This window comes from Microchirus variegatus, assembly GCF_963457635.1.
Source record: "Microchirus variegatus genome assembly, chromosome: 5".
Classification (NCBI taxonomy): domain Eukaryota; kingdom Metazoa; phylum Chordata; class Actinopteri; order Pleuronectiformes; family Soleidae; genus Microchirus; species Microchirus variegatus.
In genome coordinates, this window is record NC_139806.1 from 14,033,345 (window position 1) to 14,564,917 (window position 531,573).

Here is a 531,573-nt window from a genome sequence, read left to right on the forward strand (position 1 = left end):
ACTATTCCTGTCTATTCCTTGTCTTAGTTGTTGAGCACTGGCTCTATTGTTCTGGTATTAGATCAGTCAGAGCCAGCCTGCTTGAGCTGTTAATCCCAAACTAGAAGTGCTCTGGCGAAATCATAAAAACTTAATCCCGCATTAGGATGAGTGTTTCTTTAATTTTCTTTATTGGGATGTTTTTTTTCCCTGCTCATCTGTATGAATTGTATGAATTTGGTTTCCCCCCTCGTGGTGCGTTGACATTTCAGCCGCCGCTCTAAATGCAGAGCGATGAACCAGTGGTGAAATGAATGTGCTCTTTCTTTTGCATCAGCTAACCTTCATGTTTTTTGTTGTTTTTTTTCTGTCCCCCATGTCTGCAGAGTGCCTATCCCTGTTGAGCGAATCCCTGCCCCGGTATCTAATCGATCTCCGAGCAGCCCACAGTGGTGCTTGCCATGCCTCTGCACAGGACAGGTGGATTTTTGGCCCAGTCCGGGAGGCCGACCCTGGGACTCAGCATTAGCCCCTCCCCCCTGCATTTGCTGCTGCTCTCTTTTATCCTGCTGACCAACCCTCTGAGCGGTGTGTGTGGACCACTAGGTATGACTATCCGTCCATCCGTCCATCAATTATTCTGTATAACAATGATAATAGAATATATATATACACATATGTAGATATCTGTATCTATATCTACACATAGATAATAATAATAATAGTAATAATAATAATGCATTATATTTGAAGGCGCCTTTCAAGACACTCAATATCTACATAGATATAGATATCTATGTGTAGATATAGATATATATACTGATAAAAACATATCTATATGAGATACAGCTCAAGATCCTTCCTAGAAAAGATTTGAAAAAAGAGAAAATAAGAATAACATACTGAAAAAAAAAAACAAGATACAGGACTAAACTGATGGATTGTTTCATTTCTGTGAAAGGAATCAGATTATGGAACGACCTGAACAAAGAAACCAAAGAATCTACATCAAACATTACATTTAAAAATTCAATAAAAACCAGTATGTTAAGAACATGCAATGAGATGCGTTACATTTGAATAACTTGCATATTAACAAATAGATGTTTGTGTCTGTTTGCTTGGGATAAAGATGCAGAGTAAATAAGATTACTCTTCTTTCTGCTTGTTTTCATTCTAGACTTTTATTTGCAATATGAAAGGAAATAAACTAAATACTATAAATTTGCTTTTTATTCCACCTCTTTTTCGGCTGATTGGCAGCTGGTTTATTTACATTGTAAATGTGATGTAGAAAGGTGTGTGTGTGTGTGTGTGTGTGTGTGTTTGTGTGAGGAATGAAGCCAGGCTTATCACGACATCAGCTCTTGACTGTGGCGCTGTTGATGTGTTTTGATAAGTTGTTCAGGTCCCATCAGCATCTTCCTCATCATCTCCTTGATTACAGCATTCCCACAGATTTCCTGCGTCAGCAGTCGTCCACACACACAGACGAACACGGACACCACACCCATACCCATCTCTCACACACACCCAGGGTACAGATGCAGTTATGCTTATCGTTGTTAGAATTGGGAATTGCTCAATGTAATTTTTCATTTTCCACCTACGTAAACCAAATTGATGCCATGATCTTTTGAGAGGAGCGGCGTCATATTTGAAGTGTTTGCTTCATGTTGAGAGAAGAGGTAGAATTACACAGCAACTCCCAGCCTAAATGTTGTGGGATTGAAGTTGTCGACCACCTACAGTGAACCTCTGCAGACTATAAATACTGATCTCTCCCCTCTGTCTCTGTAGCTTCCTCTGTAAAGACAGAGCACATAGATAAACTGAGAAAACTCAGTTGTTGCCCTTTCTTCCATTCACAGTATGTGATGCTCTGGGGAATTGCAAAAAAAACAAGCAAAAACAAAAAACTATTATTTGCCATCAAGGAACATCCACTGGCATCTTAATTTACCAAAGATGAAAATATCTTCCTAGTTTGTCACATGTTCTCCTGCAGAGATGGAAAAACTTCATTATATTTTGCTCACAGCAGTGAGGAACATCTAGGAAGTAAAGGGTCCATTAATAGCAAAATCAAAGTTATTATTTTTATAATAAATGCGTCATGTCAGAACCTTTGTGCAAAACTGTTGTCAAATCACTTTATTAGCGAGGCAATGGAAACAAATTAGTCGTGAGTGGGCATTGTAATAATAATAATAATCATCACAGTTATGAACACTTGATTTCAATAGTGTTGCTTCTCTGTCTAGTTTTCCAATTATAGTTTGAGCTTCTGCTTAATTTGACTTTACTTTTCTTCTTCTTCTACTTCTTCTTCTTCTACACAGCATATCCAAACTGACAAAACATTATCTTTGTGTAACAGATGAATTCTGCTGCAAACATTTGGCTGTGGGATGTAAACACATTTGACAGCAAAGGCACAAACAAGAGGAGATGGTTAGCACTTAATATCTTTCCCATAGTGAAGCCTTTTAAAAGAGAATGAACTACAGTTGCACTGATTTTTTTTTTCCCCCAAAGGAACTTTTACAAAATGACAAATTAAACTTGTGTTTCTTGAGCCTGACCTCAGGGTTCAAAATATTTCCCTTTCACTTGATGTGCTAATTACACTATTACACTGGACCTGTCAGTCAGAGCCTCTGAGCACAGCAGGTCGTTACCGAGTCAATTGTTAACATGAACACAGGTCACAAATCAGTTCTATTTGAATCAGTTAAAGCTGCCTGGTCCAGTGCAACAGAGTCAGTCCTACTATTAAACAGACTGAGCGCTGCATTAGTTAAAACCCCAGGCAGCTTTCAGGAACCGTCCAAAGATAAAAGTTAGTGTTTAGTGCAGATTCATCCACAGCTTGTGCCTTTTCCCAGGCTTTGAGAAGAGGCTTAAATTGTAACATTGCCAATGGGGTCAGTTTTGCATCAGGATTGGCAGTGAAGCGCTTTTAAGGGGAACCCGGCAAACATTTTTGGACTTAACATAAAGCTACAGTATGTTCACGAAGAAACAAATTGAGCCTATTCATAATCCCATTATCCAGGAGGAGTAGATTTTTCATCTATATTCTTACCTCGGTGCTGATCTTGCTCAGTGAGAGTCTCGTAGACGTGAAGTATGGTGCTCTTGAGCCCTGGAATGGTGGATATAAATTTGTCTTGATTGACTATAGTGTTGCTTCTTTCTGTCAAGAATTATGATGAGCATAAAATGAATCCACTTTATTTATGACCTGTTGAGTGGGCCTTTAAGAGGTGCACCACAGTGCAGCAAGCACGGGAACATTCTTTTGTCATTGCGTTATTCCTGTAGTCCATGACGTGAGCAGACATGGGGAGATGTGCAGACAGGCTTTAGAATTAGCTGGTGATTATTTCATGTTTTTGCATTTTTTTCTTTTTCAGTTTTTTTTTTTTGTTTGTTTTCCCGTTGCTGTTCTGTCTTCAGAACATAAGTGAATCAACACAGCAGGACCTCACCCACCCAGACATAGGGGAAGTGGGAGGAGGGACTCAGGTTGCTATGGTAAGAGGTCATACTGACTTCACCCAGATGGATCGCAGCGATTCTGTAGCTGAGGAGGAGTTCAGCTCGGAACCATGGCAACAGGCCACAGATAGATAGCAAGTGGTGGGTGCATGAAGTTATTTGATTGATCTGACTCAGTCACTGTGAAAAATATAGGTTCACTTCTGTTGGCTCAATATCGGACTTGGAAATTGCTGTTTTCTCGTGGAGGGCAGCTGCTGCGCGTACGCGTCGAACCTCAGATTCAGACACGTACAACGCTAATGGTATATTTAGTGTATTAATCATCTGAATCAGTGGAAGATCACTAGAATCTGCGAGTGCAAATCACTTGTAAGCAGAGAATGATACTTTTTTCTATTCATTTGGTTTTAAACCTGTTATATGCTGTGGATCTGCAGCCAACACCTTCCCTACCTGTGAAACACTCGTGTGTCCTCACTGTCGGTGCTGTAAGCAGGACAAGGGTGGTCTGCTCAGGAGGGAGCAAAGACAGAAATAAAGAGGGTGAGACGGACAGAGAGAGAGAGAGAGACAGAGAGAAAGAGAGGGAGAGAGAGAGAGATGTTCCTCTGAAGCCCAACCCCATCTTTTATTTATGACCCACAGGAAGCCCTTCACTGTGTCCTCTAGATGATACCCAGGAAGTAAGCACAACACACAGCCATCAGAGCACAAATCAGCCTGACCAGTGTCACTGACAGAGGACGGGGCGTGGTCAGCAGGGGTCGTTGTCGCCGCTTAGAGCCGACGTCCTCTCTCTCTCTTGTCAGTTTTCTTGTTTTAATTTATTTTCTTGTTCCTCTGCTTCCATCCCCAACTCCCCTCCCTGTCTCAGCTCCCCCGAAGTTCACCAAGATTCCCACAGACCAGATCGGCGTGTCGGGGGGTGTGGCGTCATTCGTGTGTCAGGCCAGTGGTAATCCCAAGCCTGTCGTCTACTGGAACAAGAAGGGCAAAAAAGTCAACTCTCAGCGTATCGAGGTGGTTGTTACAGTGCACAATGTCAATTTGTACTACAATAGAATGAACGTGTGTAGTGATGTTGTTTTTTAATGAATGAATACTATATACTTTCATAAATATAGGCTTTGTCTTGATAGAATAATTTAATGATCAGTGAACTATGCATGAACATTAACTACAGACAGAAAGAAAGAAAATGCTGGCTATGTCCAAAGGTGAATATAAAGATGTGCCGTCTAAGACACAAAAGATCATAAAATTACATTAGATAAACATAATCTTGCTCATAATCAGCTCTTGGCAAGAAGGCAAATGAGTGTATTTCCCTCAAATGTTGAACTATTCCTTTAGGATATTGTAACATTTTAAACAAGGTGCATTTTGTAATAAATCTAAAGCAACTGGCCATAAAATCCTCCTAATATGTCACAGAGACTCAGGAATAATGTTCATATAACAAACTGAACTCACCAACAACAACAGTACAGCCAAAATATTTGTATTAAAAAATCATGTTTATGTTTTGAAATCTTGTTTTGGCATGTGGCGCCACCTACCGCCATCTACCAATCATTGCAGTCAGTAGAGTCTCAGCTGCCGAGCAACCACGGGTTGCCAGTTACGTCAGAAAACGAAACCTAAAGGACCTCGGTATTTTGAATTTGAATGTAGTAACCGTTTTTGGCCACATTCTTACATATGGCACAAATGTATAACATTTAATTACTCAACAATTCACATGTCTTTGCATGCTTTGTATAATAGCCAGCAACAAGCAATTTTACTTTCTATTCCTTTCACATGTCACTGTCCTAATGCTAAAAACAAAACCTATTCATTAATTATGAGCCTGACTGTATATTGATAGAGTGTACATGTATATGTATGATAACACATGCTTTTCAGTGAGAGGATCCACCTCCAGTGCTGGTAAGTTTCTTCTCTGCAGAAATGTCTTTGTGACAGACACTAAAACCCGTCTTTCTGCCAGTTCCAAGATCATGTTTTCAGGTACATGCTCTTTGTCTGTGCCTGACCTCCACCGTTTCTGTAGAGGAGAGCGAAGTGAAGCAGGTCCTCTTTTTTTGTTGTTGTTGTTATTGTAGAGGTCAATAGAAAATTTTAAAGATGGCAAACTATTGCGACCTGTTTCACGGGTAAATAAATCATAACGGCAGCAAGTGTGTGCATCACGTTTCTCGTGAGATAGATAGATAGATAGATAGATAGATAGATAGATAGATAGATAGATAGATAGATAGATAGATAGATAGATAGATAGATAGATAGATAGATAGATAGATAGATAGATAGATAGATAGATAGATAGATAGATAGATAGATAGATAGATAGATAGATAGATAGATAGATAGATAGATAGATAGATAACACTGCAGTAGTAAATAAACACAAAGGTGCCGTGATGTCTCATGTTGTGAGTTTTTGAGTTCAGGATGATTATGGCTCTGGGTTAGAAACTGTTCAAGAATTGTTTTTTGTACGTGTTTTCGATGGATCTGTATCTTTTGCCAGAGGGCAACAGTTCAAAAAGATGCTGGGCAGCATGGAGAGAGTCTTTGAGGATGCTATATGACTTCTGCAGGCAGCGGGAGGTGAAGATGTCGTTCAGGGTTGTTAGCTAGTGGGGAGTTGGTGATGTTCTGCGACTCGACGTTGACAAGAGATCCATGTTTGATGAAGAAATCACAACTGAATTCAATGCGGGTTCTTTAAATCTTCAATAAGAGGCTGGCAAAAAAAATATTTGGGGACTCCCAAAAGAATCTTGTGTGAGCCACGTGTAGGTCCTGAACCCATCTTTTTGAATAACTACTTTAAGAGATATTGAGTGGCTACACTCTTAGAAATAAAAGTGCTAAGTAGAAACATATAAAGTTATTCGGCTTTTTCTCATAGGAGAACCCTTTTTGGCTCCAGGTAGAACCTTTTTATAAAGGTTCCACCTGGAACCCTTTTGGAGGGTTCCACCAAAATCATGCATCAAAATGGTTGTTACTGGAACCATTAGTGTTGAATCAGACTGGTTAAAGAACCAAGAAACCCTTTCTTCTGAAAGGTTTTTCAGAAGCAAATGGTTCCAGGTAGAACCTCAGCCCTTGTAGAAGGACCCTTTTGGAACCCTTATTTCTAAGAGTGTACTAACTGCCATACATTGAGACTCACACAGTGAATGCCTAGATCCTATTCTAAACAATGTCATACAGTGACTTATATGCCAAAGCTCAGTCGCCTTCTTTGAGTACACAAAGGTTTACTCACGGGATGGCACTGATTTATAAGGCCGTTCCTGGCTTGGTTCCATCTTATTTATGCCCTTTGCTACAAAGAACCAACAGCCATTATGCATTACGGTCTTGTGGCATTTATCACTTGATTGTCCGCAGCGTTTGGACCGAATTGGAGAAACGAGCGTTCAATTTGTGCCGCCCCCTCTGCTCGGAGTTCTCTACAAACTGAACTAAAAATATCTGAACTCATCACACTCAAACTTTTTTTTTTTTTTTTAGATTGTTACTGTGTATTTGCATTCATACATTTTTGAACTTGTATTTATTATGACGTGTGATGTTGATCTCTTAGCCAGCTCACCCTTGTAAAAGAGATCTTGACCATCTTTACCTGGTCAAATAAAGGTTAAGTAAAAAAAAGTGCAGTGACCTTAAAACACAGCACGTAGGTTTGAAGTTTACTGTTTCACTTCTTGTGTCTCCTCTGCCGTGGCTGATGTGTGTTTTCCTGTGTGACCGTTCAGACCATAGAGTTTGACGACGGCGCAGGTGCTGTGCTGAGAATCCAACCGCTCCGAGCTCCCCGGGATGAGAACACCTACGAGTGTGTGGCACGCAACAGTGAAGGAGAGGTGTCCGTCACTGCAAAGCTGGCCATTATCAGAGGTGAGGCACAGAAACACACACACACACACTCCTCATCTTCATCCCTTTCCGCTCGAGTAGTGCTTTCCCTACACGTGACCACTCACCTGGCTTCACACGTCGGCCCCGTTTCCCTGAGCTGTCAGTTGTATAGCGCGGGAGCAGAGCTGCGCCACACCCTGCTGACACAGCAAACTGTTCTTTTTATAGTTCCTGTTCGTGCAACAGAGCGTTTTCCGGCCACGGAGAGCCCTAGCTACTGTGCTTAGCTCTATTTTAGCATCCCAGCTTGCTGTAACCACTATGCATCCTTGCCAGATTAAGGGTGTTAATCTAATTTATGATGCCTCCTTGCAGGGAAACATATCTAATATGGTGCTTGAACATACTGCACGTTAAAGTTGTGGCCAAGAGCATCTTGGGACGTGATCACTGGCTATTTCGCCCTGTACAGCTGGAAAGGATGAAGGAATAGAGGGAAGGCTGCTCGGGCTGTTACTACATGAAAATCAGTGGATTAGCCTTGAGGTTGGCTCATCAACTGAGGAAATTGAGGAAGAGATGGGGGGGGGGGATGAGGTGGAAGAAGATGTTGAGAAGAAGCGTGAGGGGGGATGAGGAGGTTGTGAGTAAACACAACAAGATGGCACGGAACAATAGAGATGAAAATGGGATGTCGGGGTGCAGGGGCGCAGGAGATGGATGAGGATTGTGCACTTGGCAGGACTGTCGGCTAAGCAGAAGGCTCGTTTCCCGGGGAATAGAGTTCTGTCCATCTGTTACCCAGTCCATCATCTCTGCATGCACAGCCACAATCTACAGCACATTAACACATAAACTATACCTTAAGGGCAAGCCTCACCATGTGTGTGTGTGTGTGTGTGTGTGTGTGTGTGCTGAGATCTGTGCACCATGACATCTCCTGTCCTCTTGGGCACTGCACGCTCAGCTGTCTTTGTTTCTTCCTAATCAGACGATGTGTTCTGTGCAGTTAACAGATTATTGGACACAAATGTTAGACGGCATTATTCAGAGAGCCTTACTAGATTTAACAGTTTGATGATTCAAACAGTGATTAAGAAATCTCAGCAGGGTCATAGACAGACAACAACCGAGAAAAGGTATGTTTCACGCTGTGGATGAAATAGTTTTTTTTACCAAATGTATTGAAAAAGAAATACAATGAAATCAATTTGCAAATGTAATTCACTGGATCATTTTCTGGTTCTTTCATGCATGAAAATCTCCTCAGATGATAAATTGACCATCTAATGATGATGTATCTTACATTTGAATTTGTTTTTGAGAAGCAATGATGATCAATGCCCTGTTGTCACCAGATTTCTCAGAAATAGATCGTGAATTGATCTTGAATCATGGAATTGAATCAACACATTTAAATGACTTAACGTCTTATCAAATCTAGATTACATTAGCTTCGACTTTATTATTAAATTCACTCATTTCCACGTGTCTGCCTCGGTCTGCTTTAGCAGCTCACAAGAAAACAAGCTCAGAACATCATGAAGAATAACGGCACATTTACTTCTAAGTGTTTTCACCCACTTTATAGCTCTGTTACTGAACACAATAAATGCAGAATAATGCCTCTATTTGACTGTATTCTGCCAAAGCCATTCGCCCTGAAATGTACTGTATTCTTAAGTGTTATACGGCGTGAGAGCTCATGCCATTCACGGTTGCTGTTCTGTGCAAAAACGTCCGCAAAGCTTGTGTTTGGGTGATTCGTTTTAAAACAGATTCGATGGGAGAAAAAACGGCCCAGCAGCCGAAGCAGAAAGGAGACTTTCCATTACTGACCAAATCATTCTACTCCGAGCTCTTTTCAAACCCTGATGCATTTCATCTCATCCTTTTGTATAACGCTTGACCGACACTAATAGCAGTGTTGCACAGTGCGAGGGCTTTGTGGTCGGCCACAGGATATGGAATCCTGCTCTATAGGTGGCCTAATGGACCTGCAGGAGTTGTGGTAGGTTATGGTCAGGTCAGGGAGCTCTTTGTTTTTTCTTCCTTTTCCATCATAATGTCTCACATCACCAGTTCATCCCATTACATACTCATCGTTTCCTCATTTCCCCCCTCACTATATCTTTCTGTCTTTATATCAAGGAGCCGTTTCTTTGGCCCACAGCGATGTCTGTTTCTAATTTCTTCCCTCTTGTTTTATTCATCCTTTCATTTTCTCAGCCATCTATTCTGCCTGACCCTCGCTGTCTATTCAGACTGTCTCTCTCTCTCTGAGCCGTCCCTTTTGCATTTTTACAGGCTCTTTGCTGCTCCGCCCCCACCTCCAAACTCACCTCACCCCCTTTCCACCCAAACTGCTCTTTTCTATGGACACTGCAGTTGTGTTGTTCCGCCTTTGGGACATGGGAATATCTGCAGCTCTGCATGTTTGAAAACCTCTGGTGGGCAAGAGATTCTCATCACTGCAGAAGCGTGTGTGTGTGTGTGTGTGTGTGTGCGGCTCAAACCTTAATGATTGCGTATGACTGTTTAGGATGTATATTTGTGTGCATGTGCAGCATAATCCTGATTATATACTCGCCTCCCAGTGTCCCATTTTAGGAGGAAGGGAGGTGAGGTAGAGGGTGAGCGATAGAGAGAGGAAGAGAGATGTTCTGCTATCATGGCCAACACTCCTCATATGAACAACAGAGTCAGATCAGTGATTCCCCCCAGGCGTCTGCTGCACTGGCAGGCTGGCGGCTCAAGCAGAATTTTGTTCTGGAAACAACTGAGAGTATCAACTCTCCTGCCTGCAAGAGGATTACACTCCTTGAGTGGAGAACTGGCTCTTTTATCACATATACACCCCTCATCTTGACTGCTTTATATTCCCTCCTTCCCATTTTCTTTGCCTCACGGTCTATTCTTCATGTATGTTTGTACGTAATACATTATGTAGGGGATTATCATGCTTTGTGCGTTGAGCTGCTGGATCTGGGAGGAGCGGCAACGTAGGGCTCAGGATGGGGAGACATTTGGGTGGGATTGATCTGCGATGCAAACTCTGATTCTGCAATGTATTGTGATCTATTATCATAAAGGGCCATTAGCATTTAAAGTGTTCCCCTTCAGCCCTCTTGGAGTCTATAGGAGTCAAAGCATTACAGCCTGCGAGGATTGCTGAGCACTGGCAGATTAATCCTGAATCAGACTCCTTGAGTTTGCCTTTTACTCAGGCGTATTTCTTGCACATGGCCATTCCACACAGAAATGAACTGAGCGACGAATGTGCAACCTGTTTCTTGCAGGACAAATTCTGTTTTTTTAGGGAATAACTGAGTGTGTGAGAGGACGTGTCAAAGAGGGACTGACAAAGAAAACAGTCCGTGACTGCTTGTTTGTGTCATGTGCATTATGTGTGTCTGTCCTTTTTGTGGCAGCATGTCTGTGTGTGTTTGTGTGTGTGTGCACACAAATTGCATATTTACCCAGATCTGGTTGGCTCCATTGCCTAGTTTTGGGCACCAAGCCTGATTGCCCTTCTGCAAACATAACCAGGCCAAAATGTTTGCTCTCAACCTCTTAATAAATACAAACACAAAGCTTGAGGGCACAATGCTGCTCGGTCCTCGCCAATGTTTCCCCCAAACGCTGTTGACGCGCACATTGTTTATATAAACATGCCGCATTTTTCCAAAGGCTGTCTTATCAATTTAACCAGGAGATGAAAAATAAGCAGTGCTTGTGCACAGCAGTGTTAGTTTTTGATAAATGATTCATTTGGTGAAAAGTGTGATCAAGGCAATGCCTGCAGTATCTATTTCAAGCCATGGCTGACTCATCCTTGATCCTTGCTGAATACCTGTATACCCCATATTCTCCTCTCCAGTGAACTATACTTCACTGTCCACTACTGCTTTTTACCACTATCTGCAGGGCGGTTAGTGAGTCTGTCTATCTATCTATCTATCTATCTATCTATCTATCTATCTATCTATCTATCTATCTATCTATCTATCTATCTATCTATCTATCTATCTATCTATCTATCTATATTTATCTTATCTGTCTGTCTATCTGTCTGTCTGTCTGTCTGTCTGTCTGTCTGTCTATCTAGCTGTCTGTCTGTCCGTCTGTCTTTCTATCTGTCTGTCTGTCTGTCTGTCTATCTGCCTGTCTGCTATCTGTCTGTCTGTCTGTCTGCCTGTCTGTCTATCTACCCACACACACACGTGCACGCTCACATATGAGCCCCATGCCCACTGCAGTGGCGTGCTGTAATGAACAGCGAGGGAGTTTGTGTAGCGTTAGCCGGCGGGGCGATAAAAAAGACCATCTGAACCCTCTCAGGAGAGAGAGATGGGGTTGGGGGGAGGGCAGAGGGGAGCAGATGTAGGCAGGACATATACCACATCCTGGGGGAGCTCACCTTCTGACCCCCCTACCCTTCATTTGTCTTCCACCGTGTTTCAACAGTGGGGCGTTCCACCACTACTCCATTGAAGTGGATCATTAGCATTGATCGGTGTGGGATAATGTGAGGCGAAGGCAGGTGGGTTATGGTGGTGCTCTCCCTCGCTCAGCCAATGGTGAAAGAATGTTCTGAGTCCTGAATGCCACCTGAGCTATAACCACAGCACTGCGACCGGATATCACCGGCAGACTCTCTCTCCTCTGACTTTTTGAATCGTCTCCTTTACGCTCAGTGGCGTTTCCCCCTCTGCGTCTCCCCCGCTTATGCTCGCCATTAGCTCGCAGCTCGACATCCCTATCTGACAGGGTCTCTCGAACACTGATGACTGTGTGAGGAGAGGAGCACAGTTAAAAAAGGAGAGATGGAATCTGTCTCCTCTCAGCCTCTCATCCCCTTCACAGAGTGTGTGAGACAGATGGTACGTAGCTGTCATGTGGTTTCGTAGCAGGGGGCCCGGAGGAGGAAGAGGAGGAGGAAGAGGAAGAGGAGGAGGAGCAAAGGAAAACACACACACGCGCGCATACGTCCGCATCTCGGATATTGTGTTTCGCTCTAGATTTGTCAGTGATTGAGCTGCAAAAGTTGTGGTTGCTATTGTTGACAATTTATAGACTCAAATTGCGTTAGCTTTCTTGATATCTTGGTAATTGCTTCACTGCTGAAAGAAAATTAAATGTATAATTGTGGTTCCGGGTATCGAGGAGGTGTGTGTGTGTGTGTGTGTGTGTGTGTGTGTGTGTGTGTGTGTGTGTGTGTGTGTGTGTGTGTGTGTGTGTGTGTGTGTGTGTGTGTGTGTGTGTGTGTGTGAGAGAGATGTGTGAGAGAGTGGTTAAAAGGTTAAGGAGAGCAGGAAGCAGGAAGGCTGATGGATGCTTGATTACGTGTCTGGCCATCTGGACCGTTGTCATCGAGATGCTTAATCCCATTCACCGGAGAAAGTCTGCGCGACTGTGCGTGTGTGGGTGGGTGTGTGCCTCTCCAGCATGCACGCACCCACACACACACACACACATTATTTCCAGAATATGTGTGGACATGTCTCTTTACATTATTTCACACGTTGCACGAAACCTGTGAAGATGCTAATAAGAGCGCCGCTTCAGAGACAAGTACTGTATGTGTACACACAGGCAACACACACCCACACTCACACAAACATCCGCTGGCCCCCCCGACGTAATCAGACGTATCCTGGCACATCCCAGATCGGCCTCTCTAATTGTTGGTACATTTTAACAATTACTGCTAACAAGTCCTTATTACCCCCAGTGCCCTGTCCCTCCTCTTGATCCCGGCTTCTAATTGCTGCTGCTGTTTCTGAGTAGCTCTCTGCATAGTTATTAGATAAGAATCATTACCAGTACATAACACACACACTGGAGGAAAACTTACAGTTCGCTGTCACCAAACACCTGTGTTTCTAGGTTATGAACTCTGTGTGTGTGTGTATGTGTGTGTGTGTGTGGCAGTGTTTGTAGAGTATACGTGAGTGCACATGTAGGCACTTTGGTGAACTCCTGCTGATTGGGCGGTATGTTTATACTGCTGGAGAAACAGCCTGTCAAACACACACTAAAACTGACTCCATTTCTGCCCGCCTACTACATCACCTAATGACTCGCCAGAAAGGGCTGCTAAGGATACAGGGACTCGTGTGTTCTTGAAATGTATCTCTGCTTTCGAGGGCCTGAGGACGTTTATGGTGTTTGTGACTTTATGTAAAAATGTTTTTAATTCACATCATTAGGAAATGAACGACTCAGTGCACAGCGCATGGCAGGGTTGACTCATATATAATATACATATATATACATATAGCCACTGTTCAGACACAACATATAATGGTATGAATGTTTTGTCCTATATTTGCAAATTGTCCGCCCAGCTCCGTGCCGCAGGTGCACCCTTGGTAAATTGCTGTGGGAATAATACACACGTCCTTATATGGACATCCTTGGGGGTGTGTGTTTATAGGTCACATCTTCAGGCTTTTTCGTCTTCTTGTGTGTTGTCGAGTCAAAGTCACGATTAATTATGTATCGCTTATTTTTAGTAGTGATAGTTGTGCAGAAGTCACAAGATAGATGTTTATTTTTTGTTTATTTTTGTTCATTAAAACGAGCCAAGCGAACTTTGAACTGCGCTGTGTTTCTAAATTTAACAAATTCAGTCTGATTTTAAAACATTTGAGGACTTTGCTTTGCTCAGGTGTGTTTATATAGTTGGTGGAAATTAAAAAATAAATAAATTGATTAGATTGCATATAGGTTGTGCTGAAAACAAAAGATATAAGACCTATAGATCTATAGATATAGACTCTATGTTGCATATACTGTACTTATAGCCTCTGTATATACATTTAAACATAGCTATGGAAAAAAGCAGCCTAAATGCTCTGTGTTCTAAGGGTTAATAGATGTTTATCGTTTTTCTGTTGATTAAGAAGTTTCAAACCACAGCGAGTTCAATATTCGCTCAGGAGCAAAATGCAATCTTTCACCATTTTCTCATGATAATTACTGATATTGACTGATTTGAAACTTTTATGTTGTGTGTTATTTTATCCACCACATTACCCAGCTCTATGCAACTCTTTTTATGATCTATGCATTGCCATTATCTCTATCTTACAGATGACCTGCTGCCATTCGGCTTCCCCAGTATAGACATGGGTCCCCAACTTAAGGTAGTGGAGCGCACGAGGACGGCCACCATGCTGTGCGCTGCGAGTGGAATCCCTGACCCAGAGATTTCCTGGTTCAAAGACTTCCTTCCTGTGGAACCCGGCAGCAGCCAGGGACGCATCAAACAGCTCCGATCAGGTGAGAACGCTGTGAACTGTCACCTAACATCATTTAACTTGCAAATAAGTAAGCAGGCAAAGAGTAGCATCTCTATCAGTTACGCCCTCTGATGCCCTAAATACAGTCATTACAATGTATGACAGAGCTTCATAAAATTGTGCTGTCCTTAAGTTCAGGGAAAAGAGAGAAAAAAATGCTGTTTTTAATAAAAAAAGGAGACAAATCTCTTTCCAATGGTGAACATAAATAGCAAAGCAGCCACATGCGATTGAAACAAAAATGGCCAAAGTCTCGCAGACTTGGCAGCTTATTAAAAGTGATTTGAAAAAAGTTTACACAATTATAAAGGTAATACACTTTGGAATAGATATTTAATAAACTAATCAATCTACCTCAAAGCAGCTGCAATTTTCTTTACTCTGGTCTCTAAAATCAATAGAAACAGTGATAAGAGTTTCTTCACATTAGGCATAATCTTACACTGTGACCCGCCCAGCCTGAAATGGTGTGAAATGAGTTCAGTTTCTTAATGTGAATGTGAAGATGACTGCTCCAAATGGTAAGAGGTGGTGGAGACTTTTTTTTTCATGTTTTGCTCCTGTAGAGAGGAGGGGCAGATGAAGGAATTCAGTTTTGTTTATGCTCTTCTGTATAGATGCTACTGTGTCTCGTGGAGTAGGCAGACATGTACTGTATTTTCTTAGACGTTCTCTCTCTCGAGCTTGTCCTCGGGGGGGGGGGGGGGGGGGGGGGGGAATTGAAAGCGACGGTGAGGCGAAACCATTATGTTGTCGCTTCGTCCACATTCTCTGTGCCGCTTCCATCGCGCCGGATCTGATATCTCTCTGCTGCTGCTGCTGCTGCTGCGAGCCAATATCCCTCACTGATCACCAGTGCCCTCTGTCAGCCGCGTGTCGGCGACTCTCCAGTCACAGTTTTGCCGCGGCGCCGTTGAAACACATTTAATGATTCGCACACTTTCGAGTTCGAGGATTTTCGAGAAGTGACAGTTCACTGTGTTTTGACCCTTAGTTACAGCTCTCCAGTCTCGCATTGCACCAAGTCACCAGTGAAACAAAGGCAGATTTGTCACATGCGCTCGTTTTGTGGTTATTTATATGACTCGGATTTTACATAGAGGTTGGAGAAAAACTTCACTTTAGTTTCCAGGCGTCAGTTTTACCAGCTGTAATTAGTCGATTTAAGCAAGAAATCAATATAAACGCTGTCCTCAATTGACTTAAAGCCAGAAACTACTGACTGGGTCTTAAAAATGCAAATGAAGGCTTCACACCATATATTATGGAAAAGTGCCCCCAGATTAAAATGGAAAAAAGGTAGATGTGGAAATGAAGGTGTTGTGTTTACAAGGGAGGTCGCTGAATAAAACCGCTCGCCATTTATAGTTCAATTAAAATAACACACAACACGTATAAAATCCATTGTATAAAAACCAGTCACACACAATTAATGTTTATGTTGTTAATTTCACATTTTACGGACGGGGCTTGCCGCAATGTAAACTTTCCCAAATCATGTTTTGACATAAGGTCAAGAACGTCAGACGACGAGGTGCTTTGTGTTTTTTGAAATGCCATTACAGCTTAGTTTAGAGTCGACAAACACGCTGTTTAATCAATTCCTTACCTGTTTTTTTTTTTTAGTTTCAGTAAAGGATTAAAAATCCTTTCCAACATCCTTCAAACTCTTGATATCTTCTTATCACATTGTTTGAAGAAGTGGAACATTTCAGTGCTTGACAGAGCTTCCATTTGCTCTTAGCTGTAGGCCGTGTTCTCTGCAGAGATTAGATTCCTCGCCCCATTCCTAGTATAATTTCCAATAACCTACTGGTGTGTAAAAAATGGAAACGTGGATCCGTGATATATAGAATGCCCAGTGTGTAATTGCCTCTGTAAAATATCTGCAGTGGCCGTGTGGAAAATGTGTTTTAGGACCAGCTTTTACTGCTGCATGGATGCAGGCAAAGCAATACTGGATATTCCATATGAGCATATTTTATGAAAAAATGCTTCGTTTCCTTAGCAACAAAGTAACATATTCTCTTCAACATCCCCATGGCATTGTGTTTACTGTTTTCTCTCTTCATAAGTACTAGTGCAGTGCCCGTAGGAAGTATGTATTCTGTGGCTGACAGTCACAAAACAGCTAGGTACGCTAGTGCTAATCGGAAATCAAACAATTTGCTTTGTGCCTAATGAGGTTGCACAGTGTCTGTATTATGTTAGCCCGACGCCAATGCTAATCTTATCCTCGCTAGCTTACCTTTGGAAACAGTTTCGCCAAGTTAGCCGCAAAGTAGTAGCATGCTAATGCTAAATAAATATGTGCTTGCGTATTGGTGAACAGACACCGACCTCGTTGTTTCAGTAAACACCATGTTCTGCGGTGAACTGTGTGAAAATGTCTCACCCACCGTGAGGACATCCTCTTCACTCCCATCTCCCCGCTCCAGACAGCACAGCTGCTGCTGATGAGCCGCTGCCTGCCTGGGTGTAAGCATGATAAATCAGCGAAAATTTTAATTCCTCCGAAAAATTTGAAAATCAAGGTTGCACACCATCTGGCCATGCTCAACCCATATCCAAGGTCTTCGTGGGATCCGACTAACATCGAGATATGCCCATCACAGACAAACAGCCAACCAGGCAGACACACAGACAGGCAGACACACAGACGCAACTTGCTTTATAGATAGATACGTACATCTTAACAGATTTTTGTTTAAATTGTAAATTACACTGTAATCCTAACCTATCATAGTATGTTTTACTTGTCTGTTCTTTAGTGCGTCACTCTCTCTCTCACACACACACACACACACACACATGTCATTGATACACCAGTGCTTTATTTTTGTCCACATATCACATCAGTGAAACAGTAGCAAGACAAATAGCTTGGTGCGATTCAGGGCAGGGTTTAATGGGATTTGAAATCACCAAAAGCATCACAAAGCTCAACAACAACATGCACTGTATAATGAACCAAACGCTGCAGTGAAATGACTTGAAGAAAATCAATTACAAGCGAGTTAGGCATAAAATAGCACAGAGATGTGTAATGGATGAAACAGTCCTTTAAGATCAGTTTAATGGGGGGGTACCTCCCAAGCAATGCCTCTGATTTAGTAGACATCACCCAGCTCTGTTTGGATCGCGGCCATGAATCTCTTTTGAGCTGCAAACACTGTTTTCTCTCTGTCGCTTCGGCCTCCGTTGAGTGGTAAGAAATATCTTTTGGCTCGCACAGGTCAGGATGACAAACGATGCCGAGAGTGACTGTGCTCTAATCCTACAAAAGATGACTCTTAGCCATTTCACAGCCCATAATAATCCATCACCCACAGTGTCCTCCCACCGCAGGTGACTGTCCAAACGATGCCCGTCGGCTCTGTGTGTATATACACACGAAAGCTGCGCGCACGTGCCCTCAGTTTCTCGGGGTAGTCGAAGCATATGGTGCAGCGTAGAGCTGAACTTTTACCGACATCTTTATATCTCCACCAAGGCACCCATCTATTTTTCCATGCCATCTGCTTTATGTACGTGAGGAGAAACAGGACAAGTGATCTGTCTGTGGCTGACATTTGGGACTGAGATCTGGAGAGTTTACCTAAGCACTTAACAGCCTTCATAGGACCGCACTCTTAACAGATGGCACGCAATATGGAACCCCAAGGTTGACTACTGGGTAATGGATGGACCTGTCCTGGCCACAAACTGTGATGTGATCAAAGGTTGTGGTTAATGCTCACAGATTAGGCCACTTCTATTCGAAACAGGGAAGTGATTGAGAACTAGAGCTGCAACTACGGATTGTTTTCATAATCGAGTAATCTCTTGGTCCATAAAATATCAGGAAACGTTAAAAAATGGCGATCAGTGTTTGTCAAATGATGTCTTGTGTTGTCCACAAACCAAAATGATTCACTTTTAATGATTTCTTTGTCATATTAATAATATTATTATAATATTATTAAAGAAATTAAGAAAATGTAGTAATCAATTAATAATCGATCAATCGAGTAAATGTTTGAGCTCTACTGAAGACATTGTTTAGTTTCTTTGAAACAGCTGTAAAGACACAATAGTGTAACGTAGTAATACTTGCACACAAGTTTACAGCTGAGTTGTGTCTACATTATTGCAACCAAAATATATATTTACTGATGATGTTTGAAGGCAGAGTCAGTCATCAGAAAATCATCAAACGTGTCTGCTGCCATTTACGTCTTGGGTTGTTTGTTCGTCTGTTCGACAGCAGGGAAGATAAAAGATGGATTTGATGATGAAATTAGGGCAGTGGGCAAAAAAAATAGGACTTCATTAATTGTTGACACAGACAAATCCTTCTGCAGATCTTGTTATTTGATGGTTAGAAAAATAGCAAGGATCAAAATATACATCTGTCTTTCAGTGTGACATTGTTTTCACGGTGCTAAATTAAAACAATAAGGTGCAAATGAAATGGCATTCAATTCTGAGTTAGTACAATCCCGCACAGCCTATTCTTAAATCTATTAAGTTAATGAACTGTGATAAAAGTAGAGCCCATCTGTCTTGATTGTTGGTTTAGTGTCCTGTCCTAATTACAAGTTAATGTCTCACCTCATGGGAGACGTGGATCCAGGTGATCTATTTGACCCAGAAGTTTCTGGCAGAGTGATCAGCGCGGCTGTATCGGCTGTCATCTGAGCGGCTGACTCTCAGCTCAGCCGACACAATACACCGTCCACGCGGCGTTTCAATTCACTCAAGTCACATTTCATTCTGGCTCTGTCACCGCCAGCGTACGACTCAACTAACTAACTGCCCTGCCGCTCCTTTTTTCTTTTATGTTATCTTTCACTTTCCCCGTCCTCGCTGCTTTTTAATGTGCTTCCCTCGCCGACTTTCGCTGCGTTTGCTCACTGCCAGTTACCTGTCTCCTTTGTGTGTTTACGTAAGTGTGTTTTGGCCTCTCTGTGTGCATACTGTATATATAGATCACCTGTCTTTCTTCCTCTGAGTAATGTGCCGGCATGTTTTGCATAAAAGAAGATTTCAATTGCCCGATTTTAAATCTGTGCTGAGGTTTAGCCACATGAGCTGTTTCCAGCTGTCAAACAAGCTCCAATTTGTAGAAATTCCCCTGTCCTGCTCCATCTCTTCACAAGTCTGTCTTTTTGATGCTTCTGCTCCTGCCTCCAGTGGAGACTCAGTGTGTATTCATGTTTATTTCCCAAAGATGCCCCGTACTACTGGGAAATGAGAGCTGGAAAAAAAAATATAGGGCAAAGAGCGGTTTTCCTCTTATATAACTGCAGAAGACAGAAGCTCAGCTAGCGTGTCACCAGCTCACTAAACACACTCAAACAATCACAAAACACATAGCTGTGTGCCCCAGTTCTCCCCTTTTTCTCCCCCGAGCTTTGTAAGTGTTTATGCAGTCGTGCAAAGTCAAGTCAAGTCAATTTTATTTATACAGCCCAACATCACAAACACAGTTTGCCTCGAAGGGTTTTTCCAGTCTGTGACACCCTCCACCCTTAGACCCTCACGTCGACTGAGGAAGAAGTCCACAAAAATCCTTGTACAGGGGGAAAAAAAACCCCTCAGGTAGAGCCACGGAGGAGGGATCCCTCTCCCTGGACAGACAGTATGGTGTGAGTTCTGCAGATTACAAACAAAACATCACGTTGACAAAAGAGGAGAAACCGATAAATCACAGGAATACAAAATAGCGCAAATTGTGACAGAAGGTAATAGAAGAGAGGCAGATGGCGGCAAGATGGCGTCATCACACAGCTGTGGGTGGTTCACGGTCACAATGGTGCAGGTTTTTGCCAGATTTCGGTCTCATATGAAGAATTTGGCAACCCGAGACGCTGCCAAACAGAACAAAACCGCCAACCACTGTGGACGTCTGGAAGAGGAGAGACCACGAAGAAAATTAATTAATCCGACAGAATTTGGAGGAGGATTAAATAGTCAGATAGACGATCAAAGATTGGAGGAGTCTGAAACTGCATGACTTTCTTTCCCCTTATGACCTGAAAGACAGAGAGAGCTAATATACAGCTTGAACACAGGCAAAAAAACGATGTTGGTGGTTTCCTGAATGTGATTATTGAAAAACTCATCAGGATCAAAGGTCAAGCCAGGGTTCCTCACTGATATACTCACGCAATTGTCCATGACAGTTGTCATACTGTCATCATCATACCGGTGATTCTGATTAGCTGGACTAATTAGCAGCATCTCTGTTTTGTCGACCTCTAGATTTTTTGATCCGGGAGTGATCGTGAGCATTTACAGGCACGTACATCTGTGTATAGCATTTAACTATACACTAGTATCTATAATTCACATTAATGTGTAGTTAAAGGTGCATTATGTAATAAATCTAAAGCAACTGGCCATAAAATCCTCCTAATATGTCACAGAGTCTCAGGAATAATGTTCATATAACAAACTGAACCCACCAACAACAACAGTACAGTCAAAATGTTTGCATTAAAAAAAATATTTTGCAGACTGCAAATCATCAGCCGAGCAACCACGGGTTGCCAGTTACGTCAGGAAACGAAACCTAAAAGACCTCGGGTATTTTGAATTTGAATGTAGTAACGGTTTTTTGGCTACATTCTTACATGTGGCACCTTTAAAAGATAATGATGTCATATGATAATTGTTTTACTACTTTTGTAGTAACATTGGCATTTTTATTGGTAGTTATATTTGTACTTTTGAACTCCGTTCTGTTCTATTTTTTCACCCTGTTCATGTTAAAAAATGTGACAGCCTATAGCTTCTTTTTTCTTCTATATCACCATACATCTCTTACAAGCCAGATGTCTTTCCTCACAGGCGATCTGATACAAACGCGGCACGTCTGTTTATCTACACACTTGTTTGTGTGCGTGTGTGTGTGTGTCTCCCTCAGGCTCCATGTCAGTTTTAGATGAGATATATGACAGAGCAGGAAGCAGAAGAAAAAAACAAAACACTGCTCATAATTCCAAAGGCTGTTTGGAAAACAACAACAAAACAGGCAGCAAGAATAGCATCATGTGAAACAAAAGAAACAAAGTGTTGCGTGTAATTATGGTATGGGAGTAAAGGAGTTAAAGAGGTTTTTGCCGTGAGGGAAAGTTGTGGATCTGCTGCAAGTTAGAAACTTTCACCAGTGAGGCTGATACATTGTGAACAATAAAAAATGCCCTTTAGAAATCGTCCATGTCCATGAAAAAGATTTGAAACTTGTCTGGGCTTTTTGGAAAGAAGTTCTGAAGATTTTTATTAATATTGACACTATTGACATTTCTGTTGGCTTTTTGTGAGACGTACTGTAGCTGGTGCAGAGTGGAGAAAACACAAGGTCAAAGCTTATTGGTCGGACAGTGTAAGAATTGATGTGTGAAACTGAGAATGTTGATAAAAACTGTTGTGGAAGTGCTGTTAACACCCTTTATTTTATTTTATTTCTTTTTTGTAAATGTAAATGTACTTTATTTATACAGCCCTTTACAACAATCCTTTCGGTGATCCAAAGTGCTTTACAAGAAATAAATAAATAAAGAGGAAACACATAAAAGTAATTAAAAACAATAAAAACAATAAAATAGTGCAAAATAAAATAAGATAGAATCAGATAAAAGATAAGAAGACAAAAGATAAAAAGTGTCACCATACTACTCGGTATTAAAAGCCATCCTAAATAAATAGGTTTTTAGCCTTGATTTGAAGAGGCCCAGGTCAGAGATAAGACGCATCTCAACAGGGAGTTTATTCCAGAGCCTGGGAGCAGCAACAGCAAAGGCTCGATCACCCCAGTGTTTATATTTTGACCTGGGCACTTCCAGCAACATTTGGTTGTTTGACCTCAGAGCTCTACCCGGATCACGAACAGTTAAAAGCTCAGATAAATAAGATGGGGCAAGATCATGAAGAGCTTTAAAGGCAAACATTAAAAGTTTAAAATCGATTCTAAAAGAGACTGGAAGCCAATGGAGAGAGTGTAGAACAGGGGTGATGTGCTCTCTTCTATTAGTGTTGGTTAAAAGACGGGCAGCAGCGTTTTGAACAAGTTGAAGGCGACTTCAATAGAAAGTAGCTAAAGTCTGCAGATGCTGCTAAATGCTGCCATATGACGTAATATCATAATTATCATATTGATTTTATCATTGCAGCATATTTGCATTCTTCCCTCATGTAAACCTGTATAAAAACAACACAACAAACCATGAGAAACATGAAATAAAACATTGAACTAATTATTATTGTCATTATGGATTCATCTGTAGCTGTTTGGGCCATTAAATGTTAGAATTTTCTTGTATCTCTATCAATAATAAGTTCATCAATTAATTATTGCAGCCTTAAATTGAACCTTTTCAGAGCAGCATACACTTCAGGCTCTCATTGGAGATGAATTTTGGAAAAAAGAAATTTTACAGATTGATGATTTTGTCGTGACTCTGTTTTGCACCAGCTCAGTCTTTGTCTCTGGTGTCAAAGCAGCAGGCATGTGCCAAAATATGTGCTTAAATATTCCAACTCATTGTCATTGCTGTTTTCATCATCTGTGTCTCTCGCTCTCATTGAAGCCAGTGTGTGAAGTGCACTTAAAGGGAGAAATCCACATGTTGCACCTGGGCTATTTGACATTTTGCGTTTGTTCTAGGACAGGGCTTGTTGCTGGGGTTCAGCCAGAAATACTAGAAGTACTGGCACACGACGGCTCAGGCGGTGAATGCCTCTGAAATGACACCAGAGAAGCCTCTGCCAAGGCAGCTTGGTTTCCAGCAGTGTCATTATAGGATGTTCTAAACGTATTTATCTGCATTTAAAATAAAGACAGCTCGGTTTCATTGTGTGACATTTTGCGCAGGTAAAGCCTGGCGTTAAAGTACAGAGGTGTGTGACTAAGAGTTGTCTCCAGACCCAGAAAATAACATTTCCTCAGCGGCATCTGTTTACTTGCAGCTAAAACTAACTTCCAGCATCAACTGTTACATTTTAGAAGGGAGCTGTCATTAACTTAAGTGTTTAAATTAGTTTTTCATGAGGCCAGTGAGGGTAGAAAGGAAGAAGGGGAAGGCTTTGGGAAGAATACTGTACAGTAATGGCCTACGTAAGGTGCTCTACGTCGGTTATGGAGAACCCTCTATGTCGCCGGAGAGCCTGTCAGAGAGCCTCTCTGTCGTCTCCGGCTTGCACAAAATATATTTTAAGTGTCCGTCACTCCGCCAAGGGACAACGGAGACGGCAAGGGCTGCGATTGGTTCTCAGGACAGGGATAACTGGCTGCTCTGTGCCAGCCACTGTGCGCACCGAGCGTCCACAGAGGCGGAGCTGGTCACACGCCGACAACGTCGCTGCCAAACTATAAATACGTCATATCTTAATACACACAGCACATGTTTAGACTCTAAATGGCCACTTTCTCGCCTCAAATGATCTTAAAACTGTTTTCCGGGACACAGAAAATATTTATTTCAGGTGAGAAACGGCCATTTCTTGGTGAGATAGAGGTGTAAGGGCTAACCAGCCAATTCAAGTGTAATTTAACCCCTAAACCAACTTCTTTCGTGTGAAGACAGGTATATGGGTATTTAGTAGTAGTATTTGTTGATCCAGGTGCAAATCTTCACAGTAACTATAGAAATTTTACATTTTGTATACAATACAAAAACAGTATTATACAACATCTAGTGCAGGGATCTCAAACTCAAATGACCTGGGGTAAGATTCTCATTTGTCTCTCATCGCATTATTTTAGATCATTTCAAAATAATGGTGTTTGTTTTTGATAAGTAATGATATGATTCACAATGAAAAAAAAATGTTCTCATGCAAAATTAATCGCATTTAAGTGGCACGCCGCATGAAATAGTTTGAAGGACCGTGAGTTTGAGCCCTCAGGTCTACTGCATGTGAATACTCATCTTGTGTCACTGGTTTGCTCTTTCTTCACTTTTCAAAATCACACACTGGACGGACTTTGCCTCAGAAGATGCTGAGGTCAAAAATGAGAAATGGTACGGTGCCAAGGTCCGGAGAAAAGTATCTGTTTTCAGGGGAACACAGATTGTCTGATCACAATAAAGTCGTGAATTGTCTAATTCATTTATTCAATCAATCGGTTGGTTGAGTGTTTTTTCAAATAATTTTCAGCTCTAAAATGTGAACATTAGAATAGAATGATTTTGCTTTTTGGACAAACAAGACATATTGAGAACATCATACTTTCAAGGTTTGAGAAACAGCAATCAGGATTTCATGAAAGAGTATGAAAACACTGCTGACAACGCTGACAATAAAACCTCCGTAGTGGAAATAGAGGACAAAGATCTGAGGCTGAAGAATCAAGGTTTCGACAAACTCTGAACTGAACGTTTTGTTTTTCCTGTCTCTCCTTCTTTCGCAGGAGCGTTGCAGATCGAGAACAGCGAGGAAACCGACCAAGGGAAGTACGAGTGTGTGGCCACCAACTCACAAGGTGTACGCTACTCCTCTCCCGCAAACCTATACGTGCGAGGTAGGACCTGAGTACAGACCACATGTGCACACACACACGCACACACACGAGATGACATTACAAAAATGCACTACTGTTAATTTATTTTCTCTGTATGTGTGCTTCTAAACGAGTATTACTAACCCATCCATTGTCTACGATAAATGTTGACACTGTTGTTTTGGCATCTCTCACGACCACCTTTAACAAGTCCACCTTAAACCGTGGTGCGGGCTCCCCGCAGTGGAATCACACTGATCCTAATTGCGGGAGACACACCTCAGTTTAACTGCATGGAGACACTGTTCTGATCCGTCTACTAAAATGGTTTCTGTACTCGAGGCACAAAAAACGATTGAATTGAATTATAAAGAATTGACCAAATGATCAGAATCAGTAGATAATAGATTCTTAAATTGGTTTATTTTACCCACATGATCCGTGTTTAACTGTTTAGCCTCTGGACAATGGGCGACGGCTTATCACAGAGCTAATATCTGAAAGTCCACAGCCAATGTTGAGATTTACGAGTTGTAGTATATCAGAGAAGTTTGTTTGCGGTGTGTGATTGTTGTGTGTGTGTGTGTGAGTGAGTGGCTTTGCGCTGGCCGTTTTTATTCTCTCTGTGTTTCCCCGTTCTCTCTCTCCCCCCCACACCCCTCACGTCATTGTGTTCTGCATCAACCCCCTTCCATCCCTCAGAGCTTCGAGAAGGTTGGTGTGCTCTTTCTTTTCTTTTGTTACTCCTTTGTTTCACAAAGCTTCAGTTATTGAAACAGAGAGAAACAAAAAAGGAAAAAAAAAAAAAAAAAGACATCATATTTTAAAGGACACTGGAGTAGATTTGAAAAGAAATGGTTTTTGTCTCCAAAAATGAAGAGAGTTGATTTTTTTCGAAAAGCTGCTACGGTGATGAAGTGGTCTGCCTACGCAGCAGAGTGCATTAAACTGCATTGTGTGAGGCCTTGTGTGCAGAATCCTTGGTATTGCCTTCACTCCCTGATCACTGTTTTCTGCATGGTATGATCCTGTTGTCATGGAGACCCAAGAATTGGAAGATTAAAAAGAGGCGATGTTTGCATGGAAGGAGTGAGAGAGAGAAAGAGAAAGGAGCACCGCTTGCATGTGTGTTGAGTGACGGACCGACACAGGAGCATGACACAGTGTGTGTGCGTGTGTGTGTGTTCATGTGCTCGGACTGTGGTATTATTGAACTCGTCTGTCTTGTCTTGTCTTGCTACTATTTCTTTATTTACTTTTTTTCGGCCCTTTGTGTCATCGTGTGTAACATTTTGGTTCCAGCGCATCACACCTGCACTTGTTGCACTGAGTGGAATTTGTGTTGCACATGTGAACGTGTGTCATTGTGTTCTGCAGGTTTGTTGTTATTCGGCTGAATTCATGACATAAACTCAGTATGGCAAGGAAGTCACAAACATCCCAGCATCACCAGCACTGGACTTCAGTACACATTTGACCTACTTTTATTTTGGCTATACATATTTTGTATGTTATTTATTTGTCAACTTCACTGCATTATCTCGTGGGGCCAGTGGAGCCAATCCCAGCTGACATGGGGCGAAAATCTTGTATATAACTGGAACCACAAGTTACTGTATTAATAATTAAGATTCAGTCATTTTCACCTGAACCAGCTGCAAAAACAAAATATCTTCACATAAGATTTTTTTGGTAACACTTTAGATCAGGGAACACATATCCTAAAATCCTTCATAAGTCATACTATGATGGATGGGACGGATAGGATGTCGTCCAAAATTTGACAAAATCGTCATACTATACTATGTCGTCCTAAATTTGAAAATGTTTTGGAAAAAAATGTTTAGTCCAAAACACTTCATACTATACTATGTCGTCCAAGATTTGTCAAATAAGTCATACTATAGGATGTCGTCCAAAATTTGACCAACAAATTTGACAATTTTTTGGAAAAAATATTTTTGGTCCAAAATTTGAGAAATACGTCATACTAAACTATGTCGTACAAAATTTGTCAAAAAAGTCATCTTACAGTTTGTCATCTAAAATTTTACAAAAAACGTCATAGTATACTATTTCGTCCAAAATTTGACAATTTTTTGGAAAAAATGTTTTGGTCCAAATTTTGACAAAGACATATTACCAGTTTTTTATATCCAATCATGATTTAGGGCACAATATTTGTTATCATTTTATTTATTTACATTAAGTAAAGATCATTATTGTCAGACAAAGTCTTCCTCGTCATTTTGCCGTAGCAGCTCCGCTCACAAACGTCACGCGAGAGAAAGACGTACTTGCGAACACAATCGCAGCAGAGAGCAGACAAAAATCCTTTCGCCGTGCGTTAATGTATACAGTGTCACCTTTTAACGATGTGACGCGCTCTCTTCCTTTCCAATTATAATGACCTTTTTTTAGAATCAGAGTCAGAAACACTAGAAAAACACTTCGCTTAGTCTCATATGAAATACCCTTGTGCAAATATGATGATAATAAAATGATCACTGCAGGACATCTGCTTGCAATTGGCTATTTATGAATGCGCCGCAACAGTAGAAGTAAGCGAGAAAGCCGCTGACTGACTGACTGATTGAATGACTTATCAAATGACACCATTGGTCAGCCAATGCTGCATGACTGAGTCAAGAATTTACACCACAGGTCGGCCTGCCAAGTAAATGGAGATTCCCCAGTAGCTGTAGTGGTGCTTTCCAAATAAATTGGCACTTTTGCTGCTTTTTTCAGACTCCATGTGGGTTTATTTTTAATCCAATCCAATGACGTTTGAAACAATCTGTGACTGCGTTCTTTACAGGAGAGCTGCAACCGTCTACGTCAGTAAGTGAGGCTGTGCGGTCGAAAATCACAACAATATTGCGTTGCCTCGAACTAAAAGTAAATAGAGACAAACATAATCCAGCGTAAGTATGATTTTAAGAGTGAGACGACATATAATAAGACAAAATAACACGTTTGGCATCAAGAGTCATAGCAAGATTAAAAAACCTAGGGCTTAATTGAATTTGAAAACAATGATGGTAACAGAAGATCTAATGTGGGACGGGAGACTATTTCATTTAGTCGGCAGCAGTGAAAGCTCTATGAGAGTTGGTATTTAACAGACAGACAGGGACTAACAGGAGCTCTTGCGATTTGAGGAGCGAGGACCGTCGAGTGCTTTAAAGACTAAATTGTAGAAATGAAAAGTGAATTCTGGTGTAAAACAACACTTTGTTTTGTGTGCGACTGTCACACACACACACACACACACACTCTGCGTGAAAAAGAAAGACATGGGCTGGAACTGGAGCACCTGTGGAGACAGTCTCTGTTTAATTCCGCAGAATATGAATAAAACAAAGGCACAACTTTCAGTCTGACACATGAATAAGACGCATGAATTAGTTTTAATATAATATAAATCATACTAAATCCAATATATATACTTATACACATATATATATATCAGTGGTGATTGCTTTAAGCTCAGCTTCCTCTGAAATGTCGTCAAATACGTGCCGCGTTGTATTTACATTTCCATACTAAACGTGTGCCGTAAAGCGATTAGAACGTGTCACGAGCTGGTTCAGAATCAGCCGTTTATCGCCTTGCGTGATTTACGTATATCGCCGTCGCGGCAAGCGGTTCTCTTTCGCTGCGATGAGCTCAACGGTGATTAGACAAACGCCGGGCCTCATGCCATGTCAAATAAAGACACTATGATAGCGTTTACAGTTTTACATAATGATCACATTTCTTTGTTCTGGTCCTTCGTTTACATCATTTGTGTAAGAATTAATGTATAAATAACTGGTAGGTAAAGTATTGTATTATTATACTATAACGGCCAACTCTCAGAGTCTCACTGACCCTGGCTGTCATCTCCTCTCCAAACACTCTACCAGCTCACATTCAAAATGAATCTCATACTTTCACATTTTTAGAAATCGAGGGGGATCTTAATGATTCGCTCTTATTTCAGCCGTGTCCTTGAGTCGGACAGGATGGTGCTGTGTAAATGTCAGCTCGATGATGGGCATGAGCGGTTATATGGTGGTGCAGAGATACGGCGCGTAATCCTCACTCTGTGCCAAGGTTCCTCCAGTCTGTAGCCTCCAGACTCCCTGCAGACGACAGGCCTAATGATAGCGCCGTTGCTCCTTTAATAAAGATTGAAGCTTGCAGTTGGCGCAAAAAAAACGTATGGAAAATGCGACGGTATGATGCGGCCCCCAGCTTGATTAAGTTTAAGCCAGAGGCTTAAAGCATGTGAAGGATTATTCCTTTCTGTGAGTGCTCGGCTTTGTCATCTGGTGAACACTTCAAGTCTATTCAAGTCTCACGATGGTCACGACGGATACACATTTGATTATTTTTTTTTATTTTTTTCTTTCGAGAATATACAGCTCATGTTCCCGATCATATCGAGCGTCATCCTCAGGCTTCACCTTCATCCTGTTGTTGCTCATGTTACCAAGCTAATCCATATGCTTAATTAACTGTCTTTTTGAGTCTGTTCTGCCGTGTTTAAAGGTCCAGTCAGTAACTAATGACTGAATGAAGCTGATACCTGTCATGTTGCATTGCACCTGCTGCGCCTGTTTTATATGCATGTAGCTGCCATGGATGCTGTCTGTCTGTCAGACTGTCTGTCCGTCCGTCCGTCTGTCTGTCTGTCTGTCTCCAGCATGCTCAGAGGAGGAGATGCCTGCATAACCATGTCTGTTTCTAACAGATCTACCTGTTTTTTGTCTCTTTGTCTCTTTCTTCTCTTCAACTTCTGTATCCAATTCTGGGTATCTTCCAATCTTTGTTTTGTTTTTTTAACAAGTATCCCAGATGCTTTGCCCTTCTTTATCTGTTATTCATGAAATGATAGTGGCGACATGGCAACTATTATTATTATTATTTTTTTGAAATTGTTGAAATCATGCAAAACAAAAATGTTAACTTCTATCCAATTGTCTCTAGATTCTGTGAGTAAGGGGGTGTTGCCTGTGAAGATTCCAAGTAATGATGATACACATTAAGGAGTGGAGGTTATGCAGCGTATATACAGTATATATCTTTTTTTTATTTGCCTTAAGTGCTGCTGAATTTGCAAATAAATAAACCTTGTAGTTTTATTGTAGAGTAACTTCATATTTTTGTTGCTCTTTTGTGACACACATAAGCTTCCTGACGAGTGTTGAGCCGAGTTTTTCGACAATGGTTCTGCTTTCTGTCTGCTTTCCCTTTCATTCTCTCCTTTCATCCGGAGATGTTTGTCTGTTTCTCTCTCTCTCTCTCTCTCTCTCTCTCTCTCTCTCTCTCTCTCTCTCTCTCTCTCTGTTTCCTGTCTTGTGTCCCTGGGGTATCCACTTCTTCTCTGTTCCTTCAACACGCAATCTTTACTAGTTTTGTTTTCATTTTATTTTCTGTTCTTACTTTTAAAAGCCTACTTTCTTGAATGGGCCTGAGTCTGGTGTATACAGCCATGTTTTAAAATAGATCCATGTGTTTTCTTCTTCCTCGCTTCTCTTTTCTTCCCCCCTTTCCCTCCTTCCCCCCGAAAAACCCTCTTCTAATCCTCTCTTTATCTCCACTCCCCTGTCTTTTTCCCCTCCTGTCCCTTCCCCTTTTTTTCTCTTCTTCTTCTTCTTCTGCATTCTGTCTGCACCCTGATGTGTAGGAGCGACAGACACATGTACATAAGTTTACTAACTTATAAACATGCACATACTACCTCACATATCCTCTCTTTTTTGCTCGCACTTGTTCTCCCTCGTTCTGCCTCTTTCATTGCTGTCTTGGTGTTCTTTGCTGTGTCCAATGATCACTCTGTATTTACCACGACACCTTATTCGAACCCTCGATTCACTCCTGTCCACATTTTCTTCAACTCATCTGACGACACACTGTATCAGTTACAAATCTTATGTATTGTACAGTATTTTGTTGTACAATGTGGCTGTCCTTTGCTACATTGCCTGTCATTGTCCGGAAGAGAAGCAGAGCTGCCTCTCTCTATCTCTCTGTCTCTCCTCCTCCTTTGCCTCTGTCTGTCTCTACAGTGTCTCCACTCTCGCTTCTCTCTCTCTCTCTCCGTCTCCTTTCTCCGTCTTCAGTTCTTCGTTCTCTTCTTTGTGTTTTCTCCACCATTTTATCCCTCTTGAGTCACCCAGGCATGCGAGTAACCTATGAGTCCAGTCTCTCCCTCTACTGTACAGTGGAGCACACTGCCACACAGCATTGGGTGTCATTTTCTACTCATGGAGACACACAGAGCACACTGGGCCTATTGATCCATCCCATGATGCTTTACAGAACACTGACAGAAAGAGGCAGCAAAAGCACATCGACGCACAGAAATCGTTTCTGATTGATTCGATTTGGAAATATGATAATGATGCATTTTCTCATCTTATATTTCTGCTCAAAATGACCAAAAACAAACAATTAGAAAATCTTTTTATAAAAAGAAGGGAAACTGACTATAGGTGTCATGTCCTGGTTGAAATGATACTCAAGAGTTTGTCACGTTATTATTTTGAGTGGACAGCTCACTCCGATTGGTTGAGCTCGGCACAAGATTTGTGTTTTTTTGTTGGACTCATCAGTACCATAAAGTAATTGGGACGAAACTTGAAATATCCCTTTGTAATTTTTCTGTAAAAAAAAAAAAAACCCTGAAGTTCATTCTCCCCCTTCCTGTTACCTCTCTCTCTCAACCTCTCTCTCTTACAATCTTTCTCTCCACCTTACTCCCTCACCTCCCTCTTCTCTCTCTCTTGCTTTCTCCTCCTCACTCCCCTCCCCGCTTTTCTCCTCCACCACCTTTTCCCCCACCCCAAAATCCCCGCCTCCCTCCTCCTCCTCCTCCCCCCACCCCCAACTCTCCTTTCCTAGTGCGCCGTGTGCCCCCTCGTTTCTCCATCCTCCCCTCCAACCATGAGATCATGCCAGGAGGGAGTGTCAACATCACTTGCGTGGCTGTGGGTTCGCCCATGCCCTACGTGAAATGGATGCTGGGCAGCGAGGACCTGACCCCGGAGGACGAAATGCCGATTGGGCGCAACGTGCTGGAACTCAACAGCGTCCGCGAGTCTGCGAACTACACCTGTGTGGCCATGAGCAGCCTGGGTATCCTCGAGGCCACCGCTCAGGTCTTAGTGAAGAGTAAGGCGGCTCTTATAACACAATTTATCATTTTGCCTGGAGAGCGAGAATGCGACCTGAATAAAATGTCTCATTTGTTGCTGACTAATGAATAGATTCCGCTTTATTGGCTTCCTCTGTATTCATAAATGCATGTTTACATTTTTACGTCGGTGAATGTAAATTATGTATCCTCACATTTTGTATTAAGTTAGAGCCAATAAAGTTGACTCTGTATTAGTCAACTTTATTGTAATTGCACGCATTGAATATGAGAGCACAAACATTGTAATGGATGACTTTAAAGGTGCATTGTGTAGAATTGAGCATAGCTCATTTGGTAAAGATGCACGTGGCAGCTGAACATCCCTCTTCCTATCTTTACTTTACAAGTGTGTTGGAGAAAGTATGACACCTTCACCGAGCATCAAAACTCTACACATGTTTAGTTTGTCCATTGTGAGACAACAAGTCATACAATTGGGTACTGTTGTGGAAATGTCTCTGCTGCTGGTGAAGAATGAAATAGAGAACTTCTGTCGGCCGACAAGGTTTTATTTTCGTTGCAAGGAAAAGGTCAATCTTCACAGGAGTGATCCTTGCTGGAGAAAGACCCCGAGCAAAGTGTGCACTCCACATTTATACCTGAGCAGCTCCCCCTTCGCATTCCTCCAATAGACAAATACTCTACCATCAGGTGGTGCTTTCACACCTCTTTGTCTACTGTAGGTATCGGGGAGCTGGCTCCCTGCAGGTGCTGCAGTAAGGTGCAGGCTAGACACAATACACAATATACAATACACTATACACAAAGGACCTGGTATTCTGTACTGGGTATGGGTGATGGGCAAATGTAGCTCTGAGACAGAGAAACTGAATTTACCATTACAGTACACTTCAATTTCTGCCAAATGAAAATCATTTCAACTAAATTTTAAAGATGGAATACAATAACTATTTGACATTCAAATGTCTAAAAGTGATTTAACTAATCTAATACATTTTGTTCTTTAAATTCAAAGAAATTCATATTTCCATTCAAGGTAACAGACCATTTAATTTTGGTCGCCTTTAAATAATGTCTTCTGCTTTACTCTCCGTGCCATAACCTTCAGAGCAAACTACCCAATGAAACATCAGAGCCGGGAGGGAATTATTTGGTACTAGTTATTTTGTTTTTCTTTTTAATGTGTCTATTCGTCACTTATTGATCATGACGATTCATTCCTGGTTGCTGCAGCTACAGTTCCCATGATCCCACACTGATTTCCGATGTCATGAAACTATATTTTATTATTATCTTATATCAGCTTCCAGTACAGAAATTATAATTCTCTCCATTTTCCCTTATTCCAAGCTTTGCCAAAGCCTCCCGGCACACCCATCGTCACGGAGACCACCGCCACCAGTGTCACTATCACCTGGGACTCCGGCAACCCTGACCCAGTCTCCTACTACATCATCCAGTACCGAGCCAAAGGGCCGGACAGCAAATATGAGACGGTGGACAGCATCACCACCACTCGCTACAGCATCGGGGGCCTGTATCCCAACACCGAGTATGAAATCAGAGTGTCCGCCTTCAACAGCATCGGTCAGGGCCCTCCCTCTGCTCGTGTGGAGGCTCGGACAGGAGAGCAGGCGCCTGCCAGTCCGCCTCGAAATGTTCAGGCCCACATTATCTCTCAGAATACTGTGATGGTCCGATGGGAGGAGCCAGAGGAACCTAATGGACAGGTGGGACAACAACAGATACAGTCCTGGCCTACACTACCGTTCAAAAGTTTGGGGTCACCTATACAATTTTGTTTGTGTTTTCCATTAAAAGTCACTCTTTTATTCATCGAAAGAGTTGCAAAATGAATTGAAAATGTAGTCGAGACACAGACAAGATTAGAAATAATGATTGGACAGAAACGACAAAACTGTTTTCAGCTGTGCTAACATAACTACACAAGGGTTTTCCAATCATCCAATAGCCTTTTAACGCGATTAGCAAACACAATGTACCATTAGAACACTGATGTTTTCAGATAGAATAGTCGTTTACCACATTAACAATGTATAGAGTGTATTTCTGATTCATTTAATGTTATATTCATCGAAAAAAAAGTGTTTTTCCTTCAAAAAATCTGTCCCCAGTGACCCCAAATTTTTGAACTGTAGTGTATTTGATATCGTTTGTCCAATGTCATTCTGGTTCTGTCCACGCTCTCCTCCTTGCTGCTGAATCTGGAGGTTTAAAACGATGCTTGTTCCCTTTTACCCAACACTAACAGATAATTAACACAAAATAATGGTGTTTTGTTGTTTACCCAGACAGAGCGTGCATATTCCCCACATTCCATGTGTTGGCCACACTAATACGTTTCATTGAATCCTTTTTAAGTCACTAATGTCGTTGTCAGCCGGTGTTTCTCCTCCTGTGTGCACCTGTAAGCGAAGGCTGCTCTATAATCCTCTTTATTAACACAGAATAATATTATAAAATGTCTTTATGTGGATTAACAAACCGTTGTTTATGTCTGTATATTTGTGTATGGCATCATAGTGTAATGCATGCCTTTTATTGAAGGTATTGCTTATCCACGGTAAATAGGCAGACATAAAACTTGAACAGAAATTTTTCTTGCTCTCACTTACTACAGACTGACAACCTTTCAAGACCCACATGGGGTTAAGACGATAAAGCCTTAATAAAATTTGCCGTTGGGAGCTGTATTCCAGTTTGCAGGTTCATGTCCCTTTGCAGGGAATGTGTCTTGTCAGAGCTTTCCATCCTGTAACTCCCCTGCTGCCCCCCACCACATTCTAAAGAAGGAAATGGTAATTGGACTGTCTGCTCTAAGTTAAGAGTACTCCCTCTTGAGGCCCATTTTCAGTTTTTTTTTCTCTATCCTACCTAACTCTGCAGTAGGTTCATAAAAGGGAAGACTGATTTGAGAGCATATGGGGATTACAGATATTAAAGAATAATAACTGGAGAGGTGGACGTAAAGGCACTGGCATGGCGGTGGGATTACGTACGCTCTGAACGTCCCATAAACAAATCCCGTAGGAGCGGGGTGTAGTGATTATATCTCGCGCAGTGCAATCTGAGGACACTCCTCTCGTAATAAACCCTCGCTTTGTTTATCAAGGTCAAGCACATTACAGACACAACGGTGGACGAACATCAGTTTGTGACAAAGCTGCACTGCACCATCTGGACTAAAACAATGTACATAACAGCCTCTCTCTGCTCTCTGCTCTCGTGTAGGTAAAAGGCTACCGTGTCTACTACACCATGGACCCGTCCCGGCCGATGAACGAGTGGCAGATTCATAATGTCCAGGACAGCGTGATCACGACCATTCAGAACCTCATCACCTCAGAAACGTACACCATTCAAGTCCTCGCCTTCACCTCCGTGGGCGACGGACCCTTCTCAGACCCGGTCCATGTGAAAGTCATGCCTGGAGGTCAGTGAATAGTCACCTGATCGCGTGCATGTCGAGCGATAACTTTGACCTGAAACAGAAAATATGTGTCGCTGAGAATGAACAAAACTGTGAGGATGGAATCAAATGAAACACATTTAATAAGGGTTTAAATGTGTATATATATATATATATATATATGTATATATATATATATATATATACATATATATATATATATATATATACATATACATATATATATACATATATATATATATATATACTAAGCTTTTGAGGGATTTTTGGTTATTTGGTAAAAATAGTATCAAGCTAAGAATTTCTACAATGTCTCTTTTGTAGAAAGTGTTTTTTTTAATCGAGGACAATTTAAAAAAGCATAAATAACAGCTGAGTTTAAAAGTGATTGGTGATGATTGGTTTAAAACCTTAATAAATTCTCCGTCATTAATTATTTCTGACACTCCTCTTGCTTAAGTAAAAAAAAACAAAAAAACACACACAACGGTAGTGATAAATGATTTAGGAATTTGTATGAAGTGTCAAGGACACGAGATTAATACTGCAAATGTGATTTGTATAAATGCTGAAGTGATGAAATGGAATAAAATACAAATGCAAAGTAAAATGCCGTGTGTGTGCAAAAATGACAAAGTATGAACGGGTAGTAAAAATGTGAAGAAGAAAAAAATGTCTACCTTATTCCATGTGAACATGAGCTTATCAATTACTATAATTAAGAAAGTAGGTTTTCATTAGTGTTAAAGTAAAAACTGACGATGACTGTTGTTTCCTGTCCTCATGTCTCTCAGTACCAGGACAGCCGGGGAAGTTTAAAGTTGGACGAGTGAATGACACCAGCATCGAGTTGACCTGGGAACCTGCTTACACCAAGGAGGGAATTGTCAACTATGAGCTGCTCTATAAACCGGTCAAGTTTGGCAGTTTGGTAGGATCCTTTTCCATAAATCTGTCTCCTGAGTGCATTTCTTAACATCTTCATCTTAAGACAAAAGGATACGAGGAGAGTTAAAAAAAAAAGAACCTCAGTGTACTGCACACCTCTCTCTGGTGGTGAAAGTCTCATCTCTGCCTGTCTCCAACCACCCCCCCCCCCCCTCGTCCTTGTGTCCTTTGCTCCTAAAGGAGAAGCTAACCTTCACTCCGAGAAATTCTTACACAGTGGAGGGTCTGAAAGCAAACACCGAGTACTCCTTCTCCCTGGCTGCCATATCCAGCAAAGGCATCGGTGCTTTCACGAATGAACTGGTGCACAGGACGTCACAAGCCAGTATGTCTCAATTTTTTACCCACAAACCCACATATATATCGCCCTCAAAATGTACACGTGCTGTGTTTAAGTCTTGTACACAAATCACACACACACAAATGACATTGTGCAGAGCTCCTGACCTGGTAAAAACCTGGAAAACCATCTCCACGTCCCTCCATGTATCTCGTTTATCAACCCATCTGACCGACGCCGCACACTCATCCATCTTTGTTTAACTGTGCCTTTCTTCCTGCGCTCAGCCTCTCACTTTCTTACACAGCCAAAACATCGTGACAGATGGAGATGGAGCACCGATTAATGTTCCACTATTCCTTTTCTTCACCATCCTTTCACTTTTTCCACTCTATCAGTGTCTAATGTCTTTGAAAGGGCGAAACTGTTTGCCATTTACTGGCGTGCAGCCAGTGGTGTTGAGCATTAAAAGATGGTAGCTGGTCTGCTGTGTTGACAGGTAAGTGTCAGCCGGTCTGTATTCTGTCCGTTCTCTCCCTCGTCTCATTTTCTCTCCTTATACTCCTGCAGTGAAATACGTTAGACTGCTCGTTGGAGTTATTTTATGTCTGAAAATGTAGAGAAAATGGTGCAAGGAAAAGAATGAATTATGGAGATGTGTTTTGAGAGAAAGAGCCTGAAGTCCTGTGGTTTGTGGCGTGTATATCACTTCAGTGGTAAGTTTTTGTCCTGACACAAAGACGACATGGTCAGATTGAGAATGGAGCATAGAATGAGCTAAACACTCGCTAATGGTCATATTTCACCCTTTACATCCAAAAAGAAAGAGAAGACCAAGGTGGTACATGGGGGGGGGGGGGTTTAGGAAAAGGAAGGTGCCAGATAAGCAGACTATTTCATGCAGCAGAATTCATTTCCCAGGGAGGTTGTGTGCGCTTTGTTATCGCCAAGCTTTGGTGCACATCTAGATTGTCCCCTGAGGCCAACTGAACAGTGGCCGTACGGCTGAGTGGATAGATACTTGAACCCGTCAGCTAGGCCTATTACACTCCCACTCACACACTCCTGAATCCACGCACAAGCACAGATACCTCGGTGCCACGGTGTGTTCCTTAAGGAACGTTATATTGGGAGGGCGTGAGAGTCAGAATTCATCTGTGGCCATAAACTTTTTTTCCTTTGCTTTTCTTGTCCCTCAACTAAGTAAAAATCCTGATTCGCCACATTCATCATTGTAGCCAGACGATCCATCCTTCTGTCCATCTGAGTGCCTTCCTCGCAGAGACCATGTGTTATTATTTTCCCTGTGTTGCCTAAATCCCTTCGTCCCTGTGTGAGATCTGTGTTTGTTTGTTTTTTTCCAATTTTCTCTTCACTCCGTGAAGCCCAGGATCTTCCCCCTCTAGTCGGCAGTGGAAAGTTTCAGACCACTCTATTATCCAGAGGACTCAGGGATTATGCCACCATGGACACTGGTGATGTGAAATGTGTGTGTGTGTCTGCGCTCCTGTGCACTGAACTGTGGCCCTGCTTTAGAGAGAAAGGCTTTATTTGTTTTTCATTCATAAATCTGAATCCTTTCATGCCACTGGCTATAGCCGAAGGATAAAATATAATCACTGGGTATTGGATACACATTCTCCTTTGGTATAATTAAGTTGTCCACTCAGGGTCAATACTCTTGTCTCTGGTTTATTTCATTAGGCTGTAAGCCTAACATGATGCTTTTACATTACGTGGTTGTGCCCCCTCTTTTCGCCTGAGTCATGTTTGTCCTTGTGCTATCGCTTTCAGTTCAGTTTATCTTAGACTTTTATTGTTTCCCTCTTCTTCTTTTTTTTTTTTTTATCCTTATTGCCTCTCCCATTACTCATGTTTCCCCCCCTATTTTTTTTCAATCCCATCCTCTTGTGGTTTCTTCCTAAAACTCTTTGCCAATTGCCCTCCTTACCCTTTGTCCAATCAGAGCCCTCAGCTTCACCCAAAGGTGTTTCCTGCGAGCGTGCCAGCTCCACTACACTGAGGGTAAGTTGGAGGCCGCCTCCAATCGAGGGCCAGAGTGGGGAATTGGCAAGTTATGAGCTCAGATATCAGAGAGTTTCTGGGGAAGGAGGCGGAGGTCAGGACCAGGAAGTTAAGTGGCTTCCTGTCCCAGCCCAACAGGGGCAGACAGTGGTAGAGGGGCTGGAGAAATGGAGCTGGTACAACATCACCATGGCAGCTTCTACTGCAGAAGGGACTGGACCCAACAGTCTGGCTGTGCTGTGCAGAACTGATGAAGATGGTGAGAATGAGACGCATACATCAGACCTCAACCATATTGATTGAGTTGAATATTTACTGGCTAGACCGCCGGTCACTCAATTAATTCTGCATTTGTGGGTTTGTGCGCGTGCCCTGCAGTTCCCGGCGCTCCCCCGCGTCAGGTGGACGTTCAGCCACTCAACTCCTCAGCTCTTCGAGCTACGTGGCGATCGGTGTTGCCAAGGTTACGGCAAGGCCAGATCCGAGGCTACCAGGTACATTTCAGCCGCGCGGGGGGTGGTGAGTCACGCAACCTTCCCTGGATCAAAGACCTTCTATTGGACGAGTCTCAGGTGACACAATAACTAGAGTATTTCAATGTTTAAATGTTCATTTATTTTTTTATCATTAAACATCCCTCTCTTTGCCACTTGACTCACGCCTTCTCTCTCATCTGTCTCGGCTGCCTCCGGGCCACGTCGTGTCTGTGGGATAAGATGGAGGAGGAAGATGAGTCGACCCAATATGTGAGTGCAGACTACCCAAATTCTCTTGTCGTTTTTTGTAAATTAAGTCGTAAAATACCCATTAAGTCTGTACTCGTAGAGTGAATTAGCTGCGATTAAGCTTTTTGATGATTTCTTATTGTTCATTTTCTTATTAACTAACTTTTTTTTTTTGTCAGTACTGACGTTTCTACACGCTCTGTTCAGCTCATGTAGAGTCTCCACATTACAATTACTTTACAAAAAACATTATTACAAAAGTGATTTAGATGAACCTGATCTAAAATTATCTTTTTCATTTCAGTTATTTTTTAATATTTATACGCCAAGAGTGCTCTAGTCTGATGTTCCCCACAATAAAAATGTATTCTCTAATTAGTTAAAGCATAAAACATAGTGGGGTGGAGTTAAGAGGTCTTTGTTGGTTGGTTTTGAGTGGCCTGAGTATTGTCCAACGTTGAAATGAAAGTAGTGTAGGACATCCTGATACAAGAACTTTCTTATTACTTAATGTCTTGTGGCCAGCCTCAGCCTTTGCCATTACGCCCCCTGATGTTCAGGAGGAATAAACCCAGAAAATACAAATTAATATATGACTCCTACAATTAATGAACTGCTAAAAAGGGCCACACTTAACACATGCCCATATACACACATATGTGTCCAGCTGTCTATCATTTAACGCTGTACATTTCTTACACAATGCACCTTTAAATGCAGTTTGATGGAGTATTGTACTTTCTTTCTTTACAGGAGCTGATTTTGGGTGATCTAAAACCAGAGAGCGTGTACTCTGTCTCAGTGGCAGCATACACCACCAAAGGGGACGGAGCACACAGCAAGGCCAAGCTGGTGCAGACCCCAGGGATTGGTAAGCATTTGCACTTCAATGCACTCACTATAGTGTCATTTTGAAGGATTGATCTACATCGGGAGCCTGGAGTCAATAAATCACCCAATAATTTCTAATTCATCTAAAAGACACATATGTGTGTGTGTGTGTGTGTTTGTGTTCCAATTGATTTTCTGCTGCTTTCTCTTTTGTCTGCAGTGCCTGGCCCTCCTTCCCTCTGGGTGCATCTAGGATCGTTTTCATCAGTTGTGGTGCGATGGGCTCCTCCTCTAGAACGCTCTGACTCACGGTCTGATAGCCAGGGGCTCCCAGTGCAAATAGAGGGCTACCGCCTACAGTTTGGCCCGAGGAATACCACTTTAGACACCACAGTGGATTTCACAAAGAGCGAGAAAAACTTCACTGTCCAAAGCCTCTCCCCAGGCTCCACCTACATCTTTGTCCTCTCCGCAAAGAGCAAAGCAGGCTATGGTGATGCAGTGCAGCAGGAAATAACAGTCCCTATGTTACCTCCCTCGGGATACCCCAAAATATCTGACATTGTCACTGCCACTTGCTGCTCCCTCCAGTTCTCTTGGGTGCCCCTTGCCCCAGAGGAGTCCAGTGGTGTCATTACAGGTTATACCGTAGCTTACAAGCAGGGCACAGATGGCCCCAAACCATCTGCCGATCCTGGCCCCTCTTCCTCACCAGTCTTCCCTGCTCCCCCATGGCTGCTCACACTACCAGCGAGTGATTCCAGCTACATCATCTCGGGCCTTAATCAGAGCACAGCCTACGAGTTGCAGCTAAGAGCCCACAACAAGGCAGGGCCAGGCCCTTTCAGCCCACCTCTGTTGTGCCACACGCTGGCTTTTGAAACAGGTAGGGCTGGCCTGGGGCCACAGAAACACCCTTAACCTTGTAAGCACTGGTTCAGCTTCACCTCTCTGCTCCCCCTCCTTCCTGTGGAATTCACTCCAAAACACAAAAATAAATCAAGTCTTGGCCAGTTCTTACAGGTCAACCTTTCACCTGTGCACCTTCAGAGAAGCTGAGAACAGCAAAGTCCAGGGGGCCATGACTACTCCCCAATTTCCTCCAGTCACTCACTTATACCCTCATCACCTACCCTTCACCACCAGTGGAAGCAGGCTGAATGTTAATGGATGTTTGCCTCAAGAGCACTGCTTATCACAGACCCTCAGGTAAAAGTCAATACAGGGATGGGATATATACTATCTAATGTAGAAGGTAAGTGTTCAGTTGAGTTCAAGTGAAAGTGGGCATCTGGAGCTGTATCTGCAGGTAAGCTTTTTTATCAGATAGACCTCCACCGCCACCTTTTTCCAAAGCCTTTGCTGACATGGTGAATTGTGAGTCTAACAAACACGGCCTTACACTCTGAGAATGTGGCATGTCACATTTCAGCAGCTGTTCTCTCTGCTCTTTTATACCTTATTTCTCTTGCCATTCACTCTCCTCATCACCTGCCCATCCTTGTGTGTTCTTGTCCTGTAACAGAACTTACTGATGCGTTCTCCGTTGTTACAGGTTAGCAGCTGGGAAGCAGAGGGAGACTGTGATGTGATCAGAAATCCTCATCACAATTGACTCTTTCTTCTTTTTCGTCTTTGCAGATGTCCCAAGGAATTTTTCAGTCAATCTGGCCACAAAGACCAGTGTTCTCCTGACTTGGGAGTTTCCTGAGAGCAGCAATCCTTACCGCTTCACTGTACGTCCATAATCTACTGCACGCACTCGGTCTATAAATGTGAATGTGTATAAATGTAATATATTTACCAGGTGCTTTAAATTGTATTGCTTTTTATTCATCTGTATTTGAACAACTGTAGAAGAGTTTACCCTTAAGGAGCCTCTGTTCCTCCTGAGGGATGCGGGCATTATGTAGATTTTCATGAAGATGTATTACAAAATCTACCAGCGTCGATGAAAACCACCAATTAACACCTTATCTCTTGTTTGTTTATTGAAGACGAGAATGTTTTACAGGGGTTATACATCATCATTTCTTGGCCTTGTGTCTTCACTGGTTGCTGGGCAACTAGTCTAGGCCAATAAATACTTTTGCACATTTACCCCCATAAAACAATGATTTGTTTCTTTTTGCTTTTGCGTGAATAAAACTGAGATATATTGTGTTAATTAGTGAGTTTTTTTTTTATGTGCTTCTTGGCTGATTGTCTTACCTTTGCACTAGCCAGGCATGTTCCACATTTGTTTAGCCAACTGCTGGTAGTAGTTTTACATTTAATGATGTAATTCGTCTCATCCAAGTTTCTGAATTCAAAAGAAAATAAGTATATTTCCTAAAATGTTAAACCCTAAATCATAATAATCATGTTAATGGTTGATCAAGTATCAAAGTACAATGTAATATCATCAGCGTAGAGTATAAGTGTCTTATCTTTGGCCTTTCTTTGACCAACCTTCTCCTTTCCTCAAGGTGGAGTATAATCGACTGAAGATGGAGGTGGACGCTCGGCTGAAAAAGGCAGTCATTCCAAACCTTCAGCCCGACACCAGCTATGACTTCAAGATCACTGCTCCTGAGGGCAACATGGGAGGCCTTCGCCACCGCATTACGGCCAAGACCTCTCCACCAATCACCATCCGCCGCCCTGAGATCGACCACACCCGTGAAACAGAGACAACGGTCACCATAATCCTGCCATCGCTGGAGAGCCGCAGTCCTGTCAAGTAAGGCTGAATGATGCGCTGGTAGATGTTGTGATGTTTTGTGAAATTGTCATCAAGGCATTTGACATAATCACGGTACATGTAAGTGTTACCGTAAAATTACTTAACACTTTAATACCTGAGCCTCAAAATGTCTGTCGAGACTTTTTTTTTTTTTGCTTATTTTAACCAGAAAATGTCCTGTGAGTTTGTGCTTTTGCCAGGTTTTCCAGAATAACTTTCAATATCTGACAGTTATTTACAGTTTAATGCATGTTAAAATAGTGTAGTTGTACATGAACACCAGATTTTGTGTGTTCAATTTGAAATTTTAACAGTATGAAACATATTTAAAATAACATTTGTTTGAGTCTTTGTCTCAGTGAGCAAAAACAGGCCAAAAAATGGAAACTATGTACAGGCTTTTTTCCAACTCTCTCCTCTTTTGCAACAAAGACACTGATTCGCCGGCTTCCTGCAACATGAAATCCCCGTAATAACCACACGTTGGCTTTGACATGCAACTTTAGCAATTTTAGCACAAACCGTTGCATAATTACGGTAATGCAAAGTGCACCGCCTGCGATACGCTCAGTGTTAAAGGGTTAACTGACAAGTCTAGGATCCATGAAAACGTTTGCTTTGTACTTATGTTGTTTGTCCTTTCTCACACAGGAATGTTTATGTTGTTGTGGTTCCTCTGAGGAGAGGACGTGGCGTCATCAGACACCTCAAGAGTCCGGATGAAATGGACCTAGAGGAGGTGAAGACCACCACCAATAACAGCTCCATATTATTGTCTGTTTCTGATTTGAGTTTTACTATTGTTCAATTCTTTTCCATCTCTTTCCTGTCTCAGCTGTTAAAGGATATCAGTCAAAGGCAGAAGGATTCCCGGCAGCAGAAGCAGGTGGACTTGCGTCGGGCTTACATCACAGCCCGTTTCACACCTGCCACCCTACCAGCCTTCTTTACCCTGGGAGACCAGCTGGACTATGGAGGCTTTGAAAACCGAGCTCTGGAGCCCGGGCAGGAGTACGTCTTCTTCATCCTGGCTGAGCTTAACTCCACTACAGGGGTATGAAAAACCACTGTGTCACATTTGTTTTCTTTCAGCACTTATAACCAGCCCCCACCCCTCCGGCACTGTGTCTCTCCCGGAGGCTGTCACTATACCTTATGATCAATATGGCTTCACTGCTTGACGTCAGTCACATTATTGTAAGCAGAGGCAATAACCTTCATGTACTTTGATCATAATTGCTAATAAAGAGAGAGCGTAGTGACTGTGGCAGTAGAAGAGATATTGCCTTGTGCTGTGCTGGCATGTGCATTGATTTGAATTGCAATAGAAATAAATACACATCTTGAATTAGGATAGATTTTGTTTCATGTTTGTTTTTATTTGGAGCACTTTTATTCTTGGGTTAGGCTCCTTAGGAGTCCTTTACAACTAATAAAAAGCCACTTTAGACAGGAACAAGGATAAAGTGTAGGTGTTTTCTTTGTATGTTGTCTGAAATGCAGAGAGGGGTTAAATGTAGTTTCAAATGAAGTTCAGAGTTACAGAATTGTTACAGAAATGCCTGTATTGGTGTTTTATTTTTTCAGGACTAAATGAAATGCTAAACACTCAGGAACATCTTTTTATGATGATATTTCCCTCTCATAATACTGACCCTGGCCAGTTTAGAAAACAATTGAGTCTTGTTAATCTTTATAATAGACTAACAAAAACAACACCACCCTCTAATTATGTGTCGTACCATTTATTTTACAGAAAATGTATGTGGCCAGCCCGTACACAGATCCAGTAATTGCCCCAGATTCAGACCCCCAGCCCTTCGACGCAGGAGACGGTCTGATCTGGGTGGTGGGACCTGTCCTCGCTGTGGTCTTCATCATCTGTATTGTCATCGCTATCCTCCTTTACAAGAAGTGAGTGGAGTGAACTCCATAAAAAAAGCAAAATGTCAAATCACACAGCCGTGAGACAGACATAGACTTTTGCTGAGACCAGGTAAATGCCAAAGCAGCTTTGATTCCGACTCTCAAAGGATAAGGTTGGCTTTACTCTGTTATCATTTTCTTGTTCAGTGCAATTGTGCTCAGAGCAAACAATCTCTACTACGTATTTAAATCTTAAATAATTGGTTTAGGGTGTAAAAAACACTCCAAAGTAAACCTTTGCTAACAGTGCGTATCAATATCAATATAAAGGCTTTGGTTGTTTTTGTACCAGATTGGTTTATTGTCAATTGTCAGTCAGATATGCATCAAATTTGTTCCAGTTTAGACGTGTGTGCTCCCTTAGGCGGTTATCAACCATCCTATCCCTGTTGTATGCCTGTGTTATCTGCTGCAAGCATCAAGCTTTTGAATACAAATGCTAAATATTGATTTTCCTCTCTAACAATCTGTCTGTTTCCTTCCCCCTTTTCCTCTAATTATTCCTTCTCTTGATGTTGTTTCATTGTAAGCAGCAAACCTGACAGGTGAGATTTAAACATGTTTTTTTTTTTGTCTTTATTTTATTCATATTAACCCACAGTAATTATATGATAGTAGTGAAAACTCCATATCTGTTAATGTGCTATTTTCTCAAAGCAAGTAGCCATGCTGCAGTTTAATTTTCCCTCTCTATGGTTCCTTTAATGTGCTAACCGCAATTGTGATTCACCGGTGTCTCAGCAGCAAACGCAAGGACTCCGAGCCTGGAACCAAAAGTCTTTTGAGTAACGCAGAGATGATGGCCCATCATCCAACAGATCCTGTGGAGATGAGACGCATCAACTTCCAGACTCCCGGTATGAAAGCGCGTGCCCATGCAGACACCCAAACACACAGTCGGTATCTGCATATTAAAGCTCACTTTCCAATTTCTCATCATGTGATATTGAAATATTCATGCAGCTATTTTAACCTTGGTAAAAAAAAAAATAAATTATGCAGCATCGATTGTGAAACACTCCCCCGCTTCACAACCGACATGTACCTGGCAGCTTCCAGTCATTTCTGAGAGCAAAATGGCCACTGCCCAGGTAGTACAGTCAGCGTCTAGTCATGTTGAGTCATAGCGGTGTGACAAAATCTCTGTTCGCCCACAGTCCACATGCCGCGCTTGCAGACGGCACACACCAGAACACATTTCCTTATCGCTCTTGAATGTTTCTGAGTCAAGTTTAATGTCCTATCAAAAAAGGTGTTGCCAGGAACTGGCGTTTTCTAGTAAAAACTCAACTCAACATGGATGTCGCCGCTCCCCGAATTCTAACACATCACAAACACGTCTCAGGCCAATGACTTGTTCACTTAGCAGCATCCAAAAGACACATGGGATTGAATCACTCTTGTCACTTATTTTTGTCTATGGAAACAACCTCCCTGTTGAAGCGGTGCCATGATTCGTCACCTCTTCGACGCTGTGTCACAGTGAAAAGCTGTAGATGTTAGCTGCCAAGTTATATAAACTACAATGATGCCATTTTATAGTTCATCCAAAGATAAAGGTCTTCTTTCTTCTTTTTTTTATCCTGTTCCTGTGACGCATATTGGAGCTTACTGAATAGAGCACTTCAGCTCTGCTTTTCATTCCCCTTGTAGCAACAACACTGAGGCTCCACAAACACACGAACACACTCTCTTCACTTCCCCCGAGATTTGTGCCTTTGAGATGATCACCCGAGATGAAATTTGTTTGCCAAAAAATGGCTGATGCCGTCTGAGGTCATTTTCACTGTGACAGGAGTGTTTTGTCGCGATTACCTGTGGGTGCTGAAGCTCCAGGCTCGGGGAGAAAATAGCCATTGAGTTTGTTTTTGATAGCTGCAGCAGCAGAATGACTTTAACACTTTTTTGTTGTTGTTGTTGTTGTAATGCATCCAGATGCTTTTCAATCCAAGACACGTTGAAAATACATCCGGGCAATAATGTCAAATGGATTTTTTTTATTGTGTTTATTGAAACATTGGATTTTGTGAATGGAAAACAGATTGCTATTGCTTCCCCTCACTCCAGCTGTGACAAGAATAGCTGGCAGGCTGCATAGGTTGCTTCCTTTCTGTTTGTGCTAGTATGTGTGTGTGTGTGTGTGTGTGTGCGAAACCTTCCTAATTAGTGTCCTGTCTGTGTTTGTTTCCCCTTGCTTAGTTGCTCTTGTGATCACACAGAAAGCAATTTATCAAAGAAAGACAACGTCCAAACAAACGGAAGCTCCCTCACTTTGTCCTCACACATGGATCAAAATTGATTTTCTGCCTCAGCGTGTTCCTTAATCATGCGATGTTAAAATAATCTTCACATCCTTGTATGAGTGACGTCACCGCGCGCTAATTTGAGTTATTCCAGCTGAACTCGGCTTCACCTCTGACCATTGTTGTTATATGCAGGTATGATGAGCCATCCTCCCATCCCCATCAGTGAGCTGGCTGAGCATATAGAGCTCCTGAAAGCCAACGACAACCTGAGACTCTCCCAGGAGTATGAGGTGTGAAATAACTTATTATTCCATTTGAATAAACAGATGGCAGTCTTATTTCTTAAGGATGTTAAGCCTTAGCTTCATAAAACAAATCTTATTTAAAATCCATATCTCTGTGTGCAGACTATATGTTCATGATTTATTCAGTAGGGCAATTAATCGCTATAACTTGTCAACATTAGAATGCACTCTCTTTCCATTATCCTCAAGTACACTACTACTACTAAGTATGCCTTTGCACGCTGCTAATGTGTCTATATTTGCTGCTTCTTCCCAGTCAATCGACCCAAGTCAGCAGTTCACGTGGGAACATTCAAATCTGGAGGTCAACAAGCCCAAAAACCGCTATGCCAATGTCATAGCGTACGACCACACTCGAGTCATCATGGCTCCCATTGAAGGTAAACGAGAAGCAGGTTAGAGAAGATGTTTAGAGAATCAAATGGGAGAGTCTGAGTGTATTAGTGTTTGGGGAGTGTGAACACCGAAGAGGAAGAGAATGAAGAGAGAGAAGAGAGAGAGCGCTGCACGATGGATGACATCTGAAATTGCAAACAGTTCTGCAGAGCGGCTCTGTGCAGTGGCATGAAACTGACAAACAGCGTGTGTTCATTCAAGTGCAGCCAGCACTCCTCCGGAACAAGGAGGGAGAGAATGGATTTGATCTGGAGCTCATGCATTTACAGCAACAGAGCCTTGTTTGTTTGTTTGTTTGTTTGGTTGGTTTTTTTTTTTATCATCCGCAAGTCATCCAGCAGCTGTCGAGAAACAAACAGTTCATTAGGCTGTTTGATGTCATACAGGAAGGTTAATTCGTAATGTCGCATATGCAGATTGCAGTTTAGCAAAAGGCTCACAAGTGTCTTCGCAGCAGGTATCGTGGGGAGCGACTACATCAACGCTAACTACATCGACGGCTACAGGAAGCAGAATGCATACATTGCTACTCAAGGGCCACTGTCGGAGACATTTGGGGACTTTTGGAGGATGGTCTGGGAGCAGAGGTCTGCCTCTGTTGTCATGATGACACGCCTGGAGGAGAAGTCACGGGTAAGGAACCAGGCCTTTAGACATCCAAACAGTAACACTTTAGATTAGGGAACACATATTCTAGGCGCTTACTAACGTGCATACTAGTAGTAGTATGCTACTTATTTTACTTTTAATCTGACACAAATTAGGAGAAGTTTAGTTGTTTCTGTTAGTCAAGCTATCACAAATCTGGGGGATTTGTCTTAACCCTTAGTGCACAGATCCACAGGCGCACCCTTGGTAAATTGCCGTGGGAATACTATGCAACTCCTTATATGGACATCCTGGGGTTGTGTGATTATTAGTCATGTCTTCAGCCTTTACAAAACGTGCTGTGTTGTTGAGTCAAAGATATGATTCATTTTATATCACATATTGAAACAAAACAACAACAAAAAACAGGAGAAACGATAACTGTGCAGAAGTCACAAAATAGACTTTTTTTAAATTTTATTTTTGTTCATAAAAATTAACTTTGAGCAGTGACGTAGTTCCACATTTCATAAATTAAATCTGATTTCAAGAATTTTAAGTACTTTCTGTTCAGGTGTGTTCATATAGTTGGTGAATATTGAATTACATTTATTTCATCAGATTGCCAAGGTTGTGCTGAAGATGTGCACATCATTATAGCCTCTGAATGTATGTTTTACATTAAAAAAAAGAAAACTGGGTAATGGTAGACTAAGGTTAAATGTTGCTCTTTTTCCGCCCTATATTTATAAATCATTAATGCTCATTTACAGCAATATCAAGTGAGCATATTGATCCACATCCGATACATTCACTGTCTACAGCACTGTTATATACCAGTATGAATTTATCTGGATCTGTTTGGTTTTTTAAAAAAAACCTGCAGGAAAAGAAGATATGTGATGTTCAGTCCAGCCTTAAAATGCATATTTCTCATGTGAACGCAGATAAAGTGTGATCAGTACTGGCCCAGCCGCGGCACAGAAACATACGGGATGATCCAGGTCACCTTGCTGGACACGATGGAGCTGGCCACCTTCTGCGTGCGCACACTCTCCCTACACAAGGTACATTTGTTTGCTCTCTTTTCCTTCTTGATCCACCTTTCCTCTCTCCGTTCTGCTCTCTGTTTTAGTTGAATTTGAAAGCTGTTTTGATCCCTCAGGTTGACAGTGAAGGCACCGGGAGCATTTAAAGGAATGATGCGCTGCCACCGTTAATGCATGAGTAATGAATGTGGATTCTCAGAGGACAATAGATTAGTGTGTATTCGAACCAGGCCACGGCTCCCTGTGTCAGGTGCTGAGATGTGATCTCTATTGGAGGCAGAGCACTGTCTTAAAGCGAGGGGCTAATCTAGGACTGTCAGACTGGCATGTCTCGATGGCCTACTTAACAAACACAGAAACTAGGCCAAGTGTAGCTTCCACGTTGCGCTGCTTCTCAAAATTTTCATTGATGAGTTGTGAAATGACAAGTTAGGAGATGTGTCTTACAGTAGAGAACAATGCTCGTGGACATTTTTGCCATGCTGGTGTTCTTCTATTCCTGCCTCATGTGCTGTATAATATTTTTGAATAAAGGGCTTGTTCAGTTTTTTTTAATGTGTGAAGGTAGGTGATATTTGTTAGACTATTATAATGATAACAGTGGAATTGGAGCTTACACATGTGCAGTCACCAGTGGTTTCAGTGACTAAAAGGGGACCTATTATGCAAAATCAACTTTTTAATCATTTAAATCCTTATATTTGGGACTCTGGAGGTCCTATTAGTTGGAAAAGTGTGAAAAAAGATGACTCATTCATGTTTTTGTGGTCCTCAGTCTAAGTACAGGAGATAAAACATGCGATGTTGACTTCCGCGCTCATTGGGACGTCACAATGCGCTAAATTCCTGGGATTGTTGTTTCACGGAGCTCTGCTTTGTCCTTAAACCAAGGCGAGAGTGCTGGCAAGGGCAACGGTATCCGAAACCCAGACATCCGCGAAGCATTCTATTCTTGGCTCCACAGTGCAGCACAGAGTTCTACACAAACTTCCAGCCTCAGATTTATCTGTCCAGTGGATACATGTTATATATGATGGCAATGTGCCTGCTAAAGCCTGCAAATGAGCACTTTTCCAAATGCTAACAGCTGTTAGCTCCAAGTAGCCTATGTTTTTTTAAAGGTGGACCTAAAGACATACTACTAAACCAAGTGTTCTGAACAGGGCTGTTTTGGCAGGGTGATTGAACTGCTGTGGTGCTTCATCCTTATGGTATTTTGACCAAAGCATGCCACAGACATGTTCACAGACAGTTCATTACGACACCAGGGAACTAGTTTAACTTGGAGAAATAGGGTATAATATGTCCCCTTTAAAGGTCAGTTCTCTGTGCTCCTTCCTTACATTAGAGTGGCAACAGTGAGCGGAGAGAGGTGCGGCAGTTCCAGTTCACAGCCTGGCCAGATCACGGTGTGCCGGAGTATCCCACTCCCTTCCTCAACTTCCTCCGCAGGGTCAAAGCCTGCAACCCTCCTGATGCTGGACCTATCATCACTCACTGCAGGTATGCTTTTACATAAACACACACACTGAGGGCCCTGCTATGCAGTTAATCTAAACAACTGCATGATTGTGTATATTAAAAAGTGTTGCTGTGTAAATGACAGAAGTGTCCATGCTATGAACTCTCAAACAACATTTACAAGAATCCAATAGTTTCCTCTTAAATCCCTTAAACTTATTCCTCTCTCCTCATCAGTGCTGGTGTTGGCCGCACGGGCTGTTTCATCGTCATCGATGCCATGCTGGAGCGCATTCGACACGAGCGCACGGTGGACATCTACGGTCACGTGACCCTGATGCGCTCGCAGAGGAACTACATGGTGCAGACGGAGGATCAGTACAGCTTCATTCACGAGGCCCTGCTGGAAGCGGTGGCCTGTGGGAACACTGAGGTGGCTGCCAGGAGTCTGTACTCGTACATGCAGAAGCTGTCCAAGGTGGAGACTGGAGAGCATGTCACTGGCATGGAGCTGGAGTTTAAGGTACAGGAAAGCCAAGGCTGGAGTTTTTAAGTTATACGGTTTGTCTGGAATGAGAAAAATAGTTGCGTCTATTAATTTTGCCTTTAGTAATTATGTGATATTATGGTATAACCATCTTGTATCTATAGTTATCTCCAGGTATTACCTTGGTAATAACAATGAAAAAAAGTATGTGGGACGTAACAAAGGATGAATTTAAACTTTCAAACACATTGATAGTAGCTTTCAGTGATACTCATTACCAAGCAATTACCTGGATATTAATTTTAAAATTACATGGTATTACTGTAATATTAACACTATTATTACCAAGCTGGGCATTTAATTAGAAATTTTGTTTTGTTTTTTTACCATAATATTTTATTACCGTGTTGTTACTTTACTGTAATGTGAAGTGTTACTAGTAAGAAGTTAAGATTAAAATTGTCTTTAACAATGTTTTGTGTTTTAAAGGTGTTGTTTTTCCTGTCCTAATGTCCCGTCTCACAACCATATTTGGTTTTTAGAAGTATTTGAATATAGAATACAGTTTGTATAACAGCAAACAGGCAAATTATCCTGCTCTAGACAATAGTTTAAAATCTTTAAATCTTTGTATTCACGTGCAAATCCTTTACTCTCTCTCTCACTCCAGCGACTGGCGAACACCAAAGCCCACACGTCCCGGTTTGTCACGGCCAACTTGCCTTGCAACAAATTCAAGAACCGACTGGTCAACATCATGCCCTATGAAACCACTCGCGTCTGCCTGCAGCCAATCAGAGGCCTGGAAGGCTCTGACTACATCAATGCCAGTTACATAGACGGATACAGGTGTGTATGTTTGTGTGTGTCTGTGTGTTTTCTCCTCTCACGAAACACTAATACATCTTGACCCCCTTTGCCCCCCCCCCCTCCGTATGGTGACTTGATGAGTGAACGGAGTGGATAGGTTTTCACCGCAGCACTCTCACCTGTCATATCCTGTCACATCTGTCATTACTGTACACATTTTGTCTGGCTGTACTGCGCTCGCTTCCGTCCCTGTGAAGGAGGGCAGATGCAGAAGCGCTTGTGATGACTCAGGCGTTCAGTGTGTACAGACACATATATGCTTTTCCTGCCTGAAGCCTGTCCCCCTTTTTTTTTAAAGTCTGAGGAGTAAGAAACAAGAATGAAGACCGACTTCAAGACTTTTAGAACCAGCTAATAGAGGGATGAATTGTACAGATATTCAGGAACAATAAATCACCACAAACCCAGTATTGAAACTAATTTAAATGTCAACAACTCCTCATCATCCAGAGGAAAAACATACTAAAAAAAAGTCCACCAGTCATTATTATTATTGACCCAGTCGTCACATTCAACATGACAGCCTGGTTGTGTTCTCTTAGCATTATTGTCATCACAACCCATTAAATTAAATCATAAGTGAGCAGCAAAATGATTGGACTTGAACAGGAGCCGCTAATCACCACTTGTGACAGCAGAACCGTAAAAAAAATGGGACACAGATCCATTTATGTCTATTTACGTCCAGCAAATACAGTCACTCATCTTCAGGCCGGAGAAACACTCACTTTCAGGACTTAAAGGGCCACGTCAAGCTTTGTAAGCAACGTCCTTTAGACTCATTAATGGCTGATTTACAACCTACACCATTATTTTTATTTTTTGTACTCACCGATTTTTTTTTGTTGATATAAGAGGATTAATTTGTGCCACATGTGGACATGCACTGATGCTTTCACACTAATGAATCTCCTAAAAGATAAATAATGTTATTTGAACTCGATGTAATTGTGTGCGTAGGCAGCAGAGAGGCTACATCGCCACCCAGGGACCACTGGCTGAGACTACAGAGGATTTCTGGAGGATGCTGTGGGAGCACAACTCCACCATAGTGGTCATGCTCACCAAACTGAGAGAAATGGGACGGGTACGGACACGAGAATGTGTAAACACGAACAGTTATAGGAAAAATGCCACCGGTGTACAACAGTGGATCGATGTGTTTCTTTCTTTTCTACGCTCTACAGGAGAAGTGCCACCAGTACTGGCCCGCCGAGCGCTCGGCCAGGTACCAGTACTTCGTGGTGGATCCTATGGCAGAGTATAACATGCCTCAGTACATTCTGCGGGAGTTCAAAGTCACAGATGCCAGGGTGAGTTGTCACGTCTGTGTTTATGGACGGCAGCGACTTTTCTGCACTTTTCCAAATCCATAAATGTTTTTTGGTGCAAAGCATGTCCCATCGACCTGTAGTGTGTTACTGTTGTATGTAAATGTTTCTGACGCTACTATCGACAGATTACTCATTCGACAGCGCTGTCTCCAGACAATCTTGACAGTGTATACGTGAGACGTGTCCGTGCCCGCGCGCATCCGCTCGTGCGCGGCGCGGCGTGGCGGTCATAGATAAGTCTAGTTAAGCCTGTCCCACACTGACGCCACATCGACAGATGCTCTATTGATCTCCATTAAAGGGGAGTCAGGAAGGCTGAGCAGAGGAGAAAAGATGTAATTGCGTACTGAGTGGCTGACAATAGCAGACATACTGACGTTACAGCTCGACGTTAACCACAGCCACTGATCCAGGGTCAGATAACAGTAATCATTAGAAGGTAGAAAGGATATTCCTTGGCAGAGTCTCGCTCCTCAAAATAAACATTTGACTGTGCTGAAGAGACAACAGATATTTTCAGCTGTGTGCCATTATTCAAATCATGTTTCCTCGTCCCTCCAGGACGGCCAATCACGGACAGTTCGTCAGTTCCAATTCACCGATTGGCCAGAGCAAGGCGTGCCCAAGTCTGGCGAGGGCTTCATTGATTTCATCGGCCAAGTGCACAAAACCAAGGAGCAGTTTGGTCAGGACGGACCAATCAGCGTTCACTGCAGGTAAGCAGCTCGACTGTGGCATGTTCATGTCAGTGGGTAAGTAAGTAAGTAAGTAAGCCGCGCTGGAGAAGCTACAGTGAAGTGTTTTGCTTTGTGTCTGCAGTGCTGGTGTGGGCAGGACAGGTGTTTTCATCACTCTGAGTATTGTCCTGGAGAGGATGCGTTACGAAGGAGCGGTGGACATCTTCCAGACTGTCAAAATGCTGCGGACACAGAGACCAGCCATGGTGCAAACTGAGGTAAACACAGACACAGACACAGGGATGATGTGTTACTGCTTCACAAACGGTGTGAATATCAATCTGGCTTTATATCCAATGTAATACGATTTCCTCATAAAGTACACCTATATAAAAACAATTTGTATGAGGAGGTTTGTTTTTACAGTTGTTTTATGTATGAAATACTAAGTATATGAAAATACAGTTATGTACTTGTTTTTATGATGCTTTGCTGGATATTGCTATGACAGTAAAACTGAAATGGTCCCTCACTTGTTGAGTCGTTAAAGCATTATTTGTAAAACATTTTTTACAGTCATTCATAAAGTCTTATTTTTAGGTGTTGAAGAATGCAATGTTGCGTTCGTGGAATTTTATCAGCCCACAAATTAAACTACTGTGAGAAGCTGTCTCACTTTATTCTCACTTCTTTGTTTTTAAAAGTTGTAAACAAAAGTTGACATTTGTATATTTTTACGTGTTGTGAGTTGCCAGCTACAACATAGCGCTTCTTTTCTGTGTCTCACTCAGGATGAGTACCAGTTCTGCTACCAGGCTGCTCTGGAATACCTGGGTAGCTTTGACCACTATGCAACATAAGTGAAGCTGTCCCTCCATCGTTTTTTGCTTCAGCGTTTCCACAAACAAAGCAACAAGTGAAACAAAAAGAAAGAGAGAGAGAGAGACAGCCTGGAATAAACGTGAGCACTGAAACTTTTCTGGGAGACCAACTCAAAGACGACGTGAACACCGACAAGGACAAAAAGCAACAACAAAAAGAGCAACAAGAAATCTATGTCTATGTCACACTCACCAGGACCTCACCAGAGAGACTGGTGGGTGTGGAGACTATTCATGTATAATCCATATACTTACCTCAGTGTTCCAGTGTGAAGGACGTATAATACATGTGTGTTGTGGTCAGCTATCGCCAATATGAACCAGTGAAATAACAAACGGCTTCTCAACAGGAATTACAATACTATATGTGTATAAAATACAACAACAACAAAAAAAGAAGATAAACATAACTAAAACAAAACAGGAAACACAAAGAGCCTGGATATTTGCTGCACCCTAAATGGGCTTTTTATCCTCAACTTTGTATTCATTGGTTTGTTGTACTAAAGGGTACAGAGTGCAATGGTAAACATTTCTATGTGTCTGTGAGTCAAAGGTGGCTACTTCTACCACACTAAAGTCAGAGTATAGTTTCAAAAGCAGATTACCAGGTGATGCCTCAGCACAAGCCTGCAGTTCTGGACTCACCACACTGAGGACTGCTGGGAAAAGCATGCAGATGCTCATCTACCCACTGCACAGTGCCAAGAAAAACCATGCGGCGTGAACATGAACTGTGGCCTACAAGGAGAGGTGGCTCCATCTTTCATGCAGAGCACAATGTGATACCACAGGAGAGACCGCTCGTAAAAGAAAAAAAAAAAAAAAGGCGCCGGCCAAGGATCAGTTCACGCTCCCCAGTCGCGTCCTCCGTCTTGTCCTCAACTCGGGCTGAGATTTGTAGTCCGGTGCATTCTTCATTCAACAAAGCTTGCTTGATATTTGCTGTAGTCCTTCATGTTCATCCTGCAGCTCAGATCCTCTTGATGTCAGTCCCATTGTGACAGTTTGGCAGTGGCTTGTTGAAAGTGATGCTAATGAAAGAGCTGAGCTTCAATCCCTTTGTTTCGCAAAATAGAAAGCAACTCTGTCGCCTTTCTGCAGATTGTTTGTGTGTGCGTGTTTTCATTCAACGTCCCTGCCTTTCACTGACTTCTTGTGTTCACAGGTTGTGTGTTGAACTTTTTTTTTTTCCCTCGTCGTTCAGTATCTTGAGAATGAAACCTGTGTCCCAATCATCTTTAGTCTTCTAAAGCTACTTTTAATTGCAATCGTTTTGCAGTTAACTCCCTCTGATATTTCACTGTTCAAGACACATTTTGCACAAGCGGTGAATGACTCACTTTCAACAGTCCTCTTCTCTTCTCCCACCTCCATAAAAGCTCTGTTAAAGCTCTGTCCGTCCCTCAGCCACAGTGTACAGAATATCCCAACATAACCAATTGATGTTTCCTCTCTGTCTCCTCCAGTACAACGGCAAAGTCCTTGATATTGATATACAGTATATCGTCTCTTGATTTGACATTGTGTAATCATGACATGGAAACTGAAGAGCACAGCAATGTTCCAGTGAATCAGACATCTTCGGGCGAGGTCACAATTTTGTACATACCGTCTATCATTGGAGTCCTATACAGTACAATTACATACGTCTGAGCACAAGATATACAGTGGGATTGGATGTGATGTAGTTTTTATTGTTGCAACAACAAAAAAAAAAGCCTTATTGTTATTGTTCACATTGTCATATTTATTTCATATTATTTTTTTTATTTTTTTTAATATATACATTTTATTCTATTTTGTTACTTTTTACGTTTATTTATTTATTTGGGATATCTAGCAACTATAACCAATAAGATGATGTTTACCTGTTTCTTTGGCAAGCCAATGTAAATGTACAATATTGTCCCCGTTTGTTTTTTTATTTTTAATGGTTGGGTTTGGTGCTTTTTTTTTATTTGCTTATTATCATAAAGTATGCCCTCTGTGTAGGGTGCTATTTGATACTGATTACTGATGTCCGACTAGTTAGCTTGAGATGTACATTAGAGGTGCACATAGTTTAAGTTTACAGTGATGCCCTCCCCTCCCCTCCCCTCACCTGACCTTCGTACAGTAGCAGCAGCAGTGGTGTGGTCATAGCAGCAGAGGTTTGGTCCTGCCCTCCGTGTTTGGTTTAAGGGCATCAAAAACAGATAGGATTTATAGAGCAGACTTGTTGGTGGAAAACCTACAGCTGTTGGTATTTAGTTTGCCGGTGAGCACATGGTAGCAAGTGTATTTTTTTGAAAGAGAACGGGTAAGAAACGCCCAGCTACACGCACACACACACACACACCTCTCAAAGTTCTTGTTTAAATCTGAAAATATTCTAATATAAACTCTATGTGTGGTCCAGAAGTCTTGACAGTGTGTGACATCATATATGAAACATGTTATTCCTTGGATTTCTGATTATTGTGTCAAGAGAAATATAAAAGGCGCACACAAAACATAATATGAAGTGTGTTTGAGGGCCAGCTGTGATGATGCCATCCCCCTCACCTATGTACCTGTTCTTTCCTTTCAAACCATGGATGTAGATATTGTATCTTGACTTTGTATTAAAAGCAGGATGATTGGATATACAGCACAAAGAACTGCTTTGGTGGTGTTGGTGTTTTTATTGTTTATTGTTATTCACTCTTTGTCCACTAGGTGGGACCAAAGCAACCCTCTGGTAAAATGCACTGAAGTCACTTCACCCAGGACTAAATGCTCTGCACACACAATTACAAGTAGATTATGCAATGTTTAACTCTTCAATTTACCACAAGCCGTTGTATCCACACAATTATGTGACCCTCCACTTAGGTGTAACTTAAATAATCGTCCAATCCAACTTTATTTATAAAGCACTTGAAAAACAAACAACCGCTGAAACAAAGGGCTGTACATCAGAGATAAATAAAACAATACAATATTAAAAAAAAAAAAAATACTGTAGAAAGTATAAAAACAACACAATAAAACTATAAGCAAAGATAAAAACCAACGTCTCATTCTGGGTCAAAGGGGGTTTAAAGATGCATTTTATTTTATTTTACATTATTCTGTAGTTTCAATATTTCAGACACTTTCCTAGTATGAATTCAGACAAATTGAGCTTTCAGAAAATTACAATCCAATTTAATTCAAATCGTCAGGTTGTGATTGTGATAATTCATATATCTCCTATGGCAAAAACCCAGCAGTATAACTTAAGCAGCATAACTTAGGGCAATAGTTTGACATTTATGGTCAATATTGTTAACATACTTTGTCTATATGTAAGTTTATGTAGTTAAGCCTCCCTGCCAGAGGGAGCTGCTGCTCCTGTTGTGTTGTGTCTCCCGTTTGATTTTCGCAGGTGCAGATGCTGATTGGCCAGGAGCTTATCAAGCTAACTTTAAAAGGATGTCTCCTGCAATGTCTTCCTCTTTGTCCTGAGTGACCCCCCCAGCTACACTACGATGACCTACATTGTGGCGTGTAAGTTTTGATTGTTGTCAAGTGTGAATTTTCGTTAAGAAGTTGTGAACAAACGTCCCTGGAAAGAAGGGGTGAGTAGCCATTTTGTGTGGGAACTTTTTGCTCCTGTTTTAGGGAGGAACGTAAGGTCTTTTACGATTTATTTGTGCATAGCTAAGTTACTTTTCTATTGACAGATATTGTGTTTGTTTATTTTGGCCTTGCTCACCCTGAAGTTAAACTACCATGTGTTAAAAATACATTTGTGTTGGACCGCAACGTCCAACCATTCAAACTCTTTGTATAGCACTTTTTATACACATAAAATGCAACACACGACAGTAGTAAGTCACCACCACCTTGTAGTTTTAGTGGATATATTCGCTTAAATGACCAGACTTTGGCTTAAAATGATGTGACTGAAAGTTGTTATTGTATTTTAACAAGTTTTAACTCGACATGTGTAAAAAGACCTTTACACAGCTGCTAATTGCTAATGAAATGGTAGACACAGGTGTTTCCAGTCACACTAATTAGGGTTCCACTCCTGGTTTAACAGAGCCAGGGATCGTGCTGTTGTTCAGGTCACATTAAATACTTGATACTTTAACCTGTAGAAGAAGTTTTTCTTATGTCTTTTTATTTTTTAATTTTATATTTTACAATTTCTTACATGTTTGCTGTATTTTCTGGCTGTGATTTAAAAACACTGTATGGTCGTCACAGCATTGCTAAAACAAACAAATATAGTGGTGGTAGTTTAGACTTTTGCACAGTACTATTACATATATGTTCTGTGCCTGCTCACTGCCCTCAAACAAAACTGTATATGGACTAGGACATGGGGTCTGCAACCTCTAGTGTCAGAAGAGCCATTTTTGACCCAGCTCTCCACCCAAATATAATTAATCTGGAGCCATGAAACCTATGAAGATGGCGTCATATGTACAGTTTTATATATAAATATAATCACTTAAGTTTGTTGCATTTGTGAAGTTTAAGAACTACATAAAAGGAAACGGTTGATATGTTATAGCTGTTGATGGAGGAAAAGACATCTGTGTCCTTTATTTAGGGGAAAAACTGATAAAATAAATGTGACCCACTTTGAAATGTATAGCTCATGCTTGAGAACCTCCTGGCTTACGTATGTGGATCCAAATATGCACTTCATGTACACAAGACTTTGTATACGTGTTGGAAATGGCTTTCCATAATTCAAAACACAAGTTTGTCAGGTTTGGGGAGGTTTTTTAAATATCTCATTTGAAGAAGACATAGGATGTGACGCATAATAAAAATACTTTTATCACCTTGATCTCTAAATAAGAGGTGTTCACTTTGAAACACAAAGAGCTTCCTAATCCAGGAAGTGACACACAGCATGTTGTAACATAAATCTAATTATCTTGTAGATTTCCGTTTCCTTGTAATAGTAACATAACAAATTCACTTAAGTAACAGACTTTACCACAGTGGGCCCATAGGGAGGGATGTTACAGTGTGTTTTCCATGACAGGGTACATGCCCATGCATGAGGAGATGCAATCAGATGCAATTCTGACTCATTGGAAACCTAACATTAGATTCATCTGATCTTGGCATAGTTCAGCACAGGTTTACCTCCCCAGAGTCACATACTCAAGTCTGTGTAAAGTTCACATCAACAGTCTCTGACTGATCTGTGTGTTGATATGAAGGGCACTGGGAGTACTAGAAAGTACGGTGTGTTCCTGACTGAACAGTGACTGGTTAATCCGTTCTACTATGTCCAAGAATATCTCAGGAATTCAACAACAGTGTGTACATGTATGTGTGATGTTTTCCAGTAATAAATGGGCGGTAAAAAGATAATTGGGTTACTGTATTGTTCTGTCCATCACATGTTAATTCATGTATGGTCATTTGAATATCTCCACGATCTAGGCTATTATATTTCCTTCTTACGTTGTGTTGAGACATGTCTCTTTTGTTTCCCAGTAGTAAGACGGCTATTCATTTTGAAATCAACCCCATTCACCTGCATAGGGCACATTAAGTTGTTATGCAGGTGTAGCTTTCCACTCGGCCTTAAATGGTGAAACACAAACACACGGGTCAATGCGACCTTGCTCCAAACAAACACCTCCTGAGCACAGTAGTGTTCATCTGAATGTTAAAAAATCTGTGTTTCTGTGGTGGTGATACAAGATATATGGATTATGTTGCATTAAACCTGTTTAGGAGAACTAAAAGGATTAGGAGGAGAATTTGTGTGCTTTGAAAAAAGTGTCATATTCCAAGATGAAAGTGTGTATTTCATCTGAAACAAAATGTAAATACAGTCTGTTTACATCTGCACAAACTCAGACTAAACTAAGACTACAATTACTGTGAAAAGCACCATCATTTAAACTGATTACTCACTGGTTGGTGAGTACTTTTATTTTGATACAAAGACAAACGGATGAAATTATGGAAAAAAAGGAAATGTGAGCACAGGGAATGAGTCTCCATCACCTGAGTGCTGTTTATATAAATGAAAATTAGCCTCAGTCTCAAAAGCCTCGGTCGTGCAAGGCTTCTGTTCTATATGTGCATGCAGTCATTTGCAAGCAACAAGTGTACTCCATAGATCATCATGTGGCGTGTAGTAACTGCAGAAACATACATGTTGGTGATTGTTTTCTACTGCTGTAGTAGAAGTGGTAAACAGAATAGTTTCTCATTCTTTTTAGCTGTGTAATGAAATTAAATATTACAAAACACTATACATTTGTAGTAAATGAATGAATCGGTCAGTGAAATCTTCAAAGGACCATTGACTAAAACACTGACGGCATTTGGATAAGTGTCTGGGAAAGGGACTAAGGATGGAAATTAGCCATTTGGCTATAATCTTGCATATTGACATGTTTATGTTCATTAATATGTATTGTCCCTGCTTTAAATAAACTCAAACTCAATGTAGGTTATGACCATGTGATGAAATGATTGGATTATTAGGGAAGATTATTTCTTAACATTGCAAGTGATGTTTAATGCAGTTTCCATCTGTGCTTTTTAACAGTTGGGAAAACTGATGAATCACTTGTATGTTTTTCTCAAAGCGGTTGTGCCGAGTCACCCGTGCAGCTGGCCGTCAGTCATTCGCTGATGTCTATCTGTGCAGGCTGAGCAGGTTGCATGGCAGGAGACATTATGTGACTGTCATTTTTCTGAATACCTGTATGTGTACTTATTTTGATCTTTTCTGACATAAACACTGATCTTGTCAGGACCAGTAGTCCTCATGGAGACCAAAACCTGGTCCCGATGAGGCAGAACTTGTTGAGAGATGAGACTTTGGTTAAGCTGTGCGAATGAGCCATGTCAATGCAGAGTTCTTAAAATGAGAGCTACACAAACCTGTATATGTGTTGTAAGTTCAGGGTTTGTGCACTCATTGTGTCTGTTGCCATGACGAGTCAAACCTTTGTGTGAGGTGTCTGTCTTGCACCTGCTTGGGTGCAAGCTCCACCTCTCATTGCTGATTGGCTGACTCAACAATGAGAAGCCAAACATTTAAAGTAGGTTGCACCTGCCTGTGTCTCACCTGTCACTTACTGTCACACACAAGCTGTTTTAGTGGGTTTGGAGAAAATCATCAGGATCAAGTTTGGACGCCGTGCTGAATGCACAAAAGTGTGTGAATGAGTTGTTTTTGTCCATTTCTCATCATGAGTCTCAAAGGCAGGAGATTTTCCCTGGACAGCTCAATGTGAGTATGAATATTTTTTGTGTTGTTGAAATTAGACATGAGTTTTTGGCTGCTGGCTTTCAAAAGCGAAATTCATTCTTTATATATACCTGCTGTCACCCAGTCCAGGTAAGGAGGATCAGGTTTTACTTTCACTTTAACTGACACTGAGTATTATAGAGTAGTGTGGCTGGATTCACAAACAAGCTATTTTCCTATTTACTCATCAGACAACAGCACTGTTTATGTGCTGCTGATGCTACACATGGGAAGGTCTTTGTCCTGATGCATTATGTAAGAGATGCTTTGTGTATCAATGATGTATATTAATATGTGTGGAAAATCAGCACTCACTATAGAAACAAAGGTAATGAAGTGGTTTTCCTTAGTATGCAGTTTGTGAATCCACAATTAGAATCCAACACTGTTGATCCCATCAGAAAGATCACATTGACTTAATTTTCACATGATTTCTTTGCTCTGTTTTGTCCATGGCTTTCTCACCCTGGGTGTATCATAAAAAGCTGACATTTATCTCCTGTTCTACAGCAGCCTGGATGGAGTTGGAGTCTTTGGTCTACGAAGAGGCAGCAATAGCAAGAAAACGAGACCAAGCAAGAGCCTGGACGAGGCCCGGCTGAAGATCCATGAGTTTAATCAAAGCTTCACCTCCAACATGACTGTCAGGTAGAGAACAACTCCACACACACACAAAGCTGGATGACAAGGAGAAATTTCAGACTTTCACTGAAACGGAACATCCTTATCACGTTATCTGATGTTTTTGTGCAACCAGGGATCAGACCATCGAAGAGGAAAACCTTGTACAATCACAAGACCTCAACAGTCATGTAAGTGAGATTCACCTCTTCATGCTCCTCCCTGCATGCGCACACACAAAAATCATAGATGTAATTTACCACCTGAGGCTACAGGTCTCACAGCTTCAGAGCGTTGCAGCTCCTGAAGCTCGTGGGTCATCACAGATTTGGTCTCATAATATTTTTTATTCATTAATTCTTCAATGTTTTCACACACAGAGCTTCCAGAAACAGAATAAAAGCTTCCACAAGCTGTTCCAGGAAATTTCTGAAGGGGAGAACCTGACAGATGGTAAGTTGAGCAGAGGTCTATAGTCTGAATCGTATCTGTTGATATTGATTGTGGAAGTGGTGTCACATTTTATCCTGCTTACGTCTTCTTCTGCCTCGCAACATATTGTCCAATCACATAAAATCTGCTGAACTTAAGGCATTTATGTGTCTGTTATTTGTGCCCTCACAATGTTCATTACTTCGTGGTCATCAGCTCTGATGGCCTTGTTTTCGCAGCCCAGCCACCAGAGTCCTAATTTGCCTTTCTATGTTTATGCAAATGTCAGATACATGCAAGGACACAATTTCTTATTCAAAACTGTATTTACATGTCTACAGATGAGCAAACCAACATGTGTAGTGTTCTAACCACTTGTGGCAAACGAGGAAGTGAGGATGATTAATTATTTCCTGACTATGGATGTGGTTAGGTTTCGGTTTACTGGTGAACTCGTGGTTCACTTTAATTACATAAAAACATCTGTTTAGGGTTTTGGGGGGGAAATCATGGCAACACTTTACATTAAGTACACACTTTTAGTTTTAGTTAAGCATTAATAAATCTTGAATTCATCATTTATAATGCATGAATACTTATTAGTATGTAGTTGTGTCCATATAGCTGCTGTACTCAAGCAGCCAATCAGCATCCACCTCCAACAAACAAGCTCTTTGCTCTCTGAGCTCTGTGTGTTCAGCAGTCGCTCAGTACATGTCAACACTTCAGCACATGAGTAAAACATTTAGAATGCTTATAAACTACATACTAATGAGTATTCATGCGTTATAAATGATGAATTCAATATTTATAAATGCTTAACTAATGCTAATAGTGTGTACTTATTATAAAGTGTTACCAAAAGCATGTGTTTTGCCACTTGGTGAACATCTCAGCTCTTTTCTTCCTGTGACAATTTTGCCTCAAATACAAGTGAATTGTCATTTTCGAAATGTTCATGACGCCTATGTAGCTATTTGCCAAAATCTAATGATCAAATATGTTTTTCTACAGCAAAATAGAAATAGGTTTTCCTGTGTCCGTTGGTTTCTTTCTTGTTTTTGAATGTGCCATAGAGATGTGTTTATAATCATGTTAAAGTGTTGTCTTCTCTCTGTTGTAGTGTTCACCTGTGCCTTGCAGAAGGAGGTGCTGTATCACGGGAAACTCTACATTTCTGAGAACCATGTGTGCTTCCATTCCTCTGTTCTGCTCAAAGACACCAAGGTAGAACAACAGGACACATTAAAGTGAAGTGGTGAAATGAATTATCTAGACCATAACAGCAGTAGCACTACTTGGGGTTTTTTCTTAGACTCAGAACAATACTAATAATTTCAGACCAATTTATCTCAATGGTTTTTAGAATTTGGTTTGGCAGTGCAGTCATTTGAGCTTAAACTATAACTATTGGAACATCCTTCCATCATTTTAATGCTCTGTTTTAAAACAGTTTTACTTGTTTTTTCTCTGTAAAGCACTTTGGATTGCCTCAGTGCATTAAATGTGTTCTACAAATAAAATGGCTTTGCTTTCCTTCATTTACAGCCTCTTGTGCCAGAGGCTTTTAAGGAGCAGTTAACATCAACTTTAGTTATCATGGAACTCCAGCATCTAGACTTTATATGGATGATTTACATCATAATGGGGAATTACTGTAATTATCTTTATAGAGTACGAGATAACAAGCTTCACACTAACTGTGGTTCTCTCTTTCAACACTTTGCAGGTGATGATTCCCACGTCCTGTGTCACAGGGGTGAAGAAACATAGCTCGGCGTTGTCAATGTTGTCCATCCAAACTGCTGATGGAGACAAAGTAAAATATTATGTTTTTTTCATTATATTTTTCTATTACTCATTATTTTTCATGCAGAGCATGTTGAGCTACATGTTGATGCACAAAAACATTATTGGCTAACAGTTAAAAATGTTGGATGAGTTTTCTATAATGATGAAAATCCTCACCTTCAGATCTCCATCCATTCATTATCTACCGCTTTATCCTCCACATGTGGGTCGCAGGGGGTGCTGTGCCTAGCTCAGCTGACGTAGGGCAAAAGGCGCCACCCTGGACAGGTCGTCAGTCCATCACAGGGACACATAGACGCACAACCATTCACTCACACCTACGGTCAATTTAGAGGGACCAATTCACGTAACCTCCATATCTGCATGTTTTTGGACTGTGGGAGGAAGCCGCAGAACCCAGAGAAAACCCACGCGCACACAGGGAGAACAACCTTCAGAACTCAAAACAGCCGAAATAGTTTGAAATGGAGTGATCACACATCTACTGCTTTTATACTGCTGTGTCATTACTGTTTGTAGTAGTTTATTTATCATTTATTTATTTATTAATGAAGTTTGTAAGACAGGCCACACAGTTGTGGTTATCACTCTTGCTGGTTTGTGACCCAGTCGGAACAAGGGCCTTCCTGCATGGAGTTTGCATGTTCTCTCCGTGTGCATGTTGTTTTTTTCTCCATTTCCTCCCACAGTCCACAAACATGCAGATTTGTGGATTAAGCAAATTGGACACTCTGGATTGACCGTAGCTGTGAGTGCGAGAGTGGATGGTTGATTGTCTCTTTATGTGGCCCTGTGATGGACTGGTGACCTGTCCAGTGTGTACCCCACCTTTAACCCTATGTCAGCTGGGATTGGTACCAGCAATCCTCATGTGAAGGATAAAGCGATAGAAGATGAGTGAGTTTGTAAGAATTCAGCTTGGGGTAAATCCATGTGTTGGTGATATTTCTACCTACCAATCAGTAAAAGGAAAGATGACAAGTGGACTGTGGGGAAATTCAGTTTCAAAATTGGGACTGCAGTGTTGCGCTGACAGCTTGTCAAGCAATGGCGTCAAATTAAAATCCTGAAGTCTAACTGTACACATCGTTTGCTTCTGTCCGGGTCTAACAATTTCTGCTGCCACTGTTTCCCCCTCAGTTCTCGTTTGTCTCTTTGAGGAACCGTGAAATGTGCTACAAACTCCTCCAAAGTGTCTGCTCGTATGTACAGGTACTTAAGTGATGCACAAGAAAGCCATCATTTCTCAAACAAAATTCATGTCCTTCAGTCGTGTTTGTGTTTTTTTTTCTTAAGCAGCAGACTCCAAACGGCAGCCCTCCCCTCTCCTCTGCAGACAATGAAGCTGATCGTGATGCGGTAGGCTTTGTTACCCATCTACAGCACATGATGCAAAAGCAACAAATGATGTAACAGTTTATCTTCCCATCCTTGTGGACAGGTCTCCAGTTACTCCAGTTTGGAGGACAGCATAGATCACAATCTGAGGAGAAAAGACAGCTTTGATCTTGGTGACTTTCCTCAGATTTCCAGTGAGAGTGAGAGAAAACTTAATGTTTTTTGGTTCCTCGTGTACCAGGAAGTTTATCTTTATTAAGTAAACCTAATAAATGTAACCAGGCGCTATCACTTTGCATTTTGTAGGTCCCACAAGATGCAGTTCGGCTCATCAAAGCAGCTTAATAAATGAAAACGACCAAGGTATGTAAGTCCTCAGAAACAAACACAGTAGTGTAATATCTACTCTGCTCAGCCATGATTCACAGGGTAATGTGTCATTGAAGAATAATGAGATGATGGTTTTTGTCCCAAACAGCTTTGTCATGGATCTGGAAGCTCACAGAGAAGGTTTTCTCATTCTTCCTTCTCCGAGAAATAAGGAATCTCAGTGTCCTCTTTTATATCTACACTATGTTGTGAGTATTGTTGCATGTCACAGATAGTGCTCCTTTTTCTTGACTGTATGTGTGCAGCAGCAGAAGAGACCACACTGGCTGCCACTTTACTACCTAATAAAGTGGCCATGAGTAAAGCGGCCTCTTTAAGAGTAAACTCACAGCCATTTTGTGCAGGCAGGCCTCGGTCCTGTAGGAATGTAAACACAGATGTAAGAATAGGCATAATTTAAACTGTATAACCATTTCACTGGCCTTAAAGATCTCCAATATATTGTATAAGGGTTCAAATGTCAAAGTTATATTTGTTTGCAGAAGAATTACAGAAGGTTTTTTAAAAAATGTTAATAAAACAGTGTCCTGACACGTTATAGTATGCTGACTTTCTGGATTGGCTGGAAACTTTGAAGGGAATAAAATCTAATCCTCAAGATTAGGTTTACCTTTTTAGTTAAGGTTATCACAAAATGTTCAGACGCCACAGATGCTTTTCACTGATATCATTGTTTGATCTGAAAAGCATTCGGCCATCTTAAGACAGTATGTTCACTTTTTGATTCACTTTCACTTTATGATTGAAAGCTGTAATCCTGAAACTTAAAGTAGCACTGTAGTGGAAATCTTAAGTCAAAAATGTGTGAACCTGGAATTCCTTATGTTGTGGGGACCTACATCTGTTCACACAGTCACATTATGGGGACTTGTCTTCCTTATGGGGACAAAATCAAGTCCTAATGTAAATGTTTACATTTTAAAGTGAAGACGTGTTGAGGTCAGGGTTAGGTTAGGGGTCAGGATTAGGCCAGTAGTGGTTCTGGTTAGAATAAGTCTCCAGGAAATGAATGCAAGTCAATGTAATGTCCTCTGAAGTCATGGAAACCTGTGTTTGTACTTAATTGTGTTACCTCTTTAGGACTTTATCTTGTATACACACCAGTTTTTTTCAAGTCCAGTTGTCCTCATGCAAACCAAAGCCCAGTTCCAATGAGGCAAAACCTTATATATTTGGGATTAAGCTGTTATTTCTGATAAATTAAATATAGGGTTGGAGAATTGTTATGTTTAGGTTAGGATTAAGGCTTTGATGAGGCTGTCCAAATTAAAGGAAGCCATTGCAGTGTCCTAAAAAGAATAGCTGTGCGTTTGTGTGTTTTAATAGAATTGTGTTTCTGCTGCTGGTGTCTGGATACATTGGGCTGAGGATCATTGCGCTGGAGGAGCAGCTGAATTCTTTGGGAGCCCTGACGGAGTTGTCTTTGCACCACAAAGAGTGAGTAGTCGACAACCCGACAAAGTATGCTCGTCACTTAAGGAAGTCTTTGAGGTCTGAGACCGGTTTTGGCGACTTAAAAAACCATTACCTGCAGATCAGATGGGACACAGTAGTTGTGCAGGTTCATTCAAGCAAGATAACTGATTACATTCCAGTAGAGTCACACACCAGGAAGTATGAGTTCAAAGTTGTGTGTTTAATTCCATTCTCACCATAAATAATAATTACATTGATATTTGAAGTACAGAATTAAATATATTAATTAATATAAATTTTTACTTAATTGAGTTAAATGCTGTGAGTGGCTCCCCTCATGACCACCTCTTCTTCTTTTGCAGATACCAAGAAACATAGCCTGTGGGCAAGGGAATAGTGACGGACAAATCTTTCCAGGAAATCATGCAGTGTACCGCTTTATTCAAATCCTATTCTGAGCCCTGTCTAGACAGGATCCCAAAAGCACCTTAACACTGAGACCCTGTCTATTTGACAAACCGTTTCATCGGTTGACAGTGGTTTCCACGCTTAAGTTCCCTCATGGGTAAATATTAAACTCCTGTAAAAGTGCCATGTCATGCAGGACATTATTTTGTTGGACATGCACTGATTTCCTGCTGACAGTTTAAAACAAAGGGGTGCAGCCCTCCTGTTCTGAGCCATATGGAGTCATCCTGCTGAAGCCATGTTTATTTCCTGGCCAGTGAACAGCTGAGCTCAGCAAGCAAACACGGCTGGAGACTTTGTCATGTCATGGTTTTGGATCAGCACAACCTAGATCAGCGAGAGTACACGGCAAACAAGATGACGAGCGATGCACTGTGTCCATTGATTTTAAGTAAATTATATATATTTTTTTTTAACTTAAAGGGTTCACTATTCTATTTGGAATCTGCTGTTTATAGGAAAATACAGTAATGGTGACAACAATCGGCCAGCAGAGGGCAGTCACTTCCATAAAACTTGATTGGTAATGTTACACACCCAGGAACTGCTATTCTCATATCATGACTAGAGAATCTGGTTCATATTTCAATTGATTTTGATGAATTCAAACTGTTTGTACATAAATGTACTGTATATGTTCAAAACACGTGAGGGATATGTTAAGAAAGTATGACAGCTGTAAAATACCATTGAATGGGGAAAAAAAGATGTTTAAATTATATTCCAACTACAATAAAATATTTATGACACTATAACGAGCAGTCGTATGTTGTGTATTTGCATGCAGTCCTTCAATAAGAGTCAATATGATCGGTTTCATATTTTGTACATAAGTGATTTTTTTTTTAATTATTTTGTTGTCCATAAAAAGGTCAAGATTCAGTCCCATGAATTAATTTCATAACATCATATTCTTAGTTCAAAAAGCAACATAAAATTACAAATCATAATACAAAGAATAGAATAGATAAGTACAGTAACCATATAAACAGCCCACAAATATGGTCTACCCCCCCAACCACCCACCACATCCCCACTCAAACTCTAGCACAAAACTCATGACATTACATCAGTTAGTATCAGCAATTAAAAAAAAAAAAAAAAAATGTTTAAATGAACATCCTGTTTTTTTTTTAAAGCGCTTCAATGTTCATATGTTATGAGTTCAGCTTTATCCTCACACAGAATACATTACAGATCACCCTGTCATTTGCTCTGCAAAACACAATAAACATGCATACAATTTTTTTTTTTTTTACTGGTTCACACCCTGACCCCCCCCCCCCCACCCTCCCATCAATAAACATTCAGGGCCAGAGGATACAATGCATGTCTAACCATAGTGGTGTATCAATAAAATTGTTATTTTATTTATTTTTTACCCCATTTCTTAAACCAAACCCAATGAAGGAAAAGTGGATCCAGTGGTTTCCCTGATAATACGACCTGACCAGAAAAAAACTGAGGCCTACTTCTTTTTTCAGAGAAAAGTAATGACACTCTCCAACTCTTCTGAGAGCTCAGATCCCTGGTTCAAGATGGTAACAGATTTCCATTATTTACAATTCAGAGACACGAAGCACAGGATGAGCATGGTGAGGTTCCCTGTTTGAAATGATGACAGCGACAAAGTGGCGTTTCACAAACCTTTTCCACCACTTACCAAGACCCACTTGTACTCCCAAAAATGGAGTAATCAGATAAGTGCTAGTTCTGTACATGTTCCCTTTAACAAAACACAGCTACTGTCACTGAAATGGATGGGTCTTGTGTACAGACACCTTGCAGAGGACCTGAAAAGTGGTGCTAGCCTGCAACTATAAAACCAGTTCTTGTACTTTTTCAGGCCAACACACAAGGTGTATTATGTACTTATTCAAACAGGATGCTAGTATCCTTAATGCTAGCCTGTAGAAGACAGTCAATAACAAAGAAGACAACACACAATCTTACATTTTACACCCATATTACACTTTAGATGCTTTGTACAATAGTGCTGAACTTAAGACCTGCTTTGCCATGCTTGATCTGATATATATAAATGTGTAAATATACTGTACAGTACAGTATGTGTATGCATCTAGTGTTTCATTGTGTGTGCGTGTGGTGGAACCTGCACCACACCAACAGTGAGAGGCTCAAATATGGCTATGTGTCAGACATGACGCCTGCTGCCACCCATAAGAGAGCTCCTGCATTTGGGGCCACAGAGATTAAAACGGAGCTAAAGTGAACATGTTGTCACGTCTCGGCGCCCGATCTGAATCACATTGTTAGTCATTAACATCAACACACATGGTTCTGAGACAAAGAGTCCATGGCCCTACACTACGACAAACACATTTGGATTAATTATGTCAAGACAAACACGTTAGAAGAAAATGTGCTCAAGGTGAATATGAACAGGAACCTGTCCAACTCCAGTCATGAACGATACTGGAGTGAGACTCAGAGAAAAGAAAAATGGTGCTGTAAGACTACAAGTTAATCAGAATGATTCTGATCAGGGGCAATGATTCTGAATGGAGTTTGGTGAACTAAGCAGCTACGTTTATACCTTTAAATCCTCCAGGTCCAGCCAAAACACCAATCAAAAGGGTTTGTTCTCTAAATAGTTCTACAAATAAATTACAGACATCCCCGATGATCACACTTCGAGCATGAAGGAATAATTCAACATTTTGGAAATGTGCTTATTTGCTTTTTTTGCAGAGGGTTAGATGAGAAGATTGGTCAAATCAAGAATAATAAATAGAAAGTTACAGCTAGCAGCCAGTTAGCTTAGGTTAGCGTTAATACAGGCAGCAGAGGAAACAAGCAGCCTGCCTGTGTCCAAACAAACTCCAGATCATTGTGCCTACCGGCACCTCCGTGGAAAATCTTCTCATCCAACTCAACAAAAAAGTCAATAAGTGAACGCCCCAAAATATCAACCTGCTCCTTCAGTTCTGACTTAATCCTAGCTTTAAACAACAAACACCAGGGAACACTGAAGGATTACTGCCTTCTGTTAAATCCTCTAATGTGACATGAAAATTACTGAGTTAGCCTTCACTTCTATTTTAGTTTCCCTTATGTCAGAGAAACATCCACGTCACCACAGTTGTCCTCAGTGTGGCTTCCAAAAGCTTGTTTCCATTTCATCCACATCATCATTCCTGTTCAGGATATGTTGATTTTGGAAAAAGCAAAAAAAAAAATAACTCACAAGTTTGCCAAGTTTGTGAACAGTAAAAGGACAGCTGGGACCTTCAGTGGAAGATGTTCTTTCTGTGATCTTCTCAAAGAGTCAGAAGTGAGGGGAAGGTATGACAGTATTCCAGATGAATCCTTGTGTATCCGCTTCAGAGGACAAAGGAAAGATAATGGACCCTCATACTACACGCAGAAAAGCAGATAAGAGTTAGCTGGATTACAACTTGGGAAATGCCCTGGCAGTCAGGTGGATGTCCATTAACGTAAACGGGGAGAGGAGAAGAATGAGGAAGAAGAGGGGTTGGGGGCACATGCTTGACCGGTGTTTGTCCACTGGAGAGAGAACTGGTCAAGCAGTGGAGGTATTCTTCATTCATACACTTTCAAAAAAAGAAGAAAAAACATAGATGAGCCTTCTCTACTTGTGGATGTCCAAGTCATCAGGATGTTAATTTCTTTCGGCTCACACAAGTTCATGTACGCAGATGTAACAGGTCCATGGAGATATGAATAAACACTAAATAAACATCCATCCATCCATCACTCATACATTCACTAACATGTCACACTTAAAATTACATCTGTGAGCCTTTTTGGACAAAGCACATTGTTCTTCTTTTCTTAACTTGTGCAAGTTGACACATTTTAAAGCTGCAACCCATAATACTTCCCATGTTAAAAATTGTATTCGTCTCATTCCATTTTTTGTTTGTTTGTTTGTTTTGGAGCATTTCTGTCAGATTCCACCAAACAGATAAATACACCTGATCATAGCTTAAAAAAATGCTCTCATCTTTAGAATGAGAAACAGAAGAGAACCTTCAGGTGTGCTGCTTCAAAGACACACAGATGTGGCAAAATAAAAAAACAAAATAATGTCCTTTTTTTTTTTTTTTAGATCTACATTTTTAGATATACTTCTGTCTCACTTACTTTCTCAGACACACTTACAGACACACACGCCTCATTCATACAAATGCAGAGAGGCTGTGGTTTATTTCTCAGGCGTGCTGTGCAGCGAGGTCCTGGTTGATGAAGCGCCGTAGCCTCTCCAGGTACTGACTGTAAAGCTCAATGTCGTTGTGACCCGCTCCCTCCACCCAGAGAGGCTCCACGGCCTTGGGGCAGCGCTCGAACAGAGCGAGGCCGTGAGAGAAGTCGATCACCTCGTCCTCTGTACCGTGGATGATGAGCACTGGAGATGGGATCTTTGACACCTTCTCGATGCTGGTGAAAAAGACATAAATAAAATAATGGAGGTTATTTATGTACAGTGCAGGAATTTATGGATTTTTCCTTCAATACTGAACAACACAGAAGGATAATCTTCAGATTCTAGTTACAGTGCTTTCAAATAATAACACTTTTCCACTGCTGTTCTTCAACATAATGATTGCATTACAAAAATAGACTGCTTATGACAACAGACGTAGTCTTCCTGCTTTGAAGCATGGGCATAGCAGTGAGCCACCAGGGGGCAACTTCAACCGTCGCAAAAAGAACTCTGTTAGAATAGAAGTCTATGGGGAAAAAACCTACTCCTCAGACACGGTGTCCGTTTTGTTCATTATATTCCCATTTACAGGAAAACAGATGATTAAATACACCAAATATAAGTTGATATGTCTGGCTGCAAAGGTGACGTGTCAAAGCAGTCATGAGTGTGCCTGAGTTTTTTTTTAGAACAGATCAGACCAAAGAATTTGACTGTAGACTTTGCCAAGATCAGTTAGCCAACCAAACATCGTAAACCAACTCGTCTGCCTGAGGACACTGACAAATTTAAGAATGACAATAGAGTTTAAATATATTAATTGCGCTGTAAACTTATATATACTTATATATTCATACAATTCTAATCTGGTTAAACATGCTTTTTTACTGACAAACATTTTTCACTAAGCATCTGTTTCCACAACAGAGTGGTGTGTTTGATTAATCAAGTGAATGTAAATACCCTAATGTCAAAATAACCAATAGCCATAATGCAGTTCAATAATATAATCACTCACTGTGGCTTAATATAAGCAGATACCGAAGATGTAAATAAACTGATATACATGTGATAAAAGATTTATTCACACTTTGGTCCTAAGTGACTTATGGCCAGTGTATTCAGCCTTAATTGTAATAAGAGCTAGATGTCTGTCTGCTTCTGAGCTGTGAATTCACAAATATAATATTCTGGCCTTGGAATAGCAGAGAAGCTGATTACACCACAGTAGTAGTTTGAGGTTTAATGGACATTTTCATATTTACTTTGCCGCTGTGATGAATTGTGTGAAAGCCACTTTATTTACCCTGCAGTCCTATGTAAAACATTGATAAAAAGGCTCTCGGCTGCGAAACTTACTTAGGGAAGGCATCAAAACAGTACGTTTTCTTGGTGTCGGGGAATGCCACTCTCATACCAGACGTGAGAGGAGAGTGGAGGACCACAGCAGCACATTCGAAACGTGACGCCAAGTCTACAGTGGGCACTGTGCCAATGCTCTGTCCATACAAGATTATATTCTCAGGGCTGATGCCATACCTGAGATACACACACAAACACACACCATAAACATCAGCAGATTCACGTAACACAATATAGAATTTACTTCACACCAACCACCCACAGTTGGTAAATGATATGTTACAACTGTCATAAAATGTGCTGATATAAGCGACATATGTCATGAAGTAGAATGTTGAAACTAGAAGTTACACAGTACCAATGCAGAGGTGGCATGCATCCGTAATGAGTTGATGGACCATCAAAATAATTGAAAGTTGAAATCGTATATTGTGTCTCTTTAAACACTGACATGTGTCCAAAACACCAATAATTCTATTGATCAAAATAAAAAACATAACAAGCTCACTTAGTCTTACATGTAATTGAAAATTAATATCCATGTTTCTCTTGACAAACTCTCTCCACCGTAACACACACCACCACTATCTCTTTAACAATGCACAATGTAGTCCAATAAAAAAATTAAGTTTATTTCTTCCCCCGAAATGAAAAGAGAGACTTTCTGCCAGCTTACCTAGAGCGCAGGGCATGCCAGGCAGCATCGATGTCAGCATAAAGGTTCTTCTCAGAGGGCTTGCCAGTGCTAACACCGTAGCCTGAGTAATCATAGGAGAATATGTTGCAGTTGATGCGTGTGCCTAAGCCAATGTAGAAGCTGCTCATCTGGCCGAGGTCAACTGCGTTACCATGGGAAAACAGCACTGTAAACCTGCGAGAAAGTGAAAAGAAGTAACAACAATTAAGGAAGTCAAGTTGAGCCAGAGCACCAGCAAATTGGAAAACCTTGAAATTGTGGGCTTAATCAAAATAATGTGGCATTATTGGAAATTATAAATCTGTGGAAGCACATTCGATCTTGGTGTTTCTCACCTAGCATTGGGAGCACAGCGAATGTACATACATCCAACCCTGTTCCCTCGGCTGGACCGAGTCAGGAACACATCTGTCACATCCAGCTCTCTCTGTGAGTACTGGAACTCTGCTCTCTCACTGAGATGCAACTTCCACCTGCCTTCACTCCCACTACCACTTGCTCCACCACCACTGCTGCTGCTGCTGCCCCCGCCGCCGCCACCGCCTCCTCCTCCACCTCCTCCACCCCCTCTGTCACTTCCACTACCAGCACCCAGCCGGGAACGCAGTCCTGGAGCGCCGAGAGATGGCACGGCAGCTCCAGAGCCGGGCCCAGAGGTAGTTCCTGCTCCAGTAACTGGATCTGGGTCAGGAAGAAGGGCATAAGTGGGCTCTGGAGGGAGGAAAGCCAGCTTGGCTGCAATGCGACTGGGGCAAGGGGGGCAGCAGAACAGGCAGCATAGCTCTCGTATGGAAAGACCGTTCATCTTCTGTTAAAGAAATAAACATGGATGACACAGTCATTAAGAGGCAGAAAAACAGCACAAGAACAAGACTATCACCTTTAACTACCAGCAGTATTTTCTAACCAGAAGAAAATATCGCATTCTAAAATCTTTTAGGGCATACGAGAAGCCTTGCAATGTACATAACACAGTCAAGGTCACATATCGAGTGACTCTTATAACAATATCTACACCAATGTTTTCATTTTAAAACAGCTATTTAGAAAGAAACTGAACACTGAGACAAGTGTGTCAGCTCTTTTAGAACCTCAAGACAAGCACACGTGTCAGCCCTTTGTAAGTTGTCACCAGATTTACACAATGGCTCATTCAGTCATTACACAGACCTTTAGTTATAGAGATTCATACATCTCCTCTAGCTATCTCTTGAAAGGTTCAATGTTGAAGGGTATGTCTGAAAGCAAGTGCTGTGGAGCCTCTCTCACTTGCAGAAAAATGTTGTCCTCAATGGAAAAAAGCTAAAGCGTGTCCATATCTTTATTGAAACAAAGTCACTTTCACTCAGAAAGTGAAATACAAAAAGTAGTTCTTGAGTAAAGATAAACAGCAGTTACCATGTTCAGTGACCTGTTTTCTGGAAAACATAAATGATGTTGTAAATATACCTGGAATCAAAAATCCCTGGGTCTTGAAATGAGCTGGCACACAGTGGTGCCAATGTCTTCTAGTGTAGTCACTGAGCCAGCTGGAGCTTGATAGAAAAGAAAACATAATATTGCAATGGATTTTCATCACAAGACAACATTACTTGTAACTTGTAGTCACAATGGCAAAACCATTATTTAACCTAGTTACTCTTGTCTTCAATGTTGCACATATTAACTGTGAAAATATACTACCATCTTTGCTGAGTAGCCTAATTGAACATAATTAACAGACACTGAACGAAAGGTAAACAGTCGTCTTGCATCACGCTGCTGTGTAGAATAGATCATCCTGAAAACAAATATGTGTTTGTATGTCGACACTTAACCTTAAGCCCGATGGTATTAGACAAGTCACAGACAACAGGCCATGTCCATGTCATGGTAATTACAAATCCTGTGACCATGGCATTTGATGTGGGAAACGTCACCCATGCACTAAGGCTGCTGTAATGTCACTGCAGAACAAAAATGATTCAGATGTCCTGATGTGATCTAGACAATGGTGACTAATTACAACACCCACTCAGAGCGACTGATGTGCTAATGTGGCTATGTGGATAACGATGTTAACCTCTAATGTTAGCCACTGTTGTTTGGCATATTATGGTTACGACGGTGTATTGACACAGCATGCCAACAACTGGAAACGTAGATACGCGAAACATAACCGTGTTAACAAACATTGGCCACTGTGCAGTTAATGGCACATAAGAGTCAAAATATCATCACTTATCATTAACAAGGCGAGTAGCTAGCGGCGGCGGCTAGCTCGCTAGTACGCTAGCTCCAAAGCTAGCTACTTACCGATTCACAGTGGGTCGGCAGGCAGGCGAATGTGCCACTATATATACAAAGGAGCAGCACAAGTGTTCGAAAGTCCTTCTTGTGCCTTGACATGGATGGTTTTCTTCATATGCGTTGACAGCTGTCGGTGGCTAACTAGCCGAAATTCATGGCAACCAGTTTTCCTTTTTTTTCTACTACTGTACTGTCCGACTGGAGCCGGAAATGACGTAAGAGCATAGTCCTTTTCAAAACTTTAAAATAGGAGCAAGGGAATGAATTGATGTATAATACGTACATATATAATATAATATAATATAATATAATATAATATAATATAATATAATATAATATAATATAATATAATATACACCATGTTATACACCATACACGTGTCATCATTATACTGATTGAATTCATTTTAATCCATTTATCAGGCTTGATATCATTTCACAGTGCAATAGGAGACTGTCATACAATATATAACCTGGCACACATAATCAACACAGAAAGATGCCAAACAAACAGCAAAAATGAATCTATGTAACACAAAGCAAGTCTTTGTTGTAATAAGAAATAAATTCTCCTGCATTTAAACCACATCATTGTCAGTGCAGAATTAAAATGTACCACTAGCATGTTATACACGGCACAATAGCCTCTGTATGAATGTTGTCTAAATTGATCGCTGTGGTTGTATGTTATTTTATTTTGTTTTATTTGATGGACCTCCGAGAGTCTGTAATAAAAACTGAATTGAATTGATTTGAATTTAAATGCATTTAATTGAATTGAATTGAATTTATTTTTAGTAAATATAATAATATATATAATATAATTATACACCATGACTAAAATAATATTCTATCGGCATGTGTTAAGACTAATAATAATAATAAGAACAACAACAACAACTATACATTTTATTTGTTGGTGCCTTTCTTGACACTCAATGTCACCTTGCATACAAATGCAAACATAAAAATAGAATAAATGACAATAAAATTGAACAGTGCTGTGTGGTCATTGGGAGTATCCTATTTGACATAGTAAACACACTCACCCTAACCTTTATCATAAGCATAACCTTAAACTAACCACAATGCAAACCTTAATCAGTCCCTCAGAAATTATGTTCTGCCTCATTAGGACCGGGTTTTGGTCTCCATGTGGACTACTGGTTATGACAAGGTCTGTGTTTATACCAGAAACGGTCCTAACAACAACAACAAATACACATATACAAAACATAGGTGTAAAGAGGACATATAATTCTATTCTGTTCTGTTGTTAATAATGTGGTGATAACGAAGTATAATGTGTCAGCTGCTTTCAGTGACAGTTTCCCTGAACATCATCATCACACTAAGTGTTTCTTTCATCAGTGGTTTAAGGTTTAATTCAGTGTGTGTGTGTGTGTGTGTGTGTGTGTGTGAGAGAGAGAGAGAGAGAGAGAGGGAGAGAGAGAGAGACTCCATTCATCACTGATCCACTGCAAGAGTGTGGGTCTGTGTGAATGATGGGCCCCTGCAGTCACTATGCCTGCTCTGCGTTGGACATTTCACCTCGCCACTGTAAATTTAAAAAGAAGATTACATTGTGCTGACAAGTGATTTCACAGCCGTGGTTCTGACCAAGTGAAGTCTACTGACCGGTGTTCAGTAGACTTGTGCTACGCAATTGCAGGATCTGGGATTTTATTTTTTTATTTTTTTTATTTTGCAGGCTCCTGAACAAGGCTGTCGGGGGGGGAGAGAAAACGTAATCTGGATCACAGAAACCCCGTATAGGTTTGTGTCTACACCTTCAGAGCTCAGATTATTTTTCTCGAGTCAATCGGGGGAAGAAGAAAAAGAAGAAGAAAAACCCGTTTTGTAGTTGACTGGGCGTTTTTGGACGCGCTCGGTGAAAAACGATGATGCTTGTGCGGCGCCGCGCTGAGGGAAGAGACAGGTGAGGTGCGGCTGAGGAGCTGCTGTTCCACACAGTCTCTGGATACCGAGACCCGCGGTGTCCATCAATCCTTTTTGTCCTCGAAGAAGAAGAAGAAGAAGAAGAAAGGGGAGGGCGATTTGGCGACTGGCACCTGTCTCAGCCATATACCTGGCCATCTGGTGCGGTGAGTGTGCCAAATGGTGAGATCTAGAGTGGGAAGGTGGTGGTGGTGGTGGTGGTGTATGGGATGGAATGAACAGGTACACAGCGTGTGCGCAATTTTATCACTGCCACCAAGCGCAGTGCTGCATTACTCCTCCGGGTCAGCCAGCAGGTCTGTTCGGCTTCGTCTGCATGTGTAGACACGAGCTGCTCTTTGTGTCTGCTGCAAGTTTGATGTTTCACCCCGCGTTTTCATGTGCATGATGTTGCTGCTGCATATCACTGCGTAATATGGTGCTTTCACGTGTTGCATGGGATCTAAATAATGTCTTTTCCCCCCCTCTCTCTCTCACACACACACACACGTGAAATTGGCTTTGAAGTGATGTCTCAGCAAAAAAAAAAAAGAAAAAAAAAAAGCTGTCCCTCTCATGCATTATAGCACTGCATTGCAAGGAGGAGCACAAAGCCTGATAGAAATCCGTCATTTAGTTCACGACCAGAATCATATTTGTGATCTAAATAGTGTGTTCTATGTTAATAACTGTTTTGTTTAGGCTTTCTGTCAACAGGAGCACATGTCACATTCATTTTAAATCATAAATACAATTGATTCTGCTATTATTCACTCACAGAGGAACTCGAGTGGTTACTTGCACAGAGCAGTTTATTAGTAGGGACAGAAAAGATCAATAATAAAGATTAAAAAAACAACATGAATATATCGTTATTAGTATTCCAGACTGATCCTAGAAACAACCCAAATAAATAATATAGGCCTAACTTTTGTAAACTGCACACTTAGAATAACTTGCACATTTGCCTAAACCCCAGTCCACACTCATACGTAATGCTCACTTTCTGCCACCCAAGCTCTTACTGAGGTGATTTAGTAGTTCTAAAGGTAATTTATGTTTTACGTCACCCTTCACACTAAAAGCTACTGAGTTCCCCTCAGAAAGAACTTAACAGCTCCCAGCTGCTGCTCTTTATGTTTGTGTTACTGTGTGAGTTGAGAAGCTCAAAGAAACGCTTGGAGACAGACAAACAAAAGAAATGCTGTAAATAAATAAATGAGAGGCAGAGAAGCACAGACGGACTGATACAGAACCGTCAAAGCGTGGCAGATAGAAATCCGATATGGAGATGACTGGAGCATTCAGGCGGGGGAAAAGAAAAATGATGGAGCAAAAATGCTCAGAGTGAGCGAGTGTTGAGGGAGAGGGGCTGCAGACAGCAGTCTGAGCGAGTGTGAATGGTCTCCCTGTTTTCCCGCTGCCCACACATACAGCCACACAGCAGCCGTGTGAGCAGGTGCTAACCCCGCCACACAGCAGCGGCAGGGAACAACAGGTGCAGCCACTGTTTCCTTCAGCCGCTCTTTGGAAGGGAGTCTAACACCCGCCCATCCCGAAAACATAAAGCTCTACCAAAGGCATTTTAACACCAAAACACCCGCGGCTCCTACTGAAGCAAATCAACCAATACGTCAGTCGTTCTCAGCGTGCAAAGCCCAGGACCTGAGTGATTCAATTATACAAATAATGATGCTGCAGACAAAGTTGGAACCACTTGAAGCAATAAGGCCGAACAGGCTGCAGATAAAAAGCTATTTAAGAGGGGGCCTCAGGGTGAGCCCACTTAATGAGCTCTATTGATCACATAGGACTGTATTCAGTCACACGTGCTAAGCTGGAGACAGAGCATCTCAAGTACAAAATCAGCAGGTAAAAGAATCAGGTAAATCAGCAGTAGTATTAGGGTTTCTTTCTACGGAGCACATTTCGAGCCACGTGTAGCGCGACAGTTGGAGATTTTGTGTGCACGTCTTTGTGTGTCCTCAACAGAGTGAGAAGGAACAGGCGAAAGATGTGGGAAGGAGAGAGAATAGTCAAGCAATCGGCAACAAATTGCCTCTTTTTACCGTCGGTGCACAGACGGGAACACTGGCGGAGTCAAGCTGTTGTGGCCACTAAACCTGCCATTTTCTTTTTCTGCTTTTGTATCAGACAAATGGAATGGCTTGTTTCTGTTTGGGACTGTAACCCCAGGACACTGTATGAAGACTACCAAATGTTTTGCCCCCCGTGATCCTCATGTGGAGGGTAAATTGGTAGAATATGTATGGATGGATGGATGGATGTCTTTATTGTCATTTTGACTAGTCATAATTTCACTGTGACCAGTATGAATTGTTATTGTAGATATCTGTGACGTCATTCTTACTTGTCTAAACTACAGTTCCAGATACACTCTTAGAAATAAAAGTGCTACGTAGAACCATATAAGGTTCTTCGGCTTCGACCCTTTTGGAGGGTTCCACCAAGAACCCTTTTAAAATCCTTTATTCAGGAAAGGGGTTTTAAAGGGTTCTCTGGATCAAAATGGTTCTTACTGGAACCATTAGTGTTACCAAGAACCCTTGAAAAACCCTTTCTTCAGGAAAGGTTTTTTCAGAAGCAAATGGTTCCAGGTAGAACCTCAGCCCTTGTAGAAGAACCCTTTTGGAACCCTTATTTCTAAGAGTGTAGTTCACTTTGTTGGTTGATGTTACGAGTAAGATCCAAACTACCTTTGCCATATCTATAACTCCATCTGACTATCTGAAACTTAATTCAAGATATCTAAAATGTAGATATCTTCAAATGAGGACAATTAAACCATTCTTAAACTTGAAGTCATAATGACAATGAAACTGGAATTAGAGATATCGACAATTCAGTTACACAGTCTGTCACACGAGGTCCAGAAAGTAGACCATATATCATGTTCCTCAAAGGTAGCCAGATCCACTTATGGGATTCCAGTGTTCATCTTGTGACAAGGTTTGATTGGATTCTTTACAACACAACCGACACTTAAAAGGAGTGTTGAAGTCCACATACCTCAGGGCAACAGGATCAGAAGTAGCTTGCTGGGCTGGCATCTGCTGGATGACCTGTTCCGGTGGATTCCTCAGAGCAGAGACCTTAGGGAGTCATTCTGCAGGATTAAGGAGGCCAGAAGGTCAGGATTCACGCAGGAGTTCTGTCTTTTCTTGCCACAAAGTAGCTCTTATTCCAAGACAGTTGTTTAAAATAAACGTCCTCGTGCAAAGCATTTGTTTTGTCTGAGGTGAGAGGCTCTCAAAGGCCTAACTTAGTCTTTTGAACAACTTATTCCGGATGGTTTAAAAGTAAAGCATAAACATGATGGGTCCCACCTATCACGTCTATTGCCGACTCAGCGGAAAATTGTTCATGGCGCCGTAAACTGTTCACCACAAGATAAATGATGTCCAGAAGGCCAAGGTTGATGATATTTGTGTATGTGGTTGCTGTATCAGCCACGTAATGCCCCATATTTGTTTTTAATGGGGGAAAAAAAAAATCCCTCATATACTTCACCGTAGTCATGCATCTTCAGTTTTATGACTCTGTCTTCACTGATTCCTCCCCTGAGGTGCAGGATGCGTTTTATGCATCTCTGTGAACGTTGTATCATTCCTGCACATGCTAGAACATGCTGACATGTGTGGTCATTTTGCAGTGTGCTGTTCTGTCAAGTGTCACCTTAACACACTTTGAATAATTCATCAGCATGGGTCAGGAAGATAATTGTCTGTGAAGGCACGAGTGTTTATGGTAGGTGAGGGCCGTAGGAGGCAGTGCATAATGCTTGACTTTGCATGCAGCTGGGCCTCCTGTTAAAACGCCTGCCATCTCTCTGCCATGAGTGATACCATAGTGGTTAAGATAGAGGTAGACGGAGCTCTCTGAGAACTCATTTGCATCACAAATTTGCAAAGTGAGAAAATGAGCATCCTCTTCATGCTTTTACCGGGGCTCACACACACGCATTTGGTTGCACAGACAAAATAAGCAAATGAGTAGGTAACCTTTTCTTAAATGCCACCACTGAGGCACTTGACTTGTTGTTGCTTCTTTGCACAAAACAAATAGAGGAACACATACTGTATATTTCCCTGGCATTTACCTTCACATATTTAACCACTTTTTTTTGGGTTTCATCTTAGCCAGAGGGATTTGGAAGACTATTTTAATGGGAGATAAAGGCACAGCCAAGTCCTTTGTCTCCCAGCTACCCACGATGGTTTTGTAGCCTCACGAAAGCTTTGTTGTGGCTAATCTTCGTCTTGTCTTTTCATCCTTGTCCTCTTCCATACCCATACCCCCTTTGCAGCAAACAAAACAACTTTTCTCATTTAATGCTGTTTTTTCATCTGCGTCCAGTCACAAGTGAGTGAAGAGGAGCAAATAAACACAATTATATCTGTGAGGTGGAGGGCAGGCTCCCAGGGGATGCATCTTCTCTGTGTATGGGTGCATGTGTTGGAGCGAGTTATTTGGCATTTTGGTATTGGTCGTGTATGGACCACCTATTGTGAGCAGCAATCCTCTGACTTCTGCCAAAAGAGCTATATTTATCCTTACAACAACATGATGACAATATGAGCTACTTTTAAGCCCGTGCTTCATTCTACATAAGAGAAGGTTCAAAGAAAAAGGGGGTATGAAATATGCTAATGGCGTCCACATTAAAGCATTACCACAGACTGTTGGCCTGTGAAACACAATAATCAACAGAACTAAACTAATAAAAAATATATTGATGGATGCTTCCCCAGTTTATTGTCATGAAATGAACACCAATTGTTAAGCAATAAGCTGAGTCTACTTTGTATCGCATACTAGTGAATCACAAACGTTACCTTGATTCATGGTTAAGAAGAGGAAAGGATGGCCGCTACTCCCCAGAGACAGATGTCATATACCTGGGGCAGGAATTTCACCACGAACAATGTGAAGAAACGGAAAAATACGGATCACTTTCATGTTTTGCAAAAGCATTTAAACAGTTGTTTAATCGGCATCTCCACTGCTGTGGTATTGTATGCTCTCTGAAGGAGTGCATGTGTTCGACTGTGTGCTCATAGTGTGTGTCCGAGTGTGTGTGCACTGCATACTCATGTGTTCGCTCAGAGCTGTGCAGTGAATGTATATGTGCTTACTGCAGTCAGAGGCTGGTTAGAAACGCTTGCCCTTGCTGCAGCTTTACAGCGTACACCACAGATGTGTATGTGTGCGCGTGTGTGTGTGTGTGTGTCGTCTAGGGATTACCTGTCTTGTGGAGACCTACAACTGTTTTTCATGACATTTGGCTTTCTGACATAATATAAATAGTGACATTTAAGGTTATAATATGGTTAGATTTGGTGTAGTAAGTTAGTTAAGTAGTATTTATGGTTAAGGCCGTATCATGGATACATGACTGCTTGTGTGTGTGTGTGTGTGTTTCCCACTTCTGGCTCAGTGCAGCACCAAATGTGTTATTTGTGGGCGAGGCGTTTGGTTGCCTTGTACCTGCATTTTTCGAGCTCTTGTTTATTCCTCTGTATGTACACATCCATTATCTATAAGCTGATAACTCGCTGCATCCATAAGCTAGTGTGTGTCTGACACTAGCAGCAATTTGGCTTAAGGCACAAGGCCTGATTGGGAAAGAAGTCTGAGGGGAGATGGAGCTCACTTTGGCTAGACTCCAGCTCTGTCCATCCTATTTTAATTACCCATGGCATTCACCCAAGGGAATATCTCTCCTCCTCTCTGTGTCCTCTCTTCTCCTCCTATTCTTCAACTCCATCCTCCACCATCTCCTCTTTTCATCTTCCTCTTTCCTTACTTAGTCATTCTCACCGGCTCTCTGTTTTTCCTCTTTTGTTCTTTTTTTCACCTAACCACACACGCAGCTGCATCAAAGGTCTATGCAGAGGTAACCTTTGCATTAGCATATAAATAACCCTGTTGTAGATTGAATAGTATTTTAGGATATTTAACGGCAAAAGACAGATTCCTTTAACGCTGATCGGACTTGTACTGAGGAGACAGGCAGCCTCTTGAGGGAATATCTCCTCTACCTTGATAAGATAAAGACTTGACACAATGATTCCACCAATGGAGCGAGAGTGTCAGCATGCATATTTGCTTTCCCCGGTGTTAGGAAGTGAGAAAGCCTGTAAATCTGAATGCATTTGATACTATCCACTGCAGCCTATTTGTTTTGGTTCTAATGACTCTGCCTCCTGTTATGGAAGATGTTATATAAACAAATGACTATTCCCATTGGGGTTCAATTCCCAGCTCTGCGGAGTGAGTGAATGGCAAAACAGTACAGCAACGTTTTGTGAATGGGTGAGTAAAGCAGCTTTGAGTGGTTATAAAGACTAGCAAAAATACTGGCAGCCATTTTGAACTTGTAGTGTAACTTGAAACCCACAAATGTGGAATTTACTAACTGGCTTATTTATCTTTAAACAGCACCATAGCGTGACTATAAATTAAAAGACTAGTTTGAATATTTTTTGGAGGAAAAATGTCTTTGTTTGATGAGAATTTGTACCATTTTTGAAGCTATACTGTAGAACCACCAACATGCTAGCTTAGCTTAGCACGAAGGCTAAAAACAAGGGAAAGTGTTTGTTTTTGTTATGAAGTTTAGTTTTCCAAATATAGATAATGTCAAAGTGTAGGAGTAGTAGGAAATTCCTACGACTATCTTGAAACACAAACTCAACTTTTAACTCTGTTGCTACAGGCATTTTGCTTTATCATTGAATTAGCATTTAGCTAACAGCACTTCCCAGTACAACTTCTAAACCATCTCTTGTTTTAAATTAGAGAATCTTCATGGTTTTATTTATTTATTATGGATGGTAATATATTTTGTCTTTTTAGTGTGTAATCAGTGAAATGTCTGACAACTCTATAGTTTTATTTATTTTGTGTGAAAGAAAACGTCAAAGATATCAAACTTTGTGTGTATCAACATCGAACCACAAAGTAAACATATTTTGATGCAGAGGATTTAAACCATTCTGAAATCTGTCATTTTTGCGCTGCTCTTTTCCATTTTTTTTAGTAAAAATGTGTTTTAAGTCTGTTGAATTGCTCAAGTCTGAAAGTGACCCACTTCTCCCAGTTTGTCCCATGGCTGTCTGTCTCTCTACCCTCCAGCCATCCTTCTTTATTCTGGGCTTTAACCTGCATACTATCCTCAGGAGCAGAAATGAGAAGAGCGTGTAAATTATTCTATTACACCATGTGGATACACACTACATCTTTTTCTTTCCTTTTTTACATTTCTGAATCCAATTTGACTTTCCTGATTTATTTTTTTATCTACAAATCAACTACAGTCATATTAATCTGAGACCTAGGGAGAAGAAGCATTACAAAGAAAAGAGTTATCATTACATGTACTTCTTTTATTACGTATAGTAAAGTTATCTTTAATGAGTCACATGATGGAAGAGGGGATACCTTAAAAAACACTTTGCAGTGATCAGTGTGTAATCATGCACTCTTGCATTTCCTGGGAATATTTTCCACGACTGACCTATTGATTTCAAATGAGCTATAGGCCTTCTCTGAAACCAGGGTGCAGCTAATGTGGAGACAAATTTCCTGCAGGGCCCCATCCCCCACTTATTCAGAGAGAGAGAGAGAGACAGGGTACCCCCACCTCCATCTATCTGTGTTCATGTTTGAGACTGCACGTACGCATGTGTGTGTGTGTGTGTGTGTGTACACCGGGCGTGTAAGCATGCTCACACTTATGTATGTGTTAGAGGGCGAACACGCCCTCCTCGTTTTTACATCTACTGCAATAGAACATCTTTGCCTGGCTTTGCTATTGGTTGCTACGGTAACAAAGGCACAGAGTGGAGTGGCTGCAGCAGCTAGAGAGAGAGAGGGAGAGAGGGAGAGAGAGAGAAAACAGGCATCAGAAAACACAGTTTTGTTCCTGTTAGGAGAGAAATGTCTGTCAACATCATGGAAAGGTGGGTTTAGTTTGTACTCATCCTGTTTCTGTGACAGACAGACACACACACACACATCAGGTGCATGGCTCAAAAATACTGACAACAACAGCATCTTGCATTGCGTTGCACAGCAGTGGCTTTGATTCACCATGAGTCGGTGCCTTTAGACTCGCTGCTGAGACCTTTTGTCTTAATGTTTCCTCGTGGTCACTTAATGCCCCTCGGTGTGAACAGGGATGGTGCTCTTTATTCCTTGTCTGTTTAGTAAGATGAGGATGTATTGATCTTGCTGAGCAGCTTTACAGTAATAGTTGAGATGCCATAAAGCAAATATGTGCACGTCTAATATACACTAAAAGGCCACAATGTCATTTTAGGATAGGGTAAATATCAAAGAGTGGATATGGTCTTTCTGTTTGGCGACTGAAGTCATACCGTCATCCAAGTATATGAATGGAAGTCTACAGGAAAATTACCATACTTCTTACTCAAAATATCAGTAGTCAGTTTTGTGAATGATTTTCCGCATTTAGAGTAAAATAGACAAAGTGGGTATAAGTTTGACTTACTGCTGTTATCAGCCTGGGTGCAGATGATGTTTATGTGGTCATCATCATGACTGGTTGCCGCTTGGTATATATTAAATATATACTCACTTAATTCATATCTGTCCCATGCCTTGTGGATGTACTGGGGGTTGTATAGAAATACTGTTTATCCTCTGTCACTCCTGTCAGAGTCCAATGGGGTAAAGTGGAGGTCAGTGTCAGGTGGTGAAGACAAAACATATGGACAAACTGATAAAAAAGGTGAGCACAGGTGATTACGCTTCATGAAATGACCTGCTGATTGGTTAATGATGTGATGAATAGCAGGTGATTTGCTAATGGGCTGCCTGATGAGGCCAGATTACACACATCGCCATAACACGCATCCCTTGACCACCGTGCCGGTGTCACAACATTTCATCCAATCTCACTAATATGAACCGATCCAAAAAGAAGTAACAAAAGCTCTTTCTTCTTTCCATTCGCGCACATCTCTCTCTTCTTTTCTTATTATCTCATACTCTCTCACCATCAGTATATTTTATCTACCAGCAGCATCTCTCAGACCTGACTCGAACAATCCGTGTCTTTTATCTTCCATCCACTCAGCTCAGCGGGGGAAACTGAAGAATGTTTGACAACCAAACATTCAAAGTGCTCCCCATACGTCTTGTTAGAGGCCACATTACTACCATAAAAACCTGCATCTGTCATGGCACTGGCCAGCTCTTATAGACTGGCCTTGGTCCAGATCTGATGGTTTATCTTAGGGAATCAATGGCCTTAATCAATGTGCACTCTAATGAGGAGTTTTCATTAATGATTGGCTGCAGGGTTTGTTGCATGTGCACTGTGTGTGTGTGTGTGTGTGTGTGTGTATGTGTCATATTTCTCTATTGATATGCAGTTTGTATGCTTGTTGTACTGTTGTGTGTGTTATTTGTGTAACCAGATGTATAAGACCCAGAATGCTCAAGTAGTAGCTGACACAGATGTTCCCGAAAAACTGACTCATATTTATTGACACACAGAAGTCTTTAAAGCGGTTTGAGAGTGGCAGACAGATAATGCATCTTTCTTTAGATCACAAGAGTGGCTATTGACCAGGGTGAGACCAGATTTTAGGAGAGAAAGAAAATACACAAATAACAATAAGATTTGAATAGGGATAAACATACATTCAGACCAGGACAGTGTGATGACTATAGAGGCTGTAAAGAACAGGTGAGGAGATGATGAGGTGATTGCATGTAGGTGTGCTGGTCAGGAGGTTCCACAGCTCCAGAAGGACAAAGAGCCACACCCTGGTTCATCTCTGCATGGACTGAGAAAAACAGCCTGCAGACATAGAGACTACATTCACATTAGCAGCCACGCTGTTTAAATTCCAAATTCATCACGCGTCAGCTTTGATGGTTTACATTCATAACTACAAGTGTTTTTCCATCGGATCTTCATGTGAATGTGTCTGCCCTCTGAAACGGAACACGCGCACGTTTGACTCTGTACTGAAGTGGCAGATGGGTCATAAATGGAAACGACTGCAGCGACATGGTGGGTGAGATTTAGTTCGACGGGACCATAGACGTCGATATCATCTCCTGTAGATGCTGCTTTGGGTGTGTTTATAGATGAAGTAGGTTACTGTTTCCCAGGATCTTTTGCAGGAATTTGTTAATTCCCAAGCAGAATAAGGCACCCTTCTCACTCTCATTTATTCCCCTGTACTATAAATTCCAAGTTCTTTTGAGGATCAATAAAGTTGATCACATTAACTATACACACGTCGATACATGCGTCTATTTACAGAACGGCACTCTGCTCCATTGTAGTTTGGCTTTGGAGTGATGCCGATGCATGTTGGTTGAAATGAAAAGAAAACACTTTGCATAAGAATATAGGTAAAAAGCCATGTGGATTGTAATGTGACCATTTTCACTAATGTCACATGGACAAATATTGGATATATATCTGATCTGGGACCACGTACTGTAGTGGTGACACAAATATGCTTTGAAAATGGGAATTGATGATTGCAAATTATGAAAATGATTGAAAATACCTCATTTGAGTGACTTTAGCCTGGTTATTTGAACTTTGCAGGGAACAGGAAGTAACTGCAGAATCTTGTTTCATGCAGTGTAAAGTTTTAAGTTAGTTACTGTGTATGAATAGATATAACCCTGAAATGTGATTGATCTGTGCAATGAAGCGGTAGATAATGGAAATTGTGTAACAAAACCAGATAAATGGTTAAACATCGGCACACAATCCACAAAAAAAAAAATAGATTTGATTTTAGGTTTGAATCTTAAAAGTATAGTCAATGTAGAGAGTATTGTACAATGAGTTTGATACTAGAGAATCCTGGTCCTCCACCCACACCCTCCCCACCCCTCAGTGCTCCTCCAATTGTGCCTGATGAGGCGAAGGCTGAGAGATGTCAAACCTTCAATTCATCTGTGCGAGAATTTCATTTAAGGTGGCCCCCGGTGTATCGTCTGCACTCTTTCACTGATGTCTTCAAACAGCTTGTCACTCAAACCCTCACGCACAGTCTCGAGAAGAAGAAGCGGCATAGATGCATTTTGATATGAGCGTGTTCTTCAACTAACAGATCTCGTCGCCATGGCAACTAACACATCAACCCCTCAACCCGGTGGTCTGTCTCCGAAAACAGTCGTAGGGGTCTTATCCTGGAACAGACGAGCTGAGAAATGGAAGGAAAGAGAAACGATGGGGAGGAGGTGGGCGACGGCGGCGATAGAGAGAGTGAGGATGAAAGAAAATAAGTGGGGGGTTGGTGGAAATGTGGAACATGGTGTTCGGGTTGATTTAGTGAGACCAGCAGCATCCGTATAGCTCACATCTCTTTTGTCTGTGGTCCACAAAAACCCAAGTACTCCTCCTTTTATTTTTGCTTTCTGACCGGCTTCCTTTGCTCCTCGCTCTTTATCTTCTCTTTCAAAGTATCCTCACATCAAAGACAGTTACTACTGAAGCTGAACTCGCGGATATTAATGCCATCAAACATTAATATGTGTGTGGTGGACGCACAATTTCTGTCGCGCAGCAACTTCTGTGGGGGAGTGTTATTTCGCTGTTTTTGTTTTACATGGGCAAGAGATGCCAATGCATAACAACCTTTTTTTTTATGACCCTTTTAAATAGACAGGCCTATAGTGTGGCTGCATGGATTTTGGTCAATTATTATATAAATTAGAAAGTCTAATTCAAAATGGTGCTAAATTGTGTTCTAACACAATAAATGAACTGTGGTGGGGTAAATATGATACCTAACTATTAGAGCTGCACGATATGGTTAAAAAAAATCATATTGCTTTTATTTGTGACAAATATTGAGACTGTGATGTGTAATTTCAGCGTCTTAACTGTCTTTTTCCACACACAAAATCACCATAATTAAGATTGATAAGACAAAATGTTCTCATGTGAAAAGGCTTGGCTGTTGAATTCATTATAATGTGTTATCTTCATTGAATAATAATTGCATTTGTTTTGATTTGAATATTGCAGCCCTACATAATATACATCACCATGTTAGTGCTGTCATTGTAAGCATGTGGATACTATTTACCTTCACTTCTCAACACACTGGAGCATGGTTCATTCATTTGGATTGCTTTGTCCCAGGCAGTTTATTTTATCACTTGTAACACTGAAGGTGACTATTTTATTTTTTCAGAAGGATGCTCTGAGCTTTTGCACTGCAATTACAGACATCAACTAATTACTATTCCAAAAGCCAAACATTTAACACCAAGGCCTCAGACAGATCCCAGAACTCAAACTCATCGAAACTCATCTAAAGAATTGCATGTCTGTATCTGACACTGGATTGCCTAACTTTTGAGAGACAAAAACCTATTTTCTTCCTTTTTTTCACCCTTGCTTGTGATTTAGGGCGTTCTTGACTTTTGACCTTTTAGACCGACAATGTGCAGCTCCATTACCTAAATCTCTCCTTTTCCTATATGTGCTCTCCTCTCTCTGATCAATAGAGACCAGCTTCTTCCTCTTTTGTGGCTAATTACCAGCAATATAGCCGCCATATGTCTGTATGGAAACACAATTAGTGAAAGGCACATTAGCACACAAAGGGGGCTTTGTAACGCAGTGAATATTTTGAGTCTCGTTATGTTATACGACTGCAAGAAGCCCCGTCAATTCAAAGTGTTTGACAATGGAAGGACATTTCTGACAATAGAAGCACATTAACTCTGCTGGAGCCAGCACTGCTGACCCTGATCTCACATACACACACACACACACACACACACACATGCACAGGAACCTGTTGAATTTTTTGCTAGTACTAATAATGCACCCCTGTTGTGCATGTACACACACTTACACAGTGCAAAACAGTGCATTTATTTATTTTTTCTCTCTCATCTCTCTTTGTTAACAGTGCATGTGTGGTGCTGCCATGGCAACCATGGCCCCTCCCCTCACATTTCTTCTCCTGCTACTTCAACTGGCTGATGGCTCATTCCCAGAGGAGCCCAGTCCTCTCAGCTATGTCCCCACAGAGGGTATGTATGTGTCCTCCCCACTGTGCATACCTGTGTGTGTGTGAGTGTGTGTGTGTGCAGCAGCATCGATGAATGGCTGAAAACTGTGTGGGTCAAGGTGCAGCGCATTGTTGTGGTGCATGTGTGTTAAATACGAGAGCGACAGAGGGGTTGGCAGGTGTCGGAGGATGAACAAGTGGGATGTGGATGATTCAGAAGACAAGTGAGAGGTGGAGGAGACGAGGAGAGAAGGGGAGGAAACAGGTGGAGATGGATTGCCACGCTCTCTCTCTCCCTTCCCCGCAGTCAAGGACAATGAGACGTTTTCCCCAATCTGTCTCCTGTTGATGAGGACTCCCTGTGGAGCCTGTTGTCCTGTGTAAAAGTTTCTTATAGTTTGGCCCCGCCTCTGTCTCCACTCACCTCCGCTCGACTCTCTCATTGATGTGTTGGGAAAATAAAGGATTGTGTGAAAGTGTTTCAGTCTAATTGCTGCCTCATTCTTCCCTGCCCCATTATCTTTATTTTTATGAAACAAAAGCAGCAAGAATGACTGAAGGTATTCCTAAAGTGAAGTGTTTTCTCTATCCATAGCTGTCACACTCTCCTTGAGCACGTTTTCATAAGCTCTTCATTATCTGTGTTTGTGTGTTCATGTCAGTGGTGAGGAGATATCCAGTGTTTCTAGGCAGAGCCCATCGTTCGGCACAGAGACAGGAGCTGCACATCCAGACAGTCCTGCAAGTCAACCGCACACTCTACATAGGAGCCAGGTAACCAACGGCAACCGCCTCCAACTGTGTGTTACCAACATGTTCACATTAATATCCTTTTGCTTTCCTTTGATGCCACTGCTTCCATCTGCTGTCACCTTGCAGAGGATATTCTCACTTGTTTTCAATCTCGATTGCTGAATGTCAAGTGAATGCTGTTAAAGTAACATTACACCTATATATGATACATGGAGAATAAGAATAGCCTTGTAGTGGCAGGTAAATAGCAGTTTATGGCTTCACAGGGAAAAAAAAAATTAACCCAATCAATGAGGAGCGATGGGGCACCTTGCTCAGAGGCACATGTCTTGACCTGTTGGAATGTGAGCAAGAAAGGAAACCCTCCAGTTACAAGCCAAGTTTCCTTTCCACAAGGCCATGGGGTGCCCTGAAACTCAAATGACCAGGGGGGGCCAATGAGCATCTAGTCTGGTCATGAGGGGGTCGGTCAAGAGGGAGAAATGGGAGGAAAAAAAGCTGTTTATAAAACGATTTCTTATAAAACAAAAAATGCACAACACAATATTCCATCATGATGATATCATCATGATGATGATAGTTCACTGAATTTCAAAGTAAAAGTGCCTGTTTTGATACGGAATGGTGTATAAATCACAATAGTTACCGCTTATGATACAAAATAAACCTAGTATTATCAAAAATGGAGAAATGAATCTAAAATCAAGTAAATAGTAACATGGACAACTGTAATTAAAACACAAAACAAGCTTTTATATATGTAATTTAATGTTCGATTTAATAATGTGATACAATGTCTTTACTAAAACTTATTTATTTTTAACATAAATAAAAAATAATAAAACTCATGAATCAGTTTTATCCTGGAATCAATGACAGAAAACACAAACAACAACACTTAAGACCATATTTTTCTTGACATTTAATGCAATATTTGAATTGTCTCAGAGCTTTGAGGCTGTTTCTTTCATTACAACATTAAAACCTGTATACAGAGGCTGTAAGAATGTGCGATATATAGTGCCTTATATCATTTTTCAGCCCAACCTAAGCAATCTGATACGTCAAAGTTTACTTGGCTCATTTTTATAAAACAAAAATAAAAACAGTGTATTTTGTGACTTTTGCACAATCAATGCTACACCTGGTTTGTTTATATATACGTATATGTGTATATATATATATATATATATATATATATATATATATATATATACATATATGGATATATATGTATACATATATATACATATATTTGTGTATATATATGCAATATGAAACCAATCATAACTTTGACTCCAACAACACATGCAAAACCTGCACCTGCGGCACAGTTCCATGCCGTGTGATCACTACGGGTTAATATTATGAAGTGCATGTTAATCAGTATCAGTATCACATTGTGAACAATTCGGTGTGTGCTTTTGTGCTTTACAGAGATGACTTGTACAGAGTGGAGCTGGATAACATGGCAGGTGATGAGATGTTCTACAGCAAAGTAAGGCTTGTTTTCACTCTAAGTCTCCCAGCACGCACACACACACATACACACTCACATATGATAATGATGCATGTGCACACATGGCGTATGCAATACGGCTGTCTTGTTCCTTTGGCAGAAACGAACCTGGGAATCCAATAAGAACGACATTAGAGTGTGCCGCATGAAGGGCAAACATGAGGTAAAGTATTCACACACATTTACGCGTACACCTGCACGCTCTATATACACAGAGTCAACACATCACTCAATCATTCTAGCTTAGAGAATTGTTGTTCAGAATAAAAGTGAAAAAGACATTTATTTGCACACCTGCAATGTTCTAGTTGTCATCGCATATGCATGTCATTCATAGCCTGTGGGCAAAATGACAATTTCTGTATTTAAACTGGTGGTTGGTATTGTTCTGAGATATGAGGTGGATGTGATCAAACCTTAAAAAAGAAAACAATTGGATGAGACCACAGCCAGGGTGACAGTGAGTAACCTAAAATATAAGCTTTATTGTATAAATGCAGCAGTGCCAACGGCAAAATCCACTATGGGCAAAAAGCTGGTGGAAGAAAAAATAGAAAAGCGGCACCAGGAAACATTATAGAGCAAACGCAGCAGAGAGTGACGCAGCCTCAGGCAGGACACAATAATTGAAATCAGTTGAGAAAAAGGTAAGAATGGGGTGTGTGTAGGTGGAGGAAAATTGGGGAATAAATTCATGAAGAGGATAAGATGTAAACAAGGCAGTAGTGGGCAAGAACGGAGAGGATGCACTGCTACAAATAACAACAGATTAAAGAGGAAAAGCAACAAGGAAAGGAATCAGTGTGATTCCGCAAATAGACAAGAGAGAGACGGAGGTGATAGACGGGACGGCATGAATGAGTGAGTGGAAGGGGGAATAAAAGAAACAAAAGCTACTACCTGCTGGTAAATGACTGTTTACGCTGTTGTGAATCATTTAGTGGAGTTATTAAACCGGTTCTGCACAAAAATGTATTTTCACAGTACAGTGGACATTTTAACTCGGTAAAGCAAAACAACAGAAGAAAAGAAAAAAAAAACTGTTCCGTCAGGAATAAAATACATTAAAAAGACAAAACGGTTCAGTTTCTGCTGAAATAGACGAGTGTGTGAAGAGTGTTTATAGCCTCGGTGGTTCTGGAGCTGCAAAATCAATGCCAAGTAGAAGCGATATTGGTTAAATTTGTTAGTGTATACTGTTTTAGCAGGCAATAAAATGGCATGCGGTTCTATGCTAACTTCTGCGCTGTCTAAAGAAGCATATAGTGAATGTGGAGCTGCAGTGCAAACACAGGTGTCGTGCTATATTATGTTAACGCTCACCGCATCCAGTCGACGGTGCTGTTAACGAAGCAACAAAAGGCCGTGTCATCACGATTCAGACTCAGTGGTCTGAGCTTTAAACTTCATCTCAATCAGCAGCCTCCACTTTATAGACCGCTATAAAGTCCCTGTTGTTTTCTCTGCTTGAGTGTGTTGTTGCCTCTGAGCATCTTTTTGAGAAGGATGTGTGACTATTTTTTTTTTTTAATAGTTTGCTTTTGTGTGTTTTTTGTTGTTTTTATTTGCCCTACAGGAAGAATGCCGTAATTTCATCAAGGTCCTGCTCAGCCAGCACGGTGGCCTGTTTGTATGTGGAACAAACGCCTTCAACCCACTGTGTGCCAATTACACTGTGAGTATCTACCCCGACGATCAGCTGCTTGTTCTCTGTGCACCTGCCATCTTGTTTATCTATTTATACGCTAGTGTGCATAAAGTTTTTTTTTTTTGGTCGCCTTTAGATGTGTTGTTATTGGAACACGTCCATGTATGAAGTTTTAAAATAACCATTACTGTCAGAAAATAAAAACAGCTTTTACAGGTTAAAGTGATTAGTGTGGCCTACACTTACAATTGAACAATAGTACGACCCTGGCGCTCTTAAAACTGGGGTGGAACCCAAATTAATGTTGCTGTGTTTATATAATATTTACTTTGAAAAAAAGTCCATTACACCAGGTTTATTTAAGATATGCTGGAGCATTGCACACATATGTTGTATGAGTTAAACTCAGTGACAACGTGCTAATACACTACTCTTCAAAAGTTTTTTTTTTTGTGTGTTTTCCCTTAAAAGTCACACTTTTATTCATCAAAAGAGTTGCAAAATGAATAGAAAATATAATCAAAGACATTGACAAGATTAGAAATAATGTTTTTTATTCCAAATAATAATTTTGCCCTTTCGTCAAAGAACCAGCAAAATCCTTGCACAAGGGTTTTCTAATCATCCAATAGTCTTCTAACACGATTAGCAAACACAATGTACCATTAGAACACTGGAAATGGGCCTCTATACACCTATGTACATATTCCATTAAAAACCAGACGTTTGCAGCTAGAATAGTCGTTTACCACATTAACAATGTATAGAGTGTATTTCTGATTCATTTAATGTTATATTCATTGAAAAAAGTGCTTTTCCTTCAAAAATAAGGACATGTCTAAGTGACCCCAAACTTTTGAACGGTAGTGTATATAAGACCAACTTTCAGTCACATCATTCCAAGACTTTTGCACAGTACTTTAAGAGTGTATTATTTCCCTGTTGCAGAGAGACACCCTTGAAATGGTGGGTGAGCCTGTCAGTGGGATGGCGCGGTGCCCATATGATCCACGACATGCCAATGTGGCATTATTTTCAGGTAGTGTCTTGATTTTCTGATTCAACGCTGAATGCTTCACGCAGACAGCACACTCAAACACTCTGGTTTCAGACACTGAAATGTTGTGTGATTGTGTTTGCTTTCGTGGGTGATTTATATATTTGCTTGTGTGGGTTTAATCTTCCTGACCTTGCGCAATCTCCTCATCGCTTTTGTCTCCTTTCTCCTTCTTGTGCGTGCAGATGGGAGTCTCTTCACCGGCACCGTGACAGACTTCCTCGCCATAGATGCGGTGATCTATCGGAGCCTCAGCGACAGCCCTGCCCTCCGCACGGTCAAACACGACTCCAAATGGTTCAGAGGTACTTTTAGAAACAGACGCTGGCAATGAGAATGGTGTTAATCACCTTTTTTGATAACGCTTTGGATTAGAGAACGCACATAGTTTTGGATTTCTGACCCCTTGTCATATTTCTATTACCCTTTCACCCCACGCAAAGTAACTAAGTAACTCTTACTTAAAGTACATCTCAAATGAACTACTTTTTACTTCTACTTGAGTACATTTTCAGATGACTACTTTTACTTCTACTTGAGTAATATTTCATCAAAGTATTGGTACTTTTACTTGAGTACAATATTTTAGTACTTTTTCCACCTCTGGTAATCATTAACACCTTATTCTACATAACCTTATTCTACCTCTATTACAACATGAATTATGAGTTTTCCTCCATAAGATGGTAATGCATGCTTAAAATTTACTAATAAAGGGCTAGTATGCTACTTACATATTAGTAAGCATCTAGTTAATGGTCAATATGTGTTCCCTAATCTAAAGTGTTACCCCTTTTTTTCAGCAGCACAAGCAAGGTATGTACAGATACATCAAGTACAGATTAGTCTTAATCTAAGGCAAAACCAAACCTTTTTTATTTTAAATGTCCCATATTATGCAAAATCTACTTTTTAATCATTTTAATACTTGGGACTCTGGAGGTCCGATCAGTCGGCAAAGTGTGAAAAAAGATGACTTACTCATGTCACACTGGGACGTAAAATACGCAAGAGTGTTGGCGAGGGCAACGGTATCCGAAAATCGGAAGTCCGCGAAAAGTTCTATTCTTGGCTCCACAGTGCAGCGCAGAGTTCTACACAAACTTCCAGCCTCAGAGGATTTATCTGTCCAGTGGATACATGTTATATATGACAGCAATGTGCCTGCTAGAGCCTGCAAATGATCACTTTTCCAAATGCTAACTGCTGTTAGCTCCCAGTAGCCTCTGTGGCTGATGTCATTTCCTGTCCTGTTTGCTTTTTTTTTTTTTTTTTTTTAAAGAGATACTACTAAACAGAGCGTTCTGAACAGGGCTGTTTTGGCAGGGTGATTGAACTGCTGTGGTGCTTCATCCTTATGGTATTTTGACCAAAGCATGTCACAGACATGTTCATTAGGACACCAGGGAACTAGGTTAACTTGGAGAAATAGGGTATAATATGGGATCTTTAAAGTGATTCTACACTTATACAAACATGCTTAGGGTGAGTATATTCAGTTTCTGCCAAAAAAAAACATCTAAATGTCAAACACTAAACCTGCTGTTGCCATCACTTTTCCACTGCTCGCAATTGAGTGTGAATGATTTTTGGACGGGATTAAATAACACAATATATTCAGTGAAAGCAGACATGATTAGACCTGGAGAACATTTTTAATAGATGTATTATAATTGGAGCAATGTCAAAGAGAGAGAGAGGGAGAGAGAGAGTGATGTATTGAGGTTAGTCGGACTCCACAAACTCACAGTTTAAACAAGCCTTTGCTTCAACAGTTTCCATCGAGTAAAAGCCCCGGAGCTGTAACAGTGCAGGATGAATAAATGATAAATAATGTGTATCCTCTTGCCCATGGTGATAAATTAAACAGGACATGAATGTTTAATGAGCGAGACTGGTGGACAGCAGTGGTCCATGTTGATGTGATTGTTATTACAACGCCATGTCAGGTACTGTGGAGCATTAAGTTTGGCCTCAGGCGCTGCGTCGCCGCTGTTTCGCAATGTTTTTGTCTAAAAGTCCTTTCCTCACACTCTTTTATCAGAGCCGTACTTTGTCAGTGCCATGGAGTGGGGGCCTCACATTTATTTCTTCTTCAGAGAGATGGCAATGGAGTTTCACCATTTAGAGAAGGTACTCCTTTCCTTTATTTCTCTACTATCCACTATCCCCCCCCTCCATCCTATTCGACTATATCGTTCTTGCTTCATTTCAGGTGATGGTGTCCCGTGTGGCTCGTGTGTGTAAGGCCGACCTGGGCGGCTCTCAGCGTGTCCTTGAGAAACAGTGGACCACGTTTCTGAAGGCCCGGCTCAACTGCTCCATCCCGGGAGACTCTCACTTCTACTTCAACCTCTTACACGCCACGAGCAACATCATCCACATGCACGGACGCGACGTCATCCTCGGCCTCTTCTCCACGCCACCAAACAGGTTCAGACTCTCGCATGACACAAAAAAATAAGAATATAAACTCGATTCGTTTTCTCATCGCCGTCTCCTTTTCCTTTGTCGTCGGCAGCATCCCTGGCTCTGCGGTGTGTGTGTTTGACATGCAGCAGCTCGCTCATGTCTTTGAGGGCCGGTTTAAAGAGCAGAAATCCCCCGAGTCCATTTGGACACCTGTGCCTGACGAAGCGGTTCCTAAACCGAGGTATTGTGATGCAAAGAGCAGAACTTGAGCACAATGCTGCATTGCTGCTGCCCCTGACCATCTGCCTCACATACAGTATAGTCTACTCACTGCCCTGCCATAAACCCCCAGCTGTCAGTTACACTGTAACTTCACTGGTATTCAGCAAATATTCTAATACAGCCTCCAGCTTTTTTTTTCCTTCTTGCTCTCTCTGGACTCCTGTCTCTTGCTTTCATATCTTGTCTCTTTTTTTCAGCTCTTGCTGTTTTCTGTTTTGTTTTCCTCCCTCTCTCCATCTGCAGACCGGGGGGATGTGCAGTGCAGGGATCTAGATTTAGCTCCTCCACCACGCTGCCAGACGAGGTGCTGAACTTTGTGAAGACCCACCCACTGATGGATGAGACCGTTCCTCTGCTGGGACATAGACCCTGGGTGGTCAAGACTATGGGGCGGTACACAGAATGACTCAGCTCTTTAATAGCATGCATACAGACCTTTTTTTTATTGCATGAATATAGGAAGCTACATTTCTAAGCCTGTACAGGTAATAAAAGAAAATGTCTTGACCTACTGTGTTGATCTTTATGTCTAGATACCAGCTGACATCCATGGTGGTGGACACAGAAGCTGGTCCTCATAAAAACCGCACAGTCTTGTTCTTGGGCTCAACCAGAGGAACCATCCTCAAGTTCCTAATGGTTCCCGCTGAAGACTCAGTCTCCCACAGCAGTGTGTTCCTGGAGGAGGTGGAGGGATTCAACCCAGAGAAGTGAGTCGGAGCCAAGAGATCTTTGCCCTTGATCTCAGAACTATGAATTATATATTTTGGTATATTATTGCTTCAGGTAGATCAGGTCTCGTGTTGCCTGCATCTAGTTGGTAACTGGAGCGCTGCAGTGGTCTTACCTGCAGAACTGTCTTTCATTTTTGACCACAAATGTAAAAGGTGTTAGAAAATATCTAGAGTACAAGCCTCCAAGCTCCCATTTTAAGGATGTTTATTTCCAGATGTTTGGAAACATTAGGTGTGCTGATTTTTTGATTGATCCAGTATGCTTCTAAATGGCTTTTACTGGGGGTCAACGTCCTTTTGTCTGTTTTCACACAGATAATGTAAAGATAAAATATGCAACAACTATGCAATTAAACTGCAGAAGACTTATGTGACATATTTTGATGCGCATATTCTCAGCACTCTTCTATCTATATAAATCTATATAAAACACTTTTAATGACGTCTCTGCTGTAGCTTCTCACCTCACATCTCAAGTGCGTCTGTTGCTCACCCAGCTGTGCTGAGCTGCTGCTGTGTTTTACATAGGGTATGACTTTGAAAATTACCATACATAATTTAATAATGATAATAAATTATACTTTTAAAACACTCTAGACACCTCCTCTATTCTCAATAAAGTGCCAGGACTCTTTTTACTCTCATTATGAAGCAGTGCATTCGCTGGTCCTGCAAATATTTCACAATAAAAGTGAAAGTGAATGGGAATAGTAATTCAAGTGTGCTTTTACTTTTTAATGGGTACAGAAAGTATTGCGTTTGTGACGTATGCAACATGTCGGTCAGCCAGTGTCACACTTTTAAGCTGAAGAAGATCTGCGTTCACGACCTGGGCAGAACAAGGTCCTTTCTGCATGGAGTTTGCATGTTCTCCCTGTGGGTGCGTGGGTTTTCTCCAGATTCTCCCACAGTCCAAAAACATGCAGATTTGGGGATTAGGCCAATTGGTCAATCTAAATTGACCGTAGGTGTGAGTGTGATAGTGAATGGTTGTTTGTCTGTGTGGCCCTGCGATGGGCTGGCGAACTGTCCAGGTTTAACCCCGCTTTTGCCCTATGTCAGCTGGGATTGGCACCAGTGACGGATTAAGAGGTAGAAGATGAATGAATGAATGGTTGTTGAGTAGTGTATGCAATGAAATAAAAAGCTGAAATACAAAGTGACCTCGGGGAAAAAGACATTCACTTAGGAAGGAAGTGAGCCAAAGTTCTCCAATGAGCAATTTAAGACACACGTTTACCATTGCACCTAATATTACGTATCATTAAAGTTAATATGATGATTATCTTCAAAGTGACAGACATTCTTCCAAGACACAGTGCTGGCTCTGCGAAGCAGGACTGATCAGATCCGACATTAGGGATGTTAGTAACTGTAGTTTGTGGGTTAGTGGGTGTGTGTTGTGAAGGGCCAACAAATGAGGCCTTTGACCCAGCAGCAGGTACATGTATATAAGCAGCACAGTGACCTCCCTTCGCTGGCTCTTCCTCCCTTCTTTTCTCCCATCCCCATTCTGCTTTGTCTCATTGTCTCCAGGTGTGGTGAAGACTCTCCTCAGGCCCGTCAGCTCTTATCACTGCTGTTGGACCAGTCCAGCCACACTCTGCTGCTGGCTTTCCCCTCCTGTCTGGTCCGAGTGCCCACTTCTCGCTGCCACCTGCACTCCCGCTGCATGAAGTGAGCGGCACATTTTGTCCTGCAGAGTATTTTTCATTCACTCAGCGCGTCTGGAGCTGATAATTAAGTCACTTTAAATCAAGCGGTGGCCACGAGCCAAGCCTGTGGTCAATTTTTGTTTTGTCTCTGCTTTTTCACAGCCTGTCACTGAGGTGTAATGATGAAACGTGCCGCTCGGTGTTAGTTTATGTCAGTGGGAGTGAATATATTTGTTTGTCAAATTGCAGCTAGATGGTATATTTTAGTATTTATTCTGGGAGAAATAGTATTAAACTTGACACAAGAGGCAAAAAGATTGGGATTTATTATAAATACCAAAAAGGCATTTGCTTATTACTGCACATATGGAGGAGGAGCTGCACAGTGCAGCACTGCTCTGTACACATGATTATGTGCTGTCATATATCTCACTTTAGATACAGGAAATGCTCCGTGCAGCCTGAGTGAGATGGCTGGGTATGACAAAGAATACCAGATGCTAATTTTTCTCTATATAAATTGTTGTCCATTTAGTGATATACCTAACCTCTTGTTTGATAGATGGTTGTTTGTGTGTGTGTGTGTGTGCAGGAGCTGCCTGGCCTCCAGGGATCCTTACTGTGGCTGGACCAGAGGCAGCACCTGCTCCTTCTTGAGACCAGGCACAAGGTGACGGCAACTCACAAACACACACACTTCCCTGTGAAGAGTTATATGCCTCTGCAGGTCTGCCTTCTGCCAAGAAACTGCAAGTCCTGGAGAGAGAGAGAGAGAGAGAGAGAGAGAGTGTTGCTGCAGCCTCACTGTACAATACGTTTTCTTTGCAGACGTTTGTCAAAAGAGTCAAACTATTCAAATAAGAAGATTAAAAGCATGAACCTGTAAGTCTTCAAACTTCAGTCTTATCCTAAAATGATTCCGTGATGATGAGGTGTCTGTTCGTTGTTATGCAGCTATGGCTCAGACGGTTTGGACAAGATGCTGAACCGTGGCAGTAATGTGTCATCCATAAAGTTTGTTTATTTAAAAAAAATAGAGACAAGAGCACATTAATTAACATTCTCATGTAAATGTGCCAATGGCTAATTTCCATAATTTCTGTCATCCCCAGGTAGGTTGATGTAACATAATTAACACATAAAAACACACAGTAATAGGGGCATCTTTATTAAGTGCAGCCACAAACAGAGATAAAACACAGTACAGAGCCAATCTTCATTGCACTGTACAATCTCCATTACTGCCCATTGACTTCTCCATTAGTCATTGCAAATTGCACATGATTGGTAGTGTGGTAATACTTTTAGAGCAATAAGAGATAAATACTTTTACTGTGAGACAAATGTCTAAAACTTTCCTTGCATCGTTTTGCCACAGCGGCTCCATATGCAATGGACACACAAAGCACGACATAAGGATATAGGATCGCTGTTTACTACACGCCAAATATGGTGGCAGTCATTGACAGTGAGAAGACAATGGCACGGCTACAGGTCCCAGGACCTAATGGTCCTTCAGAAAACAACATATTAACAGTGATACGACTGCAAAGCCTAATTTGAAATACAATGTGGCCCACAAACGGAGCCGTCTGCAGATACTTGTAAAAAAATGTAATTATTGGAATATATTTAAACCACTGCGATGGTACACCAGTGGACATGAATGTGCTTCTGGTTCTGTAGCCTTTACCTGCTTCAAATGTACCCCTTTTTTTTAAGGTTTGTATTTTAGTAGTCGTAGAGTAGTTGTGTAAATGTGTTGTATAGATAGAAAACTATTTTTCTTTTATATATGTATGTTTGTGTATATATATATATATATATATATATATACATATGTGTGTATATGTATATATGTATGTATGTATGTATATATATGTATATGTGTGTATATATATCAAGCTCATTGTGTGTGGAGAGTCCATATCACACCTGTACAGCTGACCTCTGACCAACAATCAAGCTCAAGTAGGAAATCAATCATGGGATCAATAGTGTTTCCCATTCCCCTGGATGACACATCAATAAGTGTCATATCAATGTAATTTATTACTGTCAACAAGTATACGTGTGTGTATATATATGTATATATATATATATACATATGCATATGTGTATATATATGTATATGCAAAATGATCTAACAAACTAATCGGTTTGTATTGGAGTGAATGGTTATTCCAATGAAGTCTTATTTTGTGAATCAGGGCAAACTATAGTAATAATAATATGTGTGTTTGTGTATCAGTGTGATGATAAAAATTGTAAATATTGAAGCGTCTGATGTGTTAACCTGTGATGTCTCTGTGGCTGCAGGCTGCCTTTTCAACAAGACGTGGAATATGGAAACGCCACCTCCCATTTAGGAGACTGTGACGGTAGGTTGCAGCACTATGACATGGACACGGGCTGTGCTTAGTGGACTGAGAAAAAGGCTCCGCCTAGTGGCCCGGTCCTTTATTACACCAGTTTAGTTGTCACTGAACATTTTGTTCTTTAAACATCAACTTCTTACCCCTGTAGGGGACGATATTTGTAATCGTAATTTGTAATCAAACTGTGTTTTAGCATTGTGTAGTGTGTTTTTTAGTGTGTGTCTTTGTCGAATCTGTTTCAGGTGGGAGTAGAGCTGGAATTTTGCTTTCAGACTCAATTCCTGCAGGTCCACATACTTCCAGTGTGAGATGGTTTGATTAGAGAGAGTGGAAAAAAGGTGTAGCTGCATGTAGACGATGCAAACTGCGCGATTAGAAACGCAGCATCCCTCTTGCAGGCGAGGTTTTATTCTGTCAAAGCTGAACATCTGAGAGAGGAAATGGCCATGGGTAACTGGGAAGCAAGATGGAAATAGCTTAGGAGGAAAAAAAAGTGATGTCATTTTGTGCTGAGAGGCTCAGATGTCACTGCAGCAGCAACAGCACAGCGACAGAGAAACTCTCTGAACCTCTATTTTGAAACTCACAAAGTCAGTGGAAACAAAAAAGAAATGTAATTTCCTTTCCAGCAGGAATGTTTTTTTATCAGCTTTGTTTTATTCCAACTCTGTCGTAAAACCTATTTGGATCTGAATTTCCAAAATGTCCTCATTTTGACTGACATGACTGACAAGTTTTTTAACAACAAGAGGTGATGTCAGTGATGCCAGGCTGCAGACCCCCAAGATTTGGGAGCACAGTATAGAGGCCGAGCCAGAGGAGAGGCATGTGCTGCTGTGTCTGCAGATGGCAGTGATTAGAGCTGGGTGGAAACACTGAGGTAATGGTATGCTGCGAGGAGAGACTCTGTGACCAGGCTTGCAGGATGGAAATAGTGAAAAGGGGAGCATCAGCTGCTGTGGTCTGAGTTGTGCTGATGACAAGTGCAGGCCTCTCTCTTAATGTGGAGCCTGTGGAGCCCCAAGGCCAGACTGGAGTTAAACACATTCACCACAGAAAGTGACCGTATAAACACGATGATCACCAATTATGAGCGTTATTGTATTTATCGATCTATCATGATACATTCTAACCTTTAGATGGGAAACGTATTAAGTAGAAGCAGGACTGTAACACTCTTTGTAATAATAATAACAGTTTAAACTGTTGTCCTGCAGAGTGAGACGGAAAGTCCATTGTGGTATTCTACTGAATGTCATCTTCATAATTGTGTCTCTTAATCTTCAGGAATTCTGCAGCAGAGTTTGTTGATTGAACCAGAGAGCCTGGTTTCTCTCAACCTGCTCGTGGCATCTGCAGTGTCTGCATTTACCATCGGGGCGGCGCTCTCGGGCCTCGCCGTGTGTTGGATCATGGCCCATAAGCCCGCCAACCGTCGCCACAGCAACACCTCGCAGTCCTCCATCCAGCGGCGTGAAAGAGGCCTGCTTAGCAGCGGTGGGATGGGAGGCTCGGTGATGAGCGTGACGCGGCAGGGAGGCGGAGACCGCCCCTGCACTCAGAGTGGGGAAACCCTCTTTGTCATGCCCAACGGCTGGGTGAAGTCAGGAGAGCTTGACCCCGGTTTCCTGCCCACACCGGAACACACGCCTCAGCAGAAGCGCAGAGGCCTGCGACTGTCTGACTCCAACTCTGGAGGGTGGGACACCAGTCAGACGTATCTGGGCGGAGGCTCCGTGGGGCTGGGTTCACCCTGCCGCATGCCCCCCTCTGTCTACCTGACCACCAGACTGTTTCAGCAGGGGGTAGTCGGAAGACACGGTGGCGAGGGCCGAGGGAACGACACGCCGCGCCAGCACTACGTCTGCCTGAGCAAACAAGAAAAAGGAGGGAGAGGGACGCCCAAGGCCCCGCTCAGGAAGTCTGCAGGAGAATACATTTACCCCATGACCCCCCAGGACTCACCTGAGCGTCGGAGGGTGGTCTCAGCACCCAGTGCCCCTATGGAGTACACTGACCCGCTGCCTCTTCGCTGGCCGGCCCAGGAAGGATACATCCTCAGTAGCCACGGCATGGTCCCCGTCTCTCTGGCCCCGCCTTCCATGCCCGCCACCAGCGGCCAGGCGTTTATGTCTCAGCAGCACACCCCCGCGCTGAGCAGAGCTCTGATCAGAGGAGCTCTGGAGCGAGGGGAGCTGGGCGAGCTGGTGGATCTCAGCCACCTGATGAGTAAGAAGAACTGCGGTGACAGGACTCAGACAGGCCAGTGACTGTTGAGGAAATGAAGGGGACAACTTTCCACGTCCAAAAGCACTCTGTTTTATTTACACAGATCTCTCGCCCCTCCCTTTCATCTGTCTGGCATTGTAATTCAGCCCCCTCTAATATCCTCACTCAGACAAACCCTCCCACCCCCCGCATTCCACCCCATAATGAGTCTCTCCATATGACTGGCTGCTGGGTCTGCCACTCATATCCTAGCTCACACTAATTGGTCCGATGGACTGAGGTTGTTGCTGTGTCTGCATTGCAGAGTTGCCTCGCTCTCCTGCTACTCAGCAGCAGAAGCAGGAAGAGGGAAGAGAGGGGATGGAGAGAGAGAGAGAGAGAGTGAGAGAGAAGTCAAAGGAAAGTAGAAATGGGGGCAGACAGGATGTGGACAAAGATGGACATGGCACTTAAGCAGCTGTCTCCTGTGTGCAGATTAAGTGAGGTTGCAGAAGCAGTCGGGTCCCGCCACAAGAGTCAGTTGTTGTTGTTTTTTTTCTTGGATGACACTGACGAGTCTGCCGTCCATCTGCTCCCCCACGATAGAACCTGTTGTTTTGACGCCAAGTAGGTGCTTGAACGTCTTGAATGGACACGAGGTGACTCAAAAAACTGAAGTCGTCGTGACTGTAAACACAAATGGAATGAATCCCGCACATATACTGTACACACGACACACGAGGATCCATGTGTTTGTATCGGTGGGTATTTAGTATTTCATGTACTTGAGAGTAAGGACGTGAGCGCCAAATGCCTCTAACCTGTCTCATGGGGATATGGGACCATAACTCACTTCTTTGGAGAGCAGAGTGCGGGAGTGAAACGTCAGCACTTTTTCTGCCAACTGCATGCTCTCTGTAATGACGGCATCTCGGCCGAACCATTGCTCCTTTTTTGTTTGCCTCCTTCCACACATGCCGCATACTCGTCTGTGACTTATAAAAGAGGAGGACGTCGGGGGAGAGGTTAAACTACAACCCTGGACTGAAACAAGACATCTGAGCAGAGCAGGAAAAACTGTGAATTTTAAATGGTCAATCAATACACTGCAATATATTAAGACCCTGTCCTTCACTGCTACATTAACACACATATTTTTAATGCTGCGTTATAGAACACAGTCCCGTTTTACTAGGCAAAGTTACCCCATAAGCCCACAGTGGGTCAATGTCCCACAGACATGATGCAGAATAAATTGACAGTTACAGTGTTGATGAATGAACCCTCTGGTTTAACTCGGAGCCAATAGGGGCAATGAAAGTGTTCCCAGGAGGCAAATGGACTATAAATCCAGCATATCAAAGTGTCTACTTGCATGAAATGGTCTGCATTTAGATCAACACAACATGGTCTGGAAGTGTTAGCGAAGAGATGCAAGTCATAAAACGAGACGAGATAAAGATGACGAAAGCAGAATCGCAAAGGGCGACTTGATGAAATGACAACGGTGGGTTTGTTGTAGCCGTCCTGGAGTCAGTAGAACAAATGCTAGTTTGCAATGGCCTCATAGTGAGCAGCAATATATGGTTTATCTGTACATAGTAAAACAAAAAATTGATTTAGATTAAATGATAAGACATACGATAACTCCAAAACATGATATCAGGCGTTGGCTTGATTTGTCCTATGGTTTTAATCATTGATATATGAAAATCTGTTTCAGTGTAAATGTCATCATATCAACCTGCTCCAAGACTTAAAATCACACACACCAAATGTGTCCAGTGTTTTTTTTTGTTTTTTTTTACATCTTTATGTCAAACCCAATTTATGGATGAATAACTGATTACTGAAGCAAAAAAAACAACAAAAAAAAACTGAAAGTGCCATAATCAGCAGTGTGCCTGTTTCATATACTGTGAGGATGGAGAACTCAATTATTGCAGTTTACTGTACGTGCGACGCGTCTGCTGCGTTCGACCTTCCATGCTGACTGTTATGTTCGTTCATTTAGACGTCGGATCAGATTGTACCGTTGAAATTGTGAGATGCTGCTGATGCTGAACATTGTTTGTATGTTCGTTTTTTTTTGTGGGGGGGGGGTCTGTTTATAAACTACTCTCACCCATCACGTGCTGTACATAATGTAAGAATAAATACAGACATTTTTGTCATGCTCTTTATGACGATATTGTAACAATGACATGGACTGTGTTTCATCCAGAGTAGCCGACATGTAATAACAATGATCGATAACGGTAGTTCATAAGCAGACCTTCACATGGACAGGAATTGTGTGAGGGAACGCTCATTTTTATTTTTGCCTTTTCCTTGTAGTCTTAGTGACTCTCTTGTCATCGTCAACCAACTGCCATGCTGGAGGATCTTGAAAGTGATCCTCGTCCTCTCATGTAAAATGAATGTGTGTGTGTTGCGTTCTTCTCTGTTGATTGTCATTCTGCTGTGTGCAGTAATAAGGAAAAGCACATCTTTTTTGCATTCTGAAAAGGAGCTGTCCTGCATCATGTGTGAATAGTGTAAATAGCTCATGCTGATGGTATAGTGTATCAGTTTGGTTTTTCGTGGGTGGGGGAACATTAAAAGCTCTTCTGAGACGAGACTGTGTTTAAAGTGTGAGGTTTTTCGTTTGGTTTTCGGTGATGATTCTGTGAATAAAATGTACATACAGTATTGACGTGGTTCTGAATGATTGCTGAGCTCAGTCATTTTTTTCTTTCTTGTTGTTAGAGTAGAATCACGGATGGGTTTGATCTCAGCTAGAACTGAGCCCTCTCTGTTTTTTTTTTTGTTGCAGTTGCTAAGATACTGCTGTCATAATAACCATCCGTCTTTGGAGTACTGTTATTAAATGATTATTCACTTGACTGCTGACGTTGTTGTGTGTGCATTCTGAACACACTAACAGAAATAAATGCGCACCGTGGTACACGATCCTGCACGAACAACACACATCTACAGAGGCAGCTCTGCCGCTAATGTGTATGTCATCACTGCAGTTTGTTTTCTTTAAATATGAGAAATATGTTTTTCTCAGCAGATCGAAAGGTTGTTGCGTTTACCTCTCTTTCCACAAGAGGGAGCTGGACACCTCCATGCATGTAGCCTCAGCAGAGGGAGTGGGTGTCCTAAACTCTCATGGTCTGAGAACACTGATGTAAGGCTCAGTTTAAGCCTAAATATTTAACCTAAACGTATCTTTACCATAAACTACAAATGTGTCTACTCCAAAAAGAGACAATAATGTGGACATTAGTGCCCAATAAGATCTGCGCCCAACCAACACCTCCACTAAATCAAGGTTCATAAGGAAACTATTCATATTAGTCATCTGTGAACTTTATTTATGCATTAGCTCACCATTCCCCTCAAGATGTACTGGATAAACGACATGATGTAGCCTTAAGTTATCATTAAAGTTCTTCCACTGTGGGCTCTTGTAAAACCATAATAGTCCAAAATGGTAGCCCGTGGTCCTGATATTAAGATAAAAGGCTCATTATGGGGTAATGAAAATCAACAATTACTTAAAAGAAGTCTGTCTCTAAATAAACGGATGATCTCATAAAAGAAAACAACACTGCAGCTGAATTGCAATTGTCATTTCACCTCCCCTGTTCCCTGAAATGCTTATTTCTTTACAAGCACACATCACACACAAACTGTGAACACATGACTTTATGAATAAAACCGTTTCAGTAAGAAATAGTAGCTGATGGAATCAAAACAGCAGTTCGTAGCGGCAATCCATTCCGACACGAGTAGATACCTGTGCTGAGGCACAGGCACGTGCTGCCAGTCTGGAGGTGGAACGTGCAGGTAGTTCACCAGGAAGGCGATGTGTATTGGCGTGTAGCACATGGTGAACACGATCATGTTTGCTGTGACTATGTAAACGATGATTTTCCTCTCCCCTGATTTGTCATCGGCCTTTGACAGAATGCAGCTGATCTGACTGGAGCAAAAGACAATGATGACCAGTGGAGTGAGGAAGCCCAGGCAGATCAGAATCCCGATAACTTGTCCTTTGAGCGGGTGATCTTTGCATCGTTCGTAGCACGTCCAGAGATGCTCAGGGTAATTCTCCTTTCGGAATATGGCACATATTATCAGCAGAGATGCCCAGATGCACAGGCAGACGACAAACGCTGCCTCCTTCTTCTTCCTCCACAATCTGGCGTGCAGAGGGAACCTTATAACCAGGTAGCGCTGGACACTGATGGCAGTCATGGTCATGATGCTGGCGTACATGTTTATGAAGTGCATATACAGGAGGAAGGTGCAAAGGGTGGTCTTTGGCAGGCAGAAGAAGGCGTCGTAGATCCTGAAGGGAAGGAAGAGGACGAAGGCAAAGTCGGCGACAGCCAGGTTGAACATATAGATGTGGGTGTCTGTCCACGAATATCGCTTTGCGACGAAGGCATGCAGAGCTGCCGCATTGACGAGTGCGCCCACAAGAAACAAGGGACTGTAGGCCAAACCCTGAAGGACGTCCACATGGCAAGGAGCGTTGGTGGTAATGTTAGTGCTGTTCATGCACATAGTTATCTGTAAAAGAGGAGACCATGACAGTTACAACAGAAGAATAGCATTGCAGAGCAGAGCTTCGATGGAGGATCTCACTCGATTTATGGTCCAGTGTGTAAGAATTAGTGACATCTACTGGTCAGACTGCAGACTGTGACAAACAGAGGACTCCTCCGCTCCCCCCTCCGCTTTACCACGGTTGTTAGGAAACTACGGTGGCCTTCTACCAGAAATGATACAAACACTCTGTCGCAACTCTGCTCTCTCTCTGCTGCTGTTTCCCCCCTTTTTCTTTGCTGGTTTATGCGTCTGGGTGACTAGTGCAGTGCCAGTGTGTGTCTGTTTTATCACTGATACACTATCTCTTATATGTATAATCCAAACAATGTCCAAGACAGAACTGCACACACTGGTGCCCTAAGTAAGACACGCGCCAAGTTTAAAGCCTGGGAAGTGATCCATTGGATGAATAACGGACAGACGTTCTTTGCGTTACAGTAACATAGATGTAGGAGGAGAATTTGGGCTGCTTTCGAAACATGGCGGTGCAAGATGGCAGCCTCCTTAAAGGAGACTTATTATATTATATTTATATTTGGGACTCTGGAGGCCCTATCAGTAGGCAAAGTGTGACCAAAGATGACTAACTGATGTTTTTGTGGTCCTCCTCAGTCTAAGTACAGGAGATAAAACACGCGATGTTGACTTCCTCGCTCATTGGGACATCACAATGAGACTTTCCTGGAATTGTTGTCTCGCGGAGCTCCACTTTGTCTCTAAAAAACGCGAGAGTGCAGGCGAGGGCAATAGTATCCACAAGAGCGGAAGTCTATGAATTGTTCTATTCTTGGCTGCACAGTGCAGCACAGAGTTCTACACAAACTTCCAGTCTCAGAGGATTTGCGCGTCCAGTGGACACATTTTATATATGACGACAATGTGACGGCTTGATTCTGCAAATGAAGGCTTTTCCAAATGCTAACTGCTGTTAGCTGCCAGAAGCCTCAGTGACGCTGACATAGTTTCCTGTATCTCACATGCATTTAAAGAGACAGGCACTCAAAAGCGAGCATTCTGAACAGAGCTGTTTTGACAGGGTGATTTAACTGCTGTGGTGCTTCATCCTTATGGTATTTTGACCAAAACATGTCACAGACATGTTCATTAGGACACCAGGGAACTAGGCTGACTTAAGGTATAATATGTCTCCTTTAATGCATGGCCCTCGCCTTAAGTGCATATAAAAGTTTTAGGGATCACCACGGGCAGGAATCACCATCAAATATTAAAGCTCCAGTGAGGAACTTCTATCACCCCTTGTGGACTTCTAAGTAATTGACCTTGTTTTCTTTCTCCTGTGTCTCTTTCTCACACACACACAAACACACGGAGTGGTGAAGGAACCAGCAGCAGCTGTGATCGGTTTCTGTTCCTCACTTCAAACTAAAGCGTCACTCTCTGTGCATCTGACATATGAAATACTCAGACATTTCAGCCATTATCACTTTCACACCCTCACCTGAAGAAAGGCCTCCTCACAGTTGATCGAGCTCTGGAGTGTGTCCCGTGACCCAGGCGGTTAAGTCTTTCAACGGGAAGGTTATGAGTTTGATTCCGTCTCCACACTGTAGTCTGCAAACAGAATACAGAACGTGTCCCTGGGCAAGACACATAATCCTAAATTCAGTGCTCCCATTGGCTTTACCATCAGCATGTGATAAGGTGTGACAGTAAAGGCGGGATGTGCTGTGTCAATAAACACACTAGACCTTTGAAAGACAGGATCACCTTTTTAAAAACAAGACTCATGTGCAAAAAAACATTTAGCCGGTGTAATCGCTCGTGTTAAGAAGCTGACATTACCCACAGGATTCTGGTGTAATAAGTGAGCAGCTCGTGGCTAATAAAGCTTCGAGCAACAGATCTATTTTTATTATGTTTGCTTAACCAACAACAAGCATGCACGCTCAAAACTGCATTACCTGAGGCACTTGTATACTTGTATACGCAGCTCCCTCTGGAGTCATACTCAGTTTTTTTCTCTATCATGCACGATGACAAATTCCAAACTAAACTGAACTTGACAAGAGATATTACTTCAACACATGAGGATAAGTTAATGAAATTGAGATAATTTGATGTATACACTTGCCGTATCTTGTCAAGCAAGCATTCCCTCCTCAGAATACTTGACTACAACTAGCAGTTTCAAGTAATATTGATTATAATAAGATTATATTTCGGCGTTTTCCTTACTGTAAAGTGAATTGCCATAACATCACGCTGAAATAACATACAACCTTTGCCTTTGCAAGGAGAGGATTTTATGTTCTTAAGCAGCCAGGAGCATTAGCCAGTCACAGTCATGTAGCAAATAACAGTAAAAACTAACAATAAAAAAAATGCAGCTAGTCTAAATGTACACATACTATTAACATGAATAAATAAAACCTTGACTCACCAACTGAGCTGCACTCTGTTCATAAGCCTAACTGATCTTTGAAGGCAGCTGAGGCAGCATGCGCATACATGTCAATTATAGGGAAAATTTGCATCATTTCCGCTTTTCTGTGGGTTTGTGCAGTCTTACAACACGCCAGTCTAGCTAGTTGCACTACAGAAGTGTATAACCACAGCAGTTCCAAATTATTATACTACATGGGTACACGTAAGAGTACATAACGTTGTGCACAGAAGCTGCGACTTCGGGGGTACAGTTTCCTGCCACTTCCGGTGTTGTTTTCACATGCTTGCCCGTTTCCCTCCAGTCGACTGTTTTTCAGCCTGCCACACCTGACAATTGTGTGTGTGGTGTCTCTCTTTTTGTCGGTAACCAAGCAACACACAACCATCATTTACAGGTTCCATATAATTTCTTCTTTTTTGACAAACATACACACACTTCACTCACCGACAAATGCTCTACATTACTGATACGAAACACACACACACACATTTTGAGTTCTTTTTTTAGAGATAAAACTCTGCAAAATGACTGTCTTTTTTTTCCACATATTTTAAATGTGGAATATCTGGGGGAATCATCTACTATGTTTTATTGTATATTGTATGTCTGTTTGTGTTGTCATCTGTGACTGTTGGAAAAGAGATTTTTTTAATCTTAATAAGGCTTTTTAACCCACTTAAATAAAGGAGATTTTTATATAAATATACTCGACTCGATTTGCTTGATTTGCTTGACTTTAGACTTGCTCGAGACTTGAAGGTTAAGCTTTGACGCTTGAGCGCGTGTGACATGTGCCTCTCATCTCTGGAAATGAGTAAATAAGGAGGAAGTAAGATTGCACATTAAGCACTCACACACACACAGTGTGAAGTGTTGCACCCATGAGCACGGCTTCCTGAACAAAACTGATGAGCTCGACTCTTTACATGCACATGATTGTTTTTGCATAATTCTTTCTCTCTGTTTGACATAGATGTTGTGTTGTGGTGTTAACCTTGGGTGCACTCACACCTGTAACCTATAGTCTACCATTATGTGATAATAGCTATTCACGTTTGATCAGGTCAGCCAACACATAATGTAAAGCAGCACTAGGTAACTGTTTTTAACCTAAACGGTTAAATATCAGGCTAAAAATAGTCACTTCTGTGTAGTTTTTACCATTTTTAGTATTCTATTATGTCACTATTTTACTGTTTTGCTTCTTGTTTTTCTATTGATTTTATGTATTATGTATTTTAGATGTTTCCCTGCTCAAACCTTATTTTATACATTTTATGTTGCGGTGCCTTTAAATTAAGAACTTTGCCAACCTTGTTTTTTTTTTTTTTTTTTTTTTTTCTTAAATGTGCTCTGGTGCTTTCAAAGTTGACTTGACTAAAAACCTTAAAACAGCTTTAAAAAAACAACATTTTTGTTGGATCAAAGCAGTGGAATATTTCAACTTTCACCCATGACACGAATGTGAGAGTTAGTGGTTGTTTGTCTCTATATGTGTCCCTGTGATGAACAGGCGATCTGTCCAGTGTGTACCCCGCCTGCCGCCCTATGTCAGCTGAGATTGGCACAGCAACCCCCTTGACCCTCCCCTTGTTTTTTTTTTTTTGTTTTTTTTTTAATTGATGGATTATACCAGGGTTTCTCACTCCTGATCCTGGGGAGCCACTGTCCTGCATTTTTTTAGATGTTTCCCTGCTCAAACACACCTGATTCAAATACATGGCTCGAGCTGACCATTTGAATCAGGTGTGATTCAGTGGCTCCTCAGGACCAGGAGTGAGAAACCTTGTTTCATACCTTTTATGGTGCTGTGCCTTTAAATTAAGAACTTTGGTCAACCTTGCTTGTTTTTTTGTTGTTTTTTTAAATGTGCTCTAGAAATAAAGTTTACTTGACTCAAAACCTTAAAACAGCTTTAAAAAATTGATCAAAAGGCTCTTTTTAGATAAAGCAATATAAATTAAATTGATGGATGGATATTTTACTGTCCTCAAAAGGCAAGGCAAGGTAATTTTGTTTTAAAAGAACACTTTTCATACACAGGAATAGATTCAAGGTAGTGTGCAACCCTATAATCTAAATATGTCATCACCATAAAATGTGTGTGCGTGTGTTTCGATTTCGATTGGACGTTGTAATTTATTTTTTAGGTTGGGGGGGGGGGGGGGTGAATGGGCTTTTATAATGAACCCCATTAGAATGAGTCAGGGGACATTCTTATCATTGGAATGAAAAGTCCAGTAACAACAATGGCACAATGGACATGCTTGTTGTCAGCGACCATGAACCCTGACAGACAAATGAAATGATGTCGCCATCATTTATGCATTAATTTAGATTTGTCTAAGTTGTTATACAGTAATAGAAGGTCCTTTAATGAGAGTGATGATGTCATGGCTGTGTGTGAGACAGAGACAGACTGACTCACTGATTCTGGCATCATTGTATAAAATAGTTCTCTCTGTTTATCATTATCCTTAAATGTTTCAGACAGAAGGACAGTTCTCTGTGTAGGAGACGAATAAATGTAATTTTAAAAGTAAAGGGAGGACTCCTTTGTGGGGGAGGACAAAGATTCACATTGTAGCTTTAGACCGTATCCTCCCTGTGGACTATTCATCATTGACCATGTTTAAAACTGTAGGGGTGGGAAAAAAAAGTTTCAAACAATAAAAGTGTTGTCCAACTGAAACCAAATCTGGATTTTGTCAGTTGTTAATGTGGACCGACGCAACCTTTAGTCAATGAGTCACCACAGTGAGTAAAGGGCAAAGGTGAAAATCACGTCAGCCTCACTAAAGACTTCAGAGTGAACATCTGAGAGCCTTTAAATGGGGGAGGAAATGGAAATCTGGAAAAAAAAAAAAGAATGTTAAAATGACAGGCTCAATGGAACAGTTGAGAATACATGACACAAAAACAAATGACTGATGGTTTGGAATATGAAGCCATTTTGCATGTTCTTTTTTTGTAGTTGCACCTGTTTTTAGTTGATGCAGTTTGGTTTCAGGGACATTTTGACATGTCCTCTTCAAGAGGAAAGAGTCAGTCTGCTCCATTAGTCCTTGGCCTCTGAACTGTCATGTGGAATATATAAAACAATCATCCCATTAATGCTGACAGTGAGGTGTGGCTGCCTTTGTGTGTGTGTGTGGAGATGCAGTGGCATGTGACTTATTTGTAATGAATGTATTAATCTATTGTTTACATGTTAGTCCTAACTCATCGTTCACTGAAATGACCTTTGCAATTAATATTTTTACACAGCAAACAGCAAAAAAAGCACTATATTACAAACTTGTAATTTATTAGTGATTATAGCTCTTTTTTTCTTTTTTTTTTGCAGTGATTGCATTTTGAAGATGTTCCGATGTTATTAAAAGCTGCTTTATATTTCAAACATGATAATCCCTTGCGCAAATGCAATATTGCACAGGAAATGAATGAGGCTCGACATTACGGATGCAGACCGTTGTTGACATTAATCTAGTTTGAAATCCTTTTAGGCTCACGCTGTTTTCACAAAGATATTGCCCAGATCTGCCTGGTGCTGGTGCATCATCGCAGATATGTTTTTATATGCAAGTCTCAGAATGATTGGTTTTGACTCATGTCTGCCTATCTGTTAGTGTGCCCCCCTCCCCTTAACCACTTGGCTGACTCTCCTTCCTGCCTCCCTGGGTTAATTCCTGTCTGTCTGGTACTGTTTCAAACTGCCTGTTACACGTAAGTCGTGAGGCGGGTGGTTGGTAGATGAAGGCTGGAGAAAGGGGTGGGGGGGGGGGTCCATCGCTCAAACTAGGTCAGTGAAGACACACCCCTCTCTCCACTGGATGTGCCCCTGCTGTCCCCCCCCCACCTGTCTCCTTTCCATTCTCTCCCCTTTTTCTTCTGCTCCCTACACTGTGACGCAATGCAGACTTTCAAGCACACAGGCCTCCCGTTTCCTCCTTTATTACCCTCCACAATCTGAGAAACACACAGCACAGCTTGACGCTCTGTTGATGACACTGATGCATCCTTCATACCAGCGCTAGGCAAACAACGCATTAGCTGAACAAAGCCCGTTTGCACTTTTACAAATGTCAGTGAAACACGATGAATCAGCGGCACCATATGGATCTGCTGCTCAGCCAGAGTGTGTGTGTGTGTGTGTGTGTGTGTGTGTGTGTGTGTGTGTGTGTGTGTGTGTGTGTGTGTGTGTGTGTGTGTGTGTGTGTGTGTGTGTGTGTGTGAGATGGCAGATTACATAAGGCTTCATCATTGCATAATGTTTGTGGCGCTCAACAATCTGTGATCTGACACCTCCACATTTGGCCACGCAGGAAAAAGCTGTCATCAGAAGCTGTGTCATTGTTACGGCGTTACTGTTACAGTGTTACTGTTGTGTTGCTGTTGGATGGATTATGTCTATGAGAGTCCACACAAAGTATGCAAAACCAGTGTGTGTACGTGTCTGTAGAAGGTCTGGAAGGACACATTTGGATAGAAGTCGACCCAAAAATGATCCGTTATATCCGTTTTAACACTTCGTTTTAGGGTCAGGGTTATAATTGGATTTGATTAGAGGACCTTGTGAGGACATCGTTGGTCCACACAACTTTAACAGTCTTTTTGAAGACCTGGTTTTAGGGTTAGGGTTAGAATTAGGATTAGAGTAAGGTATAAGGTAAGGGATTATGTCTATGAGAGTCCACACAAAGTATGCAAAACCAGTGTGTGTACGTGTCTGTAGAAGGTCTGGAAGGACACATTTGGATTGAAGCCGACCCAAAAATGATCTAGTTAGGCTGGTCCTCACAACTTTAAAGAACTCTTATAATGCTTTGTTTAGGGTCAGGGTTAGAATTTGATTTGGTTCAAGGACCTTGTGAGGACATAGTTTGTCCACACAACTTTGACAGTCTTTTTGAAGACCTGGTTTTAGGATTAGGGTTAGAATTATGTTTAGGTTAGGGTTAGCGTAAGGTATAAGCTTAGGGTTAGTGTAAGGGGCTAGGGAATGGATTATGTCTATGAGAGTCCACACAAAGTATGCAAAACCAGTGTGTCTACGTGTCTGTAGAAGGTCTGGAAGGACACATTTGGATTGAAGCCGACCCAAAAATGATCTTATTAGGCTGGTCCTCACAACTTTAAAGAGTCTTTTTGAAGACCTGGTTTTAGGGTTAGGGTTAGGGTTAGATTCAGGTTTAGGTTAGGGTTGTGGCATTTTATTGTGATGGTTCAGGACAGGGTAAGGGGTTAGGGGATTGTGTCTATGAGTGTCCTCATTAAGAAAGGAAGCTGTGTGTGTTTGTATATGTGTGTGTGAGAGAGAACAACCGTTGCATTCATCTGCCTTTTTAAGCATCATCAAATACACAACTTGTGACTTATCATGTGTCAGTGCTCTGCTTTTTTCGACAACAATGACTGAGAGGGCCATGAAATATGCATGCCAAACAGCTAACACCAAGTATTACATAAGCCTTACGTGTGTCATACCACAATCCCCACACTAGATGGCTCTGTTTCTATTGGTTGTGCTGTGATGAGTCACTCTAGGGCGGTTATATATGAACTGAAGTCTGAATCACCAAATGCAGCATGTTCAGCTCAATAAACATCAATGTGCAGTCAGATGTGAGGACACATTGAATACATGAAAGCAAATGTCCCAAAAAAAAGAAGGTTTTTGAATTTGAAAAACATGCTCAACATTCAGAATTTAGACTCTGCGGCACAAGAAAAGACAAATGTGAAAGTGATGTATCGTGGTGATTCACCAAAGACGGATCATCGTGTTTACTCATTCCCAGCTGATTAAATCATTTGAGGTGGTGAGGGGGTAAAAAAGGTGCTTCTCTCTGCGCTGCTGCATGGATATGAAAGAGAATAGAGGATCTGAGGGGATGTGAGAGGATAAAAGAAAATGGGAGGATGAAAGGAGGGTATGATAAAGAGTCCAGCAGTGATCTGTAAATGACACACGACAAATATAGATCATCAGACCCCCCCCCCCCCAAAAAAAGCAGGACATGTGTTGCAGAAGCTAGAATAATGTGTAGGATACAGAAATAACCTGTCAGGGTTGTGAGTCGCCATGTGTGATAGCATGTTGCACATATACCCCAGTACATAGGGTATATATATATGTGTGTATGTGTGTGTTCACACTCGGTGTAAGTGGGTCAAGATCACATGGCAATGCACGTTGACTTAGGGAGGAGATAAACACAGTTACCATGGCGACCTGGAGTTACTCTGAACACATCTTTGCATGGCACATATTGTGTGTTTGCATGGGACGGGCCCTCCACGATGATGCAAACACGCATGTGCTGTCATTTATGGTTGTGAATAGCTTCGCACTTCAATCGGCCACAACTCTCTTTTGTTTTGAATATGTGTTCCCACTCTTTCTATTCATGTGTGTGTGTGTGTGTGTGTGGGAGTGGACGTTATTTTTTGAGAAACAAAGGAGGAGAGATGTAGGATCCAACACTCCAAGACAAGTCTAGACATAGTGTAGACATTTGAATGTAGGTTTTACAAATTCAGCAGCATGTCAAAGAGAAGACAAAAACCTTAAAAGTACTATAGTATATGTTATAAGAGTGTAGCTTGTTTGATTTTTTTGTACATGAGGAAATAGAGAAGAAGCAGCCTTCCTCTGTTGAGCTCTAAAGAGTGATATCAGGCACACATATTACATACAGTTGAAATCACCGGGTCTGTGAATAAATATTAATAAACAGCACTTCAGGCATGAATACTTGAAACATGGATTTTTTACAAGCCAATACATCACCAACTGGTTTTGACCGTGACAGTCTTGTGTGATAAAATAAAGACGGTCCTTGAGCACACCACCATTATCAGGTTTGCTTTGGTGCACTTTTTGTTTTTTTTACATTTGATTGACAGGACCCAAACAACAAGTCAGACCTGCCTGATACACAGAGGTGCTGAATGTGAAACGTAAAAACAAACCAAAACACTATTTAATGTGGTAGAAAATTGTTTGTGCAGAATCACTATTTGTAATTTTAAAAAAATTGGAAAGTTTTTTATGGCTATCCAAGCAGAAGAGATGAATCAAGGGCATCTTGACCACAGATCATAGACCATTTCGGTATCCTCACTGAAGCTAACGCAGGATTAGCAATATTGTGAATAGCCACCAGGGGGACGACTCCACTGATTGCAAAAAGAAGTCAATTTGAATGGAAGTCTATGGGGAAATCTACTTTTGTATGTTATGTTAACATACAATGTTAACATTTCCATGATAAGTTTATTGTCTCAGTCGCCAGTTTCAGCTCTTCTTCAATAGCGCATTATGTCAATTTTGTGAATTTCAGTGCCATTTAGAGCAAACCAGACCACAGACCTGTGTCCTGTGGGCCTCAATTCAACAACAATTTTTTTTGAAAACCCACGATGACCTGGGTAATTGAGAATCTTCACAGAAAAGCTTTCAGGGCATTTCATACTCAGAACATTCTTATTTCACTAGCATGCAATTTGTCAGGGTTTAGGTTCAGGAGAATGAATACAAATTAAAAAGTAATGAATTATTATGTTGGGTTGTTTTTTTCCCCCTCTGATATACTTCTTTGTCAATAGAGGATATTGAGTTTATTCTTGAAATGTGGAATAATTGGTGCAAGATGTGCTGAGTGCCAGGCAAGCCGGGAGTGCACGTCAGGTCAGGGACACAACTACAGGTGAAACTAAGGATCATTTTCATTTCCAAACAAATGTTCTTCTGTGCGTCCAAAACCTCAACATCACCAACCACATATTCAATTTACTGTGATAGAAGACCGAATAAACCCGAGAGAGATTTACATTGAAGAAGATGAAATCATAGCACATGAGCTAAAGGGAGTGCATAAGCTCTTTGAGATAAATCTTTACCTCATGACCCGTGATTGAACTCATATTTTATTTATTGTGCATAGTTATCAAACTCAAAGGCTGCACTGCGTATAAAAAATTAAACCGATAATGAGAAACGTGAAGAAGAAACAGATGTGCTGGAGTGTGGCGATCTGACAGGAGCTGGAAAGATAAAAGAAAGAAAGAAAGAAAGAATGGGAGTGAAATGGAGAAAATATGGAGATAGGGTCTGAGGTGGAGGATGAGCAGATCATGACAGCAGGGAACAAGGTCTCTACTTTTATCTGACACAGTGACCATGTGACGCAGCGGCAGAGCTCACGGCTCCAGATTACAGAGCAGTCGCTCCGGGGAGGGAGTGAGAGGGATTAATGGCGATTTCAGAGAGGAGAAAACAGGGAGATTACACAAATGAGGAAAGAGGCAATGTGGGGATTACAGCTTTGTGCCTGAAATAATCTCAGCAAATGACTGACACGGCCCAGTACATGTTTACATGGGTTTCGGCCATTTTGTGGATGTGATGCACAACGGAGTGCAAATTCAGGAAATGACACACTTCTGTGGGATACACGTACACCCGTGTACACGCACACAAATACTTCACAACCTCTTTAAAACGCGCCACGAGAGAAACTAGACAGGAATGTAAGGAGTTGGTGCTGCTGAGGCAGAGAAGGCTGTCCATGGGGCCCCCGCTGAAACCATGTGCGGCCAATCAGTTACAGTTGGTCCCTCATCCCTACAAAGACTCTTTGATGTGAGCAAGGCCTTTAAATTCAACCCTGGGGAGTCACGAGGCTGCACGGCCTTTTGATGTGAGTCAGGAGAAACCGTTTTCCCTTGCTCACAACAAGATGTTCTGCACAGCAACAAACAGCCAAACGCTTGTCTGAAAGTCAAAGAGCCAGTGGCAGCCATGGCTTTTGTGGAAAAAGCTTTAAAAAAAAAAAAATAGAACATGATGGATCTCTACAGCTGGATGGTTTCGCAAGTAGACTCCGCCATCTAGCTGCCATCCCATATGTCTTATAAACACAGATATCTATTATATCTCTGAGAGCCCAAAACTATCGTAGCAGTAACTAACTGGAGATCTATTATCTATTAATGTCTGTGTTGCTTTTGGCAACTTTACGCTGAGACTGGAGGCAAAGTGGACATGAGCTGTTTACACCTCCCTGTGTGTGCCGTGTCTATGATGTAAGCATCCTCCCGTTTACGTAAAGGTTCTGTCACCCTCCCACATCTGCTCCCTCATCCTGTTATGCTGCTGCTGGCCACCCTCCAAACTCTCCCAGTGTCTCTAGGCTCTCCTTTTTTTCTTCTTCTTCTTCTTCTTCTCTTGTCTTTCACATCTTAGTTTATCATCAGTCAACAAAATGTCCGCCATATGAAGTCAGACTGAAGACCCCCCTCCGTTCTCTCGCTCACTCTTTCTCTCTTTACTTAGTAGGATGATTACATAAGCGCTAAGGTCAAAGTGTCACTGCTGTTGTCAAGGGAGACATAGAACAGAGGGGCTTTAGAGTAGACATGCCTGGGGGCGAGAGATAGGGGAAAAAACACTACAGCAGACACTAACAGACGATTGCAAAGAATTTGCAGGAAATGCCGGGGAACAAGGATATAAACATGTGTACATTTATAAAAGCATTAAAATGTTTTGACCTGTACCTCATGTGGCTGAAATGAAGCAGACAGGGAAGTGTACATATAAATCATAGAGAGTGTATAGAATATGGAAGAGACAGAGGAAAAGGGGAGAGGAAAAAACAAAATAATGTGAGTTCCTGTGTGTGTGCGCTCTTGTCTTTGTATGCTTGCGTGGACCACCTCCTGGCAAAACACCTTTTTTGTGGGGACATTTTTCCTTGTGAGGACATTGTGCTCAATCCCGAACATGGACCCAACATGTGGTAAAGACATGTAGATGTGTGTGTGCATGTGTATCTATGTGTGTGTGTATGATTTTTTTGTCTTTGAATTCATGTGTGGACCACCCCCTGGCAAAACACCTTTTTTGTGGGGACATTTTTCCTTGAGGACATTGTGCCCGGTCCCGAACGTGGTCCCCTCAATGTGGTAAATACAGGTAGATGTGTGTGTGTGCATGTGTGTCTCTGCGTGTGTGTGTGTGTGTGTGTGTGTGTGTGTGTGTGAGTGAGTTTTTGTCTTTGTATGCTTGCGTGGACCACCTCCTGGCAAAACACCTTTTTTGTGGGGACATTTTTCCTTGTGGGGACATTATGCCCGATCCCGAACGTGGTCCCCTCAATGTGGTAAAGACAGGTAGGTTGATGTGTGTGTGTGTGTGTGTGTGTGTGTGTGTGTGTGTGTGTGCGTGCGTGCGTGCGTGCGTGCGTGCGTGCGTGCGTGCGTGTGTGTGTGTGTGAAACAGAAAAAGCATCAAACTGTAGGTTCTCTGTGTTTGCCTGCTCCACTAACCTAGTTTAAGTAATCTCTGGCTTCATGCTGTTTCGTAACATCGCCGTCAGACCATTGCATCATAAGGCCGTTCCGCTTCAGTCACACAGTGTCCCGATGCAGACGTTTACATCAGAAGTCTATTGCTTATCATTGACAGATTAACCCAGCAGAGATGATATAATCGTTTGCTTTTTAAAACGGGAAGTACCCAGCGATGCAAAAAGAAAAAGAAAAACTGGGACTATTGCCAAATGATTCAGCTAGCACACAAATATTTGAGTTACATAACGAGAGTCAATATTTTCTTGTATGTCCAGAATGAAAATGTGACCGTGAAACAAACAGGCTCCAGTAATTGTGCCAGGTCACTGGGTGTGAAAACCCCCGAGCATCTCACTCCACGTCATAGTCTCGACCATAACGGTGAGCCACCCTGCAGCAGCGTTACATGTTCTCTATTTACTGTCAGTGAAATAAAACAGCTTGTTTATTTGTCATTCCTTTACAAAACATTTGTTTCTGTTTATTGACAAAACAAGGTGTGAAAAACAGTGGTAGGGGCTGTGGGAGGATTATGCAAGGGCCAGATTACATTTTTTTTTGGATATATTTCTGTAAATGAGTCATTTGAAACTGCTTGTTTGAAATTGAACCTAAGTTAAAAGCCTATTGTGATCCACATCATCAACGCACATTCATTCATGCAAACATAATGAGACAAAGTAGCGCCTGTTGTGTGGTAAACAACGAACCAGTTAGACAGCTCCTTCGAGGTTGTTTTTTAATTGAATTGAATCAGTCATGAATGAGTCATCGTCAGGTCAGGACAGCGGGGGAAGGAAGTCAAAAAAATACATGAATGTTTCTGTTTTTACACAACAACTGACTAGATTTACCTTTGCTTTATTTTTGCAGCGTGGGGCGAGGTTGAGAAATGTTGATAATGTGAGCGAGAGTACATTTACATGCACAGTTTAACCGATCGAAGGCCATAGTCCGACTAAGACAGGCAGTCGGACAACTTGCCTGAGTCTAGAGGATACACGTAGAAGAGAAAATTAGATTTACTGGCCTTGTACGTCTGCCTCTGCCTCTGCAGGTGGCGCTGTATCGCTCTGTAAGCGAGTGCGTACTGAATCGGTTTTCCATTTGCATCGCAGAAAAACAAATAGTGAACAGTGAGATGGATCGCGCTGTGGTTCTGTAGAGTTTCCAGGTCAAAGAACGGAGGGGAAATTTTTGTCCGACTCCAGTCCGACTAAGCATATACATGCAGCAGTAATCGGTCAATGGATCGCATCATCCAGGTGTGTTAGTCTGACTAAGACTAGCTCCATTTTTAGTCTGACTAACGTGTTTACATGACATTAAGAAAACCAAATTGTTGTCTTAGTCCCTTGACTAAAATATGACTTTTAACTGTACTGATTGTCTGTATGCTGCGTCATTCATTGAAAAATAATAATCAATAAACAGAAAATGGAGAGAAATGGAGAAAAACAGGATCTGTCAAGCAAAACCTCTCTTTTTTTTTGCAGTTGACTTCACTTCTGAGACTTTTGGTGGGTGCTTCTTTGTGTTTTCAGTCATACTTCAAGCTGTTTGTGGCTATATGAGTGCAATTTTGCATTTTTCCTTTGTGTCCTGACATAAAGCAAATGACTTCATGTGCGCAGAGCAGGAATCTCACATGGTAACACATGTTCTGAACACTGCTATACTGAGAAACAGAGAGAGAGAGAGAAAGGGGGGTGGAGCTGATTATGGCTTAATTAACACTGTGTGAAACAAACACTGAGAAGGCATGATTGTTATTTTAAAGCAATTATACTCTTACACAAACACACTCATGGGTTGTGTGTTTCATTTCTGCAAGTAAAACCTCCTAAACATCTACACGGGAAGCTTCATCCATTTAAATGTTGTAATGTGCAATAGTTCATAGATGACATACATACAACATAGATTAAGATACTAATTTGAACAGCGTAATGTGAGTTGAGGGTCTACAGCATGTCCTGTGTTTATTTTGTGAAGTTTTGTTTGCTTGACATCAGACTATAGGGACCCCTTGTTTTCAAGCCTGGAGATCTGTGATTTGTGCCAAGATGTCATCTGCAACGAGGGACCTGTTGAACGATCGCAGCTGCGGCGTCTTGATTTTGTTAATTATGTTCCTGTTTTGATCAAAATAGGTGACAAAGTACGGCACACTTTATCACGTATTTTGCTCAGAACAGGAACATCAGTAACAGAATTAACATCATGTTCTGCTGAAGAAGACCCAAAACCTGCACTTGAATATATGCACGGTTACTTCCTGGCTTTCAATAAGCCAGACCAAATTCCAGTAAGCTCTCGGCCAAGCAAAGAAGCAGAGATGATCTACAGTTGGTGTCTGCAGAAGTTATTATTGTGCAGCGAATAACATAAACATGCGGCTATGTTGAATCCCTCGGAGGTAACTATGGAAACTGCTTAAACTTTTTTTGGTTGATATTGGATGTTAAAGGTTGTGAAATTATTTTGTTTTTTGTATTTGGAAGGAGATCAGTTTTTCATTCTAATGTTCTGTTTGCACCCAGTGGAGTCACCCCCTAGTGTTGGTTTGAAGTCATTCCTGGTTGGCTTCAGGAGGAAACTGGAAGACTACGTCAATGTTTTTATTTATTTTATTTCATAATGGGATTAAATGTATGTATACTTGAATTACATTTACTTGCTTTACTTTTAAAGGTCCATTATGTAATAAATCTAAAGCTAAAATCCTCCTAATATGTCACAGACACTCAGGAATAATGTTCATATAACAAACTGAACTCATCAACAACAACAGTACAGACAAAATATTCGCATTAAAAAATATATTTTGCAGACTGCAAATCATGTTTATGTTTTGCGGGTTGCCAGTTACGTCTGAGCTACAATGGCGGAGAAAACTAAACCTAAAAGACTTGAATTTGAGTGTAGTAACCGTTTTTGGTCACATTCTTACATATGGCGCCTTTAATTGAGTAGATTTAAAATGTGTACTTTTACTTTACTACTGAGTGAAAAAAAATGTTGGCCTGAGTTTAAATAAATTTTAAAAATGACAAGGACAGATGAATTGACGCGATTGACGAAGGGTAAAGTTTAAGCGTTTGTGACCTTTGACCCGTTTGGACTGACACACTGTGTGTTATTCTGTCAGCACATTTATTTGTAAAGGTTTTTTATAGAACAGAATAGAGTATTTCAGTACTCTTTTCACCTCTGAAAACACTGTAAACAAAATGTTGTAGTAATTAATTTAAAAAGTAAAACATTTCTTGCCTTTCTTATGTATTTATTTGTTTATTTGATTATTTTGTGGGGTAAGGGAGGGGGGGGAGACCCCTCTGGCCCAGTCAATCATTTGCTCAGCCACCTTAAGCTCGCTCCCGACGGCGCGCGCCCGCGAGTGATGTGAGAGAGGATCTGTCGGCGGTGAGATCATGTGAGAGAGAGAGTCCACGCTTGGAGAAAGTAGGTTAGCAGGGTAGACTGAGAGGAAAGCAGGCGGAGAATCACAGCGGAGGAGGGGGAGAACAACGTCGTCCACCGTGGGACTATTCTGTCAAAGGGAAAAAGAAAAAGAAAAAAGGAAAAGAAAAGAAAAGAAAAAGTTCCACTCTGCGCCGATCGAGACACTGACGATGAGAACCAGAGAGGCTTTCTACATTCTTCTATTTTGCTCGGATTTGACAGAGCGATAAAGCAGAGCAGTTTTCCTCCTTTCTTTTTTCCGTTTTTGCTCGTGCTTTAGGAGAAGCGTGTGCGTGTGTGTGTGTGTGTGTGCAGCCGGGACCAAGTTCATGTTGACAGATCCAGCGTGAGTGTGTGTGTGTGTGCGCTTCCCTCAGTCTCTGCGCTGTCACACACAGTCACAGCCACATGTAGTCCAGTCCTCACCGTCCCCAATCAGCCGAGAAGACACCGTCAACCATGAGAGGTTAGTGGACTTTGTGCGTGTTTGTTTGAACTTCAACACCGTTATTATTATTATCATTATTATTATTACTGTGTTGTTCATGTTGAACGTCTTAAAGCGGCGGCACATGTGCGCGCACACGGATTTCGAGTGCGCCTGTTTTCCTCCCCAGTGCGCAATAATCCCTTCATGACTGGATTATCTGTGCACAGAGCCCGAGGCTGCAGCTGAAGCAGAAGTAGGAGCATGCTCGGCCACTCTCTCTACTTCAGCATGCACTGTTATGCAACTCCCCTACACACACACACACACACACACGCACACGCACACGCACACGCACACAGTCTTTTTTTTTGTTTTAAACACAGTAATAACCGTGTTATCTATGTTATATTCAAGCACTTTGAGCTATATGTTTCTATTGCATTAACGCGCTACATCAATGAAAATCATAATAATTATGATTAATTATAAAAATCCCCTTTAAGGACTGTTGTTTTAGTGCTGTTTTTGCAGAAATATCAATTGATTTCCCACCTGAGAGAGTGTCCCTCTGTGTATTTGAGCAGGAGATCCATGTTATGCAATAAGGAGAGGGAGGGGCATGAGTGGAGGTTGTTGTTTGCCAAAACTTGAATTATGTAATCGTGATGTTAGTCCAGTTTATCGAGTTTCTTGTTAAGTGGATTTTTTTTTTCTTCTTCTCCAAAAAGCAAATAGTTTTAATCAGGCACATTTCACTTTAGAGAATAATAAATAATCATTTATATATCATGCTCAAATATAATCACTACTGTATTGATTCTAATGGTAAATCACTCCTGGAGATGTGAATGAACTTTTTATTTGCACCACTGATTTCAAATAAATATATAATAATGATGATAATAAAAAATAAGGGGGGGATGGCTGTGCCAGCATGGTCGGCTGTGTGAGTGTACAGAGGGAGAGGGACTTGGCTGTTCCACTGACCCAGTTATGTCACCCAACATTTACACAGCCCTGGCAGCAGAGGGAGGGGGATCGGCTCTGAGAAGCGCCGTGCCTCCAGACGTATACATCGCCTTGTGCGGTTCCCGGCTGAACTTGAACTTTGGCAGTAGCAGCGTGGCTAGGTGGGGAAATAATGAAAAATGTTGAAATAACCGCATTTTATTAAGTACAGAGTCTAAGAATTGGTGACATCTAGTGGCGAGACTGCTGTGCAAGATGGCCCTTGTGCCTAAAGTACATATAGAAGGCTTATTCTAATGTGATTATACATGTATTCTAACATACTTATAGGTATAGTATATAGGGCTATTAATAATAAAATATACAACGTATATAGCATGTGTATGTAATGCTCACGTATAACCTGGTCGACCTTTTTCACTCACAGCAGATGCTTTTTGAAAAAAGTAGGGCAAACACACAGTTTTTACCAGGAACATGAATTAGTTTCCACTCCAGTTCTAAGGCACGGCTCAGCTCTACTTAGTTTAATTTCCTTTTCATTAGCGGTAGCACCTGGTGCTTTTTTAAGTACCTGCTTAGGCGAGGTTCCAAGCGAGCTGAGCTGAGCCGATACTGAAATGTGACGTCATCAGACTGCCGGCCACTGATCGGTCACAGGGTGTTCGTCACTGGAAGAATCATGAGCACAACATCTGACATAAGACTCAAACCCAACAATGCCGAAGTGTAGACAAAAAAAAAAAAAGACAATAAAATGTCTAAAATCTCCATATTTAGGAGGAGAACTATACTGAAAGCCAGCGATTATGAGCTGCATCACAGCTGTCACGGAGTCTGTGCTCCAGTCATGCAGGAAGTACTTCACTAATCATTTTAATTAACTGATTGTAATGATTCGAAACATCGAAAACAACCGTCACAGCAGTTATGTGCAACCATGCTGTGATGGCCCTTCCGCCCATAATGGTAATGGTTAAAATGGTATGCTTGGTACCCGAGCTGTGTAGGAGTCGAGCCGTGCCGAGCCAAGTAGTGCTAGAAATGTATAGGTGGAAAAGCTCGTGTCACTGAGCACCTGCGGTGGGAATTTTCCACTCAGCTAAAACGGGTGTCAAATTCAACACCAGAGCACGACCGCTGCACTGCACCCCCCCCCCCCCCCCAGTTCTCAGCCCACTTCTTGGCATTGTTGTGTGGAGTTAGACTCAGAATAAGGAGCTTATTACTCTTTAAAATGACATATACTTTTCCTGTATTTTAACTGTTTTCCAATAATTAATCTGTATTATAGCATTTCTAAAATACATCTTGAGTATTTTTGCGACTTGAGACTTTTGCGTATGATAATATTTTCTTCAGTATCATTACAACCCAGGTTCAGTATATATGGTAATGTTTACGCACAGTGCAAATTATTGCTATCAACTGTTTTGCCTCACATCACAAAGAAGTTGAAAACCTTAATAACAACGTGACATTTGATGATGACATTTAGGTCAAAAAACAGCAGTAAATTACATTTCTGCCTGTAAACCCTCCTAAAGGTTACTCACTTGAGCTTTAATACAAGTGATTTATGTTTGAGGGACATGATGAGGAAACTGCAGCTTCTTACACTCAGATAACACTGCAGCAATAGATGGGGAAACGGCAACAAGACGTGACTTTGTGCCTAGGTTTTAATCAGTTTACATCTTCTTATCCTTCTTCTGTGGTGAAACACACTTTACATTATGCACCACCTACTGCTCATTTAGCTAAACTACTTCAAAGCAGCGGATGAAAACATATACATTTGCATTTAGTTTTCACTTGTACATTCACAGCCTGTGAAAGCTCCTCAAACTCGTCAAAGACAGGGATCAGATATAATCGACCGATTGGTAATATGACTAGAGAAGAATAGTTCAAATGCAGCCTCACAAGAAATTTTTTTATTTGGTTAGTTTCAGAAGAGGAGATGAAGTGCGTTGAGCTTTGCACTAAAAAAGGCAAAGGAAGGAGTGAAGAGGGAAGCAGGGGGAAGTAGAGGGGCCTCTGGTGGAGGGAGGTTCCCTCTCTGTCAGGATGTCCAAAGGTAAACAATCTCCAGCCATTTCTTACTCCGCAGCAGTGAAAATATAGGTTATTCAATCAGCTAGAACGGCGTCAGCCTTTGTGTCCTCGTTTGAACATGTACATTTGAGCTCTTCCTCCGAATTGTCGAGTCATTACAGGTGTTTTTGACATGTTGACAGACGTGTCTTGAGCTCCGAAAACAAATTTTCGCTTTGTTCGCTGCGCGTAAACAATGGCAGAGGATCATGAGACTCACAGGAGTCATACATACTGTAGGCACCCATGACAGGAGGCCTATGGAAATTCTTAGCTCTGTTCAGAATCCCCCTGTTGTGGGCCTCAGCTTGGCCTCAGCTCTGGTATTTGCATCTTTTAAAATAGAGCCAATATATTTGAGTACATTGGGATGGAAACAGCCCAATGTGAAATAGTGATAGTGATACATGATGTCCAAGGAGGTTTAAAACTTAATCAACATGACCGGTTACTGTTTTTGGATTCAGTCAGACACACGCAGTGTAAACAGACTTAATCAAATAATATGGAAATAAAAAAAATTAAATTCAAATCATATGGAGGGACGAAACATTCATGTACTGAGAATAAGGTTTTTAACGCTGTGGATTGTCATGACACTGCGCTGTGCATGCGTACACCTGCAAGGTGTGACACAACAGGTGCTTCAGCATTGCTAATATGTACAGACATGGAGCACACATCGTCTCAAAGTCTTGTCTTCTCATGAACATTATTTGACGATGCTGCCGAGCGAGCTCCGAGTCATGCACACATCTCCGTGAAATAAGCAAGGACAAACAACCTGTAGTTGGTTAAAAAGTCACCCTACGGACACACTGTCTGAGAGCGCGGTTTTGTTATGCTCTTAGAAATAAGGGTTCCAAAAGGGTCCTTCTACAAGGGCTGATGTTCTACCTGGAACCATTTGCTTCAGAAAAACCCTTTCCCGAAGAAAGGGTTTTTCAAGCGTTCTTGGTAACACTGATGGTTCCAGTAAGAACCATTTCGATCCAGAGAACCCTTTGAAACCCCTTTCCTGAATAAAGGGTTTTAAAAAGGGTTCTTGGTGGAACCCTCCAAAAGGGTTCTAGGTCAAAAAGGTTTCTCCGATGTGGACAAGCCGAAGAACCTTATATGGTTCTACTTAGCACTTTTATTTCTAAGAGTGTAGAGATTTACCGACTGTTTGTTAGATACATAGAATTGAAGCTTTAGAAGCACAAAGCAAGTGATTTCTCCCCTCCTCTCCCTGCCTCACCCCTTCTGAATTGGGCTTCTAGAGATAAGACAGTTACACATTTAGCTGATAAACACAATGGGGCCAGTATGTTTGTCGCTGAGCTCGTAAAATGCCTGTTCCTGCTTTATATATTGAAAAACTGTAGACTTGGGGTGTGCCACATGCTGCTGCTGTTGTCGTCTTCCTGCCACAACACCTTCCCTTGTTTGTCGTTTGTGTATTTACACACTTCACAAACTGCATCTCCTGCTGACACGTGGAGGTTAATGCGTCAGTGGGTGACGATGAATGTTGAGCGTTGCGTGTGTTCTATTCGTGCATAATATCGCAAAAAAAGAACAACTGGTATTGATTTTTGTTAACAGCTCTCTCTCTCCCTCACTCTTTCCCTCTCTCTGGGGAGTTAAAGGTCACATGCCTCAGACTGGAGCCTAAGCACAGGTCAACCATGATATTTAGGGTTAAAAGTAAATGTTTCTTTAACATTTGTGTGGCTCCTGCTGCTACCATTGTTTGTTAAATATTATTGGGTAATATGTTTACATATGTTTTTGGTAGATTAATCAACCAATTACTTAGTCAATTCAAATGAAGTTATGAAAAGACAAATACAGCAACTACACTGGTTTCAGCATCTCAGATGTGCATATAAGATACTTTTTATAGTCTTGCTAATACTTAAGATAGTCAGTAGGTTACCTTAGGCTCTATGTTAGTTATATTGACTTTTCAGTCACTGAAATCAGTTTTAATTGTGGACTCATTTTCTTATTCAGTTGGGCTGCAACTAACTGACTTCACTTTAAACTAGAAAAGCACTCGGAGAGCGCAGACCTCTGCCAAGGCAGCTCAGTGCCTACAAAATACACCCTACCGGCACCCAGCTTGTATGGATCACGCCCAAAATCTAATCACTTGTTCCTGGTCCCACTGCGGACATTTCCTGAATTTTTTCTGAATTTCATCCAAATCCGTGTGTGACTTTTCGAGTTGTGTTGCTAACAGTCAGACAGACAGACAGGCGGAAACATACACTCTTAGAAATAAGGGTTCCAAAAGGGTCCTTCTACAAGGGCTGAGGTTCTACCTGGAACCATTTGCTTCTGAAAAACCTTTTCTTTGGATCCACTAATGGTTCCAGTAAGAACCATTTTGATCCAGTGAACCCTTTAAAACCCCTTTCCTGAATAAGGGGTTTTTAGGGGTTCTTGGTGGAACTTTTATAAAAAGGTTCTACCTGGAGCCAAAACGGGTTCTCCTATGAGGACAAGCCGAAGAACCTTATATGGTTCTACTTAGCACTTTTATTTACAAGAGTGTATACCTCCTGGCGGCGGGCAATGATCTCTTTGTTATATGGAGAGAGCTTGTTAAAAACACTCAAACCATTATTAACGGATTATCCAAAAATGGTTTAATTGTGGCTGTTCTACGTTCAGTGTAATGTGCTGTGCTTATTAATTGTCTGTATGTGGATAATTGGCTTAAGGGCGTGATGATTTTATCACGTTATCTGGTTATAAACGCTGTAATGACGTTAAGGGAACATTAGGGAGATGGATATGGGTGCGCGGCGTCTGGCTTGTGTATGGGATGTCTGCGGAGGCTCAGAGACGAGGAGTGAGGAAGCGTGTTTATGTGGTTGTAGCGACTGGGGGTGGGTGGCTGGGCATCTGTGTAATTCTGGCTCTCAGCACGCGGACAAGAATAGAACGAGTTGAAGCAGAAGCTCAATGTCAAAGAGAGGAGTGGGGGGTTGAATAGTTGAAAATCAAGAGTGCAGTTTGTCTTCTCTGAGTGGACCAGGTGAAGTCAGCGCTGTCACAGTCAACATGAAGCATGGTTTCCAACTCTGAGGTGGTTGAAACAGTTATCGATCATCACACATGAGTTGATGCAGAAACTGATTAATGGAAAGTCTGTCTCTTGTAATTACTCAACCGGCAAGTGCGGTTTTTCCCGCTCTCATTATCATGGCCGCTCTTTGTTAACTTCACTCTTATGTAATGTAGCCAATTTTCATGTGTTGCTCATGGGCCTTCAGGGAAATGTTTTATAGGGGAAGTCTTGAGTGAGCATTGTTCGGTTCCACCTTAAACTGGTCTGTGGAGAGCCGGGATTGCGCCTTCCGCCCGCCTCCCCTCTCCCCCTGCAGTGGGAAAGTGTGTCAGTGGGACAGAATGTCCACATGAGCTGACAGGCTACAGCGCCCGAGTGACGAGCCACTCGGCCAATAACAAGGAGGCGAGAGGAGTGCTTCACCAGTGGGGAAGAGCGAGTCTGAGGAGGGCGGGGTCTCTCTGTGTTGCTAGAGTGAGCTCTGAATGAGCGTTGTGAAGAATGCTCACAGACAAGAGTTATATAATCCAGTGATGTGGGAGGGAGGGAGGGAGGGAGGGGAACCTGAGAGGAAGAGAGGAGGAGGGGAGGGGGATATTTTTCCATTGCATGCCTGCAGCTGCCCAGATCAGTTGGAGTATTTAAGTTACAGTTTTAGAGAAGAGACAGCCGACTGTGCCATTAAAGGGGGGAAAAAGGAGGTGGAAAGTTGTGTTTTCCAAGTGTCTCGATCTGTAAGTGGTTTTCCGCACGCCACGCCAACGGCACAGAGGAGCTGCGAGTACAGATTTGCGAAATGAGCATAAAGATTGCATAAACAGGCGAGAGGCATGTATCTTTTACGATATCACTGCTGTTGTGTTTTTTTTCCCCCCCTTGGAACGAGGAAAGAAGGAGCCCTTGTGTGTGTTTGTCATATGTGCAAACATCATGTGATTCTCTATCTGTTGTGTACTCTGTTCCCTCATGGGGCCCACACGCAGGGTGCAGCCAAACAGTTCAGAACAAGTTAACTTCTCCCCCGTCTTTATTGTGACGCCGTTTGTCTGCATCAGTAGCTCAGCAAGTTTGTTCTGGAGCCTCATTGTTGCATCCTGTATCACTTGCTGTATTTTTCCCCCCATTATTCCAATGCAAAGTGAAGGATTCAGGCAGGTGTTGATCCGCTAGGTTTCTAAAGTGTCGATTATCACGCTCTCAACTTGCGGAAGTCAATACACAAAAGTCAATACACAAAATCAACAATCTGAGGAGGGCCTAATTATGACCCTGTGTTATACCAAAAAACACGGAAAAAAGTTCAGAGATTATAACACACTATGAAAAATGAGGAAGGACAAAACAATCACTGATTGATGGGAGCAAAAATATTTAAGAAGAAGAACAGGATTAGGAGGAAGATGTGATCACTCCAGGAAATGAAGCATGTTTTTTACTATAAAGACTGAACTGATGCTGTATGTTGAGTCAGATGCCGTCAATACTCTTAACAAAAATGTGAGTTCAGATCTGAAACTCAAAGAGAGAGAGAGAGACAAAACTCATATTGTCAACACGTGTTGTATCAGTCGCTGGCAGAAAATTGCCTTTTTTTAGCCTTCGGAGTACATGGAGATAGGGTTGTCTGACTGTGACGAGATAAAGGCACACAGAGAACCTTTTCAAGAACTGCAGAAGATACAAAGGACCAACTGTCATTTTTTTTATCAAGTTTAAAACGGGAGGAAACAGAATTATGCAGTATAACAACAGAGAGATTGACAAAACAAAACGGTGTCTGAACTGATTCACTGGAGGGTCGGAGCAAAACAAGAAAATAAAAGGATGCTTATGATTAATACTTTTTTCTTAAAGCTTGTAAAATATGAGCACAAACATGAGTTTCACCAGAAAGATAAAGAGATCCTTGTAAATACAACAGAGAAAAAGTTTCTACTTTAAACTCTTCTCTCATCCAGACTAATAAATAAATGAATCAATCAGGGCTTTTATGTTGTACAGAAGAGTACATTTTTAATCTTGGATCTAATCAGTAATTCCGACTAGTCTCATCACAGAGAAGTAGACACTGATTAAATGTCACATAAGGGCTTCTGGGCAAGTGTGTTATGTCTGAACGACTTGTGTGTAGTTATATATTAATATTTTTTGGCAGCCTTCCACACAGTGACTTAGTGCTGTCAAACATGCGACTTTGTAAACAGCATTTGAGTGACGTGAGCCAAGGGTTCTTTGACCTCTTTCATCATCACTCTTTTTCTCTTCTGTGTGTGTTTCTGCAGCTCAGATCGAGGTCATCCCCTGTAAGATCTGCGGGGACAAGTCCTCAGGAATCCACTATGGAGTCATCACCTGCGAAGGTTGCAAGGTGAGGAGGATGAAATGCAGACATTTAGGCTACATCCATAGGGTTAGGGTTAGTCAAAAGTCAAAGTTCACTTTCTTTAACTTTTTTACCATTTTTGTTTCTGTTCGCCGTTTTTTTTTTTTATCTGAAAACACAAAAGAAAATGTCATAGTATGGATGTAGCCTTAATCAACCTATTTCATCATAGCTGTGCATTTACAATAATGTCTATGTGTGTGTGTGTGTGCTTTTGTATCCCAGGGCTTCTTTCGCCGCAGCCAGCAGAATAACGCCATGTACTCTTGTTCCCGCCAGAGGAACTGCCTAATCGACCGAACTAACCGCAACCGCTGCCAACACTGTCGTCTACAGAAGTGTCTGGCTTTGGGCATGAGCAGAGATGGTAAACACACTCAGAACGCACTGAAATCAAGTCATTTACTTATATATGCGACTTCAACTTACACGTGGCAGGCTTCTTCAGAGCGACTCTGTGTGTGTGTGTGTACCTGGTATTCCTTATGTTGGTTACATAGTCACATTATGGAAACGTGTCTTCCTTATTGGGAAAACCAAGTCCCTATAATGTTTAATGACTACATTTTAAGGAGAATAAATGTTTTAAAGTTAGGCTGAGGTTACGGTTAGTAAGTCACTAAAAAACTGATTACTGGCAATAATCGGGTAACTGGAATAAACCGCTTAAGGTGTAAGGTGTATACATGTCTTTAAGAAATCAGATTATTGACAGAAACCTAGGTGTGTCAAACAGGTTTTTCAAAAACTGATAACGGCAATAAACTGATAATGAAATCAGTTTATTCTGTTTACATGAGCACTTGAATAACCAGATAACTACAAAACCCAGATAATAATCAGTTTTTTAGCGTGCATATAAACGCACTCGATGTAATGTCCTCTCAAGTCATGGAAAGCAGTGTGTGTGTGTGTGTGTGTGTGTGCGCAGGGATGATTTTCTTGAGCTGGTGCAATAAAGGGACACCAAAACAAATATATATAAACATATATGTAGACTGACGGGTAGAAGAGCTGTCATCGTGCTGGGACTGGAACATACAGTACTTGTGGATAAGGTGACAGAAGGAAACCTAAGCGAGACAAGAATATCTTAGAGTTCACTTCAGGGAAGAGCTATAGATATTAACGAGTAAGTATAGTGACAGACAAACGCAAAAACATCCCCTAGAATGTATAAACAAACGTCCGTTACATTAAAACCGTGATTAAATGTCGATGAAAGGATTCACAATTTAATGGTTTAAAGGTTTAACGGGATAAAGGTTTCTTGTGCTGCCGCTGTTCTACACATAAACGCTTCCCTTACGCAGCAGAGGTGTAAACTGAAACCCACTTTGAATGGAGCAGCGAGTGTTGCCAAACTGCATTGTGGGTGCTTCGCTTTGCTTGTGTGGTGTGCAGTATAGAAGTGGAGAAATGTTTGAAGCAGCAGCACAAGTGAAAGCCAACCACACACCGCGCTACTCCAGAACTCAAACGGAGCTCTTGGACAAGGTTGTTCTCCCAGTCGCGGATGTTTTTTTAGTCAGTCAAAGTGCACCCAATAATAATGGACATGGCAGACTCGCTGTAATCAAATGTGTTTCCTCTGTACAGCTGTGAAGTTTGGTCGTATGTCAAAGAAGCAGCGCGACAGCCTCTATGCTGAAGTGCAGAAGCACCAGAAGTCCCAGGAGTGTGTGGGCTCAGGAGGAGAGGGCACGACAACTCTGTCCTTACCCAGGGAGGATGGAGGCTGTGGCGGTCATGGCGAGGATGGCGAGGAGGGTCTGAGCAGGTCCTACAGCAGCGGCGGCTCCAGCTCTGCCCTCAGTGACCTCGACGACATTGCAGCGCTACCGGACCTGTTCGACCTGCCGCTGACTCCCGAGGAGGCCAGCGAGTACTGCAGCCTGGACCTGCTCGGCGGAGGAGCCAGCACTGGAAACACCTCCAACTCGTCGTCCTCTTCTTCCTCCTCGTCCTTGTCCAATCAGAATTCCCCGCAGCAGACGCTAATGGATGTGACGGAGAGCAAAGGGATACAGCTCCTGCATACACACTCTCACACACACCCTCTGCTGGGACACACACATGTGCTGCTGGAGCATCTGCCTGATGACTGCTCAATAACAGACCTTGGTGAGTACCGACAAGATTAGAAATAATGATTTTTATTCAAAATAATAGTTTTGCCCTTCAAATTTTGCTTTCGTCAAAGAACCAGCAAAACTGTTTTCAGCTGTGCTAACATCATTGCACAAGGGTTTTCAAGGGTTTTCTAATCATCCAATAGTCTTCTAACGCGATTAGCAAACACAATGTACCATTAGAACACTGGAAATGGGCCTCTATACACCTATGTACATGTTCCATTAAAAACCAGACGTTTGCAGCTAGAATAGTTGTTTACCACATTAACAATGTATAGAGTGTATTTATGATTCATTTAATGTTAGATTAATTTTTAAAAAGCGGTTTTCCTTCAAAAATAAGGACATTTCTAAGTGACCCCAAACTTTTAAACGGTAGTGTACATTTAATGCAAACTTCACTCTTCTTTAAAAACGATTCACGTTAAAACTGACTTAGTAGTTCAGGGATAATAAACCCTTTCATCATAAGCCATTTAATGCACGTGTTTAGTTTATTATAACAGCAATTTACATTTGTCCCCAATGCATAATAATATTGCATATTAAACCCACTTTAGGCACTAGTGTAAGCTGGGTATTATGGGTATGAATGCAACATTGAGATACTTTTATACATTTAATTTGGGAGATGATGGTGAAGTGGTATTTAAAGAGATAACAAAGATAAGGCATTTTCAAAGATAGAGTCTCTAGGGACCGCCAATGCATTTGCATTTTATTTTACGTATTAATAGACACTGGCAACTACAACCAACTGCAAAGAAGCAGTCTGTAAATATTTTGGCTGCTTGATATAACGCATCAAGGTAGTGGAGAAGATACTCAATATAAAAAAATAAGATGTCACGGCCGTGCTGATATTCAACTGTACAACAGCACTCCCACTCTTGTCAAATTGCTTTAATGGGTGTGTGTGTGTGTGTGTGTGTGTGTGTTTTGTTTCAGAGCGCATCACTCAGAGCATCGTGAAGTCTCACCTGGAGACGTGTCAGCACAGTGCCGAAGACATGAAGAGATTCACCTGGGTGCAATACACACCCGAGGAAACCCGCGCTTTTCAGAACAAGGTACATACAGTAACACACAGACTTTACTGGCATTTTGTCAAACCTAAAACACATTAGTGTGTCTGTGTAGGTTCATTTTTTTCAATACTTAAGTAGAATATCTGCTATAAATATTGAAATCTTCTTCAGCTCGGTCAGTGCGAGTACTGAAACTGATTATGTCCTCTTTTTTTTTTCTCCCACTTATGTCACTGGTTCAGTCAGCTGAGTGGATGTGGCAGGACTGTGCCCACCACATCACCAATGCCATCCAGTACGTGGTGGAGTTTGCCAAACGCATTGCAGGCTTCATGGACCTGTGCCAGAATGATCAGATTATATTGCTGAAAGCAGGTCAGTGCACAGTAAAATACTTGCTCCTTAATTAACACAGTTAATTCTTCATAAGTAAGCGTAATGTGAGACTTTACTTTAGTTCCTTCTTGTTTTTGTGTTTCCAACCTTCCAACAAACACCTGGTTCAACTTAAACTCAATTTGTTTACTCTATAACTTGTTCAAATCCTGAATGGTCGTCCATATTATTTATATTTTTATTTATCATCTCTCCATCTCTCTCCACATCTGTGGCTGACCTCTCAGGCTGCCTGGAGGTCCTGCTGATCCGCATGTGTCGAGCGTTCAACGTCAACAACAGCAGCATTTTCTTCAACGGAAAGTTTGCCACTCCTCTGCTCTTCAAAGCCCTCGGTGAGTATCAGATGTGATCATGCGATTATGTGATCTGTAAAAGAGTTGGATAACTGACAGTGTCACACCCTATGTAAGAAGGAAATCGCACTCCATGTAGGTCGGCGCAGATTAGTCTTATAACATTGTCAACTCTGGTGTCACCCTGCTGTTGTTTTTGACGGTTAATTAAAATGTCATCTGTGTTTGTGTAGGCTGCGATGACCTGGTCAGCGCCGTGTTCGACCTCGGAAAAGGACTCTGCCATCTACAGCTGTCTGATGAAGAGATGGCTTTGTTTAGCGCTGCTGTACTTCTATCACCTGGTGATTATTCTTCCATTTCCCCTTTGTCACTCGCAAACACTTTTCGTAAACAGAAAGAGAGCACCAATTATCTCGCAGGATGATAGCAGGGCTGCTGTGTTCCTCGCCAACCACGGTCACACTGACATTCAAGAGCAACAAGCTTGTCTATTTTTAACATAAATAATGCAGCATGTTTTCAGGTTATTATTGCAGATTATGTCACTGTTGTTTCTGTGTTACAAGGTTTAGAGCAGGCCTATTCAACTAAAATTTACGGAGGGCCAACTTTTCGGAAGGATGTCCAGCCAGTTGGCCGGTCAACCCCTGTACTACTATTTTGTGTTGCATATACAGTAAACGGATACAAAATGTTATAAATTATTTAGCACTTATTTATTAAAATGGCTGCTAGTTTTGTGCAAAAAGGTAACAATTATAGTACCACCAACATTCGGGTAGAACAGTCACAGTTGGCTCTTAAATTAGAGGTAACAATATAAACAACATTAAGGTGCAATGGCCACAATAGGCTATTTTTGCAGAAATATAAGTAACAGTACCAATAATATTCAGGTACAATTGCTACAGTTGGCTCATAGTGCAAAATATTCTGGTCCATACATAGACTGCCTACAATTACAGCTGTACTAGTATTGGCCAAAAAGGGACGCAAAGTGTCGCAAAGTGCCAGAAATAGGCAACGCTACAGTTTTATTCGCTTTTTAATAATACATTCATTATTTATGGGTTAATGGGCTGTGGGCCGGTCCAAATTGCTTAAAGGGTCGGTGCTGGCCCCTGGGCCTTAAGTTGAATAGTCTTGGTTTAGAGTAGTACATTTCAAATCTTAAAGGTACTTAAGGAGAAAAAGAGGAATTGTATTTGAAGGCTTCATCATTTGTTTCCTGTAGAACGACACTGGCTGACAGAAGGACAAAAGGTTCAGAAACTTCAGGAGAAAGTCTACTTGGCTCTGCAGCACAGTCTGCAAAAGAGCGGCGCTTCTGACGAGAAACTGGACAAGGTAAAGACAAGCAATCACTAGAACTGCATGTGCTCTGCAAATTAAAAAAAAAATAGGTGATTCAAGGATCAGTGTGTAGAATTTGGGGGGCTCTATCAGCAGACATTTGATAAGAACCCTTTCTCTTCCATGTAGTCTGCCATGTTTTTACCAGGATTCATTTGGCTGCAAGATGCAAACTTCACCCCTAGATGTTGCTAAATCCTACACACTGATCCTTTAGTATACCACAAATCAAATAGATTTGTTTTAAAAAAGCATGGAAATGTACCTTTTTATAACTGCCTCTTTCCCCACAGATGATGTCCAAGCTGCCAATAATGAAGTCTATCTGTAACCTCCACGTCGACAAACTGGAGTTTTTCCGCTTGGTCCACCCAGACACCGCCTACAGTTTCCCGCCACTGTACCGGGAAGTTTTTGGCAGTGACATGTCTCTGCCGGACTCCACCAACAGTTAGACAAATTAAAAAAAAAAAAGAGAGATGGAGTTTATTGAGAGGTAGGGAAGCAAAAGGAGAGACAAAAGAAGGATAGAGATGTTCAAGCTCAACAACCAGCACAGTTAAGAGACAATCCAGGACTTGTAACACTCCAATGATCCCAAAGTAGTCCTCCACTTTTCCCAGCAGGCAAAGCACCTTACACTGCACATGCCCATAGTCCTCGCCATATTGTAGCATTAACAAACACGCGGATGGGCACCGTAATAAAAACAACAACACACAGCCCACTTTGCATGTAACAGCTCCCGAGCTCTTGCACTCGTTAAAGATGATCGGATCCACTGTGGATCACCCAAACAGTTATGAATGTACTTCATTGATAAGCACCAATGCACAAGCCAGAACGCAACAAGAGTGAATGTATGAGACACTCGTAGTGTTAGAACAAAGTCACATTCACGCGGACAGGTCTCACTATCGATACAGCTTCTTAGTCGATACTTACACTCTCTTAAAATATCTGAGTGTGGTTCACATTTGAATCCGCACAGACGATATCTGACCATCACTTAGGGACCAAGACCATGAGTCATAACAAGAAACACACGGACATATACTATGACTCTTGGCTTAGGCTGAACTCCATCAGCTGCAGACCACTTTCACACACACGCACAGACAGATGGTGTTCGGTGCTGCCTTTTTGTAGGCTCTTGTATCGCAATGAGAAACCTCAGTCCCACGCACCCCTTTCCTTGTAAATGCCACTTAGAGACAGGACAAGATTAAAATGTATCTTTAATTTATATACACATTTATAAACAACTATTTTAAATAAGAATGTAAATAGATGATTATATAAGTATATGGAGGTGGAACGTGTGTGTTCAGTTCAATCAGGAGGACAGAGAAAGAGAGAGAGAGAAGAGTGGACAGTATGACGCAGAGGAGGAGGAAGAAGACGGATGTGGAAGGTGGACTCAAATCTTTTTCTTGACTTTTTTTTTTTTTTTTTTCCTCTCATGACAAATACTCTCAGGTTTCTGTGGCAATGACTCCTTCTTGCCCCGACGGTAATTTGGGTTGCAGTCATCACAAGAGTGATGGGGTGGACACTTGTTGCAGATGCGACACAGCAGGGGACGCAGTGTGACCGGACAAGGGCAAAAACAAACAAACAAACAAAAACATTAGCCCCGTGTCTTGCATTTAAAGTGGAAAGCTTTCAGTTTGCACTTTGGCTGCTTCTCCAAGAGGACAAACACGACACTAAAGGAAACGATGACTTCATGAACTCTAGAATAAAAGGGGACACTGCCCTTGTTTCTAACCAGCAGTCAGAAGAACAGGTGTGATACAATTACCTTTCACTCATAATGTTGGTTGGTTTAAAGCCGGAACAACAATGGTCCATTATATGTATCGTAAGCCCGCTTTGCTGGCTGGAGCAACTGTATTATTTTGTACATTTGCTGTTCCTTTCTCCTTTAGTCCAAAACCCAGCACTTGACTGAATACCAAGCACTTAAACTTTCCTCTTTCTCACTGGACACGAGTCTGCGGTCAGACAGAGCGACCAGCTGCCCCCTGAGTTGGGCCTCAATGCCAGTAAGACTCAGCAGTTTTCAGTCTGTTTTTATTATTTTTTGTTTATGTTTTGATTCCTCATCTCTCACAAGGTGGCACCCAAAACATTTTTTTTTAATCATGTACATAAATAAAAAAATTTTTTGTTATGCATTGAGATAATGATATGGTCTTACTTGGGTAACTGTGAAGTTCTTGAGCAGAGTCTGAGGACATGCTGTTTGCCACTCAGGGAGCCAGCTGTAATCTCTCGACCCTTTTATTACCGGCGTCGTCTTTTAACCTTGTACTCCTCACACATTTGCACCTAAGATGAGACCCGTAACCATGATCACTGTGGATGTAAGCTCTATTTTTGTGAATGTTACAAAGTGTCAAAGCCCTTTCCGTTGGTCCCAATATTGTAACATTACATTTAAGAAATTTATAAAAAAATTAAAGAAATTAAATGAATCAGTTAGAGTTCAAAAAAATTTAATTATTGGGTTTAATGTTTATTTTTGCTGTGATTTTAATTGATTTCTCCGCCGTTTATCCACCTCTTTCTTTACATGTCTCCACTTATGTCTGGTAAAGTCTGTGATCTGTTTTTCTTTAATTCAAGAAAGATTAGGAAATGTACAAACAAACAAAAAAGAAGTTTGTCTTCCTTCTCTTTCTGTTTGACAAAATGTACAAGAGGTATATTACTAGTCCAAAAGTAACTTGAGTCACACAGCTCGATATACTATATTGTCCAATGGGATACCTTGTATGGTATGTGTGGTTTTAAGAATGTAATAAATTGTTTCTTTTTCTTTTGAAAGGTTTGAGTCTTATTTAAAGGGACAATGTGTAGTATTTATGGGTTTATATAACCCAAAATCCACTTTTGTATACATATTATGTGCTCCTGCATTGTCTAGTCACTGTATAATAGTTTTTGTTTCATTTTCGTAGTGTTTCAAAAAGTCATGTTAAATAACATGGTCACGGGCCGCGGTTGCATAGCCACTGTTAGCAACGAGACGCCATGTTTCTACCGGAGGTGTAAGGACAAACGCGAGAGAACAAATCAAGCGTCTCTTTACTTTTAGCGGAAGTCCCACCTCCACTCTCTCGCCCTCTCCCTCGCCTCACGAACCTCATCTGCTGACACGGAGATAGACGACGAGGACGACATTTGACCAGCTGCGGATACCGTAGCGCTCAGGTTAGGGAGGGGGTGAGCAGAGCAGCAGTTCTTTGTTGTAAGTTTCAGCCTCTCCTCTAGATGACACTATAAACTACTTACTTCACCTTTAAAGAAAACCTGCTGATGAAGGCATAATATGCCATCAAATGAATACAGTATGTAGTATGCAAAAATAAATTATACATAAAATGTTTAATTTATTTTTGCATACTACATACTGTATTCATTTACTGTTTATAACATAATTGCAATCTGCACTTTTAACAACAACAAACAAATAATAACAAAACAAATAACGTAAATAAAAGTGCACATTGCAGATCTACATTGACTTAATATCTGGGTTCGCGCATTTATACAGGATGGAAATGACATTTCATTGAAGGTAATTTGACTATATATGTACTGTTAATCAACAGTTTATGTACATCATGTCCATTTATTAGGTCGTGAGGACATGTCCGCATTGAATGGACATTGTAGCACACTTTAAGTCACTATATCTCATTGAAAAAGGCATCAAGGTTTATTATGAACAGACGTTTCAACCGTTTGGTAGAGGCCTGTATCTGGAATACTATAGGGTCTAATTTAATTTAAAAAACAAAAAGAAAATCAATAAAAAAAATATTGTTTGTCATTATTATTATAATAATTAAAAAAAAATTTAATAAAATAATACAATATTAATTCATTAAAATAAAATAATAAAAAATTATTGGTGCGTACCTTAAAGGGTTAAGATAAGGGTTATTTTAAGTTATGGTAAAGGTTGTTTATTTTTGCCTGAATGAATGATAGTCAATGCGGGGTCCTAAGAAGAATAGCTGTGCAAACCTGGGTGTGTGTTGACCCATTTTATTATTCACCAGGATGGATCCTCCCACTTTGAGCCGGAGCCAGGAAATTGCGGTTGCCTAGCAAGTTTCATTATCCACGGTGCAAAGTTTTCAGACTTGCTGCTGCTGCTTTTATTTTCCCCCGTAAACTACAAACTCACAGCAGCTGTTTTAAAAAACGCACATCTCCACGTCGACGGCGCACAGGAGGCAACTTTGACGGGGCAAGATGTCCGTCGCGGGGTTTAAGAAGCAGTTTTACAAAGCGAGCCAGGTAAACGCGATACTTTTCTGACGTTAGCCGGGATAGCCTAGAAGCTAGCTATAGTGACATTAACTGCGCTAGCTTCTAGCTAGCTGGTAAACGTTGTGAACTTGGCCAACACTTGTTTTCTTGGTTAAACACTTTGCAATGTGTGAATGTGTACGTGAGAACACAGATATTTGTGGTGGTAATTATATCTATTAACTGTCAACAGATGTGACGCTTAGGGTTAACCCCCCGACAAGTATACATAGGACTGGTACAGTAGTACATTCAGGTGTTATTAATTATTCACTCAGCTATAATTGACTGGATTTTGACGCATGTTGGCTACGTGTCGTTAGCTTTGTTGTCAGTCTTGTCGAAGTCAGTTTGCAAGAAGGAAGTTATTAATGCTGCAGAAGTGCGTGCGCGTGTGTGTGTGTGTGGTGTTGGAGTTTGTTTTCGACGTGCTATGCTGTGAAGTCAGTGTTGATATCCTGCCCTCTCTCCAAAGTGGTGTCCTTGTGTATTATCTTAAGAGTTCCAAAACACTCAAAACAAAGTGGCTCATGTGTTCTGGTGACATTACTGCTCCAATCCGACAACACTAATCTCTTAGTGTAACAACTGTGATTTCAAGTTTTTAACTCGGGTGATGTGATCAACACCAGCTCATCCAGCTGCTGTTTACACAGTTAATAAACGTGTCATCTCTTTTTCAACATTCTGACCCATTTAAAAAAATATATCTATAATGTCAATAAGACGCAAAAAAAATTATAGTAAAGAGTTAATCAATCAATTTTGAAATAACATTATATTTCCCTAAACATGTTGTGTTGAAGTGAGTTTTCGCTCAGTGGGTGTGTGCCTGGTTGTGGGTAATGGAATCCTGTCTATGTGAGTACTCTGCCCAAACCAGCTTCCAGTTCCCGTGTAAACCACAAGACGGATATATTCAGCAGCACATTGACTGTATAGCAGAAATAACACATCTTTGTGTAAATTGCACTGATATTTTGTATTTAGCAGGATCTTAAATCTGAATTCCTTATCAGAAAACTGATAAGGGATGTGATACTGGGCAAATCCCACCACGAATACTTAAAATATTGGAACACTGGTACAATAAACATATGATACATATGCTAAACACTGTGCCTTTCTTTAGCCAAGCTCTGACCTACAAGTGTTGCACTGTCTCATTGAGGCCATGACATAAATAAGGCAAGGTGGAGGGTGGATAATAAGTTGTGTTCAGTTACTTAACATGGTTCTTTTGATACTGGACACACAATATCCTGAAATGTATTCAATTTTGAAAGGGCACAATAACAATCATTTATTATTCACACAGTTTAAGCCAATTATGTCTTTAAAGACTCGCGTTTTGCTTTGATAAGGCAAGTCCCACTGTTTCCACTTACAACTTTTTTGTTTTACTAAATATAATGCCTGTTTCAAATCTGCTTATGAAGCTGTATCCATTTAGCACACTGCGTGCATATCTATGGCTTTCAAAAAAAAAGTTTCCATATACATTGTGTAACTGCCTGAGTCTGCCTGAGACGGGCAGGTCTGGCAGTTGTGTTGAACAAAAACATTTGTTTCCAGTTATGAAACCAGATGTGATGAAAAGAGTGTTTGTGTTTCCCACATCTACACAACAACTTATTGTTCAGAGAGATTTAATCACTCTAATTAAAATGCTGTTTATTACAATTCAAAACTGGAGCTGCTTTGGACTGAATTCTATTCAAGTAAACCAGTGTTTCAATTTTGCCGGGCCCATGTGTTCTATAAACCAGATACTATATTGATCAACACATCTTGTCCAAGTTTTATTTGAAATGTACAAGTCTGTGTATGGCTTGCCAACCAAATGTGCAGGACTTTAGTCTGATATAGTACAGTGTATGAGTTATCGACGGTAACATGTGTTTAGTAAAAGTATCCATGAATGTGGGCGTAGTGATGGAAACTGCTGTGTGTGCGCTGGTCTGATGGAAAAGGGAAAGCTGTAGGCTCTATTTACAGCCTTGATTCCATGGGCATGAGTACATGGGAAATGTGTTGGGCTTATATTCCTTATTCCTTGACAAATAAAATTCTGGAAAATGTTTCAACCAGCCAGGAATTTCTAATGGCAATGATCAGATTGATTTGCCAGTAAGACCCTGCAATGTAAAAGTGTCCTTGTGCAAGCCTCTGTTCCAGAAATGAATCTCTGTAGATGACCTTGTTCTGTAGAGACCAGAAATGGTCGCGAACATAATGCATAAACTGGCAGGATTTAAATTGACCTCATACTCTGTTTGCTTTGTCGTCACAGTTGATGAGTGAGAAGGTCGGCGGTGCAGAAGGAACCAAACTGGATGAAGACTTCAGGGACCTCGAAAGGGTAATTGATGAATTATCAAACAATTACAAATAATTCATACGTTGACTTGCAATATCTTGTATTCATATCACTAAGAAATGTGAGCACAACACATTTGAATAGTGTCAAAAACACACACCTAGGTGTGCACACGGGAATCATTGTCTCTCCTCTACCTGTATCACCAGAGAGCCGATGTCACCAGCAAAGCAGTGGTGGAAGTCATGAATAAAACAACAGAGTACATCCAGCCCAACCCTGCAACGAGAGCTAAGCTTACCATGCTCACCAGTATGTCCAAAATCCGCGGCCAGGAGAACAGTACGGGCTACCCGCAGCCTGAGGGCCTCCTTGGAGATTGCATGGTTAAATATGGACATGATTTGGGCAATGCGACCAATTTTGGTAAGCGTGTGTGTGTGTGTCTGTAACAAAAAGGGACACACTGTGGTACAAATTAATGTAATGGTGTATGTTGAGTACATACTCATTGTTTTTCTTTTCTTTGCATAAATAATAATTACAGTTTACATGCCTCACAATGCCCTACTGTCTCTGAAGTCTGTTATGTGTGTGTGTACTGTAGGTAGTGCTCTTCTAGAGGTAGGGGAGTGCATGAAGAGGATGGCTGAGGTCAAGGACTCCCTGGATATTGACGTGAAGCAAAACTTTATTGACCCACTGCAGTCTGTCGCTGAGAAGGACATCAAAGACATTCAGGTAAAATCAAAGATGTGGTCAACGCTTTAATACTGTGCAATCAGCAAACTCTCATTCTTTACTCTTCCTTTCCCCCCCTCAGCATCACCTGAAGAAGCTCGAGAGCCGCCGTCTGGACTATGACTATAAAAAGAAACGTCAAGGTAAAATCCCAGAGGAAGAGATCCGACAGGCCCTGGAGAAATTCCATGAGTCCAAAGAAATGGCAGAGGGCTCCATGCATAACCTGCTGGAAACAGATGTGAGTAGCCTGTAGTTAAAACCAAATTCACCTCACCTTGCAGATGTTCCACTAAAATCTATTGGACGTTTTGATGCACTACAGTCTCAGGGCGCTTTCACACCTATAGTTAGATTGCTTTGGTCCGCACCGGTCAGAAAAATGTTACAATGTAGCAAAAAGACTTGGGTTAACCCCCGATTTCCATCGGGCGCATCACCGCTGCGGAACGTAAGCGCCGCGGTCACCGGCGGGGATTGATGCTGGGCAGAGGACATCGCAAAACCGCGGCGCTGGAGAATAGCTGACGTTAGCGCACCCGGTGGAAATTCGGGGTAATCTCGAAATGCTGTAGGTGTGAAAGCACCCTTAAATACAAAAAACTTCTATCGGTTAAGTTTCAGAACTGATACAAACATCACTTAAACTTGAACTAAAACATTCAAATGGATTGGTTTTACAATTGCATATAAGATGGGACTGCAGTATTGCCACTCTTTGTAATTCTACAAGGTAGAAAATACAATTACTGCAGTATTATGCATGTTGAACCTAGTATACCAATGTTTGTAATGACTGATATTTAGTAAAAAAAATTAATGCTCAGTTATTCTCTTTAAGCCTAAGGATAAGTGACCAGATTTCGGTTCTGATCTGGCCCTCCGTCAATAATGGGTTCCTCCCGATTTTAGGCTGATTTGATTACCTGGTCAAATTATTATATCAAAGCCTTCCTGATTTCAAATTGCAAGTATTAAAAATGTTTGATATTTTATGACTGAACAGCGATTGGAGCCTGAGCAGAATCCCACAATAAGCAAGAGATTTTATAGTAAAAATACTAAATACTTCTTAACAACAGGAATGGTAACACCTTTTATTTTTCATTCCTTCTTATTCTATCTGCCACGGGTGTCTCTGCTCTCAGGTACTGATATCAGTGAGTCACTCGTTTACTCGCTGATATCGTTGACGACAGAGGAGAATAGTTTGAGGACGTACACTGTGTCGGGTGACAAACCTTGTTTTTTCCACAGTGACTTGCAGTCTTGTGAGCCAGCTAAACCCGTTGTGTGAGGTGTTTGCGTGTCTCAATGAGGTGTTTCAGAGAATCCCGCGTGATGTTATTTTTATAAACAAGTGTCAGGAATAGAAGTAGAAGTGGAATGCACTCAACCAAGTGAAGTGAATTTACTGGAAGTGGAGACCTGTTTCCCTGTTTGGTCTCATGCTCAAATCATTTTCTGTGTGCATGCAGGTGGAGCAGGTGAGCCAGCTGTCCTCCTTTGTGGCGTCTCTGCTGCAGTACCACAGAGAAGCTGCGGATGTCCTGGTCGATCTTACTGAAAGACTCGGTCAAATGTCAGTCCGTCTATTTTTAAAAATGACTTTTGTGCTGTGTCCTTTGATTCGTGACGTGGTATGATTCAGCTGTTTAGTCATACATGCCAATCTGATTACAAGCAGCAGTGACTGATGCTGAGCTTAAATAACTTAACATCGTTTTTGTTTTTTTGTTTGGAAAAACTACTATCGACTATGAAAATGTATATATTGTGATTTATGTTTTTGGGAGAAAAAAAAGCTTGATAAACGGGAACAGCTAAAAGTAGAAGTTGCCAATTGACCTCAAAAAGTATGGGAAGTTGTGCTCATCTGCAATCCAGGGCTTTAAAAATACATTCTTCAGGTTCATTTTTTATTTGTAGAGGTTATGTACCACTGTCATTTAAAATAATTGATTTTGGAAATAATACTAATAATTGTTTTACTGTCAGAAGATCATTCGATTTAGGTTTAAGGAGGAAAAAAAACATATAATTATTGATACTATGATACCAATTCTGATGCAATAAATCAGAATTGCTCTACAGAGTGAATTGACACCGAAGTATCATTAATGTTTGAATTGTGACAAATGCATATCGTCCCACACCTAGTTTTTGTGTGGTCAGGTAATTGGTTTTTCCTCCAGTAAAGTCGGTAAATATCAATTTTTAATTTTGGAAAAACTGAAAACGTGATGTTTACTGTGGTATTTCACACAGGAAGCTGGATTGATATATCTATGTTTGACCTTATAGGATCTATATTGGTGCATGTCTTTATTGTGAGCTCTCAGAGACGTAATGGTTTCTTTCTTTTTTTTTGTATTCAGGGTGATTGCCGCTCAAAACCGCCCAAGACAAGAATACACACCCAAACCTAGACCACAATTGGACTTTGCAGAGTTGGACCAGTCCAATGGAGGATACTCGCCTTCTGCAACCAGTCCTCCTGCTTATTCACCTGGTAAATTTACCTCTAAATATTTAGGAAGTGCAGTGTGTGCTTGTGTGTTTATGGCCTATACCCAGGTCGGCATAATTGGCAAAGTCAATATGCTCAAGACTGATGTGTGTTTCCTTTGTGACATTAACCAGCCCCAGCACATTATCAAGGTCCTTCTTTCCCAAGGAACTCCGTCAAGAATAGGCCACGTGAGTGGATAGATGACGCTGTCACTTAACACAAAGAACTGCACTGATTCTCTGCTGTTCACTCACTCTGTTGTTGTACATCTGTGCAGCAGAGAGTCCGTGTCAACTTTTCACTAACATTGTTGAAAGGTGTTTGTTGGGTCCAGTGTGTCCTGTCTGTCAGGATCCCAGAGCGAGGTGGGGCTTGTCAGTGTAAGGAGCACTGTCATCATATCAAGGCTGCAGACACATACAAACTTCAGCAAATCTGTTATTGTTTTAAAGAATCGGACACCCTGGTGCTGAATTGTATGTCTCTCACAACCGTTTCTCTGAATCTTCTGAACCTTGAGAAAAATCAAAAATTGATTTTGATCTTGAGCTTCAGAAGGATTGTCTTTCCCTCTCTTGTTTTATTAATTTACATTTCATGGTCTATTCCAGAGTCTTACTGGGGAAACGCTGGAAAATCACTGGTGTTCATGATCTCTTCTCATTTCACAGAATGCCTTTTTTTGTTGTTATTTGCTTTCTCCTTACACTGTTTTTTCTTTTTCTAGCTGAACCGTGCTGTAAAGCCCTTTATGACTTTGAGCCGGAGAACGAGAGCGAGCTGGGCTTCCGCGAGGGCGACATCATCACGCTAATCAGCAAAATCGATGAGAACTGGTTCGAGGGAACCATTCGTGGAAAATCGGGATTCTTCCCCAACAACTATGTGGAAGTAGTGGTGCCTATACCATACTGAATGCAGCAAGGCAAGAGGGAGACAGCAGATCATGGAAAAAGGGAGGGGGGATTATTGATTGTTGACTTTCTAGAACCATAAGACATATTGTGTTGATTGAAATTGAACCATCTCAAGACAGGGACCTAATATTTGTATCCAGGTTATTTGCTTTTTGTCCATTCTCATAAGTAAAATGGATTTGTAAAAATGGGAAGAATGGAAGTAGGTTCAACAAGAGTGAGTGCTTTTACCACATCCTGAGACTTTATATCCATTCTTTATGCACCTGTGCACTTTTTGTACATTACAATCCCATCACCAGGAATGAGGGTGAAAGATTATGATAAAATCTGAGATACCATGTCCATTAGTATCCACAAACACTAAGAAGTGCTACTACTTTATTGTGATATTCCTGTTTTATTTTTACAATATGATTTTTTTCTCTTTCTCATATTGGTACTACACACATGCAGGTACACACATGCCTTTTTTTACGCACTTTTATCTACACTCCCATTTGTCACCTCAGTGCCTCGAGACAACAGTACTTTTGTTGTGGGCTCAACATGGAGGACAGGCTGCTGTCTGTTGATGTCTGAAACTATCCTCCACTGCCATCTGGTGGTCACTTTGATTGGGAGGTCCACAGAGGAGGTCATGGTCTTTGGCTGTGTTTGTCTGTCAGCATCTTAAATCAAAAAAGTAAAGAATGGATTTTGATCACATTTTGTGGAGATGAAAGTGATGGCTAAATGAAGAAATAATTATCTTTTGGTGATTAACTGGACACTGATACGGGAAACTGAGTGTCCATTATATGAAGGGAAAGAGAAAGCATGTCTGTAGATAAAACATGTTTGTCACATAGTGGTTTTGAGTAGATCTTTCTTATAAAGTATTGTCGGGGGCCCATAAATACACACACTTTGTAAGTACATTCTAATCATTGCTGACTTAGTGAGTCAATGTAACTCAGGTTTTTTTCAGTGAACACCACCCTCTTTTCTCAAAACCAAAGAGAAGTTGCACACACACAGCAAAAGTACATGTTTATACACAATTAATGTTTAATAAGGAGATGGTTCAGTGCATTTAATTCCCCCTTTATCTTATACACGGAAGCAGACATTTGTTTTCATCACAGGGGCAGCTTTGTAATGCTACGTGATTTTCTTTTTTCCCCCCACACTTTAAGCGATTTACATTACGCTGAAGCCATTGTCATACATTCCTTAAGTTCCTCTGTTTTCTCAGGCTCTAGAGATGCTGCTGGCAGTGTCACTTGACAGTGTTTTGTGGGCTCTTGATTCAACTGTTTGTCAATGAATCTGTGATGTACGTTCTCCCTCTGTGCTGGGGTTAGCTTGGCTTGGCTATTCTGATGTGTACTTTGTAGCATATGAATGAATCTGATGTGTATTGGATGTTTTTGTACCTGCCTCATTCCTCAGGCTGCAACTGACAGGAGATGCTCGCTCCTAACTATTGTGTTGAGGTTTTACTAATAGTACGTTTGGTCTTGGTACAATGGCTGGTTTTCAGTCTCACTTAAGCCCATTACGAGCATGAATATGAACTGTGAGGGTTTGTGCTTTTCACTAAATTGCCAACTTTCTCCTCTTGTCATGATCCCCTTGTTAGACCACCCCCACCCCACTCATTTCTCCCATTTCTATTTAAACTGCTAGTGGAACAGACAGGTCTTTTTCACAAGGGAAGGGCACACAGTGCTGGATTATGCCCTTCCTCCCCCACTCCTCTTTATTCACCACCTGCCCCCCTCGTACCCCTGCCCTCTTTCTCATTATCTGCCCTGTCCTAGTCCCATGGTGCCTCTGGACCTCAGTCTCCAGGTCCATCCCCGGTATAATCTCTTTATCATAGTTGGTGCCTCCCAATGTTATATTAGCATGTTTTCTGTGTTATTCATGTTTCATGTCGGGCCATGGTGTTTGTCTGTGCCCTGTGGTTCAGGTGTTGGTTCTCATTTCTCATTATTCGTAATTAAAAGCCTGGAGTTAAGAAATGGGGAAAGGAGGGTCAGGGGCTCAGGTTGGGCTATTATGCAGCTTGTGATGATTAATGTTGTGGCAAAAAAAAAAGCTAAGATCAATTTTTATGTCCTGTGACTGCCACCGTTTAAATAGTCGTCTGACGACTGCAGCTGACATTTATCACAGCACTACTATCTGGGATGGTCGATTCACAGCCGTGCCCAGATGTGGCCCAACATTGAACCAATATATAATAAATGAAGTATTATTGGCATTTGAAAGCTTTATTATGTATTATGCACAATCTTAGTGGTATTCTCTGTTTTAAAAATGTATCCACTTTGCATGTGTCTTCATTACAGCTTCTGTGTGTCGGGCAATGGATGCCTTTCGTAACTGTGACTATGGGGAGACTTAAAGTCAGATTATCCTGGATTATCTATAGGATATTATGCTCTACCTTTATATTAAATGTAATCTTACATGTTTATTTTTTTTATTTCAAAGGGGAATGGATGCTGGTAAAACATATAATGCATGTATAGTCATTTGGTTCTGTTGTGTCTGTACAAAAAAAAACTACAGCCACTGAATTGGCCTCTTTTTTTAAAAATAAATTTAAAGAATTAAATTATATGATTGATTGAAAATATCTGAGGTGTGTGACTGTGATCTGTTTTTACTTGCTGCCAACCTGATTTTTCTTTAAATTCCTCTACCTGCACAACATTGCTCGTTATTTTTGTCCAGTGAACGCCCACAGTTTGAACATATATCGTTGAAACATAAGCACTCAATTGTTAATCTGCACCACCACCCGCCTGCATGACCCCCAGACACACACACACACACACACACACACACACACACAGCAGGCAACACCACCAGCCAGCTGTTGGAATAGTGCCACAGCGCTCTATCTCATCGAGGAAGGCGTGTCACTCCCAGAATTACTCGGATCCCCTTTGTCCTCGGTGTCCAGCCAGCGACACTCATGGCGGCTGCACCCGTCAGACAGCGGTCCGGGCCGGGGGGACCCCGGGCGCAGCTTCCACCCTGCTACTACGAGGGTTTCCTGGAGAAGAGAGGACCGAAAGAAAAGGTGTGTTTTGCCGGTGCAGAATCCAGTGCCATGTTGTCTCGGGTGCATGCTGTCTGTTAATATTACGTGTGTATGTGGGTGTATATGCGTTGGACACCGGCTGGTTCCCCCTCATCCCCACTGAGCTGTCAACTTCCTTATTGTGACAGAATGGGCGAGGCTGCTGCTGCTGCTGGGGATATTTTTCCCACATAGCGGATCTCATGTTTGATTTTTGTGCTCTCAGTTTCCTGTGGCATAGAATCGAGCAGTTCTCTGAACAAATCACGACGCATGAGTCTAGGAATCCGGGTGTTGCTGTCAAAACGTTACTTCAACTTGCATTTTGAATAATAAATCACATGAATAATCAGAGCAGTGGTTTCCAGCCTGGTTGCAGACACCGTGGATCCCCCCCACCCCATCTCTACTTAGAAAATACAGGAAATAATCTGCATTTTGAATGTGTTCTATATTGTATTGTACTCATTGGCCCAAAACGCATGGAAAAACCGCCCAAATTGTATCCAATTCAGAGCATGTTTGCTAAGTACTGGGTGAGTTTTCCTATATTTGTATATGTGTATATACATATATATGTATATGCAGTATATGTATGTCTCTATATATGTATATACAGTATATATGTGTCTCTATATATGTATATACTGTATATATGTATGTCTATATATATATGTATATATATGTTAGGGGTGGGAATGTGACACATGGTCTACGGTACCAATAATATCGCGATACAACGATTCTGTGATAATCAATATATTGCAAGACACATAGCCATACATCACGATATCCGTCTCACTGAAGGAAACACAAATGTTAAAAGTGCAGGATTTCTCTTTTTATTCACAACATTGAGACCCAAGTGCATAAAGTATACATGATTCATCTCTTAGCGTATCTTTCTCCACCATTTTGAGAGCGCCTTCATTTAATAATAACGAAAACATCGATATTTGCCGTTATCGTATTGCATGAGGACAGACGATATCACCAAATCCATATTTTCACCCACCCCTAATACATATATATACCAAATGCACCAAAGCATTAATGGCCCTGTGTGTAACATTTTGGAGGGTTAATTGTCAGAAAATGAATATATGTCTATATGACTTATATATATAAGTATGGATGTGTACTACTGTCATTCAGCTACCTTAACTTTGCAAATACATGTTTTATTGTTTAGAATGACTAAAACATACTCTTAAATTATGCTTTTTTTGTCCACTGACTCAAATATATTGGACATATAATCAAAAGGTCGCAGTTCAATTTTGACCTACTGAATTGTCCACACGTTATTCTCCAAAATGCCTGTCCAATGTAGCCGTAGCACAGTCACAGTGGCAATATTATACATTATAAAAAGTCCATGTAACATAATAAGGTATGGGACACATGGGTTACCCTCCCCACCCCATCCCAATTAGGCTCAATTTAATGTAATACGAGCTTGCAGGGCTCAGGTGCCGGATGTGTCGCTGATCCATGGTCACAGATTGACCACAGCTGAGGCCCTCTCTCTATCTTTCTCCTGGGACAGGAAATGGGGAAAGCAATAAAAAGGGAAATATCCATTACGCAGATGTGTGGGACAGAGCAATGCATTTATTGTCACTGCTGTCTTTTCCTTTTTTCTTTTTTTTTCTCCTCAATGTTCCTGTCTGTCAGGCTTCCCGGCGACTCTGGACCTGCCTGTGTGGGAATTCTTTGTATTTCTTCAATAGTGCAAAGGACAGTCATGTAAGTCTGGACGTATACATTTTTACTACTGTGCATCATACTGTTCTGACACTAACACACTGTGTGTGTGTGTGTGTGTGTGTGTGTGTGTGTGTGTGTGTGTGTGTGTGTGTGTGTGTGTGTGTGTGTGTGTGTGTGTGTGTGTGTGTGTGTGTGTGTGTGTGTGTGTGTGTGTCACAGTATGTGGAAAAGTTGGACCTCAGTGGATTTGTGTCCCTGAAGGACGATTGCAGCCGAGACAGAAACCTGGAGGCAGCCAGACTCCTTCTGCGCATGAAGGATGGGGAAACCAAGCTTACAGTAATTCTAACTCAACATTTTTTTTTGTTTTATTTAAAGGCGCCATATGTAAGAATGTGGCCAAAAACGGTTACTACACTCAAATTCAAATACCAAGGTCTTTTAAGTTTTGTTTTTTCCGCCATTGTACAACGGACTGCAATGATTGGTAGACGGCGGTAGGTGGCGCCACATGTCAAAACATGATTTCAAAACATAAACATTTTGCAGTCTGCAAAAGATTTTTTTTAATGCAAATATTTTGGCTGTACTGTTGTTGTTGGTGAGTTCAGTTTGTTATATGAACATTATTCCTGAGTCTCTGTGACATATTAGGAGGATTTTATGGCCAGTTGCTTTATATTTATTACTTAATGCACCTTTAACATCAAAACAGAGATAATCTACAATACTTTTTTACATCAGAGTTAATCTGACAATTACAAAGGGTCCTTTTTGACAGCACACAGTAGGAAAACCACAGCTGTAAGTCATCAAATGAATGATGGCTGAGTTCCATTTCACTTCCTCAGTTTCCGAACGCATGCTGATCCACTGTCATACTTTCCTGACTTGCATAAGCTGAACAAAGCCACTGTTAATGTGATTAGTAACTGCTAAAGCTGTGAAAATGGCTGCTGCGCAAACGGCCCAATGTCCTTCAAGACTAAAATAAAATAGATTAAAATGCAGCAGCTCCTTTTAGCCACATATTAAGTGACAGGTGCCAATTTCAAATATGCTGTCAGTTCTTTTATTTTATATACACCTGTCTATGCTTTTCTTTTCTGCAATAGTCAATAAAACAAATATTGTGCTATACATTCCAACATGTGAATGAATCTAGAGACAATCCCAAATAAGTGTTAAATTGCAGAGTATGACCCTCCATTAAAGGTGTTCAAAAATATTTCATCTTTCCAAACAGGACTACTTTTAATCCTAGGACTATTTAAAGGAACAGTGTGTACAATTTGGCGACATCTGTTGGTGAAGCTGCATGATGCAGTTGAATATTCTAACCTCACCCTTTCCCTCCAATTATGTCGGAGAACTTATGTAGCCTTCAGTTATCATGAATTTCAATATGTGCCAAATGAAAATAATTTCACCTAAATTGTACACACTGGACCTTTAAAGACTTTCTTCTCATCGTCTCATTAGCTTCGTGATCTGAAAATTGTTGTTGTTTTTTCCAGGCACCTAACTTAGAATCACGGGAGCTGTGGAAAGGTTTCCTTTACTCTGTCGTTGATGTAAGTATTCCTCTTTTATACACCGTTTCACATCATCTTTGTCTCGGTTGAAGTTTAATAAGAAGCCTCTTCCACCCAATCGCAGCTCAACGTGCCATCCTGTCTCACGTTGCTGCCGGGACAGCTGCAGATGCTGAAGGAGGTGGTGGACAAAGAAAGATCCAGGCGGAGGATCCGCACTCCCACGCGTGCTCCTCCTTCACCGCTCTCCGTGCCTTTAGTAGGAGAGATCCCACCGTGAGTCCTCCTCTGTGTTCATAAGACAGAGTGTGGTTGTGTTAGTGTGTGTGCAGACCGTTTCCTCTGTGTGTGTGTGTGTGCGTGTGTGTGTGCAGGTGCTTTCGACCTGTGTCCCGAACAGAAGCTGAAGTCCTCCTGGAGAGACATCCAGACTGCGGCAACATGTTGCTCCGTCCGGGCAGAGATGGATGTTCGCTAGCTGTGACCACGCGACAAGACCTGAACGGGTAAAACAGCTGCCGAACATCTGGACACCACAGCTGCAAATACACGACTACACTATCTTCACTTTGTGTGTGTCTTTTTTTTTTAAATGTATTTATAGGTCAGTGTTCAGACATTACCGTGTGACCCAGAGGGACCAAGGCGGTTATGTCATTGATGTAGAAAATCCTGTAAGTTTGCTATAGCTGATGTTTTTTTACATATACACACTCATTGATTTATGTTATATAAAAGTGGCAATTGATGTGATTGAAGAAAAACTGATTTTAATGTAGATACATCATAGTGTGGAAACTTAGTTTAAGATCACCATTCATCCATCTTCTACTGCTTTAACCTCCACATGAGGATCCTGGGGGTCGCTGGTGTCAATCCCACCTGACACAGGGTGAAAGGTGGGGTACACCCTGGACATGTTGCATGTACACACTATTAGCATTAGTTAAGCATGAATAAATATTGAATTCATGACGCATGAATATCTTTAGTGTGTCGTTTATAAACACAGTTCTAAATGTTCTACTCATCCCGTCAGCTGAGGAACAGTGTCCAAATTCTAAAATACCGAAGCAGCCAATCAGCATCCACTTCTCTGTGTCCAGCAGTCGCTCAGTACATGCCAACACTTCAGCACATGAGGAATACATGTATAACTGTGTTTATAAACTACACACTAATGAGTATTCATGCGTTATAAATGATGAATTCAATATTTATTAATACTTAACTAATGCTAATCGTGTGTACTTATTATAAAGTGTTACCAGGCCCTTGTTCTGACTGGGTCACAAACTCTGGGTCTTCTTGCTGCAAATATCTGTGCTGAATTTAAACACAATTAATAAGCCAGTAGTGTGCGGCATATAACACAACAGGTTTCATCTTCCAGATTCCCTGCGCTACACTTCACGAAGTCATCGATGCCCTGGTAGAGAAGACAGCAGGGACTTTACAACCTTTCCTTCTGGAGGAGCCGTATGAGGAGAACATCAGTGAGACACACATTTCATTATCTTATCTTTTTTTTTTTTTTTTACTTTCACTCACATTTAATCTATGACTCCAACCATGTTTTTTTTTATGGCATCAGCATATGTTTCTGCCAATGATGAAAATGGAGAAAGGATTCTCCACACTGCCCCGCTAAGCCCCCTCCCAAAGGCTCCTGCCCTGCCACCAAAACAAGGTCCGTCTCTTTGACGTCAAACACAAACAAAACAGTCTCGGACAGACCGATAACCACTGGTTTCTTTCTGCTGCAGATCGTTGGTCCAGTAGTCCCCTGTCCAGGTCCCCCGCCCCAGACCGCCGTATTTTGACCTCACCAGTGCCAGCCTCGCCCACAAACCCGATGAGACGACTCATTCTCTCCCCTTCACCTCTTGCACACAGTGAGTAGAAGTCTTAATCGCAATTTCATGAGGTATTAAGTGTTGTCCATAGGGTTCGACTGAGAAAGTGTGCATGAAAGTATTTATTTAAAAATAAATTTAAAAATAGATTTTTAAATTTATCTATTTAAAAAAGAAATTTATTCTTTCGAGATTTGTTCCTTTCCTGCTTATGAGTCCCTTTGCATGGCTGTGCTCTGTAGATTTAATTGCAAACTAAGCCTGTTTTGTAAGTTAAATATGCGCTGCTGATTACAGCTGTAAGTGGCAATAAGATCTTAAAATATTTGAGAAGGTCTTGGAAAAGTCTTAAAAAGGTATTAACTTCAGGATTCCTGCATATATGTTATTTTTGTGCACATTTTACATAAAGATAAGATGTTTTACATAAAACAACAATTTTACCCATTCACAGTTGTTATAATAATGGTAATTCACCAAAAACAACTCAAGGTGAGTGCCGCTTATCACGCTGTGCTGATCCCTAGTCGACGCCTGCTGTCGATCTGCAGTTGCCTCAGCTCAAAGTGTGTCTCGTGTCTGCCCACAGCACTGAACGAGGAACTCAAAATGAAGCTGGAGAAGAGACGAGCCAGTCAGGAGTGACTTAAAAGGCACAACTTCTCCGCACTGCGTTCTCAATCTTCAGTGCCAAACCCCTGTTCTCACCGCAGCTATGTACTCATCCTGTGCCTTCTAGGTGGAAGACAAGGGACTACAAAACGCCACCACTTCCTGTTTTTGAGCGCTTTCTCCACGTGCGTACAACTGTTTACAAAACTGCCTCCGGGCAAATAGTCCCACAACACAAGAACTCTGAGTCAACATGACTGGCAGCTAAAAGAAAACACTGACACACACTGGACCTGAGCCTGTGTCTGTGTCTAAAGCTGAGGAAGTTACTGCTGCACCCCCAGACTTTATTTAATCCTCTGTGAAAGTCAAATAAAACCAGGCACGATCAGGTTTCAGCACAGAGATTCTCCTCCTTCACCTCATCACGTATAAAAAAAAAAAAGAAATCATCTGAAAACAGTTGAGCCTGCCAGCAAAAATGAAACTTGCACAATCTGCCTGCTGCTCTGAGTATTCTGTGTGATAATGTTGTTGATTCATCAGTGACACTGCTGTGGTTCATTTCAAACCTGACTTTAACTGTGTTAAGTGCTTATTTTTTAAGTGTTTTTTCTCTTATTCTCTGCTACTGTGTACGTGCTACTGTATGGTGCTATGACTCAATGGTGCTCACACCTGCTTGGAGACTCTCCATTGTTCCCCTTCCAGAATATCAGTCGACTGTATGTGAGGGTGCCCTCTAGTGGAATGGAGCCTCACTATCAGCACAAAGGCTTTTATGGCAAGCCGTTTTAACATTTAATAGCTAGACTGGATATGTATTACAGGTATCTGTAATTAAATTCTTCCTATCCACAATGTCATTCTTCCTAGGACAAATGACGTCACTTTTGCCATTGGTGTGTATTGGGCTTTCAGTTTCAGATATCTACAATGACATTCTTCCTATCCACAATGATATTCTTCCTATCCACAATGACATTCTTTCTATCCACAATGTCATTCTTTCTATCCACAATGTCATTCTTCCCAGGACAAAGGACATCACTTCATGTGTATTTGGCTTTCAATTTCAGATATCTACAATGACATTCTACCTATCCACAATGTCATTCTTCCTATCCACAATGACATTCTTCCTATCCACAATGTCGTTCTTCCTAGGATAAATTACGTCACTTTTGCCATTGGTGTGTATTGGGCTTTCAATTACATGCGGCTTCATTACAATTACCGTAAATGTTATTATGACGAGTAACAATTGGATTGAAGATATCTGAAATGGGAGTTTCTCCTAGTAAGAATTCTATTGCAGATATTCAGAATGTTCATTCTAGAATAATACACGTGCATGGCAAAAGTGACGTCATTTGTCCTAGGAAGAATGTCATTGTGGGTATCTGAAATGTTCTTTTTGACTAGAAAGAATCGAAATTACAGATATCTGCAATACATATCCAATCTAGCTATTAAATGTTAAAACAGCTTGCCATAGGCTTTTGGTTTTCTCACCGTATTAAACCCTACCTCTAAACATGCAGCTTCACTCACAAAACGGTTATTTATTATAAATCTGAGGGCCATTCAACAACTCGAATTTCTACAAGGGAAAACATTTTTTTTTCCCCTTCACATTTCTGTCAGTTTCTGTACAAAACTGATCGACTGACTCCTTACGGTGAACTTGTACATGTATGTTTGTACAGTATGTGATCATGTGTCCTTTTGACCACTATTCAATAATAGTGTTTGTTAGATATTGAGGGCATTAAATTGTTTTTGCATGGAATTGTTCTCCCTCTTCATAAATGTGCAAACCCTTTTTTTCTTTATTCAAAGAATGGCAAACATTAGAGGCTGGACACCAACTTTTAAGACAATCCCGACTGAAGACGTGTGAGTATTATATCATAAAAGGGTTCTTTTCAGTTTACTATAAGACTGTATTTTCCATACAGACCAGTTTGGATTTGCACCGGAGTGATATATAAATGCTGATCAAGTAAAAATGTTCACTGTCCTTTTGGTGGCAAGGTTCTCAAATCTGTGGTGCGTGTCCTAACAGTGGTACGTGAGCTTCCTCTGGTGGTACTTACAGAAATACTGTTCTACTGCATATACCAGGGTATGTGATCACAGTAGAGCTGATCATTTTGAACAGAGTGCAGTCACCTTATCTCTCACTCCATCTTAATCTACTTTCATTAAACCAGTGTCTGAATATGTGAGGAACAGGAGGACGATGAGAGATAAAATAATCTTATTGGGAATAAATTTGACAAATCAAAAAACCTTTTCACAGCAAACCTAGCACAGCTTCTAACGCGCATGTTGCAAGCCAGGAGTGCACGATCACTCATGTTTTCGAGCATGTATCCTTTTCATCCATCTATCATAGCTATCAAAGATCCACGATCCACCATTTCTTTCCCTTTATGGGTTAGTTGACAGCCTTAAAGGTGCATTATGTAATAAATCTAAAGCAACTGGCCATAAAATCCTCCTAATATGTCACAGAGACTCAGGAATAATGTTAATATAACAAACTGAACTCACCAACAACAACAGTACAGCCAAAATTTTCACATTAAAAAAATATTTTGCAGACTGCAAATCATGTTTATGTTTTGAAATCATGTTTTGGCATGTGGCGCCACCTACCGCTGTCTACCAATCATTGCAGTCAGTAGAGTCTCAGCTGCCGAGCAACCACGAGTTGCCAGTTACGTCAGAAAAACGAAACCTAAAAGACCTTGGTATTTTGAATTTGAATGTAGTAACTGTTTTTGGCCACATTCTTACATATGGCACCTTTGAGCATCTGTTTATATGTTCACATATTACACTGTAGTGTAACAATACAGGCTCCTGCACCTGTTATGTGTACACTCGTAAAACATGATGTCCACATATCAGATATGGGATGATTATGATCTGGCATATATTGAAATATAAAACTTCAAATACACTTTGTGGATCTCATAACAATGGGTTGGATTGGTTGAATTTTTGTTGCACCATGAGCCTGACCCGTGGACAAAATTGATTCAACACTGGACTTCTTGCATGAGGATGTTGCATCACCAAGTAGATCTGTTGTTGCTGCACTACAAATGAAAAAGTAATGTTTTTTTTCTATTGTGCATTCAGTATTTCTTACATTACATTAAGACAGTGTGAGAATAATTGACAGTTTTTTGTTGTTGTTTACAGTGAGGTGTAGGGTTTTTTGTACCTGAATAGCATTTACAGTACATTTGTATGGAATTTAAAGGTGCCATATGTAAGAATGTGGCCAAAAAAGTGTTACTACATTCAAATTCAAAATACCAAGGTCTTTTGGTTTAGTTTTCTGACGTAACTGGCAACCCGTGGTTGCTCGGCAGCTGAGACTCTACTGACTGCAATGATTGGTAGATGGCGGTAGGTGGCGCCACATGCCAAAACATGATTTGCAGTCTGCAAAATATTTTTTTTTTATGCAAATATTTTGGCTGTACTGTTGTTGTTGGTGAGTTCAGTTTGTTATATGAACATTATTCCCGAGTCTCTGTGACATATTAGGAGGATTTTATGGCCAGTTGCTTTAGATTTATTACATAATGCACCTTTAAATTATTTTCATTTCAATTGACCAGAATTGTATGCTTTTATTGTGTGTGTGATATTTTCACACACGTGTATATTGTGCTCACATTTTAACTGGAAGTGTGACTGGTCAAAATTAGATATCTTGAGTAACACCTGCAGCTTATGTTGTGAACAGGAACAGCAAACAGAGCGGTGATAAAACAACGCCTTCCGCCTCCTCAGCGTCAGACTCAAGACATTTTTTTAAAAACAGGGAGAACCTGAGGGGGGAAACTAACCAACCAACCAGATGCCCTTCAGCTCCTTTCACCGCGGGCTCTGTGTGCCTCAGTAATAGATCACTGCTGAGTCTTTGAGAGGACACGGAGACTCAGAGGACGCTTTTTTCCCCTCCTCTCTCTCTGTGCCGCACTTGTCTTGCACACAACCTGCCTGGCTCGTAGTGTTCATGCGCACATTCAACCTGAAGGAAGTTTGTACCGAGTTCGTGCGACAACCAGGCTTCACTTTTGCGCTTTTTTCTCTCTCAACACTCGAGGACAAGACACTTTTGGACAAGTCTCAGACCTGCTGGTTAATGACGCTCTAGTGTGTGTTTGAAATTGCCCTCAAAACGAAGTATTGGGACTATTTTTTTAATGGAGTTGTTCCCAGTCTTGGGCGTGTCAGTGCGCAGGTAAGTCAGTGATTAACCGCTGATTATTGACCTGCCGTTCGGAGGGTTTGCGCTCGACTTTACTACAACCACAAGAGACAAATGGCGACATTTATTAGGCTTCAAATGATAGAAGAACCACACGACACTCTTTGTTTGTTAACCACAGCTTCACCTACACTACTTTACACGCACATGTGTTGTTTGTGTGTGAAATTTGGCGCAGTAATGTAAAAGCCTGCGCGCGCGCGCGCGTGTGTATGTGTGTGCTTGTATTTGTTGCCTCCTTAGGACCCTTTCTGGCATTATAAATATTGACCTTATCAGGACCAGTAGTCCTCATAGAGACCAAAACCTGGTCTAAATGAAGCAGCACCAAAGTCAAGAGGAAGTGGTGAAATTGAATATTTTAATTGTGCTTAGGTTAGAGTTTAGCTGGTCATTAGGGTTAAGACCAGGGTGAGATAATGCTTTGTTTAGGCTGTGCAGATAAAATGAGTGCAAGTCAATGCAGTGTCTTAAAAACAATGGCTGTGCAAACGTGTGTGTGTTGAGTAAATCTGGTCTTGGCCCCAGGGCCAAATATGTGAAACATGTTCTGGAGACTACATTCTCTGACAAGCTGCAGCTCATCGGTGTTACACACCACTCACCTTTGTTAGGAAAGAGGCTCCCCCGCAGTACACACCCACTCTGTAGGCTGTGGTGTAACTGTTGTGACTGCAACAACATTTCAAAAAAGAAAATCTGATTAGAAGAGAATAGTCTGGATCATCTTTATCAGATATGTGTCATAGTCCGACTATGCTCTGCATTTGGTGATATTTTAAATGGAATGGGAATATGAATGGGATATTTATTTAGCAACCTGTCAAACTGGTGGCCCGCAGCCCACCACTTAATAAAACATAGCCTTTGACCTCGTCTTCCTTTCACTGAATATAATACTATAATGTTTGTGTTTTTTATAATAGTAATAAGACATTGCAACAACAACAAAAATGTGACATATATGTACTTTAACTTTTGACACCGCTGCTCTAAATAACATCTTCAGATTGTGAGATTTATAAGTGTGAGTATAACCAGTGGAAGTGACAGCAGCCGTCTCTGCAGCAAAGATGCAGGAAGTCCAGATGCTCTTGTTACATTAGAAGGGGAACGATACCTCAAACCACATTGTGTGAAACTGTTGTTGCAAAAAAAAAACCCGCTTGGTGCTCCATGCTCATCTGCTCTAGTTTTTGGCAGTCTCTGTGCATCTCTTTGTGTGCTTATGTTTGGTGCTGCAGGAGAGCTAAGGTCGACATCCCTGCACCCTGCTGAATGCCTTTCATAGCCCTGCATTAACATCACTATGGCACTGACAGAATTACTGCCTTGCTGACTTTGGCTCACTCTGCCCTTTCTGGCTGATCCTTTTTATTTTATTTTTCTTGCTATGTTTCTTCCACTTGTTTTTGGCATAACTTTAATTGTTCACCTTGTTTGTTTTATCCTAAGATTTTTGCTGCACGTTTTTTTTTCTAATTGACCGTAATAGCTGTCCAACCTTGTCTCTCTTTCAGCTCTTCCCAGCTTTGTTTCCTCGGTGTGTGCTATCCATCTCACCATGAACAGCCTGCTGAGCGGGGCCAATAAAGGAGCTGGGGCTCTTGAGCCGGCACAGACCTCACCACGTCATAGATGCCACTTGCTGTCTTTACCCCTGTTTGACTGACCGCTGGGGAAACAACAAAGTGTAAATTCCTCTTAGCTTACACAAAGGAGCCATGCACCCACCGCTGCTCTCCCTCAGTGTCTTTTGGCTGCTGCCCCTGGCCTTGACACTGGAAGAAGACTCGCCGCTGGACTGTGTCCCCCGCAAATTAATCCCCTATCATGGTGAGTACTTCTGTCTTGTGTACCCTAGGTTTACAGTGTCTCGGCCCATAATTAGCACACATGCACACAGTGGTTCATATTTGAAAAATAATTGAGAAACAGGATTCAGTTATATTTTCTCTCTCTCTCCAGGGGTCAACGCTCACCTATTTTATGAGGACGGAGTATTCAACTACTCAACCATGTTGTTGAGAGAAGATCTGGATCTGCTCGTGCTGGGTGCCAGAGAGGCAGTGTATGCTCTTGACCTCAACGACATCTCCAAGAAGCGTGCCTCGGTAAGACCGGCACTGGCCATTTCCACGTTGGAGTAACGCCCTTCGATTGTTAGCAAATATCTTGGATAAGAGCTTCAAAGTTTGATATGGACTTTTGTTTTTCGTGCAAGAGTCTCTGCCCTGAATAGAGTTTCCCGGACAGTAGATGCTCTTTGGTTTTAATGTGGTCCAAATACTGTAAAAAACCTGAGAAACTTAGTTCAGGGTAACAAAGACCCTGAGCATCCCTAAATCACACTGTACTTAACATGCAACTACATTAATCTACGAGAAAAGGTCTCCACTTTCTGAATTTCACTAAAACCAACCCTGTGTCGAGCTCAGTTATTTATGTTAGTTACTTATGTTAGTTTTGCATCGTTAACTTCTAGTGTTTCATTCACAACCCTCTACGATGGAAAGAAAGTGAAATTGTGGATGAATGTGTAACTGCAGTTGTTTTAAAAAAAAAAAAAAATTATAGGTGAAATGGAGTGTGACGGCACAGCAGAAATCAGAGTGCCAACACAAAGGGAAAGATCCTGAGGTGGGTCCCTTCAGCAGCATTACACCTCTGTAAATTATTATTTTTAGAAGAAGAAATGGTTTGTCTTTGAGCAGAAGTAGTTCATTGTGTTTTTAAAAACGCATTTGCAGCTGGAGTGCAAGAACTATATCAGGATATTGCATACGATGGAGGACAAGAGGATGTTTGTTTGCGGAACCAATGCTTTCGATCCAGAGTGTGATTACATGGTAAGACACATCAAGAGTTTGTACTGTACAACAAATGGGTGTGACTACATTTATGTATAGTTCCTCCAACAATATGATTTGAGGATGTGTTTGTGTTTTGTGTGTTAAGTCCTATTCAGATGGAAAGCTGATTCTGGAGGAAAAAAGAGAGGATGGCAAAGGGAAGTGTCCGTTTGATCCTCTACAGAGATACGCCTCCATCATGGATGGTGAGAAGTTGTTTTTTAAAATAACAATGTTGCTTTAAAGGTCCAGCGTGTAACATAGGAGAGGAGGAGATAAAATTCCTGGAGTTTTTGTCTCGTGGAGCTCTGCTTTCTCCGTAAAACACGCAAGAGTGCTGGTGAGGGCAACAGTCCGAAAACCGGAAGTCTGCAAAAAGTTCTATTCTTGGCTCAAAGTAGCCTCGGTGGCGGATGTAATTTCCTGTCCCTTAAGTTTCATTTTACTTAAGTACTTTTTTTAACGTGGACCTAAAGAGATACTACTAAACAGGGCGTTCTGAACAGGGCTGTTTTGGCAGGATGATTGAACTGCTGTGGTGCTTCATCCTTATGGTATTTTGACCAAAGCACAGACATGTTCAAGAGGACACCAGGGAACTAGGTTAACTTGTAGAAATACGGTATAATATGCCACCTTTAATGTCGCAAAATGTTGTTTTAATATCCATTTTCTGTCTCATTTCACCAGATAACAACCTGTACTCGGCCACGTCTATGAACTTCCTGGGATCCGAGCCTGTCCTGATGCGCAGCTCTCCCGTCTCCATACGCACCGAGTTTAAGAGTTCCTGGCTTAATGGTAACATGTGACCAATATCTCTCTGTTGCTGTACTGAGCCATTTCAGGAGTTAAAGTTGATGTTTTTCTTTTTACACCAGAGCCCAGCTTCGTTTCCATGGCTCAGATGCCAGAGAGCGAGAACAACGAGGACGGAGATGATGACAAGGTTTACTTGTTCTTCAGTGAGAAGGCCGTGGAGTGCGATTGCTACAACAAACTACTGGTCTCCCGCGTGGCCCGTGTCTGCAAGGTTATAAAGAGCTTTCATGATACGACAGTAGCACAATAATAGTGCACACGATACAGTTATAGCACGGCTCGACTTGAATCGGCTCTTTTTGGTTGATTTCGAGTTTCCATTTGGGATAGTACCTGCTATCTGGTGCCATCAACAACTGCCATCACTGGTATGTGACACTGACGGACTCATGAGTCATGAGCACGACGTCCAAAACTGGAATCAAACCGAAACAATGCTGAACTGTAAATCCGTTAAAAACACTTTAAGGAGACCTATTATAGAAAATCAACTTTTTAATCAAAGATGACTCGCATATGTTTTTGTGGTCCGCCTCAGTCTAAGTACAGGAGATAAAAGACGAGATGTTGACTTCCGCGCTCATTGCTACATCACAATGAGACATTCCTGGAATTGTTGTCTCACGGTGCTCCACTTTATCCCTAAAAAACACGAGAGTGCAGATGAGGGCAATAGTATCCGGAAGAGCGGAAGTCTGCAAAGTGCTCTATTCTTGACTGCACAGTGCAGCACAGAGTTCTACACAAACTTCCAGCCTCAGAGGATTGACATGTCCAGTGGATACATTTTATATATGACGGCAATGTGCCTGCTAGAGTCGGTAAATGATGGCTTTTCCAAATGCTAACTGCTGTTAGCTGCCGGAGACTCAGTGACGCTGACATGGTTTCCTGTGTCTCATTTGCATTTAAAGAGACAGGCACTCAAAACAGAGCGTTCTGAACAGGGCTGTTTTGGCAGGGTGATTGAACTGCTGTGGTGCTTCATCCTTAAGGTATTTTGACCAAAGCATGTCGCAGACATGTTCATTAGGACACCAGGGAACTAGGTTAACTTGGAAAAATGGGGTATAATATGTCTACTTTGGCCATTATTCTGTCCCCATCCTGTTTGTGTGACATTATGGTGTGTGTCTGCGCTCACAGGGTGATCTTGGAGGTCAGAGAACTTTGCAGAAGAAGTGGACATCCTTCCTGAAGGCTAGAATGGACTGTCCGGTGCTGGAGTCTCAGCTGCCATACATTATTCAGGACACGTACCTTTGGTGTGATCCCCAGCAGCACTGGAGGAACTGTTTGTTCTACGCCATCTTTACGCCACAGTCGTACGTTTGAATTAACATGTTTGTGTGTCTCTCTCACAGGGAGGAGGGTCAACCCTTTCACAAAATTTTGTTTGGCACAACACTTGGCCTTCATGTTCTGTGTTATTGTGTGTGTGTGTGTGTGTTTCAGGGACACGTCAGACCTGTCTGCTGTGTGTGTGTTCCGGGTGTCGGACATTAGCAGAGTGTTTGCAGAGGGGAAATACAAGACTCCAGTCCCTGTAGAAACCTCTTTTGTGAAGTGGGTGATGTATAGTGGAGACATCCCTGTCCCTCGGCCTGGAGCTGTGAGTCTGCACATGTTTGTGTGTGTGTGTGTTGGAAACAAATCAAAATCTCAAAAGGCTACTTTTTTTTACGAGTGGCCCAGCTGGAAGCTGATTCCTTTTGTACTTTGACTCCATTGTTCCCCCCTTTTCTCTTTCCTTGACCTCTTCACTTGTCAGTGTATAAACAATGAGGCTCGTAAAGCGGGTATAACTCAGACTCTGGACCTCCCAGACCGGACTCTTCAATTTGTCAAAGATAGGCCCCTCATGGACCAGGTCATCCAGCCAATAGGAGAGAAGCCCCTGCTGGTGCGAAAGGGAGCAACGTTCACGCGCATCATCGTGAACCAAATGCAGGCCGCAGATGGCGAGAAGTACCACGTGATGTTTATCGGCACAGGTGTGTTTTCTGGATCACTTCCTGCTTTGTTGCTCTGGATGGTTTGACAAGACGAGTGTCTACACATGAGACCAAATACAGTACTGTATAAATAATACATGTTTCCTTGTTTTTACATGAAAAGAGGAAGGCACCATGCTGAAAGCAGTGAACTATGATGGAGAGATGTTCATCATAGAAGAAATTAAACTTTTCCAGTCCCCAGAGCCGATCAAAATTCTCAAGTTTTCTAATGTCACGGTAAGTTGAAATCTTACCTTAGTCAAATTAGTGGACTATACACTACCGTTCAAAAGTTTGGGGTCACTTAGAAATGTCCTTATTTTTTAAAGAAAATCACTTTTTTTTCCAATAAATATAACAACATAAATGAATCATAAACACACTCTATACATTGTTAATGTGTAAACGACTATTCTAGCTGCAAACGTCTGGTTTTTAATGGAATATGTACATAGGTGTATAGAGGCCCATTTCCAGTGTTCTAATGGTACATTGTGTTTGCTAATCGTGTTAGAAGGCTATTGGATGATTTGAAAACCCTTGTGCAATGATGTTAGCACAGCTGAAAACAGTTTTGATGGTTCTTTGACGAAAGCAAAGTTTGAAGGGCAAAATTCTTATTTTAAATAAAAATCATTATTTCTAATCTTGTCAATGTCTTGACTATATTCTCTATTCATTTCACAACTCTTTTGATGAATAAAAGTGTGAGTTTTAATGGAAAACACACAAAGGTTGTATACGTGACCCCAAACTTTTGAACGGTAGTGTAATATTTGTATATTTAAGTTAGTGTTCATCTGATGTGACACCACATGTAACCGTGTCATTGTTCTGTGTCTGTGTGGGATGGCTCAAACACACACACAGCGTCAGCTGTATGTAGGGTCAGACTCTGGAGCAGCACAGATACCACTGGCCAGTTGTGAGAGGTCCTCTTCCTGCATGGACTGTGTTCTAGCAAGAGACCCATACTGTGGCTGGGATAAAGTTCTTGGGAAATGTGTTGCTCTTTCTGATTCACAAAGGTAGGCAGCTGTCCTCACATGCAGTGCTTGCAGCGCTGGCATCAGCTCTAGTCAAAGTGAATTTAATTTATTGCCTCTTCTGCTTTAGAGAGCTAATCCAAAGTGTGAAGGAAGGAAATGGCTCTGTTTGCCCAAATGCAGGTGAGTTGGACACACTTGTTTTAAAGTCCTATGAGGCGAAGTGTGACCTGTGATTTTGGGCTATACTGGTACATTTTATTTGATCTCGTTTTTGTTTTCAGGTCCAATCAAACCAACAAATCAGTCCATCTGGCCAGGTGGCAACGTGAAGCTCAGCTGCCCGAAGCCTTCTGACTTGGCTATAACCAGCTGGGAGCGGGACAACCGCGCTCTGACTCCTTCAGAACGGTTTCAGCTGCTGGAAGACGGACTGCTCATCCTCAATGCTTCACACAGCGACGCCGGCCGATACCGCTGTGTATCTGTGGAGCACTCAAAAACCGACAAGTACACAACTACTGTGGCCGAGTACCAGCTCACGTTAGGTCCAGCAGGCTCAGGCAAAGGTGGTCATATAGTGTTTCCTCAGGCTCAGAAGGACGGCCCCTCTGTGACCGGACTGCAGGTCGCAGTCGCGCTCCTTGTAATTTCTCTACTTGCCCTTTTGGCTTGGAACTTTTACAAAGGGCACCTGCCTCTTCCGTGGAAATGTGGGAAGAAAAATCAGAAACAACCCCAGGGGTCTTGTGAGGAGGAGGGTGTCAACTCTACTGCGCACTACCGAGGAGCACAGAAGCCTGCACTGGCAGAGGACAAGCCCCTGGTGTCTGGAACAGACAACGGCGGCAGGCACAATAACCACACCAGAGAGGGGGCAGCGTTCGGCGCTGCAGAGAATGAGCTGCCCGATTTTAACCAAGCATCACTGAATTACATCGACGACGAATCAGAAATTTGAAAAAAAAGAGCAGCTCTTTCAATTGGATTAGTGACAGTGCAGCAAAACTGGTTGGTTATGAACAACCTTTCCGTGTTGTTGAAGCCTCGTTTTCAGAGGATACAAACTGAGACACGCGTTCTGAACACAATTCTTAAGGTTTTTGTACATGCTTTAATTTCTTTTATTTTAATAATGCTGCATGTAAAAAAAAGATTCTCACTAAATTGTTCTAATTCTCTTTAAGATTTAAATATTTTGCATAGATTGGTTTGATTTGCTTAGGGAATGTACAATAACTTTAAATGAGCCTATTTGTTTTAACCACATGTTGTAGAGGTTTTGTTTTATTGTATTAAACCTTTTTCTACCTGACCTTGTGTTTTTATAGTGTTTCTAAATACAGTCGACTGCTTTTACCACAAGACATGACTTGCCAAGAATGTGACAAACCACTGCGGAAGTATCTGTTACTGCTCAGTTTTGAACATACATTTCAGAACTAAAGAACACAAAAAAATGACATCAGTTATTGAGTAAAAAGGAGGAAATCTTTAATGAGTAATTTTCAAGCTACATAACAATTATTTTTCTCAAATGGAACAGAATTTAATTTGTAACTTTAACAAATGACATAATACAACAATGCAGATTGACTGTACAGCCTACATAAAAAAATGTATGGTTAAAACCCAGGGACTGGCCTTTTGGTCCCTCCTGGTAAGTTGCCCCCTATCTCCTGTAACGGTATCTCTTGAAGTGGAACCACAGCTGGAAGATACCATTGGCGAATTGACAGCGGAAGCCGTGTCTGTGTGAGTACTCCCATTCCCTATTCACTATCTTAAAGGCGATGTCCTCATAAGGAGGGCCTGCATGGAACCTTAAGATTCCAAAGTCTTTGTTGTCGGGGCTGGGCTCGAGGAAGTACTGTGGGGTGGAGCGTTTGTTAATTAGATCTGGGTAGAAGATATTGAACTTGTATCCTTGGACGATCTTGGGCGGAGGATTGTCGAAGTCGTAATGCGTCTGATTGTATTTGTTCCACTCGAAGCCTGTGTGCACCCGATTGAAGAAGCGGGGTTTCCTGGGGCGATATTTGTCCGCCCACAAGTACATCTTTCCTGTGACCGGGAACTCCACGCTGAACTGGGCCTCATCGTTGCCCATGCCCTCTTTGGCACGACGCACAAAGAAGTCCTCTGCGCTCTCGCTGGTGTCACCTGATGGAGAAGTAGGAGAAGCAACAATGAGTGAAACAATCGTGTATTTCTGAATCACGTCAAGAAACAGGCGTGTTATATGCACATGTTTTTGCATGTGTGTACGTGGTCTCGTACCTGTATCCTGTAGTTGTCTGCGCGCCAGCTGCAGCCTGTGTGTGTCCTCCTCTGGTGTGATGGTGTGCGTGTCCAGCGGCAGCTCAGAAGACGTGAGCAGCGTCGGACTGTAGCGCCCTGAGTCATACTCGGCCTGACTCTGCTGGATCAGGTCCTCCTCGGTCAGCACAGCCTCCACCACCTCGCCACCCTCCTCTCCATCCTTCCGGTCACCCTTTTCTCCTTCACCCTCGCCTTGGTTTGAGGATGTGGATGGGCCCGCCTCTTCGTCCTTGTCTGCAGTTTCTCTGTTCTTACTTTTTGTGGAGGATGACTGCCCAGGTTCTGCTCCTCTCTCCCTGGTTCTATCTCCCATTCTCTCACTGCCATTACAAAAACATTAGTTTATTTCTAGTGTGAAGTCGATACAACCAGATCTATGTTCTCAAAACTGTATGTTTCAGTGAGAGCTGTTTGTGGATATATGAAGTGTGAGGTAACTTACTCCTCCTCGTCGCTCTGCTGCTCCTCTTTGATGATGGGGAATAAAGGTTCACTTTCCACTCCTTGTTCCTGTTTTAGCTTGAAGAGCTTCTGCCGCAGCACATCCTGGTGTCGCTCCCTCAACCTGAGACATACAATTGTTTCCAATTACTCTAAGTTTTGCTCTGATTTTGGCAAATTTGCTCAACCCCAACTGCTTTTGTCATTAATCAATAAGAGTATCTTTGTCCGTAGTCTTGTATTGTGTATTTACAAACACAAAAAGGAGCATTCCATTAGGGTTGTGGTATGCTCAGTGATAAAACCTGCTTATCCGCTTTCTACATTTCTTAGCAAAAAAAACTACCACTTTTGGCATCAAGTTGTCAAGACATTTGAGTGAGGAAATTCAATAGCGGAGCAACAGTAGATGTTTCTGTATATGTACCTGGCTCTGGCCATGTAGACTCTGACTTGCTGCAGCAGACTCTCCCAGTAACCGATGTCAAGATTGGATCCTCCAGCCCGAATCTTTGTCTCAATGTTCAGGTGCAGCGCCTGCAACTGGCTGTATGTCTTCCCTTTGAACACAATCTGGACATCGATGCTCACAGCCGTGTTAATGCCCTCACGGCGGTCACCTGAGATTTCAAAAAAAGAGATTGCATTAAACAAGAAAAGTGTGGTTGACAACAGCTTCCTGTTGCATTCACCATCACTGTGGGAATTGATGCAGATGCAACTTCACACATGTATGTCAAAAAACCCAAAACATTGTTTGATAATGATGTGGTAAAGTTTCGTACCTGGCCCTTTCCCTGAGGCCTCCAGTTTTCTCAGTTTGCTGATTTCATCTTCAGTGATGGTTGTCATGTCTCTCCAGAAATCCACGTTCTTGCCTTGCTCCAACTCCATATACACCTATCAATATAAACAACAGTTACAGTGAACCATGAACTAAGTGTCTTCATTTTGCCATTAATAGATGTAATTCAACAAATGCATCCTGTTTGGGGTCAGAACTATCAGCAGCTGACACTCACATGTCGTCACACTTTATGAGTTCATTAAGTTCATATTTGTTTGTTAAGAGCATTGCTTATGTACCACAAGTTACACCATGTTTACCCTTGAATGTAACGCATCAACACACCTTAATGTCCTCCAGCAGGTCATCCATGTCAGTGACTGTGAGCCCGTTGAGGAAGGTATAAGGTTCATGCATTTCTACGGCAAGATCGTCATCCTCTGCGCTGATGTACTTTGCCAAAAGATCAATGGGCTTGGCACGACCGTCACGTATACGAATTTTAGACCTAAACACGTGGTGAGAAAATGCATATCAGTATTTACAAACTGTCTGGAAAACTAACTAAAATTGTGCAAACAAATTTGCAGTTGGTAAAGCATATGAGAACGGCGAGTGTTGCTGTAAACAAACCGTAGTTTGGCCTGATGTAAATGGAAGTTATCTTCCTGTTCAGCCCAGGTCTTGAAATGCTCTGCCTCCTTCTCTCGCTGCAGCATCTCCAGCTCGGTCTCTCTCATGGCTTTTTCTCTCTCCCGCTCCAAGCGAAGCTGTTTCACCTGCGTACAAATTTATGATGATTAACCAATGAGCAGATCCTCATTAATCTTAACACTATACTACTACGAGGAACTATCCTGCTCATACCTTCTGCAGCTCCCTGCGGTTTTCCTCCTGAATACATTTGTTCCTATCTTTGAGCTCTTTTTCTCCAAGATGGCCGATGCCCTTCTTATCCAACGCCTGAAAATATATACACACAGATTTAGGCAATATTTGAGACAAGTGGTAACAAGAAAAATGACAAAAGTTCTGTGGCTGAATTAATCAGCTTCACCAACTCACCTTCTGCCATTTAAATGTGCCTAATAAGTTGTTGTCACCAAAGGGATTGTCGGCATTAGTGTAGCCCATGTATTCCTCACTCCAGCCCATCTTTTCTCTCCTCTTCTTCTCCTTTGCCTCCTTCTTTGACAGTCGTCTCGCCCTCTTTTCCTCTGGTGTCTCCAGAGCTTTCAGCATTTCCTTTTGCTTTTGCTTTTCCTCCTTTTCCTTGACTACGTGTCTCTCACGGTCAGACCCCGAGCTATCAGAGGATTCTGGGGAACTGGAGCGCTGCCTCCCTCTGCTTCTTTCCCTCATCCTTTGTTCCCTGTCTTCGCTCCTCTGGCTCCGCTCTTGGCTTATTTCTCGCTCTCTCCTTCTTTCTCCCTCTCTGCTGCTGCTTTCCTGTCTCTCTCTATCTCGATCTCGCTCCCTCCTCTGTCTGTCTCTGGCTGGACTCCTCCTGTCAGGACTTCTTCGTCTTCTTCTTTCTCGGTCACTGCTTCCATCATGGGAGTGTGAGCTGGACGGGGACCTTCTTCTTGTCTTCTCTCGAGCTTCCAATTCCTTTCTCCCTCTCGTCATTTTGGGATCATCTGAATCAGAACTAAGAAAGAAAGGATGATTCAGTATGTTTGTTTGTTGATGAGTAACCATGTTTTAGCATATCAAGTGCTGTTTGAAAATGTAAAATGTAATGCAAATGTAAAACCAATACTCTGTAAACTTGTAAAACTGAAAGTGACTAATCTCTATCTACTCAAGGACCGTCTTGTCTGTCCATCTTTGTCAGTGCCAAGCTTCAGAGTCATCAAAGGCACATTTTGGTCGGTTATAGCTGTCCCCCTGGAAACCATATAGACCACACCCATATAACCCAACCTATCTAGCAGCAGACAATGATTAAAGTTACCTGGATGATCGGCCCCGGTGTGTTCCCGGCCTCCTATCGCTCTCAGAGCCACTTCTGGAACCAGGACGGTCCCTGTGCTGATGACGATGCCTGGCAGGAGAGCCACTGCTGGAGTCCCTGCTGGCGGAGCGTCCCCGACCACGGGCGGTTCTTTTCTTGTCCACGGACCGACTGCGGCCTCTCCTTTTCTCCGGAGACCGAGACCTGCTCACTCTGGGCATGGTCGACCGGTCTCGGGATGAGCTTCTGGGCCTGGAGCGGGACCGACGTCGCGATTTCGACTCCATCACGAAGAAGTTGGTCAGCGCGGGGTCTGAACTGTACCGTGTCGCGTAAATAAGACGTAGCAAAGGGAAGCTCTATGTAGTTTACACTGTGTAAATACAACATACGTTAAATAAAATGCATTTATTTGACAGGTGTTTCGCGAAGCAAGTATAAATCTGCATTTACGTCTAACTTTCGATAAATTGTCTGGTTTCCACAATAATCACTCAGGCACTCCAAAGACAACTAAAAGGGGGCTTTCGACGATGAAGCGCACATTCATGACACTCAGCGCGAGTGGGGAAAAAACACAAATAAATCGCTGTCAACTTTAACTGTTATTCTGACAGCACTTTAAACATCTAGACTTGATTTTATTCTAACGTAGCTGTCACCCGTGTTAAAATAAATTATGGTTTAAAATAGGTCAAAGCAGGTTTTCTGAAACACAAACAACCTCGCGTTATCGTGACGTCACGCAATTGACAAATAGAGTTCTCTGAATTCGCGTTTAACACAATCTTTCAATGACAACATATCACCAACTTAACGAATTTGACATTTTATAAAGATATTATAAACAATCAACTCATTTCGTACGACCTGGCGTGGCTCCTCAGCTGCCTTTGGAGAATAAGTAATGATTACAGTTTAAATTGGACTACAAATACCAGACGACACACGACGCCATTGCCTGTTATGATGGGAGAGTGGACTCCTTTCAACAACAGTATTCTTTACTCAGTCATGTGAAAGGACATCCTCAACTATATTTTTCACCAAACCAAACTGATAAACTGTGGGGTTTTTTCCTACTCCGGCTCTATTGAGGAGTTAGAAACTGCGGTGAAGTGGGCTCCAGCTGCTCGGTAAGGTGGAGCTTGTCAGCTAGCTCAAATTAGCCTACAGTTACCAGTAGATTTACGGCTTATGTCCGAGGTTGCCCTGCCAGGTAGATCAACTAAAGCTGGAGGCACCGGTCAGCCACAATGGTCCTGCCAGTTCACCCATTATTGAGCATTGACGGTGATAAATAATTTATCCGGTTTGGGAACAAATCAACTCCTTTCAACGTCTTTGTTTGCGTGCGCGCAGCCTGGCTGGTTTGGCCTGTTTCATTGTCTCCGAAGATCGTAAGCACAGCCGTTGTTTTTCAGTGTCGGTACAGGTTGTTTTGGCTAGTTAGGCTAACTTCGCCCTGTTCGTGTAAACAACAGCTGTCTGCTTCAGATTATCGTTTAAAAAAAAACTATCAAAAACGAGTATGGCGCAACACGACTCATCTCATGTAGCCAGTTCACAAAAGGCACTTATGTTAGAGATGAAGAGCCTCCAAGAGGAGCCTGTCGAGGGTTTCAAAATAACACTGGTGGATGAGGCTGATTTGTACAACTGGGAAGTGGCCATTTTCGGACCCCCGAACACCCATTATGAAGGAGGGTATTTCAAGGTAAGAACACTGTATTGCAGCTTGTCTTTGCTACAGCTGTCACTCCAATATACAACCAGAGCTCGCCACAACAGCTACACGATCTACAAGTAGTAACACACAACATAAATATAAGAAAACACCATTAGATCAAGGAGGTGGAACATGTTTTTAAATATGTATAACATACTGATTGATTGTGTCTACAAAAAATCCACCGTTACCAACTTAAACATTTCCCCTTGTGTCCAGTAACCGTAGCTCCTCATAGATTAGTCATTTGGCTTATGCATATGTAGGTCCTCAAAACTACCTGGCAACCCCAGGAACAACACTCCAATATTTGGGTTACAGTACCTGTTTTAAACTCTAGTTGCATATCTTTCATATAGCCTAAGATTGTTGTTTTTCTATACAAATGTTCACTAGAAATATTGTCCTAATAAACATGATGTGTGTCATTAGTTAATCTTTTACAGAAAGCTTATGAACGCAAACCAAATTCTGGTAGAGCATGAACAGAAAGTTCAGCCTGTTTTATTTAATTTATGAATAAATTTTTTATATATATATTTCAGTATATTTTTAAAAGAATCACAAGAATATTACCAACTGTGGTTATTTTGCTTAGGGAAATTGACAGGGGAATGTTATAACATCTCATGCTTACATGGCACATAGTGATACGAAAGATTTATATCCCTATCGTAAAATAGACAGGCTCGCTCCAAAGCTATTCTAATTTAATTTCAGTGCTAAAAGTGGCACTAATATAAGACAATGTCGGCCATAAGATCCAAGTCTGTCATAAAAATACCAAAAATTATAGGCACACAGTGTACAGTCGAATTAAAAGAGCTCTTTGTGTTCTAGGCTCGGATTAAGTTCCCCATAGACTATCCATATTCTCCACCCACCTTCCGGTTCCTCACCAAGATGTGGCACCCCAACATCTATGAGGTAAAGTATCATAGACTTGTTTAATTTTATATTGCATGTTAGATCCGTCTTGTGCTTGTGCATGCTTTATTTATTTAAATAGCTGCCCTACAGTGGGCGGATAATACAAATAAGTGTTTATTTCTTCTGTTGTAGAATGGAGATGTGTGTATTTCTATACTGCACCCTCCAGTGGATGACCCACAGAGTGGAGAGCTGCCTTCAGAGAGATGGAATCCCACCCAGAATGTCCGGTTAGCACAACTACTCATTATCTCTCCCCTTATGTGTCTTTTTGTCTGGGTTTCTTCCTGCTTCATACTCTTTCAGCCACATGACTTGTTTCCTTATCACATGACATTTGTCTTTAGTGGAGAGTTCCCATAAACCCAACATTGAATCTATTTGTGGGAATTCAACACCACATGTGTAATGAGATATTTCTTGGCAGGAGTCATTGTCCTTTTGTTTGCCCATTGTTCATTATTTCTAGAACTATACACTGTATAGACATCGCAGCTCAGTTTAAAGTATTATATATTTGAATTCTTACCTTTAAACATAACACAAAGACATAAACAAACTGCAGTTCCTACCTCGTGTATAAAAGCTTTCCTTGGCCTCAAAATGTCTTCATTTCCTTCATGAGGGTTGCATTTGACATATTAAACCAAGCATCCAACCTGTTGTTTACCTGTAAATAGTATACAGTTTTCAATTGCCGAAAAGATATGAGCGTGATTAAGTATTGTTTCTGCCACAAAATTAGTTGATTTAATTCAGGAGGCACTATGTTGATAGATTATAGGTCACCCGTGACCTTTTACCAGCAATGCAATAAACGGAACCAAATAGATTTATTTTTTTTAAATGCATTTTTCTGATGGCCCAGTTGTCTTGTTCAAGGCTCCTAAATTTGTGTCAGTTTTTTTTGGCCCTTTGAAATAATACTTTTAATGCCTTTATGGATTCTTCATAATACTAATTCAAATAATATAACAATAATAAATTGTGTCTTAAAAATAATTCTGATGGGCATCTTCCACTATTTTAACTTGTTACCTAATAACAATTCATTTGCATTAAACATTACCCGTCCAGGCACACTGATACGAGAGAGGAAGTTAACCTTTTAAACAATACATGTTTACAATGGCCACATCTCTTATTTCTGAACAATATTTAGTGATTTTATTTTAGGTCAGCAAATTGTCACATCATGCCACTCATCTTTATTCTTTCCTCCAGGACCATTTTACTGAGCGTGATCTCACTGCTAAATGAACCCAACACCTTCTCTCCTGCAAATGTGGACGCTTCTGTCATGTACCGTAAATGGAGGGACAGCAAGGGCAAGGACCGTGAATATGTGGAAATCATTAGGTAAAATGTCAAACACTATGATCTCAGTGCACCAAATCTGAAGAAGTTTTTTTCCCCCCTATAGAGTCAGTTGTTGTTACTCATGTGTGTTCTATATCCTTCCCCCAGGAAACAAGTTTTGGCCACCAAAGCAGAAGCAGAGCGCGATGGCGTGAAAGTTCCCACCACACTGGCTGAGTACTGCGTCCGCACACGTGTCCCAGCCCCTGACGAAGGCTCTGACCTCTTCTATGACTATTACTATGATGATGACGATGTGGAGGGCGGGGATGGCGACTGCTGCTATGATGAAGATGACTCAGGGAACGAGGAGTCGTGACAAGCTTCTTTTTTTTTTGACAGTAATGCTGTCTAGCTGGCATATGCCACCCCCTATTTCTGCCTGGGTTGCCAGATATTCAAGGTCTACAACCATGAAAGATTTGAAGCTTCTCACTTCTAATACAGTGAAAATAGCTGTTTTTACCTAAACCTCTGAATTATTCTGGAGGTTTAAATCAATGTGTCATTGTGGAAGGGTCATACCTAGTAAGATTTGCACCAGCACAAAAGTTTATCCAGCTTTTATCACCATGTAAAACCTTACTTTGAGAGAATACCTTTATATTTTGAGTTATTAATTCCCCTGTATGGTCCACGATATTGTCGGTTTAATGTCGATGTCCACAACAGCATCATTTGCACTGGTGCAAACACTTCCAAACTTTTCTCAGTCTCTCTCTTTGCATATGTTTATTTCCCTAATTGTAATTGGCTCCCACCAACCAGTACTTGGTCTCAGTGAATGACTGAGGAGGACTAAATGCAGCCTGGACGTGTTGAGCAATGTGCTGCAAAAACATGGAATCTGATGTTTCAGTTTTACGGTCTGTCTTGATTCAACAGGACGGGACATGAATTGACACAAGACTGTGTTTTCAAAGTTCCTGTGCATGCCAGAACATCTTTGAAAAGCTTTGTGTCTCTTTTACTGATGGACAATTTGCCTACTTCATGATCTGATTTCAGCTGGATGATAAAATAGGCACTAAGAACGCGTGTCCTCTGGACCATCTGACGATTCTTTGTGAACATTTTTGCTAACATGATACTGATATTTGCTGTGTTTCCTCTGGTTATCGTTGGATGTATTTCTTTTATCATTTTGAGTGTGAGGTCATGTTATTTTACGTAGCTCAGATGTAAGTCGTGTAGGGTGACCAAGTTTTTCAGCGTCGGCTGGTGAGTGGGCAGAACTAATTACTGATCCAAGCTATATTCCTCCTTGTGTTTGCTGTCTGGGCAACCTGAAGGAGCCAAAGACCTAAACCAGTGTAAAAGAACACCCAAAGCGTTTTACGACTGTTTGTTGTACTCGTCTGTTTGTCTTTTCCTTGCAAGCTTTCTTATTTATTTTTATTCTTTCTTGGTTAGACCGTATGCTTGCAGTCTATGGCAATATTTAATAGCTAGACTGGATATAATAATAATAATAATGCATTTTTCAAGACACTCAAGGTCGCCGATATCAGATATCTGTAATTAAATTCTTCCTATCCACAATGACATTCTTCCTATCCACAATGTCATCATTCCCAGGACAAATGGCATCACTTTATGTCATTCATGTGTATTGGGCTTTCAATTTCAGATATCCACGACGACATTCTTCCTACCCACAATGACATTCTTCCTACCCACAATGTCATTCTTCCTAGGACAAATGACGTCACTTCTGTGCGGTTTCATTACATTTACCATAAATGTTATTATGACTAGTAACAATTGGATTGAAGCTATCTGAAATGGGAGTTTCTCCTAGAAAGAATTCTGTTGCAGATATTCAGAATGTTCATTCTAGATATCCAGAATGTAATTGTGGATATCTGAAATTGAAAGCCCAATACACATGAATGGCTAAAGTGACGTCATTTGTCCTAGGAAGTGAAATGACAATTGCGGATAGGAAGAATGTCTTTGTGGAACTAGGAAGAAATTAATAACGGATATCTGTAATGCATATCCAGTCTAGCTAGTAAATGTGAAAACGGCTTGCCATAGCAGTCTCTGATTGAGAATGATGATTAGGTTCGATTGGCAAAAGAAAAAAGCCATTGTAGGGGAAAGTGTTGGTCTAAAGGTGTTGATGCAGTATCAGTAAGGATTATTAGAGCGAAGAAGGCCACCTTATTTTATTTTGATTTCAGTTCTTTGTGTTAGCTGAACGTGAATAGGTTTTGATAGCAGTTTTAGAGTGTTTGGGTGTCTGTGTGTATTCTCGCATTACTCATTTTGATCATGTCATTTACTTAAATTGGTACATTGGTTCATAATAAATTTCTCAGGACAATGAATTACTTATGGCAACATTCAAACAGGTAAATATTTTCCCTCTGTCAGTGGTCTTCACTCTTGGTTTACAGGAACTTTAAGTGACATGCACATGTAGCTGTATTGATGGTCACCATGTTGTTTTACTCACCTGCATTTATTTTTTATTTTCTGCTATTTAAAAAAATAAAAAAAAATGTTCTGAAAAAGGAAGTTCTAAGTTTAAGCTCGGAAGTATTTAATCTACTATATATACTGAGTATTTTTGCTCTTTTTTTTGCAGAAACCTATTATATTACAATCTGGAGTGCTGTTAAAATAGCATACATTCATTTACTTTATGAATTTGAAAATAACTGCATTATGGGAGTAATGGTTTTATAGATTTTATATAGATTTCCCAAAGCTCAAATGACACATTTGAGCTTTGTTCTTAGGAACTGTGTATTCCATTTCATACTCCACTGAGATTTAGGATAGCAGAGATAGTCGAGGAGTAAGCTCAGGCAGTGTGAAATAGCTCTGAGACATAAACTGCCCCAGAGACATGATGACAGTTTTTAATAGACTTTAATCTCTTTGTTGTACTTCAAAATGTGATTGGGAACTTCAAACTGTGAAGGGCAGCATTGCCATCTAGTGTGCAGCCTTCTGGAGATTATTGGAAGAAGAAGAAGAATCAGTTGTCAAAGGGAAACACTAAAATACTGAAGAAAGTTCACTGTCGGAGTGCAAAAGTTAAAATACCACCAACTGAAAGAGTGAGGCAGCTCTGTATTTCCTAGGGCCTGTATCTTCTTTATAAGATTTTTCACACTAAGTAGATTTTAGACCATTAAATATTTGGATGCCTACATTTTAAATGGCCTCACATTCACACTCGGTCACAGACAACATGGGAAAAAGTGGGATAATGTTTCATATGTAAAGAAATTGTATGGACCTTGTTGTGCTCATTAACTTCTATTCTGTAAATTAATTCAATTGAAGGGCCCATATTAACCAAAGACACATGTCTTAAGTTGCCAAAAAGTGACTGCAGCTCCCAAAGCTTATTTTGACCTCAAAATTACTTCATGACTTCATTCACAAAGATTAAATTTGACCTGTTGAAATATCTCTAAATGGCCGGTACAAAACTTACAATGCAGAAGTTGTGATGAAGAGGTTGTTCTATCCCAAAATTAGTTGATCACACTCATCGGGGTTAATTTGACAGATTAGCATTCCCATAAACAGATTGAGATGCATGTAAAGGGCCAGTACATCGATTATCTTTCATGCCAAAAAAGTAATTGCACACATTTATTGAAATAAACTTGATTTTAAATGAGGAGCTATAAAGGAGCTATTATATAGCCGATGTTTGCTCTGTGATGGGCTCAACCCTGCACATTTTTATTTATTTAAACTTCTCATTTACTACACTGTACGGCATTTCAACATTTTGAGATAAACAAAATATAAATAACACAACAAAATTAAAAAATAATAATAATAAAAATAAACGAGGAGAAAGGAAAATAAAAAAGACTTTAAGTACTCTCTGAGGTCCATTAGATAATATAGATCTATTACTACACCATAAATAATATAATCTTGTAGTAACAACACTTTTGTTGTAGGTTAAATTAGTATATGTGTGTGTGTGTGTTAAATATGGCATATATGTAAATCTTTTGACGTCGCAATCAAAGTTATATTTACGACAAAAATATTGTAAGATAATATTTTGTATCTGACAAGTCCATACACCATACAAGCAGGTCTAACCATGGTCTAACTCAGGCATGGATGAATTATATGAACTCAGGGCGTCGCACAGTGATGAGGCAAGGCGTCGCACAGTGATGACGTCACGTAACACCCCGCTCAGCTTAAATCACACGGTAACAGCTTTCTGAACAAAAAAGAAACAATAAAAGCGAGAACAGCAACCATGTCTGTGAATTACGCTGCCGGGCTTTCGCCGTATGCAGACAAAGGCGTCTGCGGACTTCCCGAGGTAAATAAAACACACCTACCTACCGACCTAGCTCTGTTTAGCTAACGTTGCTAGCAGGCTAGCCGAGAATATCTAGTTTCCGTGCAGTGCACAGTATATAAGGTAAAGATAGAGAAAATGTATCCCTGCTGAAAACGACGTAAAGACACAAATCTACTCTATGTTTGAGATTGTACATGTCCGGGGAATGTTCACACATCAACGGTTTGCTTAGATATATATGTATGCTGTATGTTATTTATCCTAAATACAGAAATCGTAACCTTTGCAGATGATGCTCAGACTGGAAAAAGAGAATGACGTTGTGCAATTGGAGAGATTTAGTAGTTTGTGTTGTGTGAACAGATTTTTAGCAAATGTCTTATCCTTATGGGAGTATTTACGTTCTGTACAACCATACAGTGTACAATAACGCTGTGATGGAGATATGACCTGCGATACATAAACGCAAATACTTTAATAGGAAGTGTTAATGTCTTTCTGCTTCAGGTTTGCTGCTATCGTTATTGAAACTCGGGGTTATTTGCATTCGAACACAATGATTATGTCTCAATGCCCCCCATAAAACATTTTCAACTACTCTGAATAAAAACATCCCTTTCTAACTGAATTGTAATAGTATATTTGATCACATTTGAAGTAAGAAAACTAGCACGAGGGGTGATCTACATCATTTATTATCTTTTGGAATGTATGTATTGATGCTATCCGTGACAACAATACATTTTTGATACATTTCACAGTCCTTATTTATAAAGTTGTACATTTATTTAGTGTAATTAATCCTCCATGTTGATATGAAACATTTGCCCCAATTATTATTAATAAATAAATGAATAACAAAAGCAATAATATAATAGCAGTTCATACAAAACCAGTGACATGAAACATCACACAGATACAATCTTTGAAATCTTGTCTGGATATGACAATGTTGTTTTTGTTATTCCCAGGCTTTATATTATTAAAGAAATAATGATCTGATCTTAAGTTACTGTGCAAGCTCTGTGAGATGAAGTCACTGTCACTGTATTTTGTGTGTGTGGCAGGTATTTGATAATCCTGAGGAGCTAAAGGTGAAGGTGGGGACTCTCGCCCAGTTGATTAAAGAGTCTCAATCCCTCGTTGTCCACTCCGGAGCAGGAATCAGCACCTCAGTAGGAATCCCTGACTTCAGGTGAGACGCAATCAAATGCACGTCACTTCAGGTCTGTTTTCCCCTCCCAAACAGCCACAGATGATGTTTAACTCAGCTGGATATAACACAATCAAACCTTCAATCAAACCAACGGCTTGATTGTTATGCTTCTTCATTCATACATACTTGTTTCAGCTACCTTCTGATTACGGGTCGCCACAGTGAATTTACTCAAATTATTGGATTATTGAATGTTATTTCTTTCTTAGCAGGATGATAATCACATCTACTGATGTGACTGTCAAACCAGTTTCGCAGAGTGCAGGCAATCAATACAGCACTGGAAAGTAAATGTTTCCTCACTATTTCGCTACAAAATGTTTGCAGAGGTTTGATGACCATTTATATCATATTGCTCCTGTCCAACATCATTTATGATCTCAATCTATTTCCACTGCAATGTGGAAATAACACAAAGTGGACTGACCTTGTGTTGATACACTGTACCTTTCTTACTGTACGTCTGCCATATGTTAAGTTTTAAGATTTTTAGAATAGCTGAATCTGACGTTCTTGTTCAAAAAGAACATTCTGTTACTACTGTCAAAAACAAATGGATATCCTTTTGTTCAAGTCTGTAATTCACATTTTCTTAACATTAAAAACATGTCAGTATACTGTTTATAAACATAAACAGTATATTGGCATTACTCTTGCAGCAGATGCCAATGGCCCAGTGTTTGAGCAGAACAGATACAATGAAAAGGACAATTGTGTGTCTGACAGGTCAGACGCAGAAGCATTGAGATTATTGCAGTCATTCTGAAGACTGCTGCAAATGCAGAACAGGACAAACCATTCTCCTGCTCAGCCCAGTAAGAGAGGAGAAAATTACACTTACTGCATAGTACCATTTCATATTTTTGTCAGACTTGAAAAAAAATGAAATTGTATCTATAGTGGAGATATATGGAGAGTTTCCTGTTTTGAATTTCAAAGAGTTACTGTTTGCCTGGTGGTTAAATGAATAGTCAACTAGTTCATACTCTGACTATCTCATACTAGTTTCCTCTTAGGATTTTTCTATCAGCACTCTAATTATAAAGCACACTGTTACGAGTAGGACTGCGACAACTCATTTTTTAAATATTGCATTAGGATCAACCCGGCACTGTTTAACCGAAACAGTTTGCATAATGCATTGCAAACTGAACTACATCACTCTAGGATTTCTATTTTTTCTGCAGATTTGACTTTGTAGCTCAGTTGGCTGCTAAATCAATAACATATGAGTTCACTGATGTCACCTGAAATTATCTATTTTCACAAGGCGTTGGTAAAAAATATTGATTTGGTGATATATCCTAGTCTGTCCTCATACGATACGATAATGACGCCTGGGCAAATATCGATATTTTAATTATATACGTCCAGATAGTCCTTGCCAGTTTCACTCGCCATTCATTCATTTTTTAAAACCACTTCACAGTTTATTTTACAAACATGGATGTAAACTGCATGGTGGATACATTCAACAACAAGGCCATAACTTCTTCCACAGCACTGTTGGTTAGACACAATGACGTCTTAGCTTTGTCTCCTAGTTTCTTTTGTAGTACCACTACTTTCCCAGATGGGGGTGGTACCTGTATGTTATTTGTCAGGAGCAGCCCTCTTTCAACAATAAGCGAATTTACAATGTGTGTTTTTATGGAAAACACAATTTGCTACTGACATCAGAGGTTTGACATGCAAAATAGAAAACCTAACATACACTTGAATGACAGGTGCTTTCCTATGTGAATTCACATTGGCATGCCTGGAAAGGTTGTACCTGACTAATTTGGTAGCTGTGCCTGTGAGGCAGGTAGAAGCGACCTTGGATGACAATATAATTGAAGCTAAGGATTTTCATCAAGCGTACTAGTGCAATTTATATTCACACACACATACACACACGCACCAATGCACATGATCCAGCTGTGTGTAAGAAATTCAGCAGCTTGCCCCATTTACCAGCCTTACAGATCCTCTGTGGCTTTCATGTCCTGCAGCATCTCTCATGGTGATAAGCATGTAAGTAATAAATGATGTAGGTGCCTCTCCATTAATGCTGGAATGTCTTTGAACTGGTATTGGCTCAGCAGGCGGTGAAATGTACTGGCGATGAGACATGGGGCTGTTTGAGTTCACACAGAAAGCAAGAGATGAGACTGTTGTGGCTGCATTTGAGGATACGGAAGATTATTTCCCTTGTTTGATGTGTAAAGATAAGTTATGTGTCCTTGAAGTAATTTGCAATAGTCAATGCCAGAGCTGACAGCAGCACCGTGTTCATTTTTAACTCAGACGCTCAACACTGACTGGTTAATTAAAAACTAATCAGCTGACGAATGGTGCGTGCAACAAATTATTTAATATATTTTGGTGTTAACTGTTTGATGTTTGATATAGTTTATTGTATTTTCTTTGTACATTTTAAAGCAGGAGAATCTGTGCTGTCCCAAGTATTGAAAAGAAGTATCTGCCTGCTATGGGTTTTCACCAATATTTTCTGTTTCAGGGGTCCAAAGGGGGTTTGGACATTAGAAGAAAAGGGTGAGTCACCTCACTTCAACACCACATTTGAAGACGCTCAGCCCAGCTTAACTCACTTGGCCCTCCTGGGCCTGCAGAGGGCCGGATACCTCAAGTATCTCATCAGCCAGAATGTGGATGGCCTGCATGTCCGATCAGGATTCCCCAGGTAACAGATTTTTTTTTTAATTCAACTTATATTAATGTATGCACTGATGATTACAGTGTCTAATGAATCAAACTTGCAGTTGAACAACATAAGTATACTCAGCGTAAATTCCATAACATCCAAATCTGTAACTTTCCTATGACATCAGCAGTCAAAAACTTTTTCCCCCTTTCGAGTAAAATAGATGACCTGACAAAAAAAAATCATATCAAATATCTCAAAGTGTAATGTGTCAGATTGTCATGTGAGTAACTAACATTGCATTGCGCCACCTACTGGCAACAGGAAGTACACCTTCAGTAACATTGTTTCATTTACATGAAGCTTTCATGAGTGTGGTCAACATTTGCTGTACTCTGACAAATTATTTGTGACCTCTCTCTAGGGCCACGTAATGGCCATTGCGGTCTGACATGTAAGGGGAGTGCAAGGGCTTGCAACCCTATTTTATTTCTTAAATCCAGACTCTTTTTTTTTTTTGTCTGGAGACCATTTCATAGCGCTCCCTTTTATTTTTATTCTGTCTAGGCAGCACATTGGCAGCTCTCTGAGGAGACAGCAAAGAAACGTATGAAGTAAACTGGTACATGCGCAAGTTCAGGGTGGAGCTATAGAGCACATAAATAAGAGTAGTTCAAAAAAAATTGATCAGAGCAGAAGTTTGAGAGAAGTACTGAGACAAACTTGTGTAGATGAATCCTGACATTAACATTAACTTTAACAATGATCTAAGAGAATATTGTGTTTGTGATCTTTTTTTTGCCTTTGTGGACTTTCTCTCTTTCTCTATTAGGGATATGTTATCAGAGCTTCATGGAAACATGTTTGTGGAGGAGTGTGAGAAATGTGGCCGGTATGTTTGCACCCATACATGCACTAAACATCACCCACATTATTTTTTGATTTCTCCCAAAGCTCTAATCTTTACAAGCTGCTGTTTTTACAGATTTTCACGAGCAATTTAACGAAGTATAACAGCATAAGAGTTTCTTTTCAGTGTATACCAGGCTGTACAGCATCTTAGCTTTATTGCATCTTGTGGGAGATTTGTTGCACAATGTTGGCATACCAACATCTTCGACCTAGTTTTGACATCCGTCCTGATTAATCTGGATCAATCATATCCAGATTGGGTTACGTATGATCTATGAACACGAACATCCTGAGTGCGCCCTTAAATCCAGTAATAGAAACCACATTCAGAGGTGGTTTGGGGATTACGATTTACATTCCTGAGAATGCACGAACACAGTCCTTCCTCAGGACAGATTAGAGACCGCCTCATCAGCTGTCATCATCTGATCCACAGCAGTTACAGTTATTTAAAATTAGGCAGCAATCATACAGTATTTTATTTGCCACCAATCAATATTAACATTGACAATTTCAGACATTGTACAGCAGCGTGAGTAGAGTTTTTTGATTCTATCAAGCTCTTTTTGTCTCTCTCTCTATCTCTCTGTCACTCACACTGAAATACACTGACGGCAGACACATATGTGCATATATCAGACTCGTTAAAACATGATGTTGTTCTTTTAAACAGTCATGACATTGGTGCATATTTGAATAAAGGGACAGGGACACCAGATCAGACCTTATGTGGTCACAGGAGACATTTAGTCAGCAGCATTTCAGACAACAGCAACAGCCCCCTAAGATTTTCACACATCGCAGGTATCCATAGAAAGTAAAAGGCTAAAAGCTTTCAGAGGCACCTATGTGACTGTAAACCTCTCATCATTAAGAGAGGTAAGAAGAGAAAGGCCAAACTTGTTAAAGAACACATGAAGTACACAGGCATTAGTTTAGATACTAAAAACACAGTTGTTGATTTATGAAGCTGAAAATCTGCATATAAGAAAGGGGTGAATTTGTAGACTCTCTCCGTATTTGCTAATTAAATCACAGAAAATGTTCATTAAATCTCCATTTCTATCACACCAATCCAAATTTGTGCTAAATAACAAATGCATGGGAGGCACCCCATACTAAATGAGGCTCTTATTCATCATTGACCAGCTGCTCCACAGTCTGACTTATTCAAATGGAAATTCCAGCTGGGCAATACTGAGCCTTTCACAGAGTGCTTATTATCTCAAATTGATTGCAGGACGGTGACAAGGGTTTCATTGTCGTGTGTCAAATCAAAGTTTTTCTTTTTTCTCCCAGGCAGTTTGTCAGAGAAAAAGTGATCGGTGTGATGGGCCTGAAGCCGACAGGACGTTACTGTGATGTGGTTCGCTCCAGAGGACTTAGAGCCTGCAGGTAACACCTGTGGTTTTGTGCATTTTGATTAATATAGTTGACTTTGGCAGATTTATTATATTGTATTGTGTGAATTCTTTTCACAACAGAGGGAAACTAATTAGCACCATTCTGGACTGGGAGGATGCTCTGCCTGACAGAGACCTGAACAAAGCAGAAGAAGCCAGTCGGTGAGACAAACAAACGATGTAGTTTGTGCCCTTTTACATTATATTATTGTTCCTTTTTTGTTTGATTTAGCAGCTGTTTTGGTAAATTATTAGCATAAAGTACACTTCCGTTCAAAAGTTTGGGGTCACTTAGAAATGTCCTTATTTTTTAAGGAAAAACACTTTTTTTTCAATGAATATAACATCAAATGTATCAGAAATACATTCTATACATTGTTAATGTGGTAAACGACTATTCTAGGTACAAACGTCTGGTTTTTAATGGAATATGTACATAGGTGTATAGAGGCCTATTTCCAGCAACCATCTCTCCAGTGTTCTAATGGTACATTGTGTTTGCTAATCACGTTAGAAGGCTATTGGATGATTAGAAAACCCTTGGAAACCCTTGTGCAATGATGTTAGCACAGCTGAAAACAGTTTTGCTCGTTCTTTGACGAAAGCAACGTTTGAAGGGCAAAATTATTATTTTGAATAAAAATCCTTATTTCTTGTCAATGTATTCAATATATTTTCTATTCATTTTTCTCATTTTCAACTCTTTCGATGAATAAAAGTGTGACTTTTAATGGAAAACACAAAAAAATTGTATAGGTGACCTCAAACCTTTGAACGGTAGCGTATATACTGTATTTATTTCTATACTGGCTTCCTCTGTTTCATGTTAAAAGAACGCAGGCTGTTGGTTATATCTTTGAATGTCCTCCTGAAAACTGTGAAGCAATGCGTTGTAGTGATGTATTTCCCTCATGTTACATCTGGCTGTGTCATCTGCCTCCTGATTGTCTGCTTTAATCTCTCCTTTGGCCTCTCATGTGTCAGTATTTCATCTCTATCAACCACAAGAAAAACATTTCCTGTTTGTCTACAATAATACAAGATGAATTAGTTGCATGTTGCATCGTTTAGAGGTCGTTTGTGCTGTGATTCTGATGTAACAGGAGAGATTTGGTCAATTTAAAAATGTTTCCTGTGAAACCGTAAGGCAGTTATTTTAATTATTGATTTGTCTTCCAATCAATTTCATGATTTCATCTTTCTTCTGCAAACTGTAGAAAGCATTGAAAACTATCACACTTACCATGATACGTTTGCTTCAAAAAGAAAATCAGAGATAACTGTTCAAAGTCAAAACTTTTATTGTTGTCCTGATGAGTTGTTTTGTATTTTAGGAGATGAATTCTAGCTGATTATCAGATAAGAAGACTGAATAGTGGTTGTTGATTAATGTGTGACTCGTGTCTCTGCTGCTGTTGGCTCCCAGACAAGCAGACCTGGCACTGACCCTCGGCACATCCTTGCAGATCAAACCCAGTGGAGACCTTCCACTGCTCACCAAGCGCAAAGGAGGGAAAATAGTCATTGTCAACCTGCAGCCGACCAAACACGTGAGTCTCACACGTCCACCTCCACCACACACATATTTACATGGAAGCCAGGATTGCCTTAAATTTCAATTTCAAACTTAAAGGGGAAATATTATGCAAAATCAACTTTTTAATAATTTAAATCCTTATATTTGGGACTCTGGAGGTCCTATCAGTCGGCAAAGTGTGAAAAAAGATGACTCACTCATGTTTTTGTGGTCCTCCTCAGTCTAAGTACAGGAGATGAAACACGATGTTGACTTCCGCGCTCACTGGGACGTCACATTGTGTTAAATGCCTGGAATTGTTGTCTCGCGGAGCTCCGCTTTGTCCGTAAAACACACGAGAGTGCTGGCGAAGGGCAACGGTATCCGAAAAAAAAGGAAGTCCGTGAAAAGTTCTATTCTTGGCTCCACAGTGCAGCACAGAGTTCTACACAAACTTCCAGCCTCAGAGGATTTATCTGTTCAGTGGATACATGTTATATATGATGGCAATGTGCCTGCTAGAGCCTGCAAATGATCACTTTTCCAAATGCTTCCAAACTTTTTTTTTTTTAAAGAGATACTACTAAACAGAGCGTTCTGAACAGGGCTGTTTTGGCAGGGTGATTGAACTGCTGTGGTGCGGGGTATTTTGACCAAAGCAGGTTACAGACATGTTCAATAGGACACCAGGGAACTAGGTTAACTAGGTCATTTCCTGTTCCTTAAGTTTAGTTTTCCTTTTTTTTAAGGTGGATCTTTAAGGTGGACCTAAAGAGATACTACTAAACAGAGTATTCTGAACAGGGCTGTTTTGGCTGATTGATTGAACTGCTTTGACCAAAGCATGTCACAGACATGTTCATTAGGACACCAGGGAACTAGTTTAACCTGGAGAAATTGGGTATAATATGACTCCTTTAAACTTCCTTACTTACTTTAAATTTCTGAACACAAATCAATGTCTGGTAGAAACGGCGTTTATTATTTTAAAGACATGCTGCAACTTCCTGCAAGTGTGTTGTCATTTTTTACTTTCAGGACAAGCATGCACACCTGCGTATCAACGGTTATGTGGACAATGTTATGAAGCAGCTGATGGAGCTGCTGGGATTGGACATCCCAAAGTGGGAAGGACCGACTCTCTGCGAAAGCTCCACAGCCGCATCTGAGACCACGGCCGACGTCAAACCGCCATGTGCAGTGACTGCAAAGGGAAAGGTGAAAAAGGAACTCATTAAGGAGGAGAGGAAAAGAGAGGCATTGTCATCAGTGGATGATGGGAGCATTAAGGAGGAGGTGGTTTCAGTAAAGCGAGAGAAAACAGACTCTGGCAGTGATACATAAAGAGAAATAGCCTGAGGTGTTTTTCTTTTCACAATAACACCTCAACACGAACTCATCCAGGAAAAAGGTTTACAAGCAACAGTGCTCAGTTTCATCACCTTTACAGAGGAGGAAGGCTCTTAACATCCACCAGCCTCTGGAGCACAGACTTGTATTGTTTTGCTTTTTCAATCCTAGATTTTTCACACTTACGTTTACAGCTGTGATGGACACTTGTGAAGCTCGCTCACTCCAATGAAGTCTCACAACTTGACATGCTTATTTTATAAGGAAGATGTTTGTTTAGCAGATTATTTTTGAACTCCGCCAACGAGGTATATGTTTGTCTGTCTGTCTGTTAGCAACATAACTCGAAAAGTCACAGACGGATTTGGATGACCTTTTCAGGAAATGTCCGCAATAGGGCCAGGAACAGACGATCCGTAGACGATATCACTATTTTAAACGCTATTTTGTAGGCACTGAGCTGCCTTGATGGAGGTCTGCGCTCTCCGAGTGCTTTCCTAGTTTTTTTTATTATTACTGTTTGAAACGTTTAACTAAAATGAAAATTGACCAATACACAGCCAGCACTATAACTGTTTTTCTCAAGAACGAGCGTTTAATTTAGGTCAACACAGTGGAATATGGAAGACATTTATACAATGGAGCCTTTTGTTAAAGCGTGTATGGTTGCTGCAACTTATCAAGAGCTTAATTCATATCCATGTGCTGCTTTTGATTGGACTGTAATCACACTGTACTGTACATTCCCAGGAACACGTTTTTTTTAATCTCAGGAAACAGCATTTGTAGATACAGATAGTAATTTTACAGTTTTGTCATGTACACACGTATGTTTTCCCATTAAAAAATAAGTAACCGTGTGCTGTGGTGTCGAACAGCTGTTGCCTCCTTGAATGTCAACCAGGGTTAAAAAGAAAAACAGAGAGAGCACGTATGATTGTTTGTGCCATAAAGCCTCCATACACAGAACCTCGACCATTTCTGAGGTCAAAATCTACTCATAGGTCGTTAAAATATTCATCACACACGGCTGCACTGAGATTGAAAATAATGAAACCTACCTTCTTTTTACAATGTCTAGCATAAGGGGAGAGAAGAGCCTCCACAAAATAAAATCCTGAACCTTAGTTATATTTATATTTAACAAAGTGTGCTACAGCCGCACATTGGTACACAGGTGTTTGGAGGAAATAATTACCGCAGTGAACCCGTTCCTGCATGTCTGCTGAATTTGTTTTAGTCCATTAGGACACTATTTACGTACTAATCTTCTCACTTTGCCACTAAAAACTACATGGTAATTTGAGGTTAAGTGTTTTATTACAATGAAGAAATATGGTAAGTAAATAAAACCAAAACACACTGGGAATTAATTAAGGAAATGGAGCACAACAGCAGCAGCAAAATCAAGCAGCCACACCAAGCCAAAGGTCAGAAAAAACTGCGTGTTTCCAGACAGCCACACCTCCACCACCTCGGTTTCTTATTTTAATGGCCGTCCTGACCTGTAGAGGGCACATGCTCCTGGAGATAGGAAAAAAAGGCAAGAATTATAAATGAAGACTCAACAAAATACTGCAGTGACATTTAAATTACATCTACAACAGTCAATCAATTGATCAGGAACTGTTTTAATTATCATCCACGAGCATGTCACGCATCTCTTGAGAAATCTATTAGACTTAAATTAAACTATTGATCATTTTATTGAAAATTTAATTCCCATTTGTTTTTCAGACATCCCATAGTTTGTATCATGATGATTGTGTGTAAAAATTGTTTTTGATGTCACCCGAAGGCTGCATGGGTTCTTTCACACTTGGACTGGAAGGCTGAGGTAAGATGCAACTTCACCATTACACACTGTACCTTTACAATTGAAGTCCTACATTTAATCTGCACCCTAAGCTTCGATTCACATCTGTCTCATGGAGTGTTAGGTCCAACAGTTGAGCCAAGAAGTCCAAGTCTTCAGAATAGTGAGGAGGCAGAGAAATGAAGAAGAGGTTTGTGTTCACTGACTCTAGGATTATAAATTGGAAAACATACACTCTACGCAACACAGCTGCTCGCTCTTTTAAACTCGGTGCCAAGAACATTGGTTAGTCAGGCAGTCGACAGCAGAGCACTGTGAAGCCAGAGAGAAGGGACAAAAGTCGGTGTGAGACAGAGAGTCTTTCTTTCTATAGTCTGATGATGATGATGATGATGGTGCCAGAATCAAGCTTCTCAGTGGTAATTCAAAATGCTGCGTGTAGAGGAAAGCAGGCACAGTTCTTAACTATTTAACGAACTCGCGCTGCTGCAGAGCTCTGTGGCACTTTTAAGTGAGAAAGTGAGGACAATGAATAGAGGCAAAAAAGTCCAGACTCATCCAAGTGTGACCGCTCATAAAAGACGGTCGCGCCAGACTACTTAATATAAATCCAGTTTATTTGTATAGCACTTTTAAAAACAACAGTTTACAAAGTGCTTTTACATTACATAAAGATACATACACACATGTAAATGTAATCTATAAGACGGCATCACTTAAAGGCCAGTCTATAAAAATACCTTTTAAGAAGTGATTTAAAAGCAGTTTGTAAATCTACAGCCACTTTTAGACTGCAATGTTCCTTTAAAGTAGGAAAATCTGGCCTAAATTTATGAAAGTTAAAGAATGAATGAAGAACAAAGAAATAAGGTAATGTTAGAAATGTTTTCTTAAACTGAGCCTTTAACTGATTGAACTAACTTTACAAATGTATATCTTAGAATATTTGCACACACACACACACAACCCAGTTTGTGATAGTGAATTTTACACATCCTTAACACGCACACCAGTAGTGAACATACACGCCACAAGTTTTAGCGTGTTACTGGAAATGAAAGCTAAACTGTAATATATCATTAAGTTACAATTTTATAATTTACAAAGTTAAACAAATCTTAAACTGATTATTTTTATGTCAAACTTGCTTTTTCTTTTTGGCAGATATTAGAACAATTTCCCAGAAATAAGACTTACTTTCTAGAAAATCCAGTGTGCCCTGATAAGATATTCGTCTTAACAAGCAAGTACACCAATACAGTGGCCGGTGAGTTTATTCATTCATTCAAATCAGTCAAATTCAATGAATTGCCATTAAAACGGTGAGAAAATTCATTTGTGAGCTTCAGTTTAAAACCTGAAACCTAGTCAGGGAAGATAATTATCGGTCATTCCCTTGTGATGTTACTTTAAAGTGGAAGATGTTTTTTTATTCTTGGTTAATCATTCTAATAAGCAAGCGTCATGAACCGTTTCATTATGTAAGATTTGTGTTTCAGATAATCACTTACCACTCTTTGATCTTAAAAGAGGAACATAACATTATCACGGTGCCTCCATGACACATGCTCTTTAATTGTAATTTGGCCAAGTCGTGCTGTTGCAGCAGAACTAACGACTGAATCCAGATTCATCACCTCAGTTCTTTACAGAGATCGGTCTCCAGAGACACTTCCTTCCTGTTCCTGTAGCTGTTGTATTACCCACGGTTCAGGAACTTGTTGCACCTACGCGATCATACAAACATGAGAACAGCACATTTACATCGACCTTGTCTGCTTTTATGGAGCGCCTTGCTCACACTCATCTATTCGTAATGTACTTTCGGGTTTTTTGTGTCTTTATCACTGCATTGAGATAATTGGTGGAACCAGGGATCTAAATGCCAGCCCTTTAGATTAGCTAATATCCATCGTATACCGCTTTATCCTCAGGTTACAGCCATGACAACACAACATCGCAATCCCAGAGGTGACGATAGATCTGTGGAGAGAAAATTGAAGAACAAAGCTTTCCCTTCATTATAGGAAACACTTGAAGTTTCCCCATTACGATAAGAACTAGAGGGTTAATTAGTTAGGACAATCATTTTTTCATCCTATATGAAGATTTTCAGTTTAAATACTGTATATTTTGCACAAGGAAGTGCTTTTATTTCAATTAAACTGTTATTATTTCTCTAATATAGGTCTAATGGTTGACCTCCTCAATAAGAAGTTTTAGAGACTTTCAACATTTGACTCCAGCTGCAAATTGAGCAACAGAAAAAATCCAAATTGAACTGGAGAGTGTGCTTGCTTAGGTGCATTTCACTAATGCGAGCCCGATAATGCGTGGCAAAGCAGAGCTGCACTTGTGTCAGTAAACGGTTAGATAGTGTCGGGGCAGTGACGAAAGTGTACAGTTGCCTTGGTGTGGTCATGTAAATAAGTCTGTGAAATAGCCATAATGTTTTTCTTTTTTTTTTTACAGATCTTGTGCTTCCTCATATTGGAGTCCCGAGTTCATGTACAAAGTTTGGTTTCGATACGTGAAAGCGTTCTTGATATATGACCTAACTTCCTGTTTGGCTTCCTGTCATGTACGTCAAGTTTCATTAAGATCGGGCAAAATTTGTGGCCTGTGAAAGTTTAGTTTCGCTTTCTATTCAATCCAATATGGTGGAAGAACGACAATGGTCAGTAAGACTATCTTCAATTTCCACACTACACCGGTTCCGGCTGGACGTTCCAGAGTCGGACCGGTGGAGATATCTCAAAAAGTCTAGGAGCAGGAGCTGACCAAAAATCTGGCTGACAGGAATAAGAAAACTTAAGAAGGACAATAGTGTGCTGCCTTTCAGCAAACACACTAATAAACTCAGTTCAGGATTGAGAATGATCCACAAGAACCTGCTGAACTACAGTGTAGTAAATCCCAGTCTAACTGAGGGCTGTGGGTTCTGTACGGGTTCTCCTATAGTCCAAAAACAGGCAAATTTCGAATTTGGTCACAGTCTTTACTTACTTTATACACACACACAAAATTCATCGATGCACATAATTCTGAAAACTGGAAGATTGTACGCTACCTTTCAAAAAGTTTGGGGTCACCTATACAATTTGTGTGTTTTCCATTAAAACTCACACTTATATTCATCAAAAGAGTTGCAAAATGAATAGAAAATATAGTCAATACATTGACAAGATTAGAAATAATGATTTTTATTCAAAATAATAATTTTGCCCTTTCATCAAGGAACCAGCAAAACTGTTTTCAGCTGTGCTAACATCATTGCACAAGGGTTTTCAAGTGTTTTCTAATCATCCAATAGTCTTCTAACACGATTAGCAAACACAATGTACCATTAGAACACTGGAAATGGGCCTCTATAAACCTATGTACATATTCCATTAAAAACCAGACGTTTGCAGCTAGAATAGTCGTTTACCACATTAACAATGTATAGAGTGTGTTTCTGATTCATTTAATGTGATGTTCATTGGAAAAAAGTGCTTTTCCTTTAAAAAAAACAAGGACATTTCTAAGTGACCCCAAACTTTTGAGCGGTAGCGTATATGAACGTCATGCCTCCAGGCTGCTGAATACTGAGCATTCGTGTCACTGAAATATCTCTCTCATTCACATTCTTACAAATCTCTGAACACGCATTGCATCATGCACGCATCACGTTTGTTCACCTATAGAACCACTGACCTTCAAATGGCAACGCCCTATTACTAATTAGTCTCGCACATCAATCGCGTGTCAGTGTAAATGAGGCCTCTGGTGACTGATATGAAATATATACTTTATTATATTTTTCTACCTGAGCGCTGGTCGACCTTGAAGTGTTTCTCGTTGTGCTTTCATGGGGCAAATTATTGAGTTGAATTTGCTGAGGAAAAAAAAACTTGGATTCCATCCATCCATCATTCATCTTCTGGTGCTAATCCCAGCTGACATATAGGGTGAAAGGCGGGGCGGGGGCGTGCACTCTGGACAAGGTCACCAGTCTATGACAGGGCCACATAGAGACAATCACAATCACACTCACACATACGGTCAATTTAGAGAGTCCTATTTACCTAATCCACAAATCTGCATGTGTTTGGACTGTGGGAGGAAAACGGAGAACCAGGAGAAAACCCCCACACACACACACACACAGGGAGAAAACTGGAGTTTAAACAAATGTAGCTACAATGTTTAAACTAAATTTAGGACTGAATCGGCCTTCGATGTGAATGTGAATAGTTGTTTGTGTCTGTATGTTGCTGCTGTGGTGGCTGGCTACATATACATAAAAATATTATTAATAATATATTATTTTATTATTGTTTGACGTGATAATTCATCCAGCCAGACCTAGACACACTTTTAACTATGTTTCCACATCAGATAACATCTCGTCAGAAAGGAAAGTGTCCAACTCCAGCAACAACAAAGTCCACAACATGAGAGCTAGTGAAAGTAATGCAGAGTTTACAATGTGTTGAGCTAAGAGGAGCAGCATAAATTTCATCACTTCTGCAAAAACACATGCTGTCCACTCACAAAATGATTGCTGCTGCTGCTGCTGCAGCCACAATCTCTTTTGATCCGTGTTACTAATGCCCAACATCAGCTGGGACTGGATGCAGCCCCTCTGCCGTCCTCGTATCTTAATCGTAAATAATGAATGAGCATCATGTTTGACTATGTAAACAAGTGGTTTTAATGAGCAATTATTATTTATTGTATATTTAAAGATGGATCGCTGGGCTTTGTACAGCACAATAGAGGAAACATGTATACATCTACTGGTTTAAGTGTTGACCCGCCTTACACTTGAACAACAGCACGACCCTCACTCTTAAATCTGGAGCAGAACCACAATTATTGTTACTGTTTGTCCGACTATTTCTGGTCAATATCTGCTGCTACTGATGAAAAAGACTTGAGCGTTACAGCCACGTGTGAAACTTGTTCATTTTTCTTTCAGTCACATCGTTCCAATCCAAATGTGAGTGACAGACGAGTGGCAGACGGACATGAAAACCTGTCCTGAGACCTTTGCACAGTGCTGTATTTAAGTTAAATCACCACCTGCTGCATCGTTTCTCTGATGAAAATGAAAGCCTTCTGGATGGGGAGTGGATGCTGTGTGTGTGTTTGATGGAGGGGGTTTGTCTGTCCGCTGCTCGGTCCAGTGTTCGGGCTTTTGATAAGAGAAAAATGGAGAAGAAGGAGAAGAAGGAAAAATCAGAAATGATGATTACAGATGTCAGCGACTTGGCTCTGGATGATAACACAGTTAGAACAGTTGTAGCACGGTAATCTGTGCAGGAGAACTGGAGAACTGACACTTTTGACTTTTCTATTCACAGCCAGAAGATGCAGTTTCCCTTGGTGATGCACTAGCCTTCAAAACTATGGTTCTGATCAGAGAAGTACTGTAATTACTATCAGAGCGACTCACTGTGGAGGTAATTTGATGGCGTGTGTGTGTGTGTAGTATGTGCACATCAGCCCTTATCTGCGGGCAACGGAAGATGTTTATCCCTGACTGTAAAGGTTGCTAAAGGCCACAGTTATATGGCAGCTTTTGTGCAGCTGACTTCTTCTCTTCCCCTCATCTTCTGGGAGGTTTTTGGCGTCTGCCGTGACCGCAGTAGAGATGAACTTCTGAAGTCTTTTGTGCTCTCGTTTTATTTAATGTCATATAAGTCACGTGTTTTTTTTTCTGTGTTTTTTTTTTTTTCCCACAGAACAATTTACAGAGCCACAGCAAGGCAGACAGAGAGCCAGAAATGGCCGACAGTTTCATGCTGGCATCAAACACTGCTTTACATCGAGGGAAATGTCCTGCATTTTTTAACACAAGACAATAACACAAATGATAAAGAATTACATCCATCACTCCTAAGAGCATTGTGACAATCATCTCAAACATTATCTTTCTTGTAACTCCCAGGTTTTGGGAGTGTGTCTGTGTGAAATGGATGAAGAGGGACGACTTCATTATGGCACCACAGTAAAACATGGCAGGGAAAGTTCATAGAGGACCATTACAGGTACGTAAATGCTGACTCATCATTGTTGAACGTTAGAGGAGAAGATTGATGCTATGGCTGCATGATTAGAGCTGAAACAAGCGATTATTAATCCATTACTAAATTAATCGTCAACTATTTTGATAATCGATGAATTGGTTTGAAGCCTTTTTCATGATTAAAACAAGATTTCTGTTTGTTTTAGCTTCTTAAATGTGAATATTTTTCTGGTTTCTTCGCTAAAAAAGAAATCATTAAAAACTGAATCATTTTGGTTTGTGGACAAAACAAGACATTTGAGAACATCGTCACTTTCAGGTTTGACAAACACTGATCAACCATTATTTTTATTTTTTTAGCATTTTCTGACATTTTACGGACCAAACGATTAATAGATTATAAAAATAATCGTTAGTTGCAGCTCTGTGCATATTATGAAAGACGTTATGAGCCGTTGGTGTCTACCTGTTTTGGGTTTGCCCCTAATGACAGTGGGTCTTTACAATTCTCTGCCCACCAAGTGAGAAAAATGGAAAATGGTTAAAAATAAATAATTGGCAGTGGCCCTGCGATGGACTGGCAAACTGTCCAGGGTGTACCCCGCCTATCGCCCTTTGTCAGCTGAGATGGGCACAGCCCCCACCCGTGACCCGGTGGAGGATAAAGCGGTAGATAATGGATGGATGGATGGAAATAATTGGCAGTACATTTATTTCAAGCCGTCTGTGCTATATGTATACATTTGCAATATATGCATAGCACGTGTTTAAATCACAACAACGATACATTTCCAGTTTAGTGTGCAGCCCAAATTGATGCCGGGTTTGTCTTCAGTGAGAGGTTACAGAGAGGTTAGTTTAGCTCTGCACAAAGACTTGAAAACAAGGATGGAAATCATATTCACTCATCAGCAAAAGCTCACTTATATATTTAATATTGTTTGATGTCACGGCAAGCCACTGATTCTTTTTTATGAGCTTTAACTACAGCTTTACACTTGAGACTTGGTTCAGTCCTCTCATCAATCTCTCTGCAAGTAAGGAGCAAATATGTCCCAAACTGTTCCTTCTCATAGAGTAAATCACACGTTGATGTCTTTGTGTATGATGACGAGACTGGACGGCGCTTCCTCCACTCGTCTGCCTCTCAGAGCCAGCGTGAGGACATTTTGGACGGAGCGCGAGACTCTCAGCAGGAGCTCCTTCAGTCCAGCTCTGTACTCCTGTCGGATCAGGCAGTAGAGCACCGGGTTGAGGCAGCTGTTGGCGTGAGCCAGACACACGGTCAGTGGGAAGGCGTAGGCCTGGGCGTTGTAGAAGGCTTTACTGAAGGGCACCATGTCAAATTTGATCAACACCCCCCACAGAGTGAGAGCCTGGTTGGGCAGCCAGCAGATGAAGAAGGACAGAACTACAATGGTGACAGAGCGGGTGACTTTGGAGCGGCGGCGGTGGCGACCCCGCTCACACTCTGTCCTCTCCGCGACGTTTCCACTGTCCACACTGCTGACAACACGTCGGCTCAGGATGAACCTCAGGAGGAGGAGGTAGCAGACGCTGATGACGATCAAGGGCACTACAAATCCTAAGAGAACTTTTTGAGTTTGATAGAGTCCAAGCAGGACTTGTGGATCCCAGTGGTCAGAGTCGGAGTCGGAGAACCGCACCAAGCACAGCTCGTCGTCAGCCGATACCTGTCAACAACACAAGAGCATCAGAGGCTGCCGGACTACAACAGAGAATATCTTCAGTAAGCAAAACAAATCAGGAATGAAAGATTAGTCTCAAAACCTGGACTGTGGTTGAGTAGAGAGTGTGAGGCAGCGTAGCCACAAGTGACACCACCCAAATGGCTAAGCTGACCCACTTGGCTCGGGCAGTGGTGATCCTGGGGCTTTCCATCTTCAGGGAGGTCACCAGGGAGCAGTAGCGGGTCACACTCATGGCGGTGAGGAAGAAGACGCTGGCGTACATGTTGAGCGTGGTGACCGAGCTCACGATCTTGCACATGACCCGGCCGAAGGGCCAGCGGAAGTCCAGCACCGTGTCCACGGCCCAGAAAGGCAAGGTGAGCACGAACTGGAGGTCGGTCAGCGCCAGGCTCATCACAAAGCAGTCGATGGAAGAGTGGTGGCGACCGCGGCGGCGGGAGTGGAGCAAGAAGAGCGCCAGGAAGTTACCCACAAGCCCCAGGACACACACCACGAGGTAAACCAGGGCTATGAGGACTCGCACCTGTCAGACAACAGATACAAACATAAAAAATAACAGTTTCATGCTAAATGACTGTCCTTTCAGAAACATATATTTAATTTTTGAGATGCATTTCAGGCAAAAATTCTATTTGATCATATATATGTATATATATATATATATATATACAAATATTATATATCATTATTGTTTGAATAAGTGAGTATTCATCCAGCCAGATCTATTAGACACACTTTTAACGTTTCCACATCAGATAACATCTCATCAGAAAGGAAAGAATTATCCACTTCAACAACAACAAAGTCCAGAACATGAGAGCAAGTGAAAGTAATGCAGGGTTTACAATGTGTTGAGCTAAGAGGAGCAGCATGAATTTCATCACTTCTGCAAAAACACATGCAGTCCACTAACAAAAATGATTGCTGCTGCTGCTGCAGCTGCCACCCTGAGGTAATAGATATTTATTAATTTAGGCAGTTATTAATATTAGTAAAGTATAAAAACATGTTTTATCATTGTAATAATTGTTTTTATTTTTTTTAAAAATATTTTTAATATAATTGATTTTTTTAACCATCTAATAAATAAATAACTTAATATACATATATATTTATATGAACCTACTGCCAGGTTTGCGCTGTCTCCGTGCAGGTCCACTGAGGACTCCTTGGAGAGGATGTGAAGCCAGCAGTTCAGAGAGAAGTTAAAGGTTGCCAGGTTGGAGGCTGTTCCCGTGGGGCTGACCAGTTTGGAAATTTCGCTCTCATCCTCTTCTCCACACACACTCAGAGAGGTCGGTGGTCCGAAGGCGCTGCCGTTGCTCTGCATGGTGCCGCGGAGGTGGAGGTGAAGGTAAAGGTGAGTTACTTTTCACTGAAGCAAGTTCAGCGCAGTTTTGCCTCCCTCTTTCAGGCCAGCAACGCTCCAGAGTGCGGCTGAACTGCAGCGGAGGACGCAAACATCCTCAGCGTCCGTGTCCTGCTGCATGGAAGTGTTCAGAGTCTCAGCGGGAGATCACTGTCTCATCTTTTATTCTGGTGGCTCCTAAAAAGTATTTCTGGCTGCGTTTGGTTATTTTTTACAGTAGTGGAAGAAGAAGAAGAAGAAGAAGAAAAAAAAACATGAGTTTGATTAAAAATGATCAAATGAGAGGCAGCCGACTTCGGAGCGTTCAGCTTGAAGTCTGACTAGTTGATGCAACATCTCCCTCCTCTTCCTCCTCCTTCCCCTCCTCCTCTTTCTCTCTCGGTGATGCTGTCAGCATCCACTAACTGGAGGCTTTTATACTCACCGGACTCTTCCTCCGCCGCGTGGTGGCGCACGCAACGTGCAACATGTTTTTTTAATTATCTTACTGCAAAAAGTGAGAGAGGGAAACAAAGAACTTCACGTCGTGTTGTTGTTGTTATTTTTTGTTTGTTTAAAAAAAAAAATATATAAAAAATAAATATACACAACATCTCAAACCACACAACCAGAAATACATCAAGCTACTTCAAAGTACCACCATTTCCTTTACCTCCATTGGTATTATGTTCTAATTGTTATAATCTGTATTATATTATAGTCGTGGTTTATCAATATTGTGTGTATTCTGATATATTGAACTATACTTCCCATCCATAGAGGGCGCTAGGGCGCAGCCCCAACAGTCTCACATGAAGAAGAAGTAGATAAGGATCATCTAAACAAATGTTTAAAAACATGGAAAATTGAAATAAACAATTGTTCTCTCTCACTCGTTTACAGTGAGTGCCGGTCAAGTGTCAAGACATACGTCATAATGAAGTGAAGTATTTCCGGTTCCGGCAAAAGTTTGCGCCTATGCAGAGGCGATTCTAGAGTCTGTAGGGGCCCGGAGCAAAAATTCCCAGGGGGATCTTCCAAACAGTGTTCATCACCATTATGTTATAAATAATCTGACACCAACGAAAACATTTATGAGTTCAAAATATTATTTTTTCGAAATGAATGAAATAACATTGAAAAACCTTGTAATTAAAAAGTATGTGAAACTATAAATGTCAAAAACACATTTGCCGGGGGCCCTTTCTCAGCTCGGGGCCCCAAGCAGTTGCCTGCCTTGCCTGTTCACAATCTGCGCCTATGGCAAGCCGTTTTAACATTTAATAGCTATACTGGATATGTATTGCAGATATCTGTAATTCAATTCTTCCTAATGAAATAGAACATTTCAGATACCCACAATGACTTTCTTCCTAGGACAAATGACGTCACTTTTGCCATTCATGTGTATTTGGCTTTCAATTTCAGATATCCACAATTATATTCTTGATATCTAGAATGAACATTCTGGATATCTGCAATAGAATTCTTACTAGGAGAAACTCCCATTTCAGATATCTTCAATCCAATTGTTACTCGTCATAATAACATTTACGGTAATTGTATTGAAACCGCACTGAAGTGACATCATTTGTCCAAGGAAGAATGACAAGAATGTCGAATGCCATTGTGGATAGGAAGATTGTCATTGTGGATAGGAAGAATGTCATTGTGGATGTCTGAAATTAATAGCCCAATACACATGGATGGCAAAAGTGACGTCATTTCTCCTACGAAGAATGACATTGTGGATAGGAAGAATTGAATTACAGATATCTGTAATACATATCCAGTCTAGTTATTAAATCTTAAAACGGCTTGCCATATACGCCCGATAAAGACCACCCACAGCCAAGCAGACTGGTAAACATGTAACTCCGATAACTACCGGGACATGCTCTTGTGCACAGCTGCAGATCCGTCAGCGTCAATGTAGACACACATCTTCTCCACAGCAGGTGAGACACGTGATGATTGAGTCCATCATTTCTTCATAAACTTTTGTGAACATCAAACTAGTTTGAAACAACATCAATAACTGCCAAGAGGCAACACTCCATCCCCCTGTGTGTGTCTCTACCTGTGTGTGTGTGTGTGTGTCTCACAGCTCCAAACAGTGATCATCATGGCTGATCTTTAATCGATCACTCACCACTTCGATGTGCGTCAGCTGTTTTTTTCCTTTTGATCTCTGTAGTGCTTTTTCCCCCCTCTTTTCATATGCGCTCCAACATTTTTTATCACCAGTCTCCACTGGTGTGTATATACAGTTTTTATAGTTGTGCGATTGTTTGTTTTTACCTGTTTTTGTCCAGTACCTTAGCCACTTAAATTTCTCCCACGCTCAGCAGCCTGATAAAGGATCTGGATCTCAGCGTTTTCTCATTTTTCTTTCGGTTTAAAGCCGTGCTACAGGTTTGCACGTCTCACAATTCATTCGAATTGAATTGTGTATTTGCTTCTCCTGTATTCTTGTGTTCAAAATGTGCCTATTTTTTCAAATTGTTTCCATTTTGTGTGACTCACTGACTGCAAACCTATGATGAATTGTGCCAATGCTATCTTGAATAGATGTCTCTAGAATAAATACGTAGTAAAAACTAATTTGGCAGCTGTGGAAAAGTCTGATTCTGGTCTGTTTCTTTGTGTCAGATTGTGTAAAGTTAACCTTCAGTATGTTGCAGGCCACCTTTTCTATATAATACTGTATTAATATGCTATAACCTACCATTTCATCTTGTGTTTTCTCTCTCTCTCTCTCTCTCTCTCTCTCTGTCTCTTTCATGTAGTGACCAAAAAGCAGCAAACCCTGGGATGCTGTGCCAGTCATTACCTTTCAAATTCCCTAACCTGATGAGAAATGCAAACACAGGACGGTATTTCCACAACCATAGCGTTCGCAGTTGTTGATTTGCATCTAAAATGCACATCAGAAGAATCAGATTTCAAAAGGCCTTTCTGTGTTTGTGAGAGAGCCAGAAAAGAGAGAGAGAGAGAGTAAATGCGTTCGATTTGCATTTCTTATAGGTAACGGTCAGGATTCATGTAACACCAGCTGTGCTGAGCTGAGCAGGGGACTGAATGCACATGAAAGACGATATTTTGTCATTTTCTTTTAAGCTTCAAACAAGTCACAGTGGACTTGTTAAAAACTAATCAGCCAATTTGGACAAAAGTTGTTGTGATTCACTCCCAAAAAAAAAACTCCTCACTTTGCCTCTTTGGAAATGAAATAAACAAATGACTCTTACATAATTCTGTTGGGGTCTGATTAGGATTTGAATGACAATTTTTGAGGTTAATGTTTTTCTCATTCACATTTCTGATTATGGAACTAGACAATTTATGGGACTAGTCAATTTAAAAACATATATATATATATTTGTTAACTCTCTCTTTCATCTTCTTCTTTTGATTAATTTTGAAAGCATGAAAGTGTTGCAAGGAAAAGCAGCCCAAAGCCACTACTGTGCAATCTGTATATTTAATTAAATTTTCACCACTCTTACTTTGTTTTTCGGTAAAGAAACAAAGGCTGTGCCTTTTTAGGTGCTGTTGTTGATTGCCTCCCTTAACTCCTGTATTTGTCTTTTGCTAACATAAAGATGGGACTTGTTTTCATTCTTGTGTCAAAGTTAGTTGTGAAAATATAGTTACGGTAGTTTGGACGATTTAATTTATACGAGGGTAAAGATAATCATGTTACAGATTCTAAACTGTTGGAAGAAGGAGCATCTTCCAGAAAAATTTAATTATATTCACACAATAGTTTCCCCTCACTTTGCTGCAGTAATGATATGCACACACAGTTTCATGAAGTGCATCCTTACCTCAGAGTGGAGACAATGTGGGTTCAATCAAATTAGTCACGATCTTGGGGCGAAGAAATGGAACAGAGATGATCATAATAAAGGGAGCACTGTGCGCAAATGGTACAGCGTGTACTGTAATTTTGGTGTTCAAATGATCTGGTTTTCTGTTCTTAAATTGAAAGAAATCACAAACAAACACATTAAGGTTGGAAGAATATGTAAACAGATGGAACCCTTATTTCACCCTCAGCTATGCTCAGCGCCTACATGACTGACATCCATAGTACATTTATATCTATTAATATAATAACTCTTCATCACACTATATGCAAGTTTCTTTTGTAGTTTTGTTTCTCCTTTGTTGTTGTTGTGTTCTCCCTCTTTCCTCTTGCAGGGTGTGTGTGTGTGTGTGTTTGTTTTGTAACATTGTTTGACTACCAGGAATAGGCTTGTTGACAACCAGGAAGAGATTGTTGACAGCCGGAGAGACAGACGACAGCTCGGAAAGACTGTGGTTGGTGCCCCTGGTGCGGGTTTCCACAGGGTGTCGATAAGACCACCCTCAGACCCGACATCATCCTGGTGTCAGAGGCAACACTGTGCCATGGTATGAGGGAGAAGTATCAGGACCATGTCAGCGACTGCCACAGACTGATCGACCTCAGTCAGGTCACCTGAGGGAGGGTGTCTGATGAGCATGGACATCATGCCACCAGTCATGCCAGGTAATTTCATCCTTGACCAGTAATGCATGTTATTTATTTGCGTGTTGACTTTAAATATTTGTGCATTCTTGGATTCTTTTTTGTAGTGAGTGACTTTTAGTTTTTTGCAGGATGCCAATGTTACGCCATTAGCTTTTTGTGTTCTTTGAGTTCAGTCTCCAGTGAGTGTCTTAACACCCTAACACCCAACATTCCCACACAGATTATAACTAACAAGACACTAAAGTAAAATTCTTATTAATAATAATAAAAAAATAAATAAAAAAATGTTATTGAATTATTCCTACTATAATATGCTATGCTATACTATACTATAGTATGCTATACTATGCTTTGCTATACTATGCTAGGCTATGCTATGCTATGCTATGCTATGCTCTACTATACTATACTATACTATGCTTTGCTATACTATAATATACTATGATATGCTATACCATGCTATACTATACTATGCTATGCTATGCTAAACAGATGGGTTCCAAAATATTTTGTATAGCTCCAAGTATGCAAGTAAACACCAGCATGTTATCATATAATAGTCAGCAGTTAGCATGTTGACTGGCTAACGTTAGCATTTGGCTGGTTTATGTGTAAATTCTTGTACCTGTCATTATACTAATGTCTTTAATTTGCTGCCCAGTGTGTGACTTCTGTTTTGAAAAAAAAAGTGCTGTAGATGGTTATTATAATTATAATACTTTTATTATTATATTATCATCCTCTAAATGTATAACAAGAACATTTGATGGACGTGACCTCAGTGTCCTTAGCAACTGCCCTGTCTGCAAACTTTGTTTTGTATTCGAGTGAAGTGTTAACACAAAGAATATGTAATTACTATCTCGTGAGACAAGCCCCGACCAGAGTTCACCTTATTAATCTGAACAGAGACCGCTTCACCAACAGAGTTCTAAAGTAAATCTGACCTCAACGTTGCCCTCATGCATTGACTGGGAAAAGTATCGCTGCATTTGCAATGTATGTGCTAGAGGATACAGACAGAGATTGGGTATTCATCCCTCTAAGCTTTTGTGTTTTGAGATTCAGATTTGATCAGAGATTTGCAGCTGAGCCACTGTGAAGGCGATGTTGTAAATAGATAAGCTGGTTGATGAGAACAGTGGATGTAAATGACTACACCAGCACCCTGAGACAAGAATGACCAATAACATGGTTTTGCTTAATTGACTTCCTTTATCTGACAGCTTTAATCATTATTCCTCAAATGCAATACATAGCAGCTGTTTAATGCAACATTATTTTAAATAGATATTTAAATATTTTAAATTATAAGAAATAGGCATGTAATGAAATATATTTTTTACCAACACAATAATGACTTTCTCCATAGTTAAAAAACTAAATCTGCAATGAATAAAAAAATTGTGTTTTTTCCATGAAAGTGAGAATCCATAAGCTGAGTAATAAAGTGAGAAGCCATCTGGCAGTTTTTGCTCAAACGGACCAAATCATTATGTTTTTCCAAATATTTTCTCTTGAAAATACATCAAAAATCCACCAGGTACCTGAAGCTTCACTCATCCAAAGAAAGAAAGAAAGAAAGAGAGATTTCCTCACTCCACTAACTTTTCGGTGAGTGAATGAATGGCAAACACACGTTGACACATCACTCAGTCTCTGCAGTGACAATCTGCTATAATAGCAACAATATTTGCTCAGTTGGATGCTGCATCTGCGACCGCGCGTGCACTTCTTTGCTTACTGTCTTTCTTATTCTGTGTAAGTCAGTGATCGTCCCGGTGCCTGAAATCCTGGTGGCGAGACTGTACGTTGACCATGTGGACCACGTCTGTCCAGGTCCTGAGCTTCTCTGTCAAACTGCAGAAGGCCTCGTAGCCTCTGGAGACAGACAGGAAAGGAGAAGCAGGAGGAGGCGCATTCTCCACTTCATCCATTAACTGTAGGGCGCGGGATGGCACTGAGGAATGGAGGCATGTTGGAGAGGCATTAGTTTGTGTTTCTGTGTTTGTCAGAGCGTGTGTTAAACAGAGAAAGTGAATGTATGTATACGCTCAGACCTTTGGCCTCCATGTACTCTGACTGGCCGAGTTGGCTGTAAGGCTCGGGCTGAAGGCTTGAGGATATAAGTAGAGATAACGAGAGGAACAAAACCTGGACATGAATACAGACAGCAGGACAAAAACCAGGCCACACACACACACACACACACACACACGAACGAGATTGAAAAGACAGAAAACACAGCGTTGAGAAGAAAATTCGTTTTTAGGTTTAACCTACATCCTACAACAAAGGATAAGCACATGCAGGTGCTACTCACACATTCGTCATAACAGCTTTAAAGTCCACTGTGCAACATTTGTAAAGGGTTTATTGGCCGAAAATTGCATGTGTGTAAGCGTATAATCGCTTATAAATAAGTGTTTGGTTATTGGAGCATTAGAATAAGTCTTTTACATATTGTATATAGTGACTTTTTGTCCACTTCTGACCATAGACACATACCCCGCTAAATTAGGCAAGGGCTGGGCTTTGTGAAGGCCTCCATCTTGTTTCCATAGCAGCCAGAACAGACAAACCAGCAAGAGAGAGTCATTCACATTTTGTGTTTTCAATCAAAAACTTCTAACTCAAACAAAGGAGAACATCCTTTATTGTGTGCAAAGGCCAGAATAGTTCCCTGACTCAAATTGACTAGGGAGGAGTGAGTGGAGGATGCCACTGTTTGTTACGAACGGCGACGGTAGCTCGGTGGCAGAGCGAGTTGTCTTTCAACTTGAAGATTGTGGGTTCAATTCCCAGTGTTACTTGGCCATGACACTTAACCCCAGTGGGTGTGAACGGGAAAAACTGTAGTGTAAAGGAGTAAAATGATGGGTAGTATCATTACATACGAGGGAATCAACCTAAGTATAAATAAACTTGAAAAATAGATAGCTCAACACAGCCTTACTGCAACAGTCTCTTCCCTCACCCAATGCCCACGTGACTTCTAATACCCCTCATAGCCCCGCCACGAGGTAAAGCTCGGTAAACTAAAACAGGCAGAACTCAAACATCTCAATTCTGCAACAGAAACATGTCAAATATCACCAAGTAAATGTTCCATTAGACCATATGTTGGAAAAATCTTAATTCATGTCGTAATAGAGGTAGAATAAGGTGTTAATACGTGCCTATTGATTACTAATAAAGGGCTAGTATGCTACTTATATGTTAGTAAGCACCTAGTTAATGGTGAATCTGTGTTCCCTAATCTAAAATGTTACCATATTTATTATATATGCATCATTGAGGAATTGCATTTTTTTTTTGTCAGATGAAATGTTGTTGTGTTTTCTATCTCACCAGGATGCAGGTCCCTTTGTGCTGTGTCTTGCTGGAACCACTCGAAAGGAGAGCATGTAGTCGGTTTAGCTGCTCCAACAGAGCACTGCAATACAAACACAGACAGCAAGATGAAAGAGACTGTCAAAAAAAAGGGGGGGGGAAGGGGGGGGCATCATTGTTCACTGGCAACAAAAAGAATAGCAGCATGCGGCAACGAAAGTAAGCGAACGCAGCTACTTCCCACGTTTTGTTTCAGTTTGCTGCAGCGCTCTGCCAGCCAGCGTCAGGAAGAAAGCAGCCTAATGAGATGGCAGCGTGAGAAGGAAGCAAAGCCAGATAACATTGTGACAGGTTTGAAATGTAGAGACCTTTTTAGATTCTGGCAATTTCATGATAGCGGGGATTTTCTTTAATTCAACTTGCCAGCAATTTTAAAGTCAAGGCCCTGGGACTAAATCATTGGAGATCATTGGAAAACTGACAGAGTGTGATACAACACACAGCAAAGGCACAACAAGAGACACATAATGAGACTTGACTACAATGTAGCTCCATGACAAGGAAATCAACAGTGAAACAAATGAAAAGATACAATGAATGAATATTCCAGACAGCATAATAACGGTTATTTTGATGGTCTTATTTCATCTGTTTGAAAGGGAATACTAGGAGATGTTGACAAAATAATCTGAGACTGAGTTTGTGCTGCCATTTTTAAAGCACTCTTGGGCTTCAGAGCTGCATAAACCCCTCCCTTGACTCTCCAGTTATATCACAGCCACCACAAGCATGCAGGGCTTTGATGTGTGCATCAGGCTGCTGAAATTGAGATTCTCAGCATTTAATGGCTTCAATAATGGTCTTTTTCTTTTTTTTTTGGTCCTTCCCAAACTTAAGACAAGAGCAGAAGAACTGCCAGAAAAAGACTACACTAAAAGTTGGTCTGCTGTAATGAAAACTCCAATAATTAGCATTTCACAGTTTTTAAATGCACTTGATTACCTTCAGTCTTGACACACCGCCTTTTCATTTTGTAATGTTCAAAGAAAATACTAGACACATAGAAAATACTAACATACACTATATGGACAAAAGTATTTAAGTATTGAACTCAGGTATTTCAATCTCCAATGAAGGGCAATCTTAAAGGTGCCATATGTAAGAATGTGGCCAAAATCGGTTACTATATTCAAATTCAAAATACAGAGGTCTTTTAGGTTTCGTTTTTTGACGTAACTGGCAACCCATGGTTGCTCGGCAGCTGAGACTCTACTAACTGCAATGATTGGTAGACGCGGCGGTAGGTGGTGCCACAAGCAAAAAAATATAATTTCAAAACATAAACATGATTTGCAGTCTGCAAAATATTTATTTTAATGCGAATATTTTGTCTGTACTGTTGTTGTTGGTGAGTTCAGTTTGTTATATGAACATTATTCTTGAGTCTCTGTGACATATTAGGAGGATTTTATGGCCAGTTGCTTTAGATTTAATACATAATGCACCTTTTACACTTCAGCATATACCACAACATTTTGGAGAATACCATGCCTCCAACTTTGTGGTAACAGTGCGAGGAGGAAGTCCCTTTTCTATTCTGCACCCTCAGAGCACAAAGCAACGACTATAAAGATGGTGTGGAAGAAGAGGCCTTGACCTCAACCCCATCGAGTCAGGTCTTCTCATCCAACATCACTGCCTGAACTCATAAAAGCTCTAGAGAAGGAATGGGTGCAAATTCCCATAGAAACACTTTTCAAAATGTGGAGGAAAGTCTTCTGAGAAGAGTGGAATTAGCATTAAAAATGCTAAAAAGACAGTAATTTTGAACTATGTCCAAATACTTTTGTCCACTTAGTGTAGCAGTTAAAGGTGCATTATGTAATAAATCTAAAGCAACTGGCCATAAAATCCTCCCAATATGTCACAGAGACTCAGGAATAATGTTCATATAACAAAATGAACTCACCAACAACAACAGTACAGACAAAATATTTGCATTAAAAAAAATATTTTGCAGACTGCAAATCATGTTTATGTTTTCAAAGTCTCAGTCTCAGAGAGTCTCAGCTGCCGAGCAACCACCGGTTACCAGTTACGTCAGAAAACGAAACCTTGAATTTGAATGTAGTAACCGTTTTTTGGCCACATTCTTACATATGGCACCTTTAAGCTATACAGGCAAACAAAAGAATGTGTCCAGGTAAAATAAAATACTTTTTTTTAACTGTCATATAGGACATTAAACTGCTGAAAACATCTGCTTTCAGGCTCATCTGAGGACTCACCTGTTGGTGTCCTCCAAATGCTGGACCTTTCTCTGCAGCTCCAGGTTGTGAGCGCTGCATGCAGACATCCTGCAGAAACAGGAGGACAAGAAGGTGAAACAGGGAGAGCATGAATGGTATGAAATAATACATCATTTCTCTTTTTATCAGTATCCCTCTGTTGAGTGTTATCTTATACCCATTCAACTCATACAACGACTAAGTACCACCTCCATCTCTGTCTCTGTTGTTTCAGGAGGTCACATTCAATGATGACCCTTAGGTGAACATGACTGATTCATATCCCGCTGATGAACAGGTGATTCTGCTGTATGAAAGTATGGTTTGTCCATTATTAAGGATTTTTAAAAGCATGTTCTTGATTTAGGTTTACTCCCTCAATTTGAACTTCTCTGACAAAAGGTAGAAACGCTGTGTTAAAATAATGTGTATTAGTCACAGTGACCAGTCGAACAACCTAACTCACTCACTCACTCACTCATCTTCTGCTGCTTTATCCTGCACAAAGTCAGTTATGTCAGTTATGTTAGTGCACATTCACACCGTCTCTGATGACTCTTATTCTGAAATGAGTGACTGATAAGACGTGGTGGTGGTGATCTCTCAGGATCAAGCAATCCTGTCAATAACCAGTGGTTCTTATTGAGTTATGAATTATACAGAGAGGACCAAACACAATCGTGGCGGGGTAATTGGGGCCAGTCTGCCTTGTCTTTTCCTCATCTGGGTCAAACTATACAAGCTCTGCCATGACACTTTTTTTTTTTGTGTGGACGTGCAATGGATGGAAGAGCCAGTGTGGGGGTGGCAGGCAGGATTAATAAATCTGGCAACAAAGGCTGCATGGCTTTGTAGTGTGGGGCTCATTCTTCACAGCCTGGAGGTGGCTGAGGAGAGGAGGAAGAGGATAACTAAACTGAACTCCAATGCGCAAAAAAACAAAACCCTCCTGTCCTACTCTGAGACACACTCTGAGAGCCTACTCTCTGTCATCTGCTGCTTATTCTATCAGCATATCACGTCCCAGTGTGCCTCTTTGATCCAAACATCCTGAATTATAACGATACAAATTTGTACAGACACTCATCGTTCCCAGGAGATCATGACATAGTTTATTTTGTTGCTTTTCCTCCTGCTCATACCTTGTGTTTTGACAGGTTTAGTGCTTTTCGCATGAAACGTCTTCACACAGCTAATGCACAACTTGCACGTGGAATACTTTGCTGTCATGTTGACTGGTTACTCACCGCCAGACGTGAAGACTCACACTCTATAACTTGCACAGTTTTATAGACTCGGTCTAACACTAAAGTAAAAGTAAGAAATATCCATCCATCCATTATCTACCGCTTTTTTCTCCCTCGGAGGGTCGCGGGAGTGCTGTGCCTATTTAAGCTGACATAGGGTGATAGGCGGGGTACACCCTGGACAGTTCGTCAGTCCATCACAGGTCCACGTATAGAGACAAACAACCATTCACTCATACTCTCACACCTACGGTCAATTCACCTAATCCACATATTGCATGTTTTTAGACCGTGGGAGGAAGCAGGAGAACCCGGAGAAAACCCACGCACACACGGGGAGAACATGCAAACTCCTTGCAGAAAGGCCCTTGTTCCAACCGGGGTCTTCTTGCTGGAAAGGCGAGAGCGCTAACCACTACACCAACCGTGGGCCCAAGAAAATGTAAGGAGTAAAATTCTTACATTTTGGGATTATGGGTAGCAACACGATTTCTCGTGGGGCAGCGGAAACTTGCTTGCAAAAAAAGCTTGCAAAAGTCACAGTCTGTTCTCGTAAAAAGAACAGACTGCTAATCAGAAAATATGATGATTGAATTATGTATGTGAGCATTTAGTTTAAAAGTGTTAGTCTGTGTGCGTGTATTGAGACTACACACAGTCATGAGCGTCCAAGCATAGTAACCTGTTATAGTCTCGACGAGATACTGTAAATGTGTTAATGGAGCACATCTGTTCATGTTGACTGTTTCTGCAATTCTAATGTGCAGCTCTTTGCTCCGATGTTGATCCTTATACCGTGGCTGAAACAAAATGAAGAATGCTAGAGAATCAATAATGGAATGAGCCTCGGTGCTTTCAGTTTGGCAACAAAAACAGCAGGATCTGTCTGTTACTGCTGCGATGAGTTCCACTGCTATTAATTAACTCTGTGTCCAGCTCTGGGAAAGCCTCAGAAAGTTTGACGTTCAATCTTGTTTTCTCTGCTCGATTTGGTCAACCATAACCACAGCAACGACCTCAGCTTAGCTCTGTCTTTTTTTATTCCAAACAAACCACTGCTCCCACTGTTCATGTCGGTAACACTTTACAACAAGTACACACTATTAGCATTAGTTAAGCATTAAAGGGGTCGTATTATACCCTAGTTCTCCAAGTTAAACTAGTTCCCTGGTGTCCTAATGAACATGTCTGTGACATGCTTTGGTCAAAATACCATAAGGATGAAGCACCACAGCAGTTCAATCACCCTGCCAAAACAGCCCTGTTCAGAACGCTCTGTTTAGTAGTATCTCTTTAGGTCCACCTTAAAAAAAAAGTCAAACGAAATTTAAGGGACAGGAAATGACATCAGCCACAGAGGCTACTGGGAGCTAACATCAGTTAGCATTTGGAAAAGTGATCATTTGCAGGCTCTAGCAGACACATTGCCGTCATATATAACATGTATCCACTGGACAGATAAATCCTCTGAGGCTGGAAGTTTGTGTAGAACTCTGTGCTGCACTGTGGAGCCAAGAATAAAACTTTTCGCGAACCTCTGGTTTTCAGATACCGTTGCTCTCGCCAGCACTCTTGCGTGTTTTACGGACAAAGCGGAGCTCCGCGAGACAACAATTCCAGAAATTATGAAATTATGATGTCCAAATGAGCGCCTTTAATTGAATGTCATGAATACTCATTAGTATGTAGTTTATAAACACAGTTAAAAATGTTTTACTCATCCCATCAGCTGAGGAAAAGTGTCCAAATAGCTGCTGTACTCAAGCAGCCAATCAGCATCCACCTCCAACAAACCAGCTCTTTGATCGACTTATGATGCTAATAGTGTGAACCCCACTAGTGTTTCAGAAATTGTGAATACTCAGAGTGGGTGAAGCGCCTTCCCATGCAACAGTTAAAGTTAATTATGTGTGTGACAAAATCAGAGTACAACAAATTGCTTTTTGCCAATGTGCCAAAGTATGCAGAGATAATGTCATGTGGAGTGAGTGCAGCTGGCTCATACCTTCCCTCCAGACAATCCACATATTCCCTCCTCTTCTTACGACTTTCCTGAGCTGAGCGCTTGTTTCGGATTTTCCGCCGGATCTTCTTCAAAACCTTCTCTTCAAACTTCTCAGGGAGATGAAACATGTGGGAGGAGAGGGAAAAGAAAGAATAGGAGAGAAAAGCATGACTCGGGGGAGTGGATGATGTTAGCAGTAGCAGCAGCAGCAGGGTTTGTATGACTGGGGATTCAGATTTAGAATTGAAGCATCTGCCCTACATACATCTAAGGATGTACCTTGGACAGGGGCAGTTTGCTGGGTAAGTTCACCCCCTCTTTAGCCAGAAGAGTCTTCTCATCCTCGTTGAGTTCAAGCTCTGGCAGGGAATGCTGGGGGATTTGTTCTGCCTGTGAACCAAGTGGACAGAATATTCAAAGTTAAAGTCCTTCTGTGGGCAGCTCACCTCAAAATGACAGTGATGCAAATGAGGTGCTCAAGAGTGACTCTGGAGTTCACTTTTTTGCTTATTTTAACCATAAAGGGCCAGAAAATGTCCTGTTACTAAAATGTAAAGCGCTTTTGCCCATTTTTCCAGAATAACTGTCAATATCTGGCAGCTGTTTACAATTTACTGCATGTTAAAAAATAGTGTATTAACAATTTAAATTTACTGAGAAAAAAAACACTGTAGTTTGACACAAACACATTTGTTTACATCTTTGTTTCAATGTCCAAACACAGGCCAAAGATTTGAAACTGAGTACAGGCGTTTTTTACAGCTCTCTTCTCTCAGCTGACAAAGACGCTGATTCGCCAGCTTCCTGCAAAACAGCGCAAGCGGAAAATTATGGCAATAACCTAAGATGTAGGCTTTGACTTGCAATTACTCAGCTTTCAGAAACAGTTGGCATTTTTCCAGAAGCACAAACGGTCACGTAATTACGGTAATGCAAAGTGGGGCTTATGCAAATGTGTCATCTGTGCTACGCTTAAAACACTGAACTACCGTTCAAAAGTTTGGGGTCACTTAGAAATGTCCTTATTTTTCAATGAATATAACATTAAATGAATCAGAAACACACTCCATACATTGTTAATGTGGTAAACGACTATTCTAGCTGCAAACGTCTGGTTTTTAATGGAATATGTACATAGGTGTATAGAGGCCCATTTCCAGCAACCATCTCTCCAGTGTTCTAATGGTACATTGTGTTTGCTAATCGAGTTAGAAGGCTATTGGATAATTAGAAAACCCTTGAAAACCCTTGTGCAATGATGTTAGCACAGCTGAAAACAGTTTTGCTGGTTCTTTGACGAAGGGGCAAAATTATTATTTTGAATAAAAATCATTATTTCTATTCTCTTTTGATGAATAAAAGTGTGACTTTTAATGGAAAACACAAAATAATTGTATAGGTGACCCCAAAACTTTTGAACGACAGTGTATGTTAGTTTGTACAATGTCGGATTCTAGGGGCAAAGTTGCATATCACACCCAACCTGAATACCTTCATCATCACAGTTGAATTGAGACAATGCCCATCCAAGTCGCCCCAAAAATGTAATTGAATCAGTAGCAAATTGGCTTGTAATGCTCTTGACCTAGTTTCACCTGGTGTCCTAAGAGGATTTTTCAGAACTGATTATAGAAAAACGCTGACTCGCAGGATGAATATGAATCTATGATTTATCCTTATACAGGCAAAATACCGCACCAATACCGCACCAAAAATATTCTGTCCTTACTTTGTGTCCCAGGTTTGACAGCAGCAGGTCCTTCACTGTGAGCGTCTGACTGGACAACAGGGGCCAGCTTTGGTTTGCCGTGGGGTCAAATGCACTTCCACGCTCCTGGAGGTCACTGGACTCCCAACCTTCAGATTAAATGAGTAAAACAGCAGGAGACGTTTCACAAAATTGCCACCACGTGTCCATTTAAATGCTGAGGTTGCTGCCTGTGTCTTATAGACCTCTGTGCCTGGTGCACCCTGCTGTTTTGTACAGTCCACTCGACAAAATATAACATCGCACTTTTCTCCGTTTGCGGTCTTTGTGTTATTTCAGATCTGACAGTTGTCAGTTGTCAGTTTTGTTGTAGTATGGGGTCAGTAATAAGCATTGTGAAGAGCAGCACGCCAGCTTCCTCGTGCGATGAATGACAACTGTGCAACCTTTGATTCTTTACAAATGCTTTCAGAAAAAAAAAAAAACTAATTATTTTTCTTTTTGAATGGACCCTTTGAACCTCAGTCAATAACTCTAATTTTTCTGCTGCACAAAGTAGAAAAGGATTATTCTTACATCCAAGTCTCTGTGCAGTGCGTGACTGGTGTCCTGGTTGACTTACGGGTTAAATTGGTTAGTTTGTGCTCACGACTGGGACGATTCATGACTCATTTTGTGGCTATAAGAGATATTCCTCCCTGAGGTGTAGTCTTACATTGATTTACGGAAACATCGGCTGTTTTTCCATTTTTGATCAGCTGATTGTCCAGTTGTGGAGGCTGAGAGAGCGTTGGCGTGTCGAAGGTTTGGAAAGCGTTGCAGTAGGATGGGTGAGGGCTCTCTGTCGGATCTGTCACAGGGTCCTCGTTGATGCCACTGTCAGTCGTGCACGGCGACCACAGGGGGGACGCCGGGGCTGAGGAGGAGTCACTGTCACCCAGCAGGGTGTCCAGGAAGTCATCAGCGGCACTTCCTTCATCAGGGTTTGGGGTCTGGGGTGAAGGAGCACATGTGATCACATGACTTATTCAGAACAAGCACGGAAAAGAACGTTCAGTTCACTTTCCTGAGAACACTTCTGCTTCAAGGACACAGTAAAAACACACGTATAGATCTTAATAATATATTGGGAGGTAATATTATGATACGATCCTATTTCCGGTGCAATTTCCAGCTTGCTTATATAGCAATAATCATGGTGCGATAACACGGAGATAACATCGCAGAGATACCGTGTTATTTTCAGGAAATGAGAATTATTTTGGGCGACCATAATATCTTCCCTTTTAAAACTTTGCGAATCTAATTCTAATTCTTTCTCGTTATGTCCCACACATATTTAATGATTGCCGTGCTTTTATGAAATCTATTCACCGCTCTTACCTTATGAATTGTGATGGTCCACGATTGGTTGCTGTGGCAACCGCTGGTTTCGTATGTGTTTCTGAGCAGAAGGTCGATGAAATCCAGCCCACCGTGTACCTGAAAGAAACAGCTGCTCTGAGTCTCAAGGAGAAAGGCTGTTCATGTCACTCCTGTAAGTTCTCACCGCTTGGTTGAGAAGAATATACCATCAATATAACATTAAAGGTGCATTATGTAATAAATCTAAAGCAACTGGTCATAAAATCCTCCTAATATGTCACAGAGACTCAGGAATAATGTTCATATAACAAACTGAACTCACCAACAACAACAGTACAGCCAAAATATTTGCATTAAAAAAAATATTTTGCAGACTGCAAATCATGTTTATGTTTTGAAATCATGTTTTGGCATGTGGCGCCACCTACCGCTGTCTACAAATCATTGCAGTCAGTAGAGTCTCAGCTGCCGAGCAACCACGGGTTGCCAGTTACGTCGGAAAACGAAACCTAAAAGACCTCGGTATTTTGAATTTGAATGTAGTAATCGTTTTTGGCCACATTCTTACATATGGCATCTTTAAAAGAATCATAAATACACTCTATACATTGTTAATGTGGTAAACGACTATTCTAGCTGCAAACGTCTGGTTTTTAATGGAATATGTACATAGGTGTAAAGAGGCCCATTTCCAGTGTTCTAATGGTACATTGTGTTTGCTAATCGCGTTAGAAGGCTATTGGATGATTAGAAAACCCTTGAAAAGGGTTTGAAAAAGGGTGCAATTATAATCTTGTCAAGGTCTTGACTATATTTTCTATTCATTTTGCAACTCTTTTGATGAATAAAAGCGTGACTTTTAATGGAAAACACAACAAAATGGTATAGTTGACCCCAAACTTTTGAACCGTAGTGTATGTTGTTAATCCCATAGTTTACTCTGAATCATTCTCATACACAAAAACCCCAACAATTGTACATCTTACCTTGTCTGTTGACATAATTCCACTGTTAAAGCAGCCGCAGATCAAACTCAAACCACAACACACTCTGAGATCCAGATACTGTTCTGTTGCTTTGTGTCCAGGAGGAAGTTCTCGAGTGTGTTTCAAAGGACAAAGGTGAAATGCAGCATGATAAAACCCAGGTGATCACTGTCCAATCCGGGTATTAGCAGACAGCTGAGAGAGAGCCAGGCGTCATAAAAAAGAAGAATCCTGGATAGATTAATAATCCTAAATCACTGGGTCAAGACTGATTTGTTGTGTGGTTTCACATTCACTTGTTGGACAGAAGTGATTTACAAGAGTTCCTCTTAATCTATACACCTATAACTTAATTATTATAATCAACAAACCACATTTCAGTAAAAAAGAGAAGAAGATTTTCATTGCGACACACACTCATAGATATTTTTAACCAGATTGCAGTGTGATTTAAAAGGTGTCAGTCCTGACAGACATGACATGTCTGCTTTTGGATGGATTGCGATGACATTTTTTTATAACATAGACTCAGTCGTGTCCCCTTGGGGCGTGAATAGCAATAGCTTTGGTGATCCCTGAAAGAGGAACTTTGTCGTTTTTCTTTCCTCCACACATCAATTCCCACTGCAATCGCAAAAATACGAAGTCACAGCCAACTAATGGCTCAAGGCTATATTGCTATTCACACGACAAGACCTCACGGTGTCTGTTGGAATATAGCAAAGTGTTGGGCTTGTAACTTTTAATTTAGAATGGGAACTTTTATTCTGATCTAAATCTGATCTGTGACTGACCCTGCAGATTAGGCTCAGCTTCAGCTGTACATTGTGTCCCGTGCATATTAGCAAATATCATCATACTGACATGTTACCCTGTCTGTGGTAAATATCTCAGTCTTAAAAACTGTTTCACTTTTCTTCTCTTAGGATCAAATGGTCAGAGAGAGCCAGCAATAAAAAGGTTGGTAATAAGTCCAGTTTCACAGCTATTAAAGCTCCTTCACTTTCTATTTAACTTTGCATTTAACTCAGAGTTTGCCCTAATTCTTTCAACTGGCCTTACATGCAAAACTTTTTCTCCATTCTCTTAAAGACTGTTAATGAGGAACTGGTTCGTCTTTATTAATAAATGAGAACAACATCATTTTTTTGCTTTTCTACGGCAGAACAGGCGTCACAGTTTCTTATCTTTATTGCCATCAGTTTCATGCTCTTTCAAAGTATACAAACACACACGCGATAAAGCAGAGCTATTACATAATGTGTTCAGGGAGCAATAACACAAACAGAACACGCACACTTATTATCACAATGTGGTAAGAGATTCTTTTAACAGCAGGGCTATTATAAGAGCCTTCGGTTGAGATGAGCACAATCCACAGGCTGTTAGTTTCCAGGGTAAACAATAAATGCCTTGACTTGAGAATTTCTCTGAGGAAAGATACTCACTCTCTCTGCGGACTTCACCCAGAGTAATATTCAGCCTAAACTATGAAGACGAGGGAAAACAAAATCATTTTGTTTCTCGTCTTTTCTTCTCGTATGTTAATAAATCAAGCCCACTGCTAAGGTTTTGAACTTTGATTCCAACACTGTGGAGACTTTAATTGTACAGCTGAAGGCTTTTCAGAGAGTCTTACAAAATAAAAATACACCTCAGCTTCTGGCTATAGAAGAATTATCCCGCTCACTTGGGAACTCACTTGTTTGCCTTCCTACATCCATTGGGTCAGAGTTTTATTGTGTTGCCTTGGGCTGGAGAAACTAAAATCCAGCTCCTGCAGAATATTTCAATGTTGTAGTGAAGCCTGGTCTCCATTTCTGACTTATCCTAAGATCCTATGCCTCTCCCATGTTTTCCCACCCTGTACTCACAGTTCATTCTAAGTGTACTTATGGCAGCAGCTCCCTGACCTCACTCACTGTCTCCCTCACCCAACACTTTTATTCGTTCATTTTAATCCCCTCAAAAATGACTGCAAATCCATGGAACAATAAGAATAATAACGTATACGTTGTAAGTGAAAAATATTATTCGGCCTTCTCTAAAGTTATCAGCTCCCATTCCTAAGCACAAGCCTAAACAATTCAGGACAGCGCCTGCTGGAACTGTTGTTGTCACATTGACCTCGGTACAGCACTGTTGTCTACAGAATTCGTCTCTTCATGTTTTCGCCTGACCGGAATGGGGCAGAGGACTGACGCTACTGCGCAGTCCTCCCCAAGGTCAGCTCCATGTATCAGCAGAAGAAGCACCTTTAAGGATCCTAACTCTGGGACTCACAGACAGACTGACAGAGGATGCCCAACTGTTAACATACTTGGTTTATGTTCGGCATTGTCTCAGTTCTCCTCAGATCTGAGCTGCTTCCAATAAAGCTTTTCAACTGAACTCATCTCTGACTCCAGGAAACTCCATCTTTGGTCGACTCACTTAATAATCAAATCTCCGCAACATACGTGTTTAGAGTCGGTCTCTCGTGTCACGTATGGTTTTTCGGGGCAATCGGTCAATGCATGGCGAAGTTATGGGGCACTTCCTGTTTCAAACTTTGGTGGCCACACCCTTTTCAATCTTTGATGTGTCGAGTACGGATGGTCTACTTCCTGTGTGCAGGTCACATTATGAAGTTTTAAGCAGATTGGTCGATGTACAGCTCACAGTTATTGTGTCGTGGCGAAATGGCGGCTAAATTCAAAACGGCTCACTTCCTGTTGGGTCAAGTTGGTGTCTGCAAACTGTTCGGGGTCGGTCTCGTAAAAAAAAAAAAAACACTCAATATTTAACCCTGTAACACCGAGCATATCTCATTACCGTAATAACGCAACAGTTTCTGAAAGCTGAAAAGTTTCATGTCAAAGCCCAAAAATTTGGTTATTACTGTAAATTTCTAATTTAAAAGTTAGGAAACCGACGAATCAGCGTCCAGGTCTCCAGAGAGGGAAAAAGTTGGAAACCACACTGTTTGATACTGTTCAAATTTAAAGGGGACATATTATGCAAAATCAACTTTTTAATCATTTAAATCAGGGGTTCTCAAAGTTTTGATACCTGAGGGCCAATTTAGGAACCCAACGTTGGACTGAGGGCCGCCAAAGGAAAAAAAAACAAAAAAACAGAAAGAAATCCCATTTGTAATCATTTTAATGACCAGATTGCAGTTGTACAGTTTACACTTGTTGGTTTGTATCCAGTAATGTCCAATAAACATAACAAGCTTAGTCGCTCCTGGATTAAAACTATCAACTGTAATTCATTGCGGGCCGCTAGAAATGTTTCTGCGGGCCGCCATTGGCCCCCGGGCCGCACTTTGAGAACCAATGATTTAAATCCTTATATTTGGTACTCAAGTAGTCAAAGTGTGAAAAAAGATGACTCACTCATGTTTTTGTGGTCCTCCTCAGTCTAAGTACAGGAGATAAAACACGCACGTACGTCATGGTATGGTACGTCATAATGATAAATGATAAATTACTAAAAAAGAAACGCGAGAGTGCAGGCGAGGGCAATAGTATCCGGAAGAGCGGAAGTCCTCGGAGTGTTCTATTCTTGGCTGCACAGTGCAGCACAGAGTTCCACACAAACTTCAAGTTATATATGACGGCAATGTGCCTGCTAGAGCTTGCAAATGATCACCACTTTTTCTTTCTTTTTTTAAAGAGATACTACTAAAGAGAGCGTTCTGAACAGGGCTGTTTTGACAGGGTGATTGAACTGCTGTGGTGCTTCATCCTTATGGTATTATGACCAAAGCATGTTACAGATAATGTTCATTAGGACACCAGGGAACTAGGTTAACTTGAAGAAATAGGGTGTAATATGCAATGTATAATGTTTTATATACAACTGCAGTGTGTTTTTCTACATTTTAAATCATTACTATACTATTTTAACATGCAGTAAATTGTAAATAACTGCCAGATATTGAAAGTTACTCTGCAAAAATGGCCCTTTTATGGTTAAATTAACCACAAAAGAAATCTTACTGTCGAAAAAACTTAGTGGTCAACAAGACTCAGCAACAACAAGAACAACACATGTCATCCTGTGTGAGTTATCATCTCCCTCATTCCCTCTGGACGCTATGGCCCCCATGCAACCCTTCTGACCCTTCTGCTATCCGTGCCTCTTCAGTGTATTTGTCGCATCAAAATCAACTTATCTACGACAGAGAGTCCACGACTATCAGCGCTGTAATACGCCTAATTGCATGGCAGCGCAGCTGTGTTATCTTTATTGTTGTTCTCTCTCCTGATTACACAGATTCAAGGTACATGTCTAATCAGGACATTTAAAAAGAAAATATCTGTGGATACCGAGAATATGCAGCAGGGCAGGTAATTACCGCGTAATCACACGTGATGTCATATTCTAAAGCCGTATTATTGTGTCCATTTGGATGCTTGTTACACCCAGTCACGGAGAAAGGCTTCATAATAGTGAAAGTGACTCACCACCACATTCCATGAGCTGTACCATGAAATCACAGTCAAGCAGCTGCAGTCAACTCCACATACTTTTATTCTACATTATATGAAGTATGTGCGAGTGCAGCTCAAGTCCAACAACAACAACAGTTCACACATTTTTCTTTTCAAGGACGTATGAAATTGGAAAAGTGTGAGCTGACAACACTCGGCTAAGCTGTTCTGGGGAAAATAATAGACCTGGTGAGGACAAGAAGAAGGCTAATCTGATATCTTCTCTCTTTTTTATATATATATACCCAAACAGGTGAGACGCAGGGAGTATGCTCCGAGCACATGCTGTGCTATCGTTCCACCATGAAATGCACGCTGGATGGCTCTTATCAGGAGGTCGGTGATATCATTGAGATGCACAAAATGAACCAACACCTGCCGCAGTGGTGGGAATTTTCCAGTGTGTGTCACACACATGTAAGAGAAATGAAAGCAGTTTCAGGCTGCGTGGCATCAACTGTGCTGCTCACGTGTCCACTGATAAAAGCCTAAATTCAGCTTCAGCTACACGCAGACGTCTGTTATTAGAGTCGTTTTAGATTTTAGATTGCTTATTTCAAACACATTTGCATCTCCTTCTCGTCACATGTTTGAAAAGGTGTAGTACAAACGTATATGTTTATATTCCTGTTGCACACAACTCAACAAAATCTCGACAACTATTTACACAATATACAGTTTATACGTTATATGTTCTTCATGCTGGATACAGCACAACAATATTTCTGGCTTTAAACATGACCATTACTGCGGTTCTTCATCCAACATTTATTTAAAATGTCTATTTTGTATATTCTTTTAAAAACTGAAATGTCTTTGCCTATATATATATATATATATACATACATACAGTATAATATATTTTTAACATTATAAATGCAGCAAAATGTCTTTGTCCCCATCTCAAATGCCAGATTTTGAATATATCTGTAACTCCTACGCATGATGGGGTATGTTTAATTTAATGCAGAAAACAATAGATTAAGGTTTGGGTATTTTCCTATCAATTTTCATTTATTTTTTACTTATTTATTTATATCATTGAATATATGCCTGTAGGTGCACTAACATATATACGTAGCATACTAGCCCTTTATTAGTCATCATTAATAAGCACATATTAACACCTTATTCTGCATAACCTTATTCTACCTCTTTTTTTACAACATGAATTAAGATTTTTCCTACATAAGGTGTTAATACGTGCTTAAAGGTGCATTATGTAATAAATCTAAAGCAACTGGCAATAAAATCTTCCTCATATGTCACAGAGACTCAGGAATAATGTTCATATAACAAACTGAACTCACCAACAACAACAGTACAGACAAAATATTTGCATTAAAAAAAATATTTTGCAGCAAATCATGTTTATGTTTTGAAATCATGTTTTGGCATGTGGCGCCACCTACCGCCGTCTACCAATCATTGCAGTCAGTAGAGTCTCAGCTGCCGAGCAACCACGGGTTGCCACTTATGTCAGAAAACAAAACCTAAAAGACCTCAGTATTTTGAATTTGTATGTAGTAACTGTTTTGTCCACATTCTTACATATGGCACTTTTAATATTTACTAATAAAGGGCTAGTATGCTACTTATATACATGCTAGTAAGCCCCTAGTTAATGGTGAATGTGTTCCCTAATCTAAACTGTTACCAGATTATTTTTTTCAAGTCTAACTTTAGGGTACCATGCTATTTCTGACAAACAGTACTGTTTATGTAAATGTGACAGTATAATCGTAGCCCTGAGTGATGTTTAATCCCTTATATCAAATCTACACTCATGTTCGTGTTAAATTTAGAAGCCAATCCTTGCATTTCCACGTCCTGACGTGGTGACTGAAGGAGGCAGACACAACAGCTTGTTTTTTGACTCGATGCAGCAGTGAACATCCCACGGGGGGGATGTTCGCATCATGCTTTACATAAAATATAATAAAGACTATGTTGTGCCATAAATCGGGCACTATTTTTGACATCTTTTTTATCATCTCTCTGAGTGACTGCAGACACCTGGAAACAGACTGAATGTCTTTCTGAGCGTCACTGCTTTAGTAGGTCAGCTCTGCTGCTGAAAATGCGACAGAGCGCAACTGCTTTTGCACTGAAATGAAATAATACAGAAGCGTCAGTCGACATGGTTGCAGAAATGATTGATTGTATTAGGGTTTTTTTCTGAAAAGTTTTGTTTCTGTTGACTTTTGCAGATAGAAAATAGAATCCCACTTTTTAATCAGGCATAAAAAAAGGGTTTATACAGTGTAATGAATATTGATTTTTGTTAGAATTAATAATCAGTGCTTCATAGATAAGTTATCAGTGGGTATTAATTGCAAACCAGTGGAATACGGGTAATACAAATCCATTATTGATTACATCTTAGCACCTGGACAAAAAGCAGCTGAAGCCCATATTAACAGTCTTATATATTATATTCCTCTACTTTAATAAACCATGATGCCAGGTTCTCCTCTGACCTCTGCTCTCATGAGGGCCCATTATGTGCATGTGTGAAGAGGGAATTTTCTCAGTTTGGAGCTGAATTTTTCCTCTGAGCACTGAGCGTGTGGAAAAATGAGTCATCTGGGGTAATAAAAAAAACATCCCAGTGCATGCATGTTCATATAAACACATTCAACGAAGACAGGACCTATATATATATATATATTGTGTTTTAACTCTGCTTTTCCTCATTCAGCTCTCATCTCCCTGTCCCTATGTGACCTCCTGGAGATGCTTTGTCCTGCTCTGCCCTCAGCTGTCGGAAATGTGCAACAGCACCCGCTGAAGTGTGGAGTTACCCACTCTGCTTTGTCCACAGAGAACGCTCAGCCAGGAAAGGTTTAACCCTAGAACACTATCGCTCAAATTAAAAACACCATCACTAACGCCGGGTGATTTTTACCCGAGATAATAAATACACCCAATAAAGGGTCATCAAAATATATCAAAACATGACAATACATGACACATTTCAGTAGTGTTCTTTTATTTTAAACTGTGTCATGTCTAACAAAATGAAAGAAAAGCATCATGAGGAGACCATATAAAAATGCTCCAAAATTACTGGAAAATTAGAAATTTGGGAACAAAACATTTCTAAAAAAATAAATAAATAATGAAGTTGAAAACTTGGTTTTCATGAAAATCACATACATTTATTTGCTCGGGTGAAAACCACCAGGCAATGGTGTTCTAGGATTAATGCACACAAACACAGATGTGGACAGATGTCTCAGGGCGTTTATCTATTGACATTTGGATTGGAATGATGTCATTATATATATAAGCTCATACAACATGTGTTTTCACAGCAGATATTTCTCAACATGAAATAGTAGGACAAACTCTATTTTAAGGCTCCACTCCAGTTTTAAGAGAGCCAGGGTCGTGCTATAGTTCAAGTCCTTGACACTTTAACCTGTAGAAGCCTGTGTTTCCCCCCTAATGGTGGACTAAATCTTTTGCACAACACTGTATATTAATATTATCGTACATTAGATGAGGAAGTCTGGCATGACATTGGACCATCTATGGCAGGCTTAACTTATTATTATTTGCTTAACTTTGAGTTCAGAGCTTTTATTCTAATGAGATTATGTTGCTAGAATTGACAGTTAACCTAAACTAAATGCTTGGTTTGATGTTGGGAACATCAAAATGTGGTGGGCAGCAGAAATTATTAAGAAGAAGAATAAGATCCACAGATTAAGAGTGTACATGGTTAAAACTGTACTCACAGCTCATTATTTATTGCGTCTCATTAATCTCTCTGCTGCATATTGCACTGTTTCCATTTAATGTGTCTTGTAATTAATGAATACATAATTACTTGCACACATATTACACCACACAATTTCGTCCAGGATTAATAAAGTATTCTGAATATACTCCGTCTTTCTTCCACAGTTCCAAGTCTCAAGTTTAAAGCCTGACAAAAATGCGATTGACAGACAGACGGACACTGCACTCCTTTCGTCATCTGTGATGTCACTTTGTATCAAAGGTAATTAAAAAACTTGCTTTGACGTCCCCAAAACAAAAGGATAGCGTTCACAGAAAAATCTGACAAGTTCAAAGTGGTCAAAGGACCCTTTGTCTTTGATAAGAAAGTTAAAGAGGTTGAAGTTGTGATTAAAGTGTGGGACAGAAAGATAGACGGACGTTCCTCAAAGAAACGGGTAAGGACATATTTTAAGTTTTACTTTTCAGACACAGTTCTCTTCAGTTTGTGCATCTTAGCTGTCTGTCCTGCTTATGTTTTCCTTTATTGTTTTTATTTGCCAATGAACACAGTATTGTCTTGTTTAGTTTCTTGAGTTACTATTGGCTAAATTTGCTAAAATGTTATTGCTAAGTTGGTGATATCATAAGAGCTTTTTTCCCACTGGTTAACGTAAACAATATAATACACTCTTAGAAATAAAAGTGCTAAGTAGAACCATATAAGGTTCTTCGGCTTGTCCTCGTAGGAGAACCCTTTTTGGCTCCTTTTTTATAAAGGCTCCACAACCTTTTCCACCAAGAACCCTTTTAAAACCCTTTATTCGGGAAATGGGTTTTAAAGGGTTCTCTGGATCAAAATGGTTCTTACTGGAACCATTAGTGTTACCAAGAACCCTTCTTTGGGTTTTTCAGAAGCAAATGGTTCCAGGTAGAACCTCAGCCCTTGTAGAAGGACCCTTTTGGAACCCTTATTTCTAAGACTGTACCATATTTTGTGTTTTATTGTGAAATGACTATATAGTAGATGTGGCTATTAGACAAGAGACCTCCAAAGTAAAAGTGCAATGTTGATACAGGCAAATACTGCTAAATCAGAGTTATTTATGACATAACTGTGAAGTGACAAAAAAGCAGCTCTGTCTAGAACATTGTATTTCATGTTCAGTTTAGAAGAGGAAGAATGACACTGAAGAAAGACAATACAAATTGAATTAGAATTGCTGGGTTTTTATGACACAATATTTATGACCTTTTTGAATAAACACTCCATGTTGTAAAAAAAACAACAACCTCAACTAATAATAATAATATTTAATAAAAATATTATAATGATTAAAAAAAAAAAAAAAAAAAAGTAATTTCTGCTCTGGGCTCAAAGTGCAGTGAGAGATGCAGTTCCTCCGCTCCACCACAAGAGGGCAATCTCCAAAATAGGAGCAGGTGGATGATAAAGGCCTTTCTCTTTGTATAGTGGGACTTCGGACTGCACGCGCGGTCCAATAGATCTGGTAAATTAGTATAAAACAGCGAATAAGTGTGCGCTATTTCAGGATTAAACCTACGGCGTTGCCGAGAATGTGTGTAAAAGTGGCCGTTTGGGCACATTGTGTGTGTTATTGTGTATTCGTTAGCTACACAGAAGCAGCCCTGACGCTGTCTGATAGCAGCTAAATCTAAACTCATCCAACTCGCCGGTCGGTTACAGCAAACGTGGCGCTGTTTAGCCGCTGCGTAGACTTTCCGTGACTACTCTTTAACAACTGTTGTGTGGGATTAGGAGCCACTGTGGTGCTTCGTTTCACTTCATTAGCTTTGTTACAGAGATATTATTGTGTTTTTGTTTACTTTTAGACAAACGTCACTGATTTGAGCGGAGTGCGTCGAGCACAGCCACGTCGGTCGTGTTTCATTCCAATAGAAAAGTTCGAGACAATTAACAGCGAGGGGGGAAAACAAAAGACGGTGTCAGTCATCTCAAATGACACAGTCGAAGAGTTTTAAAACCATTCGAGTCAACGTTGTCTTTTCATCCTCTCACCGCAGAAACACACCCAGCAGTGACTTTTCCGCACAGCAGAGTGCAGTGTGCACACAGAAATCCTCCCCCAGACCAGGCTGTGGCGTTGCGAGCTCCCCCCGCTCCAGCAGCCTCTTTCCTTCATCCTCTCGCAGCAGCAGCAGCGGGTCCTCAGCCTGTCCTCAGACAGCCGGAGGCAGCGTGAACAATAAACCCATCATCACACTCTAGAGGACCAACAACCCGCAGACAAAATGGTGAGTCGGCATCGGGCGTTCACGCGCTCTTTTTTTTCTTTTTCTTTTTTTGTGTTCTGTGCTCTAGTGGGAAAACACGGGAACGTTCCGTGATTCGACGTCCGTGTGCTGTCATGACGCGTGTTTCATGTGTGTTCTCTGTGGGAATGTGTGAGTGAATCGAACGCCGAGACGCCGGTTCAGGTGGTGTCTAGTTGTTGTGTTCGCTGGCATCGCAGTTACGCAGCGGTGGCATATGGTGGCGCAGGCCCGAGGCCTTTAATCGTGGCCCGGTCTTCTCTTCTCCACTGTGACGTTGATCGCTAACGGAGCCGTAAATGTCCCAGCGCCGTTGAACGTGGCTCTCGTGTTATCATGTACCGAGGACACCGTGAGACGAAGAGCGCAGTGTCCCAGACCTGCGTCCTGTGCCCCCGCTATGACTGTTAGAGATGCACATATCAGGAAATGGCACAATGCTTTATTACACGTGTATGCATTCGTAGGCCTTCGCCCTCAGTGAGCTGCAGTGTGTCATGAGTGACTCATAATGGTGGATCTTTTTATTTTTTTAATAACTTGGAATTATTTATTACTGTGATCGACCTTGTCAGTGAAAGCCAAGATTCTGGCTGTTTTGTCATTATTGTGTACGATAAATTCATTATTTAGGCAGTTGGCGAGTTTAATCCAACTTGATCAATGTTTGGCAGTTGATCTCGTCTTCGTCACAATGGCACGTCATTGCATAATCGCTACATTGAGCTCCACCTATGCTTAAAAAATGTTCCTGGTTAGGGTGAGGCATACAGTTCTTCTTAGGGAGTAATACATTAGATCAAAACCATTCCAACATTAACATAAACCTTTCCTTTTTACTGTGGAGATTTTAGGAAACGTCCAATGTTTGTTTATAAAGGAAAGACAGATTTATGAATCATAACACATAGTGCGTGCTTTTGTGTTGCCAATTTAACATGTATACATTTTTAATTGTGTGTATGTATTAATTTTTTATACAAACAGAATTCCAGTGCCTTGAGATTGTAAAATGGCATGACTTGGCACATTCACTGGTGACTCAGTACTTCCTGGGTGCGATTGCTTAATCAGAGTACAGGTGGTAGAGTCGTCATGCAGGTTCCCTCTCTTCCTGTGGGCAGGCTGATGGATTCAGTTTCAAACATGCCTTTCTTTTTATATGTTGTAATGAAATAATCTTTGCGAAAACTCTTGTGGTGGACGTGAATAAATAAACTTACACTGCTGCTGGTTGTAATAACACCAGCGTCCCCAGTCCTTACGCACAACTCTGCCTCCCTCGCCAGGTGAACTTTACTGTGGATCAGATCCGTGGCATCATGGACAAGAAGTCCAACATCAGGAACATGTCCGTGATTGCCCACGTGGACCACGGGAAGTCCACACTGACCGACTCCCTGGTGTCCAAGGCAGGGATCATCGCATCGTCCCGTGCTGGGGAGACTCGTTTCACAGACACGCGCAAGGACGAGCAGGAGCGCTGCATCACCATCAAGTCAACGTATGTGATTCAGCAGAGGGCACAGTTTAAACCAGGGGTCTCAAACTCAAATGACCTGGGGGCCAATGCACGTTTATTGTGGTCAAGAGGGGGCCGGCCTAGAGAAGAAAAAGTGGGGAATAAAGCAACTGTTCACAATATTGCATCATGATATCACACTTATACTTAATAATACTATTTATGATGCAAAATTAATGTATTAATATCCAAAACAGATATTTATTTTAAATTACATTAATACTAGTGTGGACAACTGTAATTAAAAATAGACCCCTGGTTTAGAGACAACTCTGTTTATGTGCACACAATAAAAGGTTCTGATGACTTGGTTTAAAAAGATGAATTTGTAGGAGGGGAACACACACATCAGGGTGTTTTATGAGATTCATAAAACTCCTTTATTAAAAGCCTATATTTAACGGTGAAGTGTGATTTCTAGTGACATCTAGAGAAGAAGCTAAACAATTGCAACAAAGCAATGATCTCCCCTCCTCCACCCTTCCATGAGAACTACGCTGGCCTTTGCCGATCACAATGCTGTGTAGGTCACGGCTGTATAAACACACATTGAACATGTCAACAAATATCACTTGCATACAAAACAGTAATAGGCTGCATGTGTCTACCAGTAGAGAGACATTTTTTACTTCATTCTTTACATTATGTTTAGTTTGGGTTAAACAAATAGTGATTAGCAAACAGTGAGCAGACTTTTACCTTACCTTACCTTTTTTTCGTGTCTCAGGGCCATCTCCATGTTCTACGAGCTTGAGGACAATGACATGGCATTTATCAAGCAGTGCAAAGATGGAAACGGCTTCCTCATCAACCTGATTGATTCGCCAGGTCATGTTGACTTCTCCTCTGAGGTCACTGCTGCCCTCAGGGTGACTGACGGAGCTCTGGTGGTGGTGGACTGTGTCTCAGGTAATTGCATAGTAGCTCATGTTGACGCCTCTCCATCTTACAAATACACACATGCACAATCTTGTGTTTTCAATGAGGCTCATTTAAAAAAAAAAAATTCTCTGTCAGGTGTGTGTGTGCAGACTGAGACCGTGCTGCGGCAGGCCATCGCCGAGCGCATCAAACCAGTTCTGATGATGAACAAGATGGACCGTGCTCTGCTTGAGCTGCAGCTGGAGAAGGATGACCTCTACCGGACCTTCCAGCGCATTGTGGAGAATGTCAACGTCATCATCTCCACCTATGGAGAGGATGAGAGTGGACCCATGGGAAACATCATGGTATGGCATTTGGACTGCAGGCACATCGTGGTTGATGCCACTCTTGATTTGTGGTTATTAAGACTTCTCTCTCTCTCGCAGATTGACCCCGTCATCGGCACAGTTGGGTTCGGCTCTGGCCTCCACGGCTGGGCCTTCACCTTGAAGCAGTTTGCTGAGATGTATGTGGCCAAGTTTGCTGCTAAAGGTGATGCTCAAATGACACCAGATGACAGGTGTAAGAAAGTGGAGGACATGATGAAGAAACTGTGGGGAGACAGGTAAACATAAGGCAGCAGATCTGTGTGGTCACAACTGCAATGATCCGTTTTTGTAAAATTGCTCTTGCACCTGTTTTGAAAAGCTCATAATATTCTGCAGCTGTGTGTATTAAGTGTGAATTTCTTCTTTCAGATATTTTGACCCAAAAGCTGGGAAATTCACAAAGTCCTGCAACGGACCTGATGGTCAGAAGTTTCCTCGCACCTTTTGCCAACTTGTTTTGGACCCCATCTTTAAGGTACCTGAAATAGATTTAAATGAATATTTTACCTGATGAATGGTGTCAACTATGGATGTTTTATAATGTTACACACTGGGTGTTTAAGGCGTGCCGTTTCTTAGCGCGATGTTTTTCTATTGTCATCCCAAGAAGTATTGTCTGTTTCTATCACTAGAATATTTGATATGTCCTTTCTATAGGAATGACATACAGACCCCTTTCATTAGATGAATAATTATCTTTATTTCTTATTCATTATCTAAAAATAAAATGGACGACTGGAGTTGGATATAATAGTGAATTGATTGCAACATTTTTTATGAGTATTATTTAATTTCTCACTTATAGCAGTAAAAAGAAAATAACTTCTTTTTCACTGCTATGAAGATTTTGATATAACCCTTCTTCAAAAAGATTAAGATTAATTAAACTAACTTGATCTCAACACATTTTTGAGTCACAATATTTGTCTTAAAGTCTCATTTTGATAATTTAAAGCAGAATAAAAGTATTGGTATAATTTTCTACAATTTTATAGTATAATAAAAGTAAATATTGAATACGTCGATATACAAACAGAAGAACCCAAATTAGAGGTTTGCATAGATCTGGCCTACGAGGTGTAACGTGACATTTGTCCATGAACAGCTTTAAGTCATGGATCATGCTGTTTTCTCCATTTTTGTAAATGCCCTACTTTTCTCAACGTTTTTCATGTGTGGCCTTTTTCTAGTTTAATTGAGCAATCGTTTCAAATACCCTCTCAATCCTCTCCAGGTGTTTGATGCCATCATGAACTTTAAAAAGGACGACACGGCCAAACTCATTGAGAAGCTGGACATCAAACTCGACACGGAGGACAAGGAGAAGGAGGGGAAGCCTCTGCTGAAAGCCGTGATGCGTCGCTGGCTGCCTGCTGGAGAAGCCCTGCTCCAGATGATCACCATCCACCTGCCCTCCCCCGTCACCGCACAGAGATACCGCTGTGAGCTGCTCTATGAAGGGCCTGGAGACGACGAGGCTGCTATGGGTCAGTACTACATTTCTCATAGCACCATGCATCACCCTGTAGACTATCCCCCCCCCCAGTGATGAACGCCATGATGTGTTGTTTTGTTCTTTACCAGACTTAAAGCTTACCATGTTCTCCCTGCTCAGGTATCAAGAACTGTGATTCCAAGGCTCCACTGATGATGTACATTTCTAAGATGGTCCCAACCAGCGACAAAGGTCGTTTCTACGCCTTTGGCCGTGTGTTCTCTGGATCTGTGTCCACTGGCCAAAAAGTGCGCATCATGGGGCCAAACTTCTCCCCTGGAAAGAAGGAGGATCTGTTCGTCAAACCCATCCAGAGGTGAGTTTGTTTAAAGATAAACACACTAGAGCTGAAACTATTAGTTGATTATTTATTGATTAATAAATGAATCGGCAGCTATTTTGATAATTGATTATCTGTTCGAAGCTTCTTTCATTATTAAAACAATTTCTTATTATTTTCTTTGTTTCTTTGCTCCACATAACAAAGAAATCATTAAAAACTGAATCATTTGTTTGTGGACAAAACAAGACATTAGAGAACATCATCATTTCCATGTTTCACAAACACTGATCAACACTTTTTCACATTTTCTGACATTTTATGGGCCAAATGATTATTCGAGAAAATAATCTATAGATTCATTGATTAAGAAAATAATTGTTTGTTGCAGCTCTAAAATACAACAAGCATTCAGTGGTTAAAGGAAAAAAGGGGATTGTCTCTTTCGCTTGTGTTGGCAGTGTTTTAATAATGCTCCTCTTGTCTTCCCTCCAGGACCATTCTGATGATGGGCCGGTATGTGGAGCCTATTGAAGATGTCCCCTGTGGCAACATTGTGGGTCTTGTTGGAGTGGACCAGTACCTTGTGAAGACAGGGACCATTACCACCTTTGAACAAGTACTGTATTGCTTTTATTCTCCCCTGTATGACAGCACATCTACTGTGTTTATTTATTTATACATACTGCAGTCATTGATTGGTGTCGTCGCTCTGTCTGCAGGCCCACAACATGAGGCAGATGAAGTTCAGTGTGAGCCCTGTGGTCAGAGTTGCCGTGGAGGCCAAGAACCCCGCTGACCTGCCCAAGCTGGTGGAGGGTCTGAAGCGTCTGGCCAAGTCTGACCCCATGGTGCAGTGCATCATTGAGGAGTCAGGCGAGCACATCATCGCTGGAGCTGGAGAGCTGCATCTGGAGATCTGCCTGAAAGACCTGGAGGAGGACCACGCCTGCATTCCTCTGAAGGTACTGCGGACAAAGAAGCTAAATTTGATTTAATTCATTTATAATGAATTAAAAAGGATTTGGGATGGGACAATCGCTTCACTCGTCAAAAATTCTTATCCTGTGACAATAAACATATTTTTTGATCCTGTCACACATTCAAGCACACTGCTTTATTAAGGAGGCAAATGATGCCTTCTGTGTGCCTAGCAGTTCCAGGCGTAAACTTGTTTGGTCATAATTGTCATTGTTTTGGATCGGCTCTTTCCTTTGTGTCATAAATCAATCAAAAATATTAACCGAGTAAAAGCGCGCTTACTGGGGATCAATATAAATTTGGACAGTGGTGTTTTATTTCAACATTAAACTGTGGAATCATTTTTGACATTTTATTAACGAGATTATAACACATTGTCTAATCCACCGCCAAAGTATAAAAACTCCTCATGGCCACATTACATAAAATACCATAGTATGTGAGACGTATGAGGGGGTTGTATACAACTGAAATGAATGAATGAACATCAAAACATCAAAATAAAAACCAACCTTGGAATTTGTGGCTAGGAATTAATTTATATTATCCTTTTTTTTGTTCTATAATCTCCTCTCCTCTCACGTCTTTCCAGAAATCGGACCCAGTCGTGTCTTACAGAGAGACGGTGTCAGAAGAGTCGAACCAGATGTGTTTGTCCAAGTCCCCAAACAAGCACAATCGACTCTTCATGAAGTCCCGTCCTTTATCCGACGGTCTGGCAGAAGACATCGAGAAGGGAGACGTCACTGCTCGACAGGAGCTGAGGGCTCGCGCTCGCTACCTAACCGATAAGTATGAGTGGGAGGTGTCGGAAGCCAGGAAGATTTGGTGCTTCGGTCCGGATGGAACTGGCCCCAACCTGCTGGTCGACGTGTCGAAGGGGGTTCAGTATCTCAACGAGATCAAGGACAGCGTGGTGGCCGGTTTCCAGTGGGCTACTAAAGAGGTGGGCATTTGGGATATTGTTTCCTCAGTGGAAATGCATTATGGATGTTGCTTTAACGGGATTTCACCCTGCAGGGAGCTCTGTGTGAGGAGAACATGCGTGCAGTTCGCTTTGACATTCATGATGTCACTCTGCACACTGACGCCATCCACCGCGGGGGAGGACAAATCATCCCCACGGCTCGTAGGGTCCTGTATGCTTGCCAGCTCACTGCTCAGCCACGTCTCATGGAGCCCGTTTACCTGGTGGAGATTCAGGTATGTGTGCACAGATGCTGTTGCAACAGCAGGCGATTGACTGTGGGACATATTGTTTCAGAATGCTTGTGTGTTTATTTGAACAGAACCTGCCTTACAAATCACTTTGGTTTATAATTTCTATTTTAAAAATACAAATAAAAGATGCCTATTTACACTCCTGTACCTCTTGACTGTGCAGTGCCCAGAGCAGGTGGTTGGTGGGATCTATGGTGTGCTGAACAGGAAACGAGGTCACGTGTTTGAGGAATCACAAGTGATGGGGACTCCCATGTTTGTGGTGAAAGCTTACCTGCCCGTCAATGAGTCCTTTGGTGAGTTGGTTCTTCACTGTTACACTGCTGTTTTTTCTCTCTGATCTTGCTCTTATTTCTATTATTGCATGATGAATATTGTATGAATACTCTCTGCGTATCTGAAAGTTTACAGAAGCCAAATTGAAGACTTTTATAGACTCTTTTCAAGACCTCTTTTAGATTCTTAGTAGCAGATAAATAATTGGGCTTATTCTGATCTACATTATGTGAATTCAAAAACACCCAATTAGTTTCAGTGAATTCGTTCCAAATAAAATGTAGTTTGTGTGTAAATTGGACAATCAAAGACTTTTGTTTGTCCCAATAAAGAATATTTCAGTTACATAATAAAGCATTATGCAATACATAGTGCAGTATGTATTGGAACGTGGTCTGTAAACTGTAGATTTATGTCATGTTAAACCACTAACTGCACACGAGTCACATTCTTGCCTGACAAAAGAACACAATTCATCCGTCTTCCATTCTCCACAGGCTTCACTGCTGACCTGCGCAGCAACACTGGAGGCCAAGCCTTCCCTCAGTGCGTGTTTGACCACTGGCAGATTCTCCAGGGAGACCCCAGCGATGAGTCCTCCAAACCCTACCAAGTTGTTGGTGATATTAGGAAACGCAAAGGTCTGAAAGAAGGCATTCCTCCCCTTGAAAACTACCTGGACAAACTTTAAACACAGAACCTGGATTTAAAAAAAAAACCAACAACAAAAAAACCAAATCAATCTCTAAACCCTACCCAGTGGGCACTTTACAATCTTTGCACAGGCTTAAAAATACACTGCACAGAGTGTTTTGACTTTTGAGTCTGGAGCAGAAATAAAGCTCCAGTTTTCATTTTTTGCTAGTGGAAGCAGTGACGCTTCTTTCATTTCACAGCTAAAGAACACCAAGTGCCTCGGGCAAGGGTTTTGGGGAACAATTGGATCAAAGCAGTTGTATTATTGATTCCTCCTTTCTTTTATTCCTCTACATCACTCATCTGCCAGGGTATGTCTCTACAGTGCACTGTGATACTGCTGCAATAACGCATACTTAAATGAGTCATTCGGAAAATTGATAAAAACACGACAACATGTCAAACTTGCTGGATTTGCAACTTTGTTCAGTGGATGTTTCATCATGAATAAATTCATTCTACTCGCCATGAAAGTGACTCTTGAGTTTCTGTTACTCCAGTAGTAAGTTTTGAAGAAATTGAAGGGGGTAAAATAAGTCCATTCACACTCTGGCTGTGAGTCAGATTATTCTCCTGCTGGGACTAGGGGGCAACTGAGCCTCCATTGTGATCCCTGAAACCAGCAGGATTCAACAGCTGACCTAAGAAGGTGATGTTTTTTTGTTGCTTCATCTACAGAAAATGCAGATACTGCTAATCCGTAGAGGGTCGTGAGGGAAACTGGAGACCATTCTAGCACAGGGCCAACGTAAGAAAAAAAAACCCACCAATTATGCTAACAGTGAAATTGATTAATTCTCCAATTACGTTAAAGCCATTTTAGCCATGGAACTCCACATAATTAAATACATCCAGAGTGTTTACATAAAATGAAACTGTCTAGCTGAGTTATGTTCACAGCAGCAGGAGAATCTTTGGATGGTCCAGGTCATCAGGTGAGCATCCAGTTAGCAGGGCACTTGTCCATTCACTCAGTTTCTGCCTGTGGTGTCCTCATATGAACTTACAGGGACTGAGACTGCCAGTGGACATTTGCAGTGCTCTATGTACAACCTCTGAATAATCCAGCTAGCAGCTATACATCTTTGGGTTACAGTAGCTGGCAGACTTAACTTTTTTTCGAACCAGGGAGCTACATACCAATGACTACACTATGTGGCCCTTGATTTTAAAACAAAAAAATATGATATGCTTTTTATTTGCCAGCAAAATAATATCTTCACTACCAGCATCTCAAGGATGAATATTTGCTTATTCCTTGGGCTGTGCTGAGTATTAATTTGCTCCCTAGCAACCCCTAATAAGTGAATTTTCATGCAATGATGTACCATCCTCATTTATGGTCGACATGAAGGCAAAAAGGAGACAACCTAAAAAAAAAAGTAATTTCTGCTAAGATTTGGTGTTCAAAAACAAGCTCAGTAGTTTTCCTCACTCTTTAATCAATAGTTATTTCAAGTTACATATATAGTTAATAAATGCCACTTTAATATACAACCCTTAAACGTCTGCCCACACTTTTTAAAACAAAGCTTAATAGAAACTTATGAAGAGTAAGTGTGCATCCATAGAACAACCAAATTAATAGATGCCAAGAAGTGCAAGGTATCCCTGTTATATGCAACTACCAAGCAAGGACACGAGATATCACAGATTGTGCTGTATGTAAAACCCCCAGATTTGCTTATAATAATCATATTGTTAAGATTAATAGACGCTTGGGTTCAAATGTACCAAGAGTTGTGAAGCCTATGAGGTCTGCAAGTCTACAGAAGTCATGTGGAATTGCGTGAAATGTTGGTCTCTATTAGACAATGAAGATCTTTCTTGGCAAATATGATGAACTGTACATTCATACAGTTACTCCTTCGAACTAATCCCGTGGAGTACAGGAAGGTGTAATCATACAGCTTTATTAGAATTAAGTGTCAAGTTTTATGCCGCCCATCCACAGCTGTGACACGGATACTGTGTTTGAACCGAGAGGCTTCTCTCTCCCTCTCACCTTCCATTGTGGAGGTTCAGTCATGTCTGTTGTTTTTTAGAGACTTGCATCACTACAACACAAAGGGATAAAAGGGAGTCACCAAGAAAGAAAGACGGCATCTCAAATGACAAACTATGCCCCATGTAGTGGCCTACATCGCTTCACGGCTATTGGTCTTCCCGTGTAGTGCACTATATGGAGGGAACAGTATGATGTCTGACAAATAAGTCCCCAGTACAGATGCTGAGACGTGGCCCTGCGCTGGTGTCAGGCTGTCACATTTGATGGAGGATCGTAGAGGTGACAAGAGGTGACTATGTGTAGAAGATGACCTCGGGAATCTGTCCGTCCTCTACAGAAGTGCCGTTGTTGTTGCCTGCTGCGTAGCAGAAGGTGAAACAGGTCTTTGTGCCGGTGGTCGACGACTCGTACGTTACCTTTCGCATTCCCTTCGTCCCATAATGAGAATCTGGACCCTGCGTGTTGGACAAAGGGAAAGCTGAGCTTAATGGTAATATAGCTAAGCAGCATAGGAGAAGTTTATTAATCCTGTTTAATATGCTTTATGCACACTATTTAAAACAATTACCAGACCTTGAGTGTAGCACAGGCAGTGTAGCTGACGTTGGGTAGTATCTCCACAGGTTCTTTAAACATGACTCTGAAGGTGTTCGCCGAGCCATCGCAGCTGAAGCCTGTATCATTCTGGCCCAGCACTGTGTTACTGTCTGTATGAATTATCTGCAGGAGGAGAAGGCAGGCATAAGCATCCACAACATGAAGAGAGAGAGCGAGGTACAAGTACAGAATTATTTACACATTACACATGTGACATTTACACTGTGGAAAAACCTAATATACTCTTGAACCACCTTGTGTTCTTTTTTTAATTTATTTGATTTTGTGGCAATTCAGTGTTTTGCTGCCTTTATTTCCAGCATCCATACCTGTATGTTGACCTGGTAATCCGTGGGCCCGTGTATGGAGCCGTAGAGGCCGAACCCAACCACAAATATCCTTCTGTTTACCGAGAACCTGGGAGGAAACAGGGAGTAGTTATAATTTCAGGAAGCAAACAACAACAGAATTTACTCTAATATTATTAAAGGAAATATAGTGCAAAAGATTCAGTGTTTTTAGCCTGGAATTAAAAATATTCATATTTGGTGCTGATTTCAGTTCCACTGGTAGCTTGTTGTTGGCTCAACTAACTGTTTTGGTTATTGATTTGATAGGACTGCTGAAGGTCAGCACACCAAGGTTATGGACTCTTTGGTTTGAAGAGACCGTGACTCCAGGTATTTACAGACAACAGTCCTCTCTTTATCGCCAAAAACAATGACACTAACCACAATAGTCTCGACAGACTGGAATCTAGTAAATAACTGATCAAATTAAAGGCATTTCACTAAATTTGAATTTTGACAGAAAATCCAGGCTCCTCCCTCACCGTATACGATCACTTGTTCCACTGTAGCCCCAGCGGCTCTCCACCTGTCCAAAACGTGTAATGCTGCATTCCTTCCCACGGAGGCAGCAGCGAGGTCGGTCGATGAAATCTACACGGGGCTTTGGGTTTACTGTGAAGTGGAGGAAGAGACTTACCACCTCTCTGTCTGAAAGAATATTCGACTGGGCTGGACCTTCAGACACAGAAAAAGACAAAAATCAAAGTTGAGCGTCTGTATTTTGGGACAGTGTGACAGCGTGACAAACGGAAGTAAATAAACGCTTTCAGTTTATTGTGCTGTCATTTACCTGCAGCAAATTCCTCAATGGTCATGAGAGGGAAGCGGATGAGTGTCAGGGCTTTGCCCAGGACTTTGCGTTTGTTCTCAGGTGTGGGCTGCAACTGCTGCCTGTGAGTTTCAGCGTCTGCCCAACGCACCGAAGCTCCGAACAAACGCACCTCCCTTACCCCGAGAGTATCCCTCTCTAACACTGCCACCAATGTATCTAAAGGAGGGAGAGATACAAAAGGTCGTACAGCTATACACATGGGGGGAAAAAAACAGTCTTCAAAAGAATGACAATACTCAGGATGAGAGAGGAGATATTACCCAAGTCTATGTCTGTAAAGCCTTCAGCAGCAAGAGCATCTCCAGTGTTCTTATCGATATTTTCTAGACAAAGGCTGGCAAGCTGAGGCTCATCAAACAACCTCGCCTGAAAAAAATAACATGCCACAGTTTCAGAATTGCCTTTGTTCATGTGAAGATGGTCTAAAATCTGACACTGCATCATCTGTGAACTGCACTATATGAATTGTGGCTTGTGTTTAAAACAATGATGTTAAAGTAACCATTTGTTTATACTAAGCCAATAACAGGATGACATTCAGAGTCCAAAGGAGGAGACCTGTGTAAGCAGCATGAAAGCGTTGTCTGCTCTGAGGTTCTTCTTGAGGAACTCCACACAGTGAGCCTCCAGGGCCGGCACTGCATACTTCTTAGCTGTATAGAGTGTGGTCATCACAGTCTCGGGCCCAATCTGGACTTCATCAGAGTAGAGAAACCTGGAGGAGAGCCACAAGGTGTCATCGAGGTAATCATTTAAAAGCAGAACTTTTTCTGAGGCTAAATATTACTATTTACAATGAATAATTATGCCACTAATATAATAAGAACTCAAAAACCTCCAACAAGGCCACACAGTGACACAGCACTCTCCCCCATCTTACAATGTAAACAACTGTTTAAAAAGCAAACTCATTGTGAATATTTTGTCCACTGACCAAAAATAGTAAATGTTTTCATTGTTTAATTGTTCTAGAAGAGCAAATAAACTCGATAATAACATATTATAGGAGGTTGAAATATGAGATAACTTGTTTCCGAGTAAAAAAAAACAAACTAAATTTATCAACGGACGATCAAAGCAGTTATTGAAGTAATCGTTTCTTTCTTTGTTGCAGCGCTTGACATAATGCAGACCCTCCCTTTAAATGTCTACCCCTGTCCCCTCCTTACTTTAGCAGAGCTAGAAACGCAGCTGGTTCCACATCAGGGAGCTCGATTTCCGTTGAGGTCGTCGCCATCCCACCGTTAAACATGGCATCGAACACTGCGCTACCCACAGCCAGGACAAACCTGACAATGAACAGACTGAGTCAGCAGCAGCAGCAGGAACATGCGCTCATGTTGTCAGTGTTGTTCACACCGCAGACAGACGTCTTACCTGTGCGCAGGTATCCTCTGAACACCCATCCCTTTCCCCACTAAGAAATGAACGTCACTGAGCACCTCGTTGTTGAACAGGAAAGCGAACCTCTCCTTGACGGTGCTCTTCGTAGCCTGCCAGTTGTACACGGGCTCTCGGTACACCAACACTGACGCAGCTGCCGGGGTGGCGGTGGGCGCTGTCGACTGAGCCGCGTTTGACGCTGCGGTGGCTGCCATGTTGGACGCCGGGGTAGCCATGGCTCCTGTTGCCGCAGCACCTGTCGCAGCGGACTGCTGCAGGGAGTTCTGCGCAGTCGGCGGCGGTCCGGTCGAAACACCGTTGCTGTCTCCGCCGCCAGGCCCCATCTGCGGGTTGGGACGCCTCGCTACTCCTGGCGCTCCCCCAGCCGCACCGACCGCTCCGCCGTTGGATGCTGGCATGGAGAAGACGCTGTTGCTCGGCTGGCTGTTTCCCAAAGGACCCGGACCGGAGAAATTAAGGCAAGGAGGCCTGCCACTGTTGTCTCCAGCAGCCATCTTGAAGCTAGCGTCTGCGTAAACAACACACTTCTTCGTTTTGTATATCTGGTAGTCTCAACGGACATGGCTTTGTTTTTTATGCCCCCTGGCGTTTAATATTGGTACTACATGAACCTATCGCCGTTTACAGGAGGACAGTTTTTCTCACACCACTTTATGATTTATTATAAATAAATAATCTACTATGTATTCATTATACATACATCATCTAAATATTGATTTATTACAAATAAATTATCTAAATATTTACGTATTACACATAAATTATCTCATATTTGTGGAATGGTTGATCAAATGAATCGATGGTTCCTTTTTTAAATTCCGTATAGAACGTTTAAAACCACATTATAGGCATAACAAGCATTTGAGTTAGACTGTGTGTTTAAAGTCATTAAACTGATTTACGTGTTTAATTCTAGGTCAGTAAAACCACATTTAGTGCTTTTTATACTAGACTGCTTTTGTGATTTTACTGCCCAAGAGTGACACTGGTTTACGGTAAATTACACAACTTTAATTCAAGCAATTTATAGTGTACATATTATTGATACATTTGTATCAATAACAGTCAAGCACTGGCTAGGTGGTAATCTGGAATTACCATTATAGATATCTGCAGTGTCATTTTGACTAGTCCTGTTTTCATCGTGATTTGTATGAATTGTAGTTGTAGATTCCTGTGATGTCATTCTTGCAAGTCAAAACTGCAGTTTCAGATATCTGCACTCAGAATGATGTCACATTTGCCATTCATGTGTATGGGGTACTTCATTATAGATATCTACAATTCAGTTTGCAGATATCTGTAAGTGCATTGTAGATGTCTCTAATTCCAGTTTCAGATAGATTCAGAATTCAAGTTCGAGAAATATGCAACTTTATTCTGACTATCTGAAACTTAATTCCAGATACCTAAAAAAGTATATAAGAGTATAGATAGCTTCAATCGAGAATAATCAAAGATATCTTGAAAAATCGGGTCACAGATATCTATCATCAACACTTCATACTAGTCTCAATGAAATCACAGGTGTCTGTTATCATAATTCCAGATAGTCAAACGTCAATGTCTTAGCTCTGACTGTTTTTTGTTTTTTTTCTTACAGACTGTTGTGGAACTATGGCGGCCTGTGTAGAGCAAGCAAGACCCATTACCTTAAGTACTTATACAATACTTATACTTATACTCTTACTATAAGGCTATGAAAACCAAATACTTTATTTTATTTTATGTGTTGCATATAGGGCTTGGGCACCGCGTTGCATTCTGGGACGTGGCGGCCATGTGATGGCTTCGCGAATGTAAACAAACAGCAAGTGAACAAGGAGAAGAAGCGTAGTTGGGAGAAAGAAAATAAAGAAAGAAAAAAGATGTTAAAATCCCGAAAAGGATGTGGAATTTACTGAAATACGTTAAATATAATAATAATATAATATATAATAAATTCTCACCAGGCAGCACAGGTGGCCTACTTTAGTTCCATGTTGTAGTTATGTTATCGCAATCTCAAAAATAGAAACCTTTCAATGCGGGACTGAAGTTAATGCATGTTTTAAATGAAAGTAATAGATTTTTAAGACCTTTTGAATTTGTATTCAAGACCTTTTATAAAATTTTTAGGACAATTTTAGACATTTTAAGGCCTTAAATTCAAATGATTGGATTTAAGTTTTAACTAAAACGCTCTGTGCCTCTGAGAAATCTGAATGAAATTCCTCGTCTTATTGTTCATTGAGGACACTACCCTGGTATTAAACCCTTCCTCACTCCACTCCCTGCTGCTACTCATCAAGCGTGACGTCAGCGCGGCGCGGCGGAGCTGTCCTCGCGCGCGCGGAGGGTCCCGCCTGCTGCTTCAACAAGATGGCTGCACGCGCAGGAGGAGCAGGAGCGGCGGCGGCGGCGGCAGCGGAGGAGGAGGAGGATAACTGAGGCTATGCAGAGGAGGAAGGACAGGGGGAGACGAGGGCTTGTTTCACTCCTGTGCGCCTGGTCCTGCAGTCTGAGCAGCGGCTTCACTGAGGAGCGGACGCCGTGACAACGATGCCGTTTTGTGACCGTTACCTGTCAGGGTGACGACGGCTGCCGCTTCCGTCACTCGGGTGTCTTTATTTGTCATTAGCTTTTTCTTCTGAACTCGGCACCAAACAGACCGAGCAGACACACACTCACACACCACTCGTGGAGCACTCGGCAGCAGAGGACAGCCGGGGACGCTCACTACATCACGCCGCCGACAGAGATGTCCCTGCTGTGCGTGGGAGGTAAGAAAGACCGGAACCTACATTTACACAAGCGCCCGTGTTTGGAGTGAGTGAAGCCGCAGCATCTGTGTGTGTGTGTGTGTGCGTGCGCGGGCTGACAGTCCGTGTGGACCGAGCAGCATCAGCATCAGCAGCGGAGGGTTTATGCTGAATAGTCATTAAATCACAGGGATGGAGAGAGGATACTGTTACTGCTGCTGAATCACATATTCCATCCACTGTTATGCTTTTTTATATTGACAGTGAGTATAAAGGTGACATAAATCCACAGGTTCGTGACTGACAGGTGATGGAGTTTCATTTAATGTATGTGGAGGAGGAAAACCTCTGATTCCTGTTCCTGTGTGTGTGTATGTTTGTGCTCGTTTTAGTTGCCTCTACAGGACATCATCCGGTATAAACACTGACTCTTTCAGGTCTAGTAGACCTCCTGGGGACCAAAGCCGGATCCTAATGAGGCAGCACCTCATTTGGTTGAAGTCAGGGTTGAAATGTGAATTGTGTGAGATATGGATGGTTATGAGTAAGGCTTTGGTCCAAATGAATGGGAATCAGTGCAGTGTCCTCACAAGAATAGCTGCAGCTGCTGCTGTATACGTGTGTGTATGTGTGTGTGTCGTTCTTGCGTGGGTAGTCAAAAAGAGGAGGACGAGGAAAAGCCCCTGCCGCTGCCGCTGCCGCACCGCTCGCCGCATCCGTTCTGCCGCTTTGCTGTAGTCGTGAGGGAATACTCGCAGCCGAACGGAGGTGCGCGTCACTCCTCGACGTTTTCCCCGAAGCGATGCGTCACCTTCCGCCCACCCAGACTCCCAGAAAGCACCTGATGATGCTGACTCTGTTGGGCTCTCCGTGCCGTGAATAAGCATCTGCTATGATGACTGACACACAACAACTCCTCCAACTTCACACCCTCTCTGCTGTCGGCAAACCGTTTTATCATCAAATAGCTCCGTCTATATTTCTAAATCAGCTTTCAGTCAATCAGTCAAAATGAACACCTCAGATCTACTTTTAGATCCATTTTTAATCCACGACTGTCATTTTCCCAGAACTTCGTACCGGACAAATAATTCACCTGGGGTTTCATTGCAGATATCTTTAATTCACTTCACTTCCTCCCGCTGTCCAAAAACACTCACATTACAGGATTATGATAATTGGAATGTGAATGTGAGAATAAATGTATGATGTATATCTGTATCTGTGGATGTCGCCTCTCTAGCTAACTGTACAATCAGACCTTACTCTATGTTTTGTTTGGACATTAATGGTGTAAACGAGTAAAGAGTGTGAATAGTTGTTTGTTTTCCACTGCAACCCTTAAAGGAAAGTGATATATACAGATAATATACATGTGCTACCTTGGGATTTGGAACACTGTAATGACATTATGTTTAGACCAAACCACTAATTGATTTATTGAGAAGATAACTGACGTGAATTTTTACTTCCAATCACAACTTGCTAAATCCCACGGGGACACCATCAGACAAGAATTACACAATTCAATGAGTTGTATGATTATTTGAAGTGCACCAAAATGGCTGCTAAAAAAGACTCTGACCTGGTATAACCTGCTGCATTTTCATCAACAGACATTTTCCAACTGGAGACAGAAGTTAGACGTAAACTGCTCTCTTCCTGCACCAAAGTCCATCGAGAAAATCTGTGATTTTACTGAGTGGCGCACAGGAGTTGTTGATCCCGTGCTGCCTCCATCACTAAGTTCCAATGTGTTATATTGTGACTGTGGTGTTTGAAACGCTTTGCTTGAATTCACCTATGTATCACAAACTAACTTACAAAGGCAGCAATAGACCAGCAGCTCCTGTGGCCCCATTAGTTAAAAACTCATATTTTCTCTATGGACTTTGGTGCAGGGAAATGATCAGCTTACACACTTCCATTCACAGCTGAAAAACACGGTCTAATCATGATGCATCATGAGCTTATGTCTGTAAATGACTGTGTAACGATGTGTTTAGGCTCCAGAAACTGGCTGTCGATGAAATACTGTTCCCTTTCATACAGTCTGTTCCGTCAGGTCCACCCACTGACGGTCCCTGATCTGAGTCAGTCCCAGGTGCCATTAGGACCCTGAGTGTTCTTCATTCATAAACACTGGCTGCAACACTCAGTGTCACAGCCTACGAGACTTGGCAGAGAGCCTCCTTTCTGTTCCTCTTACATCATTCATACGTAACTGACCGGAGCTATTTCTGGCCTCCACAGTACTTTGTGCTTCTTGAATAGGCAGCGTTTCTTCAGAGCATCTGCAGAACCAGCAGAATCCAGACACATATTAACTCGGAAAAACTTAGCCCTCTTTCCTGCAGATACTTTCCAGTCCACTTTTCTGCCTGTCTTGATTTGGAAAATAAATCACAAGTGTACTACTGTCTCTGTCAGCACTTGCAAGGACTGCTGCTGCAGACCTGCCTGTACTGTATATATGATCCTTCAGAGTCAGGCTCTGTCCATCTGAATCATGTCAGTTGTGGTTTTGACATTGGGCGGCTGAACTCAGCTCACCCACTCTTTACTTATCATTCATTGACTGTTCAACCTGAAGGCTTTGCTCGATTCCTTGTCTGCCTTCTTGCCAATCTGCTTACTTCCCATAAGTCAGTGTGCTGTGTCAGACAAACTTCCTGAATGAAGCACCCACTCCAAAAGAGAAAAGGCTTTGCACTAAATTTACTCGCAGTTTTTACAGATACACATTAGAGATTAGAGGATTAAAAAGAAACAGCCACTCTTTGATGTTTTTATGCTCCTAAGCATTTAATCAGGTGGAAATATATGGTTATTTAGCATATATTCCTATTACCTACATGTCAGCCAATCCATACCGTGCTACACAGGCTGATTGTTTATGGGTTGTAGACACTTGCATGTGTGTGTGTGTGTGTGTGTGTTGGGGTCTTCTTGACGGCTTCAATACATGCACTTGTGATAAAAATGTCTCTGAGGATGTGTGGACGTTTGTCATCGTAACTCTCATAGTCGGAGGTTTATGACTGTGAGCTATTATTAAATGTTAGCATCCCACTGTTGAATATACAATTTCTTTTTTATTGATCCTTCTCATGTTGCGACATATTTCCACAACTGTTGACGCTAAAGCTTGGCAAAGTAACAGACTCTGATTTGATCTGCTTGAATAATTACAGTATACCATGGCTTGGTCTATCAATTAGTTTTTATCTGCTGTTCTGCAGCCTATCTGGGTCCAACAGCCATGCAACCACGTCACTTAAATCACTTTCATTCCCAGTTTGATGCTCAGGTTTAATGTATTGAGATGGTGGTCTTGACCATGTCTACATGCCTAGATACATTTAGTTACTGTCATGTGATTGGCTGATATTTTTAGATATTTGTGTTGACTGTACTTAATAAAGTGGCAGGTGAGTGTAAATATGTTTGATGTGAGTGAGTCACTGCAGTTAAGTGAAAGCAGTTTGAAACAAAACAAAAAAAAAGTGCCATACTGACTCAGAGCAATTTTTTTTTTTGTACTTTTCATTTTGTGCCGGTTACCATGGTGACAGGGGCCAGTGCGTAGAACACTGTGCGATAAGTCATGAATTGATGGTCACATCACGCATTTCTGAGTAGGTGATAAAGGTAAAGGTTTGCTCACTTGGTGTGTTGAGCTTCTATTTGAATTTTCTGAATAAAAACTTTCTGTGTATGATATAAACACAGGAGCAGTAGTCCTCAAAGGGACCAGAACCTGGTCCCAATGAGGCAGAACACTATTTCTGAGGTTAACTTTAAAGCTAAGATTTAAATTGTGGTTAAGGTGAGGGTTAGGCATTAACGAATGCATTCTCAAAGATAAGTTATTTGAATCTTTATATGTGAATGCATTTTATTATACCCACTCCCACCATACTACTATACCAGCACTGCAATTCTAATTCCTTTTAATTCAAGTCCTAAAATACCCTGGTTTTCTGTTCAATTTGCTGCAGGTGTTTCCAGCACTCTGTTTTTTTTAATGTTTTGCTCTGGGCCTTATTGTCAAAAAAGGTAGAGCCTTTTATTTAAATATGCATAGTTGCAATTTTAATGTAATGTGTTAATGTATGTCTTATATTCTTGTGCAGTGAAAAATCGTAAAAAATTAGGTGCTAAAATTCAGATTTAAATGTTGGTATAGTCACTTCGTCAAGCTTTTTATAACATATTTAATATACACAGTATGTTTTGATGTATCTTGAATGATATCTTGTTGCCTGTTGTTGAAAATAAAAAACAGATGGCACAAAGGGTGTATGACTATGTCTCTCTGTGTGTGTCCACAGTGAAGAAAGCCAAACTGGATGGACCCCAAGGTAAGACTTGGCCTCCTGGCAACAGAAATAGGCAGATCACTCAGGATGACATAAATCTTTCGGAGACCAAGGACACGTTATGTGCTTCACTCATACACTGCATGTAAACAAAGGCATGGGAAGTTAGATAATGCACAGTATACATTACACCTGCAGGACGGACTGAGTGATCTTTATTGTTTTTTTTGTTTGTTTTTTTTTAATGTTTCATCTCAACTAATCCAGTACTTCCCTCTTTCCTTGACAGATAAGTTCAACACTTATGTGACTCTGAAGGTGCAAAATGTGAAGAGCACAACCATTGCTGTCAGGGGCAACTTGCCCAGCTGGGAGCAAGACTTCATGTTGTGAGTCCTTCATTATCCGATAATACTACTTCTCTCTTTTCTCTTCCTTATTCTCCTGCCCTCTTTCCTCTCACCAATCATTGTTGATCCTCTCGTCTCATTCTCCACTTCAGTTGCTTGAGTGCATTTGTGTTTTTTCCATCAACCTTCCTCCCTTCCCTGTTTTTCACTCCCCCATCCCGAGTGCCCTTTATCCCTGCGTTGTTCCACATAACTCTTCCTCCCCTGCATCGGCAACTCTGCATCATGTGCTTTTCACCTTCTCTTTCTTCACAATTCTGCCCCTCTCATCCTCAACCTTATTCTCAACCTTGGCTACCTCCCAGCTCCTCTTTTCTCTTTCTTCTGTCACTTCCTCTAAACAGAGCCTCTTGATCTTTATTTGCTCAGCCCCACCTTCTCCTCCTCATCCTCCTCTCTACGTTTCAACTTCATATTTCACCTCATATTCTCCCTTCCCTCTCTTCATATCGCTGCTCTCTAGGCCTCTCAAGCAAGATTTCCCTCGTTTGTTTTTCCGTTTTTTCCGAGTGAGTAATTGACATGCAGTGATACAGTGTGGTATTAACAACGAAGCCCTGTGCATCTGTATGATGTTTGGAGGCGTTGAACATTGTTCTGGGATTGCATCAGTAAAGTAGTGTTATGTAATGTTTGGGCTGTAGAGAGAGCCTCATCCCCTCCTTCAAGATGCCTTTGACTGACTGTGCCCCCTCTGTCACAGCCATGAATCAAACAGGCACTCTTTAAAAGGACTCACCACTGAGATGGGATTTCCACTCCTCCTTTTTCTTAATTAAAGTTCCCACTTTCTCGCTCCAGGCATGCGATACAATCACCGGCTCCGACTGCCATCATCATCATCATCACACTTCTCCCTCCCCTCATTTATTTTCTCTTTCTGTGCTTCCTGCTCTCTTTTTTAGAATTACACCCACAGAGATGTGTTTTATATTTCTGACAGTGAGGCCCACAAGTACTTACCGCACATCTCATCTGTGTGTTTAGTATTTATGTTTAAATTGAGTGGGACAGGGGGTGGATGACGTACTCAGATTTGTTACATAAAAAAATAAATAAAGCATTGTAGCACTGTAATATATATTGTATATATATATAAATACTTGAGAGTCTTTCAGTAAAGAACAGCACAGTACAATAATAAGTAAAAATGAGTCCCATGAATGTAAATTATTGTTTTTTATTTTATTTTGCTGTAAAAAGATCATTTCATGTATTTTGCTTCATGGTCCTACATGTACCTACTAGAAACTCAAGGGCCCCCCAAGTAATTACATAAAAGGCTCACAAGCCAACTTGTTTAGGACATGCAGGTTTAATCTTCAATGATGTACAGTATTAAAGAAACTTTCTTTAATGTAAAATATTGTTGCCCTCAGTGTGTATTTGAGTTTAAGTACAATACTGTACTTTGAAATCTAAAATAGAGGCTATATATGGAAAATGTATGGAAAAAGCTGATTGTCAAATTTTGGACGGCATAGTATAGCATGACGTTTTTTGTCAAATGTTGCACCAAATTTTTTTTTTTTTTTAAAAACAGTCAAATTTTGGACAACATAGTATAGTATGACGTTTTTGTCAAATTTTGGACAACATTTTTTTTTTTCAATTGTCAGATTTTGGACAACATAGTATAGTATGATGTTTTTGTCAAATTTTGGACAACATAGTATAATATGACCTTTTTGTCAAATTTTTCTTTATTTCTTTCTCTTTGTAGTGAGATCAACCGCCTTGACCTGGGTCTGACCGTCGAGGTATGGAACAAAGGGTTAATCTGGGACACCATGGTTGGCACTGTGTGGATTCCCCTCCAGAGCATCCGGCAGTCAAATGAGGTTTGCCGCTAACCGCAACCGCTTGAGAAATGCTGTAGTGGAACACTCTGTTCTCAGCCACACTTCAGGGATTTGCAGCAGTGATGTTGGGCAGACTTTATTGTTATTTTTGTATCATCTGTGCATCTTTCTGCTCTCAGGAGGGTCCAGGGGAGTGGCTCACACTCGACTCTCAGGTCATTATGTCTGATAATGAGATCTGTGGCACCAAAGAACCCACTCTGCACCTGGTGCTGCTTGACACGCGCTTTGAACTGCCTCTCGGTGAGAAATCTATAGTCACGTCAGATTCACAAATCAACAATCGGTGGACAGAATCAGAATGTACTGGGCGTTATCAAGCCTTGAAGAAAGGGAAGAAAGTCTTGAATAAATTATGTTATGTGTTTATATTCATACAGTGAATAGTGGTGTATGAACACCAATAATCTGTGACTGATTAATTATCCTGATCCAAGTATTTGCACAGATCATTCAGGGAGAAGAATGTTTGTGTCCTTTCTTAGTGATCATCAAGCTGTCCTCCTCTCAGCATTGATTAGGTGTGATTTCCACACTGTTTCCTCTAATCAATATTGTACACTTGACCCTTCAAAGCGTGACCCTATTTATAGGATTTTAGCATTTGGGCCATAAGTCTAGAGGCTAATTTTCAGTGTCATTGTGTTCTGGGTCAAATAAAATGTGCAAATGGGTTGTTTATTTTATGGTCCTTGCTATTTTACGTCACGCAGGATGAAGCAATTTTGAAGTGCAGTGCAATGACTATTTTAAGTTTTCTTTTTCTTTTTTGTTGGCTGTTTGTGTGTTTTGTCGTTCTCAGATATCCCAGAGGACGAAGCGCGGTACTGGGCCAAAAAACTGGAGCAGCTCAATGCTATGAGGGACCAAGATGTAAGCTGCATGATTTTAATACCGCAACATATAACCACATTTTAGGAACATGCCCAGTTTAGTGGATTATAAACAGTATGTTACTCGTTCCAATATCAAATGTTACTTTTGAAACTAATACAATAACCATAGTTTTAAGTCTTTCTCATTTTCTCAGTCATCTTTAATGTACACTTGTAATTTTTCCAGTATTCATACCAGGAAGAACAGGAACGCCCTCTCCGTGCACCAGGCACCCAGTGCTGTAAGTAACTGATCGATGTTTGCACAAACTAGTCATTTGTTTGTGCTGAACAAGAGAATTATGTGTTTAGCTGCTGAAATGTAATAAAGATTGCTTTAGGTCAGCCTGTGCATTATGTGTGTAACCACACATGGTTTGTTTTGCGTTAGACGGGAAGAAGGTCTGGATCACTGCACTGTAAGGGATCAATAGCGATATCCGATGTCCTGAGGAGTGCTGCTCCAGGATGCTTTCCAGTGTGTTTTGACTCCTGGCTCAGTCTGCTGAGCTCGCTGAGGCAGCAGTCTTGGGCAGGTGGAGCACACTCCGCTCCCTCTGTGCTCTCTTTCCACACACCTGCTCCAACTGGGAACTTTGAAGCATCAATAATGTGAATGCATGCTTATGTTTTGACATCGGTTCAGTTCATAACCAGCATTGACACATCTTCTTGTTCGATTGCAGGTAATTGGAACCTATGGGGGGACCAACAAAGTAAGAGCACATGCAGTACATTCTGTGCATACAGTGAGTACATACGTGTTTTGTGAGTCCTACATGCTGAGATAGAAAGTTCAGCTTCAGTTTTATAGTAAATATGGGGGACTGCCCCCTAGTCTGTGTCCCCACTACACTCTTATACAAACTTTCACACACTTAATGCTATTGTATGGCTTGGTTAAAATATGTCTTAACAGTTCTATATTGCAAAATCTATCACTGATCCAGAGTTTCCTCAGTGGCATTGTGTCAGAGGTCTGACCTTTTGAAGTATCACACAACACTTTCAATCAACAGAGAGAATTCCACAAAGAGCTGGTTCTCTGTTCTCTAGGTGTCTTTTCTTAAAATACGTTCAGTAGGCGACATAAGGAGTTAAAGGGGAATGTTGATGGCACGAAGAACAGGACGTTAGCCAAATGTGAGCCAAAAATAAGGTTATGCCCGAAGGGTATCCAGTCATGCAGTGGGGTTTTATTTTGGAAAGGTTATTTCTTCCACTGCTATGAAAAAATGCATGGTTGGTGGATAGTTGTTTGGGGTAACTGATCCTATAATTTTTGTCTTTGTTTTAGTTTAATCTAGCACTTGGCCACAGATAGTCATTATATTGAAAATATGTTGCAGTCCAATACACACGCACACATACTTTATATACAGTATATATATTGTCCGTACTGCATACAGAACTATAGTTCATACATTTATTAGATATAAAAAGCCTTCCATGTGTCCCCCTCTCTCTATCTGTCTTCCTCCTTGTCTGTCTGTCTCTTTCTCGCTCTTGCTGTGATTAACAGATGGTCTTATATAAGTGCCTCACCCACTCCACTGCAGCAGTTCATCTCATCTCTGTTCACTTAAAAGAAAAAAGAAAAGGAAAGAGCATGGGGGGTGGCTGATAGATGGTGAGCGGGTGAAGTTGGTGGGACAGACAGAAGGATGCAGAGGGAGAGAGAGATTGAGACGTGGAGACGCGGGTGAATAAGGAAACAAAGTTCATTGTCAGTAATTAGTGTTTACATGGCCAGACAGATGGAGATGAAGGTGTACGCACTGCAACAGTAGCCCTCCCTCAGCGTGTGAGAGATGATTGCTGATAATAATGAATGATTAATAGATGGTGGTTTGGCTTTTGACTGATTCAGTACTGTTTAAGTCTTTCATCACTTCCCCCTGGGGTTTTAAGCCCAGATCTATGACCACCACAGAAAAATAAAGCTCCTTCATGAGTAGAAGGGATTTATATTCAGCTGTGGTAGTGGGAATGTGAAAGAGGCCCCTGATGATGCTCATCATGAGCCTTATGTATGGATGCACTCTGGATGACCTATATGGGTCTGATTGTGGCAATCAATTTTGGGTGATTTTGGACGACATACTATATACTATGACATTTTGGTGTCATTTTGGATGACACACTAAACTATGACTTTTTGTTTGTTTTTGTTTTTCATTACTTCTACAGTGTAATGTTCTTTAAATCAGTCTTGTTAACAGTACCATTGTATGACGTTTTTGTCAAATTTTGTACCAATAATATATTTTTTGTAATTGTCACATTTTGTCAAATTGTATGACGTTTTGGCACATTTTGGACGACATAGTATAGTATGACATTTTTGGTAATACTATAATACCAATACTATATCAAAATTGGTTAAAAAAGTCATAGTATAGTATGTCTTCCAAAAATGGTCAAAAACGTCATAGTATAGTATGTTATCCAAAATGGTCAAAACTGGTTAAAAAAGTCATAGTATAGTATGTCGTCCAAAATTGGTCAAAAAAGTCATAGTAAAGTATGTCGTCCAAAATTGGTCAAAAAAGTCATAGTATAGTATGTCGTCCAAAAATGGTCAAAATTGGTTAAAAAAAGTCATAGTATAGTATGTCGTCCAAAATTGGTCAAAAAAGTCATAGTAAAGTATGTCGTCCAAAATTGGTCAAAAAAGTCATAGTATAGTATGTCGTCCAAAATTGGTCAAAAAAGTCATAGTAAAGTATGTCGTCCAAAATTGGTCAAAAAAGTCATAGTATAGTATGTCGTCCAAAATTGGTCAAAAAAGTCATAGTAAAATATGTCGTCCAAAATTGGTCAAAAAAGTCATAGTATAGTATGTCGTCCAAAATTGGTCAAAAAAGTCATAGTATAGTATGTCGTCCAAAAATGGTAAAAAAAAGTCATAATATAGTATGTCGTCCAAAAATGGTCGAAATTGGTCAAAAAATTCATAGTATAGTATGTCGTCCAAAAATGGTCAAAATTGGTTAAAAAAGTCATAGTATAGTATGTCGTCCAAAATTGGTCAAAAAAGTCATAGTATAGTATGTCGTCCAAAAATGGTCAAAAAAGTCATAGTATAGTATGTCGTCCAAAAATGGTCAAAATTGGTTAAAAAAAGTCATAGTATAGTATGTCGTCCAAAATTGGTCAAAAAAGTCATAGTATAGTATGTCGTCCAAAAATGGTAAAAAAAGTCATAGTAAAGTATGTCGTCCAAAATTGGTCAAAAAAGTCATAGTATAGTATGTCGTCCAAAATTGGTCAAAAAAGTCATAGTAAAGTATGTCGTCCAAAATTGGTCAAAAAAGTCATAGTATAGTATGTCGTCCAAAATTGGTCAAAAAAGTCATAGTAAAATATGTCGTCCAAAATTGGTCAAAAAAGTCATAGTATAGTATGTCGTCCAAAATTGGTCAAAAAAGTCATAGTATAGTATGTCGTCCAAAAATGGTCAAAAAAGTCATAGTATAGTATGTCGTCCAAAAATGGTCAAAATTGGTTAAAAAAAGTCATAGTATAGTATGTCGTCCAAAATTGGTCAAAAAAGTCATAGTATAGTATGTCGTCCAAAAATGGTCAAAAAAGTCATAGTAAAGTATGTCGTCCAAAATTGGTCAAAAAAGTCATAGTATAGTATGTCGTCCAAAATTGGTCAAAAAAGTCATAGTAAAGTATGTCGTCCAAAATTGGTCAAAAAAGTCATAGTATAGTATGTCGTCCAAAATTGGTCAAAAAAGTCATAGTAAAATATGTCGTCCAAAATTGGTCAAAAAAGTCATAGTATAGTATGTCGTCCAAAATTGGTCAAAAAAGTCATAGTATAGTATGTCGTCCAAAAATGGTAAAAAAAAGTCATAATATAGTATGTCGTCCAAAAATGGTCGAAATTGGTCAAAAAATTCATAGTATAGTATGTCGTCCAAAAATGGTCAAAATTGGTTAAAAAAGTCATAGTATAGTATGTCGTCCAAAATTGGTCAAAAAAGTCATAGTATAGTATGTCGTCCAAAAATGGTCAAAAAAGTCATAGTATAGTATGTCGTCCAAAAATGGTCAAAATTGGTTAAAAAAAGTCATAGTATAGTATGTCGTCCAAAATTGGTCAAAAAAGTCATAGTATAGTATGTCGTCCAAAAATGGTAAAAAAAAGTCATAATATAGTATGTCGTCCAAAAATGGTCGAAATTGGTCAAAAAATTCATAGTATAGTATGTCGTCCAAAAATGGTCAAAATTGGTAAAAGCCGCCATTCTATACTATGTCATCCAAAATGTGCCAGTAAAAGTCATGCTTTAGTATGTTGTCCAAAATCACCAAAAGATGTTGTTATTACTGTCCATGGCCGGATTCGAACCGGTGTCCCCTGGGGGAGGCTGGCACCCAAAAATCAACTTCAAAGACCACTGAACCATGTAAAAGGTCAAATGGTGTGTGATATGGTACTTAACAACACCAAGAAGTCATAGTCGGTATGTTGTCCCAAAATGGTCAAAATTGGTAAAAAACGTCATACTATAGTATGTCGTCCAAAAATTGCCAAAAATGGTAGAAAACATCATACTATATATTGGATGACATAGTATGTCGTTTTTGTCAAATTTTGGACCAAATTTTTTTTTTCAAAAGATTGTCACATTTTGGAGACATAGTATAGTATGAATTACTACATAGTATAATATGACGTTTTTGTCAAGTTTTGGACCAAAAAAATGTTTTTCAAAAAAGTTGTCAGATTTTGGACGACATAGTATAGTATGTCGTTTTTGTCAATTTTGGACCAAATTTTTTTTTCAAAAAATTGTCACATTTTGGACGACATAGTGTAGTATGAAGTACTACATAGTATAGTATGACGTTTTTGTCAAGTTTTGGACCAAAAAAGTTTTTTCAAAAAAATTGTCCGATTTTGGACGACATAGGTCGTTTTTGTCAAATTTTGGATCAAATTATTTTGTTTTAAAAATGCTCACATTGTGGACGACATAGTGTAGTATGACGTACTACATAGTATAGTATGACGTTTTTGTCAAGTTTTGGACCAAAAAATTTTTTTCAAAAAAATTGTCAGATTTTGGACGACATAGTATAGTATGTCGTTTTTGTCAAATTTTGGACCAAATTTTTTTTCAAAAAATGGTCACATTGTGGACGACAGTGTAGTATGACGTACTGCATAGTATAGTATGACGTTTTTGTCAAGTTTTGGACCAAAAAAAGTTTTTTTTTTTTTAAATTGTCAGATTTTGGACGACATAGTATATATTATGTCGTTTTTGTCAAATTTTGGAGCAAACTTTTTTATTCAAAAAATGGTCACATTGTGGACGACATAGTATAGTATGACATACAACATAAGGAATGTGCAACATGATATTGTATGACTTTTTGGACAACAATATATATTTTTTTACTTTCTTTAAATACATGCTATAGTATGACTGTACTGACTATGACGAACTTGAACCCACTGTCTTTGTATCATGAGGGCAGCGCCTTATCCATTAGGCCACTGAGCATCTGTGTCACTTTGACACATTTTGTTTCTACCTGGCATTTCAGACATGCTATAGGGTGAGTTCAAATAATGGTCACATTTTGGACGACATAGTGTTGTATGATGTACTACATAGTATAGTATGACGTTTTTGTCAAGTTTTGGACCAAATAAATGTTTTCCCAAAAAAATTTCAGATTTTGGACGACATAGTATAGTATGTCGTTTTTGTCACATTTTGGACCAAATTTTTTATTCAAAAAATGGTCACATTGCGGACGACATAGTGTAGTATGATGTACTACATAGTATAGTATGACATTTTTGTTAAGTTTTGGACCAAAAAAATGTTTTTCTAAAAAATTGTCAGATTTTGGACGACATAGTATAGTATGTCGTTTTTGTCAAATTTTGGACCAAACTTTTTTATTCAAAAAATGGTCACATTGTGGACGACATAGTATAGTATGACATACAACATAAGGAATGTGCCACATGATATTGTACGACTTTTTGGACAACAATATTTTTTTTTAACTTTCTTTAGACAACATGCTATGCTATAGTATGACTGTACTGACTATTGCGGGGCTTGAACCCACTGTCTTTGTATCATGAGGGCAGCGCCTTATCCATTAGGCCACTGAGCATCTGTGTCACCTTGACACATTTTTTTTCGACCTGGCATTTCAGACATGCTATAGTGTGAGTTCAAATAATGGTCACATTGTGGACTACCTAGTGAAGTATGACGTACTACATAGTATAGTATGACGTTTTTGTCAAGTTTTGGACCAAAAAAATGTTTTTCAAAAAAATTGTCCGATTTTGGACGACATAGTATAGTATGTCGTTTTTGTCAAATTTTGGACCAAATTTTTTTTTCAAAAAATTGTCACATTTTGGACGACATAGTGTTGTATGATGTACTACATAGTATAGTATGACGTTTTTGTCAAGTTTTGGACCAAAAAAATGTTTTTCAAAAAAATTGTCCGATTTTGGACGACATAGTATAGTATGTCGTTTTTGTCACATTTTGGACCAAATTTTTTATTCAAAAAATTGTCACATTGTGGACAACATAGTGTAGTATGATGTACAACATAAGCAATGTGCTTCATGATGTTGTATGACTTTTTGGACAACAATATTTTTTTTTTACTTTCTTTAGACAATATGCTATAGTATGACTGTACTAACTATTGCGAACTTGAACCCACTGTATCATGAGGGCAGCGCCTTATCCATTAGGCCACTGAGCATCTGTGTCACCTTGACACATTTTGTTTCTACCTGGCATTTCAGACATGCTATAGTGTGAGTTCAAATAATGGTCACATTGTGGACTACCTAGTGAAGTATGACGTACTACATAGTATAGTATGACGTTTTTGTCAAGATTTGGACCAAAAAAATGTTTTTCAAAAAAATTGTCAGATTTTGGACGACATAGTATAGTATGTCGTTTTTGTCAAATTTTGGACCAAATTTTTTTTTTCAAAAAATGGTCACATTTTAGACGACATAGTGTAGTATGACGTACTACATAGTATAGTATGACGTTTTTGTCAAGTTTTGGACCAAAAAAATGTTTTTCAAAAAAATTGTCAGATTTTGGACGACATAGTATAGTATGTCGTTTTTGTCAAATTTTGGACCAAATTTTTTTTTCAAAAAATGGTCACATTGTGGACGACATAGTATGACATACAACATAAGGAATGTGCCTCATGATATTGTATGACTTTTGGACAACAATATTTTTTTTTTACTTTCTTTAGACAATATGCTATAGTATGACTGTACTAACTATTGCGAACTTGAACCCACTGTCTTTGTATCATGAGGGCAGCGCCTTATCCATTAGGCCACTGAGCATCTGTGTCACCTTGACACATTTTGTTTCTAGCTGGCATTTCAGACATGCTATAGTGTGAGTTCAAATAATGGTCACATTGTGGACTACCTAGTGAAGTATGACGTACTACATAGTATAGTATGACGTTTTTGTCAAGTTTTGGACCAAAAAAATGTATTTCAAAAAAATTGTCCGATTTTGGACGACATAGTATAATATGTCGTTTTTGTCAAATTTTGGACCAAATTTTTTTTTCAAAAAAATGGTCACATTTTGGACGACATAGTGTAGTATGACGTACTACATAGTATAGTAAGACGTTTTTGTCAAGTTTTGGACCAAAAAAATGTTTTTCAAAAAAATGGTCAAATTTTGGACCAAATGTTTTATTCAAAAAATGGTCACATTGTGGACGACATAGTGTAGTATGACGTACTACATAGTATAGTGTGACGTTTTTGTCAAGTTTTGGACCAAAAAAATGTTTTTCAAAAAAATTGTCAGATTTTGGGACGACAGTATAGTATGTCGTTTTTGTCAAATTTTGGACCAAATTTTTTATTCAAAAAATTGTCACATTGTGGACGACAGTGTAGTATGAAGTACTGCATAGTATAGTATGACGTTTTTGTCAAGTTTTGGACCAAGAAAATGTTTTTCAAAAAAATTGTCAGATTTTGGACGACATAGTATAGTATATCGTTTTTGTCACATTTTGGACCAAACTTTTTTATTCAAAAAATGGTCACATTGTGGACGACATAGTATGACATACAACATAAGGAATGTGCCTCATGATATTGTATGACTTTTGGACAACAATATTTTTTTTTTACTTTCTTTAGACAATATGCTATAGTATGACTGTACTAACTATTGCGAACTTGAACCCACTGTCTTTGTATCATGAGGGCAGCGCCTTATCCATTAGGCCACTGAGCATCTGTGTCACCTTGACACATTTTGTTTCTAGCTGGCATTTCAGACATGCTATAGTGTGAGTTCAAATAATGGTCACATTGTGGACTACCTAGTGAAGTATGACGTACTACATAGTATAGTATGACGTTTTTGTCAAGTTTTGGACCAAAAAAATGTATTTCAAAAAAATTGTCCGATTTTGGACGACATAGTATAATATGTCGTTTTTGTCAAATTTTGGACCAAATTTTTTTTTCAAAAAATGGTCACATTTTGGACGACATAGTGTAGTATGATGTACTACATAGTATAGTATGACGTTTTTGTCAAGTTTTGGACCAAAAAAATGTTTTTCAAAAAAATTGTCAGATTTTGGACGACATAGTATAGTATGTCGTTTTTGTCAAATTTTGGACCAAATTTTTTTTTCAAAAAAATGGTCACATTTTGGACGACATAGTGTAGTATGACGTACTACATAGTATAGTATGACGTTTTTGTCAAGTTTTGGACCAAAAAAATGTTTTTCAAAAAAATGGTCAAATTTTGGACCAAATTTTTTATTCAAAAATGGTCACATTGTGGACGACATAGTGTAGTATGACGTACTACATAGTATAGTGTGACGTTTTTGTCAAGTTTTGGACCAAAAAAATTTTTTTCAAAAAAATTGTCAGATTTTGGACGACAGTATAGTATGTCGTTTTTGTCAAATTTTGGACCAAATTTTTTATTCAAAAAATTGTCACATTGTGGACGACATAGTGTAGTATGAAGTACTGCATAGTATAGTATGACGTTTTTGTCAAGTTTTGGACCAAGAAAATGTTTTTCAAAAAAATTGTCAGATTTTGGACGACATAGTGTAGTATGTCGTACTGCACTATGTCAGTGGTCAAAATTGGTTAAAAACGTCATACTATAGAATGTCGTCCAAAAATGGTCAAAAAAGTCATAGTATAGTATGTTGTCCAAAAATTGTCCAAAATGGTAAAAAAAACATCATACTATAGAATGTCGTCCAAAAATGGTCAGAAAATCATAGTATAGTATGTCATCCAAAAATGGTCAAAAAAGTCATAGTGTAGTATGTCTTCCAAAAATGGTCAAAAACGTCATAGTATAGTATGTCTTCCAAAAATGGTCAAAATTGGTCAAAATCGTCATAGTATAGTATGTTACCAAAAAATGTCATAGTATAGTATGTCACCAAAAAATGTCATAGTATAGTATGTCACCAAAAAACGTCATAGTATAGTATGTCATCCAAAAATGGTAAAAAAAAACGTCATATTATAGTATGTCGTCAAAAGAATGGTAAAAATTTGTTAAAAAAGTCATAGTATAGTATGTCGTCCAAAAATGTCATAGTATAGTATGTCATCCAAAAATGGTCAAAAACGTCATAGTATAGTATGTCGTCAAAAAAAATTCAAAATTGGTCCAAAAATTGTAAAAATTGGTAAAAACGTCATAGTATAGCAAGTTGTCAAAAAATGGTCAAAATTTGACAAAAACAGCACACTGTACTATGTCATCCAAAATTTGACAAAAAAGTCATGCTTTAGTATGTTGTCCAAAATCACCAAAAGAAGTCTTTGTTGCTGTCCAGGGCGGGGGGAGGCTGGCACCCAAAAACTAACGTCATTGACCACTGAGCCAAGTAAAACAAGTTATGAAGGTCAAACGGTGTATTATGTGGTACTAAACAACACCAAAAAGTCATAGTCCGATATGTCGTCCAAAAATGGTCAAAAAAGTCATAGTATACTATGTCGTCCAAAACACGGGTTAAAAAACGTCATAGTATAGTATGTCGTCCAAAAATGGTCAAAAAAGTCATAGTATAGTATGTTGTCCAAAACTAGTAAAAAACGGCATTGTATAGTATGTCGTTCAAAAATGGTCAAAATATGTAAAAAACGTCATAGTATAGTTTGTTGTCCAAAAATGGTCTTCATTGGTCAAAAACGTCATAGTATAGTATGTCGTCCAAAAATGTGAAAACTTTTGGGACGACATGCCGGACTATGAGTTTTTGGTGTTGTTTATTACCACATGAGACACCGCTTGACATGTCACAAGATGTTTTACTTGGCTCAGTGGTCTATGACGTTGGATTTTGGGTGCCAGCCTCCCCAGGGGACACCGGTTCGAAAACCCACCTTGGACAGTAACAAAGACTTCGTTTGGTGATTTTGGACAACATACTAAAGCATGACGTTTTTGTAAAATTTTGGACGATATAGTATCATTTGAAGTTTTTGTCAAGTTTTGGAGGATATAGTATAGTATGACGTTTTTGTCAAATTTTGTACGACATACTATAGTATGATGTTTTTGTCAATTTTTTTTCAATTTTTTTTTTTTTTTCAATTTTTTTTTTCAAATTTTGGACGACACAGTATAGTATGACGTTTTTTGTAAAATTTTGCCGAAAAAAGTTGTGAAAATAAATTGTCAAATTTTAGACAACGTAGTATTGTATGACGTTTTTGTAACATTTTGGGCCTAATAATTTTTTCCAAAAAAATTGTCAAATTCTGAACGACATAGTATATTACGACGATTTTTGTCAAATTTTGGATGACATAGTGTTTTTGTCAAATTTTGGAGCAAAAATGTTTAAAAAAAAAAAAAATGCTGATTTGTTTGGTATCATTTTGGATGACATACTGTGCAGCCACCTCATCTGTATTATCTGTAATTACTATTGTAATGGAAGATTCTCACAGTGCTGATTAGAACCTCCTATTTCTGTGCCACATAACAAGTTCGACTGGGATCATCACTATGATTCTGTTTGTACCCCTCATGTTTCTTACTCCTGTTGCTTGATCATTAAAAAATATAATTTTTTTCCTGCCATGTCTCTGTGTGCCTCTGTGTAGATGAGGATCCGGACAGTGCAGTGGATGACAGGGACAGTGACTATCGCAGTGAAACCAGTAACAGCATCCCTCCTCCCTACTACAGCACATCTCAGCCCAATGCCTCTGTTCACCAATATCCCATCAGCCACCAGCACCGCACCTCCAGAAGCTTTTCTTACCCATGCTCGGCCAACAGCCAGGACCTGGACTACCACAATCAGAGGGCTGTTAGGTGTGTGTCTGCTTCTTTGTAATCACTACTGGAAATTATTAGTGAATCATTTGGTCTTTGGAATATGTGAAAAATTGTCACTGCAGTTTCACAGAGACGCAAGAAGAAGAAGAGAACAGTTAAACAGTTTAATTCTCATTCAATTAATGTTCATAAGAAAGACTAGAATAAATAGCACAATCCTGCTCAGTTAAATCACACTTATTTAACATACATGAAGCACATTTAAAATAATAGTTGTGCTGAGCACTTTTCAAAAGCAAGATAAAACAAAATACAATAAAAGAAGATAAAAGTTCAAATATAATTTAAAATGGCAACATATACAATCAGACTGCATCAAGAATAAAAGCAAGATTAAAAAGGTATGACTTATTAGATTTGAATACATCGCTGGTAATGGTTTTGAAAAAGAAAACCAAAAATCAGACATTCAAATGAAACAGTGCAATTCACCCAGGAGGTGGCTAATGATGGCTACTTTGTGGAGATTCTCATCAGTGTTAAATTGAAAAAGCTAATTTTTGCATTAATATTAGTGGATCGGTTTCGGATTATACTGTGTATTGGTCATTACTGAGTGCTTCACAGAGAAGGACAAACGTGATAAGACAAACTAAAATAAAAACAATACAAATAAATTAATACTGCATATTAATACATTAAACGTGTTTGCTTCCCTTGCATGTGCCCCACTGAGCCTGGGCCTCAAGCTTTATTGTTTACAACATTTTCTGTCAAAATGTTAATGAATGTAATCAGTGAGTGTATGAATATGTGAGCCCCTCACTCACTTATGCAAACCAAACCCTATTCCCTCTTCACATTGGTCTGCACACTGGGAAGGAAACCATGCGTCTCTCCTCCTCTGACTTTATGAATTATTCATCTGGCAATCTACCGGTCAATACTGCACATACCGTTATAGATGTTTGTGTGAGTGTATTGGACAGGGCAACTTCCCCACACTCCCTCCCCATTTTCTTCATTTCCTCCTTTCATCTCCCCATTCCTTCCCTATCCTCTTTCCCTCTGTTTTCTGCTCACTCTCCTCCAGTTCTCACCATCCATCTTTCCTCCTCTTTGGGCCTATTTTTCCGTTGGCCATGCTATTCATCAAAGGCTATAAATACCCTTTTTCATCTGTATCTTTCCTGAAAGCTTGTGTCAGCATTCTGGAGACCTCTCACCTTACTGGTCTGCTTTATGTCTCAGTAATTGTCTGCTACACTTGTATTCCCTGTGCCTTTCATTGATTATCCATCAGCATTATTCCTGACCACCCCAAGAAATGTTGAAAATGTTTGTAGTCGTGCTGTCGTGTTCACTGTGCCACACAGTAGAGTACAATGTGTACAGGTTATGAAGTTCTTTGTAAGATTATTGTGCATATGTGTACATAGGTGCAATAAAACATGGAGTCATAATAAAAGTGTTTTTTGTACTTACACAAATTAACTCTTCTCTTCTCTTCTCTAGCCCCACGGGGAGCTATGCGTCATCTGCAGAGCTGAGTCGGTGCAGCAGTCAGCTAAGTGTGGAGGATTATGTAGGTGAGTACGGGGGCGAGAGGGATCCGTATGATGAGAACGACTCCTACCACTCCTGCCATTCCTCGGTTAGCTACAGCAAAGGCTCTCCAGACTGGGACCCCGATGAGACCCAGGGGGCGTACAGTGATGAGGGTGGTTACAGCAAAGACGGTGGCGAGGAGGTGGCTCTGTACGAGGAGGATGATGGTGGACTGTACGAGGGAGAAGAGGATGGGCTCTATGAGGAAGAAGAGATGATGTATGACGATGAGGATTTGTACAATTTGGATGGGACCCTCAGTGAGGACATAGAGCCTCCATTCACTCCCACACCAACATCAACTGCCCCTCCAACTCTTGATGTACCGAGCTCCAGACCTCCTCTAGAGAAACAGACGTCCTTGCACCAACAACAGCCATCATCTCAACTGTCTAACCAAACATCTAATCAGACTCATCCTCCTGGTGTGGCCCCAGCAGCACAGCCCCCTTCTAGTCAAACAACGACCCAAACACCTAAGCAGCCCCAAACACAACCTCAGCCACAGCCAGCTCCATCTGCTACTTCCTTCTTCTCAATGGCCAAACCTCTAACAGCTGCAGTCACAGGCCTGGCCTCTACTTTCCTGTCTTCAGTACCCAGCACCCAACCTGCCCAACCTCCCCCTCAACCTTCAGCCTTAGCTCAACAGCACCAGTCTGCAGCAGCCAGCTCTGTCCCTCCATCTCACCCAGCCACCATGCCTAACTCAGCCACTCAGCCTCCCTCCACCACCGTCGGCCCTTCATCACAACAGATCTCGTCATCTGCACAGCCCCATTCTCAAATGAACGACCATGCCACCACACAGTCAGCTGCCCCCCAGGACCAGGCTCCCCACCTTGAAGAAGAACAGTGGCCAGAAGAAGAAATGATGTTAGAGAGAGAGGACAGGACACCTCCAGCCCAGTCAGAGGAGAAGTTCCCAATGGAGGAGAAGGAGCAACAATTAGAAGAGAACACACCGCAGACGCCAACAGAGTTACAAGAGATTCCACCAGAGAGGTAGGAATTAAGAGTGAAAGAGATCAATTAATAGCCCAGAAATTCAGTGACTATCTAAAATGTTTTATTTATTCCTTTTAGCCCTCCAGTTATAGAGGAACCCAAAGAGCCAGTGGATCCAGCAGTCCGAGCCAAAGAGAACTGGTTGAGGTTGTACAACAAGGTTTTAGAGCAGCTTCGGGAGGTAAGATAAGAAGTTTAGCACAGTCTCAGTCTGGTTTGAACTGAATTTTGTCCCCAGTGCCTGAGCTTTAGGCTTGATTAAGCTCCATTCTGTCATCAAAAAGACATGTCTGATTTAAAAAGCCTCTAAAAGGGTCTACCAGGTCTTTGAAATATGTATCTGTCGTGCATTATTTATGTTCCCAGACAGGATACATTCAGGAAGTTCTTGAGTTCTATTTTGATAATGTTTTTTTTCCAGAATTCAGACTCGTACTCTCATATTCATACTGTGGGTCACTGCAAATGTGTCCTTTCCCTTATGGGGAGGCAGCTCTTCCAACTGAGCTATCCTGCACCCACGTGCTCTACGATTGATACCTTTTGATTTTCTGGAAATAAAAATACTTATACATTTTTTATTTTAGTTTTGAGTGCAGCTCAACACCACTGCTTGAATTAAGTTATGCTTGGTCACTTGCATTATTTTATTCATATATTACGTTTGCTTTTCATTATCTTTGAATTCTGTTGTGCCGATGATTAATCACTTCAATGTTTATGTCAATGGATGTCGCGTTGCACTTTTTGCACCTTTTGCACCTTTTGTTTGTTCTTTTTTTTGTTTGTGCCGACCCATTTTGTTTTCTTTCTAGTTTCATGTCATTGCCATAGCGACACTCGCATGCACTTTGCTTGGCCATCATTGGAGCATTTTGACAGGTAGGTTCAACCCAACTGGTTGTGTGAACAAAAGAAAGACATGTGTAGAAATTGGCAGGCAGTGAAGAAAACAAACATGGACAGGCTGATGTCATTTTTAGAGTTAGGGGGATACAGATAACTGGCAGTAACTGGTGATGAGGTACCTGGAAACATAAACACTGACTGTCTTTGCCCACAGCAGTCATACGTCAGCACGCCCGACATCTTGGTAAACCAATACATTTACACATAGAAACTGTTTCAGAATAAAACATACTAGCGTTGACATTTAACTGATTAAGTGTCAGTTATTTGTTATATTGTATGTAACATACATACATACATATATATATATATATACATATGTATGTATGTATGTTACATGTATACATACCATTAAGCTAGTCATGGAAGAGGTGTGCTGATTTAACAGGAAAGCATGACTGTAAAACAGAGTGAACAAGACTGGAGAAAAAGTTGGGACATCTGGTGGACGGATGAAGAATGACTGTTTAATAAAGGGCAGACATGGAAGAGGAGAAGTGAACAAGGGCCAGTGACAAAGTCTTAGAGGAACAAGGAAGCATAGATGTGACTGATTTCTGGGTTAATTCCTCACTGTGTTTCAAAAAAAAAAAAAAAAAAAACACACACACACACCATCATTCTGCTCATCCATGTTCATGCCAATTATATATTTTCTGTTGTATCTTATCTTATCTTATACACTCTGTGATTCTCCCCACACACATTTGATTTCAAATTTAACCAAAGCATCTTTTTGAACTGTTATATCACCAATTATATATATAAAGTAGCATAGCTGAAAGGCATAAATCATGCTACTAACAACTTAAAAAAACCATTTAATTGCTTATTTTTCGCTCTCTCAGGCTCGAGGAGAGACCTCCAATTCGCTGTGGTTTGGTAAAGGAGGGTGAGTGTCTGCTGCTACTCTACATAATATACGATATTAAAGTAAAGTTCATGAAATAACTCCTGATATTAAACTCAGTCAAAATTATCCTCAGATCATTGTGGAAACCTGCCAATGTTCCTTTCGATTGAAAATGCCCTTCTTTAGTCAGGGATTTCCTCCTTTTCTCATTCCACTCATGGCATTTGGCCAGTGAGTATTGAGCTGCGGTAGGCTGCCCTGACTTAGCTGGCAGGTCATTTGTAGATGAGGCAGACCTCAAAGTGGAACAGAGGCTGCATACTGAAGAAGTGCTCAGCGAGCCAAGTAGAAACCCAACAATTACACCCAGATGCATGGAGTGTCACTTCCACAATTTGAGCTGTAATCAAACTCTTCAGGAAAGTCCTTGAGAAGTCCTCCAGTGAAGTAGTGTGTCAAACACATCAGCTTTATAGTAACAAAACATGAGCTTGTACCAAGAAATGTTGATAGATTTGACTGCAGATACTTATGATTTCACAATTAATATATTTTTCTTATGCAGAATGGGTGGTGCACTCTACAGTATAGACAGCATGCCCGATCTTCGTAAAAGGAAAGCTATTCCACTTGTGAGAGATCTGGTAAGAAACACACACACACACCATATGCACCCGGGTAACTCACCATATGAATAAATACTAAAAAAAACCATCTGATCATTATATTGCCATTCTATTTTACCTTTTGCATATCTGTGATGTTAATGTAATTACATTAATGAATCAATATACCAACACCTCTAGAGGTCAGGCCATACCTGTGCATGTGCACTGGGACACTGGTGCACATGCTCATGCACACAATGCACCATAAAGATTCATTTAAAAATTCCTAACATGTTCACATCTGTTTATTTCTCTCTGTTTCATCACTGCTGGGTCATACCAGGCCATGGTGAGTCCTTTTTTTTGTCCCTTTATAGAAATCAAATATGCAGCTGACAGCCACAGCATAGTCAACACAAACGCTCTCTCTTTTTCTTTTTCACAGTCGCTAGTGCAGAATTCTCGGAAAGCTGGAATCACATCAGCCATGGCTTCCACCACCCTCGGCAATGAAGAGCTGGTGGGTGTCCTTTTCCACAATTCAGTTCACGTTTTTCCATCTTCTATTCGGTCTTGGTATCAAAACTCACAGTTCATTTCTCCTCCCCTTCATCTTTGCAGAAGAGCCATGTTTATAAAAAGACCCTGCAGGCTCTAATCTACCCCATCTCCTCCACCACACCGCACAACTTCGAGGTGTGGACAGCCACCACCCCCACCTACTGCTATGAATGTGAGGGGCTGCTTTGGGGTATCGCCCGCCAAGGCATGCGCTGCTCTGAGTGTGGTGTCAAATGTCACGAAAAGTGTCAGGATCTACTCAACGCTGACTGTCTGCAGAGTAAGAAACACAGATGCACATGCCACTGTAACACTATAATACATATGCACCTATTTGCATGTATGTACACACCCAGCTCTCAACACTACACGGTCATACATACAGTCATGGGACATCACCTAAGAATCTGAACTCCCGTTTGGAAGCGTTGAGATTCGTGATTTGGCAGGCACCATGTTGAGGTTTGGCAACCAGAAAGCTACAACCAGCTGACCAAGCTGTCAGTCACATTAGTGTCTCCACATATGTGCCGTTGTTTATTGTCTGTTTTCCTCTCAATTGGAACATCATTTTGAAAAATGGACACCATGTTCTGATTAAAAATATGCACTCCTCAGGAAAATGTGAAATGGTGTTTTGAATCTAGCGAAAGTAGTTTGCAACCAGTGGATTTGACCCAATGGCTATTCAGTATATTCTTGGTCTATGAATGCAATACATATAAGGTTGATGACACAATCACTATGAAGGTATAGTGTAATTTTTTATCACAACCAAAATAGCATATTTTAAAAAAAAATATTTCCTGGTAGATTGGATGATACAACACAAAACCACTGTTTTTATTCCTATATCTATGCAGCGCTTCAAATAATTGATGCCGTATCATGCCATTAGATATCATAATATTTGAGTGTATCCATATTTCCTTGCACCCCTACTCAGCACAGACATAAACCTATTTAGCCGCTCTTCGCTATCCTTCTCCCCATTGACATCCCATTTTTCTTGACCTCTATCCAGTCTCACATTCTCCTCCTTCTTCCTTTCCAATTTATCTCATGAGTAATGTGCTGTCATACCCCAGCTTCTTGCCTCACTCCCCTCTGCCCCTAGCTTTTGCGTCTATACTGCTTTGTCTGATTCATCTCCACAAACAGAGTCAGTCTATGCAGTGCGTTATTCATATCGCTCCTGTCTCAAAGAGTCATGTAAGATATTTGTGCCAAATCGTATTATATTGTGAATGTTTTCTTTTGTTCTGTCCAGACCAGTGGTGAAGTGAATTCAGTTTTGTTGTTAGATAAACAGGTTTAACGTTTGACGATTCTTTGCCATGAAGTGTCAAAGACTTGAAAATGATGTGATGCTATCTTAATCTGACACACAGCTTTGAAAATATGGCTTCCAGTGAAAGAGGAGCTCTGTCCTGTGGGCTATATTGCTATGAATATATTTTACGCTATTGCCTCAATCTTCCTGCATCCCTTGTCTCATCAGGAGCTGCAGAGAAGAGCTCCAAACACGGGGCGGAGGACCGAACCCAGAACATCATCATGGTCTTGAAGGACCGCATGAAGATCAGAGAGAGGAACAAACCAGAGATCTTTGAGCTGATACAAGAAGTGTTTGCCCTCGATAAATCAACACACGCCACGCACACGAAACAGATCAAGCAGAGTGTGCTTGATGGTACCTCAAAATGGTCTGCGAAGATCAGCATCACAGGTTTGTTTTTACATTGATGGTGACAGCATATGTCCTATTCTGGGGCATCAATAACATGTATGTGGTGATCTTACTGATATAACATTTAAAAGTATCTGAATTATACAATACAAGTTGAGGTAGCTAGCAGGGTTTTTGCTGATATTACACTTGTCTCTTGTGCAGTGGTTTGTGCTCAGGGTCTGCAGGCTAAAGACAAAACAGGCTCCAGTGACCCGTATGTCACTGTTCAAGTTGGGAAGACCAAGAAGAGAACGAAGACCATCTATGGCAACCTCAACCCTGTCTGGGAAGAAAACTTCCACTTGTGAGTACAGTAAAATCATATCACATAACGGTATCAGTTTCTGTGTTTTGGGATCACCAGATAATGACAATCAGAACCACAAATCAACTTTTTTTTTTTTTTTTTTTTTTTAAGCGAATGCCACAACTCATCTGACCGCATCAAGGTCCGTGTGTGGGACGAGGACGATGACATCAAGTCCCGTGTGAAGCAGAGGTTTAAGCGTGAGAGCGACGACTTCCTGGGTCAAACAATCATCGAAGTGCGCACTCTGAGCGGGGAGATGGACGTCTGGTACAACCTGGGTGAGATTTGCAAGACAAAAGAAAAGGCGATTTATGAGAATTATGGACATTTTAGAGAAGCAAGTCACGCTGAGCTAATGGCACAGAAGAACTTGTCTCCTGTAGATAATTGGCTGAAAAAGTTATCTGTCTAACTTTGCTCTGACAGACAAAAGAACAGATAAGTCTGCTGTGTCGGGAGCCATTCGGATGCACATCAGTGTGGAGATCAAAGGAGAGGAGACGGTAGCACCATACCATGTCCAGTACACCTGTCTGCACGAGGTCAGTCTAACTATGACATCCAGTAGGAATCTTCCAAATGTATTTGCACTTGAAATTAAACTTTAAAGGTACAGCATCTAAAATTTTGCAACATTTATTGGTGAATTTGCATGTTGTAGCTGAATTTCCCCTTTTCCTCACCCTTCCCATCCCACAGTGTGAGAGAATCAATGTAGTTAGCATCTTAGTTAGCATTAAGACTAAAAAAAAAAAAAAATAATAAGTTTGCCCATTGTTGTCTACTGTAAAAACATGGCAGCTTCCAAAGAGCTGACCCACCACCTGGTATAAAGGGTTAGGGTTCATTTAGGGTCATGAACAATAACAATTCACTTATTATTTTATCTTGAATTTGTCTCAAATTAAAATAAAGGTAACACTTTAGATTAGGGAATACATATTCACCATTAACTAGGTGCTTACTAACATATATAAGTAGCATACTAGCCCTTTGTTAGTAATCATTAATCATCATGTGTTCTCTAATCTAAAGTATTACCAGTTTCTTTGCTCAGCTGACATCATTAGGGTTCGAGCAAGAATGTGCAAAGAATTCTTCTTATTATTAGTAATTATTTTCATCAGTATAGAATGGATATGGACATACTGGATGTGGGACATCGGCAATTAGGCATAGTGTCATATAGTGCTCTGTCATGAAAGCCTATAGACAATTTAATAGTTGATATATAATCCTATTTCCCTGCAGGGTTGTGAGTCACAACCATTGAATTAATAATAAGCAAGGCTAAAGTATTTTGGCAGCCTCTTGGCAAATGACTGAACTTTAACACACAAGCACACTCATCATTCCTTTCCCCTGTTTTGCAGCATCTGTTCCAGTACACCACAGAGGAGCAGAATGGAGGTGTAGTAAAAATCCCTGATGCCAAAGGGGACGATGCCTGGAAGGTATACTTTGAGGAGACCCCTCAAGAGATAGTGGACGAGTTCGCCATGAGATATGGAGTAGAGTCCATCTACCAGGCCATGACGTCAGTACTTCAAATATTACACTGTATTTTTTAACTCAGTCCAACACTGTTGACTTGACACAGTTAGATAATGACATTATGTAGTTTATATATTCATCAATGTAGAGAAGTAAGCAAGTTTTCCTTCTCCACTTCCACCCCACAGCCACTTTGCCTGCTTGTCATCCAAGTACATGTGCCCAGGAGTCCCAGCGGTGATGAGCACGCTGCTGGCCAACATCAACGCTTACTACGCCCACACCACCCAGTCCTCCAACAACGTTTCTGCCTCAGACAGATTTGCTGCATCAAACTTTGGCGTGAGTCCCCGATAGGGCTGAACAGTTCATTGTTCAAAATATCACTTTTAAACAACCCATTTTAGCAAATTGCAGAGGCTGAAATTCGATTTGTCTACTTTTAAATATCCATCCAAGTTTTTTTATCCTTGCAAGAGAATGGAATAGTTATCCTTCTATTAAGTCTGTTTATCAATATTTAAAAGTTACATATTTCTCCAGTTATCAGTCATTCATTTATTGACCCCAACATTATCGTGCATCCGTATTCTGCTACTTAGTCAATATTGAACTGTGACTTTTATTTTTTAGTTACATTGTATACTTTTTAAACTGCATCGCAAATCATATTGCAGTATCCTTCAGAAATTCACAATTAAATATTTTTCCCAAATCATTTAGCCACAGTCCCTTACTATTGGCAGAAATAGTTTTATAAATGAATGACTTAAGTTGTCTTTTGTCCCCTCTCAATAGATGTGACTAAAATGGGAAAAATAATGTCTTAAAAACCTCCTTTAACAAGAAAGCTAATTGTCCTCAATTTTATTTTTCTCTGGCCCCACCTTCTATTACAAATATCCAATCAGCTGAGCCTTGTCAGATCCAGCCCAAAACTTGTGTCGTCAAATATAGCAAACACAGCTGTAGTGTGTGTCTGAGCTGTTTGTTCTGTTTTTGTGTCTTCCTGTTTAGAAGGAGAGATTTGTCAAACTGCTGGATCAGCTGCACAACTCCCTGAGGATTGATCTGTCCATGTACCGGGTACTGACTCTTTTTCTTAAATAGAACACATTTATTTTTAATATACAATACTTCACACTTTATGAGCAAAACACCACTTGTTAGTCCGCTCTCTTTCTCTGTCAATGTATGACATATGGCTATTTGCTGTTTGTTTAAAAATGAAATTGCCACTACTCATATTCATTGTCTTTCTACCTAAAAACTGTTTCAAACCTGATGAGTATTTTTTATACAGTATCTTACACATTATTGAATGTGCTTTCAGAATAACTTCCCTGCCAGCAGTCCTGAAAGACTACAGGACCTCAAGTCCACTGTTGATCTCTTGACCAGCATCACATTCTTCAGGATGAAGGTAAAACAATATATCTTTTTCTTTTTGTTCTTTCTTTCCCTACTTTTCTTTATTTTCAACATGGAACTCCAAGATAAACATAGTAACCATTTCCAGCACTTTCTGAGAAGTCGCCTCAGGCACAAACTGAGAATCAGCTTAACATTTTCCTGTTCAAACGGAAACTAAGCTCATGCAACTCAGGGTGTTAACGTATGTTAATAGAATTCGCTCACATCAGTGAGTTTATGGTTACAGTACTGCTGAGATAACCCCCCCCTGCTGAGAGAGAGCATGTCTGACAGACACTTTGGTGCTTTCCATTCAACCAGATGTTGTGTTATATTTGTGTTCAGGTCCAGGAGCTGCAGAGTCCCCCGAGGGCAAGTCAAGTGGTGAAAGATTGCGTGAAAGCCTGTCTCAACTCCACCTATGAGTATATTTTCAACAACTGCCACGACCTCTACAATAGGGAATATCAGACAGATCCTGTAAGTCTCGGTTTGAAGCTAAATTATTTTGTTCCTGCTGTTTGATAGCTCTGCTTTGGTCTCATTATGCCACTATAAAAATGTTGTTTGAATCTAGGTCTGTTTTTGTCTCCAGTCAAAGGCAGTTCCTCCAGATGAGCAGGGTCCCAGCGTCAAGAACTTAGACTTCTGGTCCAAACTTATCACTCTCATCGTCTCCATCATAGAGGAGGACAAGAACTCCTACACTCCTTGCCTTAATCAGTGAGTTCAGTGCTCATAACTTTGGTCTACTTGCTCAAAGTATCACATAGAGGAGAGTCCAAGACCAGCTTAGTAGAACCAACTTATTTAAAAGGCATTTTCAGAGAAAAAAACAAAGCAATCGAACAAATAAATGGATGTGTTATAGCATGAAGAGAAGCATATCTCATATCAGACTGTAAAAAAGAAAGCATTTAACTGTTGGTAGCAATATATGTATATACTGTATTGTTAGTAAACAAAGTGCAGTGACAGTTAACCCCTAACCTGTATGTTTACAGTATAGACAAGTCATTCCAGTACTACAACAGGTTTAGGGGGTGGGCAAATGTAACAGTAGTTTACTGGACTTGAATAAACTTAGCAAAGTAATTTTAGGAGTTAATGAGGATCATTTCGAGCTAATTTAATATTTTTGTTGCCCCTCTGTCTTTCATAGGTTTCCTCAGGAGCTGAATGTGGGCAAGATCAGCGCTGAGGTCATGTGGAATATGTTTGCACAAGATATGAGATATGCCATGGAGGGTGAGTTTTCTGTGTTCTTTTTGTGTCCATGTGTTAAATGTGTATTAGGGTTAGGGTTAGGGAGTTTGTTTTCCAGAGACATTTTTTTTTTCCAAAACTTTGTCTGATTCAATCTTTCCGTTTGATATTCAGAGCATGAGAAGCACCGCCTGTGTAAAAGTGCAGATTATATGAACTTGCACTTCAAGGTAAAGTGGCTCTATAATGAGTACTGCAAGGAGCTGCCCACCTTCCAGAAGCACGTACCTGAATATCCAGCGTGAGTATCTCCTTCACACTTGTATCTGCCACGCTTTCCACAGCTACACAAAGATTCACGTCGCTTCTTCTGATTTCTTCTTTGGTTCTGAAGGTGGTTTGAACCATTTGTCGTCATGTGGTTGGATGAAAATGAGGAAGTGTCCAGAGATTTTCTCCACGGAGCCCTGGAGAGGGACAAAAAAGATGGGGTAATTGCTTTAAGTTGCATCGTTCACACTGTCAGTGCTGCCTGTTGTAAAACACTTAAGCAGGAAACACACAAACACTCATCGGTGAAGTTGAAACTGAGGAAGAAAGGTGATTTAAGTGACTTGGTTGATTTTGAGTATTTCAGAAACTGATGCTCTCCTAGGATTGTCATGCAGTTAACTCCAGGGTTTACAGGTAATGGTCTAAAAAAGAGAAAATATCCAGCAGAATGGCAGTTCTCTGCAACAGTAACTCAAATAACCTCTCGTTACAACCGAGTTATGCAGACGACCATCTGTGAATGCACAACACATTGAACCTTGAAGCAAATGAGCTGCAGCAGCAGCAGAAGACCACACCAGATGCCACTTTATTAGGTGTCCTGTGTATTCAAGTGGCTGTTGAATGTAGTTAAAAAATGTTCTTCAACTATTCCTTGACAGCAAACATTACAGCTAATCACAACCCTGCAGGCGCTGTATAATATATTTCATATTGATATACAACACATATTAAGACTTTACTGGTTTCTTGCTTACTATAACAAAGCATTTTGAAAAAAAAAGTGAGTTTAAAGGGGGGAAAAAAGCTCTTATGTGAGACTAACAATTGACTAAATATCATCAAATCTTGCTGAGACACTAATACTATTTTAATATGAATGCCTTTAACCTCCTACATGCAACTGCAAAAAATGTATTCATCCATTTCTCATGCAAATGCAGGCCGTTCACATCGTCTCTCCTGACTCAGCACACTGCAGGCCGGGAGGAGCAGGTTGAATGCTTCAAAGTAATCAATAATGACTCAATTCCAAAGGCAACTTAAAAAAAAACACAACCCTCCACTGCAGAGAGAACAGTTGCTACAGTCCACATCGATGCACATACTCACACACCCATGCAGCGACTCGCCATGTTTCACTCACACCTTCATATCCACATGTCGGCACAAAGAGGGTGATACAGAGCTGCTGAAGCTTCTCCCGTCTCATATGTCAGGACTCCTTTGGGTCCAATTACTGTCGCCTGAGGCAGCTTCTGCTTTCCTGTGTCAGCAAAAACAGCACTCTCCAGGCCCAGTCATATACCAGAACAGTTTTAGTCTAATGGCTGGCACTGCTAATGAAGGCTCTGCTCCTCATCATAACACCCTGATCGCCTCCAGCACTCGCATCCAAAAGGGTTACAGAGGAGAAGCTTTAAAAAGAAAAAAACGTTTGATTGGAGCTGCTAATGTTACAGCAATGTAAACCTTTCCCACAAGGTTTAGCCTCATGGGAATTGAACCTCTTCCACTTTCAGTCATGCTGCACAGCATTTGCACCATCAAGCAGCTACTTATCCCCTTTTTTCCCTCTTCTTTTTCTCATTCTTTAGTTCCAAGTCACATCGGAGCATGCTTTGTTCTCCTGCTCAGTGGTCGACGTGTTCTCTCAGCTTAATCAAAGCTTTGAAATCATCCGTAAACTGGAGTGTCCCGACCCGCAGATTGTTGGGAACTACATGAAGAGATTCGCCAAGGTGACTTTTATCCTCCTCGTCTTTACATGTGCAGTACAGTCACTAAGGCTGGGCAAACATTCAATAACAATATATTTATTGCGGTATCACTCTCTTTAATATCGGAATATCAATCAGTTACTTTCCCCAAATACAAAATAGATGCTCTTTTTTGGGGTTTTTTGTGTTATATTTTATGTATGGGTTTTATGGTTATGCATATTTATCTTGTATTATTACATTTCATCTTGTGCATATTATTTATCAATGTCTATTTATTGTTTTGCTGTTGTAATACAGCAACTGTAACTACTAAGATGAATAAAGTGATTAGTGTACTCTTGTGACAGCCCATAATAGCTATCAAATGTTTTTTTTAAATTATTATAATGTTATTGGTCTTACCTACATTTAACATTTTTACGTCAGCTGAAAAAACTATTTTAAAATTTAATTTTCTTCTGCATTTGTGTGCTGCTAATTTTCTTTTTTTATTTTTCACTCCTAGACGATCGGCAATGTCCTGTTGTCTTACGCTGACATCATAGCAAAAGACTTTCCAAATCATGTCAAGAAGGAGAAAGTGGTAGGTGTTTGAGAAGTTTTAATGTGGCAGACAGGAGGTAATAGACTGGAAAGTTTTCAACTTGACTGATAATGATTCTAAATGTTACGTTCCATCTGCCACTTGACTAAGATGTACTCCGTTTGGTGGTCAGAGTAATTAATTTCAGCACAGTGAAGCGCTCCTCTCCAGTGTAATAGCCAGGCCTTAGTGTCACTAAAACTGTGAATTAGAGCTGTCGATCCAGCTGAATGTGGTGTAGACTCAGAGAAAAGTGGGCTACTCTCCCACAGAGACCAGGAATCCACAGGGGAGCAGTAACTACTCCTGCCTCACATCACCACAGTGTTTTTGCAAGCAAAGTAATAAAAGAAGTTAGGAGGACAAAGCTTGATTAATTACAATAAAGAAGCTATTTGTGTGTGTGTATACAATTACCTTTTTTTCTCTCCCTCTTCTCAGCCATGTATCATCATCAATAACATCCAGCAGCTCAGAGTTCAGCTGGAGAAGATGTTTGAGGCCATGGGAGGCAAAGACGTAAGTTTCCATGCACACCGTTGACGTTTTTCAGGTTCTTCTCTTATGGCGTGACGCGTGTATTAATCCCATTCATCCTCCTGCAGCTCAATCTGGAGGCGAGTGACTTCCTGAAGGAGCTGCAAAACAAACTCAACAGTGTCATGGACGACCTAAGCCGCATCTTTGCAGTCAGGTATGTGCTTTGGTATTACACTTGGCCCAGAACTACAAGACGCTGCAACTAAGTGGCCATGGGTACACTCTTGGGGCTGGGGCTGGGGCTGAGGTTCTACTTGGTTCTGAAAAAAACTTTCCCAAAGTTAGGGTCATTTTTATTATTATTATTGAAACTGAGATCTCTTTGCAACCAGTGGCTGTTTACAAGCTTCTCCAGAAGATGTTGTTCATGTAGTTTGTGTGCTGTTGCAGTTTCCAGCCACAGATTGAGGACAACGTGAGGCAGATGGGAGACATCTTGGCCCAGGTCAAAGGTCAGACCGTACCAGCCAATGGCAGTGTGGTTCAGGAGGCGGACAACGTCTTACAACCCATCATGGACTTCCTGGACAGCAAGTAAGAACCCCAGCACTACCTACTCCACAGAAATGTTGTTATTCACGTGATAAAGGATCATTTAATATTGAATATTTTATACTCATCATCTCAGTGGCTCTGCGTTTATATGTTTAACTGAGTGATTGTGTGTGTGTCTGTGTTTCAGTCTGTCGCTGTTTGCTAAGATCTGTGAGAAGACAGTCCTGAAGAGAGTGCTGAAGGAGCTGTGGAAACTAGTGATGAACACAATGGAAAAAACCATTGTTCTTCCAACACTTACTGACCAGACGGTATGTTGTGATGCTGTTTAATTTAACATATTCATTGCCAATTCTTCTCTTTTTCCCTTCTGAATGTCAGTGACTGTATATTAATCCATCTATCCTGCCATTATTCCATTCTCTCTACTGTCCTGATTTCCTTAGGTTATTGTAAAGATGTGTGTGATTGTGTGTGTGTGGATCTGTGTGCAAAAAAGGAACACAATATGTTTAACAGAAGCCAGAAAACAAACAAATCTTTATGTTGTTTTTGTTTTGTTTCTCTTTGTCCTGCTCTGTTAAAGTTGCATTCAACCACTGCACAGTGCACCAAAGACACAAGTCCACATGCTTATAATGCAAAGTATTACAGTAATACAGTTTAGCGTTTGTAGTTGTACTCTTCTCAGTTATTGTGTTAGTAGCTCACTAAACCTCCTGAACTCACCGTTCACCTGTAAATCAATTTGCTGATCTCTTTAACACCACATTTAACGTCCTAATCTCACTCACTTGTGTGTGTGTGTCCGTCTCTCTTTGACAGGGCACTCAGATGATCTTCAATGCTGCTAAGGAACTGGGGCAACTTTCGAAGCTCAAGGTGATTAAAGAAGAATACGAGTGTTCAAAAGCACAGAATTGGTTTCAGCAGACTGACTTGTTTCATATTTCCTGCAGGAGCACATGGGGCGAGAGGAGGCCAAAGCTCTGACTCCTAAACAGTGTGCAGTCATAGAGCTGGCGCTGGACACTATTAAGGTTTGTTACAATAGCAAATCGTTTGTTTATTTCTATTTGGTTTGGGACTTTAAAGAAAAGTCTGATCTTTCCCTGAATTAAAAAAAACAGTACAGAAACAAACACAACATGGACTGAACTCTGAAGATTATGAGATTAGGACTCTATGTGTGAACACTAATGTTTACAGAATTTTCTCTGGATGCTCCTATCAGCTCTGTTGTACAATCTCCAGTTAATATTCATTCATGTGAGAACACAGCAGGAAAAGTAAAGAATAATTGGTGACAAAATTGGTAACTCACAAACTGCAATGTGTAACCTTTTCAGCTCCACATGACACTTGCTCTGTTTCTCAGTGGCATTCCTGCAATGCACACAGGAAGTGATTAGTTTCATGTCAAGACAGTCTGAACAACATTGTGCTAGTAAAGTGAGACAGCTGCAAACAGGTTAGCGTAAGACTGAAAACACAAAGGCCTAGTTTAGACTGCAACTCAATAAGGATTTGTAAGCACATCAGATCATAAGCTGATCTTTCTAACACATTCACATGTGCAGGGACACATTTTACTTACTTCTGATTTTTAAACTATTGTCTTATACTGTGTCGATAGTTAAATGCGCCTCCAATTAACTTCTGTCTCTCCGGACAGATCTACGTTGTTGTTCGAGTCGTGCCGCGTGTCACGCAAATCACTTTGAAATCCTATCTGAGCGATCGAGACATTCAGATTGAAACGCATCTGTAAAAATCCGATCAGCATCACATTCAAAACCAGCAGATCTCGTGTTTTCTAGCTTACCAGGCTGCCAAAAAGAGATGCAACAATTATGACACGGCGTTTATGTTCATGAAGTCCAAGCAGAGGGAGATTAATCATCATCAACAACAAAAATCACCAAATGTACCTACTGCAGCTTTAAGGCTCTTTTCATGCACCATGTTTTACTAAGCATGTGTAGCTTTTTGGCTTTGATTATTTTTGATTCAAGTAGATACACTTAGCACAGTGTGGACTAATGATTATATTATTGTGACCTTTTGAACAGCAGACATGTAAACACAGTTAACATGAGCACACTGATATACCTGTTTTCTGTGTATTAGTGCACATTCACAGTTGTCTCTCTGTGACCAAACCGGTTTAAAAACCATCACATCTTTTCTTCGTAGCTCCGAGGTCTTTGCGCAGTACAAACAGGTTTGAGTAAGACTTTGTGTGTGTGTGTGTGTCTTCTCTCTGACTACTCATCTGTGTCACACAGCAATACTTCCATGCTGGCGGTGTGGGCCTGAAGAAAACCTTCTTGGAAAAGAGTCCAGATCTGCAGTCTCTGCGCTACGCCTTGTCTCTGTACACGCAGGCCACCGACAAACTGATCAGGAAGTTTGTCCTCTCACAGAACGCACAGGGTATGAATTTAAATGCCTGTAACAACACACACACACAACGTTACACACCACGCTTCACACATGGCATGCATATAATTAGCATACTAGCCCTTTATTAGTAAATATTAAGCATGTATTAACACCTTATGTAGGAAAAATCTGAATTCATGTTGTAATAAGTAGAGGTAGAATAAGGCTATGTAGAATAAGGTGTTAATATGTGCTTAATGATTACTAATAAAGAGCTAGTATGCGACTTATATATGTTAGTAAGCACCTAGTTAATGGTGAATATGTGTTCCCTAATCTAAAGTGTGACCCAATCTTTATATCAGCTTCTAACCTGAGGTTAATAAACATGTACGCACGACAATACAAATGTCGTCTGCACAAAAGTATTTAAAGGTGCCATATGTAAGAATGTGGCCAAAAACGGTTACTACATTCAAATTCAAAATACCGAGGTCTTTTAGGTTTCGTTTTCTGACGTAACTAGCAACCCGTGGTTGCTCGGCAGCTGAGACTCTACTGACTGCAATGATTGGTAGACGGCGGTAGGTGGCGCCACATGCCAAAACATGATTTCAAAACATAAACATGACATGAGTCTGCAAATTTTCTTTAATGCAAATATTTTGTCTGTACTGTTGTTGTTGGTGAGTTCAGTTTGTTATATGAACATTATTCCTGAGTCTCTGTGACATAGGAGGATTTTATGGCCAGTTTCTTTAGATGTATTACATAATGCACCTTTAAGATGTCCCCACAGTCTTATTACATTCTCATATACACACAAACACACTCACACTTTAACTCGTGGGTAAGTAAAATACACACATACTTGTATACCTGGATACATTATATTATAAGTTATTACTCTGTAATTTGTCTTCTATACTAATTAAGACTGACTCCCAGGTAAAATAGTTTTCAATCGAGTCACCATGATGCACTTTCTGTGATGCAAAACATCCGTAATGTTACTCTCTGTGTGTCCAGTGCATGGAGGGAAAGGTGTCAGGTACTCTGCGAACGAAGACACGCCGCCAGAGAAAGGTACGTGTGCGCTGTAAAGTGACCATGAGCAGCTGTGTGTGATCACTGTCACAGATCTGAGTAAACAGTGTCAGTCTTTTCCCCTCTGCCTCATCTTTGTCCTTCACCTTTTTATTTTCCCTGTCCAAAGCTCCTTTCAGTCCACTGACAAAAGGACTATATGTCTGTGTGGGATTATTTGTGGTAACTAAAAACCACAGATCAATCAAGTGTCAGTGGATGAAAACGAGCTTCTCCTTCAGAAACTTGTGTTGCAGTTTGTTTTCTGTTTAGTGTCAACAGTGTCAGGAAAGAATTAACCTCTGTTATTACATTAAAGTTCGCCGATCGTTTAGCATTAGTCTCTCTGTGAGAGTGTGAGAGAGAGAGCGAGAAAGCGTGTTTCTGCATGTTTAAATTTAGTTCACGATTTGCTGATCCCAGTTTGTTTTTTTTGGAGTCGCTGCTCTGATTTGCTGACTGCAAAAGCACCACTTATAGTCAAAGATAGATGGGCTCATACCAAACACACACACACACACACACACTTCACACGTAAGGGACCAGTAAAGCACTTACTGAGTGTGTCTCTGTCTTTGCAGCGTCTGGAGTGGATGCAGTTGGCGAGGTGGTCATGGGTGTGGACATCTTACCCCAGCCTAATGGAGAACACAAAATCAGTGTTAAAGGTAATCTCAGACTACGCCCATAAAACAAGACAAATCTGATTTTCATAGTTCTCATTAATACACTACTGTTCAAAAGTTTGGGGTCACTTAGAAATGTCCTTATTTTTGAAGGAAAAGCACTTTTTTCAATGAATATAACGTTAAATGAATCATAAATACACTCTATACATTGTTAATATGGTAAACGGCTATTCTAGCTGCAAACGTTTGGTTTTTAATGTATATACATAGGTGTATAGAGGCCCATTTCCAGTGTTCTAATGGTACATTGTGTTTGCTAATCGTGTTAGAAGACTATTGGATGATTAGAAAACCCTTGTGCAATGATGTTAGCACAGCTGAAAACAGTTTTGCTGGTTCTTTGATGAAAGCAAAGTTTGAAGCAAAGTATCTTGACTATATTGTCTATTCATTTTGCAACTCTTTTGATTAATAAAAGTCTGAGTTTTAATGGAAAACACAACAAAACTTGTATAGGTGACCCCAAACCTTTGAATGGTAGTGTAAATACAAATGTGATGATGACAGCATCTGTCCTCTGCTCATCTTCCTTCGCCTGCGTTCTGCAGTGGTGGCTGCCAACGACCTGAAGTGGAAGGCTCAGGGCTTCAGGCCTTTTGTGGAAGTCTACATCATCGGCCCTCACCTCAGCGACAAGAAGAGGAAATTTGCCACCAAGTCCAAGAACAACACCTGGTCTCCCAAGTTCAACGAGATCTTCCAGTAGTGAGTTTCCACTTCATTTCATACGTTTAAGTTTCAACCACGTTTTGGTCCTCGATCCTCGTCCGATGACGTCTCCTGTCTCGTTTCAGCTCCCTGGGCACAGAGGTGGGTCCGGAGAGCTACGAGCTGCAGGTGTGCGTGAAGGACTACTGCTTCGCCAGAGAGGATCGTACTGTGGGGATGGCCCTGCTGCAGGTGAAGGACATTGCCAGCAAGGGCAGCGTCACCTGCTGGCTGCCGCTGGGCAGGCGCACCCACATGGACGAGACGGGTCTGACGGTGCTGCGCATCCTCTCTCAGCGCAACAACGACGACGTGGCGAAGGAGTTTGTGAAGCTGAAGTCAGACCAGCGCTCTGCCGAGGAGGGCCGCAGCTGAAGCGAGGACACAGACGTCTGACTCCCATAGTATTATGCACACATATAAGTACCACATAGATAAGCGACCGTGTGCAATACATAAGCACACACACACACATGTGAAAAAATACTCTTATTGTACAAATATCTGCATACATTATGCAACATTGACATTGCAAACACGTGTTTGTAAAAGATGACGTTTAAGTTAACTCACACATGGTCAGCTGAAGGTGTTAGCCTTGCATTGAGCAAGCACTCTTCAGTCCATCGTTCACTCTTTCCTTTAACGCGTTACACCTTTTATACGGTGGGGCGTGAATTTAGATGCGATAAAAACACCAACGCCACAAACTTGCATCCATGTGAATAGTTTGACAAAGACCACTTTGCACTTTTGCTTCTCTGTATCTTCAGGAGAGCGACTCTCTCTCTCTCTCTCTCGCCCGAGCCACGCTCTGTCCTCCTGCTCGCCCGTCTGTGTTGTCTCTCTCCTCCTCTCCCTCAGTGTGACCATGTGTTGGAAATCAGATCCAAGATCAGCTTTCTTCACAACCCCCCAAAAACAAAACAAACAAAAAAAAAACACAAACAGATCTACGATCAGTTTTCCTCTGCCTCTCTGTCCTGTGACTGTGTACGTGAATGCTGCATGTTGACTCCAGGAATATTGTGATTCACTCTGCTGTAGCCATGGCAACCACTCAGCATCCACATAAAAGATGGGTGCCTGTGATATCTGACTGGTGGTGGTGCACAGATCCCTGTTTGTTTTTTTTTTTATAGAAATCACATTTGAATAAGGTTCATGTTCCTGGAGAAAACCCCAGCAATGAAGCTGAAGGCAAATGTGGTTACAATGTGCAGTTTTTTGTCGTTTTTTTTTTTGTTTTGCTTCACGTCATGACAAAAAAAACGGAGCAATACCCCAGTGTCGAACACATCCACACCCCTTGAGTTCACATTAACTCCAAAAAGGGCTACAGGATCGGTGGACTGGGATGTCAGTTTTCTGTTTTCTGCCACAGACACAGTGAGTGTGTCATTGTGGAGGACGCTGTGGAGGGAAAAAGTCCACACGGAGCCTAAAAGGACACACACACAGTGGGTCGCTCTCCTCCCCATCTCTTCAAGGCAATAGCGGTGCGTTCACTGAACCACGTTTGTTTGTTTTGTTGTGTTTTTGAAGGACAAACCCTCTGTGAACACTGCTGTGTGTGAGGGTGTGTGTGTGTGTGTGTGTGTGTGTGTGTGCTGTCAAACCTGCAAAATGGGCTCTAAAGTTTATGAGCAATATATTGTACCTACATACCCCAAATGTATGCGCTGTCAGTGAAACTACAGGAGCACCAACTGCAATATCCACATCCAAGGAAGGGGACACTGCAATTGTAAATCACTTAAGAGATTTTATTTATGGACTCATAGAAAAAGAAAGAAATCCCCATTCCTCTTTGAAGCGTGTTCACTTTTTCTCATATTTTTGGACAAGAGAGAAGGGAACGTGTCGATTATTACTATTTGCCTTTAGCCGGACCAAATTTGCACGAACATTTTGTTATTTTGTCGGAAAAAAAAGAGAGAGAAGCCATCACAGTCACCGCCAAGCATCTATGGTGTTCAAGTATTAGTCTCGTCCATGTGCTTCGACGAACCGCTTTATCTGTCACTGCAAAAAGGTTCGCGAGCGCTCACAGCCGTCGTCTCGGCGTGGAAACCGTGTTTAGACGTCAGTGCTGGCCTGTCACATGTCGTCTTTGCTGTGCACTGTTGAATGCAACCAAATACAAATCCTGGGAATGTTACTGATCCTCAGCAGAGCCTTCTTTCTACCATCAGAAGGATGTTTAACCCAAAACGCCAACTCATGCCTTTTGATTTAAGCCTCCAAATCTCACTTTTAACCAATGGATCATGTGTTTAGCTCGATTTTCTGTGTGTGTGTGTGTTTGTGTTTGGGCTGGGGGTGAACTTGCCTTTCACAGGCCGCCTCTCTCCTCCATCCACACACCTGCAGTTCCGTTGTTTCCATGTGTCGTACAGAAGTGATCCCATGCAGCATTTGAGATGAAACTGCAAGAAAAATAAAGAATAACACAATTAATTGTCCAATTCAGGGCTTACTGGTTGCTGGCTTTGTTAATTTACATACATTAACACACGCACACACACACGTACACAATACATACACAAAGACTTCTGCTCAAGCACAAAAGGGCACATGTAAGACGACACACATGCATGCATGCACGCCAACACAACTCTGTGGAGACCAATGATGCCCACTCTGTGAATAATCCACTTACAATTGCATGATGGGAAACTTGTGCCAGCACGTGTCTCTTTGATGTTTTTGGACTTTTTCTTTTCTTCTTTTCTTCCTCCTTGTCTTTAATTTCTGGAGCTACTTGTGTGTAACGATCAATGTTTTTTCTTTCCTTTTATTGTGTGTGTGTGCGTGTTTTTCCAAAAAAACAAAACAGATTGTGAATACGTTTCCTGTAACCAATACGAATGTAGTGTGACCACAGAACTCGCATGAGACAATTAATTTTCTACCGAGGATGTTTCTAATTTGTTTCTTATCATTACCGATTGTTCTTTAATGAGGATGAAGTGGAAAACTGGAATGCAGCCTGATTGTGATCTGCTTCCTATTAAAAGGACATTTATATCACAATCTAAATGTCGTCTTTATTTTCCTCTGTTCAACCAAGCAACACATGACGTCAATACGGTTTCTGTTAGGAAATGTCAATTTAATGTTGTTGTGTTTTTTTGTTTTGTTTTTTTAAATCTCTGCCCAATTAAAGTGTCTGGGTCTTTTTTTTTTTGGAAAAGGAAACTATTACATCCATTTAAAAACGCCTCTGACTCACACTGGTGTTTAAACAGATGCAGGGACAGCTGGCTGTTTTAACCCTCAGCTGGAACAACTGGCCTCTGCTGCAGACAAGTCACAAGTCATGACCTCTGACCTCCCTGTGGAGGGGGAGGGGGGGGGCTATCACACGTCCAAATCTACACAAGTCGAACCACATGTTGCGTTTGTTCAGACAAGAGTGGAGAGAGCAGACAGATCAACAACAAAGATCAGTTTAATAATCCTTCTTTTCCAAGTTGTATAATTGCATACTCGCTTTAAAATAAAGATTGTTTTTCGTAGGTTTAGAATCATTTCTTTTTTCCTTTTAGATGTACATCAGTCAAAGGTTTTGCTTTACAGAGGCTGCCGTGTTTCTACAGCAGCAGGAGAAGACAAACCAGCCCAAGTAGCAGAAGTCTTCATTAACGACGAGAAACAACTCGTCGTTAACTTAAAATGTGACGACACACTCAACACACGTGTAACTTTTACTGGTAACGTTGCATGTTGCAGCTGAATATTATTTAAGTTTGCATCAAAACGCAAAAGATTTAGTTTGTAGTGATGCTCCCGACAGTGGATACTCATTCTGTGGTGATGAAAAACAACAATAATTCATACGATCAGGTAAGTTCAGTAAGTTCAACTGCTTTATCTTCAATTTCTGCAACTTTAAAACAAATTTAACCTTTAAATATGTGGTCCATATAATCTGTAAATAACAGAAAATACTTGTTGCCGTCTCTGATACTTATTTCTCAACATTTCAGCAACAAATATTTGGCTTTTGTTTAAAAACATAACCTAAAACTTTGATACATTTGTAGCCTATGAAAATGCTCCTTCATTCCATTAATAAAATGTCAAAAAAGGCCCAAACATCTCAATTTTCCTTTTTTTTTTTTGCCTAAATAAGATATAATCTAAATTACAATCTGACAACAGCATCATATTCTGACTGGTTTAATTTCCCATTGATCATTCTTGAAACAACAGGAGAGGGAAAACTGTTGTGTTTTCAGCCCAAATATTATCTCCACTGTGTTGTTTCCTGCAGACGTAGCAGCCTGTCCTCACATTTACAGAGGAACACGTCTGAACTGCAGATTTCACACCCAAACCATTATTAACGTCTGGATTTGCTGCTTTGATGCAGGCATCTCTACTGCCCCCGTGTGATCGAGACGCTGCCGCAGAAATAAAGACACGAGTCGAGGTTTTCTGATCTTACAGTAAAAAACTGAAACAAAAAACAAGACTTTATTAAAGAAGCATAAAAAATAAAACTCTTGATACATTTCTCATAACCGTCAAGTCAGCTCAAATTATATGATTATACAATTTCACCGTGTCACGGTTAAAAGGTCCATAAACTTTCAAATAAAATATATTTCAATTTTAAAATTTCTTCAATAGTTTTTTCATTTTGTTATAAATTGCCTATATGTAGTACACAGGAAATAAGGAAAATAAAAAAATGGAAAATAAAAAATACATTTGAAGTAATAAAAAGGGTCACATTATTGTCTGGGATATTTAGGTAAGCAAATAAATTGTAAAAAATAAAATGTGTAAAAAGTTTTTTTTTTTCTTCTTCTTAAATCTTAAAAATCATTAGCTAACGCCGGATGGCTTGTAGACATGCAGATGGTTAACTTACAAATAATGATACATGTTCTTTAGAAACTACACTTATCTTCAATTAAGTCATTTTGCTTTTGGAACAAAAACAAGATCCCGATGATTGTATTCCAGGTATTTACACGCACAGGTCAGGACTGAAACTCACTGTTTGCCAACGTTTTACATTTTGGTTCTGCGTACAAAGAGAATTAAAGCAACAAAAATAGAGGAGAGCGGAGGTTTTTGCAGGGAGTCTTTCACCCCTGACTGGCTGAGCTCTCTTTGCATCCATCCCCCCTTTAATCACAAAAAAGGTCAGAGGCCACTGGCAAAGCATGCCTCAGGAAACCCTGTTTTCAAACCTTAAGGAAGGAAATGGGGAAATGGGGGGGGGGGGGGGGGGTAAAAATAATGGGGGTTTTTAAAAAGTAGAAATCAGCAGTCAATCTGAAAAAAATGTACCTTGTTTTTTAAAAAACAAACAATGAAACTACTGTACATTAAACTCTAACATTCTCTCAATGGCCAGAAATCCCAGTGCAGCACCAGGATTTGAAATCTGGCACAAAAAAAAACAAAACACATTTTTTTTACTCTTCTTTAACACGTCGACTGGGACAGTTTGAAAATGGGGCTTTAACTGCGGGGGCTTTAAACACAGCAGTCGTGACTAATCTGATCACTGAGACACACTCGGGGTGGGTGTGTGGGTGTGTGTGTGTGTGTGTGTGTGTGTGTGGTGACATACGACATCTCAATCTGAACTCGCGCCCAGTTTTGACAATAAGAGTTGTCCCGGTGTGCGGTGAGCAGGCGGGAGATTGTGTCTGAGAATTAAAACAGCCCCCCCCCCTCCTTCCCCCTCCTCATGTTTGACAAACACTTTTCAGTAGGAAGTCGCACCAAAGCACCACAGGGGGGAAAAAGTCCTCAGAGAAGAAGACGACCTGTTCTGTTCAGCTACTCCTACACGTGTGTGGTGGACACAGAGTCAGTGCAGTGCTGCTGCTCAACCAGGACAGCTGCTTGTATTAAGCCAACAGTCGAGACAGCAAAGAAGTTGAACGTTAAACTGAGTGAAGCACCAAAAGCACAGCAGCAACTGCCCCTTTTCAAACAGCTATTTTACTCATCAAGAGTTTTCCCCGCCCCACCCTGCCCTTGATATCAAAACTGAACAAACTCAATGTGACCAGCGACGACGTCAAATTGAGGACGCCAACGCTGCGACTGCCACGCCCCCCTAACAGGCCTGTGAGGAAAAAGAACAAGAAAGCCAAACATTCGGCAGCTGCTGGGGTTTGAACACAGAGTGTCTGGAAGCCCTGGGTGACCTACAAATAGCTACTAGCTGCCATAAAGGATAAGTTGATTCTTTCCTACTGTGAGCCCCCATAACAGAATGGGATTATGTGTCTGTGCAGTCGAGAGGAAGCCCTTTGAAAAACTCATCTGTATGTTTTAATGACGTTATCATGGCTTTGTCTCATTGTATGAGCGGATTCCAAGTTGTGTTCAAAAAGGGCCACGAAGTAAAAAAAAAAGAAAAGAAATTAGAGTAAACCGTATACCGTCACAGCACCGCCGCCCAAACCGCCCCCAACACAATATTAACACTCTTGGAGGCAGTTACTGCAAACTTTTTAAAAAACACAAAGACATAAAAGAGGACGCCCCCTTCAGGAGTCGCTCAGTAATGCTATGAAACACGGGACAATTCGCAAAAACTACTACTAGAGAGAGAGAGTGCCATACAGCTTTGCTGTGAGAGTGGGGTGGAAGACCAAAACTGAACAAAAACAGTAAGAGCTGTTTCCTTTTTGGCAATTTTTTTTGTGTTTTTTTATTATTATTTTTTTTTTTAGGAGGGACTGGTGGTAACAGTGCACGAAAGAAATAAACGCTTTAAATTGAGCCTTTTGTTATCGTTTCATACGAGAGAAGTGAGCGTTTCTCCTTAGCCTGGACAAAACATTCACGTGTGACATCAGAAATTATTCTACTTTCTTCTTATAAGATCAAAACAGAGCTGTGTGCAACACACACTCAACAATCCAGAGTCAGAAAAAAATAAAACAGGTAGAAAAGGAGTCAAAGTGTAACTGATGGACAGGAGAATGTCTTAGTGTGGATGGATCAGAGCGTGGTCTTCCTGTAAAAGACTGAGACTAAGCGGAGGAGACAGGAAGCAGACCTTTCTCACAGTCAGGACACACATGATGATGATGAGGATGATGATGCCTACTTGAAGAACAGCAAGAGTGGGCATTATTCTCTAAGGAGACGTGATGCGATTGTCAGGCAGCCCGAACACACAGACCTCATACACATTCCTTTCAGCATCACTAATGGTTTAAGTTTCCGACTTATTATTAAAAAGGACAATTCATACGAATCGACGCAGCGGCCGCATCTGAAACTCATTTAAATTCATCCAATACATTAATGGGTTTTTATCAAGAATAACTCAGCATCTATTTATAGCATTCATTTGGCATTAACCGATGGCTAATTTTTTCTTCTGTGGCTAACGAGAAACAGGAACGAGGACGTCCCTCCAGCGCATTGTCCTGCTAGGTGCCTGACTAAATGCTGACCTTTTTTTTTTTTAAAGTTCCAAGCTTCCAGAAAAGCTTCATGTCACCAACAACAGCATTAATGAGAGCAGAGGAGAAAGGGGGGGAAGGGAGGAGGAGAGGGGTGTGTGTTATGTTGGAACCATTAGCGTCCTGTCAGGAACATTAAAATAAGTAGTAGAAAAGTGCAGGCCTCAGTGACGGCTTCATCAAAAAATATCTGTTAAGTACAAAAGCGTCCAAAGGAAAAAGGCTGTGAGAGAAAGCAGGCAGATATCTGAAGAAGCCAGAATGAAGAAAAGTGGAGACAGACGACGCTGCTCCGGGTCAAAATGAAGGCCTGAAGAGAGATAAGACACTAGTTTCCTTCCATGAGTTCACCACCGAGAGACTGTCTGAGCCCCAACTGTCTGCAGAGCAGTTTCAGTTAACTTTACTCTGAAAATCAGTCATTATTATTATTGTTATTATTAATATTATTATTAATCTTGACAGTTATCATTACAAAGCAACATCTGTAGTATCATCATCTCTATTAATGTATTTATTATGGTCCATCATGTGTGTGAAGGTTATTAAATGTGAATCTTCCGTCGCATCCACCACAGCTGGCGCCCACCTCCACTTCACGTCCCCCCCCCCACCCTCATATGACGACCCTCACCTGCACCCTCTTGACTGGGACATTAGGAGAAGATGCGGATGCACTGTGTGGTGGGGGTGTGGCAGACGGGGCACTCCGGCTCAGCTGACTGGCAGATCTGTCCGGCACACTCCATGCAGAACAGGTTGTGGCCACAAGGCACCAGGGCTGCCGTTACCTCGCTCTCAAAACACACAAAGCAGTCCCTGTTGACCCCCGGGCCGATGCTGACCAGACCCGCCACCGCAGAGCTGGAGCTGCCTTTCAGGCGGCTCAGGAGCCCAGAGCTGAGGCCCACGCCGCTGCTGCCGCCCTCCGAGTCAGTGGGGGAGCCGCCGGGCAGGGAGGACGCCGAGCAGGAGGAGTAACCGGTTGACGAGCCGCCGGAACTGGAGCTGGACGCTCCGGAGAAGGAGCCGCCTCCTGCGTTGCCAGACTGCAGCCAAGAGAGAGTGCTGAGGGGGTCACTTTGTGCACGACGGGCTAGTGGGTGATCCAGGGGGCCTACGCATGTGTCCTGAGGCAGAGTTGGAGACAATCGTGGAGTTATGGCGCCGCCGCTGAGGCCGCTGCTGTTACGACGTAGAGGCTGTTGCTGGGAAGAGCCGGCCGTTTTATTGCCTGTTCCACCGTTAACAAAAGGTGCCCAGATGTTGGAAGCACTGAACTCAAAGCCCAGTTCATCTGAGGAGGGCAGGCCTGGGGTGGAGTCGCCCCCGAAAGTGAATCCACCTCCAGCACTGCTGGAGCCTGTGCTGAAGGGGCTGGTGGGACTGCCTCCCTCTGTGGCTTTTCGGTTGGTGGTGCTGCTGCTGCTGAAGTTGTCTGAGCTCATCCCGCCATTGTGCGCGTGATAGGCAGCTGAGGAGGACATCTTCCGGCTGGAGGAGTGGTGCATGGACATGGGTAGAGAAGGAGGCGGGGACTGTGGTGGAGGAGGTGGGGCAGAATGGTGGTTGGCAGCAGCCCTTGACCACAGAGAAGCCCCGAGCGCTCCACTCAGAGAGCCCAGGCCTTCCAGACTGACGTCGGTGCCGTTGGTGTGAAAGTCATTGTCTCCCTGCAGATCAACAAAGGTTCCAGTTCTCAGGGTGATGTGAGTCTCGATCTCCTCTCTCGCTCGGTCCACATTTTCAGGCATCCCGGTCACCTCGAACACCGGGTCTTTCTCTCGACTGGGTGTCACGATGTAGGTGTGAGTCTGCTGCTGGATGCGCTTGATAGTTGCCCCCTTTGGACCAACAACTAAACCCACAACTCTGTAGGGCACCCTTACCTGGAGGAATGACAGAACATCGTTAATCAACTTTACTTTCAATAAAGATGCAAGAAAAACTAATTTCCTTTGTTTGCTGGCATTATGACAAACTATGTCTGGTTTCCGTACCTGTATTGTGGTCTGTCCTGGTAGGTGTGGTGGTCCAGGGAGAGATCCACCCCCTCCTCCTCCTCCACCTCCTCCACCACTACCAGCAGCACCAGCAGCACCAGCAGCAGCAGCAGTTCCCCCTGCTTTGCAGCGCGAAGCCCGGATCATAGAGAAATGCTCAGCTGCAGAGACGATTTCACGTTTTGCCATCTCCACGTCCTCCTTGCGTCCGGTCACGATAAAAACAGGCTCCTCGCCCCTCACTGGTGTTTTTATGTAGGTGTTTGTTTTGGCACGCAAGGCCTTGATCTTGCAACCTGGAAGATGCAGAAAGAAAAAAAAACATACCCATGTGTTTAACACAGCTCCATTTGTGATTGTGTACAAACAAGTTATATGATAACATTGGTTCATTTAAAACACTCAATTATTCATTTTATGAACACATCATTAAAGCTAATGCAGTCTAATACAACACCTCCTTTTTAGCACATTTATCAGTCAGTTTGTTGAAACTGTGCAGTTTGATCCAGTCATGTAGCCGTTTTAGATGCTGCGGTTTGTGGTGTTGATCCTCTTTACTCTCACAGACATAAATTGGGTGGAGAGAATGTATTAAAACACCTCTCACCATAAAGCAACAGAGTTCAACAGCACAATAAACTACAGCCTTTAAAATAAGTTGAATCAACACCTCTATGGGGCAATATTTATGGAGGTACTGTTGTATTAGACTTTAATCAGAGCATACTTATAAATAACTGTGATTGTGTCTCATAATAAAACAGAGCAGTCGCATGAACGACTCCACTGTGTTTCTGGAAGTAAACAGCTCAATTATGTAACATCGGGCAATGAATTCTCTAAAACAACCAGCAGCAAATAAACGGTTCAGTTTTAATATGGAGACTGATCGTTTCCACATGTGCAAACCATATTCTACACCAGTCATGAACAGAAAGAGCTGAAGATTTTCTGGATTCTTTAGATGTTAGAAAATCTGCCCCAGTCAGGATAGCGTGTGGAATAGTTTTCCACAATTATCAATATAACCATAACACATGACGACTATGAATACTGTGCCTCATATTAGCAAAATGTTTCTGGGTTGTTGTTTTTCCGCTTATTAAGAGGTTTAAAACCCTAATTAACTTGTTACCTCGACATTCGAGAGAGCAAAAACTCCATCTCTTTAACTACATTTGTGAATAATAAATAAAATATCAATAGACTTGACTGAAGCTTTTCACCGTGATGTTCTTGGCCATATTGTCTATCCCTATATTATACGCGTATTAGGGCTGAACAAGTTTGAATAGATATCTAATTGGGATCATTTTGACTGAAATTGCTACCACGATATGAGAGGGAATAGTGCTTTTGACATAATTATTCTCATTTCAATATCATATTTAAATGACTACCGTATTATATTTTGCAGATCCGTGAGAGATTTGTTTTCTTCAGACTGTAGAACATGATGTGTATTTCATCTAAAAGTACAATTTTTCGCACATTTTGTCTTTAAGAAATATTGCACCTCCAGCAATTTGAAAAATGCTGCAAACTGTATTGTGATTTTGATTAAAATTTAAATTAATTGTTCAGCCCTAATCAAACTTTGTGTTTATATCATATACATACAGATTGTATACTAATTAGTCATTCTGTGTGCATAGTGTACACTAAATTAGTATGTATATGTACATACTATATATACTGTGTAATTATTCCTCCTTAAGTCTTGTCTTTTGTCTGTAATCAGTCTGTTCTTGGGCTACTGTAACACCTGAAGGGACATCTAAAAAAAGGATGCTAACCCAATTCGAGAAGTCTGTCTGCCCAAACACAGTCAGTGGCTGCTGCTGCTGCACCGCCTGTGTGTCAGCAGCAGCTCCTGTGTGTGTGTGTGTGTGTGTGTGTGTGTGTGTGTGCTGTTTCTTTAAATATGGACGCTTCGTTCCCGACAACCAATGGGACGCGCGGAGTGTGATGTCATTCTGGGAAGCAGAAAGCATGGCTTTTTCAAACAAAGAGAACAATGCCATAACGCTACCGCGACAGTCACTGAGCAAAGCAACCCGACAACACGACTCTGTTAATGGGGTGATTCTTATGTTGGTGAAAACTGGGTCGAAAATGAAGATGTGTGAGAAGCTGCAGCTCGGATGCGAACAACAGCAGCAGCGGCGGCGGCGGCAGACAGAGCTGGGTGCAGGGCGTAACACCGCCCAGTCCCGTGCTTGCCTTTCAGCCTAAATCTGCTCAGCAAAGACAACAATAATCTGACATTTAACATGAATGCGAGTGCTAAAGTGTGCGATCGGGCTGAAAAACAATCCGCCACTTCTGATGCGCAATGTGCAAAAACACGCATGTTTCAGTGTGTTCTCTTTGTTTGGTGCACGCTGCTAGACATGTCCAGACTCCCGACAATCTGCTGCTTTGTCTGACCCTCTCCCACCCCTCCCCCCTCCCTCTTTACCTCCCTCCTACTCCCCAACCACACACACACCATGTCAAAGCATTGTCTGAATGTGTTCGAACAACAGTGTGTGTAAATACAGTAGATTAACGCATTTAATTGAAAGTCGCATCAAACAAAGCCAACAGGTCAGTGCAGACTGCCCCCTCAACACCGAGCTGAGCCTGGGACAAAGTTCACACAGCTTCCTCCCCCCTCTTCACCGAGGAGCCACCCAAACAAAGAAGCAGCAGGCTGCATGCTGCCTCAACAAACTGCTGCTACACATAAACAACATCTAATACACATTAACCGCAACACAAACACACACTCATGCCGATGTTCTTACCTTGTCTCCCAACTATTTCTGCCACATGCTCGGAGCTGGGCACAGGCACACATTCAGTCATGTTGACACTTCTTTTTCTGCTGCACAGGACGGAGTTTTGGTCCCCGTGGAGCATGGAGTGCGAGGCGGCCATGTGGTACCCGCCCGAGCCGTAGTACTCCGGGGATGGAGAGCAGGACGACGGAGAGTCCCGTGAGCCGCCTGGATGCTCCAGCATCTGCAGGTCCACGTAGCCTCCTCCACCCACGCCGTTGCAGCCCTCAGAGCCGGGACCCTGGGTCCCGTCCAGTGAGTCGCTCAGCCCGCCGCCACCACCGCCCCCACAGTCCACTTTCTCCAGAGCCATGAGTGACAGCTGGTCCAGGGCGAAGCGGAGCGCCTCTTGATGGTCTTCTTCCCGGGACTCCTGGTCCGTTTCTCGGGGAAGACCGACCCCATTGTGCTGGCTACTGATCACCGCGTCGTGGTCCATGATCTCGGGGTGGAATAAAGGGCTAGGCATAGTCTCTCTCCGTGGATCTCACATCAGATCACGGGTGCCTGTCTGGTGGGAGTGAGCTCACCCTCTTCTGAAATAAAAATACAAAAAATAAATAAATACAATAAAAAGTGCTTATCTTGAAACTCTTATACAAAAACAAAGGCGAGCAACGTGGAGACGTAGATCACGAAGAGCAGCAGAGAGACTGAGACACTGTTGGTTTGAGCGCCTTGCTTTGTCTGTTGTTGCTTCAGGTCTGACAACTGAAACCATCCAGGCTGCTGCTGCTGCTATTGTCAGGATAAAGGACGTCCGCTCCAACACAACTTTAATAGCTATTCCTCACACGCCGACATTAACAAACACACGTGTCACCGACCCCTGCCACTTCTCTAAGAGCTGCCTGAATTAACACGATGTGGATAAAACTGAATTATGGTCTGCTGTTAGCTCCAGCAGCCAAAGCTAACAGGCTAACTCCACACAGTCGGCACTCACTCAGTCACGTTGTCGACCCCTTTGTTTGGGAGCAGCACCGCGGCTAGCTGCTAGCTCCCCTCTGTCAGCCCAACTTGGACTCTTTCTCAAAGGCAGCCGCGTCAATTTTTAAAATTAAACAAGCGCTAGAACCGCGTGAACTTACTTTGTCTTGCCTCGGTTGGACGAGTTCTTGTCCTACGCTGTGTCCACAGCTCCGGAGGGGAAGATGAGAAGCAGCCAGGAGAGAAGGAGAGGGAGGAGGAGACCAGCAGTCCTGCTAGAAGCTAGTGTGGTTAGCTAACTAGCACACAGAGCTAAATAGGGGGCGTAGGAGAAAAAAAAAACGTTCAACAACGAGAAGAGCGGAGAGGAGCCACTGTTGTTTTGTGTCTGTGCGGAGAGTCCGTGTTCAGTTCTGGGAGAGTCTCTGGCCCCTCGTAGTAACAGTCAGGGAGGACGCAGCTGAAAAACCCAGGGTTAAATTAGAGTAAAAAAACAACAGTGATTCTTGGCTCTGTGTTGCTGCTGCTGTTGCCGCCGCTACTGCTGCCTGACCCCGGTCGGTCCGCCGCCTTTGTCTCGCCAGGCGCACGCCGCTCCGTCTCCCGCACACGGCACTGACGTCACTCGCGACACAACAATGGGTTCAAAGGCCACATGCAGCAGGAGAGAGAGCATCCACACAGAGCCACTGTCACTGTCACCGCGTCTGCCACTCTAAAGGACATTCGTGTCGTTATTGTTGTTGCCTTGGTGGATCCTTGGTGCTCCTGGTAAAATGTGGCCAGGGCTGGGTGTGTTCATCATGGCCACCGATGAGGTGTTTTGAGTGGTCCACGCACAATAACACTGACTCAAAGATGCTCGTGTGTGGATGTGCTCATGTTTTCTCTCGAAAATGGTATATAAATAATAATACATGAATCACAAATGGGAAATTATCAGTGCTTATAAACAGTTTAAATTAAACCTTGTTTTCGTTTGAGTTATATTGAGAATATACAAGTTAATTAACAATAATAAAATAGAACATGTGCATTTCTCTAGAAAATCACCTCTCTGTGTGTATATTTCTTTACATTCAGTTATGCTGTAACCTTTGACCCGAGTCTGTTCTAACTTCTGTCCAGAAATGCTGCTGAAAAAGCATAAATATATATATATATATATATATATATATATATATGACTGATGAAAGTTACTGCCACAAGGCTTTGGACATTGCACACACATATTTGTATTTTATACACCCACTATGAAAAGTCACTGAAATTACATAGTTGAAAAAGTTGGAAGTTCTCACCTCTGCTTCAGTTTCCCTGACACTCGGTCAGCAAGTCAAATTAACATGGCAGGTTATGAGGATGAAAAGGCAGGCATCGCAACGCTTGAGGTGGCACTGTCGAGAAACGGCATGTCTGACAGCCTACTAGAAGCACGCTGTGAGAAATTGGACACATTTTTTTTCGACAAAATGAGCGGTAAATTGTGGACTTGTGGCGCAAGATGTGGCAGCTGAAAGAGAAGAAAGCCAGGAGAAAGGTACAGATAATGAGCTCTCGTGCTGCTGACTTTGATGTGTTCCATCTCCCCCTGCCTGCCTTTGATCTGCATAGAGTTCCTATGGTATAAAGAAATGCCCAAAATGATCAATGTAAAAAGGAAATAGTTGTACAAATTAAATAATAATGATCATATCAATTAGTTATTATTTTATTCACCTTTCAAAACAAAGTTGTTTTAAAATACACAAATAATATTTTTTATGTATCCATATAGTTCACATTTAGTATATATATAAATATAGGAGAAATAATCTTCCTCAGGACAGGTTTATCACAACACTCATACTGTATGTAAAACCACATATCGTCCACGCTCCTTTTAATTATTCCTCCATGCAATCTGTTAAATCATCTCTTTCAGTCTATTTATTATCAAAGCAGCTTCATGCATTTCCTCATTGTTTTGAAAAAGCAATAACAACTCAAACTCAGTGGAGTTAGTATCGTTTTAAGCTTGAATATATGATGGTAGCCTTTAAAGAACAAAGGACTAAAACTTGAATCCATGAATAAAAGAATGAATTACAGCAGCAATTACAAAACAGCTGTATTTATTTCAGTGTTACAGTGATACAAAGACAATGGATTTTGTAATGAGGTGCGGTACATCAGGTAATGAGGTACACCAGCAGTGTATTTGTTTCTGTATTTTCTTATGATACACACCTTCTCTTTTACTGTAAATACTCAAACATACTTAGCAAAACAATATTGACAATTCTCTATCTTGACATTCAGTTGTATATGGCTTCATTCATATACAAAAAAGTGAAACCACTACACAACTTGCTGTTTTTGTGTGTCGGAACACTGTTTGATATAAGGGAAGAATGGTGGCCATTGCAATCCGGGCATGTCACTACAACATGTTGGCCCATAAAAGGCATTTAATAATCACACGGGTAAAGAAAAAGAAAGAAATGGGTCATCTATTGTGAGGGGCAATGGCTCACTCACTTGATTGGACCTTCATGGTGGACATTACCAAGTACAACTCAGAGCTTTAAAGCCACAACCAGCTTCTCATCTTACAAACATGGAGTCAATTCAGGCCAAATGAACGCTTTGGCAAGTGAACCTGGGATAATACTGCACACTTTGCTGCTCTGCAAGAACAAAAGCCTGCTATGACATCTGAATACATCGGAGAGTTTACAAAACACCTTCAGGCATTTGTTGAAAAGGTTCAGGAATTGGAAAGTACACAAAAAGGACTGAACATATCTGTTCAGTATTAAATGCAACCACTTGATATACCTGGCAATCTCTAAGGAGCAATAATTGATCTGTGAGTAACAATGAGCTCAAACAAAAACCCTTCTCTGCTCAAACTCTAAAGAGGGTTTTACATATCGCTGATGTTTTTACTTTTTTATGGGAAACATTGCTGTGATTGGTTCTTTTCATAAGTGACTTAGATCCCCAGACTGACTCACTGACCAAAACCTGTAAAAATAGCTGTGAGTAGCATCGTAATCCCTACAGTCTGACACGATACACACTGGCAAAGGGCAGCGCCATTGGCCATCGCATCAGAAATGACCAACGCTGTGACGTTTTGTAATGTGGTCCTTAAAGAGATAAAGATAATTATAGTTCCCCACCCCTGACTAAAACTTAAAAACTGTGAACGCGGGTTGAGAAATAACAGCACCATAAACTGTACAACCTTAGCTCAAACAAACTAAACGTGATTATTTACAGCCACAAGAGGGCAATGTGTAAACATACTGCAACCTACAAACAGACACCTAAAGTGCCGACATGTCCTTCTAAAAGAAAATACATGCCCGGTTCTTAACATCAACTGATATCTCTCTTTCTCTTTCACACACATACACACACACACACAGTGTTTTACCTTGAATTTAGCTTGCACTGCACTGCACTGAGCACCATACACATCGGTCATACATTAGGGTAAAACAAAACACAAGTAAAACTTAAAGCGCCCGCTCAGGGTAACATGGTCGAATGTAGAAAAGGTCAACAAAAGGTCTTTGTTTAGGTTACCAAATTTGAAGAATGTCTGTGTTTTAAGGGTTTAACTTCACTGAGAAGTATACAGAAAATCCTCCTGGAGCCAAACATTTGAAACTGAAAAATGTTTACCAGCAGATGCCACGTCAAGCCTGTTGGAGAGATGAGACAGGGACATGAAATTAAGACCTTCATTATTCAGAAAAGAATTATAATCACATTGATTACACTTGTTTGTTGTTAAATACTGAGCAGACAGTGCACCTACTACACACATGTTGCTTAAATTACGAAGTGGAATAGAAATGAAACATTCAAAATCTGGGCATGGATGGAGCAACAAAAGAATACAGCAGCTGTACATTAATCGCTAGCGTACCTTAGCTATAAAATCTCATTGTCCTCAGGCTTGACCTTCTCTTCTACTTTGCTGGTTGCTGCACCTGCAGCGGTGTCTTCTATATGAGCCAACATGTCAGCCATGAGGGCGTCCTCCAGCCGACGCCTCACGTTCTGCACCAGGTCCTCCTGCTTCCTGGAGGACACAGATGAAAAGGAAAAATAAGCCTTGGTTTTTCATGCTACTCATTTGCACGTGAATACGTGAACTGTATTCGATCAATACCTTTCACATCAGAGATGGAATTTCACTCAGCAATTCTGTGGCTTTCATTTCATCAAACCAAGACAGCACTTTCTAAATGTTACTTTTGACAGGTAACCAGAGTGCATGTAGTACATGTGACAAATAATCAAATAACTTGTGCACTCAATAATCAATAATGATAAGAACCGTTTACCAACAGGCAAGCTCTTCCTCCAATTTTCAAATTGTTTGACAGAGAGTTAAAGCTATTGAACCGATCAAGCTTTACTTAGGATCCATCACATAATACATTAAATACATTTCCTAAATTAAGTTGTGATTCAATTGTCAAACATATCTTGAGAAAATTGGCTGGTATACTTATTCCAAGTATATTAGATGTAACAGAAAAAGAGGATCCCCCAAGTAAAAAGTCTATATCTTGGACTTTTTATTTAGTTACTATACTATAATATAGTAGACTTGTTGGTTGAATATCAAAACAACAGGTGAGACTCCTCATAACTGGCTATAAATTGGCTAAACAGCATACTGTTTACATCATTGATCATATACAATGCAGAAACTACAGGTGTGGTGCATGTGTGGACATCTGACCTGATGTCCTCATCAGTCACAACAAAGGCTTTGCAAAGAGGCTGCGTTGTGTTGAGCCAGACTCCAGGGTTTTTCTCCACTGCAGCAGTGAGCTGTCCAGTGACAGGTGCAGGGCTGGTGTGTAGTGCACTGGCAATGGAAGAAAGCAGGGTTTTATCTGAACTGGCAGGCCCGACACCTGGGGAGACAAAAAAAATCAAAACATGTCAATCTTGTTGTAAATTCTTACTTCAGAATCATACATGGCAGTAAGGCTGATTGATTTTGAATTAATATCTAATTGTGCTCAGTCCTACATGGTAGTCGTGTTTCTAGGTTACTCTCACCTTGTAAACCTTTGGGAAGATCCATAGTTTTGACCAGTTCCTCTGCTATGTCAAATGCATTTAACCCGCTCAACTTCCTCTCCCAGAACAACTGAAGGATGAAGCAAACCAAGAAACAAAAAGGTCCATGTCATCATTTTCCTCAAACAGAATATATGCACAGATTAATGTTTAACAGGGTATATGCAGGAATCCTGAAGTTAAGACTTTTTTCAAGACCCTCTCAAAATATTTGTCGACCTTATCACCACTTGAAGCTGTAATCAGCAACAAATTATTTGACTTACAAAACAGTTTTAAATCTACAGAGCACAACCATACAAATGAACTCATAAGCTGGAAGGAACAAAGCTTGAAAGAATAAATTAAACTAAAGGCAAGGTTTATTAAAATAAACAACAAGCCAACACTTCGCGATTTTGGAGTTCATTTTGGAGGGGGTTCGCTGTCACGAAATGCCAATCTTGCAGGGTGAGCATGCCTGCCCATCATTGTCATCGTTAACAAACACGGGGAGTAAAATAAATACATTCATGCATATTTTTGCAGTCGAACTCTACGGACAAAATATAATACCTCATGAAATTGTGATTGAGACTTTTAAATAATTTTTAAAGGGACTTAATTTTCCCAAAATTGATTGATCATTTTTTAATACTTCGGCAGACCCTGCAGACACCCTGTATAAGGATATATGTCACATGCATTTTTACTTTTTTATTGACAAATTGAACAAACAGAGAAAAAAACTAAAGCTATATAACTATAGCACAGAGAAGAATACTTTTTTGGTCAGAGACTTTTTTTGTCCTCACACATACCTGTTTGGGCTGGTCCACAGCTTTCTGTGCATCCATCTTCACTTTGTTGTTGGGGTGATTTGTGACCTTGGTCACTGGCTGTTTGAAGATGGATGCAGTCTGTCGAACTGGCAGTGTTGTGTTTAAATCGGGCTTGGCCTTTAAAGGAAAACACAAAATGAGTGGATCACATTCTAATGGCTAGTTTTTAGTATAGTATTTTTAGTCATATTTCATAACAAAATGTATTTAAATGATTAAATTCACAAAACATTGAATGTTTCTCATAGCAGTATTCAGTCTACCATAAAACAAAGTCTGGGAGAGAGGTTAACGGGTAAAAAGGCAGTCACAAATCACTCCTCGTTTTTTTCATGGTAAACCCTTGTGTCAACATACAGGTATTTGTGTCTGAGACCTAAATTTACCTCTCACTACAGCAATGTGTAAAATGTTAAGTAAGTAGGTCATAGTGACCTCTGATAATAGTGTTACATGATCTCTGTAAGTACCACTGCAGTAACTTAAGCTCCATAATAACAAACCACACACAGCCTCAGACTCACCCTGATTTGATGGTTGCTGCTGCTGCTGTTGCTGTTGTTGTTGAGATGCTTGTGCCTGCTGTGCTGCACTTTGGTCAGCAGTGACCGTCCAGTCCGCGAGTGGCTGGCATTCATGTCCGTGTGGATGCTGCTGCCCAGACTGCGGACTATCTGAGGCTTGTTGAGAATGCACTTGACAGGAACACTAAAAAGATAAAACCCAAAACAATTACCATTACATGACTATTCACCTTAAGGATAACTGAGGAAATAAAGCTGTTATAACCATGGTCAGAGATTTAATCACATCTCAATTTATTGGACCTCTTCACCGTAAATAAAACACATGTTGTATTGTTTTGAGTTATTAATTGATTTTGCATTATCTTTCAATTCGCAAGTGTTTAAGTACCATTTTCATAGTATAGACTTAAACCTTGTCATTTACTTTTAAATTAATATTATTCATTTGATGATAATAGAGTGGAAGCGCTGCTGGGTCTTTGTTGTGATCTCATTAAGGCACTCTTTGACGGTGCAATTTGCTGCAATTTATTCTTATTTGTGAGGATTTACTGCCTGTGTTTTCAGTCAAAAATACATTTCCCTTTCAAATGGTTAACCCCAGCAAAGAAGCCTTAACAAATAAGAATAATACCATTTTATACTTGTCAAGACAATTATATCTGTTGCCACATTTTCTCTTCGAGTGTGAGCAGCATAACTCAAAATGCTTTGGAGTTATGTTTTGGTGGTGATCCTCACTAATTGAGTTCATTTAATTTTGATTGATTTATAGATTGATTGACTCACAGGCTAGTTGAAAATATAGTAAAGCTGTCCCTCTAACAGATGCTATGAGAAAGAGTCTGATGTCATTGAAGGTTTATTTGTACACAATGCCTATAAACATGGTGGAATAAGCCAAAGTAAAAATGTTTTTCAGGCAAGGATTTGATTAATCTGGTAATTGAGTGGTTTACCTCCAAATTGTGAGAGCATCGAGTATGACATGGACTTGTAATAGGCAATAATTATAACTTAACCCAAAAATGTCTTGAAAATGTGTAGACCACTCAGGCCCTTTGCTTACACTGTGACTACTGTCTACACTTATGTAGTTCACTCCAATGATCCTATAGGCATTTCATTTATGCTTCAGCTGTGAACTATACACTGTTCATATGACAAACCTTAGTTCACTTTTAATTTTGACCTATGTCCTAGCTGTTGTTTAAATACTGTATATTGCTATTTGATTTACTTCAGCTTCTAATATAATCTGACACAAATGTAAATAGTTATGTTGTATATAATTGTAATCGCGTTCCTTTACACAACGCGACAGAAACTCCTTTTGAGTCTTGTGAATCTCTACTATTTTCGATTTTGGAGTAGCTATAACTAAACCGGATTTGGCATGATACAATTTTTATTTAATCAATGGGCCATTAATCACGTAGGTTTAAACACTGATTGTTCACAGACACGCGAAAACTGCTGCTAAATGCACAAAAACTTTTGTTCGACAAAGTTAATGTTGTGATTACCTGTTCCGCGTATTTTACATGTATCCAATTTCAAACATATCCGTAGTGAAGACACACAGTGCACACAGGAGGACTTATAAGCTTATTATAAGTTATAAAAAGGCTACTTTTAAAGGCTGTTGTGTGTATATATAATATTATTTTCATAATAGTGCAGTGAGTGTGGCGGGGCCCATCACGCCGCCGGTCAAGCGTGTGTAAACAATGAAACTTAGCTAGCTAATCAAGCTAGCAGCCTCGTTCACGTCAACAGTGTCACTTTAGCAGCGAGCAGCGCATGAATGACTGCTAATCGAAGTTTCCTCGTGTAATGAAACCAGAAACATACAAAGGCGTTGTTTAGCCACAGATACAGTCAGTGTAAACACAAAAACAGAAACCCAGACGTGCTCATTTGCTGCAGACTCAATTTCTCCAAACTACACGATTTTCGTCTGTCTGTTGTGTGTGTGCGCACGCGAGCATTTCCTGCAAAGAAACTTTCATTTAAACACCTCGTTCGACTGCACACAAGTCGCTCACCTCTTTCGCTCCATGATTCCTGGGTCCGTGTCGGTTTGCGTGTCTGTAACGCGGTGTCACACAAAAAAGCAAACGCCAGCTCGGATCAGCTCGGCTCGGCTACGCTCGTCGTTTTAATGTCAGTCATCAATTCACACCGAGTTCCGTTTGTTTTCGCTGCCCGCTGTCAGGACCTTTACAACTGTAAATCACTCCGCCGCCAACGACCCCGTAACATAATGAGCTCCGTCTGTAATCCATCCGCATCACTCCCGTAGGATAGTTCCTCGACACAAACTAGTGATATTACCGTACCGGATTATTTTAATTATGTTCATTATGTTGAATTTACTCCTTGGTACTTTTGAGGATAGTATTGTACCAGTAAAGTATAACATTTCACTCACTGTTAATTATGCTATATAATTATTATTATTATTATTGTTATTATTTTTTTAAATAAAATTTGAATCTTCTTTAGCGACCAATAAAGGAATCTGACTGAGATTTAAGTCTACTTACACGTGAGAAAGCCAGAGACAAAACAGCAAAAATGAACTAAAAGGTTAAACTATACAGTACGTCATTAAGAATGGATCAGGAGTAGTTCAGTGAAGTAGATTAATAAATACAGACAGTATTATGGTAAGGTGCTGTTTATCTTTTCATTAATGTGTGTTCAATCAGCATTTATAAGCTGAATTGCTGAACACAATAAATGTGATATTATTTTGTACTTCAGCAAACTTCAACATTCAGTGTCAGAACACTTAAAACTGTTCCAAAATCTAATTTATTCCTTAGGACTTCTCTTCTGGTTGAAGACAGACAAATGTGGCCAAAAACATGATCTACTCACCAAGCACAACCCTCTTGACTTCCACGAAAGCCTCATTTGAAAGGTGCGACAAGTCTTCAACACAGGAACTTAAGGAAGACAGATTTATTGATCAAGTAACACCGACATTGAACCATCACCTACTATATGAGTACATGCTGTCCATTGTGTGCCAAAATTAATTATTTCCCTCTAAACATAAGTAGAAAAAATGTTAAACTGGAAAGACTGGGTCATCATTTTCATCATCAGCAGAGCCTGCTCCAACTCCAGCACTTACAATAGTCACAGCAGTGTCATTCACTTCATGAAACCATGTTAAAACCCTGGACAATGCGATCTCTCTCACATCAACTGGCTGTTGGTTGTGGTCTCATAATAATGCTGTTTTTGACAGTTTAGCCTTTTAATGTGACAGTGAAGGCTTTTGTTTCAAAATGCAATATTGGGTTTTATAATTTAGTGAATCATTTTGCCAATGAAAATACCTTTAAAATTATGATACGCAATATAGAACAAAATAAATTGACATCATATTGAGAGCAGGGAAACATTCGACATCACAGTTACTCAATACATTGAACCGTGCAATAAATTAACACAATTCTAACACCGGATAAATGTCACATACTTTATTTCTCTTCAAAACAATTACAGAATGACATGGAGGACAGATTTTAATTTTTATCCATGACAAACGTCATTGACAAATAAATACCGGACTCCACACTGGGTGGGAAAGGAAAGTCAATTTATCATCTCTGCTTTCCTTCCATTCATGTTGTCAGTGGTGGAGGAAAGAAGGAATGCCACAGGGTGGTACATTTCATTTAGAGGATGATGTTGAAAAGTTCAGTGTTGACTGTGCTGCAGGTTGAAGATGACAGGTTTTCCAGGTGAACTGGCTGCAGCAGCTCTGTTCCATCATTGAAGTCTTTGTATAAAATGTAACACCATCCTGGAAGCAGAAAAGAAATGGTCATTATGGTGTACAGCAGAAATGTGGCAAGTCACATTTAAGCCAGATTTTGATTGACACTGTTAGAAGTAGGAAGATGTTCATAAATTGTGCACCACATTTTACTCTATCCAAATCTCACATTGTATTTGTAGGTGAATCCAAATGTCCAGCGCTGAATGAGGACACTGAATGAGTATTTCAAATGATCTTTTAGAACCCACTACTAACAATATAACCAGGAAATAAACAACTGCCTGGTTTATTGTCTCCGATCGCTTCCATGCATTATGTCCATAATCCTGACTGTATGAGAAGTATCCTTTAATTATCCCTCCTAAAGAATAAAACAAAAACTATTGATACCAGGTGAAAATATGTACCTTTTGTTTGAGGCAACACTCAATATTCATGCAGTTGTATTTTTTTTGATGGTGCATAGACTTTCAGGAAAAGTTCAACACAGGTTTCCAGAGTGAAATCAGGCCAACTAAACTACATTGTTTTGCTGGCAAAAACATTCAACGGGTGTGTCACTATGGTTTTCCTATTTAGGACATTAGCATCACGTGCGTCATTTACCACAATTTTACAGTGTTAATAAAAGCAACATATAGAGAGGGACTTTAATTTACCCTTGATTTATTTGATTTAACAATCAAAGCATGTAAACAAGGCGGTGCATGTCTGAAGTCTGACTCCTGATACAACATTGCAGTTCTGTAGTTGTTTTAAAATAAATAAACTGTTACGATGTGTAGTTTTTGGTGTCTTTTTAACACTTGGACATTAATGCCAATCTGTATTTCTCACACCCCTTCAAGATAACATCTGCAAAAACTTTGTTTTGGTCATCAAAGAGGAGCAGAGACACAAAAATGTTTTTATTTTAGAAACTCACTCAAAATCAATGATCAAAACAGTTGTCAGTTAATCATTGCAGCCCTACTTTACCCACGTTTTTTGTCTTCCTTATTCAGCCCCCTTTACTAGTGTCTGCAGTTATCTCTTACCTGAGTGCCATTACTCATCTTTCTTGAACTTCCCGCTGATGTAAGGAACATAATCCAGAAACAATCGCCAATCTGTGAAGTGGACCAGAGCTACACCTCCAACTGTGCCCCATAAAGTCAAATTAGGGGCCCTGTGGAAAAAAGAACATGGTCAATAAATAGTGAATATATTTTAAATAATTGAGGAGACATGGTTAGAACAAACACAATTTGGAAATGTGTATAGTCGTGTGGTATTTTCTTTCTTCTTTAAAAAAAAAAAAAAAAATACTATTACAGCACAGGCCACGCTGAAAAAACCGTTGGGATGAAGATTCAGATTGCTGAAACACCCAAACAAACTCCCAAAACATCCTCACCCATGATACTTGATAGTTTTACTTGATACCTAATTAAAAGTAATAGGTTTACCTGCGAATAATTTCTTATTCATCAGTTGCCCCATCACACAATAGATATACTTGACGTTATGAGAACTTAGTTAAGTTCTCTGGACTTAAAGATGGTAACATTAACCCAAGTCCTGCAGCTAACACAAGTCAAAACAATCGATGACATTACACAAATTAGACATACGTTATTGAGGATTTGGCTAGAATGTCGCATGAGAGAAAAAACCCCATTAATATCTAAACACTTTCGGACTTTACCATTAACTTTAAATGAGTGGCCAAGTTAACGTTAGCTTCATTAATGACCCCGGCTAAGCTAACAGCTAATGCTATCCAAGGACACCTCTAGATTCTGTACGCAACGCAACGCAACTTCTTTGGACATACCTATTGATTAGAAATAAATGTACATATATCTATAAACTCTTACCATGACTTGGCAATGGCTATATACTTGACACCGACAATTTTGCTGATCATTTTGAGTGAGATGTGGGCTCTCGAACTCCGACGCACTGCTGTGATAGCTTGAAGCAACTTCCGGTTCCAGCTTGCTGAATAGAGAAATATACTTACCGCACATGCGCAGAAGATATTTCCGGTTACTACAAGAATAAAAGTCCCCCACACAACAAAAGGCTTGAGAAAAGTGAGTGTATATCGTTACTCTGTACATAAACGTATACATTTTGTTTTGTTCAAAATCCCTGGTGGTGTGTACACCTTTGTATTTTTCTGTAATATTAATTTAATAATTTTCTTTTTGTTTTTTTAGTCATCTTTTTTGAGTTTATTGTCAAGAAAGGTTGACAATTGTTTGCATTTTTAAAAGCCTGAATCTGGAAAACTACAAAATAACTAATAATTACTTCTTTACACCATAACCTATATTCCCAGAATATGTTGTCAAAATCCATTCTCGACTTACACTGCAGAAAGTAACATGCACTCAAATACTTATTTGATTTCTGGAAGAAGTCACAAAAAAAGACAATCTTTGTTGTTAAAAATGGCACATTTATTGCTACATTACTGTTATAGACACAACAGTCCTCAGTATCTACTTTATATATAAAAAAATAGGAAACTGGAGGCACTTTGAGGACATGTTGTCCCCAAACATGAGTGAAGACAGATATGTTGCAGGTCATCTGTTGTGGAGAACAAAAAAAGGTATTTTAACAGAAGAAAATGTCAGGTACATCTTTTGATACTGTAGACATACACATCTATCATGGTAAAATATAAATGTACAGGTCTTCAGTACTGATTCTCCAAATCACACCAACATCACATTTTACTGCAGAAAGGCATGACTATCTGACAAAGGAAAACAAAGTTTGGGGCTAGTCCATGGGGCAAGATTTGTGAGGGAATAACAGACAAATACTGTCACAAATCAGTATCAGCTTACAATGGTTAAGCTAATGAGGAAACATCATACAGCTGTACATACATATCAATGCACATGCCACTCAAGGACAAAAATATATTCAACAAAATCAGTACATAAAAGATGAAGAATTTTAAGTACAGTTCCGTGTCAGAAAGTTGAAGAACAGGCTGTTAGTCAACCAATGTCTGATGACACACAGACACTGAAGCGTTGAGCGCCAGTGCAATTCTTCAGTTAGACGTTCTGAGAGACACTGTCATATGTTACTGAAGTATATATGCTTTTATATAATGCTGTATTATAAAAAAAGTACAACTTATAAGTCCTTAATTGCAACATCATCCACCATGTAGCAGAGAATAATTCAGGCACTGGTGAGTAACCATTATCAAAGCTCCCACAGTCAGGAAAATGACCCTTTTTTTCATGCGTCATATCACAATGAGAACAGTGAATTATGTTGCAGATTGTACAGAACACCCCTTCTGCCCCCTCTTCAAACAAAGCAACAAGCTCAACACAGAGCAAACACCACGGAGGAAATGGGGGGGCGGGGTGGGGCTGAAGAGAAATTGTTGTGTTTCATTTAAAGAAAAACTGCCGCAAACGCCAGAGCAATTCAATCACAACTGTCCTGACAGGTTTGTGTTCACACACGAAAAAAATAAAAAAGCATTATCACAACGTGTGATGTTACAGCCATTTTGTCATTTCTAACATTTCTAAGTGCCTGGCACAAAAGAAAACGCCCAACTTTGTTCCTGGAATCTAAACTGAGATTTCTCTTACATTTTTAAGCAATGTAAACAAAGAAAGAAATAGCATTCCAAATGTTAAAAACAAAAACTAACATCTATCTTACAAATAAAAAAAACAACAAACAAACAGAAACTTTAAATCAGTTCTACAAAAAGGAAGATCCTTACAACAGGCTTTGCAATTGTTCAAAAGGGGGAAAAAAATAAACCTTAAAGGCTCAACAGAGAGCAACAACCAGAACAAGTCAGTCAATGGCAAAGGTAGCAGTAACACTCATGACCCCTCCACTGCTCAGTTATTTCTGTCTTTTAGCAAAAGTGTTTTTGTTTTGTTTTTACCACAAGAGAAACTGCTCTGAGACGTAGTTGGAGTAAGTCCACCATGCAGCAACAGTGTCTTTGTATTTGACTGGATGTGGACAGGTTCACAGGGCTGACACACAGAGCGACTGACTTGATGGTGATTTAAGACGTGAGGCTGACACTTGGACGCTCAAGTCCAACGGCAGCCTCACAGAGGGAAGGGTGCTGTGTCCATGTGCACATATACTTCACCATCACCAGGGATCCTTTTTCTTAAGAGTCCGTGCTTGCGTTTGTGTCAGCGGTGGGCCTCTCCCCGCAGTCTTTCCATTCCACTTGCATGGTAGTGACGATAACACATGTACAGGGCGTAAAGAGATAAGGACCAGGGATCCACAGTTAAAAAGAAACAAAAGCAAATTTCCCAACATATGTGACTGACTGAGGCGTTTTTCAGCTAAAACAAGAAATAATAATAAAAAAAGAAAATACAGCCAGAATTACCAGCATATAAAAGAGAGGAGTCACCTCTCAGTTTGCCCAGTCAGTGGCTTGATCCTGTCTCTGTGTTTACAGACCTACCTTTGTAATTCAGTCATGCATTGGAGATAGCAATGATGACTATTGTTTTTCCTTTTTTTAAACCAAACACTGCATCAATCAGGTATTTGTTCAGGCGTAACATAAACTCGAGTGTCCATCTTTGCATCTGTAGAATGTAAGACCTTCTTTTCAGATGGGAATGCCAATGATTATCCAAACATACAAATCCTGACTCTTGCTCACATGAGCAATTGATCCAGACGTTTTATTTGATCCAAACTAGTTTTGCTCCCAACACGTTAAGCATTTTTTTTTTCAAAATGTCTTACAAAAAAACACCATGACAAAAAAATGTCTATGTCAAATTTTCACTGTCTCCAATCCAGTGTCCTTGGTTGAAAGTTAAGTCGCATAAAGAGTAATAAATGTTTTTTCTCTTTCTGTGAGAGTGTGCTTCTTCGTCAGGAATGTGGCCACCTGCTTTGTCAGTAATCATGAGTGTTTGTGTGTCTATCTTTCCAAAAGCTGATTAACACACACTGAGATGCATGATGATAGATTAAGGCCACGTGTTCAAGGGGCTGTACAATCAACAGGAACTGGAAGACAAAAGAGAAAATTAAATGAAGATGCATCTCCTGCAAATAAGCAATGGAAATTCACAATACTTCTTTAAAGACAACAAATGACACTGTAGTAGATTCTGAAGACTGACCTGAGAATTACATATGGTTGACAGGGTTGTGTCCATCTCCTCCTAAACCAGGATGACCCCCACCAAGCTGCATTTGGGACTCCACACTTGAAACTTTCTCCTCCTCTCTCCTCTTAAGGCAGGCAGCCTTCGGATTCAAGTTACGCTCTTAGGAAATAATAAAGATGCAGATTCCAATTAAAACACTGGTGAGGAAAAAAGTATCACTGATCTCTTTAGTTTTTTTTTTTTAACAACAGAGGAACTTCATCATAGAGAGGGCAAATATAGATGGAAGGCAAGAGAAAATGGAACAAAAAGAGACAGGAAAATGAGAAGTAGGATGGAAAATGCAAGATTTTGGCAGAACAGTAATGTTTACTTCCTTCACCATTCTCCCGAACTCATTTGTCTCTTTTGATTTCTTAAAAGTGATTAGCACCAAAGAGAAACTAAAATGGACGTTACTCAGGAAGTGAGAAATAAAATTGAGAATATTCTGAAAGTGAATATTTGGCGTCTTTAATCCAGCTGTGATGACAGATGGTTGGTTGTGTGGGTGGACCAGACCTTCCCATTTTGGCTGACCTACCTCGCACCTGCTTCTCCAGGCCCAGGATGACCTGAACAGCCTGTTGCAGGATAACAAGCTTTGTCTGGGCCTTGTCGCTCTGTAGGTGGACCTGACACATCCTGCCCAGCTCTCTGAAGGCTTCATTAATGTCACGGACACGCACCCTCTCCCTAGCGTTGTTAGCTAGGCGGCGCTCACGCTCCCTCTGCTCCTTCTCCTCAGCAGTCAGGTTTTCATCAGTCACAGAGACAATGCTGCAGCTGGGAGGAGAAGGGAGGAGGAGGAGGTTGGAGGGGCTGGTTAACAAACCCAAGTCACAACCTTTTGCTGAACCTAGGTTAAACATTACACAAGTATAAATTATACTGTGCTTAAGTGTTCATCCTCCTCAGAATTCCTCCTTGATTTGGAAATAATTAATCTTCTACATTATGTTACCTTCAAGCTCTTTGCCTGAGATGAGACCAGTGAGATTGCTGAAGAAGATCCCCGTGGAGTGTGACTATAATGCAACAGATGAGTTAAAATCGAATAAATAAATCTACATTACATAAACTATAATGATCAAGTCCTAAAATATTACCGGAGGTATTCTCCATCAGTCAAATTTTATGTGTCGTTTGTTGAACGAGCTCGGTACTAAATAGTGTTTTCGCCAAGAACAGATGCGCCGTTAAGATAGAGCAGCTGACAAGGTCTAATAAATCTTTCTTCAGGTCTAACCAACCAACACAAACTTTTTCTGTTTGGTCTTTGAGGTCCAGGATGGAAGTTGGGGGGATATGGTGACTTTCCAGAAGAATGAGAGAATTTATGAGAGAGGAGAGAAAGGGAGTGAAAGGAAGCAGCACCCTCTGCCAAGTACAGTAAAAAGACAGAGACTCTGAGATTAAGCCAAAGGGAGAAACTGAAGGCATCATGTTAAATACATCAGAGGAAGTGGATGTATTTATCTGAATGTGAGGAGAAGTGCATCGCTGTTGCCATCTGTGAAAGGAAAATGTCAGGGAAAAGGGAGTGGGCAGACAAATGTAAAGGTCTCTTAAAAAAAGTTGAAGGGTTGACACTTGACAGACTGGGACATGCAGCACAGAGTCACTGCAACAAAGCTAAGGATCAGTTAATGCACATAACAAACAGACAGCGCTGCTTTCATGCAAAAACATATACTATGGGTTAATGGTGAGGAAAAATGACGCTGAAATAAATATTTGAAATCAAAATTTGAAATTGAACTTGAATTGGCAATAAGGCAGCAGTTTATCCAGTCAAAGGTTGTGGTAGACAGACTAGAGGCAATGGCTCTATGACAGCAAGAGAAGCTCTGCTTCCTCCAAAATGTCATAAAATAGTTGGTCAAATGTGGACAATCTACATTTCATTACTAAGCATTAAAACCAGTGGAAGCTCAGCTTCAATTGATCTCTATGGGACTGCACAAAAAAGCTTTTTTTCTCCCCACTGTGGGGAGCTTGGAGATTGGACTGCGGCTAAATCGTCACTTCCCAGGAAGCTCAGCTTCTCTGGGAACCAATGGAGCATTGAGCAGACACTGGGCTGAAGCATGATGGTCGGAGGAACTGTCTGAAAGGCGGAACCACTTTTTGATCGACAGCGCTGCCGAAACATACAGGATACTGCAGTTTCTGTCTAAGTCCCATGTGGATTTTGCGAGTAATATCTCACAATAGAACCTTTAGTACATATTACGCACTGTAAACCAGGGTGCCAAAACTTTTTTTTTTTTTTTTTAAAAACGAAGGTCAGATTTGATGCATACAAATGCACTGCTATTAATTTAATTTTCATTGTCACAATTCTCATTTTTAAATAGCAATGTAACTGAATCCCAGTGGGAAAAAAAGTGCCTTTCTTCCACATCTGGAGTCAAATAACATAATATGGTACAAGTGTTTATATCAGTCTGTCATACGTGGGTTTCAAACCCGGGCCTGGATTCAACTCCTTACAAGCTGAGCTAATGGGGGGGTGACACGTGACCAATGCTAATTTGTTGTCCAAGTCCCTGCCTGGTTACAAATAATACATTATAAAACCTGAGGCTGCAGGCCGTACAAAATCTCACAGAGGCCCATGATAGGCTCATAGCCGGACTTGCCTGCTGTAAAGAAAATATGATTATAGCTTTCCTTATTCTAGTTGTTCATTAATTTTTATCAACGTGTGTTTGGTTGAGGGGGTAGTTATTTATGTATAAATAACTGGGCCTGAAATGAGCTTCCCCTGTTTCAAAGACCAGCAAGCGCCACTGAGACAGACATGTAAACATTTTCAGAGTGGAAACAGAGGCAGGTGTAAGACAGGGCGACAGTGAATCAGAGCAACAGCAGTGCTACATGTGTTACATGGGGATGAAAACCTTAGAAGATGAGCTGGAGAATGGGCATGTCTTTAAAACAGTCACACAGCTGCATTTCCTTATTCCATGAACTTTAAAACATGTTATACTTCAGTTCAAATTTTTTATACTATATAAGAAGGAAAAAAGTCATCTTCCACCAAGTTTAAATTTTAAATAACTAACAGAACATGTCATGTGCTAGGAAGTGAAGCTGTGTGGATGTTTTATTTTGTCAAGAGATGCTTCCCCTCCTCTTCCTTCCTCTCTGGACACCCACTGACCTCGAACTTGCTGCTCCAAGTTGAGTATAATGCTAACGGCCTGATGGAGTACGGTCAGTTTGGTCTGCGGTTTCTCATAGCTCAGATGGACCTGACACATGCGGCCCAGCTCCTTAAACGCCTCGTTGATGTCCCGCACACGTAGACGTTCACGGGCATTGTTTGTCAACCTCCGCACTTTCTCCCGCTCAACCTTAATCTCCACTGGCAGATCTTCATCATCCTCATCCTCATCATCATCATCCAGTCTAATGAAGAACCAATGACAGATGAGAGGGGAAAGGAAGCAACAGTTTTGGTACAGCTGACTGCTAATTACCCAACTTTGTTGAGCCATAACTATTTGCTTATAATGTTAATACCTCATTAAAAGTTTTAAAAAGACAGTATAACATTTAATTTCAATTATAGAAAGTAAAGTAAAGCACATGACAAAGTAACTATGAACATGACTGACTAAAGGTAGGAAATTGACTGGTCGAGTATAAATGTCTAACTCCTATATCACAATCATCATTCTGATTTTAAATAAGCTTAACTGGACATATCTAATTAGAGCTGCAACTAACGATTATTTTCGCAATTGATTAATCTGTCGATTATTTTCTCGATTAATCGGTTGATCCATAAAATGTCAGAAAATGTTTAAAAAAACATTGATCAGTGTTTGTCAAAGCTGGAAATGACGATTTTCTTGAATGTCTTGTTTTGTCCACAAACCAAAATGATTCAGTTTTAATGATTTCTTTCTTATGTGGAACAAAGACTAAGAAAATATTCACATTTAAGAAACTAAAACAATCAGAAATCTTGTTTTAATCATGAAAAAAGCTTCAAACCGATTAATCGATTATCAAAATAGTTGGCGATTAATCGATTTTACGTTTCAGCTCTATATCTAATGCAACGTGTCGTAATGAAGCTGTTGTTTATTTTACAACAGGTTTTAATAAGTAACAGTTAATGTAGGAATACTGAGTTAAGACAAGACTATACATTTCATTTGGTAACTACTAAGTACAGAAGATGATTCAGAGGCCTAATGCCATATATTGTACCGACTTAATTTATTTAGTATTTATAGAAAGAAAATGAAAGAGAAGCTAACTAGCTTTCTTTGCAAAGCCAACTTAAACACACAACTAAATTAAGCAAGGTATCTATTATTCAGTGTTTTGTTTTATTCTTTAACCACAAAGTTTATGCGGTCTTCAATAAAGACAATCGTGTGTGTGTGTGTAACTTAAATAACTATTCTAGACTTAATGACATGACACACACACCCACACAAATCATTTAAAATGATATCATTAGTTTTAAAATCTAGTGTTGAATTATACAAGTATTAAGCTTGAAATAAAACATATCCAGAAAGGCTTAAAGACTGTATCCTGATATACGCAACACTGCACTACTTCTAGATTATAAACCATTTGATCTCTTGCATTGATAAAGTATTAAAAATGCTTAAAATGGCTTGATTTTAGGTACCTTGTTTTAAGATGGGTCTTCGATTCTTTTTTCTCATCCTCAGACTTGTCAGCGACTGAGCAGTTCTCATCCTCATCCTTCTCTTGTTTGACGTCTGTACTGGAGGAACGATTCAGGCTGCCAGACAGGCCTGCATACAAAGATCACAAATGAATAAAAAAACAATAATGGTACAGACAAAGACAACATGTGTGAATTATATAACAATCCAACAACAACAACGAGGTCATTTCCCAAAGTTTAACATTATTAAATAATCAGTGCAACAAAAGCTCTCACCAGTAAAGCCTTCAGGCTGAGAGCCTTGCTTGACAGTTGTGGGGCTGTGGTGATTATGCAAAAGTCCTCCACTAGAGGGCAGACCAACAGAGTCCTCATGGTGACTTGAGACCTTAAAGAAAACAATGAAACAGTGTCTCAATAATCAATTCAAAGTTAGTCGTATTTTTTTAAAGAATTATATATTCTGTTTCCACTATAACTATCTCACTTAATTTAGGTACTTGTGGTTAAACGTCTTATGGTGCTATTTATTTATCTTACCAGACTAGTAAGGTGACTAGCGAGTCCAAGTGAGGCACTGGTGAAACCTGGAGGCAGCCCCAAACCAGACACAAGCCGACTGTGCATTTCAGCCAAACCTGAACCGCCTTGCCCACTGGCATGACGCTGAAGAACATTGATGGCTTCGTCCAGACGGTCCTCTAATTTATTCGCCTACAAGGAATGAAAAACAAGGTACAATGAGAAAACAAAAGGTGATGCACAACTCCAGCACTGTTAATTGTTCTCTAATTTAATTGTAACACAGTTGTAGGATTAAAAAAAGAAAATAGAGACATGATGACTCACCATGGACTGAATTCCATCAAAGTTAGGAGAAGGTGTGGCCTGGCCAGAGGATCGAGCCCAGTGCAATGCTGAGCCTAGAGGGAAAAAGGAGGATTAGAGAGTTTATTCAGACATTAGTGAATTGTTGATTACTTATTCATATGGGTAGGTTCTTCTTTTGGCTTTAGAGGCCAGTCTGGGATTTTTTTTATGTTAAACTTATTGAAACTCCAGTCTCTTCACGTTGTAGTTTTTGCTTTATGTGTATATAAGTAATGCATGTTGTAAGTGTTATTTAAGTCAGTGTAAGCCAATGTTTCTCCACATGATTGATTAAGTTATAAACAAGAAACATTTGATGAACTAATTGCACATCTGTGACATTTACTATAAATGCTCTGATGAATGTGAAACCAATGTGAAAATATGGAGATGCAGGAGATAATTTGTGTAAATTTATTTTCTTATTTCCTATTTATCAGGTTCTTCACTATTATCATTTTCATGCTCTTGTGTCAGTAGCACTATTTAATGTGTGAGGCGTGTCATGAACCATCTCAATGATCCAACGCAGTGACAAATAGAGAAGTGACCCCACCTCTTTATTTTCCCTTTCCCTCTCATAAGTTATATTTGGCTGGTGTGTGTGTGTGAGAGAGAGTGTAATAAATACAAAAAACGATTGTCTGTGTTTCTTTGATGACAATCAAAATACTAAAACAGACAAAATAACAACACACATATTTATTGAATTATAATGGGACATTTCTCACAGCCAACTACTTCATCAGATCAGTAATCATCTAAATGTTCATATACTTATCTCAGTTCTGTATTTGTTTAGTGCCGGTATATATTCAACCAATCAAATAAATCAAAGGTGCCATGTTAATAGGATTATACCATTATATTTCAAGATATAAGTTTATAAGCACATATTAATAAATGATATGCTATATAACTGCTTCACTGACAACGTTTTACACGTCCATACAAACAGAGCAACATTGTTATTATGAACTATGTATTGTCAGAATGAAAACAATGCATTTCCTAAAGATTTAATTTTGCCCTTCAAAAAAACAGAAGGAAATGCTGTGTTTGAAAAAAAAAAAACAATTTCAAAAGAGTCAGCTGAACTTGAAGTGTTGGCAGCAAAATGAAAGCAGCTCCTCACTCACCTGATACAGCCTGAGGTGAACCAGAGGGAGATGATGGGGATGGCGGGAAGTTGTTACTGCTCAAGTCTGAAGGATAGATCTGGACACAGATGGGTTTTTTGTTATTAATCAATAACAAACAATGCACCAATTTAAAATCTCTACCTTATACATTTGTATAAAGTTTTATGTGGAACAGTTTCGAGAAGGAAAATGACTTGAGTTGCTACTTACAGATGCCAGGGCCTTTCCAATCTCATCACCTGAACTCCCAGGAGCTGATCCACGATTACCTTAATGGGAGGACAACAAAAATCATCAGAACTTACAATTTATAACAACTCAATGATGTGACACTACCATTTAAAATGAAAACATTAAAATGTTTACCCATAGTGGTGTCAGTTGCAGCAATAGGTGGTGTATGGCTGGATACACCAAAGCTGCTGGAGCCAGAGTGGAAGCCAGCGGGATGAGCCCCATTTACCTCACTGCCATGCAGAGGGTAGTTTTGTGGAGACAGAGGCAGTGGGTGCCGTTTCTTGAAAGCAAAGTGTCACCAAGTGTCAGTACATTTACATGACGTTAGATAAAACGGGGATCATAGTATTAAGCCGACTAAATTTATACAAAACCCAATTTTTGCTAATTTGGATAATCACACCCACATAATGCGATTGGGAGTAAATCACTACTTCGTGTATATTCAGTTCAGTTGGACTAAAACAGACTCAGTGCATGTTCCATCCCCCAAGGTTTTCAAAATAGTAGAGGAATCAGGTACACTTGGACTGGATTTTATGATCCGTCAGCTCAAAGAATTTTATATTTTAAAGAAAACATACTTTATAGATCGTCTTTATAGAAAATAAAGCTCGAGGACAAAACTCACCAGTCTGTCTTGTGGGTTAATGGCAGAGAAGGGACCATGTTGGCTCAGATGTGGAGGGTTTCCAAGCATGGCAGAAAAACCAGGCTGAACCATTGACCCGGCAGAGCTCCATGGATCGGAGGGCGGGTGGAGGCCTTCTGTCAGGAGGTGTCCAATGTAGTAAGGGACATGGGGGCAGTGTAACCAGATGAAAAGACAATGAAAGCCACATATGAGACATGTCACATTACTGTAGTAACTTAATTTAATAGTTGCCTCTTACATACTAAAATTAGGACTTTTGAACATGGGTGAACAATAATAACGGCAAGAACAATGGTCCCTCATTCAAACTTAATGGCAAGTGAACGGTTTCAAAGTGCTAATAAATTGAGGTAAGATTATATAAAACACTGAACACTGTCCTGTTGTAACGGGGCAGTGTAACTGCAGGAGGGGAGTTGAGCGGGAAATAACTCTGGAAAAATGACACAGATGAAGAAGCAATTGACGTGTTCTCCCTGGTCTTGCGTTGCCACTAATGCCAATGGAAGCTGATAAAAACCCACAGCAGAGTCATTTGACATCAGAGCGAATGCTGATTTAGCACAATCCCACTAGTCAAAACCCTTTTTAAACCTGGGATTAAACTGTTTTCTTTGACCAGTGAAAATTGAGTATTTGATGCACCATACAGCACAAAGAGGTCTGTGAAGAGTCACAGAAGGATGTTATGTAAAACTAATTTGCAAACCAAGTGTTACAGAGAAGAAAAACAAGACACGTTTGAATTATTTGTGCTACATCCACTTTTAAAGTGTCTCTCCATCTAAAGAAGAGCTTCTAAGGCAAAACTTTGTTTCCACCGACCTTGCATGTAGAATGGTGTTGGGTAGAGATTTCCTGGCTTGGAGGGTGGGTAGCCTGCATTGTCCCTGTTGAAATCCTCTGCTGGTGGATAAACCTGCAGAAAACACTTTTTATCAGCCCCATCAAGTATGATATTACTATTTAACAGATCAAGAGTATATCGATCTATAACACCCAGTATTCATGGGAAATTGTTCTGTGCTTACATGGGTATGAGAATACAAATCAATTATCCTTAGCAAATAAATAGAAGGTATTTGCATATTTTTTTTTTTATTTACAATCAGATTTAACTACTTAATTCAATAAACAGACAGCACCCGCAATTCTGCAGGCTAAAGAACTGAGCATTAAGTACTCAAAGTGCAGTCAGTAATTTTATTGGGTCCTGTCTATCATTTCAGTAAGACGTTTATGTACTAACCTGTTAAATGAAAACATGCTGAGAATGGTTTTCAGTTACATAATTCACTCTTTGTAACACAGTGAGAAGTGTGACCACATAATGGGAGCTGCAGTAGGATTTGGTGAATGTTATGAGCATAAAGGTGTCAAACTGTGTCTGACAAACTTAAATCCAAAATGACTCAAGTTGTCTTCTGTAATTTGATTAAACAGAGAGAAAAGGAGAGGAAAAGGAGAGGAAAACGAGGAGAGAGGAGAAGAGGGAATGGAGAGATGCACTCCTAATTACTGAACCATCTGCCGAATCCTGGACGGCAGCCAACTCTACTGGCAGCTGGGATAGAGGGATGGGGAGGGACAGAGAAAGGGGAGGGCTGTTGTTCGTGGTGGTGGTTGTGAGGAAATGGGGAGCCCAGAGAGCGAGAGTGAGAAGGGAAAAAATGAGGTGGAGTAAGAACCATCAAACCCCAGTATGAATTCCCTCCAGTGATCTAACGAGTATACTTGGCTGAGCAGAGGAAATGTGGTCATAAAGTAAAGGCCCTCCAAATACAACACACTATAAATACATGCTGCAAATGAGCGACTGGGTGAACAAGTGGCTTTCTACCCCTTTTCTTGTTTTTTCTTCTCTACACTGGTGGTGCAGACACACAGCTGTAAGAGCTGGACAACTTGTATTGTAACTATTCCATTGCCCTGTAAGCTGAGAAGAATAGGAAGATGCCAAATGGGAAGAGAAGAGGGACATAAAACATGAAAACATGGGCTTGCATGGATAGAATGCAAGAGCTGTTCAACATTTCTGAATGTTAGTACTCACTGAGGAGGGCAGGCCAGGAGGCACCTTCCTGATCTTTTTTGGCTGTGACTCTGTAAGGAGGGACACAGACTCAAATCACAAAAACATATTGTGCTCATACAGAGATATGTACTGTGCTAAAGTGATATACAAGTACACAAAAAACAACTAAAGTATTAATTAACCCCTTCTTTCTGACAGCCTACTGAAAAAGAGATTCATAAAGAACAAGTAAGTATGTATTCATTTAAGACTGGAGGTGAAAACACACTTCTGTTTTATGTGTAAAATTATCTGCTTCTTAAAATCAGGTGTGTGGGGAGGAGAGACACGCAGGACTACGGGTGGAATCGAACCCATGCATCTTTACCAGTTCTACCAACTGAGCTATCCAGCAATAAAACATTTTAAGTCAATCTTCAGTTCAATATTTGCCGTGTTAAATTTAAAACAGGATGGAGTCTTACCACATTAGACATCATCAAAATATTAGCAACTAATGCAAGACTGTGGGTTTAAATATATGAATTACACCATTTATGTATTGCATTTTTTTGGAAAATGACCTGGAACATGGACACATTCAAAATGGAACCATTAAATCGCAATTTGCTAATTGCATCTGACAAGTGATGATTGTTTTATGACTGTGTTCAATATATTTGAAACAACCCTTGACATTTCTTACCAATGGGGTCCTGTGAGGGTCTCCTGCGAGGGTTACTCGCCTCATAGGGGGAATAAAACTGTGAGTTAGACTTCAGGCCAGGTGGGGAGAGAGGATCAGGACTAGGCATAAAGCCAGGCTAAAAACAGTGGAAGAGAAAACACAAGCAGATGCCGTTTACCAAGACAGGTAAAAACAAATAATTACAGAAGTGAATTAAGAGGAAAATAAATCTTTCTGTGAGACATGAACAGAGAGGGGAGGGGGTCATGCTTTAGGATAGCAATGGTTATACTGACTGATTTACCTGTGCTGTGAATGACGAGTATGGTCCTCGCTCAGCCTTTCCTGTTAGGAGAAAGGAATAAAATATCAGGTCATGAACATGAGTTAAGTAGGCTTTTATGTCAATATTAAATCACAATCTGGCAATTCCCCTTTCTCGATTTTGGTGCCTCCCATCTGCTGTGCAAGTCTACATGATGTTGTGTGGCATTTATGGCTGTGGACTGCAAAACAACAACAAATTAGACCATTATAAATGGTTCAGGGCAATTGTGCTCAACCTCTGTCCCCTCCCCTGACAGTTAAACAGAGGAGAGCTACAGGCCACCATAGTCTCAAGGGAGAGCCTTGTTTGTGCATGGGTGCCCTTTACACCCCACCGCCCCCTTCCACACTGAACACACAAACTGAAACACACAAACAAACCCCTCCTCCACATCCTCCCTGATTACCCTGCTCCTTTTCTCCATTGCCACCTAACCATAAAAATGGTTTGCCCTGAAGTGATACATTACTGTCTAACCTGTGAAAGGCTACTGTCTCAAACACACATCTCATTGTCCTAGTTCAGAGACGAGTCCATTTAAATAAACATTTGTGTTTCAATCCGTTTGTTCTTCAAACATTCCGTCCTTGGTTCTTTGAGGGTTTAAAAAAAAAATGAGGTGAATTTAAATCTTCTTACCGACAATCCCTGATCCAAACATGGGGGCAGATGCCATACTCTCTTGTTCATTGTAAAGGCCTTCTTCCCCATAACCCTGAGGGAAAGAGAGCAGAGGCTTTAGAGGAATATAATAAAACAACCCAACGTCAGAAAACAAAGTACTGTGTATTAATGTGAACAGATCAGTAAAGATTATCCCACTTTGCTCCGATTTCACATGAAAGGGTGAAGATGGGTTTCTTAAGCGACTACAGAAAGACCGTATCATCTCTACAGGATTTCCACAGAAATCCACAACTCAAATACAATACACCAATATCAATTTTGCATTTGTTTTAGGAGACGTTTGCATGCGAGGAAGTTAATTAACACGTGTAAACACACTCAAAGCATGAAATAACCTGGGTAGACATGTCAAATGTCACAAATTAAGGCTCATTTGTGATTTTCTGCAACAACAACAAAAACAGGAAAATGTGATAGTCCTGGACACACAATTATGAATCACATAAATCAAGCATGTGACCTCAAGGTCACTCAAGCTTCCACTCTTTTAATCAGACAAAGACATCTGTGAAGACCAATGAAGACTCTGCAGTTCCTCTAATGTTATTTACACATGACCACACTCATGCTTAATCAGTGGTCAAATACAGTTTGAGCATAGTTGTTCAAAGAACTTATATGTGAAAGGGGTATAAAATCTGTGAGCACAGAATTGATTTAATCGAGCACAATAAGGTGACTTCTTCATGTATGCGAGGATAAACCTTACCCTCCCCTGGTTGAAAGATGGACCGTTCTGTTCTCCGGGTCCCCAGGAACTGGACCCGCTCCTCTCGTCTATACCTGAAAGAGAAAGATTAAGGTTAAGTTATTAACCACTGAAAGGCAGAAAACTGCGCAAGCAGGTTGAAGCTATGACTGAGAAAAGCCAAGTTTGCCTCCAGAGAAAATCTCTAGAAAAACAAACTGCTTTGATGCAGGGTTTTCAGGTCGCTCAGAGAACACTGAACAGCTTCACTACACGGCTCCTACAGAGACGACACAATGACAGCGACGTCATATATCGTGGATATGAGCTGTAGGAAGTTTGAATAATTAACACCCAGTATGAAGCTCCCAGAATCATCCTTAACATTCTTCCTTCTCCCACTCTACTCCTTCACATTTTCCATGGCAACAATCACTCATCACCCATCTATTCTCTCACGTTGAAACTACGCTACACCTTCACCTTAAAACAAAGCAAAAAAAGCCTCAGTCTTACATGGCTGACACATATTTTCCCTGGCCAGTGTGCTACAGCTTTCAGAGAGATGAATGTGTTTTAGAAGAGTGATTTTAAAGACTGGTGAAGCAGAAATTTCTGTCCATACCCTTTCTCTCAATCACCACTCATACTGCTCCACAGCATCTCTGGGGGAAAGCTGAAGCTTAATTGCGCACCAATTTGCATAATTGTGCATATTAATGAAGCTCGGCTCTATGAATATTCATATTTTTGTTTTGTTGTCTAATTAAAAAGCGAAGTGGGGAGGGGGGTAGAGGCTGACTAGAATCATGACAGGATCAGCAGTAGAACAGAATGATGGGTCCACGGCACTGAGAGCTGCTAGATTGCCGTGACAACTGTGATCTACACACACAACACCAGCAGAATACAAGATGAAGGAGACCATGTCTTATCCCCTCTCTATGGCTGACTGTCACTCTCCATGTCAGTCAAAAACAGAGAAAATGTATGAACTATTCATTTCTGCTTAAAATACCCAGTATCCAAGATCCAGACAAATAGAAAATTTAGTGTTTCCTGCATTGTGTATTCAAATTTTAAATCGTCGTGACAGTCACAGTTATGACTAACATTTCTAAACATTTACTGAATCAATCTAATTCAATTAACAATGACCCAAATCAAGTCAATTGCATTCAATTATGTATTGATTCATTTAGATTTAGATAAATTGCTTGGTTATGAAAGATTTTCAGACCCATCACTAAAAATATTTACATTTACATTCGAAAAATTTAGTAAAAGTATGGAGATGAAAGCATTAATTACTTAATAAGACCACACGGTGCAACTATGTATGAGAAGACCACATATAGGTGATTCACCACTTTTTGTTTATTTTGACTAAACATGTCATAAATTACATGTTTTGTGTAGCTATTTATTTCACAACAATATGCCTTTGTTTGTTTTATACCCCCTTAGGATTTTCCTTTTTTGTCTCCAGTCCCATGAGTAGTTCATAATTAGGAGTGTCCTTACTTTGTGAGAACAGATAACATTACCATGTAAAATCATGACATGAGACTACAGAGGTACGAAATTAAATCATATTTTGAATAAGAAATGACACATTATGTGTCAACTTACCAGAACAAAAGGAAAATAAGAAGCATTCAAACCATAGTAAAAAATTATGAGTAGCACAGCACTCAGACAGGACGGAAAAAAGAAAACTATAGAAAATGGGTGAGTAAGATCAGACAACGATTCTCTGGTGAACCCCAATGCACTTCTCCTCCCAGCATGCAACGCCCCTTTAAGCATGGACGGTCTATAATTACACAGGAAGAAATACTGGAAACAGACAGCCGGTCTGAGTCAGACTCTCTCCATGAGAAAAGCTCTGGCACATACATTGACCAAACTTGCAGACATGTCTTGGTTTTACAGGAACACTGCCCCAGGCACCTATAACTGAGTGAACCGTTGTCTACACACCTTCTTCCTTCCCGTGGCAAAGTGACTCACTCCGACACAAAGCATGATGTCAGACCAAATCTCAAGAGAGTGAACACTGTAAAGGAAATACTGTTCAATAACACAGGCTTTGCTGATTTTATCAGTGAGTCACTTGAGACTTTTCAAACACAAGAATAGTGTACCCTAACCCTCTAATACAGCTTTTTAAAAGGTCTTTGTTCCGAGTGTCTTAAAACGTTTAGTTTCTGTAACGCACCAAGAAATCTGGGTTTCAAAATGAAAAAAAAAAAATCATGCAAATTTCATTCTTCTCCCCTTCTAAATTTGAAACCTCACCAAAGTTTAAAAATACATTTTAGGATTCTCGGTTTCCAGTGACCAAAAAATGAAAGTGTACTGAAAAGTACTTAACTGACTGGTATAAGGGAGTGAACAGGCACATAAGACCAGCACAGAGATATTATCATGACTGAAAACACAGGCAGGGACCCACAGCTACACATGCTAAACCTCCACCTAACCCAACCCTTAACCATAACTCAGGAAAACAGGCATTTCACTGACTGTGCAAGGAAAACATGCAACAGCTGCTCCACAAAAAGTGGGTTCACCGTTTAAATTCACATACTGTTAAACTGATCACTCTCACGTAACAAGATAAACAGATACATTGACATAATTTACTTTATAAAGGCGGACAGACTTGAGTCGCACACTGCCGTGTCTTTTTCCTCTGAAGTGACCACTTTAGCCAAAAGTGCTTCCTGAATATTCATCAGTGCTGCACTGACCTCTACCATTGTCAAATGCAAAAAGTATGTATCCCCATGTGTGCTAGATGGTATTTTCTTTTCGAGAGAGATAGGAAACCTGAACGCACAAAAAGTGACAAGAATTAGGTAAACTCTCAGACAAAATACATATTCTTACTCGTAACTTAATTCCTCTACAATGTAAATCGGGGCAATGTTTTTGCAGATGTACATGTTCCATCTTTCTTTTTTTGTAGAGGTGTTTTGAATCTCTGGACCAAAACCATGTCCATGAGACAAAAGTAAACACTTCTTGTTTTGTTAAAAATTACCATATCCATTATCCATCTCGTTCACTTTTCTCTATAGCTGTGTACCATGGAATGGTTCAGTCAAGTACAGTACTGTACATATTTCTTTGCATTTCCATTAGGAATAGTACCAAAATAACCAACCCATTCTTGGTATTGCTATTTCTTGACTAATCGCCATACCAGTGCACAATTTCTGCCAACAGAATGGGCTGAATGTATCAAATATGTCCACATCAATGATGACAAAGATGAGAAAGTCACTGCTTGTTCCGAGTGTAGACCATAGATTCTAAGTGTATAGCTCACCTAGCAAAACAGTAAATTTGAATATCTGAGAGACACAATGAATTAAGGTGGCCACATGTTTTCACAAGACAATAAACAGAGAAAAAAACTTTTCCTACCACTCATTATCTACTTTTCTACAGCCAACAGTTCAGTGTAGTTCATCAGTGCATTGACCAAAAGTGGATTAATACTTAAAGAAAAGGTTTTATGATGCAGGGCTGCTGTGTACGTTTCCAAAGACATGAAATGATTTCCTTCTGTAAATCTATATTTGTAGGCAGATTAAATAACAGTTCTTCATGAAGGAGCCAACTGTAGATTTTTGAGAGTGTAGGCGTCTGGTACTCCAAGGATAGATTTTGGGTGGAGAATAATTTTAAGGCCAAGGGATAATGCAATGATACACCATTGATTGATAACATCTGTGTCTCTTTAGTGGGCATAATACTCAATACAAGTGACCCTTGAATGAAAAGAAATAAAAATAAAAATAAATAAAGCCCACTATTCCCTACCGTGTCAACATTTACTTTAAATATCCTGTTTCAATTCTACTGCCACCCAAAAAGAACTCCACTTTCATATGTCCAGAAAGAAATGTTTGTGTCTCACAAGTAGATCTGATATAGAATAAACCGGCTTAAATATTGTATATGACAGGAAGACACAGAAGGCACATAAAAAGTTTGATCTAGAGTACTGCTGAGGCTGTTTTTCTTTACTGTACGTGTGTGTAATTAAAGTGACTATAGGAGATAGGATAGTTTAATTGTTAATAAGGATGGAGAAATACTGGGGTCAATATTCGTTAAAAGGGGAGTAGAGGTAGGGTGCAAGATTACAGGACAAGAGAAGCGATTAAATGATTGGTTCCCATCAACCCCCACCCCTCTGCCTTTGTCCTTCAGAGATTAAATGGCAACAACTGAAGGTGAGGAGGGAGACACCTGCAGTGCGAGGGTGAGGAAGTGAAGAGGAGATGACGCTGGGTGTAAATAGCATAAAATTAGCAGGCAATCTTTGCTGGGGTTCAATAATATGTGAAAACACAATTGAGAAGAAACAATCGAGAACATTTCCTTTTATATTTCCAAAAAGGCCCCTATCTCTGGCAAAATGACTTTGAAAAAAGACAGTATTTTTTTCAAATTATCTTATTCTTATTTTTTTTAAAGAAAGACCAGAGACATTAAGAAAAACAAAGAATGAAATCAGAATACTGATAACTAAAAGATTGGTCTGAAGACACAGGGACAAGAAAGACTAAAGAATTTTTGGTCTTACCTGAACCTCCAAACTGACTGCTGGCAAGAGTAGTCGGCCGGTTCTTGCCATTTGAAACTGGAAGTTCAAACATCTGAAAAAAGATAAATGAAAATTTTAACAAAACCAGTGCATTTTCATCTCAAGAGTTTGATGGGCTGTATCCTCTTCATTTGTATACTAGTATATAGTATACTGTCCTGCATCTATGACAGTTAAACTGAAACAATCTCGTTAAAAAGTGCTACACATCAATCCCTGACCGAGTGACCTCCATTCTTGGATGCCTTTAGGGTTTATTCACATTTTTAACTGCTTGACCATAAGATTTGTTAGGACATTTTGACTAACTGTCATACTGGAAGCATAGAATGAGCTTACAAGATGCAAACTTCAATTTTCTGAGAGATCTTACCGCGCTAAAATCCAGCAAGTCGTTGAGCTCCTTGTCGGTTTCCACTGCAGCCATTCTCTACTGCTGTTCACTTGGTCCTTTCAGTCTCAGCAAGCGACTACAAGCAGAGGTAAGGAGAATATGAATACGCTATTTTCCCATTTGAAAGATGGTTATCTATTATTATGTTTACATTCCTCAATTTAGATAATGGGTATGACTGTAGGTGCTGCGGATATCTAAAAAAGTCAAGACAAATGCACAACCAAAACAAATACTAAAAATGTATGTATTGCTGATTCCACTCAAATGAGACAATTATTATTTTTTAAATGTTACACAGCCTTAATATGGAAAGCTAACATTTTCGTTTATAGACTTATTTTAATCATGTTGTTGGGCATTCCTACTGCTTACAACATTTTAGTCACATGCTTAACTGCTGAGAAACATAGATATAATTACACTGTCAGACATAGATTTGCAATAAAAACCACACAGGGTAACCACATGGGCAATCAGCATTGAGTTTTTCTTTTCAGTTATTAAGTCTGGTTTAATAGGTTATCTAAACCACAATAGAGATGAAATGCTATTATGACTATACTTTACAGTAGACAGTTTTACCATGGAAAGATATAACACTCAATTATTCTATGTAATGGAGAATGCAATTATAGATTGTTAAATAAAACTAATAATAAAAAACAGTTGATTGTCGCCTTTAGACTTTTTCATGAAAAAACTGTTTTCATGTCCATTAACCAGCCGAACGATTTGATTTCACTCCCCGTTAGTTCACTGCGGACTTCAAATCCAAGGATACTGACTGACATATCCCAAAACTGATCCTTATACTGCCCCTGCATGCTTTGTACGAGTTTAAAAACAGCTGGAGAGGACATTATTCCTGAGATCTTCAACTTCCTGATTAACTTCCCTTCATCTTACTCCAGAGAGTCACTGAATGTTTACAAGAGCCTGGAGGGAAACAAATGGACGCAATCTGTCTTTGTGACAAACATTCAACTCTGGAGTCAACTGGCTAAAGAAAGCACTGTAGTCACTGGAAGAGAAAGTGTCGCATTAGCATAACGTTGAGATTAGCATGAGGCAGTGTAATGTAAATAATTGCTGTGTTAATGTATAATTCAAATTTCACTTTCACATTAGATGATAAATTATGACAAATTCAGGTTGCTTAACAACATCCCTGGTAATACAAACAAACAAAAATACAAAAGAATCAGCAACAAACAAGCACAACCTACATTCCGTCATAAGTCAGCTTTTTAGGGTTTCTACGAAAAACTAAGTGACACAAATAAACGACTAAACACTAAAACCAATTAACATTTAGCAGTAGCATCCTTAAGACCAACCATCAAAGTACTGACCAATTAATGAGTGTTTCTCTGGTAGCCCATATGTAACATGGGTGACCATGGCTTAACCACAGAGTGCACTATGCTTGTTACGATGTAGCCCCTTGGCTGTGGCCGCATGCTTCCCCTACTTCATAATCCAACCTGCTTTGACAGCTCTTTGAATAACCAGCACTAATCATACTACAACATGATGGACTTTCAAAAAGGAATTTCCTAGTACTGGCCCAAAGTGTATGGTGCCATGTTGGTGTTATTCCTAAAAGAAAACGCAAAAAGAAAAGTTACTGTTCTATCCCAAACCGCATTACTTTACTTAAGAGAGAATATGCCGGTCTAAAAAGGTGAGTTTTGAGCTGTGAAGGTGGTGAGAAAATGTGAGTTTCTGATGTCTTGTGGGAGATATTTCAAGAGGCTTGGAGCTGGGCGACTGCAGGCTTTCAACCCCATTGTGGTAATAGAAATTGTTTAATGTAGTTTTCTTGAATAAGGGATTAATTTTGGAGATTTGCCATTTTAAATAATATGATGCAGAGCTAAAAATTGTCTTCAGACCTTTTTGGTGCCAGCAATATCATCATACTTTACACCACATACTGCAGGCTATGAACACAAAGATAACTTTGGAGATAAAATCAAACACTCAACTTAAGTCAAGAATGTTCTACCTCAGGTGGATGAAATCAGGTGGATTCTTTTTTACGTTTATGTTTTTGTCGTTGTTTTGATTTGAAAAATTGTTAATTGGAGAATAATCCAAACTAACAAACACTATAAGTGGCATGCAAAGGCTTAAGAGTTACGGGCTAGATTTTTTTTCTCAAGACACGATGTCACTTGGATCACAGAAGATTCAATGCACTGGTTTGAAAGAAACATGCATCTTGTTTATGGCATAAATAGGATGCACTGAAAACAAGTCGGTTAGCTTCAGTTGTCTGAGCTTATCAATGTTAGCTCCATCCAGACATTTCAGTGTAGCCAACTGTTTTTTAAACAATATTGTCTGCACTTTAGGGCTTCAACGATCAACTATTTTGATAGCATTTGATTAATCAAGACAATAATCGACACACTAATCAATTATGAAATTAGTCATTAGTTGCAGTCCTACCGCACTTAAATGACATCCACTTTTCCACTGATATAGCTCGAAATGTTGGGAGAAACCTCATATCTCTTATTAACAATTGAGTAAAACCATGACAGGACCGATAAGCCAAAAAAAACTAGTGTCTGGTAAAGGGAGCAGCCACTATTTCAAAACTATAGGTAAAGCAATGTACACAGTAGAAGTTGACCAATGTCAGTTTTCCTATGGCTGATGCCAATTTTAGACATTAGGGCAGCAGATAGCCAATATATGAAGTCAATCTTCTTTCAGGCCAATGTTTGGTCTGTTTTATTTAGTTTTTCTACATCTGATAAAATATAACAGTTTTAAAAGTATTACTGTGTGATGTTTGTGCAGATCTGTGATCTCTACACTCTGTAGAGTAAGATGTGGATAGATCGAGGCAATTATCAATCTAAAATGACATTTTGACACACATTTTGGCTTTAAAAAATATGGTGCAATTTGACAAATGCAGTAGGCCGTATTGTGATTACGAAAAAAATTAAATTCATTGTTCAGCCCTAATGCACAGTATATAATTTCTGCCCCTAGGCGACTCTCAATCAAACATAAATACAAGACCTAGATTGACGTTGGGAAACAGTGTGGAATTATGGGAATTGCAGTCATGCTTGGTTTCCCTGTGCAGCAAATGACAGTGAATAGTAGTGATACATTTGTGAAAAATACACACAATAAAATAAATAAAAGCACGAAAGGGAAAAAAAGCCAAGGGAGTGGTTAGATAGTAGAACCCAATATTTTCTACCTCACTGATGTTTTGTGGGGGATGTGCCCTTTCAGTTACAGCTAAGACTGTAAAGTGTATGACATCAATAAAAGGGTGACTAAAATGAAACCATCTGTTACCTTGAACAGAAATACAGACCGCAATGGACTTAAAAAAGTATTCTAATAAATTCGGCTTATGTGTGTAAACAACTAAAGATGATTTTTTAATGCTGAAATATTACACATTATTCATTTCAATGCATGAACTGTGTGATTCGTGTTAGTGCACACAGCAACATTTATCAAGTTTCACTGTAAACTTTGAAAAAGTGAAAAAGTTACTATTAATTACAAAAATATGTCTACATTCCTCCAGTATATAATGTTATTCACTAGAAATGTGTTTTCATCTGAAAACAACCGCATATTTTGATACAACTCAATCTAGCAGTCTCAACTCCGTCTCTCAGTGATGATCTCTGGTCAAAATGGGGGATGAAGTGTTAAGCCCCTCCTAACCAATGGAAGTAGTTTGTCTGGAGCACCCCCACCCCAGGCCTGCCCATCAAGAGAAAAAGTTTCAAAGCAACATAAAACAGCCACACATCCAAAGCCTTGTCAAATAAATAAACGTCAATCTGATTAAAAACAGCCTATGGTTGCATGTCTCATTATTTGCTGGTTGAATTTTTTGCGGGATTGGTTTCTAAACCTGTTGCCTGCTGTAATGAAGGGCAGGAGAACGGAGGCAGTGATGAACACAAAGACTCGAGCCACCATAGAGGTGGTAAAAAAAACACAAAAAACGAGGAAATCAGAAGACTGGCCAACATTCCTTTAAATACTTAGTCAACGCGTTTCTATGAAGCAATGCAGGCTGGAGGATATGAGACCCCAGCTGCATTTTTGTTGCTTTCGTGGATTTAGGGTAAAAACAACCCCGTAAAAGTTCTACTTCTAACCCTAACCCAGCAAATGCAGCTCAGTTGTGTACGTTTACCTTAAAATGGGTGCATTCGTGTATCACTAAAATCCTGTAAACATACGATAGCGGTGACCCTTGAAGCTACATCCACTATTGTTACAAAGGGGAGAAAAACATAAATAGTGTCCGTCTGCGTTTTCGTGTCAAGAGAATGTCTCGAAGAGCTACTGATGCTTCATTCAGAGGTAGCTAGCCCCCGGAGCAGCTAACCCCGTCTGGTGCTATGCTAATGCACGGTAACGTAACGTTAAAGCCGATTAAAGTGGACAACGGAGCATTTTACACAGCACGCACACATACACACACACACACATAATACCCTACTGATACCGAGTAATAACAGAAGCACCAGCTCTTTGAGGCCGAGGGCACGAACGTCGAACACCCCGCTTTTCCCGGCGGCTCAGACACTCACGGCTCAACTTCAACGATGCGGCTCAAACTTGACTATTACTCCGCTAACAACGTGACACATTACTCGTGTTTGTCGTGCACATGTTTGTGATGAGTGCGTATTTATAAACACATGTACCTGGACTCAGTAATGTGGCATCCAACGGGAAGAAAATCAACAGCAGGAGTGGAGAAGAGAGAGAGGAAAAACAAAGTTAGGGAAAGGATCCTTCTTCCCCCCGTGGTCCTCCGGACTGTGGGCTTGATGTGGATGTGGAAAGGCGCAATGAGCCCACTCCTCCGCCGCCTCGGCTCCTACTCGTCTCAGTCACGACAGTGAAATCACGTCTCCGACACGCATCATAACTCTCGAGTCGCCCCGGTCCCTTACCGCGTTATAGAAACTGTAACCTTTTCATTTCCCAAGTAGACATTTTAACAGCCTCCACATTGTCGGTTCCACAAGAATATCACTCCGCGGTGCAGCTTTGGAGGAGGAGGACACGGACTCTGAGACATTGGCGGTGTCCAATTTCAGCTCAACTGAAGACGCCACACGACGCGGGGTTCGACAGCCTGCTGCTTTACGCTATTATAAAGTTAAATAGTACGGCACGTCACAGTTTCGTGCCTGCGTACAAAACACAAAATGATCCGAGCGGCTATTCACGGGGACCTATGTCGAGCGGCGGAAGAGGACGGCGGAAAGCCCGACAGGCCACACCACCAGAAGATGGAATGATAATATCGGGGGGAGGACCAATAGGAGGCGACGAACATTTGATTGACAGGTGGGCCGTCCAAACGTGTTGCAACGTCGTCTTTAGGGCGGGCTCAGCTTTGTGCTGCTGCCTGGGTTTTGAGTTTCCGAGGTAGAAAAAAAAAACGGTAATGTGTGTGTTTTAGCGGGTAATGATTGAACTTTTGGTTAAGATACCTAACTATTGGGGACACTGCTTAATTCAATTCAATTCAATTTATTTGTATAGCGCCAAATCACAACATACATCATCTCAAGGCACTGTACATAGGCAAGATCATGCAGAGCAGAGAAACCCAGCAATTCACACAATGAGCGAACACTAGGCATCAGTGGAGAAAACTCCCCTTTAACAGAAGAAGAAACAGAACCAGACTCAAAGATGGGCAGCCATCTGCCTGGACAGGTTGGGGTGAAAGAAAAAATGGGGGACAGAGGAGAGGTGGGGGACAAGAGGGAGATTTAGGTAGAGACAGAAGAAGGAGAGTTGGTGATGATGACATGGTTATAGAACTATGATGTCATTTATATAAGCACTGATATCAACTTTTAATTATAGTATTATTATAATAATGGTGATGACATGCATTCATCCATTGTCTACCTCTTTATCCTCCACCGGAGGGTCACAGGAGTGCTGTGCCTATCTCAGCTGACAGGGCAATAGGCAGGGTACACCCTGGACAGTTTCACCAGTCCATTGTGATGACATCTATGATAATAATAATAATAATAGTAGTAGCCTCGAAACTGGATCTGGATCCTGCAACCTGCAAGATGAGGACAGAGAGAGAGCGAGAGGGAAAGGATAGTATGGATGCATGGCATCATAATAATAATGATGACAATAATAAGATCTATCCATCCATCCATACCGCTTTATCCTCCACAGGAGGGTCGCGGGGGGTGCTGTGCCTTTCCCAGCTGACATAGGGCGATAGGCAGGGTACACAGTTTGTAACAATAATAATAATAATATAGTAGTATATAGTTGTATATATGTGGCACCTTTCAACCTTAAGGAAAGCAGAAAAATCAAAAGGCATGAACCTGACTGACAAACCAGAAGAACATAAAACAGTTCTGAGCCCATACTTGTCAATAAATAATTAAATAAGCACATAAAACAATAAGCAATAAAGAGGATACTCTCATAAAATACAGGTTGATAAATTACAAACATGAAAATGGAGTAGAATTATCATTATATACAACATATAACCAAACTATTCAATTCCCATGAAATATACAGAACACAGCTACCACAACTGCTAATATACATATAATAATATGCTAAATATATTGCATTTTAATCATTTTTATCTTGTATTTTAGTTTCTAAGGGAGAAGTTGAGCTCATGGGACATATTTTTTCATTGGCATTAACTTATAAAAAATACTTGCCTTTATTAAGTGTCACCTTTTATTTACCCACTGTATACATATAGTTACAAATTGTACCAATGTATCCCGTCATAGTGGCAACAATGGCCTAAATGCTTCATGTTTTAAATGTCTCAGTGTTGTGTGTTTTTAGCCCATTTGTGTTAGCTTTGTGTTTGGTGACAAGGGGGTAAAAACAACAACTGCCGTCACAAAAACAGAGAGGAGCAATACGACAGCCTCCTCACTTTCTTGGACCCAAAAGACTGCGTTTACGGCATCATCTGTCATCGAGCTCACAGAAATGGCCTGCCTGCTGTTTTTCTTGAGCTGTACATCGTGGTTATGTAAACAGGGCTGCAGTTAATGTCAGTGTTTGTTTGAGTCTTTCTAGAGAAAAACCTCACCTCAACTGGTTTGAGGGGAAACAACCTAAATAACATCTGTGCTGGCCTTTACGAGAAAACTCAGCCATCCACTTTGTGGTTCACAACACGTGCACGCACACACACGCACACACACACACACTTGCACGTCATGCATTGCACACATGCAACTCACACCTGTAAGTCATTAACACATAAGTCCAACAGAAAACAGAAAACAGAAAAAAACAGACAATGTTCTAACAGTGCTTTGAATTGCACTGTTGGAGGCAGATGGGTAACATGAGTGAAGCGTAAAAAACCCCAGCTCTACATATTTTTTGCAGCAGGGTGAGGAGCATTCAGTCAGGGTTAGCGCATCAACCTCATTGTGACAAAACTGGTCCCATGTCATGTCACAGATGCACTCGTGAAGCGTCTACCTGGGCAAAGTTGGCACACGTATTCGTCATGGAAGTGATCACGTCGCAGCTTGGCGCAAAACATCAAACAGTGTTTGGTTTTGTGCTTTTTGAAAAGTAGGACGCACGGCACGGAGGCAAACCAACGCTAAGGTTGAACGGTAATGTGCAAGACGTGAACAAAAAACAAAAGAGCTATATTTAGAGTGGAACTCCATTTTCCTAACCCCAAAGTGTGCACCCTCCTCACCACCCACTCTTTCCTGGGCTCTCTCGTCTGCTTTACAGAGCACTACAGCTCTGTAAATGGGTTACCCCCATGCAGCCACCCACGCATCAGGTACAGTATAAAAAAACCTGGGGCATCCTGTTATGACTTCTGGTTTCCTGTTTCCTGTGAAAAATACAGAGCCCCGAACCCCCCACACATGCAGGTTTGCAAAGCTATTCTTCTCAGGACACTGCATTGACTTACATTTATTTGGACAGGCCAAACAACACCTAACCTTAACCATAACCTCGCCAGAATTCAAATCTTAACCATCAACTTAACCAGGCCCGCAGAAATCAGATTCTGCCTGATAAGGACCATGTTTTGGTCTACACAAGGACTACTGACTAGGTAGTAATGCCAGAAAAGGTGCTAAAGATGTAACAAAGACACTGTATATTACTATCTCAAGTGTTTATAATTGAAATCCTTCATTTTTGAGCAGCACAAACCTTCAGCCCTCGACAGCCGTACAAAGCTGCAGCATTGTGAGGAAGTCATTATGCTTTAACGCAGCACTTCATTTGTTTTTATTTCATGTACACGCATGTCCCATTTCACATGCTAGAAGAAGAGGAAGACGCACAAGTGTCAAGGGACCAGTGAAACAGCAATAACAGCAGCGTGTGTGCTCGTGTGTGAACCAGCCCCCGTTTGACGGAGAAAAATATGAAAATAACCCACAACATACGGCCACTGCGTATACCACACACACACGCACACACACAAAGACGCTGCCAAGATACCTGAGCATCACTCTCAACAGGGGTCAGCCACATCACTTTTAATGAACAGAAACCACTGCAGTGGCTCCAGTCTGCCATGCTGAATGCTGTGATGAGGTGTGCAGTTAATTGTCTTGGCACAAACTCACACAGCCATTTTCCCTGTCTTTTATGTTATGGCTCTTTGTGCTGAAATAAACTAACACTCTTATTTGCTGCTTCTTTTTTTTTTTTTTTTTTTTTGCTAAGATTTGATAAAAAACAGTTTTTGTCACTGTATATGTGTTTCATTTGAATCTAAAATCAGCCTAGTCATTTTGTGAAAATTAAAACATCATGTATATATTATTTTATAACTATTTATTTCTTTTTATCAGGCTTTTAATGTGTACATTTTGCAAGAAGAAAAGCACAATGACACATCCTGTTTCTTTTCCCTCAGTTAAAGCTCATCATCCCCTCCCCCTTTCTTGCAGATTGGAATTCATTAGCAATCAAAGAGCCACTGACAAATGCCCAATCCTAATTACCCTTTCATTTGCATATTTGCATATTAATGACTGCAGACGTAGCTGTTTTTCTGCTGCAGTGGTCCCCCTCCCATCAACACTGCTCAAAACCAACCCACACATACTGCAACACTCAGAGCTCAAGGCCTCAGACTCAGACTCAAAGACATTTCATTGTCACTCAAAAATGAATCACTGAGCTTGTAATTCAAATGCAGGACAATGGACTATGTCCCTCTAAAATCCTCTCTTCAACATGATCTATTAACGTAGTTGGCAAATATAAAAGCTCAACACGCCACAGAGCAAGAGTATATTCTGATATCTTGGTTTGGTAGCATATTTTATACATATACATGCCTAATATGCTGCCCCCATCTGGTGAAACAAGAAAATACATCATATGTTCATATTCCAACATATACTACAGTATTTACTGACAATTATGAACTTATAGAGGCAAAAAAAGTTGATGAATGTAAGATAAAAAACATCTACTGTAAGTGTTTGAACTATTACTGAAAAAGAGGAATCTCTCTCTCACACACACACACATCGTAACAGTGAGTGAAATGCCCTAATCCTGCATATTAAATGATCACTTATTTCAGATGGAACTTTTTTTCTTTTTTTTAAGTTATGAAGAAACAACCCAAAATAGAGAGAGGGCAGAGGGTGCATTTAATTTTTTTTGGCTTTCACGTCAATGTCGCGCTAAAATGTTGTAACCACTGTGCTTCACCTCAACACATCTCAAAATTTACAGAAATGAGTCGCATTGATTCACTCACCTCTGATGTAAGCCTCAAAACACCTCGAAAAAAAAGGTCATCTGTGATGAAAAAGAGCCATGTCAGGAAATGAAGCACCTTACAGTTTTTATATGTTTTTAGGTTTCCAGAGTTTATGACTTGCAGATAACTGAGTTGAGGATAATCACCCCCCCCCCCACCCTTAAATCCTGGATTGAATTTAAGACAAATTACTAATGATGGATGATCTTCACGTAGCCAAAGAACACTGCACAACCGATTCTAGAAGAAACTTTCATGGGTAATAGAATATCAATGAACTGACAAAAGATGCAAAGTGGAGACTGATTATCTTTCCCAGCAACTTTGGGGTTTCACCTGAGGGAGGATGTGTATGTGTGGTGTGAGGTGTGCAGCAGCAGATTCTCTGTTTCCTCCTTTTCATACTGTGTGTGTGTGTGTGTGTGTAGGTTGTGTGTTCATTCTGGTTTGTTCAGCCTCACGGTTTTACAAAGCCAGACAGTGAAATCTACCTCCTCTGCCTCACATCGATTGATAAACATTTGGATCTGCACCAAAACCAACAATCACAGAGTTTTCCTTGTTTCCACATCAAGATTTTGTGTGTGTGTGTGCTCTAACTCTTTGAACCGTCAGATACAGAACCTCTTTCCAGTGCAATTTAGGGATGAACCGATACAACATATTCAGTATTTGCATCCGTCAAATACTGACCACAATCACTGGATTGGATATGGAAAAGTGAGAAACATCAGTTCTGATATGATCCAAAAACCCTTGAATATCATATAGAAAGTTTCAAACACCGATTCTAAAGGGAGGTTTTGCTCCACAATGTGAGTGAAGATATTTGCAGGTGAGTTATATGGACTTCTTTTAAGATAAATTAATAATAAAAGCATATATATATATATATACATAGCCTATATATATATATATATATATATATATATATATATATATATATATATATATATATATCTATATCTATATCTATATATATAGATATAGATATATCTATATCTATATACATAGCCTATATATACATATATATATATATGTATATATAGGCTGGTATCACTGTGATATCGATATTGGTATCGGACACACAGAAGCCATCCATAGTCTAAACAGGACAAAAAAAGAGTAGTATTTTCAACTCTGCTCTGTCTTCTGGATTTTTAAAGAGATTAAAAATTACAGGAAATAAGAGGAATCTTTTCATCTAAACTTTTATTTTTTTTCACCCGGATGACATTGGTTATTAAACATTGTTTATGATTTCTTTTTCGAGATAACACTTAACCCTTAGTATACAGAGCATTTCAGCTGCTTTTTTCCATTACTATGTTTAAAGGTACAGTATATACAGAGGCTATAAGAATGTGCGATATAGAATGTCTTATGTCCTTTTCAGCATAACCTATAGGCAATATGGTGAAAAACATAGAAACATACCTGAGCAAAATGTTTAAAATGGAATTGAATTTGTGAAATTTGGAAATACGTTACAATTCAAAAGTTCACTTTTCGTTTTTATGAACAAAAAGAAAAGACAAAAGGTTTATTTTGTGACTTCTGCACAATTATTGATACTTTCACTGCAAACAAATGGGTATGAAAAATCAATCATAACTTTGACTCAACGACATATAAGAAGTCGAAAAACAAATGTTTAAAGCCTGACTTTGTGACCCCCAGGATGTCCATATAAGGAGTTGTGTATGGCAATATGTGAGCACTAACAATTAAAGTGGATTTGAGTGTTAATGCTGCTGAATGCCGTCAGGTCTACCTGTGTCCTCGGTCTGGGTGAAGTGCAGTGTGTCTCTCCCTCACTATACTGTCCAGGATGGACTCTCCAGACAGACAGTAGCTTCCTGTTCTTCAGTGTCTGCTGGAGTTATGGGGTAGTGTTCCATCATTAAGCATTAAGATCGCCATTCACTGGAAATAAGAGCCCTAGCCCAAAGCCTGATAATCAGCGGTCAGCAGTGGCCAAATACTATTGTCCATAGTCACAACAGTCATTATTGCAACATCATGATGATGTAAGATAATGATAGATCACTCCCATCCTACACAGTTGGACTATATTTCTTTTACTTGACTGGCCCATAGCTGAGCAGACTTTAAGATCATGTGTCAGGTCATTTGAGTTTCAGACCCCTGTCCTTCATGCTTGAAAGCTGAGGATGAGGTAATGTGTAGTTTGCAAATTCACCACTAGAGGTCACTAACTTAACGTTTTAATTTAGGCACTGTATAAAGTGTGTTTTTTGATACTGAAGCCCTGGTGCCAATCTCAGCCAATCTACACCTTGGACAGGTCGTCAGTCGATCTCAGGTCCACACATAGAGACAAACAAACATTCACGCTCACACTCACACCTACAGTGTCCAATTTTCCGAATCCTCTAACTGGAACATAAAGAGCAAACACAGCAGAGTTAGACAGTCATGGAACAGGTCAGAGTAACAGTGAAGAACAGTCACCAACATAGTATAAGCTGTTGAGCCAGCAAAGGGATTGACCACTTAGTGTGTGAATTCACCGTCTGTTGACAAACAGGATTTCCTAATAAAATATCACATAACTTAACTGCAATAATTATAAACATGTTAACTAAGTTAACTAACATGTTAAATTAGTTAACTAGATGTTATTTACCTCTAACATGTGGCAACATATATGAGCATTTGCCAGGTTAATGCACATGCAAAAATAGATAGATAATAGACATCTTGATATTTCAATATTTTACTTGATGGGAAATGTTCCTCTTTGCATGATTTGGTGTTTTTGTCTTTGGTAGTCTTTGTCAGGAATCACTGCAGGGATCCACCTTGCTTTTATCAGCACTGGTCCAGAGCTCCACTGTGGTTTTGGACAATAAAAAGGCCCAGTAGTGAAGATTTAGGTGAAACCATTTAGCAAAACCCTTTATATTTACATCAGGAGCTGTACTCCACTATGTTGGACCACCATGTTTTTAATGGATGAACTAAACAGCTGTTGTGTTTTAATAGTAATAACTGATGGCACTAGCTAGCACAAGTTCTCCTCAATGCTTGGAAGTGAAGGGTGAAGTGAGAGATATTCAGCTGCAACATGCAATTTCACCAGTAGATGTAGCTACATTCTACGCACTGTACCTTTAGTTAAGTATATGCTTCATATACCTTTAACAAATGTCTTACAGTCCTGTAATAAATAAGACCTTCCTAATATCACCAGCATATAAACTGTCCACAGCAACACTGAATGATTTTTTTCTGTGATCACTCAATTATTGCATAATAACTTTCCTTCAGCAGGTGGCACTGTTGCCCATTTGTTTGCTGCTTTCTCTGGTGCCTGGCTGGGCTGTTTCCTTTGAACAACAGCGGCAACAGCATCTCTAAGAAAGCAAGAGGAAGTGAAATAAAGAATGTTAAAGTGAAGAATGAGCAATCAATGAAAACATGTGTGTTTCTTTTGTTAGAACAGTCTGAAACTCTGAAAATGCTGCTGCTTCCGACTGTCATGCAAAATCAAATATAGGTCAAAATATGTATATGTACATAGAGATGATGTGAGCAGTATAATGATTGTTGTTATTCACACATCCACATTCACACAGTCACATACCTTCCAATGAGTTTTGCATGGCTGATAATTTCAGGAAGCTTTGTGTTTCTGGTGTCAGGCAACAATAAGTTATCAACAGCATTTCTGATGTGCCAAAAAAAATTAATATGGGAGGCTCTGGTAGTGCATACCTGCAAAAAAAATAACAGCTACAATTACCATTGATCTGTTTATTTCCATGGGTGGCAATCATTGGTGTAATTTGAACAGAGTCCATCATCAGTGATGTTCAGTTTTTCCTGCTATGACGCATCAAAATAGATGCAACCTGGGAAACTGATAAGGCTCGACCAAAATCACAAAAATCGGATATTGAATTGTTAGAATAACTGTTACACACAGATGTGTTTCTTTCTACAATGCTGTTTTAATGACACAAATGAAAACAAGAAGGAAACAAATACACTTGCCCATGTAAATTACATAGAGCCTGAAACCTGGAACATTATTTGGATGTTTGAAAATAAAAAGACAAACAAATAAGAAGAGTAGACAATGCAAATTCAATTTTCAGTCAGTAATGGACCATAGTAGACGATCAGAGGCATAGTGCCACTGAATATCAGTGTGGAGAAGAGGGAAAATGTGTTTTGGCACTTGGTTAACCTGTAGAAATTAAGCAATTGAGGTAGATGTTTCCTTTCAGGTTACTTGTATTGAGAGGGAGTTAGAGACCATAAAAGACCATGGCAACAGACGTCATGCAGAAATACAAAATTCAGACCATGTTCAAATGCATAGCAGCTAAGTGTTTACATATTTCAAATCTGGTTGTGCTGTAACCACAACAGAGAAACAATCAATCTAATGTTTTTGAATCTAATTACTGAACTAAACAAACATTTCAAACTTGTCTTATGTAATTAGTTATTGGAAACATTATCCACTTGTTCAGACCTATACATTTATTGTATTATTTAAAAATTATAAAACCATTTAAAAGAAAATATTAAAAGAGAGTTGTAGTCCATATTCACCTTTATATTGCTAAATCAAGACACACAGAGCAAAGAAAGAAAACGCATATATGTGGAGGGAAAACTGAATTAAGTACCGTTAGCTCCTGCGTACTCAGAAATCAGCCTGAAGAATAAAATTAACTGAATTCCATAAAAGCTGCACAACATTTAAGGTTGATATCTTGACTAAAGTTTCAAAGGGACATGCATTAAAACCACCACATATGTGTGAAAACAGAATATGTGAATAAGAATATATGTATACTGTAAACACATTATTATGATTAATAGCTGAGCTCAATACAGTGACAGGAAGAAGATACAGAAAGAGAACGACAAAAACAGCATATAAAGGTAGATATTCATCAGTTTGGTTCTAAATGTTGTGAGCAGCTCAAACAAACACGTTTGCCCTATAAATTGTAATCTAAATTAATGGGATTCATGTTTTTGGAATATTTATGGAATATAATATTTTTTTTTTAGGTGCATTATGTAATAAATCTAAAGCAACTGGCCATAAAATCCTCCTAAACTGTCACAGAGAATCAGGAATAATGTTCATATAACAAACTGAACTCACCAACAGTACAAAAATCATGTTTTGGCATGTGGCGCCACCTACCGCCGTCTACCAATCATTGCAGTCAGTAGAGTCTCAGCTGCCGAGCAACCACGGGTTGCCAGTTATGTCAGAAAACAAAACCTAAAAGACCTCAGTATTTTGAATTTGAGTGTAGTAACCGTTTATGGCCACATTCTTACATATGGCACCTTTAAATAAACACATAATCATATATGTTAGTCAAGAATCAAATCATGGAATCAGGACCATTCTGTTACATACTTAAAACTATGGGAATTTAAAAAAAGAAGAGTACATGCATGAAAAAAAACAATAGCATACAATAACAACATTTTCTGAGGTCGGACACTGATGTGTAAACGGCCCCACTTCATTTTATGTTTTTATGACTTTGTACCCATTTATGTTTTAATTGTGTTTATTGTTGTGCAGTTATTTGTGTCTCTCTGTAGGACACATTCAACTCACCACCACGTTGGGACTGATCAGGAAACCTGGGACGGCAGGAGCAACCAGCAGCATTCTCCAGCCTCATCTGAAGCAGGCAAAGTGCGGCAACAAGGTGTAACCGAGGCAACAACAACAGCAACAACAACAACAGCAACAACAACAACAACAACACAACCACAAAAACAACAACAACAACAACAACAACAACAACAACAAATGTTGCTACCTAGAGTTTAGCTCACTCTGGCTGATGGACTCACCATATCTGACTTTGAACTAGAGACAAATACATGGCATTATTAAAAGCAAACAAGGAGGGATGATTCCCCAAGTCACACTTACATATTGCTTCTTAAATTGTAGAAAAGACAGTTTTAGGACTCTTTTGACACCAGCAGAAGAGCTTATACTGTGTGTGTCCTCTCAGACGGATGCGACCACAGACCCCCCCGCCCCCCCCCCCCCCACACACACAGTTTATGACAAAACACAATGCACACAAACATGAAAACAACATATGAAAACTTAAACTCATCACTCTGATCAATCCATACATATTGATTGTTATTGACAGTCGTGAAGAAATCTTCACTATCCATGCTATTTTTTTGGCCAGATAGTAATGAATTATAACAGCAGCACACTCGTGCAATATTAAATAAGACTGACAGACACAGAAGCTGTTTGCCGAGTTTGTTGCACAGGGTCCAAGAAATGTGCAGCGTCGAGCGAACAAGATGTTATATCACTGCCTCGTATTTAAATGTATTTAATTTCTGGTGTCTGAATGTCCTTTCATCTCATCCATTCCTCTTCGTATTCCATTTGTTATCTTTAAGTATATAAAGAGGTGACCATGAAATGGACTTATTTTTATAGATTTTCCATGCAAAGCGATTAACTCTTACAGACTCTAACGACTTAAAGTGCCACACAACGTGACTTAGTGATCTGACAGTCGACGGCGAACAAAGCCTCCTGCAAAGGAAAAGGAACTGGAGAAAGGGATGTTCGGTGCGTTCTCACACACACCAGGTCACAAAGAGAGAAAGAGAGAAAATATGGGTTACTTACTTACATATGCAAACAATGCTGACAAAAGAACCCTGCTAAAACACCAATTAAAATAACAATAAAATAACAATATACTACAATATCAAGTATCTGAGATCAGTGACATGTTTCAAATCACTTCTGAATGCACACCTTCCTTTTAACAAAGGCCTTGCAATTAACTATTTTTATGGTATCATTATTTCATAAATAGTATAAAATAATCATAAATCTTTTAATTGCCAGGTTTTATTTATTTCAAAAGCAAGGAAATGTCCCACACAAACACTTTGTTTGTTGATTATTATTATTATTATTATTATTATTATTATTATTATTATTATTATTGTTATATATCATTATTACAGTATTATTGGCTGTAGTAGTCCACTTCATCATGACTCTGAACTGATAAGACCTGGTAATATACAGGATTATATGGGACAATCAAGCAATTTATTAGAAAAACAAAGGTTACAAATCCATTTCCATAACAGAATGATGTTATGCTGGATATTAACATTATCTGGACTCAAAAATGTGCATCACACACACACATCACATACATACCTCGGACACAACGGTGACAGAGTATTCCTCATCCCTCTGTGTCTGTGCTCAGCTCCCTTGTCTCCGTGCAGTTTTCACACAGTGAACAGCTGTGGAGGTGGTCGGGGCTTTGCGGTGGTGATCGGGTGTGTCTGAGGCACAACAACGACGATTGGTCCCACGTTAAAACCTCAAGGAATTGAGCTCAAAGTGAACAGAGAACTATAGTGAATTATTGACTGACTTGCAAAGATCCCAGGGAATGTTCAGCTCAATCCTGCAAAGGAAGGAGAGACTTGAATGTCGTGAAAACAAAGACTCTAAGTCACAAAACCTGTTCACCTTGTATGAAGTTAACTCTACGCAGCAAAGTGCATGAAAGCAGATGTTTAAGTCCTAAAGTAATCAGTGCATTGACAGGTACAAAGGTGCAGGTTTGCTGCAGGTTGACTTAAATGATTAATGGGTTAATATTACAAAGCAGTTGTTCAGGCTGTATATAGTGATGAAATAACCAAATTAACTTATGACAAAGCTATGACAATAACCTGAGCAACAGAGGTGTCAGTGTGTGAGTTTGTCTCTAATAATGTCTCACATTATGACAATAATAAGATAAATGAACAGCCTCAGGTGAGACTTCAGACTCTGAAAGTGATGCCATGTATGCAGCGATGTTGGTTATGGACTCAATTACTCACATTTGTACCCAGGAGTAGTTTGCATACAAGTTAAAAGAAACATACGCGCAAAAACAATGTAAAAATACCAGAGAGGGAACATATGAGGATATATAAATGATATTTTTTGTCAGCACATATATGCAGAATCCACCACACTGTGTGTACAGCCGTCACAAGATGGTCCACAATAATGTCTTGCTTCTTTGAAAGGTTGAAATGCTGGAAGTGGCTGATGGAAGTATTTGGAAACTTTGTGTAAAAAGGCACAGATAACATAATAATAAGAATAAAAAAATTACAAAAAAAATACACTTAAAATTCCTTGTAATAAAAGTGAAAATGAGTCCTTAGAGCTGGACTTGATAGAAGCAGGATGTGTTGCATTGTGTCAGCCTTGAGAAACGGAGCCTTACAATGGCTCTGTGGCCACATTTGTAAAAGTCAAGACTTTATCAAAGATAAGCTCTTAACTCCCTCACCTCATGTCGTGAGGGATGCATAACAGTAAACGTCTGCTTCTGATCCTGTCATTTTTAAATATTTTATTTAGTTATTTATTTATTTTCTTCTTTAATCCCACCTCAAGTATACAACTAAAGTAACTGCCTAAAAATGTTTAAATGAATAAAAGATAAAAGTGAAGATGTGCTTCAAGTATCAACAGTTATGCAGAGTAATACAGGGACCGCTTTACAATAATTAATAAGCAGCAATTTCAGGTTAAATATGATTCCAAATCAAGAGTCAGAACTCAGAGAAGGAAGAAAACAATACAATCTTATTAATAATGTTTTTTTCCAGTTTCAATTTAAATGTTTGCCACCCTGATGATAAACTACTCACAGACTTTATGCGGCAAAAAAGATGGATGACTGTCACATAAATGTAGCACTGTAAAATATTCATAATTTTCTTCTGAAAATGTAGTGGAATAAAATTGAAAAATTCAAGTAAACTACGAGCACTTTAAGATTGTGCTAAGTTAAAATTATATTTAATATACACATCACAGTAAAACTGTGCACCATGAAGAGAACAAACATGAGATGGTACGTGGCTGAAACAAGTAAACATTTTACTTGTCTCCACTTTACATCTTCCTGAATCCCACACCTTGTCGTTCTTCGGACAGCGCTGTAACCATAGCAACACATCTCTGGCCAGTGCGAGGCAGTGCCCTCTGACCCCCCAGAGAGGTGACCTTTGGCCTGAGGGTCATCAGAACAGGGTCAGTGAGGTCAGTTCTTGCTGGAAGACAGTAAAGGCACCATTATTTGCCCTTTCCATAGCCTCATCTATGTAATTGGTGTATTGACCAACTGGGCTTTTTTGCACATTGTTAGCATCGGCATATTCAGTTTGACTACAAGGACAAAGTAAGTGGACGCGGCTGTTTATTATATTTATGTACCTGGTGATGATTAAAGCCAGATACAAGTGTGTAAATCTGAAAACCTCGCACATCCTGCCTCAACTTCAATCTGAGATTTCCGAGTGATAAAAGCAATGAGGTAGTAAATGATGAGATACTCCAACATCTATGGCTGCTGTAGAACAATGGCCAAACCTCTCCACATGAGGTAGAGTTTGAGCCTGGCGGCCTCATCACAGCCACATTCTCCCCTCCCTCCTGGTGATCTATGCCTGCTAGGCCCATCACATGTCAATATCCCTACATTAATTTGAGAGACTGCATGGCAGCGTGGCGTGTGGGGGCAGGGCTTTCTGAACAGTTATGGGGGGCATGAGACAAGGACATAAGAAGGATATGTGCAGGCGGAGGCGGAGAAACGCGAGGAAAATGAGGAAATGGGAGTGGGATAAAGGATGGGAGGGCTGAGCGTGGGTGAGAAAAAAGGCAGATGGTACTAAGAGGCATGGCTTTGTGCTTTAACCATTTCAAAACATCAAAATCACAGAACATTTGTCCAAATCAGACCTGATGTCAGCACAGAAATACTTGTGAGAGCTGTGTACGCTTATCAAACCTGTGTAAAGAGGGAGCGTGGACTTCCACTCTTGGATGCTGTAACCCGACACCCGCTGTAGTGAAAGACTTCCGATATATTAAGGGTGACAATAAAAATGATGGCTTGGTCAATAACCATCTTCTCTTCCATTGCCCTGACATCTGTCCTTTGGGCTCTGTGGCATATTTTCAAAGATTGAGTGACCCTTCACCTCTCCCCCTTTAACTCTGACCCCGCCGTGCTCGGACCAGATTACACCAGGGAGCGACAAACCTTGTAAAACCATGACCTTTTTATTCAGGTGACACACAAAAAATATACCTGTACACACCGGGGTCAGACATTAGCCAGGGCTCGGGGGAAAATGCCCTTGGAATTCTCATGATGGGGCCTTTAAATACCCCCCATGAAATAGTTGACTTTGACATGACTATCTGTGGTTGGAAGATGGTCTGGATCGACTCACAGTACAGGACATATTTTAATCTATACACTCAACAGAGATATAAACGCACAACTTTTGTTTTTGCTCCCATTTCCATGAAATGGAGTAAAAGGAGGAGTGGAACAATATTCCACAAGAAGCCACGATCAATAACCTGATCAAATATGTCAAAGAAATGTGTCACTCCGCATAAGAGAGGTAAATGTTGCTCATACCAGAGACTGACAGGGTTCTCTATGTGAAGCTTTATTTTGGTGACTTTAAAAGGTGTTTCTTAAAGATACAGCAAATTGCTCATTTTGTCAATCGTGCTCTTAACATACTATATAAACAATAAACTTTATTTATAGTGCACTTCTCAGAACAAAGTTGCCAATCGTGATCACCTGTCAGGGAGATGCATTATTACAGTAAAAGTGTAATGCAGGTATTTACACATTTGAGAAAGTGAATTTGACAGAAATCCGCCTTTTGTGTGCACATAAATGGCAAAAATGCAATTAATGGAAAATGGGAGCAAAAACTGCAAGTGTATTTTCTTCACTTTAAATGGTTGTGCAGTTGCTATTAAAGTTTATTTTAGTGGCCGTATAAAGACCTTGTAACCTCTTAAATTTTGTTTAGAGATCCCTGACAGTTCTCTGATAAAAGGCATTTCCCAACATTTAGAACACTGTAATGACTTCCATTCATTTCTGCAGCCTTACCAAAAACTTAACCCCAAACTTAACCTATAACCACAATTTAAACCTTTCCTCTAACGTTAAACCAGAAGGACCAGAAGTCCTCATGGATACCAAAAAAGCAGCTCCTAACAAGACAGAATCCCATTTCTGATGATCTATCAGAAAAGGGATTCTGTCTTGTAAGGAGCAGCTTTTTTGGTTTCCATGAGGACTTCTGGTCCATAAAAGTCCTCAAGAAGTGACACAAAATGCACACACACATTAAGATGTGACTGGTCGATCTTTTGGAGGATGAAATTCAGCAAAAATCCATTGTTCATATGAAGCCTCCTTGCTTTTCTGCTTTTGTTTGCTTCTGAATTTGTCACCCATTTTCTAACAGACTTATCGCGGAGCATTTCTAAAAGGCTTCAGGGTGGCGTATCGAGTGCGACTTGCTTCAGTGAATATTTCAGCCTGGAGGAATTCTGTGAAGTAATGGTCTGCTAAGTAACTTCACTGCATTGAGCTCAATAGTTCCTCCACTCCAAAACCAGAAATGATTTTTCTTTAGCATGCGTCCCAAAAAAAGATCGTCTGTGCCACGTTCGTTTAAAACTGAGAAATGTTTGCAGCATTTAGCAAATGCACAGTTTGTGTGTGTGTGTGTGTGCAGCAGAGAAAAAGATTTCCAGATTTTCCAACTCTCCTGCAATCTAATGGGTTATTTGTCATCTGCAGAGTAAAGGATTTTTAAAAGTCAAGCCACAACAGACTCCCTCCCTATCCTTTCTCTCACACTCCCTCTCTTTCCCACTACCCCCCTGACACTCGCAATGGGAGATCAATAGGTTATTGATCAACTCTCTCTATCGCCAACCCACCAGACTAATCACCTTAACACCAGCCCAACTCTCTCTCCCTCTCCTTCTCTTTCTTCCTCCCTGTTGCTCCCTGTTTCCGCCTCTCGCTCCGTTGATCTGTTTCACACTTATTCACAGGGTAAACATAGCTTTTTCTCAATTTGGAGTGCAAAGGTAGGCTGATGAGTGTTTTCCCCTCTCTGTAGTTAACACACAAACACATACACACACACACACACACACACACACACACACTGAACATTTAACTTTTCCTGATATTCAATCCACATTCTCGTGCCTTCTTTTCATGTTGTCAATAATTGCCAAACGGAGTCTGTGTAGCTGTGCATTAGATGAAACAAGAATATTTACAATTGTGCCAAGTACTCTTCATCTATCTCTCACCCCCCCACCCTCCTCACCACTCACTCCTCTGCTCCCCTGCCTCCATCTCTCTCTCTCTCTCGCTCTCTGTCTGTCTTTGTTCGAAGGCAAAATCGATTGAGCGTATGAAACCAGCATATTTCTCTGCCTACTGCTGGAGGAGACCTGAGGGAAGCAAACACGGAGTTCACACAGCATTTTTATTTGTCTTTTGAGCACCTCTCTTTTTTTTTTTCCCTGGGTTATAGTCTAAGCAAGGGAAGCTCGTGCTGGAAATGTCGGTGAAGCTTTCAGAACAAAACTTTCAAATATTTACACGGAGAAGTGAGAGGGGGAAAACAAGACGAGAGAAGTGATTTGTCTGAGCGTTTTACGCCTGTCCATGTCTTCATCAGTGTCGACATACAGGAAGCTTCTTGGATGAGCCTCTATGTTTACACTATGTACAGCTCATTCTCATTGGTGAAAAACAACAGGTTTTTCACCAAAGCACATGTTTAAATGTTATTACTGGGTGAGACCCAGGGGAACATGTTCATATATTTCTTCGTCTGTTCTATTTTTGGTACTTCCAGTGCAACTTTACAATGAGAATAGCCGTTCTCATTGTCTTATTATGACTTTTAAAAAAAACTATTTTAAAAGGGACACTGAAGTAAACCATACACAATAGTAACCACATAGTGATGTAGGCCCATTAGAAATGGCTTTGTTTAACGAGACAAAGAGGACTGTGCTGTGCGGAAGTTGCTGATGTGATAAGAAAATGACTCAAGTGGTCATAAACTATAGCACATAAATCCGAAATACTGTATGTAACCTAGAATAATTCATAATTCTGACTTGTTTTGTTTCCGACTTACTCATGATGTCACAATTCATGCACAGGCGACACAAAGGTTTTAATCACCTTTTTAGTGGCTTCATCCAGGTTTGAAAATCCAGGTTATTTTAGTGTGAAACAGATACAATGACCTGGATGACTGAGATCCTTCTTCTGTCCATGTCCACTACAGTGGGTAACAATAAGGAGAGCTTAGTGGCAGAAGTGTAGAATACATAAGCATGCTTGTATCAGTGTATAATCCATAACATCATCTGTCCTTTATTCTGCAGAGGAAACATAAGCCATAGCTGGAGAATCTGTAACACGCACGCACGCACGCGCACACAAAATTAATTTCCTGGACACTTATTCTAACCATAACCATAATAACAACAGGCCTAATCCTAACCCTGACCCCAATTTTAACCTTTAACCCTAACGTCAGCCTAACTTTAAAATATGTCCTCACCTTAAAATGAAGCAATTTACATTATGGAGACCAGGTTTTGGTCCCCACAAGGACTACTGGTCCTGACATGGTCTGTATTAAAGTGGACCTAGACCAGAAGTTCCAATTAACGCTGTTTTTTTATGTGTATCTGCGTCATTACCTCTTTTACGAAGCCCTGGAGTTTCGAAACAAACAGTTCAGCCACTGCTGAGAACGCTGTGTTTTATCATAATCTCAGGCTCAGCGAGATCTCCCTTCCGGTTCCGTAAACAGCGGTTCTCCTGAACAGCAGATCGTCCTGCTCCGGGCACTAGTCCGGGCACATCCGGTTGCGTACATTGAACCGCAGAAGAAGAATAACGTCCTTTGTGGAGGTGTTTCACGAGCGACAGTGTCTTCTGACTCTGGATCTGACTCCGGGTCAAAGTCATAAAAGGGACTGAGGCGGGAGTCGTGACAAAGTTATTTTTAAACATTGTTAAAACAATGTTTTGATAATGAGTAGCAGTGCATTCACCGTTCCAGAGGGGGGAGCTGTGCTTCTGAGAGCGGGTGTGCTGAATATGTCACGTCAGGGTATTGGCCAATCACAAGACAGCTGGGAAAGCTCTACGCTGGCTGGCCAATCACAACACAGCAGGTTTTAGACCATAAAAACAAGTTCATGTATGTACTAGACCTCCATAACTAACATATATGTGCAACAGGACCACTCTATGTGAGCTTTAACACCAGAGAAGTTCCTACACGCACAAATAACTGCCGTCTTTGATTTTCCATATTTATATTGAATTAACTCAACAGTTCTGCTGAACATTTACACACAGAGATGGAAAACGTCTTGTTCAGGAACAACACTGTCCACAGACACAGAGTTCAGAGGTCACAACCGTCCCTCTTTCCCATGTGTCGATCCAGGCAGAGTGAATGAACTCCGATGGATCCCTTTTGGGTACAGGCAGCACACGTTTTCCCCCCCAGCAGCCTGGCTGACTTATAATCTGTTGCTGTGCCTCTGTATGCTGAAGATAAGAGTTTCCTCTTATAAGCCTTTAAATGCACTGAATGATGTGATGAAAAGCAGATAATCCCTCCAGGAGGAGTGGAATGACCTCTGACCTGCGGGTATGAAATGAGTTCAAGATGATATATCTCAATGTGAAGTGGTTCAACTAAGTTCAATTGAGTTTGTGATCAACTGTAACTGTAATGTACTTCACGGGGAGCGTTCACACTGTTGAAAATAAAGGGTTAGTTCCTATACTTTCATTCCTCTCATTTAGCTTTCAAAACACACTTGCAGATATGTACAGCACACACACACACAAGCGCACACGCAGCTCACCGGAGAATTGATTGACTATTCTGTCTCAATTCATCTCTCCTTCTGTTACTTAGCAACCAGTGCCTGAGAGGATATGGATGCTGGAGAAGTTGTACTACTGTGCATTTTCAGTTGATAAAGAGATATGATTAGTGAAAATGTCACCCTCACGTATTGCGTGTGGTGAAATGTTGACCAAAGGACTCAGGAGCAGCTATATGAGGGAAAAACATGGCCTTCACACCTTTTATCTTCTTATCATTTCATTTCGTTGTTGTTGTCACATAGTTAGTTGGTAGATTATAGGTGTGCAGACATTTACGTGTAATTAACGTGGTGTTTTTTATTCAAAAATGTACAAATGAAGGGTTCGCGTTAGTCAAAACAACGTTTTACATGTGTCTATTATAGTCAGAATGGAATATTCCTGTGCATGCTAGATTATTAGATTGCACTGGAATAAAGAGTGCATGTTTTACTTCATTTAGAAAAGGCCAATAATACATTGATTGCATATTCACAGTGTTTTATATTTTTCAAACTGCGTCACCTCCCACACATAATTATGGACTAAATCCAGTTAACTCTAGAGTATACGCAAGGTAGATCGTCATCACTGCTTTGTAAATGTTCAAATGATGAAAGAAAGAAAGAAAGAAAATCTGATACTGCTTATTAAATTCAATATTTTGAATCAGATTAGATTAAAGCCACCATGGGAATATATATATATATATATATATATATATATATATATATATATATATATATATATATATATATATATATATATATATATCCAAAAAATGCCAATACACTATTGTTCACATTACATAAATATGATTTGTTGTCATGGAGGGGAAAATACCTGATAAAATGACAAACTAAATATTCCTCATTGGTTAAAGTATCATTTCGCACAATCATGGAAATCTGATATAATGCAGCATTGATGGAGATGGATATCATGGATATTCAAATTATTTGTTTTGTCTCATGGTTTCACTGTTTTCTGGTCAATATAACTCCAAACTAAAATATTTTTAATATTTTAGCATTGGCAAATAATTACAAATAATAATAAAGAGCTCTTAATACCTCAATTTTTTAAAACACCAATCGACTGTTTGACACCAGCTAAAGATAGTGTTTGCTTTGTTATAATTGTTATTGTTATAATTATTTTATAATTATTTATTTTTACACACACACACACACACACACACACACACACACACACACACACACACACACACACACACACACACACACACACACACACACACACACACACACACACACACACACACACACACACACACACACACACACACACACACACACACACACACACACACACACACACACACACACACACACACACACACACACACACACACACACACACACACACACACACAATTTTAAAATAAATGAATAAAAATATTGGATCATATTTCCTATAATATAAGTAATATAAGTAGATCCTTTTATTTTCTTCATTATAATCGAAATAATCCCTTGCACGTAAACTACATCGACGTCAGAAGCTCAATTACAGACAAACACTGATATCATTATTACCCAATTTCACAGAGCAGGAGGAGAAAGCAGATTTTTTTTTTTTAGACAATAAAACAAAACTCATGACATTTATTATTTTCCCTCGTCTTATTTGTGGCATCAGTCAGTCAGTCACGTGCTACAGGTCAAAGCCTATAACCGGCGAAACGATCTCACACAAATGCCTCTGTTTAGGAAACAGCAGCGAGTGAGAATGAAGTGATCGATGATCGATATATCGAAGTCCGCGATCAATGTTGAACTTTAGTGGAAACAGCTTAATCACGGAGCTTTATGACATCCTGAAACAACAGTTGATATGGACACGGCCTTTTCCCCTTTTTCAAGGATGGCGTTTTATTCTCAACTGAAATGATCTGAGGCCCGAGTGACACTGAAGGGGATTGTTCTTCTTTTAATTAAATACATTAAAGTTATGAATAAAATCTGGAAAATTAAAATGGAAAAGCTGCTGTTTTGTGTTGTGGGTCCATTTTATGTGAAGACACGAGGCCCAGAACAAACGCCTGAGTGTGTGAGTGTGTGTTCGTTTATTATTATAATCCTTTTTAAATTAAAAAGCCGTATATAGTAAACTGTGGATTTTATAATATAATAAATAAATAAAACGTGATTTAATTAAATTAACTAAACTGAGTATAACAGTCGCATTGTTTTGTTGTGTTTGTCAGGTGAAGTAAAGAATGAATCTGCATTTTTCTTTGCAGCATCAGAGCTTTTGTTAAGGTTAAATGAACAAATCTGGATGGAAATCTTTTTTTTTCTTCTTTTTTTTACAAAGGCCTATTTTTTTCGTTTCCATTGATCTCCTCGTTTGTCCTGCGCAGCAAATTAAATCGTCCAGAACCTTTTAAAGATCCGTTAAAATCAAAAAGGCGAACAGACTATTGACACCAGTGTTTTAAAGATTCACACACGCGCACGTTTAAAACGTGTCCATCAGATTCTGTCTGACTGACGAAAGATATATTTTCAAATAATGACAACAATAATAATGACAATTATACTTCTATTATAGTGCCAATGGAATCATTTTTTAAAAATGTATACACTAATTTATCTATTACATTTTCAATTTTCCAAATATTAGGTTTGAAAAAACTGCCTCAAATGCTTCTAATTGAACCTAAATGATGACAAAACTAAATAAAATACAAACCGATTCACCTTATGTTCTATTATTACTGTGTTTATTAAAATATAATTAACATAATATCACTTTGTGTGTGTGATATATTTGGTGTAACTCAAATAGAAGTTCATGTTCGGTGAACTTCAACCAAACCAAACGTGTTATTCTCTCTCCTGCAGCGTTAGGATCCTAACTTACTTTTTGGACCCTCCTCCTCCTCCTCCTCCTCCCACCACCACCACCTTCCACCCTGCGCCACGTCATTAATCTCCGTCAGTCAATACTTCGATCAGGTTTATCACTAAGCGCATGAATGCAAAAACATACAGTCCGTGGGAAAACAAAGTTTATCTGTAAAGGAACTCCTGTGTCCGCAAACTGATACTGTGAGAGTTTTAACGCATAATTCTCGTCACGCCGTCATCACCTGTCAGTCACTCACGCGCTCAGATACAAACGCAACGATATACCTGATACCAGGAAGTAGCTTCTTTTATTTATTTTTAATTTTATAAACAAAATTTAAATAAATCCTGAAACAGAAGCGGGGGAAATATTCGTTGTGAGAGTTTTTTCTTCTCCTCTACCTGCGATTACATCCCAGTGAGAGAGTATTAAACCTCTGCTCGTACCCGCGCCACATTTTAAATACACAGAGGCGCGCTCCCAATGTCTCTGACACGTGGCTCAGCTCAGCTCTGAGTGGGAGCGCTGTTGGTCCACAGATGAGATGTCGCCCTGGAGAGTCAGAGCTCCATCCTGCACATGAACGCACCAGGCGCCGAGACGCTGCACGGACTCCTTCTCCGGTTCTGGATTAACAGAACCTTCTTTCTACACTGGAATGATCCGCGGATTTGAATCAATGGATTGGTGTTTGAAGGTAATTTTTATCGCTCCTACAGAAGGGTTAAAGGGGTGAGAGCGAGAGAGAGCGCGCGAGCGACGCTGAGTGAGAGTGAAAGGCAGGAGAGACAGGGGAGAGGGTGGGGAGGGAGGGAAATATATCGCCTCAGCCATGGAGCTCACCATGGAGAACATTCACAGCGTCTCCTCCGCGCACTCTCAGGCGAGAGACCTCATGAGCTCCCCGCACGCGCGGCCATCTCCGTCCCCCAGCTCCACTCCACGGAATCTGGTCTCACACGACCCTGGCTCGCGGTCAGCCATGGTCACCGGCATGGCCTCGCTCCTGGAGGGCTCCGGCGGGGACTACCGGACAGACCCGTCCGCACTGTCCGGTCACCTGCACCCGTCCATCAGCATGTGCGAGGGCGGGATGAGCCTCAGCAACACGTACACCACGCTGACCCCTCTGCAGCATCTACCTCCCATATCCACCGTGTCGGATAAGTTTCACCACCCGCACTCACACCATCACGCTGCCGCCGCTCACCAACGGCTCTCCGCCGGGAACGTGAGCGGCAGCTTCACGCTGATGCGGGACGACCACCGGGGGCTCGCCTCCATGGGCAATCTTTACAGTCACTACCCCAAAGAGATGTCTGTGTCCGGGATGGGCCACGGCTCGCTCTCGCCGCTGTCCAGCGGACTGGGCTCTTTGCACAACTCTCAGCAGCCGCTTTCAGCTTACGGTCCGAGCGCGCACATCTCCAACGACGCCAAAATGCTCTCTCCGGTGTCAGGGTTCGAGTCCCACGCGTCCATGCTGTCCCGAAGTGACCAAGAGCACTTGGTGAGGAGTTTAGGGGGTCACGGTCACGGCATGATCTCCAACCTCAACGGCATGCACCACCACCCGCACACTCACCTCCACTCCCAGGCGAATGGCGCCGTGATGCTCGGGGAGCGGGAGAGGCACGGCCACGCAGGCGGCGGCCAGGGAGGAGCAGGGTCCAACATTCAAGCGGAGGAAATCAACACAAAGGAAGTGGCTCAGAGAATAACTGCCGAGTTAAAGCGCTACTCCATCCCGCAGGCCATATTCGCCCAGAGGATCTTGAGCCGGTCGCAGGGAACCCTCTCTGACCTGCTCCGCAACCCCAAACCCTGGAGTAAGCTCAAGTCAGGCCGAGAGACGTTCAGGAGGATGTGGAAGTGGCTGCAGGAGCCCGAGTTTCAGCGGATGTCTGCTCTCCGACTGGCGGGTAAGATTTACTGTCTTATCTGCATTATTATTTTCACATTACACCTAATCGGCCTTTAGTTTGTCAGCCATCCACCCCCCTCCCTCACACCGTCACTTTTCAAACTATAAACAGACGCACAAAACTTGCGCAGGCCTAAACGTTTCAGCACCACGGACAGCTCCAGCACCGGCTCCACCACTGAAAATAAGCTTTTCCCGAATAAACAGAGACAAGTAACTTATTTACTGGTCATAAAAAGACGATATGACTAAATGATGTTTATTTAACTCTCTGGAAACCAATGATATTAATGTTTTCTTTTGTTCACATTTGCGTGAACCTGGAAATGGTTGCCCTCCGCAACGACAGGGCCAACCAGTTACGCGCGGGAAGCGGGGTGACCCCAGGCTGCCTGATCAATACGCCAGTTCCCACTCTCCCTTTTAAATGTGGCACACGGATCGATAACTCGTATCGGGGGCTGAAAGACGCAATAACCGCACGGCCTCCCCCGGCTTTTCATTTAGCACTCTGATGTAAAAGCTCTAAATTTAGACACAGTATTTCGCTCAAACTCATTAGCAGTGTATTCTTCTTTTTTTTCAGTCCTCCCTCCACTGACCACAAACCCCCCAGTTTAATCACAGTTTAAACGACGGTAAATTAGAAGTAAAAACAGATCTTATAAGTTAAAAAATAATAATAATAAAAGAGGAGCAGATGAGGTCTGTATTGCTGTAAATCCAGGTGCAACCCCAGCCAATATGATACCTGGATCTGTTTCAAAGCAACGTTAAGCTGCATGAACACTTCTGATGAAATATTGATTGCAGTAGGGATGGGGATTGGAAACAGGGACAAGAAAAACACAGAGAATGTCTGAGTTTTTGAGGCTGAAAAACACACGAGTGGCGATAAGATACAGATTCATGGAAAAATGTGCCAGATTTACACTTATTACACTTCATTCACTCAGAGGAAGAAATATCAATACATTACAGTCTTTGTACATCTTAGATAGATAGATAGATAGATAGATAGATAGATAGATAGATAGATAGATAGATAGATAGATAGATAGATAGATAGATAGATAGATAGATAGATAGATAGATAGATAGATAGATAGATAGATAGATAGGGATGAGTTGCTGAGGCTGTGAGTATCATTAATAGTGTAGCTCTGTCCTTTCAGTGTTTGCCTGGCTTTGCACATAGGAGATCAATATGGCTGTTTCCCCTCACCAACCCCCTTTCTCCCTCTTTCTTTCTCTCTCTCTCTCTCTGCAGCATGTGAAAATAATATCACTAATCTTTTGTTAACCTGGCAACAGGGTTGTTTTGCTACTGTGTCACAGAACAAAACAAAACAAGAAATAAATCACAGACTGGAGGAGGACGAGGAGAGGTAGAATCAAACAATACACACAGCCATTTTCCAATGCTCTCAGCTTCCTCTCTCGAGCTTGCTAGCTCCATCTTTAATATCCAGCAAACTTGCCTGTGCCATGAAAGATTCATATCAGGTCTGCCTTTTCTCATATTTTCCTGAAGATTTCAAATGGACCAAATTGGGATGTACAAAACTTCAGTTGGCCCTGCTTAAGTGCAAAGGCGAGAAAAGCAAAACTGACATGTGGAAAAAAAAAGAGCTGGAGGAGCCGGGAGATGTCATTGATTGAACGAGGGCAGGCAGGTTTTGGCTTTGTGTGAACAGCCAGATAGAGGCAGGGTAGTGAAAGGATCAATACCGACCTTAATAATTGATAAGTATAAGGGAGCAGGAGAGGAGGAAGAAAGAGAGAGGCAGAGAGCTGGCGCTTGTAACAGCATATTCTAAGTAAGCAAAGTCAGATCTGTGGTTAACACTTGAGGACCACACAGTCGTATCATTGCCTAAACACCACAGCACAGGGGCATGTAAGTGGCTGTGAAGAGCACTGTTTACATGCAAAACATCCTGGACAACCATTACTGAAAACTCACACCAGGACACATTTAAGTAGAAAGAAAACCCAGTTTAAAAAACGTGTAACTCTGTAAGGGGATTTCAATATTAGGCTGACACACAAACATGGGAAACATCTTACAGTAGACAAAGAGCATCAGAGCATCCAGGAGCTTATTGAGTTGTAGTAATGAGTGCTTTCTGCTCATGTCAGCGAATCCTTAAAGCAACCCAAGGTTGTGATGTCATTTGATTTTAAAGGTTGCTATGCTTTATGGGTATTGTAATGTGCCTTTATGGAGGCATGCAAACACTTCACAATGTGTGTGTGTATGCGTGTGTGTGTGTGTGAGAGAGTGCTTGCACATGCACATATGTGTGTGTGACTGGGTTATAGAGTGTGTCTGCACTATACATTGTTCAGGCTTATCTGACTCGTTCTGAATCGGTATTGATTTCCTCTCTTCTGCTCTCTCTCTCCCTCCCTCCTCTGTCTCTTCTGGCTCTGTACCAGCAGCAGCAAAGCAGATCCTTTACCTTCCACCCTGATTTCATTGCTGCTCTCTGGTCATCTTTCTCCGTCTTTGGACGAGACAGGACACATTTTGCATATATAGCCACATTGCATATAGCACACAGCATGAAAACAAAATTCAGTCAAATATTTGAAACGATCTTTGGTAAAATTAGATATTTGTTGTTATTAAGCGCGATCATTATGGATATGATCCGTTTTAAAAAGGACTTACATGAGGTGGAATCTGCTGCTCACAGATGTTCCTGTAATTTTTCCTTAATTGAAATTAATTAATACAACACATACACATGAAGCAGTAATGTTGTTTATTATATAAATGGAATAATTTAAGCTCTTAGATTGGAGGTAAAACTCTTCTCCTGGTGCTGAAAAGATCAGGAACTTTGAGTTCACACATGGCATTAAAGGTGAAAACACCAGATAAAAGAAGTTAACATTAAATAAATTACATTTATTTTTTTCTGATTAGTAATGGGTAAAATATAACTTTTCAACTTTAACTTTATTGTCCCCAATGGGATAAATAGTATTGCAAAGTGATTAGATTAAGTACTTTGTAAGTTATGTGAGTGAGAGGCTGCTTTTTATTATATTATTATTTTAAAAGACCATAATGTCTTCATATCATCACATTTCCTATTTGGATTTCTTTAACAAAATGTAAAGGTTATTTATGAAAAAGAAAAACGATACAAACTGCAACAACAACAACAACAACAATATGCCCTCAATGAAAAAGTAATATTATTCAATGTCATGTTCATATTATTATTGATATTCAGTGTTATATTTAAACAGAGTGTTATATGTATGTATATATATATATATATATATAATATTATATATATATATATATATATATATATATATATATATATATATATATATATATATATATATAATGTTATATATATAATATTAGTTTACATGATTTGTTTGTTTTTACTGTCCCAGGCAAACATTGTTCTTAGAGTGAAAAGTGTTTGAAAAGAAGATAAAAAATAACAGGAGTAACAGAAACATTTAACAGGCTCCTGGGTCTTCAATAAAACACGGTGTGTTATATATAAAACTATAAAAACCTTTATATCGACCGAAGCAGTCTGAGGGGAAAAAAAAACTTGAATAAAAAAATTAGATCCTGCAGCAACAAATGTTTTTTTTTAGTGTTTTGGAAAATATTTCTCAGCGAAATTTATGACAAAAAAAACTTTTAACATTTCCACCGTTTTCTTTGTGTTGTGTCTTTTTTCGTTCGCATCGACATTTTCATCTCATTCACTTCAGCTACTCATATTTGAGATGATACTTGTTTTGGAGTAAATAAAGAAAAAAAACAGAAAAAACAAAACAAAAGTAGCACAAGGCGAGCTGACATTTTATAGACTGTAAAGCGATATGTGACAGGCTGTAAAGCTGCCGATCACTCCTGCAGACAAGACAACACAGGCTTTACATCGACAAATAAACGAAAGCTTTCAAATAATCCAATCCTAATCAATGGAGAGTATTTTAAAGAGTGAATGGACGGTTTGGTTTCACTGCTGCTGTCTGTGAGCAGGAGGAAGATGATGGTGGTGGAGGAGGAGGAGGAAGGGAAGAGGGGAAGGCACTCGAGCGTTTTACTTGCCAGCAATGAATAGGCCTATAATATGATCAATATAATCAATAACTGTACATCCGAGAGGTGTGATTGACGCCAAACTGTTTCTCGCCTGCAGTAGTCCGTCCAGGGCGGGAGAGGGCCCGTCTCACCGCACACAAAGCCCGATCTCATCCGTCCGTCCAGGCGTCGACTAGCAGCAGCACGGTGCGGTTAGTTCACCGTCTGCACCCCCCCCCCCCCCCAACCCGCTGCACACATCACACAACCCCCGCACCCCCCATCCACCACACACACACACACACACACTGATGATGTTTGACTCAGAGTGTTTAGATCATGCACTTAAAACTCTGATAATCTGGAAACAGTGATTTCAAGTTTCCAAACACATTATTTACATTTTGTTACTTAGTTACACGTTTATATCAACCATGCAAACATGGAATAATGATAAACACTGCAAGTACAGCAAAAACATTCAGTGTTATATTTAAAAAAAATGACAATTTAGTTTGATGGAAAAATGTTTTTAAAGTCGGGGTTCACATGAAAACTCACAGTGCATATTTAAAATTAATCTATAATCTCTATTTCAAAGATGTTTCCGCATGTATTAGTTAGAGTTAAGGTAGAATAATGGAAAGTAAAGGGCTTCATTTGCAATTTTCTAATTGGAAATACAGTTTCAATTTGTGATTTTATTTATTTATTTATCATTATTATATATATTATATTAGTACATCCGCATGCTGCCCCAATCCAGTCTAAACAACAGGAGCTGAAGTTGCTGCACAGTCACTCAGACAATCTCTGGATCCACACACAAGAGGTGGAAATAAGGCAGTTGATCTGTTCCCAAATGGAAGAGATGACACGGACAAGCACCACTCGAGACCGTGGAGCCTCCACACTTGTCTCATTTGGTAATAAGGCACCTAGAGATAGCCTTCAGTGAGCTGCTTGTCTCAGGAGAGGATGCTTTAATGAGCAGCTCATCCTGCCCCTGTGCTCCTATTCATTGCTGGGGGGAAAAGGATGTTCCCATTAGATATGGACCTGTATTGATTATCAGAAATATGTATTGACCACAGCAGCCTCGTGCTAACTGAATTGCCTTCACTTGGTTATAGGGAGGGTGGATGTGTTGTTGTTGCCTCGCAGCTGCAGCTGATGGAGGAGAAGCAGAGTGGTGTTGGCATTGTAAAATGGCCGGTAGCACAAGTTGTTGGAAAACAGGCATTACATATTAAATTATCACTATATTAGCACTAGCATTCAGTCATTACATTAGGGAGTATTGAGTTTAGGTTGAGACAGCACTTAGAGAGCCGCGAGGAGATTCGGGCTTGGCTGGGCCTCGACCAATTGAATAAACGTTCCATGAAATGGTTCTGAAGTGCAGATCAATCAATATGGGGGGGCTATCAATCTGAGGGCAAATTAAAACAATTGAGAAAAACATCAAGAGTTGAAGAAGTGGAGAAGTGATGGAGTGATGTATCAGAGAGGAGGCTCTGCGCGTTCACATGGGGGACAAACGCACATCACCTCCATGCATCTTCTTCTGGGGTGGGGGGGGGGGTCTTGTAATTATGCTTTGCTTGCAGTAACAAAGCATGAACAATGGCAACTCACGCACACGCACGCGCTCACACACACGTGCACCTTTCTATTGATCTCCGCCTCACAGTCAAACCTGTTTACTGCTGTTGTCTAAACCCGCTGTAAAATCATCAATCATTTGCATACACCACCTTCACATTCATTCCTTCTCTCATCCCTCTTTTCCATCTCCTCCTCCACACACACACAAACACTTTCATGAACGAAAATAGCTCCATGTCTCAGTGTTTTATTATGCAATTTTAAAACATTTTATTAAAAAAAGAATCAGTGCCATGTCTGAGAGGCATCGTTTTGTCCTCCTCCTCCTCTCAAACTGCCTCTCTTTTCCGCCACATCTCTTTTGTTCTTCCACAGATAAACAATTTCTGTCTGTCTGTCACAAAGCGCGCTCTTGAGCTATATTCCCAAACAAACACGCGCGCGCGCACGCTCACACACACACACACACACACACACACACACACACACACACACACACACACACACCTTGGTTTTCGTGGATCGATAAGGATCGATCGGGTGGGGAAGGGAGCCCTGATTACTGGACCACGTGTTCGGGAGAAAACCGCGGAAAATCGATCATTGCAGCTTTTTAGGGCAGCAGAACAGAACAGACTCCCTCCATTCTATACACAGCTAGAGCCGAGCCAACCGACGGTGCATGCAGCCCAGCACGGCACGGCGCGGACCACTTCTCTGTCAGCAGTTCACATTATTACCACGCTCACTGTGGACACAGTTAATCCACAGTAGCCTCTTTCTCTGGAGAGATTTTCACCATTAGAGCAAAGTGAACGCTTCATATGAACAGGTTGAAGTCCATTATCAACACTGACTGTAGCCACTTTATATGACTGATGGACTTTTCACAGGCCTCACATATACCTGCAGAGATCCATTCCTTATCCCCCAGGTGGCTACTGGGTTCACTTCACTGCAATTTGCAATTTAACTTGAATTTTCTTTTACATCCGTCCTCTTTACTGACAATAAGTCAGTGTAATATTCAGAATAGCAGGCAGTCATAAAAACAACAAAAAAAGACAATGAAAATAATTAATTTTGTTTTTTTGGTTCATTTTTTAGACAACAGTAAGTTACTAAGTTTTCCTTTACCTTGTTAACCAGTTTCAGCATGTATCTTAACTATAAACTGGTTAACCAAGGTTATTAACAAGGTAAATGGAAACTTACTGTTATCTGGAACAAACCAAAACAAACAAGTTCAATCAGTAGTCATAATGAACTTTCAAAACATATGAAAATAATTAATAATAACAATGACAGAAATATAAACAGGTCATAAAAATCAATTCTGCAAAAGCCACTGAGTCTACATGGTCGTTTCATAGAAGTGGAGCCATGATCAAATATCTTAGCTTTTGACTTTCAGAGCAAGAAGGGAATGTCTTTTTTGGTAACACTTCACAATAAGGGTCCCTTAATTAACATTAGTTAGTACATTATTAAACATTAATTAGTTAACATAGTTAAGGCATTAATAAGCAGTGAATTAATGCTTACTACTCAGTTAGTTAATAAATTATTAAGCATTAATAAATGTGTTATATTGTAATTATCATTATGTATGAATTACTCATCATTATTTAACCCTTTAGTTAATATACGAGTAAGCAGTTAATGTCTCTAGTAATCACTTATTAATGGTGTTTATTTGGAGTGAATAAGCATTAAGTAACAGCTAACTAATGCATCTACTAATCATTCGCTATATGGTGTACATGTTACCTGGATGAGCATTACTAAACAATTAATTTAGGTCTTGATTAGTCATTTACTAATGCTGTGTATGTCATCAGGTAGCCCTTACCTAAACTAATGTAACATTATAAGTTACCTGACATAACCCTTAATAAGTGCCTCATAAGCATTAATAAACCATAGTTAACCATTACTGAATGCTTTTTGGACCCTTACTGTAAAGTGTCAACATGCATCCCTTAGGAAACGCATAACAGTGGTAAATAAGCATTACTTAACCACTATTAGTTGAAATGTAGTTTAAGAAATCACATAAGCATTTATAATGTGTTACGTGATACATGTTTACACTTTACAATAAGGGTCCAAAAAACATTTTGTAATAGTTAACTATGGTTAATTAATGCTTATGAAGCACTAAGGGTTAGGTCTGGTTACTAACAGTATGTGACGAGGAGGTGGTGAGAAGTTAGGGAACTAATATTGGCCAAAAAAAAGGGAAGCTCGAAAACACCACCCTGGGATTTACACTGAGACACAAGGCACACAGGTGTGTGGTTACTCAGAGGACATGAGCCGTGGTTTCAAAGTTAAAATACAAATGTTATTAAATATTCATTGGTTCTAAAAAAATATCAATAAAACTCAAAACAAAACCATCAGGGCTGAGGCCAAAGTGGATGGACGAAGGCTCGTGCAGGGGAGGATCCACCAAAGGAAAACAACAAAATGACCGGGAGTGTCAGACACTCTCAGTGAAGAAAACCCACACCAAGGGACACAGCAAGACAAGACAGGAGGATACCACCACCACCACCACCAGCAGGTCACCAGCACCTCCACCACTGGCCTACAGCAACTGAAAAGGGAGGAGAACAAATTAGTGGGAAAAAGAGAAAAGAACAAAACTATAAGAATGGGCATGTCACAGGCCTAAACAACCAATAACTGCCCAATATAACAAAAGAGGAGGTTAAAACAACAACAAAAACAAGACTCAAATGGCTCCAGGCAGTAGCCAGCATTCACCTATGACCACACTAGCATTAGCCACCTAGCAGCACCAACCACCACACAGAGACAGATAACAATAACCACCGGCAAAACGACCACAGCAGCGCACACAGGGAGCACGGAGCAGCACACAACCAGTCGTCCTACAACACAACGCAAATGCCTTGAGCAGAATGACTAAATTGTAAACACGAACAGACCGGAGAGATGAAGCAGTGTGCGGCCATACCTGACGGGAACGCGTGACCTCTGACCCGGAAGTGACACAGGTGACGGTGGGAGCACAGAGGAAGAGCCGGTGCTAGTCGGCGGAGTACGGCTTTTGTACCGGCTCGTCTCTATGATTAGCAACTAATGTAAACAAACAGAGCGAGGTGGGAAAATAAGACAAAACGCTCACACTGCTACAGTCACATAAGGTTAGGTCAAGGGATACCTGTTGACTTACACAGCACAGCATTAGTAAATGATTAATTAAGACCTGAATTAATTGTTTATTAATGCTCATCCAGGTAACATGTACACCACATGGCGAATGGTTAGTAGATGATGCATTATTTAGCTGTTACTTAATTCTTATTCACTCAAAAACACCATTAGTAAATGATTACTAGAGACATCATTACCGGCATATATTAACTAATGTAAAGCATAATAATGATTGTTAATACATTATTAAACAGTAATTTAATGCCTAATAATGTACTAACTAACGTTAATCAAGGGACCCTTATTGTAAAGTGTTACCCATTATCTTATACACCTCACTGTTTCATAGAAGTTGGGCCATGATCAAATATATCAGCAAGGAAATAGTATTTTAATAACTCTTCTTCTCTTTTCCAGTGTCTGTATTTCTTCTCCACTCATATATGTGCATATGTCCAACACTTTCCCATCAGTCCCATAAATTGTGCTTAATTTCCCTTTCGTTTATGTCCAAATGATCCAACCCTATACCATAATAAACATTTCGCACATCAATTCTGCATGTTTATCTTTATAAGATCACTGAATAAACTCTGTCGTGCCTCTTCCCCTCCCTTCTCTCTCCAGCATGTAAACGTAAGGAGGAAGACCGAGGACGAGAGCGCAACCAGGTGCCAAAGAAGCAGCGACTGGTCTTTACCGACCTGCAGCGTCGCACCTTGGTAGCCATCTTCAGAGAGAACCGTCGCCCCTCCAAAGAGATGCAGATCACCATCTCTCAGCAGCTGGGCCTGGAGCTCTCCACCGTCTCCAACTTCTTCATGAACTCACGCCGCCGCTGTCCGGAACGCTGGGACACAGAGGAGCACGGTGCGCACGGGGCGCACGGCCACGTACACACTCCTCACGGACACAGCAACAACAATAACAACGCCTCACTGCTCCAACCCGGTACCTCCTCTGCAAACACGTTTTCTAAAGCCTAACGCTGGCGTCACTGGACACATGCATGGAGGACGGAGGTGGGGTGGACATTTTTCCACTCGAACCCATGAAGGGTGTGAAGCTTCTGATTAATCTGCTCACTGTGCTGAAGATTTGAGCAGATGAATCAGATTCTCTCTTGTTTATCGTTATCAATCTGAATGTTACTCTTTGGGACTAATGTGCACTTCATTATGTGACTTCTCAAACCAAAGATCCTGTAGCTTTAGGGGAGTTGCCCTCAAATGTGGCTCTTGACAAATCCACCTGAAAACCAAAGAAAATCCATCCACACTGAACCTCACTGAGGGTCAGTGTTTAAGCCTTGAAAGGGGAGGAGGAGGAGGAGGAGGAGGGAGAGTTGCCTGTTGATGTAAACACACTAAATAATCACTCATGACAAGTAACCGACAGCTTAAAGGCAGGGAAACCTTGAGCAGCCACACTTAAGTCTTCACAAATCAGTTAGAAATCAGAGAGCAGAAGTCTGCTGGGCCTTGATCAGCCACTTCTCATTCCAACAGCAGGCGCTGTGCTAGATTGAAGGGATGTGTTCGTGTGTGAAACGCTTCCAGCAGGTCAAACCTCACCGTGCACCACCCTGCAGCTCTGCATGGCTGCGCGCTTATACGTGTTGTTGTGTGTGAGTGCGACGTTCACATGCTGTGCGCGTTAAAAGGGTGCAATTCCTCTGCAGTGATCCAGCTGCTCCACAGCAGAGGAACAGTGCCACCTGCTGTCCATTTACGCCACACCTGCACAGGATGAGAACATGTTGCTTTAGGCCTTTTAAAAAAACAAACAAACAACAATAAAGCCTGCAAAGTAGATCTCCAATAGGACACGCATACCACAATACTCATTAGTGTAAGGCTGACCTGCAGACATCAAACACACTGAAAATGATCAAACACGAAAATCACACCCTTTTATACACATTTGAATGTTTGTTTCTTACATACTGTGTGGCTACATGACTGTAGCCTGTGTAGCTTCACGAGAGGATATTTTCAGGTTAAGAGGAGAACAATCAAACTGGGACAACACTCCCCGACTCGTGTTCAAAGGTGTTGTCCCTCGGTGTATGGAGTGAAGGGTGGTCGGGGTGGCGGCGGTGGCGGCGGCGGGGGTCTGCACTTTTCTAGTGGCCAAACACAGAGGTTCAAACGTCACAATATAGTATCCTGAGTGCCAATGATGTTTGCCTCTTTTTGATAATCAGAGAACAGGTGCGGCCGTGCCCCGTCTGCCACCCCACTGTGTATGGCCTGTGTCATTACAACCTTCAAACTGGGAGCACTATCAGGCATGTAGCCTATTCCATACCTCAGAAAAAAACAAAAACATTTGATGTGATTGACATGATACACAGAGACAATGACTGTAAATAATCTTTGAGTTCATCCCTGTGTTTTATCTATCCTCTATTTATCTCCTCTCCTCTTGTTGTGTCTTTCCTTTATAGTTTTTCCCTCCTTACTATTGATGCGGGTAAACACTAGTACCATAGACATATTGTGCTATGTTGTGCTGAAACTTTATGTAAAGAAGCACCTTGTCAACGAGATGTTAACGATTGAGAAAAAAAAGAAAAGGACAAAGAAGAATCAACAACATGTTATAGACTGATCCTATGCACAGACAATGAAGGGATACCACAGTGCATATTTGTGAATACCAGTGTTATGGGATAGCTGGACCGTCTGGACGTGAAGGACCTCTTCTCTGACCTGTAACCTTCGGACTGTCACTGCATTCCTCTGCTGATGGTGTTTTTTTGGTTGCCATGATAACAGCCTCATTTTTATTTATTATGCCTTTTTGTTTATTTGTGGGCAAAGCCACTCGTGTAGCATCTTGTAGCGGGAGATAATCATATTAGAGAGGAGAAGCAGACAGATGGAAGAAGTGGGGAGTGGCTTGTTATCAGACTGGGAGGAAACCTCCATAGTTTGAGTTCTGGCTAGTGCACTATATCAGATTCCTTGTTGGAGGCGTCATGTACAACCAAAGTTTTACCAAAGTCCAGATTGGGAAAATTTCATTGAGTGCAAATGTTTGAAGTTCACACTTAATAATAATAATAATAATAATAATAATACTTTTGTGTGTGTTTGCATGTGTATGTGAGTGTGTGTGTGGCTGGCTACCTCTTTAGAATAGGGTGGACTGTGATGCAGCGTCAATACCAAAGATACTTGGAGCCTGCCATGTCACACTGGACTTGGGATGTGCACACAATCAAACGCTACACAAATGCACACACACACACATACACCCACGTGCACATTCAAATGACAGGTGCAGGCTTATGCATCTACGTGCACACACACACACGCACGCACACAAACACACACACACCTGAGCAGAGCAGTCGTGCTGCATAACAAACACTGACGGGTGTTTGTTATGTGGGAAGAGTTGAGTGCCTTTTTTCCTTCAACCAGGGGTCGGACTGCTCTGAACACACACACACACACGCACACGCGCACGCGCACGCGCACACGCACACGCACACGCACACACGCACGCACACACACACACACACACACACACACACACACACACACACACACACACACACACACACACACACACACACACACACACACACACACACACACACACACACACTGGGTGAAGGGGCAGCAACAATGGAGGTTCCTCATGACATTTAATAGCTACTTTTGTTCAAGAGCACTTTTTTAAACTCAACGAGGGCGAAAGAATGTTAACTTCCACGTCATCTGGCCGAGTCCCCTCCATGACACACACACATGCACACACACTCCCACCAGAGATATTTTTGTGTAATTTATAATTGGGGTGTAGGTGCATGTGTGTGTGTGTGTATACAGCGATTTACAAAACCCTCTTAATTGTGCTCTCTCTCACACAGACCTATTTCAATCCCAACCAACAGGCAATCCTACATTTTTCATCCCCCATCCATTCAAAAACCATCTCTGTGGTCCCTCCGTCCAGAGTAGCGTTGCAACGAGGCAGGCATGTGTAGACAATTCATCTTGATATACCTCAAGTCTTTATTGTAAAGGGTGTGTAGTGAAACAATAATGACAATGTTTAGCAATGAGAGTGACATTAAAGTCACCGGTAAAATGATTGTTCTGTCTTTGTATTTCTCCAACGAAGAGTACATGTACGACAAAGAAGTTATCTTATGGTTTAAGATCCTTTAAGTTACTGTTTTTCAGTTTGCACGTGTCCTTTTTGTGGTGAATAGAGAAAAAGGTGGAGGAAACGGGGAGGATAAGGGAAAGGTGGGACATGATATGTGTCAAAATAAAAGAAGGGATGAAGAAATCAAAGAAGGATCAGAAATTGAGATAATAAAAGGACACATCAAGGACACAGAACATCTGTTTTGCATCACTTTTTGGGGCGTATTTTGTGTTTAAAGATATTCTCCTATTTGTAAACAGTAAAAAAAATAGATCCAACCAAAGCACCTCTGTTATTAGGGGTGTGATGAGCAATTCTTTTATGCATGAATATTATATAAGTGTATATAAACTGCAGGATGAAATGTACCTCTACAGGTGGAGGAGAGGAGGAGAAACAGGGGAAGAAACTACTGGTTTTGGTTTCCAAACGATCTTTGCGTTCTTTTCTAGCTCTGTGTCTTTACCGTGCCGTTTGTGTATTTGTATAAAAACGTGTATTTGTACGTGTAACAACCTCATCACCTGTGTGTTTCCCACAGTCGTAAACACCTCCCTTTGTGTGGAGATTGTCTCCACACGTCCATGTTTGTGTGTGTGCTTACCCCGTGTTTCATCATGTTAGTGTGAGTGTGGGTGTGAGTTCCTCTGTTTTGTTTGCGTGTTTCAGTTTGTATAATCAAAATTCAATCGGCCTGGGTGTTTGGCTGTGTTTTTTTTCAAAAGCCTAAACAAATAGACAGCCGTGCAGCTGAAATATGATTTCTTCCAGTGCATCAAAATGGCATCATTTTCTTTTACCTTCAGACAGACCTCAGAGCTCTGGAAGCCCCAGTGTCGATGTTCTCTTCCTCTTCCCTTACCAATCAATCAATCAATCAATCAGAACCAAGTGTCTTTGTGATGGTAGAAGACAATCAATTTCAAATGAGAGCAGAAAGGAAGAAGAAAAAAAAGGAGAGGTGGAGGGCAGAAATCCTGACTGGACAGGAGAGGTGGGAAGAAAGTAGGAAGGATGGCTCTCACAGGGATGTGTGCATGTGTGTGTGTGGTCACCTTTGACCTCTTCAGAGTGACCTTTACCATGGGGGCCAATGCACCCAGGTGGTGGTGGGGGATCTGACTTGTTAAGTGGACATCTAATCGAAGATGTTGATCAAATGCCTGCACACATATGCGTGAAAGTGCATGAACACACACACACACACACACACACACACACACACACACACACACACACACACACACACACACACACACACACACACAGAGAGAGCCTTTCTTCTGATCTTCATCTTCCAGATAATAATAATCTGTCAGTTTTGTGTTGAGTTTCTGGAGGGTGAATCAAGTAATGGAACAAATAATACACTAAGTGAAAACCAATATGGGTAAATTGTGTGTTTTGACTAAAACAATAAAACGACAAACAACTGACTGACTGTTTCATTGTCTGGTGGTGGTACCGGTGGAGGGTTTCTTATTGTTGTGCTCTGATGCCACCTGGTGGCATAAAACTCCATTAACAGTAATGTTAACCAATGACCTTATGACCCTGAGGATCTAGATTTGGAATCCCCATCATAAGCTTTATCTACATCCACAAAGACACAGTGCGACTCCCACTGGCCTTCTCTTCTCTGTACTTGTCCATCAGCACTCTCAAAGCAAACATCGCTTCGCTGTGGTACTCTCTTGGACATGAACCTGCTGCACTCAGTTCTGAGAACATTTCCATCTCTGTCCTTAATCACTCTAACCGGCTGCACATCATTTCCAGCTCTATCTCTCTGTCAATACAAGTTATTTTCTCCTTCCTCAGTGTCCAGTCCCTCATACAACTCATTATAAACCCTTTCTTTTGCCACCTCTCTCTTTGCTGCACGTCTAGACTCCCAGTACTTCTGCCTACTTTCTTCATCTCCCTGTGCAAATGTGTCTTTGCCATCCTCTTCTTTTGGAAACTTTCCTGTATTTCCTTGTTTCATCGAGTTTCCTTAGATGGATAGGGATACACCAAACACCTTATTGGTTGTTTCCCCTCCCCGTTTTAGCTGTAATAGTCATCGCAACTACTCTGTGCAACCTTCGTCCTTCTTCTTCCCCCATTTAATGTCTTGGCTTCGCTTTCGCTCGCCTCCTCTCCTTGGTTTCAAAAGTCATCCTACAAAACTACCATCCGATGCTGCTGAGCCATGTTCTCACCTGGCCTCACCTTGCAGCGTTCTATCTCATTCAGCTTCTACATCATCTATGTATTCAACATCACACCTACAATTTCTAGCTTCAACCCCCTGATTCTGTGTGACACTTTCTTCACCACCAGAACACTCTCTTTACAACCTCTTCCTTTAAAATGACCCAGACCCAGTATTGTTTTCTATATAAACCATGCTACAACAGCGTGAAACCTCCTCCTCCTCCGATGCTCCTGACCTTGCTTCACTTCCACTTCACCTCTTGCATACGGATTATAATAATAACAATAATAATAGCTTAATTTGTATAATACCTTGAAAAACAACAATTTAGAAAGTGCTCTGATATACACAAATCAAAATTCACATATATACCGGATAAACAAAACAAATAATAACATTGATTTAAGGTGCTTGCAAAGAAAGAAGAGCAATGAGATAAAAGGATAAAAAAGACTGCATCACATAAAGGCAAGTCTATAAAAATTAAGTTATTTAAAAGATGATACTGATTTAGCAAGCCTTATCTCTGCGGGCAGGCCGCTCCAAAGCCGAGGCGCTCTGACGAAGTAGGCATGGTCACCCCTGGTTTTGAGCCTCAGCCTTGGAACAGTTAAGAGAGACTCGCCCGTGGATCTAAGGCTGCGAACAAGCTCGTACGGGGTCAGCATGTCTGTGATGTATTCAGAGGCTAGACCTTGACGAGCCTTAAAAGTGATCAGTAAAATCTTAAGGGAGCGAAGAGTGGAGTGAAGCCAAGATTGGAGTCATGTGATGTCGTCTGTATATACACTACCATTTTGAAGTTTGGGGTCACCTATACAATTTGTTTGTGTTTCCATTCAAACTCACACTTTTATTCATCAAAATAGTTGCAAAATGAATAGAAAATATAATCAAAGACATATTGTCCTTCAAACTTGGTCAAAGAACCAGCAGAACTGTTTTCAGCTGTGATAACATTATTGCACAAGGGTTTTCAAGGGTTTTCTAATCATCCAATAGCCTTTTAACGTGATTAGCAAACACAATGTACCATTAGAACACTGGAAATGGGCCTCTTTTATGTTCCATTAAAAACCAGATGTTTGCAGGTATAGAGTGTATTTATGATTCATTTAATGTTATATTCATTGAAAAAAAGCGCTTTCCTCTAAAAAAATAATGACATTCCCAAACTTTTGAACTGTAGTGTATGTAATATATCTATATGTCCTTCTCGCTGTCAAATCAGCCAGCTCTCTTCCTTTACCAGTCATAGTCCCTACATTTAATGTCCCTTCTCTCACTTCCACCCTCTACACGTCCTTCTTCTCTCTTACTTTGTCTTCTACCAACAGTAGCATATCGATTGCGGCTGCTTTAAATGCTGTGTGTGTATACGAAGCGATGACTGTTTATTGAATAGTGTCTTACTGAATTAGTATTGAACACTTGTCATACTTTCTAGTTTGTTTTTTGAACGACATGCTCGACAGGACACGCAGCGCGGTGTAGCATCCGTGAGACAACAAAGAGAGACACAGCAGGACACAGGTCACATCATGCTTTTATGACGGAAAAGGAGTTCATTTACAGAGACAGACGGCATATAAAACAAATATTGAAATAATGATAATAATAATTAAAAAAAAACAACTCTTGCTTTTTAGACAAGTACATTATTGTTTATTCTTTCCCCCTTGAGACCGAGCAGCCATGGGACTGAGCAAAACGTGGGCGATCCCTGGAGAAAAGAAGCAGTAATTAAATCCTATATTTCTATACCTACAATATTTACAGTTCAACAGTCATTTTCCTCTGTCAGACATGGCAAGGAGGTCTACAGATTAGATGACGTGATATGGCTAATCGACCTAATATATACAGGGTCTGTTCTTTAAATCCAAGGATCGACACGTCCAAAATATAACTGCGATGACGAGGGTACAGTCACATGTTTGCGAAGAGGAGACTCCAAATGTGTTACTTACTGTATAACAGTCATTAATGTGAGTCGGTCATTTGCTTCAATCTTGAACCAGTTGATACTATGGAATTAAAGAAGTTCACTCTATAATAGTAGCTCTGCATTTAACTGGGACACTCATTCCTAGGTTTCAGAGGTCGTATAAAAGAGGAACAAACATGTACGAATGTAAAAAAAAAAAAATGAAAGAGATTGATTAAAATCTCTTCTTACGAGTCCGTGCCAGTTTGATAAGGAGAGAGAAAGAGAGAAAGAGACAAAAGAGAAAGAGAGAGAGTATGAAAGAGACAGAGATCACCACAGAGACAGAGAGAGAGCCAAATTTAAGACATGCTTATTTTCCAGCAAATACAGAGCTACTATACCAATGAAAGTTCCCTTTGGAGAAGGTGAGAGAGGATTACATCAGACCTGGACACTTAGTTTGAAAGCTGGCACCAATCTCGTATTTAAACTGAGAAAGTCTTTAAAAAAATGCATGGTAGAAACCTAGGAATGAGTGCCAACCAGGTCTGTGAGCGCTCTGTACACCTCCTCCTTCTCCAGAAGGATTCTGGAACAGTGACAAGGTTCAGGATAAATCAATGTAAGTATGCCATTAATAATCCTATCCCCATACAGCATTGATCACTCCCAGCATCCTGCTTGGAATATCAATCACTTTATCTATAACTTACACACCTGAACACAACTTTGGTGTATTTATAGATGTGTGTGCAAGTTCAATCATCCTGAATAGACAAAAGGACTCTTTTGTTTAAATATTTGTAAATGCACGTGTCAATAGTCTCACTTTGCTTTTTTTTCAACCAGTCCCATGGCCACCAACAATGGCACCCATAGCTCTACATACAAGTGTAGGTGAGAGTTTGGCAAGACCAATCAGTGTGTACAAAAGGCATGCATAGATTAAACCTGCTATAACACCACAAGAAATCATGTTCCCCTCCTTCTGGACTCGGGAGTCGATCAATGGCTGATCCGCTCACAGTCGTACAGAGAGAGAGAATTATGCTGCGATATTTTATGATGGTTACTGTTTGTCTTATTGGCGCCATCAGTTTATCTAAAAGCAGGCCTTTGTAACGGTGCGTCTGATCAAACGGGGGCCTGTTCTGATAAAAACCTCTCCACACACAGGAGCCTGAATGCAAAACATTTCCCAAAACACACAGAGTGGAGAGGAGATCACGCTATGGCTATAAGAAAATCAGTGATGCACTGAGCTATATGAAGCTAACAGTCAATATGCTCACTTTAGTTGTTTCACAGTATGACACCCACATATCAGCAAAACGGTATGGTCCCATTTTGGTTGTTACTCTTGTTGCCCACTGGGAGTCAGTATTGTCACGTAGAAAGGGGACCGGGGGGGCATTTGCATTTTACACTCAAGGTTGAAATGAAGCAGTTATCTGTCCAATGTGCTTCAAACTGATCCTTCAGCAATGCTTTGCTTCATGTCCAACCATACATGAATGTAGCCATTTGCATTATCGTGTCCAATTAAAGGGAACCATCAGCATCAGTAACATCTCCATTCAACAGATGTGAAAAGGTGAATTAGCGCCATAAATCCAGCCTGCAGTGTTTGCATGACACCCCTGTTCTGTTGTTGGAGTGGTCTGTTATGGAAATGAGCCTAATAAGGCAAGTAATCATCCAGTCAGACAAGCTAACATCTCCGCCATCCCATTACCGCTCCTCTCAGCTTGGGTAATTCAACTCAAGTCTAATCCAATCAAAACAGCAGCTGTATGATGTGGAAGGAGAGATGGATTCATTTAGAGCTCATTTGGAGCCACAGATGGCAGGAGACTGAGGCTGTAGAAATGCAGTCTTAAAATTTAGATAAAATGCCATTATAAACCAAAATAAAGAATCATACAGTCTTGGCTGGTGATGACGTCATGGCGACTGGAGTCTAGGGTTTGTTTTATTTTTGTCAATGAAAGGGATCCCTAATAGTTAAGCTGCTGTAAATGGGGCGTCTAGACTACGACACACCAACCAGAGGCAAGGATGAGCTGCAGATGGGAGCAGGGAATTGCTTAGCCTACATTCTTAAGAATCACGGCAGAGACGATGAATCAGGCTCAGCTCCACTGGTTTTCTACAAACACTGTGTCTGTCAAAATCACTGAGGCGGTGGCTGTGCGCACTGGGACTGTTTCTTTGAGAGCTGCTGAAGAATGGTGTTTAATTTATCTATTAAAATGTTTCACATAATCCAAACAACGTTTGATGATTTCAGCTGGATGGGAGCTTTTCATTATGAGTTGGGGGAAAAAAAGTCCTTTAAATTTTCAAGAATTTCTGAAGCTTGGAAAGATAAAAGTGCTGATTTCCAACCCTCAAATGAATGCACAGATTTCTAGTTAAAAAGATGGCAAACAGTATGACAACAACTAACCACACACATCCCCCCTTTCTACATTTCATAGTTAAAGTGTGACAAGAAATATTACATACATTACAGTCACATTACAGGAGTGTTCATATCCAGAGTAAGGTCCCGTTGTGGCACTGTGCAGAGCAGGAAAGTTCCAAGATATTGTTTTCAGGAATGAGTCGGGTGTGAAATGGGAATCAATGTTCACTCTTTTTTTTTTGTTTGTTTTTTTTTTTTTAGGAACCTGGGTCACCCCTTTCATCTTTTGTCTCCACTGATCCAGTCACTGCTCCATGTTGGATGTCACTAAGAGGAGCAACACAATCATAACACGACAACACTCACTGACCACACAGAACACGTGTCTACTACCACACAACCATATTCCAGCCTAATACTGTGAACAGGGACAACAAGGGGTTGGTAATGTTAAATAGACGGGAAACAGGAAGAGGGGGAAGAGGGCGGTATAAAGAGGGAGAAAGAGAAGAAGATAAAAATGAAACACACCATCATCTATGATTACATTTGTGAATGATGCTTACACAATAACACCATCAACAATCACTAGACATTCTCATTGTCCTCTAAACCTACTTTCCACTGAGAAATACCAGGGAATGGAAACACAGAGGGACCTGAAGTGGGAGAAGGAAGATGTCCAAGAAGACAATGTACTGTTCACAACACTGAGCCAAGTAAAAAATGGCTGCTGACACTGTGAAATGTGATCTAAAAACCAGGGAAGTGCATTCATCTGTTCGCATTTGGCCTCATGAATCTTTAACAACTGTTCAGTTATTCATCCTGACACAGAAGTTGGGGTTTCATCATTTCTCTTAAGGTACAAGAATGGATTTGCATGATTTATTTTGAGAGCTGAGGCTCACTCGTTATTCCCAAACTATTTCAATAGTGTTGAATTTGTGCTTTCAGAGTATGACCCTTTAAAACGAAGTAACACTTATGCAGTCACACTGTGTAAAGTGCTGTGTTTTGGTGGAATCCAAATATATCACTGAATAAAGCCAAGGTTGGACTATACGATCATTTTGGTCTGTTATGATCGTCACTATATCACATGATCAACAGACATGGCAGACCACACGATGGTCTGATCTGATCAATCATCAAGGAAGACCTGGAAAGAAGACTGCAAACACAGAATGGTGTTCAAAGCAGGGTTTATGATACTCTCTATGTTGGGAAAGGCCGAACTGTCAAGCCTTCAAAGAGAACACTTGGTGGGTCACTCCTCTTTCGCTGTGTCATTTTGTTCATTTGTGCGTGTTACTTTTGTACCTGCAGAGTGCTCTGTACTGTCATTGTTTGTCTGTCATTGTGTCTCAACTTTCTGTAGGGAGGTCCTGAGGCTACTCAGAAATATCAATAATCATCATTTCACTATGACACAGTACACGCTATAAAATGGTTGATTTTCACGGTTGACAGATCTCAACACTGTTGGATTGGCTATAATCTTGCTTACAATGTGTAGTCTGACCTGAGTCTGTTTGCCATCCACGAACTTTAAAATATTAAATTTGTTAAGCTGAGAGAACTGGATTTTATGTTTTTTATCACTGTTGTCTTATTCGTCTCTGTACCAACAGCCTCTATTACTTCCAGGTATAAGCCGGGTGTGGGAAATGCAGAGCACCCTGTTTGATTCCATCTCTGGCCCGACTGAAGATATACAGTACATGCGGAGTTTTAATTCCAGTTGCATAATAGTCTGACTTTGAGAAATTAGATTTAGTACAGTTTCATTTTTCTTCTAATGTCATGTACGACTGTGTAAAGTCCTTCCTTCGTTTTTAGAGTTTAAATTCTACAGATGGGAGACAACTGTCGGCTGTTTCTTTAAAAATCAAGATTTTGTTCTGCCTGGTTTTGGGCGAGTTGTGTACAGCCTTGAGAACAGAACAGCGCCACACATTGGACATGGAGCTCTAAAAAGGGAGACAGCCAAAGGGTCACAGTAAACAACAAATGAGTGAAACAGAATGGAGGGTAAACAGGAGGCAAAATAACACTTGAAATGAAACTTTTTTGTCTTTTTTTTTAAATCACAGTACTATTCTCCACTATACGATGCACATGGCGTGGGTAGGGTTGACACGACTTCATTTACATTTTAATTCCTTGGTCTCCAGCCAGGGACCCCTCCCAAAGGAGGACCCAGTGGGGGTGTGTTGGTGGGGCGTGGGGGTGAGGAGGGGGGATGCACTGGGCTAGGGGGGCAGAGACATTCGCACACCGACCGCCTCAGAGACAGAGAGAGATCAGTCAGTTACACTCGTGTGGTGCATCGTCAATTTGTATGTGAAGTCATGTGTGAAGGTGATTGCTGTTCCTTCAGTCTCGATGGTGGTTTTTAGTGCAAGTGCGCGTGTTATGAGTTACCGTCACGATGAAGCCTCGTGACAGCAGATGGTCTTGTGATCATCACAACAGCTTGTAAAATGGCAGTGACATTAACTAGTATTAATTAAATCATGCACATCGACTACTGGATATAAAAAACAACAACATACATTCTATGGCTTTGTTTCTTCAGTCACATGCTCACGCTGATTCTCTCTCGGAGAGTGATTTTGGCTTTATGATTCAGTATTGCTAAGTTAGGAAGGGTAAGATTTTAGGAGAGTATGTGTCATTGTATTTGCTCTGTTGGCTCGTTAATTCTCTTTTCCTGAGAAAAGGTGCTATATGTGTGTTGTTATGTGACGTTTACCACGACCTGGATGAGTGTGTCAGTGATGTGAACACCTCCATAGTGTCACTGTGTGTCCTTTCTCTGTCTCTGAGTAGAACCTGACTCTTCAGGCTGCTCCCCCCCGGCAGCGTTGTGAAGGTCAGATGTCTACCAACACAGCAGAGGGCAGGGACCGAGGGTGGAGGCTGCTGGGTCGTCCCTGGGCTTGTGATCTGAGGGAGAGCAAGCAGAGAACATGTTGACCTCTTTCTTCCCTCCCCTTCTGCCAAGTGACCCTCACATGGCCACCAGCCTGGTCCCTCTTGCTCTCTACTGTATTGGTTGCTATGGTTACTGTAGCTGCCCGTGTACGAAGCGCTTGACTTCCTAACCAAACCCTCCGGGCAACGGGCAGCCACAGCAGCTGACGGACAGTGCGCTCGTCCCAAACTCACACAGCTAATTTCGCAAAAGTTTGCAAAGCAGAGGCCAAATATGATTGATCCATGTCCGCTCCTTCTGACCAGATTGTCTGATGAGATCATATTCTACATCCAATAAGCTTTTGTTCATTAAACAAATGTGATAGTGTTAATGAAACAGTCGACCTCACTGTTGAGCTGTGGTCAGAGTAAATCAAATTAGATGTTATACTGAATTTTCCACAGAAATAAAAAAATCCAATTCTCTTTCAAAAGCATGTGTTTTATTCAGTGGTGGGAGTTTACAACTTAACTCTTAACTGCAACTCTACATGCATGACTCTTAACAAGGCAGGCTTTAAAGAGCATAGTTAAGAATTCTACAAATAGATGGTAGCCAGGTCTCCGTGCATTGCACTTCCCTTTATTTCCCTTTACTACAGAAAATGGAGTAAAGGGAAATTTTGATGAAAAGAAACAACTTCATCAATGACTTTTCGATATAAAATGAGAGACATGACTACCAGTATTCCACAGCTCGGTCAACACTTCACCACAAGTGCTCAAATTTAGTTTTTCTCCTCAAGCATTGATGACAAGCAGCTGTAGGAATCAATACTCTAGGCTCACTCAAACATGTTTTCATCACATGCTGAATAAAACCACTGAGAGAAACAGGTCAGGATCATTTTGTTGTCATTCACAAATTTATGTAAATCGCGTCATGGCTCTGGTTTTAATGCAGGCACTCAATTTTGAATGGAGCCATGAACAGGAACCTAAATTGTGCTTTCAAGCTTCTTTGCGAGTCAGTGGCTGTGTGCGTTTGCGTGTGTCAAACACGTTTTTGGGACGTGCTCATGCCTCCCCCGAAGGACCCCTGGCTGCGTTGTTTCATATCATTTTCATGTTGAACTTTCTGGTCCCTCCTGAGGTTCCCCCAGTGACGGGTTCAGATTTCCGGAAAGAGTACTCCACTGTGAAGTTGTTCTTGCGTTGGCCGCGTCCTCGGCTCCACACGAACAACAGCAGGAAACAGAAGAGGACCACTCCCAGGAAAGTGATGCAACCCATTGCCGTGGAGACCAAGATGGTTGTCAGGTCCAAGGTGAACTTGAGGAAAACACGTGTGCTATTCAGATTTGTGTCATTAAAGAACTCACTGCTGTATAGTGAGCGGTTGAGAAAAAAGGCTGAAGCGGCGTCCAGTGGCTGGCCGCGCACGGTGAGTGTGGCGAAGTAGGTGTCATTGCCCCCGGCGTTACTGGCAATACAGATGTATGTTCCGCTGTCAGTGAGCTGGGCATAGCGAATCTCCAGGGTGCCACTTGGCAGGACAGTAATACGCCCCAAGGTCTTTGTGGTGATCCGTCTGCGTTGTGGGGAAATCCATATAATAGTAGGTGGAGGTTCTCCTTCAGCTCGACACAGAAAACGCACTGGCTGGCCCTCACGGGCAATCACCTGAGAAAAGGAATGCATGGATTAATAAATGCATTCGAGTCAGAAAAGAAAGTATTTGCAAAGTAATTAAAGGAGACATATTATACCCTATTTCTACAAGTTATCCTTGTTCCCTGGTGTCCTAATGAACACGTCTGTGACATTCTTTGGTCAAAATACCTTAAGGATGAATCACCACAGCAGTTCAATCACCCTCCCTGTTTTGAGTGCCTGTCTCTTTAAATGCAAATGAGACACAGGAAACTATGTCAGCGTCTCTGAAGCTCCGGCAGCTAACAGCAGTTAGCATTTGGAAACGCCATCATTTACCGACTCTAGCCGGCACATTGCCTTCATATATAAAATGTATCCACTGGACACGTAAATCCTCTGAGGCTGGAAGTTTGTGTAGAACTCTGTGCTGCACTGTGCAGCCAAGAATAGAACACTTCGCAGACTTCTGCTCTTCCGGATACTATTTCCCTCATCTGCACTCTTGCGTTTTTTAGGGACAAAGTGGAGCTCCGCGAGACAACAATTCCAGGAATGTCAAACTCTGAAGTAGCAATGAGTGCGGAAGTCAACACTGCATGTTTTATCTCCTGTACTTAGACTGAGGCAGACCACAAAAACATAAGTCAGTCATCTTTTTTTCACACTTTGCCTACTCATAGGGCCTCCAGAGTCCCAAATATAAGTATTAAAATGAAATAAAAATTGATTTTGCATAATATGTCCACTTCAATGTTAATGCAATCATTATTACCTGCTGCATCTTGCGATTGCGTATCTTAGGTTTCTGGCATGTAAAGTGATCGAAGAGTGCAGAATCGGTGAAGGTGCTGAGGCTAACCCCCTGCACCTCCACCGGCCCCACACACACCGGCACTCTGCCGTCAAAGTTGAGGGTCTTGCGTCTTTGCAGGATCCACAATAGACGGCAGTCACACATCAGGGGGTTCCCATCCACTCTGAGGGTCTCAAGGCTGTTGACAGAGTGAAAGGAACCCTCTTCCAGAGTCTGCAAGTCGTTGGAGGAGAAGTTGAGGACCCGGATCTGTCGGAGGCCTCCAAGGGCATGGGGCTCCACTGTCACCAACCCTGTGTTTACCATGATGAGCTCCTTCAGCCTCAGCAGGTCTTTAAAGGCCCAGGGCTCTAGTGTGGTGATGGGATTGTAGGACAGATTGAGGTGCGTGAGGTGCACCAGGTTCTTGAAGGAGGTGGAAGGGACAGAGGTGATGTTGGTGTTGGTGATGGAGAGCCAGTGAAGGTCCAGACCCTGGAAACTGAGTGGGGAGATATACTCTAAGTATGACCAATGGTCAATGTCCAGAGCCCGCAGGTTGGTGAGCTTGCGGAAGTTCTGGTCCTCCAGGGCAGCAACGCTGAGGTGATGGAGACGAAGAGTGACCAGGCTGCGCAGATAGGACAGTGTCTGGCCAGAGATGGATGTCAGGTTGCAGTGCTGTATTGTGAGATCCTCCAGCCCCAGTAACCCTGAAAATGCCTAGGAAATACAGTTTAGTGTTCAGTTTGTATACTAAGACAAACACAATGAAAGTAGAAGGTCTGTTGACAGAAATTCAGAGGTCCAATAACACTGCAAACTCTAGGGCAGTGATTTGCAAAGTGTAGCTTGTGTGAGGTTATAAACATGTTAAGTTTATAAGAGTTTTTCAATTTAAGACAACATTTTAATCAATTGTAATCAGAATGTTTTTATGAACAGTCTGTGGAAATCAACAATATGTCACAATAAGTCAACAGAGGACTTTCAGAATTTAAATTGAGCTGCAGTGTTCATGGGAATGGGAATGGCTGTTCTAAGATTTTGTGGAGCCATTAGTGGAGAAAAGTGCTGTCAAACCCAAAGTCCTCAGGAGTTTTCTACTGATGAAAAATTGCTTTGTTTTCCTTATGGCATGGTCACCATAGAATCCTCCTTTGTTGATTCATTAGCCAACTAGCCTAGCATAAAGACTAGAAACAGAACCTGCTTCTGTCAGAGGGTGAGAGTTAATTTCCAAAACCTTCTGAGCAAATCCATGTACTACAGTTACAAGCAAACTTGCTGCATTACAATGATGTTCTTCACTGGGAAACATCAGACTGTATTAAACGAATATCTGATCGAAACTTTGATTCTCTTCCATGGTATGAAACTCACATCTGAAGTCTATAAAGATGCCGCAGAGCTTACCTTGTGGGAAATGTAAACCAGCTCGTTGTCTCCCACCTCCAGATGTTTCAGACTCCTCAGATCCTGGAAGGTGTAGTCCAGTAAAATCACCAGCTTGTTCTCGCTCAGATCCAGGCTGGTCAGATTGCCCAGCTTGGCGAAGGCCCCCATGGGCACCAACTTCAGCTGGTTTCCCCTCAGCTTTAACACTTTAAGACTTGGGATGGAGGCAAAGGCATTGGGCTCTAATGTTGTAATGAGGTTCTCGCTGAGATCCACTTCCTCCAGTCGTGGGTATGGTGCGAGGTCACCAGCCTGCACCCAGCGGAGCCTGTTCTTGCTGAGGTCCAGGAGCTGCGTCTCAGTGGGGATGCCCTCTGGGATGTTGGTGAGCCGCCGCCGCTGGCATGACACTGACCTCAGCTGAGCTGAGCACTCACACCGTGGTGGACAGGCCTGGCCACTTCCTGGTAGCATCAGTGTTACCATTGCAACCAGAGAAGCTGTCAGGACCCATTGCCACACCCTTGGCCATGGCACTAAGGCACCCCCACCAGGGCCAGGAGAGCCAATCATGGCCCGGGTCCTCTGACTCCTTGCCTGTGGAAGGCAGGGTCAGTAGACCATAAACCTGCAGGAGGAGAGGGAGGGAAGGCACAGGAGAAGAGAAAAAAAAACATGAGGATATGAAAAAGAAAGATGGAGCCTATCATCCATCATCTCCCAGACTCATTAAAATGATACCAACACAGCTTTAAATTATCAACACGTCCTGTATTGTGAGAAATGTTCAGCGGAAAGCTGTGGGGATTTTAGAAGATATCATGGCACTGCATTAAAAAACACTTCTGACAAGAGTCCATTACAGAGACACAGTTCTGTTTAAGATATTTAAGTTTATCTGTGTTGACATTAATGGTTTCAGTCAGAGAGGTGGGGCACTCAGCTGAATTCATGCATGCTGCATCTCCTCAGCTCTACTTGCTGCACAAATGTATTTATCATCACCATGCATAAACACAGACTGAGCTCCTTGGCAATAATTAAAATGCCTTGAAACCGCACACGTCATGTTTCTATGAGCTGTGAGCAGGGAGGAGGCGTTTGAATCACCATGTACTCGTGTCATGTTATTTGTTTGATCAGGTATGTGGTGATGAATGTGTGCGTAGGACGTGGCATTTTGCTGGGTATGAATTAAAAGTTGCTTTGATGAATCACTGGGAGCTTCAGCATTCCTTCAGGCAACCTGTCATCTCTCCCACACACTGTTTTCAACTCAGTTGCAGTGAAGGAGCACCTGGAACTCAAACATTCCAGTCCAAACATTTAAGGAAAGGGCAAGAAAGTGTTGCCTATTATAATGAGAATTTTTTTCCCATATATTTTCTTGGAGGTTTGTTTTTCAGATGAAGTGGGAATGAGAGAGAATTTATCATCATCACCAGGGAGTATCATGTTAAGATGCACTCTGAAGCTGGCAGTGGGAGAAGACAGAGCCAAACAGATTAATAATATATGGGACAGTTTGTGCTTAATGGGCAGCGGGTGAGTCACACAGTTAAAATAAATAAAAACCACCAGCTTCACTCCGTCCTGTGGGATTAATCTCTGTTCTCTTTCGAGCAAGTTCGATATAGAAATAGACCATCAGATGCCAAATCATGTCTGATTGTTTCGATGCTTTGCAATCAATGGGATCAAAAGGGATGAGTGGGGATTTAAGCTAAATTTAAATGATGGCACACATGCACAACACTCATTATTCACTATTTCACACTTGAAGCTACAGCGAAACCCTCAGAGATTGTATCTCATTTCCAACAGGCATTGAAAGATGTGGTTGAAATCTCGTATAGCGCACACTGCTGCACAAACTGACCCATTTCTCAGGAACCACCAACAACTCACCAACAACCACAACAATATAAAACCAAACCTCAGGGTCTCTGAAGAGAGGAAGGAGAGAGGAACAGAGGTGTTTAAAAAAACCCAAAAACAAGCACAAGATGTTTTGGAATAACAAGGTATTTATGAGACGACATCAAACAAAATCAGTGTCGGAGTTACTGCACTGTCTGGATAATGTTTTTTGGGTGGTTTACGTGATTTTTCCTCCACTGGGGTTTCTGGCTTTATCAGCGGTAAGGTTGTGGGAGGTTTCGGTCCAGAGGGAAACAACAACTATTTGGTGAATGGGCATTAAATTCGTATTCACAATCCCTGAGGATGAATCCCAGTTATTTTAACGATGTACAATGAAGTTGAGGATTCTGAGTGGGTTTGACGTGAAACTTTAAACAGATGTGAGTTTCACAATGACCCAAAAATATGTCTCGCCCTTTAAGGTACGCACCAAGAAAAAAGCAAAGCAAAAACATTTTTTTTTTGCCTTTTTTATTATTTTATTTACTTATGATAACAATCAATATATATATATATTTTTATTTATTAATTTTTTTTTTATTAGACCCTACAGTATTTCAGAAACAGGCCTCTATCAAACGGCTGAGACGTTTGTTCATAATAAACCTGGTTTGCATAATTGATAAAGTACAACATTCAGAAGTCACATTCATTTAGCGTTAGTGTTAGAGTTAGAGTTTAGCTTGATGCATTTCTCAATGAGATATAGTGACTTAAAGTGTGGTTGACCAAATGGTTGAGTATGAGTAGTACCTTAAAGGGCGAGACAAACATGGCAATGGATCATTATCACGTTAATTTCAACCTGAACTCATGTCACATTGAAATGTAACATTGCTGTGTTCTTAATTGTTGGATAGATTACCAAGAAAATGACCAACACATGCTCCAATGATCAGTCTCATCTGCACATCTGTGCTTATTGCTTATTTGTACATGTTAATGTGTTAAATGGATAAAATGTGTTGTCAAGGGAAGAACTGCATAAAATAAACATGCCAGCACTGTCACTGCAAAATCTTTTGAATGCTAATGTTGGCATTTAGCTCAAAGCACTGCTGTGCTGTAGGCTGCTGGGATGGCTTTAAACCAATAGTTCCTCTGTTTCTCTTATGTGTGTGTGTGTGTTTGTGTGAGTATGTGTCACTGCACAAATGGCTGGGTCCTCAGCAGAGTGATGGATTCAACCTGTCTGCACACCCCCTCCTGAGAGTCATCCTATGGGTCAGTGGCAGAGTCGCAGCATGAATCAGTGAGTTGACATCGTTCAGGCAGACGAGGTCCATGCTGCTTGACTCAAGGACAGATAGGGATCCTTTAAAAAAAAACATGCGCACTCAGAGAAGCCTGCGCATCATTCACATAAACCTTATGCCAAATAATAGAGTAGCAGTGTTTCTGTGGATCTGACTGCTTCGATTCTTACGAAATAAAGTGCTTTTTATGTCTTACAGTATGTTCCTTTTACACCCGACCAGCCAAAAGTCATCAAATCACAGCAGGAGTCCTAAAATCCAGACTGCACATTAGGCAGATGTTCAAGTGATAACAGGGCAAACCCCACAACTGTCCAGAAGGCAGACTGTGTTGCCAGTTGAGGAAAAGAAAACGAGTGGGAGGAAACTCGGCCTACAAGCTAAAAATAACAAACTTAAAGTGGCTGACCTAATGAGCAGATGGTGGGCAGCAACATCTCAGCCTAATCACACGGGCATCATCACAACACTGATGGCTGCGCACTCGTGACGTCTAAAGCACCAGTTGTTTTGCCTGCAGTTGGGTTATTCTGAGCGTTGCCAAAAATATGTTCCCCAAGAAAATTGTGGTTGTGGAAATTGTCAGGTTTGTATTTGTGTTTGTGAGGCAGTGTGTCTGACTAAGTAGGTCATCCACGCTGACTTTATAAGTCTTTATATTGGGTCAGCAGAGCGTGGAACTCCTCCCTATATCCATCCATGCACCACAAACACACACTCATGCACAGAGTCAGCAGATTAGAGAAAGCGTTTACATTTTACTATCGCTTACAAACTGAGGTTTGACATTTTTATTTACAGAGGGGAAAACCTGACAGTTTGCACTTTCCTTTGCTAAGTCGCCTGAAGTCCATGATTAAATCGGTGCTCAGTAGATTCATTTTTAAGGCAGATAGAAGTAGCTCTTTGCTCTTGAGAGGGGTAGGTGGGTGAGTGAGTGAGTGAGTGAGCGTGTGGGGGAACACGCTGCAGTGTGTAACATGAAGGACACTGCAGGTGTTGTGAGATTGCATTGAGAGACGATCGTCATGATGATGTTTGGTGCTTTCCTCATTAAGAACCCTGAGGCAGTGAGAGTGAACTGATTATAGACTGATGCGCTGCTTGGTTTGGTTATATATAGATGAAACTGCAATATATAGTATTTTAATAATTAATCATTTTTAATCATGAACCAGAATGAGGCGTTGGTTTTTATCTTTTTTTTTTTATATAGTTTTATTGTATGACTTGTTTATTTGTGTTGTTTTTACAGTATTTTATTGTTTTATTTTTTGTTATTAGATCTATTAGGTCATTTTATCTGTAATTTATCTCTGATGTACAGCACTTTTGTTTCAGATGTTGTTGTTTTTAAAGTGCTTTATAAATAAAGTTGGATTGGATTGGATAGTTTGTAAAACCCAACACTGGCTGGTGACCTGTCCAGGGTGTAGCCCGTCTTTTGCCCTATGCTAGCTGGGATTGGCACCAGCGTACCCTCATGTGGAGGATACAGCAGTAGAAGATTAATAAATGAATGAATACTACACTTATAAAATGCTTATACACACACAAGCTGATGACTGTCTCACTGTCTCTTCATGAGGAAAATTATGCTTCACAAAATGAAAGGAGAGATGCTTTCTGACTCATACAATCTCTGACTTTACCATTTCTAACTGGCGGATCTTTGAAATACCTCACACATACCTGTGAACTCTTTGAGCCGATGTTCATCTGAAGCTGCCAGTACAGAGAGTTAGTAATCACAACTGTGGCACGAGGTGAGCACAAGTTCAATACCCTGCAGCAACATCAACTAAAAACATACAGAAACTGAAGAAAAACACCTGACAACTAGGAATGAGAATCCTGGTGATGTTTGGATTGTTACTGGTAATTTGACCTAGTTTTGGACTATTTAACCTGCACTCTTGTTGTTGTTGTTGTCTTGCATATGTTTAACATTGCACATTTGATAAATAAGTACAGTAAATGTCATATACTATAAGACTTTTACTTCAGTAATATTATAAAAAAGTGACTTCAAATTCTACCAAAGTCATTTTCTGGTAAGATATTTGTACTTTTATGCAAGTATCCCTTTAAGGTACTTAATACAAGACTGTTTAACTGCACATTTATCCTAAAAAACTGCATCAGGTAGCACCAAATATGTTAGTATTTTGCTTGTTTAGTCAGTTATTGTTAGTTTAAGTTTAAAGTCGCGTTAAGTTCATGTCACTTTTGGTGTTGGGTTTGATTTTCACTTCCCCTTTTATTTTGGTAAACGTTCATGTCTTCCTGTCGCGTCTTTACTTCGTCTGCCTTGACACATCTCCCCTAATTCCCTCATGCACTTCACCTGGTGTCCCCAGTCCCTATGTCATGTGCCACTGTGCCGTTTATGCTACCCAAAGAAAACTTTGATTCCAAGTCTATCATTTTGTTTTGTATTTTCATTTTGATGAGGAAGAGCTCCTGTGGTTTTGCTTGTTTTTTCGAGAGGAACAATAAAAGATCTCGAATCATTTGTCTTGCCTCTCGTCTTTTGCATTTGGATCCAAGCAGTGTTGTGTATTCACCTCCTAAACAAAAAAAACGTAACACAAATGCTAAAAATATAAAATAAAATGAGCTGACAATGAGGTGAAGACTTGGCGTGAACAAAGCAAAAGCACAGATTAAGTGTCTGATTTATGAGACGCAGGATTTCTCATCTTTTCTCTGGTTTTTAAACATCTCTCTCTCTCTCTGTGTGTGTGTGTGCTGCCAAATGATGAACACGTGGTATGGTGATGCTGAGATATGGCTGCGCTTTAGTCGCTAGATTTGTGTCACTGAGAACATGCATATTAAAAAATGGCTCAGCACTCTTTGATGTCTCGTGCTACCGTGTTTGATTTCGCTCCCACTCAATGTGGGATTTGTTATTCTTCTCGGCGTTGTGATGAGCAGCAGTACTGTGTCGTCCAGATAATCACACTCTCCGACAAACATCAATGAAGTGCATGTGTGTGTGCGTGTGTGTGTGTGTGCACGTGTGTGATAGAAAGAGCGATAGAGAGAGTGTGTGAGTATGTTTCAGTCCTCTGTGTCTGTACATCCATTTTATCTCTGTAATTATTTTCCCTGAGCTCTTTGCGGAAGGAAAAAAAAAGAAACTACGTGACTGTTTCATGTTCACCACCTGTCGAAACCAAGCACCTTCTGTTATATTGCAGCTTATCCTGTCTTGTCACCGAGATTAGTAACTATCATTTGTAAATAATGAAAATGTTTCCACTCATTAAACAAAGTGCTAAATAGTTTCCAAGTGTCTCGGCTTTCCCAGCGGTGACATGTCAACCGTTATGTGAAATCCCCCAGTGCAAACTAAAATAGATTTAACTGTGATTCCTTCATGTTAACCTATATATTTATATGTATGTGTGTATGTGTGTGTAACTTCTCCCTCTTAGATTCCACAGTCTGACATCCGTGTGAAACAGTTGTGATATATATATGTACACAGAGGGATTAACGGGGAAAACACACACAAAAACAACGCAGAGGTATCCGGTGAAACATTGTTTGTTCTCTCTCTTCAAAACTAGAACAAACTGTGAGCGTATACTGCAGCTGCGTTGTTTGTTCTGTGGCAATCTTTCATTACTGACCCATGAAGAACAAACATGTTCACTCTATATTGTTCAATCCCTTCTGAAAAGCATATCTGGGTCACTATATTGTCTCCGGTCTGACAGATGTGAACAAACTCGCTAAGTTGAATCGATGCACCCGAAAAAGAAAATGTATTGGTTCTTTCTCACTGCACTTTCTGTAATGTTTCTTCATATTCTGCTGTCACCTAATACAAGAATGTTCAGGATGATAAACTTTATATAAAAATGAATAACCAGCTCAGTATACACACTTGACCTTCAACGGGTGGCTACACTCTACTCATTTCTAACATTTTCAGTTTTTACTGATTAATGATTGATTCCGGCTTCCTGAACTCATCCAAAACATAAACAAAGAGCAGACTTTCAGTCAGTCGTCACACTTAGTTAACATGGAACCTTTTGTTCCACTCAAAGGCCTGGCTCTTTTAATTAGCTGTAGCTTTCTCTGATGATTCTCACACCCCACAGTGTTTTGACCTGCTTTTCTCTGGCTCAATCTGGAGCACATGGCTAGACATTCAGAGAGCTGACACACACACACACACACACGAGCAGACAGATGCTGTATAGTATAGTAAACAAACAACAGAGGGCAGCCCAGGAGTCCATACCTTATTAGATTGGTAACCTTGCCTGCAGCCATATGGCCTCTGTTCAGGAGTTACATGATTTGACAACTCTCCCAGAATCATCCATTTTAACTACATTTTAAGATAATATGCATCCAGACAAGCATTTTTATCAGACCAGTAATGAAGTGACAGAAAGTTCGAGTTAATGGAGCTCGTTGACAGCTAAGTGGAGGAAGCTTTTTCTGCCCGTCCAGAGTTTTCAAACGTCGAGAGAACCAGAAGTATTTCCAACTCTGTTTTTCATAAATGCCAGTGTCGTGTAGACAGCAGGTTCATCTGGAGCAGACTTTATGTTCACAATGAAAGTGGAGTAGTGTGGCTGTATAGTGCAGCGCCAGGAATAGTAAACCCATAGTTGTTGTGAACCCGTGCACTACTACTATTTCTACCATGTGACGCCACAATTTCCACCATGAATCCTGCGGAATTCACGTGACAGAGAGGTTCAAGGGTCACACTGCCATCATAAATCATAAACAGCAGTGTATATTTCGGCAAAGCATGCAGAGATTAGCGGAATGCCAGTGCTAAAAGGGGAACCGATTGGATTACGCCCCCCAAAAACAGTCACCCAGACATTATCACTAAATCATCTGGTTAAACTTGAAACAGTCTCTTGTGTCATATAGGCAGCTCTGAGTCACATGTCTATACGTGCTTGTGCCATTATACGGGATTACGAGGACTTCAAAGCGAATTGGAAACACAACATTCTGATTGTATCTTCAGGCGAAGGAGGCCTCGACTTTCACGTCACCTCAGAAGTGAACAGATCCATGAATGTTTCTCTAATAGGGAGAGTTCCCTTACCTGCACTTTTTAACCTTATTCATTCAGCACTGATGCTAACCACACTCTGTTGTCAAGCATGAGAGCTCATTAGTGAGCTGGTTGGAGCTGCACCAGACCCCATTTCCCTCCTGCTGACAGATGTTCAACATCACCTTTTGCTGCTGGGTTCAGAGTTTAGCAGAGTCAGCACTAAACCATGGACGAGTGATGCAGTATGTTGAAATGCACATGTCCTGCTCTGTGTGTTGCATTACCGTACGTGCAAACATATGTATGTTTTGTTTTTTTCACGCTGCAGTTCAGAGGCTTGGACAGTTGATAGCAGCTGATAGACTGGCAGATAGACGACTTTCAGTTCATTAAGTCTGATTTGTGCACGGCTGAAGCTTCGCAAAGCTGCACAAATTGTTCCTCTGCATGCACATGCATAAGCCAGTGTTTGGAATGCCTTTTATAAGTGTATTAAGGAAGGCATTTACTGAGGCCATTGTTTATCCTAGGGTGTAATTAACCAACAAGTGCAGAGCTTATTACACCATTAGCCACAGTGCATGTTGGAAAGAAAGGGTTAAGAATAGCAAGGGAGATAAAATCATTTAATCAAACTTGACCTGTCTCAGAGAGATAGAAAAAAAAAACCCCACACACAACCAGACACCAATCATTTTGAGTGACACACACTATGACAAGTGACTGAACAGCCTTGAATTAGTCTCACCCTTTGAGGATTGGTGGCCTTATTACTGGTGCGGAATGAAATGACTCATTCATTATCTGACACACACTTTCAGAAATCTTGGTCACCACCAGCTGCTGTGTTTGACTGCGTCGCCTCATATTTGTTAGAAAAACAAAAACAACAAAGCCCCGGAATATTTACTGTCGTGTTTACCCATCAGTGCAGTGTTTTGTAGGTCACGCTGATAAATGATGTCTCTTATTGTTGAAAAAAAGAAAAAAAAAAGAAAAAGGCAAACCTCACAACCATGAATATAAGACACCATCATCACCACTCTCATTACCAGCCTCAAGATGGAATATGAAGGTTCATTTCTGGTGTCATTTCCCCTCTAAAGGCTAATGAGTTTCCAGATGACAGAATGGAGAGGGGCCATCTCAAGGGTTGGTCATTGGGAAGTGGAATCACGTGCCGCGCCAACAGAGCAGCTGTAGATTGTGATGATTGCTGCACAATTTCAGCGAAGAAAAACATTTCCCTGGAGACATCTTACCTAAAAGCCTGTTTTTCACCCTGTGCAATTCAATGTGTGTGTTTGTGTGTATTCAGTGTGGGTGTGTGTTTTATATCCCTTTAGTATTGAGAAGAGAAATTACTTCAATTCTCCAGCTCGTTAGATACTGTAGGTGAAAGCCAAGCAGGGAATTTAAAATCAAGACAGCCGACACTTACTCACACACCAATGAGATGTCATGAAAAAAGACGGACGATGAGACAAAAACAAATATTGTGAGCAATGGATAGATTTGAGTGTAAAGAGAAGCTGTGATGGACATGGAGGACAAGACAGGAGTGAGTGTGATGGATGAAAGGCAAGGAAATGAACTGCTGGGGATGCTGGGAAAGAGGGGGACACTGCCTCACTCTGTCACTAATCATGGAGGAAGGTCAAAGCTATTCCACAGACGACAGAATCAACTGATGCAAATTAGGTCTGGTGCTCAATCAGATGCCACAAATAAAGCCCCGGGAATCCTCAAGCTGCTCAATAATGAAAGATTGTTTGAAGCCTGGGATGTGGCATTGTAAACATCCTCAGTGTACAACAGAGGGTGTCACAATGTAAAACGTTTTCAGCGGCATTTCGCAGAAGAAAAAGGTCACTTCTGTCCACACGGGGAAATAAGAAAGTCTGCGTGAGTGACTGTCTCGTATGTGGTACTAATATATAACCGCATATCGCAAGTAAACAGCGACGCAATGAGTGGAGGGTAAAGAAGGGGGAGGGGAGGAGTGTGACAGCTTCTCTCCCTCAATCTTTAAAGAACAGTGTGGTGCCAGCAGGATGCCAGGATGACACAGGCACAATCTACAGGCAGAATATGTATATCACTTTGACCTGAATGCATAAACTGACTGAAGATGTGCATCAAATTACGCTCAGACTTGAATCTTGAGTTGTGCTACGAGAATTATTGCATAAAAATGTTAGCAAAATGAAGAATATACAAGACTTTCTTGTGTCAAACAAACCATTATCACCAGTAAATGAAATGTACAGAGCAGGGAAAGAGAAGTGCAGTGCATATGCATACATGGCAGTGATGTAGACAGCAGAATAATTGCTCTGCTTCATGGACAATGGTGACCCTGTTAGCCCAAAAGCTTATTGGCTGCCTGTTTCTATGATTCTGCCAGTGCAACCAATAGGAGGAGCCACCACCGCTCTCTCAGATGTGGGGATGAGGGAGCAGTGGTGGTGGTGGTGGTGGAGGGACTGAAAAATAGAGGTGAAGGCAGAGAAAAAGGATGATGTGGGGAGGGGAAAGAAGTGCGGAGTGACGACGAGGGTGGAGATACGAATGAAAGAAAGCCGTGGATGTGGAGGAGAGAGAGCGGAATCCTTTGTACGGAGGAAACAAAGGCAACAGGCACTGATAAAACCGTTCAGCAGTGTGTGTGTGTGTGTGCGTGCGCGTGTGTGTGCGTCACAAGGCATAGTGATCATCACACTTCTTGGATTCTCTTCTCACCAAACATCCCAAAGGAGAATATACAAACCACTCTTTCTCTCTCTCTCTCTCTCTCTCTCTCTCTCTCTCTCTCTCTCTCTCTCTCTCTCTCTCTCTCTCTCTCTGTCACACACACACACACACACACACACACACACACACACACCCCCACACACACACACACACACGCACACACACACACACACACACACTCACGTTATTCATACACACATATGGTGGTGAGGTTAAAAGCTTAATGTGAAGGATGAGGATCACGGGGAAGAACTTTCTCAAAAGGTCATAAAAGCAGTTGAACAGATGAATAATGTTGGCAGGAGTGAGAGGAACGTAATTGAGATTTAAAAAAAAAAAGAAATAAGAGGAATATTAAAGGGAGGATATTGCCACAACTGTACTGTCATTTTTGGATGCAGTCCTTGTTATCATGTTAGTTTCATTTAGTCGGTCACACTGCTGTTAACCCTATAAAGCCAAACGTATCATATGTGATACATGAGTTTTTTGAGCCCTCCACATGAGCAGTGTGACAATTTCTTCCCTGAAAAACCAGATGTATAAAATTATGGGAAACCCGACAGAGATGCAAGCACTGTGTAGCCCACTTTGCCCATGTGTACTGTGAGAAACGCAGGGTGCGTCTTTGTCTGAACAACTGTTTTCAAGCCTACCTTCACTCAAAATAAAAAGGTTGTGAACGGCAAAATGAGTAAAAATAACTGAAATGTTATGTCTTCCAGACTTCCACCCTGCCAGTTCCACCGCTGCATTGTTTTTGTTGGATTTGTTTGTGTATTTTTTGTTCAAGAAAAAGAAGAATCTTTGAGCCGCTGTATCAAATATGATACAAATGAAAACTCCTATATGGAAATTGATATTTGAATTTTTTTTTGTTTGTTCAGAAGGACCAATGAAGGTTTCATTGAATTGGATTTTTCGGACAATTATTTAATGTTTTGTTTTTACGGTGATTCAATCTGATACTTATTTTAAAATCAGGTGTTAATCCAAAGTAAAACCCAGTGAAATCAATCAACGTAAAGCAAATTAAACATTCAGCAGGAAAAGGAAAACACTTCTCATCCTCCATCTTTTGTGTCAACGTTGCACCTGTTACTTCGACACGATCTCTGTCACAAACAGAACACAGCAAACACTCGCAACCCACACCGCTGCCAAGACAACAAGATCTTCCCACACCTCACCTCAACTGTGAAGCCATCGCTCGCATCACAACCTCAGGAGCTCAGGTAAACCGCTCACCCACTCAACCGCCACGTTTACATAATGCCGTCAGGACGTATACCACGCGCAAAGGATCTGAATACAAACATGGTTGTTCATTTCATTCTCTTCTCTGGGTGAACTCAAATCATGGGGTAAAATCGTTGTACAGTGCTAAACACAGATAAGAAGAGAAACATTCAGCTACTTAATTCAGCAAAGGCAAAAAAGAGAGAAGGAAAATAGCAGCTATAATATGAAGGATGGCAGATGAGCTTCCCTGAGAGAATATTACAGCAGCAAGGGTCCTAATGGAGGCTGTGGGACATTGAAGACACACAGAGATGATGGGAGCTCTCCTCGGGGAGCATCCGGTTAAAATTCAAGAACTCTCTCAGTCTCATATTTCCACTCCCTCCGATGCTCATCTCTCTCTCTCCCCCCTCTCGCTCTCAGTGAGGCTGCAGCTGAAAAGTTTCAATGATGCCCCAGGAGACTATAGAGAATCATCCAAGTGTGTGTCTGCATCTATAAGTGTGTATCCGAGTGCATGATTGACCTTATGTGCGCACACAGAGAGACTGTGTGTGTTTGTGTTTTTGTCCGTCTGAAGATCTCATATAGACGTGCAGGTGGTTGACCGCACAGTGGCCTCTGTTGCGCCATTTCTGGGTTATCAGATCACTCTCACCTCAGCCGCTGCACCATTTTGCAACCTAATCATGCACAATAACAAGCATTTTACCCTTTCTCTGGTTAAAAAAAAAAAAAATCACAAAATGTACCCTGTGAAAATCATTTGCATGCTGTGACTGTATATTGAAAGCTAGTTAAATAGAATGAATGACTAAATAATCTATAATGAGATCAGTGGGAGAGAAAGCTGGTGAAATGTTGCACGCTTTGTGCCACAAATCAGCGCAGCAGCATCCACAAGTGTCAGGACTAGTACTGGTGGATGTGCAAACCTATCAACAAAGAAAATGTGAAGATGATGGAGAAAACACGGAACATGCACACGTGAAATTAATGCACACACGCCTCAAAGACGGACTTAAACCGCCGCTAATCTCGTCCTATCTGCTCAGTGTGCACTGCTTCCCAAGGACAGAGAGGAATCTCTATGTGGTATAGTGACTAAACTGGTGGGAGGAATAAGAGGCAGCAAGAAGAGAGGAAGAAGAAAGAGTGAGCGCTGCAGGAAACACGCTGACAGCTCACAGTTCGAAAATAGCCTGAATGGTGAGGCTCCAAAATAATTCCCATTTTCCTCCCGATCCTAATTTCAACCACAGTGGCTGAATTATTCATTTTAGACCAATGACATGCAAGGGAAGGGGACAAAGACTCATCGCTCTATTTTGCGCCACATAATAAATTCATGACTCAATGTTTAAGAGGAAATAGACGGAGGATTGGGAGGGAGAGGGGAGACGGAGGGGGGGGCTTAGGTCAGGTTGGGAGTGCCTCAAAGCATGAAACATGGATTAAATGGGAAGTAGCAGAGGGAGAGAAACGGGAGATTGGGAATAAAGACTCTCAAATGGAAAACTGATGCTGAGGGGTTGAAGATTAATGCGTTTAAGTACTGAAAACACAGCTGACCAAGCATGGTAACCTAAGAGAGCAGAACCAAAAGAAGGAAAATGGGTTGTTTGTACAGTAGTTTTAATGTTGTCAGGCTAGCACATTTCTACATCCAAATTACTTTGTTTTAGTTTGAAACTGGCATTCTCTCCCACAGATCTTCTTTAACACAGTTGTATGCATAATAAGGATAGAAGGTTTAACAATATTAAACATCTGAAAATTAACCAATTAAGAGTGTATTAATAAATTAAGCGACAGAGTTTATTTCCTTTGTTTCCTTGTGTCATTTCTCCAGACCTTATGTGCTATGTAATTAAGGGTGAATTCCAATTCCTTGCTTAATCCTCAATCTTAACCTTCAATCTCAAAAATGTGCGCTCCCTCTAGTGCAAGTGCTGTCCCGATTCTCAGAAAAATTAAGTTGAGGGGCGAGTTTAAGGGCTGTATCGCCCTCAATATTGAGATTTTCCGAGACCACCCTTGGGAGCAAGGGCTACCCAGAATGCATTGCGTGTTTTCACAAAACAAAGATGGCGCCGAAAGCAGGGAAACGAGTATGCTACAAATTAAGTATTTTCTTTGTTGATAGAGATATAAAAATGATGAAAATCATTGTATTATCTTAGTTTAGGCCCATATTATGGATTACTGATGTCACTGTTGCGTAACATTTATTCTTATTTTACAATCTTTTGTCAATAGCCGGCCGGTGCGGACACGCGATCGTTTGCTATGGTTTACTTTTCAATAAGCCGTGGTGTGTGGTAACTTTCAGCTGAATATGTCCGTGGTTGTGGTATTTGTATGAGTATCATCTTATAACTAACTGACAACCTAATAACTTGACTGACAAACGGATCGTAATAAATAATCGTGACGTAAATGTGTTCTTCTTCTTCTTTTTTTGAAGTTGACAGATTGGACGCAGCTTTTGCGTTATTCTGCCCCCTACAGTCTGAAGACGTATATCTGCATTTAAGTGGTGTCCCATTTCTAAGTGACAAAATAACCCTCAACACTTGAGGGCCAGTTAAGATTGAGGGTTAAGTTAGGAATTGGAATTGGCCCTAAAAGCGCAGGGAAACAAATGTAGATATAAATGTAAGGGACCATAGAGGACAGCTACAGCCACGATGCTACTGACTGTGGACCATTCATTTTCAAATGCATCCAAAATCACAGAAACAGAAGTTTATCATCAACCCTAACCTGGATGTAGATAGCACTGACAGGTGGAAACCAAACCCTGCAGTCTTGTATCAGTCCTAAGATGTCTGACAAATGCTGGTCTATTTTAACCTTTAAATGGTTTGAAGGAATAAATTACAGTGATATTGATTCTCCTGATGTCTGCAGTGCAGAAACAGATGTTTAACCTCCATGGACTCTGTTCTCCTCAGAGTTAGAGTGAACTCATCCAACAGGACTTCAATGTATCTGAGTAAAACAACTGGACATCTTTTCACATATAGGTCCAGCGCTGTGCTACTGCAGGAAATAAATCACCAGACAATCTTCAGAAGACGAGAAACAACGACCAAAGAGAAGCGACTCACCACAGACTCTCACTCTCTCTATAAACCAAGAGCAGCCACTCTAACAAGCTGCTGAAGCAAAGGGAGTCAGGGGACACAGCACCGTGAAGGCAGTAACACAAGACCATGAGCTAATGAACAGCTTCTATCCATTCATCTCTCTCGTTAACTCTGTAAATGTACATGTTCACATTAATATGCATTTCATTCATACAAAATGCAGCCACAGCCTTCCTTTCTGGAATTTACTTTAGAGCCAAACAGGAGTCGCCTCTCATCTCCGGGGTTTGTTTCCAAATGTTAAGAAATTCCCTGGCCTTCCTTGCTGAAGGGCAACACGTCGCCGACCAATTTAAATCTGCCGAGAAACACAGAGGTCAGCAGGCGGTGGAGCACATGATTCCAGATACTTGTATATTGTACAAACCAGAGGAGAAGCCAAGCAAAGAATGATTTCATTTTAGAAAGGGCGGCTGACCTTTAGCTCCACCAGAACCTTAACAGATACTGCATACATCTGCACAGTATGTGACACATATAAAGGACAAAGTGACACATGTGCGATCATTCCTCAGGCTTCTGCAAGCCTGTTTGTGTGGCATTGAGGCAGAAGTAATGTCTGAATCTGTGCTCCCTCAGAACCATGTGTGTGTGTGTGTGTATATATATACTTGTGTTTGTTAACTCTTTAGGATTTCCTGGCATAGACACTGAACCTGTCAGGAGACCAAAATCTGGTCTTAATGAGGCAGAAACTCATTTCTGAGGGCTAAGATTTGAATTGTGGTCAGTCAATAACTGGTTACAGATAATGCTTTGGTTAGGCTGCCCAAAATAATGGAAGCTAATGCAGTGTCCTAAGATGAAATGCTATGCACTAGCTATGTGTGTGTGTGCAGAGGAGGCTGCTCAGTGCTGGTGGACATGATGGAAAATATGACCATCTACATTCATCCAAACGAATCATTCCCACAGCAGCAGCAGCAGCAGGAGGAGGATAGTCTAAATGTGAAGAAAATGCTCAATCAGATTAAAGTCAGATGCGATACCACCGTGTTCTCTTTTGTAAGTAAACTTGAAAGATGTTTGTTTGCACAGGCTGTTCTGAGTTAGGTTTTTTTATCATTTGCATTGTTATTCATTGTTTGCTTTCTAACATTTGATTCTGGCTTTCTCTTCGAGCACAATGAGTCTCCACCTGTTGTGTGAAATGTGCTTTATTGATTATGCTGGTGATCACTGCATGAAATGTCTTTCCAAGGACAGCGAAAATTGCTCAAATGTTTCTTAAACCTCTCTGATATCTGACATAATTTGAGTGAGCATTCAGTTGCTAAGCAACACACTGTCAACTAGAAAGAAGGGTTCCAAAAGGGTCCTTCTACAAGGGCTGAGGTTCTACCTGGAACCATTTGCTTCTGAAAAACCCTTTCCTGAAGAAAGGTCTTTTTTAAGGGTTCTTGGTAACACTAATGGTTCCAGTAAGACCCATGTTGATCCAGAGAACCCTTTAAAACCCCTTTCCTCAATAAAGGGTTTTAAAAGGGTTCTTGGTGGAACCCTCCAAAAGGGTTCTCCTATGAGGACAAGCCAAAGAACCTTATATGGTTCTACATAGTACTTTTATTTCTAAGAGTGTAGTGGACAGCCCTGTAGCCTACAATAGTTGATTTGACTAGCGAGGCTAACTTAGCCTGAATCCACGCTCTCTTTGTTAATCAGAAGAAGACGACTGTGATGTTGTGTTGTTGATGGCGGATGACGCAACCGACAATTATCAACAATTACATTTGTTTTGCCGTTCATTCTTGTTGACAACCTTGGCTAATTGTTGCACCACTGGTTAATACATCGCATTATTGTCCCTATTTCAAACAAGCTTCTGTACCTTTGCGTTTGTCACGTAATTACAGCAAATAGTCTGCTGATTGTTATTTACAAATGATTTAAATTTCTATTTATTGTGACACACTGTGCCATTTTGTTGTTAAGGCTGCAACAGATGAGCTGAGGCAAACTCTCAATCTTTGATTTGATACAGGTTATTTCGGTTACCGTTTTTTCGGTTGGTTTGCGGTGTAGGCAGTTTTTGTTGGGAGGAAATGTACACAGTTAGTTAGTAGAAGAGCTAACAGGTGGGCATCATTTTTAATATATATTTAGCTGGAACACTGAAAACATTTATTTATTCATTCTTTTATGGAATTGAATTTCTGCAGGGGCAGTGAACAGTGTTCAAGAAAAGCTCCAAGACTCATTAAAATCCAATTTGCAGGACCGGGCAACAGCACTCCATTACAGCGATCAACCAAGCCCTGTGCTCAACATTGCAGGAAAACGTGGTTTTGTATTGTGCCAGAACAAACTGAGGGATCAGAGGAAAAATCAATAGCAATACAGCGTTACAACATTCATTAAGTCAGAGGCCTCGCTGATGAGAAAACCATTCATCTACAGAGAATCACAGAGGAAAGAGTGAAGGAGAGCGAACGAGATAAAGGGAAGAGGGGAGGAGAGGACAGTGAAGCAGACACACACACACACACACATACACAAACACACGCACAGAGTGACAATTCGATTGTGCTCTTAGCTATAGAAGTCATGTGGTTAGAGTTAATGAATAATATCCCCCACTGCCCCAAAGGTCTGCTCTGCAGATGGCCTTCATACACACACACTTTGACACTTGTATCCCTCCATTTGTGAGGACATAGTTTACAGACTTAATGCATTTCCTAACCCCTTACCCTAACCTTAACCATCACAACTAAATGCCAAACCCTAACCTGTTGCCTAAACCCAATTCAAACCCTGACCGTAAAAACCCAGTATAAACTATTTAAAAAAATAAATACATAAATACATAAAAATCTGAACGGTGTGGACCTGCTAAAATGTCCTCATGGCCTCAAAAAATGCTCAGTCTGACCCAAAATTTGTCCTTACAGCCAAGTAAAGGTGGTACACACACACACACACACACACACACACACACACACACACACACACACACACACACACACACACACACACACACACACACACACACACACACACACACACACACACACACACACACCAGTAGGGCAAACTAAAGAGAACAAGTAGGTAATGAAGAAAGTCCTGCTGTACGTGTGGACACACATACACATACACTGCACACGCACGCACGCGCACACACACACACACAAACACACACACTCAAAGGGTAATCTCATTGACCTGCATTAACTTCTGTAGAGAGGTCTGAACCTCAGGTGAGCAGAGCCACAAACTTTGTGACCCACATCAACATTTAATGAAGAAATATGACTCCTTCATTTCAGGCAGGGCAGGAACCAGCGATGCGAGGGAATTATTATCAAACACCGCCACCTTTTCTATTAAAACGTTTCATCCGGACCACTGTGCCAACACCAATTATCACGTATATTACATGTAGGATTAAAAGTCAGTTAATTCAGGTCATATTTTCAAGACAGCGACCACAGAACAAACTGTTTTCAGGCCTTTCAACTCCGAGCCAGTGTCTCATGAACACAGGCTGAAAAGTTGGTTAATGAGCAGAGATGGATCAAGGCTTTCACATCTGATAGCATCCATTAAAGGAGTCATAAGCTCTGTGACTTTTACAATCACATGTACTCGGGACAACATGGTGTCACCTATGTGATCTCTGTCCTGATCTGAGATAGTTTTGTCAAACTTCCTGAGATTAAGAATGATTCTTTAAGGGTCATTGATATGGATACTGGACTGGATGGAGTCACTTTGTTCCTCATCATTAATTCAGTTGTATTGGCAGTCATGCTGCTATCTGCTAGCTGATTTTATAGTTAATTGTAGTTACCGTAATCACTGAAACATGTCAATATATATTTTTGTGAATCACAACTAGCTTTATAGGATAATGAAAATTACAATATATTTTGTATTAGCTACTGATTGGCAGACTTTATTGTGTTTTAAATCTGAGATGCAGATTTTAGAGATCTGAAACCAGGCAAGGAAAATACACTATATTTTAATATTAATATTTAACCAGTGCCACAAGTCATTAGAGATCAGGGTTAATCCAGATTCAAAAAGTGTACTGAAGTGAAGAAACCCAAGAAAAATAATTCCAATGAGAGGAGATACAGAAGTAAGGGTGGATGATTGATCGTCTTTGGTTTAAAAGCAGCATCGCTCTTCACATTGTTGTTAAGTCTATAGACAGCAGCAATCGATTGTACTTTGCCTTGTAAGAACAGCCTCATCACAACGGTTGTTGACAGAATGTGATGTTGTGACAAAAAGTTTGCTTGTGTCTAACAAGTGGCCAAAGTCACATTGTTACTGGGGACGAAGAATAATACATTTATCTTAAAATATACACTCACGTCTGTCCATTTGTTTGTTAATGCAAAGATTTCAAAAAACCAAAAAGATGACGATCAGAATGAGGAAAATGGTGATTTCAGTGACATTGAATGGTTGTTTGAGTATTTCAGAAACTGCCGATCTACAAGGATTTTAGTTTACAGAGAATGGTCTCTCCCAGTTTTCTTGGAGAGAACGCCTTGCTGATGCCAGCAGTCGTAGAATAGATAATAATGGTTTGTGACGATAGAAATGGAAGAAGAACTCAACCAAACTAATGGTCTACAGCAGCAGAAGAACACATTGGCTGCCACTCCTGCCAGTTTATTAGATGTCATCTGTACATAATAAAGTGACCAGTGAGTGTACATGTTTTTGTTTTTGACAGAGAAAACCTACGAAACATTCAGACTCAGATAAATTAGGTCAAATCTGTAGCTCGCTGATCACAGGGAAATGGGACGGACAAACCATCAAGGGCTTTGAATTACTTAGCGGGTGAGATTTTTTGGGGGTAATTTCATGGAGAGATTCAGTCATCTCAAAATTCAATTTGACAGTTTATTTTAAAGGGATTAGGAATGACTTGAGGGACACTTGTGTCAGACTGAATAATGAAGCAAAGCTAAATGCTAATTCAGCTTAGCCGAGCGATACCGAGTGACCTTACGGCTTTCCAATCAAAACAAGGCAGCGGTGAGACTGAAGTCGGAGAGCGAGTGGAGAAAACAGACAGACAGCAATCAGGTCTGTGAGCAGGAGACCGAACAACAGAATCAAAAGGCCCGGGGTTTTGTCTGGGAAAACACAGCCAGTAAATAAATTAAAGTAAGCGAAATGGAAAGTGAAAGGGCAGAATGAGGAAAACAGCAAAAATCGTGAGGGAGGAAGTGTAAGAAAGAGGAACAGCAGTGTCAGAAGAAGGTCAGGTGGTTGTAATAGAGGAGTGAGGAAGGCAGCGGCTGCAGTGGAGGTTTAGTTCCCACCTGCTGGTTATTTGCCCTCAGGCAGAACCATGCTTGTTCATTATTGACTGGGATCAGGGCCTGTACTTCTCACTTGTGGGTGAGACAAAAAACAGCAGCAAGTGCCTTGAGCCAAACAACCACTGTGGACACACACACACTCGTGTACATGCATACAACATGGTATTATGACACTGTTGCGCTGAATGAGGAAGCAAGAACCATTAAATTCAATTTTTAGAGCGGTCTGTGATGCATGCGGGGACGCTATGCTGTAATTCCACACTTTAACTGGTGTTTTATGTGTGTGTGTGTGTGTGTGTGTGTGTGTGTGTGTGTGTGTGTGATTGTGGGTAGCTGTGGGCATTGTAAATGTGTCTTTGCCTTTGCCCTTGTCCACGCAATCAACACATAGCAATCTAATAGCAGCAGTTCTTCATGTAGGACATCCTTAAGACCCCTTTCTCAAGGTCAGCCATCATCTCTCTCTCTCTCACACACACACACACACACACACACACACACACACACACACACACACACACACACACACACACACACACACACACACACACACACACACACACACACCTTCACGATGCGTCCAATCATCCTTTTCTCCGTTCACACGTCTCCTTCCCTCATCACACGTCTCTCCCTGCGAAGCCGTAACCCTCTGTGTTAGAGAAGCTTTCACACAACCTGCCTGCGTCGTATTTTCACTGTGCTGGCCACCATTGCTATCAGTTATGGTAACACTCAGCGAGGTTGTTGCTGAAATCTGGGAACACGATGCCACTGCCAAAACCAAGTGACACACACAAAGAAATAAGGAGAATCTGTAATATCTATATAAAAGTGTTTAAAACGTTTAATGCAGTTGGATGTTAAATTATTTAGGTTTGAATCAGACTGTGAGTTCAGTTAAAAGTCCAATGTGTTACATTTATGAGGGGTTTATTGACAGACATTGAATAAACTAGCCATAGGTATGTTTGCATAGGTATGTCCTTACTTTGGTTTCATAGCTGTAAAATAAGCCTTTCATACTGAAGCTTGAAGCCTTTTTGATTTGCAAAGACCACATAGTCCTCATGAAGCCTCACAATTATGCATCGCTTAGTCTTACACACTGGATCCTTAAATGCATTTTAAGGTTATAAACTACACATCTACGACCTGGTTGAGCAGTCAAAGTAAACCAAAAGTGTTGTTGTTGAAATGTCACCCTACTGTTCTGGTGAAGTAAAGTGTCAAAACATCCACGCTGAATGATATTGATGATGCACATATGGTGTAATGTGAAATTATTGCAGGATTAAGCGTGGATATGTGTATTCACATCCTCCAGGTTCTCCTGCTTCCTCCCACAGTCCAAAAACATGCAGGGGGATTTGGGGATTAGGTGAATTGGTCACTCTAAATTGACTGTCGGTATGAGAGTGAATGGTTGTTTGTGTCTATATGTGGCCCTGCAATGGACTGGCAAGCTGTCCGGGGTGGACCCTGCCTATCGCCCAATGTCAGCTGAGATAGGCCGGCACCCCCGTGACCCTCATTTGGAGGTTAAAGCGGTAGATGATGGATGGATGGAGAGATGTATGTAGGCCAAGATCAAACTCAAACCTTAAAAGTTAAAGTTTTTTTTTCAGTTAGAAACAAGGCAATACAACAAGGCAATCAGAGATGGCAGACTTCACCTCATTCAACAAGCAACAAGCCTCTGGCGGTCTCTGTTGGTCACATTGGAAAGTGCCAGTGTGGAAGCACTAACAAACAGACAGACAAACATACAGAACAACTAAAAATAATACTGACAATGACAGCTCGGTCCAGCAGAGGGCACTTACGTCTACTAAGAATCCATCAGAAAAATAAGACAGTGATGTTTTGCTGTGAAAATGAACGACACAAGCAAAGAAACCTGTCCTGACACCAAAGCAATTGCAAAGATGAGAAAGTAAGGAGCACAACTGCAGACCCACGTGTTAGCTTAAAGGAGACATCAACAACTGATCAACCTCAAATGACTAATAATACGTGTGATAATAAATGATGTTGTCACATTTGAAGGAATAGCACGTTTCATAACACTGATTCTGACCTGACGTTTTTCACCTTATATGTACTGACGACTCATGTTTAAGTCTGATCAACAAACTTTCAGTCAAATCTTTTTCTCCTTCCTCCCTTTCAGAGGATGCAAATGAATGTATTCATAAATTAACCAAACAACCCATGCCTTCCCGTGGCTACCTGCTTATCTGCCTCTTTTTGTTCACTTCCTTCCCCTGCAGGCGTTCTTTCATTTTCCTCTGGCGTCTACTCACTGGACAAAGACGAAGCAATCAGCACCTGTCAACACAGATACTAAACATTTTCACCAACTGTCTCCCAATTTGCACCCTCCAAACTCTTTCTGGCCTGTCTGTACATTTGACTCCTCAGATTGTTCTGTTATCACCTCAGTCTTTATCTTCTTGTCCTTCTCCTCAGTTATATTACGTCTTGTTTCCAGCCCCGGGCTTGTCTCTCCCGTGTGTCTTTTACACTGGTTTACCAGCTCAGCAGCAGAGAAGACAGTGATGTTCCACTTCAGGTAGCTGTCACACTGTCTCACACCGGTGTGTGCCTGTTTTTATGTAAATGTGACTGTTTCTGTGGCAGTCTGTTGTAATAACGTCATTATCGTCGGAATAGCGCCAAAAATCCTAGGCTTAGACATAAAAGCAGGACAGGGAAAGGTGGAAAAGAAGTGCATGGAGTCAGTAGGAAGAGAGTTTGTGAGAGTTTGTGTGTTCTGACAAATCTTTCCCTCTCAGACGTCAACAGCAAGTGTACGCTGGGCCCAATCTGCGTGTCAGCCCTGTTTTGTTTTCAGGAAGACAAGACCGGAGACAGAAATAAAGTTTGGAACCCAAACAAGCTAATTAGGAAAAATAAACAATGAGCTGATTGCATGATTGAAAGCATAACCCACCCTTCCTCAAACACAGCTATTTCACGTACACATATCTGGAGGAGCAGCGATAACGTGAAGTGGCTGTTCTGTTGAGGATTCACTGAGGTCACCGCCCTCTGCTCATGTTCAGGTGACCGTAAGATAATGGTCACGAAATCACCAGCCATCCCTCATTGTGATCGTTGAAAAGGTAGACAGGCAGCAACGCTGTCCAAAGGGGGGCAGAGTCAAGTAAAGGTAATTGCTTAGCAAGAGAATGAAACAGAGATAGGCTCAGGATGAAAAGGGGGAGATGTGACAGCCTGTAATTGGAAATGGAGAGAAGGAAGAGGGTGAAAAACAAGGAGGTGGGGTTCGGGGGGGGGGGGTGATGCGCCTCATGCAAACCTGCTGTCATAAGCCATATGCACTGTGCCACAACGTGACACACAACACATGGCCACACATGTCATGTTACCACTGATCCTGCGTCCTGCAGTGTGGCATGAGTAAACACAGCTAAACGCGTCTCAGAGCAGAAACTACAGACAGGTCTGTGCTTATTTCCAGCAGCCACACAAGTGAACCTGTCACATTTTATTCATCATGCACAATTTATGACTGAAGGCTGTGTGCAGGGTAAATATTTAGCCCATAAAAGTTACTGTAATGAGGAAAAAGTCAGATGAGTGTTGGTTGAATTTGTTACTATACCACAACCACGAAACATGGCAACCTTCCACCATGTATTTACATGCACCATCCCTCAGAAACCTATAATCAAATGCCCCTCATACACAAAAATGTAGTCACAAGATGGTTAAAAGATGGTTGCATGAACAGGAAGACACAGGCACAAACGATTTCTCCTCTTTGTCCACCTTCCTTTGCTGCAAATCTCCGAGGGCAAGTGGAGAGACTTGTCAGGCTGTGTAGTCATCAAGCGCAAAGATCTGCAAACATGCACTGTTGCATTCGAGCGTGCCTGTGCTCTATTGCTAAAAACACAGCAACCACCGAGGACAACACAAAGCCTTCATGCCTTCATGTCTGCGTGTGAGTGTAGTGTGAGGCGAACGTACCCAGGACTGAAGCGTGGTCCTTGATGTCTCCTCATCTGTCCTGCTGTGTGCGACTGTGAACCTGGTTTCTCTTCTCTTTGCCCACAACTTGCAGACACAGCTCCACACGTGCCAGCTCTCCACTCCTCAGATACCCCCCTCAGTCTGTCTCACTCTGAGACTCTGGCATCAGCAGCTGTACAAAACCTGCCACTCTTCCCCCCTCCTCTCTATCCTCCTCTCTCTCCCTCCTTTCTGGATCTAGCAGGCTCGTATCTACACACCTCCTTTCACTCCCTGTTAGTTATGGTCACCCCCCCGCCGCCCCCCTTCCCCAAAAATGATCCAGGCATTCACAGGAGGAAGCAAAAAGGATGTTTTTTTTTGCCGAGATTTTCTTGCCTCTCAGCCGGTCAGGGCACCCTCCATCTCCCCCAGCATGGATGTGGGATGATAAGAGAGAAGAGGGAGGAAGGGAAAGCAGCGTGCTGTTGCCTCTGCCTCCTTCAGTGTGAACCTCTCTCTCTTGCTCTCTCTCTCTCTCCCTCTCCCTCTCCCTCTCTCTACCACCACTCCATCCCTTTTCTCACTCACTATCAATGTGACGGTGCTCTGACTGTTTGGACTTCAGTGAGCTGCCGGGCATTCGGCTCAGGGAGTCTCTCTAAACAGGCAGGGAGAGAAAAAAAATGTAAAGAGAGCAGAGATTAGAAGATGGTGACACAGGAGGGAGCAACAGAACTGAAATGAGCCCTAATAATGTCTAAAGGATAACAATAAGAATACGGATTTGTAAATCCACTGTTGTGTATGTTCTTGGATTGTTCTAATAAATTAAAATAAAGAGCAAATGTATTAAATGTATGGGGTAATAAGCCTATGAAGTTTTTGCAGGAGAATATCTTGTCATTGGAGGTGAAGGTGAACACATTCCTTCCTCTACCTCATTACATATACTTATACTTGTCCTATTTGTGCTCCAGGAATCAAAAGACAGTTTTATGTATTTAAAAAAAAACAAAAAAAAACATATATATCTCATGACAGCAGTAAGTGTTTAAAACAAACAAACAAAAAAAACATTTCCAGATACACAGATGTTTAGCCCTGTGACTGATACAAATAAATAAATAAGGAGCACAAAAACCCGTCATGGTTTAACTCTGCAGTGTGTGACCTTGTGTGTCTCTGTTTATCGCCATGAACAGAAATAATGTAACATTATTTGCGATCAACTCATAATTGTATTTATTTATTTATAGATTTGTAATTTTTCATCTTCCATAAACTGAAAACAAACAGCAAGTAATAAATTTTTCGGCTCAACTCGTCACTATACAATTCACAAAAATGCAACATAAGTTTTTTTTCTTTGACTGGCATCAACTAAACGTTCACACATTTCCATCACTGGTATCAAAATGTGTTCGTAAATGTAACCATGATCCATTGTCTTCTCTTCAGGTAAGCTGCAGAGGTTTGTGAGAGGACGATGCAAACACAATATTCCAACCGTTCAATGGCGTCTAGCTTTGCTAGATGAAAGACGTGTGAAGAGTCATGTGGAGCTGATATTACGCACTACACGTTTTCTCCGGCTCCCTCCCACAGTCCAAAAACATGCATTATGGGGATTCGGTAAACTGGACACTCTAAATTCACCGTAGGTGTGAGAGTGAATGGTTGTTTGTCTCTATGTGTGGCCCTGTGATGGACTGGCGATCTGTCCAGGGTGTACCCCGCCTTTCACGCTATGTCAGCTGAGATTGACACAGCACCCCAGTGACCCTCATGTGGAGGATAAAGCGGTAGAAAATGGATGGATGGTTACGCGCTACAGCTTTAATTGCATCTGTTGGGGCTTGTTTTTTCCTGCAGCATTATAGTGTAGCAGCAAACTGCTCCAAAAAAGTATTGTATTGTTTGGTGCAGTTGCCTTGTCAGGGTAGATCAGATCACAAACACACAGAGGGAAAAAAAAATAGACAGAGAAACAGACTCTTGGAGCTCAGCTGAGCGCACCATAGGTCAATAAGCTGCTCATCACAGGAGGGAGGAAAGACGTCCAACCTGTGACTCTGAGGCCAGGGGTCAGTGACGGTCAGGCATGTCTCGATATTCGGTGGAGCAGCCAGCTCTCCAGTCTCCGAGCTGAATGTGGAATTAAACAAATAATTCCAAAAAACAACAAAACAAGTGCTGTTACAGCTTGGTAGTAGCAGTCTGTGCACACGGACATGCGCTCTTGTCAAGAATGCATATAGTTGTAGGCTAGTTAATAGTTAATATCAGAGGGATTATTATTAATAAAGGTTGCATTTCATCACTCAGCCAAAGTCAATCAATAAATCTGTAAATCTATGGTATTAAGCTCATGAACGGCAGGAACAAAAACATGTCATGGTTTAAAGCTGCAGCGTGTAACCTTGTGTGACTTTTATTATTCTGCCTCTGTTTATCGTCGCAGAACAGAAGAGAAATAATGTCACATTATTTGCTATCAACTCGCTCTGTCTTGACATAAAACAAATCCCTTCCTGTGTGCAGCGAGGGAATGTCTCCAGGCAACATGAGATCTTAACACCGTTATACTGAGAAACACAGAGACAGAGAGAGAGTTGTGTGGAGCTGATAGGTTTAATCAGCATTTGACAGTGGTTTGAATGCAATAGACATTTGTTTATATATATATTATTTATATTTATATAAATAACAGGCTCAGGAGATAGAGCATATAACGTAAGATTTTGACTCTTTTGTCTCTCTTTGTCTTTTGACCTCTTTTCTCCTCCAGGTCCTGAACTGAACACTTGAGGCACATGAGCAGATTCCCTTTGATCCATGAACAAATTCACTGCAGCACTGACCAAAGTTCAGGGTTTCTCTTTGTCCATGGCTGCTCATGCTTTTGTTATATAGGGAAGTTTCCACCAGCTCGACTCGGCACGGTAAGTTGCGTTTTCACTTGCATAGTAACTGGTACCAGGTAGTGTTGTGTCGGTCATGAGTGATTTGTTCGAAAGTACGAATCATTTGAGTGAACGAACTGACTGGGATCACTTCATGGGCTGATTGGTTCCTTTCTTAGTTCAGTTGAGCTCAGCAGTGATCGTGGAGATAGGGCACTGAGCTCCTGCTAAGCACTGAACGATTCGGTGAACAAATCTTTTGAACGAATCATTTTAATGAAGGGATTCTAGTGATTCAGTACACTCAAATGAACTGCCGATCCCATCACTAGTACCAGGTATGTTTTTTTAGCACGTTGTTGGTGAGCACCTTGTTTGTTTAATTAATAAATTTGACTCTTTTTTTAAACAATATAGCAAATGCATCCTTGTCGTAATACTTGCATGTACAAAACGTCTTCACAGTGGGATCTGGGTGGGAAGATATTGGCTGCAAATCTCTGCATTTTTTTTTTACCCAGCAGCAGCCAAGGGACAATCTCCTGTCTCAAAGTCCCATTTTTTGGGAGGACATTCATTTGCACTGACATTTAAGACAGAATAGAATGACATTTGAGTTGTGAGTATATGTGAGCCGGGGGTCAGACAAAAATGCATCAGATGGATTGGATGTAATACAAGAGATCTGAAAACAAGTCATGGCAACTGAAACTCCTGAATAGTTGCATCTGAATTCTAGTTGATTCATTATGGAGGCAAATTTAAAGACGTAATGTATGTCTGATCATCTTCATCCCCAATAACATACTTACAGTTTTCCCTATCATCTGCTCTGTCATGAAACTAAAGCTGAAATGCAACTTCTCTGCATTTGAGCCTATTCACTACGGAGACAGTCAAGTGCCAAGTGGAACTACATATCTCTCAAAAATACCACATACCACCCATGTGAGCCAGGCTATTTCCTATCAAGTAACTCTACACTGACGATGCCACATTCTCAGCTTTATGATTCTCCAAATCATAAAGGTGTTACATATGAAAAATGCACACGTTGTAATGCTCAGTACTCAAATGCCCATTTAGTGCCCAAATTGCCAAGAGGATCCGTCCAGATCTGGATGTACTCAGGTGCAAAGAGTGAAACTAACACACTATTTGTACTGGAAGACATTATTGATTTGGGTAACTTAGACTTCTTAAATCTCCAAACAACAGAGCATAGAGCCCTAAATCCTACGCTGTCAGTGTCAGAGTAAATGTAGAGGTTTCATCATAAAATCACAGCTGCCACAGAGCAAAGTTGACACAAGGGTCAAATGAGAAAATAATACGGTTCATATTAAAATGGATGTCATAAGACTGCAACATTTGATAGATGATTGGATATATTTCTTATTATAAAGATGAAGTTATCCCTGTACTCTGTTAAAGGTGCCATATGTAAGAATGTGGCCAAAAACGGTTACTACATTCAAATTCAAAATACCAAGGTTTTTTATGGTTTAGTTTTCTGAAGTAACTGGCAACCCGTGGTTGCTCGGCAGCTGAGACTCTACTGACTGCAATGATTGTCAGACGGCAGTAGGTGGCGCCACATGCCAAAACATGATTTGCAGTCTGCAAAATATTTTTTTTAATGCAAATATTTTGGCTGTACTGTTGTTGTTGGTGAGTTCAGTTTGTATCTCTGTGACATATTAGGAGGATTTTATGGCCAGTTGCTTTAGATTTATTACATAATGCACCTTTAAGAATCACAAATTTTAGGTTTTTTTATTTACAATTTAAATCGTTTTTGAATGCAATTAGATTATCAGCCCCAGTGAACCCACAGCATATCAAATAAAGTTAATATTAATTTGCACTTGTGTTAATTGGTCTCTGGAGGTCAGGACGAAAGTGTTTATCGGTGTCTGCGCCTTAATAAAGCGTCTGCCCTCCAGCTCAACCTGTGGCCTCACACAGCGCAGCTTATTCACCGCTACCTGAGCCGGGCCATGACATGTCAGGTAATAACTTGGTTTTCAGTGCAGCTCAAAACAAATCAACTATTTTTGTTTGCTCTCTCTTGATCGCCTTCTCCCTCCATCGTTTTTTCCCCCCCGTCTACTCACTGCTCGAGTGTGGGTCAGAGAGAAATAGTACTGATGACATCAGGAATAGCACTTAGCTGTGATGCTAACTATGTTTGCAACACAATGTAGTCATGCACATACACCCCACATTTGTATGTGCACATGTGTAAGGATGTGGGTGTTACCATGAGTCTTATCAGTGGAAACAGACCTGGACGTGAGAAGGGTGGCAAGCAGGAGGAGGGTGTGGAGGTGGGGTTGAGAGTGGGGGTGTAAAGGAGGGATGTGGTGGAAAAGTAACACTGAAATTGATGGTTCTGCTCGCTTCCAAGGAGACTGGAAGCGAGCTGAGACGGGGAGATGGACAGAGGACTCATGGAGGGAATCAAAAAGGGATAATGCATTGAACAAGGCGAGCTGACAGATAAAAGACAAAACAGTGGAAGAGTGGGAGGGAAACGGGGCGCACACAAGACGTGATCTGGGTGGAAAGTGTGTCGGGGGGGGGGTTGATGTTGGCACATGGGGGGTGAAAGAGAGAAACAGCATGGTTGGAGTTGGAGAAGATGTCTTAACAGTGATAAGGAGGCCTGCATGTGCACATGAGGAGAGATATAGGCTTGAGAAATGAGGTTTTGGATCCACTCATAATCTGTGCAGATGCCTCGAGTGTCTGCAGTTTCCACCATCTTGTCTTTTTTTTTTTTTTTTGGGCTCTTATCCAGAATGTTGTCATGTGGCTATAATTTGGCCTGAAGGCTACACTATGCGGTGCATTATTTTCAGTATGTGGGTGCACAACCATGGGTGAGAACCTGACGATTTCATGCGTGAGATTCTGACACAATGTCCAAAATGGCTCCCGTCTGCTGTGAAGCAGCTGATATTTCTTTGTTCATTTATTAGTGGTTGAATAATAACTGTAAAATATCAGACCTCCATTCTCATCACTCCCTCCATGTCTGTAGGCAGAGAGCTTTTTTAAAAAATTATTATGCTCGTTATACTATATTAAATGTTATATTAGTGCACTTTGTTTTCGCCTAATTTAATTCCTAAGAGCCTGCTTGTCTTCTAAGAATCTACACCCATGCCTTTATTCTCTATTCTGCACTTCTGTCATTAGGCTAGGCTCCCCTCCATCACCTTAGACTGGTGGATGGGGTGAATGTTATGATATGATATATATTTCTATTCTGTGTAAAGGGAATTATGATAATAGAGGAAAAAAGACATTAATAATAATCATATCTGGGAAGGAAAGAGAGACAGAGAGTGTGTCTGTGAGTGAGAAATCTGTGGAGAACAAAATGATAGAGAGAGTCTGGGAGCAGCGATGGTGTGTGCTTGTTAAGGGATAAACATCAGGACCAGTAGTCCTCATTGAGACCAACACTTGGTCCTGATGAGGCAGAACCTCATTTTTGAGGGACTGGTTGAGTTTAGGGTTAAGATTTGAATCATGGTTAAGGTTCAGGATAATGGTTTTGGTGAGGCTGTGCAAATGAATGTTAGTCAATGAAAGTCCTTAAAGGGATAGTTGCAGCAGCAGAGACCTTGAAAAAATCTTTGTCTATGAATGGACTGGGACAAGAATTTTGGGCAAGGGATGAGAGAGAGAACCATGACAATGAAGCTGACAGAAGGGCAAAGAAGGCAGAGAGAAGGGACGCATGGGAGAGAGAGAGTAACAGAGAGAGTGAGGAAGGAAGAGAGGGAGAAAGAGTGAGAGGGTGTGATAAATATGAGAGAGAGCAAGATGATGTGAGAAGAGCTGTTGTTTGTCCTCGGGCTGCTCTCTTCAAGGAAGGACAAGGATGTGGGGGTGGGTTAGTAACATTTACTGACACAAACTGAGAGAGAGAGAGTTAATTTTTACAGCAAGCAACCACCAATAACATTACATAAAAATGATCAATACAGAGGAAACCATGGTAACTGTGTAATCCAACAGCCTCTACCCTCACATATAGAGACAAAACAGGTGTGACAGTGCAATCACAGAAAGAATCCATCTTTAATAACACATGCCTGGTGTCATTTTTTTTTATCATGAGGTGGAGAGGAGAGGGGCTTGCCGTCTCGAAGCGAAGAGTTATTATTGCTATCATGCCTCTGCAGACCACCGGCCTCCTCGTCAGACAGATTCCTGACAGTGACAGGAGTAAGTTCCACAACACGTGCACATTTCAGGCCTCAAACAGAGGCATTATGGACAGAAGACTGGGGAATCTGGGTCACTGTCCAAAATGACCCCCCCTCTCTGCAAACTCACTGCTGTCTGGAGCTCCAGCTTAAGGGGGATGATGGAGGATAAATGAGGTATAGGCTCCAGAGAATGCTGTTTCGCGAAGCACGGCTTAAAAGCTCATTTGCATCTGTTTTAAACCCACAAACGGCTACTCTTGACTGTAGATGACCTAAATGCCAGGTGCCACACCTGTCTTTGGTCTTTCACCCATAAACCACCAGACTCTCAGCCAGATTGTCGATCGTTTGGCCTTCTCCGCGAGTGTTCGCCCTGAAGAGTTTGCCATACGACAGATTCACAGTATATGTCAAGCATCTGTGGCCATCAGGTTGTAGCAGACACATGGTAAAACAGAAATTTATAGCATACAAACATTTTCTAATCAGCACACAGACAAAGCCTAAAGCTGAGACTGACGATCAAGTTTCGTTTTACTTTTTTTAAGGTGGACCTAAAGAGATACTACTAAACGGAACAGGGCTGTTTTGGCAGGGTGATTGACCTGCTGTGGTGCTTCATCCTTATGGTATTTTGACCAAAGCATGTCACATGTTCATTAGGACACCAGGGAACTAGCTTAACTAGTTCTAGAACTAGAAATAGGGTATAATATGTCCCCTTTAATAATATTCCTAATTCCTAATTCCTTGTGTGGCATCACCATTATCAAACACTAAATAGTTTTATACACCAGCAGTACTGAAGTATACTCTCTTGCTCCTGTCTTTCCACTGTACCTAAGGGGGAAATGATTTGAATGGCTTTGGTTCTGGTCATTTTGTCTTTCACACAGCACAGATTTAGAGGTTTTGCTTGATTCAGAGGGAAAAAAAAGAAAGGTCCGGCTGCTTCTTAATGCTGCCTCTAATGGTCAGGAGTCCTGCGGGAACCTGCGGGCTCTCGGAGTGAAATAGCAGCTTGAGAGTGGAGTCAGCTGGCAGACCCACTGAGGCCTTTTATACAACAATTAAAACTTTACTATTCAATCGAAAATCTCACTTGGGGGCACTGCAGAGAGGATAGCAGCAGAACAGCTATCAAACACATGTGGAGCCCAAAAAAGGTTAAATCAGGTGGAGTTCTTCTCACCCATCACATTTTTATAATTCTCTGCTCTAAATATGAAGCGCTCCACTGAATGTGAATGAGATGAGGTGAGGCAGTGGCTGTTCAGCTACCTCTCACCACCACCACCTGCTGATATGGTATTGTTCTGAAAAATGTGTCAGGAATAAATACATCATCTATGTGAAGCAACACGTTTTTATTCCGAGGATAACAGGACATCTGTCACATTTGCTTATGTAATATTCCATCACATAATTATTCTGGGCCATATGGATAAGAGAACAATTCAGATTATTTAACCAAGCATTTGATTGCAGCATGTTGTTGTTTTTGTGTGCTTTGATTGCAATGATGGGAATGATGGAAGTGAGGATTTGCCGCAGGACTATGTTAAAGCTGCAGTCTGTAGCTTTTGGTGAATCGTGTTGTTGAACACAAACAATATAACGTTTGTATGCTGCATCTTTCATCTGAAAACGGGCTCTGCCAAGAAGTTCTATTAGATGTGACCAAGGGAGCATTTGTGTGTCATGTCTGTCCAATCAGTTTCCATACTTAAGATCATGTTGTTATACAAGCAGATTTTTGTCATTTCCTGTTTTATTTTGAAATCTGCATGTTGTGTTGTCTTCACTTCCTGCCCTCCTGTCTTTCCTGCCCCTTTGATTATCTACACCTGCCCCAATGTGTTCCACTTGAGTGAAGCGTACCAGCGTTATTATTTCTAACTATGATTTTTGGGAGGATGCTGTTTTTGGACACCTCTGCCATTGTTTGCTTTATTAAAGGGGTCATATTATTCCCTAATTTTCCAAGTTAACCTAGTTCCCTGGTGTCCTAATGAACATGTCTGTGACATGCTTTGGACAAACTACCATAAGGATGAAGCACCACAGCAGTTCAATCACCCTGCCAAAACAGCCCTGTTCACAACGCTCTGTTTAGTAGTATGTCTTTAGGTCCACCTTAAAAAAAAAGTCAAACTTAAGGAACAGGAAATGACATCAGCCACAGAGGCTACTGGGATCTAACAGCAGTTAGCATTTGGAAAAGTGATCATTTGCAGGCTCTAGCAGGCACATTGTCGTCATATATAACATGTAGCCACTGGACAGATAAATCCTCTGAGGCTGGAAGTTTGTGTAGAACTCTGTGCTGCACTGTGGAGCCAAGAATAGAACTTTTTGCGGACTTCGCAGGCTTTCGGTTTTCAGATACTGTTGCCCTCGCCAGCACTCTCACGTGTGTTATGGACAAAGCGGAGCTCCGCCAGACAACAATTCGAGGAATTTAGCACATTGTGACGTCCCAATGAGCGCGGAAGTTAACATCGCGTTTTTTATCTCCTGTACTGAGGAGGACCACAAAAACATGAGTGAGTCATCTTTTTTCACACTTTGGTCACTGATAGGACCTCCAGAGTCCCAAATATAAGGATTAAAATGATTAAAAAGTTGATTTTGCATAATATGTCCCCCTTTAAATCTTCAACCTGTAAATACTCTCTTAGAACACTCTATTCTTCCGCTCTCTCCGCGGCATCTTCCTTGTCCTACGTTTATGTCGCACTGGATTTCTGTTGGAGGAGCCGTGTCTTCACAGCAGTCCAGCTGAGTTCAGATGCAGTCCAACATCTGAACTCTGACCCTTCCCGACTCCGTTTCCCCCACACACAGTTCCTCTATGACTGAACTGCACATGGCACTTTATCTTGCCCTAAGCCCTTTGGTTGTGATCGGTCACTGTGGACAGTATTTACATTGGTCTTTTATGTTTTACGCTTGTTTAGATGTCTCATGTCCCGTCTGTGTCCTATGTCGTGCTCTTTGTATCTTTTAATTACCCCTCAGGGACAAATAAAGTGCTTTGAATTGAACCAAACTGAATAAAATACACATGTAGAGCGAGCACAACTGAAGATAACAACGTCACCATTATATTTGCCTATTTAAATGGACTCTATCATAGATTCTCGGGACAAGATGATCAAAATCAAGGCACTGGAAGCAAATAACAGTCAAATGGTGAGCTGCCAAATAGTGGATGGAGGAGAACTTTTTTTGTCCTGTTTAATTATGATCTATTATCACTCTCTTGTGTTTTTTGCCCATTTCACAATAGGCTTTATTGTGCTGTGTGACACTGTGTGGGTGTCCAGGTGCGCAAAGCCGCTATGAAGTAGGAGCTGAATTGTATTTATTAATATTACCACACTGGGAAGACAAAGCAGTGAATGCTGAACAATAGACCACCATCACCTGCTGATTCTCATATATAGCGTAGACACATGTGAGACACAATTGTGTACACACATTCATCTTCATTGCTTTCCTTACCCTGTTGCTTGTTGTAATGTCTCCTATAGACCGGAGCAGAGCCTGGAGGAGTTCTTGTACACGCTGACTAGAGATGAAATGGGGAAAAAAAAATAGAAGAAAGATGAGTATATTAATGTGTAACAGGAATAATGTCTTGTGACATGTGGGTTGAAGTGTGAGGATCACATATTTTCACTGCAGATGAGCAAAACACAAAAACACTGTTATTGTGGTGATGTTTTTGTCCATCCGGTGATCTTGGAGAATTGTTTGTGGCATGTGAAAAGCCGGAGGACAAAACACGGAATCCCATTGATTGCTCCAGATATTAGATTCTGTTTCCTTTCTTTTTTGGGGGGGCGGGGATGTGACAAGACTCATCTCATACCTGAGGCTGCTCTCACCTTCCTGTCAGTGCGGCATTTCTTTTTTTTTTTTTTTTCACACCATCGATCTGATTTGGACCACACCGCATCATTATCTGCTTTTTATAGGGTGGCGGTGTTCAAAAGCAGCCGGCTGAGGACAGCACTGTCTGCTGTATCTAATCTGAACTGAGAGCGTGACATTCTGATTAAAAACTCTAAGAACACACACACACTGTGCTGTGTATTCTCCAATATTTGCCTTCCTTTCACAACACTGATATTTTCAGTCCCCTAAACGTTACAACGCTGTCACCTCAGTGAACAAATTTATGTTACACATAATCATAAAGTTATAGAACTTTTCATATTTTTGCATAATAAACATCAACTAGAGAACTCGGATGATATGAAAACTCTGCCAAGACTCCTCCGTTTTCCCAAAGTATCAGACCACTCACTGGTGATCTGTATATGAATCACCAACAAAATCCAATCATTTCTTTTTTGGGCCATAACCTACATACTCTGAAAAAATGTGATCAACATCCATCTTTTACTTTTGGATTATTCTGCTCACAGTGAATGAATTATTTAATGATTACAGATTGAACAGAATAATGTGACGATAGTCTCGACAGAGTCTTTGGACACAAAGGAGGAGAAATCCAAGGGCATCTGCGTATGAGCAGCGATGAGGAAACACCAGGTTTGGTGACCTCATGATGGATGAACAATGACGGACCAGATGAGACTGTGAAGACTTGGTGGTGACGGGGAAGGTGTGCATGACAGAAAGAGACTTCATATTTAAAAAGGCGTCTTGCAGTGTTATCAAGGCAGAGGAGAACAGCTGAGGAACAGCTGATCACGGCATTGACACCCCAGGATATGACAGCTTGGAAGAGTGAAGAGTGAAGAGTGTGCACATAACTGGGGATGAAAGCAGGAAGTGTGAGAATGAAACTATAATCAAAGCTTGCAACAGAGTAATATTCCTGACTGCACTTATGCTAGAGGTTGATAGCCTCATGTATAGAAGCTTTGTATAGGACCTTGTGGCGCAACGGTAGCGCGTCTGACTCCAGATCAGAAGGTTGCGTGTTCAAATCACGTCAGGGTCAAGGTTTTATGGGGCAGCCCACGGCCAAGAGGAAAGGAAATGAACTCATAACTGGAAGATCACTGGCTCAATCCTGGGATTGTGATGGGCTGAAGTTAAGTGCCCCTGGTAGCCAGTGCTCCCCATTTCTCCAGCGCCTATCTTGTGTGTACTGTATTCTACTGGTGTGTAATAAGGATGGGATCAATTCACTATCACTTGTTACAGTGGGTGCACATTTTGATTCAAACCTCTTTTGTGGGCACATTTTTATTTTCTTTAACCTTGCGTTTTAATTCTTTGTGTCTAGTTTTCTGTTCCTCGGTTCCTGTTTTATTGTGTAGCTTTGCCTTGTGTGTCATGACATCAGCTTGTGTGTGAGTGTTTTTTTACTTCTTTATGCACATTTTGAATGAGTTTTGTCAGTCTCCCTGGCCCTGCATGTATTCCCTCCCCCTCTTTCCCCTATTCCTCATTTGGAATCAACACACCTGCTCACCATCAAGACATCACCACTGCAGAAAAGGAGAGCTCCTTTCCTTGTTTTTCAGAGCACCCTAAAACCCTCAAACAAATGAAACCACGAAGAACCGACAGAGGAAAGGAGAAGGACAGAATGCAGACAACACATTGAAGAAGAACAGACATAGCAACACAATGTAAATCAATTATATTCACAACAACAAGTATAATACGTACATACAACATTCAAGTTTTGATGACCTACAGTAGAACTATAACACAATGGGTGATAGATCAGCACACAAGGTTGCTAGAACACAAACTGAGTTCATGGACAGCCGGAGGAGTGAGTTTCAGTGCTGGCAGGTTTGGTTGCCAATGAGCCACTGTTTCAATTGAACTAAATGACTGCACGGAGCTTCTAATAATTATTGGGATGGTATTTTATGGGGAGTAAAACCTGGTCCTAATGAGGCAGAACCATTTTTTTTTAAACTGGTTGACTCAATGTGAGTGCAAGTCCTTTCAAAGTCCCATATTATGCAAAATCAACTCTTTAATCATTTAAATCCTTATATTTGGGACTCTGGAGGCCCTACCTGTCGCCAAAGTGTGAAAAAAAGATGACTCACTCATGTTTTTGTGGACCTCTAAGGACAGGAGATAAAACACACGATGACTTCCGCACACCTTGGGACGTCACAAGACGCTAAATAACTGTAATTGTTGTCTCGCGGAGCTCCGCTTTGTCCATAAAACATGCGAGAGTACTGGTGAGGGCAACAGTATCCGAAAACCGAAAGTCTGCGAAGTCAGCGAAAAGTTCTATTCTTGGCTCCACAGTGCAGCACAGAGTTCTACACAAACTTCCAGCCTCAGAGGATTTATCTGTCCAGTGGATACATGTTATATATAACGCTAATGTGCCTGCTAGAGCCTACAAATGATCACTTTTCCAAATCCCAGTAGCCTCTGTGGCTAAAGTTTTGTTTTACTTAGGTTAGGTTTTTTTTACATCCTGATCAATACAGCTGATACAGTAGATGCTCACTAAGCTTCTTCTATGACGGTTAAATGAATACTCAGTAAGTGCACACAGTTACAGCTGTGTATGTGTGGCAAAGACACGTGGTAACCTTCTTGTGATGTTGTCATGAGTTATTAATCTTTCACCATCATCACTCCTCTACCTCCCTCTGTTTTAGCACATAACCTTTCATTCTCTGCTTTCATCTCTCAGTTGCACACCTTTCCACCCTGTGGTCATTAACAACGAGTTGCTGTGTGTGCATAAGAAGGGAATCAGAGGAGAGACATCGCTTTAATTAATTTCTACGTCTGTATCACCCACATCCACCTGCCTCATCCACCGCATCCATAGTTTCCCTGAACAAAATGTAACCTCGAGTCAAGCCCAAGTCTCCATGGGAGAATTGCAATTATTTTTCAGAGCCCTTATCACACCTCGTGCCCACATCCATCAACCCAAGTCCTCTCTTTTTAAAAGAATTCATCCAGAAAAGATGGGCTGAGCAGGAATAGTCTTTTATATCTGCCCCACAGCTTAAATTTAATACCACAAAAAAACATTTTGACAAAGCAGAAATGATCCATTGTGGCATTGTGTCCATTGAGGCCGACACAGCTGAAGTAATGAACGTCCTAAATTACAAGTTGTCTACATTCAGGTTAGCGTTCATTATTTAAATTGTATGCAGATACAATACGCTCACTCTACGCAATTAAATCCTGTAATGTGTTATATATATATTTGTGTGCCATTTTGGCTGATATGACAAAATGTAGATATGGTGAGGAGAAGAAAATAACTTCAATTCTTGTGAACCAAGCATTTTCAAGGTATTATTAAAAAAGGGCCCAATTAATCATTACAATGATGATTCAGCTGAAAGTTTGGAGGGTCAATGTTCCCGAAGTATACAATAAACTTACTGTGTGTAACGCAGTGAACCCCAAAATATTTTACCAATGTTTTGTTCCATTGTAGAAAGTAGTCTGTCCTACACTGTATGCACTAAATAAGGTGCAGGGAATACATACATATGTGTGTTGTATCTGATGCCTATGAATGAGGCAGGAGTTCATCGTCCCATCCCAGATCTGCTTGCTGTTTGTTGTTGTTGCTTTTTGTGGTTTAGTCGGTTCCTTCACCTGAAATTTAGAAGTCAGGGAGAGCAAAGAAGAACACTTAATCAAATAAACAAGCTTACTGTCACTCTACCTTGACCTTTCACCCTTAGGCTATATGCACCTTATAATTATAATTATAAGGTAATTATAACCTTATATAAAACATGAAACAAAATTCCTTCATAAAGTGACTTTCTCTTTACCGGTGCCTCTCTTCCCGTCCTTGTGCTGTTTGTTCTGACGGAGTTCAATCTGCGTGAGGGAAGGAGAGAAAGCACATGAATCACCACCGCTAATATATACGTCCCCAGACAGTTTTTTAAAGACACACACAGTCTGGTTTCCATGCCTTCAGAGGACATTACTTTGACGTATATTAACTCTAAGCCTATTAACCTAAACTCATTCTCACCATGCAACGTTAAAATGGAAACATTTACATTATGCAAACTTGCTTTTTGTCCCCAGACGGTGTAAACAGATTTAGCATGACTTAACATGAATAATACCTGGAACAAACACACAGAGACACACATACGTTTGCGCTTCATTCATAATGAGGACCCTCATAGACATAATGCATTCCCTCGTCCCCCATTACCCTAACCTTAACCATTACAACTAAATGCCTAACCCTAACCTAAACCTTATTATAATCCTAACAGTAAAATCAGGTCTTAACCCCTGAAAAACCAGCCAAAATGTCCTCACGCTGTATGGTTTATACAGGGTGTTTTTTTTGTCTCACAAATCCACAAATCCAAGAACACACACAGTGTAAGACATTTCAAGGTGACTGAATATAGAAAACAAAAGTGCACCTACTGCCTAACAAGTAAACTCAACTTGACAATATATATTGATTCAAGACTGGAGGTTTCGATAATTTGCTGTTTAAACTTATGGGATATGATATAAAACATAATGTGGACAAAATTCACAATCAGTCAAAACAATTCGAAAACTGTCAGTTCAACTTTTGAAAAACTTTGTGGTGCGAGAGATAAGAATTTATTTCACAGAATTAAATGAGAGGATCATATTTTGCAGTGCACTCACCCACACACACACACACACACACACACACACACACACTGAAGATACTGAAGCTGGACCCTTAAGCTCTCCAAGCCCTGAGAAAAGCAGTGCAGCTCAACGCTGTTTAAGCACTCGGGGTATCTCACAGGCTGCCTTAGGAGAAGGAAGGCTTACAGCCAGGTTGGATGAGGACGGAGAGAAGGGCATGGAGAGGTGGAACAGAGAGAGACCAAAAAAAAAAAAAAGATCCTGGAAAGTAATGGGAGCTAAAGCAGCAGAGGCACGGGTCTAAATGTGAATAAATAAAGCCTTGAGCTAGAGAGTGATTGACAAGCGAGTGGGTGGAAATGAAGGGAATGTGTAGGCTTTGGCAGATATACAGTGTCAAATTGGTCGCAGAATTAGTGTGCATTTGGAGCCGTGATGGTGAGGAGGCCACAAAGTGAAGGGATTGTGCAAAGAGGATGCAGGTGGCGAAGGACGGTGAGAGATGGTTGAGTGCTTTGGCGGTTACCTCTGTTCACCCCAGACTGAAAAATAAAACTTCTGCTATAAGCAAAAGTTACACGCCCACGCCTCGCTGTGTTTTGTATAAACTGTTATGCACATGAGGAAGGATGCTGATCCTGTGACCTTCTCGACTCATTCCACCAATCTTTCTCTCCCCGTCTTTGTTTTTCCTCTCAGTCCTCGTTCTATATAGCTCAAGTTAAATCAGGCCTGAAACACAGAGATTATTCCAGCACAGTGCAGTTTATTACACCACAGCCACGCTCTGCAGCAGACAGTGAAGAGGATGACCACGGTTGCTTTTTGGTAACGATTGTATGGAAAGACTTTGAAATAGACTAATCCTTGACGGCAAGTAAAGACTCATCAAGCCTGAAGCTAGCATACCTTTCCATAAACATAGACAGGTCCTAACAGCTGGCACTACGAACTCAGTGACATGATGTAACGTGGCATCATATACTATGTTCTTTAAATAGACTGCTGCAGTCACATAATGTGCAGCTGCGGTTCATTACAACACGAGACAATTGATTTACTTTGCTTCAACTGATGGAACAAAGGCACCAGTGGAATAATGACAATTATTATTTTCTAATATGTGTAATTTGTGCATGTCACTTTTTTTACATATCAGTGCACAAAATTAATTGTTGCTGTCCATTGTTTTACACTCTTAGAAATAAGGGTTCCAAAAGGCTCCTTCTACAAGGGCTGAGGTTCTACCTGGAACCATTTGCTTCTGAAAAAACCTTTCCTGAAGAAAGGGTTTTACAAGGGTTCCTAGTAACACCAATGGTTCCAGTAAGAACCCTTTAAAACCCCTTTCCTGAGTAAAGGGTTTTAAAAGGGTTCTTGGTGGAACAATACAAAAAGGTTCTACCTGGAGCCAAAAAGGGTTCTCCTATGAGGCTAAGCCGAAGAACCTTATATGGTTCTACTTCACACTTTTATTTCTAAGAGTGTACCTGACTGACGTGGAACTTTTCTTTGCAGTTGTATGTTTCCCTTTTTGTCCGCAGAGAAGACGTGCATGGCTTTTTTTTTCATCCCTTATGATTAGATTTCTGCTGTAGCATCCATATCAATATTTTTTTTCTATTCATGTGTAAATGTTGTGTAATATTTGTATCATTCCGTTTGTATAAGGGCTTCCCCTCATGTCTGACTGGTGTTTTTCATTTGTTTTATTCACATTTAAATGGAGACTGCCTCTGTGAACCCACCACTATACACCAGCAGCTGTGTAAAAACAGCTTGTTACCCTTATTTTTATACTTCATCATTATCCTGTACTTAACTGTTCCCTAGCTGTCGTACATATGTATACTTTTAGTGTGCTCGCTTTCCTTATCTGTGTTTTAAATGTTAAATCTATTTTATTATTTCACCCTGTTGCCTCGCTCTAACTTTTAAGCTGTTTTTGTGCTTCCACTCTTTAGAGCTGTGCTCTCACTTAATCACCTGCACAGATTTGCATATGAATGAATTTGCCTTTCCTTGCCTCGTTGTTTTATTTTCCCCCAGATATGACGGAGCTTCCATCACAGGAGCGAAGGACGTGACAGTTGTACTTTGCAGTTCAAGCTTACGACTACAGTCTTTATGGTCGCAGTATTGTGTATTTATAATGACAAGCAGATTTTTATGATGAAAGTGTCAGAGAAGTTTTTATATCAGTGTGTTTTAGTGCATATTCTCAGTTTAGTTTAGTTTTTCTCCATGTTTGTGTAGTCAGTGCATGTGCATACAGGTGATTTGTGTGTGCGTGCGTGCATGCGTGCGTGCGTGCGTGGAAGCGGGCAATGTGTGCAGTGATGTATGGCCCATCTTCCTCTGAGCAGGACATCTGATAATAAGCCAATCACTGGAGCTGATGGAGAGCAGTGAGTGATGAGCGCTTTATCTCCCAGCAGAGAATGAGACTGAGGGGGGATAGATAATGTGTGCTGATGCAGGATGGACTGCTTTTTGCCTGGCACAACCACCAAGCACCTGAGACCAAGGCCAGTGCGACACAGCGAAGCCATTTCTTATATAGACCTCATTATTATAGAAAGCTCATACATAGTGAATTATTGCCTTGGCAAAGGTCTGGGCAAGAAAAAAAGCAGTATGTTTTTTACATTTGCAGTATAGAATGTAAGCACTGCTTACATTCACAGGAGGCACCAATTATCGTGTGATATATTAACAAATTAACAAGCATTTAGTCAAGTCTTGTGCCTTTGCATGCACACAGGTTACAGTCTTATAAATTACTGCACTGACAAATTAATGGTACTCTTACTATCTGGCACCTGCAACGCTTTTTTGACAGTTTTTATAAAGAAAAATTATCACCAGCCATATACGGGCACACAAAAACAGGACATTCTGTACACATAACGTATACACAAGCACACATTTACACCCACCCCATATTGATCTGGGTATTGATTGTTATTTTTCATTGCTGCTCTGTTTTGAATCAGGCTATAACTCTAACACTCTGGACTACTATAATTGTTCCTGCAGAGCAAATTAAAAAAGAGAGAGAAAAACACGAGTAATTACTGAAATATCTAAATGATCTGCATTAGGTTCACAATTATGCAAAGAGCCCAGGGGAGGGTGTGGAATAAAAGGCAGTGACAGCAAAAAAAACCTTCTCCTCTCAGCAAACATTCACACTCAGTGGAGCTGGAAATAAAATGTGGATGAAAGCATTCTTGTTGCCTGAATGTAAAAAAAAGGAAAAAATAAAACAGAAACCAGTTAGTTCCTGTTTTTGAGTCAGTTGACATAAAATGTGCACAGGCACAAGTACACATTTGATCACACACCAAACAAACAGGTCATAAGGAATCTGTTGTCAAATGCCAGCAAACAGTCAATGGGCAAAACAGTCACATATGTGAGCCTGCATGTGAAATCAGAGGGGTTTGTCCGTGAGGCTGCAGCAGTGAGATAAACACAAAGCTTGCCCATTTGTCAGTGTCTGTGTTTGTGTGTGTGCACGCATCCAAATCTCCACCTACCGATACAAGCCATGGAGAGCATTTCACTTAATTTACTGAAAATTGTCTTTAGCTTTATAGTTCTTATAGCGCCTGCTTCTTTTTTTTTCTCTCCCCACTGGCGTCGTCATTTCACAGCCTATAAATACAAACTGAAAACAGAGGCTTATTTTATATCCTTGTTAATCATGATGTTGGTTTACTGCAGACTGACTCAAGCAGGTTTCTTTTATTGATCACGTTTTGTCACTGTACAAAAGTAAATCTTACAATTAGAGCTTGTTGGCTAGGTTCAGATTTTTTAAAGCCTGTGTCTTAAAATAATTATCTCCTGGTCTTAAGTACACAAAAAGAGTGGTTGTATTAATTCATCCTCCTCTCTAAGTCTTTCATAAGAGAAATGATTTGAAAAAAAAGAATGTGACTCTAAATGTTTCATAATACCACTCACTTCATTTAACCCTGCTTTTGTAATGTCAACAATAACACACTGGATTACAAATGACTTCATGTATTTATAAAGGTCAAATGTGTAAGATATAGCAGAAATTATTATTATTTTTGGACAGCGCGTTACAATAAGTACACACAATTAGCATTAGTTAAGCATTTATAAATATTGAATTCATCATTTATAACGCATGAATACTCATTAGTATGTAGTTTATAAACACAGTTTTAAATGTTTTCCCTCATCCCATCAGCTGAGGAACAGTGTCCAAATAGCTGCTGTACTCAATCAGCCAATCAGCATCCACCTCCAACAAAGGAGCTCTTTAATCGACTTACAAGAGACTGCTCTCTCACCTCTCTCTGTGTGTCCAGCAGTCGCTCAGCACATGCTAACATTTATAACTGTGTTTATAAACTACATACTAATGAGTATTCATGCGTTATAAATGATGAATTCAATATTTATAAATTAAATTATATAAATTATTATTATTTTTGGACAGCGCGTTACAATAAGTACACACAATTAGCATTAGTTAAGCATTTATAAATATTGAATTCATCATTTATAACGCATGAATACTCATTAGTATGTAGTTTATAAACACAGTTATAAATGTTAGCATATGCTGAGCGACTGCTGGACACACAGAGAGAGGTGAAAGAGCAGTCTCTTGTAAGTCGATTAAAGAGCTCCTTTGTTGGAGGTGGATGCTGATTGGCTGATTGAGTACAGCAGCTATTTGGACACTGTTCCTCAGCTGATGGGATGAGGGAAAACATTTAAAACTGTGTTTATAAACTACATACTAATGAGTATTCATGCGTTATAAATGATGAATTCAATATGTATTAATGCTTAACTAATGCTAATAGTGTGTATTTATTATAAAGTGTTACCAAAAATAATAATCATTTCTTATTGGCTTATTGGTTCTCCCTGTGTGTGTTGGTTTCCTCCCACAGTCCAAAAACATGCAGATTTGGGGATGATGACAATATTAACCACAGGTGAGAGTGAATGGTTGTTTCTATGTGGCCTGTGATGGACTGGTGTCCAGGGTGTGCCCCACCTTTCGCCCTATGTCAGCTGAGATTGGCACCAGTGACCCCAAGTGTGGAGGATAAAGCAGTAGAAGATGAGTGAGTGAATATATGAAATAATTATAGTAATATAATACAGATTTTTGAGTGTATAATCACCTGAATATGTGAATTATTCATTACCACAAAGTGACCCCTTTATATTTACATCTGGAGCGGGTCCACCGTGTTTTTAAAGGGAGACCCTAACAACTTTAAAAGTTTTCATGAAAACTTAAGGATAGCACAGGTTCGCCTACATATTTGGAAGGGAAGGGTGAGATAAGAGATATTCAGCTGCAGCATTCAACTTCACCAATACACCTACACACTGCATCTTTAATATATCAAACACTTTCTATATAACAGCACTTCTCTGTTTTGGATGCAAAGAATAAGAATAAAGAACTTTACATAACTGTTTAGTTAGAACATGATTATACTATACTTTGGGGCATGGTTATAACAATGGTAACATGTGGTCATGAGGGGTAACTTGGTAATTAGAATCACTATGGGCTACCATCAGTGAGACATCTTCACATCAAAAAATGTTTGTGGATCAAAGAGAAAGCCAGCGCTTCACACAATGAGAAAGCACTTGGTGTCAGTGGAAAGAAAAAAGACGAAATCTCTGATGGAACCAGACTCAAAGATGTGCAGCCAGTTGCCTCGGGCTTTTGGGTTGAAAGGAAAAATGTGGGACAGAGGAGAGGTGGGGACAGAAGGGGGAGGAAGAGGGAAAAGTGAGGTAGAGACAGAAGAGAGAGACCAGCAGCAGACGTATAAAGGTTGCATCAAGTCGTGATACTTTTGTAGTATTATAAAAGCAGTAGCATAAATTGCTGCAAAAAAAATGATACTGATATCAAATGTAATCCTAGCATAATTGTGATGATGACAATACTGCTAATAACAAAGATAATAACTGGATCTGGGTCCCTGCAGAGCAAAATCTAATTACATATGTTTGAACTTTAAGGCCCACTTTGACAGCAATAAAGTTGATGCACTTGATGTCCTCGTGTGCAGTGGTAGAACTATGTGGGCAAGAGACGGAGGAAGATGGGAAGAGAAAGTGCATGTTTCTGTTTTTGTTCTACTTTGATCTCTCTTGCTGTTATCCAGTCTCGCCTGTGGTGAAAGTGTGCAGCTGTCGTGGCTCCCCAAGAAGCAAGGGAACGGACAGAAAGGGAGTGAGGTGTGTGTGTGGGGGGTTGTCATTGGAGAGATGGCTGTGATGGAGGGTCCGCGTGTCTCCACTGCCAGTGGACACAGCACAGACAAGACAACAAGTAGAGATGACAAAAAAGGGGAACAGTAACAAAAAAAAAAAAAGGTGCCAGACAGGCAGTGAGAGAAGAAGACGAGACAGAGAAAGATGGGGAGAGCTGTCATCATAAATAATCTGACTCATTCCAACTGGTCTGGATATAGCACTGTGCTGAGAGGCATGTAGCTAATGTATGACAGCTCAAGAACAATTAGAATCCCTCACACCAGGATTAGGTTCATAATGTGTGAAAGAGCGGGTCAGCATCTAAGAAATGGGCTGAGAATAGTATCCATTTTCATTCAGGCATGCCACTAAATACCAAGTTGTATTTATTTCAAGCTTCAACCTAATAACCAATCATGCAAATGTTTACTCAACTACAAACTTGAATTCTATAACAAAAATAGAATGTCATGACATTTTGCTCAGATTGTTGATTTGCTCAAACTCAGTAGTCCAGTGTCACTCCTATTTACTACAATCTCAGATTGAGTATTTCAACTCACAAGAGTCATGGAGCATGGCAGAGTGGTGGTCAATATGCGTGACCAGTACACAGACACTCCTTATGGTCTGGTCAATAAAAGGGCACACCAAAACGTGGACTTCTGTCACTTGTCAATATGCCACAGACGTCACAAATCATGAGGGAGTGTGCCATAGGCATGCTGAGTGCTGGGTTGAGTGTTACAGCTGTGGCAACACAACTGAATGACGCCGTATTCACCAGACCACCAGATGTTCTGGATAGGCATGTCCGCCAGCGGCTTCCAGTTCCCCTGAACAGCCGCCAACTTCAAGTGGCTCTGCAGGAGGAATGGGTAATACCCAGGCCACGATCGACAACCTGGTGATGTCCATGCGTTGCCGGTGTACCGCTCTGCGTGAGGCTAATGGTGGACACACATTATTGAAGTTGGATCATCGACTCCCATTGTGTTCTTCCTACCATTACTCCAGGACTTTTATTTTGAAATGTATCCTAATACTCGCAAATTAAAGCCACTTTATTGATAAAGTTGTACTGTTACTTTTGGATAGTTACTCTGTCTTGTCACACTCACAACATATATTTTTGTTGAGTGTAGCTATTTTTACTTGGTTTGAAGCATTATTTCCTGCTGTTTGTTCAAGAGGCTATCAAATTCAAAATCAAATTTTATTTATGTAGCCCACAATTACAAAACACAGTTTGTCTCACGGGGCTTCACAGGGTTGGTAACATCCTCTGTCCTTAGACCCTCGGCCAGGGTAAGGAAAAACGACTAGGGGGAAAAACCCTTAAAACAGGGAAAATGAAAGACCATGCTATGCTTTTTATGCAGTAGTGAATTGCAATCTTCAATAAATTGCAATCTTCAATAAAATTATTATTCAATAATAATTTTTTTCCCCCATCAAATCTCGTGCTTGCATGTAAAAGATTATCCATAAAGGACAGTATTTGAATGAATACGTGATGTGAACACCAGTGTCAATCCCATATCTGATTTATATTCCATCATACTCACTGCTGTGCCATTGTGTCTGGCTATCTGCAGAGGCAGTTAAAGGCCCCCGCTTGGCATGTTCTTCTCCTGTAAGTGCCTTTAGAAAGCACTGGCTCTGAAAGCTGTAGTCAAATAGCTGTAATTATCTACAATCAGTTGACAACCAGAGACGGGGCTGAAAGGCTGCTCGCACACAAACAGCATACGGAGCTGGGCTTCAGGGGGGGTGCAGAGGATAAACTATCTCAGGGAGAGAAAAGAAGAAGAAAAAAAACATGTTACCTTCACAATCAAGCAGCAGTGTTGTGGAAAAACATGCTTTAGATGAGATCACAAATGAAAGTCTGTAGATGTGAGTAATAATCAGACCAGATAATTGCAACATAAGTGGCTATTGTCTGTTTCTAAAAGGAATTGTGTTTCTCTATAAAAGTAACCCACTTTTTTCATTTATAGCAGCCACAAAATACTTCTCTATAAAAGGCACACAATAAAAACAGAGAAAATATATATATGAAGAAATAAATGCTACAGAAAATAAAACAAAAATGACACCTTTTATGGATGTGTGTTTGACTAAAGCCCTATACACAAGCTTGAATTTTAAATAAATGAGAATAAAATCTCCAGGCTTTTATATTTGTTCACATATCAAATATGTTCCTGTCTTAAAGGTGCCATATGTAAGAATGTGGCCAAAAACGTGTTACTACATTCAAATTCAAAATATCGAGGTCTTTAAGGTTTTGTTTTCTGACAGAACAGGCAACCCGTGGTTGCTCGGCAGCTGAGACTCTACTGACTGCAATGATTAGTGGACGGCGGTATGATTTGCAGTCTGCAAAATATTTTTTTCAATGCAAATATTTTGGCTGTACTGTTGTTGTTGGTGAGTTCAGTTTGTTATATGAACATTATTCCTGAGTCTCTGTGACATATTAGGAGGATTTTACGGCCAGTTGCTTTAGATTTATACATACATTTTTACATAATGCACCTTTAACATCTGCCTCATATTCAAGAAATTATTAAACTGGCAGCTGAAGCAGTTTACAGTCTTTTATCGTTCAATATTGTAGCCTTAGAATTGTGTAGAAAGATAAACACAGATCTCCAGCAACTGAGAAAACCCAGTATATCAAAAAAAAAGTATATCACATGTACTGTAATAACAATCTCTATCACCTGTTAAAATTAGACCTTAGAATAGAAAAACATCAAGCAGAGTAGTAAGGATAGCACTTTTATACTCTGAGTAGTTCTCTTTCGCTATGAAGGCTAAGTTGAAGTATACGAGTAAAAGGAGTGTTTTCTTAACATCTGCAGTTTAAGAGAGAGACAGCACTCAGGGATCAACAGTGACATTTTTGACCTTGCACTCTCTGCACCTGTCCATCCAGCTGTCTCTGTTTTCTCAGCTCAGATGAGTGGAGTGCAAGTCGGGGTGAAAATGACTTCACATGCACAAACATCAAATAGTCTCACTCACAAGAGAATTAACATAGTCTCACACCCCTCTACCTTTTCTTTCATGCACACTAAATTACTTCTGCATCTTCCTGAATGCTGCCTCATTCTCAGCGTGTACAAGGGAAAAAAGATTTATCTTGGATTCATTAGAACACTTGCTAATTTTTATAATGAGCTTAAGACACTGAAATTAGTTATTGATTCGAGTAAAATGCACAAATGTGTTTGACTGAGGAGGTGGGCCGAGAGGTGAAGACCTTAAATCATGTGATCAACATTTAAATTATCCCATGTCCAGACCTTATGTGTGTGTGTGGGGTCCTTTCCAGAGTGGTCAGCTCTGAGCAGCGATAAATCTCACTCCTCTTTGGTGCCTCTGCTGGAGTATTGAGGCTGTGACAGAAGCTGCGAAGCACTGGCCTGGAACTGCTGATCTGGAGCACACTGGAAGCCTGAACGGCCTCAAATGAATAGATGGTAATTAATACACATGGCACCTGGGAGACTGCTGCACAATCTCAGGGCAAATTACTCCATCAATAAGGTGGCCTGCAGATACAACCAGAGACATGGAGACAGAGAGGGAGAAACCTGAAACATGGTAAGTGCCAAGCAACTGATGTGTCTCTGAGAGCGAAGCGATTCTTTTCTGGGAACAGAGCCTTTTGCTAAAGTAATGCTGTGCTTGTTTTAAGAGGTGAAAGTAAAGGTTTTGAAAGATAAACAATGAGGTGTAGCACAACAAATTGAAAAAACACTGCCTCAGCATCACACTAAGGCTCTGTAGTCGTGAGATGATTACGTTCAAATTAATATTCACAATCGAACTCTACCAAATGGATTGCCATTGCCTTTTAAGAAATCAATTTTCTTCATGCAATTACGCTACTTTCATCTGTTCCTCTGAGTTCTCTCATCTTCCCCTGACCTCCTGTGTGGACTCAATCCATTATGAAGAAAGAGAGCTTTGCGATATTTGGCGGAAAAAGATCAATGGGGCGAAACAGCCATGATGGGAATCTTTCACCTAATTCCTTCCTCAGATCATCCCATACTCCCTGGCAGAGTCATCCTTGACTAATCCTAGCATTCCTCTGGGTCAGCAACTCATTCCAGCTCCTTTTAGAGACACACCTCTCCAGATGTTACACCTCTGTTTGCCTGTCCTGCAATGAGACAATGCAGGACAGAATATCAAATATCATTGGACATTAAGTCCTGATTACAGTTGCTCTCCTTCATGAACCCAACGGGGCCTGCACTTGCCATTCAGTCAGTTACATGTTGTGGTCCATACCAGATCAAAGGGTGAACAGAGCAGCAGAGAAACACTCGAGAACCACAAAAGAAAGTGAAGACTTTGGTTTAAGATTAAAAGAGAAGAGCGAGCAGCACTGAGACACACAACTGAATCCTTGAGGAACGAGCCAGTGTCATTACTCTTCAAACACAGGTTTTATGCTGTCCCTACATCTGAGAGGGAGGATTTTAACTCTCAGGCAGATCTGTGCTGGAAGGCAGGCAGGTCCTGCGAGGATGTCTGGAAAATAAGAGTTGTTGATGCAGTTCCGCTGATTTACTTTCAGACTGGCAGACTGAGGATTTTTGTCCATGATAATCTCAATGAATGTATGTATTCAGTTCACATCAAGTACATCAAGACAAATGGATGACGAATGCTAGAATAAATTAAAGTTAGAAAGATGATAAAATATAAAGAATAAAGTCTCTTACTTTTGGGATTATGCTGCAGTACAGCACCATGTGAGATGTTATACTATGCTCTCCTCTGACGCAGTCCCCATTATATGAGGACAAAAGGGGACAAAAAGCTTCGCCAACCTCTCTAGTGTCTGAATTTGGAACGCTGATGTCCGCGAGCAATGTTTGTTCACTTTATTGGACACACTGTGTCCACATGGGGCTTGTGTTGCCCTTGAAATATTCTTTAAGACTTTGGCCCCACATGAGCAGTTTCCTTTTCTTTTTTTTTAACTGGACATGAGCTGAAAGTAAGATACAACAAACTTCTAGGTCGAACAGTTTAACAATTAAAAACTTTTTTAATATAAACACATGTCTGTGTCAGTTAGATTTAAACCATTCAAATCAGCTCCAACTCCACTGTGGTTTTCAGTATGTGTCATGTCTACTTGACAATGATGACCTATACAGCACATCTACACGGTCATTCATATCATACTGTACTCTTCTATCTAACGTTGCAGAACGGAGCCCTTCCGAAGGCCTTCCCCACTGTGTTTGCTCTATGGCTTGAGTCACACCAACAAACCTGCACAGGTGCGACATGAGAGGAGACCCACTGTGCAAGTTCTGCAGAGAAAGACACATTGGTGCACAAACTGGCGGGGTGTGAATCTACATTTAGCCAGAGGAGATGCAGATGGTGTCCTCAGAGCAGAGGCTAACATATTGGAGACAGCAAATACATCAGATCCACTGAGACTATAGCTTCATCTGTGCTATTCATTACAGAGAGGCAGGAGCATCCCTTTTTTCACGGAGACGATGGGCTGCAGAGATGCACAGTATGTTGTGGTGAAGTTGAATGTCAGCTGACAACATCTGCTATACTCATGAGACAGTGACTGAATGTGCAAGCATGCTGATGTGTCTAACAGTGAGCTAGTAGAGAAGTTATCCAAACAGAATGAAGGTCATTGATAGATAATGTAAATAACAATGGGCCCAGGTTTGGTCCATGTGGGACACCTGTGGATAAACTGAGGGCAGTTGACTGGTGATTTTGTACTGTTACTGTTTTGACTAAAGCACCACCACTGGCAGACCTTACAACACAGGTGTGGTTACAGAGCTTTTAAAGTGTTGTGTGATTCAAGAAAAACTGGGGCAGAATCACAACAAACATGAGTTACCAACTAGGGGTTGGCATAGGTAAGTAAGTAAGTCATGTCATCATTTGCTTGATCAAAAAAAGTTGATAAATAACTGTGACTATTCATGATATATTAAACGGATACAACAAATGTTTTTGAGCGATCCAGATAGAGGTCCACATGAAATTCAGACCTCAGAGCTGGGCGGTGTCTGGCACCAGGTCACACTTTGGACATGTCTGCCTTCAGTGTACTAATGGCCTCTGCCTCACCTGTGTGCAGTAGGTGCCCTTTAAATGTTTGCCCATGTTTGTGCACACCACTGATGTTTCCCCTCTTCTTCCCACATAAAGATGGCCTTAAAAACGCAGCATTCAGATACAAACTTATTGCCTCACTCAATCAATATATAAAAAAATATGCACTGGAATGTCAACAAAAATATAAATAACTGACATGGACCTTGTGTCTAAACTGCCTGATATAGAGGATTCAGCTGGTGGTCAGCTCATGAAAAGAAAATGTGTCAGGCCTTATGTAAATCTGATTACTACTGTGACAGACTGCAGGCATCCTCTATGAGGCAAACCAATCCAAATCAATCTCCCAAGTACAGGAGCGCTCTCTGCTGGTGAAATACAAAACACATAGAGGGTCAAAAAAGACAAAGAGGGTACAAGCATTTAAAATCTAAAGAATTTGAGATTTCTGACACGTTTTATACATTCTCTTTACATTAATCTGTGTTACATTATATAGTTGAAAGATTGTAGAATGTATACAAGAAGATTTTCAGCTAAAGTATTTCCTTTATCAAGTTTTTTTTTTGTATGATTTTGGTGTTCCAGTCCATTTTTGAGCAGGTTAGTTTATCCCAGCTTGGTCGAACCTGTGTTGACAGCTGCATGGTGCATTGTAAAGTCAATGCTGCCTCAATTAACAGCACTGACTGACATTCACTGCTTTCTGTTTTTTTTTTCTCCTCCTGCGACACCTGTGCTTGGCTGTCACACAGCTCAGAGCAAGACTCTGCTGCCATCGTTGTAGAGGAACAACGGACTGTTTGACAAAGGATCTTAACTCTGCCCAGGGAATCCTCAATGTGGAAGCAGGTAGGTCAAGTTATTTCAATCAGGGCCAAAGGTTATTTTTCATCACAGTTGAGCCTAGTGAGTAATTGGTTAAACAAGTAACATCGGGGATTTTTAATTTTTGTGTGTTTGTATGGACTGTGTATCCACCTGTCTCTCCAGTGGCTTTGCTTCACCTATTTATAGCTGCTAGGACATTAGCTGCATGTCCATTTAGAAATGTCATGTAAGACATAAGGGCCTCGTTGTATTCACGCGCAAATGTGAAGGTCAATAATCTGCTTCGGTTTTATTTATAAATTGGAGACGCTCACATTTTACTATGTATAAGTTTGTAAAGAAGTGTTTTTTTTCTGTTGTACAAAGAAGAATGATGAGCACAGTGGTCCCTCAGAACCAAAGAAGCCTCAGATGAGGGTTAGGGCCAAATTTACATTAAAACAGAAACAATGACCTCGGTTAGTTCCATCAAGATCAGGGATCTTTTTCTCAAGTTCATACTCGTATAAAACACTTGCACATAGACAACCTGGACTCTAAAATCTCCAATAGGGTTTACTCAGTTTCGAGGCTGAAAAATAACACAGGGAATTATTAGTTATAAGTATCAGCTGCCAAATATGTAAATCATTTTTTAAACCAAAGATAACGGTCAAATCAGAATGCAAAGATTATGACCTTCCACTTTAAAGCAGACGTGAGTGATGACAATTCACCTTAGAATAGATTACATTTGTAATGATACCAACAATACGTGAGCTGAACTGGCCTATGAATTCATATTTGTGTGATGCTGTGTACAAGTCTTAAACTGCTGAATCATTCTAAAAGCAGTATTGGTCCGACTTCATCTTTAACCCCCCCCCCCCTCCCCTTTCAGGAAAGGAATGGAAGAAAGCTATGAGACATTTGAGGAGGAGTTGGGACCACGAAGAGCAGATCCTCCTCCACTGAAGCCTGTTCGACAGATTTGCAGACCAGGTGGCGACAGATAAACACACACACACACACACACACACACACTTACAATCTCAAATGTCTGCATATAAAAGCCCTCACTGTCAATTGCACATACTTATATTGTGGAAATCTATAAATACTTGAGTATTATCACAGGCAGCCACTGAAATACGACTCCTGGTCAAAGCAACAAAGTGATAATGCACCTCAGCTGTGTTGGATGAATGTTGGTGTACAGATCATGTGTTCACCCACACCTCTTCTACGGAACACTGAGAAGTAAAGCCATCTTTACTTATGATATTTAAAGGGTTTTTTATATTGATGATCACCTGATTTGTAAAATGTCTTTTTTATATATATTATTTGGTCATACTGGTAGTACTAAAAATCATTGTATGGTCTTTTGTGGTGCTTAAAACATGCAGTTAAGGACTAATTAGCGAAAGCAGCCTTACTAACATAGAAGATTAAGTTGAAAAGCATATTAAACATTACCTTGTGTTCAGTGATTATGTTTTCTGAAAGGGCATAAACACATGTGGACAGACAGATACCAGATTGTGGATATTTGTTTATGATTTATGATAATTTTTCCCCTCGGTAAATATCCATCTGTCTGTTTCAGAAATGTACACTACAAGAAAAACCAGAGAGGTTGGTGGAAAAAAGAACCCATGCGATCATATTCTCACTGCTCATATTCCTAATTATGTCTTTTGTTCAAAGCAAAACATTGTTCTCAAAACAGGAAATGGCTCCAGTTCCACAGCACACGAGAGCAGAAGCCAGGACTTTAAGAGAACCCAGCTTCCCCAGAGCAAGTGAGACATTCCCATTCTTCTCTGCAACCCCAGTCAACCATTAGATTTCCCCGGAAAATAAAACATTATGGTAACATTGACCCACATTTGGTTAACTACCACAATTACAAAACATTACAAAAAAAAACAAGCTGCTGGATTGTCTAAAACAACAGGTGTCAAACTCAAGGCCCGGGGGACAAATGTGTGTTGACCATAAACTACATTTACCACAATGCATGGCGATTGTATTACCATGAAGTCACGGCATCCCGCCACTAGATTGCAGTGTAACTTTGTATACGCATCATGCGACGAATGAAATTGAGATTGAAATATCCACACATGATCCCAAAATATCCAGGAAGAGAAAGATTGATGCAGATGGAAGGCAGTTTCAAGAAAGATGGGAAGGCGAATACGTGTTTGTGCTTAAAGGAGAAAAAACGCTATGTCTTTTGTGTTATGAGGCGGTGTCGGTCGTCAAAGAGTACAGTTTACGCCATTTACGGCATTTTGACACCAAACAAGGAGCCAAGTATGCTAAAGTTAGCCTTCAAGAAAAACAACACATTGTCAAAGAATTAAAAGGCAAACTTCGATGGGTTAAAACAAAAAAAACATAACAAAAAAGTTTGGTTATGGCTTTTTCTGAGGGTGTGTTTACATTTAGTTACATTTATTCTGTCTTACAGTTACATCTGGCCCTTTGAGGGCAACCATTATGCTGATGTGGTCCTCAGTGAAAATGAGTTCAACACCCCAGGTCTAAAAGATAGTAGTAGGAATAGTACGCCCTACAGCCATCAACTTATTCAAATTAAATGATTAAAATAACAGGTGAACAAAAAGAACTGGGCCCAAAATCACGCCCAAAATGTAATCACGTGTTCCTTGTCCCATTGCCGACATTTCCTGAAAATGTGTCCAAATCTGTCCGTGACTTTTCAAGTTATGTTTCTGACAGACAGACAGACAAGGTCAATAATTAACTTAGGGTTAGGGCAAAGCCTAAACAATGGTTTCCCCATGTCTCTTCTCTATACTGGTGATAGCGTTAACAGACAGGACAGGGACAGGTTTTCATTCTCACCAATCTCTCTGCATGACATAGAGATGTTTGAGAATATGCTTCTTTCCCTGTACCTGTCACTCATTTCATTCTCTTTTACAACATCTTCCTCAGCATCTTTACACAAAACCTTGTCCAGCCAAAACTTGACTCAGATTGAAACGCCATGGGAAAACGTCACACTGAACAGATGTCTGTTTGTGGCCATTACCATCCTCGTGCTCACTTCTGGCTTCCAGAAGCTTCAAGGTGAACAAACACTGACGCAAAAATTCGGCACACAGATATGGTATACCTGTAAATTATCTGTTTGATTAACAACAGAAACCATGCGTGGTCAGAGGTTAGTGGAGGAGGAAGAAGAACGTGGGCTAACAGTGAGACGGACAAGCACACTGCGTCACAGAGGACAACCAGCAGAAGTACGTTTGTATTGGCTTTTTATCACTATGTTATTAAAAGAACTTAAGTTGTAAATTTCATGTTGTTGACCACACATCATGTCTTCACCAGCCTCAGACTTCTCTGTGGGAAGTCATGTTTTGGTGGCTGCCAGACCTTGATGACGAAGACAATGAGGAGGATGAAGAGGGTGACGATGGAAAAGCCAAAGCGCGAAGGTCAAAGAAAGGAGCAACAGGACGGACATCAAGAGGTTTCCATAACAAGCCGCTGCTAGACAGAAATCTCATGAAGCGGAGAGATGGGAAATTAAAGGACAGGAGGGCTAAGAAAGCCATGAATGAAGAAAACAAGGTTAAAACTGAAAAAGATAAAAACCAGGACCTGGAAGAAGATGAAGATCAAGGCAATGAGGAGATGCCAGAAAAGAAGAAAAATATGAAGGAAATGAAACAGAAGAAACAAACTCATACTGGATGAGTTGATTGTTTTTTCTGCAGACACAAGTTCATTTTCTAAAGACTTTCTCCTCTAAAGCTTTCAAATAGCAGAATTAAGACTCAGATCATTTGTGCTCTCAGTTAAATGCACACTATCTTTGTGTCTGTAGTCCTTTTTAGTCTCTTTCTTATCAGGAGTTCCAGTTTACTCAGCTGTTGGCGGTGTCAAAACAGACCTAGTTTGGACAGAAATAATAATTTAGTCATTTTGACCCCCACCTGAGAACTGCTTCAAGTTGACTGGTCAAAGTGTCTTTATCAATTCTTGCTGTCGTTCTAAACTTTAAGGTCCAGTGTGTGCCATTTTTAAGGTTTTATGCATTAACTAATATAGGTGGAAACAGCCAGGAGAGGGAGGAGAATGGAACATTTTACTTTTGTGGTAGTTGCAATCTGAAGTCTCACCATTAGTGTCTGTAATGTTTGTTTTGAAGTAAATGACCCGCTCACACAATCACTGATGTGTCGATAAATCTTTGTGTGGTCTTTAAAGAAACACCTCAAAAATGAATGTGTTTTTCTCCACAGTATTTAATTACAAAAACAGACTCTTAAAAGATCTGAATCAAGCATTTATACAAAACAGTAGAGCCACCGTTATACTGTTGAAATAACAGCCTGCTCCACTTTTACATAAACCAATGTACATAATTCTACTAGATGTGAGTTTTACACATTAACTGAATAGATAAAATCAAATGTACCAGATCTGTATCTAAAATTAGATGGAGATAGTGGACCGGCAGGACAGTGTGAGAGCTGATGATGAAAAAAAAACAAAAAAACATTCACACTGATAGATTATCAGTTAACTGAAAGTACATCAGGAGGTGGTGGCCTCATTGGCATTGGAGGCATGGGCATTTGTGGGGCACCAGGTGGGAGAGGGGGAATATTCATCCCTCCTGGTGGGGGAGGAGGCATATCATTTAGGTGAGATCCAGGTCCGCTCATTAGAGGCGGAGGCCGCTTCACACCTGCAGGAGGTACTGGCCCAGTGGACTGGGTTATAGCTTTCTCCATTTTGAAGTGAAACTGCAGGAAAAACTGGCAGAAAAAGCAACAACAGGAAAATTTAGTTAAATCACGTTTCCTCAAAATCAAATACATACATTTCTTTGTGGCAGAAAGCTGCTTTGAGTACCTGTTTTGTTTCTCTGTTCCAATGGGTCCAAAAGCGGTTTTCTGCCTTATCAATTTCTCTACTGGGGACCTAAGAGACCAAAAGTGTTGATGTCACAAGAAAAAAATTACCAAAATCACAGAAACAAGTGTAGTTTCCACTCACCTTGAAGGCGATCGTCTCGTATGGCTCAGCAGCAAGCAGCAGGTACTGCCAGCGACGGTCAGGTGGCTCAATGCGCTGCTCATAAGCAGACATGAAACGGTGCCTGGGCCCAATTCCTTCTGCAATCTCTGGATAGTCAATCTAATGGACAAAGTACATTGCAGAGTCAATTCTTCTGTTCCTGTCACAACTGTCACCAACTGTGATATTTTTAAACATACACAGTACACAAAATCACATCACAAGCTTATGCAGGCAACAATGAACTACATAGCAGTAGGTCGTGAAGACAAGAGTTTTTTTTTTTAAGACATGACAAACAGTAGCGGAACACAGGGTATATGCAGGAATACTGAAGTTAATTTCAATATCTTTTTAGGACTTTTTCCAAGACCTTATTATAGAAACTTATCGCCACTTCAAGCTGTCATCAGCAACACATATTAAACATTTCTCGTTCGCAATAACATCTACAGAGCTCGACCATACAAAGGAACTCATAAGCTGGAAAGGAACAAAGCTCGTAAGAATAAATTAAACCAAAGGCAAGGTTTATTAAAATAAACAACACTTTGACTCAAGTATTCACGATTTTTGGTTTACTTCGTGCGATTCTGTAAATTAATTTGCACCAGGAGGAGTGCGTTCACTGTCGCAAGAGGCGTAAACATCACATGTACACGCGGCTCCGAGGCGATCATGCAGGGCGAGCATTCCTGCGCATCGTTGTTTTTAACAAACACGGAGAGGGAAAATAAATACCTTGATGCATTCTTTTTGCAGTCAAAATCTAAGGACAAAATTGAATACCTCGTGAAATCCCAAATAAGACTTTTGAATACTAAGGGCCTTAATTTTACCAACATTGATTTATCAACTTTCAGCCCTGTTTTATCAAGGAAAAAAAAGTTTACACCAAACAAAACCAACCGTGTCATTTTTAAATATACACACAAAATCACATCACAAACATGACATGGAAAAGAATGGAGACAATGGAGCTAAAATAAGTTTCTTTAAGAAGAACCTTTAGACTACAAATTGTAAGAATATTTTTACAACAATAAACCAACTGTTTTACAGATTTTAAAGATTCCGAACAACCACATACCTGGAAAAGTAAAGACTGCTGTCCAGTTTCAGGGTCTCTCTGTTTGGTGACTTTAAGACAAGAACAAATATGGACATTAAACACATTGTATATACAGTGATATTTCTGTCCGAATGGAGTAAATAATTTACCTTTGTATCCTGGTCGACCAATTTTGACAAACTTCTTGACCTCAACTTTGACTTTGGCTGGAGCTGGCTGAGCAGGTGCTTCCTTTGCCTCTTTGGCTGCTCTCCGTGCTCTGACACAAACAAAGCATTCAGTTAATCAACACAATGGAAGCATTCCATTTGATTTTTTTTCACAATCGCAATAAACATGCAAAAACCTAAGAGGAACATAACTACATCAGTATAAGGGGAACTACAATATGTGTAATTTCCATGTGTAAAAAATTACAGTAAAAATAAGATGTGGACTTACAAGTTGGTCTGATGTTTCTTTCCTTGTGTGTGGGCCAAGTAACTGCCCTGCAACATGAAGGAGTTGTTAGTAATTATTGAAACACCAGAAATGTAAGATAATTTAGCAAAGTTTCACTGTGCGTCTCGTCACCTCGTTGTTGTGAAGTGTCAGACAAAGCTTGCACTCATATGATCCCAAATGATTCTTCATAAAATATGGATCTTTGTTGATGTCAATCGTCTCCAGGGCCAGCTGACGTAACCGCTCTCGTCGGTCGCGGTTACTCTCGGAGGCAGAGGCGACACCGCCGCTCCCCGTCTTCCCTCCAGCTCGATGTTGGAAATCCATCTTTGTAAGGCGATGGACTCAAGACACACCAACAAAACTTCACCCGAGTGCCCGTCAAAACTAGTGCGTGTGCTTCACGTAAACCACTCTTGAAAGTGGAAACTGGAAAGACATAAAGCAAACACTGTTGCTAAGCGGATATAACAATATATTCCTAAAATAAAGCTGGAGGTACATGGGCATTGGTACTCTTAAATCAGCTAAACAAATCATTGTCTTTATTGCTCATAAACACACTCCTGGTATAGTCTTAACCCCACACACATCCACTGCATCACACGGTCAACATTTAGAACAGGTACACTTTATAAACAGAACATTAATGCAGCTCGCTACAATGTGTGTGTATGTATACACACACACACACACAGTAAATGTGGGTATAGTTCTTGATGCTAGCTTGCAACTAAACTTAAGGCAAGTGATGCAAAAAGACAGATAGTGAAGTTAATAAACACTTATTAACCGAACTTTACCGTAACAAATGATCATATTTAACAGTAACGAAAGTTAGTAATTATTGCTACAACACAAAGGCATCACATTTAAGAAAAGGTCTATTTAGCTGCGGTATGTTAGCCGAGGCTTTACGGTAAGGCTAATGCTAAGCTAACTGTGTTACTGGGTACGAATGAATGGATTTCACAGAGAGGAATGATCATACAGCGACTAAACCGCAGTAAGTGTTGCTATATCTGATAGCGGGTTGATTTATTACATGAGAAAACTCGAAGTATACACGAGGAGAGTGTTTTATAGGCCTGCTTTGTTCAAAACACTCACCAAGTCCGGTCCACACTCCACAACGCAAAGCTCACGCCAAAGCAAACTCCGACAGCGCATGCCCAAATAGTTTATTTTCATCGTTGGTTTTCAGCACTTTGGCGCTTTACCGCTGTCTCCTGGATTGGAGCGGTATTACACGTCTCAGCAATGTACAGTCAATGTAGTAACTGTGCCATATTGTATGTTACAAAAAACACAAAGACAATTGTGTTTGTGTAACGATTTTCACTACATTTAGCAAGAATTAATAACTCAAATTGGAAATGCTCCCTAGTTTTTAAAAGTGAATAGACACATTCAATATTATTAATAACATAAACAAGACAACTTTTCTTTTGAATGATATAGAATTAGTGTTATGGACTACTAAAAAATTAATTTTACGATTTGAATATGAAATGAATAACAATCTCTTTTGCATGGGATATTTACCTAGTCTGAGGACAAAAGGGCAGGTACTTGAGCATCAATCATCTGGGGTCAATCTTTACACTGTGTGAAATAGCTCACTCGTTTATAATGTGTTTAGTTAAATAGTTCAATTTTTTTCTCTTTCTTTATCTGATCTAATGGATCTTTACTAAACAAATAAGCAACTAAACCTTCACTCTGCGGTAATTTCTGTCTCTGTGTAAGTTCTCTGTCTATTTGAGGTATTTTTCTGTGCATGCTGGTTGTTTGGATCGTCAGAAAGTCCTGTAAACAAACGCTCTTGCCCAGGGGCAGTGGGGAGAATTAGGGTTTTTACACTCGCGTTTTCCTCCTACTTTGTCCCTCACCGGCCGCCGTCCTGCTAGTAGTGAGGTGTGTCAATGGAAGCCGAGAGCGAGCACCGTTGTATGTCCGGTGTGTAACGTGAAGGACAGGTCCGACTCTGCCGTGTTCGCTCGTCTGCGGAAATGAATAACCACTTTTCGAGAGCAGAGAATAACGAAAGCTTGACGTTTGCGACTTAAACGGTGAGACTGTTGTTATGTTCCGGGTCGCGGGAGCGTCTCCCCTGTAGCCTATACGGTGTGTCTGTGGTCAGGCTGTTGTCACGTCAGTGACCGTGATGCGTTTTAACGAGAAGGAGCTGGCTTCTTTGAGCCGTCAGCCGTCAGTGATGGCAGCTGAGCTGGGGATGCGAGGACACAAGAAAGGAGACGGTAACTGTTTATGACACACATTCATGTCACACACTTTCACTTTCTCTGAGCGTGACGAAACGCAACAGTTCGTTTTAGCTTTGAAAACAGTGTTTGCGTTTTCCACTGACTGCTAACTGACTCTGGTCCATGTCCGTTTACTTTGGTTTGTACATAGTTATTAAAAGGAGGCTGGTGAAACTCGTCGTCAACTTTCTCTTCTACTTCCGGACTGATGAAGAGGAGGTGAAAATAAATGCACATCATCGACCTTTTTTTTAACAACCTCTCAAATTTGCATCTGAATAAAGTTATCCTTTGTTTGTCAGCCAATCGGAGCACTGCTGTTGGAGCAGTGCCGAGTGGAAAGAGAGGAGAGCCAGAGCTTCTCCATCAGTGAGACACACACACACACACACACACACACACACACACACACACACACACACACACACACACACATACATACATACATGTCGCATTCTCTGTGTGAACAGGCATAGTCCCTATCCTCCCTATCCCCTTACCCTAACCTTAACCATCTCAACTACATTCCTAACATAAAACCAGGTCTTACCCCTCAAAAAGCCTGTTAAAATTCTGTGGACCAGCAAAAATGTCCTCACAGAGATAGGTTTTCACAGTGGTTAGTTTCAAGTTTTGACCGTAGCACTATCACATCTAATTTTTAGACCTTGTCCTAAATATCCATCTAAAGGACCATGCAATCCTACAGTTCACATCACTCATCCACCCCAAAGAGAGTCAGAGCATCTCTTCCCCTTTACATGAACATGTGAAACAAAAGTGTTGGTCTGAAGTGAGGGAAATGGGAATGGGCTGATCTTCCATGTTTGTTTAGTACACTGTTATAGCACTAAGCAGCAAAAGAGAAGCATATTAAAGTGCGATATACTGTATCTTATAATGTCTGTGCATTTGCATGATAGATTTCCAGTTAACTCTTCTTTTATTTCATCTCAGCATTCCTTGATGAAGCAGAAAGGAAGTATTTGTTCGAGTGTGATTCAGAGCAACAGTGTGGAGAATGGGTCGACTCCATTATCAAAGCCAGGTAATTCTGACTCATAAATACTGATTTTCATCTCAAACCTGCACAATTATGTCCATAGAAGCTCCTAAAGACTCTTTTCGAAAACATTCTCCAGCTAGCTTCCCTGTCTAATCTGCAAGTAAATCACAGCAGGAGAAACTAGATAATCCATAGCGAGTGAAAGGGCACGTGTCTTTCCTCCTGTATACTGAAGCCAGGCTCCACCCTCTCACCTGGATCTGATTTTCTCATTATCTCTCCCAGCTAATGTCCTGCTGCATTTGTCATATGTGCATCCATGTGTTATTATCATCAGTATTATATGTATCATTACTGAATTATTAATTTCAGGACATGATATAAACAGAAAAAGACTAGTAAAAGATAAGGGAAATATTCCTGAGGTTGATAAACCAACAGTCATTATGGGTTTTCATATTTAATTGGTTTAGTTTAGGTAACTGTCAGAAAATATCTGCAGCTGTTCTGATGATCATAATCAGAATTAATTTCAGTCAGTAAAATGCCTTGTCATTAAGTCTAGGATGGTAAAAAAAAACGCTTGAACTAAGTTCATAGACAATGACAATTATTGTTATTTTCAGCCGTAGAAAGATATGGAGGGAAAACTAAAACACTTCCATTAAACAGTAGCCAACCACAGCCCATGTTAAGAACCTATGTGTTGTCTGGATGCTTTATGTGCAGTGTTGTTTGTGGCTTTTGCAGATCCAAATCTCAATTAAGATGCAGTTTTAACACACTACTTTAGTGAGACTTACAAGGAATGGTCTACATTGCAGATTCAGATTTATTGGTGGCATATTTATGTTTATGTTTTCTGACAGATGTCAAATTAATTTCTTCTCTTCTCTTGCAGTTATGAGTTCATGAGGAAAAATCTCATATTTTATCGAACTGAAATCCACAGGCTCACTGGCAAGGTGAGGCCGCACACAGCAGCATGTCATTGCACTAACTACTACACAGATGGAGTCTCTGTCTGGCTATGCTTCCACAGTATTATCTGTTTCAGTGTAAGATAAATTGACAGAGGCAGATTTAGTTTGTTGTTTTTTTTTTTGTTGCAGAACGCCAAGATGTAGTAATATTCACAAATCTACAGTTCAAAGCTTTTTCAATGAAGCCTCTAATAAAACCCGTCTTTCATTAATCTAGTATATCAGGGTGATCCACAGACACCAGTCAAAGCTGTTCATTAACAGATTAAATGTTTAAGAGATTATTCTTTTTATCAATTTCTGAAATAAGCACACACTGTAGAGCTACAATTTTCACTCCTTTTTCACAAAATAATTATCTACTCATTTTTTTTTTTCAGTCTGACACCTGCCTTATTTTTAGACATGCAAATATATTTCCAACATGTACTGTACATCAGTGAAAATGTGCTCATATAATTTACATACTGTATAATGATAGGGCCAGGAGTCTAAAGGTTCTCAAACCTCAGCAAATCAAACTCAATCTTCAAAGCTGTTAGCTGCTGTTAAACAAACAATGATGTCTAACATTTTATGACAGAGAATTTGTTTTGTACTCACCAACCATTTGTTTCTTACTGACTTTATCCTCTACAGGACCCCCTGGAGCAGTATGGAATATCGGATGAAACACGCTTCCAGGTCAGCAATGGGCTGCAATCGATGCCTGGAGAAACCTCCTCACTGTAGACCAGCATCCTGCCATTCCAAAAATCCACTCCATGCTCATCTGAAAGCCATCATTCATACAGAGACTTTTAGATTTTCACTGCTTTGTCGTGTTGCTTCCAACGTACATTATGCAGATTTAACTGCTGGATATCCAAGGCCATCTTCTACTACTTCTGCTGTGTCACTGTCAGTTATTCCAGGTAATGCAAGGCTTTAGATTAAGAGGCAACAGTCTTATTGTTGGTTTAAGGGACTTAATACTTAAACATCTCCTCTCAAGGCCTTTGCCTTAGCTAATCATTTAAAAAAGTATATATTTTACAATATAATTGTGAGCACCACTGATTGTACATGTGTTGTTGAAATGCAGCTGTGACTTTCTTTTAGGGTTATTATAGATTTTAGCATCACTGGTAAACAAGCAACGGTTCAGGATATATGAACACTTAATCAAGTGAGTGCACACTGTAACAGAAGTGTGCGGCCAACTGAGAAAACCTGGGCAGTATTTACTGTCTTATTTGAACTTCATGAGCCATTTAACCTGTTTAGTTGAGCCACTAATTTTTATTTGTTGCTTGTGAGAAAAGAGTTGGCCCATTTTTTTTTTTTTTATGATATATTTGCACATATTTTACTGGTGTTTTAGGGTTTCTTTTAAAATAGAATTCCAATAATTTACTTGAATGCTGTAGCTTTTCTGTGGCACTTTGAATCTGATTCTTTTCGCTAAGCTGTGGGACCATGTTGGGAAACAAGATTCTTGAAATAAATTTGAAAATATTACACAAGCTTCTTCGTCAATGTAGCGTAATGGTGAGTGTCGACCACATTTCCATATAGGCCATTGTTGTGTCTTGCAACTTGGTCAAATGTGTAGTTAACCAGTCAGGAGTCGAACCACAAACAGACATGTCACTGAATGTGTCTACAGTTTTAAAACCTTTTGCACATACACTGTTTATTCTGTTTTTGCATAATCTCAGACTTTGTTTCAAAGTTTTTTTTTAAACTAATAAAGTCATTTGAATGATATTGCAAATGTTTGCCGTGTGCTTTCTGTTTATTAGAATGGAGTGTGGAGCGCAGAGTTGTACATAGCATAGTGTCAGCAGATTTTCTCAAATAACTTTGGTTGTTTGGTTGTCTCTTTTGACCAAAACAAGAAACCACTAAATGGGTGGGTGATGAAATTTACATCACACGGACCACATCTGACCTCTGTGAATAAGTATATGCCGAAAGTATGACCCAGGCCTAAGGAGACCCCCATCTTCCTGCCAAAGGTATGAAAATCAAAATAATAATAATAATAACAATAATAATAATAATTTCAGGGATTGTATTGCACTGAGTGAACTGAGTGAATTAGTAATGCCATGCCAAGTATTTAATTTGTAGCAGCAGAAAAATTGGTTGGTTGCCGAATGCTCACAACAGATAATCAGTAGAACTGATTGTTACTGTTTGCACCAGAATGAAAACATTAGATTTCAAAATGCTAGTTCCCAGGTGCACCTTGTATGTGTCTCATAGGCTTAATATCAGAGCTATACCAGGAAGGCCCATGGTTGCGGGGTCAAATAAATTAGCAAATCTGAATCAGTTGATAAAGTAAAGGAGAAACTGATCAAAGATGAGGATAAAAATGAGTAAATATAGAATGTATATTTATATAAGCTGTTACCCTCTAAGGTCTGCATAACAAGACCCAAATTACACAAACATATTTGTGAAGGACACTGTATTGAATTCCATTATTTGAACAGTCTAACCAAAGCCAAACTACAACCATAACCACATCTTAAATCCGACTTTAATCAGAGTCGAGGTTCTTATTAGAACAACACTTTGATACTAGTAACAAAAAAACACGTTGAAACATAAACACACTCCTAATAAACACGTTTTTCTGGTTCATCGTGAACGAATACCTGCGATTCCGTGCGAGAGAGAGAAAGAGACACGTTCCCTTAGCAACGCAAAATGTGTGATTCAAAAATAGTGACGTCACGCCCTTCCCGTGGTGCTTTGCGAGCCCAGCTTGAGCCATCGGCTAAAGAAAACAATACATATCCTACATGCTCAATTTTTAAGGAGTAAAAGAACATAAAACTGAACCATTTCACCTGAAACTGACGCGGCGAGTACACAAAGTTCACGGTACGTGGCGCCAAGAGCGTATCGTTGCACATAATACGTTAATACACGCGTAGTTGGTGAACAAATAATGTTGCTAACGCATTAGCCGGGCAGCTAGCTTATCTTACGCTGGGTTCGTCAGCTGAGCTAACGTTAGCATTAGCTTAACTGCAGGAAATTTGTAATGTTTTGTTTATACCTTTGAGTTGAAACCTATGATGTTGTTATAAGTGTGATCATATCAAAGCAATAACGATATATGGTTGTCTCGTGTTTATTTTAGGAGGGCTTTCTTGAAGTGACTGTAAAGTTTGTTAATGTCTTCCACAATAATGTCATTGTCATCAACTCAATGACTGCTAATTTACACGTCACCTGATTAATGTACCACAAATGCTCCCATAATGAAATCAAAGGAATCTCTGTTTTCCATCAGGTTGCTTATTGTTAATCGTTTTGTCGCGATGCATTCAGTTTACTGTCCTTGAAATAACTGCCGATATAATAATACTGTTGATTTACAAATAACTGCCGACAAATACAATGTATAGTCCAGTCACGTTGTAAGTTAATAATCAAGCCAAATGACCAACATTTACAGGTTCTTGCTTCTGAGTTGTAACACAGCTTGTCTTTGTTTTCTCTTGTTAACAGCAAGTTATTTGAAACATCACAACTGATATTGTATGGACAGTATAATAAGCAGATGGACTTAATTTAAATAGTAACGTAATTTGTTGATATTTTACATTACTTGCAGACCAACTAAATATCCAGAAGTTAGGATGTAGGGTTATCTCTATTTTATCTGTGACATCTGATATATCCAATCAAAACCTGGCAAATAATTAAGTTAAGAATGGATTTTGAATACATTATTCTGGGAGTGTAGATGGCCTAAGGGAGAAATTATCAGATTTTGGTGTTTACCTGGTATGGATCTGGCTCTCTCTTTTTTCTTTTTTTTTTAAACCAATAGCGAACCTTGCATGAAAAATATTTTCATTAAAAACTCAGCTAGTACTTCTTTAAATAAATCATAAAAAATGTGTCTTTGATACAGCATAGTTTGGTTGAAATACAAGTGTACTGATCCTGTGGGATTGACAGGGTTTGTGTTGTCTGAGTGCTCTCTGGTTTTAGGATTGTGCTGATCAATTTTACCATGTTTTTCAGGCATCATGGATCAGGACTATGAGTGCAGGCTGCTCAGACAGATCAACATTCAAAATGAGAATGCAAGCCCCATAGTGAGTAAACAATGCAGTCCTTGTGTATTAACAAATGCTATTTTCTTTTCAAAATTAAAAACATAAATTGCTGGCTGGGCAAAGGAAAATAATCTTGATTGTATCATGATAATGACAGCAGCCCCTCCCAGAGAGGATCAATGACTGTAGAGGGTGTTAGTCATTTGCTGACAGAATAAAGGCTTTAACAGGGCAGTCCTTCTTTTTACAGTTCCGTTACTGTTGAGTGACAAGAGCTTACCAGCCAAATGACTAGGTTTTGTGATTGTTGCTTCTTCTTGTTAACACCTCTCACAAACACACCATCTGCCACCTTATCTCCCTGTTTTGTCAACTCATTTTCAAATAACTGTCCAAAGCTTGTTTGTGTTTGGCCCCCAGTCAGAAAATGCTGTCTCCTTCTTCTCCCCTCTGTAGAAAGCTGTAGGTGCCATGCGAGCGCTGACACCCTCCAGCTCCCCTCTATCCTCCCCTAGCAAACACGGCGATCGCTTCATTCCCTCCCGTGCTGGAGCCAACTGGAGTGTCAACTTCCACCGCATCAATGTGAGTCTGTTGCAAACACCCAGGGCTTTACTGTCTTTTCTACCAAAAGAACAGTGTTCTCAGGGTGGAAGTGTTGACCATTGCTTCCAAGCAACCATTATGTATTTGTATTTTCTATTATAAATAAAACTGATTGTGAATGATTATTCATTTGTTTTGACAGGAAATTGAAAAATCACACAATCAAAATAGGAAAACCAAAGATGGAACAACAGACAGTAACAAAGGTAATCAATCAACCTTCCTAGATTAGAGCTTGGGCAAATACATATAATATAACATATTGTCTCTCTTGATAATGTTGTTGGTGTACAAGCACAATTTGCTTTTTAGAGAATGGCTTTTAGAGTTCTGTGTTATTTATTTATTTATATTTGAAGATATCTTCATCTGCTCCACTATTTTGACCTGGTCAGACTCATGCAAACTAGAGATTAGATTTGATAAAGGAACCAAGAAATTGCAAAGGGAGCACAGTGTTTGAACGTAATAATTTCAACAACCTGGTTTGATTTCCACTCCGTCTCCTCCTCTTTCTCCAGCGGATGGCCTGGCTTACTCAGCTCTGCTGAAGAACGAGCTGCTCGGAGCAGGTATTGAAAAAGTCCAGGACCCACAGTCAGAAGATCGCCGTCTACAGCCATCGACTCCTGCAAAGAGGAGCCTTTTTAGTGTAAGAACTGTTCACCTGTAACTTTGAATATAATATTTGTTTGTGTTTTTGTGAATAATCAAAATCATCTGTTTTGTGTTTTATAGTACTCAGTCAGTACAAAGAGAGCACTGCCAGAAGAGGATGGAAATACAGTATCTCCATATTCTCTATCACCTGTCAGCAGCAACAGGTAATTAGCTGATCCAGGTACTCATCAAGTCTCAGCTTTTATATTATGAGGGAAGGAAACATAATCATGTATCTCTGCCTATTTTGTGTTGTGTATCGCAGCCAGAAGCTGCTACGATCTCCGAGGAAACCTACACGCAAAATATCTAAAATCCCTTTCAAAGTTCTGGATGCTCCGGAGCTGCAGGATGACTTCTACCTCAACCTAGTGGACTGGTCCTCTTTGAATGTGCTTAGTGTTGGACTGGGTACCTGTGTTTATCTTTGGAGTGCCTGCACCAGCCAGGTGTGTGTCATCTAATCAAATTTAGAAAAGCAAAGCAACAAAGATGTCTATTAACTAACAGCTCATTTAAATTGTACTTTTTCTTTCTGTGATTAATGTTTGTGATTTTAGAGTGCCACTCTTACTCTTTGTGTGTCATACTCAATAACTGACAGAGGCTTAGAATGTAATTAATAACTTTTCTCCCTCGATTTCTTTAGGTGACACGTCTGTGTGATCTTTCTGTAGAAGGAGATTCAGTCACATCAGTAGGCTGGTCAGAGAGGGTGAGTTTTTCCACTTGTCTTTTTCATAGTGACAAACGGCTGTAAGGTCACATTAGCAAAAAAGAATTACACACATAACCTCTGTGAAGGAGTCACTAACTAATTATACACAGAATAATTATGCTTCATGTGTTTTGGAGAGGGTTAATTTAAAGGTGCCTGTAATCAGTTCATGGATTTTGTGAGCTCCCTTTCTTGTGTTTTCCACGAATCAAGTGTAATATTATGGTGTCTATTTTCAGGGTAACCTGGTGGCAGTGGGTACTCATAAAGGCTATGTACAGATCTGGGATGCAGCAGCAGGGAAGAAGCTGTCTGTACTTGAGGGACACACAGCCAGAGTGGGTGAGTTGAAAGAGTCCGTAGACATGGAGACAGTGACAATTGCACTTTGCCTTTGTTTGCATTGTTTTTTTTCCCACACCTCTGAAACACACATCTCTCATTCATGGTCAGTGAATCATCGCTGTTTGAATCTGTGTTTCACTCTTCAGGTGCATTGGCATGGAATGCAGACCAGCTGTCATCGGGGAGTCGTGATCGAGTGATCCTGCAGCGAGACATTAGAGCCCCTCCCCTCCAGTCTGAGCGCCGTCTCCAAGGACACCGACAAGAAGTCTGTGGGCTCAAGTGGAGCACAGACCACCAGCTTCTAGCTTCCGGTGGAAATGATAACAAGGTACACAGACACCGTCTCCTCTGTACCTGACACTTTTTCATAAATGACCACAAACTTATTTCCATACCTCCTCCAATTTTGTTCTGCTGTCTGCAGCTGCTTGTTTGGAACCACTCCAGTGTCCTCCCCGTGCAGCAGTACACGGAGCACTTGGCTGCAGTGAAGGCCATTGCCTGGTCTCCTCACCAGCACGGTCTGCTGGCCTCAGGAGGGGGCACCGCCGACCGCTGCATCCGCTTTTGGAACACTCTGACGGGCCAGCCGCTGCAGTGCACCGACACCGGCTCTCAAGTCTGCAACCTGGCCTGGTCCAAGCACACTAACGAACTGGTGAGTCACCTGATCCTGACAGTTCTGAAACAGAGAATGTGGAATTGGATTCAGATGAGAAGGTTAGATCTGTGTCTGTTACTGCTCATATTGAAAATGTTTCTTTTTTTAATTATTTTCCTGCAGGTCAGCACTCATGGTTATTCCCAGAACCAGATCTTGGTGTGGAAGTATCCATCTCTCACTCAAGTGGCCAAACTCACAGGACATTCGTACAGAGTTCTGTACCTGGTCAGTATACTGCGTACTGTGTGTTTATACTGTAGCTGTCTGTTTGTCCTATTGTTGTAACGGTAAACTAAGACTATTTTTGCTCCTGAGCTGCATATTTACATTACTGTGCAAACATCTTAGGCCACCATCCAATTTTTTGTTTTAGCAATGCCTTAATGACCATACAGTTGAACTATTTCTCAATCACTTCATTCGAACGCATCTAGGAAATACAGGAAATGGGTATGCAGTTTTAAAATAACCAAACATAAAGTTCCCTACTGTCCTTGGTGAAGGGAGGGGGGCGAGCCACACACAAGGAGGGTGTTAAAAGAAAACGGCAATTATATACAGGAAAAAATACTCCGTGTTTAATAATGACTTCTGTGCAGGCCATGTCACCTGATGGAGAGGCCATTGTGACGGGGGCTGGAGATGAAACCCTTCGGTTCTGGAACGTCTTCAGCAAAATGAGATCCACTAAGGTATTTTTTACCCTGTTTTGTTTCTTGTAAGAGGTCTATTTTGAATGATCTCCCTTCTCTGTTTCTAACAAGCCCTCATTTGAATTTCAAAGACTAAAAGAAAGTGTAAAACTATATAAACAGTAGAATTATCTATCTGATACCCTCTTACCCTCTTCTGTCTCCCTCCCTCCCTCAGGAATCTGTGTCAGTGCTGAACCTCTTCACAAGGATCCGGTAGTGATCACGCCCCCCTGTACTCTGAGGGAATGAAACCGGGAATAGGAATTTACCTTTGCATGTATCGAGCTGTAAATTGTCCTCTTCTTTGAGCATTCACCTCAGCAGTCTACAGAGGAGCTCCCCTCCATTGCCCTTAGTTCACCGAGTCAAGTTGTATTGCTGGAGTTTGGACGAGCAGGAGAGATGAACAGTCTGTGTGTCGAGGGCAGAAGACATAATATTCAGTACGTGCAGTATTCCACCTCCTCCCTGGAAAATGACAGAGACACTTTCTCCTCCCAACAGACCACACATCTCTGACGACGAGGAGCATTTGGGAGTTATTTCCCAGTGTGATTGTTTTGTTTACAGACTGACGTTGCGAATACCTGCCAAATATTGAGTTTTTTTTCTTTTTAACTGTCTATTTATTTTTATTTAGTTTTTTTTATGTTTTAACTCATATTCTTACCCGAGTGTTTGTTTCTGGCTGGTAGATGGTAGATTCCCCTTTTGCTTGTAACGGCAGTTTTCGGTCAGTGTGTGTGTGTGTTTGTGTGTGTTTTCAATCCAGGCTTGTCTTTTTGTATTTTACTGACTCATCCACACTGAGAGCATATAATGTAAAACTGTGCCATTTTCAAGACATGAAAAAGGTTGGATGAATGGGCCTGATATCTTTTTTTATAGATATGACCTTAAGTTCATTTTACTCTGAGTGATTTGAAGCAGCATCAGCAAATATCATTTGTCAGGAACAGACTCATGGATGTTTTTCACTGGTCTTATATCACCCTCTTACAAGATGGAGAATTAGGTGAAGAAGAAAAAACTATTTTGGTTCACAAGTGTAGCATCTGCTAAAATATTCAAGCTATGGGCACTTGTCATTTGCTACTTCAGATCATTTCTGTGTTGATCAGTCATGTTATTTTTTTTTAAAAGGGTAACAATTTGCATAATTTCTCCCAGTTTTAATCTTTGGTTTCCCCCCGTATGAATGTTTGAGTCTGCTGGCGTGCCACATTTAAATGAATGGTATTTATTTGTGTTGTGAAAGCTTCTTGTACAGAGGTTGGGTGTTTGTTTGCTGATGTTGTCCAAGGGGAAGGCGATGAAAAACTCTGTGGAAATTTACTTTAGCGCCACTTAAACATTTAAGACAATGCTGCCAACTTGAGTTACAGAAAGAATGTTTAAAAATGAGAAAAAAAATATTTCTGTACTTAAAAATAATCAACAATTAAAAGACCATATCTTGTACTTACTGTTGTTGCAGTTGTTTGTCCCATTATAGAGAGGAGATCAAGTCTGTTGTGAAACAATGAAAAAAATCAAGTTGTTATAATAGCAATGGGTTTCATCCATTTACACAAAGCATACCTCATGTATTTATTTCTTTAAAAAAAACATTGAGCTGTTCAGAAAAAGTAACCCAGCATGATGATCTCCCTCATGTCCTGTGTTTTCAAATGATAACTGAAACAATTTTCAGTTAGATCAGTTATTTTTTACCTTAAAGTCTAGACATCCTTTAATGGTAAGGTATACATGAAAGATTCTGTTGTTTTTCCACCTACACATCTGAGCATTCTTCATTTTAATACTCCAGACTAACAGACATCTTAGCTTCTAATGCATAATATTATCATGCTGGGAAAAATAACTAGGTAGGAGATGCATTTAAAGAAATAACATGACATCTTAGAAAGGTGTTGAGTCACCATTAGCTGCCGTAACAGCTTCAGTTCACCATGTCAAGGTGTTTGAAGCTTTACTGGAGAGATGTATAGTCCAAACTTGTATAAATAATATCCCTTTAGTGTTTTGATGTGGTTTTAAAAATATCAGACAAAAGATTTCAAAATATTCTCACTCAGTTAGTGCCTGTAAAAGCTACTGTACTAAAATATAGCCTGCATATTTGTTACATATTGTACAGAATCATTTAATTTGCCACCTGTCTGAATTGGCTTTTGTGTCCTGTCCAAATCCAAAGTGAACACCAGAGGGAGCCCTCCTGTGAGCTGATTTAAAAATACAACTGCTACCACACTTACGCAATCAACAACTATCATGTCAAAAAAAAAATCTGATTTTAAAGAGTAAATCCCATGTCAGTCGCCGATGTTACCGGCTGTGAGGAAGGTCAAACCTCCCCGACAGACAGTGAACATCCCTGCAAGCACTTTCAGCACCACGTTTGTTTGCATGAAGGGAAAAGATTTTGAAAAGCACACACAGCACAGAATCCTGTGGCTTCACCTTGTTCCCTGGAAGTCTGTAAATATTTTTCATATTCCCAGTCCGTCCCACGCAGGCATAATTTTGACCCAGAGCATGAAAAATAACAATGTTCACCACCTCCCAAAGCTCCCACTCGTCTGCTTGTGCCCTGTGGCCTAACCAAACTCACTCTTACACATTTAAGCAGCAATGTTTTGTTTTTTTAACAACATGAACAACAACTGGAGGGTCTAAATACATGAAAAATAGGGCATCTTGCATCATTTGGCTCCTGTGTTCCTACTAAACCTTACAAAAGATATTCAACTGAAGACCATTCACAAGGAAAAGACGGGCAACTGTTAATTGTGTGACCTAAAAAACCCTAATTTTTTTTTTTTTTTCTTCTCTGTGATGAAGATCAGATACTATAGGTTTTAAGTGCAGCCTCTACAAACATAGGAGGAACCGGAGCCTTTCTCCCCTTCAGAGTCCATTATAATGTCATCTCAACAACATGTGTAGTCCATTATCGTGATGAGATAAATCATCTGAATGGAGGACATTCAACACTGTCTCCCAGCTCATCTGGGGGCTCTCGGTGGGCAGATGTTAACATTAAGCCCTGAAAGCAGAAGGGGCGAACAGAGGGGGGATCGCTAATATGCATAATCCTACCTCCTGACGTTTCCATCAAGAGGCACAGAGTGTGATGTTCGTTACACAACTAAAGCCTCACAACACAGAGAGCAGGATCTTCCCCCAGGTTCCTCGCTAAGCCCGACTCTTAAGTTGCATTGACAACCAGCCTGTGAGGATATCAAAGGAACACGGCCTTTGTGATAAGTAATAGTTGCAGCCACCCAGGCTCCCGTTTGGTCATTTCTGTTATAAAGGGAAGGCCGAGTCATTCATGTGCCTTATTTACAAACAGGCAGCAGTCGCTCACTGCTGCGGCAACTTTGCATTCATAAATGAGTATGGGGTGTTTTTCCACAGCCTGTAAACTGTAACGACCCCGTCATCTAGCAGGTGTCAGAGAAGATGCTATGATTTAAATAGCTTCCTGGGGGTGGGGGTGCAGCGGAGGGTGGGCTCACACAACAACATACACATATAAAGGTGGCTGATTGATATATATATATATATATACATGTATACGTGACACTGACAGCAGTGGGAAACAGTTCTGTCTGTCGTCGCTCTTGTGTAGGAAATGAATTTGAGAGTGTCCTTAAATTAACCTCTGCTGTAATGAGGTATTGATTCATATAAATGAAGTACATTTGAGTTTTATTTAGTTAATGATACAGCTTTGCAAATAAGAACAGCATTCAGTTTCACTCAATGCCCTATAGATGTTAGGATTCTTCTTCAATATGTCTGCACACATCGAGCTTCTAACGCTCAATATTATCACACTGGGAAGAATAACTAGGTTGGAGACACATGTAAAGGAAGGACATGACATGAGGTGTCTTTAAAAAACGTGTTGGGCCACCATGAGCTGCCATAAGCTTCAGTTCTCCTTTGTCCAAGTCTCACTTGAGAGATACATATTCCAAACTGCATAACAGCCAGTGGGTTTATTATGATGTTTTCATATTGTGAATTTACATAATAAGGATGTTTAGAGACATCGTTCATAAGGCAGATGCCTTAATTGTTGACAAAGCAAAGTGTCTAAATGCATAAATAGTCAATAAATATTGGTATTGAGGGATCTGAATGAGGCAAACTATCCAATGTGTATGAATAACTCTTTTAGGGCAGGCACATCAGCTTATAAGATAATGTTGTATTAGTCCCACGATACCCCACTTGAAATTTATAGCAAGAAACTACAGGTAAGATATAGTCAGCATGCATGAGGAAACTGAGTCACACTCAGGGAATGAATTTGATGTCATTAACCTTGTTCTTTCTTTCCCTAGTTTGTGTCTTTCCTTCCTGTCTTCCCTCTCTCTCCTTCCCTCCCTCCCTCTCTCTCTCTGTCCTCATCTTGCAGGTTGCAGGATCCAGATCCAGTTTGGAGGCTATTACTATTATTATTATCATTCATATCATATCATATCATATCATATCATATCATATCATATCATCACCATTGTTATTATGCTATCATTAAAGTTGATATTGCTATATATATATATTTTTTTTTTATTATTTTTTTTTTTTTTTTTATAAATCAACAATCTGTGCTGCTGCTTGTATACATGTTCTAGTTCAAGAAGTCATCACCGTCTTTTTAATTTTCCCTCTCACCCCAACCGGTCTAGGCAGATGGCCGCACACCTCTGAGTCTGGTTCTGTCTGTTTGAGTCAGTTCTTCCTGATAAATGGGAGGGTTTGTTTGTTTTTCCTCTCCACTGACGCCTAGTGCTTTGCTCATGGTTTGAACTGTTGGGTTTCTCTTCTCTCTATTATACTGTAAAGGTTTCTGTCGTACTATGTGCAGTGCCATGAGATAATGTATGTTGTGATTTGGCGCTACAAAAGTAAAAATCAAGTGAATTGAAATATGAATAAATACATCCATAAAAAAACACAAAATACTTCCAATAATAGAACATTTCCAATTTAAACAGTATTTAACAGAAACATGGACATAACGTGTACAATGTAAATAGCGTAGATTACGTGTGAGTTTTTTTTTTTCAGCGCACAGCCTTTATGTGTACTGTTTATAACATTTGACTACTGTTGTTTCCACTGTAAAATAAGTAGACGCTTAATGTAACTCGTCCAGCTTTAATTGAATTCCATGTGAGCTCTTAACTATAGTGTCAGGCACGGGTGCACAGGTGAAGTCTGTGGGGATGCCTGATTTCAATTGAGCGTGTGTGTAGGTTTTTTTCTTTTTAAATCACTTTTGAGGGGGAGTGGGGCTGCTATATGGTATAAAACTGCACAAATCCTTTGCTTTAAAAATCAAAAACTGTAGAATATATCTTTTCATTTAAATAGCAACCCAGGTATTTTCCACCCCCCACCCCCTCAGCCTCCATATATGTAATCCATATTATGCATGCTTAACCTTCATATAATGTAATTTAGCTGCTGCTTTGGGCCGCACCCTTAACAAGGTCTGAGGAGGGAAAAGATGGACGTCAATTGGCTTCCTCTCGCAGTCGTCACCCGACACAGACCCCGCCTCCTCCTCCTTGTCTTCTCCCCGAGCAGCAGACGTATATATATAAACACACGGTCCCTTCTTCCTCCAGCCTACCCAGTAACATCACCAAAACCATTACGTGGAGCAGTGATGGGAGGGCGCGTGCACACACGCACACACACACACAGAGACTCCGACTGTGGCTGCTTTCAGTGGGAAAAACCAACAAGAGAGGGAGAGAAAAGGCTGCTGCATCATCACCTGTTGTTCCTGTCGATTGATGGTGAGTCCATCACTTGTGCTGAGGATGATTATTTTGCAGGATATTCATATATATGTTCTCATCGTTGTTATTAGGACAGTTTGTGCAAATACACACAATTAAAACGAAAGGGGCGGGGGAAAAAAAACATAAAACTGACTTTAGAAATAATAATAATTTAAAGGGAAATTCAATTTCTCTTGCTGCCTCGCCTAAAGGTGGTGGTCGTGGTGATGGAGGGGAATGTTTATCATGTCATGTTGCCGTGATTTGTGTAAGAAGAAGAAGAAGAAGAAGAAGAGAGAAAAATGAACTGAGCTGACTGTAGGTCGGGAGCAGCGTCGCTGCAGATGACACATGTGGCTTTTAGTGGGTGTAATTTTTGGCGTTATCGCCTCCTGAGAGAAAACTTCGGTGCAGCAACAGGTGGCCTGTTTTTCGCGGGCCGGAGATCCTGAGGAGGAGGAGGAGGAGGACGTGGACGTGGAGGAAAAGTAGGGCGTCATTCAGCACCGAGATACTGGACAGCTCCCCATACGACGACTGTTCACCTCCTCTTTAGCCGCGATCAGGGTGAAACCACAGGTTTATGTTGTCGCTCTATTTGCTAAATATTAACCGCGAGCTTTTCGAGCCTGCTTTTGTTGTGGAAACTAAACTGAGGGCAAATGTGCTTGATTGTCATTCTGCAAAAGCAGAAACCACATTTTTAATTGTATTAAAATGACTTTAGAGAACATCTGTTTCGGGGGCGTCCTCCTGTTGCCGCTGCTCAGCACTCTTCTCATCACTTGGCACTCAAGGACCCTCTCTCTCCATCTCCCTCCCTCCTTCCTTGCTTCCTTCTTCTCTTCCTTCCTCTCACTAAACTGTCCCCAGCTTCCCATCCCCCTCTTCCACTGACTCCCAGTCTTGTTGCATAGCTACCAGCTCAGAAAAATACTAGAGATGCAGGACAATCTGTCTGTCTCTTCTCTCTCTCTCGCTCTTTCCTCCCCCTCTCTCTTCTCCCCCCAGTCCAGTTGTGAGTTATTGTAAAGAGAAGCACAAATCACACAGTGTCGATTTGTGAGTTCACATTTCCGTTTCCCTCAGTTTTCCGTTCGCCGTGCACAGCTTTTACAGTTTCTGTTAATTTCATTTGGTGAGCAGGATTTTTTTTAAGTGCTGAGCTGTGATCATTTCTCTCTCTCTCTCTCGATCTGTTCCTCACCACCACCCCTCCTCCTCCTCCTCCTCCTCCTGTCCCCTCTTTTGAGAGGAGCTGAAAGGTTAGCATTGTAACAACAAAGGGAGGATGGAATGTCAACAGGCTTCAGAGAGAAATGGGCTGAAGAAGAGGAAAAAAAAAACAGGGACGGGAAGTGTTTCCATCTCTAACATATTAAGTTCACAATCTTTGTGACACCTGTTACTCATGAATATCCTGAAATGCTTCCTCTCTCCAAATAGGTGACACTGCAAATGAATATATCAATACAGTGGAGGGGGAATGAAGATATAAGGTGGTGTAAAAAAGCTTTACTTTTTGTTTGTCTTTTATTCCAGATTGGAGCAGCGACTGTGGACAGAAGGGAGTGGATGCAGAAGGGGAAACATTGGTAGTGCTGAGTGGAAGACTAGTGATTTTGTTGTGATGCTGTTTCATAAACAACAAGTCCCAGTCTGCCTCTCAGCACAAGCAGTCTGCTTCTATCTGTACGTCAGCTCGAACCTACACCAGTCTGTGGTTCCAAATCCTTCATAGTTGGATGTTGCCGTTTATGCTCTGGCCTCATTCAGACACTGAGCCTTTAAATCACACATTCCATGTTCTGATCCAGCCCTGCTGTGCTCGTGCATATGGTCTTAATGCTTAGCAGTGTTAATTATGATCAGAATTGCAATCAAAAGCATAATTTAACCACGAATATTAATGGAAATGAGTCATGCAAATGAAAACTGCTTTAAAACCTTGGGAGGAAAAATCTGCTATAATGACACACAGCAGCACATTCTGTTCAATACGGGCTGAAATAACCTTGTATTACTCTTTATGTCTAAATATGTAGTTTTCATTCATTTTAATCCGCATTCACTGGAATTAATGCTTTGTTTCTGTGGAATAAACCTTGACTGTGAAGCTCTTATGTGTATTTCTGAATTTTGTCGCATTACAACAACCACACGGCCGTGGATAGATAGAAGGAAACAAAGAATAACACCATTATGGTTGATCACACACATCATTTTCAAACGTATAATGAGATAACCTGCTCCCGGACAATTTAATGTTTTAAACGTGCCACACTTTGAGGACTAACTGTCCTAATAAAATAATATGAATTTAAATCCCTGATTCAGTCACTGTTATGAACGGTGGATCGTGCTGCTATAGTTTGTTTGGGATGTGTCAGTTTTGAATAATCATGTGAATGAAAATGTAAATAATAGTATCATATGTAACCTATACAACCTTCTGAAGACAATGTGTTGGCTTCATAAACGTTGGCAGTTGTGCTGTGTGGAAAAAAAAACATCCAGTGTGACCCCAGCAGCAGCTCTACAGTCCTGTTATGATCACAAATAACTGGGAGAATGACATGTAAACATCAAAGTATCTATTCCCCCCCGACCCTGTGTTAGATTTCAGAGACACTATTTGCTCTCCTTATGAGATGGATGCAGAGCTGGGCCTCTGCTGAGTTTCATTTAATACAAGTAAACAAACCTGAACAAATAAAAAAAGATCCACAGTCATAAACAAAGACTCCGTGGTGTGTCCACACATCAGTGAAGATGCAAGTCTCACCCTGCTCTCTGCTGCTTCACAGACTGTCGCCATAGAAGAAGAGACAATAATAGTAGACAGAGACGCACGCAGTGCAATTAAACGACTTCAAATCACTCTTCGTTACAAAGATACTGAAGCTTAAGTCAGATTCCACCAGCCGAACTTAAACATGCACATAAAAGAGCGGCGCTCAAATGAACGTAAGCTCTTTTCAACAGGGAATAACTTCAATAAGACTGAAAGGCTTGAGGCTATAAGCACTGACAATACAAACCATATATGCTGCCTTTTTTTTCTGTTGTTACCAGGTTACCTACATGAGATACCTGACATGAGTCCCATTTTTGCTTTGCATGGCAAACATGGCGCCAACCCACTGTGACACAAAGTCCCATCAGATCAATGCAAAGTAAAGATTTATTTCTCCGTCTTCACAAGTCTGACAATGAAACCAACATTCACGTCTGAACGACGGATCCTCTTTATGTGTATTCACTAAAGGAAAATCAATCACGTCCTTTTTTGCTGATAACAATAATCACAGAAAATGCATTCGGCCCCATTTTCCCCCTCAGGTAGGGTCGCAACATTTTAATTAAAAAAGCATCGTGGATGTTTCATTCACACTGCACCCTATGAGTCTCCAGATTGGCAGCATGCTGGTTTTTCATACACATAAAAAAAAAAAAAAACAGGGACTGGCTTGTGTTGCTAAGCAACACAAAAGAGTCAAGTGCATTTGTTTATTAGCCAATAAGAATGCAGACAAAGTTTCAAGGTTTTTCAAGGAAGGTCCTGTAATAATATAACACAGAAACTACAAATGCAGGCAGTGCTTTAAGAAGGATCTCTCCTGTATATCAGGTTTGCTTATTCCATCTTTATACAGCTCATAAAACATTGTGGCTGATTTACTGCTGGTTATAATCCACTATGGAACATAGACATCAGAGATAATTCACATTCTCTCTCACGAGAAAGAGGCTTCATTCGTTTGTAAAGTGGTCAGCGGTGAATATGATCACGACTGCATACATATTTGTCGGTTAATAAAGAAATGGGGGGATGGAGAGTCTGTTACATGTGCACCCTGTGACCCTATGACTGCCACCCACTGGCTGGGGACAGAATCACACATCACATCCACCAGCCAATTTGGCTGAATTAAATGTGATAATATAGTGACCTTGTGGTGAAATGCACCATGAAAATATCATTTAATTCATAATAATTTGACATCTAAATAACGAATGCTGTTGCCAAGAGTCCAGGCAGACGGTTTCACAAAGAAAGAAAAACGGTCAAAAACAGCGAAGGAAATGCACAACAGGTGTCAAGTTGCATCAGACACATTTCTCAAGAGCACAGACCTCGTGTAATTGCATGTACTCCCTCCTCGTTGTTATTACTATCTGGGCATCCAGCCTGGCGTGATGGTATGCCAACTGTTCCCTGATGTCTGTACTGGCACCCGTCACCAGCAGCACCCTGACACCTTGAAGGGACTCTGGGGGCGTGAGAGAGGCAGTCAGCAGTCAGCATGCGGCTAAATGTGTGGTCAGGAAGAGCACGGGAATCAGGAGAGAACTTGTTTGCTCGTCATCAAAGCAGGGCTGACATTTGATGAACAGAGACACACACACACACACACACACACACACACACACACACACACACACACACACACACACACACACACACACACACACACACACACACACACACACACACACACACACACACACACACACACACACACACACACGCCAACCTGTTATCAGACAGAAGCTCCATCTTATGGTAGGGTGTGATCAGGGTCATCTCTAATATTACTCAACAAACATTAAATATACCAGGAAAAAGGTATATGGACAGATTCTGTGTCTCTGACAGTTAGTTCCACAGTGATGGAGCTGTTACCGCACAAGCAGCATCCTGTTTGGTTTCCAGTGAGGAGCCCAGCGGACGCATTTTGTTTGATTTGGAGACGGGGCTAATTGGCGTGTAGAAATCTAGATGGCACAAAATCAAAGCATACAAATCTATATCGACTTGAGGGCATGAATTTGATTTTAGCCCGGTTTCTTAATCGGAGGTAACGTGCAAATACATTTGTTTATGTGGAGGTTGAAATTTAGAAAGAGGTCAAACATGATTCCCATATTTTGGGGGATGTCCCGATGACACTTTTTTGTGTCTGATACCGATGTCACAAGCTCGAGTATCTACCGATATTATACCAATAGAGTCATTTTAGACCATTTCTGAACTATGACAACACATGTGTGCCTGTGCATAGTGAAGCATGCCATATATAGGATTTTTGGATTGAATCGGATTTTACATTTTTATCTGTCCGATATCCGATACGGTGATTTTGATCAATATCGGACCGATTCCCATCCAGACCATATTTCTGGAATAGGAATGAATGTGAGGGATGAGCGCACCAGTACTCAGTTGTGCTGCTTCAACAAGTGAATTTGGACTTAGATTCTGATCTGGTCAAAACACTCAATTAAAACCAGAGCTCTAATAGCCATGAAATGAAATGTGGTGGCAAATAAGGAAGCAGTTATAAATAAGCGGAATGTGCCATTATACTCAAGTAATAATCAGGATGCTCCATTTAAGATGTTCCAGTGGCTGGAGGTCAAATGACTTCTGCTGCAAACAGCAGCATTTCATTGTTGGTGCTATAGAACTACGGAAAAAATAGTATGCAGAGGCTCATCGTGGCCTACAATGATGCGATGAGGTTGCCGCTTCAGGTCCCCAGATGGCATAGTGCCAGTCAGCTGTTTGTGTCCCTGGGTGTTCCGACATGTGAAGCTCTCCATAGACATCTGATGTACTACTTCAGACGTATGTCGCTGAGATGAGTCAGAAAACAGCGTCATCGAGGCTTTAACCTGCCTTAGAGAGAGCTGTACTCATCCAGGCTCAGAAGGAATTGACACGATAGCCTCTGTATGAATGTTGTTTAAATTGATTGCTGTGGTTGTTTGTGTGTTATTTCATTTCTTTTCATTCTATGGACCTCCTGTGAGTCCTCAATTAAGATTGAATTGAATTACCGATTATCCTCATATCACACACAACTGCAATTACACAACAATAAAGAAGTACGATGTTGCTCTTCGACTGAGAATCTGCTGCTGTAAGATAAACAGACATTTGGATGATTCCTGACCTAAATTAGCAGCTGTGTTAATGGCTTCAATTCCTCTGATTTCATTGGCCTTTAAATACAGAAGCTAATCAGGAATTTGATTAAAACGGGCAACCAAAAAAGGTGAAGCAGCCGAAACCAGAGGGAAATTTTATCGCTCGAGTCACTTGACTTTTTAAAGCTTCACACATATACATTAATTTCATCAGGCTGATGAAGTGATTTGGTCTTGACTGAAAAGGTTTACCAGACAAACCATCATGTTTTGTTTAATTGTTTAATTGGGATGTGTCTATACTGGCAAGCCAGTATAACGTTTAAACGCCAAATTTGACTATCTGGAGTTCCCATTACAGACACCTATGATGTATGAATTGTAGTTGTAGATACCTGTGACTATAAAATCACAGCAAGTGTTTGAGAGCCGGAATTTAGTCCAGACTCAAAGAAGTCAACAACTTTATGTTGGAGTGCTGTTTGTGACAATCCTAATGGTCCCTGACTTCTCCTCTAGCACCACCATGAGGTCCACATTTGTGGATTTCACTGGTGGACATGACTGTCGATACATTTGTGTTAGTCGAGTCAGAATGAATTTAACAACAGCCATCATCTGGGTAGAGGATTTAATGAAATACCTGCCCATCAGTCGTAGCTGTTTCTAAACGGAGAGGTTTACATTCATGACAGCTACTTTTTATTATGTATGTGCTTGAATATTTTGCACAACAGCTTCACAGTTGATAGAGCCATATTTCTATTGATGTTTGGTTGCTGTTTGGTTCCTCTTAAAACAGCTTTTACATCTCAAGTTCGAGGATTCAATATCAAATCCAGGTGAGAACCTGATCTGATCAAACCAAACATTAAAACCAGATTAGAAAATAAAACAAAAAAACATCTCTTCTCATAACACAGGCAGGCTCCTTTCATCTGAGACAAGAGACTTGTTTTACAGGCGTTAAGTTTGAGCGGCATGACATGTTGAAACCTGACAGGTGACGTTCTGCTCACCTCTTGCAACGAGGCTGGACGTGTGTTTCACATTCATCGATTGCGATGTCTCTCAGTAATCAGACGTGTTTTTACAGACTAACACCTGAGCTGCATGGTCTCCTGTGTTCTGTGCTCTTGACATAAGCCACACACCAACGTTCTGAAGTAATTATTCATTGCATGGAATTGTGGAAAAAATGTGGGAGGCTGAAAGCAGCATCTATGCAATTTCAATTTCTCCTGTTAAAAAGGATGTGGAAGACACATTGCTAAATAACTTTCTGTATTTATTACTTATTCAAGTTACAAATAGGATGCATTATAGATGTAACCCGGTCTGCGATAGGTATTTCTTGACAATCTAACAGTTTTAAGAGTCTGTATCTGGTCGGGGCAGACCTGCTCACACACCTTCAGCATGCACTGCTTCATAAACGCACCCTCAGAAAAAGACTTTAAAGCACAGGTGATTTCTTCAGCCACAATAAAGCTACCTTTCACTGCCACATCGTTTTTTGGTTGTGGCTTTTGTGAACACATTCTGCTGCGATCACGGTCTCAATCTCAATGTCACTCGTCGCACGATGCATATACAATGATACACTGCGATCTAGTGGCGGGAAATGTAGTTTATACTTAACGCACGCCTTAAAGCAGCATAGACCTATTTCAACACATATTTTTAAGACCAATTAATCACTCGTGGGCCACATAAAATGACATGGTGGGCCACACCTGGCCCCCGGGCCTTGAGTTTGACGCATGTGCACTATAATAACTACGGTATTCAGTGTACTCTTAAAGCTGAGGGGAAGAAAGAAGAGGGGACATGATAATAAAAACGTAAGACCTTCAGTTAATCAATAAAAAATGTATTAAGATTTAGATGTGGGTGTTCTCTGGTTTCCTCCCTCAGTCCAAAAAAAAGCAATATGTGGATTAGGTGAATTGGACACTCTGAATTGACTCTCAGTGTGCTTGTGAGAGTGAATGGTTGTTTGTCTGTCTATATGTCCAGGGTGTACCTCGCCCTATGTCAGCTGAGACATAGGGCCGCTTTATCCCCCCAAGTGGAGGATAAAGCGGTAGAAAAATTGATGGATTATTGTTTCATTTGCTCCATATAACAACAACATCATTTAATCTGAAGCATGTTTACAGACATACAAACACGTTTCCTGACATTTTATGGTACCCACAACGGTAACACTTTATAATAAGTACACTATTAGCATTAGTTAAGCATGAATAAATGTTGAATTCATCATTTATACCCCATAAATACTCATTAGTATGTAGTTTATAAACACAGTTATAAAGGTTTTCCTCATGTACTGAAGTGTTGGCATGTACTGAGCGACTGCTGGACACACACAGAGAGGTGAGAAAGCAGTCGCTTATGAGTCGATCAAACCGGTCTTTGTTGGAGGTGGATGCTGATTGGCTGCTTGAGTACAGCAGCTATTTGGACACTGTTCCTCAGCTGATGGGATGAGGAAAACATGTATAACTGTGTTTATAAACTACATACTAATGAGTTATAAATGATGAATTCAATATTTATTAATGTTCAACTAATGCTAATAGTGTGTACTTACTATAAAGTGTTACCCCAACGACTAATTAATCAATAATCAACAGAATACTTGATTATAAATCACCACAAAAAGCCTACTCGGGCTGAAACATGCACCGTGTCACTAACTGAGGAATAATAATAAAAAACATGTTTCTTCTCACTGGACCCATCACTTAATAATTTCAATGATGCTTCATATTAACAGGGTACAGGGAGTTGCCCCTGGTCATGATGCTTATATTTAAAATGTGTCTGAGTGATGAGATTAACGTATTGATCTTCTTACCACCACAGCGCCGACAGCAACACAAACTAAAACAAATCACCACAAGAGAAAAATCCCTTTCAAGCAGCTTTGTTTTATGTTCATAAAAATGTTTCAAGATAATATTTACAGAACAAAACATGATATGGGTCACAAGGGACAATATTTTGAGGCCTTGATATATCATATCACATTTTTCATTTTTGGCAAATCATAAAAGACTTTCAGTCCAAACTACGAAACCATGTTAGTGGCCAATTTGAACAACATAAACATAGTGTAGCACAAATACCACAGAAACAACATGACATCAACACTGGTATTATATATATACGTACATATATATATGTATATATATAATTATCATTTAAAAACCAGAAAAGAAATATGATGCATGATAATTTAAAATCTGTGTTTTATGATGTCGTGTGAAATATTGGGAAAGTCTCACCGGTGCCTGTAGACGTCAGCTGAACTGGTGGTTCTAAAAAACTGGTAAAATGAGCACACTGGTCAAATGTCTATTACTTCTACATTCAGCAGACTGAGGCCCACTCAGTGACACACACGAAGCACACCAGACCAGTCGTACAGCCAGAAATTCCGAATGAAATAAATAGCACAGGCATATAAAAGTGAAATGAAATAGGAGTAAAACACAGAGGTACAGGTAAGAAAGCTGTGTTTCTTTAGTATGCTGTGTTGATTACAAAAAGTATGAATTTGGAGTTTTAAATTTGCTCTATACAAGTGTTAATTAACCAAATCGAACGTCTCGCTCCATGTCATCCGTTGGGCTATACAACTGTCTCAGACCAGCCTTATTTACACCGAAAAGGACCTATTAGTCATGTATTAGGGTCAAATTAAAAGTGAGAATCACAGACCAAAACGTTGTGTCGAGTAAGAATGAAGGAAGTGTCAAAAGACAAAAATAAAACTAATTTTAAAAAATAAACTGGGCTTTTGATCTTCGGCACATTTCCTCCCACTGCAAGAGATCTGAAACTAACACTTTGACCGGTAACGACTGGTTGAGAAAAAAAGAGCCCTCCGCTGAAAATGAAACCAGGTAGTCCATTCTAGGTGGTCTTCACAAGATCGTAGACATGGATGTGAACGTCATCATCATATTTGATGTAATATACCGTGGGCTTCGCTGGAACCTGGTAGATGACCAACCCCGTCCTCTTCACCCCGTTATCTGTGACATACTCCACCTGTTTACCCACAAGGCTTTCTGGCTCCTCACCAGGCTTCCTGTCTGCTGGCAGCAGGTGTTTGTTCTCTGGGTGACAAATGGAAAAACACAAAGGCAGGTAAGTTGGCAGACAGTGATAAATATGGTGAGTGGAAGGGGTGGTTTCCTTCTCTAGCAGAGTTTAAACATTTCCCAAAAGAAAAAACCTCAAGGTTAAGAATTCAATTATCTGCAGCTTGAACATGAACTCTGACCAAACAGACCCAGCTCAGTCCATTCATGTGCTTGACCTCGACTCCTCCAGCTACTCCTAGATAGTACCGTCATCAAAACAACTCAAGACGCAACTGTGCACAAAATGTTCAGGGGAAAAAGGCGGAGAGTGTACCACGACTATGTAAATCATTTCACCTCCTCCCACATTTCCACGAGAATCTGAAAAATTTGCCTGGTTTATTTTTTTTTTTTCGCATGGAAAATGCGAAAATGTGAAATCTCGTCACTGTACCTGACTCCGGGAGGACGCGTAGATCTCCATCCTTGTAGTCGTCCCACAGCTGGTACATGTACAGCACCGGGTCTTTCTCATAGGTGATGTAATACCAGTGGGTCATGATGGGGGCTTTGGACAGAACCATTCCTCGCCACTCATTCTTCTCACCATCTTCCTTCTCGAACAGATGCTCAACAGCTCGGCCCACGAGCTCCTCTGCCCCAGGAGGCACCTTGATCTTATTATTCACTAAAGAAAGAACAAGGCACTTAAATTAAGAAAAGTAGATACCCCAAATTAAACGGACTCATTAATATGATTATAAAATTAACATTAAAATATGTACAAATTTAAGTATTCCGGTTTCTCAATGTCCACCAATAACTGGGCTCAAGTGTTCACACAATCAATGTTGATGATAAGCCTTTCCATGTGATTTTCTGTTCTGCCATTGTTTGTAATTAATCAATTCCTCAGAAGTTCAGTTTTATTATTTGAGGCAGAAACGTGGTTATATAACAGGGTATATGCAGAAAGTTAAATTCAGTAGCATTTTAAGACTTTTTCAAGACCTACTCAAAATATTTTTAAGACCTTATCGCCACTTCAAGCTGTAATCAGCAACACATATTTATCTTATTTTACAAACAGTTTTAGTTTGCAATTAAATCTATAGAGTACAATTCCGGGCAATTTCGGATATTATTTTGCACCAGGAGGAGTGCATTCGCTGTCGCAAGATGCGTGACGTCACGTGCTCGTGTGTGGCCCCAAGCTGATCTTGCAGGACGAGCACGCGGGGAGGAAATACATTCATGCACACTTTTTGCAGTCAAACTCTATGGACAAAATGTAATACCTCACGAAATCGCAATTAAGACTTTTTAATACTTTAAGGGCTTTAATTCCCCCAAAATTGATTCACCAACTTTTAATACTTTTTATGACCCCGCCGACACCCCGTATAATAATCTAATATTTCATACATGAGTCGGCAAAAACAGCCGTGTCTAGGGTAACCCAAACAGCCAGTAATAGTCACATCACTAGAGCTGTGAAGAAAAACACCAACTCAAATTCTAAAAATCCAGCTAAGCGTTTCCCACCAAGCGGTACAGTGCAGTTCAGCTCACCAGGGGGCAGTTTGGAAGAGTACATCCTAATCTGACTGGTGTCTCTGCTGCAGGGTGTGTGGGCCAGATATGTAAATGATGTAACTATTTATGCAGTTGCATCACCTACCTTAACAGCGTGACATCACACCAGACAACACAACATAACTCGCCAATAAATTCCACAAAGAAGAAAAGAGTGCCACAGTAAACAAAGAGCAACAATGAGAGACAACCAGCTTTTCCGTGGTATTTTCTTCTTGGCACGTGGCTGCTTATCATGAGGAGAGCGTGCGACAATGGAAACGGATATAATAGCGTGACATACTGAACTGAACCATGCTTTTACCGCTTGGTGGAAATGGAGCTTTAGTATTGTTTCATTTCAGATGTTCTGTGTGCAAGACTTAGTATGACCAAAGATGCTACCAAAAGAGTTAAAAAGCACATCACCACTATCAATGCCAAAATATGCGTCAGACTCACCAACTTTCTCTGCCAACACCTGCAGGTTGGACACCCGGTTGTCTTTGAACAGCTCAATGCCATAGACGCAGTCAAAGCCATCATATTTGACCATGTAGAGGGAGCTGTTCACACTTAGGCGCTCTAGAACGGTGCCTTTCCACTTGGTCACGTTACCCTTCTCCCTCCAGGTGTGCTGGATTCTGCGGCCTAGCAGGTTGTCAGGGTCTGGGCTCAGGGTCGATGCCGAACTCTCACTGAGCTCTCCACTGCTGCGCTTCCTGTGAACATGGAAGAAAAACAACACATTAGTTACAGATCTAGCTATAAATCTAGCTATTGATCAAGCATGATGCATTTTTTGTAGTATGTTTGAGGTATTGAATAAAAATAATATTGGAATTTTAAGATATGAAATGAGCTGGTATTTCACCTGTAACAAACAAAAATGAATATCTGACAGTGAAAAAACATTTCACAGAATGATGCAAGCCCATAATATAATAGCATTTTTCACTGTCTTTTCTCTCCTCCTCTGTTCAGACCTGGAATCAACATTTGTCTTGAGAGATTAAATCACATGGCAACTCAATGCATTTAGGCATGTCGAACAAGGTTACTATAGTTACGTAACAAATTAAAGAAACCTAAAATTAAATCAACTGAAACTGAATTGTGTGTTCTCAAAACTAAATAAAAACTAAAACTAATGAAAAATCCCAACATTTCAAATTGATAACATTGATGTAGATATGATGAAGACATGAGTTCAACACGAGCATCGGAATAAGAAAGAAAGTTTGAGACTGTGGCAGGGTTATTGGTGGACCAGATGGGCTGGTTTGAGAATTTGAAAACTCCACTGCTCCACTCAGAACCAAGAATACTGGAGGTTGACTGAAAATGGTCTGGAGGGGTGGGAAATTACAGCTAGCAACAGTTCTCCGAGTGTTGATGCCACAGGTCAGGGAAGAATGACAAGATTGGTTCAAGGGCATCTCAAATAATTATGATGTTCCAGACCTTTGCAAAAAAACACCTCTTATCTACCCGATGTCAGATTCTATTATCAACTAGTCTGGAACTGAAATGAAGAACAACACAGGAAATACAGGGGGATTTAATATCAACATAAGATGGTATTTGTTTACAGTGTAAATGGGAGTATTTCCTGGTGTGCCACTGCCTGTGTGCACAATACATACACACTGTTGTTTATTAAACATACAAAAGAGTTTAGTTTGAACCTACCTGCCCCGTTTCTTTGACATGTTTCCATAAATCCACACAATCCCTGCGAGACAAAATACAGTCAGTCAGTGAATGTGACAAGGCCGACTGACGTTCTCCTTCTCCACACGCTGACAACAGTCATTCATTACAGAAAAAATACATATCATTAGCATTATAATGTACACGAGGTCGTCTTTTGTCAGGCAGAAGTCCTGCTGTCCGAAGCTCTATTGATTAACCTCGCAGAACCGGATGTAAACAACGAAACTGCGACAAGCCGATGCTAATGCTAGCTAACGCAGCTCAATGCTAACAGAGAGACCGTGTACAGGTCTTATATTTACACAGCTAACTGTATGGCGAGTAAATAATCTAACTTCTTCTGAGCTAACCACGCAAACACCGAGCAGACCATCGCCAGAAACGTTTAACTACACCGTGTCAAATATAGGAAAGAGTCATTACAGTAGCTTATGTCAGTGGTTCACTCCAGGTACTGTAGAAACACAATCGAGCAGCATTCTCAACGTTTTGGTTTGGTTTCTGCATTTCTAGACATACGCTAGCTGAACAAAAGGAAATGCATCGCCATGTAAGCGCAATTTTTTTTGGGCTAAAACAACACTGGCGGAAAATACGAAGAGAACTGGACATTAGAAATTAAATCGAGCTGTCAATGTAATCATGTGGGTCAATAGGCGGCAGCTGTTGGCATTACCTGATCAATAATCTCACATGTGTTTGTCTTTGCAGAATAGATTCCACCGAAACGTTGGGTCAATACACGGAAACTACTGTGAGTTATGGACTACAACTCCCAGAAGTCACCTGCGGCTCTCAAAGAATTCTGGGCCTTGAAGTCGGGTTATTTTAATGCCGCTCAGTTTAGTTTATTCGCTAATAATTTGAACAGCACTTGGGCTCTTTGGTGTTTTCTCTATTTTACCAGTTGACAATTCAAGTCACGAACAACGTTTTCGAAGACATATTATCTGACATTAATCATGTATATGTTATGAAGTAGTGGTCGTCAGACAACTACATTTCCCATCATCTTCCACAGAACGATTTCACCTTTTCCTCCTGTTGCTGACTGCTGCAAATGTCCACATTTTTCCCTCACCATACCCCGCCCAGTGAGTAATGATTACAGTAAGACTAAAGGTAATGTTATTAGACACGTTGCTTAAGTATATCTTACAAAGTTAATTTAAAAAAAAATAGTTACATTACTTATGTTTAGGACAAACAAACAAAAAACAACCATCACATTTTATTTTATTGAACATTATCCATTAATCTATGGGAAATATTTTGTTTTCATTGTTGGTTTTTGTTTCAGTTTAAATTATTTCAACCTATATATCCAGACTTTCTGAGTAGTTATAGATCATGACTGAGATCTCCCAACAAAAACATAGACAGAGATATATAATTACTGACAATGATGACTCATTATTATTTAGAATTTATTTCTTACTTGTTTATTTGAACTGTTTGAAACCATAAAACACAGAAGGTATATATTTTTTTCTTTTTGTGCTGAAGTGCTTATTTGTACCACAAGATGTCATACTAAACACAAACTGTCTGCTGCCGGCTGTACCTCAGATGATGAACTGACCAGTGTGGAGAGTGAATGATGCAGTATCCTTGGGCGCTTGTCTGACAGCTTTTTCCAAGAGATAACTCTTGGTTTTTTATCTTGTGCTGTGTCACCTGTAAGTGTATGACTCAACTGTGATGTGGAGATAAAACTTATTTCTATATATAAACCTTCACCTTCTGTTGATGGCAATCAAAGGAATCCGTGTACAATACATTAAAAATTGTGACTACATTTCCATTGTTAGTGTTTAACTCTCGTTTGTTTCACACAGATTTATTACCCATTCACTAAAAACTCCACCTCGCTCACTCACAAATACACATTTATCGTTCATCACACACTATTCCATGACAAAAGAGAACAGTGATAATGAAACACTTTTGGCCAAATAAAACTAAACAACATAATATAGACAACAAGGCTGTCAAATAACAGGCAAAACAAATGCTTGTGTTGTTCACGTCACCATGATTATCGAAGTTCTGGCCACACTTGACTGAGGTCACAGAGGTCACAGGCTTTGGTTTGCATTCTGTACTTTGACAAGATTATATTTTTCATTACAAATAGATACACAGAATGTTTGAGCTTAAAACAGAAACTTTTATTTGTGGCAGCGTGAACGTTTAGACCTAGAGAAGGTATAATGTTTGCATGCAGCCCTGCTCATACGGCACATGCAGTATATCCGTCTTAAACCTTGAGTGGACCTCTGCAAAAACAGGCAGCATGGTCATGGTGTATTTGTATTTTGCTCAGTTACTTTTGGATTCTTTTTTTTGCCACTTTTGAGAGATCTGACTGAGGGAGTGTGTACGTATACAGCTGCAGTGCAGAAGTGGGTGGGGCAGAGATGCATCTATACCATAGAACTGCTGAATAGCTGTTTTTTGTGGGGGTTTTGAGCAGTACAATTCACTTCTAAAAACATTTTGTGAGCACTTCTTTGTGTTTTCAGTCGTACTCCTACCTGTTTGCAGCCATCTCACTGCCGATGATGTTGCCTCCATCTGTTTTTATATAAAAACAAATTATATTCATTATATATATATATATATATATGTATATAATAGGTTTTTCCACAACAGCATCATTTCTGTCATCGGTGTTGCTGCACGGTCAGACTGACAGCCTTCATGGGAGAACTAGTATTGTATTGACACAAAGCTTTCTAGCATCCAAGGTTGTCTCCTCTTGTCCTTGTTGTCACAGCAACAGAAAAAAAAAAGACTGGATGCTGGAGAAATAGGCCTGCTTCTTTTTGGTTTCATTTTGTCTCCAGAATCTCAACAGCGGGCGGTAAGTGAATCAGCAAAGGTCACTCAGTTTTCAGGGCAAACATAAAATACTAAGTGACATTGCAACACATTCCCCCCCCAAAAAACAGGCAGCTCAAATTAAACTGAGCATATTGCCACTTCTCAGTTTTTTCTCTCTGACTGACAACTTTTGCTGCAGGTTTCTCCGCTGCTGCCATCTGAGGAGGGGGAGCCCACAGCGGCCGTCTCTCCTGGGACACCATGAGAATACCATCTCCAAAAATAGAGGTCTCCTCCTCCTCCTCCTCCTCCTCTTCTTCTTCCTGCTTTGTTGCTGCAGTCTGCTTTATAACACACACACACACACACACACACACACACACACACACACACACACAGATCATTAACACATTCCTGCAGAACAGTGATGATGTGCACCCTGAATACTGTTGGTGTTTCGATGTCAAATATTGCAGAGAGCAATTGCAACCATTATGTCACCATTATGATGCAACTGCATCATTATGGTGACCCAAAGTTAGTGTATCTATCTATCTATCTTTCTATCTATCTATCTATCTATCTATCTATCTATCTATCTATCTATCTATCTATCTATCTATCTATCTATCTATCTATCTATCTATCTATCTATCTATCTATCTATCTATCTGTCCGTCTGTCCGCTCATCCATCCACAGTAACTGACACCAGAATAATGACTAATGTGTCACAGAAATAACTACAATAGTACTTTCTGAAAGCCAAAGGTAACCTTGGCACCTACCATGCAGCACTTAACCACATAACACTTACTGTTTCAGTGTAATTGTCGTCAGACATACTGTGGCGATAACTTAATCCTCTCATTAATTGAGTTTTATTGTGTAGCTTTTGCTGTCACAGCCAATTGACCCCGAGACTGAGGTGGAATACATCTGCCTTCATTTATGCAAAACTTTAATTAATGCCACCATTGAAGGGGATACGTGTGTGTGTGTGTGTGTGTGTGTGTGTGTGTGTGTGTGTGTGTGTGTGTGTGTGTGTGTGTGTGTGTGTGGACTCTCTTGACCCCATTTCACCGTGGGCACACCACCAGACCTCCTGGAGTTAGATCTGTGCTTAATGTCACTGAGTTTGCTCTGTACAGTTTCTCTACATACTGTATGTGTACCTGATTGTACCTGATCTCTGGCTGCAAACAGGAGAGACTTAATGCAGGATTATTACTGTTTAAACATCGAAGGCTTCTAAGTACTCACATCACTTGGTGTACATGTGAAACAGCTGACTCACATTGATGGGAACATGAGAACACGAGCCTGTGCACTCAGCCACGAACCTGCAATAAATGATTTTTTTAGCTGCTTCGAAGCAATGAAAACAAGCAGCAAAAACAACACTCATATTTCTTTAAGATGACATAGGAAACCTGCTAACAAACAGTGATTAATTTACACATCTAGTATTTACTAAGAGAGTCATTCATCATTTATTTATCATTCATCTCCACATGATGAATGTGAATAAACTATAGCAGCGTTCTTTATAGCTCTGTTTTTGGATTCCATCAACTGCAGAGGAAAATATCTGCCATTTACCGGACAGCGCTGCTAAGTCTGACACTATGTGATAATATGTGCCTGCTATTGTGTGCTGTGGATGTTTTTTAGAGCTTTTTCACTGAAAACAAAGGGTTAGGGTTAGACTCCACTGTAGAATTTTTGGCCATATTTGCCTGTCTGTTTTTCTATGTGTGAGCAACATAACTCAAAAAGTAATGGACAGATGACACAGTGGGACACTGAGCAGAGGTGAAGATTTGCATTTACCATGTTTGGATGGAGGCAAATAATGGAAATATTTCACTGTATAAGATCTTCTTCCACTTGCCCTTTGTCCGTGCTCCCAGTCTGACTACAGTACATGGGAGGGGCACATCTTCTTGCTCAAGGACACTTCACCAGGAGCGGAGATGTAATCGGACTCTTGTCTGCTTACGTGACTTCCTCATTGACTGCCAGGCAATCCTCCTCAGAGGACACAGGCATGTTCCTCCATGATAAGATATTATTTCAGCGTCACATTGTCCCACTGCAAAATGAAAAAGCACTGTGATGATCCTCCAGAGGTGCCGCTACATCTGATGCTGATTCTGGTTTATTTTGATGAGTAACAGTGATGTTACTCTCTGCAGCCTCTCCAGCAGGCTACTGGTCTGCCCACGCTTTGTCTCCCTTGTTCAATAATCCTTTAATTTCTGTATAAACTCTCTTTGACTTCATAGCCCTGAGTCATACTGTGTCAAATTTGACTCCCTCTCCTCTCCTCAATGACCAAATATCTTCAGGCGACTTGCATAGTTAGGTTTCAAATTGACCTAACTAAGTCCAGTTGCCTACAGCTAACCCCTGAAGATAAACTGCAGTCTATTTATATCAGCATCAAATATTTTGAATTCAATACAAAGTATGTGACATTTTTTTCTGAAGAAATTGCAGTGGGACTGCTGCCTTCTGCTCGAGCTGAGTCCAATCTGGCATGCTGCACTGAATTGGTATGAATGAAACGTTCTCATTGAATGTCTGAATATTTTGGAAAAAGTTGAATATGAGTGTGAAATGAGGGATTGAAAGTAGAAATATATCCAAACTCTTTTGACAAAAAGGGAATCCTGTGATTATATATGAATATATATTGTATTTCTCAGGTGTGTTTGAGCAGGGAAACATCTAATACACGCAGGGCAGTGGGTCCCCAGGACCAGGATTGAGAGACACTGTTGAGTTCAGTTCTTGATCTATGACTACTATCATACTGCAAATCAGACATTTTAACTGCACAGTTTTAGAGAAATTTCAAGTTAAATGTCCCATTTTTGCACTTTTTAATCAAAACAAAAATCTCAACGTAGAGATTCCATAAGGTCTAGACACGACTGACTATGTGGTGTGTGTGTGTGTGTGGGTGTGTGTGGGTGTGTGTGTGTGTGTGGGTGTGTGTGTGTGTGTGTGTGTGTGTGTGTGTGTGTGTGTGTGTGTGTGTGTGTGTGTGTGTGTGTGTGTGTGTGTGTGTGTGTGTGTGTGTGTGTGTGTGTGTCCGACACATTTGTCTACAGTCTGGTGTAAAATAATACAGGAAGAGGCAAATGTGGTTAGGGTTAGGGTGGGCTAACTGTAGCACAAGTGGAAAAGACAGAGTTGAACAACCTCTCTCCACTGTACGGTGTGACGTCATCCACTCTAAAAATCAGCCTTCCACGCAGCGAACACCAATGTAAGACTCTGGAACAATGAAAGAAGCTGTGAAGGTCAAGGAAGAACTGAGCATTGAAGGATGAATGAAAAGTTTAAAAAGAAGTTTCTACAGTGAAGTATGTGGAGCCATTAAGTCGAAGAAAATGAGTGTGTCTGAAGTGCGTTTCAATTCATCTGAACAAGAAATTGTCTAAAAAGTCAATAAAGTCCTAATTGAGTTGAAGGTGTTTGAATAATGCTTGAATAACGTTCCTACATCGAAGTATGTGGATACTTGTTTAAAGCTTCAGTTCAGGGAAAAACGTTGAATATATATATTCTATATATATAACTATAAAAAATGTTGAAGTCTGTGGAACAAGTTTCCAGACCAAGAAAAGCAGAATAAGAAGTAGAACAACATAGTGGGATTATTTGCAGCAATCAAAAAGATTATTTCAGTTCACTGAGCAGCACAACAGATCACATTATCAAGCTTTGCCGATCACCAATTTCTACATTATGATTTCTGCTTGGAAGGACGGCAGCTTTCCAATCAAGTGGAGCATGTGATTCTGGTTTCACAAACACAGAAACACAACATATGGGGAAAAATGCCAATCGAGGTGAAAGCCATAGTGTGCTGCAGGTTATTCAGAGACAGAACACTGTCATACAATGGAAATGGAGCCAAATCAACTGTCAAGTGCCATCTGTAACCAGAGGCTGTGACTATTAAAATGACATTAAGTGTTCAACCTGCACCTTCGCAGGAAATATTTGTCCAAAACAAGCAGTAAAGGGAAGAACATTTGTGCTGCTGCTTTTCACAAAAACATATTAGGAATAAATGTGCATCTCCAGACTCTAAAGCCCCAATCTGGTGCTTTAGTTTGAAATCATTGAATTTTTCCTTGTTTTCTATGATCTGGTTTCTTTTAATGAGAGTACAAACAAAAATGAAACCTCAGGGGTGCTGTGGACTAACAATATGCCTCTTTCCCACACCTGTCTTTGTGTGTCTGTGTGTGACACAGAAAGTGATGGTGGAGGGGATTGTGGCAAGCTGAATTACTGGTGCGGGGCTTGTGGATGAGGAGCTGGACGACTGCTTTCCCCTTTCAGTGACTCAGCAATATCCCAGATGAATATTTGTAAATAATCCCCTATTCTTCACTCCTTATCCATTTTTGTCCTTTTGGCGCTCCATCACCCGGGCCTTTTCACTCCCGATGATCATTTAAATCTCATTTCCTAATCGTTTTTTTCACACAAAAATAACACTCCATTAGTGTAATGACACTCAATTTCAGCAAGAGCAAATTTGACCCCACATCATCACACCTTTTCTAGAAAAGGGATTGAGGTGGGAAACATAATCTGGTGAAATAATAATGATAAAAAAATGAAAAAAACGGAAAAAAAGAAAGGGCACTATATGTATTCGGGTTTGCGGTGGGACCTTCAGCTGCATACTCGTCACTGACAGCTCTCATCTGTTTAGTGCAGAGAAAGACGTCAGAGGCACTTTGCTGAAAGCAGAGAGACGCAAGGACAGAAATAGACTGGGATATCTGAGGAGGGAGGAGAAGAGGGAGAGGCCCTGGGTATTCTGCCATCCTAGATAAAACCGTCCTCTCCAGCACACTGGGGTGGAGAGTTAATGCCGGCAAAGACAATGGAGAGCAGGAGCATGCACTAGGTCATAGACTGTAGGCTATGTGTGAGTGTGGGTGTGTGTGAGTGTGGGTGTGTGTGAGTGTGTGAGTGTGTGAGTGCGTGTGTGCCTCTCAGCCATGAGGTGGTCAAATCTGATAGAAGACAGGGAGGAAAGAGAAAGGAAATTAGCCTTTCATATCAACTCAATTAGGTTAGGAGAGAGTCTGCCAAGAATCAGAGGACACTGGACAAAATGCACATGGCTGCAAAATGCAATGTCAGCAGTAATAACTTTACCTGTCTGGCGAACACATGTATGATAGCTGCAATGTTTAAGTAACTCTGGTTTGTTTTATCTTTGTAAAAAGAAAGAAAGAGAAAATGATTTGTATGCATGTTGTATTCTCCATAAACAGGCTCTGTCAAGCAATACTATCAGACCTGACTGAGGATGTGTTTCTGTGTATGCAAACAAAATGGTACAAACAAAAGTGTTGTGTCCTGCCATTTAAAGGCTCTTGGAGTGTTTTTTAGACTTAGAGTTCAAGACAACATGAATTTTCGGTTCTATGCTACATGTTAAGTTTTTTATAGTTTATCTCTCATTTCTCAGTCTGCTTTCCCTTCATTGTGATTATCTACCCCGCCCTGATGTAGTGCACCTGTGTTCAAGTCAATTCAATTAGTACTTTCTGTTTGTTCCTTTCACTTTACAACCACTCTCTGTTTTATTGTTTTTGCCTATTGTGTATCACTGTTTCATTTAAGCATTAGGTAAATTGGACTTTCTAAATTGACTGCAGGTGTGAGTGTGAGAGTGGATGGTTGCTCATCTCTGTATGTCAGGGTTTCTCACTCCTAGTCCTGGGGAGCCACTAATAGCGAGTAATGAACAGATCTTAACCCCTGATGGAGTCTGCAGGTATGGATGTTGGGGTGTTTGAATCACTGGGGGTATCACAGTGAGAGCAGAGGCAATCTTAGAGAAAGTAAGAAGAGGGAAATCCTGCAGCTACTATTGCAACAAGTCAATCAGAGATGGTAGACTTCACCCCATTCACGCAACAAGCCTCTGGCGGCCTCTGTTGGTCATAGTGGTAAGTGTGGAAGCACAGACAGACACACAGAGCCACCAAAAACAATACTTCACTCCCACTCTGTAATAACTGCCATAGAGGACTTTGGAGTGTGATACTTGTTCCATGAGTAAAGCTGTGCAGCTTGAGTTTACTGACACAAGTTAGCTTGCAAGCATCGCTTCATTGAACAATCGGCAGAAACGACACTGTGATGGAGCATGCCACTCGAGGGTTCAACAGCCTTCACAGCTGCAGTGCAAACTTGCTCGCTTGTTTTGGAGCCATTTCTCTGTCACTCTTGTGCTGTTTTTTTCTGGCTTTAGCTTGTTCCACCAACCCCACGGGTGTTTTAATCCGAACAGAAGTCTAGAGTAACTTATTGTGCTACTGAAACTTGTCAAGTAATCTTAACTCAGACGCCCACGCAGCGTCTTCAGACTACAAATGATGTCTCTCTCCATTCCAGCCTAAAGTCAGCGGGATGCTCACATCAGCCACGTCAGACTGAACAAAGGGTCAACATGACTGATTTGACTTTTCCTCGACGCTCACTGTAACCAAACCTCACTCCCACTGCTTTCCATTAGTCACCACTTATTTATACTGGTAGGACTTGATGAAGGCCAGATATGATGCAGAACATGACAGGGGTTACACACTGTGATGAATAAAGAAGCCATTTCCTTGAAGGCAAATTGGAGAGCCAAATAAAATGTGTTTTACTCCATTCCCCGTGAGCATCATCATGTACCTGAAATAATTACTGTAGCTTTCTCCAGCAGACACTGAATCATCTTGTCATCTGTTTAGATTTAGATTAATTTCTTTAAGATGATTGACATATTGTCAGTTTTGCTGCCACTGGCTGAATGCTTTTATAAACACTGATATACTTTCATCAGTGGAATTGTTTGTCCTCCAGCTTTTAGCCACATTTCTGAATCAGTGGAGTCACCTCACGTTTAAAGGCCCATGTGTTTGTGGAGTCCATGAGGTCTTTCACTCGTCATGTTCCCGTCCTTTGTTACAAGATGTTTTTTTTTCTTCCTGTAAGACACTGTGTATTAATTCATGAGGTTTATTCTTCTTCCAATTACAATTTATTACACTCACCTTTGTGATGATGCAGGTCACAGTCATCTGGATAAACACAAACGTATTTCTTTAACAAATATATAATTACACATTCAGTTTGCAGTTCGCACACAATAAAAACTGTGGGTGGGAATAATGTGATCACTGAACAGATGTTAGGTTTAACAAGTGAATATTCACAAAAAAAAACACACACAATTATCCCTAAGTTGAAGAGTGTATTTGCCTGAGCTGAGTTTGCGCTGAGGCAAAGTTGTTGTTTTTTATCATTATCGTAGATGTTTCTTCCTACGTGGTGATTAACGCTTCTTTTCTTCACATTGTTCCTCAAATGTTTCCAGTAGTTTCTTGTTGATGTTGATGATGCAAGAATGCATTTTTGCAACCTGAGGGAAGTTAGGTTTGTGTGAGTGTAAATCCTCATGGAGATCAATGAATTCACTGCTCTCAAATGTACTGAATGCTGTTGTGACTGATATATATATTTTGTGCTTTTATATTGAGATAATAGATTTCGGACTCATCATAAAATGAATCAAACCTATATAATTATGTCTGAACAGGATAATTCATGTACAATATCATCTTGTCTGTGTGTTCTAGGCATTCTTAGGCTCCTCAAGCTATAAAATATATAAAAGTACGACAATAATACATTCACCAAGTAGTATACCTGGTAATGTATCTGGTGACTGGTGTGTTAAGTGTTTGGAGATGGTTATTTGAGTTAGGCTACTCAACCTCCCCTGAACTTTGGCATCAACAAAAAAAACTGCCACTCACTGGAGATTTCTCTGTAAACTCTAGAGATGTTTGTGTGTGACAATCCCAGCAGAAGTCACTTAAATCACCTCTCGTCCTCATTCTCATGCTCAGTTTAAACTTTAGCATGTCTTCTTGTCCATATCTGCATGTCTAAATGTTGCTACCATGTCATTGGCTGATATGGTATTTGTGTTGAAAAGCAGTTGAACAGGTGGAGCTAATAAAGTAGTTGATCCATAGAATATAGTGGAAACTTCGGAGCAAAGAAGGGAACAACATTTGCAATGACGTAGCTGTGGTGTCACAACTTTCATCATCAGATGAACATCAGCTGCTTCATTGATGAATCACTCTCCCTGGCTCATTCTTCAGCTGTCTGACTAACGTCCAGTCATACTCATGATATTCATGTAGGTGTACAGCAGCAACAGCAGCAGCAGCAGCCTCTGTGACCCATGATGGTTCACTTATCTCCAAAGTGTTTACTACTTCCACTCTCACCTCCACGCCAACCAACTTCCTCCTACACTTGTCTGTTTTTTGGCGCTGCATGCACTTTGGTCCCACATTCAAAGTTGTGATGCTAAAACAAAACAAAGCTTCCCTGAAATAAATAAAGGTAAATATGTCACGTAAGCTGCTTGTCAGTCGTGGCGCCCAGACTCATTAGACGTTATAGTGAGCACAGAGCTGAAAGAACGATCTATTGCTTTTACGAGTGGTTCCCTGGTGAGAGAAAGAGAAGAGGGTGCTGTTAGGACCCAGGGTGCTCAGCGTGAATGTGATGGATGCTGTGGGGTTTCTCTATCCTCCTAACAATTAGACCATTACTGCTGTTCTCACCTATCACCGAGAAACAATGGCCTGCTTGAGATGCCGCGGCATTAAGTCATCAATCTTTTCTCAGGCCGCTTGAAATCACAACTCCAACAGATTGTGTTTCTGCTGAATTGGGCTAGAAAAGGCAAGACCCTAGAGCGGTGCATTAGTGATTATAGTCACATAGCCAAACACAATGACAGAACAGGTGAGCACACCGGCCCCATGGCTAATGCTCCGTGCCAGAATTAAATAGCTGTGTAACAGGGTCAAAGCAGCAAACAGTTTATCTTGTTTATAGTTTTTCTCTTTTGCCTCTCTGACCCCACAACCCCTCATCATCTGAGCTGTTAGTTAATAAAGTTGATTTCCCCTCCCCCCAAACAAAAAAAACCTGTGGCAAGATGAGTGAAATTAGTTATTGTATGTGTTGCGAGAATATTATTAATCCCTTTTATTACGTCTGCACAGATCTGATGTTTTCATTGCCATGAATTGTCAGCTTCTCTGAAATTTTGTGGAGAGTTGATGCAGGACCTGAGGCAGAAGAAACCACTTTCTTTTTAACTGCAGGTCAAAACAAGTCCATACCTATAAAATCTATAAAATCCATAATTGAGAGAAGTTACCATTCAGCAAAGTTTTCAGCTGATAGTTAGATAGTTGCACCACGTACAAATGTGACAATGTTGATATGATCCGTAATCAAAATTTGAGGATTAAAAATCTTGGCTGAAAAATACCAGAAATTACTCATTAAAAAGTGTTCTATGCTGTACAAACGTGTTTACACCAGTTTTCCAAACCTTTTAAATAATCCATGGTATAACACTGAGTGAAACAGTGTGGTTTGGTAAAGCGTGGTATGGTTTTTTTGGAGTTTTTTTTGCGTGGTACCAAAATAACCAGCCCCAACTGTTCAATTCTTTGGCAGCCTTCTTCTATTAAGGTACCAGAGTAAAATGGTTCGATACTGTCAGCTGATTGGGTGACAGAAAAACGTCACAACTATGCGACTGGTGTAAAAGTGCTAAGTAGAACCATATACGGTTCTTCGGCTTGTCCTCATAGGAGAACCCTTTTTGGTTCCAGGTAGAATTTTTTATAAAGGTTCCACTTGGAACCATTTTAGAGGGTACCACCAAGAACCCTTTTAAAATCCTTTATTCAGGGGAAAGGGGTTTTAAAGGGTTCTCTGGATCAAAATGGTTCTTACTGGAACCATTAGTGTTACCAAGAACCCTTGAAAAACACTTTTTGTCGGGAAAGGGTTTTTCAGAAGCAAATGGGTCCAGGTAGAACCTCAGCCCTTGTAGAAGGACCCTTTTGGAACCCTTATTTCTAAGAGTGCATGGAAGTCGAGACAAAGTCTATTCTCATTCAAATCTTGACATCTTCTTGTCTGTTGTGTCGCGTTTGATGTTGTCACGCCCACACTCTGCTTACCAAGTAAACTTACTGTTATCAGCCAAACGTCTGACCCATTCCAAACCCTACAGTAGTTCTGTACCAAACCAAATCGTACCATGATGAAAATGCAGCAAATAGGGACTCACTTTTTAAGGATTGTGGTTTCAGTCAAGTCCGTTGTTGCTGAGAGTCACTTTCACTGCAGGACCAATCAGCTCCCACCTAAAACTCATGCGTGTCAATCAATTATGCACACCTGGAGTCCGTCACACACACTTAAACAAAAACACAGCGAGATGGAGAGAGAGGCAGAGGGCTCTCCAATGTTTACTTGCTGCTTTTATTTACCACCAGGGAAATATTGTGATCGATATGAAACCATCTGCAGCATAGTGTTTTGTATCACCTGCAAATAAAGTGGGGAGTCAAAGTGGTCATGAACTATGATATAGTGTTGGCATGTGCTGTCACACAGCTCTGCAGTGTGTGTGTGTGTTCTTGTATGTGTAGCTTTGTGGGGACCAAGTCATATAAATCATATGGAGCAAGGACATTTTAGCTGCTCCTCATATATTTAAAGTGCTTTAAACCTGGGTTTAGGGTTAGGGTTATAATTAAGTTTAGGTTAGGGTTAGGTATTTAGTTGATGAGGGTCCTCACTATGTGTGTGTGAGAGAGACTGTGTGTCTGCTCTGATGAATAGTCCCCGTGTCACTGAGTACAGACCTTGAAAGAGCAGAGCAGATGAGATGATTCAGAAGCCGCCGCATTGTCCTGCCTCTCGTCACTTCAGCTGGAGGCTCAGAGCAAATATTATCAGAGGAAGTGGACGGCGGAGTAAAATTATTGAGCAGGGACATTCGTTTCCTGTCACAAAACAATTGCAGTTAAAAGACCGGAGATGAGATTGAGCGTTTAATGACACAAAGTGATTGGGGGAGAAACAAGTTCATGTCTGCTATAGGAGATTTTTATGTATGTTCTTTTTTCTCCATTTATCTCCCGTCCTCTTCACCAGGGAGTTGGTGGACATTTCTGGGACATTCATAATGGGAAGTGTTTAGCAGAGCAGGTGCATGGAGTACTACTACTAGAGCAGCTGTTCATAGAGAACCATGCAGTCAACAGCCTTGTTTATTTTTTCATTTTCTTTCATTGAAACCTGTTTTTTTTTTTTTTCATTTGTGGACAGGTACATAGTATATATTAATCTAACAATATTCCAATGAAATTCTATTTCATTCTTTAACATACCATGTATATAATATGAGCTGCATACTGTTGTGAGGCTGTGCCCTTGTTGCTGCTGTTGTCCTCTTCTTCATCACCACCCTGTAACCAAAGAGAAAAACTAGATCATTTGTTTCCATAAGCAGTTATTAAAAAAACTAGATACAGAAATATTGACAATTTCTTTAACTTTCTCGAATTTATATTTAATGTTTACATTAAGGCGTAGCATCACATGATAGCATCCCAAAAGAATTGGCCAAAAGTTGATTGATGCCACAGAATAAATATTCTGAATAAAACATTGTGCTTTTAAATCTTCAAACAGGTTCATTCATTTTTGTGGGCAGACAAATGAGACTGATTCCTTGACAGCAGAGAGGAAAAAATATCTATTTTCCATGTCCTGCCGACTGATGTGTGCAGGAAGCATGCTACTGAATGGTAAGTTAAATTACAGTTTACTCGTGTAATTTGTAGGACATATCCGACATTGTCCTTGGATTAAAATGGCAAAGATCACTCAGGAGGAAAATATAAAAAAATTTCCCCAAAAAATGGCCACAGTTAAGAAGAAATGAAATAGCATTTGTTTAAATACATGTATTCGTATTATGTGTCGACATAATGTGTAGAGGACAGTGTGACCCTTCCATGCTGTCTCTGACAGAGTGTTTTCTCTTGATCGTTTCAGATTGACGCACTTCTCACTTACTCTCCAGCCCACTGTCCAGAAAACTGTGATATTACTGATTGAAGCTGTATGATGATTTACTGTATCCCCCCTCACCCCTCTCTCGTTTTCCATGTTTCTCACTCTCTCGATCTCTCTCTTTCTCACTCACTGACTCATTCATGGATAAATAGAGCTTTAGACAAAATACTAATCCTGGCATTCAAATATGAGCTGTGTTCTATAGATGCTCCCCAGTGTAGAGAGAGAGAGAGAGAGGGATGCATGGCTAAGGCTTCAGGAGAGAGGAAACATTAACGGAAAGGATGGGACATGTGAAAATGTAGATTTTGCTTCATAAATGCTCGGAGGAACTTGCTCAAAACACCGGGCAATACAAGGAAAACAACTGAAAGAGATGGATGGGAAGGGGTATAGATACCAGATAGCAGCTAAATAAGCAAATTGCCCTCTAGAGAAAACAGCCAGGGGGGTAGTCCTGGACACGCTGATATGATTAATTGAAGTAGGACAGCCAGGGACACAGTAGAGGACCAGCAATGCAGAGAAAAAAAGAGGTAGAGGACAGTCCTTGGCCATCTACAGGATGAAACTATATACTGGAACTACATATAGCTTCACAACTTGGTGTAGTACGCGCCTGCGGCCACTATCAGTACATTGGTTCCTCATTGAATTACAATGAAATGGATAGAGAGAGAGAGAGAGAGAGAGAGAGAGAGAGAGAGAGAGAGAGAGAGAGAGAGAGAGTGAGAGAGAGAGAGAGAGAGAGAGAGAGAGAGGTTGTGTCAATAGAGCGGAAGAGAGAGAGAGAGGACATTATGTCACGTTAAGGTAAAACTATGCACATGCACTGCGGACGGCCTCACCCACATTTGTAGTAGCTGCATGTAGATCTGAGGAACATGACGGTGTGAGCTCTGTGTCAAAGCCTCACCTTGCATGCAATTTTAATCTTTCTATCTCACTGTGCCATGTATAATCGCTGAGGATCGAGACTGTGTGTGTGTGTGTGTGTGTGTGTGTGTGTGTGTGTAAACAAAAAGGCTATAGACAGAGAGGTGGGTGCTGCTTCCAGGCTGCTCTGCTAGGGGAGTGTGTCCTTGGACTGCCCTCATCTCTGACGCACCCACCCCGTCACACACACTCACAGACATGCACACGCACACACACACTCACAAATCCTTCCACTGGTTCATTTACACTCTCTCTCTCTCTCTCTCTCTCCATAGCAGACACATACAAACCCAGGGTTTGTGGACACATGTTTTTCTAGGAATAAATGCATTTAGTGTGCAAAGACACAGGTTTATGCATCGAAGGACACTGCATTCATTGGACAGCACAGCTTATTCCTAACCTTAACCATAACAAATGAATGCCGAAATCAAACCGCAATTTAAATTTTAGCCCTAAACTTAACCAGTTCTCTTTGGAAATGAGGTTCTAGCTCAGTAGGACCAGGTCTCCATGAGGACTACAAGTCCTGACAAGGTCAGTGTTTATGCCAGAAAAGGTCCAAAAGAGGTAACAAATACACAAGCGGAAAGCTCGTAGACTGAACTCAGACATCTCATCAGGGATGCAGCAGAGTCCCTGTCTGCAGAGAGGAGGAGGAGAGAGAGAGAGAGAGAGAGAGAGAGAGAGAGAGAGAGAGAGAGAGAGAGAGAGAGAGAGAGAGAGAGAGATCTCATCTGATGTGAGGTAGGACGCGGGTGGAGGGGTTGCTGGTTGATTTACAAGGTTGAGGTGTGTGCGTGTTTGTGCACAAGTGTTTGCAACTACCAATATAACACCAGGAGGTATGTTAAAGGTTCACACACACACACACACTGCATTTATCACCGCATACAGACCAACGAAAAATAAAAGACACACCGGTGAATAACAGTCCACACACTGTAGATATGTATGCCAATGCGCTCATGTTTTTATTGCACAACAATGTATCCTCTTTTTATGAACGCTTAAACAACATTGCCACTGACTGACAGACCAGCTTATTGAGAGAGACCAGTGTGCGGCTCTGTGTTCTCGGCCAGCAGAGGTGGTGGACAAGACAGCCTTTTGAACACAGGTTCAAATCAGCTCCATGCCCTCGCCGTCAGCTGTGCATCTCTGTCTGAAAGGACTGGACGGCCACAAAGTATGACCGTCCTTCCAAGTATCCCATCTGATCTTTTAAGATCGATTTGGAAGTGCTGTGGCTCGGGCTCGGGGTGCTGACTTGTCCCTGGATTGTAGACATCAACTTAGACAGAGCTGGAGTTCTGACATTACTTGAACCTTTGTGTTAAGAGCAGAAGCACGGCCAGGAGTGGATGAAGACTGGCCACCAGTTCGAAAGGGAGAGAGAGAGAGAGATACAGAAAGAGAGAACACATGCTGTGTCAGATATCTGTGCTGTTGTCTACATGGTGCTGGTAAAGTGTATCTGGATGCCCACACTGAGCTGCTTGTGTAGGCTGTGGAATGCTACTAAGTCTAGGGATGTGCCAGAGTCATTACAGGTTTTTTTTTTTATTATTTTGTTTTATCGTTATTATTATAATTGTTATACTTATTTATTTTTTCTTTTAAACAAATGGAGGTTGTGAACAGGTAACACTTTCGAGCTTGTGGTGGCATCTCTCCTTAGCCTGTCACGCTATTTTCAAATCCCTCAATGGCATCATATTCTCAAGTGGGACCAACATTATAGAAGGAAAGGCACAGGAACACACACACGCACACACAAACTCAAGCACACAATACACAGAGTCCTGAAGCAGAGAGAAGGCTTAGGTAAGTTAAGCAGGCTACAGTAGCTACGACACAAAGATTTAACTGGTTAGACTAAATAAAATCATTGTACAGTAGTTGGTACAAGACAATGTCTAGATTTGAAGGTCCCACTAAGAATCGTACACAGAACTTTGCTTAGATATGAAAAATACTTGCATGCACTCTGCTATTATCAGTTAAGGTAAGTCAACCAAGAGTAGAGCTCGTGACTGCTGTGGCTCCTGAGCCAAATTCAGCCTTTGAGAGATCTTTATTTTTTAATTATTTTTTTTAAATGGCAAACACCAGATCAGTGTGCAACCAGCATGAGAGTGTTCTGGAAGTGTGCAGCAATATCTTTTTGAGAGAGATTTTCCAGCATGAGCACAACCAAGTTTTGTTTCTGTTTCTTATTGTGCAGCCATTTCCACAGTTTGTTTTTCTTCGTCATGTTTGGCTCTGTGCAACAAGCAGGTCATCTAAGCTAACGTCTGGACTGCTGATATCCACCAGAAGCCTGTCAGAGCTCACCCACTCACTGTAGAAAATGTTTCTGATACAGCAGGTTGTGGTAAAAACACAACAATGTGCCCCACATCTCTGTGTATACCATATGTACAGAACATGAAAAGTACAGAGTACAGCGCGCATGGTGTTGGAAGGCTCAAACCAACAAAAATGTGCAATTTTGTGTTTCCCAAATTAGGGAAAATTATATATACTGACATTGTCATTTTAATTCAGCAGTACTAATCTTCATCTAATGTTTTTTTGTTGTTGTTGTTGTTGTTTTTTATACATATATTGCAAGTTGAAAATAAAAACACGTTTGCATTTGTACAGGCACATACATACCACAAAAATAGACTATGTGGAAACTAGATATACTAGGCACAAGGTATATACAGTCCATGTGCATGGGGCACATTGTAAAAACAAACAGAATACACTGAGAAATCATAGACACGTTTACAAACAAAAATAATACCCTGATTTGCTAACATATCAACACCAAGGCATTCAGTACCCTTTATATCTGGTCCAGCAAGAAAGAGAGGTTTGAAACTTGAGACGCTCTCAATAATTGTCAGTCAGTGTCAAACATGTATGAGGGATTTCAATCCCACTTCACAGCAAGGTCCAGAAGAACCATGGAACAATCGCAACTGTGAACCCCCAGTCATTAGGCAAATACAGCACTCACCACATGTGGCTGTAAGCCCACTGACTGAACACACTTGTGACACAGACACAAAACAGATAACTGACAGAAGTATGTGCTTTGTCCTGGGGCCGTATCAGCCTCACAGCTGAGGGTTCAAACAGAGCAGTGCTGTTCAAAGTGTCTCGGATGCCATCCATTGAGTGGGAGTGAATGACACACTACAGTATCTTATTGGATGGATGCAGTGAAACAGAGACGGTGCCTGATATTGCCTGAAACATTAGCTCTTGAACTCTCATTCCATCTTTCTTTCCTTGACTGTGGATTCATTCAAATAATATCAGTGCAGTCCCGATAGCAGCTTAGTAGGGCAAACTCTGGTATTAGCACAAAGGAATAGGGAAGAGGACCAATTGATTGCACTGGAAAAGTATTGAACCACACAGCGTCTATTGACTCAAAAAGACTTAATTCACAATTGTATTGGCATTTTGGCATGTACCTTTCCTACAGGACACAAAGCAATAGGATGTTTTGCTGATGAAGCACCGTGACCTGACAAACAACAAGGTTTAGTGCATGTTACTGATCAAACAGACGAGACAATGTGTGACGATGAGCAATGGATTACAAGCAAAATAATGAAGCCCTTTGAATAATAATAAAAAAAAAAAACAATCACCAACACCTTGTTTCAAGATTGAAACAGCTCTCAGGAAGAGTGATCAAAACAGAACACCAGCGAGTTATGCTAATAAATATCTGAGGGTTACGACTACACTAAATCCACCTTGTTTTTCGAAGCCAATTGAAATTCAAGGAGAATCGTTCCGCTTGGTTAAATCAACAAGTTGATTATGGCAGGATAGACGAGTCCACATAAATCAATGTAAAGCGCTGCGCCAATCAATATATCACTCTGGAAAGGTAGCAAACCTGAGTAAAATGTCCAGTGCATCGAATTTACTGTTTGGATCGATGCTCGGCACTGGAAAAAGTTGGATGTGAACGAGCTGCCTCCTTTCAATAGGATTTGATTTACTTCATCACAGTTTAACCAAATAATGTGTCCAGGAGAAGTTACCGCAACTGTTTCAGGGAGAACAGAGTATTGACTTTCATTTTGAGTACAAGGTCATAGTGCAACACAAGGCGCTTAAATGGAGGTCCTCAGTGTTTGCTATAGGCCGAGGAATTCAAAGTGGTTACGACTCGCTCCCGCGCACACCCTCTCTTACAAGAAACTAAAAGAATAATCTCGTGTTAGTTCGGGTGTTATGGGGTTAGCATACAGATTACATACAGCAACATTCAACCCAGAGAGGCATCACGGAAACTGAAAAGATCACACACACTCAGCAACACATACATAAATGCCCACAATCTCCCTTGCATCATAAAAGCTTTTTTTTTTTCTGTTTTTTTTTTCTGTTTTTTAAATCTGTCCCTTTATTTACATGGCAGTTTATATCTGATTAGCTGTCTTCCCTCTTGTATGGCATACATTCAGCAAGAGAAGGCTTTTGGGTTCAACAGGAACAGATTGTTAAGGAGGAGGAAAACTAAAGCCTCAACACAAACCCATACACCCTATAGATCTAAAAGTTACGATATTATTGGAAGTTTTGGATGACGCGGGGCACAGAAAGACATGAAAGATATGGGGCAACGACTTTTTACACGTGAAGCATTCTCGCCCCATATTGCCTATACCTAAAATCCCCCATTCATCTTACACCACTTAACACCTTCAAATGGGCTTTAAAGTGACATTTCTGAGGATCTGACTTGCTGAACTCAAAGTGTGGTATTCTCCTGTGGCTCCAAAACCAATTGCTCCTTCCTCGCATTCCCTCACACATTTTTGGTTAAGATAGCACATAGTCACTGGATTACAATACCAATCAAGTGAAGCCACAATAGCTGCTGGATTCTTTCAGATTTCACAATTTAAAAAAAAGAAAAAAAAAGAAAAGAAGAAGGTAAAAGTTCTATTTCCTGTACAGAATATGTATAGATATTTATATTTATAGTCATATATATATGTGTGTACATATATATATATATATACACATACACATATATATATATATTTGTTTATTTATTTATTTATATATATAGGCGGGGTAGAGTATTGCAGAATTATATTGCATGTGTTAATCAATAAACCTAGACAAAAACAAGCAAGTATACAGTGTGGGTTGTTCACAAATGTTTCCATTTGACAAAGCTCAGATTATTTAACCACCTTTGCCTTCAGGATTACAATCAGTATGCTGACCACCTCCCAGACGCTTGGTGAAAAGTGCCAATGTCAGCATGTCAGACCAATCACGCTGGACAAAGGAGTGTAGAGATCATGTGTGTCCATTCTCTGAAAATAGAACCGAAACATACCAACAAAGTCACACACGCAAACCTACACCCACATATATACATACACACAAACCAAATATATGGCTTCTAACGTTGAATCAAGGCAGTTAAATAAATGGCATTTTCTTCTATGCTTCTTTTGTAGTTGATACAGACACAACCAGACTTTGTGTTTGAGCTCAACTTTGGTTTGGATAGATACAATGAATATAATATCCTTCCATACTTTTTCATCAACTATGTACACATCGATGTAAGATCGACCAGCGGTCTAAAACACTATTTTTACTACTATTTTAAACAATATGAAGAGCAGTGTGTTCTTTTGCTACGACAGCTTATACAGAAAAAACTTACACTCAAAACACTTTTTGAACGCTTAAAATGTCATTGTCATTTGACCTCAAGTCCCTGATTTTCATTTTTAAGTCCAGCTCCTGCTAGATTGCATTGCATGGATTCTACACAGTATGCAATAGTTACATTAATCATATGTTTCTTCTTATCTTTACAATAAAGACAGCAATATACAGTAGGTGTTTGGAAGCAGAGTGTACGGGGTGATACTAAGACTAAAGGTGCTGGTACAGCAGACTAGACCAGTTCAACCTTAAGTTATACATGTTTAACTCTATAGACTCCTCATAGCCAATTGTTGCAAGACTTGGAGTTTCACTTTTCCTTCTCCTGACGCCACCACACAGTGCATCCAGGCCAAATGACTGGTGGCGATGGTGGTAGCTGATTGGTCATTTCGCAGGCTGAGAAGATCAGCTGGACTGACCTAAAACAAGCAGATTCTCCTACAAAAAAGGCCTCTTTCCTCAACTCTACCAGGGTCACAAGTTGGAAGACAGCCGGGATCTGGCAGAGTCTAGCTCTGGAAGGCTGACAATTGAATCTTTCTTGGGAACTCCAGAGTCTGGAGGTCCGGTCCCAGCAGCTGCTGTTGTTGCTGCTGCTGCTGCTGCTGCTGCTGCTGCTGCAGGTCCACCAGGAGGTGGTGTGGAGGCAAAGGCCACCCTTTGTTGACCTCCTACTGATCTCCCCACCCCTGAGGACCCGGGCAGGCCCGGGTGAGTGGGCTGAGAGGGACCGATGGAGGTGTTGGAGGTGCGGGTAGAGGGTGGAGGGCTGGGGGCTGCAGAGGCAGCTTGTGGTGTTCCTTCCTGGGGAAGTGAAGGCTGGGAGGCAGAAAGGGCCCGGGTGTCCTGGCTCAAGCTGCCTGTATGAAGGGAGTGGGTGCTTTTGTGTGAGGCAGGCCTCTGCTGGGTATGTGTCGGGCTGGGTGCATGGTGCTGTACTAGGGACAACTGGGACCCGGAAGGTCCTGCGCTCGCCATGTACTGGAAAGTCCGTCCAGAAACTGCGAGGGGGCTTTGGACAGGAGGGCTGGAGATTGCAGCGCTGAATGCTCCACCAAAAGTCTGAGGTGGTTGAGACTGAAGAGGAGACATGGAGACTGGACTGGCCAGGTTCTGCATCACCTGAAACCTTCGCACCATACGAGGAGACTGCAGAGAGCCTGGACCCACCAAAGGACTTGCCATCTGAGGACAAAAGCTCATGGCCACAGCTTGTTGGAGGGTGGCAATAGCAGATCCTGTCTGCGATTGACCAGGAGGAGCAAAGATACCACCAATGGAAGGGGTCATGGACATGGCTCGCGGGCGCTGCAGGTCCACCAGCTTCACCATCTCACGGTCATACTTGACAATCTCCTGGATCATCTCATTCTCTTGGTTGTTGAAGACACCAGAGTTGAGATCATGCTGAACCTTATGCATCAGGATGGAGTTCTTTTTACCTGCAGAAATAGATACATTTTTCAGTTACTAGAGAGCTGCACGTTGTAATGAAATGAGGGACAGGACAATGGGGGCAAAAAGCACAACAGACCATAAATGTGTGAAAACAAGAGGATTGAGAGAAAGGACAATATGGGTTTGATATAGGATGTGATGTACCCTCAGGCCAGGTACATTCTCCAGCAGAACAAGCCCAGAGGAATGGACGTGTCACCCTGTACTCTGATGTTCAGAGGGAGTAATACGGCCTATTTTACTGCATATTTCAACATTGTTACAATGGAAACTTTTCCTGACTTAAATATACAGTACATCATTTCCAAATGAAACTGTAATAAATCATATGTGTCAAGGACAATAATACAATAGAATGGTAGAGCTGAGCTAGAAGAAGCTCAACCTGGATTTAAAGAGTGTTTTGGAGTTGTTTTGGTTAATGTAAGTACACAGTTATATACAGATATTCATTGTTGGTTACAGTGGTCTGATACAGATTTTAGGCCCATATGCCAGGCTCTAATCTTACATGTACAATTTTACTGCAATATAATCCGCCTTGAATCTATACTTTTTTTTTTTTTACCTATTCGGTCCAGACGGTCAATGGCAACGGTCTCAAAGGCTCGTCTCATCATAGGGTATTCCTCCAGCACCTCATTAAAGTGGTCAACAGACAGAGAATAGAGTCGACAGTAAGTCTCTGCTCGCACGCTGGCTGTCCGCCGACCCCTCGTCAATAAACAGATTTCTGAAACGAGGAGAGAAAGTAAAACAGCTTAAGAAAGTTTTAAACACACAGATAAGAAAGGAAAAAAACACGTGGAAGTTACAAACAGATCCCTACCTCCAAAATAAGAGCCATCAGAGAGTTTCATTGCCAGGGTGCCCTTGGTAATAACGCTGCAGACTCCATGCTGGATGAAGTACATTTTCTTTCCAATTGTGCCCTCCCTTATGATGTAATCATGTGGCTGGAACACCTCAAAGTGCAGCTTGGTCAACATGGCTGTCACAAAGTTGGGCTCGGCGTTGGCAAACAGCGGCATGGACGCCACCAGCTTGCGACAATTGAAGTTGACAATTTCCTAAGCAAAGATCGCAGGAAGAGAAAAAGAAATATATCAATGTGCCACCAAGCTGCTTGACCGAGGATCCCTTGTACGCATCGATGAACGTATTATCTTATCGTGCATTGTGTGATAAACTAGACAATAACGATTGAAAACTAATTTAGAAATTGATATTTAAATGAGAGAATGGCGTGTGTTATTGTGTGTTACCTCTCTGAGAGGCTCGCTGAGTTCTCCCAGAATGCTCTCCTCATCAAACATCTTGCCCTGGTATCTGTGCTCATAGTAGTCATGGATTTTCTGTCTGAAGTCGGCAGGCAGCTTGTGGAAGGACATATACTGCTCCACTTGTTTGTACTAGGAGGGAGAGGGATGGACAGAGAAAAACATTCCAGTTCATTCAGTTTATAGTGACATTTAAAACTGCTGCAAAGAGATGTTATTCACCCACAATCAGCATGCTATGTGTTGCATTATAGAAGCCTAAGCAATATAAACACACACAAACAATTCATCTTTAAAACGCTTGACATAACTGATGCAGTTTTTAGTTAAAAAAAATAGTGCAGTAAAAAAATTAACATTAGAAATACACAACTGAATTACATGAAAAAAAAAGAATGACAAAAAGCATTATTTGGCCTTGTGTTTGAATCATGCTTTCTAATAACTACAGTGCCCATCTGATTTTAGTTATCTTTTGGCAAAAAAAAAAGACCATTACATGGACAAGTGCACTGTTGCTGTAGGTCTGTTTCTTGCATAGAAACAACTGAAATTCACATATGATGTGTGCCGTATAGAGAGGTGTTTAATAATGAATAATAGTTTGAAATTGAAATTGAAACTTATACCTACATTCAGTCTAATACAGCAGCCCCACCATAATTGTGATTTTCAGTTTATAACAAAAAGATGAACCAGCTGTAATTTATCCTACTGAGCATTTTATTTGAACACATCACAATTCAATAGCACCACAAAAGATAGCGTCAAAAGAGGACACAACTTATTAGTCACAGTAAGTGTTCCAGACAGTCAACAAAGACAACACAAACAACCACCACAGAAGAGCGCTAACTCACGCCCTTCAACTGTCAACTGAGATGAACACACTCCTTCTTCGATCAGTGCTGCCTCGAAGTGAATCGATGCCAGATCAATAAAGAGTGCAGGCTCCATGGCAACGTCACAAACAATCAGCTAGCTATTGTTGAGATATGCTAATCACAATCCGTCCCAAAGTGACCACTGAGAGCGTGTGAGCTACAGTACGCGGCCAGGCCGCAGACGCGGGGAGTGATGGACGCGGCGGTAAACACGACAGACAGTTAAGTGTGCACAGGAAAAGATTTGTGCTCGTTCTTTGCTGTCAGACGACGCACTTCAGTCGCAAGCTCAAACGGGGAGCTTGACAAGAGCAGAGTGATACACTTTATACTGCACCTGTATAAAGCTGTCCAAACACAGCTCAGCCCACACACACTCTGTGGTCATAACTTCCTGAGGAACTCGTCCTGCGAACACACTTTTATCCCATCAGTCCTGAAAATCAATCGCGTGGTGGATGAAAACTGCGAACACCGACAGCTGCTATCAAGTCATGTTCTCCGACAGATGAAAAAGTGCACGAAACCGGTTTACAACTAAACACGAGCGAAAATTGCCGATGAAATCATTGTCCGATCCAAGCCTTTAAAAGCAAACCAATGAACTCCACGTAGTAGCTCTGGATCCTCTCAAGCATCTGATAAATTGCTATGTTTATTAACAAGGAAAAGACAGACTCCTTGTGTCCGGGAGAGATATTAACACAGATTAATATGTGAATGCATAGACTCTCCATCCTTCTGCTACTTAACATAGACATTATGTACAGTGTAGACATACACATAAATAACTCTGCAGATGGAGAGTGGCCTGGAGATATGACCCTGTCTCGCAGCTCTTTTTACGCGACGTATCATATTGCTGCAGCTGCCGAGTCTTCCACAGAATGGAAACGCTGAGTGTGAATAAAGCGAAGGTGTGGGATATTCTTGCATTGAGGGAAAACCTCGGACTTGAGACTGATCGGCTGCAGCTTTACACACATTTCATCCTAGCCAGATGTGGCTCGACAGCAGAAGCAAAATCTGACGGTGGCATTTAACGACTGCACTGTAAAAATGATGTCACTGTGCACATCACAGCACCCAGAGGCCACAGACAAAAGATGTTAAAATAACATCCACTTCATCTGTCGTGTGTGTGTGTGAAACAAAAAGCTCTGCTGACATTTTGTCATGCGTCCTGGGTGTTTGTTTTAAATTCAATGTTTCTACTTTTAAGCCCATGAACTACTGACCCAGGCAGCCATCAGCTTTCCAAAATGCTCTTCTTCTGTCTGTGATTTCTATTTATGCTTTTCTTACTTTTAAAGATCCAGTGACAGAGCATGAGTCTGTATTTGTGCTGCCATCCTGTTTCCATACAGCAGCCTGAATGGACAAACCAGCCACAGTTATTTTGTGTGGAAGCATATATGGAAAGTAAGAAAAATATCCACAGGGCACCGTAGTTCCATGATGTGTGAGTGGGGGAATCCTCCGTTTGTTAGAACCTGCAGTCTCACCATTAAATATCACACAATGAGCCATTAATTTAGTTTGCTTCCCATCAAAGAGGAGACAATCAGACAGTGGCAAGCCAGAGCTTGTCTTCCATTGGAAGCTGTGTACAAGGGGGAGGAACAACACACTGTGGGGTCTCACACAGTACAAAGACTCATTAGATGAAACACTGCTTCTGAGGAAACAGTGGGAAAAACCTACTTGTTCGGTCAAAGGGAGAGACAAAGAAGACAGAACGATGAGGGTTTGGTACATCAGACACACTTTTCAGCAGAGTAGTGAATTCATTATCATTTGGCAAAACCAAATATTGTCAACGCTGGTGAACTCTGTAATGTCAGCCTGGCTATGAACGACGGGAGTGAAGGTGTGAACAGCACAGAGATGGAAAAAGAAGGGGAGAAGTATAGATTTAGTATAAAAACCATATTCATGGGTCATTTATCTAAAGATTAATTGAGTTGTCCTTGTTTTAAACGTTGATTAGTTCGAGGAGTCCATCCTGCGTGTGAGGACTTCTCTGGAGAATGCTTAGGATTGTCTTGTCAAACAGTTAAAACAGAAGAATCTACATGAGACGTCTTCACATGGACACAAGTGTAAACAGATATAGATGCCATTTTGGACGATAAATGTCAAAGTCTATTCTACAGTCAAGTTGAGACCAGTAATTCGCCTTCATGCAGAAATTATTAGATAGGAATTATTCTGTATCATTAACTTCGTATATTCTTAGAAGCTTGAATAGACATATTTTTAGCCTTACTATCACATGCTTCAGGTTTAATTTATAGAGTGTTAAACCAATTTCACAACCTGTTATAAAACCCTGTAACCTCTCCCACCGAAGCTAATGTCAATCAAGCACAATATCCCTGTACATCCCTGTGCACGTCTCATCTACTTTGTATTGTTAGACAATCCTTTCAAACCGTGACAACAGAAAGAAGAGTTCACATCAGCCTCCCAGCTGAATCAGGATGTTCTGACATATCTCATGATACGTCTACCTACGGAGCCATCAACAGACAAGCCTCTATTACTGAATCAGAATAAATTACCGTTCCTCTTATTCAGCCAGTGGTGCATAAATGAGACCAACTCCAGTCAGGTAAAAGAGTGAAAACACCTGTGTGTGGTTTCTGAGCGAGACAGTGAGATCATGGAATCTGACTCTGCTTCTTTCTCTGCTATGTGTATAAATAACTCACACGTCTTTGCACCAAAACCACCAGGCCAAATCTAAAAAAAAAGACCTCCCTAATCTTCCTAAATCTAACCTATGCAAGTATGACATCACTGCTGGCCTGAAATGGAAACGTCGTCCACACAATGGTGGCTCCAGCTTCACCTGCCAGCAGACTTGTGCTAACAACTCTCTCATTCCTCTCTGGAGGTGACGTAAATTCACCAAGCAGCGTCAGCGTCGCCCTCGCTGGCATCATGACTGGCATTTTTTCTGCTTAGCAGCTTTTAAAAATAAATACATCTTCAGCTCAAATACTAATCCTCACAGAGCAGCAGAAAAAAAAGAGAAAATCTTACAAATGGTCAGGAGGAAAAAAAACGGTGCTGTGGATTTCCTGCCATCAGCAGAAAGAAAATAATATTCTGGGGTGGGATGAAGACGTGTTGGAAACTGTCTAAATGTGTGTGTGTACGCAGAGATTTGTGTACAAAATTATGTGGCGAAAGCATAAATAAAATGTACTTCATCCCAGCTCTTTATGCATAAAAGACTTACTGCACACAGACAAAACACAGCGCATTTGTCTCCTGCTGTTTAACTTCAGGCCACACAGTAAAGAGGAGAGCGCCAGACTTGCTGAATCTTCATCTTTCGAAAAAGCATGATTTATAGCAGCAACAGGGCACATAAAATCCTACAAGTTTCACACAACTCAGGCCCAGACCAAAACACTGGAAACAGAGTGGAACACACACTCTTTAAATATCGCACAGTGAGCTGGGACTTGTGCCGACATCAAGGCCCTTCTGTCTCCCACAGGTTTCCCCTCCCCCCTCTCTTCACTCCCTGCAGCACCCGGTTAGCTATAGCACTGTACCTCTCAAGGACACCACCACCAGAGAAGATGGATAGAGGGGGGGGGGGGGGGGGGGGAGAAAAGGAGACATAAACCCAGATCTGGATGGAAAGGAGACACACGTGAGGCTAAGTCAAGAAGGAGATGGAGGAGGAAGTCAGACATTTAAGAGGTTAAGATGAAGACTATGTAAGTGATCATGTAAGGAGGGGTAGTTTAAGATGCATAGGGGATGATAGAGAGTGCAGGTAGATTAAGAGTCAGTGTGTGAGTGATCAGGATGGGAGAAAAAGGGAGGAGGGAGAGCGAGAGTGAGTGAAAAGGCGGCCATGGTTGCTTACGTCACCTTCAGGATGACATTGGCAGGACACACAGGTCTGCTGCCTCATCAATTCTACTGCTGCCCAAGGGGACATCATATCATTCTCTATCCCTCTCTCTCTCACTCACTCACACACACACACACGCACACACGCACGGCCCCAGGCGACGTAGCTCTACCTGGCTGAACACACCCGCAGCATTCGATTGGCTGCTGAAAGCCAGCAACACTCCCCCTGCTCCCCAGCCGGCGAGACTCTGCTTAGAAACAGAGGCTGCACTGTTACCACCACAGACCACTGCTGCAGCGCCGCTGCTCAGCGATGCTCTGATCCCCATCGCTGCTTTAAGACAGGTCTTAAATACCAGCTCATGACAACACGCACAGTACAACACAATATGATGCTGTGTGACCAGTGATTATGGTTAATGAGACATTTTAAGTCCTTATATGCATAATTTAAAAATTAATTTCATAGAATTTCCTGTACTCTAGATAAAGGAGAAGATTCCTGGTCTGATTTATCATACTTCAACTATTAAATAATTTAATGAATTTGCTTTAATCAACTAAAAGGAGTCACTGACATGCACCAGTTGGCCACCGAGAATCATCCATCCATCCATCTTCTTCCGCTTTATCCTCCACATGAGGGTCACGGGGGCGATGTGCCAATCCCAGCTGACATAGGGCGATATAGGCAAGGGTTCGCCCTGGACAGATCGCCAGTCCATCACAGGGACACATACAGAGACAAACAACCATTCACTCTCACACCTACAGTGTCCAATTTACATAATACCCCTAATTTGGACTTTGGGAGGAAACTCTTCATCCTAAGGGGGCATAACAGAAAATAATTGAGAAGCACTACCTTAACCTAACACTACATGAGGTTAATCTTTGGCTACACATGCTAATCATGCAAGTTACTGTCAGTGTTTCCAGTGTGTAAAATTTAGGAGGGTTTGTTGGCAAAATTGTTCGTACTGCGATAGAGTAGAGGGTAAAATCATAGAAAATGGCAAGAAAAGTATGTTTGTATGTTTTTCTCTAAAATAAAAATGTGTTTTGTTGGCTAGGTCCTTTGCTTTATGGAGGCCGTAAATTGCACCACCACGTTTCCACAGCAGCCTTAATGGACACACCGTCAAAAGTGTGCATTAGGCATTGAAGTGCAAATAGTTACTAGACAAACAGAGAGCAGCTCCACCTGCGTGAACACGGTAAATAAACCAACAAAGAAGTAGAGACGGGAATGGCAGAGAGAGAGTGTTTACATCCTGTCTGGTTTTCAAAGGCCACGGCAGTTCACCAGATGATGACAGAGGAGCCACGTCTAGCAGCTCCTGTATACATCCAACATGGCAGCTGACCAAAGAGGAGCTGCCTTCTCGATTCGGCACATGCTTCCATTTTAGGTGACCTACTTCAGAGCTCCCCCGGGCGAAAGTCGTAAGACACCATTACAAGATAGCCATCTCTTCTAGAAAACTATAACAAGCATGTTTGTTGACACGTTCACGGTCGCTCTGCATCTACATCTTCCGGATCACGGGTCTGATTGGTTGTAGGTCTATCCAACTGAGTACAGAGGCATTTTTCATCTCCGTCCATTTGGTCACGCCTACACCCTTTCCAGACTCAATCTGGAAATCTCACACGAGATTGCAATGCAGTCTGGCATGAGCCAGGCTCATAGAAAAACAGACAATTATTTCAAATGTTACATGAGACAGTGATGATTTAGTGAAACTCCTCACCTTCTCCTGATACTGACGTCTGGAGGAGTCCAGGGACTGGATAAGAGCCGTTGCATGGCCAATGAAAACAGCATAGCAAGTAGCTCCTACAATCATACTCAGCATGGTGAGCCAGATATCTGACAGGCTTTCCGGGGCTTGCCGGCCATAACCGATGCACAGCATGTGGCTCATTGCTTTGAATACAGCAAAGGAGTAGAGCTCTGACCAGGTGTCGTTCTGTGGAGAGATTAGAAGGAAACACCAAACACAGTTTAGGAGGCATTGAGGTTACAGTTAAAAAATTTAAAAAAAGGAAATGTCTTTGAGAGTGAGGGTGGCAGAGAGCAGAGGACCAGAGCAAAGGCACTGGGGACAGAAAGGGTCACAGCAGCACTTACGCAAATTAGAAGTCAAGGGACAGAGTTGCGTTAGAAGGGAGAAGGAAGTAGAAAAGACAACAGGGGAATCCTTCGAGGCCTAATCAGGAAAGTAGAGACTGTTTGGAAATGGTTTCCTCCAAGTGCAATGATAATGAGAACTCATTATTTATGTCCTCTAGGGCTGAGAGAGCAGGGACCTACTGCAGGTGGTGACAGCTGGTCAGTGTGAATACAGCTGTCTGTCTGTCTGTGTGTGTGTGTGGAGCAGGACAGATCACTGACTGTGTTCATGTCAACTGTAAGTGAAAAATTATTAAGGTAACACTTTAGATTAGGGAACACATATTCACCATTACTAGGTGCTTATTAAGATATATAAGCAGCATACTAGCCCTTTATTTGTAATCATTAAGCACATATTAACAACTTATTCTACCTCTATTATGACATGAATTAAAGCCTGAATGTGCGCGTTCACTACTGGTGTGTTTCGTGTGTGTAAATAAAACTCACTCTAATTCAAATGTAAATAAAGACTCAGTGTTATTTCATTGTCTCTGCGAGCCAACACTCCTCAAGACGAGGCGTGGATGAGATTCTGATGATAATCAGAAAATATCTTGGCATTGCAATCATCGCTCTGAAATATCACTTCCTTCGGGCTATCATGCCATCACAAACACAGCTGAATGCTCACATGAAGCCAGAGGGGGAGGGGCCGTGGGACTGAATACTGAGGATTCCATGAACATGAATCACGAAATTGAACAAAATCTTCAAATCATTTATGTGAGTGCTGTTTAGCAATATTAGGGGGTGAGTTCCAATAGGTCGTGCAGGAGTCAATGTCGCCACAGAAGAACGACAATGTGTAATTTGATCATTAATGAGCGCCAATAGCTGCTGATGTGGAGGCATTTCATTGCTTCCATTTTCATCAGTCCACACATTCCTCCTCTTGTCCACTCTATCCAATGTTTCCAGTGTTTTTCCAGCAGAGCAAAGTGCAAAAGCGTCAGTGACTTTTCAGTCGTGTGATTTCTAAACTGGTTGTTTTATTCAAGTATGTCCAGCTGCAGTCACAGGTAGGTATAAATACACCAAACTACTACTGCTTCGTGAGTGTGTTTCCCAGTGGGCGTGTTCTCCTAAGTGGAGAACTTCCCTGAGTGGCTGGGGCTGCAGTTGGATCCTTCTCCTTTTATTCACTAAAATAGCTTCCATTGCACTCATTTGCATCTGCCAAGTTTTCCTCCTTCCATAAGCGTAACAACGTCGCTATATTAAGACTTTCTTTTTCATTTTTCGAGTGTTTCCATTCATGTGCAAAGGGAAAATGCACACACAGGGAGATTTTATTTTAAATGTAAAGTGAAACTTGAATGTACAAGATATTTTATTCATATATCCAGTATTTAGCTTTTGTTATTTTCTGTTTGCCCAACAATGAGAAAGGAAACATTCCACTCTAAATGTGCGCGGGACAAAAAAAGAACAAATATGTGACAGAAATCTTTGGTGGATTTAATACCTTGACTTTTTAATATCGTGGTTTTCCTTGAAACCTGCTACCTCATCTCTTATAGCCATGGGAAACGGATGATTTATGATGAATCAATAATAACTCATTAGTTAGATAGGTACTATAGGTACTATATAACACCATGTATCTCTGCACAAATGTATTATGATCCACAAGGGACAACATTAAAGACCACACACACACACAGAGTTGATGCTCTGTTATGAACCAAAGAAAATGTAGGGTCCAAAAATAAATATAGCTCATCCATGACACATATGAGACTAAATGGTGTATGTGCAAACAGAAAGAAAACAGTGGAGTGAAATAGATTGAATAATATATGAGCACTTTGATTCTGAAATAGCATTGGTAAAAGAGTGGGAAAGAGAAATATCGTCACAACTCTCAACAGGGGGCTTCATTTTGGGAACTATCCGCTGCTTTGTTGATCACCGTCTCCCGTTAGCAGCAGATTTTCAATTTGATGTTGACTGATGATGCACTGACATATCTGCCAGATTCTGCTGACATTTCAGCACTTACCTGTTGATGTTTTTTGCCCTGGTTTATAGGTTTTTTTTTATTATTTTAAGTGATCCTGCATCTGCATGTACTGCATGGTCAGTCTGGTCTTTTCCATTGTGTTGTATCAGGTCATTTTAAATTGCTTGGCTGCAATCACATTTTTCTCTTTCTCAAGCAGGATAATGAAGTTTGACGACGATGATGATGATGATGATGATGACATAGCACCAACCCTATTGCAAATCCCAAGGCTTCACAATGGGAGTTCAGATTCTTATCTGACACAACCTATGAGTCACAACTGGTTGCCTGAGTGTAAATACACTCCACAGTCAAATCCTGAATCCAGATCACCAGCATAATTGGATGATCTCTTTCTCTCTCTCTCGCTCTCCAGAAGATTTCATTCAATTATGACTTGTGTTATTCAAACAGACACAGACATATTCAGCCAAAAAAAACAAAACATGACAGCATTGGTGGATGTAATTCACACAAATGTTTGTGTGGTAATCCAATCCAAAAGCTGGCTAAATATTTCAATCGTAACTCAGGAAATCTCCACGCCATAGTGCCACAGCACCTTATTACAGCAAAATCATGTGAGGTGAGCCCGAATACGTGTATAAAACGGTGAACATCTAACCAGTTTCTTGTCCTCAGTTCTCATCTTCCCTGTAACTGAGGCTGGATAGACTGCTGTACTCTGCGGGACTGATAGGTACAGTTGACGAAGAAATGATACAGACATGAAAGAATGAGCAGATAACAGACAATGAAGTCACAAAAGGAAAAAACTGAATGACCGATCACTCTATGTGTCTGACAGACGATAAGCTTGACAAATATCAGAAGATAACAAACGCACATGTAACAAGCCCTCGGGCCTGGCCCACTAGTTTAAATTACAATGGCTTATCTGAGTGTATTCTGCAGCCACCTCTGTCTCCTTCTTTCATTCCCCGTGTCTCTTTCTTCCCTCGGCTCACTTGCCTATAACTCAAAAGTGTGTGAGGCTTCTTTATAATCTGTGGGGTTGACATGGATTCCTCAGCAAATAGCAACCTGACAGTGGCTTCAAATTTTACATACTGACATCAAAAGTGGAGTTAATGCTTTAGCCAACTCTCTCAAATAAGTGATAATGCACTTCTACTTTGTAGTAAGACCTTACCTTACAGGTCCTCTCATCTCTGTGACAGATATGCTTTATATTTACGCTTACTGACTATGAATTAGTACGAGGGGGAGATTTGAAGACTTTTTACCTGATCTTATAAGAGAGTAGCGCTCACATTTTAACTGCATTTTGATCAAGGAAATTGTGGACACAGCATTAAAATGCTGGGTTGTTAGAAGAAGAAGAAGAAGAAGGAGTGTGCAGTCAGTAATGTAAATTATGTAATAAAAGAGCTCCACTCGAACCATAAAGAATTAAAAAAATGGATGTTGGAAATGTGGCATTTATGTCAATTTAATGTATTAATGTGTGACATAATAGTCTGCTTCTATTGTATGTTGTCTCCACCTAAACCATTCATCAAAACTAATTAAAAAACATTATTTGCTATATCATTGTTTTCCAGATTTGCAGACTCGTGCTCCTCCATAATACATTACACGGATGGGTTTTTTTTTACGTCGTAGAAATCCATATGAAGTCAGTGAGGTTATGTTTTAGCCTGTGTTTGTCTGAATGTGAGCAGCATAACTGAAAAAGTTCAAGACAGTTTTTGATTAAAAATTCGGTCATATCCCAAGGAAGTTCGGGGGGAGGGGGGGGGGTATTGCGCTCTCCGAGTGCTTTCATTCGTGCTACATTTTTACATTTAGCTTCCGAATTAGCTTAATTTCTTTACCCTCGTGAGGTGATCTGTGGGGAGAAAAAAAACGTTCCCATTCACCCACTGTGTCAGAAGCAAGACTGAAGTGGGGAGTGGATCCATTGTGGGAAAGTAATTGTTTTGACTGTGACCATATCACTGCTCAGCCTTCAGAACATTTAGTTGTCGACATAAATAGTATCACTGCTGCTTGAGTTATATTCAAGTGCAGCAGCAGCAGTGCTTCTTGCTTGAGTGGGATGTTGTAGCACTGCCTGCACAATGAGATCCTTCTCAACAAAAACACCAGTCCAGTGGGACGAAGATAATCTCATCTTTTCCAATTTCTTGTCCATTTACGGAGGTTAGTCAGCATTTTTCAGTTCCGTACGTCTATATGTTGCCGCGGGCCTCGTTATCATAGATCAAATCAAATTTGCAACTTCCAGCACCAGATGTGGATGATATTGGATTCATCTTAACCCTTTACAGGGCAGACGTAGAAGATCAAGGTCCATGAAATGATCATATATAGTTCCTGTCTGTCAGAATATACACCTCCTCTACCCATCACTATCCAAAAATAGGATAGATAGATAGATAGATAGATAGATAGATAGATAGATAGATAGATAGATAGATAGATAGATAGATAGATAGATAGATAGATAGATAGATAGATAGATAGATAGATAGATAGATAGATAGATAGATAGATAGATAGATAGATAGATAGATAGATAGATAGATAGATAGATAGATAGATAGATAGATAGATAGATAGATAGATAGATGTTTTCGTGAGGTAAAAAGATAGTTTAAGTTAAGGGAAAAGATAAGATGGTGATAATATTTGATTCATCTTCCTAAATTGCTTCTCTGCTAGTAGCAGAAAGGCATACTAGTATGTCAGATAGGGTTGTTTTCACTCCTACTACCCAGTACACTCAGCAGTGCATCACAGAAAATAAGTTTCCAGATGACAGAGCTGTGGAAATCCCTTCGTAAAATGCTGGATATAAATGAAATGGAAGCTGCAGTGTAACACAAACACAACAAAATTACCCTGAGGTTTTTTTTTGCAAATTCAACTAAGTCCAATTACTGGTTGGAGGATGTCATTCTGAGTTACAGCATGCGCCCTCAGTGGGTCCTGCCTGTGGAGTCTCTGTACAGTGTGAAGCTTGATGGATGGTTTGGCTGCAGCACACTGGCTAATATTACAAGTTGTCATGCTCTCAATAGGGGGGTCGGTCTCAGGTGGCTGTAGGCAGACTATAACATGCCAGGCTGATACTTTAGTTTGAGAGTGACGGCTCTCTCGAGACTGAGTGTCTCTGATTATACACAGGGACGGAGCAATGGAGGAGTCAGTGACCTGTCGTCCCTCAATATCATCGTCCTGGACTACAAACTCTGTACTCTACTCGCTGTAGGGTTGTCCTCATGTGTGTCCTGACAGTTTCTAACATCACAGATATTTAAGATTTCCTGAGGTTAATGTTGCTCTAAAGCAGGGTTTCTCAGTCTTGGTCCTGCAGAGCCACTGTCCTGCATGTTTTAGCATGTTTCCCTGCTCAAAACACTGTACATCAGGGATCATCAAGTAAATGTGGTTGAGGGCGATTTTCTTTTCTAAGTAAGTGAATATTTGGGCCAAATCATTGTATCTTCATCAGGTTAAGAACGTTAAAACGTCTTCAGTCAGAAACAAAAACCCACGTTTGCTGCCTTAAGCTAACAATTATGTGGAACGTTGTTTTTAATCATCAGTTTTTTACGGAGGCAAATGTGTGAGAGATACGTACTCGTGTTTCAATTTTAAGAATGACTGCTCCATCTTTGAGCCTAGCATATGCAAGTAGCTATTTGAAGGACATTTAGTCCCCAATCTCATTTGAATCAGTTCATGTTTTTTCAGAATAAAAGCTCTGAACTGGATTTTTTTGTGAAGATAAGAAAATAATTGAAGATCAGATTTGTTAAATCCTCTGCCAGGCCAGATTCTGATGCCGGTTAGGGTTAGGGTTATCCTAACTGTACATTATACATTCATGTTATGAAAGATATCTTGACAGAAAATAAACTGTTTACATGATAAGCATGAGGAATCAATGAATGAATAGTTACATGAACGAATGAGAAATACTGTGAGTCAGATCCTCGGTTATCTTGTTATTATCCAAACAGTGAAAGTGGGAATTGTTTGTTTTTTTATTACTATTACATTTCAGCTCTCTTTATTTACCCAGAGACAGTATTTCTCAGCTTATGTCCGTTTGTTGTTGCTGTTTTACTGCAGTTGGCATCCACTGTGATGTGTTACCAACCGCTCTTCTCTTTCCTTTGACCCTCACCTCCACGCGGAGATAAAGTTTTCTGGCAGCGGTGAGATTTAAACCCCCCACCCGCAACAGACAGGAGGATTAATCTAAAGGCTTGGACCACTTGGCCACACTTCCACACTAATGCAGGGATAATATGTCAGCTCTATACTATCAAGTTCATATTTCATCAATACAAGGCTCCAGTAACTGTATTTCTTTGTTACACTGCAGTTGAAAGAGTGTATTTCAGTGAAGGGAAAACACCTGCAGTTAAAGGAAAGACTTGGTTTGGATATGGTCAAGGACAAAACCTTCTACAACACTCAGGTATAGTTAAAATATTTACCTATATAGAGGATAGTAGAGCTGAAAGATATTGAATAAATATCTTATTGCGATATCAGAGAGAATGGTCATTTTTACATCATTATACTCATGTGCATTCAAAAAACTAACTTAAAATGATTACTGTGTGATATTTGTGCAGATCTGTGAGAAACAAAGATGTTCTCCTCAGTCTGTGGAATAAAACTTTTATAGATCAAGACAATAATTCATCGAAAATGAAAAGTGGGCACACATGTTGGCTTTAACAAATATTGCCCCTGCTGTGATTTGTAAATTGCAGTAGGTCATGTTCATTAATCTGCATTTTCTTCTTAGACACGTATTGTGGATTGTTGGATTAAATACTGTAAGAAAGCACCTTTCATTGTACCTCAAATATTAAGACAATACTGAGACCTACAGTCCATATTAATGTCAGCGTAATGCCAGTGAAAGTACAGTCAGTCCGTACTTGGCGCATTAAACAAAGAGGAATTCCTTCCCTTTCAAGAAACATAAAGGAGAAGCCATGTATTCTTGTTGTCACATTAACTTGTTGTAATTGGAGTTGATGTTGTACAGCAGTAGAAACTGCTGTCGTCCAGGAAATACAGCATGTAAATCGTAAAATTTACAAGTAGCCATTGGCGACTCTGACAAATCGAGTAGCGGGAACCCAATCTCTTTAAACCGTATTTGGACCCGTGCCTCATGTCTGGGGCGGTGTGGTCTCCCCTCGCTCAGTAAAAGGCTGGGCTGACAGACAGACCTATAAACAACCAGCTTTTATCTCTCTGAGAGAGACATGGCAACAAAGAGCGCAGCTGGCTGGCCCTATACCCGCCAATCCCTCTGTTTCCCCCCCTTTTATCTTTCCTGTCATCGCCCCACTATGTTGAGGAGGAGGCATCTAGTGGTGCACTTAAATCTCTCTGCTCCCTTGTCTGTAGTGTTTTCACTACTGTCCTATCGCTGTTTTCTACATGTGACTGCTCTCCCTGAGCCAGTAATAGCATCATTTCAACAGATAACTGTTAAGTTCTGTTCAAAGTGGACCCTGTTGATCCAAAACGTTACCACGCTAGCAGCAGTAGCTCCTTCCATCACTTTACTCCAAATTGAAATACTTCTTTTTTAGGTAAATACACCTGTCAGCTGTTTTTAAGAGGGTGTGGTTTCAAACGTATTTTGTGGTATCAGTTACTTTTCATAATGTTAAAGGAGACACATTATGCAAAATCTACTTTTTAATTATTTTAAAACTTATATTTGGGACTCTGGAGGCCCTATGAGTCGGCAAATAGTGTGTCATGTTTTTGTGGTCCTCCTCAGTCTAAGTGCAGGAGATAAAACACTCGATGTTGACATCCGCGCTCATTGCTACGTCACAGTGAGACATCCATTTAATTTAGCATTAAATCACACTAAACTAAGATTGTGAACAATAGGCCATATAACATGTTAGTACTTAGTGCTGTAACAGATGTGGCTCTCTATTGTTAGCCTGGTTATAGTGACGTGGAACATTATTTATTACTGCTTATCCTTTCAAAGGAGAACATAGATAACAAAAGTCCATCCTAAGACATAATTAAATTACTATTTGATTTAACAATTGTTCATTTGCCAGACAAATTAAAAAAATGTCTCTGACAAAAAAAAATACAATAAATCTCATCCACAGGCAACACTTCATATTAAGAGATGAGGATCTCTCAGCTGTTGATACAGTTTATCTTCAGCCACAACATATTGACTGACACTCTGCCAATATTTTCTGATCACAGCGAGACACTTCTATCGATAATCTGTGACCACGATCACCTCTTTCCCACTCAGCTCACAATGCAAGACGTAAATCCAGTTCCAGACTGAAGAGTGTGAGGTTTGCATGCACAGACGTGTTTTCCCTGACACATACCTCCATCTTGTTAAGAGACACCCAGCAGTCTGAGGGGAATTCCTGCAGCATGGGAACCAGGAACTGTAGGCAGCCGTCCCAGTGACATAGCAGCAGCATCATACCAATCAGATTAAAGATCCGCATCACCGCACTGGCCAAGTCATAGGTCATATGGAAGATCTGGAGCAAGACAGTAAAAAGGCAGGAGAGTTACATCAGAGCTGAGAGAGTTTCAGAAAAAGCTGCATTTATTCTGTATTTGTGGGGGGGTTTTGTCTGAAATGTGTTCAATAAATCATCACTGGGGATCCACTCAAGTCTCCTTCGGATTACCCGAAGTTTGATTAATGAGTGGGAGAGACAGGCTCCCGTCAGTCCCTAATCAAACACAGCAGGAGCAGGAAAGAAATCTGTTACATCGAGACATGTGACATCTATCAGTGGCTCAAACGCACACACAGAATCCAGACACACTCACGCAAGCCTGCAGCACAAAGACTAACAATGAGACAGACACGCCAACTTGTGCAGATAGACACATTCAAACACACAGGATGATCGACAAGGGCCGGTCTGATCCTTGCCAACTAATAGTCCATGTTGCCTCACCCATCAATCACTCTGCGTCACCGGACAGTCACCAGGGCCAATCATCTATCACCTCACTAACTCCAACAAAAACCCTCCCGGCTGCTGCATAACAGTTTTATCAATCACATGTAAATCTGTGGAGGTTACAGGACTTTTCATGTTAAGAAATTTGTCTGATAAAGTCTTCCATGAAGGAATGAGAAATAGGTCATTTCTTAGTGCAGTCGAGAGGGAAGTGTTGGGATGGCAGTGATGAATGAGGCTCGACATGAATCACATGAGCTGGGCTTTCTAAATGTTGCTTTAACCTTTTTTAGGGGGTCAGTAACAGACACTGTCTGACCCTTTAACGGTGGATGGATGAAAGAAACTCTATTGAACACAGTTTTGTATCTCTTTGAATCTGATCTGTGTAGTTATCAAGTTGCTGTAGTTTCATGTCCATGAAAACATTTAAAAATCACAATTTATGAGTTTCTTTAACAGACAAATCTGCCTTTAATCGTCTGACATTTATCGCGATAGCTGCTGATATCAGCAGATCTGAAAATGTTTTATCGGGATAACCTTTATGGCCACATTGATAACTGACAATGCCGTGTGTTAGTGTCTCACTCTCCGCTCTAATACTCCATGCATGCCAAGTATCACTTCCCATCATGCACTACTCTACGTGTGTGTGTATCCCGTCATATCTCCAGAAATCCAATTATCCAAAGGTCAAGTGAACAGCCGAGCCCCACTGCACTGCTCACCACTGCAAAATGCCAGCGCCATGCCGCAGATACTGGCATAAACGATAAGTCGCGTGCTCTGATGACCTCTTTGAACAGACAGGAGCAGGGCCCCCAACAAAACAAAGTCCATCCATCACAGAGTAAATAAGAGCTGAGCGTCCAGGAATGGCTGCACTGTATCTTTTGAGTTCAGACTGAGGACTCGAGCGAGCGACCGCACCCATCTTCACGTCAGGAGTCTCTGGAGAAGAGTCAGCTTACCTAACCTCTCTGATTACATTAAATGAACAATTAGTGACATATATAATCACATTGAACAGCACCCTGGTGCTGCATATTATCAGTGCCCTCTACCCCACCTGCTCTTGGCACCATAATTGATTAACTGTGTTTGGCCTGGTAATAGGCTGCTTATTAGACCGCCTGGTGCCGCCTGTGGGAATTGTCAGGTCAGACAGGGAAACAGAGGGAAGATGTGAGACAATAACAGTAATTACAATGCAAAGTTTGTTAAAGCACTGTGCTGACATACATTTCTCAGCAGGTGGCAGGAGAGGCAGGGCTGCAGATGGCTGTTTTTTCACTGACGATGATTCTTCCTCTGCTGCTAAAGGTTGTGTAATTAAACACAATGTTTACAGGAGTACGGTGTCGGGATGGGTGTTAATGATAATTTATTTGATTATTAATTTGATTATAAAACTGTGAGAAACAATACTAAAAATGTTTAATTTTGTTGCGGAAGTGATGACATTTACACGGTTGCTTGAATGCATCTTGTAGCTGCTCCTTTTAGCTCAACACATTATGAACCCTGCATTAGTTTCACTTGCTCGCTGTTGCTTGTTTTCTTGGAGTGGAGAACTGCCATCTGATTTCCCACTCAATTCTCTCCCCGAGAACAAACAATGGCGACGTGCATGCTCTTACCTCTTCCCACTGGTGAATATAGCGTATTAATCTGGAGAGCCTCAACAGTCTCAGAAGACTAAGGATCTTGGTAAAACGGACAATCCTCAGGGCTCGAGCAGTCTTGTACACCTCCGAGTCGATTCCCTTCTCCACTATGAGGAATATGTAATCCACTGGAATGGAGGATATAAAGTCCACAATGAACCAAGTCTTAAGGTATTTCATCTTAATGGTTTTAGGGTCCAAAATGATGTCCGAGTTGTCCTCAATGATGATTCCAGTGCGAAAGTTGAGCACCAGGTCCATGAGGAAGAAAGTGTCTGAGACCACGTTGAAGATGATCCAAGGCGTAGTGGTCTCCTCCTTGAAGAAGGTGATGCCCACGGGGATGATGATCAGGTTGCCCACCATAAACAGCAGCATTGTGAAATCCCAGTAGAACCTAAGAGGCATGCGTGTGTGTAGTTGTAGTGTGTATATGATGGTGTGTATACATGGGTGTGTGTGATGTACAGGAGGGAGAAAGGGGGAAGAGGAGAGAGAGGAAAAAGGACAAAAATAGAGTCAGATAAGAAAGGGGAGTTGTTGTGGAAAGCTGATAGGCACAAGAGACTTCCTAGCTCAAGATGGAAAAAAAAGAAGTGCAAATGAAACACTGAGCTGCAAACAACCAGCAACATGTAAACAGATAATGCGAAGAAATGCAGTTGAAATTACATTTTCCAAGACTAACATGACATATAATATAATCAAAACATAACATGTTTAAAAGGGTTACAAGATAGAGATGCATTTCATCCTCCACATTATTCCTTCTCTGTCATGGAAACTCTCATTACTTCCTTCTCATTCAGGGTTCCACTGTGAAAATGTAACAAAAAATAACAATAAATATATGTGTTTCATTTCTTCTTAACTTAATAAATCTCATGATGTAGCCTTTATTTACTTAAACATGTGATGAAGTTAACCAATTGTATAAGACAATGCACTAAACACATTGTATTGCAGGCTTAATTCGAAATAAGTAAATTAAACCTCTTGAAAACAAACGTAAAATTCCATTAAGAACATTAAGTTCCAAATAGACTATTTGTCAGGGACACTGATCCGCAACTATAAGCCTGTTTAAATGTATCCTCATTAAATTAAGTTAATGAATATCAGGCTGTTAATATTAAAGAGGGGCCACAAAAGGGTGAAGTTGCACTTGGGTCTTAAGCTGTGCAGTGGCACCACTGATGTGCAGTTTGGGAGTAAAAGTGTTGAGTGGGGTTTGCGCTCAGCATGAGGCGTCTCTGCAGGACAGGTGCGGCGCTGAGTCATTACACTGCGACTATACGCAACAGGCTCAGACTCCTACAATATAAGCAACAACAACGATCATGAGCAACTTTGCTGATTTTCCATGAGTAGGAAATGAAGGAAGCTCCATCATGGCCTCATGTCAGATCAAATCTCTGCTGTCGAAGACGTCTTTCCAGTTTTCATGTGTCGGTTCAGATGGTGGCGGTCAAATGTATAGCGGTCAAACGCGCGTGACAGCTCCAGATCACGCGGGAGCTGTCCACTGCTCGTGGTGCTGAAACCAAATCGTGCAAGCACAAGGAAAACCCGGGCTGCTGTGGCTCGAATAAGGGACTGGATTACACCTGTGTGAGCTAACACAGACTCATCGTGGAGTCCCATAAATGTGTGTTTGTTAAAAAATATCAGCTGTTGACTGGGTGTATGTGTGTGTCCAGCTGGGTTATTTTATCCGCGCTGAACCGTGATAAAACTGAGCGCGTCATTAAAATGCAGGATCCGGGGAACCATACAGGCGGATACATCTCCAATGAGCATGCTTGAGGTTTTCGCACGCTTGGCTCAAGGTGACATTCCATTACTGAGTGCATCGCGTACACGCACACACACGCTACTCTCTCTCTTTCACACACACACACGCGCAAACAGTGTGTCAGCATGGCCCTGCATGGTCGCAGAACAAATATTATAACGTTTCTCTGAAAACAAACAACATAAAATTGAATGATAAACAGCGACAGAGCGCTGTCCTCTTTGTTAAGCTCAGTGTCTGCTGCAACCAAAAGTGGAGATGTGTTAGCAGGCCGAGCTTGTTGCTCCACCGTGCAGATACAGACCGGAATAGGATTTGTTTACAACACCTACTATAAGGTTTTCTTTGCTGAAAAAATCTATTTGCCTGACAACAGGTTGTTTGGTGATTCACAGTTCTCCACAGGTTAAATCAGACGAAATGAAAGCGGGGGGGGGGGGGGGGAGTGGAGGTGGGTGGTTTCAACCTTGAACACTAACCAGACGTGTTGCCATGATGATGGAGCCACGGTGGTTACTTACAGTAAAGTAAGTTGTGGGTGACAATGTGGCCCCCACACGGGCCCCTTATGACTTTCACCGTGCAGCTCACCCAGCTCTTACCTGAAATCACTGTACGGGTGGATAATCCAATTTCCAGCAGATTTTACCCGCTCCTGTTCCCTCTCCACCGCTTTTTGACTGCCGTACATGCGTAAGGAGAATTTGTTAACTCCCGGCTGCAGCATGCTGCTAAACTGCCGCTGCATGAAGCTGACTTGGCTACCCCGAGGCTCCGCATCCTCGGCGGGCATGATCTGCGGTCCATCCTCCGGCTTCTGGAAAGTGACAGAGTTCCGCGGCTGCTGGGTGTGAGTCGGGCCGTGCAGCGAGGACGAGGCTTTCCGGCTCGGTGCGTTTGAAAAGGACACCTTGGAGTCCTTTTTCTCGGGGATGCCGCCGGACACAGGATTTGCGCTGTCTCCTCCGTGGCCCCCGGTCAGGGACCCACCTGGTGTGATGGAGCCGTCCATGCTGGCGGTGGTCGAGTTACAGGCTCCTCGCTTGGCGCTCCCTGCGTCCTCGGCCCTCCCCGACCCTCCTGTCTGCTTCTCCTGCTTGGAGATGATTGAGCGCAGGCTCCCGGTACCAGAGTCCCTCCTGCATTCTCCGTTTTTGTTGCATTTCATGCTGGAAATTGGAGCAACGCACACATCACCCGCTGTCGCTCCTACAACCTTCTCCGCTGATTCCGACGCCTCCGCCCGGGATGCTCTGTTGGTCTCGCCGCGCAGGACGGCATCGCCCGGACAGGGTGTCTGGGTGTCGGTGGCTCTGGAGGCAGCGGAGGGCCGTGGAGCGGCGGCAGCGTCCTCAGTGTGCGTAAGGCAGGGCTCCTTGTTGGAGTTTCTCCTGGAAGCCGAGGACGCGGCTCCCCCTCCTGGTGTAAAGTTCTTCATCCTGATACTGCCTCCTCCTCCTCCCCCTCCGCCTCCGCCTCCGCCTCCTCCTCCTCCTCCTCCACTTCCGCCGCTACCGCTTCCCCCGGCTCGGCGCAAACGCGGATGCTGAAACTTGGACTCCTCTTCTCCGTCCTCGGTCTCCTCCATATCAACGTTGCTGGCCACACCGGGCTGCTCAGCGGTCGCTGCTCCAGAGGAGCCGGAGTCCAGACAGCTGTGGCCGCTGTTGCTCCTGGCTGCAGCCTCAGGTGCACTGATGCCGCCCACTGCCTTCTTTGTCATAGTAGCAGCAGACGCCGGTGAAGCCGCGTTTCTGTCCATGACATGAAGCATATCACATTTTTTTGTCTCCAATTATCTCTGGAGGAAACCAATCAGCTCCAGAGAGACGATGGAGAGAAGAGAAGAAGATAGAGGGAGAGAAAGGACAGAGGGGGGAAAGAGGGAGGGGTGGACGTGACTTCTTTGCAAACTACTGCACTTCTACTTTCACTTGTCATCCAACTAGGGATGCGCATGAATCAAACCAACACATCCTTGCAACACATTATTGCATCAAATATCAACAAATGATCAATACATAATGAGCTTGTGTTGCCCCCAGTTTAGCTCAAGTAAATCTGATGCATTTCAGTAATGACCTAATGCTTAAATAGCACCAAGTGGCCCTGTTTAATTAAAAAAGAAGAAATCACAGAAGAATCTTTCAAATAAGCTTCTATTCTAACATCTAAAGTTTAATTAGCACGTGTGCTAGTGACATCTTACATGATGTCATACATTTTAGAGGGTGTTTTCAATGACAACTTCCCTGTAACGGTGCCACTCTTGGTTGGTATTTAGCGCGCCCTAGTGGCCATATGAAGGGAGTGCTAAATGTGAGTGCCGAGCTTCAGGCTTAAATAAATAAGAGGTTCTGGTTTAGAACATGAAACATTTACTTTTGGGTACTTGTATTTATGTACTTGTTTTTAATTTAATGTATTTCAACGGGACAATGTACTGTGAAATCAGACCTTTTATTGCACTTTACCAAACAATAGACCTAATTCACATCTGCACCTCACGTGGAGGATAAAGCAATAGACAATGAATGGTTGGATGGATGACTGACTGACTGACTGACTGACTGAATGGAACGTTCCATGTCAGGTCAAAACAACAGAAAGACAGAAGCCATTATACAGAAACAATAACCGAGTTGGTCAGAACAAAGGGCCTTTGTGTGTGTGTGTGTGTGTGTGTGTGTGTGTGTGTGTGTGTGTGTGTGCGTGTGTGCGTGTGTGTGTGTGTGTGTGTGTGGCTGGCCACACACGCACGCATGCATGCACGAACACGCACTGTGTGTGCGTGCGTGCGTGGCCAGCCTTCCACCCTCCAGAGATCCGTGACCTTGTGACCTTCATGTGGAGGATAAAGCACAGTAATTAATCTCACACACACACACACACACACACAATTCTAACTTAACATTTGTCCAATCATTTTGGACGCATAATACATATGGCAAAAATGTTGGTAGATAATGAAATGTTGGTAATATTGTGCACACCACATGCCTATCTATACTTCTCTCCTCCCTCAGTGTACATGTGGGTCAACACTGTGTTAAAATAAATGTGGAGTGGTAGAAGTAGGCTATTTATCAGAAATACTCACCTAATCAATGTATTTTGATTCACAAATAATAAATTTTACTGTAAAACTGAGCACACACCAATGAATTATGAGTAGGGTTCTTTGCAGTTCTGTTTCAATCCTGTAAACAACATCCTCAGTACACATTTGTTCAGTAGTACTGATGTTAAAAAACAAACAAACAAAACAATAGACACTGTGGCTCCATGCCACAAATCCTGCACTTCAATCACATTTGACTTCTGTGCTCTGAAGTCTTCTTTTAAGTTTAGAGGTAAAAAGAAACGGCGTGGTACAAATATGGAATATTGATAGTTACATTTTACGCTGTATGAAACTCTAGGAGTATCCAATAAGCTGTTGACATCCTCAGTATACATACAGACATCAGTATAGTGTTCAACCCCAAACACTTTAACATTCAGAGGCAACATCAGCTGAGTCAGCGTCTACATAATAGATTCCACCTGTAGCAAGGTTACAAATACAGCAGAGGAATGAATGCATTAGACAGAGACTGACAGAGTAATGGCTCAAACTGACTGATATACGCTGGGAATAAATCAGTCAACTATTTAAATCATGGTTTTTTTTTTCCTAATAAATAATAAAAACACATTTTCAGATTTTTCAGCTTCTGGCAAGTTAATATTTTCTGGTTTGTGTTCCATGTAATAAAGAAATCAATTAAACGGATTAATTTTTTCAGTTCTATCTTCATGTTGGGGTCTCAGAAACACAGATCAACATTTCTCAACTCAGTTTTTTGTGACAAGATTCAGTCAGTGTCCAAAGAAGACCTTGTTGTGGAGCTACACCTCTGTCACGAGTGTTTAAGACAATACGTATTAAAGGACTAATATTATACCCTATTTCTACAAGTTAACCTAGTTCCCTGGTGTCCTAATGAACATGTCTGTGTCATGATTTGGTCAAAATACCAAGGATGAAGCACCACAGCAGTTCAATCACCCTGCCAAAACAGCCCTGTTCAGAACGCTCTGTTTAGTAGTATCTCTTCAGATCCACCTTAAAGGTCCACCTTTAAAAAAAGTAAAACAAAACTTAAAGGAACATGAAATGACATCAGCCACAGAGGCTACTGGGAGCTAACAGCAGTTAGCATTTGGAAAAGTGATCATTTGCAGGCTCTAGCAGGCACATTGCCATCATATATAAAATGTATCCCCTGGATAGATAAATCCTCCGAGGCTGGAAGTTTGTGTAGAACTCTGTGCTGCACTGTGGAGCCAAGAATATAACTTTTCGCGGACCTCCGCAAGACAATTCCAGGAATTTAGCGCATTGTGACGTCCCAATGAGCACGGAAGTCAACACCGCGTGTTTTATCTCCTGTACTTAGACTGAGGAGGACCACAAAAACATGAGTGAGTCATCTTTTTTCACACTTTGCCAACTGATAGGACCTCCAGAGTCCCAAATATAAGGATTTAAATTATTAAAGTTTAATTTGCATAATATGTCCACAGGAATGAGCAGAAATGCCACAGCTTATGTTTTTGGCATAATTATGATTAGTGTGTGATAGATAAGTGTTTCAATATTACTCCTCATTAAATATATTGTGATATATTAATATCAACTGTCAGTAAAAGTCTTTGTCCTCTGTGATTAACAAAGCAAGGCTGAAATCACAAAGCTGAGGCCCTTTTTATTGAATCATTACTGTGTCTTTTTATTATTCACATACTGCAAATGAGTCAAATTAACCATCAGGAGAACACTTTATTGCACATTATCAGTACAAAATAGGTTGAGCACTTCATAATTGTACAAAAGATAAGTGAATACAATAATCAGTGTGAATGCCGAGTCAGCATCCACACTATTGATGGATTTCCACTGTTATTATTATTTTTTATGGAATAATAATGATGAATGGCAATGTTTGAAATGCATGTTTTCTTATATACACTTTTTTGTGAAATACTTTTTTTCTTCACTATTCAACTTGTGCTTAAGGACTTAATAAATAAATAAGTGGATTTTGGAATTTTTCAAAACGTCTTCATTTTGATCACATTAATTCACATTCAAACCCTCATAATATTAGTGCAAATTAAGAAAGGAAATATGCAAATAAATAATAATTAAAACACCACAGGCATTAAAAACAAGAGCATTCCGTCTTTTGAATACAAAATGTGACCCAGTCACTTGGCAAAGCCATGTTTCCATCAAAAAGCAGAACACACTGTTCCCACTTTATCATAGTTCAGGGCCAGGGAGCGACACTCCCTCAGCTGCAAAGACGAGCCAATAGTCCAAAGAGCTGCACTGTAAACCATGTTTAAACAGAGCCGGGCTTTCTTTGCTTGAGCTGGTTCAACAAAACCCTAAAGCTCCAAGTGGAGAATCACCACAGAGGTTTTCAACTTGCTTTAACAACCCCGGTTTTGCGCATGTAATGAACTGATCACATGCTGCCTACTTCAGTCAGGTGGGAATGGGTGAAGAGCTGGAACAATTCAAAATTTAAAAAACATGATTTAAATGATTCAATCTAAAAGCAGTGGTCATAAACTGTATGACATCCTGTCTCTGCTCTCACACTCCTTCCTGTATATGTGTAAAGTGACAGCGGCACAGCAAATACACACATTCTACTGGAAAACTGCATTAAGGTCTAAATGTCCAATAATGGAACGAAAAAAAACAACTTCAAAAATAAAACTGTCCAAGAGTAAAGCAGACACAGCGATCACCTCAACCTGGGACCAAAGTGAAATGGATTGATATTAATAATATTCGTGATAAACTCTTATCAGTTATCTACCTCTTATATACATATATTCATTGTTTTAATGAGAACCTGTGAATTGCCT

The 531,573-nt window shown here is 40.9% G+C and overlaps 27 protein-coding genes across 28 annotated transcripts; 14 read left to right on the plus strand and 13 right to left on the minus strand.

Moving 5' to 3' along the window:
- Nucleotides 1–440: 440 nt before the first annotated feature.
- On the plus strand, nucleotides 441–55,489 carry ptprsb (protein tyrosine phosphatase receptor type Sb; the record flags this gene model as incomplete). Its single annotated transcript, XM_083890579.1, has 33 exons — nucleotides 441–585; nucleotides 4,361–4,509; nucleotides 7,263–7,404; nucleotides 14,464–14,652; nucleotides 25,069–25,179; nucleotides 32,050–32,319; nucleotides 33,656–34,035; nucleotides 35,558–35,759; nucleotides 36,551–36,687; nucleotides 36,885–37,029; nucleotides 38,951–39,268; nucleotides 39,388–39,581; nucleotides 39,726–39,755; nucleotides 40,488–40,605; nucleotides 40,786–41,451; nucleotides 42,207–42,301; nucleotides 43,034–43,287; nucleotides 43,942–44,029; nucleotides 44,126–44,344; nucleotides 45,047–45,204; nucleotides 45,958–46,073; nucleotides 47,655–47,752; nucleotides 48,024–48,147; nucleotides 48,618–48,796; nucleotides 49,699–49,818; nucleotides 51,149–51,303; nucleotides 51,499–51,784; nucleotides 52,419–52,597; nucleotides 53,579–53,705; nucleotides 53,806–53,931; nucleotides 54,514–54,668; nucleotides 54,772–54,907; nucleotides 55,421–55,489. 33 exons carry the CDS (start codon nucleotides 441–443, stop codon nucleotides 55,487–55,489), a joined length of 5,880 nt encoding a protein of 1,959 aa, XP_083746705.1.
- A 15,074-nt stretch (nucleotides 55,490–70,563) lies between these two features.
- Nucleotides 70,564–77,944, minus strand: abhd17aa (abhydrolase domain containing 17A, depalmitoylase a). The gene is made up of 6 exons (XM_083890091.1): nucleotides 77,780–77,944; nucleotides 76,934–77,019; nucleotides 75,820–76,292; nucleotides 75,464–75,658; nucleotides 74,785–74,964; nucleotides 70,564–73,658 (listed from the first exon to the last, which is right to left on the minus strand). The coding sequence occupies exons 3-6, from the start codon at nucleotides 76,287–76,289 to the stop codon at nucleotides 73,433–73,435; spliced, it is 1,071 nt and encodes a 356-aa protein (XP_083746217.1). The 5' UTR covers nucleotides 76,290–76,292; nucleotides 76,934–77,019; nucleotides 77,780–77,944; the 3' UTR covers nucleotides 70,564–73,432.
- A 14,716-nt stretch (nucleotides 77,945–92,660) lies between these two features.
- On the plus strand, nucleotides 92,661–107,467 carry LOC310926806 (semaphorin-6B-like; the record flags this gene model as incomplete). Its single annotated transcript, XM_083888999.1, has 16 exons — nucleotides 92,661–92,781; nucleotides 93,422–93,533; nucleotides 94,950–95,010; nucleotides 95,132–95,194; nucleotides 96,608–96,706; nucleotides 97,628–97,718; nucleotides 97,922–98,041; nucleotides 99,781–99,869; nucleotides 99,952–100,169; nucleotides 100,258–100,389; nucleotides 100,674–100,823; nucleotides 100,964–101,140; nucleotides 102,701–102,841; nucleotides 103,412–103,489; nucleotides 105,139–105,200; nucleotides 106,485–107,467. The coding sequence occupies 16 exons, from the start codon at nucleotides 92,661–92,663 to the stop codon at nucleotides 107,465–107,467; spliced, it is 2,697 nt and encodes an 898-aa protein (XP_083745125.1).
- Nucleotides 107,468–111,101: 3,634 nt separating this feature from the next.
- Nucleotides 111,102–111,965, minus strand: LOC310927062 (G-protein coupled receptor 35; the record flags this gene model as incomplete). Its single annotated transcript, XM_083889303.1, has 1 exon — nucleotides 111,102–111,965. The coding sequence occupies one exon, from the start codon at nucleotides 111,963–111,965 to the stop codon at nucleotides 111,102–111,104; it is 864 nt and encodes a 287-aa protein (XP_083745429.1).
- Nucleotides 111,966–128,240: 16,275 nt separating this feature from the next.
- LOC310927590 (nuclear receptor ROR-beta-like) lies at nucleotides 128,241–145,094 on the plus strand. The gene is made up of 10 exons (XM_083889911.1): nucleotides 128,241–128,707; nucleotides 137,081–137,166; nucleotides 137,407–137,548; nucleotides 138,781–139,305; nucleotides 140,265–140,386; nucleotides 140,587–140,719; nucleotides 140,968–141,075; nucleotides 141,270–141,380; nucleotides 142,274–142,386; nucleotides 142,686–145,094. Exons 1-10 carry the CDS (start codon nucleotides 128,701–128,703, stop codon nucleotides 142,845–142,847), a joined length of 1,509 nt encoding a protein of 502 aa, XP_083746037.1. The 5' UTR covers nucleotides 128,241–128,700; the 3' UTR covers nucleotides 142,848–145,094.
- A 1,490-nt stretch (nucleotides 145,095–146,584) lies between these two features.
- LOC310926933 (endophilin-A2-like) lies at nucleotides 146,585–153,909 on the plus strand. The gene is made up of 8 exons (XM_083889147.1): nucleotides 146,585–146,706; nucleotides 149,012–149,080; nucleotides 149,248–149,464; nucleotides 149,646–149,779; nucleotides 149,862–150,020; nucleotides 151,258–151,361; nucleotides 152,158–152,291; nucleotides 153,019–153,909. Exons 1-8 carry the CDS (start codon nucleotides 146,662–146,664, stop codon nucleotides 153,204–153,206), a joined length of 1,050 nt encoding a protein of 349 aa, XP_083745273.1. The 5' UTR covers nucleotides 146,585–146,661; the 3' UTR covers nucleotides 153,207–153,909.
- Nucleotides 153,910–156,164: 2,255 nt separating this feature from the next.
- Nucleotides 156,165–162,033, plus strand: stap2a (signal transducing adaptor family member 2a; the record flags this gene model as incomplete). The annotated part of the gene is made up of 11 exons (XM_083889151.1): nucleotides 156,165–156,287; nucleotides 157,965–158,036; nucleotides 158,217–158,336; nucleotides 159,515–159,571; nucleotides 159,657–159,808; nucleotides 159,907–160,038; nucleotides 160,137–160,206; nucleotides 160,926–161,028; nucleotides 161,127–161,222; nucleotides 161,299–161,427; nucleotides 161,978–162,033. The coding sequence occupies exons 1-11, from the start codon at nucleotides 156,180–156,182 to the stop codon at nucleotides 162,031–162,033; spliced, it is 1,095 nt and encodes a 364-aa protein (XP_083745277.1). The 5' UTR covers nucleotides 156,165–156,179.
- Nucleotides 162,034–168,000: 5,967 nt separating this feature from the next.
- On the plus strand, nucleotides 168,001–174,213 carry LOC310926928 (semaphorin-4E-like). The gene is made up of 14 exons (XM_083889142.1): nucleotides 168,001–168,133; nucleotides 168,266–168,411; nucleotides 168,875–168,937; nucleotides 169,048–169,146; nucleotides 169,256–169,355; nucleotides 169,840–169,950; nucleotides 170,031–170,182; nucleotides 171,118–171,296; nucleotides 171,427–171,583; nucleotides 171,743–171,965; nucleotides 172,090–172,205; nucleotides 172,839–172,996; nucleotides 173,085–173,137; nucleotides 173,239–174,213. The coding sequence occupies exons 1-14, from the start codon at nucleotides 168,022–168,024 to the stop codon at nucleotides 173,913–173,915; spliced, it is 2,346 nt and encodes a 781-aa protein (XP_083745268.1). The 5' UTR covers nucleotides 168,001–168,021; the 3' UTR covers nucleotides 173,916–174,213.
- Nucleotides 174,214–174,509: 296 nt separating this feature from the next.
- On the minus strand, nucleotides 174,510–178,755 carry cactin. Its single transcript, XM_083889141.1, has 10 exons — nucleotides 178,462–178,755; nucleotides 177,570–178,155; nucleotides 177,372–177,467; nucleotides 177,138–177,283; nucleotides 176,850–177,012; nucleotides 176,503–176,617; nucleotides 176,145–176,337; nucleotides 175,719–175,841; nucleotides 175,235–175,596; nucleotides 174,510–175,117 (listed from the first exon to the last, which is right to left on the minus strand). Exons 1-10 carry the CDS (start codon nucleotides 178,746–178,748, stop codon nucleotides 174,627–174,629), a joined length of 2,562 nt encoding a protein of 853 aa, XP_083745267.1. The 5' UTR covers nucleotides 178,749–178,755; the 3' UTR covers nucleotides 174,510–174,626.
- Nucleotides 178,756–179,488: 733 nt separating this feature from the next.
- On the plus strand, nucleotides 179,489–184,971 carry cdc34b (cell division cycle 34 homolog b). Its single transcript, XM_083889150.1, has 5 exons — nucleotides 179,489–180,178; nucleotides 181,031–181,117; nucleotides 181,253–181,350; nucleotides 182,345–182,479; nucleotides 182,588–184,971. The coding sequence occupies exons 1-5, from the start codon at nucleotides 179,993–179,995 to the stop codon at nucleotides 182,796–182,798; spliced, it is 717 nt and encodes a 238-aa protein (XP_083745276.1). The 5' UTR covers nucleotides 179,489–179,992; the 3' UTR covers nucleotides 182,799–184,971.
- Nucleotides 184,972–186,716: 1,745 nt separating this feature from the next.
- On the plus strand, nucleotides 186,717–195,814 carry sirt6 (sirtuin 6; the record flags this gene model as incomplete). Its single annotated transcript, XM_083889148.1, has 8 exons — nucleotides 186,717–186,794; nucleotides 187,844–187,971; nucleotides 190,496–190,678; nucleotides 191,472–191,531; nucleotides 192,851–192,946; nucleotides 193,036–193,116; nucleotides 194,381–194,504; nucleotides 195,509–195,814. Exons 1-8 carry the CDS (start codon nucleotides 186,729–186,731, stop codon nucleotides 195,812–195,814), a joined length of 1,044 nt encoding a protein of 347 aa, XP_083745274.1. The 5' UTR covers nucleotides 186,717–186,728.
- Nucleotides 195,815–204,731: 8,917 nt separating this feature from the next.
- LOC310927240 (relaxin-3 receptor 1-like) lies at nucleotides 204,732–206,691 on the minus strand (the record flags this gene model as incomplete). Its single annotated transcript, XM_083889534.1, has 3 exons — nucleotides 204,732–205,343; nucleotides 205,441–205,884; nucleotides 206,488–206,691. The coding sequence occupies 3 exons, from the start codon at nucleotides 206,689–206,691 to the stop codon at nucleotides 204,732–204,734; spliced, it is 1,260 nt and encodes a 419-aa protein (XP_083745660.1).
- A 6,303-nt stretch (nucleotides 206,692–212,994) lies between these two features.
- LOC310927241 (cyclic AMP-responsive element-binding protein 3-like protein 3-A) lies at nucleotides 212,995–224,175 on the minus strand (the record flags this gene model as incomplete). Its single annotated transcript, XM_083889535.1, has 10 exons — nucleotides 212,995–213,188; nucleotides 213,289–213,382; nucleotides 214,580–214,664; nucleotides 216,850–216,918; nucleotides 220,102–220,208; nucleotides 220,381–220,491; nucleotides 221,831–221,958; nucleotides 222,525–222,801; nucleotides 223,193–223,291; nucleotides 224,161–224,175. The coding sequence occupies 10 exons, from the start codon at nucleotides 224,173–224,175 to the stop codon at nucleotides 212,995–212,997; spliced, it is 1,179 nt and encodes a 392-aa protein (XP_083745661.1).
- Nucleotides 224,176–233,795: 9,620 nt separating this feature from the next.
- On the plus strand, nucleotides 233,796–242,853 carry LOC310926926 (elongation factor 2b). The gene is made up of 15 exons (XM_083889140.1): nucleotides 233,796–233,878; nucleotides 234,414–234,644; nucleotides 235,952–236,166; nucleotides 236,912–237,093; nucleotides 237,202–237,413; nucleotides 237,495–237,673; nucleotides 237,807–237,912; nucleotides 238,672–238,924; nucleotides 239,053–239,248; nucleotides 239,708–239,831; nucleotides 239,935–240,177; nucleotides 240,786–241,139; nucleotides 241,214–241,396; nucleotides 241,578–241,710; nucleotides 242,188–242,853. The coding sequence occupies exons 2-15, from the start codon at nucleotides 234,642–234,644 to the stop codon at nucleotides 242,379–242,381; spliced, it is 2,577 nt and encodes an 858-aa protein (XP_083745266.1). The 5' UTR covers nucleotides 233,796–233,878; nucleotides 234,414–234,641; the 3' UTR covers nucleotides 242,382–242,853.
- Nucleotides 242,854–243,823: 970 nt separating this feature from the next.
- Nucleotides 243,824–248,095, minus strand: LOC310926932 (BTB/POZ domain-containing protein 2-like). Its single transcript, XM_083889146.1, has 9 exons — nucleotides 247,551–248,095; nucleotides 247,343–247,462; nucleotides 246,732–246,888; nucleotides 246,434–246,539; nucleotides 246,132–246,329; nucleotides 245,824–246,016; nucleotides 245,321–245,408; nucleotides 244,968–245,114; nucleotides 243,824–244,849 (listed from the first exon to the last, which is right to left on the minus strand). The coding sequence occupies exons 1-9, from the start codon at nucleotides 248,069–248,071 to the stop codon at nucleotides 244,688–244,690; spliced, it is 1,692 nt and encodes a 563-aa protein (XP_083745272.1). The 5' UTR covers nucleotides 248,072–248,095; the 3' UTR covers nucleotides 243,824–244,687.
- Nucleotides 248,096–250,118: 2,023 nt separating this feature from the next.
- LOC310927242 (protein unc-13 homolog A) lies at nucleotides 250,119–289,701 on the plus strand (the record flags this gene model as incomplete). The annotated part of the gene is made up of 43 exons (XM_083889536.1): nucleotides 250,119–250,147; nucleotides 250,974–251,086; nucleotides 252,325–252,411; nucleotides 254,653–254,682; nucleotides 254,930–255,029; nucleotides 256,774–256,891; nucleotides 257,032–257,155; nucleotides 257,715–257,785; nucleotides 257,975–258,029; nucleotides 258,474–258,503; nucleotides 268,964–269,177; nucleotides 270,657–271,754; nucleotides 271,836–271,938; nucleotides 273,515–273,558; nucleotides 274,085–274,163; nucleotides 274,573–274,647; nucleotides 274,749–274,968; nucleotides 276,190–276,417; nucleotides 276,583–276,724; nucleotides 276,839–277,008; nucleotides 277,157–277,272; nucleotides 278,104–278,267; nucleotides 278,413–278,566; nucleotides 279,242–279,310; nucleotides 279,558–279,647; nucleotides 279,983–280,117; nucleotides 280,233–280,360; nucleotides 280,800–280,885; nucleotides 281,018–281,144; nucleotides 281,238–281,334; nucleotides 282,715–282,858; nucleotides 283,346–283,423; nucleotides 283,865–283,942; nucleotides 284,029–284,117; nucleotides 284,354–284,497; nucleotides 284,646–284,769; nucleotides 285,284–285,340; nucleotides 285,418–285,498; nucleotides 286,747–286,894; nucleotides 287,873–287,929; nucleotides 288,511–288,597; nucleotides 289,167–289,323; nucleotides 289,413–289,701. The coding sequence occupies 43 exons, from the start codon at nucleotides 250,119–250,121 to the stop codon at nucleotides 289,699–289,701; spliced, it is 5,829 nt and encodes a 1,942-aa protein (XP_083745662.1).
- Nucleotides 289,702–297,433: 7,732 nt separating this feature from the next.
- On the minus strand, nucleotides 297,434–302,074 carry LOC310926929 (RNA-binding protein MEX3B; the record flags this gene model as incomplete). The annotated part of the gene is made up of 3 exons (XM_083889143.1): nucleotides 297,434–298,666; nucleotides 298,778–299,076; nucleotides 301,573–302,074. The coding sequence occupies 3 exons, from the start codon at nucleotides 302,072–302,074 to the stop codon at nucleotides 297,434–297,436; spliced, it is 2,034 nt and encodes a 677-aa protein (XP_083745269.1).
- A 2,675-nt stretch (nucleotides 302,075–304,749) lies between these two features.
- On the minus strand, nucleotides 304,750–311,147 carry mbd3a (methyl-CpG binding domain protein 3a). The gene is made up of 7 exons (XM_083889149.1): nucleotides 311,026–311,147; nucleotides 308,975–309,158; nucleotides 308,430–308,567; nucleotides 307,609–307,699; nucleotides 307,283–307,460; nucleotides 306,458–306,613; nucleotides 304,750–306,230 (listed from the first exon to the last, which is right to left on the minus strand). Exons 1-6 carry the CDS (start codon nucleotides 311,037–311,039, stop codon nucleotides 306,463–306,465), a joined length of 756 nt encoding a protein of 251 aa, XP_083745275.1. The 5' UTR covers nucleotides 311,040–311,147; the 3' UTR covers nucleotides 304,750–306,230; nucleotides 306,458–306,462.
- Nucleotides 311,148–315,220: 4,073 nt separating this feature from the next.
- Nucleotides 315,221–339,948, minus strand: tcf3a (transcription factor 3a). Of its 2 annotated transcripts, XM_083889144.1 has the most exons (20): nucleotides 339,647–339,948; nucleotides 334,917–335,013; nucleotides 334,523–334,595; nucleotides 329,941–330,014; nucleotides 329,184–329,259; nucleotides 328,521–328,561; nucleotides 328,235–328,352; nucleotides 327,568–327,617; nucleotides 326,340–326,433; nucleotides 325,491–325,627; nucleotides 324,989–325,139; nucleotides 324,833–324,891; nucleotides 324,620–324,698; nucleotides 323,460–323,533; nucleotides 323,151–323,324; nucleotides 322,887–322,998; nucleotides 322,608–322,737; nucleotides 321,117–321,364; nucleotides 317,921–318,067; nucleotides 315,221–317,804 (listed from the first exon to the last, which is right to left on the minus strand). In XM_083889144.1, the coding sequence occupies exons 2-19, from the start codon at nucleotides 334,968–334,970 to the stop codon at nucleotides 317,928–317,930; spliced, it is 1,884 nt and encodes a 627-aa protein (XP_083745270.1). In that variant the 5' UTR covers nucleotides 334,971–335,013; nucleotides 339,647–339,948; the 3' UTR covers nucleotides 315,221–317,804; nucleotides 317,921–317,927. The 2 variants fall into 2 exon arrangements, 1 of the variants encoding a protein (XP_083745270.1); XR_014592820.1 differs by lacking the exons at nucleotides 315,221–317,804; nucleotides 317,921–318,067 and adding an exon at nucleotides 318,774–318,806 and having other exon boundaries at nucleotides 318,912–321,364.
- A 23,340-nt stretch (nucleotides 339,949–363,288) lies between these two features.
- On the plus strand, nucleotides 363,289–374,229 carry onecut3b (one cut homeobox 3b; the record flags this gene model as incomplete). The annotated part of the gene is made up of 2 exons (XM_083889237.1): nucleotides 363,289–364,378; nucleotides 373,871–374,229. 2 exons carry the CDS (start codon nucleotides 363,289–363,291, stop codon nucleotides 374,227–374,229), a joined length of 1,449 nt encoding a protein of 482 aa, XP_083745363.1.
- Nucleotides 374,230–387,982: 13,753 nt separating this feature from the next.
- Nucleotides 387,983–391,289, minus strand: lingo3b (leucine rich repeat and Ig domain containing 3b; the record flags this gene model as incomplete). The annotated part of the gene is made up of 3 exons (XM_083889007.1): nucleotides 387,983–388,552; nucleotides 389,298–390,041; nucleotides 390,735–391,289. The coding sequence occupies 3 exons, from the start codon at nucleotides 391,287–391,289 to the stop codon at nucleotides 387,983–387,985; spliced, it is 1,869 nt and encodes a 622-aa protein (XP_083745133.1).
- Nucleotides 391,290–444,288: 52,999 nt separating this feature from the next.
- LOC310927699 (uncharacterized protein) lies at nucleotides 444,289–448,365 on the plus strand. Its single transcript, XM_083890071.1, has 7 exons — nucleotides 444,289–444,352; nucleotides 445,212–445,312; nucleotides 445,920–445,948; nucleotides 446,043–446,115; nucleotides 447,281–447,415; nucleotides 447,491–447,588; nucleotides 447,680–448,365. Exons 2-7 carry the CDS (start codon nucleotides 445,219–445,221, stop codon nucleotides 448,046–448,048), a joined length of 798 nt encoding a protein of 265 aa, XP_083746197.1. The 5' UTR covers nucleotides 444,289–444,352; nucleotides 445,212–445,218; the 3' UTR covers nucleotides 448,049–448,365.
- Nucleotides 448,366–448,789: 424 nt separating this feature from the next.
- On the minus strand, nucleotides 448,790–452,039 carry sf3a2 (splicing factor 3a, subunit 2). The gene is made up of 8 exons (XM_083889500.1): nucleotides 452,004–452,039; nucleotides 451,023–451,322; nucleotides 450,891–450,937; nucleotides 450,599–450,708; nucleotides 450,468–450,517; nucleotides 449,357–449,497; nucleotides 449,213–449,281; nucleotides 448,790–449,115 (listed from the first exon to the last, which is right to left on the minus strand). The coding sequence occupies exons 2-8, from the start codon at nucleotides 451,218–451,220 to the stop codon at nucleotides 448,873–448,875; spliced, it is 858 nt and encodes a 285-aa protein (XP_083745626.1). The 5' UTR covers nucleotides 451,221–451,322; nucleotides 452,004–452,039; the 3' UTR covers nucleotides 448,790–448,872.
- A 1,021-nt stretch (nucleotides 452,040–453,060) lies between these two features.
- Nucleotides 453,061–456,641, plus strand: plekhj1 (pleckstrin homology domain containing, family J member 1; the record flags this gene model as incomplete). The annotated part of the gene is made up of 6 exons (XM_083889879.1): nucleotides 453,061–453,154; nucleotides 453,312–453,379; nucleotides 453,463–453,529; nucleotides 454,118–454,208; nucleotides 455,068–455,131; nucleotides 455,789–456,641. The coding sequence occupies 6 exons, from the start codon at nucleotides 453,061–453,063 to the stop codon at nucleotides 455,879–455,881; spliced, it is 477 nt and encodes a 158-aa protein (XP_083746005.1). The 3' UTR covers nucleotides 455,882–456,641.
- A 1,263-nt stretch (nucleotides 456,642–457,904) lies between these two features.
- Nucleotides 457,905–464,272, plus strand: fzr1a (fizzy/cell division cycle 20 related 1a). Its single transcript, XM_083890258.1, has 14 exons — nucleotides 457,905–458,026; nucleotides 459,182–459,255; nucleotides 459,673–459,801; nucleotides 459,965–460,028; nucleotides 460,344–460,474; nucleotides 460,561–460,646; nucleotides 460,748–460,931; nucleotides 461,132–461,197; nucleotides 461,440–461,542; nucleotides 461,692–461,876; nucleotides 461,973–462,206; nucleotides 462,333–462,437; nucleotides 462,812–462,904; nucleotides 463,083–464,272. The coding sequence occupies exons 2-14, from the start codon at nucleotides 459,187–459,189 to the stop codon at nucleotides 463,122–463,124; spliced, it is 1,491 nt and encodes a 496-aa protein (XP_083746384.1). The 5' UTR covers nucleotides 457,905–458,026; nucleotides 459,182–459,186; the 3' UTR covers nucleotides 463,125–464,272.
- A 13,303-nt stretch (nucleotides 464,273–477,575) lies between these two features.
- On the minus strand, nucleotides 477,576–482,798 carry LOC310927538 (spindlin-Z-like). The gene is made up of 5 exons (XM_083889848.1): nucleotides 482,716–482,798; nucleotides 482,016–482,058; nucleotides 480,786–481,045; nucleotides 479,203–479,436; nucleotides 477,576–478,781 (listed from the first exon to the last, which is right to left on the minus strand). The coding sequence occupies exons 2-5, from the start codon at nucleotides 482,033–482,035 to the stop codon at nucleotides 478,576–478,578; spliced, it is 720 nt and encodes a 239-aa protein (XP_083745974.1). The 5' UTR covers nucleotides 482,036–482,058; nucleotides 482,716–482,798; the 3' UTR covers nucleotides 477,576–478,575.
- A 21,197-nt stretch (nucleotides 482,799–503,995) lies between these two features.
- On the minus strand, nucleotides 503,996–527,422 carry LOC310927520 (potassium/sodium hyperpolarization-activated cyclic nucleotide-gated channel 2; the record flags this gene model as incomplete). The annotated part of the gene is made up of 8 exons (XM_083889824.1): nucleotides 503,996–504,963; nucleotides 505,548–505,712; nucleotides 505,809–506,049; nucleotides 506,245–506,391; nucleotides 512,777–512,995; nucleotides 521,587–521,748; nucleotides 523,827–524,250; nucleotides 526,251–527,422. 8 exons carry the CDS (start codon nucleotides 527,420–527,422, stop codon nucleotides 503,996–503,998), a joined length of 3,498 nt encoding a protein of 1,165 aa, XP_083745950.1.
- Nucleotides 527,423–531,573: the final 4,151 nt, after the last annotated feature.

What these genes read in the sequence shown, in the direction of transcription:
- abhd17aa (XM_083890091.1), bottom strand. Translation starts at nt 76,289, where the DNA reads ATGAACGGTCTTTCCATACGAGAGCTATGCTGCCTGTTCTGCTGCCCC. An exon ending in TGGCATGCCCTGCGCTCTAG is followed by an intron (nt 74,965 to 75,463) that starts GTAAGCTGGCAG and finishes TGTGTATCTCAG; the next exon opens with GTATGGCATCAGCCCTGAGA. An exon ending in TGTTTTGATGCCTTCCCTAA is followed by an intron (nt 73,659 to 74,784) that starts GTAAGTTTCGCA and finishes CTTTTTCACCAG; the next exon opens with CATCGAGAAGGTGTCAAAGA.
- LOC310927590 (XM_083889911.1), top strand. An exon ending in GATTATATTGCTGAAAGCAG is followed by an intron (nt 140,720 to 140,967) that starts GTCAGTGCACAG and finishes CTGACCTCTCAG; the next exon opens with GCTGCCTGGAGGTCCTGCTG. An exon ending in TGCTGTACTTCTATCACCTG is followed by an intron (nt 141,381 to 142,273) that starts GTGATTATTCTT and finishes TGTTTCCTGTAG; the next exon opens with AACGACACTGGCTGACAGAA.
- LOC310926933 (XM_083889147.1), top strand. Translation starts at nt 146,662, where the DNA reads ATGTCCGTCGCGGGGTTTAAGAAGCAGTTTTACAAAGCGAGCCAG. An exon ending in ACTTCAGGGACCTCGAAAGG is followed by an intron (nt 149,081 to 149,247) that starts GTAATTGATGAA and finishes CTGTATCACCAG; the next exon opens with AGAGCCGATGTCACCAGCAA. An exon ending in GGGCAATGCGACCAATTTTG is followed by an intron (nt 149,465 to 149,645) that starts GTAAGCGTGTGT and finishes TGTGTACTGTAG; the next exon opens with GTAGTGCTCTTCTAGAGGTA.
- LOC310926928 (XM_083889142.1), top strand. Translation starts at nt 168,022, where the DNA reads ATGCACCCACCGCTGCTCTCCCTCAGTGTCTTTTGGCTGCTGCCCCTG. An exon ending in TCAAGTTTTCTAATGTCACG is followed by an intron (nt 172,206 to 172,838) that starts GTAAGTTGAAAT and finishes ACACACACACAG; the next exon opens with CGTCAGCTGTATGTAGGGTC. An exon ending in GCTCTTTCTGATTCACAAAG is followed by an intron (nt 172,997 to 173,084) that starts GTAGGCAGCTGT and finishes CTTCTGCTTTAG; the next exon opens with AGAGCTAATCCAAAGTGTGA.
- cactin (XM_083889141.1), bottom strand. Translation starts at nt 178,748, where the DNA reads ATGGAGTCGAAATCGCGACGTCGGTCCCGCTCCAGGCCCAGAAGCTCA. An exon ending in ACCGCAGGGAGCTGCAGAAG is followed by an intron (nt 177,284 to 177,371) that starts GTATGAGCAGGA and finishes ATTTGTACGCAG; the next exon opens with GTGAAACAGCTTCGCTTGGA. An exon ending in GTCTACATGGCCAGAGCCAG is followed by an intron (nt 175,842 to 176,144) that starts GTACATATACAG and finishes TGTATGTCTCAG; the next exon opens with GTTGAGGGAGCGACACCAGG.
- cdc34b (XM_083889150.1), top strand. Translation starts at nt 179,993, where the DNA reads ATGGCGCAACACGACTCATCTCATGTAGCCAGTTCACAAAAGGCACTT. An exon ending in GGCACCCCAACATCTATGAG is followed by an intron (nt 181,118 to 181,252) that starts GTAAAGTATCAT and finishes CTTCTGTTGTAG; the next exon opens with AATGGAGATGTGTGTATTTC. An exon ending in GAATATGTGGAAATCATTAG is followed by an intron (nt 182,480 to 182,587) that starts GTAAAATGTCAA and finishes TCCTTCCCCCAG; the next exon opens with GAAACAAGTTTTGGCCACCA.
- LOC310926926 (XM_083889140.1), top strand. An exon ending in GACCCATGGGAAACATCATG is followed by an intron (nt 237,414 to 237,494) that starts GTATGGCATTTG and finishes TCTCTCTCGCAG; the next exon opens with ATTGACCCCGTCATCGGCAC. An exon ending in TTCGTCAAACCCATCCAGAG is followed by an intron (nt 239,249 to 239,707) that starts GTGAGTTTGTTT and finishes TCTTCCCTCCAG; the next exon opens with GACCATTCTGATGATGGGCC.
- LOC310926932 (XM_083889146.1), bottom strand. Translation starts at nt 248,071, where the DNA reads ATGGCTGCTGGAGACAACAGTGGCAGGCCTCCTTGCCTTAATTTCTCC. An exon ending in CTTTACAGACATAGACTTGG is followed by an intron (nt 246,330 to 246,433) that starts GTAATATCTCCT and finishes TCCCTCCTTTAG; the next exon opens with ATACATTGGTGGCAGTGTTA. An exon ending in GGAACAAGTGATCGTATACG is followed by an intron (nt 245,409 to 245,823) that starts GTGAGGGAGGAG and finishes GTTTCCTCCCAG; the next exon opens with GTTCTCGGTAAACAGAAGGA.
- mbd3a (XM_083889149.1), bottom strand. An exon ending in TCTTCCCAAAGGTTTACAAG is followed by an intron (nt 307,461 to 307,608) that starts GTGAGAGTAACC and finishes TTGTCTCCCCAG; the next exon opens with GTGTCGGGCCTGCCAGTTCA. An exon ending in GTGACTGATGAGGACATCAG is followed by an intron (nt 306,614 to 307,282) that starts GTCAGATGTCCA and finishes TGTGTCCTCCAG; the next exon opens with GAAGCAGGAGGACCTGGTGC.
- tcf3a (XM_083889144.1), bottom strand. Translation starts at nt 334,970, where the DNA reads ATGGCTGCAGTGGAAACCGACAAGGAGCTCAACGACTTGCTGGATTTT. An exon ending in GTTTGGATCAGGGATTGTCG is followed by an intron (nt 328,562 to 329,183) that starts GTAAGAAGATTT and finishes TTCTCCTAACAG; the next exon opens with GAAAGGCTGAGCGAGGACCA. An exon ending in CTAGTCACCTTACTAGTCTG is followed by an intron (nt 322,999 to 323,150) that starts GTAAGATAAATA and finishes GTTTTCTTTAAG; the next exon opens with GTCTCAAGTCACCATGAGGA.
- LOC310927699 (XM_083890071.1), top strand. Translation starts at nt 445,219, where the DNA reads ATGGAAGAAAGCTATGAGACATTTGAGGAGGAGTTGGGACCACGAAGA. An exon ending in ACCCAGCTTCCCCAGAGCAA is followed by an intron (nt 446,116 to 447,280) that starts GTGAGACATTCC and finishes CATCTTCCTCAG; the next exon opens with CATCTTTACACAAAACCTTG. An exon ending in TGGCTTCCAGAAGCTTCAAG is followed by an intron (nt 447,416 to 447,490) that starts GTGAACAAACAC and finishes GATTAACAACAG; the next exon opens with AAACCATGCGTGGTCAGAGG.
- sf3a2 (XM_083889500.1), bottom strand. Translation starts at nt 451,220, where the DNA reads ATGGATTTCCAACATCGAGCTGGAGGGAAGACGGGGAGCGGCGGTGTC. An exon ending in TGGTCGACCAGGATACAAAG is followed by an intron (nt 450,518 to 450,598) that starts GTAAATTATTTA and finishes CTTGTCTTAAAG; the next exon opens with TCACCAAACAGAGAGACCCT. An exon ending in AGCAGTCTTTACTTTTCCAG is followed by an intron (nt 449,498 to 450,467) that starts GTATGTGGTTGT and finishes TTTGTCCATTAG; the next exon opens with ATTGACTATCCAGAGATTGC.
- fzr1a (XM_083890258.1), top strand. Translation starts at nt 459,187, where the DNA reads ATGGATCAGGACTATGAGTGCAGGCTGCTCAGACAGATCAACATTCAA. An exon ending in CCGGTGGAAATGATAACAAG is followed by an intron (nt 461,877 to 461,972) that starts GTACACAGACAC and finishes TGCTGTCTGCAG; the next exon opens with CTGCTTGTTTGGAACCACTC. An exon ending in CGTACAGAGTTCTGTACCTG is followed by an intron (nt 462,438 to 462,811) that starts GTCAGTATACTG and finishes ACTTCTGTGCAG; the next exon opens with GCCATGTCACCTGATGGAGA.
- LOC310927538 (XM_083889848.1), bottom strand. Translation starts at nt 482,035, where the DNA reads ATGTCAAAGAAACGGGGCAG. An exon ending in ATGTCAAAGAAACGGGGCAG is followed by an intron (nt 481,046 to 482,015) that starts GTAGGTTCAAAC and finishes CCATGTTCACAG; the next exon opens with GAAGCGCAGCAGTGGAGAGC. An exon ending in GGTGTTGGCAGAGAAAGTTG is followed by an intron (nt 479,437 to 480,785) that starts GTGAGTCTGACG and finishes TTCTTTCTTTAG; the next exon opens with TGAATAATAAGATCAAGGTG.